General features: G+C 52.4%; 1 protein-coding gene and 1 long non-coding RNA gene across 3 annotated transcripts; both read left to right on the forward strand.

Moving 5' to 3' along the window:
• Positions 1–26,652: 26,652 nt before the first annotated feature.
• Positions 26,653–298,745, forward strand: TAFA5 (TAFA chemokine like family member 5). 2 transcript variants are annotated; one of them, XM_054469892.2, is made up of 4 exons: positions 26,653–26,936; positions 187,379–187,528; positions 253,568–253,695; positions 296,634–298,745. In XM_054469892.2, exons 1-4 carry the CDS (start codon positions 26,825–26,827, stop codon positions 296,640–296,642), a joined length of 399 nt encoding a protein of 132 aa, XP_054325867.1. In that variant the 5' UTR covers positions 26,653–26,824; the 3' UTR covers positions 296,643–298,745. The 2 variants fall into 2 exon arrangements, with proteins under 2 accessions (XP_054325867.1, XP_054325868.1); XM_054469893.2 differs by lacking the exon at positions 26,653–26,936 and adding an exon at positions 116,439–116,726.
• Positions 298,746–374,579: 75,834 nt separating this feature from the next.
• Positions 374,580–376,664, forward strand: LOC129023284 (uncharacterized). Its single transcript, XR_008496753.2, has 3 exons — positions 374,580–374,633; positions 375,752–375,844; positions 376,583–376,664. It is a non-coding gene; the product is annotated as an uncharacterized LOC129023284 (long non-coding RNA).
• The last annotated feature ends 198,374 nt before the right edge of the window (positions 376,665–575,038 follow it).

Below are 575,038 nucleotides of genomic sequence, written 5' to 3' on the forward strand. Positions count from 1 at the left end.
AAACAAGTCATTGCATTTTGTCTGTTTTTTATTATTTTTTGTGCATTTGTAAATATGATTTCACCTTCAATTCTCTCTTGAAACACCTTCAGCTTATTTTGAAGCCTCTGTTTGTATGTAAAGACATGAATGATTTTACCTAGAGTCAATTTATGTTCCAAGAGTTGGTTTTCTTGGTTATAGATCTTTATTTCTTATCATTTTATTCATTTATGCCTATCTCAGTTTGGACCTCTAAGCCAAATTTAAGTGGGAGAAGTTTGGGAGGTGTTCCTCCCTGTGTTTCCGTGCCTCTCTTTCTTTTCTCTCCTCCTCCTGCCTCTGTCTAAGGACGGTGCCTCCACTGCACCCTCCACGCGATCCTGACCTGGGTTCTCCATAGGATCTGCATGGCTTCCTGCAGGGATACTGGAGTCGTCTCGGGTCCATCCACAGTGCCAGGAGGGGCTGGGCTCAGATCCCAATCATGAGGGTCTCTCTGCGCCTAAGGCTCACCTCTAACTATATACCCTGGACTTTATTTATTTATTTATTTATTTATTTGAGATGGAGTTTTGCTCTTGTTGCCTAGGCTGAAGTGCAATGGTGTGATCTCGGCTCACCGTAACCTCCGGCTTCCAGGTCCAAGCAATTCTCCTGCCTCAGCCTCCAAAGTAGCTGAGACTATAGGCGCCTGCCACCACATCCAGCTAACTTTTTGTATATTTTTAGTAGAGGTGGGGTTTCACCATGTTGGCCAAGCTGGTCTCGAACTGCTGACCTCAGGCCATCCACCTGCCTCGGCCTCCCAAAATGCTGGGATTACAGGCGTGAGACACGGCACCCAGCGGCTCCTGGACTTTGGAGCGAGTTTCCACTCTGATTTCATGAGGTTGCCTCACCTCTCCCCTGCAGGCAGGGAGTCTGCCTCCACCCTCCATTCTGATGTTTCTGGTCACCATCATTGGGCAGGATTCAACCCTGCGCACCTGCACCCGACTCTGGACTAAGGAGACCAGCTATTCCTTGGGTTTTTTTCTGAACGAGGCATCATGAGTATGGAGCAAAGGGGGTTATTACAAGGTGGATTCTCTATCCTGTCTTCATTGAAAACCCTTGCAATTGCTTTGAAGTGATAGAATTTTAAATAACAAATACTCCCATCTTTTATTAAGAAATTCTCAAACAAATATATACCATGAAGAATGCTTATTTTGTAGAATTATGTATTAAAAATAATAGAAAATGAATGTGCAATATGCAAGAATAATACACTCATATGGCGAGCCCCAAAAGAACTTGAAAAATTAAGACACTTAATTTGTAAGTGTTATGGGATTCTGGATACATTTTTCTTTTGACGAAAACTACAATCATTAAGAGTATATAATAGTTTGGTAGACTGAAGAGATAGAAGAATGAAGTAATGATTGTATTTAGTGATTATGTGATTTTCTTTTTTTGCAAGAAACAGGTCAAGTCTGCAAGCAGTTGGGATGCCAGTTAGAAAAATCTTAGCAGTTATAATGAAAAATGAAAAAAAAAAGGAAATTAAAAACATTAACATTTGAAAGAGAAAAAAGATTCTTTCTGAATCAGGCAGATGAAAGCCCAGCAGTTCTCTCAGAGGCCTGGAGGAGTTTGTCCTATGCCGTGGGGCAGTCCCAGCCCTGGGCTGTGTGTGGGGGCTATGGAGGATTCAGCCCTAGGACCCCGAGGGACCAGGAGCCTGGGAGTGAGGGAACCAGGGTGGGGCTGCGTAGGAGTCAGTGGGATGCCACCCTGGAAGAAGAAAGACCAGGCTGAGTCACAAAGGAAAAGCAGAAAAAGCAGGGGGGTCTTCGGACAGTTGAGCCAGTTAGGGGACAACTTTGCCTTTTACAGTAATAATAATGCATCTTCTGTTTCTGCCAATGACCAACAAATCCCAGGTCAATGACCAACAACAAATCCCAGGTCAATGACCAACAAATCCCAGGTCAATGACCAACAAATCCCAGGTCACAGAAGGCCATGGAGGGCACAGAGGGAAGGGGTGAACACGGCCTGGATTCCACTATGTATATTTCAGATAATGTTCCCCCCGAGGCCAGAGTCACACAGCAAGCTGAGCAGGACAGGCTTCAGACTGGTGGACCTGGCCTCACCCCCTCTGCCTCCCACAGGCTGGGGCACCTGGCCTCACCTCCTCTGCCTCCCACAGGCTGGGGCACCTGGCCTCGCCCCCTCTGCCTCCCACAGGCTGGTGGACCTGGACTCGCCCCCTCTGCCTCCCACAGGCTGGGGCACCTGGCCTCACCTCCTCTGCCTCCCACAGGCTGGGGCACCTGGCCTCGCCCCCTCTGCCTCCCACAGGCTGGTGGACCTGGCCTCGCCTCCTCTGCCTCCCACAGGCTGGTGGACCTGGCCTCACCCCCTCTGCCTCCCACAGGCTGGGGCACCTGGCCTCGCCTCCTCTGCCTCCCACAGGCTGGTGGACCTGGACTCGCCCCCTCTGCCTCCCACAGGCTGGGGGACCCCGGGCGATGCACTCCTGAGGAATTTCCAACAGGCTGCGGCCTGGCACACACATCTGAGGCTGCCAGAGCTCCTGCTCCTCCCTCTGTGTGCCACGGCCTGGGGACAGGGCCTCCCATGTTCCCAGAGTGGAGGGAAGCTGGACCCTGGCCTCCCTCCATGTGGGCTCTGATCACATATGTGCCCAGGTACCCTCCACTCTGGGCTGGGGGCTGACTGCCGCCTACCCCTCCACACCCTCCGCGGAGAGAGTCAGTGTAGTTCCTCGCTCCAGAAGCTTCCACTGGGCTTCTGTGGGTTTCCCCGCTTTACTGCAAGTTAGAGTTTCAGCAAAAGGACATCCCATTTATCAATGTCCTCTTCATCCATCAATGCTCTTTGCTGATTGATGTGTTGAAAGCAATTCATGTTACTTTCTTCAAGTGGAATCTTATTTGGGTATCATGGACCCCAAATCCCAAACTCTGATATCTGGTAAGGGTGTTCTTTAAAATCTTCTTTCGCCCAACGGTGAAGTGTGGATGGCTAAGCAAAGCATGGCAAGCCGATGGAACAGCTTCGCTTTATCAGGAGGCTGCTGTGTCTAGGCCAGCTCCAGGGCTGCCAAGACCCCGCGTGCATGCCCTTCCCGCCTCATTCCTCTGGGATGCACCACCCGACACAGGCCCAGGGCAGCCCATGGCTCAGGCCCGACACCCTCCGACCTCCTCCAAACACTCCATACAGGGCGGTTCACTCGCTTCCCAAATGTCTACTGAGAACTGCAGGAGGTGCTCATGCTTTGGTGATGCATTTTCACTCTTTACAGCCATGGGTGCAGCCTTCAGTTATGTAGATGAGAGCTCAAGTTGTACCCGGAAAAGTGAGGTGATTTGCATGAGTGTCCACAGCTCATGGTAGAAATCTCATTGGCTGACAACAAACCCCAGGTCACAGAACACCACGGAGGGCACAGAGGGAAGGGGTGGACACTGCCTGGGAAAAGGGACAGCTGAGATGGGAGCTGGGCACAGCACCGCACAGGAGGGCGCCAGTGAGCTGTCCGCGTGGGCAACCTCTGGCCTCTGCCCTGGCCACAGTCTGGAAAAGACAGATGGAGAAACCTTTCTCGTCAGATAAAAGGTGCTAGTGGATGGAATGGTGGCCCCCAAAAGATGTGTCTGTATCCCGACCCCAGAATCTGTGAATGGGACCTTACTTGATGAAAAGGTCTTCAGGTTTTGTCATTAAGTTAAAGATCTCGAGATGGTGTCATCCTGGACTCTTCAGTTGGGCCCTAAATCCAACGACAGGTGTCCAGCTAAGAGACAAAAAAGGAGAAGACACAAAGAGAAGAGGAGATGGCCAAGTGGCCACAGAGGCAGAGACTGGAGTGAGAGGCCTAGAAGCCCAGGGTCTCCTGCACTGGAAGCGGAAAGAGGCAGGGAGAAGCCTCCTGAGAGCCTCCCGGGAGCGTGACCCTGTGGACACTGCAGATGGATTTCTGGCTTCTGGTCTCCAGAGCTGTGAGAGGATAAATTTCTGTTGCTTTGTGGTCATCTGTTATGCCGCCTCTCCCAGGAGGGTGGGGCTAAGTGCCACAGGCCCCAGGCAGCCATGAGCGCCTGACCCCTCCCCCAGGCAGGATGGAGAAGGACCTGGGGCAGCCAGGGTGTGGCCCTATGCAGACCCCACTGTAGCAGGACGAGTGGCAGACAAAACTCCTCAGACACCAGATTAAAGAAGGAAGAGGTTTTTTATTCGGCCGGGAGCGTCGGCAGACTCGTGTCTTAAGAGCCGAGCTCCCCGAAAAAGAAACTCCTAGCCCTTTTAAGGGCTTACAACTCTAAGGGGTCTACGTGAAAGAGTCATAATAGATCAAGTAAGCATGAGGAACGTGACTGGGGGCTACATACATCAGCTCACAGAACAAAAAGTTTTACAGTGCTTTCTCATACAATGTCTGGAATTTACAGATAACACCAGTAGTTTTGGTCAGGGGTTAATATTATTATTATTTTAACCACCAGGGCCAGGTGGTGGTGCCAAGGTCGTCTAGCTATTTATCTTACTTCTGTTTCTTTCCAACTTTTTGCCTTCTCCCTTTTCTCCTGTCTTATAAACTAGGGAAAAGGGGAGGTTGGGGAGAAACTGAGAAGGACAACAGGAGAAGTGGTAGCCTCATACCATACCACCACTGTGGGTTGGACAGGGCTCACGCCTATAAGTGCCTCAGCTCTGCTAACCTGCACCTGCCACTGGCCCCAGGAGTTGGACTGGGAGGAAAGACAGCAAATTGGCCTCGAAGTTCCTGTTGGCCACGGAATTCGGTGATCAAAGCCCCTGTGGCTTGTGGGAAAATGGTTGAGTCGGATGCCCTGAATTCCTGCTGGTTTCTCCCCACTGCGCCCTGAGTGGAGACTCATGAGGATAGGGAGGCCCAGACACACTGAGCTCTCGGAGTCCAGGGAGGGCGTGAGCACAGGGCACGTGGGGCTCCTGGATCCCAGGAGACTGTGAAAGGGGATGTCTCAGAGGGCCCTTTCGTCTGGCCACCTGGTGACGAACAGCAGTGCTGGTCCTTTCAAGGGAGGTGGCAGTGGGCAGGTCCATGCCGCCTGGCCATGGTGGCATGTGGGGCCACCCGCAGTGATGACAGCCAGGGTCATCCCACTCCACACACCTCATCGCCAGGCCTCTAGGTTGTCAACTACAATTGCGCAGATGGCCTTCTGGGGTGGCCTGGGCTGCCTCGCCCACAGAGCCGGGTTTGGGCCTGGAAGTAGCCACAGGAAATGGGCTTGTGAGGGACCAGATCTGCTTTGACTGTAACAAAATGTGGCAGCCATCTCGGGCTGCAGCAAAGGAGCTGAGGACAGAGACTCCGCCCTGGCTCCCGGCCCAGGCCTGCCTGCGTCTCGCTGGGTCACCTTGAACGGGCTGCACTGTCTCGCTTGGCCTCAGCCCCATCTGGAGAGTGAACAGGACGGGCTCCTGGTGCACAGCCCCAGGCTCAGCCTCGGAGTTCAGAGGGCCCCGAGGGGGCCGCGGCTCCTGAACGCGGGGTTACTTGGGACTCCTAAGCCAGTGGCCACAGGGTGACCTCAGGCCAGCCCTGGGAGGCCCTGACATGTTTTTCTGGACGAAGTTTGCAAAATTCCTTTAAAAAAAAAAAAAAGACTGATTAAGAAGCTGCTCTCTGGGGGCATCCTCCAAGGCCCCAATGAAGAATTAAGGTGTTTATCCTCATTCACAAAAGAAATGGGTTGTAAGTAGAAGAATTCCCTACAATTTATTCACATAACAAAAAAAAAATGAGCATTAGTAAATTCCTTTTTATTATAAGAGGAAAAAAAGATGCAAATGGTGATTTAATGAAAGATTTTGCTCTCAGTGCTGTTTTCCACCATCACAAAAGGGACGTTTCTTATTATTCAGAAAGCACTTGGACTGAGAAGAGAAGGTTCCATAAACAGCCATTAGCATCTTAATTACACGATAATTCAAAAGACAGCTCCCCTGAAAAAACTTCAGCCCGTAAATCTCTCAGCTTCAATGTCCAAGAGGGGAGACAGATTCTCCCGAGAACGTGGCCCAGGAACTCAGGGGGTCTTCCTGGTGCGGTCCCCAGGGCTTTGTCTGGCGGATGGATGGCCGCCTGATGGGACAGTGTGCCCAGCCCTGGAGAGGTCACTCACCCCAGTGAGAGGCCGCTGAGCTGTGTGCAGGCAGGGATGTCACCGCGGCTGGTCAGAGGCCAGTTCACCGCCCCGAGGTCTCTGAGAGGCAGCAGGAGGCTCCAGCGGCGGGGAGGGAGGCTGCCTGGTTCACCCCCTGTCCTGGACATTTTGCTATGTTCTTGAGCAAATCCGAGACCAACGACCTTGTTGTGGCTAGCATCTTTCATTGCTAGTGGGAGACACCACTCAAATCCACTTCTTCGTAAAGGGAAATGCCTATGCACAGTTGTAAAAATGCTGAGAAGCAGAAAAAAAAGGGTGCATCCTCAAGGGGCAGGACCCAGGGGCCGACTGACGTCATCTGCGTTCACTTCCACCTTAGGCTCTGTCCTCAGGCAGGCTCCCTGTTCCCAGTGCTTCTGGACAGCTCTGGGCTTGGGTCCCACATGTAGCAGGGCCAGTGACCAAACTGTGCTCCTTTTCTAGCAATTTCTGTAAAAGCCCTGGAATTGGCTCATACTGGAGCCAGTCACTGGCCGGCCCACGTGAGCCCCTATGAGCTTTGATGTCGGGGATGGACTAGCCTTACCCAACACGCATGGGCAAAGGAGTGGAAGAGCAGTTCCCCAGGGGAGAGTGCAGCCAGGTCAGAGGTCAGGGGCCAGAACTGGACAGCAAGAGGGCAGACGTGCCCAAGGGACAGGCCTCCTCTAGGGACACCCAGAAACCCCGCTGTGAACTTTCCTTCAAGTGAAGCCTGATGCCCAAAGCCAACCACCACAGCCTTGGTTGAAGAGAGGGACTCTCTGGCCACCAACTCCACCTCTTTTTCCCCCTTTGGTGGAGGCCAAGCTCTTCCCCAGAACCCCCAGGGTGCCACCGAACTGAATGAAAACCAGAAATACTGTCCTCTCCATGAAGACTCAAGCCTTGAAGACCCTCATCCAGGGACAATGTCCAAGAGTGACAGAACAGTCCACCAATCCCGACCTGCCCTGAGCCTGCAGCCAGGACCCATGAGCTGAGGATGGGTTCTTGGGTGGCTTTTCATCATGTCAGAAAAAGAACCTGGCAGGAAATATAATTTCATTGGCAATAAGGTTGCCCAAGTCTTCAGCAATCAGCAGGTGTGGTCTTCCCAAGGCTGCAGGAATTCAGGGTGTCCTCACGGGTCACTGCCTGTTATCACGGCCGCTTCGTTATGCAGACAGGGGGACAGATGGAAAAAACGCTATTTTAAAATAATAAAAGTGCTGGAAAAGAAAAAAAAAAGACCCTGCAAGGCCAGGGGCGTGTCAAGTGGACACAAGACACAATTGGAAGAGCTCCCGATGGCCAGAGCTAGAAACATCTCACCTACAAAATAAAAACCCGGTATGAAATTATAACCCTAAGTATAAGTAAATTTCCAAGAATCCATACTAATTTAAATTAATGATTGAATAAATAAATAAATAGGGAGAAGAGACAGATCTCCCAGGCAGAAACATCTCAAATAATTTTTAGCCACCCCGCCTTGAAGAGTTTGGGAAGGAGTGAGGGCTCAGAGGAGAAGCCAGCACCCCTCAGCTAGGCACTCACGGCTACCACCACAGTGTGGGCATTCACTCTTGATGTGATGAAAAACACCCTTCACCTGGGGTTCTTCCTCCCGAGAGCCTATCACCCCCGGCTGAGTTGTGAGAGAACCAGCAGACAAGTCCCCGCAGATGGGATGTCCTACAAAACACCTGACAAGCATTTTCACGGTTGCACAGGTCATCGAGGGTAAAGCAAACCTGAGACGCACTTCCAGCTGGAGGAGCCGCAGGAGACGTCATGGCTAAATGTCATGCGGGATCCTGGATGGGATCTTGAGACAGACAAAAGAAAGAGAACACACGGTGGGGTGGATCCATTAGGAAAAAACGAAGGAAATGGGAAGAGAGTCGATCTTAGCTCATGATAAGGCATCAGTGTCAGTGCAGTGACAAGTACCCCCACCAGCGTCAGACTTTAACAGCTGGAAAGGCAGGTGTGGGGTCAATGGGAGCTCTGTATACCTGCACGAGTTTTCTAAAACTGTTCTAAAATAAAAGGTTGCTATTTATTTATTTATATTTTATATTTATATTTTATATTCATTTATATTTTGAGATGGAGTCTCACTCTGTTGCCCAGGCTGGAGTGCAATCTCAGCTCACTGCAACCTCTGCTTCCTGCATTTAAGTGCTTCTCCTGCCTCAGCCTCCCGAGCAACTGGGATTACAGCCACGTGCCATCACACCCAGCTAATTTTTGTATTTTTAGTAGAGACGAGGTTTCACCATGTTGGCCAGGCTGGTCTGGAACTCCTGACCTCAAGTGATCCACCCGCCTCGGGCTCCCAAAGTGCTGGGATTACAGGCGTGAGCTACTGCGCCTGGCCAATGTTGCTTTTTAGAAGGACATAATGAATGCAATTTGGGAGACAGTCCATGCAGGGCTGGCCACCTGCCACAGACACCCTCACTTCTCGGCACCCAGAGGGAGCGCAGTGTCTGGCACTGACCTTTGAGAGCCCCGATGGCTCCATATCCTCCAGTGTTAGCGGCCTTTCAGGAAGGGCTTCGGACCTGGCTGAAGATAGTAAGGCAGGCAAGGGCCCTGTGGCAAAGAGGGGCCTGGTGTACCATCTACTTCTATGAATGATCATGTGCACTTTCAAAATAAAAAAATCAAAGAAAACGGGAAGAATGGCCTAGGGGTGCTGCTGGCCAGCCGAGGCTGAAAGACAGCAAGTGTGGAGGCTCCAGCGCCAGACGCCTGGTGGGTCCTGCTCAGGAACTGCCAGGCAGGTGCGCGGGCAGCAGTGGCTGGATGAGTCCAGAGTTGAGGTCTTTCCAGGGCAAAAGGGACCCCACACCCCACAAGGTGTTGGCCAGAGAGAAGAAGACCATGGCCACACCGGGCAGACTCTCAGTGCCCATCCTTGGATCCAGGTCGGGACACAGGACCCTCAGACACCTTGCTGGCTCTAGGATTTACTGGGCTTGCTCTCTCTGGGCCTGGGATATTGCCTTGCTTAATTATTGCAGGGCAGCAAACAACCCCGACACCTGTACACCTGTACAGCTGCAGGTGCCATTCTCACAGACTTCTGGTCAGTCGGGCTGGAGTCAGCACTGACAACCATCAACCTGTCTCCCTCCCTCCCCTCTCCCTCTCTCCCTCCCTCCCTCTCTCCCTTCCTTCCTTCCTTCCCTCCTTCCTTCCTACCTCCCTTCCTCCCTCCCTCCCTTCCTCCCTCCCTCCCTTCCTCTCTCCCTCCCTCCCTTCCTCCCTCCCTCCTTCCCTTCCTCCCTTCCTCCCTCCCTCCCTCCCTCCCTTCCTCTCTCCCTCCCTCCCTCCCTTCCTTCCTCTCTCCCTCCCTCCCTCCCTTGCTCTCTCCCTCCCTCCCTCCCTTCCTCCCTCCCTCCCTCCCTTCCTCCCTCCCTCCCTCCCTCCCTCCCATCCTCCCTCCCTCCCTTCCTTCCTTCCTATCTTCCTCCCTCCCTTCCTCTATCCCTCCCTCCCTCCCTCCCTCCCTCTCTTCCTCCCTCCCTCCCATCCTCCCTCCCTCCCTTCCTTCCTTCCTACCTTCCTCCCTCCCTTCCTCTATCCCTCCCTCCCTCCCTCCCTTCCTCCCTCCCTCCCTTCCTTCCTCCCTCCCTCCCTTCCTTCCTCTCTTCCTTCCTTTCATTTTTCTGGACTATTTTATAATAAATCACTGACACATGAATTAACATGAATGTCAGAATAAATCTCTGACATTCATGGTCATTTACCTGTAAGCAATTCAGTGGACTCCACAAAAATAATGACATAGTTATTACAAAACTAGAATGCCATGATCACACCTAAAAATTAACCACGATGCCCAGATATTATCTGATGAGCGGTGTGGATGAAGATTTCCCTAATTGTCTCAGTTGTTCTTTGACAGTTGTTTTTATCAGGTCAGGACTCAAACAAGCTCCGCTCGCGGTTGTTCTGTCTCTGACTTCCTTCCACGCCTCTCTAATTGTCCTCCCCTGTGCTCAGGGCCTCCGGTCAGCTGGAACGAAGCTCCATTTATCCTTCATGGACCACTGTCTCCCCACCCCCAAAAGTGATTTCACTCCCCACTTCATGGAGAAAAATAAGGCTTGCACCCCTAAGTTCCACATCACTGCAGGCCCCCGTGTATGTCCCCTGGTGCTGCCCTCCCCCAGGAGAAGGTCCCCTACTAAGGTGCCTCCTGCATGGGGACCACACCCTTCCCTCCTCCTCCTTCTAGCATCCATGATGCCAGGTCCTTCCTGGCTCCTCCCCCAAAGTTGGTTGTGTCTACACTTTCTCAATTTGAACAGAAGCCCTCTGGCTGCCTTCTCGCACCAGCAGTATAATCTTTTTTTTTCGAGATGGAGTCTTGCTCTGTCACCTAGGCTGGAGTACAGTGGTGCAATCTTGGCTCACTGCAACCTCTACCTCCTGGGTTCAAGCGATTCTCCTGCCTCAGCCACCTGAGTAGCTGGGACCATAGGCACGCACCACCACCGCCTAGCTAATTTTTGTATCTTTAGTAGAGACAGCATTTTACCATGTTGGCCAGGCTGGTATTGAACTCCTGACCTCATGATTCACCCTCCTTGGCCTCCCAAAATGCTGGGATTACAGGTGGGAGCCACCAGACCTGGCTTTTTTTTTTTTTTTTTTTTTGAGACGGAGTCTTGCTCTGTCACCCAGGCTGGAGTGCAGTGGTGCGATCTTGGCTCACTGCAACCTCCACCTCCCTGGGTTCAGGTGATTCTCCTGCCTCAGCCTCCCCAACAGTATAATCTTTAAGCACATTTCAGAAGTTTCTGCGTGGCTCTGGCTATCGTCTGGCTATTCTGTCATGACCCTTCAATCCATGCCTGTGCCAACCAAAAACCTCACTGGGGCTTTGACCTGAAAAGCCAGTGTCCGTGCCTGCCCTGGCTCGGAGGACCTCTGGGTCGGCGACTGCTCCTGGGTCGGTCTCGCGCTGCTCCTTCCGCCTCCTTCCAACCCCTGACTCCAGACCTTCTGCCTGAGCTCCGGCCTGGCCCTCCTTCGGGACTGTGTGCCCACTGGCCCCACCTATAGCTGTGCTCAGGGGTACCTACCCAAAGCCCCTGGGTCCGGCAGGACTTACCCCTGCCTGACGGTGGAAGGACGGGTGCTTCCAGGATCAGGTCCCACTGCCTCTTCCCTCACGCTCTGAGCTTCAGTCTTGCCATGCGGTTTGGACTTGCCTTTCACTGGACAGGCTGCACCTCCATCTCTGTGCCTTTGTGTGAGTTGCTTCCTGCATTGCGTGGGCCTTCCTGGCACCCCACCTGCCTCCAGGAATGCCTGCCTGTCCATCTGGAACCAGCTGGCATCTCCTGCTCTGAACTCTTCCCCAAGCTGAGCAGGCAATGCCACCTGCACTTCAGACACTCCTTGTGGAGGCACATGTCACACCTATGAGGACCGTCCCCAGCACTGGGAAGACCCTGGGGACGGGGCTGTGCTGACTGTCTTCTCTCATCCAGGGCCCCAGCGCAGGGGATGACACTTGGTTCTGTTCCGTCTTTCAAATTCTGAGCAACTGAAAGAATGACTATCTTATCCCATATTTCCCAGGGTAAAACATTTTTTATTATAAGAAATACAAAAACAAGTACTTTTGCTACCAAATATGATGGAATAAAAGTGACTGAATATTCCCTCCCACCCAAAACTACCAAAAAATGGTCCAAATACATGAAACAATGGTTTGAAAGATAGTGAACATCAGGAAATGAAGGACAGTGATTCCTTAAAGATGGAGAACAAACCAGGCTGCCCCAACTGACTTCCTGGAAAAAGGTCCCAGGCTACGGTGCAGGGAGAAGGAAACCAGGTGGGGCCTGCTGGACTCTGTGCTGAGGAGAGAAAGCTGGGAGTGTAACGAGGTGAAGATGGCTGGCATTCACCCACAGGGGACCCCATAAGTGAAATCTGTCCAGAGAGAGGACTGTGGAGTCCTAGGAGCATGGGACCCCCTTAAAGTATTAGGGTGAGAACTCCTCAGTGCATGCATGTGAAAAACCACCCCAGGCCAGAGAAAGAATCAGCCAGAAGAATTAGGTGTATTAGTCCCAATTGTTCACACAGGGCCAGGAACAGTGCCTGTTCCCTTTCATGAGAAGACAAGGCGTCAAGGTTCATGAGGCCGTGGGTAGAGCATCTACAATGTGGGGAATAATTAGCCCTACACCCCATAATGCTCTGCTCCCCCCTGAAAAATCTCAAAAAGTAAGACCCAAAACAATCAAACTGCTTTCAAGTAAATTAACTGCAATCAAGAACATAACACAAGAATATTCACATAAATTTTAAAATATCCAGCGTTTGACAAGCAAAACTCACATTGTCTGAGGTCCAATCAAAAATCACCAAGAATGCCATAAAGCAGGAAATTTCAACACCCGAGAAGATAAATCAATCAATTGAGACCAACCCAGGACTGACACAGATGCTAGAATTAGCAGAAAAGTCATTTGTACAGTTATGGAAACAGTAATCCATATGTTCACAAAGCGAAGTAGAGACATGGAACATAGAAAAAGACATAAATTGAAATTTTAGAAATAAAAAGTATGAGGTCTGAGTTGAAAACTACACTCTTGGGATTAATGGCAGATTATAAACTGCAGAAATAAAGGTTAAAATGGATTTAAAGATATAGCAATATAAACTATTCAAAAGGAAAGAGAGAGGGAAATAATCTTAAAAATAAACAGTGCATTGTTAAGCTATGAGATAACTTCAGATGATGTGTAATGGGAGTCACTAGGGTGGAAACAGAAAAGAAATAGAAGAAATAATGGCTGAAATATTTCCAAATTTGAAGAAAATTATGAATGCACAGATCCAACAAACTGAAAGAATCCCAAATGCAAGAAACATGAAGAAAACTGCACCAAAACACATTATAAATCAATTTTCTGAAACCACCAATAAAGACAAAAATCTGTCTGTGCTTGGCTTATTTCACTTAATTTCCTCCAAGTTCACCCATATGGTTTCAAATGACAGGATTTCTTTTTTTTTTAATGTCTGAATAGTATTCCATTGTGTATGTACCATATTTTCTTTATCCATCCATCTGTTGACGGACACAAGTTAATTCCTTATCTTGGCTGTTGTGAACAATGCTGTAATGAACATCGGAGTGCAGAGAGCTCCTTTTTTTTTTTTTTTTTTTTTTGAGACAGAGTCTTGCTCTTCTTGCCCAGGCTGGAGTGCAATGCCACGATCTCGGCTCATTGCAACCTCCACCTCCTGGGTTCAAGTGATTCTCCTGCCTCAGCCTCCTGAGTAGCTGGGATTATAAGTGCCTGCCACCAAGCCTGGCTAATTTTTTGTATTTTCAGTAGAGACGGGGTTTTGCCACGTTGGCCAGGCTGGTCTCGAACTCCTGACCTCGTGATCTGTCTGCCTCGGCCTCCCAAACTGCTGGGATTACAGGCATGAACCACCGTGCCTGGCCAGATATCTCTTTTATATGCTGACTTAATTTCTTTCAGATATATATCCAGTAGAAGGATTGCTATCATTACTGTCATATGGTAGTTCTATTTTGAATTTTTTTGAGGAACTTCCATGCTCTTTTCTACAGTGGCTGTATTAATTTACATTCTCGCCAACAGTGTGCAAGGGTTCCCTTTTTTTGCACATCCCTGTCAACACTGTTATCTTTCATCTTTTTTATAATAGTCATTTTAAGAGGTGTGAGTGTCGTAGTCTGTTCTCACACTGTTATAAACATATACCTGGGACTGGGTAATTTATAAAGAAAAGAGGTTTAATTGGCTCGCGATTCCATAGGCTCTATGAAAGCACGGCTAGGGAGGCCTCAGGAAACTTACAATCATGGTGGAAGTTGAGGGGGAGCAAGCACGTCTTATGTGGCCACAGCAGGGGGAAGGGGGGTTGCTACACACTTTTAAACAACCAGATCTCATGAGAACTCACTCACTATCATGAGAATAGCAAGAAGGAAATCTGCCCCCATGATCCAATCATCTCCCATCAGGTCCCTCCTCCAACACGAGGGATTCCAATTTCACATGAGATTTAGGTGGGGACACAAATCCAAACCATAGCAGTGAGATAACACCTCCATGTGATTTTAATTTGCATTTCCCTGATGATTAGTGATTCTGGGCATTTCTTCATATGTCTGTTGGCCATTTGGGTGTCTTCTTTAAATGTCGATTTAGGTCCTTTGCCCATTTCTGAATTGGGTTACTTGTTTTCTTGTTACTGAGTTGTTTGAGTTTCTTATATATTTTGTATATTAACTCCTTATAAGATGTATGGTTGTAAACATTGTCTCCCCTTTTGTAAGTTGTCTCTTCACTGTGTTGTTTCTTTTCACATGACCTTGCTTATATGTGGAATTTTAAAAAGTTGACTGCTTAGAAATAGAAATTAGAATAGGGGTAGTGGAGAGTTGGGAGACAGAGGTGTTGGAGACATGATGATCAAATGGAATGGTGAATACCAGGGGTGATTGAGGGTTAGAAGATAGAGGGGTTGGGAAGATGACTGTCAAAGGATACAAAATTTGGTTAGCAAAAAAGGAACAAGTTCAAGGTATCTATTGTATAACATGGTGACTATAGTTAAGAACAATATATCGTATCCTTGAGAAAAGGTAACAGTAGATTTTAAGTGTTCTCATCACAAAAATGATAACTTTGTGAGGTAATGCAAGTTATTAGCTCAATTTAGTCATTCCACTATGTATAAATATTTGAAAACATTATGTTGTACAGGATAAATATATACAATTTTTGTCAATTAAGAAAATTAGGAATCAGAAAAAGAAAAAAGCACACCTTAGAAGCAGCCAGATAAAAATGATATTACATTCTGAGGAACAAATACAAGAAAAACAGCAGATTTCTTGTTGAAAACAATACAAGAGAGAAGACAGTGGCACAATGTTAAGAAAGTACTGAAACAAATCACCTGTCAACTTAGAATTCTATGCCTAGAAAAAATATCTTTCAAAATGAAGGCAAAATACACATTTTTGAGATATTCAGAAAATGAAGGAATTAATTACAAGCAGACCTGTTTTGCAAGAAATGTTAAAAGAAGTCCTTCAAGTAGAAGGAAACTAATACAGGTAGAAAAATGGATCTAATCCAAATAATAAGGATACAAAAAAATAGAAACTATATGGGTTACTGATACTATAAGTAAAGTGACAACATAATATACCTTCAAAATGGCACAGTAAAGCTAGATATGAGAAACAAACACTAGTATAATAAAGCAAAGAGTTATAGATAAGTCAAAAAGAAAATACACAATTTAATCATAAAAATATTCAATTAATACATAGAAGCCAGAATAAGCAGGAAAAGAAAGAACAGGTTGCATAAACATAAAATATTTGACAATGTGGTAGACTTAAATCTAAGCAAAGAAATGATCACATTAAACGTAAATTTTCTGAATATTCCACTATGATGCAGAGATTGTGAGACTGGACGAAGAATCAAGACTCAACTTGTTTCCTCAAAACTGACCACAAAAATAAGGACATAAATATTTTAAATGGAAAAACATATGCTATATTATTGGTGTGAATATATCAATTTCAGACAAGTAGACTTCTTACAGTGATCAATAGAATCATTTTATAATGATAGAAAAATCTACTCCTCAAGAGGGCACAGTATCCCTAAATGGTCTTGCACTTAATAACATAATTTCAAAATATTTCAAGCAAAAACTGATTAACTGCAAAAAATAGACAAATCCACAATTACAGTCAAATATGTCAAAGACCCTTTCTCAATAATTGGCAGTCACTGAGGAAATAGATGATTTGAATGACACTATCAATTGACTTGATGGAATAGTCATTTAGAAAACATCTCACCAAACAACAGTAGTGTTTTTATTCTTCCTAAGTGCATGTGATACATTTCCCATATAGACCATATTTTGGGCATAAAACAAGTATCAGATTATTTTAAAGAATTCAAGTCATACCAAGTATGTTATTTGCCAACATAAAATTAAATTAGAAATAAATAACAGAAAATCTCTGGAAAATACTCTAAATGTTTAAAGACTACCACACTTCTAAATAATTTGTGGGTCAAAATAAATCAAAAGAAAAATAAAGTATTTTAAACTGAATGGAAATAAAAATACAACTAAAGTAGTAATGTGAGTGGAGAGATACGATGATCTCAGAAAAGATATTTAGAAATTTTAATACCCATTTCTGATAAAAACTCTCCAAAAACTAGGCATGAAAAGGAATTTTTTCAACCCTAAAGGGCAGCTGTGCAAAATCTCCAGCTAACATCATGTTTAATGGTGGAAGACTGAAAATTTTATTGCTAAGATAAGAAATACAACAATGATATCTCTTCTCACTATTAGTATCATTATTATGCTTGTAGTGCTGGCCCATGCACTGAGACAAGAAAATGAAATGAAAATCATCCAGATTAGAAAGAAAAAAATGAAACTCTTAATTCACAGATGTTGGAATTGTTCATGTAGAAAATTTGATGGAATCAATAGAAAACAATGATAGATCTAATATCTGAGTTTATCAAGGTTGTAGAATACGAGAGTATAAAAAATCAAATGTAGGTCTATATAATAGGAACAATAAAAAATTAGAATAAACACTATTTAAAATAATAGCAAAAATATTATTTAAAATACTGATATGATAAATATAACAAAAGATGAGAAAGACCTGTACACTGAAAACTACAAGGTATTGCTGAGATCAAAAAAAATTGATCAAATTGCATAGATCAAATCCTATGTAAATGGAGAGACACAGTGTCTATGGGTCAGAAGACTCAATATTGTAAAGATGCCAATTATCCCTCAAAATTGATGTATATATTAAATTAAATCCCAGTTTTTTAAAAACAAAACAAAACAGTAAACAGCTGGGGACAGTAACTGGCACCTGTAATCCCAGCACTTTGAGAAGCTGAGGTGGGAGGATCACTTGAGGCCAGGAGTTCAAGACCAGCCTGGGCAACAGAGGAAGACCTCATTTCTACAAAAAATTTTAAAAATTAGTTGTGTGTGTTGTCACACACCTGTAGTACCCACTGCTTGGGAAGCTGAGGTGGAAGGATTGCCTGAGTTCAGGGGTTCCAGGTTACAGTGAGCTAGGATCACACCATTTAACTCTGACCGTGTCTCAGAAAAAAACAAGCCAAAGAAACAAACCAAAAAAAGTAGGCTTATTCATGGGAATTGACAAACGGATTCTAAAATTCATATGAAAATGCAAACGATCTAGAAGCACCAAAAAACCTCTTTACGCAGAAAACAATGGAGTACTAACACTAACTGATTTCATGACTTACTCTAAAGCTCTAGTAATCAAGACAGTGTGCATAAAGTTAGATAAATAGATCAATGGTACAGAATAGAGAGTCCAGAAATAGACACAAGCAAATATTGGCAACTGATTATTGACAAAGAGGCAGAAGCAATTCAGTGGAGAAAGAATAATATTTCAAACAAATTATGCTAAGACAAATGAAATCTATATGCAAAAAATTAAACTTGTGTCTACGACTCACAACATTACAAACATTTGCTCAAAATGAGTCACAGATCTAACTGTAAACGCTAAAACTATGAGACTTATAAAACTAAATATACCTTAAAATGTTATGCCCTTGGGCTAGGCATAGATTTCTTAAATATGACACTAAAAGATGCAATCCATAGAAGAAGAAATTGATAAACTGGAATTTATAAAAATAAAAAATCTATGCTTTTTAAATGACATTGTTAGGAGAATGACATGACAAGCCATAGATCGGGAAAAATATTTGCAAATTATCTGTCTCGTAAAGACTTGTGTCTAGAATATATAAAGAAATCTCAGAAATCAAGAAAATTGAAAACTGTGAGTACTTCACCATAGAAGATGCATATAAACACATGAAATAATTCTTAATATGATCAGTCATTAGAGAAAAGCAAATTAATGCCATATGAGATACTACTTCCTACCCCTTAGGATGACTATAATCAGAAAGACCCACCATGCCAGGACGTGGCCAAAATGCAGAGGAAGTAGAACCCTCATGTGGCCAGGGCACGTGTCAAATGGTGCCATGACACTGGAAAGGAGTTTGGCAGTTCAGTAAAAAGTGAAATGTATGACTATCACCTGATCCAGCCATTCAACCCCTTGCTATTTATCCACAAAAAAAGAAAGTATGTGCTCTTACAAATACTTGTGCATGAATGTTCACAGCAGTTTATTTGTAATAGTCTAAAGAGTAAACAGGCCAGGCGCGGTGGCTCATGCCTGTAATCCCAGCACTTTGGGAGGCCGAGGCGGGCGGATCATGAGGTCAGGAGATCGAGACCATCCTAGCTAACATGGTGAAACAGCGTCTCTACTAAAAATACAAAAAAATTAGCCGGGCGTGGTGGCGGGCGCCTGTAGTCCCAGCTGCTCGAAAGGCTGAGGCAGGGCGTGAACCTCGGAGGCGGAGCTTGCAGTGAGCCGAGATTGCGTCACTGCACTCCAGCCTGGGTGACAGAGCGAGACTCTATATCAAAAAAAAAAAAAAAAAAAAAAGAAATAAAAAAAAAAGAGTAAACAACCCAAATGTCCACCACAGGTAAGTACATGGACACCTGGTCTCTCCATGTGATGGTGTGGGATCAGCAATAGAAAGGAATGAACTATTTGTGATACATGCAGTCACGTGGATGAATCTCAAAATAATTATGCTGAGTCACCCAAGTCAGAAAAAAAAGGAGTATATACTGGATAATTCCATTTTTTATAATCTTACAGAAAATACTAACTTATGTATAATGATAGAATCCATAGTTTCCTGGGATGGAGGACTGACAAGGGGCCAAAGGACGCCTGCAGGTGATGGCATGGATGTATTCATTATCTTGATGGTGGTGATGTTTCTACCGGTATCTGCATATGTCAAAACTTACCAAATTGTCCATTTTAAATATATGCAGTTTGTTGTATGCCAATTACACCTCCTATGATGGCTAGTTTCATGAGTCAACTTGGCTAGGCCACAGTAGCCAGTTGTTTGGCCAAACACTAGTCTAGATGTTAATGCGAAGGTATTTGTTAGATGTGCTTAACATTTAAATCAGTAGGCTTTGAGTAAAGCACATGACCCGCCATAATGTGGGTGGGCCTCGTCTAATCAGTTGAAGGCCTTACGAGCAAACAGACTGAGATCTCCCTCAGGAGAGTAAATTCTGCTTATAGAATCCTTCAGACTTGAGCTGCAACATCAACTCTTTCCTGGGTCTTCAGCTGTTGGCCTGCCCTGCAAGTTCCAGACCTGCCGGTCCCCACAATTCCATGAGCCAGATAGTCTCTCTCTCTCTTTACATATACAGTCATGCACTGCATGATGATGTTTAGGTCAACAGTGAACCTCATATATGATGGCAGCCCCATAATATTACAATACTGGCCAGGCGCAGTGGCTCACACTTGTAGTCCCAGCACTTTGGGAGGCCAAGGTGGGCGGATCACCTGAAGTCAGGAGTTTGGGACCAGCCTGGCCAACACGGCGAAACCCCGTCTCCACCAAAAAACACAAAAATTATCCAGGTGTGGTGGCGGGTGCCTGTAATCCCAATTACTCGGGAGGCTGAGGCAGGGAGAACTGCTTGAACCCGGGAGGTTGGAGGTTGCAGTGAGCCGAGACTGCACCACTGTACTCCAGCCTGGGAGACAGGGCAAGACTCCATCTCAAAAAAAAAAAAAAGGTTACAATACCATATTTTTCTGTACCTACCTTTTTCTACGTTTAGATAGATAAATATTATTGTGTTACAATCACCTACAGTACTCAGCACACACTGTACAGGTTTGTAGCCGAGGAGAAACAGCCTCAACCTACCATATTGCCTAGGTGTGTAGTAGGTTACACCATCTTGGTCTGGGTAAGTACCTACATCTATGATGTTCACACAACAACGTCGCCTAACAACACATTTCTCAGAATATATTCCCATTGTTAAGTGATACATCACTGCACACACACACAGACACACACACAGCCTATTGGTTCTGTTTCCTTGAAGAACCCCTGTCAATATACCTCCACGAAGCTGTTTAAAATACCGAAAGATACAAAAGATGAGAACCTCCTGGCACATTCCCATTGACAACATACTTAAACCTCCAAGAGGAAACATGGTCACGTGACACATTCAACAAAGACAACTGAAAAAAATGATTTGTAATATGATTATAATAATATTGTTATATGATGATATTCTTGTTTCTATTTTTTTCTGTTTGAAATTCCCCCAAAATTAAAGGAATATATCCCACAAATAAATTGAAAGAACTCTTACTAATCAACAACAAAAGACAAACTCACTAGGGGAAAACTTGAAAAAGAACATAAACAGTTGATCTACAAAAGACACTAAAATGACATACATAAAAATTGTTAATCCTTATTAGAGAAATGCAAATGAAAACAACAGTAACATTTCTTCCTACGTGCAAAATTGTCCAAGGTACTGGTGCCAGTGATGATATCTGGTGCTGACGCGAACAGACTGACGTGGGTCCTCTCACGCGCTGTCTGTAGAGATGCAAATTAATATTAATATTTTTGGAAATTAATTTGTCAATATACAGAAAGGCCTCAAAATTCTGTCCTTACTTGGACCTAACAATTCCAGCTCTGCAATTTTTTCTGTAAATAACCATAAATATAGAAAATGATTTCAGTAAAAGGGTGTTCATTTCTGAAGTGTTTTCTAAACACTAGAAATTGTCTAAATGTCCAAAAATCAAGGTTGATTGAATGAACGGCAGTATTTAATGTGTTACAGAATTTCAGGCTACCAGAAAACACAATGTTCTGGAAGAATATATAATTCCATGAAATAATATTCACCGTGTACTAAGAAAACTGTTTACAAAATATTTACAGGATGAACGTATATGTGAAAAAAGATGTGAAAGATATTAACAAAATGCTAAATGTGGTGAACTCCACGTGGCAGAATTGAGGAACATTCTGTATTCCTTTTGCTTGTCTCTCCATTTTGTATTTTTTTACTCAACGTGATTTGGTGATGAGAGGTCGTGCGCACAGCCGTCAGGGCAAGTTCTCCGGAGCAGACCACCTGGATCCCAACCTCAGCTCCCATGGCTGACTAAAAATCCCAGGACAATTGCCTGCAGGCCCCCTTGCCCCAGGTTCCATGTCCTGAAATCCAGGTATCGACTGCCTCCTTGGGCTGTTATGAAGATTAAGTGAGTGAGTATATGGGGGAACTTGGACTAGTGCCTGGCCCTTAGTATGGGATGTATCAATACTGTTTATTGTCATTACTAGACTGGATCAATAAAATGGATAATTATCGTTAAATCATGCATTCACGTCATTTACCAACTCTCTGCAAAGCACTGTTTTCAGGGCTGAGAATTCAGCAGCAAAGTGGCCTCTGTCCTCACGGGGCACACAGTCCGTGCCTGCTGGCCCTCGCCCCTCCTCTTTGTGTCTTTTGGCCTTTTGTGCTTCTCTTTCCTGTGTGCTTCGGCTCCTCTCTCGGCCTGGAAGCTGCTGAGGAAGTGCCTGAGCTCCCTAGTGTTCAAGTCTGTCCCCAGCAGCTGGCGGGGCCCATCTTAACAGCCACCCCTGCTACTTCCTTGATCTGTCTGCCTTCCTCCCTCCCCTCCCCTCCCCTCCCTCCTTCTCCTTCGTTCTCCTTCCTTCCTTCCTGACAGGGTCTCCTCTGTCACCCAGACTGGAGTGCAATTATACAATCAGAGCTCACTGTAGACTCAAACTCATGGGCTCAAGCGATTCTCCCACCTCAACCTCCGGATCCCTTCCCTCCCCTCCCCTCCCCTCCCCCACTCCCCTCTCCTCCCTCCCTCCCTTTTTCTCTTCCTTCTCCTTCCTTCCTTCCTTCTCAACAGGGTCTCCTCTATCACTCACGCCAGAGTACAGTTATACAGTCAGAGCTCACTGCAGCCTCAAACTCATGGGCTCAAGCGATCCTCCCACCTCAGCCTCCCAAGCAGCTGTGACTACAGGTGTGCACCACCATGCTGCCTAACTTTTTGATTTTTTGTAGAGATGGGGGTCTTGCTATGTTGCCCAAGCTGGTCTTGAATTCCTGGCCTCAAGCTACCCTCTCATCTTGGCCTGCCAAAGTGCTAGAATTATAGGCGTGAACCACCATACCCAGCCATGCCCAGTTTCTCTAGACAGAAGCCTGGGGAGTAACTTGGGACATCTCTGCCATATGCCCACCACTCCGGAGTCCCCACAGCCTGTCAGTTCTACTTCCTGGATAGCTGCCAAGCCCCCCACATCCCTGCCTTGACAGCTGCTCCTGAGAAGCCAGCCACCCCGGCTCTCACCTGGATCTTCCCAGCCACTGCCAAGCTGGCTCAACTCTCTCTACCAACCTGGGTCCTCCCCCAGCTGTCACAGTAACCTCTTGGTAAAATGCACGTGGGATATGTGTGTGGAAGGTGAAAGCCTGCAATTGTTTTCAGAGGGAGGCACAGATCCCCAGGAGAGCAGGCACAGTAGCCCGCTACAGCTCCCACCTTTTGCGACCTGCTGTTCAGAGACCTGTGTGCTTCCTTTAGGAGATAGCGCTGGCCTTGCATAAAATACATTTTTCTCCCACTGTATCAGCAGGGACATCCTGACATCTCACCCCGTGAAAACATCCAGCTCCAAATTCAGTATCTCAGGGAGCCCTTGGTCAGTTGGGTACCTGCAACCTAACGGCAAATAGAAAACACCCTCACTGCAGGGAGGGGTGGAGAGAGAACAACCCGCCCCCACCGACCACAGCAGAACACAGCGAACAGTGGGCTCACATCCCCAGGAGGACAGCGAGGCTGCCACCTGACTGCAATACGTGCCTGGGTCCGCACCCTGGTCAGCTGCCCCTCCTCTCTGGGTAACGCCCCTTTCTATTGCCTTCCTCGGCCACGCTGGGTGCCCCGCCATGCAGGGACGCCCCTTCTGTGGGTCAGGCCTCTGAAGCAGTCCCAGGACTGGTGGCTTGGTGTGGGGTCAGAGCCGAGGACTCCCTCAAGTGTTACACAATTGCTATCCCCTGCATTTTCGGGTAGGAGTTAAGGTGATGGTGTGATTATTTAATAGACTTATTTAGGTTTCAAAATCTAAACTCCTGTTAGTTCTGGCCAGTAATCAAAACCAGCCCATCAACAACAACAAAAAAAATCGTCAATCCGTAGCGTGTGTTGGGATCCAGAGCAGAGCTTTCTGTTCCCTAGCAACAGAATTCAGGCTGCGCTCACCCCCCCATCCTCAATTTCCATCTTGGTCTCTCTCTCCAGGCCTCTGGAAACAAGGCCGGGATGGGGCTGGACCAGGCACCTGCCCTTGCCTTTGGGCTGCCCGGGGGCGGTGTCTTTGTAATTACCTCAAGGTTGCTGTCCCAGGGAGACCCCATCTCTTCAATCTGATCTCGGACCCCACACCTCCCCCCGCCGCCTCCCCACTCCTCAGGTCCTTCTACTTGTAACCTGGGGTGGAGAATTCACCTTTTCTAGCGTCACCATTTTCAGACTCTCTACCATTCTAGACTCCAAGTCATAAGCACCAAGGGCTCCCCTTCCATTCCCTTTTTCTGGAAATATTCAGCATGTAATGAACCAAGCACTGCTCTCCCATAGCCCAAGGTTCCCCACCATAGCCCTAATGTTGTGGCCACAAAAACCTCAGTGTCTGAGTTCCTGGGTACAGCAGGCCGGGTACCACACTGCACCTCTTCTCCTCTGCTTGGGAGCCCTCCCCAGCCACCCCATTGTCACCACGGCCCCTGTCCTTTGGCAGAAAGGCTCCAATATACCCTCCCAAAGTCAAGGTAGACTGCATCTCTCTTCAAACCGTATTTTTTAAAGAAAGAAAACTACTATAAACCAAATTATTGGGAGGGCAACCAGCATTTCAAAAATGAATTAGGATGCAATAGAAAACATCAGAGTATTTTTGGGGTAAATATTGCTTCGGAAACTTTCACTCCAAGCATGTGTGTGCATGTGTGTGTGCATGTGTGTGAAAGCATGTGTGTGCATGTATGTGCGTGTGTGGATGTGTGTGCACATGTGTTCACGTGCGTGTGTGTGTTCGTATATGTGCATATATGTGTGCATGTGTGTGTACATGTGTTCACGTGCGTGTGTGTGTTCGTATATGTGCATATATGTGTGCATGTGTGTGTGTGTTTGTCCTAAGGATGGACCAAAAGGGCTTGGAAACCACTCTCCTGGAAGCCCTCCCTGGCACACACTTGCTGCGCTCTAGAGCATGATTTTAGGGTAAACGCTCCTTTCTTGTGCTCTAAGAGTGCTCTCCTCTCCCTCCCATCGTGACGCTTGCCACGCTGCACTGGAATTGTTTGTTTCCTTGTCTGTTTCTCAAACTGACTGTCACTTTCCAGGGGGACAGAAAATCTGTGTCTTGTTGGCTTCCCCAGTCCCAGTGCCTCGCCCAAGTAGGTGCTCAATAAACAGAGGTTGAATGAAGGAATGTCTGGCACAGGAATTCGGGATGGACAGGATGAATTGGAATCTGTAACATTTTAAAAGCCACATCCTTTTTAGCAGGAAAAAAGGCTTCAATGAAAGGAATGAAATTATAAGGGTGGAGACCCGGGCATCAATGGTTGACTCCACAGAATCCCATTGAGGGAGCCCCTCCCTGCCAGGGTCCCATGCCTACCCTTCACATCCAGAGGCAAGGGGTGCATCCCTCATGGCCACCCCAAAGTTGTCAGGAGCCCCAACTTCTGCAGAATCACCTCCCTGCCAGGAAAGAGAGCGGGGAGAAGCTGCAGTTGAGAAGATACTAAACAGGAAAGTCAGTGTTTTAATTAAACAGGATTGAAAATTGATAGGACAAAATAAGCATGAACACAATCATATTAACACAAGAATCCTGTCAGAGCCCCTGGCAAGGAAGCTTCAGTGCACATCAACCACTGGGACAGGGGTTAGAGGACTCACAGTGAGAGGCTGCCTTTCTTTGCTCAGTTTCTCCTAAAGTGTTGTGTGTGTGTGGATGAGAGAGCGTGTGTGTGTGAGTGTGTGTGTGTGAGACAGAGATTCAAGGAAAATACGTGTGTGTGTGGTGCAGTGTGTGCATTGGGGCATGAATGCTTGCATGCATGAGTTGTGGGTGAGTGTAGGGCTGGGGACAGTCCACATCCCTTCACCTCCCTGGACCAGGCCTCAAGATGAAGGGATGATGCTTCTTCTCCCTGGTTGCTCAATCTGACTTGCAGGCCCTCTACTGGCTCCTCAGAAAAGGGTCTCCAGCTCCAAAAGAATCTCCTGGGGTGCTCAAGCCCCCAGCCCTATGCAGGATGGAGAAGATCTTGTGAGTTCCAGAGGAGGGGTTCTATTAGTCGTGTGCACGAACCTGCAGGGAGGGAGAGCTTGGGGTGGTGCTGTGGCAGGTACCGGCAGGGGCCAGAGCCTCTCCAGGCAGCAGAGCCATCTGGACATCCTGGACTGGGGAGCGTATCTCCTGGGCTGTAGAGGGAGGTGCAGAGGGGACATGACTAGGAGGGTTGGAGACGGGGAAAGTGTCCTTGTGTCCTTACAGGGCTCATTTTCCCCATCCTTAGCTTGTTATAGGAGTGAACCTATCTTGCAGATGATCATTGACAATGCAGGTAAAATAGATTGCGATCATTGTCATCCTGCTCAGAAAACCCACCTGGATAGGACCAGTCCTGGGACTGGGAGCCCGGAGACGCCACCGAGAGCCAGTCCTGCAGGGACTCCAGGGAGATGAACCAGGAGATGGCTCAGCAAGGACGGGGCAGTGGCAGAGGTGCCCGAGTAGAGTAATCGTGGGGCAGAGGACTGAGGGAAAGTGCGTGCCTGTGCCTGGCAGTGCCGCCCCGGGTGGAGGAGGAGCCTTCAGGGTGCTGGGCTTCCGATGAAGGGTGACTCTTCCGGGGTCTGAGGCTGTGCTCCCAGTTGACTCAGGGACCCCACTGCACATGCCCGATTTGGGGTAACAGGGCACACCTAGGGAACAGGCCCAGAGCACCCTCTCCTTGGAATAAACTCCAGATCCAACTCCCAGAACCCACCTTAGGAGGCGTCTGCCGCCCCCGCCCCCTCCCCAGCCTTCCAGGCCCTGGCTGCGGTGGATGGGGACGCGGAAGGCCCAAGTGCACGAACTTCACCTGGCCCGGCCGTCGTCCCCGCGGGGGGCCCAGGCTGCGGGCGCGCCAGGCCGTCTCTGTCGCCATCCAGAGGAGCGGCTCGGGCGCGGCGTCCCCTCTGCCAGTCCCGGGTCGGCGGCTGGAGCCCCCAGCGGCGGCGGGCGCGCGCCTCTCTCACGGATGCCGGGGCGCGCGTAGCCGGGGCGCGCAGTGACGCCCAGAGCGGGGCCGGCGCGGGGTCGGCGGGCGCGGGCGCGGGCGCGAGCGCGGGCGGCGCGGGCGCGGCGCGGGGCGCGGTGGGCCGGGGCCCGGGCGCGGCGGCGGCGGCGGCGGAGGATGGCGCGCGCGGGGCCCGCACGTGGAGGCCGGCGCGGGGGCGCGGGCAGGGCCGGCTGCTGAGACGCGCTGCTGCCCCCCGCGCGGGCGCCGCGGCTTCAATGGCGCCATCGCCCAGGACCGGCAGCCGGCAAGATGCGACCGCCCTGCCCAGCATGTCCTCAACTTTCTGGGCGTTCATGATCCTGGCCAGCCTGCTCATCGCCTACTGCAGTGAGTACCGCGCGGCCCCGGTCCCGGCACGGCCCTCTGGGCCCCGGACCCCCTCCTCCGGCCCCGGCAGGCGCCCCGCGGGCCTCCCGGAGTCGGCCCGGAGTTACGAGCGCCGGGCGCGTGGTCCCCAGAGTCCCGGCCGGTCCGACGCTGCTCTGGGCGGGCGAGAGGGTCCACCCGGGTTCCGGGCGCTCGAGCACTTCGGGGCTGGACGCCCCGGCCCGAGCCTCCCTTCCCTGACTCCCCGGCAGGGCCCGGGCTCCAGGCCCCGGGTGGCGCGGCCCGTCCCTGCCCGGCGGTCGGAGCCCAGCCCGCGGCTTCCCGGCCGAGATGCGCGCTCAGGAGGCAGCTGCAGGTCGCGGAGGGCGGGCGGCGCTGCCGGGGTGTCTGCGGAGCGCCCTCCCCGTGCCTCAGCCCGGGACAAGGGGGGACGCGGCGGCCGAGCCCGGAGAGGAGCTCTTCAGGCAGGAGCCCAGCTTGGGCTCGGAGGAGCGGCTGGAGCTTCCGCTTTCCCGGGAAAAGGGCTCGTCAAGCGCCTTCTGGAAAGAGAAGCGAAGTGAGGGATGGGATGCCCGGAGGGGGCTCGCCGCGGCCGCGGACGTTTCTCGGGTCGTGTCTGGGGCCCGAGCTGGTGACCGGCGGGACTGGCGCGGTGGCGGGCTGGGGTGGTGCGGGCCAGTGGGCGCCCGGGTGTGAGCTGGGGGCTGGGGTAGGGGGTGACCGCCGCGGTCTCCCGGTTGCCTGGGGTGAAGGGTGGGGGGTGGCCTGTGCCCCTGCCGAGGCTCCAGGCGGGTGGAATGAGGGGTGGTTGGAGTCCCGGGTGCAGACTCCAGCCTCGGCGCTGGGGAGGGTGCTCAGCCTCCCGGGGCACGTTCGCGGCTGATGGGGTGAGTGGGGGCTGCTCAGCGTCCCGGGCACAGGCTCTGGCCCCGGATGGCGCGGGCTGGTCGGCTTCAGCTCCGGGAGCTCCAGGCTTCTTGTCTTCAGCGGGAGAAAAGGACGGGTGCTGGGGAGCACCTGTCATGGAGAATTGCCATGGGCGCGGGAGGTGATGGAAAAATAGGGATTCTTTACAAAAAAAAAAAAAAAAAAAAAAAAGGCCAGCACCGAACCTCCCTCCACAGACCTCCCGGAACCTCCCTCCTGCAGAGCCCCGGGCCTCCAAGCTTCCAGTCCGATCTGATCCTTCCGCTGTCGCCAAAATGAGAGCACAGTGGCCCAGGGAGACCCGGGCAGCCGCGGGATCGGCCTCCGGAGTCCTGGGACAGCCCAGCTCGCCAGGATCGCGAGGGAAACCCGGGGACCAGAGCAGGAATTTTCCTACTTGCTTCAGCGCGGTTATGCATTTCCCTAGAAATGCTGTGGCACCGAGCGGGGAGGGGTCGCCAAGCCTGGGGGTCTCAACCCGAGCTGCCCAGGCAGACGAGGCCACCGTGGGTGCGCCGGCGCCCCTGGGAACTCACTGGCTGGCTGCCTGCAGGGAGCAGGGTCTGGGGGTTTGAGCGACATTTGTGCCTGCCCCCGAGTTTTCTGTGGCCGTCACGGGGCCTGCAGGGGTATGTGGGGGGATTCCCCAGAAGACCCCCAAGCAAGGCTTCCTAGGAGATGTAGAAAGGGTTAATGGCAGGTAAACTCTGTGCTGAAGAGGAGGCATTTGAACGCACTTCCTGGTGGCATCACCGGAGAGGAGAGGAGAGGGAGAGGGAGCTCATTCAGCAGTGTTTGGGGAGGGGCTGTAGTGCCCTGAGCCCACTACAGGCTGCCTATCCCTGGCTGGCTGCTAGAACCCAGGACAACACCTCACCCCCAACCCCCAGCAGCTCAGCAGGTGTGGAAAAGAACAACTGCTAATTGTTGCTAAGTACTTGACACCAGGGCCCTGTGGCTTCAACACTGCACTTTCCGAGCCCGCTAGGAGCGCGGTACACACTGTCTCAATACCCGCAGCGTCAGCTCTCTCCCACCCTGCGCTGCATCCTGAATCCTAAGGTGTCAGCACGTTGTTCATCCGGACGGGCTCACACCTTCCTGAGACTGTCGCCTGCTCTGCCGAGTCGAGTCCTGGTGTCCCAGCACAGACATCTGAGCCTGCTGCTTAGACACACTGAGGATGGGAGATCTGGTTCCACACTCATCCCTCCTCCTTAGGAGGCCTCCCCAGCGTTCTGGAAACAGCCCTTCGCCAGGACAAGGACAATTGGTAAGAAGGTCTTACCAGAGTAGCAGAAATAATTAATAACAGAAGCTTGGGTGAAGCACATTTTTTATGGCTGTTTCCATCTCCATGTAATGGAATAATTGACAATAAGAGACACACCCCATTACACCAGAAATGTACTTGGAGAAATTAAAACATTTCACTAAAATACAAAATAGACATAATAATAATTTATAGCTTGGAACTGCAGTCCTAGGGAAAAAAAAATCCCCCCCCTTTTTTTTAGAACCGATAAAGCAAATTAAATGCAAATTAAACAGTTCCTATGATTTTCATTCTTTCTTCCAATAGATCTGGGATGAAGAAGAATAGTTCGTATTCTTGTTTGTAAATTGTTTTTGTCATCGGTAAGGATTTTTATTACTCCAAATGTCTTTGTGTTATGAAGCAGATATATTTGTATCATATTAATTAGGGAAACTGATAAGTATCATACAGCGTTCAATTATCCTGCCTATTAAATCTGTGTGTTTCTCTGCAGCACATAAGGTGCTGGCTTTCTGGTGCAGCTAAGAGGAAACTGGATTCTTTCTTGGCCTGGTTTTCTGTTGGGGGGATTCTGCTGTTCTTGGCCCAGTGAGATTCCGGCCTTCTTTCTTTCCCGTGTGCTGGGATCCATATATAAGGAGATGGGCTCCACCATCTGGCTGGAGAAAGACCTGCAGTCCACCAATTAGGCTAGTTGCTATAGTGACACAGCCTTGTCATTTTCTCCTCCTGGGGAAGAATTGCCAGGAGACGCAAACAGGGGAAGGGGCCCCGGATGGCTCACTTTAAAATGCATGCTCGGTGGTCTGCGACCATCACGGTGACAGCAGGCTTGGTTTCTTCCGCGGCCGGTGCTGCCCATGAGGGTTGTTGGATGGTTGGTAATGAGTTGACTTGCATGATGATGAGCTTTGACGGGGAAGTTGAAGCTCTTCTCCGTTCTGGTCTGAGGAAACCTCTTTGGGTGTGGCTTAAAAAGAGTTGATATAGGTTGTTTTCCCCTTAGCGTATTTGGAGTAGAGAAGTCTGTCTGCCTAGATGTGGTTCTTGCCTAGATGTGGAATGGGACCTCTTGACCCAGCTAGAGCTGTTTGAGGGTGTTCTGTGCCCGCCGCTGAAGATGTGATCTTTCCACCCTGGCATCTAGGATAGAACAGCAGCAAGGGAGAGAAGCAAATGATGACCTGGGGCAACTCCCTATGACACCTAAGCACTGACTCTGTCCTTGTGTGCAGTGTTGAAATCAAAGGTGAAGGACACTCTGCACTAACCTAGATTCCATGTCCCCTATTCAGCACGAGCAGGTGGATGGTGGGGACCTAGACTATATTTCGGCATACCGGGGAGAGTGAGGAAGACAGACAGATTCACTATGTGCTGGACATGGAAATTTCCAAATAAATCCCGTCAATATTGAGCTGTACTTTCCAGTTAAATTTCATGTCCTCAGCTATAACTATGAGAATAAATTACAAACAACTTTGGAATTGTTTTGAATCCATTAGAATCCTAACTGAGCGTAGGCACTCTGATGTTGCATTTCTTTTATAAATACAATTTATTGCATATTTAGGAGCGATTAGAATATGTTACTTTCCTGCTGTTCAAATTTTGTTCTGGAGTTGTCAAAGAGGTAAAATGGAAAACACTGGAGGCTTAATGAAGTGGTGCCGTTCAGAAGTTTATTTCTCATCTTTTTTGAAAAAATTCTTGCTGTGTTTTTATTCGATGAATTTGGGGCACAAGAAGATGGGCTGTTTGTTTCTTTCAGCTCCGTAAATATAAATTATCTGTCTCTGGGACTTCTTTTAGCCAACATCCATGCCCTAGGCTCAGTGAGGAAGAGGCAGGTTTGCCCCCTCACAGGATTTTCCCATGCAGGGACCCCTGGGGGAAGGGACTTCCAAGCGGCTCTAGACAGTGCCTTGGAGAGCGGCATTGACTCCTGGTGATCCTGGCGGTGCCCCACTGTCCCCTCCCACCCTCCACCCCTGCTCTTTCGCTGAGATAGGGTCAGAAGAGGGGGTCTACACTCTTCCACTGTCCACACAGGTGTCTCTGCTGGACCTCCCTGAGGCCAGAGGACACTCGAACCCAAGAAGGGGGCTCCACCTGATGGGTCTCTTCAACACCAGGCTCCCCAGCTAAGTTCTGCCCCAGAGTTCTGAGCTCAGGATCTGCCACTCGACATGCTCGGAATGAAATATGTAGATCAACTTTTGTGGCATGAAGCATTTTCAGGTGACTTTTATGGGCGTAATTATGAGAAAATGTTATGATAATGTGGCACTAGAAAAGGGAAGAAAAGCAAAACATTAAAATCCCCATTTCTTTATATAGCCTCGCATCTGCGCCGATTTAGAAGGGCTCATTTTTGCATTAAAATGTGGCGCTCTGGAGTTAATGACCTCTACAGATCGCCACCTGTCACTCGGAGCACTGTCAGCGATGGTCCAGCCCCAGCATTCAGGGTGGAGATGGACAAGGAGGACCAGAAACTGTTCAGGTGGCCAGAGTGAGCACTGGGGTATGGAAAGCCCTGTAGATTGATGACTGTTTGTTAGGAGAACTGTCATTGAGGCCGTCTCAGGGGCCTGTGTTGGTGCAGGTGCAGGGGGCCCATAGCGTCTGGTGTGTCTCTTCTTAAATGCTGCCTTGCACATGGTCCTGGGGCTTCTCCATTGACAAGGGCCCCCTGATCTGCCCCCAGTGTGGATGGTTTCTGTGGAGGCCCTGGGTGGGCCTGGAGCCCAGGAACAGCAGCTCCAGCCACCCAGCTCCTCCCTTCTGGACTTCTCCGCCCTGGAGTGTGCTAAGACTCACGGCAGCAGCACAAGCTGCCTCGGTGCTGGGCTTTCCAGAAATGGGCCTGGCAGCTGGCAGCAGATCTGGGCGACTATTCTCGTCTCTCCTTCACCCCAGTGAATGTGGTAGAGGGCTCCCTGAGGCTTTGTAGCGTTTACTTATTTATTAAAATGGCTGGCAGGAATCGGGTGTGGAATTACTTTTATCTCCAACTAGGCGAGCGGGACTCGTCTGGAATCCCCTGGTCCTCCTGGCTCCAGGGAGGCTGAGTTCCAGCTTTGTATGCCAGCGGCATCCTGCAGGACAGCGGGTCTGGGCCCGGTGGGATGGCAGCCCCGCAGTGAGCCTCCCTGGAAGAGGCCTCCCTGTCCCTTGGCGTGTCACCTGCCATGGGATGAGCCTCTGCTTTGGAGGGGGCTGGCTCTGCGGGTCTCCTTCCAGCACTGCTCGAAGGAGGCAGGAGTGGTGGAGCTGGCTGCAGGCTTGCGGGTGAAGCTGGAGACGTGGCTTCCAGGGTATTCATTTAATTAGTCTCAGGTGAGCTCCAGCCATATGCCAAGCCCCGGGGGCAGAGATGGTCACTCTCCTGGAGCTGACATTCCAGAGGGGAGGGGACAGTCAGTCGGCACAAAGCAAAGGCCGAAGATGATGGGGGAGCAGCCTGCGCTAGGCCCCTGTGTTCTGGTGGGTTCTTCATGCTACCTTTCTGTGTCCCAACCCAGCTGCCACCTCAGAATATCAGGGACCTCCCAGAGGTGGTGAGAGGCAGCCCAGGATCTAGCTCTGGATCTGGTTTCCATCTGGGGAGGCTCCTCTGTCCTTGTTCTCCCTTCCCTGGGCTCCCCGTGCCCCTGGCCCTGCACCTAGCCGGCCTGTCTATTCCTTGTCCCAGAGACATCTTGCCTGTCCTGTCTCTGTCTAGGCTGCTGTCACTTGAGACCTCACACCTGCTCTCCCTCCTGAATGTAGCAGCGTCATCCTCAGTGGCTTCTCCGCCTCCAGGCCCCTGCCCTGAACCATAACTTCCCTTGGAAGGACCCGGCTGCCTTCAACCCTCCTGCCCGGCTCTCACCCTCTCCTCTGGCTGACCACACTCAGGGGCCCAAAGCTGAGCCCCTCGGCCCAGGTGGGAGTCTCCATCCCTCTGTCCAGCCCTGGAATCCAATCCTGAGAGCAGCCTCCTGCCTACAGGGCCTTCTAGAAGCTTCCCAGGAAGCTGGCATGTTCTCATTCCTCTCCCACATACTCCGGGTTGGACATAGGTGCTGTGGTGCTCCTACCGCCCCTGAAGGCCTGGCTTACTCCCTAAATGCTGTGGATGCAGGAAGCCATGGTGAGCTAGGCCAGAAAGTGCCCACCTCATGTCTTAGAGGATCCCCTGCTTCCTGAGGCATCCCCTAAGCACGCATCCCCATCCCCTCTCCAGTGCTGTGCGTGTATGTTCTGGTGGCCGCTGTCGGGGTCACTTTCTGCCTTGTCTTGGGCTCTGAGCTTGGGGCATGGCTGATGGCCTCGGGGGACTGACTGTGGGCCCTCTGGACAGACGCTTTTGGTCACAGCACCTGCTGGGCAGTGAGCTGTATGGTGAGGCAGCCACAGGGAACCTCCCAGCTCTCAGTGGGCTGAAGCTCCAGAAGATCACGTGGACGTGGAAACCCATCTATACAATGATGTCAACCCTGCAGGCGGAGGGGCCAGGGGAGTCGGGGACGCCTGACCAGCTGTGGGGGACAGAGGAGGGCCCACTTGTGGTAGGCGATGTCTTCTGACATCACCCACTCCACCTAGAGCTGGGCACAGAGGGGTCTGGCTCTACCCCTGCTGGGACTGCCTGGTTGTTTGGGGCGCTGTGTGGTCCTGGTTTGCAGGTGCGCCGCAGGGAGAGTCGTGAAGGGCAGGCGGGGTGGTCCAGCCATCTGGGGCCCTGGTTTCCTGGGAGTTAACAAGGCGTAGGCTGTGCCACCTAAACGCACACGCAGGAATCTGTCGCCCACGGCATCTTCATGCTTGGTTCAGGATCTCTGAATGAATGAATGAATATAGGAAAGAAAATACAGAGAAAGCAGTACCACTAAGACAGTAACAGGCTGCTGTGCTTGCATTTCATCTTTCAGAAAGAGGCTTGGCGCCCCCTCACCTCCCAGCCACCAGGGGAGGAGCGGCTGGACTGGAGGCCCCCTCCTTATGAGGAGCGGTGGGGCGGGTCCCGCACAGGGACTGCAGGCCCGCCTGACTCCGGGTCTTGGCTTCCTCCAAGCTCCACTCCCCACGGTGCCAGCTCCACTCCCCACGGGCTCAGGGGTCCCCAGCAGTGGCCCATCCATGGACATCAGCCCTGCCAGGGACCGAGGCCCCGTTCCGCCCCGGCCTGCGGTGTTCCAGGCCGCGCCTCCCTCCTTCCCGTCTGGGCGGACCTTGCCCTGGGTGGAGGGAGGAAGCAGGGAGGAGAAGCCGGCGCTTGCGGTCCCACGGGGCCCGGCAGGGTTCTTCCGCAGCCTCACTGCTGGTTTCTGGGCCAGCCCCTTGCCCCTGTTTCTGCACTCCTAGAACAGCTCTAGAAAAGACGGCATTTCCGCCTCAGCACAGCCAAGCAGCTTGAAAGACGAGACTGGAGTGTCCAGTGGCCAGGGGTCATCAGTCTGGGTTTAGGCCTGGGGACGGGGCTGAGGCCTGGGGGCGGGGCTGAGGGTCAGAGGAGTAGCTGGAAGCCTGGGGGCGGGGCTGGAGGCCTGGGGGCGGGGCTGAGGGCTGGAGGCCTGGAGGCGGGGCTGAAGGGTGGGGTGGGGCCCACCTGGAGGCGGGGCTGAAGAGTGGGCTGAGGGTAGGAGTGGCTGCAAGCCTAGGGGTGGGGCTGCAAGCCTGGGGGCGGGGCTGAAGGGGCAGGGCTGGAGGCCTGGAGGCGGGGCTGAAGAGTGGGCTGAGGGTAGAAGTGGCTGCAAGCCTAGGGGCGGGGCTGCAAGCCTGGGGGCGGGGCTGAAGGGGCAGGGCTGGAGGCCTGGAGGCGGGGCTGAAGAGTGGGGTGGGACCCACCTGGAGGCGGGGCTGAAGAGTGGGCTGAGGGTAGAAGTGGCTGCAAGCCTAGGGGCGGGGCTGCAAGCCTGGGGGCGGGGCTGAAGGGGCAGGGCTAGAGGCCTGGAGGCGGGGCTGAAGAGTGGGGTGGGGCCCACCTGGAGGCGGGGCTGAAGAGTGGGCTGAGGGTAGAAGTGGCTGCAAGCCTAGGGGTGGGGCTGCAAGCCTGGGGGCGGGGCTGAAGGGGCAGGGCTGGAGGCCTGGAGGCGGGGCTGAAGAGTGGGGTGGGGCCCACCTGGAGGCGGGGCTGAAGAGTGGGCTGAGGGTAGAAGTGGCTGCAAGCCTAGGGGCGGGGCTGCAAGCCTGGGGGCGGGGCTGAAGGGGCAGGGCTGGAGGCCTGGAGGCGGGGCTGAAGAGTGGGGTGGGGCCCACCTGGAGGCGGGGCTGAAGAGTGAGCTGAGGGTAGGAGGGGCTGCAAACCTAGGGGTGGGGCTGCAAGCCTGGGGCGGGGCTGAAGGGGCAGGGGCTGGAGGGCTGCTGTCCTCTTGCAAACAAAGTCTCCTGGATTCCAAAGATATCTTTGGTTCTAACAGTTTGATTAATAATAATAATAATATGTGGAATACCTGGGAAGAGCTCAGAATTGGTAGGTATATTTAGTAGGACTTTTCTCGTTGCTAGAGTGGAAAACTCAAACCCTCCTTTCGGCCTCTTTTTCTGGACTTCTGCAGTGACAGCTCCCCAATCCTTGTTCTCCTTAAAGCTGCACTTGTTCCAATTTCCCCCAGTTCAGGGTTTCTCAGGGCAGCACTAGGGTCATTTAGAGCTGGGCCGTGCTCTGTGGCAGGGGTCTGCCTGTACATGGCGGGGCTTTGCGAGCACCCCGGCCACCCCCACTTGATGCCAGGGGCCCCTCCTCCCAGTTGTGACGACCAAAGATGTCTCTGGACCTTGCCGCCTGACCCTGGGACAATCAGCCCACTGGGAGCCCTGCTCTAGCGCGTCTATGCCTTGTCTGTGGCCCCAGCAAGCACACTTGTGCCGGTATTTCCTGGTGTGGACTCAATACCAGCAGGGTGGCAATCTTACAGTTTCTGGGTTTCTCCACTTCTGCAGCTGGACGGGCCAGCGTGGGGGTCTGAGGAAGTTGAGCCCAAGTCCCCGTCCCGTGCGGGTCCCTTGCCTCCCGTGACTGTTTCCGTCTGCAGAGACAGCTCCTGCAGGCTCAGTGCAGCCCCTCCCAGACCGGCGGAGCTGCTGGAAAGGCTGTCTGCCGGGGGGGAGGTGTCTCTGCACGTTTCCACACACTTCTGTTTCCAGAGCTTGGAACCAGCGCAGGGTTCACGAGTTGCTTGCAATCTTTTCTCTGACTTAATTTCTCCGCATTTCACATGTAACCGTGCTGCCGATGGTGATGAAGCCATTTAGAGGCAATCAAACACTCCCGCACCGACGGCGGCGCCCATCAGCCTTTCCCCTCATCTTCCTGCTTGTTTCATTACGCCCGCCTTTCAAGGAGGTGGCTGAGTCCCCAAGTGTGATTTTGGAGATTTCTGTGGTGTCTACAGCCCGCATTTCCTAAGTGGATTTCTCCCCAGGAAGTTCTGCTCTGCTGGTGGGACCCTTGGTTGCCTAGAGTTTGCTTTATGTCCATCTCTGCGCCTCCCCCAGCCTAGCACCGACGTGCCCTTCTGTTCCAGCCGGCTCCCCTGACTCTGGTCCCTGGTTCCTGGTCCCTGGCTGAGCTCAGGCTCCGTAGGGCCCTCTGCAGGGAGGTGGCGCCGGGGTCAGCCGGCCTGTGCTGGTAGAGCACTCAGCTCCACTCTACACTGGATGCTGCCTCCAGGCAGGCTGTTCTCATCCTGTGGGCAGCCTCCTGCCTGGGGCGACCTCCGCCACCCCCAACCTTTGTTGCTGAGTCAGGACTTTCCTGTTTCCAGGGCCATCTTCCTCCCCTCTTTTTAGGGCAAGGCGGACCTTCCCTCCCGGGTTCCCTTGTTATGCATGTGGTGGGCTGGGGCGTGGAGTGTGCTTCTGTTATGTGGTGCAAATGTGCGTTCCGGTGTGTTAGACAGCACTCCCAACACACAGACACACCCGCGAATCTGCCTGCAGCTCCAGATCTGGTCAGCTGGAACCGCACCTCCCTTTGTATCCTCAGACTCCATGTGTCTTAAACCAAAGCCACCTTTTGTTTGCTTCAAATTCAGCAATTCTCGGAGACCCCTTTGCTTGGTAAGCTGAGGGGAGGTTAAGGCTTTTCCTCTTTGGGCCTCAGTTTTCCAGCCTGAAATTGATGGTGCTCATTGTCTTCCAGACCCTCAATTTTAGGATGATAAAAACGGAGGTGACGCAGCAGGGTTGCACAGTTCTGTATCAGCGATCCCAGCCTCAGACTCCAAGGCCCCATAATGCAGATGGCAGGCTCGCCTGGGCCCTGACCCCACTCCCCTGTCCCTGACCAACAACAGCTTAAAGTGATGCTTGTTTGCTTTTGGCTTCAGCTTCATGGGCTAAGGGACTGATGGGATTTTGCTTGTAGTTCACACAATGAAGTTGAAACATTGCTCGACAAACACCTCTAGTGTGTTTTCAAACAGGGGACGGGTCACTTGGGCCACTGTGGCGCAAAGTGAACTTGCACAGACGGGTGACCAGGTGTCCCTGAGCACACAGTGCGTGCTGGCCTCCTTGGGGAGAGCAGCCCCGATGCTGCTGAGGAGGGAGGGGGTGTGGAAGGCGCCGGGCCCGCGGGCGGGCTGTGCTGTCCGCCTCTTCTCGGCTGAGCTGGAGAGTAAAAACCCTGTGAAACACGCATACTTAGCAGGCCTGACTCGCGCTTCCTGTGACGACCTGGCTAATTGGGAAGTGAGTCACCAGTATCTAGCTCGTAGTAGCACTGGGGGACTGGCTGACATCGCGCTGTGTCCCAGAACCCAGCCTGCCATCGCCGCCTCGGGTTCCTGGATGCACAGACAGGGCTGGGGGACTCAGGAGGTGGGGATGGGCCTGGCCCTGCTCCGGTAGGGCTGGTGCTTGGTACCTGTGCTGTTTGCCGTGGAAGGAGCTAATGGGAGGAGCTGGGGCATGCTTGGGGTCCTGTCAGGGGCACATCTTTGAAGGTCAGCCTCAAGGTCATCTCCCGCTGACTCCCCAAGGCCCCTTCCATGGGCATGGCCACTGTGTCCCTGTCACCTCCAAACTGGCCAACCAGGCCTTCCCAGGGCTTCTGGCCCTGCCTTCCTTGTCACCCCCACCCTTCCCCCGCCACCAGACATTCTGAGCCACTGCCTTTCTCGGGCTGTGAGTGGCTTTGCCTCCACCCTGGTGAGCCCCTCCCTCCGCGCTGCCACAAGACTGGCTCGTGCTCCAAATCCTTGAGGAGCTGTGGCCTGAACGCATGGATTGATTGGAGTGAGGCCTTCTCTCCCGGGCACCGGGCACATTGGGTCAGCCCCCGAGGCCTTCGGTGTGCCCATGCCTGGCTCCCCAACCCCGGGCACCTTGGGTCAGCCCCCAAGGCCTTCAGTGTGCCTGGGCCTGACTCCCCAACCTGCTCTGAGCAAACCCAAGGCCCATTGGCCTTTTAGTTTTGGTGCATTTTCCCACCCTTGCGTCTGGGCATTCTGTCCTGGAGACAGGCTCCAGCACCTGGGTGGTGTGCTGCAAAGGCTGGTGGCATGAACTTGGTTGACTGCCTCTGCTTCCCTCCTGGATGCCTTCCTGGTCCTGGCTCATCTCTCCAGGGGAAGGGGCAGTCGGGGGTGTCCGGGGAGAGGTAGTCGGGGGTGCCCGGGGAGAGGTAGAGGAGGGATGAGGACACAGATGGGAAGGGCTTGGAAGGCTGAGTTCTGCTGACCTCCCAGGCCTCACGGGCCCCAGGGAATCTGATGGGATGCAGTAATGGGAACTGGCACTGAGACACAGCCCAGGAGTGTACCAGCATCTCCTTTCCTGTCCCCTGGAGGTCCCAGGGGTGTGATGGAGTGAGGGCTGAGCCAGGCCAGTGAGTGTGGCCGCTCTTCTTAGCCCCTCTCTGTGCCCCGAAGGGTGCATCTGTCCCCACTACACCCAGACCCACAGCCCAGCACCTAGACTTACTGATGTCCCCAGAATGGTTTTCTGAAACAACAGGCAGAATGGAGGAGTTGCAGAGATGGGGTGTGCGGTCACTTCAGGGCACCCCATACATTTTGCCCCATGCCGCCTGCCTGGTCTTCAGGTTTTGAACTTAAAGCTGGAGAGGCTGGTGAATACTGTCTGTGTGGGTACTCCCAATGTCATTGCTGCCAGCCTGTGGCCCACCCGCTGTCTCTACATGACGTTTTTCACTTGATGTTTTAGAAAAGTAGATACCAGTTTTATGAACATCTCAGAATTTACTTATTTCTTTTTAAAAATCCATTGGATAACAAGAAGACTGAGGAGTCTCCCTGTCCTGGTTGACCTGCAAACAAATCTGCTTGGAGTTTTGTTGAGGCCCATGGTCTGCGATTAACATACAATGGGATTGGACTGGGAGAGAACCTAGTTTGTTGTCATTTCAGTATCTCGTGTGTATTTGGTTTTATTACATGTTGAGGCACCTTGTTCTAAAGCATGCCTGGGGCCCGATGCCTTGGTGTTGCATTTCTAGGGGAGCTGAGCCTTCCGGGAGTGCTTTTGTCTTAGGCTTTTGCAGCAGTTACAGTGTTAATAGCTCCAAAACTTCTAACGTTTTGGACTCTGCTGCTCGGACTCGGGAGTGGCCTCTCTTTGGAATTTTTTTTTTTTTTTGAGATGGAGTCCAACTCTGTCTCCCAGCCTGGAGTGCAGTGGTGTGATCTCGGCTCACTGCAGCCTCCGCCTCCCAGGTTCCAGTGATTCTCCTGCCTCAGCCTCCTGAGTAGCTGAGACTACAGGCGCCCGCCACCACGCCTGGCTAATTTTTGTATTTTTAGAAGAGATGGGGTTTTGCCATGTTGGCCAGGCTGATTTCAAACTCCTGACCTCAGGTGATCCGCCCACCTCGGCCTCCCAAAATGCTGAGATTACAGGCGTGAGCCGCCACTGCGCCTGGCCAAGAGTGGCCTCTATTTCGAAAAGACACTTTTGCTGTGCTTTCAAATGGCTTCTCTTCTGTAGCATTCCATTCCCTGATAGCACACCCCAGAATGTAGCTAAATACCACCAATGGGTCATATAGGACTCATGTTCATTCATTGGTGCTAATTTATGCTTCTTGGCTCCTGCCCTGCAGAGGCGGAAGGATGTGGGTCCCAGATCCATGAGGGACCTTCCCGTGCTCTTCCGTGCAGTCATCTGTGAGTCTTGTTGGCTCATTTTCGGGGTTCTGTGGCTGTGTCGGGAGGCAGCGGGTGGCTCCTCTGTGCTGCCTGTGTGAGGAGGGCTGTCCCATTACCAGGGTTCTGCCACATCTACGAGCTGGAGAAGGCAGGGGCTTCCAGAGAGAAGAGTTCTTGCTGCCCCTGGGAAGGACCTCGGGAGCATGGGTGGGGTGTGTGCATTTGCTGAACACGTGACTTGTGAAAACTCTGTCTGGTGCTAGGTGCATGGGAAGCCACTGACTCGTGGGCCCCTGAGGGCAGATACCTTTGGCCTGGTGTCCCTCTTGCTTTACGCCAAGCACATTGTGGACAGCCCTTGCCAGAGCAGATATGGACTCATGAACTTGGGAAGGTTTCAGAACCCACAGCCTAGAGACGGGGGCTCCCCACACAGAGGAAACAGCAAAACCCATCACCAAAAGTGCCAGGGACAGTGGAAGCCGGTAGCCAAGGGCTTCCCAGTCTGTCTCGGCACTTTCTGCTGTTTCCAGCCATGGGCTGCCATCCAGGTACAAACGGAATCTTCAAAAAGACTATGCTTTAATCAGAATTAGTGTTTCATTGATGAAAATAGACATGCATTTGCTGAAGGTGGTCATTTTTTGATCTACTTTTGCTTCCATCATTTTGAGGTTCTCAGATGAAAAAGAAAGTGTTTTCGAACACGGGAGAAGCTCTAAAAGCCCCAAGTGCCATTGTCCCCATGGTGATGTTAGATGACACTCTCACCCCCATCAGCTCCTCAGATGTCAGATGGCTTTTGTCTGTTACACTCTGGGAAGGAGCCCATCCCCATGACGCACCAGCACCATGGGACCCCGAGTGTGTGGGATGCCGAGTGAGCTCGGGATTGTCACCCAGGACCACACAGTCACGCTCAGGCGGGCTCCATAAGCCAGGCTGGGACCCTGCTCTCTGTATCATGCCTAACCCGGGTTCCACCCCAGAACTCAACACCCAGTTGCTCACTCTTCATTTTTGGTACCAGCGATGGAGTGGGCACTTCTGAGAGACAACAGAGTGAGATTTGGCTCCACCGAGCTTTGAGAGGTGCAGGCTGGACTGGAGGCCATCCAGGTGACACTCCCTTGGCTGGCAGAGTGGGCCAGGCCACCTTATCTTATGGCTCAGAGATAACCCAGGGTAGTGTCCTGGAGGTTTGTTCTCCCAGCACTTTATCTTAGGTGCCTGTGTTTCCATGAAAGTGGGATAATTCTGTTTAGCAAACATCTATTCTTAATCCAGCCGTGCTTAGGGAGCCCTCCCCAAGGGGGCACTGCCCTGCAGCAGAAAGACTTCCGGGGGCTGGGCAGAGGGGCAGCTGGTCTTGGAGAGGGAGTCCTCTGCTCTGGGTGGCTCACACCATCATTTGAAGGAGTCCAGTAACATTCTTTTCCTCCTGGGCAGTTGGGCTGGTGAAGCCGTGTGTCTGGGCACCTTGCTGGGGGACGTTTCCCACATGCTGTCAGATTGGCTCAGCTTTATCATTTGGGGGGAAGGACACAGAGCTTCACAGACTCCTGGGGCTGTGCTGAGGCCTGGAGAGGGGGCTCCCTGTGTGGGGCTCACCTGCCCCACAGCCAGCTCTGGTAGGACATGCATAGAAGGCACAAGGCAGTGCTTGGCAGAAAGTGAGTCAAGGTTGTTCTGGGAGCTTATCAGAGCAAGTGGCTTTTCCTAGTGTCCTGGGATGGCTCCCTGAATCCCAGAGACCCCTGTGGGCAATCGTGTTAGGATCCTTGCCAGCAGCAGCTGCCAGGGCAGGGTGGGGCAGAGGGGCTGCATGGGACAGCCTTGGGGGGGCTCAGGGACCTGCCACACACCCCACCCTGCCCTGAGCCTCCTCTGACCTCTGGGGTATGGCTATCCCTGCTCAGGGCCACTGTGGATGGGCACTCCTCCCTGCCTGCTGGCCACAATGGAGCCCGGGACACTGTCTGGGTGAAGTGGGTCAGTGTCTCCAGGCATTCGGGCACCCATCTCTGAGAAGGGACCTGCTGAATGGCCTGTCTACCTGCCACTTGCTGCGGGGCCTCCTGGGAGATACTTTGGGGGCTTTCTCAGGTCAGAGGAGAAGCTTGCCTTAGTTCTGTCTGCTCTTCACATGAAACTCTCACGACTCCATCTCCGTGACAAGTCACAACTGCCATCTGTGGAGGGGTCACCCTGCATGGCCCCACGCTGGCTTAGCTGTTGGCCTTTGATATTGAACCGGGGGCGTTTGGAGTGCCTTGACACTCAGGGATCCATCATCTACACAAAAGTCCATGGCCACTGCTGGGTGCAGGTAGGTATCTGCACCCCAGAAGCAGGCTTCATGAGCCCCCTTTTACAGAAGAAGATACAGAGGGTCTCAGAGGACCACAGTGGCTCCCTCTTACCTGAGTGTGCCAGGCCTGGGATTTGAACATGTGGTCTCCTCTGCTTTGAATCTTGCCATTAAAAGGCCTACTGCCCCAAGGGGGGCTGTGGAGCTGCATGGCCAGTGGGGCACTGCCATCAGCCTACTGCTTTGTCCACCTGTGGACCCATGAGGAGCATCCACCAAGAAGGCATCCTGGGCCACACTTGCAGTCGGCATCTCTGTCTGCAGTGAGGGTCACCCGAAGCATGTCCTGTGCAGCTCTGTCCCCATCCTGGTGGGCCAGCATCCCTGAGACCACCCTCAGGCTTGAAGATTTCCTGGAAAACCTCACAGGGCTCAGAAAAGCTGTTACGCTCATAGTTATGGCTAGTTACTATGCAACGACACAGATTACAATCAGCAAAAGGAAAGGGCTCCTGTGGACAAGTCCATAAACCAGCCGGGGCATAAACTGGTCAGGCTGGCACGGCGTGGTCCAAGACCTCAGACCTACAGAGACACTCTAATGGGACAGGACATTCCGGGGGCTCAGAGCTAACTCCCAGGAGCCAGCCCAGGGCCAGTCCTGAAGATAGCCCTATCTTAGGAGCATGCAGGTTTGTGCACCCCAGGCCAGCTGAGATCGCCCTTCCTTGCACACCCCACGGGGCTGTCCCTATCTCACTCCCTGTCTCCAGGGTGCAGTGTGTGGCCCTGGGCTGCTGCCCTCACCTGGCCCCTCCTCCTGCAGTCCTGTGCTTGCTCACCCCTGGTCTCCATGACCTTTCATGTCTTGACCTTGCATGGAGGGAAGGCGTATGGCTACTCTTTCAGCACGATCCGTGCAGCCTCAGAGAAGAAAACCTTTTCCCAGCCAGGAATGTGGGGTCCAGAACGCTTCCTGCAGCCTTGTGCTTCATGGGGGAACATGGGCACCTCCAGAATCCTTTCTGAAGGGCCCGGCTTCGAGGAGGAGCTTTGTGTGTGTTTCTTTTGGGATCCTAATGTTCTGCTAGACTAGTGTGACAAAAACGCGGTATGCCCAGGGTGTAGGGCTCTTCCCAACAGTGGATCATCTATCTGAGACCACAGGGGTGACAGGCGGGGCCTTTGGAGCATAGGAGCTGGCTTTGTGGGTCTGTGCCACCGTTCCCTAGCTATGGCTTCAAGCAGGGCCCCCTGCCAGCCTGTCCTCACCTGTGCAACCAGGATGGCCAAGGCTGCCCTGCCGGGTGCCGATGAGAATGAAGAGGGACCCCAGGGCCTGGGACGCCACTGTGCTCAGGGCACACAGCATATGGACCACAGCCTTTCCTTAGCAGTGACCTACTCCGGTCGTGGCAGGCGGGGGTCCCCACCCACCATGATGGTGCAGGAGGCCTCCTGCCACACAGACCTAGGGTGACACCAAATTCATCAACATCCCTGGCACACAGGCAGGGCTGGGAGGGCTGGACACGTCAGTGTGGGACACGCTGCTGGGTTTCATTCCACAGGTGATTTGGAGCCTGCAGAAGGCATCCCCTCCAGCCCACAGCAGAGGGGGGACTGGGCACCGAGTGGCGTGGGGAGAACCCTGTGGCTGCACCTTACAGAGCAAGGAGATAGCCGCCAAGAGCCAGCTGTGCAGTTGGAGAAGGAGATGGTCGCCAAGGGCCAGGTGTGCAGTTGGAGAAGGAGACAGTCGTCAAGGGCCAGGTGTGCAGTTTGAGGAGAAGGAGACGGTTGTCAAGGGCCAGGTGTGCAGTTGGAGGAGTGTCCGGCCGGTCAGGCTGGGGCCAAGTCACTGAGGCAGGGGTAGGGCTTGTTGGGAGGGTGTGAGTTGAAGCCCTGGTCCCTCCAGAGAGGCTCCTGTGAACCCCCAACCCAGAGCCCTGGGGGGCTGAGAAGTCCTTGGAAAATCACCAGACATGGCGGCATCTGCCTGGGACTTGATTTCTCTGAAGGAGCAGCCCTGAGGAACCTTCTGGAATGTGCTCAGTGGTTTGCCAGCCCCTTTTGCCCAGCACGCCTCCCCAGAGTTGCTTCCGTGGCATCCGGGGTTGTCTTTGGCCCCAGAAAAGGGCCCATTTCCCCACGCGGCCTCATTCAGAGCCAGGATGTGCGCTTGGCCTGCGGAAGACGGTGGACTTTGTCCTAAGGTAGAAGAGGGAGAATGGCTGGAAACACTCTAGGTGGCCGACCGGGACTGCCCCTCGGGGTCAGTGTGAGGGTGGCCATGTGAGAGGAGCCCCTGCCTGGGAGCCGTTGGGATGGACAGCACCCCCTCCCCAAGGCCAGCGCTAGGTGTTTGAGGAGCAACGTGGGCCGGGACGCTGGGGGTTCCCTTTTGGGCATCCCCAGCACGAGGCCCATCTGCAGCCCTGGCCTGGCCCACACCAGCTGCTGGGCCTCAGTGTCCTCACCTGTGCAGTGGGGAGAACCATCGCCCAGCCCCTAGAGCTGCCCGCTTGCAGGGAAGTGTTGTTGGGCAGTGGGGAGAACTGTCACCTGGCACCTAGAGTGGCCCTGTGTGTAGGGAGGGGTTGTTAGGCAGTGGGGAGAACTGTCACTCAGCCCCTAGAGCTGCCCACTTGCAGGGAGGGGTTGTTGGGCAGTGGGGAGAACTGTCACTCAGCCCCTAGAGCCACCCACGTGCAGAGAGGGGTTGTTGGGTGCTGGTGCAACCCTGAGGCAGAGCCAGTGCGTGGACAGCCCTGATGCGTGGGCCACTGTTTCTCTCTCAAGGAAGTGACTGTCTGTGGGGTGGCCGCACTGTTCAGCTCGAGGCTGCACCTCACAGAAGCCACGGGCAGCCGGCAGCTTTATCCTGGCTTTGCAGGAGACAGGCTGGGAGAGGTAGGTGCTGAGCCAGGGTAGGCTAGAGAGTAGGTGGGGGTGCAGCCAGTCCCCTCCAGGGCTGCCCCCCCCAGAGCTGGCCAATGTGGCTACCCCAGGTCACAGCTCCCAGCTGTGCCTGAACAGTGTTGGGAGTTTGGGAGTAAGAAAAGGAACAGGGCATGCCCAGGTGAGGGAGTTTCCCTCCACAATGAATGGCACTGTATGAGGTGGAGGAGAGAAGGCGGTGGGTGCCCTGAGGCCGCCTCAGCCACCTGGTGTCCCAGAGCCATATGTGGGGCCCTGGAGACAGCCTGAAAGGGGACACCTGGGCGCCTGTCGCGTCCTCGTGGGTCCCAGGACTCAACCCAAGCGTTCCCTGGAACAACCTAACTGCACTTGCTCCACAGCTGATATTTTTCTCTTTCTGTTTTTAGTTGGTGTATAATAATGGTACATATTTATAGGTGCAGTGTGATATTTCAACACATATATACAAACAATGTGTGGTGATCAAATCAGAGTACTCAGCATACCCATCGCCTCAACATTGATCATTTCTCTGTGTTGGGAATGCTCAAAATCCTCTCTTCCAGGTTTCTTAACATTTGCAGTAAATTACTCTTAGCTGTGGTCGCCCTACTGTGCATAGAGTACCACAGCTTATTTCTCCTGTTTAGCTGTAACTTGGTGTCCACTAGCCAATCTCTCCCTAGCCTCCTCCCCTCCACAGCCTCTAATAACCATAATTCTCCTCTCTACTTCTATGAGCTCAGTATTTTTTAGCTCTTACGTATGAATGAGAACAGGAGGTATTTATCTTTCTGTGCCTAACTTGTTTCACTTAACACAATGCCCTCCAGAGTCATGCCTGCAGCTGCGAATGACAGGACCTCATCCTTCTTTGCAGCTGAATGCTATTCCAGGGTGTGTGTGGCACCTTTTCTCTATCCAGGCGCCTGCTGATGGACACTTAGGCTGATTCTGCGTTGTGCCTCTTGTGAGTGGTCCTGCAGGAAACATGAGGCTGAGGCTCTCCTTTTCACGTGCTGCTTTCCTTTCCTTTGGATAAATACCCAGTAGTGGGACTGCTAGATGAGGGGGTAGGTGCTATTTTTAGTTTTTTTGAGACATCTCCGTACTGTTGTCCACAATGGCTGTACTGATTTACATTCCCACCGACAGTGTATACGGCTTCCCTTTTCTCTGAATCCTTGCCAGCATTTGTTTGTGTGTTTGCCTTTTGTCTTATTGATAATCATTATTCTAACTGGGTGAGTTGGTATCTCATTGTGGTTTTGATTTGCATTTCTCTGGTGATTAGTGATGTGGAGCCTTTTAACATCCATTTGGGGAAAGGACACCCTCTTCAACAAATGATGCCAGAAAACTGGATGTCCACATGCAAAAGAATGAAACTAGAGGCCCGGCGCGGTGGCTCACGCCTGTAATCCCAGCACTTTGGGAGGCCGAGGCAGACGGATCACGAGGTCAGGAGATCGAGACCATCCTGGCTAACACGGTGAAACCCTGTCTCTACTAAAAGTACAAAAAATTAGCCGGGCGTGGTGGCAGGCGCCTGCAGTTCCAGCTACTCGGGAAGCTGAGGCAGGAGAATGGCATGAACCCGGGAGGCGGAGCTTGCAGTGAGCCAAGATCGCACCACTGCACTCCAGCCTGGGTGACAAAGCGAGAATCTGTCTCAAAAAAAAAAAAAAAAAAAGAAAAAGAAAAAAGAAAAAAAGAAAGACTGAAACTAGAGCCCTGTCTCTCACATTATAAAGAAACCACTCAGAATGGATTAAAGACATAAATGGAATACCCGAAACTATGAAACTGCTAGAAGAAAACGCACCTGAAACGCTTCGGGTCATTGGTCTGCACAAAGGTTTTATGGGGAAGACTCTTCAAAAGCACAGTCAACAAAAGCAATAACAGACAATTGGGATTACACCAAACTCAAAAGCTTCTGCACAGCAAAGGGAACAGTCAGCAAGGTGAAGAAGACACCTGTGGAATGGGCGAGAATATTTGCGGGTTCTTCCTCCAAGGGACTAATATCCAGAATATATTCATACAAGGAACTCAACTCAACAGCAAAAAAACCCCAAATAATCTCATTAAAAGTAGACAAAAGATATGAATAGATATTTCTCAAAAGAAGACATCCAGTTGTTCACCATGGCTCTTTTGTTGAAGTTCAGTGTTCATTGTTTGGGAAAACAGACTGGCTATTAGTGATTATAGCTGCGAGAAGGAAATGTGAGTGCTAACCTTCATTCTGTAATAATAAACTTCAGATGTGAGAGAAAAGAACAGGATGGATGTCCACTGAACTGCTTGTAGGGCAATGCTGTATTCTGGGGTGGGGTAACCTGGCTGTGTCGTTGAGCAGAGAGCAGTCCCTGAGAAATTTGGTTTGAAGGCCTCCTCCTCCAGGATGCTCCCCTCGCTTCCCTCCCCCATGCTCCCTGTGCTCTGAGCTCCCTGGCTTCAGGAGCAACATCAAGGAAGAGGTGGATGTGGATGTGTGTGGACTCTGAGGCCTGCGTTCCTGCTGTCTCCTGACCTTGCCTATGCAGACAGCCGTGCGCATTGCAGGTATTTGATGACTTCCTTCTGACACCCAAAAGCACTTGAGGACTTAAAGAAATGGGTTGTAGTTGTTTGCAAAAGTCCATCTTTGGAGGATTTCTCACCCCTTCCTTGACATGAGGGACGGAGGGGCTGGGCGCCCCATGTGCCTGGCCCACGTGGATATTGCTATCATCTTTTATGGGGACATGCTCGCCTGGTGACTCCAAGCAGTTTTAGGGTCAACCAGGACATTGCATGACCCAGAGCTGGTCTCTGCTGGGAAGTGGGAAGACTCAGGAAGCAGGGACAGCCCTGGAGGAGGCTGCTGGGGGTCCCAGACCCCAGTGACTCCCCTGTCGCTTCTGCTTCATATGTGGACAGGAGAGAGAAGCCCAGGCCCTGGTCACTGCCTGCCAACAGAGAAACTGACCAGCCTGGACTCCCACAGGAAAAGCCACCTTCTCGGGCTGGCCTCTTTTGTCTCCTGCTCCTTGGCAAACTGGGTCAGGTGGCTGACGCTTCTCAGAGCTTCCTCCTCCTCCTCCTCCTCGCTGTCTCCTGGGGCTGTGCGTCTGCAGGGAGAGGCGTGATGTGGCTCCCGGGGGGAGGGGAGGCTGCTTATAAGGACAGGAGCACATTCCTGTTGTTGGAAAATGTCCTTCAGTCAGTGCCACACTGCAGGTCTGCAGAAAGCCATTTCTCAATTTCCATCGCACAAGAGGCCCTCGCCCAGGTCAAGACAAAACTCTGTGTTTTCTCCAACAGACAGAGGCGTCTGCTGTGCAAAGCCCCATTCGTTCTGCAAGGCCCAACCCCTGAGCTCCTAGAAAGGCCTTCTCCATTCTCACGGTTGTCACCCGGCCCGGCACGCACAGGCCCTGACGCAGGCCCATCTCTCCAGGTATCGGAAATGAAGCATCACCTGTGGAACCTTACGAGACGGTGCTGACAGTTTCTTCCCGCACTGGGAGAGCCACAGGGCAACTGCCCGCTTGTGCCTGGTGCGTCCCCCAAAGCCGAGGCTGATGTCTGGTCTTGAGCAGTCAGGTGGGCTCCCGGAAATGGCTACAGATGCAGAACGGGGCTTGCTGTGGGGAACGGTGCACTCACTCACTCCTCGCCATTGCTAGGCTGAGGCTGGTGGCCAAGGTTGGAGTCCCAGGGCACAGAGCTGCAGGGAGGGCCACCAGAAGCTGATGGCCACAGTTCAGGCGGGGATTTGAGGAAAGTGGCAAGGGGCCCTTGCCACCCGATTCTGTGTGTGCCTGGCCTGGTAGACCAGGCTGCAAGGTGACTGAGCCCCTGTGGTGGACCAGGCTGCAAGGGGACTGAGCCCCTGTGGTGGACCAGGCTGCAAGGGGACTGAGCCCCTGTGGTGGACCAGGCTGCAAGGGGACTGAGCCCCTGTGGTGGACCAGGCTGCAAGGGGACTGAGCCCCTGTGGTGGACCAGGCTGCAAGGGGACTGAGCCCCTGTGGTGGACCAGGCTGCAAGGGGACTGAGCCCCTGTGGTGGACCAGGTGCCCTGCTGACAGTGGGGCCGGCCCCTTCCCTGCCTCTCACTGCACAGCCACAGTGCAGAAAGGAAAGGATCATCTTCTGCTCCTCTCAAGGAGAGGTGGAATTTTAAAGAGAATAACTGGCCGGGAGCTGTGGCTCACACCTATAATCCCAGCACTTTGGGAGGCTACAGTGGGCGGATCACTTGAGGTCAGGAGTTCGAGACCAGCCTGGCCAACATGGTGAAACCCTGTATCTACTAAAAATACAAAAAATTAGCTGGATGCAGTGGTGGGCACCTGTCATCCCAGCTACTCGGGAGGCTGAGGCAAGAGAATGGCTTGAACCTGGGAGATGGAGGTTGCAGTGAGCTGAGATCACACCACTGGCTGAGATCACACCACTACACTCCAGACTGGGTGATAGAGCGAGACTTTGTCTCAAAAGAGAGAGACGGCCGGGCGCAGTGGCTCACGCCTGTAATCCTAGCACTTTGGGAGGCCAAGGCGGATGGATCACGAGGTCAGGAGATCGAGACCATCCTGGCTAACAGAGTGAAGCCACGTCTCTACTGAAAATACAAAAAAATTTAGCCGGGGGTGGTGGCGGGCACCTTTAGTCCCAGCTACTTGGGAGGCTGAGGCAGGAGAGTGGCATGAACCCGGGAGGAGGAGCTTGCAGTGAGCCAAGATTGTGCCACTGCACTCCAGCCTGGGCGACAGAGCGAGACTATCTCAAAAAAAAAAAAAAAAAGAGAGAGAGAGAGAGAGACTAACAAGAGGAAAGTAACAACATTTGAAATAAGGATGGTACCAAACCTAGACTGGTTTGTGGTGGGGGAGTGTGCTGTACACGTGTGATCACTCTGACACAGCCACTCTCGGGTGTGTTTCTTCCCAGGCACAGGCCTGTTTATGTGCAGAGGGTTTCCTGGAGGAAGGAAAGGGTTTGGGACCCTCTGTAACCTTAAAGTTGTCAACCCACCCTACACCGTCTACAGGAAGTCCTCACTCAGCATCGGTGATAAGAGCTGGAAACTGCAACTTTCAGGAAAATGACAAACAGCAGGTCCTGGAGTAACATTGCTTCCTTCAACTGTGTTTTCTTGTAACATCGAAGCGTTTTGTTACAGGCCGTTTTGCTTCAAGCCTCAGTTTCCAAGACCCTCAGGTCCACATGAAGGGAGGGCTCACCGCATGTTCAGAGTTGAGTGCAGCTCCTTCCCGTCACTCAGAGGCCTTCTGTCACAGGTGACTCTAAGAGCCCCCCCATAGAAGGACAGACTGGCGATTCCCGGGTGCCACCCCATGCCGGCTTCTAACTGCAGCGTGACCAGACCCATTTCAAGCTCCAGGACCCGGAGGCTTCCCAAGGCTGAAGTCAGCCCAGTGCTCTGAGCGGGACATGGCTAAGAGAAGCTGAGCGCCTGGGCAGGCCTGTGCGGCCCCGGAGCCCGCATCTGCCCTGTGGCTCTGACAGGGCCCTGGCCTTGGGCAGTCTGCAGGAGGAGGAGGTGCCATGCCTTGCTCTGCTCCAAGGGGGGAGTCCCAGTGTGGGCCACTTTGGTTTCCTCGGTGACTCACAGAGACCACCTCATCTGTCTGCCCACTCCCACAGTGCTGGTCCCCAGGGCTGAAGTCGGCAGCCCTGTCTGGGCGCTGTGGGGGCCAAGAAGAGGGCTTGGCCTGGTGTCCTCAGCTTGGATGAGGGCTCTCAGCTACCCAGCAGGGCAGGAGGAAAGGGGGATGATCCAGTCCTCAGAAGACCCTTCCTCCTGCCTTCCCCTTTCCTGTCACTTCCCTCTGAGATCTCAGCCTCTGCAGGTCTCTTGGGGGTGCAGACTCCCCATCTTGGGGCCAAGCACTTCGAGGCTGTGAGAAAGAAGCTCAGTGCCTGGATGGAGGTCAAGGCTAGTGTCAGGGCCCTTGGCTGCACCCCAGGCCCGGCCGCGGAGTTGCCGCTGCATATGTGAGCAGGCTCGGGATGAAATGAATGCATGCTTCTCAGAAATTCCAAATTAGAAAATTTCCATCTCAATTAATGTAAAATAAGTTTTGGGAGGCGGGGGGAGGTGATGGTAGCATTGGAAAATTAAATGACACCTTCTTGGCATCTCACGTTGGTGAGAAGGCCTACCGATTATTTTTATATTACAATCCCCAGGCATTGTCAAATTGATTAATAAATTCATTGAAAACCTGTTCCTTCTTCATAGATTTAATTTTGGTAGCCAGGGAATAACTTTGCCATGACTTTTGAGTCTCAGCTCTCTCTGTCTGACAGCCAACATGGGGTTAATTGAGGTGGCCGCGGCTCCTGGCCCTCCAGAACTTTGGCCACATCTCTGAGGACATGGTCTTTAGTGTCCTGAGGAAACCGAGAACCGCCCTGCAGACCCTGCCCAGGGAGCTTATAAGCCGGGCAGCATGGAGAGCCTGGGGGTCAGTCCCCAACTCATGCCAGCCAGGTGACTTGTCCCAGTGGAGACCCACCGTCCTAGACTACAGGGAACTCTGAAAATTGAGCACAAAACATAGCTCTGAGCTTCCTGGCAGAGAAGGCAAAAAGGGAAAATCCACTGGTCATGTGACCTTCCTGTTCCACTCATGTCTGGCAGCATCTGGGAATGTTGACGTGGTACTAATGGGGCTGTCGCTCTGGGCTGACACCAGGGTGGCGTTTCCACAAATCATCTCTGATCTCCAAACCATACAGGGTAAGCACTGCCATCTCCATTTTGGGGGTGAAAACACAGAGGTCCAAAGTTGGACACGGCACAGGCCTCCCAGCCAGCAAGTGGCTGAACCTCATTTAGGAATCGTTCCATGGAAAGGAGCAGAGACTCAGATAAGCAGGTGCAGAGCTGACAAATGCTGGAGCTCAGGGCTTGGGCAGGCAGCGTCCCCTCAACAGTGGGTGAAGAACCTCAGTTAGGAATTATTACCTGGAAAGGAGCAGAGACTCAGATAAGCAGGTGCAGAGCTGGTGAATGCTAGAGCCCAGGACTTGGGGAGGCAGCGTCCCCTCAACAGTGGGTGAAGAACCTCAGTTAGGAATTATTCCCTGGAAAGGAGAAGAGACTCAGATAAGCGGGTGCAAAGCTGGTGAATGCTGGAACCCAGGGCTTGGGCAGGCTGCGTCCTCTCAGCAGTGGGCTTCTGCATGCAGGCGGATCACCTGATCGCAGCTGTCTGTCTGCTGTCCTGCCTGACCCCTGACCCCCGCAGGGGACCTTTCTCCTGGGTCACCTTCACTCCACCCCTCTCCTTCAGTGCCTTGACATCAGACCACAGGGACCTCAACTCCTCCATTCGCCCTGGCCTCTTCCCTTCCTCCAGTTCCTCTCCTGCCTTCCCACCTGCTCATCTGCTCTCCTTTGATCCTCCTTTCCTCAGGGACCTCTCTTTTCACGGTGACCCCTGACCTTCTCGTTGCCCAATTCCAAGGGCACCCTTGAGGCCTCATTGCACCCGGCCCTGCGGCATCCAATGCCCAGTGCAAGCGGGAGGCCCCTGGCTCCGGGCGGGATGGGGAGTGTGGAGGGCCCCGCCCCAGAGGAAGGGACAGTGCAGGGACTTGGGGACAGTGGGCAAGGCCACTGAAGCCACACCTCAGAACAGGAACTGGCATTGGCCAGGGGATGGGGGTCTCTGTGGGCTCCTCCTCTCCAAGCCCACTGCTGGCTCCCCCAGGGGTCTCCATCAGTCTCGGTGGGCAGGTGTCTTTCCTCCAGGTGGGCTGAACTCAGAGATCCCCACCCTACCCAGGGAAAGGCAACCCAGGCAGCCACGCTCCCTGCCCCAGCCTCACTCCCTGTGCCCTGGGCAGCCACCCTCCCCGCCCCAGCCTCACTCCCTGTGCACCGCCTTCACTGCCGCTCAGCACCCGCCGGCCTTGACCTCACCCAATGGCAGGTTGAGGAGAAACAGACTTGGTGAAATAAGGCCTCAGCACAGCTTTCTGATTGGCCCGGCAACGCACTTGCCATTAACTTTATGGCGCGCTACCCAAGGACTAATTAAACCAGATGGCGGCGAAACCCGCGTGGAGGCGCCGAGACATTTTTACATTTAAGTTGATCAAAATTAGGTGGAACGGCATATGCTCGTGGAGATTAGGAATTTTTTAACTACATATTAACGGCTTTTCTTAATACTCTTCCTGGTGATCTCAGCACAATCCACCCCCTTTGTGCCATTTAATTCCTGCGATTCCCATTCTCGTGTCGCTGAGACCTCGGGGCCGCGTGGTTTTGGTGTAATTTAAGTGAGTGGAATATTCAGTGCAGACATCATCACCATCGTCTGTGACATTCGCTGCTGAACGAAATGGGGGCCCTCCCCCAACTCTCGGCAGGAGCTGGCGGGCCTTTTCTCTGTTGGAGCCTGGGAGCGCCTTGGAGAAGGCCATACCCACGGCAAGGTGAGTGCAGCTCTGAACGTTGCAGGGTGAAGCCAGTCTGCACAGGACATCTCTACTGGCCTCTGCTTCATGTCCCATTGTGTCTGGGCTCGGGGCATGTGGCTCAGGACAGGGGTGGCCCTTCATGAAATCCCCTAAATTTAGATGGAGGAGAAGCCACCGCCACAAAGGCAAGTGCCTTCCAGGAGGTTGGTGGCCGCAGCCCCCAGCCAGGTCAGCGCTGACCACCTCCGGGGCACTGCATGTGGCCTCACAGTTGTGCCAGGCAGTGCATGGTGGGGAGGGGCTGTGGGGATGTGCACCACCCCATCCAGGTCCTGCTCTCAGAGGGGTCTGGCTGCCCTTACAGGCTTTCAAACATCTTATGTATTTATTTTTCACTCAGTTAAAATTCACATAACAAAATTAACCCTGTTGAAGATTGCATTCCGCTGGCATCTAGTGCAGCCACCATGCTGTACAACCCCACTGTAGCCGAGTTCTCGTTTCTGTCACCCCACAAAAAGCCCCGTGCCTATGAAGCAATCCCTCCCTCTGCAGCAATTCTCCCAGCCCCGGAAGCTCCTGCTCTCCCAGACCTTCAGAAGCAAAGGTTGCAGAGGCCTTTCCAGACTGGGCACTCGGACGTCCACCTGAGGTCTTCTCTCTCCTGCCCCCAGCAGGGAAGCCAAAGCAACTGCTACAGGGCCCAGCTGGCACAGACTCCAGACCCAGCCAGCGCCGGCAGGTGCTCAGCATGCCCCATCCTCCCCAGGTCCCAGGTCCCGGGTCCCTGACTTCAGAGGGTCCTGGCCACCGGGGCGGCTGGCAGATGCAAGACGGGAAGCAGCCCTGACCCCCACCACCTCCTCCTGGGACACGCCCATGCCCTGCCTCTGCCATCCTTCCTCAGCTGCCTGAGGGCTGGCTGGTGTGAGGCCAGGCTCCTAGAGGGTATGCCAGGAGCAAACTGTGACCTGGCCCCGGGCCCTGGAGCCCATGCTACTCTCCACCGGGGACTCTGGGCTGCTCTGCCCGCACACAGGCATCTGGGTTCTGATGGCCCGCTGGGCCCTGGGCCACCAGAGGCCTTGAATTGTGTCCTGGTGGGAGTCAGCCCCTTGCGTGGGGCACGCACAGACCCAGGTCTAGGCTGGGGCACCGGGATCCTCACGTCCAGCAGCCACGGTGAGGCCGGCCCGCCTGCTTCCCGGGGCCACCTCTGCCGCGCCGTCTCCTCCCTGTCCCCTGCCCCCTCTGTTGGTTGCTCCTCCCCCGCCCTCTCTGGGCAGGCACGGCCGGGTGGGGGTGAGGTTCTGGCAAAGCCCCCTCTGTTTTCCAGCCCAGTGGCGCTCACATGTGATGGTGCGGGGGCAGCCTCGTGAAAAGCCCCTTTGTGTCTCCTCCCTAATTAAGAAATAGCAGCAGGCTCCGGGGGCCCGGGCCCCGCGTCCTCTCTGAGTGCTGGCTGTGGTCACAGGCGGCTGGATGGGCAGGCCCAGCAGTGGACTTCAAGGAAGAAACCCCCAGACCCACCAGGCAGCCCTGCTGCTTTCCGGGGGCTCCTTTCACATTGTCAGGCCACCCGGTAGGTCTGGGAGGCCTTCTCCACCCTCGGGTCCCGGGAGCTGAGACGGTACCCGCAGGAGCCCGCATGGGATCTGGGTGCCTGGACCTGGGGTTTCAGACCTGATTCTCCCTCCTGTACTGTGGGGCCTCCCTGAGGCTCAGCCCTCCCCTCTGTGAAGTGGGGAGAATAAGGCCCCCTGCCCCCCAGAATCCACATTCAGAGAGCTAGAAGTCCTTCCACGCCTGGACAAAGAGGTGCCCGTCCTCCCCAAACCAAGGCAGGGGGACGTCTGAGAGGATGTCCTGAGTCCACCTACCCCTGCCCCACCTGGGATGTCCGTCCATGTCTCCTCCACATAGCTGCCCATGCCCTCAGGAAAACGAGGGCTCTTTTCTGTTTTCCAGAACCCCAGATTCTGAGGCAAAGGCTCAGAAAGAACCCCCAGTTCTCACTGCGTTACTGTCACTGAGTGGGTCTTACCCTCCAGTCTGGGAGGTCGACTCTCAGAGCAGGGGTGCTCAGCAGGGGAGGCTGACTGAGGGGAGCCCCGAGAGACCCCTGACGAGAACAGGGAGCCTGCAGAGGAAACGGGTCCCCTAAGGTCACGGTCACGCCCAGCGAGGCTCCAGCCCCGCTTTCCGGAGTGATATGCCCAGGGTCACCCTGGGACAGGCAAATGGTGTCACCTCTTTTCCTGAAGACACTTTACACCCATGTGGAAAAGGAGAACGGTACTTTTCACTCACCTGGAGGAGGGACAGAGACAAGAGCCGCCCCTTCCCCCTTTCTTCCTGGGGTGACCAGGCGGCCGGCGGTCCCCCAGCTCACCTGTCCGTCAAGAGCTGTCGGACACCCTGGAGGGAGGGCTCAAGTCTGCAGTGCAGCAGGGAGGATGCCTGGGGTCTCCTCCACCCACCAGCCTTGACCTAGCACAATCAACAGCCTTCAGTGGCTGACCCCAGGCCGAGAGCTATAGGGTAGTTTAAATTTGAAAATTAACATGGAATCAAAAGAGACAGAGTAATTTTTCATTCTTCTTGAAAGGTTATTTGCTTTCTCAACTGATGCTTAGTGTACTGATACATGATGTCAAAAGGTAAATGATTTTAAACCAGATTCAATTTAAATTTCATTACATATTTGTAGGAGATAGAGGCTCCAAGAATCCCGTGTCTTCCCTTTGAGGACCTTTCACTTTTAATAACTCTGGTGCCTAATGCCCTAATCTGTTTATTGCACAATTGCGTAGTCGCAGGGGCCACGCTTCTCAGACTCAGAATCGGAGCGTCCGTGAAACAGGCTGTGGTCTCCAGGGCGGCCCCTCAGGCATCTCGCTGCCACTGACCCTGGGTCTTCTCTGCCATCCCGGGCAGCACACATGTCCTTTTATGTGAAGGGGGGGACACCCTCGGTGAATGCAGACTCGGGGTGTGGGTCCCCTGTGGCTGCTGGGCCACGAGAGAGGGTGGGTGGTGGGAGTTGGGGACAGGCGGGAGGCCTGGAGTGGGACCAGAAGCAGCTCAGCTGAAACTGGGGGCGGTGGTGGGCAAATCGCGTTCTTCTTGGAGCCCTGGGCTCCTCACAGGCAACTAGAGTGTTCTGAGCAGCTGAGCCCTTCGGAGTCTCTCTGCAGGAGGGAGGTGAGCAGAGCAGGTCCCGTGCCTCTTGCCCATCCCAGTCATGGCTGCACCTTGGACCAGTCACCCAACCTCTCTGTGCCATGGAAACAGGGCATTGGCAGGGCCACTGTGCAGAGTGGGAAAGTGTCCCCTCAACATTCATGTCCCCTGGAACCTCAGAATGTGACTTTATTTGGAAATTGGGTTGTTGCAGATGGAATTAGTTAAGATGTGGTCACACTAGAGTTGGATGGGTCCTGAATCCAATGCCCGGTGTCCTTAGAAGACGCAGAGAGACACCGAGACCACCCAGAGGAAAACGCCCTGTGGAAATGGAAGTGGAGATGGGCGTGACGGGCCTGCTAGCCGAGGAGCCGCGGGGTGGCCAGCCACGCTGGAAGCTGGAGGCCACATGTTTCCCCTGGAGCTCCCAGAAGGAACTGGCCCTGCCAACACTTTGTGGACTTCTGGCCCCAGAACTGTGTGAAGATAATTCCACTGTGTGAGATGCTGGGTTTGTGGGATTTTGTTATGCAGACACAGGCCACTAACATGCCACCCTCGGGGCAGGTGTGAGGGTCTCAGGACCGAGCCCGGCCCAGATGACACTGGGAGTGTGTTGGCCGCATCCATCCTTCTGTCCGTTCCACCGTGCACGGGCTCACCCCAAAGGCCTGGGGCCCAAGGCTGTTCCAACACCCACCACTTACCCTTCTGGCTGGTGAAGTGGCCAAGTGCCATCTGATTCTGCAGGTGGGACACCCTATTGGAGGAAGTGTTTCTGGAGTGGCCCCTGCACCCAGCAGTGCTCTTGTCAGGGAAGGAGAGCCAGAATGCTCGCCGTCGGGGACTTGAGATTAATTTGGTGGTGGTACTAGATGGATGTGAGAGATTTGGAGAGGGACTGGGTGTGGAGGGGCTTTGGGGCAGAGCTGGGGGTGGCCTGACTTGGCCTAATGGGCAGGAAGAGGGGGCAAGGAGCTCTCAGACCAGTGCAAAGGGGCAGAGAGAGCCTGGTGGGCCCAGGGGAATGGGCAGCCTTCCCTGATGTTGCCAGAAACTGCTTCCATGTCCTGTCATCTGGTTTAGGGGCCCCTAAACAAGGGGGTCTGGAAGGTCGGGAAAAGCCCACTGTCTTTCAGACCCTGGGCTTCAGCACATCCCTCAGGCCAGGGCCAGGGGGGGTCCCAGGGTGGGATGACAGGCTGTGATCCAGGCAGGTGAGGACCTGTCCCCACCATAAGCAGCCAACCCCTGGAAGAGCCCAGGTGGCTGAGTTCTGCCTGTGTTCAAAAGATGTCTCTTTGTAGGGGATGTGTGCGTAGGAGGCTGGAATTTTCTTTGGAAATTAATTGCCTGTTGAATTCTTCCCACCGCGGCCGTAACCGTGCAGGATCCGGAGCATGTGAGGAGGGCTGTGAATGGGCTTCCTCTGGCCCATTTCCTCAGTTATTGCCCTATCATTGCTCCTCTGGCTTTATTTACCCAGCAGGACATTGCTCTTAAAGGCACATCTGGGCACTTTTAAAAAATAATGTCATTGCATTCCAGGAACCCCTCTTCCCGATTTGGGTTTGTTGGATTTTGCAACATCAAACAGATCATGGCCCAGGGACCCCTGGGGTTCAGTTTGCAGACGCTCTCTTGCCAGGCAGCCAGCTTGTTTCCTGTCTGACTTTTGCTCGCCTTTGCCTCCACCTCGTGCTCCCATTTTCTCTCCTTTCTGCATTGCTAATGATATTGTTTGTTCTCGGTGCCACCCAAAAAAAGCACAAGATAATCACCCAGGCATTAGTCATCATTAAGCTGGTGATAAAAACAAAAAAATTCTAAAGTGCTGTTTCCAGGATGGGTGTCGTGCCTGCGATGAATGGTGTTTATTACAAATGTGAGTTTCGGGGAGCCATCCCAGCCAGCCGCACGGGAGATGGAGGATGCGTGGCCACAGATGGACCCGATCCATTAGGTGTAAAAAGTAAATACGGTGAGAAGGTTCCATCGCCACCTGGAACTGCCCTGGTCTTCGCTGAATTTGTCATTAAAGCATCGTGCTCATCTCTGGGTGCTGTTGGGGTTCCTTAGCAGGGCTCTCTGCTCTCACCTGGCATCTGTCAACTTGGAGTTGACATCGGGGCCAGGATGAGCTTCATGTGGAGGGTGTGGAGGGAGGTGGAGCTGTAGCTCCTGCTCAGACCAAACTTGGGGAGGGGCTTAGACTACAGGGAGGACAGTGGCCGAGCTCCCGGCCAGCCAGTGCCCACCCTCCGGATGGGGAGGACATGGTTACTTCCCTTGAGGCCTTATTCCTTAGGATAGGTATTCCAAGAATACTTGTCTGCAAGTAACGGAACACGTGACCAGCATTGGCTTAAACAGCGAGGACGTTGTTTTGTTTTTGTTTTTTCCTGTGTAGAAGCTGGAGATGGGCAGCCCAAGGCTGACGGTTGCTGTCCAAGACTGGAACCTCCTCCCACCCCTCCCTCTGTCTCCTGCATCTACCTGTGGTCTCGGCGGCAGAGCCTGTGGCAGTTCTGGGCCTTATATCTGTAGGCGGGAAGGGCAGCAGCTGCCTCGGGGTCTCTGAACAGGTGTGAGGCTCCCGGAATTCTGTCTGTGCCCACAGGCTGGGGGGATGCAGGCCCCCCAGGTCCGGAGGCGGCCGCTGCCTCGGGGGCCCTGAACAGGTGTGAGGCTCCCGGAATTCCGTCTGTTCCCACAGGCTGGGGGGATGCAGACCCCCCAGGTCCGGAGGCGGCCGCCTCCCATCCACTGGCACCGGCAGCCCCAGGGCTTGGCTCTGCCTTAGAGTCTCCTTCCCTCGGTGGCTGGTGGGGGCTGGTGGGCTCCCTGGGGCAGTGGTTGTGACTCTACGCTCGCATCCTACGCTTCCGGAAACTGAGGCTGCCTGAGGTGGGCACGGGGCCAGGCAAGGTTAGGCCCCCACCCATGAGAGGCAACCTAAAGCCCTCCCCAGGCACAGGGGGAGTCCTCTCATCCGCCCCGGGGAGGAAGGCCATGCCCTTCACAGCCCAGGCCACGGGAGAATCTGCCTGGACATCATCTGGGCCTGCCTGGGATTTTGTGGCCACTCGTGGAGGGTCACCTGGGCCTGTGGGTGGAAGTTTAGGGGCCAACTGTAGGTCAGCCCAAGGAGCCCACATGCCCCCAGGCTGGCCTGTCCCTCGGCGACTCTGGCTGGGACCCACATGCCCCCAGGCTGGCCTGCCCCTGGGTGACTCTGGCTGGGAGGCCTCCCTACAGGGCCCTCCAGCTCCAGTATATTGTGGGTCTGTTGTCCACCATGTCCCTGTCCTGAGGGACTAGAGGGCGGAGCTGCTGAGCACAGGGCAAGACACTTCCAATGGGAGGCCAGGAATAGCCGGAAGGGGCTGCAGCCGCTGGAGCCCCCCATGGCGGGGCTGCGTCGGTTCCTTCCCAACAGGAGACCCAGAGCCCACGGGTCACGGTGGAGGATGGCCAGGCTGGATAGGGGCGGCCAGGGAGCCGCTGGTGCCCATGTCAAGGCTTCCAGCTCACGGGCCTCCATCCCCTCCCCTGCCGCTTGTGCCACAGAACCCTGCTGCACCCGCACGGAGCTTCTGCTGGAGGCGGCCTCGGCTCGGTGGGCACTTCGTGGTGCTTGGCTCCCGTGCTCACTGGCTTTGCTGCAGGACAGGGCTAGTGGGCCGGCGGGCAGGGCTCCACCAGGGCCAGTTCCACTTGAACACCATCCAGGGGACCCCACGGGGTAGGATGAAACCAGCCCCTGAGTCAGCAAACTCCCCTGGGCCCTCCTGTGTGGCCGGCTCCTGGCATTCCGCTGGGCTGTGGAGGCGAATCACTTATCTCCCGGCTCTGGGCTACTTGAGCCCAGAGGTTTTGGATGGAAAACGTTGGGCCTCCTCTGCTCCCGGGAGCCCTAAAGGCTGCCCCTGGGCCCTGGCTCTCTGCCTTCACCCACGCGGGGCTTGGTGCCGCATCCCAGGTGCCGCTCGTAGGCCTAGGCTCAGGCCTGCTTGGGCCAGGTCAGCCGCCTGGACTGACCCCAGCCCCTCTGTGCCCAACCTGGGCCAGGGCTGCATGAAAGAGGCATCCCTGGGGGCCCAGGAAGGAGCCGCTCCCAGGAACCCCTATTCCTGGGCAGCCCAGACTTACTACCAAGAGGCTTTAGTGGGAAGCCCGACCCCAACAGCTGAAAATAGGCCAGGCAGACACAAGGCCAGTCTGGGTGTGGACGCAGAGTCCTCCCTACAGATAGGAGGCTGGCGAGAAGTGTGCCGGGGCTCAGGCGGCTGGCGCTGGCCTTTGAAAGCACCACAGGCCGCCCAGGCGAGGTGCCCACAGCTGCCACTGCTTACCCAGGTGAGGTGCCCACAGCTGCCACCGCACGTGGTCCCAGCCTGCCCTGCGGCCGGGCTGGCCTGTGATGCCTGTCAGAGGGCGGAAGCAGGGTGGGAAGATAGCACGATGCCGCCTTCCCCCATTTTTTATTGCCGCTGACCTTATTTTAGTCCATTATGGCTGCTTTTTCGGGATTTTCTCTCCTCCCTCCCGTCTGGCCAGTTTTCCTTTGTGCGGCTGGCAGCCCACCGCTTCCAACGCTGACCTCAGGGCCTCCATCTCCACGGGCCTCAGGATTCTGTCTGAAAAGCCTGCATGGCTCTGACAGTGTGGGGGCTGGTGGGAGGTTCTGCTGGGCTGCGCCTTTGGCGTTTGGAGTGGAGAGGAAGCTCCTCTTCCAGGCGCGGGCTCATGTGAGCTCCATGCAGACCTCAGGGATGGAGACGCCCTGTCCTGCGTTCCCCAAGGCCACCCTGAGGAGCCCAGCAGCGCCTCGGCCTAGGCGCTCAGTCAGGGACGCCCTCCCTGCTGGACACTTGGCAGTCAAAACAGGACCTTGGTGGCATCCAGGAAGTTCTGGAACATTCTCAGCCTGAGATACAGAAGAGGCATCAGCCCTCCCCTCCTCCCAAAACACTCGGGATGGCTGGAAGCTGGAGCCTCCATCCATAGCCCACCCCTTTCAGGGCCCCCCACATTGGGCATAGTTAGTTTTCACAAGCAGGATCCAGCGCACACGCCATCTCGACAAGGATGCCTGGGTGAGTTGCTGCCCTAGCTTGTGGGTGAGACCCTGCATCGAGCTTCTCCAGGGCCAGCAGGGGTGGGCGGCCAGACGAGGGGTTTACTTTGCACCAGGAGTGGGGAAGCAGCGACTCCCTGTCCCTGCTGGGAAACCTAGAGAGAGTCTTCCTTACTCTGGCAGGACCTTCTGCACCCAGGGTGTTCCTTCGTGTCCCAGGCTCCTGGGGCATTCTCTGATCCAGGCGGGGGTTCCCTGTGGGTAGTTGAGCCGGGCGTATGTGCCCAGACCCTTCTGCTGCCTGCCTCTTCCTCCATCTTCAGAGCCCGTGGGGCCGCGACTTCTCTCCGCCATGCCCTCGGCTTTTGTTCTCACATCTTCTCTCCCTGGCTCTGACCTTCCTGCCTCCCCTCAACTTACCAGAACCCCTGTGATGAGTTGGAGCCCACCTGGAGGGTCCAGGGTCCTACCTTCCTGCCTCCCCTCAACTTACCAGAACCCCTGTGATGAGTTGGAGCCCACCTGGAGGGTCCAGGGTCCTACCTTCCTGCCTCCCCTCAACTTACCAGAGCCCCTGTGATGAGTTGGAGCCCACCTGGGGGGTCCAGGGTCCTCTCCCATCCCAAGACCTTTGACTTAATCACATCTAAAAACGTCCCTTTGCCCTGTAAGGTGACCCGGTGACCCATTCACAGACTCCAGAGATTAGGAGATGAGCTTCTTTGGGGACATCCCTCAGCCCAGGGTATGCACCCTGTGGGGGGTCCCATCTTAGGCCGATGCCCCTGGGGTCAGGGAGCAGCCTGGAGACCTCCACACAGGGACCCTCGGAAACGCTGAGGGCTTGGTCCACACCCCACCCCCACCCTGGCAGGTGCCTGCCGCCTGCTCTGCCTGCTGGACTCTGCTTCCAGTGCTCATTCTCGCAAATGCCCCTTCCCCCTCCCGGCTGAACCTCTGCCAGGGTGGAGGCCCTTCCCACTCGGTGGCCAGGTCCACACTCTGCCTCAGCCGTCCCGAGGCTTGGGCATGCATCCGAATCCCCTGGAGGCTTGTGGACCAACAGATCGCTGGACTGAACCCATGGTTTCTGATTCAGGGGTCAGGCTGGGGCCTCAGAAGCTGCTGCTGCTGCTGGCCTGGTGCCGCGCCTAAAGAAGCCCTGCCTACTCAAGCCCTCCTGTTCTTCCCTGCCTCCTGGCCCCTGCAGAGGCATGGTGGTGTGCACGGCTCATTCTCGCCTTACTCTCCCCATCTGTGGACGAGGCGTCCTGAGGTCGCCCCTGCAGAGGCGTGGAGATGTGTGTGGCTCATTCCCTCCTTACTCTCCCCACCTGTGGACCAGGTGTCTTGAGTTCTCCACTCCCGCTGCCCTGCCTCCCAGATCGCTGTCAGGCTGGACAAGGGCACCAGGTGGCCCTCAGTGCAGATTTGGAGAATGTGTACCGGGCACCAGCCTTGGCAGGTTTCAGGGGTCTCTGCACTCATCCTTTCCTGGGTGGTCTCAGTCACTGCCAGGGGAGCCAGTGGCCTCACCTTACCGATGGAGAAACTGAGGGGTGTATGCCCATGGCCCTGCCCGGGTGCTCCCAGCATGAAGGGGCTGTCCAGGGCTGGGACTCCGGTCTGGCCTCCTCCTCTCTTTGTCCACCCTGCCACCCTCCTCCTTCTGTGTGTGGTACCCTGAGCTGGGACTGTGCCATCTGTGTCTTTGGGGAGGTCCCCTGCACCCTGGCCAGGAGCCAAGGGAGCTTTCCATCTGCAGGGATCCCTCACTGTGTACAATTGGCTGGCTCCAAAATCCTTCTCAGGGGAGCAGAGTGGGAGCAGGTGCCCCAGTCAAGTCTTCCAGGAGCTGTTGCCCCAGACACATCTGAATACTGGCCACCTGGAGCCCTTAGAGTCCTTGGTCCACAAGGGAGAGACGGGCTGGCTTCTGTGTGCCACCTTGCTCACTCCCAGTTAACTCTGCATGCCGGCCTCACGAAGCTGACCATACAGGGCGGCCGCTGGCCCCGGAGCTCCTGCGGGTGCATCCTCATCAGTACGTCCTTCCTGGTCCTTACAAGAAGAGATAATATCCCTGAGTGCATTTGCATGTCGATCACGCTGCCATTATGTATCTTGGAGTTTTCATCATGAGAAGAATGAGATAATCATGTTGTATATACTGAATAGACTTAGAAAGATTGCAAGACGGCACTTTCATTGGAAGAGGGGAATTAGTTTAAAAATATGCTGTCAAAATATGTTGTTCTAAATGCTGAGTTGATGGTTCTTTTGTTTTGCTTTGTTTCTTGAATGTGTCATTAGAAAGAATTAACAATGACATCAACTGTGAGATGGGACTGCATTTCCTCTGAAAGGGGGAGGATATTGAGTTGTCCTTGGGATTTTCTTTAAGTGATTCCTTTCCCTTAATATATTATATCTCATTATGAGGCCCACTATAACTTTAATTTTTCCGTTTATTGAAAGTCAGATGTGTGCATTTGGAGAACTCAGATGTAAGGGGCTTCATTGTAACAGCCCCGCCCAGTGCGCCATGGGCCCTTGCTGTCCTCCCCTGGGCCAACTGACCAGGCCATGTGGTTCACCCTCTGGAGGTGTGACTCTGGGGCGATGCCAGAATCAGAGGCGACCCCGTGGCACTCCCTCTGGCTGGCCATCACTTCCTCCTCTGTAAAGGTCAAGGTCCACGTAGACCCCAACTGCAGCCCAGGCCTGGAGGGTCTCTGAGATCTGCACTCGCCCAGTTCTTACAGCGCGGCTGGTACTCCTGTGTTTCTGAATGGATAAGCAGCTATGGTGTCGCCTGGCACCTGCTTATAGGGCAGGGCAAGGCCAGGGCAGCAGGGGTGAGGGGCAATGGGACCGTGGACAGTGAGGTGGACTCCTGAGCTGTTGCAGCTGCCCAGAGACAGCCAGCCACTCCCCGTGCGCGGCCTCCAGATGGGAATGTTCAGGAAGGACATGTATGCACAGTCCTTGGGGCAGAGAGACAGGCCAGGTTCTGACTTTCAGCTTCCTTCCAGCTCTTGTGAGTCTGCCTGGAAGGGAGGTGAGGTCCCACCACAGGGCCTGTCGGAAGCCCTGTGGGAAGCCGCATCCCACCCAGGCTGGAAGTGGCAGGAGGATCCAGGGCTCTGTGGGCCTCTGCCTTAGCTCAGACCCTTCCTGGGTCAGCCTCTGTCGTGTGGTTGAGGGGAGCAGCTGTGGGTCCGGCGATGGTGGCCAGGAGGTCAGAGGGAGGTGCCGGAGATGCACTGGGTGTTTCACGGGTAGGTGGAGCCTGGCGCAAGGCTTCAGGCCCGTGTTACCTGCCAGCAACCCTAACAGGTGCAGTCCCGCCTTCCCAGGCGCGCTCTTCTTCAGGCACTTCTGAGATGCACTTTTACTACTTGTTCTCCTCTCTGGAATCGGGAATGTCATGTGACCCTTGGTGCGGGGCACCAGACAGGCAGATGAAAGTGGCATAGACAGAGCTGGCTTGGCCGCCCGGGCCCCCCGGTGACCCCCGGTGCCTGCCCTCTCCTCCTCCACAGGCCCCATGATTGCTCTGATGACGTCGATGATGTTGATTCTCAGTTAAGGAAGCTGAAGTTCAGAGGCGCTGGAAACCCATGAATTAGGAGCCTGGTTTGGTCCTGGTACCTGACAAGCTTCGAGTGGAGTGAGATGGGAGTGGGCTTGGGGGCTGCTGCGGAGTTGCGGCGAGGACCCCAGTAGGGCCTTGGGGCCTGAGTCGGTGCCACCTGGGTGCATCGTGTCTCCAGGAAAGGGGTCTGCTCTGAGGGTCCATTCCCCAATGCCTGTGCATAGCCAAGGCCATAGTGAGGAGGCACCCCTGGAAGGACGGCCCCTGCAGCCCAGCACCTCTGCACCCTGCACTGGCTGCCTCCAGCCACTGCACCCAGCCCTGCCACACTCCTTCACGGGGCCCAGCTCCCATCAAGGGTGGTCTTCACCCCCTAGGAGCCTAGGGCTTGAGCCCAGGAGTCTGAGCCTGTGCACCTGCCCCACCTGTGATGTGGCCTCGGGGACTGTGGTTTGTCAGGTGCTTAGGGAGTTTGTGTAATTAACCGATGCTTTGAGTCAACAAAGACATGCTGTGAGTGTGATTGCAGGTCAGCGCTGTGGAAAGAGCCAGGAACACCCTGGAAGCGGAGTGGCCCCAAGTGTGCGTGCAGGGACGGTGGGCGGGGCCCCACTCAGCAGCTGTGCGCTTGCACCAGGAGCACTGGGGGAGAAGCTGGGGGTCTGTGGAGCCCCTGACCTGCCTTTGCTTTCCTTGGGGCCCAGAGGCCCTGCTCTGGGAGACACAGTCCCATTGTGACCTGGAGAAGGGAGGGGTAGCAGGGAGACAATGAGGGGGTACATTTCAGGTGAAGGCCCAGCCTGGGGAAAGGCTCAGGCAGGTGGGGTGCATGGGGCACAGGGTAGCTGCCTGATGGGGGCTTGCCCTTGAGGACACTAGAACCCTCTGAGGGGCCCTAGCAGGGCAGTGACTGCTTAAACCACCTTCACATTTGAGAACTCTCTCTGACTCTGCATGCCTGGGACCTGGGTAGAGGCAGAAAAATCAAGGTGGAGGCTGTCGAGGGTGTCCAGGCAGGAGATGAGGGTGTCCAGACAGGAGATGGGCGTGTCCAGGCAGGAGATGGGGGTGTCTGGCGGGAGATGGGGGTGTCAGGCGGGAGATGGGGGTGTCAGGCGGGAGATGGGGGTGTCCGGCGGGAGGTGGGGGTGTCCGGCGGGAGGTGGGGGTGTCCAGGCGGGAGGTGGGGGTGTCCAGGCGGGAGATGGGGGTGTCCAGGCGGGAGATGGGGGTGTCCAGGGGGGAGATGGGGGTGTCAGGCGGGAGATGGGGGTGTCCACGGAGGAGATGGGGGTGTCCACGGAGGAGATGGGGGTGTCCAGGCAGGAGATGCGGGTGTCCAGGGAGGAGATGAGGGTGTCCAGGCAGGAGATGGGGGTGTCCAGGCAGGAGATGGGGGTGCCAGGCGGGAGATGGGGGTGCCAGGCGGGAGATGGGGGTGCCAGGCGGGAGATGGGGGTGTCAGGCGGGAGATGGGGGTGCCAGGCGGGAGATGGGGGTGTCCAGGCGGGAGGTGGGGGTGTCCAGGCGGGAGGTGGGGGTGTCCAGGCGGGAGATGAGGGTGTCCAGGGAGGAGATGGGGGTGCCAGGCGGGAGATGGGGGTGTCCAGGCAGGAGATGGGGGTGTCCAGGCAGGAGATGAGGGTGTCCAGGCAGGAGATGGGGGTACCAGGCAGGAGATGGGGGTGTCAAGCAGGAGATGGGGGTGTCCAGGCGGGAGTCCAGGGATCTCCGACCAGGCTGAACTGGCAGAATCAGGACTTTCCGTAGAGGCAGGATGATGGGTCGGGTGTGTGGATGGGGAGGGTGTGTGGTCAGGCCCCCTCAGACCTCCATCCTTCCATGGGTGCTGTGGGAGTGGTTGTAGCCCTTGAGTCACAGTGAGCCTGGAAGGCATATGTGGAGGAACACTCTGGAAGAAAGAGCTTCCAGGTGGGAGTTGGGGCATCCAGGACCTCCCTTCTCCCTTCACAGGGTGTTGGACACCCCCTGAGGACTGAGCTCATGGCTGCAGGGGCTGTGGGCCCTCTGGACACCCCCTGAGGACTGAGCTTGTGGCTGCAGAGGCTGTGGGCCCTCTGCTTTGTGGGGCTGGGCTGAGTAGGGTGAGGGAAGCCCTGGCGTCTGCAGACCCTGCTCTGTCTCCATGGCGACTGGAGGAGGAGGAGGCTGGGGCTGCATCACCTCCATTTTTGCATGCATGAGGAATTGAGTGTAAGTCTCCTCTGCTCCCTTCCTGTGACATCCGAGCATGGTCGTCTGACAGATGGGGCATCAGGAGTCTTGGTGCTGCCTGTCCCTGAAGTGTCTTCCTGAGAAAACACAGAGTGAAGGAACCTCCGGAGGGCACAGGGGCCGTCACCTGCCGGAGCCCAGAGAAGGAATGCACCGGGGGCACTGTCCTGGGGCCGGCATTCAGCTGAAAGGATTGGCTTCGAGTCTTGGCTGACCACTGGAGACTCTGGCCAGGGACCTTGGGATGGTTCAGGGGAACCTGCTGCAGGTTTACAGAGAGAGAAACTGAGGCCCAGAGTGGAAAGCAGGTGGACAGGGCTCCTCCCATCTCCTCCCCTACTAGAGTGTGGGCAAGAAACCAGCGCTCCCCTGGCTCCCTCCCTTCCCATCCCTTCTGCTTGGCGACCCTCCTCCAATGGGCTCCCGTCTTTCCTGTCCAACTGTCCATGTCACATGGGACCTGCTGTCTTTGGGCCGGGAGTCATGGGGGCCACACCTGACCCCGAGGCCCACCCCTTCAGGGGGCCGGTGGCAGAGGAAGTTCCCAGGAAATGAGGTTTGGGGCAGGAGAGGTGACCCCAGTGCGTGTGGCTATGGGGTTTGGCAAAGCAGGGGAGAAATGTCCCTCAGGTTCCAAATGAAAGTGGCTGAGATGTCACAGTGACATGACAGACTGAGCTTCCACTGTACAGGGACCCCCTGTGCAAAGCGGTGCCCCTGCCTGCCCCGACCCCAGCCTTGTTAGGGGACTGGCCACACTCACAGACATGCCAACCGGCAAGAGCTGGTCATGGGTGTGTGGACCATCTCAGGGAATCAGTCAGAGGGTGGCTGGGGTAGCCAGGAGCCACCACACTGCCTGCTGACGTGGCTGGGCCTGTTTCAGATCCAGGAAGTGTGGGTCTGCCTGGGGAACCTTCCGCTTTTGTGATGAGCCGAGCGGCCCCTGGCCAACCCTTTCGGCCTTTCATGGAGCTCAGATGTGTAGCCGCAGGAGCTGAGCCCCAGTCCAGGCTTGTCCTGCCCTGGCTCTGCCTCTTGGGAGCCTGTCCTGGGCAGGGTGGGGCTGTGATGAAGACTGGGCAGGTGAAAGGCCTGGGGCACCGGCCTGCCTGTCCCCTCCCTGGAGCGGACAGTGAGAGGGGCTTTCTTGCAGACAGCGTGAGTCTTGCAGCCTCTGCAGGCGGCTCCTGACACCCTCCCCGGTGCCCTGTGGCCTGGGATCTGGCAGACTTCGAGGTCCCTGAGGCTGCAGTGGGTCTTCCCTGCAGGTGCAGTTGATATGTGGGTTACTGACTTGGTTTGGCATTGGCGTCAGGTTGGGGTAGCCAGCCTGCACCCCTAAGCTTACCGGCTTTGTGCAGGGGACTCTAGCCTGGACCCTCCCTTCCTCGCCTGCAGGAGAAATGCCGTTAGACCACCAGCGCGCCCTCATGCTGAGCTGTCAGCGTCGTGCCAGAGACCACATGCCTCTTGGGAACAGAAAGCGGTTCATACAGGGAGGTTGTCTGGGACTGCCCCCAGGACTGCACTCTCTAATCCTGGGAGGAGAGGCTGGGAGGCTGACCCTGGAGGAAGAGACAGCAGGTGCCTCCCACCCCCCAACTCCCCCGGAAGGACGGACGGGCCTGGCAGGGCAGGAGAGGGTGGACGTCCCACAGCCAGGAATAGCCAGGCACACCACGGACAGGACTTCATGCCCAGCACATGCCAGCACAGCTGGCGACGCTTCTGGGTCTGATTCTGCAGCTGATCTCCCGTTTCCTGTCTGCACAGCTGGTCACTGAGCAGCCAGAGGAAGGTGGGTGGCTCTCTCCCGAGCCCTGCTCCTGTGCACCCCGCCTCCCTCCTCCGGATGAGGAACCCCTTGGTGCTTTCTGTTCTCTGATGAAGAGGAGCGATCTCCTTGCCTTTTCTTCTCCTCAGAACCATGATAAGTTTCGCTTCCAGGGGTTTTTCTACAGAGATTATGCAAATGTGGCCCTCGCCTCCAGGGCTGCACAGCCAGCACTCTTTAGGAGATTACAGAGGCCGCAAGTCTAATCTTCACCATATTTACCTTTTATTTACTCCGCACCTTTTCAGGCTGTGGCCAGCCCTGACAGCTCCGATCTTTCCGGCGAGGAGTACATGTTGGAAATACGTATTACATGTTCTCAAGAGACCATTTCCCTCCTGCTCAATCCCAAGGCTGTTCGTGTACCCAGCAAGGATTTATTGTGTCTTCAGGATAGTCTCTTTGTGTATTTTGGTCTCAGGTTTTAAAATATTGGGATCAGTCAACAATTATGCACTGTCGCTGGTGGGGTTAGGGAGGCAGGTGGGATGGGAGACCTCAGGCTGCAGACACTAAAGTCACGTCCAGCATCTGCCCTGCTGCAGCCATAGGGTGTGGCCCACGCAGTCGCTGGGGGCCTCTAATGCAGCGGCCATCTCACACGTGGCTTCCAGGTGACCATGAAGGGGAAGAAGAGGAGGATGGCACAGGAGGTCAGGCCTGGAAGGACCCGGGCCACTTCTGCCTGAAATTTTTCAGCAAGGAATGGTGCCCCTGCCCCGGCTCCCATTGGGAAGACGGGCTGGGAGCATCCGAGGAATGAGTCCTAGGATTTGGAGGACACAGGACACACACTGTCTTTGCAACAGGGAGATCATATCTTCTCCATGTCCAGGGTGAGAAAGTTGAGGCCAAGAGACATCCAGACACTTGCCAAGGTCCCACCGCCCATGGGTGGCAGAGCTTGAAGTGAGCCCAGGGTGCTGAGTCCCCAGGCTGTTCCCCTAAATGCTGCCAGGGGACGGGGGTTTGCTGACAGGTGCGGGCAGAGGTACCCCTGTGCAGTATCCTTCTGGGAGCAGAGGCCCTGGGAGCACCCCCTGGGAGGCCTGTGCCCGCCGCCCAGCCTGATGGAGTGGCTGGGGTCCGAAGAGGTGGCCCTGAGGAAGGGTGAGGGGACCGGGGGTGATGGCTGGGGTCCGAGGAGGTGGCCCTGAGGAAGGGTGAGGGGACTGGGGGTGATTAGGGTGCAAGGAGCAAAGAACAGAAGTCTCATCGATGCCCTGGTCTCCCGTTAGGTGTGAAGGGGAGAGGTGCAGCCGTCAAACCTTTGGCTGTCACCTGGGACCCTAGAATTGTGGTGTCCAAGCCCTGTGTCTGCAGAAGGTGACCCCAGCACAGCTGGCACGGAGGTGGCAGGGCTGGCACAGGGTGAGGACTCCAGGGCAGGCCCCGGTGGGGCTCTCTCAGCACGAGGTCTTCAGCGTCTTGGCCTCCAGGCTGCAAGTCTGAGGTCCAGCTACGGCCTTGCCCATCAGAGATGCCGGCAGGATGTATTTTGGTCATTTGAGTCAAAGCTGGGTCCCACCACATTCTGAAACACCAGGAAGGGGTCGCACCCCAAGCAGTGAGGCCCTTGGGAGATGGCTGTAGAAAGATCTGGAGGGGACTGGGAAAAGGACACCCTAGGGCTCCTTTCCCAACTCGAGGCCACCCTCTGGGCATCTTGGTCCCTGGCCAGAATGAAATTTCGCAGTGAGCTGTTGCCCAGAGAAGGACATTTTCGCATTTCCCCAAACCTTCTTTTTCCTTTTCCCACCTGTCCTTTCTTGCTGTGCAGAGAAGCCAGTGTCCAGAAATATGAGAAAATGGGGAAGCAGCAGCCGTGTGGCTGGATGACAGCTGTTGTCACCATGTTTGGTGGCAGGGATGAGGCTAGCACGTTGTGGAGGGCATGGGCCATGGTTTGTGGGGTCAGAGTGGGTCAGCACCCCAAAGTTAAAAAGGACCCCTTAGCACCTGCATTTCCTGGAGCTGGGCTGATGACGTGGAGAAGGAGCTGTCCTTTCAGAAGAGCCCACAGGGTCTCCTTCCATTGCTACCCTCACAGCAGAGGCAAGAATACAGGTGAGGGGGGCCAGGCAGGTGAGGGGGGCCAGGCAGGTGAGGCAGGGCCAGGCAGGTGAGGGGGGCCAGGCAGGTGAGGCAGGGCCAGGCAGGTGAGGGGGGCCAGGCAGGTGAGGGGGGCCAAGCAGGTGAGGGGGGCCAGGCAGGTGAGGGGGGCCAGGCAGGTGGGGGAGGCAGGCAGGTGAAATGAGTAAGTCAGATGCGGTGGGTCAGGCAGGTGAAATGAGTAAGTCAGATGCGGTGGGTCAGGCAGGTGAAATGAGTAAGTCAGATGAGGTGGGTCAGGCGGGTGAAATGAGTAAGTCAGGTGCGGTAGGTCAGGCAGATGCGGTGGGTCAGGCAGGTGAGGGGAGTCAGGCAGATGAGGGCTGATAGGTAGGTGAGGGGGCCAGGCAGGTGAAGTAGGGCAGGCAGGTGACTTGGGTCAAGCAGATGAGATGGCACAGGCAGGTGAGGTGGGGCCGGGCCTTCCTCCGGGGGACTGCAGAGGGCTCCCACGGGGGTAACCCTGCATGGCCAGCTCTAGGACTGAGGAGTGTGGAGGCAGAGAGGAGGGGCTGTGTCAGCTGAGCAGCAGGTCCAGGACAGCCTGGGTGGGTGGGCAGGGCAGGCTGAAGGGCAGGGCCTGAGGGAGGCTGCAGTTGAGCCCACAGGGCCCTAGAACGTGCCTGTGCCGGGAGCCAAGCAACTCCTCCTCCAGCTTCACTTCCGGGAATGTCTCCTCCTCCAGCTTCACTTCCGGGAATGTCTCCTCCAGGTACTTGATGGGGCTGCCCTGCGGGGGTGTGGGGAGGTTGAAGGAGAGGCTGTGCCTCCTCCACTGTCCTTTACCCTGGTAACAGGGGGAGAGGGAGGCCCGGCTCCGGCGGGCACCGCGGGCAGACCTGCACTGAGAAAGTGGGCTCTGCTGCAGGTCAGGGACACGGGGCTGGGAGCTGCAGAAGCAGCTGCGCTCAGTGACTGTGGAGGCTTGGCCGTGGAGGGATGCAGGTCAGTGCCCATTGTTTGTCTTGGGGGTCCCGGAGGCTGAGCAGCAGCCTCAGCACAGACGCCTTAGCTCCTCTGTCCTCTCCTTTTCTTCCTAGTTCTACTGGCCACTCGTGGGTCCCCGGCCAGCTCTGTCACCCCAGCCAGCGAACAGGGAACATTCCAGAACATCACCTCTCCCCAGCCTTGGGCAGCCCCTCCCCAAGACTGGGCCCTGGGGCCTCTCACCCTGGGATCCCAGCCCAGCAACCCTTACCTGGGAACGTTCTGCTGTGCACAGGGTGTATTTCCAGGGGAGGTGGAACCTTTATACAGGTTTTTATGCAAGTGATCACCCCACCACTGTAGTATGTGTGTGTGACTCTTAAAAGTGTGTCTTTTCATCCACACACACACAGTCACACTCCCACACACTGTGACCTGCACATGAGTGTGCATGTAAGATGCACATTTATAAATAATACCTGCACAGCAGTGCATCAAGAGAGGATGTGATGGCCTTAGGAGAAATGTCTGACTTCAGTATTACACGGGTGTGTATATGTCACAGATGAGCATTGAACACAAACATGTACACAGTCCATGTTGCTATATGCATATGTGTAGGTGTGAGCACACTGCACACACAGCGTACACACACGTTCGCATGGGCACATGTATGAGCACTGATGCCTTTGTGTGCACACAAGCTGTGTGGGTATATGCATATGTGTAGATGCAAGCATGCTGCACACACATCACACACGGTCACACCGGCACATGTGATGAGCACTCATGCGTACATGTGCACACAGGCTGTGTGAGTATATGCATATATGTAGGTGCAAGAATGCTGCACACACATTACACACACGGTCACATCGGCACATGTATGAGCACTCGTGTGTGTGTGCACACAGGCTGTGTGAGTATATGCATATATGTAGGTGTGAGCACACTGCACAGATGTCACACACACGGTCACACCGGCACATGTATGAGCACTCAAGCGTGTGTGCACACAGGCTGTGTGGGTATATGCATACACGTAGGTGTGAGCACACTGCACACACATTACACACATTTGCACAGGCACAGGTATGGGCACTCATGCATGGCTGCACAGGGGCACACACAGACACACCCCCCACTGGAGTGCCTGTGTTGTCGAGCCCCCGCCACAGAGCTGCGCCGCCCCTTGGTGCCGCATGCAGCGAGTTCCTGCATGGGCTGGTTTTCGTCTCCTGAAACTAACCTGGCAGAGGCAAGTGTCCATATGTAGGTGTGGGTCTCTGTCTTCATGCGTCCCCCACGCCCTGACACATACACACGTTTCAATTAATTAGCAGGGACTTGGAAACCTACCGTCCCCGGCTCAAGGCAAATGCCAGCAGTCCCGGGTTTTTGTGGCGCAACATAGAGAATTGTCTATCAGAGGGCTTTCCTCTCGGCAAGCCAGGAAACAAGTGGATGTCCTTTGTCCGCCAACAAGTTATATGTCCATAGAAGACGAGCCCGGAGAGGCAGGCCGTCCTTTCAGCCCTGACAGCGTGTCAGCACCGGGAGCCGGCGCGGGTGGGTAACAAGCGCGCACCGCCTGTTGAGGGACATATGGCTCAGGCGTGCGCCGTGGCTGACGAGTTGTCAGGAATTCATGGCAGGGCTTGTTTTGCCAAACATTTCACTATGGAAGAACAAGGACTCCAACCTGGTTATCAAAATTTGACATTTCGAAACCGCCTGAAGAATTTTTAACTATTGGGTTTCCATGTCAACAGCATGCCTGTCTTCATCCGCGGCCAAGGCTTCCGGCTCCCTGTGCCCTGTGCTGCCGGGAGCACAGAGTGCCTTTGTTTGCAGCCGCCCATGGGCACAGGCGGCACACACACACATGCACATGGCCGTGGCTTTCTGTGCTCCAGGAGGGTTTACGCTGGGGAAGGGAGGAGCTTCACATCTGTGTGTGGAGGAGTGGCTGGGAGCTGCCCCACAGACCTGAGGCAGCCCCCGGACATGCTGGCGCTGGCTGGGCGATGGCAGCGGGGCCTGGCTGGGCTGCGGCTGGCTGAGTTCTGTGGCCTGCAGAGGAGCAGGACCTGGGACGGGGACTCCCTCTGGACGTGGCTGGCCTGGGTGCCTCTCCTTTAGGAGCTCTTAGTGATGGCTGTGGTCAGGAGGAATGCTACCCCAAACAAAAACCCCCTCGGCCTCCCAGTCTGGCAGGAACTGGGGAGGTCCCGCTGACTTGAGCCAGATGGCTTGGTGCTGGCAGAGGCCCCGATGGAGCGGATTGTTCTGTGGCTCTGGTTCCTCTGCCTTTGAGACACCCGGGGTGGGGGCGGGGGAGGCTGGTGCTGCCACCACATGGCCCGGCTCCCTGGGGACCTGAGGACATGAGGTTCCCGCTCTGTTCTTGGTGCATTTCCAGGCAAGATTGTCATCGTCTGGGAGAGACGGGATCTGGCCATGGGAGCTCAGGGTGGCGTTCCCCACTCCTCCATCCACTCTAGACCAGGGATGCCAGGGACAAAACCCCAGGGCAGGCCATGTCTGTGTGCCAGGAGGCATATGGGCAGAGGATGGGGCTTGGTTTCAAATCTGGGCCCTGCCACTTACTGACTGAGCATGCGGCGCTGGCCAGCCTGGCCTTTCAATCCCAGCCCGTGGGTCCCACAGTTGGACGAGGCTCCCGGGAGGACCCAGAAGCTGGCAGCAAGGAGCTCCCGATGAGCGTCAAACCAAATGCCATGGCCTCCTCCTTGTTTCAGGGGGAAGCCCAGCCCAGCAGGCACTGCAGCCAGGGTCCTGCAGCTCTCCCTGGGGCCCTGGAGGCCCCTTTCTGCTCCCCTATCAGAGCGCCCGGCAGCCTAGAAGGCCCCACAGTGTCCCCAGACTAAGCCAGGCTCCTGCCAGAGTGAAGAGAGCAGGACAGGCCTTGAGCAGACCCTGGACGCCTGGTTTCCTGAGGCCCCTCTGGCTGAGGGTGGGGATAGGGCTGAGGGTGTAGGGTCAGGGTGAGGGAGTGGCAGGGGCACGATGCCCTCCATCCCCCCATGGGCCATTTGGCATGGGGGTGCCATGGATCTAGACAGTGCACGGACCTCTCTGTCATCAGCACATGGTCAGCTCCATGCCCCTTCCTGAAGGCAGATTCAGGTGTGGATGCTCCAGGTTTTAGGCCGAGTGGCCTGCTTTTACATTGCCAGGAAGCTAAGGATGGTTTTAATCATCTTAAAGGGTTATAACAGAAAAAGAAAAATACGTGAAACCACCGAGATGGCCCAGGGCTGCAAAGCCGAAAATATTGACTACCTGGCCCTCTACCGAAAGTCGCTGCCAGCTCCTGGTTTAGGGGCAGGGATGGGAGCTGGGACTGAACAGGTGGAGGAGGAGGACTGTCCTGGGCAAGGGGCTGAGGGCCGCCCCCCCAAGCCCTGCCCTCAGGCTGGTTGTGAGCCAGGCCGTGGGGTGCCCCATCCTCAGGCCAGTTTTCTGGCTCTGGCTGATTTGAAGTAGCTGGGTATTGGCTGGCGAGCTTTCCCTCCCTTGAGCCCTTCAGGATACAGTATCATCCATGTGGAACTTTGGAGGGCAGAATGAGGACCAGGCGGTGGCCGGAATCAGAGCCAGTCAGCTCTTCCCGCACTGGTGCTGCCTGACAAGCAGCCCAGCCTTTGTGGCCCACAGCAGGGAGCATGGCTGTGCCTGCTCATGGGTCTGCCGTGCTCTCTGCTCTGGGCCGCGGTGGGCTCAGGTCTCTTCCACGCGTCTCTGTGCATTCTTGACTAGCTACTTCCCGGCGTGGTCTTGCTGTGGGAAATCGCAGGACACCAAACTCAACCTCTGGAGCTCATTGCGGGCTCCTGCCTGGGTCACACCCACGAACATCCCATTGGCCAAGTGAGTCCCATGGCCAGTCCTGGGATGAACGGTGCAGGGAGCTTGTCTCCTTCCACCCTGGATGTGCGGAATCCAGTCCCCAGGGCTCACAGAGCAGGCAGGCGAATTGTGTCATGTTTATATCTGCATTTTACATGCCACTTTTCAGTTTGTGTTTTATAAAGTATGCGATAGACTTACATTTTGAGGCATGAATATGTTTTTGTGGGGGGGATACATACTTGTTTTTGTAAACCAATGGGATGTGAGTTCACAGGGGTTGGGAGCCTGTGGGGTAGGCACTGGCTGCGTCTTCCAGCTCCGAGCTGCTGGCTGAATCCTGCAGATAGAAGTATTCTGGGGCTTTCTGCTGACCCGCTGAGTAATTGCCATTTTCAGACCTTGGTTTCTTGGTAAATAATGACATTTCTCCGTCTCACTGAGGATGCTGGCTGTATGGAAATGAAGATGGGACCGGCCCAGCCAGGGACCTGGAGAGGTGGCCAGAAAGACCCTGGTGGACTCCTAAATTGGTTTATTTGCCAGATAATTGGAGGCAAAGCAGATACCCTAATAGGACATGGGCTCCCCCAGGCTGTGCGTGGCCGGGTGGTGATCACTCTGAAGTGGTTGTTACTGTTTCCCAGGCAGGAAAAGCTGTTTGATTTCCCTCTTGGCACCTGTTCTGAAACAAAGAAAATTATTGTGTTGACTTTTCTTAAAGACAGAGTTACATTTATATGGGTGTAGTTTGTCACTGCAACTTTTCTCTTCCCATTTTCTGTATTTTTTTAAGAAGCTAGGAGCCCCTCAGGTGGAAATCAGGAAGGACGAGGAAGGTATGCTGTGCTGAGCTACAGCCAGGTCGGTGCCACCCGACAGGGCCTGCCTACAGGAACAGAGCCTATGAGCAAATGAAGAAATATCCAGCAATGTCCCTGGAGTTCCAGGGCCTGTCAGAGAATTTCAGGAGAGGGCTTAATAGCGGCAGGAAGGCCACCCCCAGGAGGTGATACGTCGGCTGAGAACTGGGTAATGAGGAGCCAGATGGGAAACTTCGAAGTCCCAGAACCTGCCACCAGTGCTGAAGGGGGCAGGGGTACAGGCAGAAGGTGGGAGGGGATGGGGCCTTGCCAGGGAGAGGAGTTTGGTTCGATTCCAGCACTGGAGAGGAAACCGGGGTCTGGCAGAGCCCATGTCCCATGGATTGGGGGGTTGGGAGTGGAACTGGGGGCCTGGGAAGGGTTAGGAGCAGCCAGGTAAAAGCCGGCAAGCCTTGGCTGCAGGAGAAGGGCTGGCCCCCTCACCTGCAGTGAACCTGCCGGCCACCAGGGCTGTGCCTCCTTGGGTCTAGCCTTGTGCAGGAGAGGCTGAGTTTGCGCAGGTTAGACCCGTGTAGGTCACAAAGGTGTGTTTGAATTCGTTTCCCACTCCAGCACCGGTGCAGGTGGAAAACAGAAGGGACCCGTGGGCTGAAGCCTGCTCCCCAGGACCAGGGCGGTGGGGGGAGGTGGGTCCCCTGGGTGGAAGCCTGGAAAGCCTCAGGAGGGGTGGGGGGAGGGGCGCAGATCCTGCCTGGACCCCCAGAGAATCCCTCTCCGAGGCCACTTGTGCCCAGAACTGACACCCCCCATGGGAAAGATGACTGATTACCCAACCTGTCTGCTCCAGTCCCTGGTCCCCTGAGGTCTAATGGGGCACATAAGCCTTTGACTTTTAGGGTGTCCTCCGCCCCCGGCAAAAATGACCCAGTCCCACCTCAAGGTAAGAAACGCTGAGCGCAGATTTGCACAGGAGTTTGCCTTTTTTTTTTTTTGCCTCAAATGCATCTTTTGTTTTTCATGAATCCAAGCCTCGCTTCCTTTTCTTCTTGTTCTTTCTCAAGTTACTGTACTAAAATAATCTCATAATTTGCCAATTATTTCTTCTTTACAAAATGATGTTATTCAGAATTTAGTCACTAATGTACTGTGAAACTTGGCCTCAATTTTAGCTTCAGATGTTTAGAGGAAGATTTTTGTGGCACTTGGTATAATGGGTTTGTTTTTGTGTTTGCCTGTCAGACCATTTTTCATTGACAATTAAAAAAAAAAAAATACAAAGAGCAGCCATTTATTAGAAGCCGGCCAGGTAACACGGGTCCTGGTAGCAGCTCCCCGTGTGGACGTGAGGCTCCAGACCTGGGCCAAACCCTGCAGAGGGGCTCACCAAAGGAAAATGGGGATCCTGGGCTAAGGAATCTGTTCAGGGACAGGGGGTGGGGGAGTCGGTGCTGGGAGTGAAGCCCCAGGAAGTCCGCTGTTGAACTGCAGCACTTCTCAAGACTTTGCACCTCCTGGGTGTGTGCACTGGACCCAGAGACACCAGGACCCTGTCCCCCTGGAGCGTTTGTACAGGGCCTTGGAAACCCCAGAAACCTGTACCATTTGGGGCACTTGTGCAGGGACCTGGAGACCCCAGTACCCTATACCCCCTGGGACCTTTGTGCAGGAACCCAGAGACTCCAAGGAGCCTGTGTTTGTGCAGGGACTTGGAGACCCCAGAACCCTGTACCCCCTGGGACCTTTGTGCAGGAACCCAGAGACTCCAAGGAGCCTGTCCCCGCTGGGGTGTTTGTGCAGGGACTTGGAGACCCCAGAACCCTATACCCCCTGGGACCTTTGTGCAGGAACCCAGAGACTCCAAGGAGCCTGTCCCCGCTGGGGTGTTTGTGCAGGGACTTGGAGACCCTCCCCATTCCCATGCCTTCTGGAGGGCCCGTAGGACCCAGACTTTTGCTGAAGGGCATTGTTTCATTCTTTGCGGAGCCTGCCTCTCTCAGGGAAGACAACTCACAGTTCAGCCTCGGCCTGCTACTGTTTTCCTTGTCCCAGGTGTGAGGAGCCCCAGGCACACTCCCCAGCCCACCTGTATGCCACACAGGGCAACAGGTGCCACCCCCGTGTGTCGGCGTTGGGAGGGTGTAGGGAGGCCAGAGTGGGAGGCCCCATGCAGACCTGCAGTGAGGACTCAGTGCACCTGGCCACAGACATGCAGGACCCTCGCCTTGGCTCTGGGCTCAAGTCGTTCTTCAAGGTGGGACTTTGCCCCAACCCAGGGACCTGCTGGGAGGCCTTGACCTCAGGGGTGGCAAGGTCTGCAGCCCTGCCAGGCTCTGGGTCTTGAGTGCCACCACCCGTGCCCTGGGAAGGCCCCAGCAGTGCTGTCTTCCAGCTGGGGGAAGCCAGTTCTGGGCTCCCCCGGGGCATGTTGGGGGCCACAGATACCCCAGGGGATCGTGTGGGTGCTGAGTGGAAGGAGCTCCAGGACGCCAAGTGCAGGGCCTGGGAGGCCAGTATGCAGGGCCCGGCATCAATCAGCTGCTGTGGTTCCTGTCACCGGGGTGTTCAGATTGGAGGGGCCAGGGGCGTGTGTGTGTGGTGTGTGTGTGCGTGTGTGGCGTGTGTGTGTGCATGTGTGATGTGTGTGTGTATGTGTGTGGTGTGTGGTGTGTGTGGTGTGTGTGTGCGTGTGTGGCGTGTGTGTGTGCATGTGTGATGTGTGTGGTGTGTGTGCGTGTGTGATGTGTGTGTGTATGTGTGTGTGGTGTGTGTGATGTGTGGTGTGTGTGTGGTGTGTGTGCATGTGTGGTGTGTGTAGTGTGTATGTGTGTGTGGTGTGTGTGCATGTGTGATGTGTGTGGTGTGTGTGCATGTGTGGTGTGTGTAGTGTGTATGTGTGTGTGGTGTGTGTGATGTGTGGTGTGTGTGTGCATGTGTGATGTGTGTGATGTGTGTGCATGTGTGATGTGTGTGGTGTGTGTGCATGTGTGATTGTGTGTGTGTGTGTGTGGTGTGTGGTGTGTGTGGTGTGTGTGTGCAGGTGTGGGGGGTGTGTGTGCATGTGTGATGTGTGTGTTGTGTGTATGTGTGTGATGTATGGTGTGTGTGTGGTGTGTGTGTGCATGTGTGATATGTGTGTGTATGTGTGGTGTGTGTGTGTGTGGTGTGTGTGTGATGTTTGTGTGGTGTATGTGGTGTGTGTGATGTGTGTATTTGTGTGTGTGTGGTGTGTATAGTGATATGTGTACTAGTGTACTGTCTGGGGTGTATGATGTGTGGTGTGTGTCGTGTGTGGTGTACAGTGTATGATGTGTATGGTGTGTGTGTGTGGTGTGTATGATGTGTATGGTGTGATGTGTATGGTGTGTGTGATGTGTGTGTGGTGTATGTGTGGTGTGTGTGATGTGTGTATTTTTGTGTGTGTGGTGTGTATAGTGATATGTGTACTAGTGTACTGTCTGGGGTGTATGATGTATGGTGTGTGTTGTGTGTGGTGTACAGTGTGTGATGTGTATGGTGTGTGTGTGTGGTGTGTATGGTGTGATGTGTATGGTGTGTGTGTGTGGAGTGTATGGTGTGATGTGTGTGGAGTGTATGGTGTGATGTGTATGGTGTGTGTGTGTGGTGTGTGTGTGATGTGTGTGTGGTGTATGTGTGGTGTGTGTGATGTGTGTATTTTTGTGTGTGTGGTGTGTATAGTGATATGTGTACTAGTGTACTGTCTGGGGTGTATGATGTGTGGTGTGTGTCGTGTGTGGTGTACAGTGTGTGATGTGTATGGTGTGTGTGTGTGGTGTGTGTGTGATGTGTGTGTGTGGTGTATGTGTGGTGTGTGTGATGTGTGTATTTTTGTGTGTGTGGTGTGTATAGTGATATGTGTACTGGTGTACTGTCTGGGGTGTATGATGTGTGGTGTGTGTCGTGTGTGGTGTACAGTGTGTGATGTGTATGGTGTGTGTGTGTGGTGTGTATGACGTGTATGGTGTGATGTGTATGGTGTGTGTGATGTGTGTGTGGTGTATGTGTGGTGTGTGTGATGTGTGTATTTTTGTGTGTATGGTGTGTGTAGTGATATGTGTACTAGTGTACTGTCTGGGGTGTATGATGTATGGTGTGTGTTGTGTGTGGTGTACAGTGTGTGATGTGTATGGTGTGTGTGTGTGGTGTGTATGGTGTGATGTGTATGGTGTGTGTGTGTGGAGTGTAGGGTGTGATGTGTATGGTGTGTGTGTGTGGTGTGTGTGTGATGTGTGTGTGTGGTGTATGTGTGGTGTGTGTGATGTGTGTATTTTTGTGTGTGTGGTGTGTATAGTGATATGTGTACTGGTGTACTGTCTGGGGTGTATGATGTGTGGTGTGTGTCGTGTGTGGTGTACAGTGTGTGATGTGTATGGTGTGTGTGTGTGGTGTGTGTGTGATGTGTGTGTGTGGTGTATGTGTGGTGTGTGTGATGTGTGTATTTTTGTGTGTGTGGTGTGTATAGTGATATGTGTACTGGTGTACTGTCTGGGGTGTATGATGTGTGGTGTGTGTCGTGTGTGGTGTACAGTGTGTGATGTGTATGGTGTGTGTGTGTGGTGTGTGTGTGATGTGTGTGTGGTGTATGTGTGGTATGTGTGATGTGTGTATTTGTGTGTGTGTGGTGTGTGTAGTGATATGTGTACTAGTGTACTGTCTGGGGTGTATGATGTGTGTGTCGTGTGTGGTGTACAGTGTGTGATGTGTATGGTGTGTAGTGTGTGGAGTGTGTGCATATTGTGTGAAGTGTCCATGGCTGCTCTGCATAGCGGGACCCTGATCTGGCAGTGGGTGACTTGCTGAGGGGCACAGAGAGGGGAGAGTGGTCTGGGGTCTGTGTCCACCTGGAGCCCTCCACGCCCTCCTCGGCATCTGCGTCTCTGAACATCTCCTGGGGAGCCGGGGGCCGTTTTGTCTCCTCCAGCCCTGCTGAGAATGAGGATCTCTGAGGCATCAGCCCTTATTACCAATCAGCCAGGCCGCCCCCTCCCCGGGGCAGAGATGGGGCCCGAGTTGTTTTTTGCAATAACATTTGTGGAACTTAAAGACAAAATCCTTCATAAAAGAATCGTAAAGTGTAATCACGGCAATGAAGCAGGCCCGAGTGGAGGGGAGGTGACCTTTTCGGCTACTCTCTGGAGGAAATGTCACCCAGGAAGAGCAGGAGGTGGGGGCCTTGCCTCCAAGGAGAGCCTCCCTGCTGGTCTGGCCTTGGCGGGGTGGGGGCAACCTCCTAAGGGGGGACCCTCGCTGCTGCTCATGGAACCCTCCCCCCGTGACAGAGCAGGACACCCCGGGCCCGCTGCTGACTGCAGCCTGGAGAGGAGATATTATCCTTGCTGCAGTGGAGATGGCTGGACCTCACTGGAGGCCTCCCCGCTCTGGCCTGCTGTGTTCTCAACCTCCTGGGGGACTGTGTCCCTGCTCGGGCAAAGCCCCCTGACTCCAGGCCTGCTCAGTGTAGAGGCTGCTCCAGGCTGAGGACCTCTGGGACCTGTGGCATTCAGTTAGGCTCTGGACAGGCCAGGTGTCTGCCCTAGCAGGCAGCTTCCCTCCAGGCGGGGCGTCTGGGCTTCCAGGATTCCCCTCCATTTAAGCCTCATTCTCTACCTGGAGAGGCATGGGTGATCCCCTTGGGGGGCTCCAGAAGACCCCAGAAAATGAGGGCTTTCAGGGCTGGAGTTGGTCTCTGATAAGCCAAGGAGCTCCTAGGGGCCTGGGGGGCTCCAGGCGACCCACACCATGGATGTCTGTCCTTGGTCATGTGCCAGTGCCATGGGTACCTGGGTGCTCAGCAGGACAGCAGGGTGGGCTGCAGAGAACACCTGCTCCCAAGTGCTCCGTTGGCCAGACCTGTCAGCCGGGGTGTGTCATGGTGTCTGGGGTGTGCACCCTGGGGTGGGGTCTTCCCTTCAGGTCCCATGCTTTATATACCATCTCCATGACCCTAACTTCACAGAGCCCCACCCAGCTCCGATGCCCGCCACACTGGCAGAGTGGGGTCCAGGCCCTCTGCAGAGCTGTGGACCTGGGGGGCATCCTCCCCCCGTATTATCTGCCCCCTCTATGGGAGGAGGCTGCACAGGGCAAGCCAATGCCACCGGCTTGGGGGCAGTTCAGGCTGCGTCCCCACTCCACGGCCAGTCCTGGGTTTGCCAGGGACTCCATCAGCCCGTCCCTCGAGGTGACATCTGACAAGGCAGCAGTTTGTTGAAATATGCAGACCTCTGCACCACATGCGAATCTGGGCTTTATTCAAATGAGCTGCAGCACCAGGAGGGTGCAACGGCGCTAAGTGCATCAGCACATGCCAGCTTCCTCCCAGAGCTGCACAGAGTGGCACAGCTGGCTAGGTGCTTTGCATTTCCACCCCCCTTCTTAAGGCCTGATGTGCACTAAGCACTCACTCTGGACTTGCTGTGTCCCTGCCTGCCTGCAGATGAGGGTGCATGTTGGTCTCAGTCCCCACTCCGGGCCGCAGGGAGGCTGACTTGGAGAAATTGTTGAGTTCTGGCTGTTACCACGATCTAGGCGAGGCCTGCAAACAAGGTGTGTCCTGGGGTCCCACACTGCCCTGAGGTGAGAGAGCCCTGTGGGATCCTGAAGTAAGCCAGACTTGGGGCTGAAGTCTGCATCTCGTCCCACCTCCTGCCGCCAGGCCCTAAGGGTGTGAAGGAGGGATGCTGAGCGCACCTGCTTTTCAGTGGGCAGCAGCCGCCTCTCCTTTGCTACATGGGGGGAGCAGTCCAGCCAGCCCCCAGTGGCTCAGTCAACAGGCGGAAAGACTCTCAGGGAAAACATGACTTCCACCATCTCCAGATGGATTCCTGGATCATGAGGTTCTAAGCGAGTCTTCAGGTTCAGAGAAAGTGGACTGTATTTGTGGGAGACACTATTCTCCCTCCCTCTCACTCTGCCCTCCCCTCAGTCTTTCCACCACTCTCTGAAGCCTGCCATCCAGACCATGCCATGCTGCCATTTGGCCTAAGGCCTCTGGTCTCGGAATTCTCTGGCACAGTGTTCCTGGTGGCCCCTGCCTCAGTGGGGGCTGGATCTGCCCCGGGTCACAGCACTCATAGTGCACTGTTGTGATTGCACCGTCACCTGCCCCGGGTCATAGCACTCATAGTGCACTGTAGTGATTGCACCGTCACCTGCCCCGGGTCATAGCACTCATAGTGCACTGTTGTGATTGCACCGTCACCTGCCCCGGGTCATAGCACTCATAGTGCACTGTTGTGATTGCACCGTCACCTGCCCCGGGTCATAGCACTCATAGTGCACTGTTGTGATTGCACCGTCACCTGCCCCGGGTCATAGCACTCATAGTGCACTGTTGTGATTGCACCGTCACCTGCCCCGGGTCATAGCACTCATAGTGCACTGTTGTGATTGCACCGTCACCTGCCCCGGGTCATAGCACTCATAGTGCACTGTTGTGATTGCACCGTCACCTGCCCCGGGTCATAGCACTCATAGTGCACTGTTGTGATTGCAATTATTTGGCTGCTCCCTGACCTGAGTGAGACGCCCATGAGGGCAGCAACCCTATGTCTTGTATCTCCTAATGCCTAGTGGATAGCCCAGCACACAGTAGGTGCTTAATGAATGTTTCTGGGTTATGCAGTGATTACTCTGAACCCGGCTGCCGCTCACAATCTCTTTGGAACTAGGTTGGGTGTTATGGAGCATCCTGTGTGGTGTTGGGAGAGGTGGAGGCTCTGGGGCTGCCTCTGTTTTCAGGACCCCTGCTATTCCTGGGAAGACAGGGCTGACACCCAGAAATAATCCAGGAGCAGTACCAGGTAGGCTGTAGGGTGTGGAGACAGCTGGGCACCAAGGTACCTTGGGTGCAGGAGAGAAGGAGGGGTTATTGCTGCAGTTACCTAGAGCCCTAAAGAGATTGTCACCAGGGCACCTGAGAGACCCCAGGACACAGTCCCCAACGGCCCGTTGCAGTTAGAGGCTCTTTGTCAACAGATGCCCCTGGAGTCTGGCAGGGCAGATGAATACGTGAATGAGTAGGTGAAGGCGTGAGTGCTGCCTGCTATAACTTGGCTGGGTTCTGCCACCCTGGGGAAGGGGAGTGCCAGGATCTGTGAGCCTCAACCAGGTCCCACCCAAGGGAGCTGCTCCGGAGGCTCTGGGTGGCCAGGCCTGTCACTGGGTGGGAGGAGAGCCAGGGGCATGCTCAGTTTTGGGGCTGGCCCTCCCACCCCATCATGGGCACAGCCTGGGCGGGCAGCCTGGAGGAGCAGGTGGGCTCCCTGAGTCGGGAGGAGGAGGGCTCCCCTTCAGCCCGGAAGAAGCGTGCCTCCCCATGGGGACTGCGCCTGTACGTGGCCAGCAGGCAGCGTCCACTCCTTGATCAGCACTTCACTGCAAGTGCATTCCCAGCAGCTGAGGCTCCCATCCCGGCGTGCGCTGACAGCATTGTCAGTCCTCATTTTGTGCCTGCCTGTCCCAGGGCAAGGTGGCCTGAGTCCACTGCAAAGTCCTTGATTAATTCAGCAAACACACGCCGTGCTGAGCACTGGATGGCTCTTGGAGGTCCCCGAGTGACCATCGGACACTGCCCTATCCTCTTGGAGCTTGTGGGGGAAAGAATCCCATTGAGAAGAGCCCCCTTCTCAAATGGGGTGTGTGGACACCCCTGTTTTTCTCGCCTGGCTGGGCAGCCTGCGGCTGTGGTATGAGAGATACGGATGATGTGGACTGCTGAGCAAGGGATACGCATCCAGTGAGCTTTGGGGAATCCTTAAAGGATCAAGAGTGCGTGAGGGTGTGGCCTGGCGAGTCCTCCTCCTACTTTGCATCTGTGAGGGTCCGCAGGATGGGGGGCTCACCTGGATTCCTCCAGGCGCCCAGCACTCATGTTCCACACTCAAATGCCCCTCTGCAGTCTGGAAAGACTCACTAGGCCATGCACTGTTTTGGGAGGGTTGATTCCCGAAGTCACCGGCTCTGGTCACTTGGAGGAGGCTCCACCCTCTCGTGCGGGGAGGACGATTGCGGATGGCCACAAGCTGTTACTACCAACTGCCTTGACTCCATTCAGCAAGGATTGAAAATAGCCAGTTGGCCAGACTCAATCTTTGTCTTGTTTTAAAAGAGTTTGTTTTTCCAGACTCCGTCCAAGTCTGTTTTAATCCACCCAAAGAGGAGCTAAGTTTGATAAATAAAAGAAGATTAAAAATGGTAGAGAAAAATGTGTTTTCCCCCCAGCTCCCAAGAGAGTACTGCCAAAATTGAAGTGTAGAAACAAAAATAGAAATGATCAAAACGTCTGATGGTATCTATATTTTCAAATGAAAAGGCAGAGGGAGTCTTTCAGCCGAACCACTTACGGGAAGATCCGGCGGGCCTGGGAGCTCACCTCGGCTCCCCTGCACCTGGTGGGAGTCAGGACTGGAAACTCCTCTTCCTCTGCTGGTGGGCCTCACGCTGTGGATCGAGGGGGTCCCTGAGTTGTTCATGGGGGGGAGTGTTGCTTTGGAACAATCAGGTGAGCTCTTGGAGCTTCAGGGGCCCCTTGGGATCCAGCCTTTCCCCAAGTGTTTCCATTCCTTTGTAGGAGGGGAAGTGAGGATACCTTTGTTTGTGATGTCACGTCAGCCCCAAGCCTGGAGCCCCCGCACTGGGTAAGAGATGGGGGAGATGGGCACCAGCCATGGTTGCTGGGCCAGAGCTGGAGCGGCCGGGAGACTCTTCACTGTGCAATAGTGACAGTAATGGGGAGAGCCGCTCGTGTTCAGGGGTGCTGCCTTATGTACCGGCCCTTGGTTCGCCACTTTAGGGACATTATCTGATTTCATGGCAACCTCGTAAGCCAGTGACTCTCAGAGTGGGGTCCCAGTGGCATTGGCACAGCCTTGGGGGCGTGTTAGGAATGCCCATCTCTGGCCCCACTCGGACCTGTGGAGTCCGAGACTCTGGGGTGGGCCTCAGGGTCTCCGTCTCTCTCCAGAGGACTCTGAGTTTGATGACTGCTGCTGCATTTCACACGTGGAGAAGGTTGGAAATATCACCGTTAACTAATGAGCCCAGCATCCCATGGCTAACCGGTGATAGCGCCAGAGTGGAAATAGGGTGGTCTTCACTGAGAACCTGCCCTCGAGCCCTGGCCCTGTCCTCCAGCCCCAGTCCTGCCCTGTTGTGTGATGTGTTCTTCCTGCCTGCATCTTCGGAGGTCCCAGGAGTGAGGAAGGTGACCCTGGGCCCTCCCCCAGTGAACATGGCAGCTGGTGCTGCAGGTGCACAGGCCCAGCTTCAGGCGCAGGAGGCCCGAGGGTGCCTGATGGGGATCTGGCCCCGTGGGGCTTTGTCTAGTTTCTCTGTGGCCAGCTGCACACATGTGGGTGCTGACACCTAGTAGGATTTCTCTTTCTCTTAAGTGAGCATAGTGAGGAAGATGGCTGAAAATGCTCTGTGCGGCTGCAGTCCCGAAGCTGCCTGCCTCTCTGGGTCATTATCTCCCTGCCCTCCTGCTCCCTCGCCCCGCTGACCGTGGAGATGACCCGTCCTGCCGTGCCCTTTAGCATGAGCTTGGGTTTCCAACCAGTCTATATTTATTGAGATTGGGTGGCTGTCTCTGGAACAAACTAGAAACTCAGGGCTCACAGTGCTGTTCGGGACCCTGGGTCAGCAGTGGTGACTTTGACCGTGGGTCTGTGGGTCAGCTACAGTGGGGCCAGACAGGACCCTAGGCTCCAGGCTCTGGGGCAGGGGAATGGACTAGGGGGAGCTTTGCTGCTCTTGGCAGGCTGGGCTCCAGGTGGTGGGTTGGGTTCAGGGCTGCATTTCACAGGGGCAGGCCCAGCCTCAGAACCACATCACTGCCATCCCCTCCAGGTCACGAAAATCCCACTGGCTAAAGCAGGCCATATGGCCAAGCCCAGCATCAGCGCAGGTGAGGGCATGCGTGAGGGTTTTCCCAACAGTCGCCTAACAACCGAAGTCTCTTATCTCCTGGCCCCTTTAATCCAGTTCCCTATACTACCTGGCATACAGCAGGTGCTTATTAAATGCTTGGCCCGCTGCTGGACTAAAGTCATTTGGTTTCACTGAACTCATTGTCTTTCTGGGAATTATATTACAAGAAGCCTTTACACCCACGCTGGAAGAGCCTTTTGGCCAAAGAGAAGTTCTTTATAGCGATCAGATTGACCTAAAGAAGAGTTTTCCCACATAAAACATGAATTCATTGGCATGAAATGACACAGTCAGTTTCATCATAAATTGTCTCCTGAGTAGAAATAGGAAGAGTAAACACATACCACACCTTTCTCAAATGGAATGAGCCTAGCTTCCAGCCGAAGGCAGGATTCATGATCCCATTTCTCTGCCTTGATTCTCTTCAGACAGTCACCAAAAAATTAATTGCCAAGTAGTCTGCAGTGTGTAGACACCGAGGGCTTCCAGCCCAGGCCTGATATTGATACCTGCTCATCAGCGTATTGAATTATGTGGACCATCAATAAATGCCCAGAACAATATGAGCTTCGGGGACATGGAATCCATTCGCCACCAGGCAGCTGGCGGCCAGCACTGCGCAGGGAGATGGGTGGCCAGTACCGGATCCGTGCTCTTCTGAACTTTGGTGCAGCAAATGATTCTGCATGCATTCCAGAAAGTGGCCCTAATTTGAATTTAAATCTTATTCATGGTATTCATGTGGTGGCATTTGGAGGAGGGGACACCATGGCAATACCAAGCAGGATGCAGGGACTCAGCAAAAGCAGGCGCAGGTGCCTCCCAAGGGACCACCTGCTCCTGTAAAACCGCAGTGGTCCTGCCTATCCTGCTCTTGGAGATGACTGCCCCCGATGGTGTGGCAGGGCCAGGGCCAGGCTTTGGGCTTCAGGACCAGGCAGTGCCGGGTTGGGTTTCATCTTCCACACCAACTGCTGTGCGGCCTGGAGTGGTGGTCAGAGCTGTGGCACCTGTGCACATTGAGGGCAAGCCTGGCCCCTGCCCAGGTCTGAGGACTAAGTTCGGAGTTGGATGAACAGGCAAAGTCCCCCGCTAGCAGTGCCAGACGCCCTCGGGAACTGGACTTGTGGTCCTGGGCGTTCACTGCCAGCTTGCTCTGCACCAGGCGAGGTCTGAATGATTTCCTTGCAATGACGCACTCATCCCTGAGGCCACCCTGTCAGGTACTGTCACATCCCTCTCCTTCTCAAAGAGAAACCAAGTCACAGAATGTTTCAGTGACTGAGAACATTAAGTGACTCGTATGTGGCACAGCTGGCCTGTATCAGAAGCTGGGAACTTTGGGGTATGCTGGGCATGGGTGTAGCAGCCTCTCTGTGTCCACCCGAGGTGGCCCTGCCCTGTTTCCACACATAGCCTACCTAGAGCTAGAGAAGGCTCCAGGAGCTGAGTGCTTGGCTCCAGGGCCTGGGCAGATGGTGCATCTGGCCAGGATAAGGTGTAGGCCTGGGAGAACAGGGTCAGTGCAGGCCACAGATGAGGCCAGATGCAGACAGGAGCGCCATGAGAGGGCAAGGGCTTCCATCCAGGCTGGCACATGGGCCTCTCATGCACCTTTCCCACAGACTGGTCGGAGGTGCCCAGCAGGACCCTGGATGGCTCCCTGGGAGTAAGCGAAGAGGTCACATCTGGATGGAACCGGATGTGAGGGCTTTGACCCCCACAGAGCCAGGTGCCCCTGGGAAATGCCGGCATTGTGTGAAGGAGTGTCTTGTATCAAAGCAGATATCCCCTGCACCCCACCCTCATCCCACAGTTCCTAGCAGGTTCCATTGCCTTCCGAACTTGATGCCACTGGATCCTCCCAAGGTCCCTTTGCAGGTTGGAACCTGCGGCTCCGAGGTGAGGTGGCTTGCCTGGGACCACACAGTGGTTGGGTGTGGAGTCCGGACAAGGTACATCCTGATCCAGGGCCCCCTACTCTGATCCACGGGTGTCTGGGATCCAAAAAGCTTTTTCTGACCTTCTTGTTCCCTACTCTGATCCACGGGTGTCTGAGATCCAAAAAGCTTTTTCTGACCTTCTTGTTCCCTACTCTGATCCATGGGTGTCTGGGCTCCAGAAAGCTTTTTCTGACCTTGTTCCCTACTCTGATCCACGGGTGTCTGGGCTCCAGAAATCTTTCTCTGACCTTCTTGTTCTCGGGAAAGAGCAGTGCCTCCAGGATTCAGGCCTGAGTCGTGCCCGGGACCATGTGTATCCCTTTTGTTCCTGTTCACCTGGGGGTGAGGCAGACATTCCTGGTCCTGCTTTGGGCATTGTAAGATGGGCTGCTGTGGTGTCCCCTCCCCACCAGGGCTGCTCTGAGGGCACCCCTGGGGAGCATCATGCAAAGTCCTCTGCGCCCCTCTGGGGCACGGGGTGAGGTCCCTCCCTGTGGTGTCTCAGTGAATAGGAGGCAGGCACTGCATGAATGTGGCCTCTGACAGCACAGCCACGCTGAAGACCCTTCAGCCTGGGCTCCCAGGGCCCCTGACCCTGACCTGGACAAGGCTGGGCCTGGAGCACCGTGGAAGGCAGGGAGCCCCCCTGGTCAGTGCATCTGAGCTCAGGGAGGAAAACGCCAGCCGAGGGCTGGGCAGCTCGGCTCTGACCCAGACGCCTGGCACAGCCTTGGCAGGTGCCGGCCCCGTCTGAGCCCCAGTGTCAACAGCAGACCCGTATCCTCTCCTCTCACCTCCTGGGCAAGGTCACTGGTGATGAAAGGCTTTGCAAGAACTGGAGGAGCCTCATGAGCAGGATGGGACCAGGTGACGGCGGCTCGCTGGCTTTCCAGGCACACACTAAGGGGCCGAGCCCATCAAGAATTCCGCTCCAGAACTCCTTGATATTTGGCTTAAGTTCAGCTCTAAATATAGACCTGTTGGGGTCTGTCGCAAGTGTTTTCTTGAGGGGCCTGTGATGATGTGCATGGGGTCCTAAGGGGGGCAGAGTTCTGGCACCCACCCTTCTCGTGGTCTGCAGCACTGATGGAAGCAGGTGCAGGAGGGGAGATGGGGGCCAAGGAGACTCTGTGACAAGTGCTGCCCTCTGTCCCCTCCCCAAAGACCCTTCTCCAGGAGAGCCACACTTCTGCCCCGCCCTCTCCCCTGGCTGGCCCAGGACCCACCTGCTGCCCCGCGCTTTCCCACGGCAAGTGTGGATGTGGCCGCTGTTGGTAACAGAGGTGTGAGATCAAATGAATAGCCTCTGAGCCCCTGGTGGGAGTTGGGAGCCCCAGCCGATTGAGTGTGGGCTCCTGCGGGAAGGCAGTGCTGGCCCCATGTCCCCCGATGGCCGTTCTGCTCTGATTGTCCTCCTGGCAGGAAGCATCCTCCAGTGCTCCCTCTGCTGCGCTCTGTCACCACGGCTGTGTGGCTGCAGCCTGTGCACTGTGAGCCCTCCTTGTGTGGGCTCCCGGGAACCACCAGAAAGCCCCTCCCAAGGAGTCGCCAGTCACAGCGGACCTCACATAGCTCTTCTGCTGTGAAGAAGGGTCCACACCTGCCTCCTGTGGGCCAGCTGCCTTTGCTTGCTGGTGTCCTGGTGCCTGGCTGCTGTCACCTAGGAGTTGGGCTCTGGGTGGGGAGGAGGGCTTCCTGGAGGCAGTGGCAGAAGTCTGATGGGCTGAAGCCCTCAGGAAACCTTCTCAGGGGGTCTTGTTTAGGAAACAAATCCCTCTGCTGATGTAGCTGCTGGCTGACTCTGTCAGTGCTGCCCGACTCTGTCAGTGCTGCCGCTGTGGGAAGCCCTTGTGAGCATGTACCTCCTCTCTCGGGGTCCTGCAGGCCACGAGGTGGGCAGCCTGCTCTCCTTGGGTCAGGACATGGAGACTTCACAGCCCGGCGGACCCCATGCCCATGCCCAGCTCTGCCTAAATGGATCGATCACCTAGAACCCCCGTCACAGGGCTCGGAGTTGCAGGCAGGGTGGGAGACCCCTTCCGGAGGGGCCCCTGTAGATTAGCTCGGCTTACTTGATTCATTGATTTTGTCAAGGGTCCGTTTATCATACTGACAACTGGAAAAACCTTAAACAAATATTTATCATCCTCCGAGGGGCCCGGCCAGGCTCCCAGGGAAGAGGAGGGGCAGCTGGGATTGCACCTACATGGGGCTTCCAGGGCTCACCCTGAGGGAGGAGGCCCAGAGCCAGCCCTGGGTGCTGAGCCCCTGGTTTCTCACCGTTGTGACGGCCCTGCCTGCATTCCCTACAGAATACCCCGGAGACTCAGGCCTGGGGCTGATCTGAGGGGAGGCTCGTTCCCATCCACCAGGTCACAGCAGAGGTTGGTCTGCCTACTGCTCATTCATTCATTCATTCATGCATCTTTCACCCCGAGAGCCCACCCCTTGTCTCCCACCACCACGCCCAGCACGGGCTCAGCTCAGGCCCTGCTGTTGCCTTCCTCTGGAAGCTTCCTCTCTAGACATCCTCCTGACTTGTGTGATCCCAGCTTCCCTCAGATGCCCAAATGCCGCCTCCTCAGGGGAGCCCTCCTGGACCACCTTGACTCCATAGGTCCCGCACTCTATGTCCCTCCTGCCTGGCTCACTGTCTCACTGTGTCTCCGTGGAGGCCCTGATGCCCTGGCTCTGTGCGATGGACAGTGGTTCCTGTGCCCCCACAGACAGGGGTTGGTCTCAGCTCTGTTCCCGGCTGCATTCCCAGTACCCTGGCCAAGGACAGATTGCCCGGAGGCGCCCGGGCCAGAGGGAATAGGACGGAGGGAGGGAAGCAGGATGCAGGCTTCCCTGGCCGCATGCACTGGACACCCAGGAGGAGGCTGGGGTCATGGGGAGACCTGCACCAGGGACAGGAGGGTGGGAGAGGGTGAGAAGGCGTTCCAGGGATGAGTCCTGGGGCAGGGCTGGGAGGGGACAGATCACCAGGCACCACTGTCCTTGACTCTGTCCCCCACCCGGAGCCCGGACAGCGTTCTGGAAGGTTCCTACAGTGTCTCTGAGCGTACCTCCATGCCCGCCGTGGTGCAGGCCCGTCTGCCTCCCTCGGCTCTCTGTCCGGGCTGGTGGTGCCCTCCCTGTCTATCTGACCTGGGGTGCAGCCCTGGCGTGCCCGGGTCCTCCCCTGTTCAGCCTGTGGCCTCTTTTTGCTGGGAGGGCTTGTCAAGGCCCCTGGAATCCAACCTAGAACTTGACAATGGAGGAAGTTTTAATGCTCATTAGCTGATCACCATCCACCTGCCCAGCTCTTGGCCTCCCTCCTGGCCAAGCGTGGACACTGTGCTTGTCCAGGCCACTGAGTGGGAGCGTCAAAGAAGATACGGAAATTCCCCCAAGTGACAAATGAGGTACAAACCACAGGTTTCCTTTTTATCTCGCTCCCGCTTCCAGAACCCAGGTCCTCGGGAGGCCGCTCAGAAGAGCTCAGCTCCCACCTGGGCTCAGGGAAGAGATCAGGCCGTGGAGAGCCTTTGAAGGCTCGGGAGGAAGAGGCTGGAGAATTTCTGAAAGGGCTCCCGGCAAAAATGTCCCCAGGGAAATGCTCCCGGGTGTCTGGGCTGCGGCTTTGAAGGTGCAGAAGTTTGACGGGCTGGTTTAGGCCGTCATTTTTTTTCCATTAATAAAAATTAGGATAGGAAAGAAATTATCATAATCCAACACTGACAATGAAGCTTTCCCATTTACTTCTCTTTCTGTAAGGGTTTTTTAAAAATCAAAATGATTTATGATTAATACAGTGCATATTAAAACTTTTAACCTGGTACCTTCATAAAGTAAAAAAATGTTCCCAACATATTACATTTTTAATCACATGAGTTAATTACTCTTTAGGGAGGCTTTGGAAATTCTGGAAAGGAGGGTATTATGGATTTCAAAGAATGAGACTGAAACTGTCATTTTAATGAGAATGCAAATGAGATTGCTGAGGTTCAGTGAAGGTCACAGCAGCTTCATCATCAAGTTATTACAGCCATTTATTGCCAGTAACAAATGAATATTAAAAGCTATTGTTTTAACAGATTAGACCTCCAAATTATTATTATTTCAAAATTTCCCGGGTGTCTGGAATATAATTTAAAAATTATGAAATGCTAAGATTCTCTGCAGACCTATAATCCTCTCATGAGCCTGCTGATTTTTACAAAGATGTGGGTCTCTCTTTCCCCGAGTGTCAGAGCTTGCAGGAGCGTCTCTGCAGAGACAGTGGGACACTCGTGGTCAGGTGCTTCCTCTCCCCATAGTGCTCCTGAGAGGGGGGTCCCACAAGCCTCTCCAAGCTGTGTTCTCGGGAGTGTCTGGGTGGGGGCCCAGAGTAGCAAAATAGCCCCTCAGGCTGGGGCTCTGAGATCTCCGACGGTGGAGGCAAAAGAAGGCTGTTCCAGTGGCTGTCATGGCAGCAGGAGGTCAGACGACTCCCACTGCAGGGCCACCCAGTCCTGGACACCTGTCTCTGCCCCACCCACTGCTGTCTCTTAGCAAACAGCCCAGGGCCTGGCACACAGGGGCTCCGTGGATGCCGAGTGAAGGGAGGGAGGACGGATGAACGAATGAAGGAATGAATGGATACTGGCTGGTGGCATGGGGCTGGCGGTGGGTTCAGCGCTCTTCCTAAGCAGCATGACCAGCTTCCCGGGCGCCTAGGCATTCTCCTCCCTCCTCCCTTTCCCTCTCAGAGCAATCCCATCTCGCCAGCAGAGCAAGCGGAGCTCAGCCCTGGTGCTCAGACCATGTCCTGCGAGGGATTTCCGGGGAGGGCGGCTGCTCCCTGATGGAGGACGTGGGCTCCCAGCTCATTCCCGTGGCTTTTCCTGACTCTCACTCTCACAACGTAGGTGTTCAAGCATGTCTGTGTCTTCAGAAGTGCGGATCTTTATAGGAAGAGGGAGAGAGGGAGACAAGGCAAAAACAACAACAAAAATCCCCAAACCCACGGAACACTGGGAAGCTCCTGGAAGTGGCCTGTGGTGCACCCCTCATGCCACGGGCACCCCGTGGTCTGTGGCCTCCTGAAGCCAGGTGACCCCATCATCAGCAAGGCCCAGGGAAGAGGGGACCTTGTCCAGTCCCCTGAGGCAGGAGCCCAGGAAGCTGGCCCAGGAGATTGACCCGAGGGCATCGGGCAAGATAGGGGGGTGGGGATGGGGGCGCTGTGGCCGCTGGCTGGAGGCTGCCGAGCCATCTCTCAAGAAACAGCTGCTTCAAGCGCACAGACCTGGGAGGGGCTGGGCCTGGCCTCGGGTGGTGCTTGTGAGGGGTGGATGCCCTGCTGCCTGCTCCCCTGCCCCAGCCAGGGCCCTCTTCTTGTTCTCGCTCCCTCCCTGGGGGTGTCCTGTCCTGTGGGCCCCAGCCAGGGCCCTCTTCTTGTTCTCGCTCCCTCCCTGGGGGTGTCCTGTCCTGTGGGCCCCAGCCAGGGCCCTCTTCTTGTTCTCGCTCCCTCCCTGGGGGTGTCCTGTCCTGTGGGCCCCAGCCAGGGCCCTCTTCTTGTTCTCGCTCCCTCCCTGGGGGTGTCCTGTCCTGTGGGCCCCAGCCAGGGCCCTCTTCTTATTCTCGCTCCCTCCCTGGGGGTGTCCTGTCCTGTGGGCAGAGTCTTCTGGTGACCGTGGGATGCATGCACCAGGCTAAGACCCTAAACACTGAACCACACTCCAGAAGGAGCATAGTAGGGATTGGTGGTCTCACCAAACTCCTGGACCACTGATGGGAGGTGATGTCACCAGAGACTAATGGCACAGAGGGCATCACAGGCAGAGGAGAAGAATTTGTCCTGGGGAGGCTCCCAGGGGACTGTGAGAAGAGGCGGGTCCCTCAGAGCAAGTGCTCACTGGCCCTGCATCCCCAGACCCCCCTGTGGCCAGCCCCTCCTGCAGAGCAGCCCCTCTGAGGTTCGCCAAGCTCCAGGGACCTAGTGAGGTTGTGGCTGCATCTTGATCTTGCGCACCAGAGGGAGAAGTAATTAAATGTAATAGATGTGCAGAGGCTCCCGGAATTACATTATTTAGGAGCTGCAGCTTACACACATATGCACGTGTGCTAAGCTGCACATAATTAATAGATTTATTTAAATCAGCCTCTGCCATCTGTATTCATCTGGAAGAGATGCTTCTTGGCAGGCCCATGTTGGAAGACCTTTGATTTTTGAAAGGAAAGTGGGGTGTCCCGAACAGGTGCTGGGGCGGCAGGGGATTCGGGTCCCCGGGGGGCTCTGGTCTGCAGGGCGGGCATCGCACAGGTGTGGTGGGGCAGTGACTGCAGCAGACAAGGCCAAGCAGTTACTGCAGTCAGACCCGAGAGGGAGTAAGGCAGACAGGGATGTGGAGTCCACTCGAGGCTGTTCTCAGGGACACCCCCCCTAGGCAGGGTCCCACCTGATCACGGCCTTGCTCAGGGCCCAACCTCCACAGCCCCTGAGGCCCCATGCTCACTTCCCTTGGGGGCACTGCCCAGCTCCGGGGATGTAGACCCAGGCACCCTGCCATCCACAGTGGTGTCCTCATGCACTCACTGGGCACAGACCCGCCTGCTTGGTCCTGGGAGGAAAAGCAGATGACACTCATGAGTGTTAACCCTCCCAAAGGAGAAGAGGGCTGCAGCCGGGCCTGGCGTGGTCACCAGGGGCACCCACCACTGGGAGGCCTGCAGGGAGCGGGGAGAGTGCCCAGGTCTGGGGTTCAGGGCCAGCAGCAGTAACGGCATCAGAGCTGTGCTAGGGTCTGAATTGTGTCTCCCCAAAATCCGTATGTTGACATCCTAACCCCAGCTCCTCAGAACATGACTGTACATGGAGACAGGGCCTTTAAAGAGGTGATTAAGGTTAAATGGAGTTGTAAGGGTGGGGCCCTGATCCAGTATAACTGGTGTCCTTATAGCGAGAAATGAGGACAAGGACAGGCACAGAGGGGCCACCCTGTGAGGACACAGAGAGAAGACGGCATCCACGGGCTGAGGAGGGTGGCTCCGGGAGGAAGCAGCTCTGCCCACACCCTAACCCTGGACTCCCGGCCTCCAGGGCTGCGGGGACATGAGTTTCTGCCCTGAGCGATGCTGGGGACAGGGCTGACGGGGACACGGCTGTGGCGTTCTGTTCTGGCCGCCCGAGGACACCAGTCCCAGGTGGTGCTTAGATTAAAGGTGACCATTGCAGCTCCTTGCAGGAGGCTGAGTGGGAGGCTGGCGTTGCAGGCAGTCCACTGAAACCTGGTAGCTAAGGCTCCCTGAAGAATGCCAGGCCACAGGCCACCAAGCGCCATGGCCACTCGCAGGCGGGAGGGCACCTCCAGACTCTCGGCAGAGGTCCAGCCCCCGCAGCACCCCTTCCTGACCTGCCCTTAGCAGCCGGTGATGGGCGGTCATTGTTCAGGGAGGGCTCTGGCCATGCCTAGAGCTCCCTCCCCGAGGTCAGCAGCCCTAGAATCCACTGGAAGGCAATGTCCCCTGAAAATGGGTCCCAGGACCCCTGTTCCTTGAGGTCACAATGAGGACACAACTGGAGGATGTGTCTAAGCCGGGGCAGGTGGGACCTTTCCCACGAGGCAAGTAGGTAGAGACAGATTGGAGCCACGGAGCCCGCTCAGGCAGAGGCCCCAGTCTGAGTGGGGAGTGGTCTTGTTTCTCTCCCCCGTTTCCTTTAGATTCTGCACCTCACCAAGATCAGCACAACCTCCAGGGAACGGGGAAGGTGATGGGGACTCCCAGATGGATAGCAAGCCGGGCTTGTGCCAGTTCATTCTTATTCAGTGCCACCGTTGCAACATCCCAATCTAGTCATTATTGCGTCTTCGCTCTCCGTGGCTGCATTATAACTGGAGCTTATGTTCAATTTGCTGGGAGCCAGCAAATCATCCTCTGCTTTTCCTCAGCACACACTCATTTGCTGTTGGCCCTAGGTGTTTCTTAAAGTCTAGCATTTTACACATAGACAAATTAAATCTTGTTTTTGAATGTGTCCCTCCCTGGAACTGACATCATGCTCTTTAATGTCTGTCACACCTCTTGGGGTCTTGGGGCTCATAATCATTTGCATTTTCAAGCAGCAGATTCCTTACAGGGACGTATCCTCAAAGCCAATAATGAAGTGATTAAGGAGAGCTGGGCTCCTGTGGGTGTTTGCCACAGTGTCTCTCCCACCATCCATGTGAGCGTGGCCTCAGGAGCGGTGGTCTGTGGAGAGGTCTCTTCGTTGCTGTGGAATATTCATTTGGCCAACCAGGAACACCTCCACAGTGTCTTCCAGGCGTGGCCACTGGGAGACTCGAAGGCAGAGACGTGGTCCAGGGGCTGTAGACCAGGGAGGTCCAGTCAGGTTCAAGGACCAGGATGGGGATGGGCGTGATGCGAGTGTGTGCTACGGAGGGCTGGTGGTTCACGAGGTCAGGAGGATACCCTGGGTGCCCACGTGTGCCAGGTGCCTGGGCGAATGGCGGGCCCACCTCCTGGGCTTCACTCCCCTCCACCAGCTGCCAGGGAGTGAGAGAACAGGAGCACAGCGGGAAATTCACAATGAGCAGGTGCCAGGCTTGAACTGTGTTCCCCACATTCAAATGGCCTAGCCCCAGGGCGATGGCATTTGGAGGTGACAAGATCATAAAGGGGCCCTTATACTGGGGTCAGGCCCTTAGGAAAGAGGCGTGAGGGAGGCGCCCCCTCCCTCTCACTGCTACATGAGGGACACAGTGCCGAGGGGCCCAAGGAGGGAGCCCATACCAGGAACCCAATTGGGCTGCCCTTGACCTTGTGGTTGAGGCCGCCCGGGCCATGGTGTTTTGTGGTGGCAGCTGGAGCTGACCCCAGCGGTGGACACTCCTGCTGGGCCACTGGGCTTCCCCGCAGCAGATTTTGGGACCAATGGCGGTTGGGGCTGCTTGGGAAGTGGGCCCCATGGTGTAGGGATGGCTCTGACTCTGGCCCCTCAGCCATCACTGCTCTGTGCTCTTTCTAGTCTGGGGGTGGCCTTGCTCTCAGGAGCAGGCACTGAGGTCTCAGCTAGAGCCCCGCCCTGAGACGAGCCAGGTAACCTGACAACCCACACTGTGGGGTCCACTGCCCCACAACCTCTCCTCTGACCCTGGCGATCCTGGAGCTCTGCTCTGAGAGGCGACATGGCTGATGGAGGAAGGTGGGCCCCTTCTCCCCAGTCTCCACGTCCCCAAGGCTTCTCCCTGTCACCGCAGCCGTCACCGAGAGGGCTTTTCTGGGGCAGTCAAGCCTTGAAAGTGGGCGAACCAGTGAGACCTGGAGGGGATGTGGGGCTTGGCTGAGCCTTAAGGAGGAGGAAGGAAGCCAGCAAGGGGCGTGTGGGATGAGGGCACAGCCCGAGCCGGGCAGGAGGGGCGGCGGGGCCTGCCTTTGGGGAGCAGAGGGGACAAACCCAGAAGCGGAGCGCGGCGGGGATGGAGGAGGGGATGCGGAGGCAGCGCCACGGGCCCGGGTCCTCATCCTCATTACAGCCATCCCTGGAGATGCGGTCGCCGTGCGCTGAATCTTTGCAGAGGCTGCGGTAGAGACGTTTCCATCTCAGCCTCGCAGGGGAGGACCTGAGGCCGGAATGCAGGGGTCCAGACCCCCGTGGGTGTGAGGGTCTGGGCAGGAGTGACCGCAGGGTCTTCTTTCTATGCACGCGCCAGCCATCCTCCATCAGGCAGCTGCCCTGGCCACCGATGCCTTCACGGCATAGGATTTGGGGACCTCCATGTGCTGTCCCATGGGAAAGCCACGTCCTTGTAGGGGAGGAGCGTCACTGCTCTCAACAGGGGGCCGTTTCTCTAACGGGAGCCTGTCAGTTTCTGGGCGGGGGTGTGATGTGGCTTAGGCGTCTGTCCCTGTGATGCGCCCAGGCTGGTGCCATCGGGCTCCCGGCATTGATGTGGCCACTGCATTGGGGTGGCCCTGGCATTCATATGTCCCCAGCAGGCCCCCCAGCATTTCCATTCTCGGCCTCCAATCACTAGAGACCACACGTGGGATGCCAGGAGCACCAAGGGTGCAGGTAGGCCATCAGGGCCTGGGGCCGGCCTGGGCAAGGACAGTGCCAGCAGCTGCCCCCAGTGTGAACTAATGTGAGGTGCTTTCATGCTGCAGAAGGCGCCTGGGTCCTGACACTCACACTGGGCCATGAAAAACATTGTCTTTTATTATTATTATTATTATTATTATTTGAGATGGAGTTTCGCTCTTGTTGCCCAGGCAGGAGTGCAGTGGCGCTATTCGGCTCACTGCATCCTCTGCCTCCCAGGTTCAAGCAATTCTCCCGCCTCAGCCTCTTGAGTAGCTGGGATTACAGGTGCTCAACACCACGCCCAGCTAATTTTTTGTGTTTTTAGTAGAGATGGGGTTTCACCATGTTGGCCAGGCTGGTCTTGAACTCCTGACCTCAGGTGATCCACCCACCTCGTCCTCCCAAAGTTCTGGGATTACAGGTGTGAGCCACTGCACCTGGCCTCACAGTTGTCTTTAAAGTGGCTTTTGTTTGGCTCCTGTGTCTGAGCAGTTCTCGTCCTGTGCTGTCCTCTGCACCTGGGGATAGAGGGGTTCCCTGTGTGGGTGACACTGGGGTTTGTCTGGGTCTGGTTGTAGCAGGCTCTGTTCTTCAAGCTGGGAGGTGGGTGGGGAGAGTGGATGGGAGGTGATGCATCCCACCCTGGGAAGGCGTGTGTGATCATAAGGACAGAAAGGCCTCGGGGCCCAGGGAGCAGCTGGGCTGATGACATCCCACGTGTCAGATCCACTCTGCTCTGTGGCTCTGGGACGCTTTGCTGGTACCTCTATCACCAGCCCGAGGAAAGTCCTTTCTGCTTGAAGGACAGAACCCAGAGCCTCTCCCTTCTGCAGGTATAGCCGAGTCCCCTCGCTGTAATGTTTCCGGGGCCCCTTCGCAGGTTGAATTCCTCAGGCTGCTCTGTAGATGACAAGGCTGTTCCAGGGTGTGCTGGGGCTGCTGGCCTCTGGGGAGGAAGGCACATGGTGTCCTCAGCAGGGCCTGTGTTTCCAACCTTGTTTCATGGATGAAAAATCACCCACAGTTCTGAAGCCCGACCTCTCTGTGGAGGCCACACCTCTCCGCGGTTTGAAATGTTTGCCACCCCTGTTTGTATCCGCTCCTAACAGTGGCTCCTGGGTCGGCAGGGCTGGAATGCTTGGCTTTGTGATGATGACGGTGGCCACGACAACGCCTCAAGCCTTGGACCCCCCCAACCCCGCTGGAGAGCTACAATGCCCATGGGGGCTCATGGGCCCCTGGCACAGACAATGCTCCGCCAGGTGTCTAAAAATCAATAAACCATTTCTGGTGCTGGGAGCGGACGTTGCGTCACTGACCTGGGCTTTGACCTTATTTAGAAGTTTGTGTTCCTGAGGCTCAGCACGGCTGCGTGGGGGCCAGTACGGGGCCACACACATTCTGCACAGTGACGCGGGATCAGAGTCCTTTCCGTCCTGGGACTGGGACCGTGGGCGGTGGCTTGGCTCATGGCTGCTGCTCACCCTGCCCTGCCTGAGGCTCCCTGAGCACTCTCTGCCTCAGGGTCCTTTTCTTAGGGATTCATAGTAGGAACAACCTGGTAGACAGTGGTGTGGACTAGGACCTGGCACAGGGTAAGCACTGATTTGCAGCCATCTCTGCTGCCCTCCTTATCCTAAGCCCCCTCATTTCCCCAGAGCCTTTCTTTTTTCTTTTTCTTTATTTTTTGAGATGGAGTCTCGCTCTGTTGCCCAGGCTGGAGTGCAGTGGCGCAATCTCGGCTCACTGCAAGCTCCGCCTCCCGGGTTCACGCCATTCTCCTGCCTCAGCCTCCCGAGTAGCTGGGACTACAGGCGCCCGCCACTATGCCCGGCTAATTTTTTGTATTTTTAGTAGAGACGGGGTTTCACTGCGGTAGCCAGGATGGTCTTGATCTCCTGACCTCGTGATCTGCCCGCCTCGGCCTCCCAAAGTGCTGGGATTCCAGGCGTGAGCCACCGCACCCGGCCCCCCAGAACCTTTCTAGAAAATGGGAAGGAGGTACAGGAGGGTCACTGAATAGTGGCGTGGACCTTACAAGGCCTGTGACTCAGAGAGGCAGCCCCGTATCAGCACCAAGCCCAGTCCTCCCCACCAGGGTGGGCATCTGGAGAGGGAGGGTGGGAATTTAGCTCCTGTGGGGACTCCCGGGACCCAGTCCCAGCCTCTAAGGCCCTCGGGACTCCACTGACACTGCCAGGAAAAGCTGCCTTCCACCCCACCTAAGCCATCATTGACTGGCAGATGGGACAGCCAGGCCCCCACGCCCAGTCTCTGGTTAATGGTGGGTCAGGGCGGGTCAGGCCTGGGCCCCTGACACCGCTTCTCATGACAATTCCACCCCCACAGTGAGAGAGGACTCACTTGTGAACTTTGGAAAACTCCCCCAAACCACACAGGGCTCCCACTTGACAGCTCTGAGACCCTCTTTCCTCTCACAGTCCCAGGATGCCCGTCTGTGCGGGGCCCTGGTGGGTGATGGTAATGGGGGCCCTGGCGGAGCTGCAGGCTGGTGCCTTGGCATCTTCCACACCAGAGCTAGGCTGGACTGAGCCGCCTGCTTGCTCCTCCACAGCCACAAGTGACCTTCAAGAGCCTCGGCCCTTGACCTTCCACCATTTCTCTGACATTTAGCAAACAGTGCCGGCCGCCCCTCAGGTACTTGGCCAGGTCTTTGCGTGGCCCCCAAGAGCCCTGCAGACAAGTGGTCCCCTCATCCCCTCCAAGAGCCCTGCAGACAAGTGGCCCCTCGTCCCAGGAACTCCTCGTGTGCATTTCTCCAGTGGGGACCACAGTGGGCGCTTATGTCGGTTTCCAGAAACTTCCATGACTGTACCCACCCCACACTCCTGTAGAGCTGTCCTCCAGTGGGGACCACAGGGGCAGTTTCTCCCAGCTTCCGGTGGTCTGTCTGGCCTCACTCACCGGCAGTGTGGAGGCTGGGCCCTGAACTCCTCTGGGTACAGGTGGGGCTGGTGTTGGCCGCATATATGAGTGTCTGGAGGCGGGTGGCGTGTGGGGCTCCTCTTGTCTCTATATGGGAAGAGGGGCCTGGCTCCCAGAGGGTGCCTGCATCTGCCATCTGAGAAGGGGCTCTCGCTGCTGCCGGGCAGGCATGGGTCCTGGAGCTCAGCGCTGCTGGGCTCTCTGCCCCTCCAACTTCTCTGCACCCCAACAGGCTGGGACATGGCCTCCTCCCTCTGAGCAGCAATGGTCACAGTGCCTGTTCTGCTACCAGTGAGCCGAGCAGGGTATCGGGAGCTCGGGCGCCTGGGAGGACACCAGCTTCTTGACAAAGGTCAAGACCCCAAGGACCCACGCCAGGTGGCAGTGTAGACTCCACCCTACTATAAGTCAAGGCCACTCCCTCACTGGCCGGCCTTGCCCAGCCCGCCTCCAGGTCCTACCAGGTTCCTCACTGGGCCCAGGTTTTCCTGGAGCCGGGCATCCTTGTCCTTCCTGAAACCGACGCTGCTGTAGAAGGAGCAGCTGTTCTCTGTACAAAGAGTGCATCGTACAGCAAAGGGTTCCTCAGCGTGGGGTCCCCCAAAAGCAGACCCTAAGCCGAGGCCTGGCATGCACATGATGTGTGCAGGAACTGAGGATGTGGAGCGGGCGGGGATTGCGGTCCGCAAAGGCGGCTCATCCCCTGGTCACGCTGTGGGCAGCTGGACACATGACCACTGTGGAGACGGAGGAAGCCAACCAATGAGAATGAGCAAAGGCCGTTATTCAGCGCCCACGGCACGAGGATGGCAGGAAGCTCGTGGCGGAACAGGGACGCTCCAGGTTGTGCAGATGGGAGGCCTAGGCCTGGGCAAGCCAGAGCAGCTCCCTAAGGGGGCATCAGGGCATGTTGGGTTTTCTCTGGTTAGTCCTGAGTTGGGACAAAGGGACAGAAAATGAAGGAAGCTGGTGGTTACTGACCAAGTGCTGACCTTTTGGGCCTGATGGCTGCAGAGGCTGTGGGTTGGCTTCCAGGCTTGTAGCTGCAGGACAGTGGGCTGGAATTCTGCTGTCACATGTGGTCTGGTCATTGTCCTTCTGGATGGCCAGTCAGCCCACTGGGGGCTCTGAAAAAGGTACACACCATGGGCTGGGGCTCCGGGTCTTCTTCCCGAGGGTGAGGGGTGGGAGCATCTATGGGCCCAGCTCTGCAGGCCTTAGTTGAGGGCCACTCCACATGCCGGCATTGGCCCCAGGGACTGCAGCCTCCTTCTCAGTTGGACAGAGTGGGCTCCAGCGGTTGGAGAAAGCTTCAGGCCTGGCACTTGTGTGCTGGTCCTTGGGAGCCACTGAGGGAATGTCCTGGGGGTTCCATCGACTTTTCCAGCGAGGCTCAGCTGACCATAACCAGCATGGAAGCAGGACAGCTGCCCCATGGTGGGTGCCTTCGGTGCCACACACAGTCTGAGACACCCCCCAGTGGCCCTGCAAAAAAGAGGAGGTGCAGAAGCTGCAGCTGGGAGGGTTGTAAGCTGGCATCTCCATCCATGAGGGGTTAGAGGGGAATTAAAATGCACGGCCCCACACCTGCTGTCTCTGCTCTGCATTCGGCCTTCTCATCCCATGGTAAGGTGGGGGCTGCGGAACCTCATGGCCGTGGTGGGGCTGAGAGGAGCTTCCCTGGAGGAGACTGGCCATGGTCACGGCAGGCGGGAGCGGACTCCCTGCCATGTGAGGGCATGTGGGCTCCGGCTTGAGGCAGGCCCAGGGAACAGGCAAGAGCCCCACTGTCAGGGCCAAGTGCTGGGTGGGGTGTGGACCCTGAGAAGGCACAGTAGGTGGGGCACTCCTCAGGCGCTGGCTGCAGGGGATAGGAAGTGGCCCTCCTAGCGGTGGGTAGAGGAGTGGGAATGTAAATGTCCCAGATCCAGGCCCTCTGGCTTGATGGACAGCAAAGTCCTAGAAGTGGCTGTGGGGTGATGCTCCTTTTTTAGTTTCACAAATGCATGATGCTCTGTTCCCAGCAATGTGTAAATAAATATTCAGTGCACCAGGGCCACCAATACCTAACTCTTTTCAACTCTGCTTAGCTCAACCTGCCTGGCTGGTGCCAGCCTTGGGAAGAATCTGATGTTTTCCCCCATCCATTGAAGGCTTTTAGGGCATCCACAGAGAAACTGTCATTCTCAGGTCTTAGATTCTGAACGTCCACCTACCACGTTAGAGCTCTGCCTCACTCTGGCACTGCTGAGAGGATTTCCAGGGCCTTGCACCCACCCCAGCCCTGTGCTCAGCTCTCAGGAACACACATGCTGGCTTCAGCCATGGAGCTTGCCTTGTGGGACTAGAATTGCCTTGGAGCAGTGGCTTGAGATGGCAGGTCTGGGTTTTATTCTCTCCTGATTGTTCCTTGCCTAGACCAAAACCAGGGATGGGTGGACGGATGGATGGACTGATGGGTAGACAAATGGATGGATGGATGATAGATAGATGAATTGATAGGTAGATGAGTAGATGGATGATGGATGATGAATAGATGTGCAGCTGGATGGATGGATGGATGGACAGATGGACGTATGATGGATGGGTTGTGGCTAGATGGATGATGGATAGACGATGGGCTGATGATGGATGGATGATGGACAGATGGATGGATGGATGGTGGATAAATGATAGGTGGATATGGATAGATAGATGATGGATGGATGGATGATGGATGGATGATGGGTGGATGATGAATGCATGGTGATGGGTGGTTGGATGGTGGATGGATGGGTGGATGGTGGATGATGGGTGGATGGTAGGTAGATGGATGATGGGTGATGAATGGATGATGGGTGGATGAAAGACAGATGGATGATGGATGGATGGATGGATGATGGGTGGATGATGAATGGATGGTGATGGGTGGACGGATGGTGGATGGATGGGTGGATGGTGGATGATGGGTGGATGGTAGGTAGATCGATGATGGGTGATGAATGGATGACGGGTAGATGAAAGATGGATGGATGGTGGGTGGATGGATGGATGGTGATGGGTGGACAGATGGTGGATGGGTGGATGGGTGGATGGTGGATGATGGGTGGATGGTAGGTGGATGGATGATGGATGATGAATGGTAGATGGGTGATGAATGATTGATTGATGGAGGGATGGATGTTGGATGGGTGAATGACAGATGGATGGATGATGTACAGATGGACAAACGGGTGAGTGGAAAGATGAAGGGGCCTATGAGGATGTTTGGCCTCTTCAGGGAGGTAGCAGGGGCTGCTCGGGTACACCCAGCTTTAGCCCAACCTCTCCTTCTGCTGCCATAGGCAGGTTGCTGAGCTGCCTCAGCCTTAGTTTCCTCAGCAATATGTTGGGGGGTGGGGTGGGATCTTTGCCTAAGAAGGTTGTGAGAACTAAACGGGGTGAGGTGTGTAAAGGGTGTGGCCCATAGAGAACCCAGCCCCTGATCATGCTCTCCTCCTTTTGCCTCTGTCCTCCTTGGAAGCATTTTTCAAAGGCCTGGGTCCATGCAGCCCACGTGGTTGCTCGCCACTGTGGTTTCATGATTTACGCCTGGGGACATCAGTTGGTTGGGTTTGTCCTTTCTCCTTTGCTCCGCAGCACTGCTGCCTGCGGACTGGCCGCACTGGATTCCCCTTTCCCTGCAGAAGGGCACTTGCATTGTCTCCAGGTTTCGCTGTTCCACTTGTGGAGGGGCCTTTCTCCACACGGGCAGGTGCTGCTTCGGGGCACTTTCTGAAGAATAGAACTTCCAGATTTCGGGTGGGAACATCTTGAATTTGCTTTCATTTTCCTTAGGATAGTTGAACAGGAAATGATTGTTTTTAAACAAAAACACACACAAAAAAATGTGTTTGCTTCCCTGAGGGGCAGGCTGAGCCCTCACTTGGGGAGAGCATCCCGTGGTGTGCTACCCGCCTTGCCTCCGAAAGGCTGCTGGGAGGGCCCTCATGTGTGCCCATCTGTTTCCGAGGACCGGGGGTAGCAGGCGCCCTCCCCAGGCTGAGTGCTTTCCTCCCAGCCTTATTAGGAAATGCTTTAAAAGGACAATCCCCACTTTGAGTGAATGGGATCTATTAAGCCCAGTGAAAGTGTGAGTTAATGTGTGCAGAGAAAAGATAAGAATTTCAAAAAGGAGAGCAGGGTGATCGTGGGTGCGGGTCTGGAGATAAGAGCCCCTGCGGCTGCTGCGGGCCGAGATTGGCTGGCATGGCTGGCAGAGGGGAAGGGGGACAGGCCTGCTCCTCCAGAAGTCCCCTCCCAGCCCCCTCCTCCTGTCCGCATTCACTCAGAACTTACCAGCTGGTCACACATCCTCCAAGCTCCTCCGGGTGACCTCGGGAACTAAGAGCAGCTCTTAGTTCTGGGTACCCTAGGCTGTGGCAGGGGTGGCTGGGGCTGCAGGAACAGGTGTGACACCACAGTCTGCAGGGTGGCCTGGGAAATGAGGTCTCGCAGGATGATAGCCAAGCAGGGCATCCCTGGCTGAGGCCCAGCCCATGCAAGGGGTTCTGGGCAGGCCTGGGAACGGGCAGGCACTGGAGTGGCCTGCGGTCCTAGAGCTGGGAAGTGAGACTAGTGAAAAGCATGGATCCACCATGGGCAGTGTCTGTGCCAGCTGGGGAGCTTCAGTCCCATCTAGGGGACAGTGAGTTCACGGCCTCTATTTTCTGGGTATGCCAGACCAGGTCACAAAATAAATGAGTAAAACAGCCAAACCCTGGGCCAGCAGGAAGTCTGTCTTCACCCGTGTGACTGAGCCCACAGGGCCTGCCCGGACTGCGGCCTCAGCCATCCCGAGGCCCAGCTGGTCAGCGAGAGAAAGCAGCACCTTCCCCCTGCCCTGGCCTGCGCCTCCATCTTCTCTTTTTTCCTCTGGAAACTGGTGGCCTTTCCTCTTCTGGTTTCTATCTCTTCTGTCACCTGCTCTGCTCACGTCTCGTCTGCTCCAGAGAGAGGATGTGCAACTCACTCAGCCTGGGTATGAAGCACTGACGAGAGGTCAGAGCCAGCCCTGCCGGGGCATCTACCCTTGGTGCAGAATCAAAAGAAAACTTGAGCTCAGATGGAGATTCTCTTCTCGGAGTGACTCCAGACAAGGGCTGGCTGGGACATCTCTCTGAGATCCCCACAACAGTATGTCCCAGAGATCTCCTTGGGGACAAGATACGGCCTCTTCCACACATGCAAGAGGAAAAGGAGGAAAGAAAACGTTGGTTGAGATCAACCGTGTGCAGTGTTCTCTGCCTGCATTTGCTGTAATCCTTGCAGTGGGCGTCAGTGAGGACTCGGGGCACAGGGAGACTAATGACTGGCCAGCGGTCTGGTCACAACGGTGGCTGGACTTGTGACCAGTGGTCCTCCCCCCATGCAGCCCATTGCTTTTTGGCCCATGCTGCCCCATGAGCCTGGACTGCCGGCCCAGGCTCCCTTCTCCCCATTGCCCTTCTCTAGGTCTCCTTCCACTGTCTGGCAGTGGTGAGCACAGCCTCTGGGGCTGGGGTGTGGGACGAGGGCAGACGAAGACAGAGCATCCTCTTGTGCTCACGGCCAGGGATGAGGGCAGACGAGGGCAGAGCATCCTCTTGTGCTCACGGCCAGGGCCATCAGGCACCCTCCATCCTGAACCCACAGCCAGCTCTGAAGGAGGGACAGGGCCGGGCTGTGAGCAGACTGGGGCCTGGGGGCCTGAACCACAGGAACCCTCACTGGCCGTGGCCTCCTACACAGCCGCCTCCCCTCTCTGGTGCCTGGTTTTGGTCTCTGTGGGATGGGGACAGCTGCCTGGGCTGTGCCGAGCACTGCAGGTGGCCGCAGTTGCTCAGAAGAGGGCAATCTCAGGGGAGGACGATGGATGCAGGGCCACGGGCCATGGATACTCAGACTACAGCTCTAGAGGAGTGTGAGGTGGGTGCAGTCATGGAAGTTTCTGGAAACTGAAAAGCCTGGCCTGGCCCCGACATTTGAAATGACCTTTTGCTTCTCACCATGCGCTTGGCATCGATTCAATAAACCGTGTGTTCTGGGTGCCTCTGGGGGGTCTGGGCGCCTTGCTGTTTTGTGACCTCTGGGATTGCTGGTCTGATAGTGGATTTGGAGGCTGCCAAGGACATGGGGAGTGTGGCTGCTACAATCAAGGCCCACGGGGCGCATAGCATTCCTGTGAGCACCATGGTCCCTCCTCACCAGAGCAACCCCAGCGCTCCCGACCTTGGCTGTGCGCATGGTGCCCGTGGAAGCCACTCTGCGTTGCCATGGGCCCAGTCTGCTGTCGTTGCATTGCCGATCCTGGCTGACACGGGGGCCGGGCTCGTCAAGTGGCCAAGGAAGTGCATGCTGACCCGACCCACGTGCATCCCGGGGGGTGGCCTCCCGCAGGCCTTCCTTGGGTTCCCGGTACTGGTGAGGCCCGTGGCTGCCTTCCAGGCCTGTCCCCAGCATGCGGCTGGCGTGCCCTCTCACTGTCTCCCAGGCCCAGAAAGAGGCAGGAACTATGGCCTGCCATGCTCTAGTCCTTCTGGGGACTTCTTTGGGCCCTCAGGGGCCATGCTGGATTTACCCCAATGTCCTGGCCGCCAGTTCCCCCACACACACAGCCGAGGTGCCAGAGGCCTCCCTGAGGCTGTGCTCTTCCTGGCCGACATGCTCACATGAAGATCACCCCTCTTTCTGGCTCAGCCTCACTCCTCTGCTCCCCACACCCCCCTGGCAGGACCCTACCATGCTGCATTTGCCCTGCCTTCCTGTCCACACTGGATGGATTCTGCCCGTTGGTCAAGGCCAACATGATAACCTCCTCCCTGCATCGTGGTCTGTGATTGTTAGAGGCACAGGTATGATCGCGCCTGCTGAAAACATGGCTGAGGCTGCCTTTATCTTTGCCTATATATACACCACTTCCTCCTTTTCCTCAAAGAGTACAAAGCATTACATTATATGAATGTAACACAATTTATCTACAATGTTTTTATGAGACTAGGGTATCTCAAATTGCAGAACATGCATGACGCATATGGTAAAAAACAAATTACAATGACAAAGGAAAGTTCCAAATGAAAAGCAGGATTTTACCTCCTTCTTCCCGGCATCCAGGCCTTTCCCCAGGGACAAAGTGGTTAATAGCTTCTTTCTTACCCAGCCTGGCCCTGATCACTGTACGTTTTTATTTTCAACATGCATGATGTCAGCAGTGCACACTCAAACTTTTACTTCTTAATTCATCACCTCTGGTTAGGACCTCCTCACTTTCCATTTCAAACAGCGAAAAAACAAAGGGCCTACTTTCTCCATTAAAAAACACTGCCTTCCTCTTTTCATTCCTCTATTATGTATTTAAAGGTCAGGGTTTGAGAATTTACATTTAGCTTTCTACTATTGATTTGTGTACATGTTGATTTTAACATTTAGCTTTCTACTATTAATTTGTGTACATGTTGATTTTAAAACTTGAATGGAATTAAAGGACATTTATAATACTATCCCATAAATGTTTATAGCAGAAAGAAGATTTCTGACTAGAACTATGGAGAAAGAGATATACCACTGTAAAGATTTTACCAGTTGGAGATTCTTTCAAGTATTAAGGCCTAATGTATCTTTTTACCTATTCTTCACAGTTTATTCTACTTCTAGAGAGTCAAATGTGCTAAATTTTCCTTTATCCCATATCTCCAGGTACAGTCTCTTGATTCCTTTCTCTGGTGGAGTGTAACCTAGATCAGCTTTTTCTATAAGGGATGGGACTAGTAAACTGAACTTTTGAATTCCGTCAAATGGTGTGCATTGTTGACTGTTTAGCTGGGTATAAAATTCTAGGTCTTCTATCTTTTCCCATCAGAATCTGAAGTCACTGCTCCACTGTCTTCAAGAAGCCAGTGTTTCTAAAGCAGAATTCAGTATCAGCTCATTTCTTTCCTTAGAACATTTTTGTTGTTGTTGTTTGCTTTTTTTTTTTTTTTTTTTTTTTTGAGACAAAGTCTCGCTCTGTTGCCAGGCTGGAGTGCAGTGGCACAATCTCGGCTCACTGCAACCTCTGCCTCCTGGGTTCAAGCGATTCTCCTGCCTCAGCATCTGGAGTACCTGGGATTACAGGCACCTGCCACCGTGCCCAGCTAATTTTTGTATTTTTAGTAGAGATGGGGTTTCACCATGTTGGCCAGGATGGTCTCAATCTCCTGACTTCATGATCTGCCTGCCTTGGCCTTGCAAAGTGCTGGGATTACAGGTGTGAGCCACTGTGCCTGGCCTGTTTTTTTTTTTTTCTTTAAAAAAAATTCTGCAAGATTTTCTTGCATTGGTTGGATCTAGGGGTCTGTCCATTAGATCTAATCAGAATATGGTAAGTCTCTACAATCTGAAGATGTGCATTTATTTGTTTGACTATTTCCTCCTAGGTTGCCTTTTATTCTCCTTTAGAACTTCTAATAAATGAAAGTTGGATGCTTAGGATATACCCCCTAGGTCTCAAATTTTCCACACTTTTTCACCTTTCTATGTGCTCTCCACTCTTGTAAACATATTTGATTTTACTTTCCATAGCCCAGTCTTCATTCATTCCCATTTTACCATTCAGTGCATACCCTAGATCTTAAAATGGGCCAGTCACTTTAATTTCAAAGAGTCTTTTTCTTGTTCTCTTGTTTGCCTTTTTTCCCCCTTGGGAGTCTGGTTTTCTCTTATTGATACCATATTATTTCAAATTTTTTGAGAATGATGCTATTTAGAAAAACCACAATTACGGTTATGATTATTTTCCCTGAATTATTTCTGTCCCCTAAGGTTCAAGTGTAGAGTACGCACAGCTGAGCCTGCCTTCTCTTTCATGCCTCTAGTGATCTCTGCCTGCTAGGTCCTGTCTGTATAGGAATAAAGGTTGAGGTGTATGTAGTGACTGGTGAGTGTGAATCACCTCTGCCCCGTGTAGCTCAACAGGCTTCTCACTTGACCATGAGCACTTACTGTATTCTCTGGGAATGAGCAAGGTGCGTAGACAGATGGGCCACCCTGGAAGTGGGCATGCAGCTGATGGGCAAACAGTGTCCCCACATTTGCTGGTGCTGGCAGGCTTGACCCTGGGGACAGGTGTTTTTGTGCATTTCACTCTTGGGAGGAATTGTGCTACCTTTGGACCTGCTGACCCTGCTTCTCATGAGTGACCAAAGTCCTTAACTCTGCTCTGCCCTGGTTTTTTCTTAGACCTTGAGTTTTTCACTCCAGAAGCAGGTTCCTGGCTTTTTTGTGTGCCACGGGCCTGTTTGGAAGTCTGGTGAAGCCTGTGCCACCCATCTCAGGACAAACTAAAAATACCTGATGAAGAAGATCAGTTATATCCACATGCAGTTAGCAAATGGCAAAAAGCCTATTTTGATATAGTAGTGTGTTTTATGAACACCTTACATACAAAGTCTAGTAGTGGGACGACCCTAATTTGAAGTAATGGTGAAAATAAGCAACAGACTAAGATATCTACAAGAGCTGTAATGTGATATGAAAATACCTGATTTTTGTTGGTGACAAAGTCATAGTTGTGACTAAAGTATTGTGTTTACTGCCTACATGCCTAATTGAAGGCAGTGTTAAATTTCAGTTAGAGACACGTTAAAGAAAATGCTCACTTTCTCCATCCAAAGTCCCACACCTCGGGCACTGTGGGGACTGCCCCCAGGCAGAAGGCACCCCCTCTGGGGACAGCTTTCCTCTGGCTCTGGTCTGAGCTACACTAGCCTTAAAGCATCAGTTTGCAGGGGTTTGGGGGAAGACACACCCACCCGGCACTGTGGAAATACAGCTCTTTGGCCAAGTGCCCTCCTGCCTGGACACCTGGCCATGCCCCTGGTTTGTTTCACCTTCTCGGGAGGATGTGGGCATCCTTCTCTTGGTTCCCATCACAGTTTCTTCTCTTCTGTCCAGAGACTGGGCCCAGGACCCCCTCACCCTTTCTGGCTTGCTTAGCGTTTTGATTCCCAACACAGTAATGGTTTCAGTATTTGTAAACGGTCTTTCCTGTCATGTCAGTGAGACCCTAGGTGTCTCCTCCTGAGATGTGTGTTGGTTTTATCTGGTTCAGGTGTTCACACTGCCATCTGGAGCTGACTTCCCAGTGGCACCCAGGGCCTCTTTGGTCTGCACTGTTAACTCACTCTTCGGAAGCCCTACATGAGGTTCTTGAGTTTGCAGCTGTGATTGCTTTTAAAGGTGTAAGCAATGCCACATGCGTTTACTAACAGGAAGCCTTGGTGTCCAGAGAAGTGTGATGGTGGTCCCCCAACGTTAGGCACAGAGGTCCTCCTGTCCCACCTGTTGAAAGTGAATTGGTAGGCCATGCCTCTATTTATGAACTTTCTTTTTTTTCCCCTTTATCTTCTTTAATTCTCTTTACAGAAGGATCTTCCAAATGTAGTTCTTAAAAATTCCCCTGGTGAATGTAGCATACTTTTCTATTTTCAGAATTTCAAATAATATGCACCTGATTGGGGACACAGTGAGTGTCAAGGGCGGGCTCTCTCTCTTGACTGAGGTCCCTTTGGGGGCCAGGGGTGAGCACATGTGATAAGCACCCAGAAGACCCCCGAGCCCTCTGACTGGGGAGCCCCGTGCCAGGTGAGGGATGAAGGCCAATGACCTTGGTGGAGGTCAGGCTCTGCCAGCCAGGCAGGGTGGGTTCCTAAGGAGCTGCTACCTTAGATCTTCCTAGAGAATGTCTAGGGGTGGAGAGCAGGAAAGAGTGGGGTGCTTATAGGAAATGGGGTTTTGAAGGGGATTGCATGAGCAGAGAGAATGGCTAGTCCCTCCCAGGGCAGATCCAGAGCTGCTTAGTTGCTTGGCTGGTGTGAGGCTGGGGCCACTCCTTTAGGTGAGAGGAGTTGGATGGGACATTCTTGTCTCTCCTGGATGTTTTCGGGGGCAGGTGGAGGGTGATGAGCCAGAGGTGAAGAACTGCTTCGTGGATGGCCTCTCCCCTGGCCAGGTGCTGGGCACCGCAGAGCCAGGTCAGGCAGACAGCATCAAGCTTAGTGGCTGGTCGTGACTCTGCCCTTGACTTTCTAGTTGATGTGAGACCAGTCGCCATGCCGCTATAAGCCTCAGTTTCCCCAGATGCATACTGATTGGCTTGATCTATCTGACCTCCAAGAACCCTTCAGGGCCAGGCCTCTTTCCCTTCCTGGCACATCAATACTGGTGCAAGGAGGAGACAGCCTCCATGTGAACCACATGCACCGCAGGCACCAGCACTGCCCCCACCCCGCACGGGCCAGGACAGAGGTTCAGGGTCCCAGGAAGCTTAGGCCCCGATTCCTGCCCACTGCTCCTTCCTAGGCATTTGAAATTGAATTTCATATTCAATTCAGGCAAAAAAACCTTGAGGCCTACCACACTGGTCTTGGTGCTGGGCTCTGGGGCGAACCCCTGACGAGGACACCTGTGCCCCCTGCTCTGGAGAGCCGGGTTGGGGAGCAAAAGTGGCCTAAAACAAAGACCCCTTCTTCCTAGAGGCGGGAAGGGAGGCAGTGCAGGGAGGCATCCGTTTGTTTCCCCTGGAACGGAACGTGGGCATTAACTGTGCGCCCACGATCTTGGGTGCAGGGCAGCTGGCTGGAGGGTGGTACACAGTAGGGGGAGGTGTGAGTGTGTTTGTGTGTGTTTCCAGGCAGATGTGCCGTTTTCAGAAGCCGCGGGACCAGCCTCCTCCGAGCCCTCCCAGCCGCTGGTCGGGCCCGGCTGGGGCCGTACCTGGGCCTGGGTTTCCCTGTCTCTCCTGAGGCCTTGGGTGCGAGGGAGGCTGGGCGCCACTCGAGGCCCCGCGTCCGGTCTCCCGCGCCAGCAGGGCCGGCTCTGCAGTGAGGCCCCTGCGCACCTAGGTGGAGCCCGACCCGCAGTTTTCGGCTGGGCCGGCCCCACCTGACCCGCCGGCGCGCCAGGCGGGGGCGCTGCAGGGTGGGGTCCCCGGGGTCCTTCGCGGCCCAGTGCGCATCGGCGGCTCGGCGGCCGGGAGGAGCGCAGACGGCGGCGGGCGCGGGCCGGAGTCCGAGGCTGCGCGGGCCCGGCCACCTGGGCTGGCAGCGACTGCGCCGCGCTCCCTCTCCCGCCGCCTCCCCCGAGGAGCCGGCGCCGAGCCGAGCGGGCGGGCGCGCGCCTCCAGGCCGGAGCAGCGGCGTCCCGCGGGCGGCGAGGCGCGCAGCGTCGCCGGCCCCACCTGTAGGCGCGGCAGCCACCCGCACCTGCACCGGCAGCGGCGGCCCAGCGCGGGCAGCCCAGGGGCGCCGCGGGCCCGGACCTAGTCCCGGCCGCGGCGGCGGAGGCGCGGGCTGCTGGGAGCGCAGAGGCCGGCACCGTCCGGTGGGGACCGGCCCGCCAGCCCCGGGCCGCGCAAGTTCGATCGCCGCGGGCTCGGCCGGGCCGCGCGGGCCCTAGCGGCGGCGATGGTGCGGCAGCCCCGCGCCCGGCGCGCAGCCCCGGCCCCGAGCCTGGCCCGCCGCGGCGGCGGTGGCGGCGGCGGCGCGGCGGCCCCCTGAGCCCCGGGCCGGAGCGAGCGCGGGCGGCGGAGGAGGCGGCGGAGGAGGAGGAAGAGGAGGAGAAGGAGGAGGAGGAGGAAGAGGAGGAGGAAGAGGAGGAGGAAGGCGACGCCGAGCAGCGGGCGGTGGGGGGACGACAGGCGGAGGAGGGGGCCGGGGCCGCGCCGGACCCCCCCGCGCCGCCCGGCCGTTGCGCAATCCGCGGCCCGCGGTCCGGGCCCTGCTGGCGGTGCGGCTCCGGGGGCGGCGGCGGGGCTGATTCATGGGGCCGCGGCGGCCGCCCCCCAGCGCCCGGGCCCCCGGCGCCCCGCAGCCAGCGATGGTGGCCGAGTGGTCGGAGCGGCGGCCGCCGCGGCCCGAGACTTTCTGCTAACCTCCCCGCCCCCGCCCGCCCCCTCCCCGGCGCCCCCCTCCCCCCGCCCGCTCCCCTCCCCCCTGCCCAAAAAGACACAAATCGCCTCCCGGAGTGGCGCCTCCAGTCGTGGCGGAGCGCGGCGTTGGCGACGGATGGAGGGCGCGAGCGGGCGGCCGCGGAGGCTGCACCCGGCGGGGCGCTGATGCGGCGCCTGGACCTTCTCTGCGCGACTTCGGGGGCGTCGGCCGAGTTGGGACTCCGCGATGCAGCTCCTGAAGGCGCTTTGGGCACTGGCAGGGGCCGCGCTCTGCTGCTTCCTCGTCCTAGTGATCCACGCGCAGTTCCTCAAAGAAGGTAATTGTCCCCGGGCGCGCGGACCGGTACTCCGCGCTCTGCCTGGCTCGCGGCGGCCCCGGCGCCCGACCCGGCTTCCAGCATGTTCCGCTGCCGCCGCGCTGGGCTGAGGCTCGTGGAGCGCCACTGCGGGCCCGGAGCGGCCGGCGGCGCGACCCTACCAGGAGCCCGGCTCCCCGCGGATCTCGCCACCCCGCGCCCATCGGGGCTCACCGGCAGGGCGCGGGGTCGGGGCGCGCTGCGTCCTCGGTTCCTCTCGCGCCGCCCCGGATCCCCAGCCCAAGCCGAGGCTGCCGTTCCCATCCCCTGCCCCACACGGCTCGGTGGCAGCGGCGCCCGCCCGCACGCCGCGGGCCCTCGGTAGATGGCACCAGCGCTCCACGTTGGCCGGCCGGGCTGGGGCGGGAGCGGAGCTGGGACCCGCCAGGGTGCCGCCGGGCTGGGGCGGGAGCGGAGCTGGGACCCGCCAGGGTGCCGCGGGGCTGGGACGCGCGGACGTCGGGAAACCGGCCTGCGCACCTGTTCCCCAGGGCCCAAGCCGCCTTCCAGAAACCCATAGGTTCGGGAAGCAGGGGCTTCGTCACCCGGGTGCGCAGGCCCCCGCGCCAAGTTCTGCCATTGCTCTCTTGGTTTGTGCTAGACTGCAGGGCAGTCTGGGACTATTGAGGCGCCCAGGATAGCGGTTGGACCCTCGTGGCTGGAGAGGCCCTTTGGACTGGGAAGCATCTTACTGGGGTTTGGGGGCAGGGCCACACCTCCCCTGATGGGCGGTCGGTCGGCTCCAGGCACCCCAGACGCACTCCTGGAAACTTCCTGGTTTCAGGGCCAGGCTCCCTTTGCAGGGCTCCTGGTGCACCCCGGGATCAGCCTGGCCTGTCATATCAGACTGGGGGCAACTGAGGCGTTGGCCTCCCCCCGGGCACCCCTGCTCATGGTTACTAGTGCTCTGGCACACAGGCTGGGCCAGCTCCGCCTGGTGCTCCCCTTGGTCCACTGGGAAGGCTGAGCACCGGAGGGCGCCTGTGTGGCTGATAAGGCGCTGGGTTCTCATTAGTTCTGGGTTCCTGCAAAGGAAGGGCTTGCAACATTCAGCTGCTTTCCTGACTAATTAATGAGCCGCTGGAGGCCTGGGGAAGCAGGTAGGTGCAGGAGCCTGGCCCCAGACCCTGTGACCTCCACGGGCCTGGTGTCCTCTTCCCTCCCTTGCTTTTGGATGTGGACACCTAGTACAGAGGAGGGCCAGGTCTGAAGGGAGAGTAGGCTACCCCAGGACTCTGCTGCGGGCTTGGCCTGCCAGCCCGTGCTTGCAGGGACCCTTCCCGAGGTGGGAGGCCCAACTTCTTCCGGCTGCCTTGCTGACCCACTTCAGGAATGGGTGGTTCTGCCATACGGCAGTGGCCCTTGGGGCTGGGGAGGCCATCCTTCCTGCTGAGGAGTCATTGGGTCCAGACAAGCCCGCGAGGGCTGTCCTCTGCTGGTGTCTCCTGCCAGGACTGTGGGAGCCACCCCTGGTGCATTCCAGGTACCTGGCGAAGAGGTCCCTGCTCCGCTGGGTCTGTTTGTGTTCGCGCTGCAAGTTCTCTGCCTCTCTGGCTGATCTCGAAGTCTCTAGGGGATTGGCTTGCAGAACGGGCATGTATGTGAAAATTTCAGTGTTTCTCTGAGGTCCAAGTGCCCAGCTGCGTCCTGATACTCTGTGACGAAGTGAAGTTCCACTGACTTTTAAGCTGTGAGTTAGTAACAGGGGAGGCTCCTGGCCATGTGGCCTGTCTGTGACAAGGGCTTCCTTTCTGCCTCGACCTGCGGCGCTGACCCAGGGGGCTCTGCTGTCCCCCTGAGGCTGCAGGTCTAAAGGACTCTGTTTTTTGGCCAAGAAGAAAGAGTTTCTGTCTCTCAGATGGGAAGGTCTAGGTGTGGAGCAGGCCCAGGATTAAATACTGGTTGTGTTCGCTTAGTGGAGTACTTTTTGTGGATTTAGCCCTTCACAGAGATCTGCATGTTTATCTTGAAGCAGACACACATGTGTCGGTGTTGTGGAAGACGGCACAGTCATAGGAAGGTGGGATGAGGATGAGGTCAGCTGTACGCTGAGGGCACAGGTACCTTTGGAAGAGCGATTGCGGGTCCCAGTGTTTGCGCAGCCCTCCAGGACTCCTGAAGTCCTGTCTCCCTGTCCCGAAACAGTGGCCTTCACCACCCTGGGTTGAGCCCTGCTGCCTGTCTGTCTGGAAGGTCAGGACTTGGGCAGCCTCCCTGTTCTTGCTGAGATGCCCTTTTGGCCCCTTGGCATCAGGAGCCCCAGGGGAGGCCTGGGGGACCAGCAGTGAGACGTGCAGGGAGGCGGGTGGCCGACTCTGGTTCCTGGCTGATGGGCTCGGCCTGGGGCCACTCTCCTCCCAGCAGCCGCTGTCCAGCAGGAGGGAGGGAGCGAGGCAGGCGGGTGGACAATTGTGACTTGTTGTCTGGGCCCGAGTGGGAAAGAGCTGTTTAAATAGCCATTTCCATGAATCTGTTTTTTTCAGGGGTGAAGAATGGGGGACCCAGGGAGCCGTTTTTCCACACTTCTCCTTTTGTGTGGAGATAGAGGCCACCCCGTGGCTAATCCGTCCCCCTCTGGCCACTCTGTCTTCCAGTGTTTGTGGAGATGAATAGGGCTGTGAACCGAGAGAGAAGCAAATTGTGGTCCGTAATTGCAGCCTCGGTACGTCCGAGCTTTGTGAGAACAAGTCCTGCCCACCACACCAGGCCTGGCTGGGCAGCCACAGGCCCGGGAAGAAAGCAGGGCTGCAGTGTGGGGTCCGGCACTGGGGCCTGGGCAGCTGCTCTTCTTGCCCTGTCATCCTTAGGACACGCTGACCCTCCTCTGGGAGGGGAGAGCCGTCCTTTCTTCTGAACTGCCTGGCGTGCGCCTGTGCTGTGTCTGCATGGGGTGTAGTTAAAGTGGGGGACGAGGGCGGGAATCCCAGGACCCTGATGGAAGAGCCGGCCGCTTCCTTAGGGCGCAGATGACGTGTGTCACGGAGACGCGAGAGAGAAGGCAGCGCTTTATCTCCATCATCATGTTTGGCCTCCAAATACGGAGTTAAGGAAACAGCGAGAAGTATAAAAATATTTTCCACCTCCCTCTTCCAAAGACTTTACAATATTTTTCTGGAAGTCTTGAGTCACTTGGACTCCAGCACTCCAGCACAGATTAGCAGGCTTTGGTGTGGATGCTTGATGTAAACAGAAGGATAGGAAAATACTTCAAAGAGGAAGGAGTGCGGCGAGCCTGGGCCATCCGGGCAGGCCACAGCAGCAGAGAGGTTTCTGGGCTTTGGCACCCAAAGGGACATGAGAAAGCCGGGAAATCATTCGGCCTGATCCTTTCTGAATGGGAAGGAGAACCCAGTGCCTCTTTCCTTTAAATGTGGGTTTGAGGTTCAACTCTATCTCGGTAAATCCTTTTGGCGACAGGGGAGTGCATTCGATGGCTTGAACGTGCTGTGCAAAAGCCTCTTTTGCAGGTTAATATTGAGAACTTTGCGTCCAGCAGCCCTGGCACGGTGTACCCGGCCCTCGATTCCAGAAGCGCTTTCGGAACCGCTGTGGCGTGCCTGTCTTTGAGCAGCTGCTCGGAGGGCAGACTGTCGATTGAGTCAACGGGATTCAACTTCCATTGATTTAGTTAGCTGGCTCTTTCGGAAATGAGGCGTCCTCCTGCAAACCCGCGTGGCCGGTAACAAGGGGCATGCTCAACTCCGTGAAGGCAATTGATGGGGTATGAATGGTTGTGGCTCTGCGCAGTCATCATTCATTGATGCCGTCTTTACAAGATTAGCAGCCAATGCAGAGTACCCGTCTATCTGTTAGATGGATCACTTTATTTTTTAAGAAATGGATAGAGAACTTCTTAGGAGACACAGCACAGTTCCCGGCCCTAAGACTCCATCAAAAATATTTGCTGAATGCGTACAACCATTCCGTCCCAGAGGCATAGAGCCAGGGCTGTGGGTGGTCCATGATGGGTTGGGTGAGGGCTTGGTAGATGCCCTTGAGGTTTCCCAGAGCAGCAAGGCTGTTCTTGGTGAGGGCTCGAGGCTGCACCGGGCTCCATTCTGAGTGTCTAATGGTGGAGGAGGAACTCACTGCACGTGGTGTGTGTGGAAGGAGGAGGGAGTTCGGCAGCTCTGTGTTCTCAATGCTTACGGCCAGCTGTGTCTGCACCCCTGCACCCAGTCTTGGCATGGGGCTGCCCCGGCCGCCAGGCTCCGAGCTTGGAGCTGGCTGCTCATTTCCCCCTGAGTCTCAGACTGCGTGTGGAGGGGTGCTGGGCTTTGTCTAGGGGCCCCAGGGGCTTCCCTAGCCCACTTCCTGGGTGCATTGTTTTTATGGCCCTGATGAGATGTGCAGGCAGACGGAGCGCAGGGGCATCGCAGTGCCAGCCCCACATGGCAGGTGTCCCTCAGCCTGCCTCTCCTCGACCCTCCAGCAGACGCTGTTTGCAAGGCCAGGTAGGTGTGAATGGCTGCTGGGAGGGGTGGAAATGAAAAGGCGTTAAAAATAACCAACTCTTTTATCATCATTTACTATCATTTCTTGTGTGACACAGAATCTAAATAAAACCCACACTCACCGTAATGGGATTCTCATCTGCTGTGTCTCTGACAACTGTAAAAGTTAGAATATAAAAGGACTGGAAATGGAGGTGACTTCCAGACACAAGTTGGCTCATCGCAGCCTTGCTGGGCACAGGAGTCCCAGCCTCCCAGGCCTCCCAGCAAGGGCCAAGCCAGTCCCTGCCAAGGGCCAGGCTGGCAGTGGACGGGGCCAGCTGGGGGTCGCTCCCGCTGCACACTCGGGAGGATTGGATTGCGGCTGATCTTGCTGCCGGCATCTGTGGAAACTCATCAGTCTCCCATGTTGCTGCGGTGCTGAGCACGGTGCGAGAAAGCCGTGCGGAGAATGGTTTTATTCCCCACTCGGTGGTCTGGAGGTGGGTGGTTTTTGCCCGTCTCTGGGCGTGCGGAGCTGTAGGAGAGGAGCCACTGGCGAGGCCACGTCCGTGCCCGGTAGAGTGCTGGCTGCAGACACAGCCCAAGAGCTCCTGGGCCTGGAGAAGGCGGGGTTGGGGGGCAACCTTCTTGGAAGGGTTCACTGCTGACATTTTCATGTGTGTGCATGTGTGTGTGTGTGTACACGTGCCTGCTTATGCGTAACTAAATGCGCATAGGTGTTCATATCATTGTGTGTGATCTTCTTAAACATAAACTACACGATCATGCATTATAAACCTCATTTAAAATACAGCCCCTTCGTTAGGGAGCAGCGCACGCAGGCAGTGGTGTTTCTGTGTTCCTGGAGAGGGGAGGGAGGCAGTCCTCACCTTATTTACGCAGAAACACATAGATCTATGGCTGCACTGCGATCTGAGCAGACAGAAAACACGGAGCGAAGCACGCAGCTGTGGGTCTGCGTGGAACACGTGACTGTTTGCTCACACATGCACCCAGTGAGTGGACAGGGCTCCTTTGAGACCAGCCATAGGACCCGGTAGCCTTTGTACTGTGGGAGCCCTGACCTGCCTGTCGGGGCAGGTGGACCTTTCCTTTTCCTCTTCTTACGTGGGCTCTGTGTGTGAGCCCACCTCTCCCAGAGACACGCACTGCGGTGCCCCCCAACAGAGACACACCACACACTACACGCTGCACCCACACACACCACACAAAATACACAACGCATACCACACACCCCACATGCTGCACACACTACACACCATATGCTGCACACCACATACACACCCCACACACAAAATACACTACATACCACACACAAAATACACCACACACACCACACACAAAATACACCACACACACCACACACAAAATACACCACACACAAAATACACCACACAGACCACACACAAAATACACCAGACACGAAATATACCACACACCACACACAAAATACACCACACACCACACACAAAATAAACCACACACAGAATACACCACACACCACACGCCACACACACCACGCGCAAAATACACCACACACTGCACACAAAATACACCACACACCACACACAAAATACACCACACACGCCACACACAAAATACACCACACACCACACACAAAATACACCACACACGAAATACACCACACACACCATACACAAAATACATCACACACGAAATACACCACACACCACACACAAAATACACCACACACACCACACACAAAATACACCACACACGAAATACACCACACACAAAATACACCACACACCACACACAAAATACACCACACACAAAATACATCACACACACCACACACAAAATACACCACACATGAAATACACCACACACACCACACACAAAATACACCACACACCACACACAAAATACACCACACACCACACACAAAATAAACTACACGCAGAATACACCACACACCACACGCCACATACACCACATGCAAAATGCACCACACACACTGCACACAAAATACACCACACACAAAATACACCACACATGCCACACACAAAATACACCACACACGAAATACACCACACACCATACACAAAATACACCACACACACCACACACAAAATACACCACACACGAAATACACCACACACCACACACAAAATACACCACACACAAAATACACCACACACGCCACACACAAAATACACCACACACGAAATACACCACACACGAAATACACCACATACCATACACAAAATACACCACACACACCACACACAAAATACACCACACACGAAATACACCACACACCACACACAAAATACACCACACACGAAATACACCACACACCACACACAAAATACACCACACACACCATGCACAAAATACACCACACACGAAATACACCACACACGAAATACACCACACACCACACACGAAATACACCACACACGAAATACACCACACACCACACACAAAATACACCACACACACCATACACAAAATACATCACACATGAAATACACTACACACCACACACAAAATACACCACACACGAAATACACCACACACAAAATACACCACACACCACACACAAAATACACCACACACGCCACACACAAAATAACCACACGCCACGCACATACCACACACCACACACAAAATATACCGCACACACACCACACACACAGTGCACGCCAAACACAAAATATATACATACCACACACCACACACACACCACACACTAAATATACTCACACCACACCCCACACACACCACACACAAAATACACCACACACCACACGCCACACACACACCACACACTATACACAAAATATGCGACACAAACAGTGCACACCAAACACAAAATACACACATACCACACACCACATACAAAATACACCACACACCACACACAAAATATGCCACATACACACCACACACAGTACCCACCGCACACAAAATATACACATACCACACACCACATACAAAATACACCACACACCACACACATACCACACACACAGTGCAACCAAACACAAAATATACACATACCACACACCACATACAAAATATACCACACACACACCACACATCATGCACACACACCACACACTAAATATACACACACCACACCCCACACACAAAATACATCACACACAAACCACACACAAAATATACCACACCACTCACATCAAACGCAAAATATACACCACACCCCTCACACACCACACACAAAATACACCACACACACCACACCACACACAAAATACACCACACACCACACACACGCCTCACACAAAATACACACACCACACCCCACACACACTATGCACCACACACAAAATGCACCACACACACCCCCCCCACACATCACACACAAAATATACACACACCACATCCCACACACACCACACACAAAATATGCCACACACACCACACACACACAGTACACGCCACAGAAAATATACCATGCAAACACACCACACAGCACACAACACACCACATACAAAATATACTACACATATAAACATGCCACACAAAAAATACACCACACACAAACTCGACATCATACACACACCACATGCCACACACCACACAAAATAAACTTCATACGCCACACACACACCACACACCATGCACACACCACACACAAAATATACCACACACACCACATACACCTACCCACACATACAACACACCACACACAACACGCCACACACCACACACAAAATACACCACATACACCACACATACTAAACACCACACACCACTCACAAAATATATCACATATACACACCACACACACACACCAATCACATGCACACACACCCCACAAAACATCACGTACATCATACGCACACCACACACCACTCACCACACAAAATACACCACATACACCACACACAACACTTACAAAATACATCACGCACCACACACACACCACACACACAGCACACAGCAGACCACACACACACAAAATACACCACACAGATATCACACACACCACACACACCGTGCACCACACACAGACCACACACTATGCACAGTACACACCACACACAGAGTACACACCACACGCATAGATACACACGCCACACAAAATATACTATGTAAATACACACACGTACACACCACACACAAAATATACTACACATTCACGCCACACACCACACCACACACAAAATACACCACACATACACACCACACAAAATACACACACATCACACACACTACATGCCATGCACCACACATGACACAAAATACACCTCACACACACCACTCACAAAATACATCACGCATGCACCACACACACACAGCACAAATCACACACACATACACCACATACACACACCACACAAAATGCACCACACACCCCACACGCACCGTATACACGCACCCTCCACACACACACAACACACCACACACATCACACATGCCACATGCCACTCACCACACAAAATACACCGCACACACATACACATGTATATAACACACAGCACACAACATGCTAAATACACCACATACCACAAACACATCACTCACAAAATACATCTCACACACACACCACACACCACACACACAAAATACACCGTACAGATATCACACACACAGCACACAGAAAATACATCACACACATTCACATGTACACACACACCCCACATGCGGAATACACCACACACACTAGATACCACACACACACACACCACTCACAAAAAACATCACACACACAGCATACACTACACACACAGCACACACCACGCACACACACACACAATACCCCACACAGATGCCACACACAAAAAAATACACCACACACTAGACACCACACATGACACACTGTGCACACATACCACATGCCAAACACCACACACACAAAAAATACCACAAACATACCACATACACAACATGCATACACAGACAATATACCACCTAACCACACACAACACACACACATAAAATATACCACATACACATACAAAATATTCATACCACACACACCACACAGCACATACACATGCTCTCACACACAACACATCACACACATGCCACACCCCACACACCACACAAAATACACCACACACACACCACATACAAAATACACCACATACACCATACAAACTAGATACCACACACACCACTCCCAAAAAAATCACACTGCTCACACCACACAGCACACACCGCAGACACACAATACACCACACAGATACCACACACAACAAAATACACCACACACACTAGACATCACACACACACTATACATTATGCACACACACCACATGCCATACACACCACAAACATACCACGTACACAATATACAGAAACACACACAGAATATACCACACACAACACACACACATAACATACACCACATACTCATACCAAATACGTATACCATACACACACCACACATACCCTGTGAAGGCCACGCACACACAAAGTACAGAAACACACCCCCACACAAACACATGCCAAGACATACACACACACACAAACATACACCACATGCATGTTATACACACACAGCCAAACATCATAAACACACATTACACCCATCACACTGCACAAACGATACCCAAACACCGCACAGTCTGCAGCTCACCCCGTGGGCCCGGCCTGGCATTCTGGAGGAAGGGAGAGGAGGGTGGACCCCAGCTTCGGCCTCTTCCCCTGCAGCCTTGTCCCCATCCTCACCTGGACCCTGACCCTGGCCCTTGCCGGCTGGGCCTCTGCAGAGGCTTCCTGAGGAGGAAGGCGCTGGCCTGACCTTCACAGCGGGGGCAAGTGTGGCCCAGTGAGGTCAAGGGAGGGTGCAGATCCCAGAGGATAGCAGGACAGGTGCAGCCGCGTGGCTTTTCTCTCTATGATCCCAGGCAGGGGTGGCGTGGGTGGTGCGTGGGCATTGCACAGGCACCTCCTGCTGCAGGCTGCAGCGCCTGTCTTGCAGGTCTTGTGCTCGTCCCAAGGGTCACACCCACCTGCAGCATGATACCAGGCTAGTGGCTGGGCTTCTGGGACCCTCGGTCTCCTCTTTGCAGGAAGGGAATGATAAAAGGAGTGGAAGCCCGAGGACTTCCACGGGGGTCCCCTGACAGATGGCCCCAGGAGTGACCTTGTGCAAAACCCAGGAGCCGCCCCTGCCAAGTGCTGGGCGTGTCTGTGGAGCAGATGAGGCCACAGGCACTGGCCACAGGACCGTGCTGTCTGGAGAGGGATTTGCACACATTTGTAGGGGTGCAGGGCTGGTGTTCTCAGGATTTTGCCTGGCTTCTCTGGATCTGGAGGTCCTGGGAAGGTGGCTTGGACCCTGGTGGGCGGAGTCTTTGAAGTGCAGTCTGGAATCTTCCATGCACAGTTGGGCGACCTGGACAGTGCCCACTGTGGTCTCTAGAGAGTTCCTCAAGGATGCAGCCCCTTTGTCCAGACACTGTTGCAGGAGGTGGGGAGGGAGGCCTGCCCCGCGTCCCCTGGATGGCAGGATGGGCTCCCACCATGTGTCTGGCTGGGCTGTAGTGTGCGGGGCAGCCAAAATGCACCCTCCAGGTAATCGAGGCCTACCCCACATGGGGACTCTGGCGAGAACCGGGCCTCCACCGACCCCCTGTCCAGGGTGCAGGAGCCAGGCCCGTACTGTCAGCTGTGTCTGTTTGTCTGTGTTTTCCCGTGGCGCATGCAGGTCTCTCTTCATGCTTTGGGTGTGGAAACCGTCGTCAGCTGAGAGTGTTCTGTGGGTGGGTAGCTCTCCTTCCTCCTGAATTTGGGGTGACCTTCTGTGTGGAGGCCCATGATGGTTTCCCATGCATCCCGGGGGTCTGGGGTGCCATAGGCACGAGTTCTGGAGGGGGCTGCACACCTAGGTTCATCTCACAGGCCTCGGGGTGGGCAGAGGGTCCTGGACTGCAGGGACTTGCCCTTCCTTGCAGCTTCTGTGCTTTGGTGGTGAAGGAAGGGCTGTGTCCTCAGCCACACTGGGAGCTGCTGCCCTTGCGTGGAACAGGAGCAGCTGTTTGTGGGCAGGCCAGGCGGGGGCTGCAGGCGGGTCAGGTGTGGGCTTCAGGCAGGTCAGAAGTGGGCTGCAGGCAGGCATTTAAAGAAGTCACAGCTCCAGGTACCAAGGAGGCAGTGGCTGCTGGCCCTGTCCTTTGCTGCATTTCTGTGGACTCTTAGCCCAGGGAATGGAGCCCTGGAGGGTCCCAGGGTAGCCGGTGTCACCTGGAGTGGCCCAGGGACACCTGGTCCTCTCACTGATGGGGCCGCCCTGTGGGGTAGGCCAGGCCCTGGCTCTCTGGCTCTCAGGGCAGGGTGCGGGTTCCCCACCTCCCCTGCCCTCACACACACCCTTCCAGCCACCCGCGTCAGCATGCGCCAAACATGGCCTTCTGCCCTTGCCTTTTCTTCTCCTTTTTCATTTTAAAAATCAAATCAGCGCTTCGGAAGGCCTGGAGCTTGGAGGACCCACACAGAGGCTGCCTTCTGCCTGCCCTCAGGGGCTGCTGAACTTCCCAGAAGCAGCCCTCCCTCCCAGGCTGAACTTTCTGTCTCAGCCCCTGCACTTTCCCAGCCAGGCCTGCTCCTTGTTCCTGCCCATTTTACTCCAGAAGGGAAGCAAGCAGGCCCGGGTTATCCTGCAGGCGCCAGGAGCCCCCTTGGCCAAGCTCCGTCTGTGCATAATGGGGGCTCCAGTGGGTTGGGGGGTCGGTCCGTGGGAGAACTGGACGTTCACCAGGGGTCAGCATTGGCCTCGAAGTGTGGAGAAGGGTCCTATCGGCAGAGGTGGCAAGGTGGTGAGCCCCTGGGGCTGAGCACAGGGGCCTCTGGTGAGAGGGGCCTGGCCGTGACCACGGTGACTGCTCTCTGCTGTCACCTCCTTTGCTCCTCAGGCCACCTGCGCAGAGGGTGTGATCCTTGGGTGACTTTGCCATTGAGGAAATTCAAGGGCGGAAAGTGCAGTCTTGGCGGCCGCCCCAGAACCAGGTGCCCTCTCTCCCGACCTTGCTCCCTTGATGGGGCTGCACTGCCCATCCTGAAAGGCTCTGCTGAGGCACTGGGGGAAGGAAGGCATTGCTCGCAGGGGGAGGGGTCCTGCAGAGGGTCTCAGGCAGGGTGGGTGCTACCCTCAAAGTTGACAGTGGGACCCCTCACCCCGTCCCCTGTGTTGGACTCGAAGTGGGTCCCCACGAATTGAGGCTGGTGGCCGCTGGGTGTCGGGGCTGGTTTCTGGGCTGTGGTCTCTTGCTGTGACAACGGGGACCTGCGGGGATGGGGGCACGATTCGGTGCCACCTCCCTGCCTCTGCGGTCTCCCAGCTCGGGCAGGGCAGGGCCTGGGGGTTCTAGAAGGCCCTTGGTTCAGGTGAGCACAGTGCCCTCGGGGATGCTCCTGGCAGAAGACTCAGGAATCTGTGGGAAGACCCATCCCCAAGACCATTCCAACTGGACCGCGTGGAGCCAACCTGGCCCCCACGTGATCTTCTCTGGGTATATTTAGAAGAGGTCATGGAGCCTTTACAATACACACTCTTCAAAGCCAGCCTCTGCGTCGGAGAAGGCGGATTTTATTAGCCAATTACCTTTCTTCTCCTCCGATTAAGGCCCTCTGATTCGCTTCACCGATAGAAGAACGCAGACCTTGCTTATAAATAACTGCGCTTTGCAGAACCAGAAAATCCATCTTCAGACCCTCCTGTCCCCAGGGAATGCCTGCACAGTGACAACTCCCTGCTCCTGCCCGCTGGTTGCCTTGGGGACAACCTTGATAGACACGCCGGCCTCAGTTTGGCATGCACGTATTGAGTACCTGCTGTATACCGGACATGGGCTGCTTGCTGGCGGAAGGTGGCCAGGGGGTGACTGGCTGGGGGTTGGTAGGTCTCATGGGATCATTTATGTGAAAAGGCAGAGTGAGGAATTGAGTCTGTGCACCTGTGAGAAATGTACACCTGTGGGGTCAGTTGGAGGTCCCCAAAGACAGAGCCACCTGGAAACCCAGGGTCGGTTGGAGGTCCTCAAAGACAGAGCCACATCGAAACCCAGGGTGCTCTCTCATTTGGAAAAAGGGCCTTTGCAGATGTAGTTAAGATCAGGTTCTCAAGATGATGGCGCCTTGGATTAGGATGCACCCAAACTCCAAAGACAAGTCCATAGAAGGGAAGAGAAGAGAAGCAAACAGACAGGAGAGGGGGCCTCGTGAAGACAGAGCAGGGGCTGGAGTGATGTGGCCACACACTGAGGAGCACACACAGCCACCAGGAGCTGGAAGAGGCAGGAAGGATCCTCCCTGGAGCTTTTAGAGGAAGCGCAGGCCCGAGACACCTTGATTTCCAGCTTCTGCCCTCCAGAACTGTGAGAGCAGAAACTCCTGTTTTTAAGCCACGAGTTTGTTGTGGTTTGTCACAGCGGCCAGAGGAACCGGATATAGCAGGCCAAGCCGAAGATCTTGTCACAGGGGATTGCAGCCGACGTGTGTGTGTGTGTGGGTGTGTGTGTGTGCGCGTGCGTGCGCACGTGTGCTTGGGGGTGTCTGGTCAGCGTGGCTGGCGGATGGGGCCTGGGTCTGATTCGGCTCCACCTTGTCTCAAGGAGGACCTGGAGGGGACAGATGCTCCGTCAGCATGAAGGGGAAGATCTGGATTCCCATCCCGGAGGTGGAATGCCACGGAGGCGAGGGCCCTTGAGTTGGGGGTTAAGGAAGAAGCTGGTTTGCCCGAGGAGATCGGGGTTGGGGTGGCCAGCCCAGAAATTCTTAACGCTCCTCCTCCCATAAATCCAGCATTTCCCAGAGCAAGGGCACGCACCGCTGTTGGCCTGCAAGATGGTTTTACGCGGATGCAGACGGGCATTTGTTATTTTAATAGCTGTGTATCTGCTTTCATGACTACCTTCTATTTATGGCAAAGGCGCTGGCTTTCCATTCACGGGCTGATGGAACGTTTCTTTTTAGCAGTGAGGTGATACATGGGTATGGTGCAACCCTGGCGGATTCACAGGTGGCCCACGCCCGGGAGACACTGTTGTGGCTTCTCGAGCATCTCCTAAACACCCAGTGTAGAGAAGGGGCTGAGCCTGGGCCGAGCTGACCACAAGGGGCTGCCATACACAGACCCAGGACTGTGACTCTGAGAGCCCACTGGCTGGTGTACCTTTGAAAGTGACATTTTCATTTTTTTTTAATCCAAAAGAAAATTGTGAAAAAGATCAATGTTTGTGCCCAGCCTCCTCCAGGCCATTTTCTATTCCAGTTGGAATGGGTTGTGACCAGCTTCACAGTTACCTGGTATGTTATTAAAAATGTGTCTAGTGTTTAGTCTTTTTATTCATGTTTTGTTCTTTTTTTTTTTTTTTTGAGATGGAGTTTCACTCTGTCACCCAGGCTGGAGTGCAAAGGCACGATCTCGGCTCACTGCAACCTCTGCCTCCCGGGTTCAAGCGATTCTCCTGCCTCAGCCTCCTGACTAGCTGGGATTACAGACACCCATCACCACACCCAGCTAATTTTGGTATTTTTAGTAGAGATGGGGTTTCGCCATGTTGGCCGGGTTGGTCTTGAACTCCTGACCTCAGGTGATCCGCCTGCCCCAGCCTCCCAAAGTCATGATTTGTTCTTAATGCACTAATTTATCTTAGTTGAAACACACATTTCTCTTTTCCCTGAAGTTGGTGGCTTGGCCTTGACGGCAACCTGAAGAGTTCTGTGTATTGAGTTGGTTTCTTCTTGTCTGTGGGACGGGCTGTGAGCCAGGAAGAGGAGAAGGTTCCCGATTCCTTAGTGAATCTTCTAGAAGGGATCGTGGTTGCCCTTGGGTGGAAACTGCCACAGGCAGGAGTGGGTGTTCCCGTCACAAGCCACCCCTCTGGGTCCTGCCCGCTCTCCTCCCACCCCCGTACGTCTGACCCCCAGGGCTTGCGATGCCTCAGTCGCCCCCAGCCGTGGCCTTGCCCTGGATGGAGAGCACAGACAGAGGCAGCTGGGAGTTTCTGAGGCCTCGCGTTGGACAGAGTCATCTTGCTGGTGCAGAGAGTGGGCACTGACCGGGGGTGGCCCTGAGGGCTCCAGACGACAGGAGAGAGCCTGCTCCAGGGCAGCGGGGTCACAGGGTGAGGGGGTGACCCAGAGCAGCTGGAAGGTGAATGCCGGAGCCTGGGCCTGACCCTGAGCTGGCCTAAGGGAGGCGCCAGGGCCAGCTGAGCCCTGAACTGATGTGGGCAGCATGTTCCCCAGTCAGGAGATGGTGGCGTGGCAGAAGGAGGAGGCACTGGGCTCGTGGAAGCCCACGTAGCTAGGGTCCAGCCCCTCCCAACCTCCCCCACGGAGTCTCAGTCTGAGGACAGCCAGCATCCTGGGTGCCTGGGCCAGGCGTCTCTCTCCCCAGGCAGGTGCCTGGGATGCAGTGCCCCAGCCTCACAGCCCTGAGCGCCCTTCAGCCACTGAAGTGTGATGGCTGGGGGTGACGCCCACGGCCCCAGGGCACCTCCCCTCCTTAGCAGGCCTCTGCCTGGACGGCAGGAGGCGGGGGGTCCCTGGCAGGTCCCGAGGCTGGTGGGGCCAGCCTTGGTCGGGCCCCACCCTGAGGCCTGGGCCTGAGCCACGGGTGGAGTTGCTGTTGTGGTCAGTGACCCAACCATGGTGCTGACCCTGTGCCCGTGCTGTGCCCAGAGCCCTGTGCCAGCCTCCTTTCTTTCTATGGGCTGCTGGTCTGTCCCCGACACTGTACGGTGGCCCTGGAGTGAGGCTGGCAGAGCCTGCAGCCTCCCAGGGTTGAGCCTTGGCTGTCTCCTTGCTGGTGTGTGACCTGGTGGCTGTGTTCCCCGTGCCCTGTCTCCTGCCCCGCACGCGGGATAATAATAAGAGGACCTTGGAGGCTGTGGTGCAGGTGAAGTGGGAGCTACTACAGGCAGGGGCCTGGGACATTACACACAGCTTTCTGCTGTCCTTGCCTCATGCCCAGCCCCAGGTCCAGGTCTCTTCCCCCTCCTGCTGTCCCAGCCTCTGATGTGAGCTGAAGAACCACGAAATGGGTGCTCCGGGCACTGTCGTTTCTCTTTTCATCTCTGGGGCGGACTCCTCTGCGCTCTGCCTGTCTGGCCGGTGTCTGCTGCCTCCCTCCCTCCCTCACTCCCTCCTCTCAGTGACTGACTCAGTCCTGGGAAGGTTGAGTCTTACCTGCCCTCCTGTTCAGAGGCCTGAGCCAGTCTAGAGCAAGGAAGCCCTGTGCTCCTGAGAAACCAAGCAGAAATACAGTTTTCCGGGGCATTCGTAGGAGATGCAGGCGCGGGGAGCGTTCCGGGAGCTTCCCTGGAATCCCTCCTGTGTGTTCCGTGGTGGTCCCAGGGGTCTCTCAGAAAGGCACCTACCTGGGGACAGAGGGCTTGGCTGGCTGGATCAGGATCTTTGTGGTGGACCTGGCTGTGGGGTTTGGTCCTGGGTCTTGGACCGGGGACTCTTCAGAGCTAGCTGAACGACGGGGGTCCGCGGGAGGGAGGCGTCCCTGCAGCCGTCGGAACTGAGACGTCCTCCAGGAATCCTGACAGGAGCCGCAGCAGACCCAGGATGGTAGGTGCCCAAAGTCACGTCCACAAACAGTGTCACCTGGGAGACGCCATCACCCTTTCCCGGATTGACGTCCTGAGCCCGAGGCCAGCCCAGGACCCCACCTGTGTCACCAGCAGCCTGGTGGATAAAGCGGAGCATTGGAGCTGGGAGAGGAGGGCTGCAGAGGCTGAATGCAGCTGGTCGGGCCCAGCCCCTCCATTTTGCAGATGGGGAAATGGAGGCACGGGGCAGGGGAGGGACTGGCCCAAGGCCACATGGGTCTCAAATTAGTGATGGTGACCGATGTGAGGAGACATGTCTTTTCAGGCAGGGAGACTGCTGTGGGCCTGGCACCAGGTAGAGGTTCTGAGCTGGCTGTCTGGGCTGGGGCGGGGGCATCTCAGGGCAGAGGACTGATGGGAGTGGCTGGGGTCAGGGATTGGGGACTGCTGGGTTGAGGAGGGCTAGTGCCAAGTTGAGAGAAACATCCCCTTGGCCCAGCACCCCAGGTGGCTGTGTTGGTACCAATTGCTTAAAATTGCACCTTCATTTTGCAGCCCCTCTTGGGCGCCTTCTCACCGTGCCCTCGGGTGCAGTGAACTCTGGGAGCCATCACAGCCCAGGGAGTCCCCAAGCAAGGCCAGCCGGGGCCATCCCTTAGCACGGCCTCCCCAGGCCTCCACTTCCCAATCTGTGAAATAGGACAGTAAGAGCTCCCCCTGAGGCCAAGTCCTGCTGCCCTCCTGCCCCACTGTGGACCCCAGTGCAACTGTGAGCATCCAAGGTGGTGAAGGGGGGCTTCACAGCACATAGAGTGCACGGCGCTGCGGCCCAAGGAGACCCCATCAGTGTCAGTGTCGGCCCTCATTTTCGTTATTTTTCCTATTATTTTTTCTGTCTTCCGAAGTCCTTATGTAAGGAATTGTGGTTTCCTGGGAGACCCATTGTGATAAATGCCAGAAAACAAAAGCCTTTTGCCAGGGCGCTGAGGCCTGTGGATCCTCCCAGGTCCTGGTCATGCTCCTGTACCTACAGAGTGGCCCTGTGTTTTTTCTCTTCCTCTGGAGATGCACAGGGCTGGTGAGAGGGAAGCAGGCGGCTTCTCTTGGCCAGTGGAACTGCCCGGTGTTGGGGTGCAGGCGAGCCCCAGCGAGGCTTGGGGACTGCAGACTGTCTGACAGATCCTGGCAGGCTTTGGCTGTCTGACCCACTCAGATGGGCGAGGAGAGAAATGGGGGGACCAGCGGGACGTTCTGGGGTGCACGCATGCAGGGGAAGCTGTTAGTGTATTCTGAGCACCCGGTGCACATAGGTTGACAAGCTCTGGGGCACACACATGAGTGTGCGCAGGTGGCCGCTGAGGGCTACGCCCACGGGGATTGAAAGATGGGGCTGGGATAGGGAGAGATGGGATAGGGAGGGCTGGGCCGCACTCCCTCAGGGACATAGCCTGAAAACAGGGCAGTACAGGACTCTGATGCCTCACACAGTCCCCAGAGCAGCCCCGGCATGATGATCCCCGTAGGCTCATGCTCCCGTCAGCTGCCAGCCATCTCTGCATCCTGCCTTTGAGCAGCTGCACAGCCCTCATCTGTGGGTGTCCAGAGCCTTCTGCAGAGGCCAGACTGCCACTCAGTGGTCCCCGCATTTCTGTTGTCTACCAGGAGCACTGTCTGTATTTTTAAGAGGTGGACAGATAGCAGTGCAGACAGATGGATGGGCGTAAGAACGGGCGCCCTGCCAGGATGCTCTGCTGTCACTCAGCCCCAGAGGCAAGTGCAGCTGGAGCTGAATTTGCCTCCTGAGCACATTTTTTTTTTTTTTTTTTGGTACTCAGAGTAGCCCTTGGGACTGCCCCATGTCCCCAGCACACCTTCAGCTGAGCAGGGTGCCTGTACCCCTGAGGGACTTTGCAGATCAGCTCTCCCTGTCCACACGGGGCACACAGAGCCCCACCCAGGGTGGTTCTAGTTCTAGAAACGAGTGCTGCCTTGAGCCTGTGACCGGGTGGTGGTGGTGAGCCTGAGTCTGGCTTTGGAATTAGGCCCCTGAGTGTGGCCCTGCTGCGCTCGTACCCCTGAGTTTGCAGCCTGCATGCCCCAATTGGGGCCAGCCAGTGGCAAAGCAGTTCCCTTCCCACCTGCTCAGGGGACATGCAGCCATGGGGCTTGGGAGGAGGCACCACCACCACCCCTGATCAGCTCCAACCTCAAACTTCAGGGAGACACTGGTTCCCTAAATGGTTGGCTCTTCCAGGTTCCCCTCTTCCCTGTGCCTCAGTGGGGGTGTGGATGTGCCCCAAGGCTCCAGCAGGTGTTAGCAGGAGTGGATGCAGCTGACAGAGCAGGGGCTGGCATTATCCTGTGGAAGAGGCCGGGGAAGTGGCTCTGTGTGTTAGATCCGCAAGTGCTGCCGGTAGCTATGAGGAGGTCCCTGATCAGAAGAGCCCAGGTCTCCTCTCTGAATTGAAGCCACTGGGGCTCTGTGGAGGCTACCAAGAGACCCTGCATCCGTTCCGTGGACAAGCCACAATAAGGGAGATGTCACACATCTTCAGACGTGCTGCCACACGCAATGCAGCGGGCAGCCTGCCCATCAGGCTGCAGGGGACAGGGGTGCCTCTGGGGACTGGCTCCCAGCAGCCCTGGAGGTCCCCTTGCACTGTTTAATTCGTGTCTACACGGGGCCGCGCTCACATCAACGTGCTCTAATCCTTTAAGAACTGAGGTTGTCTCCAACTACAGCTGAGTTACAAGCCGCATAGATTCAAACTTCTTGTACATGGTGTCTTGTAGCCTTATTAAGTGGCAAGATTATGCAAAACAATCGGTAAGTATGATAATACACCTTTCGCCATGGTTCATGGCAAGATTATGCAAAACAATCGGTAAGTATGATAATACACCTTTCGCCATGGTTCGTAATAGGACATTTGTTATCTCTCATTCTGCTCTAATTAAGCTCCATTCCGGAGGAATTAGTGGTATTACTGTTTAAATCTTAACTTTTGTGTTAAGAAAGCATGTTCCAAAGCTTTTGAAATGCATCTTGAAAGCAGTGCCTGAATTAACAGGTTTAACAAGGAGCGAACGTAGGAATTTCAAAGCTCAGCTAACCTGTAGAAATTATGGTAGCTGTGCCAGATTTATTTTTCGTTTAATTAAAACAAAAAGTTGTTTTGCTGAAAGTTACCCAGATAAAGTTGCTTCAGAGAAGGCAAGAAGCAGTGTTGAAGAGACGCGGCCTTCTGGGGCCCAGGACTGAGCGCTGGTTCCTGTTGACCACGCTGTGCCTCCACAGCCCATGTGTCTGGGTCTGGGCTCTGGGATGGCATCAGGGCTAAGGGACACCAGCCCCCTCCTGGTGTGGTCCTCACCGATTAACGCTCCTCAACGCAGCACATTCTCAACATTGTGTCAAGGGGCAAGGTTGAGAGTGTGGTTGTATTACTGTTTGTGAGAATCACAGGCTTTATGTTTTAGGGCAGTTGTAGGGTTATAGAAAAATTGAGCAGATGGTAGTTTCCATCTAGCCACTCTCCCGCCCCTCCCGTCCCCACAGGGTCCTGTGATAACAGCTGGCATGAGGGAGGCACGTGAGTGACAAGTGAGGCGCAACATTGACACACTGTTATTAACCGAGGCCCATGGTTCACACCAGGGCTCACTCTTGGCGTGGAGCATTCTGTGGGTTTGGACCCACGTATCGTGACGTGTGTCCACCGAGATCGTAGCATACAGAGGGGCACCACTGCCATAGGGCTCCTCTGTGCTGGATGCCATCATTTTCATTTTATTTTATTTTGTTTTTGAGACAGGGTCTCCTTCTGTCACCCAAGCGGGAGTGCAGTGGTGCGACCTCAGCTCACTGCAGCCTTCACCTCCCAGCTCCAGTCATCCTGTCGCTGAAGCCTCCTGAGTAGCTGGGATCACAGGTGTGCACCCCACACTTGACTAGTTTTTGTATTTTTGTAGAGATGGAGGTCTCGCTGCGGTGCCCCAGCTGGTCTCGAACTCCTAGGCTCTGGCGATCCTCCCGTCTTGGCCTCCCCAAATGCTGGGATTCCAGGTGCGAGTCACCACACCTGGCCTGTTTTTAAAAGAACACCAAAAAGTAGCATTCATGTAAATTTCTTTACCTTGTGAACCACCACTGATGGTCCCAGAGGGGAGATAGTCAGGGCCTTCCCTGAGCATGTCCCCAGAGTGTCCCCAGGAACACCTGCTGCCCCCTTCACCACGCCACCATGCCCCCATCACCTGGGCCTCAGTTTCCCTGCTGTTCCCCTCTGGCTGGCTCACTTGTGAGGGGAAACCCACCACATGCAGTTATATCTGCACCTCAGCTTCCGGTTTTTGGCTGAGTCTGACTTCATCATGCCCTTCGTTGTCATCCTTTCAGAAAACTCTTACGGGCACTTCTCAGCCGGCTGGCTCCAGACACACGTGGTAGGCACGGGCTGAGCTGCTGCTCTCTAGGAGTGGAGACCCTAGTGAGGCTGGAAAGTGCCCCAGAAGGCGGAGTTAAGGAATGGAGAAGGGACAGCCGGGTTGGACCAACGCACGGGCCGATTATGACTTGATCGTGACACTGATGGCATGAACACAGGAGTCCCGGCCCTCCGTGGTGGGGGGAGTGTACCTGTCAGGGTTCTTCAGAGAACAGAACCAATGGGACTTCGAGAGAGCGAGAGGGAGCGAGGTTTCCCTTTTTAAAAATAAGCTTCTGCAGTTCCGGAGGCTGTCAGTGTGACATCTGCAGGGAAGAGGGCAGGCTGGAGACGCAGCGAGAGGTGCAGCTGGAGTCGTGAGGCCTCTGCTGGTGAATTCTTTTCTTGCTAGAGGAAGGTCCATCTTTGTCCACTGAGGCCTTCACCTGCTTGGATAGGGCCCACCCACAGTACGGAAGGCCATCTGCTTTATTCAAAGTCACCGATCCAGGCGTTACTCTCATCCAAAAAACTCCTTCACAGAAAAATCCAGAATCATTTGACCAAACCTATGGGCACTGTGGCTCCGTCAAGTTGACACGTTACCCATCAGTTGGAGGTTATTTCCAGGGGGCAGTGGTGAGGGGCTGGTGCTGTGATCGTGCTTGGTGTTTATGGCGTGGGGCTGAGGGAGACCACACAGGAAGGGACGTCTCCTCCTGGTGCCACCTCCTGGGAGAGTGGCCATTTCGTGGTCCCAGCAGTGGCTGCATCTTAGGCAGGTGTGTGAGATGACCTCCATGTAGGCTGCCGTGGTGTCACCGGCTGCCCTGGTTTCACTCACACGTCTGACACCAAATGTGTCGGTTTTTCACACCAACCAGTTCTCCAACTTTCCAGACACCAACTGAATATCTGGCCATTTAATTAAATTGTCCTCCAATTTAATTCAGTTCTCAGACTACTCCCCAGAGTTAGCTGAGACCCCACCGAGGAAGGGCTCAGTCCCTCAAGACTGCTCCCCCTTCAGACACCAAGTCCAAGTGCCAGGTGGTCACCCGTATTTCCGACTGACTGGATATAAGTCAGGGGGTTTCCACCAGCCTCTCCTGGCATTCCATCATTTGCAAGAATGGCCCACAATCCTCAGGAAGCCCTTTGCTTACCATTCCCTGCTTGTTGTAAAGGGTATGACTGGGGCTGTGCCAGCTGGCAGAGGTGCATAAGGCCAGGGGAGGGGTGTGGGTGCTGAGCCCCCATGTCCTCTCTGGGCGAGCCATCCTCCCAGCACCCTCCTGTGTTCACTGAGCTGAAAGCTTGCTACCTTCCCCCCCATCTTTTAGGAGTTTGATGTTTCCTTGGGTACCTATGATTGATCAAATCCTTGGGTATTGGTGATTAACTCAATCTCCAGCCCCTTTCTGGAGTTGGGGATGATAAGGCAGAAAGTCCCAACCCACTCAATCTGCCTCGGTCTTCCTGGCCAGCAGCCCACATCCTGAAACTCCCTAGGGCCCCGCCTTCGGTCCGCTCCTTAACAAGCAGAAGACGCTTTCTGCTCCGGAGACGGCGAGGGCTTGAGGAGCTGGGACAGAGACTGAACGTGTTCGTTACTGCATCGCATCACTTGGGCCATCGGGTGCCATGGGCAGGTTGGGTGTCACAGGCCCACAGGGCGCTGGTTGTGGGCAGGTGGGCTTGAGGCTCCTCAGCAGCCACTGATCAGACTCAGCTTGGCACACAGAGAGCATGACTGTAGGGCAGAATCCGGCATCCCTCATAAGCCAGGGAGTGGACAGGGCCTGATGTGGCAGCCCTGGACCCTGTGCATGCCAGGAGTGGGATGTGTTTGCAGGGGCCACCTCTACTTCACAGGCCCTGCCTCCTGGAGGGTTTGGGAGCTGCCATGGCCGGCCAGCCACACAGAGACGTGTTGGCTGCCCCTCATTCTGCTGGAGCAGGCTTGCTCAACCCAGCACTGCTGATGTTTGGGGCAGATCGTTCTTCCATTTGGGGGCGCCCTGTGCTATGTGGGGGGTTGAGCAGCATCCTGGGCCTCTACCTCCAGTTGAGATGGCCACAGATGCCTCCAGGCTGAGCACCTATGCTTGAGGGGAGCTGTCATGGCCTAGAACACAGGCTGGGGGCCACTGGTCCAGTAGGAGCCTTCCTGCCTCAGTTCCCTCTTGGCCTGCGGTGAGTGTTTGCAGCTCTCCCCCATCTGTCTCCTGACTTTCCCTGGGCTGGGCTGGTCTTGTTGTGTCACCCTGTTTCTGCCAGACCTTGAGATTCCAGTCAAAATGAACCAGCGGTGGATAGAGGGGCTGAGTGTGGCCCCCCGAGGCCCTGGGACATCTTTTACCATTGCGCTGTCACAGCTGGCATCTCCCCTGTGTCAGTTACTCCTGTGCAACATCCCCAGATAACAGTGCAGGGGGCAGATAAGTGAGGATGTGGTGAAGGGAAATGGGGGAGTGGACGAGGAGCGTGCCCAGGGGAGGATGGCGCCCAGCCCTGCCAAGATGGCGCCTACCACGGGCAGTAAGGAGGTCTGCGTGAGGGATGCAGGGACACAGGAGGTCAGGGTGGGATCCTGGCTCCTACTTGCGCAGGTCCAGCAGGGATCAGAGGGGAGGCCTCGCGCCAGCTCTGGGAGATGAAGGGGCCCTTGTGACCACATGGACCTTGTCGTGGTTAGGCCTTTCCGCTCTGTGTTCCGAACTGTGCAGTGTATATGTGTAGGCATGGATGTGTGCACGTGCACATGCTCAGGACTTGGCGTGTGTCTGTACGTGTGACTTCGTGTGTGTGCATCTTCATTGGCGACGCATGTGTGCAATAGTTCTTCCATTTCATTTTCTCTGGTTTGGGTTACATTCACCCAACTATGATGTTGAAAATATTAAATGGAAAATTCCAGAAATAAGCAATTCATGAGTTTTAAGCTGTATGCCCTTCTGAGTAGGGTGGTGGTGTCTCCCATGGTCCCACTTTGTCCCACTCGGGGCATGAATCGTCCCTTTGTCCATCACACCCGAGCCGTAACTGCCGCGTACCCACTGGTCACTTTGTAGCCAGGGCGGTTATCGGATTGACCGTCGCGGGGAGGCTCGCGGGGCTTGTGTTCAAGGTCAGTAGAGCCTGACACTTGGTCATGGGGCCCATGTCGTTCCCCCGTCTCCCTCTCGTCAGTCACGGTGCCCACGTCGTTCCCCCAGCTCCCTCTCCTCGGTCACGGTGCTCACGTGTTTCCCCGGCTCCCTCTCCTCACACAGGGATGATGCTATCCTCGGTCATCCAGAAGAAGGGAGTACGTACAGACAGGTATTTACAGAGAGACCCACGTTTACACGGCTTTAATTACAGCCTGTTATTAGAATTGTCCTGTTTGATTACTAGTTATTGCTGTTAATTTACACACTTTGTCGTAGGTTTGTATGTAGAGGACAAAACGTGGTGTGTGTAGGACTCGGTATTACCCCTAGTTCCAGCATCCGCTGGGGGTTTTGGATGTATCCCTTATGGAGGAGGAGGCTTCTGTCTCTCTCCATATACTCTTGTATATGACGTGTGTGTGCCTGTATATACCCTTATATCTTTTTTTATTTTTTTATTTTTTTGAGATGGAATTTTCGCTCTTGTTGCCCAGACTGGAGCGCAGTGGCACAATCTCGGCTCACTGCAACCTCCACCTCCCAGGCTCAAGCGATTCTCCTGCTTCAGCCCCCAGAGTAGCTGGGACTACAGGCATGCACCACCATGTCCGGCTAATTTTTGCATTTTTAGTAGAGACAGGGTTTTACCATGTTGGCCAGGCTGGTCTCGAACTCCTGACCTCAGGCGATCCTCCCACCTTGGACTCCCAAAGTGCTGGGATTACAGGCGGGAGCTACCACGCCTGGCCCCTTATATCTTTTGAATGGGTCTTTTACATTGTACAGAATTTAAAAGGTGCAAAGCAGCATTCTGTGACGTTTTCCCCAGAACCCAGTTCTCCTCCCTGCCCCTCCGGGTATGTGTGTTCTACCTAACACAAGTGCATGCCTGCATGCACACACACCCCACGCCATCTGTGAGAGCGCGCTCTACGCCTTTCCACGTTTCACTCCTTTGGCATATTTCTGGAAGGCCTCCCTAGAGCCGTGTGCGGCGAGTGGCCTCCTTCTTCCACAGTCGCACGCCATTCTGTCCAGTGCAGGCTTTGATTCGTTGATGGGCTGTCTCATGGCTGGCACGTACAGACCATGCCAGTGTGAGCAGCGTGCACCTTCCAGTCCCTGTGAGTGGGCATGCCGGTGGGATAAGCCCTCAGAGGTCTGTGGCTGGCACCAGCCTTCATCAAAGGCAACTACAGGACTCTCTGGGTGGTGCGAGAATGTGCCGATTCCCCAGCCTGCGTCCAGGGCACCTGCCCTCCGTCCTCCCCATCTTCCCCAAGCCACAGGCAGTGAAGGGGCCTCTCCTTGTAGTTTGAATTTGTGCCTCATCCTCAGAGGCAGTGCGCATGGGGGATGGAGACGGGAGGAGATGGCCCAGAGGAATGTACAGGCATCCGCCTTTCCGGGGCCACCCCGCCCACAAGCACACCAGCCAGCAGGTCCTGGATATGGGGGCCTGGCCTGGGCTCCAGGGTCCCTGGGTGATGGCTGTGTAGCTTTCTCCAAGTCACTGAGGCATTGTGAGAATGAGGACCAGTGGGGTGGCCCCAAGGACCTCACTGGAGCTGTGGATGGAACACCCCCAGGAGGCATCCATGGATGGGGGTCCGTCAGCATTTCCACCTTGAGTACTTTTCACCCCCTTGCGGTTTCTCTTCTTGGCCCATTTTGCAGGGAATGTTTGTGTCCTTGCTGTGGACTCCCTGTTTTCTGCGACGTGGGCCCTGTGTCTTTGTTGTAACATATATCATGTCCTGGACCACGTGGTCTCTGGTACAGAGACGCTTGGTTCGCCGCACATGTCTGTTGGACTCTGGCTGTGGCCGTTTCTCAGGGGACTGTGTGGCCTTGAAGTGTCTGGGACCTGCTGGTGTCCAGTGAACACCTGGTGAAGGAAGAAGTCAGTGGGTGCCAAGAGATGGTTTGGCCAGATGCTTGAGCTTCACAGATGGAACCTGGGTCCTGAGAGGTTATTGGTGTCACATGGGGCCATTGAGACGTGCGGGGCTGAAGGAGCCCCTGCCGATCTATGAGGCCGATGCCCCTGAGGCCAAGAGGCCCAGACAGGGACCCCCCATCCCCTGTTCTACCAATGCCTCCTGGGCGTGTTCCATCCACAGCCCCAGTGAGGTCCTCGGGGCCACCCCACTAGTCTCCATTCTCACAATGGCTCAGTGACTTGAAGAAAGCTACACAGCCATCACCCAGGGACCCTGGAGCCCAGGTCAGGCCCCCCACGTCCAGGACCTGCTGGCTGGTGTGCTTGTGGACAGGGTGGCCCCAGAAAAATGGGTGCCCGTGCATTCCTCTGGGCCCTCTTCTCCCACCTCCATACCCATGCGCACTGCCTGTCCTCAGTTCTGGTGGGGGGAGGGCTTGAGTGCCCGGAGGCTGCTCTGCCCACGTGGCGTTGCTGGGCCCACCCACTCAGCGATGAGTCATGGACAGATGAGATGCCCACCTGAGGGAGGCGGCCACGCAGTGCAGCCACAGCACCACCACACTGGGCAGCAAGCACGTGTGGCTGGGGGTGATCGCCCTGGGGACAGTGGTGCCGGGTGTCTGACAGTCTCCTTGTGCCCCTGCCTGCTGGTGGAAGATTAGGGCAGGGCTTCTTCTTCCAGCCCTGCCCCAAGAGGAGCCGCTACAGGGCCCAGGGGATGGCTCAGAGGTGCCAGGGTATCTTCTGGACCTGGCCTGCCTCTCCCCAGGAGCATGGCCTCCCTGCGCTGAGCCGAAGGGCAGGCACACAGATCTCCCCCAACCGGCCCACAGAGGTGCAGCTGCCTCTCCCTTTTCCTGGAGGTTTTACATTCTGGGGAAGAGGTTTTGCTTCCTAAAAAGTAGCTTTCATCATAACACAGGCACTGCTCCCACCTGTGGTCCTCTCTCTGGCCAGGCAGACTTGGCTGAGCAGCAGCAAGTGGAGCTCCAGCAGACTGGCAGGCTGGAGGACCCTGGCTCCCAACTCGTGCATCTCAGGGAGTGCACAGAGGGGAAAGTGAATGGGGGGCAGTGGTCAGAGCCCCCTGGCCTGGAGGCATATTCCCCATTGCTCACTCTTATTATTTGGGGGACCTTGTGGGCCCCGATGACACCCACCCAGGAGTTTAGTTTTGATAATCCAGGTACCCCCGTGGACAGCACTGGACTGTGCATGTCTCATTCACTCCCTGCGACAGGCGTGCAAGCTACCGGTGGATGAATTCTCTGTGTTACAAATGAAGGGATTGCAGCTCAGAAAGGGGCATTGACGTGCCCGGCCACACAGCTCAGGCAGTCACTGGGCCCCTCTTGGCCACAGAACGGGCAACCTTGGACCGAGTGTTTGCATCTCAGGCACTGCATTCCTTTGTTTTAGGATAACACTCTGACCCTGTATGTGTGCCTTGAGGACCTTCAGTGCCCTGGAGTCATTTGTGAGTTGGGCATGTCACCACTCAGACCTGTCCTCTGCATTTTGCTGCAGATTCCACGGTGTTTCCTCATGGTGTTCCAGACTTGTTCTGGGTTTTGAGCTGCCGTGGTGGTGGGGACAGCAGGAGGTGGCTCCCGCCCAGCAGGGCCTTTGTGGGAAGACCTGGGCTGGCACCCACTGGATTTGCCCAGGCCCCTGTGGTGCTGCAGGGAGTGCTCAAGCTTGGGAGGACTCCTGGGCTCTGGCTCTGATCCCTCCACTCACTGGCCTTGGGCCAGGTCCTCTTGCTTTGTTTTCCAAATTTCTCACGTGGAAGGTGAGCACATCTGAGAGGTGTGTGAGCCCCCAGCTAGCTTGTGGTGCCCTTCTAGTGTAGCTGTAGCCCATAGATTTTTTTTCCCTGCTTCCACTCTTATAATGTCCTCCAAGGAATAGGACTTTGGGGAGGATTGAGAGGCCTAGGGCAGGCTAGGGGCTTCTCTAAGGGTATGAGAGGTATGCTTCTTAGCAGTTGGATTTGGGATGGAGGAGTTTTCTGGGCGTGTTGCAGAGTGCATTTTCCTTTTAGGTTCTAGGGAGGAGGAGATGGATATTACAGTAGTAATGTGGTGTGGGAGATGATGATACTGTGAATATGATGAGGGTAATGAGGATATAGGTGGTGATGGCAATGAGGAGATCTTGGCGGTGTTGATGGTAATGATGGTGATGATGATCGTGGCGATAATGGTGGAGAGGAGATTATGGTGTTGCTGCTAGTGATGGTGATGATGCTGCTGATGATGATAAGGAAGAGGTGGAGGACTGAATGATGATGGTGATTTGGCGATGGTGGTGATGGTTATGGTGGTTATGATTATGATAGTGATGATGGTAGCAATGATGATGATGATGATGGTGATGATGATGGTGATGGTGATGATGATGGTAATGGTGATGGTGATGGTGATGATGATGGTGATGGTGGTGATGATGATGATGGTGATGGTGATGATGATGGTGGTGGTGATGGTGATGATGGTGGTGATGGTGATGGTAATGGTGGTGATAATGGTGATAATGTGGTGGCGATGGTGATGGTAATGATGGTGGTGATGGTGGCGATGGTGGTGATGCTGGCGATGGTGGTGATGGTGGCGATGGTGGTGATGGTGATGGTGGTGATGGTGATGATGGTGGTGATGGTGATGGTGGTGGTGATGGTGATGGTGGTGGTGATGGTGATGGTGATGATGGTGATGATGGTGGTGATGATGATGGTGATGATGGTGATGATGGTGGTGATGGTGATGATGGTGGTGATGGTGGTGATGGTGGTGATGGTGATGGTGGTGATGGTGATGATGGTGGTGATGGTGATGATGGTGGTGATGGTGGTGATGGTGATGATGGTGGTGATGGTGATGATGGTGGTGATGGTGATGGTGGTGATGGTGATGATGGTGGTGATGGTGATGATGGTGGTGATGTTGATGATGGTGATGATGGTGATGATGGTGGTGATGGTGATGATGGTGGTGATGGTGATGATGGTGGTGGTGGCAGTGTTGGCGATGGTGATGGTAATGGCAATGATGGTTGTGGTGGTGATAGGGCCTACTTTTTTATGTCTTACTGCATTTCATCCACCATCTTCTTTAATCCTAACAGCCCAACTAGGATGCAGGCAGGCATTTTACCTGTGAGATATCTGAGGTTTTGAGAGGTCAAGAAACTTGCCCAGGGCCCAAAGCTTGTACCTGGGAGGCCTCTAAATTTGAACTTCAACTTGAGCCTGATTGAGTCTAAAATTGAGGCCTTGCCCCTCTCACCCTGTGACATGTACTGAAAATGATTAACATTCACTTAGAGGGCTGTAAGGTCCTTGTATCTTGTCACAGCCATCCCAAGTCCCCACCCAGAGTTGGGATGCCTGGTGCTAATCCTGGGATGTAAGCGTCCATGAGGGCAGGTTCCGGGGAGCCCAGAGTCCCTCATGGGTTCACAGCCACTGCAGTGGACAGGGAAGGGCCTGCCCCATGGGGTGGACCCCCAGCTCTGTGTGCTGGGTGGCTGGAAGAGGCAGCAGTGGGAGATGACTCAGCCTGGTGAGCCTGATGAGTCAGCACAAGGTCTGACCTTGGGAGGCTTTGGAGCCGGGCACCTGTCCTGCCACGTGACTGCTGGTGCACCTGCCCCAAGAGCCCCACAAGAGTCAGCAGCAGGGCTCTGCTCTCCTCCACCTCCTGGAGGTCATTAAGTCCCTGTACCAAACCCTGGGACCCCAAAATCCCACCTCCAGGAATTTGTCCTGGGGCACAGGGAGAGACAGAGTGAGACCTCAAGGCATGCTCCCTCTGGAGAATCGCAGTGGCGAACCGTCGGAGATAGCGTGCACTCCAGGTTGCAGACTGAGTGGATCTCAGCCCCAAGGGATACTCCCTTCCACAAGCAGAGAAAATTCGTGATATTTTGAGAACTGAAAAAAAGTAGGTTTAAGCAGCAGGCAGGATGATCGCAGTGTTGCTGTAGGTATTTGTCTGGATATAGATGTGCGTATTTCTATGAAGACATCTGGAAAGCTGAAATACTGAAATGAGGATTTGGGGAAATGAGGATTTGGAGTGGCTACTAGAGTGGTGGGATTATCTGTGGAACTTACTTTCTTGTCTGATTTTCTTCTTTTTATACAAAAGCCGTGTTTACTTTCATATGCAAAAGCCTGTTATTGAAAAGCGGTTTTGCTGCTGCTCTCTTTGCTGTGGAACTGGTGTCTGGGATTCAGCCTGGATTAGCGATCGCTGCTTACGAGTGCTGCGTGTTTCCCCTGCCTGGCTCCTTACCTGGACGCCTGGGTGCAGAGGGGAGACACGCTCTTGGTGGGAGGAAAGGGGCCTGGGGCGCTCTGATGATTTAGTCCTGCCAGACGCTGGGGTTCCGAGCCAGGCCCTTGCCTGTGATGGCTGGTGCCGGGCCTGCTTCACGTGACAGTTCACGCTGGCTTGCTTCTGTCCAGGTTTTGCTTCCACTCTGTGCCCAGGGCAAACAGTAACCCATGTCCTGTATCACTTTCACTGATGCAGTCACCACATGTCCTCAGGGTTCTTGGGGACAGATCCAGGCCAGGCTCTGGGGATGTCTGAAGGGGAAGCTGTGTCCCTACACAGTGGAGCCTCACCCAGGCCTGCAGGCAGGGCCCGGTCCCGTTAGCTTCAGAGGCAGTGCATGGATCTGGGGCCAGCCTGGAGCAGGTCTATCCTGGGTTCTGATTAGGGCTGGCCCACCCATCCCAGGTACCTCAGCCTGGAGCAGGTGTGTCCTGGGTTCTGATTAGGGCTGGCCCACCCATCCCAGGTACCTCAGCCTGGAGCAGGTCAGTCCTGGGTTCTGATTAGGGCTGGCCAACCCATCCCAGGTACCTCAGCCTGGAGCAGGTCTATCCTGGGTTCTGGTTAGGGCTGGCCCACCCATCCTAGGTACCTTAGTCTAGAGCGGGTCTGTCCCGGGTTCTGATTAGGGCTGGCCCACCCATCCCTGTTGCCTGCGAGATTCTGAGTCAAGTGCAAAATGGGAGTCGGGGAGGTGGGGTTGCCAGAAGGGTCTGCAGCAGGCGGACCCAAAGGAGAGTGGTCCAGTTCATTAAAAAAAAAACAAAAAACTCAAAACCAAAACTTTCCATTTTTTGCTTGGTCTAAGTCCTGCCCTTTTCTGACCACCCTGGGGGTCCTGAGGAGTAAGGGAGCTATGACTTGTGGGGAGGGTAGGGTCGTTTCCCTTTGGAGAAATTCTGCTCCTCCTTGGGTGATAGGAGGCCCCGGGCCCACCCCTCTCCAGGCCTGGTGAACGTGGAGGGAATTCTTACACCACAGCAGCTCAGGGCTTGGGGCTGGACAGGCGGAGTGAGGCAGTGAGCCAGCCCCTCCCACAGCCCTGGGCTGCCAGCCCCTCCCACGGCCCCAGGCTGCCAGACCCCTGCTTCTCGGGGGTCTTGGTCTCTTTTCAAGACCCACCACTGATGCTGATTTTGTTTCTCCTCTAAAGTCAGTAAATGTCTATGATGTGTTTAGGAAATACAGAAACACCTCAGGAGACCCTGTCATCCAAGAAGCCTCCTGTTTTCTCGCTATCCAGCACAGTAGCCATCAGCCATATTCACGATACCTCCTTCCAGCCCTTTTTTCTCTGAACATTTATGCTGGTGAAGTGTGTGCTGGAATACGGTTTTGCATCTGGTTTTTCTCACTCATGAACACATGATACTGTTGTTTTTTTTTTCCTGGGAGCTTCTCTTACAAAGTTGACTCATCCATCCTCCACTTGGGGCCACGTGGATTGGTGTCCATGTAGGAAGTCATCTTAGTGACAGCTACGTCTATTTTCTCCCCAGACGTGCTGCGGTTTTCCCAGCGTTGTATAGCGTTTCCTGAGTTGGTCACATCCTGCTGACTGTGATGGTGGAAGCATTATAGAGAATCCTCTTGGCGCCAGTCCTGGTGAGGAAGGGCTGTTTTTACCTGTGTGTGCCAGGTGTTGGTTGGGGGCGGTGGAGCCATGATTACTTGAGGGATTGCAGAGTGCCTTGGAGGGCTCCCGAAGCCCGCTGGCCTTTGTCTGCTTGAAGCCACAGCTCCAGGCCTTCGTTCCAGCAGAGGGCAGGCACCTGACACATGGGAGCTCTGTGCCCCATGGCAAAGCTTCCTCTGGTAACACCCCAGGTTTGCAGGCCTTGTGCTGTAGCGGAATAGGCCCATGCTTTGCTGTCCGCAGTATCTGAGAGACCGTCAACTGGACATTGGACGTTCCTAAGGAGTGGTGTGAGCAGGTGCTTATTCTTACAAGTCAAGTGGGTTGGGTTCATTTGAGTGGGTTAGGGGAGCGTCGGGAGTCCCCTAGGCTGCAGTTAGCCAGGACACATTCTGTTATTGTGGAGCGACAGCCCTGGCAGAGGAGAGCTGTGCTGTCGGGATGGACGTGCGTAAACAGGTGGGCTGTGGTGTGTTCTAAGGAGGAACCTCTACTTGGGTGTGAAATGCACGTCTCCCAGCTCAGCAGGTTCCTGGGTGAGGCCTGAAGAGGGAGATTGTGTTTTCAGAAATTGAAGACATGTTGGGGCAACATCCAGATGCCAAGGAAGAAGCCAAGTTTCTGAGTTAAGAGACCTTCATGGACGCTCGGCCAGGCAGCTGCCTAGTCCGAGACCTGTGGCATCACTGGCTGTGCGTTGTCTGTGGTGTGAGACCTGTGGCATCACTGGCCATGCGTCGTCCGTGGTGTGGACAGGGTGCCGGAGCCAGGAGGAGCGGGATGGGACCTTGGACCTCGCCTCTGCCCACTTCTGCTCACGCACAGCTCCTGAACCCAGGACGGGGCCGCCCCCATTTCTCCTGCAAAAGAACCACCAGGATTCTGAAGCTCACAGACCCGAGGATGGTGTATGAGTTCCCCAAGGCTGCTGTGACCAAGGACCACAGGCCAGGAGGCCTCTACACGACTGGTGTGGAGCCGCCCGTGCTTCTGGAGGCCGGGGGTCTGGCATCAGGGCCCCGCAGGTCTGCTTCCTTCTGAGGGTCTTGGGGGAGAAGCTGCTCCCGGCCGCTCTCCAGCTGCCCGTGGCCCAGGCAGCCCTTGGCTTCCACCTGCCTCCCGCCAGCCTCTGCCTCCACCACATACAGCCGTCCTCCCTCTGTGTCCTAACCTCCTCTTGTAGTGAGGTCACCAGTCATATTGGATTGAGGCCCACCCTAATGACCCTCGCCTAACTTGATTACATCTGCAAAGACCCTGTTTCCAAAGAATGTGACAGTTACAGGCCTCAGGGGTTAGAATCTCAGCATGGTTTTAGGGGTTCAAAATTGAACCCATAACAACACACAGTGGAGGAGGCTGTTTGGCTTTGGATGGAGCCCCAAGAGACCCTGAGTCGGCTCAGCAGGGTCTGACCAGAGGTGGGGTAGGGAGGCCTTCCCATGGCCCCCGAGAAGGGCCTGGCTCCACTGCTGCAGGCACGTTCCTGAGGGTACTGGAGGACAGGCCGGAGGCTGCATTTCAGTGGTTTGGCACAATAATGGGTTCAGTCTTGCCTGTTTCTCATGATTCTTTGTGTTTATGGAGGTAGGTGTTCAGCCTCACCTGTGCTAAGATTCACCTGCTGTGAAGTCACGAGGTCCTCGCCTTGCGCCCTGGCTGGCGTATAAATAAATCACGACGAAAGGTACACTGAGGAAGCGCCCTCAGGCACCCAGTGAACTGCAGACCTTCATGCTGGTTTCCAGGGTGGTCAGGGACCGCAGAAGGCCCATCCCCCAGCACGGAGGAGCAGAGGGGCAGGCTCGCGGGCGGCTCGGGACCACCGGGAGGGCTTTGTCCCCAGCATGGAGGAGCAGAGGGGCGGGCTTGCAGGCAGCTCGGGACCACCTGGAGGGCTTCGGGCTGTGTTGAGCTGTTGGCATTGGATTGTGTGATTTCTGGGGCTGGGGCTTGGTCCCGTGCTGTGTGTGTTGACTCCGCCTTGCAGAGAATCTCCATTAGCAAGGGCTTCATGAGGATGAGAGGGAAGGATGGTGAGTGCAGCCGAGCTGTCCCCGCTGCAGCCCCTTCCCTTCGTCTGCTTCCCCTCCCAGACTGTGGTGGGACACGAGAGGCGTCCCGGATTTGACTTGTGTCCCTCCCACTCCAGTACATTAATGACTGGCAGGATGACTCTTAGTAATTTTTTTTTTTTTTTGAGGTGGAGTCTCGCTTTATTGCCCAGCTGGAGCACAGTAGTGCAGTCTCAGCTCACTGCAACCTCCACCTCCCGGGTTCAAGCGATTCTCCTGCCTCAGCCTCCCTAGTAGCTGGGACTACAGGTGCGAATCACCACGCCCAGCTAATTTTTTGTATATTCAGTAGAGACGGGGTTTCACCACGTTGGCCAGGCTGGTCTTGCACTCCTGACCTCAAGTGATCCTCCCGCCTTGGCCTCCCAAAGTGCTGGGATTACAGGCATGAGCCGCCACACTCGGCCTATTTTTGATAGCTTTGAAAACACAGCTGGCAGCAGACCCCAAAATACAGCCTCTCTGCTCCCTTCGTTCACCTGCTCCCCTTTCGCTGAGATGCTGTCCTGCAGTGCCTTTCGTACACCCAGATTATTCATTTTCTTATTCATTAGAATTCATTTTTTCAGCATTTATTACCTGTGGCATGTCAGCCCGGATGGGGCAGCAGACACAGCCACCCCTGGAAGTCTCCTTCCTTCTAAACTTGGAACTTGATCTTTGGGATCTGTGGCAGCAGCTGTTCCTGGCGAGGGCTTTCGGGGGCTCGGCCGTGTGGGTGCTGTGGCCAGGGCTCGTGAGAGTCTGTGTTTACCCCCCGTGTCCTGCCACTTTGTGTCCCCTGAGACCTTCAGAGATGTCGCCCCTTTGGTGTTCTGATTGTGTCCACGTGGGCTGGCCTTTCTTGCCTCTCCTCGTAGAACTTTCTGGAAGCCACCTACCCACCCCTCTTCCTCCCACCTCCTTCCTCCTCCCACCTTTTTCTGACTAACTCTTCAGTAAAGCATCTGCAACACCTCCCTTCCCTGGGCAGAAGCTGTTCCAGGCCTCCGGGTGGGCAGAGGCAGTGCCTGGGGTGTGAGCCTTAACTCCAGATGTGCGGCCCTGAGGGCTGCTGAGGGTCAGCAGGGAGGGGCCCACCTCTGGCTGCCAGGGGGCTGCGTGTTGGCAGCTCTGCTGGAATCCTGGGTCCCTGTTTACTGCTGTATGCCTCTCTGAGCCTCAGTTTCCCCACCTGTAATATAATGAAAGATTGCCTCTGCACAGGGTGGGTCTCAGATCCAGGGCAAGGCTGGAAGCAGCACAGAGCGCTGTGCCTGTGGCCAGGGGCAGAATTCCGGGGTGCGTCTGTGTAGGTGCGGGAGCCCTGTGCTTCCCATGGAGGGGGCTTCCTCCCCTGGGTGGCTCATCCCCTGGCCGCCCACTGGGCCTCATGCTTTTCCATTTGTAATACTTATAGAAACAAAGTCCTCGGCCGCCAGCGTGGGTGACTCCAGTGCACACCCCCGCAGCACAGGGCGGCTCACTTGCATGTTCAAGTGTAATTAAGGCGAGTCTGTGAGATCACGGCAGGCCACCCATGTCTCACAGCCTGTGCGCGTCTTGGGAGACTGCAAAGGGGTTAAATGGCCCGTGTACCTCCCTTCGACACACATTTTGAGCGTGTGTCAAGGTGTCCCTATAGCACGCCCACCTGTTGCCTCCCCTGGTGCCCCGTCCCTGGGCACAGGTGGCCTCGTCTCTCCTGGACCCTCCAGTCCTTCCATCCAGTGGGCTCTTCCGACCCCCAGCAGCCCTCGCCTAATGGGAGGTGCCCCCACCCCATGTGTCTGCCGTTCCCCGCGTGTCTGCTGTTCCCCACGTGTCTGCCATTCCCCGCCTGTCTGCCGTTCCCTGCCTGTCTGCCGTTCCCAGACTGTCTGCTGTTCCCTGAGTGTCTCCCGTTACCCGCTTGTCTCCCGTTCCCTGCGTGTCTGCCATTCCCCGAGTGTCTGCCATTCCCCGAGTGTCTGCCATTCCCCACGTGTCTGCCATTCCCAGAGTGTCTGCTGTTCCCCGAGTGTCTCCCGTTCCCCATGTGTCTCCCATTCCCCAAGTGTCTGCCGTTCCCCGAGTGTCTGCCTTTCCCCGAGTGTCTCCCGTTCCCCGAGTGTCTGCCGTTCCCCATGTGTCTCCCATTCCCCACGTGTCTCCCGTTCCCCGAGTGTCTGCCGTTCCCCATGTGTCTCCCATTCCCCACGTGTCTCCCGTTCCCCGAGTGTCTCCCATTCCCCAAGTGTCTCCCACTCCCCGAGTGTCTGCCGTTCCCCGAGTGTCTCCTGTTCCCCACGTGTCTGCCATCCCCACGTGTCCGTCGTTCCCCGAGTGTCTCCCGTTCCCCGCGTGTCTCCCATTCCCCGAGTGTCTGCCGTTCCCCGAGTGTCTACCGTTCCCCATGTGTCTGCAGTTCCCCGAGTGTCCGCCGTTCCCCGAGTGTCCGTCGTTCCCTGAGTGTCTCCCGTCCCCCGAGTGTCTGCCGTCCCCCGCGTGTCTCCTGTTCCCCGCGTGTCTCCCGTTCCCCGCGTGTCTCCCGTTCCCCGCGTGTCTCCCGTTCCCCATGTGTCTTCCGTTCCCCGAGTGTCTGCCGTTCCCCGAGTGTCTGCCGTTCCCCACGTGTCTCCCGTTCCCCGAGTGTCCGCCATTCCCCAAGTGTCCGTCGTTCCCCGAGTGTCTCCTGTTCCCCGCGTGTCTGCTGTTCCCCGCGTGTCTGCCTTTCCCGGAGTGTCCGCCGTTCCCCGAGTGTCCGTCGTTCCCCGAGTGTCTCCCGTTCCCCGCGTGTCTCCCGTTCCCCGAGTGTCTGCCGTTCCCCGAGTGTCTGCCGTTCCCCACGTGTCTGCCGTTCCCGGAGTGTCCGCCGTTCCCCGAGTGTCCGTCGTTCCCCGAGTGTCTCCCGTTCCCCGAGTGTCTCCCGTTCCCCAAGTGTCTCCCATTCCCTGCGTGTCTGCCGTTCCCTGAGTGCCTTTCTCTGAGCTCCTCCTCTGCTTGCATCCCTGCCTCTGAGAAGCCCTCCTGGGCAAGCCTGCCACCTTCCCGTGGGGGTCTCTCCTGATGTGCTGAGGGCCCGCTGATGTGTCTCCATGTGTCCCTCTTCTGTGCACAGCAGGGTCCGTTGAGAGGGGGTTTCTGACAGGAGAGCCACGGGCGCCTGGTCATGGTGGAGAGCAGTGGGTGGCCGGGCAGGAGGTCACAGTTAGCCGGTGGCCTGGTCACCCTCCAGCCTGGCTTGTCTGAGTTTTGAATGTGAGCGTGACACAGACCCAGGAGGTGGGGCTCCTCCTTTGGCATCCCTGGCAGGGCGTTTGCTGCCTTTTCCTCACTGGCACTCAGGGACCAGCAGCTCTTGGCTCCGTGGTGCAGCCAGGCCACTTCCAGATGGTTCCCGTGCTCAGGAATATGCTAATATCAATGCTGGAAGATTCTCCTGTTGCCCTCACTGAGCTCTAGGGAGCACTCGCGGCTGTTCTGAGTCACGCCGTATTCCTCCTTCCTCCCTGGAGTCCTCTCTTCAACACAGGTCACTTCACTGATGATCTGAGGACCTGAGTCTGGTCCCTTACGTCTCTGCTGAGCCGTCCCTAGCACAGGACCCTGGACACTGTTTCACCTCCTTGAGCTGATGTCCATCTCTGTTAATGTGTGCAGAGCCTGCATTGAGCCTCTGCCATCCAGCCCACTGTGGATGCCCCTGCGGGCCCTGCTGTCTCGGCCTCCCAGACTCTCTGGGGTTCATCTCCCCCGCCCTGTTTGTCCCTCTGACATTCTTCTTTCCTCTCTGCCTCATCTCCTGAGCTCAGGGTTGTCTGGACTCGAGACGGACTCCTGGCCCTGTGGTTCGGACAGGCGCTCATCCCGCCTTCCCAGCCTCCTCCACGAATTAGAAAACACGGATTTCCATCTCCATTGAGTGCTTGGTTCTGGGGCAGGGTTGAGGGTCCAGTCCACAGTCTGACCTTGGCTCCACCTGCTCTGGCGTTTCCCCAGCTGCCCTTGTGGCTGCGCCCCAGCCCAGGGCTCCCAGCCTGAACCTGACGCAAGGCCATGCTGACGTCCTTCCTGCCCTTCGTGACTCTGTCGCAATAGAATGTGGCCTTCTCAAGCTCCTGGTGGGTCCTGAACAATAAGAGGATGTATCACAGCTGCACAGAGTTTCCAGGCCCCCGTGGCTGAAGAGGCTCCTGGGTCCAGTCTAGAGATTGGCCGGTGGCCCTCGGCCCGCTTCCCACCACCCCCGGCTCGCGGCCCCTGCGAGATGGGATTCTGTGGAAGGACAAAGCCGCTCGCGAGCATGTGGGGGCAGTCAGACGCCCTGGTTTATTTCCACCCTGCACGTGGGAAGCGGTCCTGACCTCCCGGCTGACGGGTGTTATCTCAGGACAGCCGGTGTGCTTAGCTACATCACCCCTGTCTGTTGGTGGGCCCCTGTCTGGGGCCCCCGGGTGCCGTCTCCGGCAGGGCCTGCTCTGGGGCCTAGACCATCCCTCACCCCAACTCTTCATTGTGAAAATTGTCATACATACAAAACCATGAAGGGAATCCCACTGCAGACACCCATCTGCCCCCCATAACTGTTTGTGCCGTGTGTGGGTTCCACAGCTGCTTTAAAAATTGCTAAAGGTGCTTCATTCCTGGACATGTCGATACACAGACGTTTACCCCTTCACAGATGCACTGATGCATTCTTAGACACCCTTATACTTGGGAGACCCACATGTCCTGGTTTGCACGACACTTCCTGGTTTCAAAACTGAAAATCCCGCCTTGTACCAACCCCAAGTCCTGGGTAAGGCAGGAGGACCCCGGGCAGGAGACAAGTGCCCTCCCCCAGGGCTCCTTGCCTCGTGGTTAAAGGGATGCAGAGGCCAGACTCACACTGCGCCTGGTGTGTCCACAGAGTCACCGGTGGGAAACATGCTGTAGGAGACCTTTGTAAAAGCTCCTCTGAGATTCCATGCGTGCTGGGGCGTCTGTGGAAACCTTGCTCCTGTCTCAAGCAAGTACTGCCAGGGTGCTGCATGTCCTGTTGACTGAGAGCTTCGTTCACACCTTCTGTGCTGCACAGGTCCAGCACTTGTAGCGTGTGAGACAGATGTGGGGGCCGGGGTAGGCACCGGGGGTGGCACTGGGGCCGGCCAGCTGGAGCCGGCCCTGGGGAGAATGCCGGGCATGGGGTCAGCAGAGCGGGCCTGGCCTCCCAGTCACTGGGGCCAGAAGCCAGTGGCTGCTTGGGGAGAAGCCACGCGCTGTAAGAACTCAGCGCTACCTGGGGGATTCATCCTTTTTCTTTAAAATTTCAACCTTCTAGTTTATTCAAACAACCACAACCAGATTCTAGGAAGTACTTGCTTACAAAGCCTCCGTGTTTCCCAGGACGCCCCTTCAGGAGCCACCATCTCCGTCCCTCCTGAACCCAGGCTGCCTGGAGGAGGGTGGACAGGTGTGTGTCTCTCCAGGTGAGAGAGCTGCCTTGGGGAAGATGGGAACAGTGATTAGAGTTCTTAATTAGCACGAATCTGCAGCCCCTGCCTTTGTGCCGGCAGAACTGATGAAAACCACTCATATCTGCCCATGGTGGCAGCCAGTGGCTCGGTCCGACGAGCTTGTCCCCAAGCAAAGGGAAGCGGATGGCTTGAGGCTAGAGCCAGTCTTTCTTCAGGTCCTGGGCAGTGGGGAGGTTGTGGCAGCAGGCGCGGCCGAGGACGCTCTGTCCGTGTTCCTCTCGGACGGGCTTCGCCGAGCTGTGGGGGCCGTGCTCGCCTTCCTGGGGGGCTCCCTGTGCCTGACTTTCAAGGCAGTCATTTCCCTTTATGATTTTCACCCTCTGTGGTCATAAATAAATCCCTTTCTATTTACAAGGTGATTCTCCTGCGGTTTATGAGGACGTCCCCCACAGGTCCTTCTGGCCCCTGTTCCACATGAAGGGCACTCTCTAGACTGTTCCTGGGGTTCACAGTCCTGGCCCCCGCCCCCATCCCCCGCTCTCCAGGAGGGGCCCTGCGACAAGAAAGGCAATGCCTCTTCCACTGGGGCTTCAGGGGAGGGCCAGGTCATCGCGGGGGACCATGGAGGTACAGCTCCTGTCCACAGAGACCTCCCTCCCAGCCAGCCCTCTCTGCATTGCACATCCCTCCTGGGGCTGTCAGCAGGCCTTGGGTGCCCCCTCCAGCGGCCTGAGCGTTTCCAATCCCCACCCTGGCATTGCCCTTCTGTTCTAGTTTGTGCAGGGATGGTCAGGTCTGTTTCTACACTGGTGGAAGCTGTGAAGAGCTGAACTGGGGCTTCTAGGATACAGCCAGGCACGTCCCTACTGGTTCTGTGGGGTGCAGGGGTCATCCTTCCCTTTGAGAAACACCGGCCTGGTGTGCTGATTCTCTGGGACCCTGGAGCTGGACCTGGGGCTGGGGATCACTCCAACAGAGTTCACCAGCCCCACGGCTGCTCAGGAGTGGGGTGGGCTCTCAGCAGGGAGTGAGCGTCCCATCAGCAGTCAGGCAGAGCTGGGGACAGCGCTGCAGGCTTTGAATGGGAAGGTGGAATACATTCATACAGTGTGGCCAATACCGCTGTAACACCGCCCTGCTGATTTTCTAAAATTTGAGCATTTTCTGGTTGAGTCCTGATGAGCCTGAAGGCCCAAGTGATCCGTGTCTTCTGCAGTGGCCCCGAGGGTTCTGCTGGATTAAGGGCACATCATGAGGCCTGGGAGCATCTCTAATGCATCACCCACCCATGCACTCGAGCTGCTCCTGGAGCCTGGCCGCTTGGGACAGGGTCCCAGAGGTCTTCCTCCCGCCTGCAAGTCACAGCACGAGGCAGGAAGGCGGCATTTTGCCTGTGCATGGAAACCAGGGAGTGGCCTCGCTGAGGCCAGATGGGCTGCACTTTGTCCCACCAAATGGGCCACTGAAGCCCAAAACTTCTTCCTGCCTATCCCACCCTCCATCTAGGGCTGCAGAAAGCCCAGCCGAGGTGGGTCAGCAGCGACATCGTGGGAACAGGGAACAGGGAGTTGCCCAGCTCCAAAGGCTGCGTAGCTCTGGGCTCGGCAGACCCCCAGCTGCTTGCAGGTCCGTGGGGACCCCTAGGGGTTCGGTGGGCACGGCTGGGGTGGGAGCGTCTTGTCCGAGAGAGGCCTTCTGTGGGTGTCCAGTCTCCTCGGTGAACTGGTGGACATCTGGATCTGGGCTTCATCCATAGTGAGTTCATTTTTGGGTGAGAAACAAAACCAGGGCTGGGTTGGGAACACGGATACCTGTGGTCACTCGGGGGATGCCTTGTGCAGACCCAGCGTGTGGTTGGTTGAACAATGCACTCCCCAAAAGATGTCTGGGTTCTAATCCCTGGAACCTGCGGATGTGTCATTTCGCCTGGCAAGAGGGTCTTGCAGATGTGATTAAGGGTCTTGAGATGGGGGCGTGACTGTGGGTTATCCAGGTGGGTCTCACAGGCAATCACAGGCGTCCTGGGAAGAGGGGGCAAAGGGGGCATGAGGACAAAGCAGAGAGGGGGGTCATGTGAGGCAGGGAGCCCAGGGATGTGGTGGCCTCTGGGATCTGGAAAAGCAAAGGGAACAGATTCTCCCTGGAGACCTTAGAAGAAATCAGTGACACCTTGACTTTAGCCAGTGAAGCTGGGCTCAGACTTCTGGCCCTCAGAGCGGCGAGAGGATAAATGGGTGCTGTTTCGGGGCCCTGGTTTGAGGCCGTTCATTACTGCAGCCGTGGGGAGCTCCTGGCAGCATGAAGGCACTCCTGTCCCTGCCTCAGTGGCCCTGGAAGTGCCTCTCGCAGAACCTCGGCACTCACTGTCCTCACTGTCGTCGCCTCTCAGGCCAAGTGGCCCATGAAAGAAACTGCGGGTGCAGCAGGAGGGAGAATGGCTGAGTCTGTCTCTGCGTCCATCTCCTGGGAACATAAAGCTGCCCCATGCCTGAGGCGGGGGCTGGATGTTCTAGAGCCTGGCTTGGTGCATCCCTGGTGAGATGTCTGCGGTGACATGACCACATGCCTGCTGGGCTGTGTGTTCTGAGAAGACGGACCAGGGCCCTGGGGTTGAGTCCCTTCTGTACCACCCCCTGCCTGGAGGCTCACAGCACATATCGGTCCAACCTGTCCTTACGTGGTGTGCCAGGGTGGGGTCCTGTTCTGAGCACTGTGTTCGTGGTGACCTCAGTTGTTCCTCTTAAGAGCCCTGCTGCATGGGTGCAGTTTTTATGGCCATTTTTTACATAGGGAAATTCAGGCCACTGGTAAGTGGCACACTGGGATTTGGACCCAGTAAGTGTGGCGCCAGGCTCTGTGTGGACACAGGGAGGTTAACAACAGGAAGCACTGGGGTTTCTGATTTTAGAGAGGTTGTTTCTGCACTCTTTCAGGATTGTCGGTGCAGTTGAGCCTGGCCAAGCCATGGATACCTGGATACTGGAGGGTGGGAGTTGGGGCTCTGGAAGCCTCTACACCTGCCCCAGTCCCCCACAGGCTTGGCAGCGGCACAGAGCCGCCGTCCCAGGCTCTCCTGCCTCCCCAGGACCGAACTGCGCCGTGGCAGGCCAGGAGCCTGTGCACTGACGCTCGCCTCTGCCAAGGCTTCATATTTACTTTTGTGGGATAGATTGAATTAGAAAAAGGCCATGCGTGCAGTTTTGAAACAAGAGACCTCGTAAATACTTTATTGGAGCAAGCTCAGGATTTACTTGCTCATAAAGTTGCCGGGGGTGGCTTTGCCTGGTGTTGGGGAACGGATTGGCGTTGCTTCATGTTCATCATCTGTAATCAGGTGGCCTTATCCGCACCCGCAGCTCCGTCTGGGAGGTCCCAGAGGCAGCGTGCACAGCGGGCCCTTGCTATCTGTAGTCAGGTGGCCTCATCCACGCCCGCAGCTCCGTCTGGGAGGTCCCGGAGGCAGCGTGCACGGTGGGCCCTTGCTGCTCTGCTGGGCAGTTTAGCCTCTCATGGGCCCTGTGGCCACTGGGAGCAGGCAGGTGGCTTTCGTGGCCCATCTGGGATTGAGGACGGCTATGCTGGGGGGTGCCTCTGAGGCTCTTCTTGCTTCATGAGGCTGCTTCACCCCATTCTTGTCTCCCCTCGCCTCCTGACACCCTGGGTTCCCCATAGGCCCCCTCCCCTGCACAGATTTTCACCTAGGCCACGGGACGCTGGTGGAGTCCTGGGTTCTAGAAGACCTCAGAGACCCAGGGCAGAGTGAATGTCAGGGGTTGTCAGAAGCAGGGACTGCCCAAGACCCATCGCTGAGGGAAGAAGGAGCGATGAATGAGATGGATAAACACGTCAGCTGTTTGGCTTCCCACAGTCATGATCTATTTTCAACTTCCGTGTCCTGATGTTTAAAATACAGCAGCTAAAATATCTAGTGGTCTTTTCTTCCTCTTCTGAGTACAGCCACAACGTGCCACATCTCTGCCCATGGTCAGTGGCCGGGCTGTACAGAGCCTGGCCTTCTTGCATTTGTCTCTAGAGGGTGCCGTCAGGGATGGATCTGTCCATGTGGGAAGGAACCTGAACCCTAGACTCTTGGACCTCAGACTGGGAGAGGGTGTGGGTGAAGGCACGTGGACAAGAGATTGATTAATTGATTGACTGATTGATTTATAGACAGAGTCTCACTCTGTCGCCCAGGCTGGAGTGCAGTGGCACGATCTCGGCTCACTGCAACCTCCGCCTCCCAGGTTCAAGCGATTCTCCGCCTCAGCCTCCCGAGTAGCTGGGACTACAGGTGCCCACCACCACACCCAGCTAATTTTTGTATTTTTAGTAGAGACGGGGTCTTGCCATGTTGGCCAGGCTAGTCTCGATCTCTTGACCTCATGATGTGCCCACTTTGGACTCCCAAAGTGCTGAGCTTACAGGTGTGAGAGTGCAGGGCCAGAGGATGGCAAAGACAGGGGCGGGCCCCAGGATCCTCAACTGTTGGCGTCAGGACCGGACTCAGGGCCTCAGTCTGGCAGCATGAGCCTCACGCTGCCTGCCGGGCAGAGCCCTTTGCCCCACCTGAAGGCCCTGTGGTCACAGCGTAGAGTCTGGAGCGGCACGCTGGGGTGGGAAGCGCTGTCCTCATTGCTCTGGCCCCTGGCTCAGCAGCCCATGAGAGCGGCTCCTGCTCCCCGAGCTTCCTGCGCTCCCTGAAAGTTGTGCATCGAGTGCTGAGTCCCGAGGGCCTGGGGGCGTCGGCCCTCCTCCCTGGCTGTGACATGTGGGTTGGAGATTTGCCTGTGTCTTAGTGAAATGCCAGTGGTCAAATTCAATAGGAAAGAGGAAAAGAAAGCATGAGCCTGAGTCCAAGGTGGAGGATGGCGGTGTCGAGGAAGGACCCGGGGCCCTGCTTCTCCCACCGTCCCCAGTCCACACCCTTCTGGGATGGGGGCAGGGTGGGGGGACTCTTGCCTCACCTCCTTCTTCTCTCACCCTTCGTGCCCACTGCCCCCTTGGTGTCCTCTCTGGTGAACCCCAGCCGCCCGTCCCTCCACAGGGCCTGCAGCGTCTCCAGGTCCCTGACCTTTGGGTGGCATCTCCCGCCTCTTCCTCAGGGCCCTGCAAACCTCTCCTCTCATTTCACCAGGAGCTCCTTTCCTTCCCATATTTGTGTAAATGAATTCACATATTTTGACTTAATTGTCTCAGAATGGCCCAATTTGGAGTTGGACTTTTCTGATGCTCATAAAATTCAGGAGGCGGTTTTTAATCAGTTAGTTCTGCTACGGCTGCCTCCTCAGAGAAGGGAACAGTTTCTTGTTCTTCTATTTTTGTTTTTTAATGTTGCTGAGGACAATTTAATTTGATCTCTGAATCATCCATGTATCCATCCATCCACCCACCCCCATACCCATCCTATCCACCCACCCACCATCCCCCATCCTATCCACCCCCCCCACACCCATCCTATCCACCCACTCACCATGCACCATCCATCCACCACCCCCACACCCATCCTATCCACCCACCCACCATCCCCCATCCTATCCACCCACCCATCATCCGTCATCCTCTCCAACCACCCATCATCCACTATCCATCCACCACCCCCACACCCATCCTATCCACCCACCCATCATCTACCATCCACTCACCCTCCATCCACTATCCATCCACCCACCTGCCTTCCATCCACCTACTCACCCACCCATCCTATCCATCTACCCACCCACCTACCGTATCTATTCACCCACCCACCCACACTATCCATCCACCCACCCCCCCATCCACCCACCCACCTATCCTATTCATCCACCCACCCACCCTATCTATCCATACCCACCCACCCATCCACCCACCCACCTATCCTATTCATCCACCCACCCACCCAATCTATCTACCCACGCACCCACACTATCCATCCACCCACCCACCCACACTATCCATCCACCCACCCACCCTATCTATCCACCCACCCACACACCCACACTATCCACCCACCCTATCTACCCACCCAGGCTATCAACCCACCCACCCACCCTATCTGTCCACCCATCCACCCACACTATCCATCCACCCACCCACCTATCCTATTCATCCACCCACCCACCCAATCTGTCCACCCACCTGCCCACCCTATCTGTCCACCCATCCACACACCCACCCACACTATCCATCCACCCACCCCCCACCCACACTATCCACCCCCCCACCCACACTATCCACCCAGCCATCCACCCAATCCACCGACCCACCAATTCTATCCATCTACCCATCCTTTCTACCTATCCACCCACTCACCACCCCATCCATCCATTTATCCATCCTTCCATCCATGCACCCACCCATCCATCATCCATCCCTGCTTCCATCGTTTCATCCACACATCATCCATCCATCCATCCATTCTTGGGTTGGGTGCTCCATCCATGGCATCAGCGGATATGTCCAGGGCAGCATGGCACAGGAACCCCCGTGCCCATTGTGTAGGTGCTCATGGGCACTTCTGCTCACTCTGGCCGGGGTAGGGGCTGTTGGGCCCATGTTTTGTGAGGGCTTCTCAGAGGGCATCGGCGGTTGTAGCAGGAGTGAGTAGAAGGGAGCCTGGTGTCCCAGGGTGAAAGCGGGGAAGAGCAGCTCCACTGAGTCCGGCTGTGGCCGCAGAGTGGCCCAGCCTGCAGCATCAGGAGAGCCCAGGCCCGTGGCCTCAGGGTCTTGCACTTTATGAAGGGAGCAAGGCAGGGTGTGACAGTAGCTTTGTCCCGAGACCTTGCAAACATACATGTGACTGGCCTCTCGAGGTGGGGAGTGGTCGCCGAGGCCCTGTGATGCTGAGAGCCCACGAGGTCTCAGTGTCGCTGGGGATGGGGAGAAGCCTCAGTCCGGAGCAGGGCTGCATCTGCAGGCCTCTGAGGCTGGCACAGTTTGCGCCTCTGGAGGTGGCTGGACCCCTCTCTGTGTTTCTGTTTTCCTAGATGAGGCGTTTGGGCTCTCGCTGGCTAGTGAGGCTGAGTAGTGATGGTGTCAGAAGCCAGGGCCCAGGTATTTCTTGAACCATCCATTCCAGAACAAGTTCTCACAGCAGCACAATCCCTACAACACACCTTCCCTTCTCCTGCACCCTGAGTGGGAGAAGCTGAAATCACCGTAGAGCACAGGAGTGCATGAGAACCCAGGGGTACCAGGGGGCCAACCTTGACACCATGTGGTATTCAGGGTCAGAAGCTCCCAAAGTCACACTGATTGCTCTATCCCCAAAATGTTTATGTAGCCACGTTTCAGTGACCCAGAGGAGAGGGATACCTAGGACAGGGAGTGGCTGTTTCACATGGTGGGCAGGCCCTGGGCACCTCGGAGGGCCTGGCCGGGCACCTGCCTATGCTGCAGAAAAGCATCTGCACCAGACGCTTGTTAGAAAACAGCAAGGTGGGCTCCATTCGAGATTTGCAGTGGGGAGAGATTGCACTCAGCTCCACTACAGCAGGGGGTGCTGGGGATTTCTGGAGTGAAGGAGTGGACAGAAACCACTCAGAGGAGCTGGGCTTGGTGTCAGGAGGAAGAAGAGGGGCTGGAGCAGACATGGAGGGGATCTCAGCTGGCCGAGGTTGAGGCTCTGCCAAGAAGAGGGCTCGGAGGAGCCTGACCAAAGTTGCACCATGGAGGGAGTTCTTGTCACCTGCTGTGGTATGACGTTGTGGATATTTGGAGAATGGTGCAGCTGTAGGAGGATTCCCGGAGAAGGTGGTATCAACGCGGGACAGCCCACACTGCAGGCTCAGCTTGTGTGGCCGCCTCTGCCAGCAGACAGGCCCCTCGCCTTGCCTCTTTGGAGTCCTGTTGACAGGTGTGAACAGGTCCCCTGGGGGTCTCAGCTGTGTGGACAGGGCCGCCTTCCCACCTGGGACTGCCCGTGACAGCCAAGCACGCTACTGGGCGGGCGGGGACCCAATGCTCGCTTCCTTGTTCTGTGGACACTTTGCTCCATTCACCACGTGGTTTTCCTCCCCAGAAGCTCTTAACTCCAGACGGCCCTCTCCATCTCTCTGTAATTACCCAGAAGAAGGCGAGCTCGGCCCTGCAGCAATGTGTTCTGTGGGCTGCCGGGGGTGGCGGGGGTGAGCACAAACTGCAGCTGTCGCCTTTGACCTTGCGGGATGCCCTGACGGCAGTGGGATGGATGAGCACGGTTTCACCAGCAGCCGCAGCCTGTTGCGTGGCCCCGCGCAGTGACCTGTGGGACGGGACGTGTTGCGTGGCCCTGCACAGTGACCTGTGGGACGGGACGCAGCCCGTGATGTGTTTGTGACGGGTGTCGGTATCGCCTTTTGAGCAGGTGTCTTGGCCAGGTCCCTGGCGTGGGTTGGTGGAGGAAGGGGGCGGCTCATCGCCGGGTGCCAGACTGATGTGAACTTCCCGGGGCTCAGCATCTTTCTTGGAAAGCCTGCAGACAGGTGTGCAGGAGGAAGAGCCAGCAGGCCCAGCACGCCCCATTTAACCACATCAGATCCTGGCACGGTGGCCCGAGGCCTCTGCTGGGCTCCTCACAGTGCATGTCAGAAAGCCTATTGCCCTTCATATTTCCTACAGATATTTTAACAGACCTTGGTCCGTTTTCTTGGGGAAAATTTTAGATTTATGGAAAACTTGAAGACAGTTCAGAACGTTCCCATATACTGTGCACCTACTTTTCACCTAATAATTATTAATAGGAAGTTTTAACATTCATATACACGTTTGTTACAATTGAAGAACTGACGTTGGCTTGTCATCTTCAGCTAAAGTTTTTATGGTATCCAGAATTCCTTAGTTTTGTCCTTTTTCTTTCTGAGATCCCATCCAGGATCCCACGTGGTATTATTAGTTGTCACGTCTCCTAGGACCCCTCCTGGCTCTGACAGTTGCTCAGACTTTCTGTGTTTTTGACAGTTTTGAGGAGTGAAGACGGGTATTTTACTAAATGACCCTCTTTTGGAATCTGATGCTTTCCCCATGATTAGACTCGGGCTGTGGTTGTTTGGGAAGAAGATGCCAAAGTGAAGTGCCCTTCTCATCACATCCTATCGGGGGCATCCACTGTCATCAGTGTCACGTACTTGGCCTTGAGCACCTGCCTGGGGTCGTGTGGGTCGGGTTCCTGCCCTGTGAAGTTGCTCTTTCTCCCACAGGGTGCTCCTTGGAAGAGCATCCCTAGGTGCAGCACTCCCTTATGGAGTGGGGAGGGACAGGCCGCCTCCGTGAGGAGGGCACATCCACGCTACTTGGATTCTTCAGCATCGGAGACATGCGTTTTCTCCCCATTTCACAATCGATTCAGTCACTTTCACTGTTTATCAGTGTGGACTGATAGATGCGTTTGTCCTTCAGGCTGCGATCCAGGGCTGCTTTATTCACCGGGTTGCCAGGTACATTAGCTCTGGCCATGGGCGCTCCCCCGGCACTCGTGGGCTCCGTTGGCACAGCCCATCAGTGACTGTGTGTTTTGAGCTCTTCTTCACTTCCTAGCACCACCAGTGACTCCTGGCTCATCTTGTCTAGCTCCTGCCCTAGTCTCAGAAACAGCCATTTCCCTAGGGAGTGTGGGTTTCTTTCATCACAGAGTAGTATTAGAAACCTAGGTCTTGGCCGGGTGTGGTGGCTCACGCCTGTCATTGCAGCACTTTGGGAGGCAGAGGTGGGCGGATCACCTGAGATCAGGAGTTCAAGACCGGCCTGGCCAACGTGGCAAAACTCTGTCTGTACTAAAAATACAAAAACAAACAAACAAAAAAACATCTGGGTGTGGTGGCGGGCACCTGTAATCCCAGCCACTCGAGAGGCTGAGGCAAGAGAATTGCTTGAACCCAGGAGGCAGAGGTAGTGGTGAGTCAAGATTGCTTCACTGCCCTCCAGCCTGGGAAAGAAAGTGAGACCCTGTCTTGAAAAAAAAAAAAAAAAGAGAGAAAAACAAAAACCTTGGTCTTGGTGTCCAGCATCCTTGTTGCTAATGGAGTGTCATTCATTGTTTCTGAGCCCTCTTGACTGACAGAGGGAGAAGATGCATGAGTGTGTATGACCCACCAGTCTATTCACAGCCATGAATACGCCCGTGTGTAACCACCGTATCCATGTGGAGGTTAAAGGGGAGTTCACGCGGGCGTCTCCAACTCTGATCACCACCCCGTGGATTATTCTAGCCCCCTCCCCTTGCCTGTCGGTAAACTCCCGCTGCAACAGTGAGAAACTGGCCCCCACCGGCCATGCAGCTCACTGTTCGGTTCAAGTGTCCATGTATAGCACTATCGCAATCGTGAGTCTGTCCTATGGGAAGCACCTTTATCAACTTATGCATAGTGCTTACAATCAGGTCCTTTTGCTTTTTTAGTCTTACAGACCTCACCCCTTTCCAGAATCATGCCGGCGAGCTCCTTTTCGCCGCAGCTCCCTCAGGGAGGTTATTTCACACATTTACAACACAGATGCTCCCAACGCCAGATAAAGTCCTGCCTGCAACGCCCAACCTAGTAAATGATATTTTAAATTCGCATAGATTGAAGTTCACTCTTTAGTGGAATTGTGGGGGTTTTGGCAAATGCATGATGCTGTGTGTTCACCATCACAGCATCCTACAGAATAGTTTCTCTGCCCTAAAAATACCCTGGGTCCAACGATTCATTCCTCTCTCTTTCCCCCCAGAAACCCCGGCAACCACTGATCCTTTGACTTCCTCTGTAGTTTATTTTTTCCAGAGAGTCATGGAGTCGGATTCATAGTGCATGCAGCCGTTTCAGATTGACCTTTTGCCCTCAGCAGTAAGTGTTTAAGGTTTCTATGTGTCTCTTGTGGCTTGGCAGCATCTTGTTATCCCCGAGTAAGATTCCGCTTATATGAACATGATCACCTTTTGTTTATCCATTCACCTATTGAAAAGTTTCTTGGTTGCTTCCAGTTTGGGGTGATTTTGAAAAAGGCAGCTATAAACATTTCACACACAGCTTTCTGTGTGGGCAGAAGTTTTCAAATCGATTGGCTAAGTACCTAGCAGTGTGATTTTGGGATCGTGTGGTAAGAGTATGTTCTGCCTTGTAAGACGCTGCCAAGCTGTCTTCCAAAGTGGCTGCGTTATATCGGACCCGCGCCGGCCGTGAATGAGCGTTCCTGTTGGCGCCACATCCTTGCCAGCATTAGATGTTTTTTGGTTTTTGGAATTGAGCCATTCTAGGAGGTGTGTGGCGGTTACCTCCTTATTTCAATTTGAAGTGTCCTGATGGCAGATGATGTTGAGCACCTTTTCATATGCATATTTGCCATTTTTTTGGTGAAGTGTTCATTCAGATGCTTTGCCCATGTTTTAATTGGGTTGTCTGTGCTCGTATTGTTCAGCTTAAAGGTTTTCTTGTGTGCCCTCCAGATAACAATTCTTTATCACATATGTGTTTGCAAATAACATCTCTGTCTGCGGTTTGTCTTTTCATCCTCTTCACAGTGTCTTTGCAGAGCAGATGTTTGTAATGTTAGTAAAATCTAATTTATCAAATGGTTTTCTTTCATAGAGTATGCATTTGATGCTTATCTAAAAGCTCATCACCCAATTCAAGGTTCCATAGATTTTTCTCCTGTGTTTACTTCTAGAAGTTTCATATTATTGTGTTTTGTCTTTAGGTCTCAGGTCCATTTTGAATTGTTTTTTGTGAAAGTGTGAGGTTGGCGTTTAGATACCGTTTTTCCTTTTTGCCTGTGGACCTTCCAGCTGCTCCAGCCCCGTGCTGAGACCTCCTGTCCTCCGTGGGATTGCCAGTCTTGTGGGTTTGTGTGGGCTCCGTGGACGTTGGAAAGATGGCTGCGGGGCCCCTTCCTTCACTGTGGCAGCAGCTCCTCCTGGTGATCCTGCAGGTTCCTCTGTTTCCTGTAATCTGTCGGGATACACATCAAGGCCAGAAGACTTGATTTCCACTCAGCTTGGCATTGGCACCACGTATGTGTGTCTAAAGAAGGTTAAGCAGAAGAAACCTGATAATAGTTGAATTTTTCTGGAAGTTCAGTCTTTTCTGAACCATCCTGGACCTCCCAAGTTGGCTCCTCCCAAGACAGGAAAGTCTGCAATAAGAGTCTTGGTACAGTGAAGGATGTGTTGTCTCCGTCACTGTCCCCGGAGCCAGCACGTGCCCAGCAGCTGCAGGTCTGGGGGTGGCGGGGGAGGCAGCCCCACAGGCGCCGAGGATGGAGAAATGCGTCAGCATCCAGAGGGCGCCGCGTGCAAGCTGGGCCAGCGCCAGGGGTCGCGACAGCGCACGCAAAAAGTGCCTGTGATGCTGCTGGTGGTTTTTGTAAATTGTGACACAGCCCTGCCCCCAGGTAGTTCCATCCTGCTGTGCTTGGAGAGCACGCAGCTGCAGAGAGTCTGAGCAGCTTTCTTAATGGGGGCGAGTAGCAGCATGGAAACGGCAGCCTCTGTCGTGGGAGACCCACGCTGTTGGACCCAGCAGCCTCCTTTCTTGGCTCATCCAAAATGAGACACTCACACCCTGGGTGCGGCTGAGGCAGGACCCTCTTTGTCTGTCCCTGACCCACACCTGGGCTGATGTGGAGGCTGCAGGGAGTAAGGGCCTCAGGGCCATGGCCAGGACGACGGGGAGGGAGGCACAGGCCTGGCCTGGGCACTGAGGCTGCCCGTGGAGTCCGTGTTAGGCTGACCTCAGCAACACATGCCAGCAAGGACGCGGGGTTGCATATTCTCCAGATGCTCCCAGGTGACCCAGCAGGCAGGTGTGTGCACTTACCTTACTCCCACCATCGAGGCAGGGAAACGGAGGCTCGGTGTGGGGGACCCTGCCCGGAGCGGAGGATGTGATCCTGGTCAGGCTGGGACCTGCTGTCTCTGCAAGCCAGGCTGGGGTGGGCACAGGACGTGACTCTGCCGGCTCTGTGAGTTCTGGCCTGAGGCTCTGGTGGGTCCTTCGGAGGTGACGCAGCTGGCAGGAGGGCGGTTGCAGGGCATTTGGCAGCACAGGCTAGTGTGTTCCACCTCTCCACAGGCCCAGGCCAGGCTCGTGGGGACACGGGGAGGCTGACTGCTGCCCCACAGGAACCAGCTTGTGGGGGTGTCAGAGGAGCTCCTGCCTTGGCACACACCCTCCGTGCCAGTCCCAGCCCCTCCTGCTTCCTGGTCATCGCCCCCTTTGCCTCTGGAGTGTGGCCTTCTGCCCTCTCCTGCTGGGGTCTTGCAGGTTCTAGGCCCAGAAGATCTCTCCTGTTCAGATCATGTTGCTGATCACAGCTTCCTCTGCAGGTACCCAGGTGCCTTGTGCCTGGCTTTTCTCCCAGGCGGGATGCCAGGTCTGCTAAGGAGGGCATAGACGAGTTTGCTCCCTGTGCAGCCCCAGGGGCCTTCGCCACCCCCTCCAGGAGAGGCGATGCTTGGACCTGGTGAGCTCTCAGATGTGCTGTTGAGTTGGACGAACTTGGAGAAGCAGAGCTGCCATGCTCTGTGTCCCCCTGGAGCCAGAGACAGGGCATGGCTGCCCCCGGGAGGATTTTAGGCCCCTTCGTGGGGTGTTTCTCCTTAAGACAAATAGCCACCGCTGCAGACAGCTCTGCGGCCACCAGCAGTTATGGGAAGTGTCAGACACATCGGCGTGTTTGCCAATCCTTACATGTGCCAGCCTCCTGCAAGGTGAAGTTAATTAGGAGATGGCACCTGGGGCTATGGGTGGGGGCTGGGAGCTCAGGCGTGCAGTGTGACCAAGAAGTGCAGAGCCAGGCGCCATTTCCCTTAGACTTGAGTGAAGAGGAGAGAAGCTGTGAGGGCCACAGCACACACAGCTGCCGGGCAGAGGGGAAGCCCTGGCCCCTCCGCGGGCCCTGCCGGCGGCCTCCTGAAGGAAGGGACCCACCAGACCGGTGCTCTGGGGCCCCAGCGGCTCCCCTCGAGGTGGACTCCACTTCAGCAATGCCTGCTTGAGGGCTGGGCCTGCTGGGGTTCTCTGCTTCAGCCCCATCTAGGCCCTCCCACCCTCAGGGCCTGGCCCTGGGCTGACTCTCCCCTGCTTGCTCAGCTCACACGCCCTCTCCCAGGCCTCCTGTCCTCCAGCTCAGGAAGGACAGAGCCAGAACAACCCAGCGGCCCCTCCTCGTCCTGGCCTCGGCACCCCAGGGCTTTGGGAATGGGGTACTGTGGAGCACAGCTGAGCCCGTAGCTCTGCCTCCAGGCCCCCCTCCGGATGCCCCGCAGCCCGTAGCTCCCTGGGCCCCAACCCTCGCTGCTGCTGGTTTTGCTAAGTCCACCTCATTTCTGTGTCCCTTGTGCCTAGAAACGTTCTGAAAGGCATGGTCTCAACTAGGGACGGTTTTGCCCCTCAGGGGACATTTGATGTCTGGGGACAGCTGTGGTTGTTCCAACATGGGAAGCGTGGGACAGTCCCCAGCACAGAGTCCCAGCTCTGTGTCCACATCACCACTGCAGGAAACCCTGGATCACAGCCCCCTGGATGGGAGAGGGCAGATGCCACCCGGCAACGCTGAGTGTCCTCCCGGCAGAGGAGGGTGGGCACCTGGGAAATTGGAGCTGAGCTGGGGTCACGTGCTTTAAAACCTCTTGGGCTCCAGTGTTGGCTGGGGAGCCCCAGATGTCCAGGGATGCCTGGGTCACCCTGCAAGCTGCATAGAGAGCCAGCCCAGAGAAGCCAGTCCCAGCCTAGGAGGAACTGACCTGACTGGGGTGGGGGCGGGGGACGAGCAGGTGGAGTGGGAGGCTGCAAATTCCAGATTCTCTAAATAGGGGGCTCTGCTTGCAGAACGGGGGCGGGAGATGAGCAGGTGGAGTGGGAGGCTGCAGATTCCAGATTCTCTAAATAGGGGGCTCTGCTTGCAGAACGCTGCTGGGCATCTCTGGTTGGAGGAGAGCTTGCTGAATGACATGTCCCCTATTTGCCCCAAGTTACTCCCTGGCCCTGGCACTGACCAGCACAGGATGCCTTGTGGGTGGGGTGGGGAAATTCTGACAGGGGCAGGCGCCCAGAGCTGGCGACAGGAACAGAGAGAAGGAGCTGCCTCGCTGCACTGCTGCCTCGGCCCTGGCCTTGGGGCATGCGTGGCCTTTATTTATTGCCTTTGTTGAGTCGTCAGCGGCATGTGATGACCAGGTGTGCGCTGTTGTGTCCACAACTTTCCAGCCCCGCTCGGGCCCAGGGCAGGTGGCCACGCCTTCTTACTACACACGTTCACGGGCTAGTTGGTGGGGCGCCAGGTGGACCCAGTGAGGCGCTAATAATGGACGTCTCTGTGCAGTGAGTGCCGCTTCCAGAACAATGACAGTGTCCACATCTTCACCGCCCTCCATCAGCGGCCACCTAGAAGCCACACAGGCTGCAGGGCTGGCTACCGGGGCCCTGAATCACTGGGGCGATGAACCCCAGGCTCCAGGCGCTGGGGAAGGAACCTGGGCACTCGGCTGTGGGGCTTCTTTTGTTTCTACCTGAAACCAGCCAGCCAGGCCCTCCGAGGACAAAGCAAAGTGAGCCCGAATCTGCCCCCTATACCCAGATACCCAGTGCCCCGGGGCACCTGTTGTGGGGGGAGCCCGGCGTGTGTGCTGGCTCTGGGATGCAAGGCCCAGGGTCACCGAGGGCAGGGGAACTCGGCGCATCCTGCAGCTAGGGGCCGGTGCTCTGAAATGCAGTGTGGAGTCCCTGCAGAATATTCCGGAGGGGATCTGGCTCCCCGCCCTGCCCTTTCTAAGGACGTAGCTCCTGGGCCAGGAGGAGGCAGATCTGCAGCTCCTTCAGCTCACCTACTCGCGAGGGTGAGGGGATGGGGCTGGGATGACCTGCCATCTGCTGGGAGAGGCAGGGGGCCCTTGGTATGCTCCAGGGTCCCAGCCCCTCTGCCAGGCCAGGCCATGGTGAAGTGGGCAACCTCAGGCTCCCCTGGCAGGAGCTGCAGCCCACCCAGGTGAGCGGTCCCTGGTGGGCAGCCCCACCCAGCCACATGCCTTCCTTGAGGGCCACACTGGACACGTGCCTGCCTGGCCTTTCCAGCAGGGACTGACGTGGACAGGCCTCTGGCTGGAGGGGTTCCCCTGGTGTCATGGTGCCCCGGCACCGGTGCGGCCCGTGCAGGCGCTGAGTGGCTTGCGTGGATATTCCCTGCCAGGCGGCAGCATCCTCACGACTGCTGTGAGTGTCCCCAGGTCTCCAGCCGTGCAGCGTGAGGGAGCTCTTGGACCAGAGCCCCTGTGCCTCATTATCCAGATGCACAGCCCCGGCGTCACACCAGCCTCCTGAGCCCCGTGTTAACTGCAGAACAAATGAGCCAGACTCAGGCGCTGGGAGCAGGTAATTAGTTGCTCTTGCCCAACCACAGCTTCGTGGCTGGATCTCACGTTGAGAGGACTTAGGGGGAAATCTGACGCCCTCCAGGTTTCCTGACATTTGCTAGACATCGCAGAATGTAAAGGGTCTGCGTGGCAGTGTGGGAAGGAAGCAGGGGGCCTGGGGGGCAGCTGGGGTGCGGCCCAGTTTAAAGGCAGCTTCTCAGCTCCTGGCCGTCAGTGGGCGATGGAACCCCCGACCCCAGCTCCTGTAAAATGCAGACACGCGTGCCCACCTCCCAGGCAGTACGGGTGGCAGGGGTCCAGCCAGACACACGGCTCGATGCAGGGCCTGCAATCCTGTGTTCCTTCATCACGTTGTCACTGAGTGTCGTGTGAGAACAAGGAATCCACATTCTCCAGGGCCTAGTCTGGACATGGTCTTCCTAAAGGTCATCTCCTACCTGGGAGTTGGGAGCGGCTGGGGTGCAGGTGTTTCCTGTGGGCCCAGGGAGACCCCACACGTGCAGTTTCCCGGCCACCGTCCTCAACCCTTACCGCCACGGGCCCTGCCTGCCTCCCTCCCACCTACCATGGGCCTGCCTGGTGTGGGTTGAGGCTTTTCTGATCCAGTTCAGACACGGACGGGTGTTAATCCCGTGGGGTGATTTTACACAGTGAGAAACCCAGTCCAGAGGCAGATGGGTGTTAATCCCACAGGGCAGTTTTATAGAGTAAGAAACCAAGGCCACTGTCGTTGCTTTGCCCTGACCCCTTTGGTGCCAAGTTTTGGGGTAGGGTCCAGAGTTACACCCTGAGGTCCACCCTGAAGCCCACTGCGCTGCTGCCTGGCCAGGCTGAGGCCTGGATCTCTGAGCTCGGTGCCTGCTACCCTTGCAGGGATACCAGGGTGAAACAAGACGCACCGAACATGCCAGGCCCCGGAGAGGCTGCGAGCACGCCGGGTGTTGAAGGGTCCCCTTGGTTGGGGAAGCCCCCTCTGGAGGCCGTTCTCTGTGTTGGGCATTGAAGGGCCCTGGCCCTGGGAGTTTTTTCAGTCGTGGATGCCTTGGGACCTGGCTGCGGAGGCCCTGACCCCTCTGGACAGGGGGCAGCAGAGGCTGGCAGCCTCCTCGTCATCCCTGCAGAGAGAATTGAAGGCTCCAGGGCGGAGTCTCTGCAGCCCCAGGCAGAGGCTGGGCTGGAGTGAGGTCACTGCTTGGCCTGCAGAGTTGGTGGCAGGCATAGACTACAACACTAGAGACCCCATGGGCCTGCAGCATCCTCAGCTCCACTAGACAGCTGCAGGCGTGCACTTCCTGGGGCTGAGAATGGTACTCACAGCAGTCCTCAGTCCTGGCCCCTGGTGCCCTGCGGGGCAGGAGTTCGGCGAGGATGAGTAAGGATGGAGCCAGGCCCCATGGAGGCAATTCCCAGGGGCTCCCAGGAGCTGGACCACAGGGTCTCCCAGCAGCCCGGAGAGCCAGGCCACCCCCACTGGGCAGCAAGGAGGAGGCTGGGCCTCCTGGAGGACTCCAGAGCCGACCTGAACCCCACGACCTTTGCGGGGAATGAACCAGTGAAGGGATGAGGAGGGCACGAATGTCATCTGCCCACCATGGCAGGGAGAATGTTCCAGCATGGCTGTGTCCTGTGTCATCTGCTCACCATGGCAGGGAGAATGTTCCAGCATGGCTGTGTCCTGTGTCATCTGCTCACCATGGCAGGGGGAATGTTCCAGCATGGCTGTGTCCTGTGTCATCTGCTCACCATGGCAGGGGGAATGTTCCAGCATGGCTGTGGCCTGGGAGACTGAGCAGGTGGTCATTGCACAGACATTCCTGAATGCTGGAGAGAGGGGGCCCATGTTCCTGCCCCAGGGGCCCAGCGGTAGGCCCGGGTGTGTTTGTGGAATGTTCTTGAAACAATACAGCTTATCTTCAGCGGGGCTCACCACTGACATGCAGGGGCCCTTCTCTCTTCCCCACCTCCCTCTCTCGAGCTCCCTGCTTTGCTCTGTCTCTCTTCTCTCTTCTCTCTCTCTCTCTCTCTCTACATGCTGTGCTCTGTATCTCTCCCTTTTCCCTCTCTCTGCATCTTTCTTGGTGTAGATTCCTCCTGAACAGAGCCAAGAAGGGAGGCTTCTCTAGGGAGGGATTGGTGGGGGTGGCTGGGGGTGGCAGTGGGTCCTGGTGCTTCTGTTGTTGTGACCATGTGAGTGCGTTTGTTTAAATGACTTGTGGAAAGTTACATATTAAGTCATTTTTAGTTAAAGTGAAGATGAGGATATGGGAGGAAGCCAGAATGTGGAAACGGTGAAATACTGAGAAATTGAATGTTCATTTATATCGTTGATTTGATTTCTCAGGGACGTCTGTGCCACTGTGTTTATTTCTCACAATCGTGGGTGAGAAACGGCTCCCTAGGGCCTGGGCGAGACCCCCACGCTTTCCAGGGGGCAGCTTGTCACTCAGAGGGCCTGGGGGCGCAGGGCCTGTTGACGGTGCACTGCCCCCATTGCCCTCAGCTGCCCAGTGCACAGACTCAGCAGGCGGGAAGTCATGGCCAGAGGAGAGTCTCTGTCCCTTTCCTTGACATTTACTTACCCGCTCACTCACTCATTTATTCACTTATTCAGTCATTTACTCATTCACCCACTCATCACTCACTCATCACTCATTGATTAACTCACTTATTCACTCACTCATTCACTCATTCAATCATTTACTTATTCACTCATCATTCACTCATTGATTAACTCACTTATTCACTCACTCATTCACTCACTTATTCAATCATTTACTCATTCACTCATCACTCATTCATTAACTCACTTATTCACTCACTCATTTATTCACTCACTTATTCAGTCATTTACTCATTCACCCACTCATCACTCACTCATCACTCATTCATTAACTCACTTATTCACTCAGTCACTCACTCATTTATTCACTCATTTACTCCTTTACTCATTCACCCACTCATTAACTCATTTAGTCACTCATTCACTCAATCACTTATTTATTCACTCATTCACTTATTCACACATTCAATCATTCATTCAGTCATTCACTGATTCACTCAGTCACTGATTCACCCACTCAGTCACTGATTCACCCACTCACCCACTCATTGACACACTTGGTCATTTACTCAGTCATTCACTCACTCACTCACTCACTCACTCACTCACTGAGTCACTCGATCACTCAGTCAATCACTCAGTCATTCATTCATTCACCCTCTCACTTATTCATCTACTCTCTCATTCACTCTCACTCATTCATTCACTCAGTCAGTCACTCAGCCACTCACTCATTTAGTCACTCACTCATTCACTCTCTCATGCACTCATGCAATCCTTCCTTCCTCTGCCTTTTGCCAGTCATTCATGAAGTGCAGCCCATGCTGGGCTTGGGGATAGGAAGGAGCCGGCCCACGGGGCATCTGGGAGGAGCTTGCTGCACTCTTTGGTTTGTGTCCACATCAAAGAGGAAAAGCAAGTCTGGCCCAAAGCAGGGTCCTAGGGAGCCATTTTCCTGAGGTAAGGAGGATCCTCTGCCCTGGTCAGGGAGGTGCACGGGTAGTGGCCCCTACTCCACCGTCCTGCCTGGGCTGTTCTGGGCCTGGGGCCTGGGGACGGAGAACGCAGAGCACAGCCGGCCTTGTTCCCGCTGTGACCTGATGCATGCAAACAGAGCTCCGTCCACCTAGCACTGGCCGGGGCCAGAGAGCAGGGCCTGCCCCCGGTGTGACCTGATGCATGCGAACAGAGCTCCGTCCACCTAGCACTGGCCGGGGCCAGAGAGCAGCACCAACCTGTCCCAAGCCAGCCTGTCCCAAGCCAGCCAGGGCTGGGCCTGAGAGGTTGACGTGTGCTCGGGCAGCACAGTGGGCAGGCGTAGCTGGTGGAGGGCACAGCTGGGAGAAGCAGAGGCCAGGGGCCTGGGGGCAAGCGGCCCTTGAGGCTGTTAGGGGCCTGGGAGGAGCTGGGGCTTCCCAGCCTTCTTCAAGGCAAGCACAGGCTGACCTCCAGCCGCTCTGCCTTCCTGGCCGCCTCTAGCAACCGTCTCCCAGTCCCTACCCAGGGGGCCCAGAACCTTCCAGCAGCAGCTCCTCCTCCGTGAGGGTGTCTGTCTTCCCAGGCATCACTGCGCAGCGCATTTCAGTGGCTCTTGAGCAGCCCCTGCGTTTCTGTCTTGAGCCCTCCATCCCAGCTAAGTGGGGCAGAGTCCCACCAGCACTCCCCCTTTTCTGGGCATTGCACCCATGCTCAGTCCTGGCCTGGTTCCTCCTGTGTCTGCAGGGCACATTCCCAGGCCTCTGCAGGTGCAGCCTGGGGACCTGAGAGAGAAGGAAGGGGTTTCTGGGGGTGGCACTGGGCGTTTTTGATTCAGTGCTCCTGAGGAGCCAGTGCAGGGAGCTGAACCGCAGACTCTCTGGCTTGGGTCCTGGGGGGCTGAGCAGCCCCAGTCATTGTTGTAATCACAGCCATTGTTGCTTTTTTATTTGTGTTATTGTCTTCTCCACCTGCTTCTGTCGGATTTCACAGGCAGCTCTTGGCACACTTGGCCCGGGCAGAGCTTGGGAGGAGCTGTGGGTCCCAGGCGCCTCTCTTCTCCCTCCCAGCCACCCACGCACTTCCTGTGGGCCCTGCCCATGTTTGCAAGTCCACAGGCAGTGGCCAGACAGGCCAGGCCGCAGGCAGGTGCTCCCGGCAGTGGTGGGAGCCAGATGAAGATTCCAGAAAGGCCATGGGAGGGGCTGGCCAGTAGGGACACAGGGAGGCATTGCCGTCGGCTGGCCAGGTCGCTTCGGTTGATGTTTTCCTGAGATCGTTGACTTCGCTAGCAACGCCAGCATTATATTTCGCAACTATGTGAGTGAGGGCAGCCTGGGCCGGACCTGGCTGTTCCGTGGGGGAACCGGGCTTCCATCATCTCCGTGCACACATGTAATTGCTTCTGTTGAAGTCAGACTGTGATGGAGGAGTTGATCCTGGGATTTCATAACAAACTTGATTTCACTGTAACTTAAATATCGAGACTATGATACTCCATCAGATCTTAAAGAGCGCGTTTTCTGAGTTTTAATCCTCATACTAAGCGTCTGTATGATCAGGGATAAGACTAAACATTAGGCACTTAACTTATGAGTCAGAGCAGAGCTACCTGTGTGGGTCGCTCCGAGTGGAGGTGAGGCCTTCTGTTGTGGGGACAGGTTCCCTGGAAATTGCTGTTCTGGCCTTGATGGTGCCCCCACTCGTGGCAGGGCCCTGCTGCCTCCGAACCCCAGGAGCCCCCAGGGCTGCTGCTGTGGAGACTGGAGATAGCTGGGCCTGAGGCCTGCAGCTTGGGGTAGAGCTAGTATGGCTGTGGGCTGGTGCCCTGGCTGAGCAGGAGTCTGGCATCTTCTTCCAGGAGTGACAGGATGGGGCAGCTGTGCCCAAGGAGGACAGCCTCAGTGTAGGGCGGAGTGTAGTCCAGCTGGATGGGACAGGCGCAGGGCCCTGGGAGGCTGAGGCCAGGGCTCTGGACCCTCCTGGCCCCTGCCCCACGGTGTGGGCGGTAGGGGCCAAGTGAGCAAAGCCGGGGTTGCTAGATGATGTGCCTGGCCAGCTGCAGGAGCCCTGGCTAGGGGCTTCCGGGAGAGTGGAAGGGGACGTGTCTGCAGGTGAGCAGCCTTTCCGAGTCACTGGCTCTGCCCCAACACCTGCTTTGTCAGGGCACAGACACCTGTATGGTGGGCAGGGCTAGGGATGCCTGTGGGGGCCTCTGAACAGGGCCGTGGCTCCTGGTGCGTGCCTGTGTGTAGGGATCTGTGTGTATGCGTGTACCTCACTAAATGAGTGTGGCGTAGGGGTGCATGTGTGCCTGTGAGGAGTGTGAGCTCATGGTGGCATGTGCACACATGTGTGCGTGTGCATATGTGCGGTGCCCGTGCATCCCAGGCAGCCCGTGGCAGGAAGCCTGGTGTGGCTGGTCTCTGCCCCGGAGCTCTGATGTCTCAGCTCGAAAGCGGTTCCTGCTGACGCCTCCTCGCCTGTCTGCCCTTCTCACCTTGTCTCGTGGCCTCGGTCCACGCTGGCTGGCTAGTTTCACCCATAATAAAAGTGGTAATAATAGTAACCTCCTAATTGATGTGTGGAGCCAGCGTTATCGGCAGCAAAGTGCCTTTACCCCGTGGTCACGAGGCAGCCTCGCCAGCCTTAGCTCTGCCGTTATCCCTGCTGGTCGCCCATCTGTAATGACATCCCGCACCCTTGCTCAGGTGTGTGGTGTGTGTGTTTTGGGTGTGTGCACATGTGTGTGCGTGTGTGGTGTGTCTGGGATGAGGCAGAGTAGAACTCACAGCCTCTGTCCAGCCCAAGCCATTGATGTCCCCAACACCTTCCCAGCCACTCCCGCCCGCCGAGCACAGCCGAGCCGTTTCCCACACCCACGGAAACTCTCCCTGAGGCCTTTCTCCTTCCGGTTTATGAATAAGTCTTCTCCTTGTGTAAAGCCTTGAAACAGAGCCGAGCACAGATTTGGGACCTGGGATCCTGAGGTCGTCCTGTGCGGGGGTCACTGCAGAGGGAGTCTTGTCCTGCTAAACTGACAAGACAGTCGCTGAGGACATAGTGCAAAGGGCGGACAGGGTATTAGACACCGCCCACCTCGAGATTCTCAGTGGTGAAGAGCACTTATCTGCAGGTATCGGGGACTCAGGGAGCACACAGGTGTGTCCTGTCTCCACACCCTGGCAGTGCCAGTCCAGTTGCTGGCATTGCTCACACCTTCTTCCTTGAGAACCACTCCTACAAGGCAAATGACTGCTCACAGGGTACACGTCTCTTAGACCCCTGACACTAAGACCTGGGCCACCACACACAGGCAGCACCCCGACACTAAGCCCTGGGACACCACACACAGGCAATACCCCTCCCCTGACGCTAAGACCTGGGCCACCATGCACAGGCGACACCCTCCCCCCGACACTAAGACCTGGGCCACCGCACACAGGCGACACCCTCCCCCCGACACTAAGACCTGGGCCACCGCACACAGGCAGCACCCTCCCCCACACCCAACACTAAGCCCTGAGTCACCACACACAGGCAGCACCCCTCCCCCGACACTAAGCCCTGGGACACCACACACAGGGAGCACCCCCGCCCCCCGACACTAAGCCCTGGGTCACCTCACACAGGCAGCACCCCCCCACACACACACTAAGCCCTGGGACACCACACACAGGCGGGACCCCTGCCCCCTGACACTAAGCCCTGGGTCACCGCACACAGGCAGCACCCCCCCACACACACACACTAAGCCCTGGGACACCACACACAGGCAGGACCCCGACACTAAGCCCAACCCCCTGCCCTCAGGCCTGTGGGGCCCCTCAGCTACACCTTGTTTTTGGTCTGACCAAGCACAGAGCTGACATTCGTGAATGGTAAATGCCACCCTCTTGGTCTGTGCCTGTCCAAGTCATTTTGGATCTTCATCCTGTCATCCGTCACATCAGGCATCCTCTCAGGTCTGTGTCACAGCCTGGCAGGATCACACGGTTTGTGGGTCTGCGCCCCACGGGTGGCAGGAGCTGCTCCAGAGGGCCCAGGCTGAGTTCCAGACACCCTGAGGGCCTGTTTCCCGCCAGGGAGGCCCCAGCCCTGGCCCCTGAGTGACTCCCTTTGTCACACCTCCTGGAGCCTGGGCCTGATCTATGCCAACCTGAAGCCACACACAGGTGCCCCCACTGCCCCACTAGCCCCCACCTAGCACCTGGAAGAAGGGGGCACCGCTTGTCTCCCTGGGTCCAGCCGTCTCCCCTGTCAAAACTTGGCTCACTCGTAAAAACAGAGTGGCTGGACTTGGACCTGTACCCACCTCTACTCAGTCCACAGCGTCCTTCCCGCCATCGCCTGCCGGGGTCCTGGAGAGCCAGCGGTCCCCAGGGTCTGGGAAGGGCTCTGGAAGTTTTGCTGGACAGATACTTTCTCCATTGCTCTTCCCCTCATCCACAGGTCCCAAATCGTGACCCCCCTCCCCAGGCCTGTGGCATCAGCTCTGTGAGCTGTTTCTGTAAAGTTTGTAGGAACCCAGGTGATGATGGTGCTAGCCTGGGTGGGTTGCGGAGGGCTTGCTGCAGCCCCTGAACCCAGTCCAGCCCCTGCCTCGCTGTGCCAGTGCAGCAAATGGGGCCAGCACCGGGCTCTTAAGCTCTGCAGGCCTCAGGCTCCTGGAGGCCACCAGACCACTCCTCAGTTCCTGTCCTGGGACAGTGGAGGCTAGATCTGGCCCTCAGCAGGGCTCCCAGGCAGGTCTACCATGCAGCTCTGCTGGAGAGTGGAGGGTCCCATGCTGTGTGGGAGCTCAGAGCTGGCGTCTGAGTGGGCCTGGGGGCATGCCGGCACCCACCGCCCCCTGCATGCTGATGAGGGACATGAATGGGCCCACGGCCTGCGGAAGCCCCTCCAGCCTGCGCGCCCAGCACAGACACAGCCTGGGCTCCCTTGGCAACCAAGGCTGGCTTATCTCAGCTGTCACGTGGGGTGTGCTTCTAAGGGGGGGCTTCCCCTGGGACGTGGTCTCCCTTTTTGGCTCAGACACAGCCAGCTGGGCAGGCAGGGCAGGGCAGGGCAGGGCAGGGCTGGGCTGTGGGTGATGAGAGGCGTTTACCCCAGGGCAATTTCTTGCAGAGGCTGGGCGGGGGCTCCTAAGTGTGCAAGCTTCCCCAGCCACATGGCTCACAGATGGTGCCCGGCTCACACCTGGCTCTGCCTGTCAGGGGTCTTCTCTGTATGGCACAGAGCTAGGCTGCCTCCCTAATTCAGAGGCCGGGGGACGAGCTAAGAAGTGAGTGGTCTGCCCAGGCTTCCCAGTTGTGGGGTGGGTGTTGGTGGGGGTCTGCCCTATGGGACCAGCTTCTGTCTGAAGCTGAGACAGTGGGGGCACCGTGGCCCCCTTGCTGGGGCAGTGGGAACAGTGGTCTGTGGTCTCTGGTGGTTCCCTGCTGCCGGGGCAGTGGGAACAGTGGCCTGTGGTCTCTGGTGGTTCCCTGCTGCTGGGGCAGTGGGAACAGTGGTCTGTGGTCTCTGGTGGTTCCCTGCTGCCGGGGCAGTGGGAACAGTGGTCTGTGGTCTCTGGTGGTTCCTTGTTGGCTTAGAATTCCAGGTGGCCACATTCTTTCCACAGAAGGGGGTCTCTGTGAAATGATGCGTGACAAACACCACCTATGGAAAGGAGGTTTCATATGATCAACCCATATGCACCCCGACAGAAGGTCAAGTCTGGGGATGTGTTCCGGGAGGGGCTGGTCCTGGGGGCTGGAGGGGTGGATTCTTTCTTTTTTAAAACCTCTCTCTCTGACTTCTGATTTTTGCCACACGATGATGTCACTGCCTTTCTAAGAAAACTCCCCCAAAGGCAGCTTTGTTCTTTTCCATTCTGATGGTGGCTGTCTCTCCCCACTGCACACCCTCCCCTCACACATGATGCTCTCCCCTTCCCCCTGCACACCCTCCCCTCCACCCCACACACCCTCCCCTCACACACGATGCCCTCCCCTCCCCCTGCACACCCTCCCTTCACATACGAAGCCCTCCCCTCGCACACGTGTGTGCACACGGCCTCGCTAACTTGGAGCTCTCGGCAGGCCCCCGGTCCAGGCCAACCCAGCGGAAAGTCGGTGGGGGGACCTGCAAGGTCCCATGTCCTCTCAGCAGAGGCCACTCCCCAAGCACTCTGCCTGGGCTTTGTGGGAGTTGGTGCTGGAGAAGGAATTATGATTACTTGCTTTATTTTTGAATGTTTTTCCTTCTGGTCTTAAAAGCAATGCAAACTCCTTATTTAAAAACAAAAAAAGATGAGAGAAAAGAAAGAAACACCATCCCCTATCTCCAAGAAAAGGCTGGCACCGTGGGTAGACCAGCAGCACGCTGAGGGGGGCAGCCTGGTGGAGGGCCTGCACTTTGCTGAGGGTGCCAAGCCCTGTGGGGAGGCCTTGCCACTGTCTCAGCCCTGCCAGAGCCCCTGGGTACCCCAGAACCTCCCAAATGGCCTCCTTCCAGAAGCTGGGCAGGTGCAAAGGGGCGGCCCAGGGGCCCGGGTCTACCCTGTACCTCCAGACAGCAGGGACACCTCCAGGCTATCACGCCCCACAGGTAGCTCTGGTGCGGCCTCCCCAGCTCCTGACTCCTGGTGGGCCCATCCTCCCTTCTGAACCCCCCTTTCTGAGAATGAGGCGATTTTGGAGCTCGTGAGCAGAGGGGCGGTCAGCACTGGATGGCAGCCAAGCATCACCCAGCACTTGGAGCCGGACCCCTGAGGACCGTGTACCTGCAACCTGGAGACAGGCCGGCCCGGACCCCTCCCCAAAGACCTCCCAGTGGGCAGAGATTGGGGTGTGTGTGGGCGTGCATGCCGTGTGTGTGACTCTGTCTGGTCTCTGTGTGTGGAGTATGTGGTGTGTGGTCTGCGTGGTCTTTCTGTGTGGTATATGCTGACCCGTGTGTGTGGGTTGTGTGTGGGCACATGTGTTTGGTCAGTGTGTGGTATGTACATTCACATGGGGGTGTGTTTGGTCTGTGTGTGCACGTATGTGGTGTGTGTGCATGCACACGTGCGTGTGAGTCCTGTGTGGTATGAGGGGGAACAGCTGTGGGAGAGCCAGGGAGCTCCACTCTAGAGCTCCACTCACCCTGGCTCTTGGCTGCCCTGGCCCTGTCAGTAGGCTCAGAAGGAGGTTTTGGGGCCACTCAGGTGTTGGGCTGGGTGTTCTCATTTGGAGAATGGGACCCTGGGGTTGAGGTGAGTCCTGGGCCAGCCCCTGGCCTGGCAGAGCCCATCCCTGCCTTTGCATCTGCTGCAGGCTCCAGGCATCCACCTGCTGGGGCTGAGCTGAGGGTCGCGACAGCCCAGAAAGGCTGAGAGGCACCACAGTCCAGCTATCTTGTGGATCTCAGGTGCTGGCCTCCAGCACCGTGGGAGAAGAACGTGTACTGTTCAGGCTGCCCGGTGCGCGGCTCGCTGTGGCGATCCGTTACGCAGGAAGCTCCTGCATGGCCCTGATGCCTCCTCTAGGAAGCCTCCCAGTGGCCGCAGGGCAGAGGTGTAGGGGTGGCCTTGTTTCAGTGCTCAGCACTGTCTCATCCACGGAATTTGGTTCTAATTGTGTACCTGAGGGCTAAGAGTGTTCGGTTGGCTGTGGCTGGTTTGGGGGCCGCCTGGGTGAGGGTGACCTGGGATTGGAGACCCTCCAGTGCACTTTGGTGTGGCCCTGCCCAGTGCGTGGCACCTGCGTCTCTTACAGGGGAGGAGGCCAGCTAGGAGGGACAGCGGCTTGCCCGGGGGGCTGGCCATGCCAAAGCCCTGGCCGGTCAGGTAGCACCTGAGGGGTGGGCTGTGTGGTTGACGGCTTAGTGACCAGGCTCAGCGGCAGGGCGAGCCAGGCTTTCCCAGGCTCAGCGGTACCCCCAGCAGTGCTGTGGCCATCTCCCCACGGCACCAGCTGCTGTGGGTGGATGACTCCAGAGCTGTCCCATGCTGGGCCCTGCCCCAAGGAGGCAGCTGGCCCTGGGGTGGCCTGGACACCATGAGTCTCTGCTGGGGCTGATGTCAGAGGGAAGGGTCTGGGGTCAAGGTGGCGGCAACGCAGCCTGGAATAGTGGAGTGGCCCAGAGCCAACCTGCAGAGCTTAACACAGCAGCTGGGGACCATCCTCAGGTCATAGTGACTTTCCTTCTGCGTAAATCACAACGTAAGAACGTGTGCTCAGGACCCGCCCAGATGCGTGTTGCCCCACAGTATGGCTTTGACACAGTAACCGCTGTTATCCGGAGAGAAGCAGCACCTCATCCTCCCAGATGCTCTTTCCTCGCGGTATTTATTCATCCACTTCTTCTCTTGCTCATTTGGTGTCGCCCTTTTCTGGGAGCAGTGTGTAATTCTGTGTGCAATTCGGTAGTGCAAGTCCAAGTTCCCGTGCCACAGCCTTCGGGGGGGTGGCCCCGACCGGGGGGGCGAGGGTTTTGCTCATCGTGGGAGGGGCTTGGTGGTGGGATTGGTTCACAGTCCCAGGGGAGGCCCCTGCTGCCCCAGCATCCTTCCTGTGAACTCGTGCCACCCCCTCCCTGCAGCCGTGCACCGGCCATGGCTCAGCAGGCCGCTACGCACTGAGCTCTGCCGCCAGGCCTGGGCCGCCTTGGACAGCTCCATGCCCTGCACCATGGGCAGAAGGGGCTGGGGAAGGCCGGTCCGGTGCCCACTAGAGTCATCCCGTGCCTCCTGGTCACAATCAGACACGGGCACTCCCCAGGGTTGAGGACAGCCTGAGCCGTGTTGGGTGTTGGGGTGAGAGAGCTGGGCGGCCCCTTCAAGTTCCTCCAAGCCGCACCCTGCCAGCACATGTGATGTCTGCCCTGGCCAGGGTGCTGTGCTGGGGGACCCAGAGGTGACAGGTGACAAGGCAGGTGCCAGAGGAGGAGCCGTCTAAGGTTATCATAGGAGAAAAAGTGGGATGGATAAGGAAGGGCACCCAGGCTGGAGAAACGGCTGCTGGGGAGCACCCAGGCATTGCCTGCAGGTTCCTCTCTGCAAGGGTGGAATGGCCACCCTTCATCCCTCATGCACCCACCACAGCTTTCCTCGGAGTCACCTCCCTGCCATCCTTTTGTCCTGAGTCCCCCAGGCAGCCCCCAGACTCTCTGCTGATCCCCATAGGCTGGGAGCCCTGAGTCCGGGCATCTCTGATGCTGCGGCCATCTCCCCCAGCTGGAAGGGGCCCCTGGGGAGGACACCAAATTCTTTTCTAACCACCGTGGCCCCAGGGCCCTGCACAGAGGAGGGCTTGCAGCAGGCGCTCATTACCTACTCAGATAAAGGAGTGAGGCAGCCAGTAAGCGGACATCCAGGTGGTTCCAAGGAACAGGTGCCCATGTGGAGCTGGATGGCAGGGGACCTGGCACTCACCGTTCAGGGCGGATTTGGGCAGCACTGGCTGAGGGACAAGCTCCACCCTGCCCTGGGGGCGCTGGGTTTTCATCTTCACCTGGAGCGCGGGCACTCTATTTGTCAGTGTTAATATTTGGCTGTGATTGGTGGTGGCCATGCCGCGTTTTACCAGCAGAGTGGCGTCTTAAATTCCATGGGTTTATTTGCAGGGTAGAACTTTCTGGCTGTTCACCTTCCCGCACCAGAGATGCCTGGGCTGTCAGCCCCTTGCAGAGACAGCCTTCTCCTTGGAATTTAGGGGATGTGGAGGGGGCAGCAAGGAAAGCCAGGGAAATTATTTATGTTGGCACCTTTGGAAGAAATGTGTCCCTTCTCTGTACCACAGGTGATCCCAGAGCCTGACTCTGCCCCCAGGGTCCTTCCTGCTTCCCTCCTGCCCTGTGGGGTATCTGTAACGTGGGGAGCAGAGGTGGTATGACAAGGGAGATGGGGGATGCAGGGTGCTCCTGTGGGAGCCTGTCCACAACACCCATGGGTGGTGGGTGTCTGCGTAGCACATCCATGAAGCTTGTGTGTACCTATGTCTGCATGGACACGTGCACCCTTGGGGAGCATGTCCTCGTATGCTGCTGGTGAGCCTGAGCCCCCTGGCCTTAGTGTGCTCACACCTGGGTGTCACCCGTGTAAACCTGCGTGCCTGTGGCTCACTCCAGGGGTGTGGTGTGTGCACCTGCCAGGGGTGTGGTGTGTGCACATCTGTGCCTTGTGTGCGGCCATGTGTGCCTGTGTGCACACATGTACATGCACATATGTGTGTGTGGGCGTGCACTGCGCTGTGGGAGGGCAGAGGAAACCCTGAACCCTTTGGCATCGATGCACACAGTGGTGCCCGCCTGTTCGTGCCTCTGTACCTAGGCGGGCATGGCAGTTCCTCCCTGGCAGCATGGCTGGTTCCACACAACTTTTGACAAGCCTGAGAGGGGGTCTGACCTATTTTCCGGCTCCAAAATGCCACACCCTGGGGCCAGTGTGCTGGCTCTTGGGGATGGAGACCAAGCACTGTGCTTCGTACAGCCCGGCTTCTCTCTAGCAGGCACCTGATTGTGTGCAGGGCAGCCAGCTCCCTCCTTGTGATCCGAACCTTTCATTTCCGGGCGCGACAAAGATGGGGCTGTGTTTAATTTCCTGTCTGCCAAGGCAGCACCGCCTGAATTCCAGGCTGTGCACAGGGTGGAGGTCGCCGACTTGGCCCAGCTCTGGCTTCCATCGAGCGCTCCTTGCTGGCAGTCTTCGAGGTGCTTTCGGACTCTCCCTCTGAGTGAAGCGGTCTCCCTGCTCTGTGGCCTGGCTGCCGGGGGCCCCTCTGTGGGTGGGCTCTGGGTGGGCTCTGGCTGTGGGGTGTCTGTAACGTGTGGCCGCTCAGTCGCTTCTGCTCCTCTCGCAGGTCAGCTGGCCGCCGGCACCTGTGAGATTGTGACTTTGGACCGGGACAGCAGCCAGCCTCGGAGGACGATCGCGCGGCAGACCGCCCGCTGCGCGTGTAGAAAGGGGCAGATCGCCGGCACCACGAGAGCCCGGCCCGCCTGTGTGGACGGTAAGCACCCGCGGCCCCGGGACCCCTCCAGGTGCTGAGCGCGGCATCACCAAGTGTGCCTCTTCCCTGACGCGGCCCCTTACCTGAAGGTCCCCCTAGGCCTCAGCGCATCCTCGGGTCAGGCCCCAGCCGTTGGCACAGCTGCTCCCATGGATGGTGTGAGCTTGTGGCTTCGGGACTGGCTGGGGTGCAGTCTCCAGTTCCTGGGGGAGTGGTGAGGGAGATGCCGGCGCCCTGCCTTACTTGCCTATGTTTGAGGGTCTCTGGCCCAAGGCTGTGGTTCTTTGATGTTGCCTCTGGGAGAGGAGAAGGACAGCAGAGGGGTCATCCGCAGGATGGCAAGGTCCCCTGGGTGCTGTTCCATCGTCTGCGTGTGGTCTGGCTGAGGCTGCCAGTGGGACCTGGCTCCTTGTCTCTGGGTCTGGCCAGTTCAAGACACTCTCATGCCTAGACTCGGGAGGCTGCAGCTCCGGCCCCCATGGGCTCTGAGCACATGCAGATGAGCGCCTGCTGTCAGCAGGCGGTGACCCCCGGCCCCTAGAAGTCAAACTGCTGACAAGCTGTGCCGTGGCTGAGGGATGAGAGTGTTGCTGAGTCAACACTTGGAAAGGGCACCTGCTGTGAGGTGACATGGGGCAGGAGGGGCTGTCCCGGCGTCTGGTGGGAGCCTGTCCGCTGGTAGGGAACTCTGCTGTGCCTGACCATGGGGAGAGAGTGGGCTTGACTAAGGCAGCTGGTGACCAGCTAAGTTCAGGGGACAGCATGAGACCTGGGAACCCCACAGCCAGGACCTCTCCAAGGCCCAGTGTGTCCCGGGAAGCCAAAGGTCACAGGTGGGCATGTAGGGCCGGCATTAAATCCAGGCTGCCCCCCTCCCTTGTGACCAGAGTGGGTAGGGAGACCCCTCCCTGGGGCAGACATGGGGGCTGCTGTGGGCCTAGCCAGCAGCAGCCGTGTGCCAGTCCAGGCAGCCTTGTGGTGAAGGACCCCACGCAGGGGTATTGGATGCCTTGGTTCCAGGCACAGCAGCTTGACCACAGCCCAGGAGAGAGTGCAGGGAGGGAGGGTCCCCTGTGGGTGAGATGCGGAGTCCCCTGTGTAGGGTTCCTGACGCCACTCCTTGGGGTGGAGAGAAACAAGCATCCCTGAGTGACGGGCGTAGACTTGGGCTGCTGTGGGGTTGCCCTCGAGCTGTGGCCTGGTAGGGGCAGAGGCCCTGCAAAGCCAGAAGAAGACAGGGATAGGGGCTGGGCAGGTGGAGTAGGGCTGAGGATATGTAGGGGTGTCACTGGCCGGTGGTCCCTCCAGTCCTTGGTGGACTTCCGGGCAGCTATATCCATGGCATCCTGCACTGAAACATGGGTGTGAGCGTCTCAGGCCTGGCGCAGTGCTCACTGGCTTTCCAGGGACGTGGTGCAGGGACCTGTGGAGATGTGTCCCAGGCTCAGCTGGCCCACCCCATGGAGGGCAGGCCCCTGGGAGGCCTCCCAGGGCTGGATTTGGAGTCCGGGTTTTCTGACTCTAGTCAAGGGTCCTTTCCTCCCCCACTCCCCCTGTGGGGGTTCCGGATGCCCAACTTCGGATCCCACCGCCTCTGCCCGGGAGCCTGACGTGGGCAGCCTTGCCCGTGTGCTGTGATTGAGAACACGGGGTCAGGGATAGAGCCTGCTGCTGCGTGGGTGCTGGTGAAGGTCCATGGAGAAGGAATAGGGCGCACAGAGACAGGGCCAAGGCATCCTGAGCACTCCACGGAGGGAGGCGGCTGCACTAGGAAAAAGAATGCCCGTATCAGCCAGGCGCAGTAGCTCCCGCCTGTAATCCCAGTACTATGGGAGGCTGAGATGGGTGGATCACGAGGTCAGGAGTTCAAGACCAGCCTGGTCAAGATGGTGAAACCCCGTCTCTACTAAAAATACAAAATTAGCCGGGCGTGGTGACGTGCAACTGTAATCCCAGCTACTCGGGAGGCTGAGGCAGAGAATTGCTTGAACCCGGGAGGCGGAGGTTGCAGTGAGCCGAGATCACGCCACTGCACTCCAGCCGGGTCGACAGAGCAAGACTCCATCTCAAAAAAAAAAAAAAAAAAAAAAAAAAGAATGCCGATATCACCGGGAGAAAGGTGTTCTAATAGGCCGAGGTCTTGATCCTCGGCCAGATAGACCCCTCTAGGGGTTCTCAGCAGAGTCAGGGCGTGGTCAGGAGGATGAGGGCTGACAGAATCACTGAGCTCCCTCCGGGTGTCTTATTGATGAGCGTGTCCTAAGACTGTGCAGAAACAGGCCAGGCAGTGAGTCTGCCCCAGGGCCCACTACCTGGACCTCTAACCGCTGAGGCCTTTGCAGGAAGGCAAGAAGGGGAAGGGGCCGCGGGCTCTTGGCTGAAGGGAGCATGCCTTGCCCAGGCCTCAGTCCGTGCAGCTCTCCTGGTCGCAGATGCCCTGTGCACCTGGGGGTTGCGTGCACTGCTCAGGTGGGATACCCAGGAAGAACTGTGGGCCAGGTGGCCTTCCAGCTGAGCCACCTGGCTATCTTCCCTAGACCCAGCAGCCGTATGCCACCAGCCCTCCAGCCACCAGCCCTGAGGGTTTCTGGGAAGCTCTTTGGCACTTGGGAGGGGGAGTGTGGCGTGAGAGGCTGAGCTTGCTGGAGTGGGCTGGCGGAGAGGGGAGCCATCAGAGGCTTCTGGTGCATTTTGAGGACCTGGGGCAGGGAGGAGCGGACCGCTGGAGCCTTGTTTTTGTCCTTATTAAAAACATCTATCAATTTGCATCTGTAGAAGGCATCTGATTAAACACCAGGTACGCAGGGCCTCAGGGCTGTTCAGTGGCTCTCAGGCCTCGGTTCTGCAGAGCCGGATCCCGGGGTGAGCTGGGGCAGAGGCATGGCGGCCTTCTTCCCAGGGAAGGGGACTGCTTCTCCCACAGCCACCGCCCTCCTGGCTGCCTGTATCTGGAGCCAGTGGAACACATGGTGGCCGGGGCGCCTTCTCGGGGACACTGATGCCTCTCAAGACTGGGAGGGGGAGAGCGGTGCCCTGCACAGCCAAGGAGTTCACAGCCAGGCCGTCCTTTCTTCTCATTACCTCTGCCCGCCTATGGGGAGAGTTGGGGTCAAAATTGATTACTAATTGAATCTGGGTCTGCTCATCTGAAACCGCATTCGCTTTCCTCTCACCAGGATCCTCCTGGTGCCTCAGGAGCCGGGTCCCAGAGACCCAAATTAAAACCATACTGTTTTCAAGGGAGGCCAAACAAATTAGTTAGCTTAGTTAGCTTTGCTTCTTTTTGCACAGTGGGCATTTTCCAGGCTGCCATCTAATTTAATTTTTGCTTTTCTATTTTCTTGCTCTGCGTGCATAATAAGTTTCCTCGCATGTGAATTGTGTTTGCTAAAGAGAAAACTTGTGCTCTGTTGGGCCAGGTTTGGAATTGAATGTGAGTAGGGTTGAAATCAGGGAGGCACTTGCTGCCCCTACCGTGTTCCATGACCACAGGCGCCCGGAAGGCCGGAGCAAGCCTGACTGTGCTCACTTGTTCATTGGTTGGCTTCTTAATTATTCATACATTTGCTGACTCACTCATCTGTTGAAAGAAGGTGTATACCCATGGCAGCAGGGGAGGTGAATGGGGAAGTCAACTGAAAACACCCAATACAGAGAGCCATGCAGTGCCACAGGTGCAGGAATTCAGACTGGGGCCCCAGAGTGCCCTCACTTTTTCCTGCTGGGACCTCAGCAAGGATGCATCCATGAGGGGGCATTTGAATAGGGTATTGAGGGATGAAGAGGAGCTCACCAGCAATGCTTCTCTTTGTGAAAGGAGGGGGCCAGTGGTTAGAGAGGAATTCTAGCCTTGCCCTCACTTTTTCCTGCTGGGACCTCAGCAAGGATGCATCCATGAGGGGGCATTTGAATAGGGTATTGAGGGATGAAGAGGAGCTCACCAGCAATGCTTCTCTTTGTGAAAGGAGGGGGCCAGTGGTTAGAGAGGAATTCTAGCCTCCAGCCTCCCCGGCCTTGTCTCTGAGCTAAAGCATTTCTGGGTGAACCACGTCCCTGCCTGTACAGGGCAGGGCTGGGAGCCTGTGCACCTGCATGCGAGATCCAACTCACGGAACCATCAGTGACAGATTCAAACACAAACCAGCCACGCACTGCAGTGCTTTCCATCCTTACACACAGTATCAGCACTGCGGCGCTTTCCATCCTTACACACAGTATCGGCACTGTGGCGCTTTCCATCCTTACACACAGTATCAGCCACCGAGCCTCCCCTCCCCCAGGGCTGCCCTCTGAGGCAGGCACCCGAGTGGGTGATGCCCTGGAGGGCTGGGCAGGCCCTGCTTCTGCTCCTTTCTAGCTGTTTATGCAGATGCGCCAGGTTCCCTTTTCCGTCAGCACACACGTGCCGAGTCCCGCAGCCGCCACAGCACGGCACTGAGGACTGAGACCCTGTGTCCGAGTCCGGCGCTCACCCAGCCGTTGCCAGGCGTGCAGCAGATGGCTGTACCTGGCCAGCCCGCCTCACTGAAGCAAGGTCTTCCTTTATGAAGAGAGGTGCTGTCTCCCACAAGTTGAGTTCTCCTGAAACTCCTTTCCCAGGAAATCAAAGACTGCAGCCCAGTAGCGGGGGCAGCAGAGGGTGGTGGTTTGTGAGCGGAACTGCCCCAGAGCCGAGCCAGAGAGGTGAAGGGTGGTAGCCTCAAGTCTTGGGCATGGGTGGGAGCAGTTTTCCCTGGGAGCTTTCGGGGGGTGGTAAGCTGCAGTCATGGCACCGCGCAGACCCATTGCCAGGGCTATGGTGGCCACTGGGAGGTGCAGGACAAGCCGGGCTGACTGACAGGTCTGGGGAGGCTGTGCCCAGGAAGGGGCAGGGCCGGAGGGCCTGGAGGTGGGTGTTGGGTGGAACCTTATATTCTCCAGGCATGAGGCCTTGCAAGCCACCTGGGTCCTGGGCTGGGAAAAGAGACAGAAAACAGGCAGGTGGGCACTGCTGGGTTCCGGGCAGAGGTGTGGTGCCTGGAGTCTTTGCTTCTCCGTGGTTGGGAGTCTGAGGCAGGTGTGGGACAGTAGAGGCCTTGCCCACTCTCAGGCAGTGTGGATGGTTGGCGGTAGATGCGCAGCCTTAGTTGGGTGGACGCTGAGGCCGTGGTGTTTGGCATCTGTGCTTCACAGGTGGTTTAGAGTCCGGATGTGAAGAAGAAGGGGCACCGCGAGGGGCATCTGTGGTCAGCGTCACCTTCCACCCCACATCCACAGCCTTGTCCTCATCCTCCAGCAGCAGGTCGGTGCGGGAGGGTGGAGGGTGCCCCGGCCACCTACAGGTGTCTGGAGACGGTCCCTGTCCTTGCTGTGGGGATGGGGACCACACTGATGGCAGAGCCATGGGACCCTGGGCCGTGGGCCCTGGCAGTGACTGCAGGAGACAGGGTAGGAGGGAAGTCACTTCTTCTCTTGCCTTTCCCCTGTTGGTGACCGTCATCATGCGTAGCTGCTCATGATGCCCTAGCAATGTGGGGTTTAATTACAGGAGAGCAGGAGCAAAAGCCTTTCGGTTCCGAGAGGCTGGGCGCAGCGCATCGTCTCCACTTCGAGGTGCCAGCGGGGCCCCCAGGGCCAGCTGAAGGCATGTTGTGGCTGGGACTAGGGTGAGGGGGATTTTCCACCAGGAGAGACATGAATCACCTGCTCTATTGTATGCAAGAGGCTGGGAGTGCGCCAAGGTCCCTAAGATGCGGTGTCTGTGGCCGAGTCAACCTGCACCTACCAGTCGGTGCTCAGCCTGGCCAGGGGTTGGCCCCAGGGTGGCAGCTGGAGAGGCTGTGGCCGGCCCTGCCTGCCCCGTTCATCCCCTCGGCAAGTGGTGGTTGGGATAAGGAAGGCCCTGGTTCCCCACAGTTGTTCATACAACATGGGGACGTCCGTTTGACCACGGAGCTCACGGGAGACTGCCTGCTGGCAGTTGGCTGTTCATGGGCAGCCCTTCCTGCGTTGAGCCCTGACCGCCCTCAGCAGCCTGGCACCCTGCACTAGCCACCCAGCGCCATCCAGGAGGGGGTCTGGGCCCTCACCAAATCACCGAGGCCCTGATCTGAAGCTTTTTCAGAGGCCCAGACCCCCACGTGGAGCACCCGGCTTTGCTCTGGACTGTTTACTGGGCACCCACTCCCCTAACAACCTTACTGAGAAAAGGACTCATGGTCCAGGTACCTTCCAGTACGTGACGGAGACCAGCTGGGTACCTGCCTGCCTCAGGATGCGCCCTCACCACTGCTTAGGGGCATGGACATGTCGGCTTCCTTCTGGGGGCTCAGGGAGATCCCAGCATTTCTGGAGGCTTCCTGAGGCCATGGGCGACTGGGTGTGCAGCCGCATCCTCAGCCAGGTTGTGAGTCCTGGCCACCCTGGACTCCTCGTGGCTTGGGGTCCGTGCTTTGTGGCACAGAGGCTGTGGGTGCCGGTGTGGCCCTCTGCTTGGCAGGCATTGCCAGCCACTGCATCACGCAACCGTGGTGGGGCTGTCAGGACGCATACATCTCCGCGCAGACTGCTGCCACCCGCGGCCTTTTTGTTATGGAACCACTGCTGGGAGAGGGTGGCGTGTTATAAACGCTTGGCAAGCGGAGAGGCGCCTGGGGGCTGTTGGCGACACTTTCTTCCCCAGCACACCCCTCCGTTCCATTCTGCTTGGATTCAGATGGGGTTGGAGATGCCCTGGGATGCGGGCACCATGTCCCTCAGTTCTGAGCACGATTGGTTTATGAGGAAGATGGTGGGAAGAGACCCTGCCCCCGGTTCCCTAGGACGTGGATGTGAATTGCTTCAGTCCAGAGGATGCAGCCACATCAGGCCCAGCAGATGGGCAGGGCAGGGCAGATGTGTCTGCTGTTGGAGCCACAACTCACAGTGCCCTGGCCAGCCCAGGCCCTGCAGGGCCACCGTGGTGGAGTTCTTTCAGGGAGGAGCTGACTGCCCGGCCCGACCCCATGGCTGTGGCCTGAGGGTACAATGGCAGCTGTGCTAAAGGCCACGCAATTTGCTTCATCAGAGTCCAGTTTTACCAGAAGGGAGCAAGCCAGTCCTTCTCCAGCAAGTTACCCAGCAGTTCCTTCCAGATCTTGGTGCGTTTAATTGTTGGAAAACCACACAGTAGCTGCATGGCCCTCTGACGCCTCTGTAGAGAGATGAGACGGTTGGAGCCAGGGTCTTCTGCTGCTCAGAACGTGAACTCCCTCGAGTGCTCCCCTCTGTGAAGTGCCCCCACTCCCAGCTCCAGGGAGCATGGCTCGGGGTGAAGGAGAGGAGACCCCAGCATTCACGGGCACTACGTGAGCGTCACCAGATGACAGCCAGGGTTGGTAGATAAGTTGCTGATTTTTGAGGTGCTGTGGGGAGTCTCAGGGTGGGAGCACACTGGGAGATGGCTGAGCAAACATGGGTGCCCGAGCCTCTCTGTGTCCCGTCACGTCTTCGCAGCAGCTCTCGAGGGAAGGTCCGTGTCCCATCACGTGGGGGCCGTGGCTCTGGAGGGGAGGGGGCGGTCTCCTGGCTCTGCTCCCACCCTTTCATAAGGGAGGCTCTTTCCCAGGGCTGTGGACACAGGGCCACTGTGTTGCCAACCAGGGGAGACAAGAGGAGGAGGAGGCCAGACACCTGGGCTGGGCCTGACCCTGGGCAGACCACCACCCTCCCCCGGGGCTGGGGCGCTGGTGTCCTGACCCCCTCGAGCTCTTGAAGCCTGCATGTGGGATGCATCGTCCACAGGCCTACAGGGTTTGGAAGGAGCATGCCTGCTCCACTCGTGCCCCTGCCCTGAACCCAGCATCACTCCTTCCCATGAGGATGGGGACAGCTCGTGCCTGCTCCACGAGGCCCCCACTCCATGTGATTCGGGGACAGAGAGCTGCAGGGTCCTGGGCAGTGGGACCCCAGGCTGTGCCGCCCAAGCACGTCCCATCCTTCGTCCCTGTTGGGCCTCTCTGCCAAGCGCAGGCCTGGCACGGACTTTCCCATTCTAATCACTCCCAACAAACTTGGGTGGGGTTTTAATTTTTTTTCGAATTCTATCATTTTTGAGCCAAATGACTCAAATGACTAATAACTGTCTGGCATGGAGGAAAAGGAAGGAGAAGGCTGGGAGGAGCTCCTGTGTGAATTTGACCTTGATCCAGCACCCACTCTGCAGCCTCCCAGGCAGAAGCGCTCTGATGGAAGCTGGGACAGATGTGGGGAGAGCAGGGGCAAGCAGGGAGCACTCTCCTTATCCCCACAGCCATTTCAGGAGCACTGAGGGCTGGGAGGAGGGGCCGTGGTGGGGCAGCCTAGGCCTATGGGGTCTGCGGGCCCAGCGCTGAGCCAGGCAGAGTATGGTGGATCTGGTAGTAGCTGGATGCATCAGTGTGGCAATCCAGGAAGGCTTCCTGGAGGAAATGGGCACTGCGTTTAGAGGGGAGGCCACATCCATCTGTCATTGTGTACTGGGCATGGTTGTCACCCAGGATGCCCCAGGGTCCTTCAGCAGCAGGCATGAGTGAGGGTCCACTCCACATCCAGCCCTACCCAGACCCCCCGGCTGCTCCTGGAGCAAACCGTGTCTGAAGGGGCTGGCAGGATGCAGAGTGGACAGCAGCCCTCACTCTTCTGCGGGAAAAGCTTTTGTGTGCTTCAGTCATGAGAAAAGTGAATGTAAGTACGTGGATATTTCTGTCTTGGTCCATTTTGTGATGATGAGACGGGTAATTTATAAAGAAAAGAAATTTATTTTACACTGTTCTGGGGGCTGGGAAGTCCAAAATCAAGGCACCAGCATGTTCGGTTGTGTGGTGAGGGCTGCGTTCTCCAGAGAGGCAGAACGCTCCATCCTCATGTGGTGGAAGGTGGAAGGGCAGAGAGGGCCAAGCTCCTGAAGTCAGGTCCTTTTACAGCATTATCTCTCCAGGGTGGTGGAGCTTTCATGACCTGAACATCAGTCAAAGTGCCCGTCTCCCAACACTGCTGCACTGGGGGTTAAGTTTCCAACACGTGAATTTAGGGAACACTTTTAGACCACAGCAATTTAGAAATATGTGTATGTTCTTAACGCAGCTGTGGCCTCAAGCAGGTCCCCTGAGCGCTCTGAGCTGTGGGCAGAGAAGCAGAGGAGGAACAGTGTGGTTGAAGGCACAGCCCTGTCTGGCTTCCTGAAGCCAAACACTGATTCTTTTTTTTTGAGAAGGAGTCTCGCTTTGTTACCCAGGCTGGAGTACAGTGGCATGATCTCAGCTCACTGCAACCTCCGCCTCCCAGGTTCAAGCAATTCTCTGCCTCAGCCTCCCGAGTAGCAGGGATTACAGGCGCCTGCCACCACGCCCGGCTAATTTTTTTTTTTATTTTTAGTAGAGACGGGGTTTCATCATGTTGGCCAGGCTGGTCTTGAACTCCTGACCTCCTGATCCACCTGCCTCAGTCTCCCAAAGTGCTGGGATTACAGGCGTGAGCCACCGTGCCCGGCTGATACCGATTCTTCTTCAGGGTGTTACTTGCTCTCTAGAGTCTGCTAGAACCACCCTTGTGGTATACTGGAACTGGCTTGCACCAGATTGTGAGAACCATGGGTTAAATTTTCAGGAAATGTGTGAGTTGACTTGTAATACTGCCATTATTAAAAATGAAATTACCATCCTGGCCAACATGGTAAAACCCCGTCTCTACTAAAAAATACAAAAAATGAGCCGGCTGTGGTGGCACGCACCTGTAGTCTTAGCTACTTGGGAGGCTGAGGCAGGAGAATTGCTTGAACCCAGGAGGCGGAGGTTGCAGTGAGCCGAGATCACGTCACTGAACTCCAGCCTGGTGACGGAGCAAGACTCCTTCTCAAAAAAAAAGAAAAACAACAAAATTATATAAACTGACCTGTAGATAAATTATACTGAAACCAAAAGTATCCATGTGAACACACTAAAAAAAGAAGAGTAAACAATATCTACATCAAGTGGAAGAAAGAGAGTAATAAAGATTAAAATGGGAATAGATAAAGTAGAATATAGAAAAATAATGAAAATTATCTAAACCAAAAGTTTTTTTTTTTTTTTTTTTTGAGATGGAGTCTCACTCTGTTGCCCAAGCTAGAGTGCAGTGGTGTGATCTCAGCTCTCTGCAACCTCTGCCCTCCCGGGTTCAAGCAATTCTTTTGCCTCAGCCTCCCAAGTAGCTGGGATTACAGGTTTGCACTGCCACGCCCAGCTAATTTTTTTTTCTATTTTTAGTAGAGATGGGGTTTCACTGTGTTGGCGAGTCTGGTCTCAAACTCATGGCCTCAAGTCATCTGCCTGCCTTGGCCTCCCAAAGTTCTGGGATTACAGGTGTGAGCCACTGCCCACCCAGCAGGTTAGTTCTTTCAAAGATAAATGAAATTGGCTATTCTCTAGCTAGGCTGATGTGAGGGAGTGGAGAGGGATAGAGAAGAAAGAAAGTGAAAGAAGGCTTAAATTGCCACATCATAAATAAAAGGGGACGTTAGTACCCACCATATGGAAATAAAAAGGTTAAAGGGATACTATGAACAATTGTATGCCAATACTTTAGATAGTTTAGATGAAATGAATGCATTCCTAGAAAGACACAAACTTCCAGAACTAACTCTAGAGGAAACAAAAAGTTTGAATAGACCTATGTTAAGTAAAAACACGGAATGAGTAATCAAAACTTCCGGACAAGAAAAGCCCAGGACCAGATGGCTTCACTGGTGAATTGGTCCAAACACTTAAAGAAAAATTAACACTGGATCTTCTAAAGCTCTTCCAAAAAATAGAAGAATAGGGACCACTTCTTAATTCACTCTATGAGGTTGGTATTGCCCTAATACCAAAGTATCAAACATCACAAGAAAACTACAGATCTATGGATACAGACATAGATGTCACTTTGTGTGGGTTTCGTGCAGTCCCACAGTACCCCTCATCCCTGAGGCACGTGTCTCTCCTGCCGCACCACCATGATGGGGATGGTGCCATCCATGCCTGCATCTCCAGCACCAACCTGTGCCCTGAGTATGTAAAGGCGCTCTGTGAATGTTTGTCAGTGGATCCTGATGCCTCCTAATGCCTGGTTGGAGCAGGTTTTCAGGGAGACCCGATGATGAACAAAGCCAGTGAACCAGCAGGCCTGAGCTGGGGGCAGAGAGGGAAGGATGGGGGACGCCGCTGCTCTTGAATCTGAGTGATGCCTTCCAGGTTCTTGATGGTGTTTAAAGTGTCCACTACACCCTGCTAATAATGCCGCTTGCCTCATCTTACACATGTTAATCAGCATCTGAGAATAATCAGCGTCTACAAGAAGAAATATCTTTGAAAAATCTTTAAGGAAATTCTCTCCAGGAAGCCAAGAGCTGAGGGGGCCCAGCATGTGGTGCTGGCGCAGGCCCTGATTGCGGCCATTAGCAGGGACACTCGTGACATTTCAGGGAAGGGTGCATGGGGTCTGCCTGATACCAGAGGACCTTGAGTTGCTCCTGTCCACTTCCACCTCCGAAACTCAGCCCCACAAACACTCCTGAGGGCGGGGTGGGTGGTGGAGCAGCGAGGTCTTATGACTGCTGCGTTCCTGTTATGGCCCATCTGGGGATTCCGGGGCTCTTCTGAGGAGGACAGAGGCAGGTCCCTTGTCCCGAGCCTGCAGCGTTGCTTGTCCATGGCAGATGCCAGATGGATGTGCTCAGTTCCGCAGCTCCCTGCCTCTCCGGGTGGAGTCTAAATATGGGTTATTTTTCAGCATCCTGAAAGCCACGCTGCGTCTTGCGTGAGTGACGGAGCACCGTGACAGTTGATGCGGCCGGCAGGTTCAGGGGTGGCCTGTCCCAGCTTCTTCCTGAAGGTTATATGGATCACCCCGTTCATTGTACAAACACCCACCCAGGGCAGTACTGCTGTCACCTGTTAAAAGCAGGGAAGCTGAGCCCCACAAAGGGTGGAGCTGGCCCCAAGCCCACAGCTGGAAAGTGGGGACACTGGGGCTTCAGTGCTGCAGAGAACGTCTCTGTTCTCACCTGGAAATGCCCCTGCTGGCCCAGACCTAGGGCGTCGACGTGCAGAGAGAGAAAGGACCAGGCCTGTGGCCACAGTGTGGCCTCTTGGGCTCCCAGGGAGTCATGGAATAAGGGTTCAAATGGACAGTGCCCTGTGCTGAGGGGTGTGGAGGGAACAGTGACAAGAGCCTAGAGGAAGGAACCATGGCCTCAGACTGCAGCGTCCAAAGAGGGCGTCCTAGAAGTGGTGACGCCTGTGCCTGTCATTGTCAGGAGCAGGTGCGATTACCGGGCAGCATACCCAGGGACCCTGACAGTCTCTGGGCAGCAAGTCTCCGAGAGCCCTGCTGAGGGCACAGTGCCTTCTGGACCCCGCGGTGGAGGATCCAGCATTCTTCCTGGCCTGTTGGCTGCAGAGGCGGGACACAGGCAGAGACCCTGCCTCACTCTGAGCCCTCGTCCACACACAGAGGGACCCAGAATCATAGCCGCAGCCTTGTTGCTCGCTGGGCTTTGAGCAAGTGGAGAATTTTGCTTCAGCCACCGTGGTCTGGCCATGGAGCCAGGAGGTCTATGGGGACCGTCTTATGGAGGGAGGGAGACATTCACAGCCCAGCCCACCGTCCACAGACCAGCCAGGAGGCAGAGGCTGGACCTCATGGTCACATTCTCCTCAGGGGATCGAGATTCCACCTTTTCAGGGGAACCCAGATTCAGTGGTGCAGAGGGACTCAGGCACCACCACAGCAGCTGGGCTGGACGGTGGGTGTGGGCAGAGGAGGCTCCAAGTCAGGGAGCCCTTCCGGGAGGAGGCGGTGGCCAAGCTGGGGTGGGGCATTCTTTGCCCATCTTCTGCTTTTCTCCCTGTCGTCACCCACGTGTTCTTCTCGCCCTGTCCTGGTTTGATGAGGGACCCAGCTGCTGTCCTCTCTGAGCTGTGCTGGGGGTGGCGGCCGGGCCCGGTGCTGGGAAGGCCTCCGTCCCTGTCCTTTGTGGTGGGGCTTGGCTGTGCACAGGGACCAAGGACCAGCAGCCCCACAGCTGGCGCCCTCCACCTTCCTTAGTGCAGGCCCTGCTTTGATGAACATACAGTCCCCGTGCTGTCTTTGATGTGATTTGAGATTTCAAACTAAATTAAATAACATGATGAAAAAGCCAGGGACATTTTGAAAGAAAATTTTATTTTGATCTTGGAGATGCTTTGATCATGTGATGTGGGGGGTGAGTGACATTGCCTCCCCGTTTCTCCCCTGCTCTGGGTGTGGGGCGGGGGCAGCTCTGGGCCATGTTTGGGGCCCGTCTGGATGCCGAGTCATCTTCAGGTTCCCAGACTCCAGTTCACCCTTCTAGGGGGCTGGGCATTCTCTCAAGGGCTGTCCCCCCAAAAAAAACCCAGGCTCCCATATTGCGAGTCCTCTAAACTCGTTGTCTTCGGACACGCTGTGCCCTCACTGTCCCATCTCCCAGTGCCTGGCAAGGAAGTTGTTGTTTGCTGACAGTGGTTGGATGAGGCCTGGACTCTGGAGCAGAAGTGGCGCTTGAGCACAGTTGCTGTTTGCTGACAGTGGTTGGATGTGGCTTGGACTCTGGAGCAGAAGTGGCGCTTGAGCACAGTTGCTGTTTCCCGACAGTGGTTGGATGTGGCCTGGACTCTGGAGCAGAAGTGGCGCTTGAGCACAGTTGCTGTTTGCTGACGGTGGTTGGATGTGGCTTGGACTCTGGAGCAGAAGTGGCGCTTGAGCACAGTTGCTGTTTGCTGACAGTGGCTGGATGTGGCCTGGACTCTTTGGAGCAGAAGTGGCGCTTGAGCACAGTTGCTCTTTGCTGACAGTGGCTGGATGTGGCCTGGACTCTTTGGAGCAGAAGTGGCGCTTGAGCACAGTTGCTGTTTGCTGATGGTGGCTGGATGTGGCTTGGACTCTGGAGCAGAAGTGGCGCTTGAGCACATCTTGAGTATGTTTGTGGTGTAAACGTTTTCTTTATTTCATTTTTTTATGGGGCTGTGTTGCCATCAAGAGGTCCAGACCCTTCTAGGAATCTTGGACAGGTTGTTAAGAATGAACTTAAAAACTCTTTACACAGAATTTTCCCCTAGAGACAATTCTTTCCAGCCAATAAAATGCCCGGCAGCCCCCTTAGCCGCAAAATGCTGTGGTGTTCGAGCTGATGTTCGTGTTTTCAGGAGAACAGCTGCATGTCCCAGGCGAATTCATCTTAGCGCCTTGTGGAGACAAATGACTGAAGCTGCAGAGGGTGTGCTGGGCTCGCCCCACTGGGCTCCGCTGTGGCTCTGCACCTCACCAGCTGTGCAACGACACAGCGCTTGGCCCTCTCCCAGGCCGGGGTCTGTCTTCTGTCAGCGGAAGTGAGAAGGCTGCTCACCTTCTGGGTGGGTTTTGGGGGTCAGGAGGTGAAGGGAGCAGACACTCTTAGAGCTCCTGGCCCTGGGAGCACCCCGATCTGTGCACACAGCTGCTCTTACAGTCTCAGAAACCCAGGGCTGGCTGCTGGAATCTCAGAGTTAGGGGGCGTGTCTCTTCAGGGGAAAATCTGACGCAGGAGTAGGCACAGTGAATACAGTCAGAGCTCATTCATTCCAGCTCCACTATTATGGAGCCCAGGACAATGTGGGGTCTCTAGGCCCCAGGTGACCTTTGCAGGAAGAAAGGTTTGCTGAGCAAATCATGAGAGCATGTACGGGGTGTGTGTCCAAATCGTCTGGACCCCTGTGTAGTCCACACTGCGACTGGGGTCACTGGCGTACTCCTGGCCCTACGGTCAGGGTCTGCGGCCACCTGGCACAGTGTCCCACCAGAGTGCAGAGAGGGACATTCCCCATGCCCCACCCTCGGCCCCGAGCCTCCTCGGGTACCTCTTGCCTGCTGGAACCTTGCCCCAGCCCTCTCTCCTAGTGCCCTTCCCACATTTACAGAAGAAGGCTGGGCTGAATGGTGTGCAGGCCTGAAACCCCAGCTGCATAACTTGCCCTGATGAGGTGAAACTGGATGCTCTTTCCTCCTGAACATGCATGATCAGCCGGTGCCCCAAGAGTTCGTCTGCGTCCTTCCAAAGACACCTTATGGCGTGTTTCCGGTCAGTAGTCAGACATTCTGCTCATCTCCCTGGGTTCAGAGCCTGCTGGACACTGATCAGTGCCCAGGCCTGGTCCCGCCCTGTGGGGACAGTGCAGCAGGGAACAGAGGGGGCAGCGTGTGGCAGTGGGTGCCAGATTTGGAGGAGCTGCCGGGGGTTCGTTCCCCCACCCTCCTAGACAGCGTCCTCCTCCCTGCACATCCTTTTGGGTAATGCTCTGGGAGCCTCTGGGCTCTGGAGACACAGTGGGATGGAAAAGGCCAATAAAAGACAAATACACAAGTCTGCAGAAATGAACTGGGGGCCTGGGAGCCTGCAGAGACATCTGCAGGGGAGATGGTGACTGGGGGCTCATTGGGGTGCCCACTTTGGGAAGCTGGTGTTGTGGCTGATACCCGCAAATCCAGAAGGCTCTGGCCTTGTGAATACCTGGAAGCCAGCTCCAGGTGGACGTGGGGCTGGGGCTCGGCCTGGGTGATGAGGATGTGCCTGGTGCCTGTGGGGACAGCGGGAGGAGCTCGCAGGAACGTGGCGGGAGCACAAGGCTTGGAGGTTGGCGTGGTGCAGGGAGTCAGGGCTGGTCCCTGGGCAGGGGCTCTGCAGGCCAGAGGACATGGCTGATTCAAACCTGCCGGGAGCCTCGGGGGTGCCAAGAGGGTGACGGACCACTCCGATGGCCTTCTACAAAAATCTGTCCGCTGCTTTCTGGACCATAAGTTCAGGGCAGCAAAAGGAGTCTGCAGAGGTCAGGCTGGGCAGAAAGTGGCAGTGACCGTGGTCGTGTGGGCAAGTGTGTGATGGGGGTGATTCAGGGGCCCAGGCAGTGGGGCTCCAGTAGAGGTGTGAGACCGTGTGGAGGGCAGAGCTGAACCCAGGCCTGGGTGTATGTGCAGCGATGCTCTGTGTCCACCCCAGGAGGCCCCAGGCACACGTGGAGCATCTGTTCTGCCCCCCGGCTGGTGCGAGCTCACCGGAGCAGGTGTCCAGCAGGCACGGAGTGAGAGACACAGGCTGGGAGCAGGTCAGACTGGCAAGCCTGCATGGGTGTGGGAGTGTTGAGGTCACCAGGGGAACTGAGGCGGCAGTTGAGGACACAGGGCCCTAGGCAATGGGCACCCACTAACACACAGAGGGGCCATCCTGGCCTGCCCGCTGTCACAGCTGCAATGGTGGCCTGCCCCCATCCTTGCCCTCCCTATGTGGTTGCCTGTGGAAGGAAGCAGACCTCCCACGCAGGGAGCCCGAGAGGTGAATAAAGGTCTCCTTTAATTATTCAGACCGCCGGGCAGATCTGGCAGCTCATGCCTCCCACAGGAGCAGAGCCTGACTGGTGGGAGCAGGAGCTGTGGGAGGGACGTGGGGATGCTTGGGATGCTCTGGGACGCAGGGCGGCTGGATGAGCAGGGTGCTGGGCCCCTGTGGGTGCCTTAGCTGCGGTTTGCTTTGGCTTTAACTTTTTGTCATTTTTAAGTGTCTCTGGCTCATTTTAGAGCCAGGTGACTTAACAAAGGTTTCATTTATCATTGGGAAGGGAAGGATATTTCTATTCTGAGTTATGGACATGTCAACAGGGTGCTGCTTCTCAAGGTCAAGCCAGACCCTGCAGTTGGGGGCACTAGAGTGGGCTGAGGGGCCACATTGGGGTTAAGTGGCCTGCATCTTTGTAGGTCCTGTGCCTCACTGCCCAAGTCACCTTGGACCAGTCACCTTCCCACTGGTGATGAGGGGAGACGCAACTGTAGACAAAGGGCAAAGTGCAGCAGCCGGCACACAGTGACTTAGGGCCTTTGCAAGCATGATTTTACCCAGCCGACTTGGTCTCTATCACCACCTGGTGGCAGCAAACTAAAATTGCAGGCATACTTGTTCAGAGGTAAGCACACAGCATTGCTTTCTGTGGTTTCAGTTACCCGTGGTCAAAGGTAGTCCAAAAATATTAAATAGAAATTTCCAGAAATAAGTAATTCATAAGTTTTAAATTGCACGTCATTCTGAATAGCATGATAAAAATTTTGCGCCATTCCACTTTATCCCATCTAGTCCATGAACCCTCCCTTTTCCCAGCATATCCACACTGTCCAAGTCACCTGCCTGTTAGTCACTAAGTAGCCATCTTGGTTATCAGACTGACTGTCGTGGCATCATAGTACTTGTGTTCAGGGCACCCTTATTTTTCTTAATAATGGCCCCAAAGTGCAAGAGCAGGGGTGATGCTGGCAATTCAGATATGCCAGAAGGAAGCCGTGAAGTGCTTCCTTTAAGTGAAAAGATGAGAATCCTCAACTTCATAAGGAAAGAAAAAAAAAATCACATGCTGAGGTTGCTAAGATCTACAGTAAAAAGTCTTCTATCCATGAAGGAAACAGACACTCATGCTGGCTTTGCTGTTGCACCCCAGACTGCAAAAGTTATGGCTACGGTGCATAAAAAGTGCTTAGTTAAGATGGAAAAGGCGTTCAGTTTGTGGATGGAATACATGAACAGAAATGGATTTTGATTGACGGCAGCTGGATTTGGTACTCTCTGCCATTCCAGCCAGCCACTGGTGGTCTGGGGGTGTATCACTTGTGAATAATGGGGGGCTGCTGCATCTCCTTTGAATGTTGCCTCTGATGCCTGAATGATGTAAGGAAAGTCCCCCACCCAGACCTTGGTTCAGTAAATGTAGTCGTGTCTCGTGAAATGATCTCCCCTCACCATCAGGCCATCTTTGATGACCATTATGAAACGACGTCTGTACAATTCTATTGGTTTACCAAATATGCGTGTAGACGTATTCTGAAGAGATTGCTTGATCTTACATTGGACTTAGAAGTCCAAAATAGGTGACTATTCTTTTTTAAAACGTAACTTAAAAAAATATTTCATTGACACATCTATACAGGCAAATTGGAAATTGTAAGTGCAAACCTTGAGGCCTCTGGCCTGGCCCGATCTCACTCCTCCCCTTGGCTCACCAGAGCCCTAACTTCTGTCACTGCAGGTTTGCCTGTTTCAGAACCTCCCATCAATGGAAGCAGGGAGTAGGCCTCATTTTTGGACTTGGATCCTTTCCCTCGTTACGTCTGTGAGAGCCGCCCGTGCTGTCATGTGTGGTGACAGTCTGATACTCTCATTGCTGTGTAAAATGTCCCTGTACCGCCATCTGTCTGTCTGTGCCAAGGACGGTAGACTTGCAGGCTCTTTTGAATTTTTAGTCATTCTGAGTGACGCTGCTGTGAACATACTTGGTGCACATCTTCGGGTGGCTGTGTCCATTGACTTATCTCCGGCATTCGCCTTGGAGTGGCAGGGCTGTGACCTAGCCACGGTAGGCCCTGCAGAGCGTTTCTCAAAGCGATTGTATCGTGTCACATGCCGTCAGCAGTCCATGAATATTCTGTGTGCGCCATGGTCCCTCCAGCACCGGCGATGGTCAGTGTGTTTAATTTCAGCCATTTTGCTGAGCCTACGGTGTTTCGTGGACTTGGTTTTTTTCTGCTGCGTCAAGATCCTGGACGTGACTCTACAGCCGTCTGGAGTGGCCCAATAGCTGCTTTTGGTGAAGTGTTCATTTGCGTCGTCCACTCATGTTTATTGAGTTGCTGGTCCTTTTGTTAAATAATTTGCAGGAGCTCTTCCTATATGCTCCATTCAAGCCTGTGTTTATTCTGTGGTTGGCCTTTTTATTTGCTTATTGGTACATTTTGATGAGCAGAAATTCTTAATTTTAGCTAAGTCGAATTCATTCATCTTTTTCCTTCCAGGTCGTGTGTTTTGTGTTCTGTGTGGGAAACGTTATCTTACCCCAAAGCCGTGGGACGTTCTCTTGCGTTCTTGTGCCAGCTTTCCAGCCTTACATCACACAGTTAGGTCTACCAGGCGTTTCTGATTAATGTTCCATGTGGTATGAGCTGGATCTCAAGGCTCATTTTTTTTCTCTGCACATGGAGACCCGACGGATCCAACATCATTTATTGAAAAGTTCTAGCCTTTCACTCATAATGGTTTTATGTAAAGTTCTGAAATACTTTACAGAGACAGAATGGAAGACTGGGTCTCATCCCTGAATATATTATATCTAATTAGCTAATCATCTTTTATGTCTCATCCGCTGAAAGCCGGAGCTGAGATCACACACAGATTCCTATCTAGCGGCAGGCGCCCTCCCGAGAATGTTAACGAACCAGGGCCCTCTCTGTTTTCCTTTTCCCTGGGCCGCCTGCTTGAACATCGCAGGGTGGGATTCGCAGTGGGGAGGTAGATAGCTGCTCCCCACCTGCCCCCATTGCCCCCACTCTGCATCCAGCCTAGCCCTGGCCGCCTACCCCTTCCCATGGGAACAAGGGGCCTGGCCTGGCTCCAGGAGGGTGGGGACTCGGAGAGGTCCCCAGCCTGGTGGTCTTTCTAATGGCCTGACTGGCAGAAGAGGGGCCCTGCAGAGGCCACTGTGTGCCCTGGGTCCCCAGAGGGGAGCTGAGCTGCTGCTGAGCTGACCCTGCAGATGGTCGGGGAGGTTCAAATGTGATCGCAGCCAGGAAGAGTTCTGGGGCCACATCTTCCCCTCTGCACTCAGAGGGGAAATGCCAGCTATTATCCCAGCCAAGAAATGGGCCACAGGGCTTGTTCTACAGTGTCTGATGGCCATGGAGGTGTTTTTGTGTGTTACTTCTTAAGTTCATACACTTTACTTTTTTTAGAGAAGGTTTAGGTTTACAGAAAGAGAGCAGGAAGCAGAGGGTGTCCACAGCTCCCTCCCACCACGGGGCACCATTACTGGACTCTCTCATTGGCGAGGGCCACTGGTTACAATTGGTGAGCCAATACTGAGGCCCGTGACCAAGCAACACTGAGACCCGTGACCAGGCGATACTGAGGCCCGCGACCAGGCGATACTGAGGCCTGCGACCAGCCAATACTGAGGCCCGCGACCAGGCAATCCTGAGAGAGACCTGTGACCAGGCAATACTGAGGCCCATGACCAGGTGATACTGAGGCCCACGACCAGGCGATACTGAGGCCTGCGACCAGCCAATACTGAGGCCCGCGACCAGGCAATCCTGAGAGAGACCTGTGACCAGGCAATACTGAGGCCCATGACCAGGCGATACTGAGGCCCGTGACCAGGCAATCCTGAGGTCCGCGACCAGCCAATCCTGAGAGAGACCTGTGACCAGGCAATACTGAGGCCCATGACCGGCCAGTACGGAGGCCTGTGACCTGGTGATGCTGAGTGAACAGGCAATCCTGAGGCCCGTGACCAGCCAGCATCCACAGTGTACACTGCCATTCCCTCTTGGTGTGGACACGTCATGGCCTTTGGTAAATATGCAGTGCCAGGAATACCCATGACAACGTCACACCAGCTAGTTCCACTGCCCTGAAACCCCTTGTCGGAGCGGGTTTCACATGCCCCAGCTCCTGAGGATGGTGACATTAGCAGGCCTCTCTCCAGCCTACTGGGAGACACGGGCACCGCATGTCTGCTGTGTGGGCTGTGGGGAGCATTCCATCTGGAACCCAGGAGGTGGAGGGTGGCCGACTGTCAGCCTCCCTCACCCCCATGGTGCTGAGTGGTTGGAGGGAGGAGGAGGGACCGAGGGAGTGGGCGTCCAGAGAGTCACCCAAGCACCCCAGCTGCATAGGTGATTTCCAGAGAAATGTCACCCGGTCCTGTCTGGGGAAGGCCAAATAGGGACAGCCTGATATTGAGGGGGAGGAGGGCAAGTCAGGTGAGATCCCTACTTGGAGAGGTAGCACCCCTGGCCCTCACCCCTCCCAGCATGCAGCAGGCCCATTTCTGCGTGGAGCTTTTCCAGGGGCAGCACAGGGCAGCAGGGACGAGGTCTGCCCATCCGAGCGGCCTGCAGGAGAAGCCTGGAGCCCACCCGCCCTCCCCAGCCAGCCCCGCACTGCATCTGAGAGCCGCACGCTCCTGGCTTGGGTACCGCCTAACAGTGTGATGATTTACCTGTCTGTTCCCTTTCACCCAGGAGAACAGAGCATATTTCAGGGCAGGAATCAGGAGGCAGACCGGGAGGAAGGGAGGAAAGATTGGAAAACTTCTAATAAAATTCCATTTCCTGAAATAGCCGTAACTGTGATCCTGATATATTTGCAGTCTTATTGGTTCTGACATGGGTATTGCGTGTAAGTGAACGTCTTCCACGTGAGTGCCCCTCCCGCCTTCCGTGCCGCACTCCCCTGTTGATATTTATTTATCTCACGGGCTTCGCTGGAAGCTTGAGGGTCCTTGAGACTCCACACTGCGTTATAACTCCTGCCTGGTTAATTCAATTTCTCTTATATTCTGACTCCCCTGACAAAAATAACTGGCTTCTGGCCACCAGGGCCGCAGAGTTTCTGTCATGAGCGTGGGTCTTCACCGGGAGTGGTAAACCCCCAGCTCTCAGGGCTGCGTCTTCACTGGGAACGGTAATCCCCCAGCACTCAGGGTGGCGTCTTCACTGGGAGCGAACGTTAATCCCCCAGCACTCAGGGCCGCGTCTTCACTGGGAACTGTAATCCCCCAGCACTCAGGGCCGCGTCTTCACTGGGAGCTGTAACCCCCCAGCACTCAGGGCCGCGTCTTCACTGGGAACTGTAATCCCCCAGCACTCAGGGCCGCGTCTTCACTGGGAACTGTAATCCCCCAGCACTCAGGGTGGCGTCTTCACTGGGAGCGAGCGTTAATCCCCCAGCACTCAGGGCCGCGTCTTCACTGGGAACTGTAATCCCCCAGCTCTCAGGGCTGTGTCTTCACTGGGAACTGTAATCACCCAGCACTCAGGGCTGTGTCTTCACTGGGAACTGTAATTCCCCAGCCCTCAGGGCCACGTCTTCACTGGGGACTGTAATCCCCCAGCACTCAGGGCCGCGTCTTCACTGGGAACTGTAGTCCCCCAGCACTCAGGGCCACAGGCCATGATCTTGTGAGGACACCGCCTGCCTGGCACCAGGATTAACTTCCCTCCTCGTGGAGGCTGCTGCGGGGGTGCTGAGCATCAGCTCTGGTGGATTAATGAAGATGAAAGGGCAGGACCAAGCTGTCTGAACGGGCATTGCCATGGTCCCAGTGCTGGCGACCTCCCCAGATTCATGTGTTGAAATCCTCACCCTCGAGGTGATGGTATTTGGGAGGTGAGTAGCTGGCGAGAGGGAAGCCCTCAGGAATGGGATTAATGTCCTTAGAAGAGAGACCTCCCCACTTCCCCCACTTGAGGACACAACCAGGAGGCACCGTCTGTGAACCAGGAAGCCCCCGCCAGACACCAAATCTGCTGATGCCTTGATCTCAGACTTTCCAGTCCCTGGAACTGGGAGAGATAAACTCATTGTGTCTAAGCCCCCAGCCTGTGGTCTGTTGTCTTGGCAGCCCGCGTACACTAAGACAGGCATTGCTTCATCTCCAAACTCCGAAAAAGGAGAAGGTGGCTGCAGGCCCCAGCCCATGACCTTCCCCTGCAGGGAAACCCAGAAACCTATCTGACCTTCCCCTGCAGGGAAACCCAGAAACCTATCAGGCAAAAGGAGCCCCTGGCCCCAGGGTAGCCCCCTTTCAAGCCCAGCCCGCTGCGTCCATGCAGTCTGTGAGGACCCGCTTCTAGAAGGGCAGGTGCCCATGTCTCCGCCTCAGTAGGGCTGCAGCCCAGGCAGATTCGCCAGCCCCGCCATGGTGAGTGGTGACCCTGAAGTGCCCCACGTGACCAGGGAGCACCCTGCCTTTGAGTTTCCAAAATTAGATGCAGCAGGGTCCTTGGAATAATGACGAGAGGATGCCTTCTCCTTCTATCCCAGGTGTGAGTTAGTGGCGTAGCCTTTCCTCCCTGAGCCAGGGGGTCTTCAATGACCGAGTCAGGCTCCTGGGGGCAAAGGGGCCGTGGGAGGAGCCCCTGTGTCAGGTAAGACGTTTGTCACCAGGTCCACCTGCTTCCCAGCCCCGTGTCGCCCACTTGCCTGCAGGAATGAACCATAGCCCAGAGACGAAAGTGCTTTGTGCCCTTCGCATATGAAGGCTGTTGCAAAGCTGAGGTTGTGATTCCACGTCTCACGAGCTCCGAGGCTGCGCTGCCTCCCGCCTGAGCTGGCTTCTCCATTCAGTTAGCTGGAGATTGAAAAACAAACAAACTGTGACCTCTCCGGGTCCCCAGTCCTGGCTGTTACTGCCCCTCAACTCCCAAGCAGCTTGTCTCAGCCATCCAAGCCTGCGAATCCCTTCTGCGGAAAGATGAAGGATGATATCCCAGAGCCAGATGTTCAGCCCTGGCCTCGTGTTAGGTGCTTAGATCCTCTCGGAGGGCAGCTCTCCGGGCTGTGCTCGTGCTCAGGGGCTGGCCCACACTGCCCCTCATCCTGTAATCGTCTGCTAATGGCCCCGTGCGCCTTGGGGGTCGGCCCTCCTTAATGGTGGCTTTTATGGTAAGTAATTGCAGTATTGGTTACCATTCCTTTATCTAGGCCACATTTCCTCCGAAGAAGTCATTATGAATTGGCTTCCAGGGTTTGGAATGTTCTTTTTCATGAAGGCTCTTGCTGGACCAAGGCTCGGAGGACAGAATTCGTAAGCACACACTGAAAGGCCAGGCCTGGTGGGCACTGGGTAAACACACCCATGCCAGCCTTTTAGAGGCTTTTTAAGAGCCCTATTAAGAGCCCGTGGCGGGCTGTCAGCTCAGACTCAGGAGAGCTGCTAGCTAGGCTCAGCCCCACTCCCAGCCCCGCACTGAGGCTCTGGAGAGTGAAAATGGGGGGAATCCATCGGCGGAGGTGGGGGAAGCAGGTGCAGTAGCTGCGTGGCCTGGGCAGAGTCCAACCCAAGGTCGAAGCTCCTTGCAGCAGAGACAGGATTTAGGAGCGGCTGGTTAATGACCCGGCAATTTTGCCGTCTCATCAGGATGTAGGAAAATGCTGGGTTGAGGCATTTTGTCACAGCCTGAAGGCAAGAAAGCACCTCCTCAGTTGTGTGAGGGCGATTTTACATGACGGAAACCATCAGGAGCCGTGGCTTACTTCGCGGCAGCTTTATGGGCCTCTGGTGACTCTCTGTACAATAAATAAGGCAGGGAAACACCGTTCCCAAAGCCTGCTGGGACAGTTGGTGCTAACTTATCTGTTTGAATGGAAATCTTAAACCTTGTTAAGTCAAACTTCCATTGCTCATTCGGAGGCCAGAGGGAAGCGTCACCCATAGGAATTTATTAGAAAATGCTAGAGGATCTTTTGTACCCCAGGGACACACCAAGCTGGGAGGAATAGACTGTGCCGTATGCTCACACTCTTTAAATCACGCCTTGGATGTTCAGGTTGTGCAGACATGCGGGAAACCTGTGCCCTCTGTGTCCTTAGCTTCCGGCTGAGTTCACACCCTGCTAAGCTTCCCCAGGAGCTCGAGCCATTTGGGGAAACAGCCAGGAGGACCGGAATGAGCAGGTCCTGAGCCGTGAGTCCTCCTCAGTGTGCAGGGAGCACTACACGGAGCTGACTTGCCACTGGTCTGGAAGCCCCACCAGCCCTTTCACCTGTCTTTCTCTGCTCAGGGCATTTCTGATATCTGGGGTGCTCTGTTGAGAATCACAGAAATTCTCAGCTGAAAGTGGTGCTGGCTTGCTGAGGCAGGCAGCCTGGGGGTACGTTCCACTCTCTGGAAAAGTCAGAATGCTCCCTGCTTTCTTCATGGGTGCTCATCCCAACCAAGCCATCCAGAGTGGTGGTTCCTTCAGAGGCTTTTGTTCTGGGAGCATGACTCTTGGGATGGAACAGTGTCTGGAGAGGAACCTGCCATCCCAGTCAGCAAATCTGAGTTTAAACCAGACATGAACAGACAGATTTGTCAGAGAATCCCCTGGCCTCCCAGAGCCTGATGAGACCTTCAGGGCACCTCCAGTCCTGGACACACAAGCAAACAGTGGCCCCTCTCTGAAAACAGCTCCCTTCTGTGGCTGTCCCTGGTGCCTGTCCCTGGAGAGAGTCTCTCAACTGTGACTCAGAAATCAGCTCCCTGATGTGTGACCAGGCCCAGGATTGCAGGCAAAGAGGGAAGGTGCCTCTTTCCAAGACCCAAACAATATCTGATGAGTGGGGAGTGAGCCCAGGGTGTGAAACTGCATACTTGGGGTCCAGATCTTGAGTCTTGCACATAGTAGCTGTGTGTCTTTGAAGCAATCCCTGAACCTCTCCAAGTCTGTTTTCTGGTTTGTAAAGGGTGTTTGTAACACCTGCTTCAGGGATCAGAGATGATTTCTGTAAGTGATTGAGATCATTTCATTATATTTACCAAGCTCAGCTGATATTGAGAGATTTTCGTCTCTAAGTTTCCTTCTCTGGACTCTGAGTGTGAACAGCCCTTGTTCTTGGCTTGGTTTTTGGACTCCTGATTATTAAGCCTTAAGCCGATGGACTCTGGGGAAGTTGGTTTGTGGGAAATCATCATACTTCTGCTGCTTGCATCTGTGTGCAATACAACAGTCCACTTCAATTATCTTCACAACTAGCATCCAAAATTTAATGTTTATGATAGAGAATTTGGACAGTAGGAAAAGTGTAGCCTAAAGAAGAAAATGGAAATAATTCTTTTATTGCCCTAAGGAAACTTCTATTAGCTTTTTTGAATGTATCCATTTTCCTTACATTTATCAGGGGAAAAAAAATGAGTGAGATTGAAGAAGTTGCCGCATATCAGATAAGCATTTCCTCAAAGCATGATTTGTTGTGTGTGATACCGTGGCTGGGTATAGAATTACAGCACAAACAGATTTTCTTTTGGAGCTTTGAAGACATCACTTCCTTGCCTTCTCCCAGCCTACATGATGGCTGTGTGATACCTCACTCCTTTGCTGATCACCCCTCAGGAACCCATGCACCATCCTTTTGACCTTTTGATTCAGATGCATCATTGGATGACATCTAGGTATGTTGACACCTCTGGGCGCTTTGCATGGGAAGTTCAAATTTAGCTCAGGGAATTTTACCTATCTGTGATGATTTCTTTTCCTCCATTGTCTTTACTTCCTTTGGGACTCTGATCAGAGCAATTATTCTCCACTGGAAATAGAACCTCAGCACCCGGGCACGTGCTGGTGGTTTTCATCACTATAAAGACTATGGTCCTAACGGCAGTTGGTGCTCAGAGCCCCAGACGCCGAGTCCTGAGTATGTCCAGGACAGTGTGGAATGGACAAAAACCCTGACCCCAAGGCTGATGGCACACTCCACTGAGGAACACTGCACCAGTGCCTCCAAATCTCCAGCTTCTTCTTTTACATACTCATCTCCTTTTCATCTGGGGCACTGTGCTCTCTCTAGAAGATATCGGTCTGATTGTTCAAGTTCTGAGGAAGGTCCCCTCCATCACCGTTGTCTTCTCCTCCAACAACCCCACTTTGAACTTTGGGGAACTCTTGCTTTTTGAAGTAGTCTGCTCTATTTTGATGTGGCACCATCCTTGTGGATCTCTGCAGATGTTTTTTGAAAAAGATTAAACAGAGTTTCTGCCTCTGTGTGTCTCTGCTTCCTCTGGGGTCAGTTTTCAGCTCACTCCTCTCTCTGCCTCTGCTTCCTGCTGTCAGTTTCCTTCCCAGGCAGTCCTGCCTGTCTCGCCTCTTTCTGGACAACAGAGGATTAGCCCTGTAAGCCTGGGAGGGTGGCTGGGACCCTCTGCCCCTGCAGCAGGCTTCTCCCGTAAGTTGGGGGAATGCTGTTGGGCTCTGCTGGCCAGGAAGAGGCCAGCCTTCTTCTGAGGTTGGGATGGCTGGTGCTCTGTCACTGCTGGACTGAGAGGCTCCGGGTGTTCCAGGGTGGACTGCCTGGCTGTGTACTGTGTGCAGGGCTTGGATGTCGAGTGGATCATTTGAGGCTTGGAATAAAACAGAGCACAAGCTGACCTTAGCCCCAGGTATGTAGGAGGTGAGGGAGGGTGGAAGGTGAAGGTGCATGGGGACAGGTTATTTTTGACTGTGATGGCCACTCTGTGGAGCTGTGGTCCACACAGAGACACCACCCACTGACCTGTCCCGCCAACCCACAGGTTCTTCACAGGCCCTTCGTCTAACTCTGCCTGGGAAATGCATCATAGCTGGGTATAGCTCTGTAGATACTGGGGATGGGAGGGCTGGCCCCGGCTCTGTAGATACTGGGGGTGGGAGGGCTGGCCCCGGCTCTGGGGTCAGGTGTCTAGTGAGGGCCTGTTCTGCCCCAGCTCTTTGCCCGCCTCACATCTGGACTCTGTGGGATGTTGCAGGAATTGCCCTCCGCCCTCTCTCCTGCTTGGGCCGCGCGGTGCAGATGTAGGTCCTGGTTTCATCTTCTCTCATTTCTTGGGACTTTGCTCCCGGCTGCAGGTGCCCTTTAGCAGTTAGTTACAGTGAGACTGTATGTCACATTGAGGCCTCCGTCATTGCTCGCCCCCACCTGCCCCAGCCAGAACTCGGGGCTCCCCAGGGCAGGGCTTTTGTTCCACCAGCGGTTCCTTTCTGGCACCCGTCCACGCCTGTCTGTGGTTTGGCTGTGTGGACTGTTGTGTTCACACATCCCAGGATCTGCTCTTCCTGCCTCTGGAACGGGCTTTATCTGAGTGACCTTTCAGGTACGTCCCTCCTCAGCCTTCGAGTTACAGTTTGCACAACGGTGATCTCGGTGTTATTGATTGAATCACATCATTTGCAAACCATGCTTTTGTTTGGGCGTCGACACTGGGGCTGATCCATGTTAGTGCAGTTAGACGCTGCATCTGGGCCCTAGTGACTGCCTGTCTCGGAACGACACGTCACAAAGGCAGGGACAATGGGAGGTCCACACCCCCCACAGAAGGAGCCCTTGTTCAGGGAGACGCTGTGGGGCAGGGGGCCTCCTTAGCTTGCCCGTTGGATCTGCAGTGTGATGGGAGATTTGCAGCATTAGCAGTACCTATAAGAACAAGCCTGGCCCGATGCACAGTTTTATCGGGACATTGTCACACCATTCTTTCGGCGTTTCTGTGGCTGCTCTGTGTCACAGTGACAGAGAGAAGAGGCTGAGATAGAGACTGCATAGCCACAGAGGCCAAACGATTTGCTCTCTGGCCAATTTTTTTTTTTTTTTTTGAGATGGAGTCTCGCTCTGTCACCCAGGCTTGGAGTGCAGTGGCACGATCTCGGCTCACTGCACCCTCTGCCTCCCAGGTTCAAGAGATTCTCCTGCCTTAGCCTCCCGAGTAGCTGGGATTACAGGTGCCCATCACCACACACAGCTAATTTTTGTATTTTTAGTAGAGATGGGGTTTCACCATGTTGGCCAGGCTGGTCTCGAACTCCTGACTTCAGGTGATCCACCCACCTCAGCCTCCCAAGCTCTGTGGCCTTTTAAGAAAAAGTTTGCCATGACCTGCCATCAGAGTTCATTTTGTTCACGTAAAGATCAACATGGGTATTCCCAAGTGGCATAGATGCAGGACTCAGGAGGCTTCCTGTGGCGGGGGCCCCGTCCAAAACTCTGGGCCTCAGAGGTTGCACCAGGAGACAGAGCAGGGGATGCAGAGCAGCCTTCAGAGACCAGCCTGGAAAGGGCATCTCTGCTGCCCTCAGCAAAGCAGCCCGGCCCATCCAGCAACTTATGGGATCCTGGGAGGCATATTGCTGTTATCAGGGCGGCAAAAGGGGAAATAGGCTGGAGAAGCTTTGCCCAGACAAGTGGACACCCCCTCCCTAGCTGGGCATCTCAGCAGGACAGTCCTGATGGCAGCCGTTTTCAACACCAAGCTTGGAGAAGACCTAGGAGGCATGTGCTGAGGTTGCTCTGATGCCACTGGGTGCAAAAGCCTGGCTTCCCTCTGTAGCCTCCAAGCATCTGTCCTGGCTCTTTCTTCACAGCTGCCAGGGAGCCCTGCTTGCTGGCTGAGGCCTGAGGCCTCCTGCTCTCTTGCTCTTCAAGACCCACCCTGTCCTCCCCAGTCTCCAGGTCAGCATTGTACCATTGCACACAGGAGTGCAGCCCTAAAGCCTGAAGGCCCTGGAGGTGGCTCCTCCCAGACCCACTGCCCTGTGCATCACAGCGCACCCTGATGCCCGGGCACAGGTGCCACATTTGCCCTCATCCAGGAGCAGGGAGTTGGCACCCACCACTGGCAAGCAGGTGCTGCCTCCAGAAGGCTGCTGAAGCAGCTGGCGGTGGGGCAGGCAGGTGGCCTTGGCTGGACCATTTGAGGCTTGGAATAAAACACAGAGCACAAGCTGATCTCAGCCCCCAGAGGGCTCACAGGCAGCCTCCCTGGGCCACAGCAGCCAGCCTCAAAGATCCAGCCGTGTCCCCACCCTGCCCAGTCAAAGGAACCGGAGTGTTCTGGGAGGGCAGAGAGCCTGGACAGCGTCCACCTCATGGTCTTGGCCTGTCCCTCCCACCTGGGGTCCGGGTTCCATCCGGAATTTGGGAGTGGCCACAGGTGGGAGGACGCCTTCTGGGTCTGGGCCAGGTGAGCCTTTGAGGGAGGGTGGATGTTGTCCCGGGAGAAAGGGGCCAGCAGACATGCTTCTTAGGGTGTGGGGCAGGCAAGTGAAGGAGGCATTGGAGGGAGGCGGGCCTCATCCCTGCTTTGGCTTTCCTGGGGCTCCCGCTCAGAGGTGCAGGGGGAACAGCCGTCACCACTGTGGGTGATTCTCCCAGGTATGCCTGGTGGTCATTCAGGAGTCTACACGGCTCCCGCTCTCCAAGCCTGTGTGATGTCCAGTTCTTTTGTCCCAGCCATGCATGCAAATGGCCCCCACGAGGAAGGACACAGGACTGTGACCCAGTTCTGCAGGCCGAGGTAGCTGGAGCCACCCTCTGCCCAGCCTTCACTAGCCAGTGTGGACTCTGCGGCCGTGGAGTGGGTATGCACTGCTCATGGCTTGGACTCTGATACAACAAGCCCTGCTCAAGTCCTGGTTTCTCCACTCCCAAGCCATTGACCTTGAGGAGGTCAACTGATTTCTCTAAGGTCAGTTTCTTCCTGGAAGTGGGATGCTCCTTGGACTAACCTCCCTGGACATTGCAAGTGTGAAGTGATTAGAGGGTTCCCAGGATGGCCTGATTAGGTGGGGGTCACCTTTTTGAGCTGTCATTACCACTGGGCTCCCAGGGGCAGCCCTGGGTAGGGCTCTGCCCTGCAGAAGACTCTGCTCTCTCGTGGAGGACGCCCCTGCCTGGCGTTCGGCTGGAAGCCACTTCCAACCACCCCAGAGCCACCCATATCAGTGGCAATAAATCTGTATTAAGACAGATTTATCTTAGACATTCTCTCCTGCACACTGGACAGAAAGCTGTTTTCGGCACAGGCCAGCTACTGTGAATACAGCTGCCTTCCAAGTGCCCGTCGGGGATGCTGATGGGCTGAAACAATTTTATTTTCCTGCTGTCGGGACAGGATCTGCTCGTGGCTCCCCCATAGGCCTGGGGAGCCGGACCCTGCCGCCCGCCGTGCTCCCGACACCTGTGGTTATCACACCTTGGCTTGGACGTCGGTTTCAGATGTGCAGTTCTGGGGATGGGGATGCTGGGGTCTGTGGAGGCAGCTCAGGGTGGGCGGGCCACACAATCGCAGAAGGGACATGTATCCAGGCTGTAGTGACCTTCCCGTGTTCTTGAGGGACTGCTCCCTGCCAAGTCTTCATCTCCAGCAAGACTGACCAGAGGGGCCAGGCCTTCTCTAGGCAAAATCAGCTGGCCAGGCAGAGACCCAGCAGCAACGTGGGACAGCCCAGACCTGGCTTCTGCCTGCTGCCTCCCTCCTGGGCCCATCTGCCTGGGTTTGGAGTCCAGGCTGGGTCTTCTCCTCCCGGAAGCCTCCCACCCCTGAGCGCTAAGGCCCAGAGGAAGCAGCTCCTGGTTGGAAGTTTGCAGGAGGAACTTGAAGAAACTGAAGAAAAAGTGAGTCTCCCCGACAAGAAGAGTCAGGGCGTGGCGTCCCCCTCCTGGATGACAGGCCACCCAAGCCCAGCTACAGGCAGCTGTCCCGGCCCCTGGGGAAGGACAACGGAGTCCTGCAGGGGCCCTGCCATGTTGCTCCACCACTCTGGAGGTCCAAGCTGGAGGCAGTCCTGCCTGACCTGGCATCCTCGCCCCCAGACCTTCCAGTCCCCCAGGCCTCCCTAGACCCCAAGAGCTCACTCCCCGGGGCTCCCCATTCCTGCGCCCCAAACCTTCCAGGCCCCTGGGGCTCCTTATCCCCGCCCCCGTTGCTCTGTCTGATGTCAGGTGCTCCCTGACTCTGACCGTTGCTGTTCGAGTTTCCTGGTCCTCCTGAGCTACCTCCCTCAAACCTCTTTCCTGAATTCTCTTTCCTGGGGCGGCTGCTCTGGGCCCCATGTTCCCTCTGCTGAGGGCTTCTGAGGCTTCTCTTTCCTGTTCTCTTAAGCTGGGCTACAAGGGCCCCCAGGGAGGGGCTCTCTCCCGCCGGCTCCCTGCAGCTGATGTTCTGGGGATCCTGCTGTGCCCTGGGCTCCACACCTGGACGCAGTGGTACAGGCAGCCAGTGGAGCCACCCTCGGAGAACTGACCCTACGTGGGGCAGAGACACAGGCCTCAAATCCATCCATGTGTCTCAGGGCCTTGTGCAGAGGAACCAGGAAGAGGTCGGTCACCAGGCGAGAACGCTGAGGTCTGTGGTCCAGGGAAGGGCTTCAAAGAGGTCCTTGGAGGGACATGGGCTGTGGATGAGCCTGGAGAGCTGGAGCAGGAAGAGGTTGGGGAGCCACGTGTGTGACCTAAGCAGGGCTGCAGCAGGTGGGGCCGGGGCTGCAGGTGGTGCGGCCTCTGTCCCACATGTGAAAAAGTGTCCCCAGCCTACCCAAGGACGGAAGCCGTGCGCTCAAGGAAGGATGCTGGAGATAGACGTCACGGGAAAACACATGATGGAAACTGTTCTAAAAAGAAAACGGAAAAACAAAGTTAAAAAAAAAAATGCTGGTGTGTATATTTGCGTATTTCAAAGACCTCAGGGTGTAAGGACAGAAGAAACTTCTCACATGTTGGAAGCCTGTCTCTGAGTTCCGGCGCCAGGGCGCAGTCCCGGCTCCCCGTCCATCCCTCTCCCGTCTCCCCATCCATCCCTCTCCCGGCTCCCCGTCCATCCCTCTCCCGGCTCCCCGTCCATCCCTCTCCCGTCTCCCCGTCCATCCCTCTCCCGTCTCCCCGTCCATCCCTCTCCCAGCTCCCCGTCCATCCCTCTCCCGTCTCCCCGTCCATCCCTCTCCCGGCTCCCCGTCCATCCCTCTCCCGTCTCCCCGTCCGTCCCTCTCCCGTCTCCCCGTCCATCCCTCTCCCGGCTCCCCGTCCATCCCTCTCCCGTCTCCCCGTCCGTCCCTCTCCCGTCTCCCCGTCCGTCCCTCTCCCGTCTCCCCGTCCGTCCCTCTCCCGGCTCCCCGTCCGTCCCTCTCCCGTCTCCCCGTCCGTCCCTCTCCCGTCTCCCCGTCCGTCCCTCTCCCGTCTCCCCGTCCGTCCCTCTCCCGTCTCCCCGTCCGTCCCTCTCCCGGCTCCCCGTCCGTCCCTCTCCCGGCTCCCCGTCCGTCCCTCTCCCGGCTCCCCGTCCGTCCCTCTCCCGGCTCCCTGTCCATCCCTCTCCCAGCTCCCCGTCCATCTCTCTCCTGGTGTAGCTGAAGATGTGTCGTTCCATGAAGCGCCGCCCTCACCGTGTGGACCGGCCCTGCCCAAGCACTCTCAGGGGTCTGCACAGGCCAGGCAGCTTAGCCCAGTGGTGACCAAATCCACCCCCAGCTCTGTCCCTTCCTTTAGGATGGCCTTGGGCGGACCCCCTGAACCTCAGTTTTCCCACTTGTAAATGTTATCCCAACATCACCCCCAGGAGTCACAGAGGCCTCGTGAGGCTGCAGAGGGCGCGGTTCAACCGGCACCCACCCCTGGACTCACTGTGGCTGCTGCAGCCCCGGTGGGTGTGGGTGGGTGGCCATGGTCCCCCCACCCTGTGTGCAGGGAGGATATCATGTCTGAGTCTGAAACTCCACCTGCTCACCCCAGACCCCAGGCCCTGGCTCCAGCCTGTCCTCTTTGCTGGAAGCAGAGTTATACATAACTTCCAATTTGCGGCTCTGTGGGGCTGGCAGGAGCATGTGCGTCCCGCGACCCAGGTTGCTGCCAGCTTTTGCTGGGTTCTCAGAGCAAAAGATGGAAGATCTCGAGGAGACTTTAGTGCACAGCCTCCTGCTGTACCCGCCATGCAGGTGCCTGCCCAGTCCCTGCCACCGGGGCCCTGTGGCATTTAGTCTCCATTCAAGTCCAGGTAGCCCCACAGCAGGAGAGGAGGGCGAGGGGGCTAAGAGGTGACGGGGGCAGCACACTGAGAGGGGCCACCAAGAGAGGGAAGTGGGTACCCGCAAACACAGAGGATGGGGAGGCAGGAGGAGCTGAGGGACCCCAGCACTGCTGCTGCCCCTGGACAGGGCAGTCTCCCAAAATTTGCCCACCACGACTGGGCACTGACAGCCAGCGTGCCGGGCCCCTTGTGTGTGTCAGGCCTCTAGGGCAGAGGAGGACTGAGGATGTGGTCCTTGCCGTGGGAGGTCCTGGTCCAGTGAAAGAGGATCCAGATGTCCTGGCTCTTCCTGCTGCAGCTGCCTTGGGAGCACAGTGCTGCAGACACCTGCACCTGTGCCTGCTTCACCCCCACTGTGCCACTCTCCAGTGCTGGGCCGGGCACACCAAGCTGTGTCAGCTCTCATCTTAGGGGGCCTGGGTGGCAAGAACTGGGGATCATGGAGAAAAGGGCCCCCAGGCCCAACCAGCGCTCCCGCCACGGCTTCTGGAAGGACCCTAATCTGGCTCAGGCTCCCTGGAAACCTCAGACATGTTGCCTAAATTCTGAGCATCCATTTTGTTCTCTGGGGCCCTACCTGTTGGATTCAGTGGATTGCTCAGAATATTAGTGGATCCTTGAAGACATTGCGGTGCAGGGCGCAACCCTCAGAGGCAGGGCCTGAGCCACAGTTATCCCTGAGCACATCATGCTCAGAGTTGTAGGGAGAGGCAGCCCCTGCCCATCGCAGCTGTAACCAAGGAAACCACATCCAAATGCCTGGAACCGAGTTTCCCCCCAATTAGGAGAAGCACAGAAAATGAGGGGCTCCAACCCATGAGGACACGCACAGCTCAGCAGTAGAGACGCTCTCCTCACTTCAAACTGTTTAAAAACCAGAGATGAGGCCGGGTGCGGTGGCTCACACCTGTAATCCTAGCACTTTGGGAGGCCGAGGCGGGCAGATTGCCTGAGCTCAGGAGTTCAGGACCAGCCTGGGCAACACGGTGAAACCCTGTCTCTACTAAAAAAATACAAAAAAAAAAATTAGGCATGGGGGTAGGTGCTTGCAATCCCAGCTACTTGGGAGGCTGAGGCAGGAGAATTGCTTGAACCCGGGAGGTGGAGGTTGCAGTGAGCCGAGATTGTGCCACTGCACTCCAGCCTGGGTGACAGAGCAAGACCCCATCTCCAAAAAAAAAAAACAGAGGCAAGAAGTTTCCAAGAGAGGCGCTTTCCCTGATTCTCTCAGACAGAACACACATGTAGTTATTTAGTTGAGTTAGACGGGGTCTTGCACACACTCTAGATCCTGGGGTGTTGTCCACATGTAGACTCTCCCAATCCTGCTTGATCAAATGCTAGCACCCCATCGTTGGGGGCTGGACGTTGAGGGGAAATGGCCTTAGGTTCTTGCCCAGATCAGTCCACTTTCCTAGGAGCTATGGAGCCTTTGCAAGGGTATGAGAGCTCCCCGTCAAGCAGAGGTTGTTGTGGAATCACTGGAGACTTGGGGCCTCCCAGGGCTTGTGGCTGTGGCTCCCCAAGGCCGTCCCCAGCTTCCCATTGATCCCATTCATGGAGCACAGTGGGCGTTTGATGACAAATCACAACTTCTGTACCCCTGTAGATGTGTTCAGAGGATCCAGAACTCTGTCCTCCTGCTCCAGGTTGTGGCCAGCAGTCTGGGCTCCCTAGACCAGCAGCTGGCAGGAATGCCAGCCCTGCCACTCTCCGGCCTCAGGAATGACCTGACCTTAGAACCCAGGGCTTCTCCAGGTGTCCCCTAGAGCTGTGATGATGAGGGGATGAAATGGCAGATGGCACCCGGATGAGACCCCCACACCCAAGGGGCTGCGGATGAAGGGGTTGGGGCAGAAGGGGCACAGGTGGCTTTGGGAACAGCTGCCTCTCCACCCAGAGCCCCCTGAAGTTGCTAGTGATGTTGATATGTATCATCATGAGCTTCTGTCCCCTGGTGACCCCACGTCCCACAGAACCAGGCTGAGGCTGAAAAGATGCCTTCTTGATGTCCTAACCAGCAGTTGGTCTACTGTCCCACAAGTTGGTGAAAGCAGAAAATCCTGACGGCATTTGCATATTACCCAGAAGCACAGTCATTGTCACTGTATTGACGTGTCTCTGGATGAGGCCTTTGCTTTGGGGATGATCTGTGGTTTGGTGCTTTCGTCGGGTTTTTTTTGTGTGTGTGTTTATTTCTAAAGCCAAGCTCCTAGTTATACTTGATGATTTCAAGGTTGTGTTTCATTACAGTGTGTCAGGAAGGCTTGACGCGCGTGGAATCCCCTGGCAGTTTTTGACTTTTGATTTCCATCTCTCCCCCTGTCTTGGCCACACCTAAATTCATAGCAGATTGTTTTTTAGAAATGTACTCTATTGCATCTTTTGGTAATATTCAGCTAGCGTTCATAGAAACAGCTCCTTGCTTTCTTTCCACACTTACCTTCCATTGACTTATTTAATTCTACTTAAGTTACACAGTCCCGGTAGCAATACCAGCTACAGGGGCACAGCCAGGTTTCGGAATGGACACGGCTCTCTTGGTAAACACACACACACACACACACACACACTTGGGGCGCAGTGGTGCAGGAGTGAGCTCGGACAGGCCCGGATGTTCCTCCCACATAACAAAGACTTTCTTCAAAGGCATTACACACAGACGAGAGTGCTGGTTAATAGCTTAACGTGATAAGCTAATTAGCTGGGGGCCGGTGGTGAGAGAGCGCCAGGTACGGCACTTGCTGGGCACTGTGCCCTTTCATCAGCATAACAGCCCAGTGCTCAGTTGCCACTCCGCTCACCTTTTAGAAGGTGCTGTTTGCCCCCTTCTCTTCAGATGAGGCCAAGAGGCTCACTTGGCCAAAGTGAGTTTACCTGAAGGGACAGGCTGAGGCCAGAGCCAGGTCGTTGGGCCACAGACCGTGCACTCGCTGGTTCCTCCACAGCTCAGGAACAGCCTCTCACCTTCGGGACTGCCTAGGAGGCTGGGCCAGTACCTTCGTTCAGTTCAACGCTTTGTATCACAGAACTGTTTTGAAAAAATTGCAAACTTTCAAACTTGTCATCCGTGATATGGTTTGGCTCTGTGTTCCCACCCAAATCTCATGTTGAATTGTAATCCCCACGTGTTGTGGGAGAGAGCTGGTGGGAGGTGATTGGATCATGGGCGCGGTTTTCCCCATGCTGTTCTCATGACAGTGAGTGAGTTCTCACGAGATCTGATGGCTTAAAAGTGTAGCCCCTCCCCCATTGCCGGCTCTCCCTCCTGCCTCCATGTGAGACGTGCCTGCTTCCCCTTTGCCTTCTGCCATGATTGTAAGTTTCCTCTGTGGCCTCCTCAGCCACAGAGGTGGAACTGTGAGTCAGTTAAACCTTTTTTTCTTTATGAATTACCCAGTCTCAGGTAGTTATTCATAGCAGTTTGAAAACTAACCAGTACAATCAGTTTTATGATTTTCCCAAGGCCCCGAGTCTCCTTACCATGGAGTGAGCCATTACCTGAATTCCAGGCAAGGGTATTTTCTTGGGAGGGGAGCGAGCATTTGGAAGCAGAGGTGCGTGGGGATGGCTTGGCTCTGCCCTCCCTCAGCCCTTCCTGTCTCCTGTGGGATCAGGGGTTTGCTCACAGGACAGTGATCTTTGGAGGCTTCGTGGGGTGGAGGGAGGGCACTGTGTTGAGAGGCACTTGGAAGTAGGCAGAATTGAGCCCAGGAGAAGAGGCAGCCATGAAGCGTGATTGGCCTTCCCAGGGAACGGCAAGGGGGTGACCCAGAACTCCCGGCAGCTGTCCCGTAAAGCCTCCATGTCTTGTGATGTGACCTAACCGTGGCCTAGAAGTACAGTGACCCTTCCCATTCACCAGGCTGGACACCCAGGACTCAGATGGGAACAAGGTTGATGCTGCCTCCAGAGGAGACCGGCCTCCAGAGGAGACACTGTGTACACCGTGTCACCCCGGGAAGCACCTCGGCCCGTTTCGGATTCTCCAGGCCTCCCCACCCTCCTGCCTGCTTCCCAGGATCTTTGCGGTTGTCAGCTGGGACAAGGGAGTGCCCAAGGCACTAAACAAAGACTGAGGCTGTGTCTGGGCAGAATCCTCCCAGAGCGGCTGAGAACTCCAATTCCTTGGAAATATGAAGGTCTCCATGTTTGACGGTGACCCCAGCGCCTGACCTGCTCACACGCTCTGCCCGGCACTTACCTCTCGGGGTGCGGCTCCCAGAGGAGCTTCCCAGAGCTTCCCTGCTGATAGGCTGTGTTGACCAAGAAGCCAAACGCTGTGAAATATTTAAGGAGGTTTATTCTGCGCCGGTGACCATGGCCTGGGGGATGGTCTCGGGAAGACCGCGTGTGCCTGAGTTGGGTTATAGTTGGTTTTATACATTTTAGGGAGACAGAAGTTACAGGCAAAGGCATAAGTCAGTGCACTTAAGATGTACGTTGGTTTGGCCTGGAAAAGGGGAGATCTCCAAGGTGGGGGCTTCCAGGTCATAGGTGGATTCAGAGATTTCCTGACTGGCAATTGGTTGAAAGAGTTAAGCTTTGTCTAAAGACTTCAGAAGTCGGTAAAAAGGAATGCTGGAGTTAAGATGGGAGGTTATGGAAGCCACAGTTCTTATTATGTAGATGAAGCCTGTAAGTAGCAGGCTTCAGAGAGAATGAATGTCTCTCCTAGGACCTTAAAAGGTGTCAGACTCTTAGTGAAATCTCTCTTGGATCCAGGAAAGACCTAGAAAAAGGAGATGCAAATTTTCCCCACAAGAGACGGCTTTGCAGAGCCATTTCAAAATATGTCAGAGAAATGTTCTTTGGGGTAAAATATTTTGATTTCCTTTAGAGCCTGCTATGTGTCATGTGATGCTGCACCAGAGTCAGGTTGGAATTTGGTATCTTATTGCCACAAATAATCCATGTTGTCAGTCTTATGATCTCTCTTTTAATGATACTGCTGGTCAGTGGGGCCTAAACTCTAAAAGGGAGGGGGCATATTGAGGGGTGTCTAATCTCCCATCCCATCATGGTTAGGAATTCAGTTTGTCAGGTTTCTCTGGGCTCTCTTTGGCCTATGAGGGTGTCTGTTCAGTTGGCTGGGGGGCTTAGGGTTTCATTTTGGGTTTACAGCTCTCTTCCAGTTAGAAAACATCCCATTCAGAGTCCTCTGCACCTACACTTGTCGCTGGCTGCATCCATCACCACTGGTCATCCTTCATTGTGGTTCCAGAAGCTAAGAGGAGGACAGGGCCCGGAAATGCAGATGTCTTCCCCTGAGTACACACAGGCCCCACATGCACCCCGGGAGTACACACAGGCCCCACGTGCGCCCCGGGAGTACACGCAGGCCCCACGTGCGCCCCGGGAGTACACGCAGGCCCCACGTGCGTCCTGGGAGTTGGAAGGGGTGCTGAGTGGGGTCAGCACAGGTGGCCAAGGTCATTCCCACTTCTTTCAAAGCTCTCTCCAGCGGGCAGGAGGGAGGGGTTCCCTGAGCCGTGGGCAGTAGGCAGGATGGCATCTGAGGCCACCAGGGGTCTCTGCCCAGGAGGGGAAAGGAGACAAGCCTAGGTTTCACTGTGCGTTTGTCTGCTAGGGCTGCTATAATGGAGTACATAGGCAGAAATTTGTTTCTCACAGCTCTGGAGGCTGGAAATCTACGATCGTAGTGCCAGTAGGGTCGGGTTCTGGTGAGCACTCTCTTCTGGTTTGCAAACCACTGTCTTCTGGCTGTGTCCTCACATACTGAAAAGGATGAGGGGCCTCTCTTAGGTCCCTTTTATGAGGGCACTAATGTCATTCACAAGGGCTCCACTCTCATGGCTTAATCACTGCCCAAAGGCCCCACTTCCTAATACCATCACTTGGGGATTAGATCTTAATATCGTAATTGCAGGGGGGCACAGATGTTTAAACCATAGTACGTGATGCTCAGGTGTTTGGATGTTTGGGTGAGTAGATGGGAGAAAGAATGGATGGATGGATGGACAGGTGGATGGATGAATGGTGGGTAGATGAATGGATAGATTGATAGAAAGTGGATAGGTTGATGGATGCTTGGATGGATGGATGGTGAATTGATTTTTGAATGGATAGATGGGTAGGGGATGGATAGATTTTTGAATGGATAGATGGGTAGGGGATGGATGGATGGATGGACGGTAGACAGGTGGATGGATGGATGGCTGGATGGAGGATGGATGGATGGATGGTGGACAGGTGGATGGATGGATGGATTGATGGAGGATGGATGGACGGATTAATGGATGGATAGAGGAACTGATGGATGGATAAATGGTGATGATGGATGGATTGATGGTTGAGTGAATAAATGGATAGATGGATGGATTGGTGGAGGGTGGGTGATGAATGAGTGGATTGATGGATGGGAGGATAGGTGATGGATGGATGAATTGATGGAAGATGGATGATGGTTGGATGGATCGATGATGGATGGATGGATAGATGGTGGTGGATGGATGTTTGAATGGATAGATGGATAGATAGGTGGATAGATGGATGGATTGGTGGAGGGTGGGTGATGGATGAGTGGATTGATCGATGGGAGGATGGGTGGGTGGTGGATGGTGGTTGAGTGAATAGACGGATGGATAGGTGGATGGATGGGTGGATGGGTGGGTGGATAAATGGATTTGTGACAGGTGGATGGATGGATTAGTGGATGATGCATGGATGGTGGATAGTGCATGGATGGTAATGGATGTTTGAATGGATAGATGGGTGGGTGAATAGATGGATGGATTGGTGGGGGGGCGGGGTGGGGAGCTGTGGATGGATGGATAGGGGATAGCTAAGTATTTCCTGAGCCTAACTATGAAGCGTCCTGTGAGCCTTGATGTGTCCAGGACCTAGTGAGGGCACCGGGTTCCCTGAGAAGGCAGTCAGAGTTCTCAGCCTCCATGTTAATTTTGCCGTGGCCAGCACCTCCCCTTGAGGCAGTGACAGTCCACTTATAAACAGGACCATCCCTGGGAACTCTACCCTCCTCACTCTCCCAGTGACGGATCCACAACCAACAGCGCCCAGCTCCATACACACCCTGCTGGCCTCAGGTCACCTCCCTAAGTGCCCCACCTCTGAGGGGGGGACATGGAGCTGCCCCCACATACCACGACCCACCTTCCCTGGGCTGCCCCAGGCTCCCTGAGTGCCACTCCACCAGCACTTAGCTCCTGGGGCCTCCTGGAACCAGACAGGAGACGCTTTCTTTTTTGTACATTAAAATTAAAACCTGCGGCTGCCTCTCCTGTCTTCTCCCTTAAATAGCTTCTGTCAATTCGTAGGAATTTGCCTGAGGAACATGATTAGAGTGGTTTTTTTTCTTCCACTTACATGTCTTAATGAGATAATGAAACAGGTAGCTCATTACAGTTGGGTTTTTTATTTGTTTTTTTGTGTGTTTTGGGTTTTTTTTTTTCCCTGTCTCTCATCTAATTTGATGACCCAAACTTGGAGGGTTTTGCACTGCTGCACTCTTCATAAAGGGAGGCGTTTCCATTCTTGAGCGTGGTGGGGACAGTTCCTGGAGCTAATGAATCACTCTAATCAGAGAGCCATCTTGAAAATTAATACATTCTACTGTAACTATTTAAAGAAAAAATAATTATCAAGACTGTTCCCACTAAATTATGCTGTCTAGAAGTTGTAGAAAGAAAATTTTATCTAATTTTAAGATGTAATCTGGGTTTTGCAGATTTTTCTTTTTTGAGTGATTAACAGATCAGCATTGAATAGCAAGGACCAGAGCACGCTGCCCTTTTCTCAGTGTTCTCCTGGAATCTTGTCTTGTGTCAGCCTCATGCACCCCAAGGCCTTGGCCCTGTCTTGGCTCCTGCCCCCTGAGGGCCAGGTCTTCGGGCCTCTTAACTCCCCCTGGCTGCTCTGGGGACAGTGGCTCTCCCTGCCCGGCTCCTCCCTGGGTTCATTTCTAAGTAAGCTCCTTGCTTAGCTGAAAGGAGAGTCTTGACTTCGCAGTTTCTGAGAAACAGTGCTTGCTGATTTAACAAAAAAAAGAGGACTGGGCACAGTGGCTCACGCCTGTAATCTCAGCACTTTGGGAGGCCAAGGCTGGCAGATCACCTGAGGTCAGGAGTTCGAGATCAGCCTGACCAACATGGTGAAACCCCATCTCTACTAAAAATATAAAAAATTAGCCAGGTGTGGTGGCGCGTGCCTGTAATCCTAGCTACTTGGGAACCTGAGGCAGGAGAATCGCTTGAATCTGGGAGGTGGAGGTTGCAGCGAGCCAAAATCACACCACTGCACTCCAGCCTGGGTGACAGAGCAAGACTTGTCTCAAAAAAAAAAAAAAAAAAAAAAAAAAAAGGAGAGAAAACCTTTGTTGATGTTGATGTGCTGCAGCTTAACTGCTAAGCACAACATGAAATGGCCCATGTGTGTCCTTGGTGTGGGTCCCTCCAGCCTCTGCACCTGCCTCCCAGGAGGACCCAGTACTCACAGAAGTCTTCAGCTGCAAATGTACAAGATGGCTAGAGCAGTTAGGGAGGTGCGGTTTTCAAAAATGCATGGAACCCTTCCTCTGGTCTGCATGCCGTATGCAGCGGGGAGTGTGGAGCAGATGGACATAGACACGTTACCAGGTCTGACCCCCACCCCAGAGATGGGGTGCCTCTGACCCACCTGCAAACCCCACATCTCAGGTCCACGTCTGGAGCTTCCCCGTCTGCCTTGTCCTCAGGGTCTGAGTTCTGGGAGGGATTTAGCGATTCCCTGACTTGGGACACACGTTCACCCCAGAAAAGGCCAGCCTGTACCCTCAGACCCAGGGCCAGAAGCACAGGGTCGGGTTCTAACGCCTGAGGAACCTGCGGAGACTTGAGAGCAAGTCCTCTGGGTGGAGACAGATTGGTGACGTGAGATGTTGCTCAGTCTTGAGGCCCTGCTGCTTCACCGAGTCTAAGCCAATGTTATTCACTGGCTCTCAATTGGGGGTCCTGGGTCACCCGTGTAGCCCCTCGGGTGGACAGACTAGCCTGTCCCCCACCCACTCACCTCAGCTCCCTGGGCCAGCCCAGCTGTGCTCTCATGGGGCTGAGGCCCAGACTGTGCAGGAAAGAGCGGGTTGATGGGCTGGTATCATTGGTGTAACAGGTGAGGGGGGCCACAGCCTTGGGCCTTCCTTGCGCCGCCTTCTTTCTTTCCTGTCCCCGGTTGGTGTAAGTGTCTCTGAGCCTGGCTGGGTGCTTCCCTCAGTCACTAGCAAAGTCCTTGCTGCCCCCAGGAGCCAGTCCCTCCAGGATGAGGGATACGGCAAGGGAGCGCTCCCTGTACACCCCCCTGCCTTGCAACCTCTTCCCTGGTGGTCTGGCGTCCATCACAGGTGGCCTCACAGCACCGGGGGAGGTGGGCTTGGCTGGCTGGCTGGCTAGGGTCAGTGGATATGGAGATGTCCACCCTGCCCTGTGGCGTCAGCTGGAGGCCAGGTGCCGACACTCCCCCCACCCCTCCTGCACGGTCAGACGCTCATAACTGCATTTGTCCTCAGCCTGCCTGGCAAGGGAACGGGGCTCCCAGCGGGCTCCTGGATATGACCCTTCCCCCACCCCATCTCCTTGTGTTCACACAATTACCCCTTGGCCCAGGTGGTAACTGTGTGCTGGAGACCCACAGAGAACCACCTTGAGTGGACTCCACATTCCAGAAAGTGGTTCTGGGTGTGACAGGCAGGTATGGGGGCCGGGGGCTATGGAGGACTGTGGCTCTCTGGGACATGTATCAGCTACACAGCCGTACCAGGGCCTGCGTGCCCAGTGTGCAGCCTCCACCCTACTGGCCTCTCGAGCCCCTCCGTGCTTGTAGCAAGATCCCAGGTGCTGGCCCTGCCACAGGCTCACAGTGATGACCAGCCCATCACCAGGGCCAGGGCCCCTGCGTCCTCCTGCAGGCCCTTCCTGCCTGCTGTGCTGTCTCCCTCTTATCTTTGTGGGCAATTCACCCTTTAAACCTCACCTCTTCCAGGGAGCCCTCCTGGCTGCCCTGTGGACTCCCTCTCTGTAGTGTAGCATCTTGGACTGATGTAATCAGAGCTCTTGGGGACAGGCCTGTGTGCCTCAATCTGGACGTGCCCTGAGGCACATGGAAAGTACAGCCCCAATGAGTGGCCTTGGCCTCGGCCCAGGAGGCTGTGGGCTGACACATGTCAGCCCAGGCTTGGGGGGCCGCGCTGCCCCTGCCCCCTGTCTTCTATGATGAGTTGATCCAGGCATGGAGGGAGGACACCTTGCCTCCCGAGCTTACCCCACGTCTGGATGGGATCCAGAGAGCGCCCACAGTATCTGCCTGGAAGCAGCTAAGTGAGCATCAGGAAGATGCTTGACCCTCCTGAGCCCTGTCAGTCTCCAGTGGCCAAGGAGACCCGCCACAAAGCAGGAAGCACGAAGCCGGTCCTTGAGGCTGCAGCGGCCAGTGAAGTCCCTCCATACCTGAGGCTCCCAGGCAGGCCTCAGGGCAGCCCGGGGACCATTGGTGGTCAGGGGCCGTGGGCTTCCTAAGCTCAAGCTGGCTTGGGTGTGAGGTGCAGAGGCCACTTCTGGACCCTTCCCTTGTTTGCCAAGTAGGGAGCCACCTCCTCTCGCGGGTGTAAGGGTCTGATGGAAGGATGGGTGGGGCCGTCTTTCCAAAGCCCTGGGACTGCTGCTGATGCAGATTTTACATCACGTTTGACATTTTTGGTATTGTCATCCTCCCGGTCTTTACTGAGTAACAAAACCAGCAAGGCCTAAGAGGGAAGATGGAGACGTGACCAGGACAGGGTCGCCTTGGGTCGGGCACCAGGACCGTAGGTGAGGAGGCAAACTGGGTTCGCCTGTGTGCTGAGCGCCCAGGGCAGATGCAGCCTCACGAGGAGCGCAGCTTGGAGAGGCTCTCGGTCACAGTGGCACGGGGCAAGGGAGGACGCGCCAGGAGCGGGCTCTTCTGCCCCCGCTGCAGGCGCTCAGGCCTGCCATAATCCGGGAGGTGACCTCTGCTTTTCCCCACCTGTGGACCCTCCGGGGCGCCTGCCCCTTGGCAGGTCTGCTCAGGAGTAAGGCCAGGTGTCTAGCTCTCTGTGCTGGGCCCATCCGGGGAGGGCCCTAGGCAGCTGACGCTGAGCCTCGCGGGATGATGAGGCGCTGCCTGTGGAGACTCGGGCCCCAACTGTCTGGGTCCTCCCGGGTGTGCTTGTTGGCTCCCAGCTGCTTCCAGGAGGTCCCCGTCACAGGATCCATCCTGAGACAGCCCCCCTTGGATGGACTGAGCTGACACTAGGTGCCCTGGAGGGCTGAGTCTCCCTCCAAAGGGGCCTGTGCCACCAGCTCCTAGGGCAGGAACACTGGGTGCCTCCTTCCTGTCCCCAATCAGAGAGGCCCTGGTTTATTCCTCCCTGAACCCGGGATGGGGCAGTGTACCAGGGGGAGGAGGCTAGGGTCTTCCTGGGAAGACACTGAGACCTGAGCCCTGGCCCACCCAGGAGACCCTCCCTTCCCTCGGTAATGGCCTGTGGCCCGAGAGCCACCTCCAGCCTGCAGGTTGTCAGACAGTGAGTCCCTCAGAGTGCCAGGCGGGCTGCAGTAGGTCAGCAAATGGGGCAGCTGAGAGTCACGCGTCCGCTGCAGCCCTGGGACCCTCCCTCCTTGCTGTCAGGCTTAATCAAGGCGGCTGGGACTGTGCTCATGAGGAAGGCAAGAAGCATATTTTGGGACCATTAGAGGCAATTTTGTTTACCTGATTTAATTTACTTAACTTATTAATTTTTTAAGAGACTGAGTCTCTCCATGTTGCCCAGGCTGGTCTCAGACTCTTGGGTTCAAGCGATCCTCCTGCCTGGACCTCCCCAGGTGCTGGGATCACAGGCCTGAGCCACCGTGCCTACCCGTACCTGGTTTTTGAAAGAGGATTCAGTCATAGCCTGACAGTCTGATGAAGGTTAAGGATATGAAATCAATCCCGTAAATGATGATGGCAGTGGCAGCATGGCACAGCAGTGCTGTAGGATGGGGAACTCCGCAGAGCTCTCCAGCATGTGGAGTAGTATTTAAAACGCATACATATCTAGACAGCCTCGTGACGGTGTGCAGGTGGCCACGCGAGGGGCATGTTCCCAGGAAGGTCAGAATGGGAAGCAGCCGTGTGTCCTCAGTCACCGACCTCAGGCCCCGTTGGCCCCAGGCCAGGAACAGCCAAGAGCTTGCTTGGGACCTCAGGAGCCCCGCCCAGGCCACCTCAGGGATGGGGCACCATTGAGGCAGGAAGGGCATCGGCGGCGCCTTGGGCCCCGTCATCTTGAGAACAGCGCAAGAACTCCGCGAGCCCGTGCTCACTATTCACAGAACTCAGCAGCGTTTTTGTCAAGGGCACTTACTCAGGCCCAAGGCTGTTGGAACGCTGCCCTTCGACCCTGTCTGCCCACTCGGATTCCCAGTAGCTGAGCGCAGGACGTGACCTCGAGTCCAAGCCTCTGCTGGAAAATACGTCCTTGTCTGCCTGGAGGGGCCCCAGCGACAGGGCCTCACTTGTCCTCAGAGCAGCCTGGCAGGATGAGTCCAGAGCCATGAAAACGCTCAGACCTTTTCATCCCATAATTCTGCTCCCAGAAATTTGCCCTAAGAGAGTAATTGAAAGAGGGAACAACCAGGAAAACACAAACACCCGAAATGCACCAGCATCGGGAATGGCCAGGTGAGTCGGAGATCCGTGCGCGTCACGGTGCAGCCCGTGCAGGCAGTAAAGGAGGGACTGTGACTTGCAGATGGCTGTGACTCGGCCATGGGCGGATGAGGAAGCATAGCCTGAGGTCCCAGAGGAGACCACCAGGTGAGGCCCGCAGGAGGGGCAGCTGGGCCTGGAGCTCAGGGAGCTCTGTTCCCACCCCTGGTCCGGCTCCGGGCCTTGGTCCTGTTTTCTGCCTTGGTCCCGTCCTGCCCCGGGCCTTATTCCTGCTCTCTTTCTCAATCCCGCACGGCACCGGGCTTTGGTCCTGCTCCAGGCCTCATTCATGCTCTCTCTCAGTCCTGCTCCGGGCCTTGGTTTCTGAGGGCCTCCCCCAACCCTCCAGCCTACCCTGGGCTTTGCATCTTCCAGGCCACACTCCTGACCCAGCTGTGGGGTGTGGTCAGCCATGGCCACCTATACCCATCTCACTGACTGTGCCATCTCAGATGGACGCAGCTCACAGATGGTGCCCCGGGTGCTTCTGCCGGGTGGGGAAACTGTGGGGTCCCCTGCTCCAGAATGCCACCCTCCTCTCTTCTCTAGATGATGCAGCATCTCCACTGGGCTGTCGGCTTCTCCTCTTTCTTCAGGAAGCCCGTGGGCCCCTCTGAGGTCCCCGCCCACAGGCCACGTGGAGGCTGACTGCATCCCATGTTCCAGCATCACCGCTTGTAAGCCCTGTGACCTTGGGCAGACTTCTTGAGCTCTCTGAGCTTCTGTGTCCTCTTCTGTAATGTGAAGATGAAGCTAATTGATTCCCCATAGGTAGAAATCAATAATAAAATTCCAGTAATAAATGAGCATACCAGTCCCTGGGAGGACCACCAGGGCGGCCCAGACAGTCGGCAGCCGTCCGAGGGCCCCGACGCTCAGAATGCTGGGGAAAGGGGTGGTCAACATTAATACACACAAATACATAGAAATGACTGTGTAGCATATCCCCGGGGAAGGCTGGCGCTGCTGGAACACCCTGCGCGTTTCCTGGTATGTCTGGGCTCCGACGTTTCGAGTGGGGCCCTTCCGGAGTGCAGGAAGCTCTTCTGGAGGTGTGGGACAGAGACTTCTCCCAGAAACGCAGGCGCTTCCCAGCCAGTGCTCTGGGCGTGTTTGCCTTTTCCTGAGCCCTTAGCCCAGGAGGCCCGGCTGTGTCCACTCACCCCGAAAGCCTCCTCCCTACCCTATGTGCTGGTCACAAGTCACTGAGCCTGTGGGTATCTAGTCCTGCTCCCGGGCAGTGCCTCATCTGATGTCCTCTGTGTCCCCCGGGCCACGGTGCCCTGGCAAGGGCTGACCTGCAAGGGGAGGCTGCCTATGAGCAGCTCCAAGGGCACCAAGGGCTGCCCACCACTCCAAACTTCCACCCCCACCCTCCACCCCTCCAGACTTCCACCCCCACTGCTCCAGACGTCCGCCCCCACCCCCCACTGCTCCAGACTTCCGCCCCCACCCCCCACCGCTCCACACTTCCGCCCCCACCCCCCACCGCTCCACACTTCCGCCCCCACCCCCCACCGCTCCACACTTCCGCCCCCACCCCCCACCGCTCCACACTTCCGCCCCCACCTGCCTGTGAGCCTTCCTGCCTGTGAGCCTTCCTGCCCCAGGCTGGGACCACTGGGGAGGTCAGGCCTCAAAATGCTGCCTCCCGTCGGGCAGAAATGGGAGCCCTGAGCCCTCCTGTGAGCTTCAAACGTGTGAGCTTCAAACGTGTGAGCTTCAAACGTGTGAGCTTCAAACGTGCCCTGCAGAGATGGTTTCACAGTGACCGTCCTCAGTGCCTGTGTCAGGACTTACTGCCTGTGGGTTCTTCTGTGGTACCTCTGAGATACCCCATTTCCATTTGACTCCGTGAGGCCAGGTGGTCTGTGTGTCTTTGTGTGTCTGCATTAAGTGTGTGTGCATTTGTGTATGCGTGCACATTGTGTGTGTGTGTGTGTGTGTGATTTGTATGTATTTGTCTGTATTAACATTGCCCACCCCTTTTCCCATGCTGTAGATTGAATCCTCCATCACCAGCCAGATCTGGGAGACTCGAGGGACACTCTTCTGGGTGAGACACTGCCAGGGAGAGCAGCCTCCCCAGCTCAGACAGCTGAGATGTGTTTCTGATAATATCTGAGTAAATGCCCAAAGATTTCTCCTGGAATCCCACTGGTTTTGTTCTGGATGATTCATTTTTCCAAGCTGTTGAGTACAGTAAGCAACTCTGTGTTAATGGAAATGAGGAAAGTTTATTCTCAAGGGAAGCCTGCCGTCCATGAGCACCTCGGGGCTTGGGTGTTGAGCTGAACAATGTTATGGCCACAGTCCCAGGCAAAGGAGCACCGCGTGTGCCTATCCATCTGTTCCCCTGGAGTAGCCAGCATGTTCCTCCATGCGACATCAGACCAGGGAACGGTCCTATGGACAATTGGCTTCTCTTCATGGGTTTCATGGGTTGTGTGGTTCTCAGGTTTGGGGGTGGGGCGAGGGCACCTGGCCCAGGGTGTGGGCAGCAGGGGCGCCTTCCTGAGCTGCCAACTCTTTCAGAGATTGGCTGGGGCTTCCTGGTACTGGAAAAAAATAGGCAGGCCCTCTGGCATCACCAGATTCCTGGCGAGGGGAGTCAGCGTGGCTGGCTTCAAGTTCTGCATACAGCATCACTCAGTCCCTAGCGTAGGGCTTTCAAGCACCACGGGGCCACACAGTCATTCTGCCAACGGCCACGCAGACAGAACGCAGAGGGTCAGCACTCGAGAGCATATAGGCTGTTTGGGACTTCGAAGAGCTGGGTCAACTGGGGTCCACTCAGACCCTCAACCCCACCTGCCTCAGACCCCTGATCAGTAGAATTGAGAGGCATGTGAAATCAGAGCTGTACATCCCAGTCTAGGGGCTCGATGGGCAGGTGCCATGAGATAAGTGGCACAGGCTGCCCACCCTCAGACCCCTGCACACCCACACCGAGGCCGGGGAGGAAGGAGACTGTGCCAGCCACCCAGGCCTCAGCTCTGCAGATGCTGTGGCTTTGCGCATTTCTCAGCACTGCGTTTATGACCTTTCCGGACAGCTGTAGTGTAGCAGGTGCCTTCCTGACCCTTCCTATCCTCCCTCCACTCTTCCCTCTTCTCCTCACTCCTTCCCTCCATCCTTCCCTCTTCTCCTCACTCCTTCCCTCCATCTTTCCCTCTTCCCCTCCTCCTTCCCTCCATCCTTCCCTCTTCTCCTCACTCCTTCCCTCCATCCTTCCCTCTTCTCCTCACTCCTTCTCTCCACTCTTCCCTCTTTTCTCGCTCCTTCCCTCCATCCTTCCCTCTTCTCCTCACTCCTTCCCTCCATCCTTCCCTCTTTTCTCACTCCTTCCCTCCATCCTTCCCTCTTCTCCTCACTCCTTCCCTCCACTCTTCCCTCTTTTCTCACTCCTTCCCTCCATCCTTCCGTCTTCTCCTCACTCCTTCCCTCCATCCTTCCCTCTTTTCTCACTCCTTCCCTCCATCCTTCCCTCTTTTCTCACTCCTTCCCTCCATCCTTCCCTCTTCTCCTCACTCCTTCCCTCCATCCTTCCCTCTTCTCCTCACTCCTTCCCTCCATCCTTCCCTCTTCTCCTCACTCCTTCCCTCCATCCTTCCCTCTTCTCCTCACTCCTTCCCTCCATCCTTCCCTCTTCTCCTCACTCCTTCCCTCCATCCTTCCCTCTTCTCCTCACTCCTTCCCTCCACTCTTCCCTCTTTTCTCACTCCTTCCCTCCACTCTTCCCTCTTTTCTCACTCCTTCCCTCCACTCTTCCCTCTTTTCTCACTCCTTCCCTCCACTCTTCCCTCTTTTCTCACTCCTTCCCTCCATTCTTCCCTCTTGTCTCGCTCCCTCCCTCCATCCTTCCCTCTTCTCCTCACTCCTTCCCTCCATCCTTCCCTCTTCTCCTCACTCCTTCCCTCCATTCTTCCCTCTTTTCTCACTCCTTCCCTCCATCCTTCCCTCTTCTCCTCACTCCTTCCCTCCATCCTTCCCTCTTCTCCTCACTCCTTCCCTCCACTCTTCCCTCTTTTCTCACTCCTTCCCTCCACTCTTCCCTCTTTTCTCACTCCTTCCCTCCATTCTTCCCTCTTTTCTCGCTCCCTCCCTCCATCCTTCCCTCTTCTCCTCACTCCTTCCCTCCACTCTTCCCTCTTTTCTCGCTCCTTCCCTCCATCCTTCCCTCTTCTCCTCACTCCTTCCCTCCACTCTTCCCTCTTCTCCTCACTCCTTCCCTCCATCCTTCCCTCTTCTCCTCACTCCTTCCCTCCACTCTTCCCTCTTTTCTCGCTCCTTCCCTCCATCCTTCCCTCTTCTCCTCACTCCTTCCCTCCATCCTTCCCTCTTCTCCTCACTCCTTCCCTCCATCCTTCCCTCTTCTCCTCACTCCTTCCCTCCATCCTTCCCTCTTCTCCTCACTCCTTCCCTCCACTCTTCCCTCTTTTCTCACTCCTTCCCTCCATCCTTCCCTCTTTTCTCACTCCTTCCCTCCACTCTTTCCTCTTTTCTCACTCCTTCCCTCCACTCTTCCCTCTTTTCTCACTCCTTCCCTCCATCCTTCCCTCTTCTCCTCACTCCTTCCCTCCACTCTTCCCTCTTTTCTCACTCCTTCCCTCCATCCTTCCCTCTTCTCCTCACTGCTTCCCTCCATTCTTCCCTCTTTTCTCACTCCTTCCCTCCATCCTTCCCTCTTCTCCTCACTCCTTCCCTCCACTCTTCCCTCTTTTCTCACTCCTTCCCTCCATCCTTCCCTCTTCTCCTCACTCCTTCCCTCCATCTTTCCCTCTTCTCCTCACTCCTTCCCTCCACTCTTCCCTCTTTTCTCACTCCTTCCCTCCACTCTTCCCTCTTTTCTCACTCCTTCCCTCCACTCTTCCCTCTTTTCTCACTCCTTCCCTCCATCCTTCCCTCTTCTCCTCACTCCTTCCCTCCATCCTTCCCTCTTCTCACTCCTTCCCTCCACTCTTCCCTCCACTCTTCCCTCTTTTCTCGCTCCTTCCCTCCACTCTTCCCTCTTTTCTCACTCCTTCCCTCCACTCTTCCCTCTTTTCTCACTCCTTCCCTCCACTCTTTCCTCTTTTCTCACTCCTTCCCTCCACTCTTCCCTCTTTTCTCGCTCCTTCCCTCCACTCTTCCCTCTTTTCTCGCTCCTTCCCTCCACTCTTCCCTCTTTTCTCACTCCTTCCCTCCACTCTTCCCTCTTTTCTCCCTCCTTCCCTCCACTCTTTCCTCTTTTCTCGCTCCTTCCCTCCACTCTTCCCTCTTTTCTCACTCCTTCCCTCCACTCTTCCCTCTTTTCTCGCTCCTTCCCTCCACTCTTTCCTCTTTTCTCGCTCCTTCCCTCCACTCTTCCCTCTTTTCTCACTCCTTCCCTCCACTCTTCCCTCTTTTCTCGCTCCTTCCCTCCACTCTTTCCTCTTTTCTCACTCCTTCCCTCCACTCTTCCCTCTTTTCTCGCTCCTTCCCTCCACTCTTCCCTCTTTTCTCGCTCCTTCCCTCCACTCTTCCCTCTTTTCTCGCTCCTTCCCTCCACTCTTCCCTCTTTTCTCGCTCCTTCCCTCCACTCTTCCCTCTTTTCTCGCTCCTTCCCTCCACTCTTCCCTCTTTTCTCACTCCTTCCCTCCATCCTTCCCTCTTCTCCTCACTCCTTCCCTCCATCCTTCCCTCTTCTCACTCCTTCCCTCCACTCTTCCCTCTTTTCTCACTCCTTCCCTCCACTCTTCCCTCTTTTCTCGCTCCTTCCCTCCACTCTTCCCTCTTTTCTCGCTCCTTCCCTCCACTCTTTCCTCTTTTCTCACTCCTTCCCTCCACTCTTCCCTCTTTTCTCACTCCTTCCCTCCACTCTTCCCTGTTTTCTCGCTCCCTCCCTCCATCCTTCCCTCTTCTCCTCACTCCTTCCTTCCATCCTTCCCTCCTTCCTCCCTCCCTCCTTTCCTCAGGAACTTTGAGGGGCCCCTGAGTGCCCTGCCCAGGGACAGTAGGTGAAGGTGATGGTCTGGGGCTTCAGATGCCAGCTCTTCCCCTTTGGCCTGCAGGGGAGCCCCGGAGTGAATGGGTGGAAGCCACCTGGGCTCCCATTGGAGGGCGGAGTTTCCCCCAACTGCAGAGCTAGGTTCCAGAGAGGGGAAACCCTGAAGGATCACCGCAGGTGTCCAGGCAGCTGATGGTCGGGGTCTGACACCCCTTCACCCCCATACCACTGTTGCCATCCTTGCTGCCTTCAAAATCTCTCAGCCAGGGAATGAGGGTGGAGTGAGGTTTGCTCCTGCACAGCCACCTCTGAGCCCAAACCCTCGGCTACATGAGACTCAGGTTGTGTGTGCAAGGCCTGGCCTGCATCACCCCAGCTTCTAACCAGCACAGCACAGTTGCACAAAGGCCCTAGGATAGGAGGAGGGAGCTCCCGTCTCAGGGAGACCGAAGGCCTCCCTGGAAAGCCAAGACTCCTTATGGGAACCCCAATGGTAGAATGCTAGCTCCCCTGCTGCTTGGGTTAGATGAGAAACCAGGGGTAAAAGGGCTTCCCTGAAGGGATGGGGAAGATGGCGTGCCAGGCACATGTTCTCTGCGCACAGGGATGGAAGTTCTGAGCTGTAATCTACTGGGGAGGATCCAAGAAGAGAGGAACCTGGACTGGAAAGAAGACAGGCCACTGGGGTGCAGTTAGGGCTTGCTTCATTATCCCTCTCTGAAACCCAGCATCCTCATACCTGAAATGAGCTAAGGATGAGAGCCTTCACCTGGAATTGCCATTGGAATGAGGGCAGCCATGTGTATGGTACAGGAAGGAGTCACTCCAGGTAGCTGCTGACGATGGAGTTGGTGGTGGTGATTATGGTGACAGTGGTGATGGTGATGGTGATGATGATGATGACGATGATGCTGGTGGTTGTCATGATGTGATTAGGTGATGGTGATGATGACAAGGATGAGGAAGATGATGATGAGGATCAGGATGGTGGTGGTGATAATTATGATGATGGTGATGTTGGTGATGGTGATAATGAAGGTTATGATAATGACACTGATGGTGATGGTGACAACAATGATAATCATGGTGGTGATGATGGTGGTGGCAGTATGATGGTGATAAGGATTGTGATGTTGAGGATGGTGGTGGTGATAATTATGATGATGGTAATGGTAGTAAAGGTGATGATAGGGAGAGCTGACTGAGCTGAGCTGGGAGAGAGGAAGCTGAAGCACAGGGTTCTACCCATGATGGGAGGGATGCCAGTGCCACACAGGGAGGCTGACCTGAGTAGGGCACATTCCTCAGGCGTCATCTTGAACAGAGGCTCCCGCCTATTCATAGGAGCATCCCAGGAGCTGAGCAAGGATGAGTATGTAGATTGAGGGTGCCTGGCCTGGAATGGTTGTATGTGACCAGAAGCTTGAGTGGATCGCCAGATGATGCTAGGGTTTATAATGAGCACGGGACACCTGGGAACAAGGCAGGTCTCCCAGGCAATCATCAGGAACCACCTGGGTGGTGCTGGACCCCTGGTTCTACCTCAGGAATGAGAAGGGTAGAGGCGAGGAGGTCTCTTGGGAGGAAGATGTGCCAGGAGTGCCAGTAGGTCGGGCCTGGGAACTGGTGGAGGCTTCTCACGCCGGAGGATGCTGGATCTGCCCTGAGCACAGCAGGGTGGCTGTGGGGCCTGGCAGCTCCTGTGGAGGGAGTGACTCTGGACCTGGTGACAGGAGTGTCAGGCAGGTGGGCAGCAGGGAGACTTTGCCTCTCAGGCTCCTGGGGCCCTGGGGGCCTTAGGAACGCTCTCCCAGGAGGGAGCATCAGGGCTGAGCAGCCTCCAGGCTTAGCACAGTGCCCTATGAGACCTTCTCTCCTGCTGCTCCACCCTGGCCCTGCCTGGGGTGAAGGAGACAGAGGCAGGGGACCAGGCCCCTCCCGGATGCCCAGCTACAGGCCAGAAGACAATGGCGCTCAGTCAGGTGCTGCGTTTTGATTACTGGGATCAGCATGTAATTACTGCATGAGGCTGCAGTGACCCAGGAGGTTCCCTTACCTCCAAGGTCTAAGATAGCCAGAGTTTGCTAGAATCCCCCAAGCCCAGCAGGGAGCTGCTTTTACCACTGAGCAGGATCAAGGGATAGAGGGAGACTAAGTTACATCTTTTAGAAACCCCACACCGTGTGCTCCTTCAAACGCCTGCATCCAGACTCCTGTGTCTCAGGGCTGGGACCCAGCAGTGGGACCCCAGAGGAGCTGATGCCGCCTTGGCTGGGGTCAGGGGGAGGTCCTGCCAGCTTTCCTGGCCCTACAGCAGGTGCCTCCTGAGCTCCCTTCTGCAGCCTCAGGGTGCAGCCCATCTGGGCTCCACAGGCCCCGTGCATGGCCGGGGCTGTGCCCCAACCTGCGAGAGACCCTTCCAGCCTGGCCCTGCAACAAGCTCCGGCACCAACTGTGCCTCCTGCTCTACTGACCAGCCCAGAGCCCTGTTGCTCAGACCTAAGTAATGTGGCAATGCCTTGTTTTTTTTTTTTTTTTTTTTTTTTTTGGCATGACCAAGGCTCACTCTGTCCCCCAGGCTGGAGTGCAGCAGCACGATCTCGGCTCACTGCAACCTCTGCTTCCCAGGTTCAAGTGATTCTCCCGCCTCGGCCTCCTGAGTAGCTGGGATGCACCACCATGCCCAGCTAATTTTTGTATTTTTAGTAGAGACGGGGTTTCACCATGTTGGCCAGGCTGGTCTCGAACTCGTGACCTCAGGTGATCCACTTGCCTGGGCCTCCTGAAGTGCTGGGATTACAGGCCTGAGCCACCGTGCCCTGCTGACAACGCCTTTTAAGGGAAAGACCCACCCTACTGTTGACCTTCATTGTTCTGATTACAATGTTGCAGAACTGTTTCTGATTACAGTGTTGCAGGACTATGAATGCACACAAAGCTGGGAGCCCTCACCAGGCAGTAAAACTGGAATAAACCAAATAAACTGAGGCCTATTTAAAAGTAAACACAAAACAGCAAAATCAATAAAATTTAAAGTTGCAGCACGCGTTTTGCAGGGCAGATGCTTCTCGGTGACAGGGCACTGGCAGCGAGCTCCAGGGTGGAGAGATGTACCTGCTGGCTCGCCGTGTGTATACATTTCCCCGGGTTCCGTTCAGTGAGCTCTGCTCTCACATACTTAAGGACGTGTTGCATGAAGGCGTCTTAATAATCACATTGCTTTGTTTGTTGTCTTCACACCTTATATTTAAACCAGAGCTGTCCTGGAAGGCACTTTTATGAGCAGGTTCCTGATAACTTGCCTAAGATGTCTCTTTCGGGTGAAGACAAGCTTTGCCTTGCAGCATGAGTAAGCGGAGCTTTAAACGGGAATAATCCAATTATTGCAGCGACTGCGAACAGAAGAAATGTTCATTGCATATTTACTGCTGCACTTACTCCTAATGAACTGCTCTGAGACGGGGAGAGGGAAGGCGGGAAGCACACAGAGTGTGGCCCTGGGTGCACCACCCACAGCCCCAGAGAGCAGCTCGCACGCCCCAGTAACACATCGAGCTCCTGCCTCTTCTTCCTGTTGGAATTTACACGGGGTATTGGGAGTGGATGGGCCTTTGCTGGATGTGATGTCTGCAGGAACATGCACATAAGTACACACACACACCATATACACACACCCCACCTCACACACACACCCCACCTCACACACATGGGCCCCCGGGACAGCATTTGGAAATAAGTGTCCCTCCAGATCACGCTTAAGACTGTGCTGGCTTTGGTCAAAGGGCTGCTGGATCCTGAGACCATTCTTTCATCGAATCAGTCAGTGTTCCAGAACAAGTAACTGGTGTGACAGACAGCTGCCCCTAGGAACACAGGAGGGGGCTGGGGACAGCAGAGGTCGCCTTCCAGCTCCAGGGCAGGGGTGCAAGGAAAGGAGCTGGAAGCTAGCAGGTGGGGTGGGGTGGGCGTTGGCCTTTCTACAGACACTAGGCTGTGAGAGCCTGACCTCACTGGGGAGAGTGTACCCAGGTACGACTAGAGCTCCCGGGGCAGAGCAGGCCAGCAGGGGCTGGGGGAGAGGAAAGGAGAGCCTTGGACAGGGAGAGTCCCACACAGGAAGTGGAGAAGGACACGTCTGTTCCTTCTCCTGCAGTCTGCACATACCTGCACTCTGACATTGCCATTGAAAGCACAGCCTGTTAAGAAAAGGTAGGTGGCCAGAATTCTTATGCCACTGAGCGCTGTCCCCAGGAGGCAATGGCCCGAGGCTGAATCCCCCAAGCAAGCACGCCTCTGATTGGCCACAGAAGACTTGGAAGGCACCACGTGTCTCACGGTAGTTTACAGTCCTGATGTCATGAAAGACAACCAGTGCTAAGGCTAAATGTTCTCCAAGCCTCCATGGTTGTGTTAAGTCTGAGAAAAGATAGACCCAGGGCCCCTGAATGCTGGTCAGAGGTGCCTCCACGCTGACCGTCTGCAGGAGGCACTGGTGGGCCCTCCCTCCCTCGGGGCACAGTGCCCCAGGACAGCAGCTCCAGCCCCTGCGTCTCACAGCTAGGCAGCCACCACAGGCTGCTCAGGGGTATGTGCTGTGCTGCTGGGGTGGGTGGGCGAGAGCCATGGGAGGTCTTCCGTGTGGTCACACCCGGCTTGAGCCCCCTGTCTGAGGTGGATCCAAGGAGCAGGGACCACTACCCTTCACCCTTCCCAAGCATGGGTGGCCTCCCTGCACCTCCTGCCCAAAGAAAGGCCTGTGAGTGCCCCTGCTAGGCCACTGCACCCTCTAGAAACAAGAGCAGGTGACAGAAGGCAAGAAAGGAGACCCCAGAGGCCCCTCCCCTGTGGGCGTCCAGGCCTGCGCAGAAGAGGGCGTATTCTCCCCAGAAAATGGACATTTTTAAGCTGCTTCAGTTTTGTTTTTTGTTTTTTTTTTAACAAGGCAGAATACAAAATCACTTTACAACAAACAGTTGTCCCCTCCTGTGGACTGTGTCCCTGTGTCACGGGTTTCTTTTGTTCAAGGCTCTTGGAAGTTTGCCACCAAATGCAGTTTGGCCCTCAGGGGCCTCCCGGGCCGTGTCTGCAGCAGCCCCTCTCTCATCAGGGCCCTCCCAGGCTGTGTCTGCAGCAGCCCCTCTCTCATCGGGGCCCTCCCGGGCCGTGTCTGCAGCAGCCCCTCTCTCATCAGGGCCCCCGGGCTGTGTCTGCAGCAGCCCCTCTCTCATCAGGTCCCCCGGGCCGTGTCTGCAGCAGCCCCTCTCTCATCGGGCCCCCCCGGGCCGTGTCTGCAGCAGCCCCTCCTCTCTCATCGGGGCCCCCGGGCCGTGTCTGCAGCAGCCCCTCTCTCATCGGGGCCCCCGGGCCGTGTCTGCAGCAGCCCCTCTCTCATTGGGCCCCCCGGGCTGTGTCTGCAGCAGCCCCTCTCTCATCGGGGCCCCCGGGCTGTGTCTGCAGCAGCCCCTCTCTCATCGGGGCCCCCGGGCTGTGTCTGCAGCAGCCCCTCCTCTCTCATCAGGCCCCCCGGGCTGTGTCTGCAGCAGCCCCTCTCTCATCGGGCCCCCTGGGCCGTGTCTGCAGCAGCCCCTCTCTCATTGGGCCCTCCCGGGCCGTGTCTGCAGCAGCCCCTCTCTCATCGGGCCCTCCTGGGCCGTGTCTGCAGCAGCCCCTCTCTCATCGGGCCCCCCGGGCCGTGTCTGCAGCAGCCCCTCCTCTCTCATCGGGCCCCCCGGGCTGTGTCTGCAGCAGCCCCTCCTCTCTCATCGGGGCCCCCGGGCCGTGTCTGCAGCAGCCCCTCTCTCATCGGGGCCCCGGGCTGTGTCTGCAGCAGCCCCTCTCTCATCGGGGCCCCCGGGCTGTGTCTGCAGCAGCCCCTCTCTCATCGGGGCCCCTGGGCTGTGTCTGCAGCAGCCCCTCTCTCATCGGGGCCCCCGGGCTGTGTCTGCAGCAGCCCCTCTCTCATCGGGGCCCTCCCAGGCTGTGTCTGCAGCAGCCCCTCTCTCATCAGGGCCCCCGGGCCGTGTCTGCAGCAGCCCCTCTCTCATCAGGTCCCCCGGGCCGTGTCTGCAGCAGCCCCTCTCTTATCAGGTCCCCCGGGCTGTGTCTGCAGCAGCCCGTCTCTCATCGGGGCCCCCAGGCTGTGTCTGCAGCAGCCCCTCTCTCATCGGGGCCCTCCCAGGCTGTGTCTGCAGCAGCACCTCTTCTCATCGGGCCCCCCGGGCTGTGTCTGCAGCAGTTCGTCTCTCATTGGGGCCCCCCAGGCTGTGTCTGCCCCAGCCCCTCTCTCATCGGGGCCCCGGGGTTACGGTAGCACTGACTGAGGTCCGGAGAGGGGCTTGAGGCGGGAGATGAAGGCCTGGCTCCCAGAAAGCAGACAGTGCTCAGCAGGAACAGACGTGTCCTTCTCCACTTCTCCACGCGGGACTCTCCCTGTCCAAGGCTCTCCTTTCCTCTCCCCCAGCCCCTGCTGGCCTGCTCTGCCCCGGGAGCTCTAGTCGTACCTGGGTACACTCTCCCCGGTGAGGTCAGGCTCTCACAGCCTAGTGTCTGTAGAAAGGCCGATGCCCACCCCACCCCACCCACTAGCTTCCAGCTCCTTTCCTTGCACCCCTGCCCTGGAGCTGGAAGGCGACCTCTGCTGTCCCCAGCCCCCTCCTGTGTTCCTAGGGGCAGCTGTCTGTGACACCAGTTACTTGTTCTGGAACACTGACTGATTCGATGAAAGAATGGTCTCAGGATCCAGCAGCCCTTTGACCAAAGCCAGCACAGTCTCAAGCAGACTGGGGTCTGGAGGTGCCCCTTGGGTAGGAAAGGAGGGGAGTGGAAGCAGGCCTGGGTTTCTTCTCCCTTGGGAAGGGGGGTATTGGGTGGGGGTGCCGCTGTGACCTGCTTCTTGGTACATGTGAGTGTATGTGTGGATGTGCATGTTTGCCTGTGGGTACCTGTGTGCATGCACTCCAGGGGCAGGGCTCGTCCTGTCTGCAGGCCGGATGAGAGCTTGTCTGGCAGTTCTGAGATCATCACAGGTTCTCAGGACACTCAGTAGCAAGAGCCGTCCCACTTCAGCAGTTCAGGTGTTCAATCCTGTATACCAAACAAGTTCAGATGTCTGATCCTGTATGGCAAACAAGTTCAAATGTCCGATCCCATGTAACAGACACACCCCGCTGGATTTTGACAGTACAGCTCCTCCCATGCCAGCTGCCCAGCCCTACTTCAGGCTGAGAACCCCACTCAGCTGTCTGCTTCTCGTCCCCCAAGTTCCGGCTGGGGAGGAGGGGATGGGAAGAGCCCTCTGGCTGTTACTAGAAGCACTGCCAGCTGTGGAGAGGCCCGCAGCCCTTCATCCCTAGGGCCTGGTACAATGGATGTGTATTTGTCCCACATCTGTGGGTGCCCGAGGCGGCACGCAGCTCGAGTGGGTGTCTCAGGACCAGCTCCTTCCATCTGGTAGAGGACATGGGGCAGAGGGTAAAGGCCCCTGTCTGCAGAGATGACCTTTGCAGCCGGGCCTAGAGGTGGCTTCCACCCTCCCTCCGCCCTGCATCCGCGTCCTCCAGCTGTGTCTAGAGCTGTAGATGCAGGCATGGTGAGAGGAAGCTGGGTGGCAGCTCCCAGGGAGGGCTCTCCTCTAAGGCACTGGGGTGTGTCCCCACACTGAGGACATGGCACACCCTCCTCTGCGCTGGTCCACCCAGATGCTGTGGGCCGCCCTCCTGGGACCCTGCCTGCCCACTGGGAGTCAGCACAACCCTCACCTGCCTTTCCTAGGGTATACTTTCCTCCCAGGCCTTTGTGTAGATGGGGTCTTTGAAGTCCCCTTTAACGTGGCCCCTGTCACCCAAACAGCCACACTGTTCTGTCTTCAACTCCATTCAAGGGTTGCCCAACTGGTTTTGGCAAGTTGGACTTTTCGGCAAATTGATTGGGAGCCTGAACAAGGCTGTGCGGAGGACCTGTGGCCAGCCAGGCCCCACCCACATCTCAGCCCTTTCTTCCCCATGCTGTTTGCAGGGTCACCAGGCCTGCTCCTCTCTGAGACTTCAAGGAGAGCCTGGCTCCTTCCCTGCCCTGGCTGTCTCCCTCCCCTGAAACACAGTCCCAGCCCGCACTGGGCAGCATCCTCTGCGCTCTGCCCTCCTGGAGCCCAAGGTTTTTATGCTGCTACTGACGAGGGTCTAGGTGCGATGGCTGCGTCATCCTGGGGACTGGGGGGCCTTGGAGCGGGAGCTGGCCTCTGTCTGTGGAGGCAGCTTGAATGTACACACAGAGGGTACCTGGGGTGGTGGAGGGAGCCAAGCCCTTCTGTAGAGCTGGGGACTCATTGCCAGGGAGCCAGGTGGCCCCGGGGACGATACGCTTGTATAGTTAGTGAGTCTGCAAGAGGGCACACAGTGGACTTTGTGTGTGCACGTGTGCGTTTGTGTGTGGACATGTGGCTGTGTGTGGTGTGTATATGTGTGTGCCTGTGTCTACGTATGTGAATGGCATATATGTGTGTGATGGAGAGCATGGTGTGGGACGGAAGATGAGGCTGACTGGTACCTTGGAGAAGTGTTTCCAGGTGGAGAAAGAGCACTGCTGGCCCAGGGCCTGGCTGGGCTGGGACTCGGGGGCTGTGGGGTCCTACAGAGGCTTGAGATCGGTGAGACTCTGGATCCAGTCTGGACAAACCCACTCTGAGATGCACTCCTATGTCCCCTTTCCAGCCTAGGCAGGGGCTCCCTGGCTCTCTTCTCCATCCACATCCTAAGCACCTGCTCCTACCGGCCCGGGGACAGGCACTGCGGACATAAACACGCATGAGACCGTGTGCCCTTTACCCCCCGTGCCCTTTACCTGTCGTGTGCTCAGGACCCCCCAGGTTGGCGCCTGTGGATGGGTGATGACGTTTGTTGGCCCAGAGCCCACGTTTCAGTCACTGTCACTCACGCTACCTCAGGAAGCTCTGTCAGCCCCTGGGGATGCTGCTTCCCTTCCCTGAGAGCTATTGCAACATTGGGACCAGAGGGGAGGCCTCCTCACCCGTGCCCAGGGAAAGGGAGTTGTGAAATGTATGCTTGAAAGGCCCCTTTGTTCCCGGGACATGGTGGCCCGGCGCTGTGCCTCTGACCGCCTCCAGCAGGAAGTGGGCTGGGGTGGGTGAGCCCAGCTCCTGCCATCAAACAAAAGGTGTTGTGTGCTCAGGGCCGGCCCGCTGGTGCCCTCGGGAGGGCCAGGCCCAGGAATGGGGCAGGCCTACTGCCTGCTTGTCCCTTTGTTCTGCAAATGCTGAGAGCAGGCAAGCCCACAAAGTGCCTTGCATGAATGTACGTGCGTGTTTACATGAGACTGTATGTGTGCGGATACATAGCTGTGTGTGCATGCGTGTGTGTGCATGCGTGTGTGTGCATGCGTGTGTGTGTGCATGTGTGTGTGTGCTGCACCTGCAGATACGTGTTTGCGTTTGCGAGCATGCATTTAAATGGACATGTGTGTGCCTGTGTGTGTGCGTGCATGCCTCTGCGTGTGGTGTGTGGTGTATACATGTGTGTGTGATGTATACGTGTGTGTATTGTGTACGTGTGTGTGGTGTGTGGCCAGGCATTGCAGCTACAGCATAGGCAGGGCTGGAGCCACCTTCACCAGCCTAAGTCCCCCCGGACCCCGCTGTCCTTCCTTCTTCTCCTTCAGGTGACCCTGAGCACCACCGTGCATATTACCACATCATGTCTGGCAGGGATGAGGGTCCTCTCCGTAGACAGCCAGTGGGCTGGGCCCTGGCACTGGAGCGGGTGTGTGTCCAAGATGCTGAAGGCTGGCACATCGCCCTGGATCCCTCCCTCGTCCTCAGCCCCACAGTCCCAGTGAGCTCTGGTGGCTTCCATCTTAGCCTGACCGAGAGGGCCCCAGCAACACAGCCTGTGGGTTCTGGCCAGCCGAGCCTTGTGCTGGGTGGGGTGCTGGGGCCTGCACTGTGTCCACCCTCAGCGTCCTTCTCCTGGGACTTCCCAGCCCAGAGCATGAGCTTCATGGTAGGCATGAGGTCCCAGCTGAGCTCGGTAGTGAAGGATTTGAGCCCAGGCCACCTCCTGTCCACCCTCTCACAGCCTGCCCTGCAGGCAGGTCAAGACCTGCCCTTGGACACCACCCACACTGCCCGGGTTTTCTGGTCTGTGCCAGCCCCACTCCTGCTGGCCCAGGCCCTGTCCTGTGCCGCAGAGAGTGCCAGACCTGGCCCAGGCAGACGCAGAAACATCTACCTGTTGCAGTTGAAGGGCTCACTTCACCTGAGACAGCCCAGTCCCTGCTTCTGGCTGTTAGGGCAGAACAGGACAAGCACTGGGGACCCCAGGGGGTTTCTGAGGCCCCGTTCAGCTCAAGATGAGAGCAGGAGCCACATTGCACTGAAGACTACCCTGGGCGCCATGCTATGGGGTGGATGGGAGCCCACGTGGGGATTTCTTTTAAGCCACCCTGGAGCCTCTTCCTTTCATGTCCTTCAGTGTTGGTGCTAGAGAAACACACCCCCAACACACACACACACCCCCCAACACACACACACACACACACACGCACACGATGCTTTCTATAATTTGTCCAGCTCTTTTCTCAGGCATTGCAAGGGGATTTCTGCTATTGGGGCATGTGTGTTTCATCCTGTAGCTTCCTTGTGGGTTTAAGGCTCATGTTCGTGGGTGTCTGAGATTTTCTACCATATTTACTGTCACCCAATACGATGCATCAGGGATGGGAGACACAGCTGCTGGCGGCTTTCTGCAGGAATAGAACAGACAAGAAAAGGGGCCTCGGGAAGACACATGAGAGATTCCAGCCATCTCCCTTCATGGCGCCATCCCCCCTCTCAGCGCTGTCCCTCGGGGTTGGTGGAAGCACAGCAGGTGTCTGGGACCCTCTGAGGGCCTGGGAGCTGCAGCCTGGGTGGCTTGTTCATCCTGGAGTTGCCCTGGGAAGCCAGGAGGTTCCTTGTCCCCACGTGCCACCGTCAGCGGCAAGAAGCACAGTTGCTTTCTCACGGGGGAAGACACTGATTCTCAGCTGGAGTTTCCTCACCTGTCTCTTCAGGTGAACGAGGGATGTTCCCATGTCTCCTGGTCCCCTGGCTGTCTCAGCCGGCTCAGGCTGCCATAGCAAAACTCCGCATACTGAGGGGCTTAAACAACACACGTTTATTTTCTCTCGGTTCTGGAGGCTGGACATTAAGGTCAGGATCATGGTGCTGGTAGGTTTGGTTCCTGGTGAGGATCTGATTCCTGGCTTGTAGGCAGCATCTGCTTGCTGTGTCCTGAGATGGTGCAGGGGGGTGGGGAGGGGAGAGAGAGAGAGAGACAGTGAGCACACATGCTTGAACTCTCTGGAGTCTCTTAAGGACAGGAATCCTGGCAGATCAGGGCCCCACACTCATGGCCTTATCTAACCTTCTTCGCCTTCTGAAGGCCCCATCTCCAAATCCAGGGGTGAGGCTGCACTGAGAGGATATTCCATCCCCAGCACTGACCTGGAAAGGGATTGGGGGTAGCCATGCCCGGCTGGTGGACGCCTGCCTCCCTGGCTGTGGGTGTGAAGGTGCCGGGGGTGGAGTAGGGCAGCACTGGCTGGGACACAGCACCCCACAGCGTCCTCTGCCGTGGGTGCTGTGGCAGGCATGACCAGCCCATCTCAGACTCCTCTCCGCTGCAGTCATGCGGGCTTCAGGCAGCTCCTCCCGCCTTGTCAGAACTGAGGACGAGAGCCCAGTCATTCTGGCTGGGATGGTGTCCCTTTGTCTGTCTTCCAGAGGGCCCCTGACCTCCCAGACCTGCCTCCCCTGCCTGTACCCTCATGGGGTGAGGAGTGAGCTGTTCCCCGGGACCCTGTCCTCTGCTGCCCACTGCTCCTGTAGGGGCAGCCACTGCCTGCGGTCCAGCAGCATGATTGGCTGGCCCTGTGCAAAATGAAATACAGGGCCCTTGTTAAAAAATATTCAGAATTTCAAGACATGGGAACTGCAGAGCGTTGTCCAAGAAGTGGCCCCTCCTGTACCTGCAGCCGTGTGCAGCAGCCTGTTTGCATAGCCATGAAGCCAGCCGGACGCCCGTCTGGAAGACGGTGTGTTAGCACACATGCATGCACACATGTGCATTTGCAGAACTGTTTATGTAGTAGTCATATCCCTCCTATGGCGAGGAATCTCAGAAATTTTTTCAGGTTTTCAAGTAAACAGGTATCCTGGGGAACTACAGTTCTGGTTTATGCAAATTGAGAGTCCTGTGCTTTATTTTAAAAAAGGAAAAGAGGTGACATGGAAGAGAAAACCCAGAAGAGAGGAGGAAGCCAAGGGCTCTGGAGCTTCGTGAGAGGGACCGGGGCTGCAGCCGGGAGGTGGGGGCTGGGGGCCGGGGGCCACTCGTGCCCTGGGCCTGGGTGTCTGTGCAGCCTGGGCCTGGTGTGGGTGACAGAGAGGCCTTCCCCACTCTGCAGGGCTGGCAACTGAGGCAGCCCAGACACTGCGTTCTCTGCATCCTGGGGCCAGTGGACCCATCAAACATTGAGCCCTAGGAAGGAGGGATCCAAAGGGAAAACAGGAAGGAGCTTCATGCGTGCATTGCCCGCATCCAACAAGATGAGTTCCAAGCCTCTACCCCGAGGAACTCGGAACAGCGAGGACCCCGAGGAACTGTGAGTGGGCGAGCAAGGGGAGGAAAAGGCCCACTCTGGCCCTCCCAGCACTGGCGTGAAGCGAGCCACGTGCAGTCCATCCACTTTGCACGTAGCGTGGGGCGCCTGGCTCTCACCAGCGAGTGCAGCGGGAATATGTGACTTCATCCGTTCTCCTAGAGCCCTGGACCCAAACTTTCAAACTTCTTTTTCATGTAAGATGCAAAGTTCCCCCTGATCTCCCACCATAGGGTTAAAGTTGGTGGTAGAACCCTGTGTATATAAGTGTGCATGTTTATCACTTAACCTTGAACTAAAATACTGCCTGGCAGGTGTTTGGTGTCTGATCTGAATGCCTACGTGTTTCAACTGGATAGCAACCCCCATTTGTAGGTCCAGTTTTTATAAAATTAATTATGTGTGCATTAGGAAGGACATATTTTTTCCCAGTTTGAGAAGTGACTAATCGTTCTTTTGAGATTCCCGCAGGGAGGGTTATGTTAAAACAATCAGCTTTTACCCCGCCATGAAGTCCTTGCTTCTTGGGCTTTCTGGTGGAGAGTAATCTCCAGTCTGCTTAACACATACAGCCACAAAATTGGGTGGGCCTCCAGGGAAGAGAGAAAATGCAGTTCTCTATGGCATGGGAGGAGTTGATGTGGGCTTCAGAGTCCTTGTGCTGGTGGGGAGCCAGTGCCCCCATCCACCTGCCCTCCCTGCCGCCTGCCCTGTCCAAGGGCCATCACAAGGACTCACATCCTTTAATCTTGGAGCCTTGACATGGCTGGTGCTAGGCCGGCCCCAGGGGTCAGCCCGGCATCTGCAGATGAGATGTGGCAGGGGTGGGATGGGGGCCAGGGGTTGCTGTAAAATCCTCCAGTCAAGGATGGGGCATCGACTCCCCATCTCCTGCCTGGCCTCACTCTGAGCTCCAAGCCTGGGCCCCCTTGGTTCCCTCCCTGTGCACAGGCTGCCCTCGCTGCATCTGAGGACATCCTGACTGGGAACCCCTCCTCGTGCCTTCTCCTGGCTCTCCAGTGGATTCCAGACGTGAGAGAGTGAGGCAGCCACGCTGCAGGAGGGGCCATGGCTCTGCTCCACAGATGTGTCTCCAGCTCCCTCGGTCACTGCTTACTGCTCCACGACTGGCCAATGGCAGAGCGGGACTTGGGGAGCAAGCACTAAACCAGGAGACCAGGAAGCTGGCGAAGCCCCTGGGCCCAGTGTCCCTGAGGGAGGGTCCCTGGGTGGAGCCACGCCAGGCATTGCCTGAGGGCCCCCCCAGCCAGTGCCAGGACCCAGGTGCCCTCAGCAACACCCTCACGATCCACGAGAGCAGCACTCTGACTGCCTCTCTCTTTTCTCCCACAGCAAGAATCATCAAGACCAAGCAGTGGTGTGACATGCTTCCGTGTCTGGAGGGGGAAGGCTGCGACTTGTTAATCAACCGGTCAGGCTGGACGTGCACACAGCCCGGAGGGAGGATAAAGACCACCACGGTAGGTGGCCCTTGGCTTTCTCGTGGGTGTGCTGGGGAGGGGGCATGTGTGTGCGGGCCTCGGACGCCACCCGGACTCCAAGGGGACAGGTGGCAGCTGCTCACTCCGTCCTCATGCAGAGAGGCCAGGGCCCTGTCTCCTCCCCCACCTCCCTCTCTGGGGCTGAATTCCTGACCATCTGTCCTGGGGCAGATGGTCTGTGAGTACCTGGGGGCTGAGAGCTGGATGCAGAACCACCTGCAAGGCTGGTCAGCCCAGAAGTCAGATCACTGACCAGGCCCCGAAACCCACTGGTTAGAGCCGTCTTGTTTCCGGGACTGATGTGCCCGTGATTGCAGGCTGGAGGAGGCGTCCGCCCCTCCTGAAGATGAACTTCTGATAACTCCCCCAGGGCACGGCGGGGGTTCTGTGGAGACAGGGCCAGGTGCAGGTTCCTTCCAGGTGTGCTCCTTCCGTCCCTGGGCCTGGCCTGGTGGCTGCTTATACCAGCAACCCGGAGGGCCCTTCAGCTCCTCTCTCCCCCTGAGTGGGGCATGCAGCGCACCCCGCCCTCCCAAAGCCACAGCTGACCTGGGACTCTAGAGCTGCTCTTCCCAAGGGCAGGAGCTTGGGGAACGCCAGGTGGCCCTGGGCCTTTTCTGAAGGCGGCTCCTCCAGGTACGCCACGGATGCTGAGGCGGTTTCCCCTGCAGAGGGGCAGAGGAGGAGAGCCCACGCCCACGTGCCTGGGGCTCGGGGCATTCCCATGGGGTGGCCTCGACTTCTCACTAGCGAGTGGCACCCCCTCATCCTGGCTGCTCCTCCTTTGAGGTTGGCATTGGAAGCTGAGGACATGAGTGGGTGAGCGTTTCCCTAATGCGGATCCGGGCTCCACGCTCTGGGAATGTTAAGTCAGGGAGATCTGTGGCTGGACAGAAGGATCTGGAACGCCCCCTGGCATCCCAGCCTCCTCCCAGGATTGCACAGGGAGAGGGGGCTGCAGCTCCTCACACTGGGCTGCAGGGAAATCCTTCCCCTTGCTACCTGAGCAGCCTCCAAGAGAGGGCTTGGCTGGGCTGTTCCGGCACTTGGTTCAAGAGGCCAATTTGGTGGAGTTGCTCCAAGGAGAACCACGGATCCCTGGGGTTCTAACGTAATCCGGGGCTCTCAGGGTCGTCTTCTGAGAGTCGCACGGCTTTCTGCTGCAGCCAGGATGTCAGTGAGATGGGCAAGGCAGCACTCCAAGCCCCGCATGGGTTTCTCAGGGGCCTCTTGCATTTGTGGAAGTTCATGCAGACTCAGCCTCGCTGGCAGCCCAGGCCCCCACCGGTGTAGGCGTGCAGGAGGATTGTGGGGCCAGGCACTGGAGCCACCCCGAGGCATGCAGACAGGACAGATGAGGGGCACGGGTTGCTCTAAGCTGAGGTCCTGGGCTTTGCCTGGTCAGGGTTTGTTTATCTGGCATTCAGTGCGGAAGCAAATGATTCCGTTCTGCACCCATGAAGTGCGCAGTGCTCTACCACGTCCTTACTGCCACCTGTCCGCAGAGGGGGCCTAGGCTCTCCTCTGTCCCTGCTAGTTGGGGTTCCCAGGCCTGCGTTACCGCCCTAAGTCTCCAGCAACACAAACAGCAGGTGCATTCCATCCACCTGTGGACCCTGGTCAGGCACAGCCTTTCGTTTCCCTCGTAGAAGCTTCAACATAAGCGGCCACCTCGCCCTGAATTTGGGAGGGATGGGTGTGAAAGCCACTCTGGGTCCCAGCTTCCAGTGACCCATCACTTCTCAGTCGCCCCTTTGATGAGCCCCTCCTCCTCGTGACTCGAGGCCCACGAGGCGCCCAGGCCGGCGTTCGGGCCGCACCCCTTCAGGAAGGGACTCGGATGCACCTCTGTGAGTTGACTGCTCAGTTCACCGGGGTGGGAAGTCGGGGAGTCCACAGACCCTGTGAGAGCTGACGGTGGATAAAGGTGTCATCACTTGGACGCGGGCAGGCCGGCTGAGCCAGTGACAGGGCCAGGACTGGCCCAGCCCCTCCAAAGGCATCGAGGTGCTTGGCAGGAACAGGACTGGGTCCTTACCTGGAGGCTGCTGGCATCATCACATTTTGGTTTTTGGTAATTTATTGGGGTGAAATTCACATAACATAAAGTTGTCGATTTTAAAGCGAGCAGCTCAGTGGCATTGGGTACACTCACAGTGCTGTGCCACCACCCCCTCTACCTTGCTTCAGAGCATTTGCATCCCCCTGGAGGGATGCCCTTCACCCACCGGGCACCATTGGGGTCTTCAGATCTGCATGAAGGCTTCTCCTGGTGCAGCTCTGCAGCCGCTCCTGCCAGGGTCACCGTGGCAGACCTTTTGGCCCCACTAAGGGCAACGCTAATTAAAGTGACCAGTGAAGCCCCCCACACGCAGGGCGCACACTGGTAAGTGGGGGACACAGATGTGGCCTGTCCCCAACCTGTCAGGCTGCCTGGAGAATGCCTTGTCAGACAGCTTCATGGTGTTTTCCTTTCTTCACTGTTGGCCCAAACCCTGGACCCAGCCCTCCCTGCCTCCTGCGTTCACCCAGAACGCCTGTCTTCTCCTCGCTCCTCCTCCCCTTTAGTTCTTCAGCACCTGAGTCATTCTCATGAAGTCTCATCAGGGACCCCTTCACCTACCCCAGAGCCAGACCAGGGCCACCCAACCAGCCTCCCGCGTCCGTCCAGGGCCGCCCAAGCAGCCTTCCACGTCCATCCAGGTCTGCCTGGCCAGCACGGCCTCTGTGTGTGCAGAGACGGGGAACCGAGGTGCTCACTGTGTCAGCTCAGTCCAAGCCCCCCACCAGGGGAGGCAGTGAGCCCCTCTTGTTCTGGGGCATTTGAGGCAGAGGCTGACCAGGCACCTCGGATATTCCAGAGGGGTTCGAGCCTTCCTGGCTTTGGGAACAATAGCTGCACCTGTCCTGTGCTTAGTGTGCTCAGAGAGCCTGGTGGAGATGGCTGTGGACTCCCCTTCCCTTAGGCCTCACAGGCCTGGGAGCTCAGTTTCACAGGCTTGAATACTGCAGATGGGCGAGCTGGAGTGACTGCTGGTGGCCAGGTGTACAGAAGTCCAGGGAGGTGGGATTGATTCTGCTCAACACAAAGGCCAGACCTGGCTTGGTGTGAGACCCCACGTGGCTTTCAGCTCAGGAGACTCAGATACTCTGATCTTCCCATCGTTAGGACACTTTGCAGGGGACCCCCCAAGCCTCTGCTGGTAGAGGCTTAGAGGGCACCTGCAGGGACCAGGGACATGGGCAGGTGGGAGTCTGACTGTAGCAGGACACTCTGTCATCCAGCAGAGGAAGGACGGCTGTCTGCTTCCAGGCCAGTCACTCTCAAGCACCCTGATTCTTCTAGAGAGTGAGGTCTCATAGGTGGAGGGGACGGCTCTGCTTTCCTGGGGGAGAGTGTGTGTCGGGGGCTTAAAGACCTGTCTCTCAGCCTGTGCCTCATGTTGCCATGGCGGGGGCACCTTGTATACATGGGCCGCGGATGCCTGGGCCGGTGGATCTCGGTGAGTGACAGTGTGCTCACTCCAGGGGACCGGGGTGGGCCCTGTAATCCTCCCAGGTATCTCGGGAGAAGTCTCTGGGAACAGCAGGAGAGTCGGCTCCTAATAGAATCACTGGCCTGTGGTGACCTGTGTTCAAAGCTTTCTGAAAAGGTTAGTTGAGCTCTTGAACCAAACACCATAGAACTGGAAGCTACAATCCCAGTTGTGCGATTGCATCTGAGTTCTCTCCTAGATGGTAAATTAGCGCTACATGAGATTTCACACTTTACCATAAATTGGTTTTCTGAGAGATGATGACGTTCTCATAACTTGGCTTTTAGAGACCCAGTGGATACTGAGTTGCTGCTAATTCCATCCTAATGGCCACGTTCTCAGATTAGAGCTCGCCTCCAGCCCAGGCCTGATGCAGGCAGCCACTCGCTCCCAGCCTGCCCAGCTACGCGCCACCATCGCGCCGAGCCCCCGTCACTCCCCAACCCCTTCCCGTGTGGGCCGTTGCCGTTTACTTCTCTGTGTGGCCCCACCAGAGTGTGGTTCACCTAGCACGGGCGCTGGGCCTAAGGGTGCTGCTGCCCCGTCCCCTTGCAATGCCTGTGCCTCTGTGTGTGACACGTGGATTCACAATTCATAGATTAACCGAGTGTGCACCCCAGGCACATGCTGATGCTTGTGTTTCCAGGATCACTGCTTTTTTGGGGATGGAGTTTTGCTCTTGTCACCCAGGCTGGAGTGCAAGGGCACAATCTTGGCTCACTGCAACCTCCACCTCCCGAGTTCAAGTGATTCTCCTGCCTCAGCTTCCCAAGTAGCTGGAATTACAGGCACCCACCACCACACCCAGCTAGTTTTTGTAGTTTTAGTAGAGACAGGGTTTCACCATGTTGGCCAGCTTGTCTCAAACTCCTGACCTCAGCTGATCCATCCGCCTCTGCCTCCCAAAGTGCTGGGATTACAGGCGTGAGCCACCGCGCTGCCCAAGATCACTGCTTTTGAAAGTGCTGGCCGTCACCCCATTGGTGGGTTGTGAAACTAATTTAATAGATCATGACCAGCATTTAAAAGGAGGAAGGAATAGAGTGAAAATGTGAGAAAGCATCTGTGTCAGGGGGGTGAGCGCCCGGTGACAAAGCACGCCCCTGGGCACACACGCTCACATGGGAGAAACCTTTCTCCTAGGTTGCTATGAAAGGCCGGAAATCTGCGTCCTGTGGGGACTCGAGAGAAACTGACCTCTGCGGTGCTTTTCCAGGCACTGCCTCGCCGCTGGCTCTACCCTGTGGACGTCCACCTGCCCCAGGCGAGGGCACCCTGGGTGGGTGTTGCAGGTTCTCCCGAGGTGTGAGCAGCGCTCCTTCTTGGCCCCCCACTCTGGCTCCTGCTCCCTGGGGACAGGCCTAGAGCTGCTGTCTGCCCTCCTTTCCATTCCTGTGCTCTGCCTCTGGCTTCCTCTGTCCTTGAGCTGGGCTCGCAGAGCTGGAGGAGGAGGGACAGGCAGGGCTGGTGGGGCCGAGGGGAGCAGGCTGGGCCCACACACGAGCAGGTCTTCTCTCCACAGACGTTCCTTGGCTGGGGCTGCGAACCGCACATGCGACTGGCTTTTGGAAATATTCTCATCAGTGTTTGCTCCGCCACGTTTTTGTAATGTTTATGTATTGCAGGATACTTGTCAGTGAGCTGTGCCATCTCCTACATCAGAATCAGCCAGCTAGATGGAAATCCTGTTTGCACATTCACTATTGAGTGCCACCTTCTAATTCTGTGCAGCGTGAAATCACAGTTGTGGGGGTGAAGAAAATTCAGTGGGGTTTCTGTGTGGTTCTATTCGGGAACTTGTATTTCATGGAAACTCATTACACTAAAAGCCCATTTCCCCAACATGAGAGATTCTGAGGATGTGCAGACAGCAGCTGCCGCTGATCTCGTGGGGGCTTGGATGTGTAAATTCCACCCCGGCCAGGCATCCCAGGAGTGTGGTGTAGTCAGGCCATCCCAGGGCCTCCGTTGGATATGGACAAGAGGACACTGAGGTCTCCTTGGGGCCTGGCGGCCCGGCCAGCAGCCTGCCAAAATGCTGTCTCTTCTCTCATCTTGCCATAAGCTGCTGCTGACTTGGGCTGGGCAGCTTGTGCTGTCAGCCTGCCGGCGAGTTCTGCAGGTCGGACTCACCCCAATCGATGATTCACGTCACCTACAAGCCCCTCTGGAAAAGGTTCTGTGGTCGTCTTGTGGTTGGAGAGTTCTCCTGTTAGCATCTCCAGCAGTGCTGAGCATCGTCCTAAATCCTTGCTTGGGATTTAGGAGCCGGCTTGCTACAGGGAGGAGCCTTCTGGCTGCACAGCCCCTGTCCCAGTGGTTGGCTTGCCTTGTCCAGGCCACCAGGACCCTTGACCCTGAGCTTCCTGCAAGCTCGGAGCCTGGAAGAGGGGCCCATCCCAGGAAAGGCACCTGTGCGGTAGCAAGCTCAAACCGTGAGGTCTCTTCATTCTCGGATTCTGAGGGCCTAGCGTGTGTCAACGTGGCCCCACTAACAGATCCATGGGAAGAACAGGCTAGGACCCCTGCATCAGAGCACCCCCAGCGTGAAGAGGGAGGTGTCAACACTGGGGTCCCGGCCCAGCCCTCCAGTGTCTGTGCCAATCCACCAGGCGGCTGGGGCACAAGAGTGCGTTCCCGTGCCAGGCCCTCGCCCAGGGCGGCCCTGCAGAAGGACAGAGTGTCCGTGGCCTGCACACTGAGCCCTGATTCTTGGAGGAACCATCCACGGGAAACGGCAGACACTTTTGCACCAGGGTCCCAGTTAAAGAGGACTAGACACTCACACTTCCTTTATGTGCCTTCTGGAACCCCCTGTAGGGTGACAGGGACACGAAAGGGGGAAAGTGGCCTCCTGCTTTGAATGCAAACTCAGCAAGACAGGTCTGGAAGGATGGGAGCAGGTGGACGGAGCTGACAAGCAGAGCTGAGCCCCAGGGGAGCAGTGTGCGGGCTCCGCCTCCATTCTGATGCAGGGCAGTGCTGACGGCCTCCTCCCAGTGCTGTGGAGGTGGGCCCAGTTGACAGGCTGCATGAGAGACCTCTGGTCCTTCCCACCCACCACCTGGGCCTCAGCTCCCTGCAGAACCCAAAGAAGACTGGACTCACAGAGGCTCATGCTGGAGAGGGAGAGACCTGGGCAGCGCTGGACCCTGCAGCGGAAACACAGCCAAGCATGGCAGGAACTTCTGGAAACCAGGAGATTAGGTGAAAATGGACGTTCTGAGGTGAGATCCCCACTCAGCTCCCTGAGGGCTCAGTGAAGAGACAGGAGGCTTCTTTCTGGATACACTTCCTGCCTGTGTGTCCTGAGGCCGCCAAAACCAATGACCACGTTCTGAGTGGGTGGAAAAGGCAGAAACATATTATCTCAAGGTCCTGAAGGCCAGAAGGTCCAAGATCGAGTGGTCAGGGCCCTGCTGTCTTGGGAGGCTCTCGGGGAGGCCCCTCTCTTGCCTCTTGTAGCTTCTGGTGACCCCAGGTGTTCCTTGGCTCGTGGCCACAGCACTCCATTCTCTGTGTCCGTCTTCATGGGGCTTGCTCTGTTTGCCAAATTTCCTTCTCCCTTCTCTTATAAACACTCCAGCCATTGGCTTTAGGGTCCATTCTAAATCTAGGATGATTTCATCTGAAGATCTTTGACTAATCAAACCTGGAAAGAACCTATTTCCAAATCAAGTCAGATTTTGAGGATCGCCAGTGGACATGAACTTTGGGGTCCCCCCATTCCACCCACTGAACTCGCCAAGCCTAGATCAAACCCATGGGTGCCATGAGTTGGGGGCCAGAGGGCCCTGCTGTGAAGCCCACCTGCCACCAGCCGGCTGTTCAGTGCTGTGCTCCTAAACATGGCGGAAAGCAAAGGTCACTCTTTGGGAGGGAAACAAAACCAGAAGAAGACAAAGGAAGAGGAGCGAGGAACGTAGAGGCCGCAAGGAGTCATCGAGACAGCAGAGGAAGGGCCAGCACACCAGCTAAACCACAGCTCAGCCTCAGAGACAGCAGACATGCATCCAGACACAGGAGGGGGCTAGGAGGCGAGGAGGCCGGGGGTCGGGGTGGGGCAGGGAGGTGAGGAGGCCAGGGCCTCCATCTTCCTCCTTGTGGGTGCTCTGCTTCCTGTCCCTGGGTCTCAGCCTTAGGGACATGTTTGACAGGTGGAAGGGTGTGGTTGTGACCCCATGTGCTGCCTGGAACACTGGCTCTGACCCCTGAGCCCTGTGGGTGTCATTACCCCAAGCCTGTCCTGCCGGAGAGAAGAGGGGAGCTCAGGACTGGGTGAGGAGTGGGGCCTGCTGGCCCGACCCAGGCGCCTCAGGAGACAGAAGTGAGCCTGGCCAGCAAGCCCACACCAGCCACAGATGTCACCACTGAGTTTGGACAGTGAGTCTGGATGCTGTTGGTGGCCTGGCAGTAGACAAGTGGGATGGGGAGCTCATTAAAGGAGTGCCAAGAAGCCTGGAGATTTTACATTTAAGTCTTTAATCCATCTTGAGTTAATTTTTGTATAAGGTATAAGGAAGGGGTCCAGTTTCAGTTTTCTGCATATGGCTAGCCAGTTTTCCCAGCACCATTTATAAAACAGGGAATCCTTTCCCATTGCTTGTTTTGTCAGGCTTGTCGAAGATCAGATGGTTGTAGATGTGTAGTGTTATTTCTGAGTCCTCTGTTCTGTTTCATTGGTCTATTTATCTGTTTTGGTACCAGTACCATGCTGTTTTGGTTACTGTAGCCTTGTATTATAGTTTGAAGTCAGGTAACATGATGCCTCCAGCTTTGTTCTTTTTGCTTAGGATCCACACATACGTATATTGCAGCACTATTTACAATAGTAAAGACTTGGAATCAACCCAAATGCCCATCAGTGATAGACTGGATAAAGCAAATGTGGCACATACACACCATGGAATACTATGCAGCCATAAAAAAGAATGAGTTCATGCCCTTTGCAGGGACACGGATGAAGCCAGAAACCATCACCCTCAGCAAACTAACACAGGAACAGAAAACCGAACACTGCATGTTCTCACTCATAAGTGGGAGTTGAACAATGAGAACACAGGGACACAGGGAGGGGAACGTCACACACCAGGGCCTTTTGGGGGGTGAGAGGCAGGGGAGGGAGAGCATTAGGACAAATACCTAATGCATGTGGGGCTTAAAACGTAGATGATGGGTTGATGGGTGCAGCAAACCACCATGGCACATGTGTACCTATGTAACAAACCTGCACGTTCTACACATGTATCCCAGAACTGAAAGTAAAATTTTAAAAAGAGCCTGGAAAGTGCTTTGGGAAACTGTACACATACACACATGTATATGTATATGTGGCACAGATGTGTGCATACATGTACATGTGGTATACCTGTAGGTACTGTACGCCTGTGTGTGTGTAGCAGCAGGATGTGTTACAAATCCAGTAGAATGTTGGAGACGTAAAACTGAGGCAATCTCTCAGAAAGCAGAGAGTAGAATTTTCTAAAAGAAATGGGAACTAGGAAAGGAAAACAGTAGAGAATCAGAGGATTGATTCAGGAGTTCTGAACGATATAACCTCCTGAAATAGCGGAAAATGAAGAAGAAATTATCAAAGAAATGCTTTCTAAAAACCTCTCCAGAACTCAGGTGTTGGTTTCCCCCGTGAGAGTACCCACCAAGCCCAGAAGATGAATGAATACAGTCGCATCCTAAAGCATGCCAGCATGACATTTCAGACTACGGGAGATGAAAAACATCCTCAAAACTCAGAGGGAAAAACCAGGTCATGGGCAAAGACGCCCACAGCAGAGCGTCGTCGGGTTCTCAGCAGATCGCCGAAGCCGGGTAACAGTGTTGCCAGGTCTTGCAGAGCGCAGGCTGCGACTCTGACCTGGAATTCCGTCACTGCTGGAACAGGCCGTCAAGGGTGCAGGGAGAACAGGCTCCAGCCCTGGACATCCCAGGAGGAGCCCTGCACGTACCTGTGCTTCGGAAGATGAGGGGAAGGGGTCAGGGGACAAGGGGGGTCTCCCGGGGAGAGGGCAACGAAGAAGCACCCAATGCTTTTAGCAGGAATTCGCAAATGAATTCCAAATATGCAGGCATTCAGGGAGGGAAAAAACGAAGATTTTTCTAGGAAAACAAGCACAAATGCCCTGAGGCTCCAGCGTGGGAATGTTGGAGAGCTGTGGCCGAGCCAGCACTGCCTCAGCTGGACCCGTTGCCCACGTATTCATCAGGCCCCGTTCTCTGTCGGGCACTGCAGGTGCCATTGGAGAGTTCCAGTGCTTCTCAGGGACCACAGAGCAGGCATGGCCCCTGCCCTCCAGGAGCCACACGGGGGTGATCATCACTGGGCACAGCTTCTGAGGGGGGTGATGGTCCTGTTGAATTGGTCAGGGCACAGTCAAGGGAAGAGGGTCCACCCAGGTCCTCTGGGCCAGCACCCCGGAGAGCCTGGCTTAGGCGTCGAGAGGGAGCAGCATGTCACCAGGAGTCAGTAAGGCCCCAGGCTGGGCAGGGCCAGTCTGCAAGGCCCGGGAGCCATCTCTCCTGCGTGTGGTGGGGGAGGACACAGAGCCACTTCATCTGGGAGTGAGATAGAGCTGCCTTCGCGAGCCCGGGCGGGCTGTGGAGCTCGTGGCCTTGCGTGGCCAGGGCAGGGCTGCTGCGGACAGCAGGCTGCGGGCTGAGCAGAAGCGGAGGACCCGGGAGGGTCTGCAGTGCCCTCTCCCAGAGACAGGCAGGCGAGAGCTGAGGTGGTATCAGGGTGCACCCAAGTGTCCCCACCCGACCTCTCCCTTGGATGCCCATGGCCACTTCCTGGCCCCCTGCACAGCAGACACTGGGCCCTGCTGTGGCCGTCATTAGTCAGCAAAGGCCGGGGCTGCTGGAGGAAGAAGGGGGACGCTGTAGCTGAACACTGAGCCTCTGTGGGGGCAGCGGGGAGGCCCCCAAGCAGGAAGGTGGTGGCTGTGGTTGTGGAGGGAAGTCAAGAGGTGTCTTGGGGGAGGATCCACAGTTACCAGGCAGCCAACCACACACAAGCAGGGAGGGAGGACATGGGCCTGGCAGACCTGTGTGGGCGCCATCCTCCCGTGCGACCTGTGTCTGCCCTGTCCCACCCCCACTAGGAGCCTGCGGTTCATCTCCTCTCCAGAGCACAGCCAAGCCAGGGCCTTGGGGCCCCTCCCCGCACAGGGACCCTGGTCCCAGCCAGGCTTCCCCCTGGCCCCATGAGGTCAACTAGGAATTCACGCAGCCCTTTCAGATTCTGGAAGCTTCTTAAGTGACTGGGAGTTCCACCCCCGCCCCCCACCTTCCAGTCCTCCATGTGAGCCTCTTCCCTTTCCATTGCTGGGAGCATTCATAGCCCCCATCCTACACCAGGCTTGCCCTGCAGGAGACAGGGTGCAGCTTGTCACTTCCTCCCTTGATGTGACAAGGTGTCCCCTGCCCCCGGCTCACTGTCACCATGGCTGAGGGCCCGCCCTGCCCTCCACCATCTGTCTGTCCCCATGTCCCCCCAGCTGACATGTTCTGAGCAATCCTCTTTGCCCGGCCAGGTCAGCCCAGCCTTGAGGACTTGGGGAGCACTACTGTGGAGGAAACGCAGTTTTAGTCCATTTTATGGGCCCAGGGGTATTTTCAACTTTTTCTTTTGAATCCCATGTGGGGAGGCGTGCAGACATCCCTCTCGCCAGGGTCCCTGGCCTGCACACACCTGCAGGGGCTCTGCTTCCCAAGGGCCGGCTCACCTCCCCCGTCCTTCTGGAACTAATGCCAGGTGGACGCAGAGCCGGGAGGACTGCAGAGAACTGTCCCTCGGGTGAGGTGGCATGTCCTGTCCCCCTCGGAGCCCTCCAGCCAGCAGCTCAGCCCTGGCCGCCTGAGCCAGAGCCCAGAGGCTCCAAGTCTGTCTGGAGTGTGATCAGATGGCGTTCATGGAGCCTGACTCAGGGAACCAGAGGGAGAGGGAGGCTGAGCTCAGGAAGAGATGGCTGCGATGGCCAGGGGAGAGGAAAACTGCCCAGAAGGATTGTGAAGGAACAGGATAGAGAAGGACATTCCCTCCCCTCTCACCAGCCCAAGAAAGCAGGGTGGTGGTGGGCCGAGGTGGCCTGAGGACTGACCCCCTGCATTCTTTCCCAAGGACAAAGAAGGCTGAGGCTTCAACAGGCCTGAGAGACGGAGCAGGGGTGGGTATTAAGCCAGAAGTGGCCCGGGACCCACACCTAACTAATCTTTGTTCTGCAGAAACAATAAAAAATACTAAGTCATTACTCTGATCCCTATCTGCAATCCATTTTGCGTTCTTTTGGTCACCGCTATTCATCACCACAATAATAGCTGGACATTTTAATAGATTCTGTGTGTAAACAAAAACGTATATGGCCAGCACCACATCAGCTAGTATTGTAAGCAGTGACACTCTTCATTTTCTCGGCAGAAATGAGCCCAGAAACAAAAAATTGGTTTGACCAAACCCACGTTATTTCTGTCTGCACTTTGGGCCAATTTCGTAATGGGAGACATGACACGCTGGGCGCCATTTACAGTAATTGTCCTGTGTTAGGCTCAATCTTCCTTAAAGAAGTTGTTCTTTGAATCGTTTTAAATACATAAATGGCAAATGGCTGAAATGTGAGGACGCTCGCCCAGTGCAGAAGGGTGGACGGGGTCTGTCGTGGAAACCCAGTGGGTGTGGCGGGGATTTCCCGGTGCCCCCTACTGTTCAGAAAGTTACGTTAGGTTGGGTCAGGGTGAGGATCAGGCTTAGGGTTTGTCTGAGTGACATGATCAGTGCCTCCTTCTCCTTTTCCCTGCCCTTGCTTCCCTGTCTTCTCCCCACCATTCCCATCCCTCTGACACTATTTTGGTGCCAAGTCAGAGACTGGAATGCACAGATGAGACACGTGACCCAACATCTCTGGGACACCCCTCGAGAATCGCTGGAGGGGTCACTTTTTGGTGCCAAATGGGCCTGCTTCGTTGGCCTCTGAGTCTGGCACATCACTGGGAAGAGAGATGGGAAGGGCTTGCTGAGTAAATGGCAGACAGCACTCTGTTTACCTGGCGAGGACTACAGCAAGGTGCTCACATCCCACCGTGCACAGCCAGGAGATAGAGGGGTCCTGGAGACCATCCTCCGGCTATGCAGGTGCAGGGAGCCTGGTCTCCAAGACATGGGGAGACACCCTGTCTTGTTGCTGGCAGGGCAGCTTCCCAGAAGTTCTCATGATGTTCACGATGGAAATGCAATGCCTTGGTCCCCACCACGCTGGCATCTGGGCACGGAGCCTCCACAGGGTTCCCTGTGCTCGAGACGTATTTCTGAGCAGCACCTTCCAGGGCCTGGCTGTGGTCTAGAAGAACTCTGGCTCACAGTGCAGACCACGGAATGTCCTGGAAGGGCTCTGTGTCCTGCCCAGGCCCCTGGGGACCCTTTCTGGGTGGATCCCAGAATAGGCACTTCTGGTTCCTGCCTCAGGCCCCCTCGTGCACAGCGAAGTCACACCCACGTGAAGACCCCAGATGAGGAACCCGAGTGGCCCCCTCTCCCGAGGGCGCTAAGGCCACTGTCCCCTGCTGGGCCAGGCTCCCTGACAGCCCCACTGCGTGGTTGCCCAGGCAGGAAGGTGGACATGAGCTCCATCTCGATGGGTGAGGCTTTGGGATGCTGGACTTTCAAATGACCCTGGAATCTGCACAATCCTAGGGGAAGGATAGGGTCCCGCCTTAGACACTGGAGTCTTCCCCATAGAGGAGCCTGTGAGGGACAACCTCCCTGGCCATTCTAGAGCCGCCTGGGCCACTGCCCCCGTGCCACCGTTGCAGCCTGCCCACCGCCTTTGTCCCACCCACTGCGTGTGACCTCGGATCCTCACCAGAGCACTGCCCCCGTGCCGCTGTTTCAGCCCGCCCACTGCCTCCGTGCCGCCGTTTCAAGCCCGTCCACTGTGTGTGATCTCAGGTCCTCACCAGAGCCGTTGGAACCGGTGCCACTGTCTGATTCCAAGTCTCATGAACTGATTGGCAGAAGGTGATGGCCAAGTGCTGGAAAACCTGTTTTTCTCCTATTGGTTTATAATCCTTATAATCTTACAGATGACATCACTTTGAGATTAATTTCTTTGTAAAGGACAAAGGTGAACTTATTCTTTCCTGATTGTACTGTGGAAAGTACGATCAGGGCGGGGCACAGTGGCTCACGCCTGTAATCCCAGCACTTTGGGAGGCCAAGCAGGCAGATCACTTGAGGTCAGGGGTTCGAGATCAGCCAGGCCAACATGGCGAAACCCCGCCTCTACTAAAAATACAAAAATGTGCCAGGCGTGGTGGCACGCACCTGTGATCCTAGCTACTTGGGAGGCTGAGGCAGGAGAACCGCTTGATCGCTTGAACCCGGGAGGCAGAGAGGTTGCAGTGAACTGAAATCACACCACTGCACTCCAGCCCAGGTGACAGAGCAAAACTCCGTCTCAAAAAAAAAATTTAATAAACATACATGTGCGTGTGTCTTTATAGTAGAATGATATATAATCCTTGGGGTACATACCCAGTTATGGGATTGCTGTGTCAAATAGTATTTCTAGTTCTAGATCCTTGAGGAATTGCCACACTGTCTTCCACAATGGTTGAACTAATTTACACTCCCACCAACAGTGTAAAAGCGTTCTTTTTTCTCCACCTCCTCTCCAGCATCTGTTGTTTCCTACTTTTTAATGACCGCCATTCTGATTGGCGTGAGGTGGTATCTCATTGTTTATTGTGGCACTATTCACAATAGCAAAGACTTGGAAAATGAACCCAAGTGTCCATCAATGATAAGACTGGATAAAGAAAATGTGGCACATATGCACCATAGGATACTATGCAGTCATAAAAAAAGGATGAGTTAATGTCCTTTGCAGGGACATGGGTGAAACTGGAAACCATCATTCTCAGCAAACACAGGAACAGAAAACCAAACACCGCGTGTTCTCACTCATAAGTGGGAGTTGAACAATGAGAACACATGGACACGGGGAGGGGAACATCACACACTGGGGCCTATCAGGGGGTGGGGGACTAGGGGAGGGAAAGCATTAGGAGAAATAGCTAATGTAAGTGGCAGGTTGATGGGTGCAGCAAACCACCATGGCACATGTATACCTATGTAACAAAACTGCACGTTCTGCACATGTATCCCAGAACCTAAAGTATATAAAAACAAAAATTGAAAAAGAAAGTAGATCAACATGCAAGGTAGGTGCACACCACAGGGGTAGTCATGGCCGGGGGTCCATCCTAACAGTGAGGTGCTGTCTCCAATCAGCTGGGCTGCACGCCACAGGACAGTCATGTCTGGGGTCCATCCTAACAGTGAGCATATGTAAAACTGGACGCTGGGCAGAGGTTGTGCGAGGAGTGAGTGTGTGGCTGCATTAATCCAGAAAGCCACGGAGGCTTCTATGGACTTGCAGGGGAGCCCATCTTCTCGTCTCTCCTCCAAACGCTGGAGAAGCTCGTTCTAGCTTTCTCTAGCCCCAAGACTGCCCTCTACCTGTGCCCAGCCTGTCCCCTGGGCCCCAGGTTCCCATCATGCCAGACCGGTCCTTTGTCACAGCACCTGTGTGTGCCATCTTCTTGGCTGGTGTGTCCAGATGTACCTCATTCTCAACCCAGTTCTTCGGACCCAGATAGCAGCACACAGGATACCGGGGCTCTGCCAGCCACCCCCTTCCAAATGACTTCTGCATGCTGCAGTGGGAATGAAATACGACGTGTGGCATGGGCGTTTGTTAAAGATCAGTCTTTAAAAATGAAATAGAAGGATTTGTGTCTGCATCCAAATTACTTTAAATGTCAACTCCCTGTTAAACCCAAGATATGGCAGGTGGCACAGGTCCTTGGATGACACCTCTACCCCGTCGTGTTCATCAGTGCTGGTGTCCTCGTCACTGCGGCTCTGTCCCTGGGTCCCTTCGCATATCACCTCTTCCTGAACTGGAATATAAATCTCAGGCTCCATAGGCTTTTAGGCATGATTGAACCACTGTGTGCTTCCCAGACTGACAAGCCCCTTCCAGGGACGCGGCCATTGTACCAAAAAGACTGCCTGGGTCAGATCCCACCGTCCTCCCCCTGCCTGGAAGAGTGACTGCTCTTCTGCATGCTAGGGTGGGAGACCTTGTGGAAGTCAGTTTATCTTTAGAGTTTCAGTTTCCTTATCTGTAGAAGGGAGTAAGGATGCCCCCAGGGTTGACCCTTCAGGTTCATGGGATGATAAGAAAGGAAAATGGTGGACGAGAAAGGTTTCTAAGGCTGTGCTGTGCTCCTGGCCCTCTTGCTTGCTTCTGCCCTACCTAAAGCACAGACAAGTTCTCTGTGTAGGAAAAGGATTCTTGTTTTCCACATGTGGCCGGAGTATTCTGGAATGTCTACATGCCCGATTAGAATCCAGCATTAGAATGAAGTCAGACTCTCAGCCTCTTCTTTGGGGAAACCCCTGCCCATCTGGTCACTGGTGCTGTGCAACAGGAAAGACCCGGGATGCTGGTTGCATTGCTGCAGCAGGAGTGGCCCGGGGTGTTGGTTGCATTGCTGCAGCAGGAGCGACCAGGGGTGTTGGTTGCATTGCTGCAGCAGGAGAGACTCAGGGTTCTGGTTGCATTGCTGCAGCAGGAGCGACCGGGGGTGTTGGTTGCACTGCTGCAGCAGGAGAGACTGGGAGTGTTGGTTGCACTGCTGCAGCAGGAGAGACCAGGGGTGTTGGTTGCATTGCTGCAGCAGGAGAGACCCGGGGTTCTGGTTGCATTGTTACAGCAGGAAAGACTCAGGGTTCTGGTTGCATTGCTGCAGCAGGAGAGACCCGGGGTTCTGGTTGCATTGCTGCAGCAGGAGAGACTCGGGGTTCTGGTTGCACTGCTGCAGCAGGAGAGACTCAGGGTTCTGGTTGCATTGCTGCAGCAGAAGAGACTCGGGGTTCTGGTTGCATTGCTGCAGCAGAAGAGACTCGGGGTTCTGGTTGCACTGCTGTAGCAGGAGAGACTCGGGGTGCTGGTTTCATTGCTGCAGCAGGGGAGACCCGGGGTTCTGGTTGCATTGTTACAGCAGGAGAGACCTGGGGTTCTGGTTGCATTGCTGCAGCAGGAGAGACTCGGGGTGCTGGTTTCATTGCTGCAGCAGGAGAGACTCGGGGTGCTGGTTTCATTGCTGCAGCAGAAGAGACCTGGGGTGCTGGTGGCATTGCTGCAGCAGAAGAGACCTGGGGTGCTGGTGGCATTGCTGCAGCAGAAGAGACCTGGGGTGCTGGTTGCATTGCTGCAGCAGGAGAGACTTGGGGTACTGCTTGCATCACTGCATCTCTCAAAAGCTTTGTTTGGTTGTTGGTTGGATTTGGCACTGTGTAGTCATGGCCATGTGGCTTCAGGTTCTCACAGGACACAGGGACATGTGACTGATGAGGTTTCAAGAGAGGAGGACCGGATGAGTGGGGGATTGCAGCTTCCCTCCTCCCGACACCCGGGACCCTCCACTCACAGAGAGAATGAGCTTCTCCAGCGTTTGGAGGAGAGAGGAGAAGATGGGCTCCCCTGCAAGTCCATAGAAGCCTCCATGGCTTTCTGGATTAATGCAGCCACACACTCACTCCTTGCACAGCCTCTGCCCAGCGTCCAGTTTTACATATGCTTTGGAAATAAGAACAACTGCCAATAACACCATGACCTAAAGAAAGAAACAAGTAAGTGCTGAAAAGCATTGGGGCAAGCCCCCTGGGGCTCACAGGAGTGGAAGCCCGTGCCTTATCCTCTGAGCCCCAGCTATGACAGTGACCTCCTGTAATGCAGAAAAAGCCCTGAACTTCCTTCTCAGGCCTGGGTCTAACCGTAGGACCTACAAACTGTGGTGATCAGAGGGTTCACAGGCAGGCAGAGGTGGAATCCTACCCACCCAGGGGGCATCCCCTGCTCAGTCCTGCAGAGACTCAGCTCCCAGCCTGTGGCATGGCAGGGAGGAGAGGCAGTGGGTGGAGGTAAGTTTCACAGAAGAGGCACAGAGATGGCAGAAGAGCCTCTTAGCTAGAGTAGGAGTAAGCAAGAGGGCCAGGAGTGCACCAGGACCTGTGTTCTTCCGTTCAGCTCTCATTCTCAAAGGAGCAGAAAACTCTGCAGCTTAGACCGAAGTCTGACCTCCCAAAAGGGAGCAGAGCCCAGCCCTGAGGAGCCGCCTCCAGCTGGCTGGAAGCCTGTCAGGCATCCCATGAAGATGAGGGCCTGCTGCACATCACCCAGACCCATCCCGTGAAGAGGAGGGCCTGCTGCACATCACCCAGACCCATCCCGTGAAGATGAGGGCCTGCTGCACATCACCCAGACCCATCCCGTGAAGATGAGGGCCTGCTGCACATCACCCAGACCCATCCCGTGAAGATGAGGGCCTGCTGCACATCACCCAGACCCATCCCGTGAAGATGAGGGCCTGCTGCACACCACCCAGACCCATCCCGTGAAGATGAGGGCCTGCTGCACATCACCCAGACCCATCCCATGAAGATGAGGGCCTGCTGCACATCACCCAGACCTTTCGGGCCATCCCGGAGTGGGCAGGGCTTCCCACACCTGCAGGAACCAGAGCAAGACTGGAGACTAGCTCTCCGCCATGCCCCATGGCTCGTTCTAGACCAGGATTGATTGACCTCTGCCTGTTCAAAAGGGCATTTTTTTTTTTAAGCCTCAAAGTCAAAACTCAAGTATGAGCCTGTAAAAAAATAATAATAATAAGCACTATCTATGGAAAGCAATCCTGTCCTAAAGATTTTAGGGCAGAGGTAGCTCTGAAAATAGATCTCTGCAGTAAACAGACAATACTTTTATAGAAAGCGTATGCATGTTGGTGTCACAGAGATGGACTGCATGGCTGTGACCCAGGAGCCAGGAACCCAAGGTGAGGCAGGACCTGGAATGAAGGCAGACATCCCAGGGTTTGCTAAATGAAATAGAAGATGGATACAGAGACACCAAAGATGTAAAAGTAGAGTTTAGTTGTGTATTGGGAGCTGCAAATAACATAAATATAACTGCAGAAAATCAAAACAGTGATAAGGAGACTAATCTTAAAACCGAGATAATTCACAGAAAAAAAAAAAAAGAAAAAAGCAAGGAAATGGAACCAAACAGAGAAAGAAAAATTGGTAGATCTGGAGGACAGAGAATGAATATCTAACTGAAGAGTCATGGATGCTCCTGATGGGGAACCTCAATGGCACCAACAGAAGGAAGAATCACATTAGAGTGAAAAACATAGTGTTGGAAAGAAAGTTACTCGAGCTGGAGGAAACTGCCAATGAAAAAGCAAACAAAAACACCCTGGATCTAGCCATTTTATGGGATATCTTTTAATTTCAAGAACAAAGGAAATCCTTGTGATAACCATCCAGGGGATATTAAGAAAATAAAAATACAAGAGAACAAGAATCCCCACAAACACACATGCAAGCTGTCCTCTGAACTCAGTGAGACTTAGAACCAGGAGACAAGAAGGAGAATTATGTAAATATATGATTGAAAAATGGTTTTACTTATGAATTTGTTCTCATTTCTGTTTGTTTTGTTGTTTTTGGACAAAGTAAATAAATAAGACAGCTTTAGATTTGCAAGGATTTAGAAAGCTTACCAGTTATGCCGAACCCTTACTGTCTCGAGTGGGGATGGCACCAGGTTCAAGAGGTTGAAGAAGAGACCCAGAGCCAGCAAATGAGACCTGGAGGTGGGGGGCACTTACATACAGGGTAGAGAGGCTAGTGGTGGTGGGCTGGACAGGTGAACTGCCTTACATACAGAAACAATCCAGTCGTGGTAGTCTGGACAGGAGAATCACTGGTCCAGTGGTGGTGGGCTGGACAGGAAAACCACAACCACATGCAAAAAGCTTGCAGTTTATATAGCATTTTCAAATAGCACCTTCCCCCAAGCAGGCTCCACCTGGCAATCTTCATTCAACCCCAGATCTGGAGCCTCAATCCCCTGTGTAGGCCATGTTCCATAGGACGGGTTGGGGGCTCAGATGTTCCTCATAGATAAGGAATGTATCTCCGGGTTGGCCACTTCTGGATTCCCTAGCTCAGAGCACACATTCAGGTGTATCTTCCATACAGGGTCATTCTCAGGGTATACTTAAATTATTGCTATCAGGTACATTTATCATACCACCCACATACCTTTCCTGAATAAGTGAGGAAAAAATGCACTCAAGTCAATCAGGAAAGAAAGAAACATCAGGAGCTGAACATTGAAAAGGTCACATGTAAGATGATTAATGGTGACCATTGATATCAGTTGAATACATGGGGCTGGATATAAATAATTCCTGTAACTATGGCTATAAAATTGAACATAAGATTCATCACTATTATTTAATATACTCTGTATATTATGAAAAACAATTGGTGCATGAAAACAACCTGGTCTGTAACCTCTAGTAAAACTAACAGAGGCTGTGGGGAGCAGGCAGTGGCAGGCTGGAGTCACTCATGGGATAGAAGGAGCCATGATGATTTAAATCGTTAGAGAAATGATGTAGTCATTAAGAGTGCATTTGCTTAACATAAAGGCTATCATAAATAGACACAAAATATAATTTCAACTAAACCACTGAGAGTAAAAAGCAAGTGACACTTGTGCATGTGTGTAAAGACGAGACCAATCATGAAAGGAACATAACCAAAAATCAACTTGGATCATAGTGTTCGGATAGAATGTCACTATCAGTGAAGACAATAAATGTAAATGGATTAGTCTCCTCTATTAAAAAGCAAAGACTATCAAATCAAGTGTTGAAAATAGCCAAATATGTGTTGCCTTCTAAGGGCATTCCTACAAAATAATAAGGTTAAAAGCAAAAAATAAATAAAGATAAATCAGGCAAATGCAGTTGAAAGGAAATTGAGAGGGAAAACATTAAATTGGAACAATATTGTCATATATTGATACATTTACTTATTGACACATTTACACCTTACAGTTCAGACTGTAATGAAAATGTCACATTTAGAAATCATTATGCACTGATTAGCATACATAAGAATAGATTATGTAAACACAATTACAAATAAATTATATGATCAGAAACACAATTTTTAGCTGAGATTTAAATAACTTAATCTATATTAAGGTCAAGTAAACACCACCAATAACAACAATAAAAAGCAACAGTGCATAGATGTTTTGAATACTACAATTAACTAAAATTGAATTTGAGCCACATATCTAAATTATAATATACAAACAAGGCTGCTTCCAATTTTCAATCATTGTTGAAATCTCTACAAAAAGAGCCATAAACCAAGTCATGAATTAAATCACACTAGGAGAAGAAATGCACCAGCCCTCTTTTCCAGTGAGAATACACTGTATTTAAAATTGAGACTTACACCAAAAAATAAAAGCCTTATTAACCAGGACTTTCTTATAATTTATTGATTGAAAGTTGTAATAAAAGAAGAAGCCACACTCACAAAAGTTCACATGCAATGTCTGAAGTCCATCTGCTGGTGTCCAATGCTGGAGGGAGCAACTGCCAGCCAGTTAACTTGGAGCAAACTTCTGTTTCTATGCCTCAGTTTCTACATTTATAATATGGACAAAATACCACTTCCTAGGGTTCTTGTAAGCATTGGATGAATTCATATATTAAAGTGATTTGAGCAGGGCCAGCACTACTGAACAATATTATATATGCATTTGAGTTATTGATATTCCATTTAGAATGTCATAGAAATAACACACGGTATTTTTGCAGATCCAGTGAAAGAGCTACTCATCAGTGTATGTATGTCTTTAAATGCCTTCATCTTCAAATCAGAAAGAATGAACACAAAGAACTTAAGCGTGAGGAAAAGCTACCCCTCCCCTCAAAGAGGAGAAAACAGCTGATAAAGGTGAAAAGAAATATTAATGAATTTTAAAAAGAAAGGCATAGAGTGTGTCATTGCACCTTTAACAAACCCATAAAAATGTGGTTTTACTTCTTTACATAAATTATTTTATATCAGAAAATAGATCTGAAAGGAGGAAGCAGATTACTAGGCTGAGATAGGCTGAAAGCTACAGCTGTTGCACCAGTCAGCCAAGTTGCAGAGCAAAGGAAAAATTATTCACAAGTGTATGCATAGCTAGTGTATCGATCACTAAATCTGGAAATTTTTATTAAATATATATTTTTTCTAGGGGAAAAACTACCATAAATAACTGAAGGAATAGATAAATGTTAATATTCTTCAGTAAAATTTTCAGAGAGAAATACTTCAATAGGCGCACTGCTTAAAATATTTAGTGTTCAGGTTTCTTTTCACAAATATTGGAAAATATGGAAAATCATCCAGTTTATTTTAGGAACTAAAATATTTTATATTTATTTATAAATATATAATTTTATATTTATTTATAAATAGATAATTTTATATTTATTTATAAATAGATAATTTTATATTTATTTATAAATAGATAATTTTATATTTATTTATAAATAGATAATTTTATATTTATTTATAAATAGATAATTTTATATTTATTTATAAATAGATAATTTTATATTTATTTATAAATAGATAATTTTATATTTATTTATAAATAGATAATTTTATATTTATTTATAATTTTATATTTATAAATAGATAATTTTATATTTATTTATAAATAGATAATTTTATATTATAAATAGATAATTTTATATTTATAGATAATTTTATATTTATTTATAAATATATATTTTTATATTTATTTATAAATATATAATATTTTAATATTTATTTGTAAATATATAATATTTTTATTAGTATATAATTTAAATATATTTATGTAAATATATAATAGTCATATAAATATAAATATTTATATTATAAATCTGTATAAAATGTAAATTCATAAACATAAATCTGTATAAAATATAAATTCACAAATATAAATCTGAAAAGAGGAATCAGATTACTAGGCTAAGACAGGCTGAAAGCTATGCCTCTTACACCAGTCAGTCAAGTTGTAGAGCAAAGGAAAAATTATTCACAAGTGTATGTGGTATGTGTAGCTAGTGTATTGATCACTAAATCTGGAAATTTTGTTTAAATATATAATTTTTAATTATATAAAATATAAATAAATATAAATTTATAAGTTTATATTTAAATTCATATATTTTAAATATATAAGTATAAATTTAAATATAAAATATATAAATATAAATTTAAATATAAAATATATAAGTTTAAATATAAATATATAAATATATATTTAGGAACTGAAATATTTTAGAAAGTGTCCCAAAAGATAAAAAAGTTCCAATTATCATCTCCTTCCACAAAGACTTTTGAGTCTGTGATGTGGACCAGGCACCGTGTCAGGCACGCGATTCCTCCAGCAAGCAGCCTAGCAGCTGCATACACCCACCCAGCATTGTCCCGGGGGCAGCAGCCGCCTCTGGGGATCCGTGTCCCTGGAATGTGCATCCTCTGGTATTAGTACTGCATGGCACACACCTACGTAAAATAACAGCACACTGAATTCTGAGTCCTTTAAAAGAAAAAAAAGAGGCCGGGCATGGTGGCTCACGCCTGTAATCCCAGCACTTTGGGAGGCCGAGGTGGGCAAAATATGAGGTCAGGAGATCGAGACCATCCTGGCCAACATGGTGAAACTTTGTCTCTACTGAAATACAAAAAAATTAGCTGGGCATGATGGCGTGTGCCTGTAGTCCCAGCTACTTTCGGGAGGCTGAGGCAGGGGAATCGCTTGAACCCGGGAGGCGGAGGTTACAGTGAGCTGAGATCACACCACTGCACTCCAGCCTGGGAGACAGAGCAAGACTCTGTCTCAAAAAAAAAAAAAAAAGAAAAAGAAAAGGCCACGTGCGGCGCAGTGGAGCCAACCTGAGCAACAAGAGTGTATCTTGCTACAGGCCCACCTTGTTTTATTGTACTCTGCTTTATTTCACTTTGCAAATATTGCCATTTTCACAAATTGAAGGTTTGTGGCAGCCCTGCCTTGAACCAGTCTGACAGCACCATATTTTCAACAGCATACACTCCCTTTGTGTCTCTGTGTCACGTTTTGGCAATTTCCCCCGTATTTCAAACTTTATTACTATATCTGTTATGGTGATCTGTGATCATTGAGGTTTGATGTGACTATTGTAGTTGTTTTGGGGCACCACAAACCACGCCCGTGTAAGATGGCACACTTCACAGATGGATGTTTTCTGCATTCTGACAGCTCCACTGACCGGCCAGACCCGTGTCTCCTCTCCACAGGCCTCCCTGTTCTCTGAATCAACAATATTGAAATTAGGCTAATTAATAACCCTACAGTGGCCTGTAAGTGTTCAAGTGAAAGGAAGAGGCGTCCATCTCTCACCTTAAATCAAAAGCTAGAAATGATCAAGCTTCGTGAGGAAGGCGTGTCGAAAGCTGAGACAGGCTGAACACTAGGCCTCTTGCACCAGCCAGCCAAGTTGTAGAGCAAAGGAAAAATTATTGAAGATAATTACAAGTGCTACTCCAGTGAATATATGAATGATAAGAAAGGGATAGAAAGTTTTAATGGTCTGGAGACAAGATCCAACCAGCCACAACATTCTCTTAAGCCAAAGCCTAATCCAGAGCAAGCCCTGACTCTCTCGAATTCTGTGAAGGCTGAGAGAAGGGAGGAGGCTGCAGAAGGAAAGATGGAGCCAGCAGACGTTGACTCATGAGTGTTAAGGAAAGAAGCTGTCTCAACTACATAAAAGTGCAAGGTGAAGCAGCAAGTGCTGACGGAGAAGCTGCAATAAGTTCTCCAGAAGATCTAGCCAGGACCATTGATGAAGGTGGCTCCATTAGACAATAGATTTTCAATGTAGATGAAACAGCCTTGCATTGCAAGAAGACGCCAACTGTGAGATTTCACACTAGAGAGAAGTCAGTGCCTGGTTTCAAAGCACCAGAGGACAGGCTGACTCTCTTGTTAGAGGCTAATGCAGCTGGTGACTTGAAGTTGAAGCTGGAGCTCATTTTCCATTCTGAAAACCCCAGGTCCTTGAAGAATTAAGCAAACCTACTCCTCCTGTCCTCCATACAACGTACAACACGGCCTGGATGGCAGCACATCTGTGTATGCCATGGTTGACTGAATCCTTTAAACCCACCGATGAGACCTACTGCTCAGAACAAAAGATTCCTTTCAAGATATTGCTGCTCATTGACGATGCACTTGGTCACCCAAGATCCCGGATGGAGATGTTCAAGGAGATGAATGCTGTGTTCATGCTGCTAACACAACATCCATTCTGTAGCCCATGGATCAAGGAGTAATTTTGACATTAAAGTCTTGTTCTTTAAGAAATACATTTGATAAGGCTATAGCTGTCATAGATCATGATTCCTCTGATGGACCTGGGCAAAGTGAATTGTAAACCTTGTGGAGAGGATTCACCATTCTAGACGTCATTAGGAGCATTTGTGATTCATGGGAGGAGGTCAAAATCATCAAAATTAACACGAGTTTGGAAGAAGTTGAATCAAACCCTCATGCATGGCTTTGAGAGAGTTTAAGATTTCAGTGGCAGAAATCACTGCAGATGTGGTGGAAGTAGGAAGAGAACTCGATTTGGAAGTGGAGTCTGAAGAGGGGACTGGACTGCTGCAATCTCAGGATAGAACTTGAACGGATGGGGAGGTACTTCTTGGGGATAAGCAAAGAAAATGGTTGTTTTTGTTGTTTTGTTTTGTTTTGTTTTTTGAGACGGAGTCTCGCTCTTGTTATCCAGGCTGGAGTGCAGTGGCGCAATCTCGGCTCACTGGAAGCTCCACCTCCTGGGTTCATGCCATTCTCCTGCCTCAGCCTCCCAAGTAGCTGGGACTACAGGCACCCGCCACCATGCCCAGCTAATTTTTTGTATTTTTAGGAGAGATGGGGTTTCACTGTGTTAGCCAGGATGGTCTCGATCTCCTAACCTCGTAATCCACCCGCCTCGGCCTCCCAAAGTGCTGGGATTACAGGCATGAGCCACTGCGCCTGGCCAGAAAATGTTTTTTTGACATGGAATCTGCCCCTGGTGAAGATGCTGTGAACATTGGGGAAATGATGACATAGGATTTCGAATATTCCGTAGGCCTAGTTGACAATGCAGCGGCAGGTGTGAGAGAATTGACTCCGATTTTGAAAGAAGTTCTTCTCTGGTTAAAATGCTCTCAAACAGCATCGCATGCTACAGAGAACTCTTTCATGAAAGGAGAATCAATTGATGCAGCAAACGTTAGTGTTGTCTTAAGAAATTGTCACATCCTCCTCAACCTTCAGCAACCACCACCCTGGTCAGTCAGCAGCCATCAGTGTCGCGGCAAGACCCTCCACCAGCAAAGAGATGACGACTCCCCGAAGGCTCAGATGATCCTTAGCATTTTTAGCACTACCTTATTTTTAAGGTATGTACTTTTTTTAGACATAATGTTTTTGCACACTGAGTAGACTGCAGTATAGTATAAACGTAGCTTTTATATGCACTGGGAAACCAAAAATTTGTGTGACTCACTTGATAGTGATATTTGCTTTATTGCGGTGGTCTGGAACTGAACCCACCATATCTCTGAGGTATGCCTGTATTTCAAAATCAGGTAGGATGACTATATCACCAGGTTGAATCTTTTAAAAAGCCTTCTAATTCAGTAGATGCTGGGGAAAGTCACTGGGGGGACACAGTCTTACTCATTAAAAAACAAATCAAATGAGCAAAAGCACCAAAAGCTACAGACCACCAGTCAGCCTGGAGGGTAGGGCAGGCCCACCCAGGGCCCAGCATCCATCTGAAACCCAAGCCAGCATGTGCTTCAGCCAGGCCCCAGCTGTAACCCCTCCAGGGAGCCTCCAGCTCTGAGATTTTGGGACACAGAACCCAGTTGCCCTATGTCTTTTCAAATGGAACCTTCATGGGCAAGTTGCCCTATGTCTCTTCAAATGGAACCTTCAGGGGAGTCCTGCGTGGTGACTTTTTGGACGTTCTGGTGAATGCAATCACATCAGTGTGTGATATGAGAAAATACGATCCTTGTTACTTGCAGGTGAGGTAAGCAGGTGCTTCAGAAACTCTAGAGATTGGCTAAAATGCCTTGGAAACTAATAAGATTTCAGTAAGCTGGACCGAGTATGAGTATAGAAAGTTCTCTGCTTGTATCCAATGTTAAACTTTTCACAGACCCAGTCTGTGGTGTAGATCTGTGTTCAGCAAACTCCAGCCTGCAGACCAAATCAGGCCCGTCCGTCTGTGTGTTCGTTCACACATTGTCTACAGATGGGTGGGAGCTACAGCAGCAGAGTTCAGCGGTGGCAAAACAACCTATGGCCCCAGAGCTGCAAATGCATACACTGTCTGACTCTTTGCAGCACAAGTTTGCCAACCCCTGGACCAGACTCATAAAAGTTCTTCAGCCCCACCTGCCAAGAGCTGGAATGGGCAGCCGCCTGTGCAGTGTTGATCAGGATGGGAAAGTGGTGAATTTGCTGGTCACCTTTAGGAGAAATCCGCTCTGCATATGCAAAAAAGGGAGCTACCGTACACAAAAACCGTTGCTGCTGACTTCCAAGCACACGTGTTTCAAACTGTAATGATTTAATTACAATAAATACATGAAATAAATGAGAGGGGAAGACTATTGATCACAGCAGAAAACAGAAAGTAACTTGAAAGAACATGAGTAAGAAATGGTAGGCACCGGTGTAAAATGTAAAGACTTCCTGTGAGAAATGAGAAAAGTCTGGAACAAATGAAAGATGCCGTAGACGCTGACATGAGGAGTGGAGGGCGAAATATCGTGAGGCTGGCTGTTCTTTCAAAAGTTAATCTTTACATTTAGTAAGATTTGAATCCAATTTCCCATGGGTTTTCAGAATTTCACAAGATGATTTTACGTTTTATCCTAGAGTGTAATTCAGTCTCGGGCGTCAAAGACTTTGTAACGGAAGACTCACCCAGGTGTCCTCGTCCTGCTGATGTAGACACATGTGTGAACAGCAGGAGAGGAGCCGTCTGGGCTTTGGGCAGTGTATGAGCAGCTCTGGGCTTTGGGGCCGCCTGCCTGGCCCAAGCCTGGGTCCCACCACTGTGACCTGCCTCAGGAGTTAACACAAGGACCATGTTTGGCAAACTCCCAGCACATAAGTAAATGCTAAAATGTTAGCTCTTCTGACTGCTGTTTTCTGATCTGCAGAAGAGACCAAGTGAACAGCCCAGTCCTGAAATGAACCCAGGTGTTCCTGAGAGGTGATACAGATGCTGTGAGCATCTCAAATCAGTGAGGATGGGACAGGATCACCAGCAGCAGGTGCTGGGAAAATCAACTTTGGATTTGGGGAAAAACCCAAGTTGGACTCTTACCTCACACCACGTTCAAAACTAAACTCCCCGGTATTGCAGAGTAAAGGATAAAGGAAACTCTGAGATGACCAGGAGGAAGTGGAGGGGAATATTGATCTGCGTGTGGCATGAGGAAGAACGCTGCGATTGTAAACTCAATCGGCGAAATCCATGATGACAGCAAACGCCTGACCCTGTGCACCTAGGCACTCAGGTAGATTAACTCATTCATTCAGCTGCCCATGGGCTACAGACTGTTCTCATCCCGTTTTACAGATGAAATGGAGGCACGGAGGTGCTAAGTAACGTCCTGAAGGCCACCCACAAGCCGCAGAGCTGGGATCCTACTCAGGAGCCGGGAGCTGGAGTCCCTGATCTCCTCTAGCCACCCCGAATGACCTCAGAACCTCAAACGTAGGACAATCCAGTCTCATGCATGACGCCAGGAGGCACATCACAGCGTGGGAAGCAGGAGGTGGATCACAGCTGGCGAGCATGTCTCATAACCTTGTGATAGACGCACAGTCCACAGGAAGATAGGCAAAGTCTGCAAATAGAGAATTCCCAAAATACGAAATTGAAGCAGCCAGAAAAAATGGCAGAGACAGTCACTGTCAAGAAGGGCGACCAAAATACCCACACAGAGGCCACTCAGGTTCATTTGTTTGATTTTTATTTGATCTCCTTTTGAGCTGACTTAAAGGATGCTATTAGGAATGAAGATCCGCCAGTCTCTCTGGAAAGCGGAAAGCAGTTAGGCACTCTGTGGAGAGAATCTGAAATTTGTACTCACGCTGCTTTGGAAGACAGTTTGGCAGTGGCTGAAAATGATGGAGTTACCAAGGGAGCCAGCAATCACACTCCTAGAGTCCATAGAGTCCCTCCCCTAGGAGGAATGAGAATCACACTCCTAGAGTCCATAGAGTCTATCCCCCTAGGAGGAATGAGAATCACACTCCTAGGGTCCCTCCCCCAGGAGGAATGAGAATCACACTCCTAGGGTCCCTCCCCCAGGAGGAATGAGAATCACACTCCTAGGGTCCCTCCCCCAGGAGGAATGAGAATCACACTCCTAGGGTCCCTCCCCCAGGAGGAATGAGAATCCCACTCCTAGGGTCCCTCCCCCAGGAGGAATGAGAATCCCACTCCTAGGGTCCATCGCCCCAGGAGGAATGAGAATCACACTCCTAGGGTCCCTCCCCCAGGAGGAATGAGAATCACACTCCTAGGGTCCCTCCCCCAGGAGGAATGAGAATCACACTCCTAGGGTCCCTCCCCCAGAAGGAATGAGAATCACACTCCTAGGGTCCCTCCCCCAGGAGGAATGAGAATCACACTCCTAGGGTCCCTCCCCCAGGAGGAATGAGAATCACACACTTAGGGTCCATCGCCCCAGGAGAAATGAGAATCCCACTCCTAGGGTCCATCGCCCCAGGAGAAATGAGAATCCCACTCCTAGGGTCCCTCCCCCAGGAGGAATGAGAATCATACTCCTAGGGTCCCTCCCCCAGGAGGAATGAGAATCACACTCCTAGGGTCCCTCCCCCAGGAGAAATGAGAATCACACTTCTGGGGTCCATCCCCCCAGGAGAAATGAGAACATATCCACACACAAACCTGTACATGCCTGTTCTTAGCAGCACCGTTCCCAACAGCCAGAAAGTGGAAAGAGCCCAGGTGTCTGTCAGCGGACTTGCGGAAAAACACCTTCATATACAGCCATGACTGGAATATTATTCAGCCTTAAAAAGGAATGGCGTTCTGATGAACCGGCAACACGGATGAACCTCGGAAACATGACGCCGAGTGAAAGGAGCCAGTCACCAAAGTCTGCCCTGTCGGAGCCCAGTGATGTGAAATGCCCGGAACAGGCAAGGTCACTGAGGCTGAATGAAGGCCCGTGGCTGCCAGGGCCCAGGACGGAGATGGGGCTGATGGGTATGGCGTTTCTTTCGGGGAGACGAAGGTGTCCTAAAGCTGGCTATCGTGATGGTTGCCCAACTCTGGGAATATGCTAAAACCATTGAATTGACACTTTAAGTGGCAAATTTTATGGTATGTGAATCATATCTCAATCATATCTCAATAAAACTGCAGCACGCAGGTACTTAGGCATAGCCTGGTATTTGAGGCAGAAAGGCTGTGACCTGTCGCTCTCCCTTGGTCCCCAGGGGCTCTGCTCTGACAGCACAGCAGCTGCAGGTGGGGGCTGCCCTGGCAAGACCACCGTGCCCCTCTCCTGACCTCTGTTGATGTGAGGACTCTGCCCCGTGTCGAGCTCAGAGGCCAGACACCTGGCCACACAGAGAGGCCTGTCCCACCCCAACTGGCCATTTGTCCTGAACGTGGACACAGGGCAAAGACCATGAGACAGGGAGCCTGAGAACGTGGCTGGGCTTTGACCTTGAGCTTCAGAAGCTACTTGGCCCCCACAGCTCAAGGGCAGTGCCTGGCCTTAGGGACCCCGAGCTGCCCTAGTGGGAGGCGCTTCTGAAGCTGCCTTTGAGGAGCGCCCCTGAGCCTGCCCTGCTGTCCCTGGTCCCCTCAATGCCGTCCGCCCATGAACTCACAACTGAATGAGGCTGTGGAGCTGCAGTCGCCAAGACACTGTGGTCGCCCCTGATGCCAGCCGGGGTCTTCTGGGGCTGGGAGAGGGCACTGCACATTGTGCTGGGTGAGCCTGGGCACAGGGACGGAGCTTCAGAGCTGCACCATGGCTCAGCACGGAAGGGGAAGGTTGGAAGTGGCAGAGCCACGTCCTTCACACACCCTTCGATGTTGCCTGAGAGGCGGGCGGTTCCCAAGGCCAGTGCGGCCTCAGGGATGGGGATGCCAGCCCTGCTCCCTAGCGCTAGATGTGACTGTGGTTCCAGGTGTGAGCACCGGCCCCCAGGCCTCTGCAGGGCAAATGGGCAGCCTTGCGGCCAGGGAGGGCGGCTTCCACCTCCCAGGGAGCTGCAGCCTCTGAGGTCAGAGGTGGGGTTGAGCTGGACCGAGGTCAGAGGTGGGGTTGAGCTGGACCGAGGTCAGAGGTGGGGTTGAGCTGGACCGAGGTCAGAGGTGGGGTTGAGCTGGACCGAGGTCAGAGGTGGGGTTGAGCTGGACCGAGGTCAGAGGTGGGGTTGAGCTGGACCGAGGTCAGAGGTGGGGTTGAGCTGGACCGAGGTCAGAGGTGGGGTTGAGCTGGACCGAGGTCAGAGGTGGGGTTGAGCTGGACCGAGGTCAGAGGTGGGGTTGAGCTGGACCGAGCGTGAGATGCTGAGTGACGAGTGAGGGCCGCAGTCACTGTGCAGCCCTGCTGTGCCTCCCGTGGTTGCCTGTGTGGGGGCCTTCCCTGGGGGATGCTGTGGGGGGTGCTCCAGCCTCCCTTGGACATGAGGGAGATCCTGGGTCCTCTCATTTAGAATTCAGTGAGGCTGAGTCCAGGAACCCACCTTTGGAGTGGACGGAATGGGTGGCCCGCTGCAGTGAGCCTGGCTGCCGGGGCCAAGTGTGAAATTTCCTTCTTGAGCAGGGCAGTGCCTGCAGAACTGGGAGCCGAGCACAGGGAGCCCAGCACGGGAAGGGCCTTATTGTCACTGGAGGAAAGGAAGGAAGCCCCCAGAATGTCTACATTGTTTTTAAAATTGAGGTATAGCTCTCAGCAGTGAAACACACACATCTTAAATGTACCATTGCGTGGACTGTGATGTCACCAAACCCACATGGGGGCCCCCAGATCAGATACAGAATGTCCCCTGCAGCCCAGCAGGTGTCCGAGTCAGCACCTCTCCCGGGGGCAGCCACTCCTGGGCCTCCGGGCACACAGCAAGGGAAGGTCGAAGGCCACGCCTGTGCTCCTGAGTCTCATCTTGCTGCCTCTGGCCTCTCCGGACTCCTTGCACAGAGCCCCCCAGCTCAGTCCCTCCAGGACACTCTGCTCACCCCCGTGAGGGGTGATCGCACCACAGCCTCCCTACATGAGACCATCTGTGCCAGTAATCAGGTTATTAAGTGAGAGAGACCATGATGTGCACACTCCTAAATGAGTTAAACGGGTTATTTTAATTTAAGACATATAAAAAGCCAACATTCCCCGGGCAGGGTGTGTTAGTTTCCATGATGCATAACCACGCAGCTGCTGGGTCAGCTCTCAGGAGCTCCATGTTTTTCGCCACTTGCGGCTCTGCCTTCAGTGCTGGGGGTTAATCGGCCGTCGCAGGCAGCCCGACGTGGCACCTTGACCTTGCTGCTGCTCAGAATTCAGTGCCAAAATGGGACGCTGCCTTGATGGCACAAATCCATTGTCACCGGCTCCTCCTTTTACCACTGGATTATAAATCAAGCCACCCCTCATATGAGCATCACACCTGGATCCTGGTATTGGTGATTCAAAACGATGAACCTTAATGCTTTGCTCCCTTCTCCAAAAAGGAAAAATCATGCTCTATCTACGAAAGCAGCAGCTCCATAGAAATAGCACACTGCAGCCCACCACTACCCCAGCAGTGCTGAGAACCCTCCCCCGCACCAGGGCCCAGTTTCTGGAAGCTTCTAGGAACTTCTCAAAGACCCAAAGATAGCTGTGAGGCAAAGAGAGGAAATATACCATTGGAAAGACAGAAATATAATTTTCCCATATTTAAATTAAATATTTTTTTTTTCCCAGAGAAGTATGCTAGACTATTTAACCAACCAAGAAATATGTGTTCTTACAGCTTAGCAACTTGCAGAAAATGTTGAGACTGCAGTCTGGTTCTGTCCAAGCTAAGTGAAAGAATACACGCCTTCCTTTCCAGGGCCCTGGCACTGCCCATTCTGCTTCCTTCCCCAGCTCTCCACCTCATGGCACAGAAGGGCTGCATAGTGAATGCCTGTGCACACTAATCCCAGCCTTGGTTAGGGCGGTCTCCTGCCTTCAGCCTGAGGACACGTGCATGCAGGTGCTGTGTCCTCTGGGGTGGGTGAGTGGCCAGCACTGTAATTGCTGAGACAAGGTTAGACATCTGTAGCAGCCGAGATGTGTCCAGAGGTGATAACTGATCTTCGAGCTCACTGCTCAGGTTAATAATGACCAGTAAAGGATGAAGTGTTGAGCAGATCTGGGGAGGAGCATGTGATGGGTCCATCTGCCTCTCTGTGTTTGTCGTGGGCTTGCTTTCATTGCTTGCGGACTGGGTCTCCTGGTGCCATCCTTCCCTCTCAGAGCTGACAGCACCTCCCATGCATTTGCCGTGCACAGCTCCCTTTATTCCCCGGCGCGAGGCACGGTTACTCCATGATCTATGGCAGCAATCTGGCCGTCAGTGTGCTGAGTCAGCAGAAGCTCTGGGGGCCCTGCCTCCTCAACTGTCCAGGACTGCAGGTCGGCTTTCTAAGTGGGAGTCTGGTCAGTGTCCGGATGTGCTGATTCCTCAGAACTCAGCAAGTGCCCATCTTCCTGGACACTGCTGCCCACGTCCACCCCAGCTGGCTTGTTCTTAATTAGCACAGGGAGGAGCTCACGCGCAGGCCCCTCTCCTCCAACCCTGGAGAGGGTGAATGGATGCTCGAGGCTTTTCCTAACAGGACCCAACAGTGACTTTGCTAACTAGGAGCCCCAAGGAGAAGCCTACACCCCACCCTGCTGCGTGTGGCCTCCCTGGCTGGGAGGACAGCAGGGCAGGAGGTGGCTGCAGGAGCGGGGGCCCTGGGGCAGACCAGCTGGTCCCAGAGCCAGCGTCCCCGCATTGGCTGCGTGGCTCTGAGGACTCCCAGAGCCTCCAGACTCGGGCCCCTCCCTGTGTGTTTGCAGATAAGACACAGCAATAGCCTTCACTCTCTGGTTGCAAGGAATAGTAACCATCTCCCACTGCTTAGTGAGCAAAAGTGGGGGATCTGCTTACCAGGGGGGCAGGGATGGAGCTGTGCCCTGGCCTCAGTTGGCAGATCTGCCTCGTGCTGTCTCCTTCCTAACGTGGCAGCACGTGGCAGCTTCGTGGCTTCAGAACCGTCTCAGCGAAGGTCCAGCACCGTCACTGGCCCACGCTCTCAGCCAGGGACAGATTCCAGAGAGAGCGGATGGGCTCAGCGTGTCATGTGTCCACCCCGATGGAGATGCACACACCAGAGCCCAGCCCTGGTGTTGGGGGCAGTTCACAGAGATGTGGTGGCTGCAGTGTGACCTCGAAGGGTCTGCAGGCACCGTGCTGAGGATGTGCCCCCCAGCAGGCCTCACAATTGCCCTGTTCTCAGTGGAGCTCAGTGACCCCCCGCCCTCACCCCTGAGCACCCTGGGACTGTGCCAGGTAAACAGCCTTAGAAACGGCAGCAGTGATGAGAACATGGCCGCAGGTCCCATCTGCCTCCTCACAGGGCCCCGAGTCAGCGCTCAGGGAGGCTGCGTCATCCCTGTAGGGAGTAGAGACCCAGCGTCCCCGAGGTTGTAGGAAGTGGAGACCCAGCGTCCCCGAGGTTGTAGGAAGTGGAGACCCAGTGTCCCCGAGGTTGTAGGAAGTGGAGACCCAGCGTCCCTGAGGTGCGCTCACAGCGCTGTTGTGTTGGACTCTGGGTGTTCCCATCACCCTGGTTGTGGTCCTCATCTGCACAGATGGAGAAAATGAGGCTCTGGGAGGTGGGGAGTCCGTGATTCCACCCCAGCCCCTTGATGAGCTGCCCAGCCCAGATCCTGCCCCCTGTTCCCTCCCTGCGAAGCTGGAGTCGTCCTCACCTCTGGGTCCCACCCTGCGAAGCTAGAGCCGTCCTCACCGCTGGGTCACACGCTGCAAAGCTGGAACCATCTTCACCCCTGGGTCCCTCCCTGCGAAGCTGGAGCTGTCCTCACCACTGGGTCCCATCTGGGCACCTTGGAGTCACCCGGCATGTTCCCCAGCACCTCCTGTGTCGGGTGTGGCGGGGAAGGTGGCGGGACTCTAGGCATTTTCTACACGTGAACTTCAGAGAGAGTCCTCAAGTCCCTGAGCCCACAGGTCAGCCCCTCAGCAGCTCTTTTGGACTGAACGGCATCCCCCAAATCTATACATTTAAGCACTGACCCCCAGTCTGAACGTATTTGGAGATAGGGCCTTAAAGGAGAGAAGCTTAAGTGGGGTCCTTGGGGTCCAGGGCCGTGATTCAAGAGGACCCTGTCTTTCTAAGAAGAGGAGGTGAGGACACAGACACACACAGGGCTGAGCCTGTGCAGACTTGCAGACTCAGAGATGCCATCTGCATGCCGAGGAGAGGGGCCTCAGAAGCCAGCCCTGCCGCACCTGGATCCCAGACATCCAGCTTCCTTGGCAGCAGACGGCGAATGTTCTTGTTCAAGCCGTCCAGTCGGGGATACCTGGTTACAGCAGCTCCGGCAATAACACGGCAGCCTTCTGGATGAACGCTTGTGGAAGCTGGTGAGGAAGGTCGCTGTGGCTTTTCTTCTTTATTCTGAGTTATACTCTGCAATAGAAAAAGTGTCCTGCATTCTCTCTTACGCTGAACTCTTGAAATTAAACAGTTTTTTGTTAAGAACCCCATGGTTGGGGGTAAACACTGTTCCTATCCCATGTTACAGACGGGGAAACTGGGGCTCCCAGAGGCACCCACCAGGCTCTGGAGGCGTCTGGCTGCACCAGCTCCCCTGCCGCACCCCGCAGGCCCCCTCATCCTTCACCAGGCACAGCCCTGCCCCACCCCGCAGGCCCCTTCATCCTTCACCAGGCACTGGTGCACAGGACCCCTGCTGGGTTTGGGAAAAGAACTGACCCCCACGAGGATGGTCCTGGTGTTGAGAAACCTGCTTCACGGCGGAGGACACAGACAGCAGAGTCAAGCACAGTTTTAGTCAGAGCCCACATTAACACAGCAAGAGCCCAGCCAGAGCAGGTGGGGCAGGAGACGGGTGGAGCGGGAGGTGCGGTGTTGCGGAGCTGGCGGCACAGTGGAGCGGGCGTTGTGGTGGACCTGGTGGCGTGGCAGACCAGGCGACGTGGTGGACCGGGCCTCATGGTGGACCAGGCAACGTGGTAGACCGGGCAGCATGATGGACCAGGCGACATGGTGTGCCAGGTGGTGTGGTGGAGCTGGCAGCACAGTGGAGCAAGCATTATGGTGTATTAGAAGAGGAGAGATGGCCTGGGATGCTCAGCGGGGCTGAGTCCCCAGCTGGGAGCTCAAGTGCGATGAAGCCCAAGGGACTGACGGTGTGAGGAGGGCCCTCTGCTGCCTCCGTGCAGCCCACACGCGGGGCCCCGACAGTGTGGACATGTTGGGGCGGTGCTGCCTGGTCCCGCCCTCAGCCCAGCCCTGGGACGCAGGCTCAGCAGCCCCCGGGTTTCAGTCAACGTACCCAGGACTCACTCGGGTCAGGCACAGTGTCCAGGCTGTGTGAGTCTCTGGCAGCTGCTGGAACAAAATGCCACACACCTGGTGGCTTCAAACCACAGAAACCTGTTCTCATGGTTCTGGGTCCAGACGTCTGTGGTCACAGTGTCTGCTGGGCCGTGCTCCCGCAGGAGGCTGCAGCAGAGGGTCCTCTCTGCCTCTTCCTGCCATTCTTCTGGTTCGGGGGTCCAGATGTCTGTGGTCACAGTGTCTGCTGGGTCATGCTCCCTTGTGAGGCTGCAGCGGAGGGTCCTCCCTGCCTCTTCCTGCCATTCTTCTGGTTCGGGGGTCCAGACCTCTGTCTCTGTCTGCATGGGGCCTGCTGCTCTGTGTGTCTGCCCTGAGTCCAGATTTCCTTCTCCCTGTAAGGGAGTGGTGCCCACCCTAATCTGATATGACCCCATTCTAGCTCAATCACATCTGCTAGAACCTGCTGCCAAGTAAGACCCCATGCACAGGTATGGGGTCAGGATCTTCATGTCTGTTACTGCAGAACACAGTTCAGCCTCAACAGAGGACTAAGTCCAATACAGCACGGTCTTCACTCCTGAGCTCATGGAGGAGGGAGAGGGTTGCCAGGTGCGTCCTCATTCTGGCTACCACGGCCAGGAGCGGACTGCAGGGGAGCAGGCCCCACCGTGGGCAGCCGAGGTGCTGACGTCTCTGATGTCCGATCTGCCAGCCCAGCTGTGTTGGGGTAGCTCCTCCACCCTGAGGGAAAGAACCCTGCCTGCATTCGTCTTTGCTGCCCTCCTGAGTCAGATGCCTTGTTTATGGCAGACCGATAAATGTTTGGCGGATGAACAAATGATCCGTCCGCACGTTCCTCTGCTGACGCCCCCACCTGCCCTACAGTGGCCAAGTGTTGCTTGGTGGCCTGGGACACTGTGTCTGGCTTGAGTGATCGCACCAGTCGTGATGAGTTTGGGGGATTTTACTTGTTAATTTTTCTGCGTAGTTTTATTCCTAGGGCTGGGTTTGCTGTTGAGGAAGCTCCGAGTCGTGCCTGCCAAGGCCGTTCTGTCGAGACAGAGTCATCCCTGAACCCTGCGCTTGTGCAGCCCCGCGGCACGGGGGTGGCCTCGTTCCCAGAATGTGCGTCTTCGGCCATGAGGAAGGGGCTGGCCCTGAGGACGATGGTAGCTCCATGACGGCCCTTAGTACCTGACATTGCTTGGTGCAGTCAAGGAGACCGAGGGGAGCTCCGGGCCCTGTGCGTTGAGCATCGCTCTGTAGAGGGTGGCTGACTCAGGCTCCAAGGTGGGGGCCACAGACTGTGGTTCTCTGGTGACCCCAGATGAAGGCCACCTTTGGGCAGCTTCACCTCCTGAAAAGGAGATGTTTTTGGAGTCTCGTGAGATGAAGCCTGGTGCGGTGCGGCGAGCAGGGAAGGCCTGGAGGCATCGATACCTGGCGGCCCTCCCCAGGCCATGCCACGTGTGGTTCGTGGGATCGGAGCCGGGTCCCAGTGAAGTTGTGGAGCCCACACTGATTCCCTCAGCCCTGCAGGCTTGGGGAAATGGGCTTTGCAGGGCGCTCGGCAAAGTCGCTCTGCAGACACAGCCTCCTCGTTAGAGAGCGGTGCTAAACCTGTGTGCTCTTCCGGCGACACGGTGCTAACTTGGGTGGTTTCTTACATTTCCAGAGCACCTTTACAAACATCTTTTCCCCTGTGCTTCCACAGCCCTGGGAGGCAGGGGGAGGGTTCATTTTTTTCTTTTTTTTTTTTTTTTTTTTTTTTTTGAGACAGAGTTTTCGCTCTTGTTGCCCAGGCTGGAGTGCAGTGTCATGATCTCGGCTCACTGCAACCTCTGCCTCCCAGGTTCAAGCAATTCTCCTGCCTCAGCCTCCCGAGTGGCTGGGATTACAGGTGCCTGCCACCATGCCCAGCTAATTTTTTGTATTTTTAGTAGAGACGGGGTTTCGCCATGTTGGGCAGGCTGGTCTCGAACTCCTGACCTTGGGTGATCCACCTGCCTTGGCCTCCCAAAGGGCTGGGATTACGGGCATGAGCCACTGCGCCCAGCAGGAGTGGGTTCTGTCTCATCCCTGGGACCATCAGCCTGTGAGGGTGTCTCAGCAGCCCTGAGCCCTGAACCCGAGTCTGCTACCCAGTCCTGGCTCTTTGGTGGAGCAGGCTCATTGCACAGGGCACAGCTTTGTCATCGGCAGCTGGCCTGCCCAGGGTTCACCCTGAGCTTGGGCACACACAGCTTTGTCATTGGCAGCTGGCCTGTCCAGGGTTCACCCTGAGCATGAGTACGCACGGCTTTGTCGTCGGCAGCTGGCCTGTCCAGGGTTCACCCTGAGCTTGGGCACACACAGCTTTGTCATTGGCAGCTGGCCTGCCCAGGGTCCACCCTGAGCATGAGTACGCACGGCTTTGTCGTCGGCAGCTGGCCTGCCCAGGGTCCACCCTGAGCATGAGTACGCACGGCTTTGTCGTCGGCAGCTGGCCTGCCCAGGGTCCACCCTGAGCACACACATGACATAGTCTTCGATGGCTCACCCTGTATTTTGGCATTACAGAAATGACCTGAGGTCCTAGAATTCACTCCGTCTTCAGTCTCAGCTGATAACTGTTCATCTGGGGCAGCAGCGGTGCCTCTTGTCAGATGCCTCTTCTGTCCACTATGGTCCACGTGGGTGCTTGGAGGGGGCCCAGGAGGTGTCAGCACCGGCCCAAAGATTTCATATAAACCGTGGCTCTTCTGCCCCTAGTCCCACAGGCCGGGGCTTGGTGTCAGGCACGTCTCCTGGCAGCACCATGGGAAGGAGGGTCCTGAGAGGCATCGCTTCTCTACACACGCACCAGAGGAGGGTGGGCCGGTGAGCTGAGCTCCTGCGTGAGAGCGGGAGCTGCCACCTGTGAAACCCACAGGGGCACACTGTCCCAGGGAGAGAGATGTGTGAGCTGCACACACAGGACGCAGCCTCCAGGAGACAGTGTGCGATGGGCTGGGGTCCTTGTGTCCCTCACTGGGGCACATTCAGTGTCCACTCAAGGAAAGGACGTGTGTCCCCAGGATCTGCCTGGGCTGTGTAGCTTGGTCGCCTCCGGCCCCTGTCCTTGTGGTTTCTGGCTGGCACTGGGCCTGGCCCTTCTCAGTGTTGTCTTTCTGCTCTGGGTGAAGTCACCCAGGGCATTCTGGGCTTTCAGGCTGGCCTCCACCCTGTGCCGTTCGGGAAGCACCCCAATCATCAGGCAGGCAGACACCCCAGTCACGCGTCACTCTCATTTTCAACATAAGAGACATTGACATCAGCTGGATATGGTGGCACGTGCCTGTGGTCCCAGCTCAGGAGGCTGAGGTGGGAGGATGGCTTGAGCCCAGGAGTTCCAGGCTGCAGTGAGCTGCGATCGCACCACGGTACTCCAGCCTGGGTGACAGGGCCAGACCGTGTCTTGTTAAAGAAAGAGAGAGACGCTCACATGGTGCTCGCTCTATTAGATCTCTTCAGGCCATAGCACTAACTCATGAAGTGGGTACGTGTTTACACATGGAGAAACTGAGGCACGGGGGATGCTCAGAGAGTAAGTGGATGTTCAGATAGTAATTGCTGCTGCAGCATTCGGACCCGGGAGGTGTGCCCCGCCCTGGGAAGAGGGGTTCTAGCTTGGCCTCCTCCCAGGTGGCAGCCTAGTCCAGCCTTGTTACAGGACAGAAGCCAGAGGGGCCTCATCACCTGTCATCAGGGTGGAGTGGAATGGCAGCCTGCCCCCTCGGCAGAGGGTCGGCCTGCTCCGCACCCCTGGGGCCTGGTGCCTGCCGAGTTCCCCGTCCCACCCGGCAGCCGTCCTCAGGCAGCTCACCAGCCTGATGGGTACCGGACCCCCATGTCCTCAGGAGGCTGGTGTCCAGCACCTCCCTTCCAGTAGGACCCTCGCCCGCACCCTACAGAGTGGGCTCAACGCCCTGGAGCCCAGGAAGGAGTGGTTCACAGGCCAGGAGGGCAGAGGACAGGGGAGTGGACACCATGAGCCACCATGGTGTCACCAGCCCCACCTGGCCCTGCCCTGCCCTAATGCACTTTGCTGCTCAGCCTAAGAACTAAGGGGCCCTGGGACTGGAGAAGGTTCCCTGTGAAGATGAGCTGCTGCAGCTCAGGACGCCTGCTGGGATTGCTAGAATGAGTGCCCTGTAGTCTGAGTCCCTGATGTTCTGCATGGTGATATGAACAGCAGCAACCAACCACAGCCGCTCCAGCCCTTCTCGTGGACCTGGCCTTGGGGCGCAGGAAGCGTTGGGGCCTTGGTTGTGACCTGGCTCTGCACCTTCAGGGAGCAGCCCCAGGAGAGAAGCCAAAGGCTTCCTGGACATGGCTGGGATTTGGTTTGTATTTCCAGAGTGGCCTCCCTGACTCCACTTGGGTTTTTCCCAAGGTACAGTGTCCCTCGTCCCAGGGGTCCGTGGAGGTGGCACCATGGTCATCATGCTGTCTTGCCGCTTTCTACTCTCTTACTGTTTACTGGAACCTTTTGTATGGGCTCCATTCAGGACAGCGTGTTCAGGCCAGGCACAGTGGCTCATGCCTGTAATCCCAGCACTTTGGGAGGCCGAGGTGAGTGGATCACCTGAGGTCAGGAGTTTAACACCAGCCTGGCCAACATGGTAAAAGTCTGTCTCTACTAAAAATATAAAAATTAGCCTGGCATGGAGGTGCGTGCCTGTAGTCCCAGCTTCTCAGGAGGCTGAGGCAGGAGGATTGCTTGAACCCGGGAGGCAGAGGTTGCGGTGAGCCGAGATCGCACCACTGCACTTCAGCCTAGGTGGCAGAGCAAGACTGTCTAAAAAAAAAAAAAAAAGAATAGCGTGTTCCTTCATACAGCAGGCTCCTCCTGACCTTAATGTCAGATGGAAACTTCTAGTGAGGAAGAGAAAGTATCATTTACCTGGATGAATGGGGCTGGGAGGTTTGGTTCTGTTGTTTGTGTCTGAGCACGGGGTAAACCTCTTATGTAAGCTGAACACACGCTCCACAGGCTCAGGACCACGCCCTCCAGTCACTCCTGATAGAAAGGCTTGTGTGGGCCAAGCATCAGGTGCCTGCAGGTGAAGCAGGCAGCTCGGGGCCACACTGTTCATGTCAGCTTGTTGGGCATCCACAGCCGGGTGTGATGGCAAGCTCACTCTGGGGCCAATTCTGAGCCCTCTGGGGACTGGGTTCTGGAACAACGGCTGCAGACTGGAGGACGCAGGCCTTGGCCTTGGGCTGTGGATGACTGAGCATCTACGGACCCAGCAGAAGGGAGCTCAGAGCCAGCTTCCTTTCCAGGCCCCAGGGGTGCAGTGAGGAGGCACACCAGCTGCGGCCCAGGCCACAAGTGTCCCCAGGCAGAGAGGGCCGTGGTGGCAGCTCCAGGACGCCAGGTTGGGGAGGCGTCTGAGGCTCCCTGTCTCAAAGATGTGCCATGGGGCTGCTCTGTCCCCAGGGCAGGCCCCCTCACCCCTGAGCCTCAGGTCCTGTTAAGTGTGGGTTCTAATCCCACAGCCCCACTGGGTAGATGAGGCTACGACAAGGTGACAGCAAGGTCGTTCCCAGAGCAGTGACTGGCGCCCAGGAGCTCAGAACCGCAGCTGGCCAGGGTGCTGGAGATGACCCCTGGCCCTGATGGAACCTGGGATTTGGGGAGGCCCTGCAGCTGGGAGACCCTCATCATCACCGCCCCTGGCTGAGTAAGGAATTTAACACAAGGCAGATGAGGCCTAACCCAGGTGGGCAGGTGCCTGGAGGTGCCCGTCCAGGAGACAGCATCAGGGTGGGCTCAGAACTTTCAGCAGGGCCAGAGTCCCATGATGAGTTTCCTGGCCAAGGTCGGTTCAAGGGCAGATTCTCAGGGCTGCCTGGGGCCCAGGGAAAGGGTGAGTGTCAGGAGGAAGCTGAGCCCCAGGGCCTCTGCCTCCTGTTGAAGAGAATCCTCCTGGGGCCGGATGGGACAGGGGCTACGTCAACATGGGGACCATGTGAGGAGGGAGGCAGAGGTCAGGACGGTGCGTCTCCCAGGCAAGGAGCACTGAGGATTGCTGGGAGCACCAGAAACCCCTACGGGGCCTGGAGTGGACCCTCCCTCAGATCCTCCAGCAGGAACCAGCCCTGTCCACACCTTGAATCTGGGCAAGAAGAACTAACTGCTGTTTCAGATCCCCATCCCCCAGTGTGTGGTTATTTGATTGGGCAGCCACGGGAATGGCACACAGACCTGTAGAGGCCCGGCATGGATGGCCAGGGGAGGGTGGCTCCGTGGTGGGGGTGCGGCCAGGTCCCCCAGCCTGCAGCGGCCGTTCTGGGTGAGCTCTGCAGTCTGTGGCCTCAGAGGCCCAGAAAGCTGGGAGGGGTTTGAATTGGATACAGGGAATAGGGAGCCACAGATGGTTCTTGAGCTGGGGAGTGGCAAAGTGATATGGCCGCATAGAGGAAGGAAGCCGGCAAGTAGGAGTGGGAAGGGCTCTGGCCGAGGCTGACAGCCCCTCCAGGTCATGCACAGAGGGTGCCCCACCCTCTCGAGACACAGGAAGGGTGGGTGATTTGGGGCCACTGTCTGGTGGCCTGGATGTCCCTCACAGCACTGAGGATGAGCTCTTCGTTTCAGGCCCTCCAGGAGGCCGGCTGGCGGGAGCCGGGGAGGGAAGAGGAGCCTGTGTTCCCTGTGGGCCTGGGCAGCGTCTGCAGGAGGCTCACCCTCTCTCTCTCTTTGCTCCTCAGGTCTCCTGACAGACACAGCCCCTGAGGGGCCCCGGGAGTGGCCTTGGCTCCCTGGAGAGCCCACACCTCAGCCACAGTTCTCCGCTCGCCTCGGACTTCGCCCATTCTTTGCCGCCTGCCCAATCTGTTTCCCTGTGGTCCGTGAAGGACGGCCTCAGGCCTCGGCATCCTGAGCTTCGGTCTGTCCAGCCGACCCGAGGAGGCCGGACTCGGACACATAGGCGGGGGGCGGCACCTGGCATCAGCAATACGCAGTCTGTGGGAGCCCAGCCGCGCCCAGCCCCTGCCGACCGTGGCGTTGGCCCTGCGGTCCTCAGAGGATGAGGAGGAGGAGGCGGCTCCGGCAGCCACAGAAGGCTGCAGCCCAGCCCGCCTGAGACACGACGCCTGCCCCAGGGGACTGTCAGGCGCAGAAGCGGCCTCCTCCCGTGCCCCAGACTGTCCGAATTGCTTTTATTTTCTTATACTTTCAGTATACTCCATAGACCAAAGAGCAAAATCTATCTGAACGTGGACGCACCCTCACTGTCAGGGTCCCTGAGGTCGCTTGTGGGGGCGGGAAGGCAATGGTGGCAGAGACATGCTGGTGGCCCCGGCGGAGCGGAGAGGGCGGCCGTGGTGGAGGCCTCCACCCCAGGAGCACCCTGCGCACCCTCAGAGGACGGGCTTTGGCTACGCGGAGGCCGCGGCGCACCTGCGGGAGGCAGCCGGGGCGCGGCCGGCAATGGCCCCCACGCAGACGCCGGGAACACAGGCCACTTTATTCCTCTGTACTTAGATCGACTTGACCATACTAAAATCACTTTCTGTTTTAACCAGTTAAACATGCCTCTTCTACAGCTCCATTTTTGATAGTTGGATAATCCAGTATCTGCCAAGAGCATGTTGGGTCTCCCGTGACTGCTGCCTCATCGATACTCCATTTAGCTCCAGAAAGCAAAGAAAACTCGAGTAACACTTGTTTGAAAGAGATCATTAAATGTATTTTGCAAAGCCTAAAGTTATATATTTAACAGTTTTTATATGTTGTATATTTGTAGAAAATCCTATTTAACAATTAACGTGGCAGTCCCGGCCGTCCTGAGAGTCGGTCCGAGCCCCGTGTGTTTCTGAAGACTCTGGGGATGGGACACGGTGGGGAGGTGGTGCCCCGCGGACCCCGGGGTGCCAGGTGTGGAAGGCGGGACTCTGGGAGAAGCGTGCGGAGGACCGTGGCGTCGGCGTCCTGGATGTATCGGTCGTGCCCGGGGAGGCCGGGTTCCCTTCGCTGCGGGCCAGGCTTGGCGGCTCCTGATTCCCCCTCTGGTCTCTGTATTGGTCAACACTTGAGTGTACAATATTTTGAACATGCTTCTTCCAGTGGGTTTTGTTTCCTGTTTCCTGCCCTTTTCACCACTCACGGACCTTGAGGCCAGTTGGCGGCCCTTCTCCCCACGTCTGTGTCCCCGCGTTCTGAGAAATCCTCTGTCTTCGTGTCAGTAGGTCCAGAAAGCCGCGCTGGGCAGAGGCGCAGGCGGGGCCAGCAGGGCCGAGGAATAAGGGACAATTCTGGTTTTTCTACCCTGGCCGTCGTACGCCAGCCTCCTTCATTTTCCTGAGTTCCCGCTGAAGTATACTACCTATGAGTCCAATTAACATGAGTATTATGCTAGTTCTATCCTACTAAAAAAAACATAAAAAATAACTATATAGAAGCTGTTCCAGCAACCATAGACTAAAGATACGAAAGAAAATCCATTTATTTAAGACCTGTTCCAGTATCCATGAGGACTTAATTTACCTTTCAGTCACCACAAATTTATAGGCATTTGTATCCTGGACTAAAAGAAGGGGCTGAGGTTGGGTTTGTCATCACAGAGGGGGTGAGCCTGGAAAGGGTCCTTCCCAAGCTGCCCCGGCTCCGGCGGCCCAGGCCCACAGCCTCTGCCAGCCAGCGTCCTCACGGCCTCCCCCTCGTCTGTTTCTTTTGAAAGCAAGTGTAGACACCTTCGAGGGCAGAGATCGGGAGATTTAAGATGTTACAGCATATTTTTTTTTCTTGTTTTACGGTATTCAATTTTGTGTTGATTCAGCTAAATTATGAAAAATAAAGAAAAACTCCTTTGATAAGCATGGCTTTTGTTCCCTAGGCGTGGTGTCCTGGGAGAGGGGCTGTGGCTGGTGAGGCTGGTGGGGATGACAGGCGGGGGCCAGCACAGGGACCCCCGGCGTCAGAGCAGACAGGGCCTGTAGCCCTCACGGCATAGCCGGCGCCGCCTGTGAGCCCCTGGGTTCTTCTGCACCCACAAGGATGGCCTCTGAAGCCCAGCCCCAGATGAGTGAGCAGTGCCTGGCTGGCTGCAGCCCTCTGGGGGGCTGTCATCCCTGCCTGAATATCGCTGCCCCACACAGACACTGTGCCCTGAGTCCCTCCACAGATCTGACGTGGGGCCGCCTGAGTGTGGCAGGCGTCGGCTCTCCTTCATTCCTCCCCTGGTGGGTGGGAAAGCCCAGGCTGTCAGTAGGGAAGCTGGCCCCAGGTTCTCGTGAGCTGGCCCCACACAGGTGCCAGACACAGAGCTCCCCAAGGAGGCCCAGGTCTGAAGCACCCCCTTTGCAGAGACATCCACTTAGAGCAGGTTGGAGCCCAGAGCCTCCTTGCTGCCACACCTGAGGCCACCTGGGTGGGACCACCGGGTACTCCCCAGCTGCTCTTCATAGGGCACCTCGGCCTGGGCATCTGGGCTGGGGGGCTGCACCATGGGCTGCCTGGCCGTCTGTGCTTCCTTCCAAGGAGACGTCACTGGTCTTTGGAACCATCAGGGTGGACAGACAAGGCCTCAGCTTTTCCTGTAAGGGGCCGGGTTTGTCCTGGGAGGGAGGGCAGGAGGCAGAGCTACAGTGGCTGCAGGAGCACCTGGGCCGGCCTCTTCCCCATCGGGTGCCCTGGTGCCTGGGCTGGAGGGTCCTCGGTTCCCTTCCACAGAGGAGAGGCACAGCCTGGAGTGTGTGGTCTGTGGCTTCGTGGTCAGCACAGTGAGATAGGATGGGGCAGCCTGGCCAGGAGAGGGGCCACCAGCCCGTTCCTGTATCACAGTGAGAGCTGGGAGGAGAGGCGTCAGTGTGCTGGGAGGAAAGCAGCCCCCACCATCAATACCTGAGGAGCAGCCCCACGCCCAGAGGCTGAGCACAAGGGCCTGAACCTGGGCCTGTCCTCCTGCTGTGAGCCCCATGCAGGCTCCTGGGGGTGCTCCTCCCAGGAAGCTCCCTGCTGCCTGGGTCAGGAGGCACCGGGACCCCCAGCTCTGGCTGCCCAAGCTGCCTCTGCTCCCCATGCACTGAGGGAAGGAGGTCACTGCCTCACATAACTCAGGCTGCTGGGAGCAGTACCTGCCCCATCCAAGGGGAGAACCGGCTCCGTCCCCAAGGTGAAGGGTCCGGGGACAGCCCTTTGCAGGTGTGGATGTCCACAGATGGGCCCCATCCATTAGTGTTCTAGGGGTGGTCACAGCCTCCTCTGCGCCTGAGAGCCGCCCTCCCAGGGCCCTGGGCCAGCTGAGCCACCAGTGGAGTCTGCAAATGAGACACTCAGAGATAGTCCTCAGCCTCCCAGGACCCTCTGTCCAGGGCCCTCACTGGCCACCCTGTGCAGCCCCAGCAGGACAACAAGAGCAGACAGAGGCCACACCCCAAGGGCACGACCTTGGTTAGGGGCAGCCCTGGCCACTGCTGCCTAAGGGGCAGGGCCAAGAGTCTCCATCCTCTCTGTCCCAGGCAGTGGAGTAGTGTCACGAAGGCCTGGCTGGAAGCCACACTGCGCGGCGTTCCACACGACGGCCTGAGGCCTGCCATGCTTCCTCTCTGAGCCTCAGTTTCCCCATTGATAGAATAAAGAGAACCTCGCCAAGCTCACGAGGAGTCAGGAGGTGGAGGGTGACCAGCACTCGAGGCGAAGGTGCTCGTGGTCCTGATCGAAGCCTTGCAGTTCCTTCCCAGGCCCCATGTCTCCCTCAAGGGGTGACCCTGGGCCCTGGCGCTCACCCACCACTCCCACCTCATGGAACCTGTCCCAGCTCCCCGTTCAGTGCTGGCCTTCAGAGACGCTGTCTGGGCCAAGCTCTGTCTCTCCCTCTAGTGAGGTCTGTGACCTGGGACACATCGCTTCTCTGAGCCTCAGCTGCTAGATCACAAAGTGCAGACCCCGCGAGCCTCTGCCCTCCTGAGGCCCTGGGGCCAGGGTAGGCGCCTCCTATGTGGGTCGTCCTGTCTGTGCCGTCCCTGTCTCAGCCGTGAGATGCCCCTCCAGACTGGCCAGTTCAGATTGTGGATGGGATTCACGTCCCAGGGGCGTGGATCCACATGGGGGCCCGTGTGGGTAAGAACAGGGCAGGAGGCAGTGGGCTGGCGTGGGTGGGGATGACCCAGCAGCAGCAGGAAGCAGGCAGAAGGGCCCTGTCAGAGAGCGAGTGTGTGCGTGTGAATGTGTGTGTGCCTGTGGTATGTTTGTGTGGTGTATGTGCATGTGTGGTGTGTGTGTATTGTGCATGTGCAGTGTGTGTGCCTATGGGTGTGTATGTGTGTACGCATGTGTGCATGTGTGGATGTGCATATGTGTGTGCACGTGTGTGTGCATGTGTGCACGTGTGTGCATGTGTGTGTGCACGTGTGTGTGCACATGTGTGTGCTTATTTTCATCAGCAGCCTCATGTACTGAGCACTTTCTGAGTCAAGGGTCCAGGGAGGAGCCCTGCAGGATTCCTGATTTTAAGGAGCCCTCAGGAATGCAGAGTGGTCCCCAAGGTCAAGGAACCCCCAAGGTCAAGCAGCCCTCAAGGTCATGCCCAGAGCGCCTGTCGGAAGGCAGCTGAGACAGGCTGTCCTGGGACCTTTGGAGCCCACCCAGTGTCCCCAGGTCCTGCACTGCCCCTGTCCCCCCTTGGGTTCTGCACTGCCCGCGTTCCCCCCGCCCGGGTCCTGCACTGCCCACATCCCCCATCGGGTCCTCCTTCACTGCCCAAGGTCCCCCCCCAGGGTCCTGCACTGCCCATGTCCCCCCTCAGGTCCTCCTTCACTGCCTGAGGTCCCCCCCAGGGTCCTGCACTGCCCACATTCCCCACCCCAGGGTCCTGCATTGCCCGCGTCCCCTGCTGTGTCCTGCACTGCCTGCGTCCTCCCCTGCCTAGTGTTTTAGATGCCACAGTGACCCGTGGCCTTGGCATCCATGGCGTGACCACTCTGCTGTTCTGGTCCTGAGCTGACCATCAGCTTGAGAAGTCGGTGCCCCCACAGAATGTAAGGAACTGAAATCCCAGAGACCCTGGCACTCGTCTCAGCAGGCAGAGGTGGGGCCCCTGCTCTTGCTACCGGGCAGGGGTCACTAGGCAGAAACTGGGCAGAGGCCTCCAGCAGCCCGCAGCCCCAGCCTAGACTCTCCCCTGGGAGCCTAAGAGAGGCCCATGGGCCACTGCCCTGCTGCCTTAGAGGGCCCAGGCCAGCCTGTCCCAGGAGAAGCCACACTGGGCTGGAGGAGCATCCAGGGGAGGTGGCCCATGCGTGCGTCTGGCTGGGATGAGGAATGGGGCTGGGTGGGCACCAGGCTGATCGGGAGAGCCAGGATCTCAGGACAGCAGGGACAGCAAGAACAGCAGCCTTCCCTGCACCCTGGGTGCCAGCGCCCTCATTTGAGCATCTGTCCCAGCTGCCGTCTCCACCAGCATCTGTCCCAACCGCCCAGGGCTTCCTCCCCGTCCCCCCTCTCCTAGGAGGCTGCCTGCCCCGTGGAGATGGGGTACATGGATGTGGGGGCGTGGCCAGGCCTGGCACCTCCTGCACAGCCTGGGTCTGGCCCACTGCAGATGCTGCCTGTATTGGTAGCCTCTCCAGGTTATCAGTGAGCTCTGGGCAAGGTGGGCACTCCGAGCCCTGGGTCTGCTTCCAGAAGTCTGGGTCCTTCGGTGTCTCAGCCACCCCAGGCCTCAGGTGCAGCCTCTGACCACACAGCACGGGCCTCGCCGTGACACCACATCCCCCACTCCGGCAGGTCCCCAGCTTGAGGGGGTCACCCCTTCCGCAGCACTGGTCTGCTCAGCCGTCACACTGGGGAACCTCTTAGTTGCCGGGGGCTGTCCTCTGCTCCTTCCACGTGCTGGCCTGTTTTGTGCTGTGGCCCCATGTGCCTTCTCCATTGGGCTGTTGGCATCCTTAGAGGACATCCTGCATCTTAAATATCTTATTTCTTCCCTCTGCGCCCAGAGTCATAGAATTACTCTGAAATAATAGCCACATTTATTTTCTCCTTTTACGAATGTCACCTTATTTGTTCCTCCCACCAACGCTGCAGGGAGGGGATTAGTCTCTTTCTCGGGTGGGCGGTGAGGTGGCCAGGCCGGCACCACGTGGGTCAGCTTGGGATGCAGCCCCTCTTCCTCCACGGACACTCGCTCGGAGGGCTTCCTTCTGGGGTAAAGGGAGGCCGAAGCTGGTTCCTGCAGGCCAATGCCACTCAGTCCCATCTCGAAGGGGGAAGACAAAGGCTGAGGACGGAGCATCCGATCCCGCCCATGGAAGGGCACTGAGGAAAAGGCCATTCTGACACCTGTGAAATCGGCAAGGAGGACATCATCAGCACTGCTGCCACAGGGGCTAGGACTGAGGACATGGCGTGAGATGGGCTCAGCTCCAACCCATTGGCCACAGCGGGAGCTCCGCTGCACAGAGTGGGGCTGCGTGGATGGGAAGTGACTAAGCAGAGGCACGGCGACCCAGAGACGCAGAGACCTGGAGATGCAGAGACCCGGAGACGCAGGGACCCGGAGACGCAGAGTCCTGGAGATGCAGAGACCTGGAGATGCAGAGACCTGGAGACGCAGGGATGCGGAGACGCAGGGGCCAGCCCAGAGGCTTAGTGGGCTGGCGGGATTCTCAAGGAGGGCAGGCAGAGGACGCAGACGTGGAAGGTGGGAGAGGAGGGACCTGCCCAGCTACAAGGGTGATCGCCTCCCTACACTGACCCAGCAGGAGTTTTGCTAACGCTGGACTCGGCAAGGACGGGCAGAAGCCCCAGGTTGTGGCCTCATGGAGACAAAGGCTCAGAGGGACCTGGCCAAGGCGTGGTCAGAAGGAGAGCCTTGGTCCTGAGCCTCCTGACCAAACCAGTGCCCTGCAGTCAGCGACCTCTCCCAGGAGAGCAGCAATGGGCCCGGCTCTGCAGCAACAGAAAAGGAGAAAGAAACTCCCAGGGAGGTAGCATGCCTCTCGATTTGTGAGGAAATCAGAAGGCCCTGGTACAGGCCTAGCTGGGTGTGGTCACAGCAGGACTTGGAGGATTCTTTGGAGAGAGGCAAGGAGGAGGAGAAGGGAGGAGGAGGGATAGAGGATGGGGAGGAGGAGAAGGGAGGAGGAGGGATAGAGGATGGGGAGGAGGAGAATAAGGGAGGAGGAGGGATAGAGGATGGGGAGGAGGAGAAGGGAGGAGGAAGGATAGAGGATGGGAAGGAGGGAGGAGGAGGGATAGAGGATGGGGAGGAGGAGGAGGAAGGAGGAGGGATAGAGGATGGGAAGGAGGGAGGAGGAAGGAGGAGGGATAGAGGATGGGGAGGAGGAAGGAGGAGGGATAGAGGATGGGAAGGAGGGAGGAGGAAGGAGGAGGGATAGAGGATGGGAAGGAGGAGGAGAAGGGAGGAGGAGGGATAGAGGATGGGGAGGAGGAGAAGGGAGGAGGAGGGATAGAGGATGGGAAGGAGGAGGAGGGATAGAGGATGGAGAGGAGGAGGGAGGAGGAGGGATAGAGGATGGGGAGGAGGAGGGAGGAGGAGGGATAGAGGATGGGAAGGAGGGAAGAGGAAGGAGGAGGGATAGAGGATGGGAAGGAGGAGGAGAAGGGAGGAGGAGGGATAGAGGATGGAGAGGAGAAGGGAGGAGGAGGGATAGAGGATGGAGAGGAGGAGGAGGGAGGAGGAGGGATAGAGGATGGAGAGGAGGAGGAGGAAGGAGGAGGAATAGAGGATGGGGAGGAGGAAGGAGGAGGGATAGAGGATGGGAAGGAGGAGGAGAAGGGAGGAGGAGGGATAGAGGATGGGAAGGAGGAGGAGGAGGGAGGAGGAGGGATAGAGAATGGGAAGGAGGAGAAGAAAGGAGGGGGAGGAGGAGGGGAGAAGAGGGGGGAGGGGAGAGGAGGAATGGAGGATGCAGGAGGAGGGGAAGAGGGGGAAGAGGATGGGAAGAGGGGAAGGAGGAGGGGAAGAGAGGGGGAGGACGAGGGAGAGGAGGAGGAGGAGGAGGGGAGCAGGACTGCTGAAAGCTGCTTCCAATACCACAAACCTGCTTCATCTGCCCATAAACATCTGAGTGCCCCTTTCTGGGAGACAGAAAGTGCCATCCTTGGGGTTTGCCAGGGGCCAACCTTGGGGCTGGCCCAGCAGTCACCGGAGCCTGTTACGCACGCACAGACCCAGCCTTTGGCTCCAGAGCCGGCCTTGCATCGTGACCGTGCCTCGTTCCTTCACTCCCCGTGTCCACAGATGTTGAACTCTGGAAGAGAGAACTGTTGTGAGTCGGCTTTGTGGCTGCCGGTGGGCACTGGCCAGGGCTGGTGGAGGACAAGATGGGCAGGTTCCCTGGGACTGGGGCAGCCAGTCACTGGGGTCTGTGTGTGGGGCATGCGATGGCTGTAGAAGGGGCTCTGTTGGCTTCAGGAGCCTGACCCCAGCCCCACTGGGCAAGTCTTGGCCTCTGTCTGTTGCTGTGCCTCTGTGGGCCTTTCTTCACTTAAAGCATTGAGGCATTCGTCACAAGCATCCTCACACTACTCGACACCTTGTCCACCTTACTGGACATAAATTATGATGCTGGAGTGGCAGCTCGCCATGCACACAGCAGCACCCAGGACGGTGCCCAGACCTCCTGTTCCAACTGGCAGCTCCGGCCGTGGCTGCCTGTTATCCCCATTGGGTATCTCCCCTTTCATTTTTACATGTTGTTGAAACAAAATTATGCCACCATCAAGGGACGCACAATGGAAGAAAATACCCACTGCTTCCACACCCCGGCATGGCACACACATGCATGTTTGTGTGCTTGTAACTGGAACTAGCCTTTCCACCTGCTCTTTCTCCTGGCCACGCCCCCTCTTGTTGCCTGTCAGTCACCTGTGCAGCCTGGAGGTCTGAGTCATGTTCCATCCACGGATCGAGCCATCCATCACGCTCCCGTGTTGGGAGGACGGTGGTTTACAGTCATCAAGACCCCACGCTCTCATTCCGGCCCTGTTGGCCTGGACCTTGGCCTTCGGACTTGCTTGAGCGTGCAGGGTGAGCAGCAGTGATTTCAAATGCCTCCAAGCAGAAGTTTTTACAGCCATCAAGTTCTACTGCTGTCTTGTATTTTTTCTTTTCCCATTGCCACCAAACAGGCATGTCCTAAACAGGGGCCGCTTGGCCAAAGTTAGAGCATGGGTGGCAGGGCCCGGCTGGCCACCTGCCACAGACAGAAATGAGGGAAGGAGCAGACCATTTTTGTTGAAACCTCTAGGATTCGGGGGTCACCACCTGCCACAGCATAACTTATCCTCATCCAACGGTGGCAGACCATAGCCTGGAGTCGTCTGCTTAGGACATGTCGGACGTAGAATTTTGAGCTCTCGTTTGCTTTCCTGTCCTGTTGAGCTTTTTGGAAATCCTGTCTACACCTGCATTCTCACTCTTTGTGGATCTCTGTGTGGTCACCAGCATCTCTGCCTACACACTGCTGCAGCAGCGTCACCAGGGCCCAGCGTCCAGCTCCCAGGGGAATCTCAGGTGTGGGTTCCCTTGGCTGTGCTCCAGGGCCCGGGCCCTGTGGACACTGCCTCCCTTCCCTCCAGGCCACAGGTGGGACACACAATGGGTGGATCGAGACCCACATATGCAAGGAGCAACTCGGAATGTGTGGGCGTCTCTCAAAGATGACTGGAGATGGCCCAAGGTGATTCGGCAGAAATAAGAGGACCATTCATGTCACCTCCTGGCCTCTGGTCAATCATTTCTTCGCTCTACAAACCAAAGGCTAACCTGCCTGGAATGAGAGAAATTCAAGGAGAAGTCCTCTCTCCTACCTCCAGAGAGACAGGCCCAAACCAGATCACGGGCCAGGTGGCAGATGAGGATAGTGCACGGCTCTGCAAGGGTCACAGTGACCACAGACCCCAGAGGGCCCCGGGCCGAGGACCTACCTTCTGAGGAAGGTGTGTGGCATAGAGAGGTCCGTGGGAGTCAACCTGTGTCCTGTCCATTCCAAGCCTAGAAGTCTGATGTACAGCAGGAGGACCAACCGAGTTAATAACATTGTCCTGCTTACGGAAAATAGGCTGAGATAGTCAATTTTAGGTCCTCTTATCACACACATACACACACACACACAGATGCGCACACACACGCAGGTGCACAGGAAGTGTGACTGTGGAGGTCATGAGTATGTTAATTCCTATGTAGTAATCATTTCTCTGTTTCTGTATATCAAAACAAGCACCACATTGTACAAGTTAAATATATAAAATAAAAATAAATTTTTAAAACATTGCAAAGGAGCCTTTAAGAACAAGAACCTGGGGGAGCTCCCAGACAGCAAGAGAGCTGGGAAATGCAACCCCAGCAGAGCAGGAGGAAGACTCAGGCCCAACACCGGATCCAATGAATATCAGCTTCCTTTATACTCATCTTCCCTCGAACGTCTCAGATTAATTCCCTCCTACTTCATCTCTCTCTTCAAACGCTCCCTGGACGTTACAACCTTCCCTATCTCATGGTCTAAATTCAACCCGATTTTTTGGTGTAAATTCCATTTTTGGCTTTCAGAGAGAGGCTCTTGCTCCAGCCTCTTGAATGTTGATGCCATGAGGATTCTCTTCTCCTTCCTCATTTCTGTCTATCCAGCTTCAGAGAGGCTCTATGTCCTCAAATCTTTCTTCTTCACCAGGAGATAAGGGTCTTGCAAGAAGGTGCTACGGTGGCTTTCTTTGTCTTTCCAGAGCCTGGTGTCGATTTGTTAAGGGAATGCTCAAATGTTTGTTGGAAAAAACTTTCAATAGGCAAGGACTTAGGTGTTGTGCTTTGTGCACGATGGGTGGGGTGCTAGGTTTTCGTGAAGGTTCCATTTGAAGAGCTGTAGGACAACTGGGTTCTGTGTCCCAAAATCTCAGAGCTGAGGCTCCCTGGAGGGGTTGCAGCAGCCCACTGACAGGGCTCTGGGTGAAGGAGGGTCAGCTGTGTGTGCAACATGATGAGCTCCTCTGCAATCAGATGGTCTCCTGCCTGCCCAGAGTGTGGGATCCGGGAGGTTCCATGGGTGCATGTACTGTGGGGCAGATTGGCATGAATTATGGAGCCGTATAGCATGGCGGCACCACCCTGGACCCTTGCAGACAAACAATGAGCCAGGCATATGAGGAGACAAGGTGGGACCACAGAACAGAGGGTGATGGCCTAATTGGAGGAGTGTTTGGAGATGTGAGTGGTTGGTGCCAAGTGTTCTGTGGCAGATTGTCGTTGTGACAGCTGCTTTGGCTCACATCTCCCAGTGTCGCCCCACACCGCTTCTGAGCTTGCATGGCTTCCTTGGTCCAATCAAACAATAGCAAATGTGATGCAGGCAGACATTTTTACAGTCCTGGCTCATTAGAGTGTCCTCCCGCTGGATGGCCTTGGGCCCTGGCACCCAGTGAACCAGCCGGGTGAGGCTGCATAAGGAAGGAACACAGGAAGGGTCCAGCCACCCCAGCCCTCCCAGTGGAGCTGTCAAAAACCAGCCAGTTTCCGGCCCACCCACCAGTAGACAGCCATCAGCGAGCTCCCCAGGATCAGCCAAAGAAACTCCCAGTCAAGCTCAGTCCAAATTGCAGACTCAGGGAACAAACACTAAGCACAGGAGTGTTTCCAGATGACTGATGGGCACTGAGAGCCAGACAGCAGCAGAGCAGATGGAAAGTTCCGGGTAGAAAAAAATCAACATTTTCCGAGTTAAAACTTCACCTCTGCAAAGATATACTTTTAAAACGAGGGTAAAATAAAGATACCTGCAGAAAAATGAAAATGGAGAGAAAAAGATTTCCAAAAGAGTCTTACTCAAGGAAATACTGAAAAATGAGACAGAAAAAAAATAAAATCCTAGGTGGACTCTTAGAGGTTCAGGAAGGAATGAGCAGGGGAAGGTGAGGACGATGGGGCAGGAGATTCCACTCAGGGGCAACAACAGTAACATCCAAACACGATTATCCAAAGCAACCATTTGGAAGCACTGGAACATAAACAAGGGCAGGAAAAAACTGAGACGTGATTTCGGAAGGGATGCATCTGCATCAGGTAAGGACGGCCGGTTTGTGGCTTCTTGCTGGAGGTGGCTCCTAAAACCCCACCTGTAGTGATAGGAAAACCACCGGCTCTGCAGCTTCAGGGGGTGGACGACACAGAGCAGCTGGAAGTGCACGGAGAAGATCTGTAAGCAAGAAAGCACAGATGGGCTGAGACCTCAAGTCAGAGTCAAACTTTGCCCAAATCCCTGGCTGACTCCTAAACAGCAAATGAGCATGGGGAACCTGGAGGAATGAGGTGGAAATTAGACGGAAAAGGCTTCTGATGATATTCAGAAGAATTCTGTACCCTTGGCAGAGTTCATTCCCCAGACTACACTGGTCCCTGTTACTGAAAGAGGAAGCTGTTCTGCCTTAAAGAAGGAAGAAACTGGGAATGCCAGAGCAACTAAAAATTAAGGGGTAGTTTCAGCAGCAAGGCACTTAGAGAGGGGGTGAGCCCCCAAATCTGAGTACGTACACTGCCCAAGTACATAGCTGATCGCTAAACCACACAGTTGTAGGATTAATACATGGGACCAGGACAAAAAATAAACACAGTCACACGCTCCCTCTCTCTCACAAAACAGCAACAACGAAGCCAAGCAGAGGCCACCTGCTGCATTTTTTAGGGAAGACAGCTTTGAAAGCAGGCGGATTAGCTGCCTATGGTAACACAGAAACAACGCTTAGAAGAATAAAAGACATTTCAGAGCATCTACAAAATATTCCTTCCATTGGCAAGCCTCCCTCCAACATGTAGGAGACATGCAGAGAAATAGTCAAGTGTGAAAAAAAATCAGGCATGGAAACCCCCTCTGAGACAGCTTTTATGTTGGATTTTGCAAAGACGTCAAAGGAGCTAATATAAATATGTATAAATCATTAAAGAAACGTGTGGTGTTAATGAGTTACTAGGTAGAACATTTCAACAGAGAAATTAAAACTATTTTTTAAAAATTGTAGTTCTAGGAGTGAAAAATACAATATGAGAAAATAAATTGAAAAACGTATCGGATGGATTCAATGAGCAGATCAGAAACAGCAGAAGAAAGAATCAGTGAACCTGAAGATAGATCCATAAAAATTGTCCAATCTGAGAAACAGATAGAAACTGATTGAGAAGACATTTAAAAGCTTCGGCGACCTTGGGAACAATATTGGGGAGTCCAACGTGGGTGAAATAAAAGCCTCAGAAAGAGAAAAGAGAAAATACAATAGACAATTAAAAAAAAATTGAGGAAATAAGGCCAACACTTCCCAAACCGGTGAGAATATTTACAGAATTATTCACGTCAACAAACCAAAGTAGGATAAACGTAAGAAACCACAACTAGATTATATGATAGTCAAATCTCTGAAATACAAAGTGAGGAGAAATTATTGAAAACAGCAAGATAAAAATGGCCCATTTCATAGAGAGGAACAATGATATGATTAATGGCTGACTTTTCATCCAAAACAGTGGAGGCCAGAGATGTGGAGGAGACGTGAAAGTGTGGAGGAAGGGAAATATCCGTCATCCAAAGATTCTATATCTAGAATATAGATATCTACAAAAACTATTCTTCAAAGATGAAGACGAAATACAGACAAAATAAAATAAAAGTGAGAAAAATTACCTATTATTAATAGGATTTTACTGCAAGAAATGCTCGAGTATGATATAAAGATAGATACATGTGTACATAATCTTATAATTTCTATAGAACACACATGGCTGTTTAAAATAAAAATTATAACACTATTATAGGGTTAAAATGGACAGAGGTTTAATATATCTCTGTATTACACTGTATAGCCCAAAGTATAGATGGTACAATAGAACATAGTCCCTGTAAAGTGTCCTCATTTGTTCAGAAATCATTTAATATTAATTAACTTTAAGGTGGTTGTGCTGACGTGGTATGATCCGTAGCAGAACCACTAGAAAATACTGCAAAGAAATTTTACCTAGAAATGGAATTGATGGTATGCTTAAAACATTTGATGGCCACAAGCAAAGTCATAAAAGGAATAATATAGGAAGGAAAATGAGAAAATAGAAAAGAAATAGCAAAGTGGCACTTAAATCCAAATGTATCAATAGTTAAATTAAAAATATTTCTACTAAAAATATAAAAAATTAGCTGGGCGTGGTGGCAGGTGCCTGTAGTCCCAGCTACTCGGGAGGCTGAGGCAGGAGAATGGCATGAACCCAGGAGGCGGAGCTTGCAGTGAGCTGAGATCGGGCCACTGCACCCCAGCCTGGGCGACAGTGCGAGACTCCGTCTCAAAAAATAAATAAATAGATAAATAAAAATAGATAAACACTCCAATAAAAACTCAAGAAATGACTGATGGGATAAAATAAAAAGAAGAAAATATGTGCTTTAAACGGAAAAACTTTACTACAGAGACACAGATAGGTTGAAAGTAAAAGGGTAGCCAGGTGTGGTGGCTCACACTTGTAATCCCAGCACTTTGGGAGGCCAAGGCAGGCCAATCACCTGAGGTCGGGAGTTCAAGACCAACCTGACCAATATGGAGAAATCCCGTCTCTACTAAAAATACAAAATTAGCTAGTCCTGGTGGAACATGCCTCTAATCCCAGCTACTCAGGAGGCTGAGGCAGGAGAATCACTTGAACCCGGGAGGTGGAGGTTGCAGTGAGACGAGATCTTGCCATTGCACTCCATCCTGGGCAACGAGAGTGAAATTCTGTTTCAAAAAAAAGAAAGTGAAAGGATAGAAAAGACATATCATGAAAACAGTAAGCATAAGAAATCTGGAGTGGATTTGTTGATATTAAATGCAATATACTTTTAGACAAGGAATATTACTATAGACAAAAAGAACATTTAACAATAATAAAGCATCAATATAGCAGGAAAAAATCATAAATGCATATGTGCCTGATAATAAAGTTCCAAAATACATGAAGCAAAAGCTGACAGAACTGAGAGGAAAAATCAACAATTTAACCATGATAAATGGAGATTTTATTTCTTCTTTGTTAGTAATCAATAGGACAAACAGATAGAAAATCGTCAAGTATGTAGAAGACTTGGACAACATCAGTCAGTATCTAATCAACATTCACAGAAACAGCAAATAGAGCACCCCTAGGAATGGGACAGCTGAATCCTATATGGGTGTGCTTATGTGTTTTAAAATTGCCAAATTGTATTCAAAAGTGGTTGTAATATATCTGATCAGTGTTCACTAATTTTAGCCATCTTAATAGATGTAAGGTGTTAACTCTACACAAAATCTTTCCAAGACATACTGAAGATGAACCAAAATAGACCAAATATTAGACAATCAAGCAAATCTTTAAAAAATTCCAAAGACTGAAAATCAAACAGTATATGTTCTCTGATCACAATAGAATTAAATTGGCAATCAATAAGAATATCTGAAAAATTCTGAAATTTGGAAATACCAAACTTGGTTAGAATAACCAAACCACGGGTTAAGAAAAAAAAAAAGGAAATTTAAATTGCATATATTTAATTGAAAACATTTAAATGTTTTTATTTGAATGATAACAAAAGGACAATTTATGAAAATCTCTGCAATGTTGCTAATGAAGTGCTTAAAGAAAATGTATAGCTTTAGAAGCTTCTATTAGAAAGGAGGAAAAAGTCTAGAATGTAAGCTTCCACCTTAAGGAGCCAGAAAATGAAGAGCAGAATGAATCCAAATAACAAAGAGCAGACACCAATGAGATAGAAAATAATAAGTGATAGAGAAAATCACTGAAACCAAAAGCTCACTAAAAAAGTCTAAAAGGTGGCTTTTAGGGGTATGGTTAACATGTAACTGCACACATTTAAAGTGTACAACGTGGTAAGTCTGATATATATACCCTCTTGAAACAATCACCACTATCTTGATTTGCTTGAGCTGTAATAAAATACTAGACTGGATGATTTAAACAACAGGAAATTAATTTCTCATAGTTCTGGAGGCTGGGAAGTCCGAGATCAAGGTGCTGGCCAACTTGGTTCCTGATGAGGGCTCTCTTGCTGGCTCGCAGATGGCAGCCTCCTTGCTGTGTGCTCACATGGCTGTCCTTGATGTGTGCACACAGCATGAGAACAAGTTCTCTAATATCTCTTCTTATAAAGGCGCTAATCCCATCAAACCAGGGCCCCACCCTCACGACCTCGTCTAACCCTAATTACCTCCCAAAGTCCCATTTCCAAACACAATCACATTGGGGGTTTGGGCTTCTATATATGAATTGTGGGGGGCACATAAACATTTCATCCATAATAGCAGCAATCAATATAATCAACATATCTACCATTCCTCAATGTATCCTCCTATCCCTCCTCACCCCACACCTGTCTCTTTTCTATTTTGTTGATCTATGTTCTTACCTTTATTATTTTCTTCTTTCTGTAATACTTTGGGTTTACTCTACCCTTTTTCTAGCTTATTAAGATGAAAACTTTTGTGTTTCATTTTATTCTTTTCTTATTTTTTCAATAAAACAACTTTTTAATCTGGAGATACATATAATATATAAAAATTATATTATATATAAAATATAATTATATATAATTATATAATTATATTAATATAATAATTAATTATATTAATATAATTAATATAATTCTATTAATATAATAATTAATATAATTAATATATTAATATATTAATTATATTAATACACTTAATTGATATATTAATTATATTAATGCAATTAATTATATATTAATTATATTATTTAATTAATAATAATATAATTAATATATTAATATAATTAGAATACATACTATATCATTGTTATATAGTATATATTATAATATATGATATTAATATATCATATATTATATATAATTGCATATATTTACATAGCTATTAAATATAATGATATATATTTCCAGATTAAAGTTGTTTTATTTAAAAAAAGAGTAAATAGAATAATAAGTAAATAGAATAAACACTCCAATAAAAGCTCAGGAATTGACCAGTAGCAATCAATATCAAACAATATTATTTGAGGCTCTGGTGTGTGTGTATACATACACGCAAATAATATTGTTTCATTTTAATGTTTCTTTTTGTGTTATTTATTTATTTACTTTTAACCTTTAAGTTCAGGGATACATGTGCAGGATGTGGCAGGTTTGTTACACAGTTTGTTGTACCAATTATTTCGTCACCCAGACATTAGCCTAGTATCCATTAATATCAGCATTTAAAGCTGTAAGTTTCCCTCTAAAGCATTGGTTTTTCTGCATCACACAACTTTTGATCTGTTGTATTTTCATTATTGTTCAGTTAATCTAATTTCCTGAGTTATTTCTTTTCGACCCATGAATTGTCCTAATTTCTAAATATTTGTGTATTTTCTAAATGTTTAGTGTTATTAATCTCTAAATTAATTCCATTGCAATCAGAGAAAGTATTCTGTATAATTTTAATACTTTTAAATTTATTGAAGCTAAAAGTTTTATGGCCAATTACATTACCTATCATGGTGAATCATAAATGCATTATACTAACTGGAAATAGATATGCCTTTTATAAATGTTGGGTATAATGTTTTATAAATATCAAGTAGGGGAAAGTAGTTGATAATGCTGTTCAAATATTCCGTACTGAATTTTTGTCAAGTTTTTTTAATGAATTGCTGAAAATTGTTAAAATCTATTATAATGTGGAATTCCCCATTTTTATTTTAATTCTGAAAATTTTTTCTTAATGCTTCTAAATATCAATTAGATGAAAATGTTTGATATGCGTGTTCAAATCCTGCGTATCTTCCCTGGTTCTTTGTTTAATTCCTTTAGGATTCTGAAAGACGGTGTTAAAGTCGCCTACTTCGAATTGTATATTCTTCCCTTTAATTTTATTAATGTTTGCTTCATGTATTTAAAGGCTCTGTTGTAATTAGCCTACAGTTTGGTCATTATTTTCTTTTCCTGAGAAATTGACCCTTTTATCCTCATGAAATGTCCCTCTTAACTGTGGTAATAATATTGAAGTGTATTTTATCTGATACTAATATAGTCAGCCCAGTCATCTTATGCTTACTCGTTACATGCTATATATTTTTTTCTATCCATTTACTTTCCACCTGTCTGTGTCTTTAGATTTAAAATATATTTCATATAGGCATAATATAGTTACATACTGATTTTTAAAATCTGGTGATCTCTGTTTTTTAAATGGGAGTTTTTGACCATTATCATGTAATGTAATGATTGATAGACCTATATATTTAAGTCTACCATTTAATTGTCTTTTATTTTTTGTACCCTCTTTTCATTTCTTCTTCTGCTCCTGCATTCTTTTATATTAAACAATATTTTTTATAATTTTAACTATCCTTTGGCACCTAACCATTCATCTTTGTCTTATTTCTTTTTAGAGGTTGCTGTATGGATTAGAGTATACATGTTTAATATCTCACAATCTACTTCAAGTCAATGTTAGACCACTTCACATAAAATCTAGGAACCTTGCAGCCATATGGATTCCCTTTTCTCATCCACTACAGTCATTTACATTATAGCTGACTTATGTGTTACATCTTCAAACATTACAAATGCCTTCAGACATTTACTAATTTTGGCTTTATATAGTTATACAAATTCATTTAACAGAAAAATCTTTTAAATATTTACCCAGATATTTATCATTTCAAATGATCTTCATTCATCCCTGGAAAAATCTAAATTTCCCTCTGATATCATTTCACGTTAGCCCAAGATCTCCCTTTAGCATTTCTTATAACGAAGGTCTACTGGCAACAAATTATCTTCATTTCCTTTAGCTGAAGATGCTGCTATGTTACCTTCATTACGGAAGGATATTTTCGGAGGCCATGGATTTCTAGGTTGATAACGATTTTTTTCTTTTCTCTCACTCTAAGCACTTTAATGATGTTGATACATGATTTTCTGGCCTCCACTTTCCTGATGAGAAAGGCATAGTCTCTTGAATTGTTTTTATCCAGTGTCTGATGCATCATTTTTCTCTCAGCCACTTAAAAAATTTCCCTAAAAGCAATTTTATTTACTATGTCTAAACATAGTTTTATTTGGATTTATTCTAGTTGGAGTTTGCTGAGATTCTTGAATCAGTAAATTAATGTCTTTCACCAAATTTGGGATGTTTTTGGCCATTGAATCTTAAAATACTATTTTCTGCCCAAATTTATCTCTGTTCTCTTTCTGGAACTCCAAGGATATGTATATTAGATCTTTTGATATTATTTTCAAGTTTCTGAGGCTCTGTTAATTTTATAAAAATCTTTTATATATCTCTTCTTAGTTTCTATTGATTTAACCAATTTCCTCTATTATATTCTGTCTGCTACAGAGCTCAGTCCAGTGAGTTATTTATTTCATATATTGTATTTTTCTGTCCTAGATTTTACACTTGTTTCTTTTTTATATTTTCTGTGTCTCTGCTAAGATTTACTATCTTTTGATTTATTTCAAATATATTTTTCTTTACTTTTAAGTGTAGATATAATAGTAGGTTTCAAGTTATTTTCTGATAGTTCAGGCATCTCGTTTATCTCAGGGCATTAGACTGTTGATTTTACTGTCCCTTGATAATTTGTCACATTTTTCTATTTTGTTTTGCATATATGTCAATTTGTTTTGAATTTCATTCTGTACACTTTGTTCATTCTGCATTCTGATATATTCCTCTGAAGAGTGTTGATTTTTTTAAGTTATTAATCCAGTAAGATTCAGACTCTTAGCCCTGAATCACCTTTTGAAGATGGAGGTTTACATTTCAGTTGAATTTTCTAAAATTTTAGTGTGCTGCTTTAATCCTGTCCTCTGCCTGCCTGGTCTAAGGGTCTACCTGAGACACGTGTGGGACTCATACATGGAAATAGAGGCTCTCGCTGTCTGACTCTCTTTCCTCCAGTTTTACCTACTTACTCTTCACCAGTGGAAATCTCCCAGAACTCCTTCCCTCCATCTCAGGCCAGACAGAGTTCCAGCTGTTTGCTGTGCACCTTTCCTTGACTGTGGGTAAAGCCACCAACAAGGAGAAACTCACTCCCTGGTCAATTGCTTCTCCAGGTTTTGGTGCCACTCCACAGTCTGCCTTCTTTTGGTGTATTCATTAGTTTACATAGGTAGTTGGATTTTGCACTCTGTCTATTGTTTATAGTTATTATTAGCAATAGGACAGTTCTGTGGAGGCTCACACTGCTATACCAAAGAGTAAACCCACAAAGTTGTGATATGCAGTGTCTATATTGTAAATCAGTTATGGATCCTTTTACATTTTAATTGTTTTAATTATTTTGAACTCAGGAGTTATTTAGTAATGGTGTTTCAATTTCTAAATATATGGGTGATTTTTAACTTGTCTTTTTGTTTTAAAGCTTGATTGCATGGTGATCAGAGATCTTGTTCTGCACACGCACACACACAGACACACAGAGATGCTCTTCAACTTAAGACGGAGTTATGTCTCAATAAACCCATTAAAAATTGAAAATATTGTAAGTCAAAAATACATTTAATAGTACATACACCTAATTTACTGAAGATTGTAGCTTAGCCTAGCCTACTTTAAATATGGTCCGAATACTTACATTAGCCTACAGTTGTGCTAAATCATCTAAAAGAAAGCCCATTTTTTAATAAAGTATTGTATGTCTTATATGCTTTATTAAATGCTGCACTGAAAGTGAAAATGGAATCGTTTCTGCACCATCATAAAGTCAACAAAATCGTTAGATGGAAGCATGGTAAATCAGGGAGGGTCTGTATTTAGACATACACAGAGACTCTCTTTATGGCCTCATGTACAATTGATTTTTGTATATTTTTATATGTATACTTGGAAAAAATATTCTTTATCTGTTGGTTGCCTAACTCTAATTATTTCCTTGTAAGTTACCCTTGCAGATTCTTCCTCTGCTTGACCTATACATAGAATGTGTTGAAATATCCCACCAGAATATTATTGTTTACATCTAATTTATGGATTAGAGTATAGATATTGGATTACTTTTTCCCTGTAAGTCTATTTATTTCTTTCTGTATATGTTTGGAGGCTATTTTGCTAAGAGTAGGCATGGTAAATATTGCTATATCTTAATGTTAAATTAAAATATTAATATCTGTGTCATAACCCTCTTTATGAAAAATAATATTTTTGTCTTAAGGTTTATTGAATGTTCTTAAGGTAGCCATACCAGGTTTCTTTTGTTAAGCATTTTTCTGAAAGGTCATTTTTCCATCCTTCCACTTTTAGTCTTTGCAGGTCTGTAAGTTTGAGGAATGACTCTTCTAATTAGCACATATTGAACATATACATTTTAATTTCAGTTTGTCTAGTTCCATAAAAAGTCTTGTAAGAATTTTGATGAGAATTGCATTGATTTATGAATTAAAGTGGGACAACTGACATTTTAAAGATATTGAACATAATAGATCTCCGCCTTCATTTATGCCTTCACATAAACGAACATAATATATCTTTGCCTTTATTTGGGTCTTCTCACTGTCCTTCAGCAACACTTTATTATTTTCTCTTTAACAGACTTTTGTACCTTAAATTTTTGTTTCTTTTGTTTTTACACGCAGAGACTTTGGGAAACTTTTATTAATTTGAATAGTATGTCTGTTGATGCAATGAAACTGGCAATAATGTCATTTTTTTTCCTTTTTATACCTTTTATTTATTTCTCTTGTTTTACTCTACTGGATTCAAGTATCCTTCCAGATTTTAAAGACAAAGTGTCTAGAGGTCGTATCCTGAAGTATTGTGTTTGCTGTGAATTTTTGTAGATAACCTATATCAAGTTTTAAAAGTTCTTTCCCATTTATAGCTTTCTCAGAGCTTTTATTAAAAATTGAGTTAAATTTTTGAAATGTGCTTTTTGTATCTATTTCAATAGTTGCATGATTTTTATGTAGTGAATTATAGCATGTGGTGTTAATGTATTCTTTTACTCCTAACAAAATCCAATTTGTTCATGTGTGATTTTTTTTAGTGGGTTACCACATTTGAATTGTTAATATTTTGAATGATTTTTAAAAATCTATGCTCATAAATTATATTGACCTACAATTTTCCCTTTTTATACTGTCCTTCCCTGGCTTGGAATCAAAATTAAACTCACCTCATAAAATGAGTTCTTTCATTTTTTATTGTCTGGAAAATTCTTTATGAAATTGGAATGATCTATTCATTGACTGGCTAGTAGAAGTCACCCATAAAACCACCCATGCCTCTTTTTAAAATTGAACATGTGCTATGGGCGGGCTTTAAAATACAGATCCAGTTTCCTCAATGTTGTAGGTCTATTTATGCTTGCTATTTCTTTTTGGGTCATCTTTTGAAGCTGCATTTTTTCCAGGAATGTTTTCAGTTTAACTAAGTCTTCACATTTATCGGTCTTCACATGTTTATTTGTAAAGTTCTCTTATGTTTGATGTCTTTACTATGAAATTTGTCATGCATTCAGAATTGTATATGAACTGTTTAAACAATAGCAAAAATGAAACACTCTCTCTTCCAACAGCTGTGTTAAGAATCAGATCCTGACCAACACTTTCGAAGCCCCCATGTCCTCAGCCCACCCATCTCTTCTAATTTTCTGTCCCCAGAGTTACCGTTGTTCTGAATTTGTACAAGTATGTTCTTATATTTCTTTGTGCATCTGTAAATGTTATATTATTTAGTTTAAAATGTGAGTATTAAGGACAAAACTAGCTTCCTAAGGAAAGAGTCATATTACAGCTGTTTAGATGAAGGCACCGGAGGAAGGCAAGCTAAGAGAGCTGGTAGGCCGAAGCACAGTTTCAGCCTCTTGGAGAGTTTACTGGGGCCTCCTGCAGAATTCTGTGGAACCTGAGGACCTCTGCAGCTGGTGAGGGAGGGGGGCAGGGGTGGGGATGGGGGCCATGTCCTGACTCAGGGCTGCATGTCCCAGAGGAACGCAGGCAGGGAAATTCGTCTCTGGCTTGCCGGGTCCTCCAGCTCTCAGGATTCGGTCAAAGCAGAACAAGAGTGCAGGTTGTATGCAGGCCCTCTGCTGGCCCGAAATTCAGGTCATGGAGAGGAGAGTGAAGAATTCATTGGCACACGGCCAAGGGAAGCCCACAGCAAAGAGTCTATGGCACAATGGCAATGAGGCTGGGGTTCACCTGAAGGTGCTGTTTCTGGGGATACGCTCCCATCTGGGCGGGTGAACTCCTGCATGTGATGAACAGCTGTCCCTGTTCCTACGGACATCTCTCACTGTCCTGCATCAGGCCAGGTGTCCCCTGGGTCCTGGGGCAGCCTCCCCATGGGTTACTCTCCACTCAATGGGGCGCTTCCTCTGGAGCTTCGAGAAGAGTTCAAAGGAGGCAAGCGTTTGGGATCCCGCCCATCCAAAGTGGGTTTCATGTTCCTCAGATACATGCTGATGGGTCTGGCCAGGTAAAGGATTTGTGTTTGGAAGCTACCTTCCTTCCAGCTTCTGAATGTGGTGCTCCATTGGGTCACTGACTCCCGTGCTGCCATTGAGAAGCCCTAAGTCTTTTTGATTCCCAGTGCCTTTACCCAACTCTTGTCTATATACAAGACTGTAGAATACAGTCTGTGTTCTGGTTTGAAATTTCACCACAATGAATCTTGGTGTGGGTCTATTTTCATTCATGTGCTGGCTTCTTTTTTTTTTTTTTTAAACAGGGTCTCACTCTGTTGCCCAGGCTGGAGTGCAATGGTGCAATCCTAGGTCACTGTAGCCTTGACCTGGGCTAGTCAAGCAATCCTCCCACCTCATCCTCCCGAGTAGCTGATGTACCACCACGCCTGACTAATCTTTTTTATTTTTTGTAGAGACAGGGTCTCACTATGTCACTCAGGCTGGTCTCAAACTCCTGGGCTCAAGTGATCTGACCACCTTGACCTACCAACCTGCTGGGATTACAGGCGTGAGCCAGTGTGTGGGACCCACATGCTGGATTCTTATTGAGCTCTCTCTTTTTTTTTTTTTTTTTGAGTTGGAGCCTCATTCTGTCACCCAGGCTAGAGTGCAATGGCACGATCTCGGCTCACGGCAACCTCCACCTCCTGGGTTCAAGTGATTCTCCTGCCTCAGCCTCCTGAGTAGCTGGGATTACAGGCATAAGCCACCACGCCTGGCTCATTTTTGTATTTTTAGTAGAGACACGGTTTCACCATGTTGACCAGGCTGGTCTCGAACTCCTGATATCAGATGATCTACCTGCCTCACCCTCCCAAAGTACTGGGATTACAGGCCTGTGCCGCTGCGCCCAGCCCTTATTGAGCCTTCTTGATCTATCGTCTCATGTCCTTTCTTATTAGCCTTCTCCCCTGACACTTTTCTTATTTGGATGTTGGGCCTTCTAAACTGGTGTAATTTCATCTGTTAGTTTTTCATCTTTGTCTCTTTATCTCTGCTAACCTTTAGTAAGATTGTGAAATAGCCTCAGCTTTATCTTCCAGACCTTCCTATCGAGTTTTCATTGGGGCTGCTACGTTTTTAATTTCCAACAGCTATTTTGCTGTTGTTCTCTCAATGTTCCTCGTGTGTAGATAGCTTCTTGTTCTCCTTTTATTATTGCAATATTTTTCTTATTTCTCTGGAGTATTGGATACTTTCTGGAAAGTTTCTTCACTCTGTCAAGTCCCCATTTTCTCCCAGTGAGTCTGCTTTGATTCTGGGCTGTGGCCTCCATCTTCACGTTGCAGGCCTTCCTTACACTTGACCATCCTGACTGGTTGAGAGCAGTAGTCCTCAAAGCTGTTTGGAAGCTCTTTGTGTGTGGGCAAAATGCATTGACTTTTGATTTTACTGCCGGGTGGTTTGCAGGAGCCGTTGGCTGGGAAATCCCCAGCTTGTCAGTTTTTGTATAGCTTTGTTTTCATTTTTTGGAGATGGAGCCTCGCTCTGTTGCCCAGGCTGGAGTGCAGTGGTATGATCTCGGATCACTGCAAACCTCTGCCTCCCGGGTTCAAGCAATTCTCCTGCCTCAGGCTCCCGAGTAACTGGGACTAGAGGTGCACACCGCCACGCCTGGCTAATTTTTTTTTTTTTTTTTGTATTTTAGTAGAGACGGGGTTTCACCATGTTGCCCAGGCTGGTCTCAAACTCCTGAGCTCAGGCAATCTGCCCACCTCAGCCTCCCAAAGTGCTAGGATTACAGGTGTGAGCCAATGCGCCCAGCGTTTTTTTAGAGCTTTCATCTGCAGTTTTGTCTGATTATCTAAATATAAGTATCATACAGCTCCCACTACTGTGCATTCTTTAAACCAAAGTTAATTTTCAAGTTTTAATGTAGAGAATTTTTAGTTGAAATTTCTATTAAGATAATTGTAGATTCACATGCAGTTGTAAGAAATTATACAGAGAGAGCCCATTTACACTCCCCCCCCGTCCCCAGTACAAATGTTATGTACAACTCTAGTACAGTAGCACAATCCAGTGACAGAAGCCGCTGATCTGATTAAGGTTTCCTCAGTTTTACCTGTGCTTATTTGTGTGTGCGTGTGTGTGTGTGCGATGAGTTCTATACAATTTTATCCTCTTTGTAGGTTCATGTACCCAACACCACAGTCAAGATACCTAACAGTTGCAACCCCACAGAGATCCCATCGATTACCCTCCTCTGTCATAGCTACTCCCCTCCCACTCCTCCTCACCTTCAACCTGGGCAACCACTATTCTCTTCTCCATTTCTAAAATTCTGTCATTTAAAAAATTGTACATAAGTGCAATCATCCACGATGTAACCTTTAGAGGTTGACTTTCTGTGTGTCACACAATTGCCCAGAGATTCACCCAGCCTGTTGCCTGTATTAACAGCATGTTTCTTTATATTGCTGAGTGGAGTTCCATGGTATGGATGTACCACAGTCTGTTTAACCATTTCCTTAATAACTGTGTGTGTTGCTAACTTACCTGTGTGTCATTAGCTTACAATGTAGTTATGTTCATAAAATATATTCTGTTTAATGGTAAGACTTTATTTGGAACTATGTTGAGATTTGACTTATGTTCTATTACAGGTAAATTTTCATGAGTGTTCTACATATACATAGAAAGAATATCCTGCAATTTTGAGGTACAGGATTCTATAGTCTATATTTTCATCTGATCTATTTGTTAATTGTGTTGTTTACATTTTTATATGCTTATAAATAGTTTTGCTGTCTTGATTTACTGAGAAAGCTCTATGAAAATCTTCCAGTATGGGGATGGATTTATCTACTTCTCCTTGCAGTTCTATTAACTTTGGCATTATAAAATTTGAGACTATGCCATGTGCATGCAAAGTGTTCTCCTGATGGATTTGACTTTTTTATTGTAAAATAGCCTTCCTCACCCCTAGAACTTTCATTCTGCTTCGAATATAGCTACACCAAGGCAGCTTTGATTTTCATTTGCTTCCAGGGCTCTGTCCTCTTTACTTTCAGCATTTTTTTGTTATATTTTAGGTATGTTACATACTTAGTATATGACCATTTTTTTAAAATGAAATCTTTACACTTGCTATAACTATTTATATTTGAATATTATCTATGTATACACAGCTTTATGATATTTTTTCTGCCTTATCTGAGTTTCTTTGCTTTCTCCCCCTCCTTTCTTGCTTTTGATAAAAAGCAAGTTTTCTCTCTCTCTCTATTCCTCTCTCTCTTTCTCTCTCTCTTCCTCTCTCTCTTCCTCTCTCTCTTCCTCTCTCTCTTCCTCTCTCTCTCTCTTCCTCTCTCTCTTCCGTCTTGTGAATTTAATGTGGGAAGAGCCAGCACTTAGGCCAAATGACTACCAGGACAGAGGGGTTACTGGAACCTGGAAAATAAAAGTGATGGATAAAGCAGCCACCTTGAGAGGGGCAGTGGCCTTCTGTCAATGGACACAGCAGCTCTGGGACATTAAGGGAGTGAACCTGGGGAGTTAAATCCCTCACCTCACTCTCTTCCATCTCTTTGATCTCTCGTTGGGTCTCCCCCTTGGCCAAATCTTGCTACAAACCAGGGGGCTGGAGAGCCTGGGGTCAGCATGCACTGTACGGTACTGCTGGCTCCATCATGATCCTCACATACTTTACTGGCCATCTTTATGTCTTATACAATACAATCATCCATCTTTTATGTGATTCGTGTGCTTTACACCACAACTGCTGACCTCCTGTACGAAGAGTGATGATGAAATCTGCTTATTCAGCCTCCAGCTTGCCTTTTTCATCCACCCACTGCTTAGTTATGTAATTATTTCTGTATTACTAGGGCTTAGAATAGTTATCACTCCATAACCATCATTTTCACAGTCTTAGCTTTAGTATTAACTTACAAGTCTTCATACAAACCTCACTGCCAATTTATTTTCCATAGACTATTTCTTAAGCTCTTAGCTGGATGACTTTTGTCTGTTAGCAATGTCTTCAATAAAGTTTATGGGACTTCTTGCATATATATATATTGCTCTCTTTACTTTATACTGGAATAATAGTTTAGCAAGGTATAAAATTATTGAATGGCTTTTTTTTAAATGAAGTCTTTATAGAAACTGCTTCACACACTTCTGAAGTCTCCTATGGAAAAGTCCTTTGACAGCTTTAGGGGGTGTGAATTCCCTCAGTATTATTTCTGTATCTTTCAAGACCAGTAATTTAATTTCCTCTTCTTCAGGGCTAACAGTTATATATATTTTGGAAATCTTCCTTGTCTTTTATCACTATTGTATTTTTCTTGTATTTAAAAACTCAAATTATTTCATTTGCTCAAGTTTTTTAAGCCTATTTTTCCCCTGGGTATGGCTGTTCCAGCCTTATGATGCTTCAAATATAGCCTTCTCTGTGATGGCTTTCTTGATCTTTGTCATTTCCTCCCAAGGCCTGGCAAATTATTTTTATCCTTTTCTTCTCTTTTATTATTGCCACCATGAGCTCTTGTGTCTCTGCTTTTAAGGCTTTTATTTCCTGACTTATTATAACTTTAAAAAAAACCCATCATCTTTAAATCCATGTGATGCTATTTTTTCTTCATAATATTTTTCAGTCCTCTCCCTGACCAAATTTTTCTGTAATATATTTTTAGTTTCCTCCTCTACATTATTCCTATTTTTTCTTGTTATTTTTGCTTGTGTTTGAATGAGGAGAGCTATTTTCAGGCCAGGTATCTGTAGAAAGACCGTGCGGAGAAGGGGCCCAAAGTGTGTACTTGGTCGGCACATCCACATCTTCTCTCTGGCTCCCAGTTAAGCACTGAGTGATACAGGGTGTGTGTCTGTGTCTGTGCTGACAGACATGTCGTATTCCATATGAGATTTGTCTGGTCTTAGCCTCCACATGTTGTATCAGCAGTTCAAAGCTTCTTCCTGTCCACACTAATCCTTTTTTCCATCACGTGTGGGACCCACTGTCTCCTGTAAAGATGGCAGGTCATGCATTCTTTGTTCCCTCCCAGCTTCATGGCCCTTCGCGGTGTCACTGGTTTTCGGGAGTCCCCTGTAGCCTGTGCACACACCTCTTCCTGTTTTTTCACACATACAGCTGTTGGTTCCGGTTCCCAGAGTGAGCCAGCTGCTTTGGAAACCAACTGAGTTTGGCTGATTCTCTTGAGGCCTGTGGAAGTGACCCCAGCTTCTCTGCCCCTATCTAATTGTGACCCCTTAGCATTTTGATTTTACAGGTATATTAAAGTCCAGAGTAAGAAATGCCCCTCACTGCAGGTGGCTGCTGTTTCCAGCTTTTTATTCTCCTGGTTTTCACTGGCATCAGGAGAGGAGAGACAGCACGTTGTCACGGTGGTTCACGGTGCAGCAAATTTCTAAGAAGCTCTTCTGTGTCCCAGGGAGGTGAAGCTACCTGAGCAGGGTCTCACGGAGCTCGGGATTCGGGAGGTGAGAACCCAGAGCTGCCCTTCCCATGCCTGTTATGGGTACCAAGGATGTAGCACTCATTACACAGACCCAAACGAGCCCTTTCCTGAAGTTACCGTGTAAACTATGTTAGATGCAAGAGGCACCATGGGGAAAAGTGAAACAGGCAAGGAGGGGTGTCAGGGTGGAGTGCTGGGTTTGGGGGTGCTGGATCAAAGATTCTGTTTCCAGTGGGAGGCCAGGGAAGGCCACACAGGTTATGGGTGTTTAAACAAAGACCTGAAGGAGGTGAGGAAGAGCCCTGAGTGCAGCTGGGGAAGAAGGTGGCCACAGCACGTGCAGCTGGGGAAGGAGGTGGCCGCAGCTGCAGAGGCCTCAGCAGTGGGCCTTCTTCATGCTCCAGGCACAGGAGGAGAGGGAAGTGGAGGGATGCAGGGCCCTAGGGAGGAGTGGCAGGAGGTAGGATCAGAGAGCGATGGGAGTGGAGACTCTGGAGGGTTCAGGCCCTGAGGGACTCTGCTGTTCTTCCAGGAGCAGGGCCACTGCACGGTCTGGTCAGAGAAGGACATGCTGCAACCCAGAAGATGCAGCTCCCCTGGCTGCTGTGGGGTCATCGGCCTTTGGGGAGGCAAGGGCAGAAGTGGAGAGGCCGGGAGAGCTGGGACCAGCATGGCGGCAGGAGGTTGGGCTAACATGTACTTGTTGAATGTCCTGGAAGCCTGTGCCCTGAGACGGGACATTGCCAGGGACACCAGCCCACCAGGGACGCAAAGCCCATGAAAGACAGATAAAGGGAGCCGCTCCCTCAGCCAGGAACCTACACACGGGAGATTAATCCATCCATTTCCGCGGCGAGGTGCCTGCTTCCCACGTGTGAGTAACTGATGTAAAATCATAAAATGGACCATTTGCCTTTATTTTTCTGTAACCTTGGACTTTGCAAAACTCTGAGCAACTTACTTGAAATTTAACTGAACATCAGCAGAGAGCCTGGCTCCATAGTTCCCACTGACCCCGCGATTCCGGGCTGGCCCATTCAGCCCTTGCTGTCGGGTCCTGCAAGACGCACAGCCAGGGCCATGGTACCCACCGCCTTCCCTTCTCGCCTCTAAGGCAACAGAGGAGATCCCGTCCTGCCTGCCTGGCCATGCTGGCACGCACAGCGTGGCTGGATTTGTTGCTCATTTCACTTAAACCCTATGACACCCTTCCAAGCAGGTCCTGCTAAGATCCCTGTGTCCGAGAGGAGAAACAGGTTTCAAGAGGTGCCCTGATGTCACAGAGCCCTGCAGCGGCGCGGAGCACCAGCAGATCTTCAGCCAGGCTGCCTGAGTGCAGGGACTGGGTCTTTACACCCACAGAGCTTTCACGTAGCGGGTGCAGCCCATACCTTCACCCAAGGGAACAGGGGCTGGTGGTAAAACCCCACATTGGCCTGAATGACCAAGTAGCTGCAGGGACCCACTGGGATTTGAGGAGCAAAAGAAAGAAGAAAATAGGAAAAAAATCAACCTTTTTGAGCCAAAGCAGAATGAGTTTACTGAGAGTTAGGCTGAGCTTGAAGGAGACGCAGTGCAGGTTTGTGGGCCGGCCCAGACTCCTGAAACAAAGCATCACACCCCACACCGGCGGCAAACACAACAGACATTGGTTCTCGCAGGCTCTGCAGGCTGGAAGTTCCAGATCAAGGTGTGGCCAGGACTGGTTCCTCCTGAGGCCTCTCCTCGGGTTTAAGGTGGCGTCTTCTCCCTGAGTCCTCTCTTGGGCGTCCCTCTGTGCCTGTCTGCGTCCTCCTCTCTTCTATAATGACTCTTCTTCCAGGGTCCTATTGGATTAGGGCCGCCCATATAACTTCCTTTTTCCAGGGTCCTATTGGATTAGGGCCGCCCATATAACTTCCTTTTTCCAGGGTCCTATTGGATTAGGGCCGCCCATATAACTTCCTTTTTCCAGGGTCCTATTGGATTAGGGCCGCCCGTATAACTTCCTCTTTCCAGGGTCCTATTGGATTAGGGCCCACCCAATAACTTCCTTTTTCCAGGGTCCTATTGGATTAGGGCCCACCTGATAACTTCCTTTTTCCAGGGTCCTATTGGATTGGGGCCGCCCGTATAACTTCCTTTTTCCAGGGTCCTATTGGATTAGGGCCCGCCTGATAACTTCCTTTCAACTTCATCACTTCTGTAAAGGCCTTCTCTCCGAATACAGCCTCTTTCTGAGGCATTGGAGGTTAGGGCTTCCACACATGGACTTTAGGGGTGCAGTTCAGTCCCGACAGTGGGTTTGTGAAAGAGGGGCCACAGTTGCCAACGTTGCTGCCATGGAGATGGCGGGGACCCAGGAGCATGGGCTCTTCACTGAGTCCTGAGCTGAAACTGGGTCCCAGTCTTCAGTTGGTTTCTGATACGTGGACCTGGCTGGGACGATGTGGCTTGAGCAGCTTAATTCACTGGGTGGCTTCTGTCCTAGGCTGGCTGTGGGTCATCGAAATGAGAGGGCACAGTTCTCTCTTAAGAGGCTGGCCCCGTGCAGGCAAAATTCACACACATTGGGGGTTGGGACAGAGCAAGACACACAGTTCTGGAGCCCAAGGCAGTGGCTCCGATGCGCGCCACTGCGCTGGGGAAAAGGTGCATGCCTCCGACCCTATGCAGAACGTGGAGCCCTGTGTACAGGCCTCTGTCCGTCCGCCCTTTGTTGTGGCTTTAATATTTTTCCCAAATGAAAGTGGTTTTGTTTTGATGACAACAGCAATCATAGCAAGCCTGCAACCAGTACTGAACTCACACCAGGTCCGGCTGAGCCCCGTAATGGAAGCAGTTCATTGAATCCCCCATGAGGACCCCAGGCCCAGAGTCCCGCAGGGACCCGACGGTGGCTGTCTGCCTGGATGCCGGGCCCAAGCTTTCCAACATGAGACCACGCTGCTGTCTCTCTCCCACTGGCTTACACCATTCCAAAATAATCTAATTATTTAAACAATACATGTTCAAATGTGTAAGCGTTCTATAAAGTGCAGAGGGGAAAACTGAGTTAAGCCCGATGCAGCCCCATTGGGAACCGGTCTGACCTTTTCTAGGGAGGAGGGGGCTGTGCTCACGGTGCGGATGGGACCCCTCCCGACCTGGGGTGCACCCCAGCATCTCACCTCCATCCTGCGGGACCCACAGCAGAGCGGCCTCAGCAGCAGGTCTCATTACAGCCCAAGCCAAAGCCACCTCAGCAGCAAAAATAATCAATGGACTGTGGTAAGTTCAGTGACAGGAACGAAGGAACCCCAGATCTACGAAAAGCAGGATGAATCCCCAAACCTGTGATGCTGAGTGGAGGAAGGCAGGCAGCAAAAGGGTGATGAAATATGCTTCCATTTGTATAAAGTTCACAGAGACTAAACTGTGCTTTGCTTTTCAGGGATGTAGACATGGCAGTGAAACTAAAAAGAAAAACAAGGAATTTATGGCCAGAAAATGACAGAGACTGGTTATCTGTAGGAGCAGTAAGGGGCCATGCTTGAGGAGGGGGAGGAGAGATGCGTGATGGGGATGGGGGCATCCTCACCTTCAAATCGCACCCTCCCGAAGCCACACAGCAGCCTGAGGATGTCTTCAGGGCTGCTCTGAGCTCTGGGGTCCCCGGGGACTGGGGGTTAGGACCCAGACCCACCTGCCCACTGTGGGCCCCAGCGTTGAGTGAGTCCTGGAACCTCCCGTCTGTGAAGTGGGGCTCCAGTGCTGTGTCGCTCGTAGGTTTGCTCTGGAGGCTAAAGGGATTTTCTGCGTGCAGGGCTGGGTGCGTAGCAGGACAGCTTTTACCCGTAATGACCGTCGAGTGTAGGTTAAATTCCATCCCCCAAAAGATACATCCAAGTGCTGATCCCCAGTACCTGTGAATGGGACCTTCTTTGGAAATAGAGTATTTGCAGATGTGATGAAGTTAAGATGCATTCATTCTGGATTAGGTTGGTTCCTAAATCTGATGACTGGTGTCCTTACATGAAGAGGAAAATTTGGAAAGACAGCCTCCTAGAAGGAGGCGTGACGATGGAGACAGAGATTGGAGTGGTGCAGCCACATGCCAAGAAAGGCCTGCAGCCACCAGGAGCTGTGAAAGGAAGAAAGATCCTGCCCACAGCCTTCAGCGAGAGCAAGGCCCTGCCCGTCGCTGGACACAGGACCTCTGGTGTCAGGTCACCTGGTTTGTGGTAACTTGTTACAGTGGCCGTTGGGGATTAATACATTGTCTTTCTGTACTTGCTTCTTGTGGGCAAAAACCTTAGTTGGCTTATTTCTGCTGGAAGCTTCAGCACCTATAATTTTTTAGGCACATAGCAGTCACTCCGCTAACACTTGTATGAATGGGGAGTTCTATGTAGAGGGCTCTGGACCCTGCTCTCTTTCTGAACCCTGTATTACTAAGCCATTGTTCCATGTCGATAAATAGCAATGTGCCCTGTTCTTTAGGATATGGAGAGTAGGAGGCCCTCCAAGAATGGCGTGTCCTCCTCTTGCTCACACTTATGGGCCCCCTTCTTGTTGTGATGACTGATGCTGTGATTATACTGGCGTATCACCCCTGCCATCTCACTTAATCATTTCTTTATGATAAACCCTCAGCAGCGGCATTGTTAGGTGAAGAGATATAAAAAGTCTGCATTTTAGCATGTGCTGCAGGTTGCTAAATCCCCCTCCAGGAAAGCGGAAGCTTTTGACAAGCCCACCAGCTGGAGAGGAGAGTGCTCAACTATTCCCACACTGGTACCCAAACCAGGGATTATCGTTCTTTTTAATCTTTGCCAATTTGCTAAACAAAGAAAGGTATCAATCTCTGTTGCTTTAATTTGCATGTCTTTGATTACTATTGAGTTTGAACATCTTTTCATATGTTTATTGGCCATTTATGTAAATACAGTCTTAACAGTTATGCAGCCATTTAAAATGCCAGGCAGTGAGAACAGAGGGCAGGGGTGGGAGGAAGAGAGAGGCTCCAGCCCAGGGCTGTGGCCAGGCAGCCCCTGCAGGATGCCTCCGGCCCCTGGGTTCCCCACTTCCTCTGCGCTCTCAGACAGGCCTCCCTCTGAGGTACACAGTCCTCAGGATGCAGGATGGCGGCTCTGCAAGATCTCAGCTCCAGGAAATTTGCATTTCAAAAGGGAACTCTGCTCCAGACCAAAGAATTAAAGACTGCAACCTGAACAGCTGGGAGCTCAGCACTGGAGCCTTTAAAGCTAAGCCAACCATCAACAAGTACGGTGGCCAACAGCTTGGTCAGCTCTTTCAAATATGCCTCCACCCACTCTCTTCCACTAGAGGTCACACTTTTGGGGTGGAAGCACGGAGACTCTGCCCATCCCTGGAATTCCCTCCTGGGTGGGAGAGCTGTGCACATTTGACAAGGGGATGGACCCATAAATGAAACCCCCAAGGTGCCTATGGCCTGTCACCTCCTGCCCCACTCTTGGAGGCTGCAGGGCTGCGGGTACTGGCCAGCTCCCGGCCAGCAGGACCACGCCTTTCAGGTGGCCACCTCTGGACATGCCCCACTGCTCCTGGCCACCTTTTGCCTTCCCCAAAGCTTCCCCCGCCCCAAACCATCTCCAAGGTCAACTCCAGAAAAATCTAGCCCATCTAAGTTTAATGTGCTACTCTTTTTCTTCATTTCTCATTTTACAGGCTAAATCATTCTACTTTATACATTTTATTTTCTGATTAGTCACACAGAGCTCATTAAATGGAAGATAGAGCTTTTCATAAAATATGTAGAGGAATCTTGGATTATTAATTTCAAAATTAAAAAAATAATAATCCCGGCAATGAAATGCACTGTCTGTTCATAAAACTTGCCAAGTGTCCAAGGATAGAAGGTTTGCAACAGAGGGGACCCAGAGGACGGGTCTCTCTGGAACTGATGGCGGCCGTCCTGCTGAGCCCTTGGGCCGTCCCGGGTCTGGGGCATGGCCGGCTCGTGGACCTTGCTCCAGATAAGGGAACTTGAAGGTTCTAGGTACAAGTCAGACCCTGCTAGTTCCATTAAGATATTTCCAGGGACATCAGTCATGAGCACAGTTCACAACACCCTGGTTAAACCAACATCCAGCTTCAGACCAAAGTGCAGGCGAAGCCGGTGGTTCTCAAAATTCCCTGTGCGGGAGAATCAACAGGAAGTCTGATAAAACACCGAGCCCGGCGCCCTGACCCCAGAACCTCCCATTCCCTGAGCCTGCGGGGGCCTGGAACTCTGCATCCGCAAGGGGCCTCCAGGCCATGACCATCCTGTCTGTGGCCTGGATTTTTGGAAAAGATCGGGTGGGGAATGTAAATGATTAATACCATTTTTTGATGTTGTGAAAATATCTAGAAAATGCAAATAATCAAGCAGATAACAGCCAGGAAGGGACAGCAGGCCAGGGCCTGTGTCCCAGTCGGGCCACGGCATCGTCTCCCTGGCCTCCTTTGGGGCGTGGCGTGGCTCCACCGCGGACCACAGGTCAGAAAAGAGCCCGGGCCATGTGGGATCCCAAGGTGCTAACTGTGCTTTGGTTAGGAGACAGGATTTCCTGATTTTTGGAACTTTGTATCTTCACACTGTGAAGAATTTAAGGGTGGTTCACTCTTGGATTAGGAAACAGTGTGTGTGTGCACGAGAGAGGGACAGAGAGACGGGGGACATGTGGAGTGCACTGGAACCACCATAACCCCCATGAAGGCAGCACCGGAGTTATTGGCATTATTTGTGCAACTCTTCTTCATGCTTGACGTCGTTTCAAAATAAAGAGTGAACTGAGCAAATCAACTTGGCAGGGCACATTTTGTGCTGGGAAGATATGGGACGTGGGGTGGCTACACAGCTTAGCTCCCAGGTCCCTCCCAGTACAAGGCTGATGGTCCCCTTGACCCCCAGAACTCCTCTCCCCAAACTTCCCCCTGGGTGGTCTGCAGGAGGACCCTCCTCAGCTGACATCTGCAGCCCCCTCCTGCCCTCTGCAGCCTGCTATGGACTGAATTACGTGCCCCAAATTCATAGGCTGAAGCCCTAGCCCCCAGTGTGACCGTATTTGGAGATAGGGCCTGTGAGGAGGTGATTAGGGTTAAATGAGGTTGTAGGAGGGAGGGCCTGATCCCACAGGACTGGCGGCCTCATAAGAGGCCACAGAGGGCTCCGTCTCTGCCGTGTGAAGACACCGTGAGAAGGCAGCCGGTGCCCTCCAGGAAGAGCCCTCCCCAGGCACCAGCCCTGCCGACACCTTACTCTCAGACTCCCAGCCTCCAGGGCTGTGCAGATTCAGGGCCACTGTGTCAGCTGTGTGGGCTGTGGGTTCCATTAAGTCTGAATGTGGCCCAGCTAATGGTGAGGGTGCCCATGAACCCCCCCGCCCCCGGGATTTAGTCCTGGGTTCCTTTCCCTTCTCACTCTGCTCCCCAACTTCTCACCCTGGAGCATGGACAGCAGGAGCATGAAGGGCCTTTGGGGGCTGCGGTGGTTTGAAGGAGTCCCCGCAAAAGCCTGAGTTGGAAACCCGACCCCCAATGCGGCAGTGCTGTGAGGTGGGGCTTTCGTGACCTAATACATTTTTGTTTATTAAAAATTGGCCGGTCACGGTGGCTCACACCTGGAATCCCAGCATTTTGGGAGGCCGAGCCGGGTGGATCACCTGAAGTCAGGAGTTTGAGACCAGCCTGGCCAACATGGCAAAACCCCGTCTACTAAAAATACAAAAATTAGCCCGGCAGGGTGGTGGGCGCCTGTAATCTCAGCTGCTCAGGAGGCTGAGGCAGAAGAATCGCTTGAACCCGGGAGGCGGAGGTTGCACCACTGCACTCCAGCCTCAGCAACAGAGTGAGACTCTGCCTCAAAAAAATAAATAAATAAATAAAAATTACCCAGTCTGTGGTGTTTTGTTGCAGCAGTACAAACAGGCCAAGGATCCCCTGAAAGTGTAAACAAAATTGGGGTGTCATGGGGTGGGGCTGACAGCATTTGCCACATTCTTCAGGCCCCTTCACCACACACCCGAGGGCCAACCTCTCTCCTTCTCAGGGATGTCACTCTCCTGCTGCAAACATCACAGACCCAAGGGAGCCTCAGCTCAGTTCCAGGGAATCCCAAACGGCTCCCCGCTTACCCCACACCTGCCCTGCTGTCTGCAACCCCATGTCCCAGGCTGGGTGCTGGAGTCACCGTGAGCCTTTTTGGAGCTTATGGGCACCCAGCGTGTGCCCTCCCTGAGATGCTCCTGAGAGATGGGGCTCAGCCCAGCCTTCTTTCCTCTCTGCTGTCTGCTGAGGGATCCCTGTGTCTGGGTCACCATGTCACATCCACTCAGCGCCTGTCCTATCCTCACAGAGGGGTCACCATGTGACATCCACTCAGCGCCTGTCCTATCCTCACAGAGCCACCCTCTGGGGGGGGACACAGTTATAGTGAGGGCTGGTCTGCAGGGACGGCAGGGCCGCCTAGCAGATGGGGGAGGGAGGCCTCTGGAAGGAAGCCTCTCCCAGGCAAAGGCTCAAAAACAGCAGCCCACTGGCAAGGAGGGGCCAGTGAGCCAGGCGGGGACCGGGGGGTGAAGGAGCCCTCATTTGTGAGCCAGGCTGAGGCCCCAGGGGTCTGGCTGGTTGAGGGCAAGGTCCCAGGAGGGAGGAGGGGCTCACTGACCACAGGTTCTAAGCCCTGTCCCTGAAGCAGCACTGCTCCTGCCTCATTACAGACAAGGGATTTGAGTTTCCTCCAGACTCACAGCCTTGGGGCTGGCAAGGTCCTTTCCACCTGTGGCTTTTCTGGCTGGTCACTCAGCAAGGCTTACATGCAAGGGCAGGTAGCCTGGGTAGTCATGGGGTTTCAGTTGTTCTGGGCGCCATTGTGTGAGTCCAGGGACCCTGTGGGTTTCCCACTCCCAGGCTCCCCCAACCCTGGCCCCTCTGGGCAGCCCTCTGTGGGGTCCACCCTGTGGTGGGCTGTCCCTGAACGTGCCCCATCTCCCTTTATCTGAAGCTCCTGGCGGGCAGGGCTGAGCCTGCATCCTCTGGGCCCAGGTTCCCAGGTCCGGCTTGGGTTTCTGTGTGTGCCGGAGATTCAGAGAGGCATATATTTATTTGACATGCTGATTTCAACTCCTTTGGATACAAACTAAAAGTAAGATTGCTGGATCATACAGTAGTTCTATTTTTAGGTTTTTGAGGAAGCTCCATACAGTCGTCCATAATAGCTGTGCTAATTTACATTCCCACTAACTGTGTACAGTTAGTACAGTTTAGTACAGGGCCCCCTTTACTGCATGGCCTCGCCAACACTTAGCATCCTTCATCCTTTTGATAATAGTGTCATTCTGACAGGCGTGAGCAGATATCTCATTGTGGTTTTAAGTTATTTTTCCTTAATGATTAGTGATGTTGAGCATTTTTTCATATATGTGTTGGCCATTGCTATGTTGGCTTTTAAGAAATGTCTATCGGATCCCAAGCCAGTTTTTAAAATTGGTTCATTTATTTTCTTGCTATTGAGTTGTTTGAGTCCCTTATACATTTTGGGTATAATGACAGGCTCACGCCTGTCATCCCAGCACTTTGGGAGGCCAAGGAGGGTGGATCACAAAGTCAGGAGTTCAAGACCAGCTTGGCCAACATGGCAAAACCTGTTTCTACTAAAAATACAAAAATTAGCTGGGTGCGGCGGTGGGCACCTGTAATCCCAGCTACTCAGGAGGCTGAGGCAGGAGAATCACTTGAAACCGGGAGGTGGAGGTTGCAGTGAACCGAGATTGTGCCACTGCACTCCAGCCTGGGTGACAAGAGAGACTCTGTCTCAAAAAAAAAAAAAAAAAAGAAGAAAAAACACTGAAAGAAAGAAAAGATGAGCTGTGTCTGTGATGAAACAGGGCAGGTGGCTCACACCTGCCGTCCATCCACTCAGGAAGCTGAGGCAGGAGGATCCATTGAGCTAGGATCGCGCCACTACACTCCAGCCTGTGTGACAGAGTGAAACCTCATCTTTAAAAAAAAGGAAAGAAAAGAAACTGGTGGAAAAGGGAAATGTATAAACACATACCACAATGGCTGGTAATTGTTAGCACCCAGCTCACTAACTGCAGTCATCTGAGATACTGCAAGGAACAACAGAAGTATTTTGAGAAGTTCTGTCAAAAACTGGGATGGGCCACCATGATGGTGACTGAAGAGCCCAGATCCCGAGAAATTTCATTTTTCATACATGCAGTTGTACAAAAAAGACATCTCTCCATTTACTGAGGAAGTTTCAATGTTTGTATGTACGTGGGCAATACTTATACAAAATGTCAATACTGTGATAGTGTGCTTTTGTAGAGTCAAATTTGCCAAAAAAAAAAAAAAAGAGGCATAAAACTAATTAGAACTCTAAAGTCTCAGCACAATTTACACCTCTAGTATTGGAAATGATGCGGAAAGGATAAAATTCATAGCACAGAAAATTGTAAGAAAAAAAAATCTGACCACTTAAAATAGTAAAAACAAACTAAATAAGTTAAAATAAAACTAAAAAGAAAATCTGATGTATGAAAATGTATATTACAGGGATGGATTACAGGCAATTGCACGAAGGTGTCCATAAGAGCTGGCCCTTGTTCACGACCATCAACTATATTTTCGAGTCTTGCATGATAATGAAAAGCTACTTTTTTTACTCTCTCTGTCCAGAGGGTTCACATTCATTTTTTTTTTTTTTTTTTTTCCCTGAGACGGAGTCTCATTCTGTCCACCAGGCTGGAATGCAGTGACTTGATCTTGGCTCACTGCAACCTCCACCTCTCAGGTTCAAGCGATTCTTCTTCTGACTTAGCCTCCCGAGTAGCTGGGATTACAGGCGCCACTACCACACCTGACTACTTTTTGTATTTTTAGTAGAGATGGGGTTTCACCATGTTTGGCCAGGCTGGTCTTGAACTCCTGGGCTCAAGCGATCCACCCACCTCGGCCTCCCGCAGTGTCGAGATCACAGGCATGAGCCACCGTGCCTGGCCTACGTTAATTTTCTATATGGTGTTGCTGCTCCTCTTTTGAAATTGTTCTGTGAGCTGATAAACAGTGACACGAGTGTTCCCTATTAAATTTTCCCAAGTTTTGTTTAGAGATTTTGATCTTTTGGGATTTCCTCATTCAGGATTATGGAGTTTGGGATTGCATCTTTTGGGGATTATGATCCAAACCTGTTATAACAAATGCACAGTGTCATATGCTCCCTATGACAGCATCATGCAGAATAGTTTCACTGCCCTAAGAGTCCTTGCTGTTTCATCGTCCAGCCCTCCTCCCTCCCCTTCCAATCTCTGGTGACCGCCAGTCTTTTTACTATCTCTATAGTTTTGCATTTTCTCACATGCTTGAAAATACTGGTATCACAGAGGGTGAGTAGCGATTTTTGGACTGACTTTTTTCACATGAAAAATATGCACTAAGGTGTAAGCATTGGTGATTGCTTCCTCTCTCTGCATGGCTTGGTAGCTCATCTCTGTCACTAATTATGTTCCATTGTATGAAAGCACCGCCATTCGTTTATCTAGTTACCTTTTGAATGACATTTTGGTTGCTTTCAGTTTTTGGAGATTATGGATAAAATGGCTATAAATATTTGCATGTAGGTTTTTGTGTAGACATAAGTATTCAAATCAGTTGGATAAATATGTAGGAGTGTGATTGGTGGATCATATGGTGAGACTATATTTAACTTCCTAAGAAACTGTCAAGCTCTCTTCCTGAATGGCTGTGCCATTTTGCACGTGCTCCAGCAATGGACCAGAGGTTGCCTGGCTCTGCCTTCTTGCCTGCATTGGGTGTTGTCAGGGTTTTTTGGCTGTGAACCATTCTAATAGGTGTGCAGTGGGATCGCATTGCTGTTTAAATTGGCAATATCTTAATGACAACTGATCTTGAGGATTCCTTTGTGTGCTTATTTGCCCTCTGTATATGTTCTTCCCTGAGGCATCTCTTCAGTTCTTTGGCCCACTTTTTAACTGGGTTGTTCCCTTATTGTTGAGTTTCAAGAATTCTTTGTATATTTTAGTACGAGCTCTTTACCAGAGATGTGTTTTGCAAATGTTTCCTTCCAGCGTGCGGCTTGTCTTCAGCATCCTCACAGCAGTGTTCACAGAGCAGAGGTTTCATCTGAATAAAGTCTAAGGCTTTTTTGCCTTCAAGGTCTGTGTTTTCAGTGTCATATCTAAAAACTCATCACCAAGCACAAAGCCATCTTGATTTCCTCCTGTTTCTTTCTAGAAGCTTTGCGATGTTTTTCATTTTACCTGTAGGTTAGATTTTTGAGAGGTATCGTAAACAAGAGGTGGACTGTGTGGAAAGTGGAGTGAGGTAGGTTTGAGGAGCTTTTGGGGCCTCTGATTATTTTGTGTGAAAATATTTAACCCAAGAATAACACAGTCAATGGAATGACCCATTCCTAAGCCTTGATAATAGGTCCTGGCCGGATGAATTTCTGGGAGGAAACACAGCTATGTAATGGCTGAATGGGAGTGACCATTTCCAGCCCCCAGTGGCTCCTCTTCCTCCTTCCCAGATGGACCTCCCATGTAGGTCAGCAGTGTCCTGATCTCGAACCCCTAGTTTAGTGCTGCCTCCTCCTAAATGTTGTTTACATGCAATTATAAAGCAGCTTGTCTTTCATGTCTGGCTCCTTCTGCTCAACGCTATGTGAAGTTCATCTGTGTGTGTGCAGCTCTAGTCCTATTCCTTACAAGGTAACCTTTCATGGCATACTGAAGTTTTCCTTCATTCTGTTGAGACTGTTGATATCACTGCTGCTGTGCACGATCCTGGATGAATTCTTTTTTTTTTTTTTTTTTTTTTTTTTTTGAGAGGGAGTCTTGCTCTGTCGCCCAGGCTGGGGTGCAGTGGCACGATCTCGGCTCACTGCAAGCTCTGCCTCCTGGGTTCACACCATTCTCCTGCCTCAGCCTCCCGAGTAGCTGGGACTATAGGCATCCGCCACCTCACCCGACTAATTTTTTGTTTTTTTAGTAGAGACGGGGTTTCACCACGTTAGCCAGGATGGTCTCGATCTCCTGACCTCGTGATCCGCCCACCATGGCCTCCCAAAGTGCTGGGATTACAGGCGTGATGGATGAATTCTTTTGTCAACACTTCATGCATTTCTTTTGCATCTGTTTCTAGGAGTTCGACTGCTGGGCCGCGTGCTCTGCACAAAGCTTTGGTGGACAGGGCGTTTCCTAGGGCTGCAGTAATGAATCACCCGACGGATTAAAACAACAGAAATCGATTCTCTCAGTTTTGGAAGGCAGATGTCCTGAATCAAGTTGTCAGCAGGGCCAAGCACCCTCTGAAGCCTCTGGGGTGGGAGCACTCCCTGCCTCTCCCAACTTCTCGCAGCCCCCAGCATTCCTTGGCTGGTGGGAGCATCGCTTTGCCTCTGCCTCTGGTCATCTCCCCTCTATGTGTTCTGTGTCTTTACACAGTGCCCTCCATGTGTGTCTGCGTCTGTGTCTCCCAGTGTCCCCTCCCAATCTTATAATGCTGCTGTCGTACTCGCTTTGAGCCTGCAATGATCCTGTACACACCCAGTGCCCGTGTAAATAGACTCATTTAACATTTTCATTATTTCTAATTTTTTTGCTGGTAGATAGAATTAGTCACATCAAACACAGATTTACTTAATAGTTCCTCTAGTTTATCAACAGATTCTTTTTCATATTCCACATATATAATAATGTTTATAGTGAAAAAATAAAACATTACTTATCCTTTCTAATCACATATGTAAAATACACATTTATACCCACACACACGGGGGACACCTGCCCTGGCTGGGGAGCTCCAGGACAACATTGAACAGAATGCAGAGAGGGGGTGTCCTTGTCTCTTTGAAGATAAATATTGATATATTTCTCTTCAAATTTATTGTCTTTCCTCTAGTTTTTTATTTGCCCATTCTGATTTTCTTTTCTTTTTTTCCCATTTTTGGCTTCCTTTTGATTAATTAATAATTGTATTTCCTATTTCTCTCCCATCAGTCTCAATTTTACATCTTTAAGTATTCTTTTAGTTACCCCAGAGATTAAAAAATTACCTTTGCCACATTTTGTGTCTACATTTATTTCTTTTACCATTTCCAAGTTAGTGCAAGGATTTTAAAACACTTCTTCGATATTAACTCCCTTCCTTCACCCTTTCTGATAGTCTTGTTAAATTTACCAAAAATTTAACCCAGCGACACATTATTACTATTATTTTGAAAAAAAATGACATTTATTTAGATAGACTCATATATTCTCACTTCCCTGTGCAGTGTTCCTCCCATATCACCGTGCGTCTAGCAATACTTGGATGACTTCTTACAGGACGCCTCTGCTTGCAGTGAATCCATCTTCTCAGTTTTTCTTTATCAAAAAATTTTTTTTCGCTTTTGTTTATTACAGATATTTTACTATGGAGTTCCAAGATGGCAATGATTTTTCTCTCAGCATTTTAAAGACACCGTTCTACTGCCTTCCATCTTTTTATCTTGTTTTTTGTTTCCTTTTAAACTAAGCTCTGTTTCACTGTTGATTCCTTATAGTGTGTGTGTGTGTGTGTGTGTATGTGTGTGTGTGTGTATGTGTGTGTGTATGTGCATGCACGCTTTTTACATTTCTAGCTGCTTTTAGAATTTTTTGCTTTGTCTTCTCAGTCCTTGGAGGAGCGTTTTCACATTTGTTTTGCTTGGAATCTGCAGAGATCTTTGAATCTATAACTTGATTCCAAAATTTCCACACTTCTAAAAAAATGAACGGGCCTTTATTTTTTTCCAAGACTGCTTCTGTGCCCCTGTTATTCTCTGCCCTCGTATGGGTGCAGTTACACCCGTACGATTTTTCACCATCACCCCACATATCTCTTCCATTCTTTTCTGCCTTTCTATCCTTTTACCTGCCCGTGTGTTAATCTAGATACGCTCTACTGCCTTATCTCCCAATTCAATAATTCTCTCTTCTGTTCTACGTGATCTGCTGCTAAACCCATAGAGTGAATATTTAATTTTAATTATTTTACTTTAAAATTTTGCAGTTTCCATTTGATAATTTTGGTTCATTTCCAGTTCTCTCATAAAGTTTTCATTTTTCAGCTGTTTTCTGGTCTGTATTATTAGTAGTTATTTTAACTAAGATATTGAATGACTCCAAACTCTGAATCGCTCCTAAGTCAGTTTTTGTTTTGCTCTTAGTTTCTGCTCATTTGGTCCTGTCTCCAAGAATGCCTGGTAATTATTTTATTGACAGTTGAACATGTTGCATGAGAGACTACAGAGGCTTCCTTGAGACCGTCTTCCTGGGAAAGGATGGAATCCACGCCCACCCAGCACAGGAGTCAGATAGGAGCAGATACCTTGGAGGCAACTTCAGGACTGACCCATTTCTTCCCTATGCCCAGTCTTGGGGCTCAGCCTCACCAGAGCTGTGCTAGCGGCCTGGCTTGTTTGTGGGGGCCCCCCTCTGTAAGGTGCAGGAACTCTAGTCTTCTTTTCCTTAGCCTTGCAGGGCAGCTGGCACCACCACTCAACTTTCCAGCCTCCTTCACTGTTGACTGCGTTTGCTTTCTTAGCCTTGAATCCAGGCACATCTAAGTTCGAGACCAGGACCCTTGAGGGGATGCTGTGTGTGGAATGCCAGGCCTACTTCCTCCAGTTCTTACTTTGCTGGGATTTTTATTTTATTTGTATTTATTTATTTTCAGCTTTTATTTTAGATTCAGGGGCTACATGTGCAGGTTTATTATCTGGGTATATTGTGTGATGCTGAGGTTAGGGATGAATGATCCTGTCACACAGTTACTGAGCACAGAATGCAACAGTTCGCTTTTCAACCCCTGCCCCTTCCTCCTTCTACCAAAAAGCAACATGCATCTGCGTGTACACTGCAGCAGTATTCGCTGGCATTTTTAAACCCCCAACCCTGGCATCCTGACAGCCCTGAGTTCCAACTTTCTCGTCCCAGCCCAGGGAGACTCTGGCAAGGCCTTGGGCTGCACTCTCTCATCTTTCTGCCCTTGTGGGTGGGACAGAAGCTGCCCCAAGGAGAAAAAGCAGTGGCCGGTGTGGGGGAGGGGCTGCCCCCCAAGCTGTGCCCGTTTCTGGGAGGGCACATCTCTGATGTCTTCAAGCAGTGTTTTTTTTTTTTCTTTTTGAAATTGCATCAAGCTATCACAGTTGTTCTTGGCAGGACGGTCAGTCTGACATAAGCTGCCTCAACATAGACAGATGTGTGAGCTCAGGTTTCTGAATTGTGTGTCTCTTGTTCATGGCAGCCCCAGCTCCTAGAACAGTGCCTGCAAATAGCAGGAACTCTGCAAATATTTCTTCAGGAACGGGTCTGTGGATGGATGAATTTGAGGCCATGATACCATGACCAGGCCAGGAGCAGAAATGCCGAACACAGGATGCCTGCTTTGTGAGCAGAAGCTGATTTTTTCCTCCCACCTGTGGGATGTGAGAGACCATGAGACACCAGGTGGAGATGCCAAGCAAGTAATTAAAAACTTTTCTCAGGAGCTCGGGAGAGAGCTCTGGGCTGTCCTTAGTTGAGTAGGGGCTGGAAAAGCCTGTGCCAGAAATATGCCACATCCCCCTAATTGCGTGGAATCCAGAGCCCCTCCGTCCCGGTGCGCCTGGCCAGTGGAGTGTGAATGTCCATCTGCCTTCTCTTCACACCTGGAGAGGGCCATGCCAGAGATACAGGGTGGGCGTTATGTGGGAGCGACTCAAGCTGATTCATCCTGCTGGGGACGGAGCTGGAGTGGAGCCTCCCACGAGATCTGGACCCTGAAACTAGGGCCATGTGAATTCACTCACTGCAATGAGGGCTGTGAGTAGGGCTATTGCCTTGTTCATTTGTTGCAAAGGCTCCCCCAGAAACTTACTCTCATGGAAACGTATTTGGATAGAGAAATGCATTCCTCAGAATGATGCAACCGCACCTGAGAAAAAAGCCTCAACAGGGGACAAGCCTGCAGCAGACAGGCTGAGGCTCCCCCATTCCACGGGGGCCTTCTCGTTTCCTAGTTGTTACTGTCAGGAACCACCTGGGTCTCTGAATGGTGCCTCCCAGCCCAGCAGCCTCAGAATCACCTGGGCTCTTACAGATAAATACAAACACCTGGTCCACATTCCAGGCGCAGGGGACCAGGGCCCCGGAGTTGGGGCAGGGATGCGAGTGGCCTGGGCATCTATGGGATGAGAGCTTTGGAGGAGACAGGGGTGCTCAGGTCAGTCGGTTGATGGAGTTTGCATGCCTTAGGAATTGTACGTTACATCAAGGTATCTTATTTATTTTATCTATTTTTATTATCTATTTTATTTACTTACCTGTTTATTTTAATGGTTGCTCCCTCTCTCCCTCCCTTCCTCCCTCCCTCCCTTCCTCCCTTCCTTGGAGTCTCACTCTGTCACCCCGGCTGGAGTGCAGTGGCACGATCTCGGCTGACAGCAAACTCCTCCTCCCAGGTTCAAGCGATTCTCCTGCTTCAGCCTCCCAAGTATCTGGGACTACAGGCGCATGCCACCACGCCTGGCTAATTTTTGTATTTTTAGTAGAGACGGGGTTGTGCCATGTTGGCCGTGCTGGTCTTGAACTCCTGACCTCAGGTGATCCACCTGCCTCGGCCTCCCAAAGTGCTGGGATTACAGGCATGAGCCACTGCACCTGGCCTAATGGTTGCTCTTTCTTTCATGTTGGCCCCAGTTCCCGAGCCCTGGCACTGCGGGGCTGCTGGCTCCAGGACACTCTTAACAGTGAGCCAAGAGGAGCACAGCTGCCTGGCAGGCACGAGCGGTTGTGTGTTCTGGACTCACCTGCATGGTGTGCTGAGGCCTTGCAGTAGGAATTCAGAGAGCTTCATAGGGAGCAGATGCTTTACATTTCCAGTGGGTTGGTTCCTTCATGGACGGCACGCTCACACAGCCACATGCTCCTCCCAGGATGAGACACATTTGGGCATTTCTCTGTTATCTGGAGAAAAGTTTGGTCCATCAGTGTCTATAAAAAAATACCACAAGCTGGACAGTTTCAACAACAGGAATTGATTAGCTCGTAGTTCCAGGTTCTGAGATCGAGGTGTTGGCAGGGCTGAGTCCTCCTGCAGTGGTGAGGGGACATCTGTGCCAGGCCTCTCTCCAGCTTCTGGGGTTTGCTGGTGATCGCTGAGGCTCCTTGCCTATAGAAGCGTCACCCCCATCTCTGTCTCCATCTTCACGTGGCCTTTCCCGTATGTGTACATCTGCATGTGCCCAAATGTCCCCTTTGTGTGAGGACACCATTCATATTGAATTAGCACACACCCTCCTCTGGGATCTTAACCAGTTACATCTGCAACTACTCTACTTCCGAATAAAGATCACATTCTTACCTCACAGGTGCTTTTCGACATTTGTTCTGCTTGGAATCTGCAGAGATTCTTGAATCTATAACTCGATTCCAAAGTTTCCACACTTCCAAAACAATTAATTGGCCTTTATTTTTGTTCCAGTGTTGCTTCTGTGCCACTATCGTGGTTCCGAATGTGGCCCCTCTTCTGAGGTTCTAGGGGCTGGGAGTTTAACGTGATTTTTGGGAGGGGATGCAACTCAACCCACCACATTTGGAATCAGAGTGAGACCCCCAGCAGGAGTTACCTAGTCCCAGCAGGCACGAGAGGGACGCTCTGCTTCTGTGGGGCCCCAGGGATGAAGAGGAGGCCCCAAAGCCAGTGTGCCCCAGAGCTGCCTAACGCTGGGGTTCATCCCATGAGGAGCGGGTCTGACACCCCGGGAGCTGCCTAACGTCGGGGTTCATCCCGTGAGGAGCGGGTCTGACGTCATGCAAGGGAGGACCATGCATTCTCCAAGGAGGGTCTCCAGTCCATCTGTGCGGGGTCTGCCTGGGCTCTGGGGGAGAGGACTGGGGGAATTAGGGAGACAACAACAGGATCTCTGGCAGGGCGTGATGGAGACGCACGGAGCTCACCTTGATCGGGTGGGAGGGGAAGGGAGCGGGCTTCTCCTCCGTCTCCACTGTCCGGAGAAGGGTTGACACGTGTGCTGGGAGGAACACTGAGCGTGTCTCCCGTGCCCACGGTGGAAGCCGATGCCTCAAATATTAGGAGCAGGTGTGCTGACATTGTGACCACAAAGAGCACCCACACTGCTTTTGCTGCCTCAGACGCACTCCGGGAAGCCAGGCAGACATTGATCTTTCTCTTCAGGAAAACAGCTGTATTAAAGAGATGCGGATGACAAGTGATTAACTGTGGTCAAGCCACTCCAGGACTCTGCCTTTCTGCAGGGGATGTGCATGTGCACACAGGAGGTACTGTCAGCCCTGGAGGCCTCGCTGTCTGTCCGCCGGCCCCTGGGCCCGGGTCCATGCCTCTGGCAGGCGGGAAGTGCCGTGTGGATGGGAATGGAGGGACGTCTGCCGAACGGAGCACTGCCCAGGCCAGGGGTAGGAGCCCTCTAGTCCTGGTGTGAGCTGCCACATCCCAGCCTTCGCTGCTCCCACGCACCACACCGCAGTGCACCCTGAAGACTAACTCCAGGGCTCCCCTCACGGCCCAGCGGTGGCCACAGGGTTTTCTTTGAACTCCTGGTGAAATTGCGGTGAGCAGGACCCAGGATGGGGCTCTTGGCCAGTGAATTTCTCTTCGAGGGAAGCGTACTGTAGGGTTCTGGGCCCGCCCAGCCGACTGGGTGTGATTCTGTGGCCCTGGGAGCCGCTGCTGGGCACAAAGTCCAGATTAAACGCCAGGCACGGCCAGTCACGGGGGCTGCATCATCACTCGGAGATGACTCAGGGTTCACTTCCAAAAAAACGCTCATGGGTCTCACAATCGCGCTGGAAGCCGGAGCTTTCCTGATCCTGTCAGGGGAGGCAGATTATACCCTGCTCTCTGCCAAAGGCAGAAACCATGCAGCCTTCTTGGGAACCTACACCAGCTGGGCAGCCTGGGACCTGGGTGGGACACTCGGAAGCTCCCGAGAAAAGCCAGCAGCCCTGGGGGCTGGCCATTGTTTGCCTTCCACAGTCCCTGGTGCCTCTGCCCACAGCCTCAAGTCCCTGTCCCCAGGCCACCATCCACCCAGGGCTGCCCACCAGCCTCCCTGCAGGGAAGATCCTGGGCTGGCCAGACTCCTTGCCTGAGCTTTGGATTGGAACAGGAAAGGGCCGGTGGGCTGTGGAACTGTGCTGAGAGCCACGGAGACCCTGTGGCACCCCCGTGACCCTGCTGGAACCCCCGCCCAGATTCCCTCTCCTGTGAGGTCTGCCTGGACTCCCATGAGCCTCCTGTCTCTCCCCGAATGCCGCCTGTGGCACCCCCTGACCCTGATGGAGCCTCCGCCTGGATTCCCTCTCCTTTGAGGTCTGCCTGGGCCCCTGCGTGCCTCCCTTCTCTCCCTGCACGCCACCTGTGCTATCGGTGCTGAGCTGTGTGGTTCCCAGTCTCCTCACAGGAGTAACACCCGGGTGGCAGGACTTCCAATTCAGCATCTAGGGTTCCCACCTGAGCGCTCGCCGAGCTGTGCCACCTCCATCCCCTCTGGGTTCTCCTGCCCTGACCACCCTGGTTGTAGCTGGGTCTGGGCCAATGGGCACAGAGCCGCCGGCAGCAGGTGGCTGTGTGTGTGCATTGGCGCTGAAGGCGCAGCCGCTCACCTTTCTCTTGCAAGCCCACTGTCCGCTGATGTTCCGTTCAAGAACAAGCAAAACTAAGCTTCGGTGATAGACGGGAGAGCGTCCTTCCTGCACCTGGATGGACTCTGTGAAGACTGGCGGCTCCTCTCAGGTCTTGGCAGGTGCTGGGCTCATGCCACATACATGGGTGTGAATTCGAGGTAACCGCTAAGGGCTTGGGCATTTTATTCTGTGAAAATTATACCTCAAAGTAATGTGAAAGGAGCATGAGATAAACAACGAAATTAGAACTTGAATGCGTCCTTCCCTCACCCTGGTGGATGGTCTTGCAGGTGCCACATGTGCCAGGGTGACGTCCCTTGATGGGACGCTTTCTTCCCCACACCTGAAGTCCCCGCCAGGGTCTGAGTCCCTGCCTTTCTGCCCTGCCCCCACTTCCATTCCCACCTCCCCACCGAGGCCCCCATTCCTCCATTGCCACTCAGGGAGCTGCCTGTGCTCGAGGCACTGTCCATGATGCTGGAAGGAGGAGGCCAAGGGGCTGGCGGGGACAGAGGGACTCAGCCTGTTTTGGAGGGAGGGTCTCCAGGGCCGGCAGGTTGGATGGGGTGAGGAAAAAGGGGCCAATAACACCCTCAGGTGGTGAGGCTGTCGTTCTGGGAACTGGGCTGGGGGAGATGGGGCCGGTTGTTTGATGGGCACTGGGAGGGTTGAGAGGCCATGTGTATCCATCGTTGAAAATGCTCCCTGGACATGCAAAAGATTTATTTCCAGGGGAAGGAGAGGCTGGGTGGGCATGCAGGGGTGACCCATAGAGGCCCCAGGGCCTGGGCCCTTCAGGTCACCCACGGGACCCTTGCGGCAAGGCAGGATGGAGTGGTGAGACGTTGGAGGCTGCACCTCCCCTGGGGATGGGAAACTTCCCTTCCCAGCCTCGCTAATGCTATTAGGGAGAGAGCTGGGCTCTCTTTTTATTCTGAATTGTTCTCAGTAATCGCTTCTCCACACTTGCCAGCCACTAACAGATGATGGTGTGTGTATCTGTGCAGGGGTCTGCTTGGGATTCCATAGGGATGATGCGGCGAATGAGGTGCTCTGGGCTGTGGCTGCTGAGTGGGAGAAAACAGCGTCATCCTGCTTTAGAAGGTCAGAAAACCGTGGGAAGAGGATTCCGGAAGGTTCACTTGGAATACTTATCAGAGGCCTGTGCTGAACCTAGGGCAGAGAGAGAGCCTTCAGGGAGAGATTGCAGGGGGTTCCCAGGCAGTGGTGAACACTACCCCCTGTGGGCATCCCCAGGGGTGAAGGGAAGGGGCTTCCCTGCCCTGAGGAGGGACAGTGACCTCTATGGACACAGGGAAACTGCAACGGGTAAGGCAGGACCTGGCCTTGGGGAAGGTTTTGAGGCAGAGGAGGGAAACGGCAGGGTAACTCCGGGTAGCTGGTGAGAAAGAGTCCATGCAGCTCAGCTTCTTCCCTCTTGACTTCCAGCAGAAGAGACACGGTTCCCCACTCCAGCATCCACCCATCCAGGGAACTGGGGGATTATGGAACTGTCTTCCCTACAGTTACATGATACTGAAGCGGGGGACAGACGCATCAGCCTCAATAAGGCAACAGTGCACCCCCCTCCAAGGGTCAAGGCCTTCCCCTCTTGGACACCAGACCCCAGGAAGTCAGCCGGCAGGACAATTGCGGATCTTAAAGGGAGGGAGGGAGCTCTCCCTGGAGGAGCTTCGGGGCCAGGACGCAGGCCTCAGGGGCCAGGGGCCCTGTGTGGGGCTGCATCCCGAGGGGGCAGGTCCATGAGTGGGACGTGGAGTTGGAGACAGAGCTTGTCCACATGGAGGCACAATTCCATGTGCAGGGTTGATGGGGGCCAGGACTCCTGGAAACAGGGCTGACGTGGCCAGAATGAACCTGGGACCCCATGCTCAGCTGTTTCTCCTGCAACTCCGCGTAATTTCACGCCCGGTGACTTTGTCTCTTGGCTGCACTCCCGTCTCTGTGGGGCAGCTCCTCCGTGGAGCATCTGTGTTTGTCAAATGTCACAGGCGCCAATCGCTGGGGTCAGGGAGGTGACAGTGCAACAAACAGGCTTGGCTGCCAGTGTGAGAACCGACCTAGAGGTGCCTGGGCATGGATCACACGCCGGCGTTGAAAGCAGCGCTGTGACGGGTCCCCATGATGGTGCCCACAAGACACCTGTGTTGTGATTTGTTGAGGGAGAGTGGGCAGCATGGTCTGCGCTCTGTGCCATTATCAGGGTTGATAGCCCTGGTACCTGCAATCCCACCCATGCTATTGGAGACTGACGTTGTTTAATGAAACCATGCGGTAGGAACTGTGTGCATGTCCTAAGTGGATGACCATGAGTCGCCACCGTTCCTCTCATGCGTAGAATACACGGGTCCGGGGCCCCAGGCGTGGCTAGAAGAGGATTCCCACTTATGATCCTGCTCAGTGGTCTGCTTGGGTGATTTTGCTTTCTGTTCCCACAAATACATGCTTGGCAGGTTGGAGGTCCTGTTTCTAAGAATAAACGGTTCCGCACATGTCCCAACCGACTTTCACCTGTCTCTTCAGGCGACCTTCTCCCAGGGCCCAGCAGGCAAGGATAAGAGTTTGGCTCATGGCAGGGGTGGCTGACCCTGCTCCTGGAGGAGGTGGGTGCTGGAGACCCTGGCCTCCAGGAAGAAGAGGCTGGGTGCGGTCTTAGCCTCTCCGGGCTGCTATAACAAGATAACACAAATGGGGGGCTTGTAAACAACAGAAAGTTGCTTCTCAAAGTTCTGCAGGCTGGGAAGTTCAGGTCAAGGCGCTGGCCAGGGCTCATTCCTCAGAGATGGTGCCGCCTCCCTGTGTCCGCATATGTTGGGGGGACTACAGCTCTCTGGGGTCTCGTGTGTTAGGGCACTAATCTCTCGGCCTCATCACCTCTCAAAGGCCCTGTCTCCAAATACCATCATACTGGGGATTAGGTGACAAGGGGAGAATTTTGAGGGGGCACAAACATTCCATTTGTAGCAGGGTCCCAGGTCGCCCACCCGAGTCTCTCTGACTCCTTCCTCCCTTCCAGTTTTGATGCCACATGGGAAGCTGCCCCAGACCCGTTAATTGCAACAGGAGACCCTGGGAGGCTCTGTGGGTGGAGGGTGCACGCCCAGGGACTCCCGTGGGGAGGGAGGCCCTTCTTTCTTGCAGCAGCCCGGAGCGGTGGTGGTGATGGCTCCCAGCCAAGCTGCTCTGTGGGAATTGCCCTCCCGGGAAGAGACGGTTGCCACATCCGGGGTGTGCCCTCTCCCAGGGCAGCCCACGCATCCAGTGGCTGGTTGATCTGGGTAACGGCCATACCTTCGTGCCTCAGGGTGGGCCAGCTCTGCCGGGGATGCAGTTCCAGCACTCCCTGTGGGGACTCACTGTTTCCCTGGCTCCTGAATCACAGCTCAGGGCCCCCCTCAGCCCAGGCCTGCCTCCTGTGCTTCCCCACAGGCAAACCCCTAAGGCAAGCCCCACAAACTCCTCGAATGCAAATCTGTCTCCTGGGGAACCCACCTGAGGCAGGCAGGCTCAGGACGCTCCTGGTGTCTGGTGCTGAGCAACGGGGTGTTCCCATCTCCCCTGCGCCTTCACTTTGCAGACCCCTCAGAGTTCCATCCCAGGTGGAGCGAGGTGAGCCGTGTGGCCACGGCACCTGCCTAGAACCGGCATGACAGAGATGCCTCATGGTGGTCAGTGCCAGCAGACACAGGTGCCTGGAAGACGGCGTCTTGGCTGAACAGGGAGGGTGGGGTGCCCAACCTCAGAAGGGTGAGAGGAGCCCCTCTGGCAGAGAACCCCTGAGCCTAGGCGTGGAGGTGAAGGAGGCTCCACGTGGCACTGGCCCCACTCAGGGGAGTGGCTGGGGCTGTCCCATCCTAGCACCCATTTTGAGGAGGGTCTCAGTCAGGGCTAAGGGTTCCAGACCAGGACATGCAAATAGAGCAAGAAGCAAAGGAAGCAGGAACAGTGCAGGGAAGGAGCGGGGAGGGTGGTGTGGGTCTGGGTGTCCTTCAGCCGGGTCATGGGATGGAGCCGGAATATCCCTTCACAGCAGAGTTGGGCCAGGGACTGAGAAAGGGGCCAGGATCTGAGGCACAGTCTCCCGGAGCAGTGGACCCTGACACGCTTGTGCATGCCTCATATCATCCCCACCACACATGCACACAAGCCCATGTACACACACATATGCACACATACACACAGTTATGTAACCCCATGTGACACCACACACCCCAACTCCATGCCCACACTCATACACACCACACTTCCACACGTCACACAGACATACATACATACATGCACACAGGCACACAGGCATGTAGCCCCATGTGACACCACACCCCCCCAGCTCCACACCCACACTCATACACACCACACTTCCACACATCACAGACACACATACATACATACGTGCACACAGGCATGTAGCCCCATGCAACACCACACCTCCGAACTCCATGCCCATATCACCAACACATATACATACGACGCTTCCACACATCACACTCGAAAGTCACACAGACACACACATACATACATGCACACACGCACATATGCAGGTAGCTCCATGTGACACCACACCCCCAAGTCTACCCCATATCACAAACACACGTACACACCACACTTCCACACATCACACAGACACACATACATACATACGTGCCCACAGGCACACAAGCATGTAGCCCCATGTGACACCATACCCCCCCAGCTCCACACTTGCACTCATACACACCACACTTCCACAGACACACATACATACATGCACACAGGCACACAGGCATGTAGCCCCATGCAACACCACACCCCCAACTGCACGCCCATATCACCAACACATATACATACCACGCTTCCGCACATCACACTTGAAAGCCACACAGACACACACACATACATACATGCACACACGCACATATGCATGTAGCTCCATGTGACACCACACCCCCAACTCTACCCCATGTCACACACATACACACCACGCTTCCACACATCGTACAAACCACACAGACACACATGCATACATACAGGCACACACACATGTAGCCCCACGCTACACCCCACCCCTGTGAAAGGAAAATAAATCTTGGGCCGCCCCAAATCACTAAGCTAAAGGGAAAAGTCAAGCTGAGAACTGCTCAGGGCAAACCTGCCTCTCATTCTATGTAAAGTCACTGTGTGCTCCCGGAGATAAATGCCTATCTGATTGCTTCCTTTGGAGAGGCTCACCAGAAACTCAAAAGAATGCAACTGATTGTCTGTCACTTACCTGTGGCCTAGGACTCCTCCGTGCTTCCAGTTGTCCCGCCTTCCCCTCGAGTTGTCCCGCCTTCACCTCGAGTTGTCCCACCTTTCCAGGCTGAACCAATGTTCATCTTGCATATGGTGATTGATGGCTCATATCTCCCTAAAATGCATAAAACCAAACTGTGCTCTGAGCACCTTGGGCACCAGGACCTCCTGAGTCTGTGTCACGGGTATGCGTCCTCAAATAAACTTTCTACATTAACTGAGACCTGTCTCAGATTTTCAGGGTTCACACTCCCCAACTCTAACCCTGCATTACACACACAGAGAGACACACACAACACAATTCCACACATCACACTCACAAACCACACAGACAGACCAGCATACATCACACATACCAAGCACACACCACACACAAACCACAAACCAGTCATCACACATCACTCACCACACACCACTCCACATACAACTTGTCACACTCCACACACCCCACACAGTCGCCACACATACCACACTACACACACACACCCCATAATGGTTCATGCTGAAGCAGAGGCCTCCCCCAGAGCACAGAGCTGGGCTCACCCCTCCATGTCAGGCCCCATTGCAGAGAGCTGTGGTGATGTGGAGAGGGGCCCATCTCTAGGGTGGACACCTGGGCTTGCAGCCTTGGCTATCACTGGGCTGCTCTGGGCCTTGGTTTACCCTCTGGTTGAAGGAGGGCACTGGGGGATTTGGGGTTTCATCAGCAGAGCCCTTGATTGTCCCTCCCTCCCCCATCGGATAGTCACTGCGTGCTCCCTGTGTGCCCACAAGCGTCACGTTTCGAGGAAGCCTCCATAATCACGATGATTACCTGAGCTCCTCTCATTCCCACTGCAGCCGGCCTTGCAGGAGAGGAGGATGGAGGAGCGCAGTGACAGGTCTGCCTGACTTGCTCGCCATGGCCACCCCACCCTGCCCCACGCCGGGGCTTGGACTTAGGTCTGCCTGACTTGCCTGTCTGTGGCTGCCCCATGCCGGGGCTTGGACTCAGATCTGCCTGACTTGCCCGCCGTGGCCACGCCACTCCGCCCCACGCCGGGGCCCTCTGTGGGGCTTCAGGACTGCAGGTGCCTGTGGGGGAGCGAGGCTGCAGGGTCCCAATGGCCACTCGAGCTCAGCGGTCACGGTCCCCTCACGCTCTGCTCCCAGACGGGGGCTCTGTTCTCCTGGCTGGAGACAGGAAGCTGGTGCTGTGTGTCACTGCCTGGGGAGACGCCCTCCCTCCCTGAGCCTGCGGCCACCCGCTCGGTTCACTTGCCTTCATCAATCGTTCTGTATTTGCTCCCTGAGACATTCATGTTGAGAGGAAGTGAATGTAATGGCGCTTTAAGGAGAAGTCCCATTGAAGGAAGCCATGGGGTCGTGGATAAGGGAGGGGTGGCTTGGGGGATCCACCAGCCCCTGACGGTCTGGACTGCCTGGGATGCAGCAGGACTTTCACCCATCACTGCGTTCAGCCTCACAGGGATAGTGGCTGCAGAGACCCCCTTTATCACAGGTGCGGATGTGTGTGGGTGGCAGAGTGGGGGTGGGGGGGGACACAGCTTCCTCCTTCCCTTTATCCTGTCTGCACGTGGTCAGGAGGTAGGCAGCCGGGTCCCCGGCTCCCTCCAGGCATCCAAAGGCTGGTGGAGTTCTCTAAGCAGGGGCTGAGCTGTGGGGCCCAGGCCGTGCTTCAGGGCTTTCTTTCTTTCTGTGGATCAGGGATGCAGAAAGCACCTTGAAACTGCTGAGGTGCTGCCTGAGAAGGGACAGGTGGGCCCTTGGGATCAGAGGGTCCCCTTTAAACAAATCCTGCAGGGTCTCAGGTGTGCAGACCCAGGAGAGCCCCACTGTTCAGGGCCAGGGGCCTCCTCAGGCGGGAGGCTCTTTGAGAAGGGCAGCTGGGAAGGTGGTGGAGGGAGGTGATTCTGCACCCTTGAGGCGGTCCTGGGAGAGCGGGTCCTGACCAGCACACTGGCCGCTGGCCGGGAAATGTCCAGGCACAGGCCGAGTCTGAGCTGAGACTCGAGTGCTAAGCTCCACAGCTCTGGGGCCAGCCTGGGACACCCTGGCCAAGCCTGACTGTGTGGGAGGGCGTGTCCTGCTCCTTCAACGCAAGGCACATGGGGACCAGCTGGAGATCCCGAGTCCTCCTTGCGGGGCTGTCTGTGCTCCTGTGTTTCTTTTCCTCTCGATGCCTCTTTTCTGCCTTGCTAGAGCCTCCCCAGGGAAGGCTGGGCTGTCCGCAGGGATGGGACGCCACAGATAGCAGGAGGCCTCCCCCAAGGTGCAGGTGCAGGGCTGTGGACCACAGCACAGGCCTTTCCTTCTCCTGGCTGCCCGCCCTGCTGGCCCAGCTCTCCTGGGTGAGGTCACCTCTGCCGCCACCACGTTACTCCAGCACCGCCCAAACCTCTTGCTCTCTCCAAGCGCACCAGCCCGGCTTTGTTTCACCTGTCCCAGGGAGAACTGCCGCACAGGTGACCCCTTGCTCCTCCCAGGGCCATGGGGACTGTGTCTGAGGATGCTGGGGCTCAGGAAATGGATACTCCTGTATTCCCCGGCCTCACCACAGCGTCCAGCAAGCCTCAGGCCCGGAGTGACTCACAGCACCATGAGGGCAACACAGCCCCCTTTTAGCCGGCGCCTCAGCAGCACAAGAGCTGGGCATGATGACCTTGGCACGGCACAGGCCAGGGGCCTCCTGTGCCCTTTGGGAGCATCTGGAGGACCCAAGGAGGTTGGGTGACTTTTCCAAAGCTGGTCAGGCATGGAGCCATGCAGAGGGATGGTGGCCGCATCCTCAGGGCCTGTCCCCTTCCCAGGACAGGGCCTGCCTCTGCTGCCTCACACCCACCTGTCTGGCCACCAGGGCGATAGTCCCCCCTTTGGCCTAGGCTGACGATTGTCCTGGAGGACCACAGGCTGGGGCAGCCAAGCACAGGCCCGACTCTGGGACATGGCAGATGTCCCCTTCCTGGTGACAAGAAAGCATGACTGCCAGTCAGACCACATTGTTCCTAGACAAATAGATCCTCAAAACACTCCGGGCACCTTCAGGAAGGCTGTCGTCTACAGCGAGTGGGGGGGCCTGCACAGCCTCGTCCCATCTGCCTTGACCAGCCTGCAAATTGACCCCCAGACAATCAGGGCCTGGCTGGCTCTCATCCGGGCCGGAACAGGCCCATTCAGTCGGGCAGGTGAACAATGCCGGCCCCCATGACAAATGGGCTCATTAAGGAGATGGATGGCCGCGGCCCACCGCGCTGGCCTGCTTCCTGGGCAGGGCGGGCGGGCTGGCATCTTCTCCTGGGCGAAGGCCAAGTACATGCAGCTCTCCAGCCAGTGGATGTGGCGAGAAGGGATCTCCGGGCCTCCTAGACCGCGGTGCTGGCATCTCAGGGAGGGGCAGCCTGTGTCCCAGGCCTGTGGGCACCCAGCCCCCATGAGGGCAGTGATGGCCAGCAGCGCCTGGATGCTCAGGACAGCCATGCCTGAGGCAGGTTACCAAGGAGAAAACGGGGGCTCAGAGACAAGGGGAGGGGCCTAAGGTCACATAGCAGCCAGCATTTCTGGGCTGGAAACGTTCGCGAGCAGAGTTGGGTGACGAGAGTGAGCAACAGAGCAAACTCCAGCCTGGCGACAGAGACAGACTCCGTCTCAAAAAAAAAAAAAAAAAACAAAAACAGCAGCATGTCTTCCGAAACAGAGAGAGGACCTGAAACCTACACACTCGTGGAAACGGTAAATACTCGGGCGCCGCAGACCCCTGATACCCTAACTCCATCATGACGAAGTCCAGACATGCAGCAAGAGGTCACAAGCCCCCCATAAATATGTCCAAATACAACACATCAGCAGTTTAAAACATTACGACAAAAATGTTTAAATCTGCCATTTTATGTTAAGTTAGGAAAAAAATGCAGCGGTTTTAAGCCTCAGCCCTCGCCGCTGTCCCTGGAGTCACACTCTTGGTTGGTGTCTGTGAGGTTTGTCTCCCTCACCAACCAGCCCAGGACCCCCCGGAGCAGTCACATCAGTCATCCTGGTGTCCTGGGCTCCCCTCAATGGGTGAACTCACACAGCTGCCTGGTGAACAAAGGGACACATGGTATATTCTGAAATAACTTAAAGAGTGTAGTTGGGTTGGTTTTAACTCAAAACCCCCCATTCTCCATGATGTGCTTAGTTCATATTTCGTCCCTGTATCAAAACGTCTCCTGTACCCCATACTTAGATACGCCTACTATGTATTCACAAAAAAGTGGATGCATGGACCCCCCAGTGATCTGAAAGAGGAGGGGTGGGAGAGAGCCCAGGAGGTCATCTGGGAGAGCCCCTTCCCAGAGGAAGGACTGATGGAGGGTGCTGGTCTGGGGAGCTCAGGGCCCACAGAAAGCTCTTGGTCCTCAGCCCTCAGCTCTGGGACCCTCCTTTAGGGCACCCACTCTCAGCCCCACTGCCCATCTCAAAGCCTCCCCGGCCTGTGCTCAGTAGCTCCTTCCTCACTTGGTCCTACCGGGAACTCCAAGCCACTTCCCTGACTCCAGGACACACCGTCCTGCTGGAAGTAAACAATGAAGGGGCCCCTGGGGCTGGGGTGGGTGTGAGCCTCACCATGGACTAGTGGGGGTTGGTGAGACGCCCAGTCCTGGTCTGAGCCAGTGCCGGACCCCAGGGATTGCTGCCAGGACAGCCAGGGGCAGAGGGACAGGCTGGCCTCATCTTGTGGTGGTGTCACAGCTCCCTGTGTTGTGCAGTGTAGCACTCAGGTGTCTGCTCTGGCCTCTCGCCAGCGACTATCGTGCTCCGACCAACCTCCCTGCTGGCAGGAGACACTGCAGGCAAGGACAGGTCCAGCTCTGACCCCTGCTCCCGGGCTCCGGGCTTCAGGCCCTGCCTGACTGGGGCGGGTGGTGGTGACAAGCAGGATACCGGGTAGAAGACAGGCAGGCCCCAGTTTGAATGCCTGCTCACTGAACTGACTGAAGCTCATTTCCCTGTTCACACAGTCGGGAGAGAGTCTGGACTTCTTGGGAGGGGGCCCTCACAGCCTCAGCTAATGGGACCCTGCCTTGGGGCACACTGGTCCTGGTCAGTTATCCTCTGTCAGACCTGGGCTCTTGGTGTCTGGATTTCTTGCCTTTCTGCAGAGGAACTTTTCTGCCCCGGACCCACAATTCTTTCCTCCACTCCAGCTGGGACACACTGAGGCCCACCAGGACCCTGAGAGCCACCTTGGGCTGTGGGCTCTGTACCCCGAGAGTCAAGCCTGTCTTGTCCTCACCTCCAAAGAGCCAGATTTAGGCCTGCAGGGCGTCCCTCTGGAGCCCACCACAAAACCATGTAATCAGACATCCTTCTAAATGGAGGATAAGCAGGGATTTGACGACTCAGGTGTATTAATAAAGAGTGGTTCCCGCGGAGGCCTCTTGGAAAACATTAAAAGATTATCCGCTCCTCGAGATGCCCATTAACATCCATCAGGGCTCCCGGCTGCAGCCTTCAGCCAGGAAACAACGGCGCTTGTGGAATCAGAAGTGGAAAAATAAAGGGCTCTGACGCACCACATTGTCTGGAGGTGCCTCGGTGGCCGCCAAGAACAGAGTCCGCCAGGCCTTGAAGCCAGACACACACCCCCCCGCGCCGTGCTGGCTTATCCTCACAGATTCGCTTTCACATAGCCCGGTGTGGCCCGGGGGTCTGCCTGGCTCCCTGTCCTCCAGCCCACACTCAGCCTAGCATAGACGGGCCTCTGGGTTCCACCTGGAGCACAGGGACGGGTCAAGGGGCCACGTTCATGCCAGAGGACAAGCCCTGGTATACCTTTCCAGGACCCTCTTTCAGGGATAGACTCGGAGGTGGGTTTAGATGTTTGGGTCAAATGCAGGGACCTCGGAGGGCTAGGGTGAAGCTGGCCCCTGCACACAGGGATGAGTTAGGTGAGGGACCACAGGGTGTACTGAAGATCTATGGAGGGCACAGACACAAGGTGTGTGCATGAGCCTGCCACTGGGAAGGGCTGCCAATGGCTATAGCTTCTGCTGTTATCAAAATTAGGAAGCAGACCCAGACTCATCTCACAAATTCAGTCCTCAGCTGTTGACCAGGCAGCAACTGTGCTGCAGAACTGCTCTGCCCGCTCCATGCAGGGAGGAATGTTCTAGGAGCTGGTGCTGTACTCTTGGGGATGAGGTCCAGGCTATCAGGAGGATCCAGGCAGTGTCACAAGAGCAGAACAGAGGGGATTTTAGACCCAGCCACACAGACGTGGCTTCCGTGACTCCAGCTAGGGTCTCAGCAGCATGGTAGGTCCCATGGGGGTTCATCCTCCTTAGAGCAGAGGAAAAGCAGGGGCCTGGCTGTAGCAGAACACTCTAGAATCTAGAGCTCCGATGGAGGAAGCAGGCCTTCAATTTTGTTCCTCTGGCTCTGGAGGTGATTTGCCAAAGACTCCAGTGAGGATGCCTTGGCCATTGCTCAATGAAGCTGCAGAAGCCGTGGAGATGGCTGGGCGTTGGCCCAGACCTGCCAGGAGGCACCAACTGGGCTTGGCCTCCTGCAAGTTCAGAGAACAGCGGGAGTCTCTGGTCTGGGCAGACAGCTTGGTCCATGAACCCCACCTTTTCCCTCTCTCCTCTGGGAATTCCTTGTACTCAGGGAGTGGGGAGAGGGAGAGGGAGCCAGCGACGGGCGAGAGGAGGTTGCTGATCTTCTGCTTCACACGGGGTGAGGGTACACGTGTTTCTCACCCAGTGGCCTCTCCCTGACACGTGGGCCAGGGAGACATGGGGTGGCAGGGCTTCCATCCTCTTCCAGGCCCAGCGGGGTGGGAAAGCCCCAGTTGGAAAGCTCAGGAGGAGAACCCATATTTGTGGGGAGGCAGCGCCCTTCCACCAGCCTTGCAGGCCTCCTTGACCAGAACCCCAGCATGTTCTCCTCACCTAGGTCTCTGGCCAGGGTTTCTCTGGAGCCATCTGGGACTGCTTTCATCTGTCATTGCTCTTGGCTTTGTCTTTTTCCTCTGAATCCTGAAGGTTGGATCGTCATTTCTACATCTCCATTTCCCCCGCTGTGCAATCACCCAGCCACCTGTGCTCTGGTCTCCATCTGGGCAGACCGAGCTTGTCTCCTCTTGCCACTGGGCTTGGGCCTGTGACTCACTTGGGACAATGAGATGACAGGAAACGTGGTGTGAGCAAACGTGGAGGTGTTTTTGTGGCTGGGCTGGGCTTCACGTGGTTCTGCCCTCAGCATCAGGAGAACATACCTGGGTGGCTATTTCTGCTCTGGCTGGTGCCACAGAACAAGTCAGGCAGGATGGGCTCACACCAGCTGACCTGCGGATCAGATCTGCAACCTGAAGCACACCCACCCTAGTTCACTTTCAGACGCTTGAATAACAAAAACATTTTTGTTGCTATAAATCATTGCAATTTTTGGTTGTCTGTTACACAGCAAAAGCTGACAGTTTTCTCGCCTCTGAAGTTCTTTTATATTATCAACTGCTTTTACTGGTGGTTGATTTGTTAGAACAACGTGATGATTTATCGTGTCCAATGCCTCACATTCCAGCATTGGCTGATGTCTTTCTTGTGGTGATGTTTTGCATGTTCTTCTGTTCCATGTAGGTAGATCTAGAAGTATGCTGATGTTCGAGTTCATTGCATTCTGAGATATACCATGTCTCATCCCACATTTAATAATAATAAGCCACTTTGCTCTTCAACCATTTGGTCACTCTGAAATTGAGATTTTGCAGGAAAGGCAGCAAAACTATTTGGATTCTTTCATTTATCAATTTTTAGAAGCAATGAGTTGATAACCTGGCAACCTCCAGAATGACCATGGGCTTTGTTATTTTTAAGTAATGTCATGAACTCATGGGTTTTACATATTTGATGTATGTCAATCCATGGCAGTCACTATTCTGTTGATGTCCAAATTATGTCGTGTCAGGTTGGTGGAAACCCTTTAAGTTGACTCCTGTGTCTTTTTTTTTTTTTTTTCTTTGAGACAGAGTCTCACTCTGTCTCCCAGGCTGGAGTGCAGTGGCATCATCTTGGCTCACTGCAACTTCCGCCTCCCGGATTCTCCTGCCCCAGCCTCCCGAGTAGCTAGGATTACAGGCACACACAACCATGCCCGGCTAATTTTGTATTTTTAGTAGAGACAGAGTTTCACCGTGTTGGTCTGGATGGTCTCGAACTCCCGACCTCAGGTGATCTGCCCACCTCAGCCTTCCAAAGTGCTGAGATTACAGGCATGAGCCACCACGCCTGGCCCGACTCCTGTGTCTTTCGATAGCATCTCATTAAGCTTTAATAGCTGCCTTGCTTTCTCTCCTTCCACTGTCCATTTTCCCCTAGAGTTAGCCATTCCTCTATGGAGTCCTGTTCCTTTCAGAAGGAAATGGTGTTTAGAGAGAAGTGTCTGGGCATCAGGATGCCTGTCGATGCTGGACTTTAAGAAGGTAAAACCGTCATGCTGAGACTTCCAACTTAAATGCATGGTTATATCTGCCTGTTTTCACTTCTTAGGTTGAATATATTTGCTTTTTTCTACAACACACATATAATAGTTCAAAATCCCAGTACCCATTGCACTGCTCAGCACACCGATGCTAAAGGCGGTTGATGGTGGCTCCGCCTGGCATCCTTTGCCATTTCCATTAGGAATGTGTGGTCAAAACCTTGTGTTTTGAATTTATGTGAAACTGATCTAATTTATGTGGGTATGCCACCTACTTGTCACACAGTTAGACTCATTTTTTTTTCCAGCTTGCTTCCAAATTATTGGTGACATTTTCCTCTTTTGCTTTAATATTGTCTATTATTATATAGAATATTTATCTGGTTCTGTAGTCAAAACAAAGAATGAGGCACAGTCAGAGCTCCCCCTTCCATTCCGTTCTCTTCTACCCTGACGCCTCCATTTCTCTTAGGTAACTCCTTCACAATTAGCTTTTACTTTATTATTGCATTGCTTCTTTTTGAAAATATAAGCAAATGTGTACGTAGATTTGTATTATCTTTTTAGTTGCACAATAATTAACATTTCGTGAATACTGTTCTGAGCCTTGCTTTACTAACTTAAAAATATATTTAATATATTGTAGGCCGGGGTGGTGGCTCATGCCCGTAATCCCAGCACTTTAGAACGCTGAGGTAGGCGGATCACTTAAACCCAGGAGTTTGAAACTAGCCTGGGCAACATGGCAAGACCCCTTCCCTACAGAAAAATATAAAATTTAGCTGGGCATGGTGGTGTGCACCTGGGGTCCCAGCTACTCTAGAGGCTGAGGCAGGAGGGTAGCTTAAGCCTGGGAGGTTGAGGTTGCAGTGAGCCAAGATCATGCCACTGCACTCCAGCATGGGTGAGAGAGTGAGACCCTGTCTTAAAAAAAACAAAACAAAAAAAAATATATATATATATATATCTCACTCTGTAGTAAAATATTAATAATTTCCTCATTTCCACACTTTGTTTTACCATAGTGGACAGTGGTGAGTGCTAGTAAATATTTAGAACTGGCTCTCTGGAAAAATGTGATTCGATTTTTATCTATCTATCATCTCTCTCTCTCTATCATCTATTTATCTATGTATCTAATCTATCTATGTATCTATGTATCTATGTGTGTATATGACTATCTATGTATCTATGTATCTATCTATGTATCTATCTATGTATCTATCTATCTATCTATCTATCTATTTATGTATCTACCTGCGTAGCTACCGATCTCGCTTTCTAGCTGTCTAATGATATAAAGGATGGTAAGCATACTTTACAAACAATAACGAAATGTGCAATAGTCTTTATTGTTAATTCTGTGTGAACAATTCTCATAGAATGTTTCTGTTCATTTTGGCCAAACTCTAGAACCTGTAGCCCACATACGGTTGCAATTTAACCCTAAGTTGACAAAACCAGTCTATGAATCAATGTTTGTTGTTACCCAATGCAGCAAAGAAGCCATCTCTGTCCCTGGCAAGCGAGCGTAGTTCTGAGAGGGATGGCGGTTGATGTTTCCATTTACCTTAATGGAAACCATGAAAGTGGAACGATGAGATGTGTGGCACGTCTTCACCTGCTCCTGGAAATGAATATCTTGCTCTCAGGTGCTGGAAGGAGCCTGCTGCACACACCAGTGCACCTGCCCTACGCCGTTGTGTGCGTTCTCATCTCTTCCTCCACTCCCTGCTGTTAGAGAGTCAGTGCCCCACACTGAGTTTTGCTGTGAAAAGTGCTGACATGATGAATCAGTGCGTGCACATGCCATTTCTTGTGTTGACAGGTGCATCTTTGGCATAGATCCTTAAAGGTGGGCATGCTGACCTGCTACTTTTTTATATTCTATGATTTTTTGTCATAGTTTCCACTTATTCTTTTGTGTTTACTAAACATGCAGTCATAACACCTGCAAACTGAGATAGCTTATCTCTCTTTTTGGTTATTAATCCTTGAATCGAATTCTCTTGTCTAGCTGCATTACCTGTTACTTCCACTACAATGATAAGCACTGGTGGAAAGAGTGGTCATCATAGTCTTGTTTGTGCGTTTAGTGGAAACGCCTATGCCATTTCTCCATTAAGTAAATGCTGGCTTTTGAATTAAAGTATATGACATTTATCAGGTTAAAAAATCCATCAATTATTTTACTAAATATTATTTTGTATATGGAATGAGTGTTGAATTTTGTTAAATGACCTTTTACTTTTTATAAATATGACTGGATGATTTTTTCATCTAGACCAATTAATATGATGAATGTATTATATTAATGTTTTTCTTAATATTGAATTATCCCTGCATTCCTGGAATAAACCCCAATTGTCATGTTATATTTAATTTGTAATGTGATTAGGATTTTGTTTACAAATTATCTACCCTATTATTTGAAAATTTCTAAATATCATATTTGACATTTTGCATTAGTGTTCGTAAGTGATATTAATCTGTATTTTTATTGTGCTTGAAAAAGATTCAGATGAATGCCTTTCTTGCTTCACAAATAGGATTTGGAAATTGTCCCCTTTTATCTATGCTTCTAAATATTCCAAGTAGCGATAAGATTTTCAATATTTGCTAAAATTCCCTTGTGAAATCACTTTGGCTTTTTTTGGCTTGTTTCATGGAAAATAACTATAGTTTCACTTCTTATAGAAAATTGGCCTTTTTAGATTTCCTACTGTGACTTGAGCCATTTTTCAGTAAACTTTTTTTTTTCATGGAAGTTGTCAATTTCAATTAGGTCTTCAATTTATTTGCAAAGAAATGTACACAATTTTTAAGTTAAAAATTCTTTCATTTTGACAGCTGTTTACTCCTTGTCATTTTCCTACTTTGTACATTTGTGCTTTTTGCTTTTTAAAAAATGAGTTGGTTATTGGGATCCAGTTGCCAATTCCCAGGACAAGGGACAGAGGGACCGGTTGAATGAACTGCATGGCCCAAGTTTTTCAACCGTTTAACTGTAAGGAAAAGAATGGAGTGGAGGGAACCTGTAGAGTAAAAATAATGGGAAAAGCATCCTGTTTAAACATGACCAAAACAAGTGAGTCAGGGGTTTGCCTTTTCTAAAGGCACCTGCTTGATTAATGTAGTCATAACGCAGAGATTTTCTGCACTATGTCATTCTTGTCTTTTTTTTTCTTTTCTCATTATGAATTACTTCCTTCTGTTTCTTTCCAGGCACTATATGGATATTTTCCCATTTTTAAATTCAGTATTTATTTTGTTCATTTTTACGAAAATACTTATTATGAATTTTCCAAAGCTCAGCTATAAATGCATTTCATAGATCTGGGATTCATTTTTTTTATTATTGTAATTTGCCAGAGTCAGGCACACCTTGTTTTATTACACTTTGCTTTATTGCACTTTGTGGAAATTGCATTTTCTGCAAATTGAAGGTTTGTGGCAACCCTGCGTTGAGAAAGTCTATTGGCACTATTTTTCCAACAGTGAGTGCTCACTTTGTGTCTCCATGTCACATTTGGATAATTTTCACAATATTTCAATTTATTTCATTATTATTATATTTGTTTTGGTGATCTGTGATCTTTGATGTTACCATTGTAATTGTTTTGGGGACACCACAGACTGCACCCATATAAGATGGCAAACTTAATAGATAAATGTGTGTGTTCTGATTGCTTCACTGATCATCTATTCCCCATCTCTCTCCCTCTCCTCTGGCCTTCCTATTCCCTGAGACACAACAGCATTGAAATTAGGCCAGTTAATAACTTTACAATGGCCTCTAACTGTTCAAGTGAAGAGAAGAGTCACAAGTCTCTTGATTTACATTAGAAGCTAGAAGTGATGGGGCTTGGTCAGGAAGGCAGGTCCAATGCGAAGATGGGCAGAAAGCAAAGCCACTTGTGCCAAATGGTCAGCCACAGTGTGAGTGAAAAGAAAAAGTTCTTGAAGGTAATTAAAAGTGCTACTCTGGCGGACACACGAATGGTAAGAAAGCAAACAGGGTTCTTGCTGATAGGGAGAAAGTTTGAGTGGTCTGGATAGAAGATCAAACCAGCCACAACATGCCCTTAAGCCAAAGCCGAATCCAGAGGAAGACCCTAACTCTCTTCAATTCTGTGAAGGGTTGAGAGAAGACAAGAAACTGCAGAAGAAAAGTTGGAAGCTAGGAGAGGTTTGTTCATGACGTTTGAGGAAAGAAGTCATCTCCGTAAAAGTGCAAGGTGAAGCAGCAAGTGCTGATGGAGAAGCTGCAGCAAGTTCTCCAGAAGATCTAGCTAAGATCATTGATGAAGGTGGCTACTCTAAACAGATTTTCAATGAAGATAAAACAACCTTCTACTGGAAGAAGATGCCATCTAGGACTTTCATAGCTAGAGAGGAGAAGTCAATTCCTGGCTTCAAGGACAGGCTGACTCTCTTGTGAGGGGCTAGTGCAGCTGGTTACTTTAAGTGCAAGCCAATACTCATTGATCATTCAGAAAATCCTAGGGCCCTTAAGGATTATGCAAAATCTACTCTGCCCATTACTCTGTAAGTGGAACAACAAAGCGTGGATGAAAGCCCACCTGTTTATGGCATGGTTTACTGAATATTTAAGCCCACTGTCGAGACCTACTGCTCAGAAAAAAGATTCCTTTCACTATATTACTGCTCATTGATAAGGTATCTCATCACCCAAGAGCTGTGATTGCTCATTGATGAGGTATCTTGTCACCCAAGAGCTGTGATGGAGATGTTCAAGGGAATGAATGTTGTGTTCATGCTGCTAACACAACATCCATTCCGAAGCCCATGGATCAAGGAGTAATTTCAATGGTAATGTCTTATTCTTTAAGAAATACATTTGATAAGGCTATGGCTGCCATAGATTGTGGTTCCTCTGAAGGACCTGGGCAAAGTCAATTGCAAACCTTGTGGAGAGGATTCACCATTCCAGATTTCATTAAGAGCATTTGTGATACATGAGAGGAGGTCAAAATACCAACAGTGATAGGAGTTTAGAAGAAGTTGATTCCAGCCCTCAGGAATGGCTTTGAGGAGCTGAAGGTTTCAGTGGAGGGAGTCACTGCAGATGGGTGGAAACAGCAAGAGAACTAGAATTAGCGGTGGCATCTCTATGATTGAATTGCTGCAATCTCATGATAAAGCTTGAATGAATGAGGGGCTGCTTCTTAGGGATGATCAAAAAAAGTAGTTTATTGAAATGGAAACTTCTGGTGAAGACGAGGCAAACATTGTCGGAAACACAGCAAAGGATTTGGAATATTTATTATTTACAGTTAGTCAATAAAGCAGCAGCAGGGTTTGAGTGGATTGAGTCCAATTTTGAAAGAAGTTCTGGGAGTAAAATGTTATCAAACAGAATTGCATGCTACAGAAACATCTTTTGTGGAAGGAAGAGTCCATTGATGTGGCAGACTTCACTGTTGTGTTATTTTACAAAATTGCCACAGCCACCCCAACCTTCAGCAACCACTACCCTAATCAGTCATCGGCCACCAACATCCAGGCAAGGCCCTCCACCAACAAAAAGATTATGGCTTGCTGAAGGCTTGGAGGATTATTACTATTTTTTAGCACTAAAGTATTTTAAAATAAGGGATGTGTATTATATTTTTAGACATAATGCTATTTCATACTTAATAGACTACAATATAGTGTAAACCTAAGTTATATATGTACTAGGAAACTAAAATATGTGTGTAACTCACCTTATTGTGATATTCACTTTATCGCAGTGGCTGGAGCTGAACCCACAATATTTCTAAGGTGTACCTGTATTCTATCATTTTGTTTTAAATTTCCTCTTTGATTCATGATGATACCATGTTCAGAATACTAAATGTTTTTATTTTGGCCTAATAATATTGTCAGTGTTTATAGATACATCACGTGCACTTAAAAAAGTAGTTCACAGTTTAAAAATCAGAATCCGTAGGTGGCACCTACGTGTTGTTCAGGACTAACTGTAATCTGATGCTTTGTCCATTTGATCTATTTTTCGACCGTTAGATGTATTTTACTGTTTTTAGCAGTGTCTGTCAAAATTTTGTATTTTGTATTCATCAGAATTTGTTATATTTCGTAGTTTCTCTTTATCAAACTTCTGTTTTTATTGAATGCACCAAAATAAAAAAAATTTATACAGTTGGCGCTTAAACAACATGGGTTTCAACTGCATGGTCATTTTTACGTGAATTTTCTTCTGCCACCGCCACCCCTGAGAGAGCAAGACCAGCCCCTCCTCCTTCTCCTCCTCTTCCTCCTCCTCAGCCCACTCAACATGAAGGCCATGAGGATGGAAAACTTTATGATGATCCACTTCCACTTTATGAATAGTAAACACATTTTCTCTGCCTTACGATTTTCTTAATAACCTTTTCTTTTCTCTAGCTTACCTTGTTTTAAGAATATGGCATATAATACAGACAACATGCAAAATATGTGTTAATTGATTTTTTTATGTTATCAATAAGGCTTCCAGTCAACAGTAGGCTACTAGTAGTAGTGAAGTTTTTGGGGAGTCAAAATTGATATGCAGATCTTTAACTGCACGGGGGGCAGCATCCCCTAACCCCACGTGGTTCAAGGGTCAATTCTACTTTTGTCGTGAATTCCGTCTCCGCCCTGTTGAATGCTTTGGTCTGAACCCTTCTTGCCAGAGATCAATCACATGGACCCTGCTTCCTTTCTAATTGTGCTTTCTTAGCATTTCTTTGCTCATGTTGTTATTTTCATCTTTATGAATCTCTTTGTCTCACACAGATCTCATGCATGTATCATAGAGGTAGGTCTTTTTTGCTCACATAGCTTTGATTGGGGGAGTTAAGCCTTTGTATGTGCGCTGATACAGCCTGTATGTGTGGCCTCAGCACGCTCATGTGTGGCTTATGATTTTTTAAAATTCTTGGCTTTTTTGGCTGTATCTGGTGTTTGGGAATATTTGCATGTTTGTTCTGATACAGTTATCCTTGCATTTTTTTTAAATCTCTGTTCTTCCCATGCATGGCTGCTCTGCATTCGTTTCCATAATGAGCAGTTGTGAAATGAACCAGCAACCTCTTCTCCCTTCCCACCCTTTTCTTCAGCATTTAAACAAAGTCATGTCTTGCTGCTCTCAGTCAAGATCTAGGAGGCAATCAGAGAGTTCTCCCACCTTCCACATATCCTGGTTTTTCTGCAAATTAGTTGTAATTGTGTTTTCTCAGCATACGACAACCCCACACTGTTGTGTGTGCTCAGCCCGGGTCTTATGCTGAGGCTTCTGCCGTAACCTCTGGGTTTGCCTGCAGGCCCTTCTGGAGCTGGTTCCCAGGAAGGACCCATAGGGGTTGCAGGGCTTGAGTTCTTATTTGTTCATAACTGTCTGTAGTCTGTACCTGAAGGTCAGTTAGGTAGGATACAAAACCCTTGACTTGGCCGGGCATGGTGGGTCATGCCTGTAATCTCAGCACTTTGGGAGGCCGAGTCAGGCAGATCACTTGAGGTCAGGAGTTCAAGACCAGCCTGGCCAACATGGTGAAACCCCATCTCTACTAAAAATACAAGTATTAGCCGGGTTTGGTGGCATGCACCTGTAATCCAGCTACTTGGGAGGCTGAGGCACGAGAATCGCTTGAACCCGGGAGGCAGAGGTTGAAGTGAGCTGATATTGCGCCACTGCTCTCCAGCCTGGGTGACTGAGCAAGATTCCATCTCAAAACAGAAACAAAAACAAAAACAAAAACAAAAAACCAACCTTGACTTGCATTTTGCTTCTTAAATGTTTCCCCATTGTTTTCTGGTACAAAGTTTTGCTGTTGAGAAATCGAACAACAATCTCATTACTTTTCTCTTGCACGCACAGTGGCTGTGTGTCCCTATTTGCCCAAAACAGTCCCGGTTTATGGCTCTTGTCCATGCGGTACAGCAGATGCAAACATCGCTTCCTTTTAGCTCAGAAATTCCCGATTGGCTGAGAGATTCTAGTGTCACCTACTGATTTCCACACATTGCCCAGCAGACGCCTTCTCTATCTTTAAAGCCCAGTGTTTTATTAGAATATTGTTCAGCGTTGACCATTCTGGGTGCTTTAGGGTCCTGGGTACAAGAATGCACTCCTTGGACACATCTTCCTCGAGTTCAGCAATGATGGCTTTCAGGACGTGGCGAGGCTGGCGTCTCTTCCATTGTCTTCCTCTCCACTTTTGGCCATTTCTGTTCACCTGTATCCAAATCTTTGCTTCTATCCCATAACTGTGAGATTTTTCTATCTTTACTTTGAGATTCTACCCCCCCCCCCACGCCCATTTCTCCTTTCTACCTCTCACTGATTTGACTGTGATCTCTTGGTGTCTTTTCACTCTTGTGTTTGTACTGTTTCAATTCTTGTTTCTAAAATGTGCCTTTTTCTTTCAAAAAATTTTTCTGCACTCTTTCCATCTTTTGACTTCCCCTCCTTGTTTAGCCAGCGTATTTCCGAGCTTTTCTATTTTAATTTCTTGTGTTCTTTCATGCATCTGTCATTTCCCTAATTTTGCTCAGTTCATCTATTGCATCGAGCTGGGTTGCATCTGCTTGGAGGCTGCATGATCTTAACTAGCTCATTATTCGGTTCCCGTTTACTTTTTATTTTCACAAAGGTGTCTTTGTGTGGAATTTTTCACAGCCCTTTTCTCTTGCTTACTTTTGAATAAGATTGATGTTCCTATATTTTAGAGGGTGTCCGTGTGCAGGTGGAGAGGCATGGGCCAAGGTGTTTTTCTTACCCTCACAACCAAGGATTCTTCCTCTGTTATCACCAAAAGTGTTGAAGCCACAGCTTCTTGGTACAGCCGCCTCTATGACACTGAGTGCCACTGGACAGTGCCTGGCCCCAGACCTGAGTGACACCCTCTTTTCCCACTGTATCCCACCCTTCACAATTTGGAATCTACTCCAGAAGGTTTCGCAGGGTGGGGCCTGTCCTTCTGAAGGGTGACTCTGTTGGGGATTTCCTGCATCCTTAAAGGCCTCGGCTGCCCCAGGACTCCCTCGTCTTCCCATGGTCCCCCACAGTCTTTTGTGGCCACTCAGAACGGGGCCCCGGAGCCCTCTCTGGGTGTCATGGTTCTTTTTGAGGAGACACCTGCTTGGAATGTGCGGCTCTGCTTGGGGGAGACTCTGATCGGGTTCCTGCGTTGGGGGCTCTTAGCGGAGGCCAGCGCTTGCATCCCTCCATCCCGAGGCGTGCCCACGTGGTCCCACTGCAATCTGTGTTCCCAGATGAACAGGGTTGCCGGGGAAAGGAGCGTTCCTCACGATGCTGTTTGGGGACCCCGTCAGCACCTGTCCTGGTTTTATCACAGTTGTTTATTTATTTTATTTTTTTTGAGATGGACTCTCACTCTGTCGCCCAGGCTGGAGTGCAGGGGCATGATCTCGACTCACTGCAACCTCCACCTCCCAGGTTCAAACGATTCTCCTGCCTCAGCCTCCTAAGTAGCTGGGACTGCAGGTGCCTGCCACCACGCCTGGCTAATTTGTCTCCCTTGTTTGTCTGCGTCCACAGGGAATTTGGGAGATGAATAAACAGCACGGCCATGGTGATCTTGCCTGAGCAGCGCTGTTGTTACTTCCAATGTTGTTGTGATTGCTGCACTCTGCCCGTGTTTCTAGGGGCCTGCAGCAGAGAATCTTCAGGTTATTCCATTTTGTCATATTCATGAAAATGGAAGTTCTTGTCTTTGTCTGTCGCTTGCTGCCTTTCTGCAACATATCAGGAATTCTGTCTCTTTATGTTACTGAGGAAGCAGCTTAAGCCAGTGGCTGAGGGTGCGGGTGCTCAGTCATTCCGCCTGCATCCGTCTCTGCACTGCTGCTCATTAGCCGTGGAGCACGGGGCAGGGAAAATAAACTCTCTGTGACTCCACGGCCCCCTCCGCAACCTTGGGCTGAACCTGGAGCATTTTCCATAGCGGGATTGTGAGGATTTGATAATTCCCCCAATAGTGGACCGTGTCAGGCATGCCGCAAGTGTTCAGCAAACAGCAATTTATCATGGAGTCCACCTGCTTTCTAAACTTTATTTCTAATTGCGCCAGCACACACCTTTTTGAGACTTTGCAGTGATGTTTGCTTTCCTTCGATCTCAGTAATTTTTCACTAGCTCTGTGTTGATAAGCGTCTGTATAGTTGCAATGGGAGACACCTGTTCAGTGTCACACTTCACCTACGGGCCCTGCATGTGCACGTGTGTCGTGGTGCAGGTGAAAGCCACCATCTGCTTACAGAAGGAGGGTGGACTCCAGCGGGTGAGTGGGTGGGAAAGGAGAGGCCTGGAGGTTAACTGCCAGGTGTGGCTGCGTTGTGGGCTGCCTGCACCACGGTGGGGGGTTTCAGCCCCTCTCTCGGCACCACACCTGCAGCCTGGCTCCATGACATGGCTGAGCCGCCTGTGGGTTGAGGACCCCTGGGATAACTGAGATGTGGGAGGAGCATAGAAGGTGCAGGGGGGTACTTGCTTGTCTGCAGGGCCACTGCCCATTCCAACACCAGCCTTGAGCCTCTGCACCCCCAGACGTGCCCACTCAGACCTGCTTGCCTGCCAAGACCCATCTCCATGCTCAGGTTATCCTGGTTCTCCCTGACGATGCCCTCCTGGAAGCTCCTCGGCATTGGGCGTTGATCCCTGGAGTTCTGGCTACAAGGTGTTGGCGGCAGTGACAATGGACATGAATGTCCGTGGGCCACATGGGTCTGCGTTCCCATCCTGGCTCCACCACATGCAGGGCTGGCTGTGTGCCCTTGATGGTCACTTCTTTCCGAGTCGATATTTCGTCCTCTGTAGATGGAGTTGACACCCCCTTCCGAAGGTCTGTGAGGATTTGGTGAGAGGATGGAAGCCACGTGCCCAGTGAGCTGTGGGCCAGGTGGGACCAGCAAGCCCAGTGCCCCCGCCCTTGGTCCCTAGGCTCTCTGTGGCTCCCTGGGAGATGTGGCTTCTGCAAGGAGAAGGGGATGCAGGCCTTGGCTATCTTCGGCCGCTCCAAAAGCCTGGCTTCGATGGTGCTTAGACCGTGGTGGGTACTGAGCCGTAAGAACTTGTTAGAGACATGGAGGGCTGAGAGTTCAGTCCTTGGTGGGGGGGAGTCCAGCCCCGGGACGGAGCCCTCTGCATTCAAGGGTCCGGGCTGTCGGGTCTGTGGGCTCTGAGGTCCCAGCCCTGGCTTTTCCCTACTGTGGGGGAGGGGCTGCCCAAAGAGCCCCTGGGGGGCGGGGGGTCGCCTCCCTCCCCTGGCCAGCCCCAGCCGGCAGCTCTGCCACTGGACCTCAGCCTCGCTCTAGGACACCCCAAACCTTTCTCAAACCAATCATCTCATGTTGATGGACGAAATTAGTCTCTGAATTCTAATGAGGCTATGCACTCAGGAGACAGACAGCTCATCTGAACATTAAATGAGAAAAATTGCCACTTTTGCTGGTTCCTTTAGAAACTCATTTGCATTCTGTCAGCTTTCATTATGAAAGGGAACTGCAGATATGGTGGGATGTGGGCGGGGGGGTCCCTCTGGCCTGGCCTGGGGCTGGTGCAGTGTGTGGCAGGGAGGCCGGGCCCTCCCAGCTCCCTTGGGGTCTCTGCTGCTGGCCCCACAGAGGCACTGGGGCTTCCCTCCTGACCCACACAATGCTCCCCACCATCCTCCTGGGGCGGCGGGGGGTGAGATAGACCTTCCTCCTCTCCCTTCCTCGCCGTCCTGGAGCGAAATCCAGAAGCTCAGAGTCTTCCCTGCTTAAACTTCCCTGTGCAGGGGTCTGAGCAGGCACAAAGCCCCTGGTACGGGCACCGGCACGGGCATGGGCAGGTGGTCACCCTCCTGCGCTATTTTCTTTGGCTGGGTGAAAAATCACTCTCAGACTTTGTGTCTTAAGACAACAGTCTTCCCTCCTCACCACCCTGCATCTTGACTGGGCTGTTTTTCTGCTGAGCTGAACTCCTGAGCCTCACCCACAGGACCCACCCACGGGATCCACCCACGGGACCCACCCAGTGGACCCACCAACAAGACTCACCCATGGACCCACCCACAAGACCCACCCAGGGGACCCACCCGTGGCACTCACCTATGGGACCCACCCACGGCGCCCTCACACGGCGCATTCATGGGACCCACCCATGGGACTCACCAGAGGACCCACCCACGGGATTCACCCACTGGCCTCACCCACAGGCCCACCCATGGGACTCACCCACAGGACCCACCCAGGGGACTCACCATCCATGAAGATCCACCCTTGAGGAACGGGAAGGCTGGGACATGGGTGGCCACCATCTTCAAAGACCAAGTGCCAGTCCACATGGGGCCACAGGGAGCCAGGGCCCTTCTCACCTGTCGAAGTGGCTGGTGAGATGTTTCCCCTTCACCCAAGACCCCAAAGACTCCTTCCATTGCAGGAACAGCTTCAGGTCCAGCTGTGGCTTCTCCTGACCTGGGGACTGCAACACCAGCCATGCGGTGACGACGGGAGGACAGCCCTGTGACGGGTGTTCCAGCCAGGACGGGAGGACCCGGAAAGGGCTGGGCAGAGCAGTGCTGACATCCAGCCAGGCACACGCACCGTCCGCAGACTCAAGGTCAGGAAATAGCTCTTGACCCACGCCCAGTGCTCTCCTCTTAGGACTGTTCCTTAATCCTGAATCCAAATCTGGCCCACTGCTTGCTTTGTAAATAAAGTTTTATTGGAACACGACAATGCTGATTCATTTATGTGCTGTCTAGGTTGTTTTTGTGCCCCAGTGGCAGTGTCTATAGCTCCAGAGACCCAGGTCTGGCAAGGCCTGCGCGATTTGTTGTCTGGGCCTTCAGAGAAAGCCTGCCCATCCCTGCTGTCCTCCCTGGCTGTCCTCAGCTCGAGGCTCTGCCCTCTGGGCTCTGGGCACCACCCATGGAGAGGTCTCCCTTTCTCAGAAGTGGCCTGTGCGTCTGGTGGCATTGCCTCCTCAGCTGTGACCTGCCCTCAAGAGCTCAGAGGCCTATTGGCTGCTCCTCACTCTGAACTATCTCCCTTCTAGCCAAGCTAGTGACACTTGCTCTGAAACAATTCTCCTCAATTGTGAGTTTTCTAAAAAGTGACTCTTACAGGGGTTCACCCCATGGGCTCAAAGCCACATCCTCCTTTCCTCCCGAGGCAGAGGTCTCCCTGCTGTGAACAGGTCAGGCTGCTTCGGGAAAAGTCACCGTTCTTAGGATGCGCCCTTTTCTCTCCTAGCATCAGAGAAAGGATGTGCCCTTTCTCTCCTGCTGTAACGCAGGGCTGTCCAATCTTTGGGCTTCCCTCGGCCACATTGGAAGAAGAAGAAGAATTGTCTTGAGCCACACATAAAATATACTCTAACACTAGCAATAGCAAAAAAAAAAAAAAAAAAAAATCATAGAAGAACTCACACTGTTTAAAGAAAGTTTACAAATTTGTATTGGGCTGCATTCAAAGGCATCCTGGGCAGCATGCACTGGGCAGGTGGGTTGGACAAGCTTGCTGTAACTCTGTGTGTTTAACAAGAAGCCTTAGAGGCTTGTAAAGACAGCCAACCACACGCAGCATCTGGAAAGCCTCGAAGTTCTCAGGGTCTGCGGCTTCCAGCAGCCCTTGAGGGGCTACGCATGGACTTCGTTTCTGGATTTTGGGGAAGGTTGCGGCGTGCTGAAGTCCTCTGGCTTTCCCAGTGCTGGGCTGGAAGGGCCATGAGCTGGTCACGGCTTCAGCCCAGGGTGACTTGAAGGTCTTTGGGGGTTTGGCCCAACTCCAGCACAAAGCTGTTCAAGGCCCACGCCAAGAGGAGGCGGTCTCTGCAGACAAGGGCGGGCTCTCGGCTCCTTGAAGACAGGCAGGTGCACAGCCGTCCAAGGCAGGGGAGACCTGTGGAGGACACAGCCTCTTTGGTGCCAAGCAGGTGCTCAACTCAGGCCTGAGCTGAGTCACCCAGGTCTTGAGACAGAAGCATCTGCATCAGGTGTGTGAGCTCCAAGGCCCGTGCGTTTCAAGCTCTTTCACTTAACGTCCAAATCACTGTTTGCCCCCAGTGACCTCTGCCTTAGCATCTCACATCAGAGGCATAACACGGGCAGATCATTAAGTCAGTCACCAAAGCTAACAGCTGACATTTGCACTAATTGTAATTAAAAATTAGCATAGAAATGTGCTTTTAGGAGATTAAAATTATTGGTAGGTTCTGACCTGCATGCATCACCCTAAGTGATGGGCGACAAACGAACGTCACATTAAATAAAGTACATCTAATGTGCTTTTGAGGGAGAAAAGATGCAAATTCATTGATTTTCCTTTCTCCTTGATTTACAAATACGCTTTCTGCATAGACAAACACCACGCGCACTGGGACCGTTGGCACTTCCCGCTCTTTTCGGGGCTTCTGGAGGCTGCGTCTTCATCAATTCCGTACAGGTCCACGACCTCTAATAACAGCTTTGTATCGTAAGTACTTTCTATACTCTGGAAATTGCATTACATATTAGAAATATTATCTCCATGCAGCAAACTATCAGTTAATGATTAGTTGAGTGGTAAAACGCATGTCAGGGAGAGGATGCAAATTTCATGGAGCAATTACAGCCTGGGGTTGTGTTTGCATTCGGAGCAGTATTTACGTCGCAGGCATGGGATCTGGAGAGCTGCTGGCAAAGACAAAGCGAGAGGAAGGCAGAGGTGTCACTGGGGGCCCTCGGCAGCCGCGATTGCAGGGTTTCTCGCCTCCTTCCTCCCAGGGTTCTCAGGTGGGGCAGGGGCTTGGGGCCTGAGGTCTCCCTGGAGAGATGGAGGGCAGTGGCCGGCTCCAGTTTGCTGGCATAATGATGAGATGTGCCCTATGTGGCCCCATGCCAGCCGTCTGTGGGGGCTCAGTTCACTCATTCAACAATCACGCAGGCAGCGCCTCTGACAGGCTCCCCAGAGAAGGGAGTGAGAGTCAGGGCCTGGACTCTCACAGCATCTGGGGGTGAGGGGGAGGCCGGAACCAGCAAGGGAGGGACAAATAAAGGCCAGAGTGAAGCTTCATGCTATAAAAAACACAAAGCAGATGGGGATCGGGCACAGCCGGGCAGCTGGCCTAATTGCTGCAATCACGGAAGGCCTCTCTGAGGAGGTGATGGTTTAGAAAAGTCCAGAAGGAAACGGTGGAGTGAGTCACGTGGGGTGGGTGAGAGGAAAGAATCGAAGGAGGCAGGCAGGGCAGGTGGGAGGAGAGAATCCTGAACAGAAAAGACTTCAGGCATTGAGCCTGAGGCTTTGGAGGGCTTGCTGTTTTTGGAGGGGTGCGAGAAGCCCAGCCCGGCTGGAGGGGAGTGAGCAGGGAGGAGGGTCCTGGGACTGCACTGCACGGATGCTGGGCCTCTCTCAGTGAGATGAAGGCACTGGAGAGTCCTGAGTAGGGGAGGTCACGCTCGGCCCCAGGTTTCCTCCCAGTTTCTGTGCAGAAAATCCAGAGACCAATGCAGAAAATGGGCAGCAGACAGCAGCCGGGAGGACAGCACTTTGAGAAGCGCTGGATTCCGGGCATGTCTGGAAATTTGGTCAAGTGGGCAGCTTTTCCGTAGGCTGGCGACAGGTCTCAGGAGAGAGAGAACTCCATGGTGCCGCCACACTGGGTCTAGCTGCTGTGCATGCAACGGCGGGAAGATCGTGCGCAGGTGAGTTGAGATCCAGCTGCCTTTAGGTGTCCAGGTGGAGCTGATGGGGTTGAATCCCCCAGTCTCTCCCCGCTTTGGTGGTCTTTGGGCCGTTGCTTTTGCTTTTGGATTCCAGGGCCCCCTCATGATTCATCAGAGATGTTTCCACCTAACTGGGCCGTGCAACCTCAGGTCTGAAGAGCTCAGCCCCCACCAGGCTAAGGCCAGTGTCCCGTGACCTAGGCCTGTCCCTGCCACGCCCTTGCTGTCCCTCCCAGCTCCTTGTGTCCTCCCCGTCTCCTCTGCTTGCTCCTCCTCCCGGGGGACGCCAGGCTCCACTGTCGGGGCTCTCCTCTCCAAGCTCTGGCGCTGATGACCCCACACTCCTGCCTCCAGACCTGACCTTCCCAGAAGTCCCAGGAGCCTCCCACCAATAGCTCATGCTGTCCCTCCCTTCTCTCCATCACAGGCCTCCTTCCATGCTGGGGTCCTGACTCACTGTCCTAGGCCCCTTGTCTCCCTGGCCCTTGCAGAAGGTGCTCCCTGTCCCCATAGCCTGTGCAGTGTGCGCTCTCCAGGACAAGGGCAGCGGCTCCTCCCAGGAGGCCGCCTGGCTCCTGAGCAACCGAGACCGACCAGGGCCTGGGTCTGGCTGCACCACGACTGTCCCGTTGACCAGGTTTCCATGCAGGCAGCAGCTCTGCCCACCTGGCTTCCCAGCACCTGACACAGCCAGTGTTCAGCGAGCTTTTGTTGCAGGAAGGACAGAGTCTGGGCTGTGGAACTGCAGGACCTGCCATCAGGCTGACCCACATCCTGAGATGGGAGGTTGGACCCGGAAGCTGGGACCCAGGCTGGCTGGGACACCTGTTGCTCACTCACTAAGGAGGAGCCCCGGCCAGGTACAGTGGCTCACACCTATAATCCCAGCACTTTGAGAGGCCGAGGCGAGCAGATTGCCTGAGCTCATGAGTTCAAGACCAGCCTGGGCAACACAGTGAAACCCCCGTCTGTACTGAAATACAAAAAATTAGCCAGGCGTGGTGGCACCCGCTTGTAATCCCAGCTACTCGGGAGGCTGAGGCAGGAGAATCGCTTGAACCCGGGAGGCAGAGGTTGCAGTGAGCTGAGATTGCGCCACTGCACTCCAGCCTGGGCGACAGAGTGAGACTGCGTCTCAAAAAAAAAAGGAGGCCCGGCTCTAGGACCACCAAGTCCCCTTGAACTCAAAATTCTATGTGCTTAGGAGTCTGTTAGCGAATCACGGCGTATTTCATGATTATTTTAAAGCTGACCGCCAGTGCGATCCCTGGGTTTCCGGCTTCTCAGCCTGCACCTACGGTTTCTACCCAGCGAGAACCAGGCTGGCTCTGAGCCCAAACTCCCGGTGATTAATGGATAAACAATCATATTCCCTAGAATTGGGTCTTGAGGTCAAAGAAAGGGATGGGGATGGGGTCGCTGGGGAAAGGTTTGTGCAGGCAGGTTTATTAACCCTTTGATGACCTCAGAAATTTCTTCTTCTGAATGGCTGCCCCTGTGAGCCCGCAGGCCGTGGAAACTGGCAGTGTTTATGGAGACTGTAAAGGCAGGGGATCCTGAGAAGGAACAAAGGGTCTCTGGCCCGCTTGCCTTCGCCGCAGTGATTTCACCCATTCTTTTTGGTGGTTGGAAGAACACTGACTGTTGTTTTTCGGAGTCTGAGTGAATCATTTACTGCAGAGTGAAAAACTGCCCTCTGAGTGCCTCTAAGAACACGGAGGAATTAGAAGGGTAGATTTGTTTTCCTTAATAGCTGTCTTTGTTTTTCCTGGAGGTGTCCTGGGAGAGCCAGATCTTGGCACCATGCAGCTTCAGGCGGAGGCGGGTGTGGGGTTTGCCTTCTCGTTCACCTGCTGTCTGCTCCATTGAAAGCTCCCGCCCGTAGGAGGTGGCTTAACCTGTGTGGCCTTGCTCAGCCCGAGGGGCTGTCTGACCCTGCACTGCCCTCGGATCTCGGGGACCTCAGCCCTCGTCCCATCAGCCCACCGCCCGTCACGGCCTGTCACTGTGGGTCTTGGCTGCTTTCCTCTTCCCTTTGGACTTGCCAGCAGACATCGGAGTTGGAAGGAGGCCCCTGGCAGGCGGGGTGGCGGCTCCTTCTGTCCCTTGCAGCCTCTCCCTGCCCCTGCACTGGCTGTGGCCTGGCCCTGACACTCGGACACCCTTGGGGTTGGGGGCCCTGCCCTGGGGAGAGCACTGGAGACTCTGCTCCAAGAGGGAACGGGTCTCACCAGCGAGTTCAGCCAAGGGGGGCACCAAATAGAAGGGTAAGAGGTGAGCTGTTGGCTGGAGTCCAAGCCCCGTTGCATCCCAGGCTCCGTGAAGTGAGGATCCCCAGGACATAGGTGGCCTGGATAAGGTGCCTGGCACCCCATTGGGCACACAGAGGGCAAGGAATGAGAGCTTTGGGAGTTGAGGACAGAATCCTGGGGTCAGGGGGCATTGCCAGAGGATGATGTCATCATTTCGAATCAAAGTCCCTGGAGGAAAGTGGTCCCCACTGGAACCCACCTGGAAACCTAATGCCCTCCTCTGTGGGTGATTGCGGCTCTGAGCATGGGCCCCCTGAGCCTCCAGATGCACCCGAGCTTGCATTCTGGAAGGGTCAGGGTGCCCACAGCCCAGCCAGGCCTCGGGGATCCATACCAGGCCCCAGACAGGCTTCCTTATACACCCACCTCATCCCCAGGCCCCAGGCCCCTCAGAGCATGGTGCCGTACTTCTGAAATGCAACCTGCTTGTCTTCAGCTGGGCTCTGTGGGGGTGCGTGAAAGCACCAGGTTATCTTGGTGGAACTGAAGAGTGGCCCAGCCCCAGGCCCCGGGTGGGGAGGCAGCTGTGGGGATGGGGCCCACTCTGGGCTCCTGTGGTATCCGTGATGGTGCTCACGTGGGGTGATGGGGCCTCATGTCACACTGTATCGGGACCCATGCTGGAGGCACGAGGGAGGTCAGAGTTGGGATGTCAGGGATGAAGGTCACTCAGTCCCAAGACATCCTTGCTTTAAAAGTCACCACTGGACTTGCCAAACTCAGTGACTCATTCATCAAATTATGAAACCCTGGCTTTATGGTGGGTACTGAGTTGGGTGCTAAAAATACAGACATGGATAAAATACAGTCTGACACACTGGGGATGTGAATTCCAGTGTCTCATATAGTAGACAGACCCAGAAACAAGCAGTTGAAGACCATGGGGCAAATGTATGAACTGGGAAGCAATGATAGGCATCATGGAAAGACTCACTGCCATTGAACACAGAACGTGCTTTGTTTATTCACACTCTTGGCTTCTCAGTTCTTTGTTGTCATTATGGCATCCAGTAGGTGCTCAGCAGCTGTGTCTCCTTTGGACAATAGAACTCCATGTGGGTGATTCATTCCCCCGTCCACACCCTCCTTTCCAGGGACTATCCTGGTAATGGAACCTCTGCTGGGAGGAAGCGTGGCCAGCCATGGGCTCGAAGGGATCATGGGAAGCTTCCATTTATTGCAATGGAATTAGATATACTATCCATCAAAAACACTTAGAAAAGATAAAGACATTAAATATTTTTAAAAATGCACAGCTAACCTCCAAATGAAGTAAAAGAAATCCCCAAGGGCCAAAAATGAAGAGGAACCCGGAAGCAGAAGTTCTGGGGCTTCCATGGGAGCTGGGATGGCTTGAAAGCTGCTTGCCAGCCTCAGTCACCAAGGGGCCTGGTTTTCAAAGACTTCAAGGAAACAGAAGGAAAGGGTTAGTGTGTGGCATGATGGGGTGGGGGTTAGTGCGTGGCATGGTGGGGTGGGGGTTAGCGTGTGGCATGGTGGGGTGGGGGTTAGTGTGTGGCATGGTGGGGTAGGGGGTTAGTGCGTGGCATGGTGGGGTAGGGGGTTAGTGTGTGGCATGGTGTGATGGGGGTTAGTGCGTGGCATGGTGGGGTAGGGGGTTAGTGTGTGGCATGGTTGGGATAGGTGCCCCTTTATACAGACTCCTGCATAAATAAATAAGAAGGTGTCTTGTCAGGGGGCCCCCACCCCTGGGAGTGTCTGAGTGTCGAGGCCATGGCCAAAGCCAGTGCAAGGGCCAGAAGATGCTTCAAGGGACAGATGGAGCCATCACCTCCGCTTGCCCAGGGGCCTGTTCCCAACTCCGAAGTCAGCAGGCAGGTTCAGAGGGAACACGAAAGAAGCCAAGACGGGTGATGGGCTGATGGGATGAGGGCTGAGGTCCTGGGAAGGGAGGCCCGAGGGCAGTACAGAGTCAGACAACACCTCCAGCTGAGCAAGGCAGTCAAGTTAAGCCACCTACCGCGGGCCATCCCAATGGAGGAGAAGACAAACCTGGCACCCACCTCTGCCTTATGCTGTATGGAGCCGAGATCTGTCTCTCCCAGGACACCTCCAGGTGCCCCTCAAAGGGGCATTGCATGAGTGAGAGGCTCAAAGGGAAAAACATCACCCAAGGGCAGAGGGAAATGACGGCCACAGGCACGTACCATCATCTTCTGAGTTTTAAATGCACACTACTTGCAGATTTTGTGAAACCAAAATGACAAGGAATTAGGTTAAAGTGCTTCAGATTCTTAATGCTCTGGGCCACCCCACAGAAACAAAGACAAGAGCCCCCAGCAGGACACAGCCTCATCCCGGGGCTGGTGGATTCTCACAGCCCAATCCCCACTGAACATGAGCTCACAATCTCAAATCACAAAACTCACAAGGACACATGCCATCCTGAGCACCAGGAGGAAGAACAGACAGCAGAAGCTGACCACCAAGACGCTGGACACATGAAGTATGAAAGGCTGAATATAAAATGTTTTCAATATTTAGTAAAATAAAAGAGGATTTAGAAACATAACCACATATCAGTAAAACATTTTTAAAAAATCCCACAAGAATGACTGAAAAATAAAGACATGAAATCTTAAGAAGTGGAAAAATAATCATACATTTTTTTTTTCTTTTTGGAACAGAATCTCAGTGTCACCCAGGCTGGAGTGTGTTGGCCCAATCTTGGCTCACTGCAGCCTCCGCCTTTTGGGCTCAAACAATCCTCCCACCTCAGCTTCCCAATTAGCTGACACTACAGGTGCACACCACTACACCTGTCTAACTTTTTGTGTTTTTTGTAGAGAGGGTGTCTTGCTATGTTGTCCAGGCTTGTCTCAAGCTCCTGGGCTTAAGTGATCCTCCTGCCTCAGCCTCCCAAAGTGCTGGGATTACAGGCTCAAGCCATCTTACCTGGCCCTATTTATTTCTAAAGAAAGAGAATTGTCAAAAATGGAAGCTACAGCTGAGTAAATTTCCTGGTAGAAGCAGGAGAAAACATGAAGAACAAATCCAACAGTGCACCACAGTTCAATTGTAGTTCCAGAAGAAGAGATGGGAGAAGATTGGGCACAGGCAATGGCCATGAGATAAGTGCTAGAAATGTTCTAAAATTGGTGAAAGACACGAATCCTCATATTCAGAAAGTGTTATAAATACCAGGGTATAAGGACTCCATACTGAGATACATAATAGAAAATCAATCTGAAGGACACCAAAGTCAAACAAAAAGAACTTTAAAAGTAGCCAGAGAAAAAAAGACATATTGTCTGCAAACGAAGGCCAAGTATTTTGATAACAGAATCCTTAGCAGAAGAATAGACAACAGAACCACAGCTCCGAAGGACTGAAGAACGAAACTGGTGAACTCATGATTTTACAGCTAGTAATCAAAATATAAGGAAGAATACAAATATTTTCAGTCAAAAGCAGCTCATTTATTATTAAAATTTTCTGGTAAATGATTTTCTAAAGCAGAGATTAGCAAACTTTTCCTATAAAAAACAGGTAGTAGACACCTTTAGGCTTTGCAGACCACATACAGTCTTTGTCACCAATGACTTGTTGTTATTGATACACCCTTTTAAAAATGAAAAAGCTGAACAACAGAGATGTAAAATTCATTTTTTGCCCAGAGACCATAAAAAATAATGCTGTAGGCCAGGCGCAGTGGCTCATGCCTGTAATCCCAGCACTTTGGGAGGCTGAGGCGGGTGGATCATTTGAGGTCAGGAGTTCGAGATCAGCCTGGCCAACATGTTGAAACCCTTTCTCTATTGTCTATGAAAAATACTAAAATTAGCTGGGCGTGGTGGCAGCTACTTGGGAGTCCCAGCTACTTGGGAGGCTGAGACAGGAGAATAGCTTGAACCCAGGAGGTGGAGGTTGCGGTGAGCTGAGATCGCACCACTGTATTCCAGCCTGGGTGATGGAGCAATGCTCCATCTTAAAAAACAAAAACAAACAAACAAAAAACAAAACAAAACAAAAACCACACTGCAAATCGGATTTGGCCCATGGGCTGAAGTTTTTTGACCTCTGTCAGAAACAGTGATCTTCAAATAAACAAACAAACAAACAAAATGCAAAATAGTGTTGATTTGCAGGAAGAAAGATAATTGCCAAGGACTGGGTAACAACTACTTTTGCGAATTCAGGTGAGTTTCCATTCAACAAAACTCACTGTCACAAAAACTATTAAAATCTGAAATCACATTAGCAACAATTTATATTTAGTAATTTAATCATAAATCAATTTTAATTTTTAAATCATAGTCATCTAAAAGGATATAATAATGATTCAATAATAAATAAAATCATATGATTATTGATCCCTAATGTGTTTTTTGGCATGATCTGGCCATGGACTGTCATGTGACAAAACACCTGAGCACTTTGTGGTTTCAGACACCCACAGTCATTTTGTGAATTCCCGTGGGTGACGGGGCTCAGCTGCGCGGTTGTTGCACAGGTTGTGACTCAGATGGGGATGAGGCTGATGTCACCTTGGAGGCTTCCTCATCACACATCTGATGTTGGATGTTGGTCACTGGGGCTGTCAGCCATACCCCTCCCTGTGGCTTTCTCTGTGACCTGGGCTTCTGCACAGTGAAGTCACTGGATTCTAATAACGAGTGCCTCAAAAACAAATGACCCCTGCAAAAACATACATCGCAGTTACTTTGTGTGGGGTTTTTTTTTTTGTTTTTGCTTTCTCAATTTTATTGAAAATTTTATAAATTTAATTGCAGTAAAATACACATAGCCTAAGATTTACCATGTTAACCATTATGTAAAAGTGTCTAGTTTGGTAGTGTTTGGTATATTCACACTGTTGTGCAATGAATCATAAGGAATGCTTCAGCTTCCCAAAGAGAAACTCTGTTCCCATGAAAACCCCGACCCCCAGGCTCTAACACCCGCCATTCACCATTCCACTTTCTGTTTCTATGAATTTGATTACTCCACAGACCTCATGTAAGTGGAGTCATGCGGTATTTGTCCTTCTGTGCCCGGCTTACGTTCTTTAGCATAACATCCGTGTTTATCTGTGTTCAGCATGTGCCAGAATTTCCTTTCTCTTGAAGGCTGAATGATATTCCGTCCTATATACAGACCACATTTTGCTTATCCATTCATCTGCCCAGGGACAGTTGGCTGGTTTCTGTGTTTTAGTCAGTGTGAATAATGTGCTCTGAACATGGTTGTGTAAGTGTCTCTTCAAGACACTGCTTTTAATCCTTTGCAGGATATACACAAAACTGGGATCCCCAGATCATAGGGTAATTGCATGTTCGTTTTTTTGAAGAACGTGCCATACTGTTTTCCACACAGCTGTGCTCTTTCACACTCCCACCAGCAATGCACAAGACTTTTAATTTCTCCACATTTTCACTAATACTTTTTCTTTCTGTTTATCTTATTTTAAATATGAGCCATTCAAAAGAATGTGAGATGGAATCTCGCTGTGGTATGTATCACTTTTTGTGTCCTAGCCTTGGAAATCACGTAGCATCATCTCTGCTGAGGCCACAGTCCTGCCAGGATCCCATCCCAGGTCAGGGAGTGCAGGCTCCGTCTGTCAAGGGAATGTCACCATCTCATTGAAGAATCGCACATCGGTGGGGTACTGTGCTCAGCACACACAGTGTGTTCCCTGGCAGAGAACTCATTACAATTTCAACAAACTGATGTATATCTAATTTAGGAGTTCCCTTCACACTCATCTCATTTATATGAACATTTTCTCAGGTTTTTAGATGAAAAAATACAAACTAAAATTAATAACATTTAAGCTGAATGTCATCTCGTTCTAGCAATGACTTAAATGTGAGAAGCCTCATTCATCATATTAGAGGATGCAGTTAAAAAAATAACTTCTTATGTTTACAAATTATTTGTCAACATGTATAACACATTCATGTGATTTTAATCTAGTGTTGCTAATAATAATTGTAATAATAACCCAAACTAGAAGAATTGATTTTAGTATTTAAAGCTCAATGGCACCTAGAAATTAACAAAATCAATTTATAGACATATATATATATTTCTGAATATTGTGGTAGGGATTATAATAGGACTATCAATAACAACTTTGAAACGTAAAATCTATTAGGGTACAATTTTGTGGAGGACTGGCATAGAAATATGAGTGTAAGGTAATAAAAAGTGCTTTAGTTTCAGTTTCAACCATAAAACAGAAACTTACTCAGTTCTTTAAAACATAGATGACACCTGGTATTGATGGCTGTATATTTAGATTCCATGGCAAATATTTTAAATAATAATGTAACAGTTTTGCTTAATATTTACAATACATTGAAAATCACATTTTTGCAAATATAGGGTGATGTAAATTGTAGATGTCACCATTTTAAGTACTTTATTGTGAAGAATGAGACATAAAATGCATTCAGTACATAAAACATCATACGTATCTTAATTAAATGTCTCAAATGAGCAGCAAACACCAGGACACAGGGGAACTTGTCCCTGCTCCAAAACACCTGAAATGTGACACCCCAATCCCAGCCTCCTACTTCTGCCCTGAAAGCATCCGCTCCTCTGAATTACTTTAAAAATATATTAAGTTTATCATCTGAACATCCGCCCTGAACACTACTGCACAGCATGCTCAGGGGTCATGCAGTCTGCACTGTTTTGTGTCTGGCTTCTTGTGCTCATATCTATGTCTGTGAGAGAGCCCTGTGTGTATAGCAGTAACTGGGTTTGTACTACCGTAGGTATATCACATTCAATTACTTCTATAATGTGTGTGGTTTTCCCTTTTTTCATTTTAATTCACTTTAAGTTCTGGGGTACATGTGCTGAACATGCACGTTTGTTTCACAGGTATACGTGTGCCGTGGAAGTTTGCTGCACCTATCAGCCTGTCATCTAGGTTTTAAGCTCTGCATGCATTAGGTATTTGTCCTAATGCTCTCCCTCCCCTTGCCCCAACCCCCCAACAGGCCCCAGTGTGTGATGTTCCCCTCCCTGTGTCCATATGTTCTCATTGTTCAACTCCCACTTATGAGTGAGAACATGTGGTGTTTGGTTTTCTGTTCCTGTGTGAGTTTGCTGAGAATGATGGTTTCCAGTTTCATCCATGTCCCTGCAAAGGACGTGGTCTCATTCTTTTTTATGGCTGCACGGTATTCCACGGCCTTCACTTTTGTGTCTGAGAAATCGTCCCCGGCCTGATCACGAAGCTGCTCTCTCTATTATCATCTAAGGGATTTACTGCTTTGTTTATCCCTTTAGGTTTATAATCTACCTGAATTTCATTTTTATATATGGTGTGACCCACAGTTCAAATTCACTTCCATTTTTGCATTCAAGCGATTCTCCTGCCTCAGCCTCCCGAGTAGTTGGGATTACAGTCGCCCTCCACCATGCCCAGCTAATTTTTGTATTTTTAGTAGAGATGGGGTTTCACCAGGGTGCCCAGGCTGGCCTCGGACTCCTGACCTCAGGCAATCTACCAGCCTTGGCTTCCCAAAGTGCTGGGATTACAAGTGTGAGCCACTACACCCGGCCCCTAGCACATTTTAAGCGAATGAAGTACTGCTAAATCAAAGTTACAAATGATTAATGTTCCTGTTAAATATAATTTTAATACCAAATATATTCTTGAAATGTAAAAAGTCCTATGTCATTCTTCCGTCAATAAAGTGTGGACTGGAATAAGATGCACATTGATGACTTGGTTGAATGTCTTTCTTCCATCCTGCCAGGGTGACTGTGGGAATCAGTGCAGAGACAGTCAAAAGGCTGGATGGGAATTGCCTTTTGAACATGAGGCTGGGCTGGAAACCCATAGGACCTCTGCACCCCCTGCCAAGGCCCCCGTCAGACTCAGGTAAGCTGTCAGAACCCAAGCAAGCTCTTTCTCCTACTGCTATGGATAATATGAGGTGGAGACAATTGCTGGTCAGGACACCTCCTAAGCCTTGGAAAGCATCCATCCCAGCTCATGCGTCCTAACCCCTCTTCTGCGCCTTGTGTCGCTGATTTTTCTACAGTGCTGACAACAAGACGTCCCCATGGCGGCCTTCATCTCACCCATTCTATAGATGTGGGAACCTGGTACAGAGACAGGAACACAACCCTCCCCAATCTGCAGAGAGAGGGCCAGAAGTGAGATCCAATGCCAGCTCTGGCTGGGCCGGGGAGGAAGTGGGTGTGTGCTGGGAATCAGAGGACCAACCCACCGAGACCCTGAAACGCACGTGTGCAGTCACCTGACAGCTGTGCAGAAACATACCTGGGATGTGCATGTGATCATCACCACATGGTCCACGCAGTGGGAGAAGGTTGGGCTCGGGACAGAGGTTGGGGTGCACCAGTCGAGGTGGGCAGTGTGTGTCGTGTGTCTCCAGAGCAAACAGGGGTCCCTGTCATTAGCTATTCAATGAAAGGCCTAATGTACAGTGTTTAAAAATCCCCCCTGACCTTGTCAACTTTCAGAAACACACTCTTTTATTAAGGAATGAGCACCAAAGCGGGTTGTGGGGCGTGGCAATGTTTGGGGAGATTATCAGGGCCCTGCCTTGGGGCAGACAGTACGTTTGTAGTCTGAGGCTGTGAGTGGCAGGTTGATCCCGAGTTGGATCAGATCAGAGCCTGGCTCAGCACTCTGTGTTCCATGGGTTTTGGGCAGCTGGCCTCTTTCCTGTCACTCTCGTGGGTCCTCACATCCTCCTTGTCCCATGGGTGGGTGGTTCTGGCATCTCTGTGACCTGCCACTCACAGTCTCGGTCTACAGACGTCCTGTCTGTCCACGGCAGGGTCCCCATAATCTGCCCAAACACCGCCACGCCCCACAGCCCGCTTTGCTGCTAATTCCTTAATAAAAGAGTGCGTTTATGAAAGTCGACAGCATCGGGGATTTTTAAACGCTGTACATTAGGCCTTTTACGGGGAACAGCTAACGACAGGCAGGCTCAGCAGAACAGAGATTTCATCTAACACCAGTTTCGGGAAAGTCAATCGCAGGGTTATTTCTGCAGATTAAATTAACATATTTGGAGGTCACCTCCTGTGGCTAGATTGAGAGAGACAGATACACAACAGCAAATGCTATCAATGAGATATTAATTCCACTCCACAAAGATATTATGCCCCACCCCCGAATACTTTAAAAGAGAAAGTTTTTCTTTATCAACCCTGTCCCCCAATACTCATGTGGATATTGAAGGACAAAACGTATTGGCTAATTATCAGGACTGTGCACATTCATTTAAAGCACTTTCATTGGGATTTTTTGAAACATGTGGAGGGAGCTGAAGTCCTCTGCCCCTGCCCGTTTCCTGGCTGGGTGCTCAGGCGAGGGCAGCAGCAAGGGGTGGCGGGGGGCAGAAGCCTTGGTGGAGGGGAGGGAGCCTCCCATCAGGGTCAGGGGACGGGGGGAGCTGTGGTGCTCCTTGCTGAGGCCACCGGCTCCCAAAGCTGGCCAAGCTTCCAAATTCCAGGGAAGCTTTGAATGGGGCCAGCATGAGCTTCTAGAAGGCCAGGGCTTGAACCCACTCCTCTCTACCAGCTCCCGGGATTCTGGGTCTTCTTTTATTTTTTCTTTCCTTGTTTCCTTTTTGCAGTGAAGCAGGCTGGAATGGTTTTTGGAGTGAGCAAGTGAAGGGTTAGGGGACATGCCCAGTCTTCCCGTGAGCCTGGAGTGGCACTGGAAGGAAACACTCAGTGAGGCCCCCACCCGACCACACGTTAGAGCTCCCAGAGCCTGGTTCTGCATGGTCCTGGGGGAAGGGACCTGCGTCACTCCCTGGCACATGTGAAGGACCCATGGAGGTCAGTGACAGGAACGTGACGTCGGATCCGGCGGGAGGCCCTCTGCAGTTGCTGGGGAAACCCGTGAGCCAGCCCGGGGTGATCGTGCCCCGACTCGGGGTGAAGCGCATTTCTCCAGGGCTCAGGGCTCCTTTGGCAGCAAAGCCAGGGGCAGAAGCCTCTGTGAGACTTGGGGACAGTGGACTCACTGTGGTCCCGGCTGAGCAGTCAGGTGCGGGGGTTCTCCTGTTCACCCCTGCCAGAATGGGTGTCCTGCCTGGGCTTATGCCGGCTGGGCCCAGCAGCATCAGCCCAGCACTGCGGTGTCTGGGGTCCAGTGGCTTTTCCTACCTCCGATGCCTCAGCCACGCCCCACTCTGGAGGCTCTGCCGGGTCCTTGTCTCCTCCCAACCACTTCTTGCTCAACAGCCCCAAGGTCCCAGGGCCCTTTGTGTACACCCCACAGATTCATCTCTTGGCCACACAATACATTGTCTCTTGAGGAATGAACTCACTTGTAAGCCCAGGGCTCTAGCAGGCTGGTCCTCTGCTCCCACGAGGGGTTCAAGTTTGCAGAGGTCCCAGGTTCCTCCCGAGGACAGAGCCAGGGCCACGTCTCCTGGCTCCTGCTTGCTGGTGGCCCCTGGAGTCTCGCTGGTCTCCAGATTAAATTCATGTCACTTTCTCCGCCCTGACTTCTGGAGGGTAAGGGTGGCATCCGTATTTGTGAACAGCTTTATTGAGCTGCTATCTATGGATAGGCAAAGGGCTGCCATGTTAAACATGCGGGGGTGGAGGAGTCAGGATGTAAACCCGGGACTCTAGTGCCACAGCGGCTGCCGGCACGTCCAGCACCTCCCAGAGTCGCTGTGTCCCTTTGTTTTGATTTCTCTGTTTTTGCTGTTTATTTTTTGTGGCAAGAACACTTACCATGAGACCTGTCCTCAAGACGTTTTGAGGTGGACGACGCTGCCGTGTTAATTCGAGGCTCTGCGTTATCGGGACGTTTTGAGGTGGAGGACGCTGCAGTGTTAACTCGAGGCTCTGTCTTACCGGGCAGATCTCCAGGGCTCATTCTTACATCATTGAAACCTTATACCAATAGCTCCCGTTTCCCATGTTCCAACCACCGACAACATCGTGCTGCAGTGTTAACTCGAGGCTCTGTCTTATTGGGCAGATCTCCAGGGCTCATTCTTACATCATTGAAACCTTACACCAATAGCTCCCGTTTCCCATGTTCCAACCACTGACAACATCGTGCTGCTCTTTGCGTCTACAAGGCTGATGATGTTAAATTCCATGTCTAAGTGAGATCACGTGATGTTTGTCTCTCTAGGCCCCTAAAGGTTTTATTTCCTCTGGACGCACACCCAGGGTGGGACTGCTGGATCCTAGAGGGTTCCCTTTCCAGCTTTCTGAGGCGTCTCCATCTGTTTCCCATGACAGCTGTGCTGGTGACATGCCCACCATCCCTGGGCAAGGGTGGCATTCTTGCACCTGCTCTTCCTAGGCCCAGGGGTCTGAGCTGCTGAAGGTCCTCACCACCCCTCCGGCCTGTCTGCCTTTTCACACCACGTCCCCTGGTTCAATGGCTTTGCCCCTCCCTGCCCCTCCACCCTCGGTCACAATTCCTCCTTGGCTCTCGCAGGCCCCTCTCCAGCTGACTGCCCTTGTCCCTGCATTTCCCTGGAAGAGCCTGTCTGTGCCCTGGGCCCCCCTCCCCTCCTGGTCCACCCTCCTCGCCTGGTCCCTGAGCTCGCCTGCTGCCCCACGCACACCCCATGCATTCAGCCCTTTACACCACGTGGCATCAAGGCTCCAACTCACCTCCCCTGGGACAGACGCGCACCCCTCCCCCCACCTCCCCAGCAATTCTCAAAGCGTGGCTCTTGGGGTGGAGCCAAGTGGCCCCCAGAAGAGATCTTCCCACGACCTAACTAGAAACCTGGAAGTGTGAACTGGTTTGGACAAAGAGTCTTTGCAGATGTAAGTCAGGAGGTCGGGATGAGGAGACCAGCCAGGATTAGCCCCGTGGGCCTTGAATCCAAGATCACGTGTCCTCATGGGAGGATAGAGGGGCCCAGACACACACAGGAGAGGGCTGAGTGACGATGGCAGCAGGGAGAGGGGTGGTTCCACAAGCCAAGGACGCTAGAGGCCACTGAGAGCCGAGAGAGGCAGGAAGGACCCTCCCCTAGCACCCCTGCAGGGAGCAGGCTCGTGGACACCGTGGTTTCAGAATCCGGCCTCCATGCAGGAGATGAACTGCTGAGGTTTCAGACACCCAGTTTGTGGTGCTATGTGATGGTGACCCTGAAACACACAGGGCCCAGGAATCAGCATTTTACCAAAGTCCCCACACAGGCCCTGTGCACTCTCCCCCCCTCCCTCCTTGTCCGCTCTTTGCCTTCTAACCCCTCACCCCTCGGGAGGGTCGGTGCCTTCCCTGAGGCCTGGGGACCTCCCACTCAGGCAGCAGGACCTTGCTTGCTAGAGCTTCTCCTGCACAGCTCCCCAGAGAGGCCTTGTCTGGGGCCTGCTGTCCACTCAAGGAGTTGGGCAGGCCCCATGGCCATGCTGTCTGCTAGGCTGAGTTACAGCTCCGTGTGGCTGGTGCTGCCTTGCGGGACTGATTCCCAACTCAGCACTGGCTGAACCCTGAGGCTGCGCAGACCCCACAGGACGCAGAGGAGAGAAGGCTCTCACAGGAGCCCTAGGTTTTGTTTGTTTCAAATGTGGACTGTTTTCCCTTCTCCCTTCTCCGCCCTCTCCTCCTCCTCCCTCTCCTCTTCCTCCTTCCTCTTCGTTCCCACCCTCTCCTCCTCATTCTCCCTGTTCTCCTGCCCCTCTCCCCCACTCTCCTCCTCCTTCCTCCTCACCCCTTTCCTTTTCTCCTCCTCTTCCTCTCCCTCTCCTCCTCCTTCCCCTCTTCTTCTCTCTTCTCCCTCACCCTCTCCTCCTCCTCCCTCTTCTCCTCCTCTTCCTTATCCTTTAGCCTCTCCTCCTCCTCCCTCTTCTCCTCTTTCCCCTCCTCCTTTTCTTCCCCCTCTTCCTCTTCCTCCCTACTCAGTGCCCTGCCTCAGTAGTCCTGCTGTCCCCCCGTGGCTCGTTCTGGAAGCATCTCCCAGGAGGCTGCTTGCTCCTCAGCTGTGAGCTCCCCAGCTGTAAGCAGTGATTAATAGGCCCATCCTAGGGCAGGCAGTGCTGACACGGCTGTGAGATGGAGCTCATTTAGGGCAATTTTAAGCAGAGACTAATGACTTTGGTGAAGCTTCAATTTAGTGGGTAGCAGCAACAAAAAACAAATATTAGGAGAAAAAGTGGGCAAGGAAGGGGCCTTGGGCCATGAGCCAGAAACAAGGCCCCAGGTGGTCGGGCTGGGACTCTAGGTCTCAGGTGCTCTGGACCCCGCCTGGGTGGAGGGCATCCCTCGGTCTGTAGCTCTGGACCCCGCCCGGGTGAGGGCATCCCTCGGTCTGTAGCTCCGGACCCCGCCCAGGTGAGGGCATCCCTTGGTCTGTAGCTCTGGACCCCGCTCGGGTGGAGGGCATCCCTCGGTCTGCAGCTCTGGACCCTGCCTGCATGGAGGGCATCCCTCGGTCTGTAGCTCTGGATCCTGCCTGGGTGAGAGCATCCCTCGGTCTGCAGCTCTGGACCCTGCCCAGGTGAGGGCATCCCTCGGTCTGCAGCTCACAGCTCCCCTTCCACACCCACCCCCATCTCCTCCCCAGCGCTTTCCTCTTCAGGTGGGCATCTAATCCCAGGGACTGCAGCTGGGGTGGGCGGGGGCTCTGCGGAGTGCTGGGCGGGGTCTTCACGGATGCGGAATGGATGCCTGGCTGGGGTCCAGGCTGCTCACTGGGCCATATTTGCAAGGACCCCATCTCCCTCTCGCAGTCCTGGGGACACCTGGTGGCTCTTGCCAACAGTTCCACCCAGCGCCCGTGTATTCAGCCCCCAGTCTGGGGGTGTGGAGATGGGGCTCCTGAGACTTCCATCTCTGGAATATTTTTCCCAGCAAGTCCTCTTCCCTGCAGATGCCTCATCCCAGGGATGGTGCCCCGGAGAGCCGTGTGTGCAGCTCCATCCTGTCCTCGGCCACGTGGGGTTGATGGGATGGCTCCCTCAGGCCAGCCCGTCCTGCCGCCCATGCTAGGAATTTGGGTTTAAAACGGGAACTGCAAGTTGTGGTCTGTGTGGGGCTGAAGTGTCTCCACAAACTCAAGATCTCCAGGCAGCCTTAGCCAGACTGAGGGGCTGAGGGGCCAGGGAGATGGATTGTTGGTCACGGCGGCTGCATTTAACAAGATCCTACAGAAAGAACTAAGCTAAGGAAGGAATCAGCCAGCCGGCAAGCAGAGGCAGTGAGAACAGAGACAGAGTCCCACAGTTAGGACACTGGCAGGGTTTTCAGGGGCAACTGCCAGGACAAGGTCGGCGGATCCTGGTTAAAACTCGGCCCTGCAGAGGAGCCCATCTAGGGCCGGACCCTCGGGAGCCTGATTGACAGTTGCTGTGAATTAACTCATCTCAGAGCAAAAATGCCTCCAGGTGTGGCAGCCAGGACATCATTTGGTGTGGACACAGTGGCCCAGGAAGGGAGGCAGACTGGGGATGTCGATCTCTCATGGAAACCACCTAATTCGAGCAAAAGGTCTGCAATTAAATCCGGGGAAAAGGGAAGTGGTTACGGAGGCAACAGACACAGTCTCTCTCTCTCTCTCTCTTCCTTCCTAGCTCGTGTTTCTGTATCCCTGAGCCTGCTGCCATTGCCAGTTGCTATCAGAACATCTGCAAAGCTATGTCCATCCTCCCCAAAGGCCACATCTGCACAGCGGTGAACACTGCCCCGAGAGGAAACTCACACACAGCTCCTCGGAGGAGGTATCAACTGCTTCCTCTACCTTTAAGGAGGGCAATTTCTCAAGCTCTATAAAAAGCCTTTAAATGGGTGTGATGTGACCTAGAAATTTCATTTCTAGGATTTTGTCCTAAAATATATATAAAGATATATGCAAAGAATTAGCTTTAAATATGTCCATCTCTGCCTTATTTGAAATAGTAAAATCTTGCAAGCAAACAACATTTCAAACATTTGACCATCCTTTAAATATATTAAGGGACTATCTATAACATAAATCCACTGTAGTCATTGAGGGTCATTTTTGCAATAATGGACACAAGAATGTCAATTAAAAAAAGGGATAATTTCTTCAACATGGTAATGGTGACAGAAAAGTCACATTTAGAATGGGGAGAGAGGCTAGGTGCAGTGGCTCATGCCTGTAATCCCAGCACTCTGGGAGGCCGAGGCAGGTGGATCACCTGAGGTCAGGAGTTCAAGGCCAACCTGGTCAATATGGTGAAACCCTGTCTCTACTAAAAAATATAAAAATTAGCCAGGCATGGTGGAGGGTGCCTATAGTCCCAGCTACTCAGGAGGCTGAGGCAGGACAATTGCTTGAACCCGGGAGGTGGATGTTGCAGTGAGCCAAGATCGTGCCACTGCACTCCAGCCTGGGCGACAGAGCGAGACTACATCTCAAAGAAAAAATTCAAAATTAAAAATTAGAGTGGAGAGAGATGGTGCATTTGTAGGAGAGCAATGTGGTGGAGAATTATGCAGCCACAAAGGGGAATGAAGCCTGACCCAGCTGTGATGTGGATGAACCTCAAGACACAGTGCGGAGGGGAAGAGGCCAGTACCAAAGGTAGCAAACTGTGTTGCCCCATTCATACGAAAGATCCAGAACAGATCGATCCACAGGCAGGCACAGATCAGCGGCTGCCTATGCATGGGGTATTGGCACTGGATGGAAACGTTTCAGAAATAGAGATAGCCACCAAGTGCGTGTGCCGCGAGCTGCTAAACGCTGCACATTAACGTGGTTTATTTTAGGTTTGCCTGCAGCACCTGTAATCTGTCTCCTCCTGGATGGTGAGACCCCCAGTGTCGCCCCTGTGAGCTCTGGGAGCTGTGCGGTGCCCTGCCCACTAGATGGAGGTTTGCCTGACTGTTAATTGACTTGCTCATGGTCAGCCCCCAGCTCAGGGCCAGGCCAGCACCACCGCCCATCGGGCTCCTTCCAGGACTCGCTGGGCAGGCTCTGGCTTAGTTCTCCTACCTGCACTGGTCAAAGCCCCTAGGAGACAGTCGGCCTCTTGCTAGCCCATCCCCTGCCCAGCACAGCGTGTTCTCAAGGTTGGAGCAGGCTGCAAGTGCCACGCCGAGGCATCCCAACGGGGATTCCAGGCTCCTCCAGCCTGCCTGTTGTCCCGATCGCTCCCTGCAGCCGCTGCTGCCTGCCAGCGTGGGGGGACCTGTGGGGCAAGAGTGGGGGGCCCTGCTTATGAAGCCCGATCCCATCCAGCGTCAGCCGCGTACTCGGTGCCCGTGATGGTCTGACGCTGACGCCCGATTCTGCTTTCTGACTTGGAGCACACAGTGGCATTCACGGCCGTCGCCACAGCCATCAGGTCTGTGGAGCCACGCGCAGGTGCGCACTCCTGGGAGTGGGCTCCAAACCTCAGGTGGGAGAGCAGAGGCTGCAGGGCAGGTAATGTGCTCCCCTTTATGACCCGGGCAGAAGCCTGCACACCCGCCCTGCCTGCGGGCACTGAGCACTCACCCAGACCCGTGGCCGTGCTCTCCATGTTTGTCATCGAGACCCAGCTCCCCCTTCCTGTCTAGTCTCAAACCAGAGCCCTAGCCTGGTCCCAGACCGTGGGGTGCTGCCCTGGGGTCCCCCATCAACACAGGGTGATGACACCAATGCCAAGCATCCCCGAGTAATCTCCCCCCAGCAATCTGCCCTATCGCTCTTTCAGTGACTCAGAGCCCCGTTCCAGATGCCCAGGCACCTGCCAGCTTCATTGCTGGAGTGAAAGGAGGGGTGATGGGGCTGCCATAAAAGATGACAGTGGGACCACGTTGAGCTCACCTCGTGTTTCTTCTTCAGGTCTCCATGACTGAACTCGCTGGGCTGCCCTAGGACCGTTGCAGCCGGGAGTACAGAGTGTGGGAGTGGGAGGTGCCTCTGCTTTGATGTCTGGGACAGCAGATGGGGAGGGCAGAGGAAGGTGGCGTTTTGTTGGCGTCTCCTGCTGCGTTGGGGGTGGGTAATTCCTGGGTTTTGGGGAGGAAATCCTGTTTCTGGAGGAAAACGGCAGCTCCTGGGGGGAAGCTTGTCTGAGCCTGGGGGCAGCCTGGGACACACATGTGCATGCACATATGTACATGCATGTGCACACAGGCACACACCGGCACGCACATGTCCCCACACGTGTGGACACACCTGCACACTCACAAGTGTCCTCACACACGCACATGCGTGCACACACATCATATCACACATGTACATATATGTCCTCACATGCACACACATGTCCTTACACACACACTCACGCGTGTCCTTACACACACGCACATTCATGCACACACGTGTCTTCTCACACATGCATGCACACGCGTGTCCTTACACGCACGTACATGCATGCACACACAAGTGTCCCCACACACGTACACACATGTCCTCACACATGTACACACGTGTCCTCACACATTCACACACGTGTCCTCTCACACACTCACAAATGTCCTTACACATAAGCACACTCACACGTGTCCTCACATACATGCCCACACATGCACACAGATGTGTCCTCACACACATGCACACATGTGTCCTCACACACACACTCACATGTGTCCTCACATGCACACACATGCACACTCCCACGTGTCCTCACACACATGCACACACGAGTGTCCTCACACACATGCACACATGTGTCCTCACATGCACACATGTGCACACACACAGGCTACGAGGTGGGGCTGTCCCCAGGGCTGTGCCTTGTCTTGGCCATCCTGTCCCACCACGTCCTGGCCACACTCCCAGCAAGGACTTACCTGACTCAGCTGTTTCTGGACTTCCTACCTGTGCCTCCGTCCTGTCTGCCATGACTGTACTCCAGGATCACAGCTGATTACTCAAGGGTTGCTAATATCTGCTAGAGCTAGCCACTCCCTCCTTCCCCTCATTTCTCCTGAGTATTTTTGATTCATTTTTCCATTTGAAGTTAAAATCCCTTGACTAATCCCAGAGAAAGCAACACATTAGTGTTTTGATGGCGATTGCATTCAATTTGCAAATTAACTTGGAAGAATAGACATCATTGTCATACTAAGTTTTCCTGACCATGTGAATTTCCATTTTTGTTTTTTTCATGAATGCTGTGAAGTTGTCCTCACACAGGTCTCGCCCATTTCGTGTTAAATTTATTCATAGGTATTTTATCTCTTTTGTTGCTCTTGTAAACGGGGCCTTGCCTTCCATTGTGTCTTCTAACTGGTTGTTGTGCATTATTGCATTTTGTCTTGTAGCCTGCGTTCCTCTGCATATGCCTCATTCAGGCTTCAAGATTGGATTCCTTTAAAAAGCAAAGACTGTGGCTTCTTTCTCTTCAAATCCTCCTAGTGTCTGGCCGAAGGTCTTTCCCTTAGTAGGGGAAAATGGCTTTTGGAAGTGGATTAGGAAATGAGAGCACAGATCTCGGACAACGGGCTCGGATCTGCAGGCTCAGTTTTATAATCCGTCAGCTAAGGTTGCAGCACCTGTGCCCATGCAGCACCTGTGCCCACAGCACATATGCTGCTTGCAGATTCGGATACAAGTGTGGGTGTGCGCTGTGTGGACGGCGATGGGGTCCATGTACTTCAGGGGCGGTGCTGCCCCTGGAAAGCTTGGGGCTGGCAGGGACTGTCACTACGAGCTGAGACCCAGGTGTAGACTGGTTCCCAGGTGTGGTCAGAGTCAGCATCCACCAGACTGGAGTGCCCTGGGGTGATGGCAAGTCCCCAAAGTCAGCGTGATGCCCACGTGCACGTTCTGCCTCTGGAGACAGAAAAGTCTGAGAGGTGGGAGGGGGCCTTGCCAGACCCCTGCCTGGGCCCCTGGCTAACTGTGAGGGTTTTGCTTTGGGGAGTGGCTGAGACTCACACACCTCTGAGCTGGGAGAAGGAGGTGGGAATGAGAAAAGGGAAAGAGGGGGCCGGAAGGAGGCACAAAACGTCCCTGATGCAGCGCCGTCCCAGGATGCCTGCAGCACAGGCACAGGGCTCTTGCAGGCTCCTGCGTCCCCAGGGTGGAGCATACACAGCCTCCGTCAACTAAGACAGCAAACGCCACGAGAGTGGCAGCCTCAAAGTCACCTGTGTCATCTCCTAGCACAGCAGGTGCACTCCTGGTCTCTGGGCAGCCTGAGAGGCAGGTCTTGCTGGGTTTACACTAGAGATGAGGAGCCAGGAGAGAAACAAACGGGTTACCCCATGGTCAGGCTCTGGTGGAGGTGTGTTCCTCCTGGTACCTCCCCTCACGCACCTGCACGACCCCCAGCAGCATCTGTGGCAAGCAGGCCCTGTGCTTGTCCCTGCCAGGCCCCTTCCCCACAGTGTTGGCCCCTCCCAGGCCCTCCGCTGGCCTCAGCCGCCAGCTGCCCCTTTGCGTCCGTCATGATGCCCCTGCAGCCTCTCACACTGAGGGTGGGCTCTGCCCTGGGCCTCTCCCCGCATGTTGTTCAGCCCTCCGTGCACCTGCAGGTCCTTATGAGTATGCCCATGCATATGTACATGTATGTATACTACATGCTCACACAGGAGTGCATGGGCACTGTAAGTGTGTGCACATGCCCATGTGTGTGTGTGTGGGGTGTAGCAAGTGTGTTCATTGGCGCACATGTGCTCGTGCCTGTGTGCATGTGTGTGAGGTTTAGTGCGTGTGTGTGTACACTGGTGGATGTGTGCTCCTTCCTGTGTTTGTGCATGAGTGAGGTTTAGTGCGTGTGTGTGCAATAATGCATACGTGCTCATGCCTGTGTGCTTGTGCTTCGGGTTTATTGTGTATGCATATGTGTGTACATTGGTACACGTGTGCTCGTGCCTGTGTGCTTGTGCTTGAGGTTTATTGTGTATGCGTATGTGTGTACATTGGTGCTGTGTGCTCGTGCCTGTGCGCTTGTGATTCGGGTTTATTGTATATGTGTGTGTGTGTACATTGGTGCATGTGTGCTCATGCCTGTGTGCATGTGTGTGAGATTTATGTGCATGAGTGTACATTGATACAAGTGTGCTCGTGCCTGTGTGCTTGTGTGTGAGGTTTATTGTGTATGCGTATGTGTGTACATTGGTGCAAGTGTGCTCGTGCCTGTGTGTGTGAGATCTCGGCCTCCAAGTCCCTGTGCTCAGCCAGGGAGGGTGACAGGTCTCCTTGTTCACGATTCTTTTCTCCAGCGTCCTCCTTCTTCCCCTTCTGAGTGATGGAAGCTGTGTGGGGCTTCCCATTTGTGTGCACAGCCAGTGCCTCCCTAGACGATTAACTCCTCAAGGAGGAACTGGCCATTGGACCTGTCCAGTGTCTGATGGCCCCATCGGTTCCTGTGGCTTCTTGTTGTGGCCTCCATGATGCTGGCCCCAGACTTGTCCTTGCAGCCAAGGGACAAGCGGGGAAGGGACAAGCTGGGAAGGGACAAGCTGGGAAGGGACAAGCAGGGAAGGGACAAGCAGGGAAGGGAAAAGCTGGGAAGGGACAAGCGGGGAAGGGACAAGCTGGGAAGGGACAAGCTGGGAAGGGACAAGTGGGGAAGGGACAAGCTGGGAAGGGACAAGCGGGGAAGGGACAAGCTGGGAAGGGACAAGCGGGGAAGGGACAAGCTGGGAAGGGACAAGCGGGGAAGGGACAAGCTGGGAACGGACAAGCGGGGAAGGGAGCCCAAATCCTGGAAGCGTCGTCTCCTGGCCTCTGAGGACCCCGAGCCAGGACGCCCGGCCTCTGCCGTGTTGCCCAGAGACCAGCCGAGTGGGGCACCTGGTGACCGCATGGTGGGTGCTGTCCCTGGGGAAGGTGCCACTTCCTGAGACAGAGTCCTCCACAGTCTCCATGGCGGAAGGCCCCCCGCACTCCCCAGGGCAGGGGGAATGTGCCTGTGGGTAGACTGGCATCTACTGTTCCAATTCCGCTGCCTCCAGTGTGTGTCCAAGTGGCTGTAAGAAAACAGGGGTTATTGATGCCACGTAACCCACAATGAGCCCAATGCATCTGCTTCCCGTTCAGTACATTCTGTCATTTTTCTCAACAGTTTGTTCTTTGCTCAAAAGTAAGCACAAGCAGAACGTGCAATATCCTGGCCCATTTCCCTTACAGCCTCCCCTTGGCTGTGGCACGTGCTCCTGGGAGGTGGATGGTGCTCAGGAGTTCCCATTTATCTCCAGCCCATCCACCCAGCCTGGGGATAGCCACGCTTTTCCATTTTATCCTGGGGCTTCTGGGAAGTCTGAGCTTCCAGCTTCATCTTCATCACCCACTGTCTCTCTTGCTCCCTGAGATGGTCTTGGCTGGTCTCGCTTCCACTGAAAAGCCCGACCTCACAGCATCCCTGGGCCTGGGTGGACAGGAAGCCCCCCGAGAATGAGCTCCCTGAGGGCAGGGCTTGGCTCCCTGTACGGCGTACTTCCTTCACCCTAACTGTGGAGGGCACAGAGCAGGTGCTGAGTACGTGTGCGTGCAGTGAATGAGTGGATGGATGGAAGGGGCTGCTTACCTCCTTGGCTTCTCTTCTCGGACAGGTTGCAGGGACTTGGACCACAGCACTGGTCCACATCCAAGATGTGAGGTCCCACTCAACATTGTCCGTCTCTCTCCCTGACAGTCCCTGCCCTCGGCCACCAAGCTCAGCCCCCAAGCTCAGCCACCAAGCTCAGCCCCTAAGCTCAGCCACCAAGCTCAGCCCTGCCATTTCTGAAGGCGGTGCTCAGAGCCAGAGCTGTGAGGGGCGGCTGTCCACTCCGTGAGGGCACATGGGAGCTACCTTGTCCAGGGCTTTGTGCTGGAAGATCTGAGCAGAGCTGGGAGAGTAGGCTGGACACGTGAAGAACAGCTCAGGGGTGGCCTTAGGCACTGGGGGACCTTCGTTGTTCTCTGTCACCAGCATAATCTCTCTGGGGGCTCCCACCTTCCATGTAGCAGGGGGCAATTTTAGTCATTCATTGCTGGTATTGCAGTATTTCCTTCCAAGCCATCTGGCTTGGGCGATGCAACTTCTTTTGCATAAATTCCTGGACTTTTAGTTTTTTTTTTTCTAATTCCCCTGCTCCTCACATGATGGAGGCCAGATGCCTGGGGATAACCCATGATCACTGCCCTGTGCAGATGCTGGGGTCTTGGGGTCTTAGGGCCTCAGCCATCACCAGCCTTGGCCTTGGATCAGCTCCAGCAGACGGGCTTCGGCAGGCAGGACCCCTCCTCTTGGCTGTTTGGCAGTGCCCACATCTGGGGACTGTCACTAACCTGCCCCCACCCATGCTGCTGCCCTCAGTGTCCACCCCCAATCCCAGGTTCCCAAGGGTTCCCCACGGCCCCTGGTTAGGTTTCCCACAGGGTTCCCCACGGCCCCTCCCATGTACTAGAATGTGTCTGGGCATCCTGGCCATGCCTGGGCAGAAAGCATTGGCAGTGCCCTTCCACATCTACATCTAGAAACTTCATCGGCTGGAGCACAGCTGCCCCTCCCACCCATGCACAGAGGACGCAGGACGCCCCTGAGACACGGCAGCCAGGAGCATCCCGGGACCTGAGACTAGGAGCTTCTCACACCCTCTCAGGGGTCTTCCCAGAGCCCGCACCCCCACATGGGTCCCAAGAGCTGGGGGAAGAGAGAGTCTGGCCTCCACTCCCCATCCACCTCGGCGCCCTCCTCCCTCCACACCCCACTGGGTAGCATTTCCTCTTTTTCCCCTTCGCCATCTAGAAGGGATTTACCTGTGAAATAACCTTGGACTCTGGGCTTCAGCCAGGGACTGGGCCTAGGTGCTGATGGGGCAGGCAGGGACCCGTGGAATCGGCCTATCTCCCTGGAAGAAACAGAGCAGGCTCTGAGCAGGGGAATAGGGCCTGGCTCCCCCAGGCTGGACTCTGTTGGGTGAATGAAGAAATGCAGCCGTGTGGGTGAGTGAGTGAGTCAGTGAGTGAGTGAGTGAGTGAGTGGCAAGGCGACAAAGCCAGGTCTAGGGGAGTGACACGTTTGTCCTCCAGCCCCCAAGACTGAATCTCCGCGTGCTCCTCCCGGAGCCCAGTGCTCCCTGCAGAGCTGCGGGGCCTGTGAGTGGAGATGGATGGGACAGATCCCTCCTGCCCTGGCCTCCCCATGTTCTCCTAGACCCATGAGCCTCACCTCCCTTAGGCACTTGTATTAGTCCCTTTCATGCTGCTATGAAGAACTGCCCAAGACTGAATAATTTATAAGGGAAAGAGGTTTAATGGACCCACAGTTCAGTATGGCTGGGGAGGCCTCAGGAAACTTACACTCATGGCAGTAGGGAAAGGGGAAGCAAGGCACCTTCTTCAAAAGGCAGCAGGAAGGAGAAGAGTGAAGGGGGAAGAGCCCCTTATGAAACCGTCAGATCGCATGAGAACTCACTCACTATCAGGAGAACAGCATGGGGGAACCGGCCCCAGGGTTCAGTTCCCTCCACCTGTTGTTTCCCTTGACACGTGGAGATTACGGGGATTACAATTCAAGATGAGATTTGGATGAGACACGAAACCTAACCATATCAGCGCTAGAGGAGTTCTGGCTGCACAAGTCTCTGGCTAAAGTCATGGAAACTCCTTGGGCTTCAGAGGTGCATGGATGGGAGGACGACTTCTGCTTTCAGTGAACTCATCTGAGGAAGCGGCTGGCCAGCAGGATCTAGAGCTGCTCGGACAGGGGTGGAAGAGGAAGGGGTATTTTTAAATATGAGGGATGCATTGAAGGACCACAAACCCACACTCCAGGAACACCAGGGCCCCTCAACTTCCTTCTTAGCAATGCTTGAATTCCAGCCAGGCTGTTCAAGTCCCAGGACCCCCTGAGTGGCCTCTATCACTTACGCTGCATCCTGGGGGCTCTGGTCTTCAGCTTCTTGGGCTGTGCTAGGGGAGGCTCTGCAGATGGAGCTGGGGGATCATTCCAGGGAGGAAAGGGGATCCTCTGGCCTTCCACAGTGAGGGTTTGACTTATTCCTCAAAGCTCCCTCAAAGGATGGTTCAAGTCACCTGCCTGGCAGACAAGAGAGATTCTGTCCCAGGTAGGGGATAGGGTGTGGCTTTTCCATCTCTCTCTTCCCATGCTGTTCCTGCGCCCGTCTCCACGTGGGACCCGCGTCACATTCTCACTCCTGCCACCACACACAGAAGGGGCTGTGTTGCTGGAGCACCTCCCCTAACTTGTACCTGCATCAGAGCTGCCCTGCGGGGACTGGCATGGGGTGCTCCACGCTGCAGGATGGCACCTTTCATTCCACAGAGCTCGCTCCTGGTTCCGGCTCCATCCACTCCTCTGAACAGAACCCAAGCTTCCACGAATGGTGCCTGTTTAGTGCTTACCAGAGGATTATGCTAAAATACGTTTTTTTCTTAAATAGAAGTAGATAATCTCCAAACCCGTGTTTTCTTGCCTTTCCCTGTCTTGTCTTTGCACAGGAGGGTCTTGAGGAAAATGCCCTGGTGCGGGCTGCACGCTCTGCTGTCACCTGCGGGCGTGGGGGTGGCTTCCAACGGGCTTGGCAGCTGGGCCCAGGTGGCACCATGGGGGCCTGAGCCACGCATCCTCCATCCCCGCCAGGCTTTGAAAGCGTGCGCCCCACTGCGTGTGGAGGGCCCCACAGGTTGCCCAATGTAAGCCACTCTTAATACTTGACAGACAGGACACCTGTAGCTGGGAATGACACAGAAAGTTAGTATTTGCAGGAAGGCTAGAAAGGTGGAAATGCTCACGTACCCAAAACCCCAAGAGGGTTTTCCTGTCCGCGCTGCCATTACCCCACTGGCCAGAAGGAAGCTGAGGCTCAGATGCATCTGGCTGCCACCACCGCCATGCCCCCATCTCCCACAGGGGCCCGTCACCTGCAGTCCCCAACTGCCCCACCTCTCTGCTCTCAAACACCCCAGCCCAAGGCAAAAGGCCCGTTGCCCCCTCATTCCATGGGCACGTGCTCCCCCACCTCCCTGGAAGCTCCCGGGCCCTGGCTTCCCAGCCTTGAGTTTTATTTTTCTTACTCTGATTTCAGTGTGTGACAAGCATATCCAGCTCTCAGAGTGTCTTGTCTTGCCTGCAGCCTCAAATGCTGTGGACAACAAGAGCGCCGGCTACTGAGGTCCACCCCCATTCCAGCTTCCATTTTGCCTTCCTGCAGTCCTGGAATCCTTTATTGGATGCCAACTGTATGCACTTCCATTAAAGAGGAAGTGTGAGCCCGCTGGCTGGCTGCATGGTGGGGATTCCTGGACAGTGACGTGGTCCTGCCTTTGAGGAGCCGAAGGAAGGAGGGATAGGCAGGCTGCTGGGGCATTCTAACACAGGAGGTGGGGCTGAGATAAAAGCGAGCCCCAGCCAGGGGACAGGAGATCCTGGAGGCTTCCCCAGAGGGTGGCTCAGGGGCTGAATTCCAGGAGGTGAGGGGTATGGGGTTTGGGGGGCAGGGTGTGGGGTGGGGTTTTGGGGTGCAGAATGTGGGGTGCAGGATGTGGGGTGTGGGGTGCAGAATGTGGGGGGCATGGTGTGTGGTGTGAGGTGTGGGATGTGGGGTATGGGGTTTGGGGTGCAGAATGTGGGGTGCAGGATGTAGGGTGTGGGGTGCAGGGTGTGGGGTGCAGAATGTGGGGGGCATGGTGTGCGGTATGAGGTGTGGGATGTGGGGTATGGGGTTTGGGGTGCAGAATGTGGGGTTTGGGGTTTTGGGTACAGAATGTGGGGTGCAGGGTGTAGGATGTGGGTGTGGAGCCGGCACAGCAGCGGGTCCTCCTGTGGGCTGGTGGCCTTGAGGCCAGGTAGGAGGAAGTGACCCACACCTGGAGCAGGCACTGCCCCGGCTCCTTCACCATCCAGGCCTGAGCCCTGGGGGCAGCTGCTGGCAGGGGGGCACCTTTGTGCAGGGACAGGAATGTGTGCCACAGAGCCGCCTGGGGCCTCACATTGAGGATGCACAGCCCCTTCTGAGGGCAGAGGCCCAGCCCACAGCCCTGCACCCCACAGCGCCTCGACACACCCCACCTCCAGGTGAACCGGGCGTGTCAGACAGGACACACTTGTCAGCGGGTTTGAGTAAAAATGACATTCCTGAGGAGAATATTTTTAACAGATTATTCATTTGCTGAAAACCAGCAGCTGATAAATATTGAATTGCACTTCTTCACAAATACACCAATTATCTCCCCAAAAGCAGGAATTAGTGCTGCATAGCGGTGCATTAATAAATGTCATTCAGCTAATTGAATTTCTTGATTGACTAAAATATTCCCTGTTCTGAAATTCAGTCAGACAACAGGGAGGTTTCCATGGCGACAGCTCTTCCCGGGTGGCGAGGTGGGGAGCAGTTGCCCTCCCTCCTGCTGGGAGAGCCCCGAGAGATTCGAGGGTTCCCCTCCAATGAGCAGGGTGAGGGCAGGGCAGCCCCGCTGGTGGGTGCTTCATCGGGGTGGACGTTAGCGCTGGGGAGCCCGGACCCCTTGGACACCTGGCCTCACTGTTCTCAGTCTATTGCTTCCACCTCTTCTCCTTAGGGACATGGAGCGGCCTTCCCCACCCAGTCTTCCTGTCCCATCGCCCAGTTTGGAGACCTCCAGGGCTCCCGCGTGCTAGGAGGAGAAGCTCCCACCCTAGGCCTCCATACCCCTGGCCCTGCTGTCCTGCGGCCTGGGTTCTCTGACCCGCCCTTGTCATTGGAAAGTCCCACTCACTCTTCATGCTTGGGGCCTGCAACTTGCCAAAGGCTGAGGGGGGCTGTTGAGGCAGGAGTCACTTCCTTCCCCAGCGCCCAGCACCAAAAACCTCCCTCCTTCCAGCCTCTCTCTTCCTTTCCTCCTTCCCCTCTCCCTCCCTCTCTGTCCTCCTTCTGTCCACAAGTATTTGGGGACCCCACTGTACCATGATGTCCTCTTACACACTGGCCACCCACCCACACATGGCTGGGGCTCCGTCTTCTCCTGGCATCCAGCGCCTGCCCTTGCATGTGGAATAGGGTATTAAAACCTGTCCTGCCTGGGGACCACTCTTCTGGGTCCTGCACTTGGCAATCTGTCCTTGTCCTATTTTCTGGGATCTCGTTTCTCCGGTTTTCTCTCTTCTCTGTCTTCAAACGTTTCCATCTCCTGGTCCACTCTGCCAAGCTGTTAAATGGGTTCACGTGTCTTCCACCTTAAAACCAATCACAAAAGCAAACAGGAGCCTTCTTATTTCTACATCTCTGACCCGCCAGGCCCTCTCTCATCCTTCCTAGCCGAGTCCTGTGGGAAAGCCGTCTTCCTGTCCAGTGCTCTCTCCGTCAGCCACCAGGCCACCCAGCCTCAGCCCTAGACCACCCAACCCGGAATCTGTTCTTGCCAAGATCACCACAAGACTCTTCTGATCCTCCAGTGACCGCTGCTGAGTCTGGTCTTCAGGCCGAGGAACAGCTGCTTCTCCTCCCGCCTCCCTCGGTACCCTCCTTGCAGGCAGTGCCTCCTTGTCCAATCTTCCCCACCCCAAGCGGAGAGGCCCTGCGAGGGGCCGGGGTCGGGCCATTAGCTGCTTTTACCCACTAGACACTGCAGGGCAAAGGCAGACGGAAGTGAGGAGGTCGGAATATCTGTTTGCCACGTGAGACCATGTGTTCCGTTCCTGAGAATCACGCCCATGTTCGCTCTTGGCCGTGTCCAGCCGTCCCTGGAACAGACTGATTTGGCAGCATTCGCGTGTCAGGGGTTTTTGAGCACCTGGTGCGCTCAGTGCTGGGGGTCAGAGACACTGCTTCCCCGCTTCCTGCGAGGACAAACACAGAGACCCCAGCATCGGGGACGGAATGGCAGCCGGCCCCATCCCCCTGCTCCTGGGGCTGTGTGCCCACCCTGCCGACAGCCTTTGCAGCCTGGAGTCCGATCCAGGTGAGGAGAATCCTGTGGCGTTGTCATCTGTTCTTATGAAGGGCTGGAGATGTGCCATGAGCCATTAGCGAGCCCATGAAACCGGCGCAGTTCCTAAAGTGTTCTGGGGGATGTCTTCCCGCTCCGGCACGTTCGTAGCCCATTTGTCATCAGGAAATGGATTTGCAGCTGATCTGGAACTGGAGCGCAGTTCATCTGGGGAAGTGTATTCTCTGAGTACATTTTACAATACTCTGAAAGTGCTGTCGGATCGGAATATTCCGGAAAGCACCGACCCCCGAGCTGACCGCTTGGACATGGTGCGCCCCTCGTGGGGAAAGCAGCAACACCCAGGGCGTTCGCTCAAAGGGAGGAGGCAGTGCAGGAGGCTGCGAGGCTGGAACATGCCATCGAGGGGGAATCGAGGATGTCTGGAGAGAGGGGAGACGATCGTATGGTAGGAAGATAGATGACTGGGGTGCTGCGTTGCTGGAGACCCTCTGACCCCGGCCTCGGGTGCTGTGCTCCCTCCGGCAGGCAGCCGCCTCCCTGCCTGAATATGGTCCTGGTACTGGGCAGGAGGCAGGGGAGCTTGCAAGCCCTGACCTGGAGCTGGAGCTCCCTGGCCACTGTTAAGCCCGAGGAGTAGAGTGGGAGCCCCTGAGCCCCTCCTGGCCCTGGCCCCTGTGGTTTCACAGCCCCTGGTTCCACCCAGCCCAGCATGCTCCTCAAAGTGTCACAGCCCACCGCTAAGTGGAGCACCACCTGTGCCACCTCTCAGAGGCTTTTATTTTAGCTGCCCCAGAGAAGGCCTGGGGGTCCATCGCAGGGGCTGTGCGTCCCGAGGACCTTTGAGCAGGTGAGGGGCCGAGGTCAGGGTTCCTGATTCCAAGAGTCAGCCCCAGCGCCTGCAAGAGCGGCCAGCTCCTAGTGGTCTCTGCTAACCCATGTTTCATGCCCAGCAGCTCCACCTCAGTCTTCGATGGGAAGCAGGACACTGCTCAGGGCTATCCCCCATAGAGACAGAGCTCCATGTTGCTACATTGGCCCTTGTTGACTGTGAGAGCCAGGATGGAGCCTGTCGGGTGGCCATGGCCCTCACCTTCCAGGTTGCTGCATTTAAGCAGCTCCTGGTGGCTCAGGCTCCAGAGGCACCAGCACCTGCGGTTTCTGCAGTATGGAAGAGGGGCCTCCGTCCTGACCCTATGCTGGACCCTCCTCTGATGCCTGCTCTTGGAGGCTGGGATGGTTTGTGGGGTGAGTCTTGGAGGCCCCCACGCAGGGCTGCTCCCCGTAGTAACAAGGGCACTCTTTGGTGATAGCACCATGGGGGAAGCATCAAAAAAGATGTATGCCTTTCGGCCAAAGTAATTCTATTTCTAGGAAATTATCCTAACGAAAAGAATTTGGGCAGATGTGGAAAGAGGTGGGTGGGTGGACAGTGAGCTCCCAGGCCCCTTGCCCTTGCAGACGGCGGGGCTGCAGCCACCATTCATAGCTGTTCCAGCCTGGAAGCACCAGGAGCTGCTCCAAGGGAAGCCCTGGCTGCAAAGTCCACACCCGACAGCAGGCTCTGCGGTTACCAGGTCGGTGCAGGATGTCAATGCCTTTCACATTTTATTTTGCTTTATTTTGCCTCTATTATTTTACATTTTTTTACTTTATTTTATTTTATTTTATTCTATTTTATTTTATTTTATTTTACTTTATTTTATTTTATTTTATTTATTTTATTTTATTTTATTTTATTTCACTTTATTTTACTTTATTTTATTTTATTTTACTTTATTTTATTTTATTTTATTTATTTTATTTTATTTTATTTTACTTTATTTTATTTTATTTTATTTTACTTTATTTTACTTTATTTTATTTTATTTTATTTTATTTTATTTTATTTTATTTTATTTTATTTTATTATTTTTTCAGCCTGCTGGTTGCAGAGGAGGAACCACCCGCATTCAGCTGGGAGCCTTCTAGTTTCCCTGGAGCAAGGGCCTGAAGGACCGAGGTCTCCATCTCGGTGTGCATAAAGTCAGGGGCACATTTCTGCCCAGGGGTCCCCAGGGGTGATGAGGAGGGGCCACGCCTCCTTCTGTCCCCTGCTCCCAGATCCGAGAGCTCCGTCTCTGAGGATGCAGCATCACGTCAGCCTGTGGTTAAAGCAGCCCAGAGCCTGGGACCTCAGCCCTCAACAGGCCACTCCCTAGGGCCAGCACTCCCCAGTCAGGAACACTTGCCCAGTCATGAGGCCACCACCCACCTCCTGTCCATAAAACAGGTGGGCCTCGGGGCCTGTGTGGATCAGGCCTGATATAAACGTCTATGCCAAAATGTGTATGACTGTAATCTCTGGTGCTGGTGATTTCAATTTTGTTTTCTTAATTTACATTATCTCATTTTTCTCCATTAGACATTCTCTATTGAATTGCAACCTTGACATGAATATTAAAATAATTTTTAAAATAAACCTAGCTGTTGAAATGAGGGAGCAAAAGTGTGCTGAACTAGCAGGTACTGAGCATGGGCAGGTGCGGCTTCCAAGTAGATGTTCAGGACCCTGATGATCCTGTGTCCAGGAAGGTGACCTTGAGGAGGGTGGAGGAAGCCAGCTTTGCAGGGCATGTCACTACATTGCCACACTCAGCCAGGCTCATTATACAGCACCTGCAGCACCTCCAGGTCTGGGCTGTGGGGAGCTGGTGCAGGAGCCAGGCCTTAGGTTGGCCTGAAGGGTGGGAGGAGGGTGGTGGCCCATGGTCACAGATCTAGGCCACAGGGGGCATGTGGTCCAGCTGCTGCTGCTGGACTCTCTCTGACACCAGCTTGATTGGCACTGGAGACTTGTATGGGGTGTTTGAGATGCCAGGGCCAGCCGGGCACCGTGGCTCACACCTGTAATCTCAGCAATTTGGGAGGCCGAGGCAGGCAGATCACGAGGTCAGGAGATCGAGAGCATCCTGGCTAACATGGTGAAGCCCCATCTCTACTAAAAATACAAAAAAAATTAGCTGGGTGTGGTGGCGAGTGCCTGTAGTCCCAGCTACTTGGGAGGCTGAGGCAGGAGAATGGCATGAACCTGGGAGGCGGAGGATGCAGTGAGCCGAGATGGCGCCACTGTGCTCCAGCCTGGGTGACAGAGTGAGACTCCATCACAAAAAAAAAAAAAAAAAAAAGATTCCAGGGCCACCAGCCAGGAGCCCTCTGAGAAGGAGGATACCTTGGGAGAGAACTTCACCCATCTGACTTCCCTGCAGGTTGGAACTGGACTTGTCTGGGCCCAGCATGGGCCCACAGGACTGCCTGGTTCTGATGCAGCTTGGGGCAGCTGTAGTTTCCCCTCCTGCCATCTCCAGCCACAGTGAAACCATCCCTCAGCCCCAAGACCACGTTCTCTGGAGTACAGGCCTGTACTGATCTCCGAGGAGCTGTGCTCAGCCCGGGAGCTCCCCTTGGCTCCTGGGGAGTTTTCCACTGTTTCCTTAATAGTAATCCTCTCAAGTGATTCAGCTGGCACACATTCTCTCACCGAATCATTTCTGCAGCCCCACAGGGGAGACTGAGGCTCTGAGTTCAAATTCCTCCTATTAAATGGAAGGTGAATCTGTGGTGTTTAAGGTGGGGTTCAGTGAGGCCTCTCTCTGTGAGCAACCCACCGGGGGTCTCCCAGAGCCTTCTGGACCCGGACCCCAGGACAGTTCCCGGCTGGCCACCAGAGTCCTCTTGCCTTGCCATCAGCCTGGAGTGTTTCCATCAGGAGCAGGAGGAACAGGACAGTCCTGCCGGCCTCTGGGCTTGGGGTCAGTGCCAGCACCTCCTGGTGTCACTGGGAGAGGTGCTGTATGAGTCTGTTCTATAAAACCTGGGCCAGGCGCAGTGGCTCACACCTGTAATCTCAGCACTATGGAAGGCCAAGGCAGGTGGATCACCTGGGGTTGGGAGTTTGAGACCAGCCTGACCAACATGGAGAAACCCCATCTCCACTAAATAAAATAAAATAAAATAAAAAAGTAAAATTAGCCAGGCATGGTGGCACACACCTGTAATCCCAGCTACTTGGGAGGCTGAGGCAGGAGAATTGCTTGAACTCAGGAGGCGGAGGTTGTGGTGAGCTGAGATCACGCCATTGCACTCCAGCCTGGGCAACAAGAGCAAAACTCTATCTCAAAAAAAAAAAAAAAAAAAAAAAAGAAGAAGAAAAAAAAGGAAATACCTGAGACTGAGAAATTTATAAGGAAAAGAGGTTTAATGGTTTAATTGGCTCTCGGTTCTGCAGGGTGTTCAGGAAGCATGGCAGCATCTGCTTCTGGGGAGCGCTCAGGGAACTTCCAATCATGGTGGAAGGTGAAGGGAGACCCACACATCTCACGTGGTGAGAGTAGGAGGAAGACGGGGAGGAGGCACTGCACACTTTTCACAACCAGACCTCATGAGATCTCACTCGTTATACAGAACCAAGGGGGGTGGTGCTAAACCATTCGTGAGAACTTTGCCCCCATGATCGAATCACCTCCCACCAGGCCCCACCTCCGACGCTGGAGACTCCAATTTCACATGAGATTTGGGTGGGGACACAGATCCAAACCACAAGGCGGTTCTCACGTGCGTCATAATGAGATGTGCACTTCACGGAACAGTTCATAAATGTTGAGCTGCAGCAGCTTGGACTCTGGAATTCCTTTTTGGGGGCTTTGGTTTATCTCTGCTGCAAATGGAGTCCCTTTCCCTGGGTGGAGTTCATGTCCACTGCAGCAACTTCCCCGGGGTCTGTGTCCTTGCACCTCTGAGGTGTGAGGATCCAGCCTCAAGATGGGATTGAGTTGGAATCTGGAGGTGCCAGGGAGACCCACTCCCTGAGTTGACCCCAAGCCCAGGCACAGGTGGGATGAAGCCCTTTTTGGAGCTCCTGCTGATGGAGGGGCCTCAGTCTGGCCAAGCCTTGCACACCTACTCCCCACAAAGCCCCCTTAGAGTGGCAAGCAGCAGTGGGTGCCTGCCCTGTCTCCCTTGAATGCACCTTACTGAGACCAGCTGCATTGAGTGAAATGCTGAGTTATTAGTTGTATTCGTTATCTATTACCATGTGAGAGCTGTAAGGCCTAATCTCTTAAAATAACCTGAGTTTGTCATTTCAGTTTCTTTGCCTCAGCAAGCTGGGCTTAGCTTAGCCAGGTGCCTCAATTGGGACCTTTTTGAGGACCCAGTCTAAGTATGCAGGGCTGCATTATCATCTGAAGGCTTGGCTGGGGAAGGATCAGCCCCCAAACTCACTTAGCTGGCTGTTGGCAGAATTTACTGGCTATTGTCAGTGGTGTAGAGGCCCAGTTCCTGGCCTTGGGGGCTTCTACACTAGCAGCTCACAAAATGCAGCTGACTCCTTCTGAGTGAGCAAGTGCGAGAGGTTGAGCACGGTGGACATCAGAGCCCTTTGAAATCTGATCTAGGAAGTGACCTGCCATCAATTTTTTAAAATTCTATTTGTTAGAAGTGAATCATTGGGTCCATCCCACACTCAAGAAGAGGACCTGGGTCCAAGGAGGTGGAGACCACAGGGGGTCATTACAGAGGCAGCCCCTTTACTGACAGCAGTCAATAAAGACCCGCATTCACTGCCAGCCTCTAGGAGGCCCTGGATCCCACTGTATCTGTGTGGGAGACCCTTGGCTCCAGTCCACACTTGAGAGAGCTGTGGGTCTGAGTCCCCAAGGGTGAGGTGAGCCCAGAGAAAAACCCTTATGTGCTGGGCATGGTGGGTGGGGGTTGGAACCCAGAGCTCCCACAAGGCCTCTGATGCATGCAATGCCTTTCATAGAAAAGAAGCTTTTATTCATTCTCTAGGTGGCGGTGCAGATGGAGGAGGTCCTTCTCATGGGAGGAGGTGTGAGGGCAGAGGAGGATGGGAGCCCCATAGTTCAGCTGAAGCCCCACAGGGTCACTAGAAAAGCTCATTCTGCTGAGAAGTTGGAAGTGGATGCTCTTAGAGGGGAATTTTGAGCTTCCTGGAGTGGAGCTGAGCCCCAGGTCCACCATCACTGGCACTTCCCTGTTGAGGCAGAAAGGATCTTTTACTTGGTGGGAGCAGAGCATCTGCTGCAGTCCTGTGGGGCTGCCCTTCCCCAGGGGCCTTGGAAGTGATGGGATTCTTTTCTTTTTTCTTTTAACAAACAAATTATTCATCAAAATGGATGTATTTTCAACTTTCTACAGTTTTCAACCACTTTTTAAAAATAAATACTTTTTCAAAAGCAGAGATGCAGTGAGAGGGCTGGATAAATAGCTGCCTTTCATAGGATTATTTTGGGGAAGAAACTCAACATGCATTTATCAAGAAGCTTCCCTGGGCCCCAAATAGCCCCCAACCCCAGGGAGAGGAGGAAGAGGAGGAGCAGGAGGAGGAGGAGGCTGCACGTGTTCCAGGGGTTACTGTCCAGAGGGCAGTACAGACAGATCCAACACCACACTCAGCATAACTCAGCCAGAGCTAGGAGAGAGCTGGGATGGGAGCAGGTTCAGGTTCCTGGCAGCATTGCCTTCCTTGCTGTTACCAGCAAGGGTAGCATCCTGACTGCAGGCTTGGAATCAGTGGCGGCCAGGGCTCTAGGAGGGATGGGCTGGCTCCAGGCAGGTGGGGCAGCCACAGGTGAGCTCAATCCTACACTCTGCACACAGGAGGTTCCAAGAACACGCTGATGATTTCCCTGGGGATCCAAACAGGCTGCTCTTCCCCTGGCTCTCATAAGAGAGGAACTGTCCATACAATGCTCACAATGTGCTGAGAGATTTGACCCCTACACTGGAGCCACTAGGCCTTGTCTAGACCACTGTGGGTCCCAGTCCTTGGGAAGGAAGGGGTGTGGTGCTGTGCTCTCTGGCCCACTGCTGAGAAGGAAAGTGAGGGACTGGGACCACACAAGTCCCTCCCTGCACTTTGGGGGGATATTGAAGCCCCCAAATGTAACAGTGGATCCATCTCTCTTTCCCTGGAGTTCTACAGTTTTTGCCTCACAGAATTGGATGCTCTGTTGTTGGATGCATCCATGTTATAGTTTGTTATGTCTTCCTCGGTCATTGACTTGTTATGTCTTCCTTGGTCATTGACTTGTTATGTCTTCCTGGGTCATTGACCCTTTATCACTAAGTCATGGCCCTCTCCTTCCCTGATGGTGTTCCAGATGATGGTCTTCTGCAGTCTGTCTGAGATAATATCAGCTGCCCCTGCTTTCTTTTGATTCGTGCTAGTGCGGTATGTCTTCACCTCTCTACTTTTCACCTGTGTGTGCCTTTATTTATTTATTTATTTTTGAGATGGAGTCTCACACTGTCACCCAGGCTGGAGTGCAATGGGATGATGTTGGCTCACTGAGACTTCCACCTCCCGGGTTCAATTGATTCTCCTGCCCCCACCTCCCTAGTAGCTGGGACTACAGGCGCGCGCCACCACATCTGACTAACTTTGTTTTTTTTGTTTTGTTTTGTTTTGTTTTGTACTTTTAGTAGAGACTGGGTTTCGCCATGTTGGCCGGGCTGGTCTTGAACTCCTGACCTCAAGTGATCCACTTGCCTTGGCCTCCCAAAGTGCTGGGATTATAGGTGTGAGCCACCATGCCTGGCCTGTGTGCCTTTATTTTTAAAGTGGGTTTTTGTAGACGACATGAGCAGCAGCCCCACTTGATCCAAGGTTTTGTTTCCACAGTTTCGGATGTTGATGGTTTCAGTTATCTGAGGCCAACCATGGTCCAAAAATATTAAATGGAACATTTCAGAAATAAAAACTCAAAAATTGAAATGGCGTGCCATTCTGCATAGTGCGATGGGATTTTGTACCATCCCACTCTGTCCTGCCCAGGACGTGACTTACCCCTCTGTCCTGGGTTTCCAGTCTCTGCACACTACCCGCCCACTAGTCCCTGAGTAGCCATCTCAGCTATCAGATACAAAAAAAACAAAAAAACATGTAATATAAGGTAAGTCCTCCCTTATTGTAAAATAGAAATTTGTAAAGTCTATGACAATCACACAAATGCATGACAATATTGTAACAGGAAGTGCTCAGCGAGCTGCCTTACCTGTGATGGTTTGTGAGCCAACATGCAGCTCATAAACCTATCAGGTGACAGGTTCTTGGAAACTGTGACTTTAACCCAAACAAAGCAGAGCAAAACCACTTTTATAACTTGATTTTAACAAGAGCTAAGTTCCAGTGGTGTATTTCTGGTCACAAAAACATCATTAAGCTTCTAAATGAAGATCCAGGATACTTCTGGTATTAAACATTGAAATAAATTTAAGCTATATATAGATTTAAGAAAGATTAATGAAAACAAGCAAGATGACTATTTAACTAATTGTTGATGAGTTGGTGAGTGGCGGTGGTCACATGCTGGTGGGTTAAACCAAAGAACAAATGTTTGCAAAGGGAAAATTGTAAGAAGCACCTCCTGCCCCCACAGAGCTCAGAAACCAGCACAGACACGGTGGCTGGCTGAGCGCTTTCCTACCACATCCTTTACTGTCACGCATTTGTATAATTATTGTAGACTTTACAAATTTTTATTTTACAATAATTTATTAATTCATTCGTTCATTCATTTTCCAGCATGCTTATTCCAGCTGAGAGCACAGGCAAGAACCAGCCCTGAACAGGATGCCCTCCTCACCAGGCAACCCCCACACATCCTCACTCACTCACACTGGGACCACGTAGACGTGCCAACTCATTGAATGTGCACACCTGTGGGAGGTGGGAGAAAGCCAGAGCACCTGGAAAAAACCCTCGCAGACAAGAGGAGAACATGCGAGTTCCACACACACAGAGGAGATGACAGGGAATCGATATTCTTTTTCTCATCAACATTATAACAAGACAGCGTTGGACAAAATGATGTTGTTTGAGGATCTGCTGTGCATGACATGCTGGAAAAGGCGTAACTATGGGGCTAGTACCGAAATCAATAGTTGCTAAGGGCTGGTGGGGAGGGAGGGATGAAGAGGGGCAGCACGGAGGGTCTGGGGGCCCCGGATGAGGCTGTAGTGCTGGATTCAGTCCACGCACCTTGTCAAAGCCCACATCACTGCGACAGTGAGCCCTACTGTGACACTCAGGCAGAGAGTGAGCCCTACTGTGAGGCAGGTGCGTTGGGCCATAATGATGTGTGGATGTTTGCTCATCAGTTCTACCAAATCCACCTTGTCATGGGACGTGTCGATAATGGGGGAGCATTTGTGGGGCCGGGGGGGTGCATGGAATATCTCTGTACCTTTGCTCAGTTTTGCTGTTCTGAACCTAAAACTGTTCTAAAAGATAGACTTGGCCAGGCACAGTGGCTCATGCTCATTCCAGCACTTTGGGAGGCCGAGGCGGGCAGATCACCTGAGGTCAGGAGTTTGAGACCGGCCTGGCCAACACGGTGAAACCCCGTCTCTACTAAAAATACAAAAATTAGCCGGGCATGGTGGTGGGTGCCTGTGATCTCAGCTACTCGGGAGGCTGAGGCAGGAGAATTGCCGGAACCCAGAAGGTGGTGGAGGTTGCAGTGAGCTGAGATCATGCCATTGCACTCCAGTCTGGGCAACAACAGCAAGACTCCATCTCAAAAAAAAAAAAAAAAAAAAGATAGACTTAAAATAAACAAACAGACAAACACACCAGGGCTGTCCCCTGGGAGCTGACCAGCTAATCCAGTCCATGAGCCTCTAATGAACTCACAGGGGTTGGAGGCAGCGGGGAAGGCCTCCGCGTGCTGACTCCGCCCTTGGATGCTGCTGCTCACGGCCATCTCTGGGAGGTGGCAGGTTCCTTGCAGGAGCGGGCCTGTGCAGGCATTTCTGTATTTTTTTCCAGGGAGTTTTGCTTCAAGGCTGACATTAGCAGGCTGTGGTGTATGCGCTGATTCCATTGGTGGCAGACCTGAGTGACCAGTGGTCTCCACTCCCTTCCAGAAATGCACACCCTTGGCAGAGCTGCTGACCTCCCTCGGTCCCTGGGAAGTGCTGGCTGTGAAACCTGGGCCTCCAGGCTGTCCGGGGCTGGGCTGAGCAGCTGTTCCCTTGAGGCAGGTTGACAAGTCTGGATTTTGTGCCCAGAGCAACAGTGCAATGAGGTGACATGCAGTTGCTTTCAGTGAGAACGTGTATAGGACTTCAGAGTGGTTACAATGACGCTTGCATCTAAAAGTCCTGAGGAGTGTGCAGAGAGAGGGAGCTGGGAGGGCAGATGGGTGTGTGCGAGAGGAGTGGGGACCAGAGAGCGGAGAGTGCTCAGTGGGGTGGGGACAGAGAGAAAGGGAGAGAGGGAGAAAGTGGGGAAAGAGGAAGAAAGGGCAGAGAGAGAAAGAAAGGGACAGAAGGAGACAGGGATGGAGAAAGCAGGTAGAGAGGGAGAAAGGCAGAGGGAAAGGGATACAGGGAGAGAGGGAGAGAGCCAGAGGAAAAGAGTTGGGGACAGAAAGGGAGAAAGGGGAGAGAAGGAGAGAGAGAAATAGAGAGATAAAGGGAGAGAGGAAGAGAGTGGGGAGGGAGAGAGAGGATAGAGAAGAGGAAACAGTGGCCTTGGGGTGAGCCTGGGGAGGGACACTGACTCCTGGTCAGTAGCAGGAGCAGCTGTGGGCAGCAGTGCCATTACTGGGACAGGGAAGATGGACGAAGTGAAAATCAGAGGTAGGAGATGAGAGGAGCCATAGCCCCAGGGACAGCACCTTTAGAGCAGACAGTCCTGCCAGCTGCCTGGGCTCTGGGGAGGGTGTGGGCTCCACAGGCACCTCTGGGAGTCAGGGGCATGAGTGGTGCTTAAAGTCACAGGGAAGCTCAAAGCCACTTAGGGAGTCGTGCGCAGGGAAAGGAGCCTCAGAGAGCCCAGCTATGTGCAAAGGAGGGAGGTGAGGAGGAGCCGCAGAGGAGACTGGCCGGGAGCACCCGAGGAGGAGGGAGCTGAGGAGGAGGGAGATGAGGAGGATCCGCAGAGGAGACTCACTGGTAGCACCCGAGGAGGAGGGAGGTGAGGAAGAGGGAGGTGAGGAGGAGGGAGGTGAGGAGGAGGGAGGTGAGGAGGATCCACAGAGGAGACTCACTGGTAGCACCCGAGGAGGAGGGAGGTGAGGAGGATCTGCAGAGGAGACTCACTGGTAGCACCCGAGGAGGAGGGAGGTGAGGAGGAGGGAGGTGAGGAGGAGGGAGGTGAGGAGGAGGGAGCTGAGGAGGAGGGAGGTGAGGAGGAGCTGCAGAGGAGACTGGCTGGGAGCACCCGAGGAGGAGGGAGGTGAGGAGGAGGGAGGTGAGGAGGATCCACAGAGGAGACTCACTGGTAGCACCCGAGGAGGAGGGAGGTGAGGAGGAGGGAGGTGAGGAGGAGGGAGGTGAGGAGGAGGGAGGTGAGGAGGAGGGAGGTGAGGAGGATCCGCAGAGGAGACTGGCTGGGAGCACCCGAGGAGCCGGGGGCGGGGGCCATCGCAGGCACCGTAGAGCCTCCTCTGTCCAGGGAGACCCGCCACACAGGAGCTGTCCCCACAGGGGATCCTCATCTGCTTCCAGAGCCCCACCCTGGGCAGAGAGGCACCTGAGAGGCCCACCTGGGAGGGAAGGGGCAGGGGGTCCCAGAGCCCCCTTGGGGTTTCTACATCCATCCTGTTCTTTCTCCTCTTTAGATGGAAAAGGGAGAAGACAGGGTGTTCTGGGCTCTGTGCACCAGGTGACTGCTTGGTCGTTTTTCCTGCTTTCTCTCTAGTAACCCTCCAAACCTCCCAAGAGGGCACCGCCAGGAATCCCCAGCTGCAGACGGAGATCTTCACACATCCCTGCTCTCCCAGGGCTCCCACCTTGCAGACAGAAGAAGGTGGCTGAGGCCCAGCCAGTGCCCCCCACAGCCTTGCAGTGGACAGCTAAAGAGGAAGCCTGGCTCAGCTACGCCTTGAGTCTGCCAAGAAGGGACAGCGCTCAAAGGTAGAATGATACATGGGTGCTCTAACAGATTCTAGTTTGGTGAAGACGGACAAGCTCTAAGCAGGAAGACTTACAGGAGGTCAGCGGCTGGTGGCCCCTGCAGAGCTATCAGGGACCTGTTCCATGAAGAAAGAGACACAGATCTCTCTGTGCAAAGGTGCAGGCTCCGCTGCAGGAGGAAAATGGCAACAAGAAGCCCAGTTGGTGAGTTGATGGGACTCCGTGCAGCCATCTCGCGTGGCCACTGTGAAATATGGACCAGCCCAGGTGAGTGTTTAGTTGATGGGACTCCGTGCAGCTCTCATGCGTGCCCACCGTGAAGTGTGGACCAGCCCAGGTGAGTGTTTAGTTGATGAGACTCCGTGCAGCTCTCATGCATGGCCACCGTGAAGTACGGACTAGCCCAGGGGAGGGTTTCAGGAGATCTCAGTTGAGAGCATCACTGTTCCAGAAATGACCACAGTGCCATTCTGAGCTCACCGAGGTATCTGTGGACACCAGGCCCCATGGGCGTGCTGGAAAATGGGTTCTGGAGCCCAGGTGGACACCGTTTCCATCTCAGATCTTTGGTCCTCAGCACTTGTCTGCTCCGACGTGGAGGTATCAGCTCCCTGCATCTTACTGAGACATAGGAGCCAGAAGGGTCCCGAGGTTGTCATCATGGTGCTCTCCCCAAGTGCCTCCCAGCTTTGTATGAGATTGTGGGGGCACGTGACTTCAGGAGGTGGGAAACAGAACAGACACCCTGCAGAGTCTGACGGGGCGCTGAGCTCCTTCCCTGCTCTGCTGAGACAGGCTCGGGCCTCATTTGTTATTGACCAAGGGAAGCAAGGAGCCAGGGGAGGTGTGAGGTGTGCACCAGAGGCACCCCTTGAGTTAGGGACGAAAGCCTGGCAGGGCCTGGAGCTGCGGCGTGTTTAACCTCGGTGCATGGGTGTCCACAGGAGCAGAGGGCCTGTCCCAGCGCCGGATCTGTGGTCTGTCCCAGGCGTTCTCCTGAGCATCCTGGAGACGCACAGCTCCCGGCTGTGGCTGTGGTCTTCTCCCTCTGTCCTTGGGTCTCCCCGCAGCTGCAGACTGGATTAACCTTGAGAATGGACAGTGGTGGCCTGGCCGCTGAGTGACAGCCAGGAAAGAGCAAATATTGACTCCTCACCTCAGGAAAGGGGCTGACGTTCCTTCCGCAGGCGCACGCTGACCTTGCTTGCACGGGAATCGATAGAAACCTCTCGAGTCAATAAATCTTTATGTTCCTTTCAACAGAAATCCATGCACCTCACTATTGTTACTTGTCTGGAATGCTGGGCGGGAGCAGACCTGGGGCCTGCGCCAGTGATCAGAGGGTGGTTTAGCCTCAAAGCTTCATCAGACCCTCCTGACTGAGATGACTAAAGACCCCTCCCCTCAGAGGGTGCTGATAGCCCCCCTGCAACTATTCACAGCCCACTGGGCCCACCCCTAACCCACCTCCTGTCTACAGGAACAGCATGGGGAGAGAGCAATGGAAAAGCCACACCCTGTCCCCTGCCTGGGACAGAATCCCTCTTGTCTGCCAGGCAGGTGACTTGACCCATCCTTTGAGGGAGCTTTGAGGAATAAGGCAAACCCTCACTGTGGAAGGCCAGAGGGTCCCCTCTCCTCCCTGGAACGATCCCCCAGCTCCATCTGCAGAGCCTCCCCTAGCACAGCCCAGAAGCTGAGAACTGGAGCCCCCAGGATACAGTGGGAGGGATAGGGGTCCTGGGGCTCAAGGGGTCCTGGGACTCAGAACAGGCTGGCTGGAATTCAGGCATCGCTAAGAAGGAAGTTGAGGAGGCCTGGCGTTCCTGGAATGGGGGTTTGTGGTCCTTCAATGCATCCCTCATATTTAAAAATACCCCTTCCTCTCCCACCCCTGTCTGAGCAGCTCTAGATCCTGCTGGCCAGCCACTTCCTCAGATGAGTTCACTGAAAGCAGGAGTCGTCCTCCCATCCATGCACCTCTGAAGCCCAAGGAGTTTCCGTGACTTTAACCAGAGACTTGTGCAGCCAGAACTCCTCTAGCGCTGATATGGTTAGGTTTCCTATCTCACCCAAATATCGTATTGAACTGCAATCCCCGTAATCTCCACGTGTCAAGGGAGAGAACAGGTGCAGGGAGCTGAATCCTGGGAGCGGTTTCCCCCATGCTGTTCTCATGATAGTGAGTGAGTTCTCATGCGATCTGATGGTTTCATAAGGGGCTCTTCCCCCTTCACTTAGCACTTCTGCTTCCTGCATCCTTGTGAAGAAGGTGCTTGCTTCTCCTTCGCCTTCTACCATGATTGTAAGTTTCCTGAGGCCTCCCCAGCCATGCTGAGCTGTGAGTCAGTTAAACCTCTTTCCTTTATAAATTATTCAGTCTTGGGCAGTTCTTTATAGCAGCATGAAAGGGACTAATACAAGTGCCAAAGGGAGGCGAGGCTCATTGGTTTGGGTCTCATCAAGCCCCCATGTTCCCACCACTGCTGTGTGAGCATGGAGGAGTCTGTCTTCCAGCTTGAGCTGGGCCTGCTGGGGATGGGCATGGGGCCCACGTAACCCAGGACCTGGATCCGCTCTGAAAGAAAGGGGACAAGCTGCTCAGAGTGACCCTGCCCAGCAGTTAACTAGCCATTACAGACATATGACACAGCCCAGTAGCGAGGAACGTGGACAGCTGCCCATCGGGACCATAGCCCAGTCACCCCACTGTGCTGGCCTCTCCTCCTCTGATAGCACACGGCCCCTCTGGGCAACAAGAAGATAGAGGTGGCTCAAGCCTGGCTAGCTGGACCCCTTCCCAGAGAGTGAGGCTCCCTGGCCTCTCCCTGGCCAGAGATTGGAAAGCATGGATATGGTCTCATGGAGAAAAGCAGGTGCGGTGGAGAAAAATAAATCCCTGAACAGAGACACAGACATGAGAGTGCATGGAGGGAGGGACACAGAGGCTGAGCTGAGCTGAGCTGGCAGGGCTGTGTGGGCTGGCAGTCCCCTTTTTGCTCCAACAGAATCTTGGACTGCTTTGGGTTTCCCTCACTACCAAAGTGGGGATGGGATTTTGCCACTTGGGGGTGGGGAGGGTGGTGGAGAGCAGGAGATGGCTGCCCTCTGCCATGGCAGGTTCAGCCACAGCACCTGCAGGAGCAGAGGCAAGAGGAGCTTGAGGTGAGGAGCCACCGAGGAGCAGAAGGGATCAGGGAGCACTTGGCACATCCCTCTATCACTTCCAAGAACTGGTTCTGCTGCCCTGGTCACCAGGAGCCCCTCTTGCCACAGCAAATGTTGGAAGAGCCATCTCGGGACCAAACGTGTTTGTGCGTACCTTTGAGCCTGTGTGCATGTTAGGTTTTTAAATTGTGCCTTTCCACCCACATTGCTTAATCTGGGAGCTGAAGGATGAATAGGCATCAGGTGAAGAGGAAGGAAAATGCATTTGAGAGGGAGGAAACACCAAGAACCCAGGGACTACCAGCAATGGCAGCAAAGGGGGAGCAGCAGGAGGTGAGATGAGTGACAAAGGAAGCATCAGCTCATTCAAAACTTTGAGGCTTTGCATGGAGGGTGAGCTTGGTTGGTCGTGAGTCGCAGCCTGAGAAGTGGTCTGTGGGGGAGTGAAATGAGAAGCAGGTCTTCATGAAAGACCACTCTGGTGAGTGGGAAACTTGGGGATCAAGTGTGGAAGGGGGAACAATGTGGGAGTGGACTTGGCTGGGGCAAAGGCCCCATATTCTGTGCCCTACAAGATCCTCTGGGGGAAAGATGCCATAGTTCTCTGCACAAAGGAGAACCAGCTATCCGTCCATCCATCCATCCGTCTATTCATCCATCTACACATCCATTCACTCATCCATCCATCCATCCATCCATCCATCCATTCACTCATCCACCCATCCATCCATCCACCCACCCACCCATCCATCCATCCACCCACTCATCCTCTACTCAGCTATCCATCCATCCATGCATCCACCCATCATCCATCCATGCATTCACCCATCCATTCATCCATCTATCCATTATTCATCCATCCATCCATCATCTATCAACAACCCACCAATCCACCTATCCATTCATCTATCAGCCCATCCATCCATCCATCCCCTCATCTATCCATGTACTCACTCATCCATCCATCCATCCATCCATCCATCCATCCATCCATCCATCCATTTATCCATCCATCCATCATTCATCTACCCACCCATCCAAGCATCCACTTATCCACTCATTTCTTCCTTCCTCCCTCATCTCCGTTCTATGCCACACTCTGGAACAGGTGTTTCAGAGGCTATAGATGCTGCAGGAATCAAAGAAGAAAGGGTCTTGCCCTCTGGGACCTTCATTCTGTTGGAGAAGCAAAATAATAAATAAGTCAGCACATTAAAAAACAACACTTCCCTATGTGGTTGTTGTATGAAGCTGAAAATGGAGTGGCCTGAGGCCTATTGGCTGGAGGGCCTGGCAGGGTCCACTGTGGGCTGAGGGTGTGAGACACTATGAGAGGTGGTGGGCAGGGACCCAGACTCACAGACATGGCCGTGAGCCACCCCACTCACACGTCTCATGACGAGGGCAGGGTTTCGGTGGGATGGGGAGCCTGTCCGCTTTATTTGTAAGAGAAGTCAGGCATGCCTGTTCCTCTTCTGTGGCTGGAGTCAGTGGGGACAGTCTGAGGACCTGGGCCATGGGCTGCCACTGCCTGGAAAGGCTTGAGTAGATGGGGGCTTCCTGGCCCATGGCAGATGGGTGGGGGTGTCCTATAGACAGGTGATGGCTGGCCCCAGAAGAGCAAGGCTGCCGTCCAACTGAGGGGACTGCTCGCAGGGAGCCACCCTGGACCAGGCCTCAGTCACTGTGTACTGGAACCCTCTCTCTTCGATATTTCAGCCAGGGGGCCTTCATGGGGCTTTGTGAGCCCCTCAGCGTCCTGACACAGTGCTGAGATTAATGCTGTAAATGGGTGACAAGGAGAAGAGAACAGGGCCTGGACTTCACTGCAGAGGGCCCTGTGCCCTAGCGTGTGTGTCTGTGTGCAGGGAGTGCACGCATATATTACAAGACACTGCCACACCCCCACCTTGTGTTACTTGTCCATCTGGCACACAGGCACAAGGGCTGAGTGACCCCACAGCTTCCTCCTTAGCTGCTGCCCAGGTGGGAAGAGGCCCGCTCCAGCTGGGACCCTGAGAAGGAAGTGGCGCTTCTGGTCCAGCAGGGCAGAACCTCCCCTCTATGGAGCCCTGCTTGCAGCAGACGGACAGTGGCCTCGTGCAGCAGGGACAGCTTGGCCTTGCACACCATGCCTGTGGGAGTGCACACTTACGGGCACTTGCTGCTCAAGTGGGAAATTCAAGCTGGAGGGTGGCACAGGTGGCCCAGCAGGAGCCCTGGTAGGGAGCCCACCCTGATCTAGTCTTGACAGGAGCAGGCATTTGTCTGGGGGCTCAGGTTGGAGAGATGGCCTCAGGCCCTGGACAGGGCCGCCTGTCCCCCAAGTGAGTGAGGAAGAATTTAATATTGGCTGGGACACAAATGATGGCCCCAGTGATTAGGATGCCATCCATCTCAATATAACAACCATTATATCAGCGATTACCATCATCGTTATAAGTTCATGATTTATGGAGTTTGTAATGATTATTTTTGTAATGTTAAGTTAGAAGAATTTTTGGCAATAGATCAATTTGAAAGAAATTGAAATACAGTTTTTAAGTGAGGAGTTTGGCTGAATTAAACAACAAAGTGTGTGTGAGCGTTTGTGCGAGTATGTGTGTGCCTGGGCGTGTCCCTTGTCCTGAGCCTGACCAAGAACCAGCTCCATGAAAGTGGACTTAGAGACTTAGGGCAGGGCTGGGGTATGATTTGACTCCCAAACTCTTGGAGAGAATTGACTGACATCAGATTGAGGTTCAGATATTGGGTCCCAAATATGTCCCCAAGGACTGTGAGGTCCTGGGACTCCCCAGCAGGAAATTATGGGCACAGGACAGAACTCTGCTCCTAGGGCTATGGCTGCCTCTAGACCAGAAGCTCTACAGGAGGGACAGTGAGAAGGTCCCGTGAACGTGGTTTGCAAGATGGTCTCAGGCCTGCTGTGTGAGTGTGTCTGAGAACAGCAGTGACTGAGCAGTCCATCCTTCCTGCCTCTTCCTACAATGGCGAGTTTTCCCCTCTCCTCCCTCCAGCCAGGCTTTTCATGCCTGCGCTGCCTTCCGCCTCCGCTGCCTGGCCTTTGACACCCAGTGGCCACGTTGGGCTGTCCTCCTCCTCTCTAGCTGTGCCTTCTCTCCTGTGGGCTCATCCTCTGTCTGGCCACAGGGTGATAGGTCTGCTCAAGGACAAGGTGCCCTCTTTCTTTATGCCATCCCCATGCCCTATCTGCGTGGTGCCATTCATACCTGTGGCCTTTTGGGACCTGTGTAGACAGCTCCTACCTTCCCACCCCAGCTCCTACCTAGCCCTGAGCTCCATGCTCTATCTCTGTCCATCTACCTGTCACAGCACCAGGCTCTGGCTCCACCTCACCCAGCTCAGACCCTCTGCTCTCTCTGGGAACTGCACCACCACCATCCTGCAGATGATGTCAGAAACCCCAGGCCATCCCTGGCCCTTCCCAAATCCTTCCCCTCTCCAAAGTCAGTCTAGCACCAAGGTTGGCCAATTCTGTGCCCGGGGCCGTCTTTCTGAAGATTGAGTCACCTGCCACCAGCACCTTGCTCTGTCCACTCCAGCCCCCAGGTCCACATCCAACAGGACTCTGAGGAAACCCGTCCTGAACCACCAATGCTTTCACATCCCCTCTTTGTTCACACAGCCTTCAGCTTTTAAAGTCACCTTGTCACAGAAGCCTTTTCTGGTGTCTCAGATGAGGTCAGGCAGGGGTCATGTAGGTGATAGCTAGGGGTCAAATCCCCAGGTAGGGAGCCTCATAGAACCGAGTTTCTCTCCTGAACAGAGCATGCTGCAGTTGCAATTTCACACTTGTTCCTGTGTATTTGAATAATTCCAGTTTATCCCACCATAGTGTAAACTCCGTGAGGTTGGAGATTATGTAAGTTTTCAGACATTGCTGTTTTCTCATTGCTTAACATACAGCCTGCCCATAAGTGTTTCTCCATCTATCTGTCCCTCCCATCCTCCATCATCCATCCATCCATCCTTCCCTCCCACCCTCCATCATTCATCCATCTGTCCTTCCTACCCTCCATCATCCATTCATCCAACCATCCCTCCTGCCCTCCATCATCTATCCATCCATCCCTCCCACTTTTCATCAGCCATCCATCCATCCATCCATCTCTCCCACCTTTCATCATCCATCCATCCATCCGTCTCTCCCACCATCCATCCATCCATCCATCCATCCATCTGTCCCTCCCATCCTCCATCCATCCATCCCTCCCACTTTTCATCAGCCATCCATCCATCCATCCATCTCTCCCACCATCCATCCATTCATCCATCCATCTTTCCTTCCTATCCCCCATCATCCATTCATCCATCCATCTGTACCTCCTGCCCTCCATCATCTATCCATCCATCCATCCCTCCCACCTTTTATCATCCATCCATCCTCCGTCTCTCCCACAATCCATCCATCCATCCATCCATCTCTCCCACCATCCATCCATCCATCCATCCATCTTTCCTTCCTACCCCCCATCATCCATTCATCCATCCATCTGTACCTCCCGCCCTCCATCATCTATCCATCCATCCATCCCTCCCACCTTTCATCATCCATTCATCCATCCATCTGTCTCTCCCACCATCCATCCATCCATCCATCCATCCATTCATCTGTCCCTCCCATCCTCCATCCATCCATCCCTCCCACCTTCCATCATCCATCTATCTGTCTCTCCCAGCATCCATCCATCCATCCATCCAATGTCCCTCCCACCCTCCATCATCCATCCATCCCTCCCATCCTTCATCATCCATCCATCCATTCATCCATCCATCCCTTCTACCCTCCATCCGTCCACCTGTCCCTCCCACCCTCCATCCATTCATCTATCCATCCATTCACCCATCCATATACTCGCCTGTTGTCCCCTCCCGCATCCATCCGTGAATTCACCTATCCTTGCAAAAGTTATTGAGTGCCGCATGCCCTGTATGGTTGTTCTCATAGCTTAACTGGGTTGATACTCCCAATAAACTTATGGGGAAGTAATGACTCTTGTTATTAAACGCATGTTATAGAAAAAAAAACCCTGAGGCTTATGAAAGGTAAGAACTTGACCAACAAGTGAACATCAGAGCCCCAAGTCTGGATGAATCAGCTCCATGCCCACATCTCTACCCATGAAGCCCTCTCTGCAAGGAGACACGTGCACCGACTCTTCCACCATCTCCAAATGAAAGTCTACGCTCCCCAAGCCTGTCCTGACAAGAAGCTGTACAGAGGATTCTCTGCAGATGAGAATCTCCATCCTGGCTCTTATCTTAGACCCAGTGGAGCAGCCTGGCTATACAGTGGCATCATTGTCATATCAGAAATGCACAGGCATCATAACCCTCCTGGTATTATCTGGGTGACTTTCTGTGTCTTAGCTGGTGTCTCTGAGCCTTGGTTGCTTGTGGTTGGAATGGGGGCTGGAAGCCTGTACATCCTGTGCAAGGAGGGCCTGGGAGACAGCCTGTGAATGGTGTCCTCTAGTGTTCTCTTTGTATCCTGGAGATCATAGCATCAGGTGTGGTGCTTGGGGCGAGCCACTGTCCCCTCCATCCTTCAGGGAGTTTAGTGGAATGGGAGCAGATGGAAAAACTGGGGGTGGGCGGGTGGGTAATCAAAGCTGCCCAGGAAAGGGGGTGGGTAGAGGAGAGATGGTGCAAACTCCGTGCATGGAAAACACGTGATCATGATGGGGAAGGGGCAAGATGCCTTCGTAGACTTGAGTAGCATGAGGACAGGATTCTGTACTCTCTTCTCACCTACCCTTGCCAGGTGTTTAAAGACTATTGTGTCATTTATTCCTCCCAAGTGTTCTGCCTGGAAGGTGCTCTGCAGATGAGTAAATTGACCAAGGACACAGCCAGTGATTGCTGGAGTCAGAATCCTGAACCCCAGCCTCTCCACCCTCTGGGCAGCCTCTCCACCCTCTGGGCAGCCTCTTCACCCTCTGGGCAGCCTCTCCAACCTCCGGGCAGTCTTTCCACCACATCACATTGCATTGCACAGCAGGGTGAACACAATTCCTGGCAACAAAAATGGGAAAACTTAAATACATTGGCATGGAAGTGCCAGGAACTTACAACTTAATTTTAGGGTTGGAGTGGCAGAAGCGGTTGTTGCTGATTTAAAGGACCTGGATGTCTGGCTAAAGAATTTGAACTTCAGCTTGAAGGCAAGGGGAACCAGGGAGTGTCCTAGTGGCAGGATAGCGAGCAAATCTCCTCTGGGGAAGGCGCTCAGATGATGGGACAGAGAGGGGCAGCCGGAGGGAGACGCAGCAGCATTCTGCACCTTCACCCCGCTCAGTTCTCACAAAGATTTAGGCATGGATAGGAGAGTTTCAAACTGTTTCAAAAATGAAACAGTGAAGAGTTGGGTATAATTTAAATATATGTGTATTTTTTAATATATTAAAAAATCTAGCAACTCCGCAAGAAAAAAGAAGGCACACAAAGTCATCATATGAACTCTGAAAATCATTGCCTCCCCTCAAAAGAAATACATTCAGATTCCCCAAGTGCTTTTCCATCTTGCTCCACCCAGTGGAAGGGGTTCCAGGAAAAGAAGGAGCGTCAGTATATCCCAAGACTTCCCCACATGTGGAGAGACGTGACCTGGAAGTGAATGGTCAACCAGAGGAAAAGTTAAGACAAAAAATTATTATGAAGAAAAACCCTGGTCCACCACTGTAGGATTCCAGCAGAGGAAGAAGGGACATTGAGGACCCACCCTGTGCCAAGCTTCCAGGCTGAATTAAAGGAAGGCCGGGGCCGGGCGTGGTGTCTCATGCCTGTGATCCCAGCACTTTTGGGAGGCAGAGGCGGGTGGATCATTTGAGATCAGGAGTTCAAGACCAGTCTGGCCAACATGGTGACACCCTGTCTCTACTAAAAATACAAAAATTAGCTGGGCATGGTGGCATGCACCTGTAATCCCAGCTTACTCAGGAGGCTGAAGCAGGAGAATTGCTTGAGCCCGGGAGGCAGAGGTTGCAGTGAGCCGAGATCACGCCACTGCACTCCAGTCTGGGCGACAGAGTGAGACCCTGTCTCAAATAATAATAATAATAAATAAAAATAAAGGAAGGTCTGGTTAAAAAGACAGAATAAATGGTGATTAGATGGAGGAGTCAGACCTGAATAGGTCACGTAGAAATCTCTTAGTAGGAGTCAGCGACTAGGTCCCTAACAGAAGCATCTATGACGGCGGAGGCCACTTCATGTGCCACTGAGTTACTGATGTTGAACAAAATGAACATCAAGAGCCACAAACCCACAGGGACTCCCTGCCCTGCCACAGCCCAGAGGGCAGAGAAAATGGGTTTTGGATGACGGACAGCCCAGGAAAGCCATTCCAGCCTGCATCAGAGCAAACAGGATGGCCAGAGAGACCGGCGCTTTCAGGAAGATCACGTGGAGAGAGAGAGGGTCTCGCGGTGCAGCCAACACTGGCACAAAAGGAAATGGAGGAGAAAGAGAAGAAAAGGGACAGTGGCAAAAAAGAAAGAAAAATAAGTGAACGTTAAACAACAAACTGAAGAAAACATCTCCTATAACAATTGTCAGTGAATTCGTCAAAGTGATGAATAAAGGTCTGGTAAAAATGCCAACTGCATCCATCCTGTGCACTGACTAATACACACCTAAATGTAGAATGAAGATGAAACACCCTTGGCAAGGACAGACCTTAAAAAACAGTACAAATAAAAATAACACAACTAACACAATCCGAAAGAAGCACTGACGTGTGAGAGGAAGGGAAAACCAACTGGTTTCTTCTTTATTCACAGCAAATTCAGTGAATAGAGAGCAACTAAAATGTGAACACATGGCCAGGCATGGTGGCTAAATGCCTGTAATCCAAGTGCGTTGGGAGGCCGAGGTGGGTAGATCATGTGAGGTCAGGAGTTCGAGACCAGCCTGGCCAACATGGTGAAACCCCATCTCTACTAAAAATACAAAAATTAGGCAGGCGTGGTGGCATGCACCTGTAATCCCAGCTACACAGGAGGCTGAGGCAGGAGAATCGCTTGAACCTGAGAGGCAGAGGTTGCAGTGAGCTGAGATTGTGCCACTGTACTCCAGCCTAGGTGGCAGAGTGAGACTGTCTCAAAATGAAATAAAATAAAATAAAATATGAACACACACACACACGCACACTCACTCATACACCCTCATTATCAAACCTCTCAATGTTTCTATTTTTTTTCCCTTAAAAAGATCTTTAAAAATGAATTTTTCCATGGTAAAGAAATGCAGATCGACCATTCCCTTTGTTTTACTTTACTTTTCATATTAAGTATAATTTAAAATAAATCATCTAATTAAAAGCATGAGTAGAAGGACTTCCCGCCCTCCCTGCTCTTCCTCTCGCTGACCTCCCACCCGGTTGGCGGAGGCCATGTGGGGTTGTTTCCTCATAGGAAGGCAAGTTCCTGTTGGGGGATGAGATTGCGGTGATAATGTTGCTTTCTGTATTAAAAAAAATTTTCCTAATGCACATGTGTAATTTTCACAAAAAAATAAAATAATCGAAATTACTAAAGAGAACAAGCAGACGGCTTTTCACCGTGGCCTGGGCCTGGATACCTCTCTTGACCTTGTTCTAAGGCACATGGGGGCTGCTGGGTGGAGCACGGGTCCAGACAGCAAGCTGTGGTTGAGCCTCCCAGCAATCGGCTTCCGGAAGGAGGGAATGGTGTGCAGGCCAGCACCGCCTCCTTTCCATGGATCACTCAAGGCTGAGGCTCCAGAGCAGGTGGCTGCGCTATTCCTGACTATTCTTGAAGAGATCGGCACCTGCGGGGCCTGAATGTTTCCCTGCACAGAGGAGAGCAGGGACTTTGGCGACCCTGGACGCAGCTGGGGACACTGGACTCAGCTGAGTGCTGTATGAGAGGCCAGTCCTGGTCACGGTAGAATCTGGGGCACATGACGCTGGGGATTAAGGCAAAGACACCACATCCAGCCTGGCCACACTGTGGTTTCTATATAAGTTCCTGATGGGCAGGCCTGACTCTGACGGGCCAGCAGCTGCCCCCATGCCCCAGCACCCACACCAGTCATCCAAGGTGACTTGGATGTCATCCAAGGTCTCAGAAGGAAGCATCTGAGACACTCCTCCAGCTTTGGAATCATGAACTCAGCTCTTCCTGAAAGTATCGTTTGTGTGTGTGTGTGTATGTGTACCCATGTACGTGTGCATGCGTGTGTGCCTGTGTGTTTAGTGCTTGGGGTGTGTGTGTCTGTGGCTTATTGAAACTATGAATTTTACTGAATCAGTAGAGCCGATCATTCTTTCTGCGCACACCTGGTCCCACCTCAGTCATGCCTCTGTCTGACATCTATCAATCAATCAATTTATCCATCAATGCTAGAATAAAGTCAATTATCAAAGCTGGCAGTGCGGCTGGCTGCTTTCTTGAAAGTAACAATCAGTTGGGGAGCATGTCTTGCTAATTCCATCCTGAATCTGCCTTCTTCCGTCTTGGGACAGGTGCCTGCGTCCGCACCCCTTTCCTCTGCCAGTGTGGAGACCACAGGCTTCCCTCCCTGCTTGCGTGGGCTGGACCCCTCCCCACCTCGGCATGGCTTATGTCAGGGGCAGGAAGGTAACCAGGAGCATCATGGATGTGAAGCGGTAACTATTTTAGCACATCCAAGGGAGGGAGCTGCTTCCTGCTTTACACACAGGTCCAACAACATGAAGACAGGAATCTCAAGAAAAACAAAGTTATAAATCACAAATCAAGATCATAAAATAAAATCAATATTGAAATAATGGCAGAAAATGGGTGCTTTTGATGTGGTCTGTGTTGTAAGACACAGGGAGAAAATGCCTCCGTAAAACTCTAATAAATCACTTTGTTTAATCACTAGACTATAAATGGAATTTAAAGTGTCATCTGAGAGTCATCCTTTAAAATAACACATTAGCTTTTCATCTATGACAGTTTGGGGAAAAGATGCCATTATTTAGAGCTTGTTTACTTAATTTATTTTTAAATTAATAGTTTTTTAGTTTTCTATCTTCAAAAATTTTCTTAAAGCATTCATTTACTTCCTCTATTTCCTTTTCCCTAATTTCAGAGAAGAGTTTGTGTCTTTATTTTCTTGTGGATGCAGAGAGCTCCTGCGGATGTTTACAAAAGGTCCCTTGGTGTCACTCTGCTTCTTGGCCCTCCATCACTCATGGAATCACAGCTGATACCTGGGCTCACAGTTCTCCGAGAAATCACTGGTGCTGGGGAAAAGTGTTCTCTGATAGATATAGCACACTTTCTGTGTTTCACAGTTCAGCCTAAGCTCTAGCTGCTATTTCTTAAGCAAATGTGTGCTGTCTTCGTGGAGGTGACAGTAGAGAAAGGGAAATATCAGCTCTCTGTGATATCAGTAACAACACCCAGGGCAACAATTATGCTGGCATGTCCTTTACTCTGGGACCTGCCTGGGCCTGAGGCTGTGTGGGCCTTGCTGGTTGGTTCCTCCCAGCCCTAAGAGGGGCAGGTCTCATGATCCCATTTTGCAGACCCAGAAGTGGGGTCACCAGATAAGGACTGCACACTGTCCCCCAATAAGGAGTTGCTGGATCCCAGTCCCAAACCCAATGTGTGTGACTTCAGAACTGGTGCTCTGAGGAGCTTCTCAGTCACCATCACTGTGCACTCCTTCAGCAGGGATGGATGTAGAAACTCACTCCTGAATTGGACAACTATTGCTGTTTTCCATGGAGCTGCCAGAGGGATCATTGTAGAGCAAAGGTCACCAGAGCACCACTCAGCTGTAAACACTCACTGCAATGAAGCTAAACCCAGACGACAGATCTGGCATGGCCCGGCCTTCGCTGCTTCCCAGACTGGAGGACTCTGGCCATGCCTCGGGGACATTTCTGGGCTGGAGCATAGACGAGCCAGTGCACGGACCTCCAGTTCTGAGTCCTGCCGTAACACCTGGGAGGAACATGTGAGTTGTTGATGAGCCGCGATCTGTAGCCATGCTGGAGGAGTTTGCATGAATGGGAAATCCACCTTTCTTGCAAACTCCACCGATATGCCACTGAGAATTCAGAGTGATAAGCTTAGCCTAAAGCTTCCTCCTCACATAAGTTCAGCCTAAATGGCGTGAACCCGGGAGGCAGAGCTTGCACTGAGCCGAGATCATGCCACTGCACTCCAGCCTGGGTGATAGAGTGAGACTCTGTCTCAAAAAAAAAAAAAAATCTTTCTGTACACAGTGAACTGTACCAAACTGGACGTGTAAATAGTCTGTAACCTACTCTTGTGCCAATCATCAAGTTTTGGCCAAAGACAGCCCACTGCTCAAACTCTGTTCAAGTAAGGCAGACCCTAAGCTGGAGCCCACGTGGCTGCTTCTGGACCTTGCTCTGTCTTTCGTAAGTCACCCTCCTTTTTCTGTTCATACATCTTCTTTGGTCCCATGGCAGCGCCGGAGTCTCTCAACCTCTTCTGGTTCAGGAGGCTGCCTGATTCCCGAACCATTCTTTGCTCAATTAAACTCTGTTAGATTTAATTTGTGTAAAGTTTTTCTTTTAACGAGAGTTAACTTCTTCCTCCTCCCTGTCTTGCCTGTCCTTGCCGATGCAGAAACAGGTTCCGAGAGAGGTGCCTGAGTCCGGTCAGGAAACTTCCAGACACGGCAGAGCCACGGTGACAAGGAGATCCTGTCTCAGGCTGAGGACGTGGGACCCAGGTGTGCAGGCAAAAGAGCTGGGGAAACTGAGGCCTGCAACGACGTAGGGTGAAGCACGAGCGCTGTGATCAAAGGCTCAACCCTGCAGTCCATTCCCTGCCCACTGTGGGGCCCAGAGCTGTGAGCATAGATGCTGGTGTCATGAAGTTAAAGCACAAAGCTTCTGAGTCCCCGTCTGGAGGACAGCTGCCCCAGCACGCTGCCCAGCTGGCTCTGACATTGGTGTGAGGATAGACTCTCACTGACCCTGCCCTTGAGCTGGACAAGCCTGTGGATTCGCTTCCAGCAACAGAATGTGGCCCCATGCTGCATAGTACAGAATCTTCCAGGCCTCTGTCCTGGCACTCCTGCTGCCTGAAGCACCTTCCCCGAGGAAGAAGCCACTGGTTTGGAGCAGAAGAGGCCAGCCAAGGGGCCGGGGCCTGGGAACGGTGGGTGGCTGTGCTGAAAACCATCGGAATCAATTCAAGTTGAACTTTAATTGCATTTTATTCCACTGACATCAGAATTGGATCTCCTCTGGGGTTGTGGGAAGGATTAACTATTTAGAGACATTAATTACTTCAGCACCACATTCTGCCCACTGTGCGGTACCCATGGGGGACAGGATTCCAATTAAACTGGTCCCTGCTCCTGGGGAAGCCACATTTGAGGAGGAGACAATTGTGAATGAAGCTGCCTGGAACATAATGGGGCCATCTGCAGGGGAAGGCAGGACTAGCTCAACCCTAGGTAATTAAAGGTCTCTGTGAGACGGGTCTTGAGGGTTGAGTAGGAGCTTAAAAAACAGTTTGAGGGGATGAGTCTTTCCAGGAAGCAGGAACAACCTGTGCGACCCTGAGGACGTGCAAAGGACAGAGTGTGCTGGAGAAGGGAAGGAGTGCTTTGTCCTTTGTCCTGCCTGGTGGGGCAGGGCCTCCGGGGTACAGACCCCACCACTCGCGTGCACCAGGGGTGACAGCCAGCTCCATGCCGATGGCCTCCAAAGCGGTCGCTCCTGGGCTTAGTGTCTTTGAAATTAGAAGCAGACGCCTGTGCACGTGTATTATCAGCTTTCGAACATTGAAGGAAACAGCTCTTTTGCAATAACTGGATTCATCATGTTACAGATTTTCCTTGTGACCTCTTTATTACTTTTAAGCACCACCTTGTATTAAAAAAAAGAAAAAGTCTCAGCCTTCTGCTCCCTGCAGGCTGGTTGACTCAGATTTCTTTCACTGTTTCTCCTGTACAAACAGGCAAGGGAATGAATCTCCCCTGCCACAGTTTCCAAACATATTAAAATATGGTCACCCCTGCAGAACTCCTAATGTTCTTGTTTAATGTGTCAAAAAGCAAATGGAATTTCATTTTGCTTTGGCACCAGTGGAGAATAATCGTGCCCTCATCAGGAGGGCTGGAAGCAGTGTCCATTTGCAAGTCCTGCAGATAGGGGGCCAGGGAGGCTTTGCCTGAGGCTAAAATGCCCTCAGAATCCTCTGCCAGTTCCTGGCCCGGAGGCCTGGTGTTAATTAGCTCTACAGCTACAGAGAGAAATCCTGGAAGATGGCTTCAGGCCTGCAGCTTCCCAGGAACGGAGGTCAGATGCCATCTCCAAAGTGGTCCTTCCTGGAAGGTTTCAGAGACGATCAACCCCTAAGCAGGGCCCGTGCCTGGTGACTCCCGGGTCCAGGGATGGCTGGCATATTCCTGGCACTGTCCCTGGGTGGGAGCAAGGGCACTATTTGGTTTTACTTGGAATTGAACCTTGGCTCTTTGTTGCAAACCGAATGTGGCTGAGGAGCACTCAAATAGTTTCAGGAAAAACCCTTCAAATTCAGTTTGCTGGGTTCAGCAAGTAAAAATACAGGAGGATTAGTTACATTGAATTATAGATAAACAAGGCACTTATTTTTAGTCTAAGCATGTCCTATGCAATATTGGGGCTAAACTTATACCTAAATTTATTTGTTGTTCACCTGAAATTCATATGGGATCTAGGGTACTGAAATTTACCTGGCAATCTACCTCCAGTGCAGCTGAGGTTACAAAGGGACTCTGGGTCATGGAGCTGCCCGGTGTCCTGGCTGTGGGGTGGGTACAGGCCTGTGGGCATGCAATGCACGGGCCCACAAAGGGCCCATGGCAGTGCCCAGGTGATCAGGACCAGACGAGACTGTGGGGCCGAAAGGAGGCTGTCACACCTGCGGGGCCGTGGAGAGGGAGCTGTGAGAATGGGGAGGTGGCTTGGATACGGTTGGGGAGCTGGTTGTCCTGGAAAGCCAGTAGTTTGGGACATTATTTCCCAGGTTAGGAGGCAGCGGGGAAGGGAACAGGTTTTGCCAAGACATTCTTTTGTCTAATTATTTGGACTGGCACAGCATTGGGGCCCAATAGCACTCAGTATATCTGTGCGGAAATACCTGACTTGACTGCCCTGTGTCCACCGTCCACCCTGGCCCTCAGGGCTCCAGGCTGACAGTCAGACCTGACTGCTTTACCTTCATGCTCAAAAGCCTGTGCTGCCTGCTCCTAATAAACTTGAAACTGGCTTGTCTTCTAAGCTGGGCCTTTGGTGGCCGTGATAATTTGGCCTCCTGACAGTGGCTGCTCCAGCATCATTTTTTCCTTCCTTTTTAGAGATCCATGATCTTACTCAGGATGGCCACACACCCATCTAGAAGAGGCCATCTCCAGGTCTATTCTGCAGCTAGATCAGTCCAGACCACTAGGTTCTGGCCAAGGCAAAGTCAGCAAAAGTGTTGCGGTATTCTGGAAGGGCCCCTTCTTCCAGGATAGCACACATGATGGTTGGTGCACATGTAGTCACCTTGGACCCTGAGGCAAATTCAGTAAGGATCCAAGCATAGGAAGAGAAGGGGCCTGAGCCCTGGAGGATTCCATTCCCCCTCTCTCTACCCTGCCAACCCCCCGATTTGTGCAGGAGAGAAAAGTGATCTTTCACATTGGTTAGGACATTGTTCCTTCTTTTTTTTCTTTCCTAACTTTTCATTCTCCTCTTTTACTATTTCTTGCCTATTACTCCTTGAAAAGGCACTGCACCATCTTGCTTTGGTCCTCCCCCTGCCTCATGCCAGGGAGCCTTCTCTCTTTTTTTTTTTTTCCTCCACCTTACAAGCATCCGCTCAGTCCCCACCCTCAGCTCTCCCATCATCCTTCCGGGTAGATTCCACAGCGCGTTCCATCCTGCTTCCTCCAGGCAGCCTTGGTGTGGCCTGTGTGCCCCTGGGGTGGGTGCCTGTCCTCCTCCTCTGCTAAGCTCCCGGGGAACACGAACTATGTCTCCTGCCTGATTTCTCCATCATTCTTGATCCCTCTAAAACACAGCATTTCCCAGACTCTATGCCGTCAAAGGCACTTTTGCTCTATCCACTGCTCATCTCATGGGCCTGAAGCTCCACGGAGGGGCAGATGGCTTAACTTGTCATGGAAATCAAGGCTGCGCTGTGAGGGCACACCTGGCTGTTGCTGAGGATGCAAAGGAGAACTGAACACACCCTGGGCCCCTCTGTGGGGGCCGGGGGAGAAATGTCAGGGCCAAGGGCTGTGCCACGGGCTGGGACTCTAGGCTGAGGCCACTGAGGCAGGCCCTGAAGGTCGGCTCCTCCTCGCCTGAGCAGCTGGAGCCACCAAGTGGCACATTTCCCTTCAGGGGAAATTTGCCAATGTGTTTTGAATGACCGTCCAAAATGTGTGGCCAGAAGCCAGCTGACATAATGAAAACGCTCTTTTGTTGGAAGTCATTTTTCCATGCAGGTACGCATATAAAATCGAATGTGTACTTGAGATGGAAAAACAGATGGCTTAACTGTCTCTAATATTGTAGAGGGGTCACCTATTACCATCATTTCAGCCAAAATTTCCATCATAATGGCATGCCCCCGGAATCAGGGGGCCGTGGCACCTCCACATCGCCCGTGTGTCTGCATGATCTTCCTCCAGCAGCAGCGGGAGCACACACCCTGTGCCAGGGGCTTCCTGCTGGTGTGGATTAAACGGCTCTCAAGGGTCCATGCACTGGCGGTGTTTTGTCAAGATGTGGCTTTTATTTTTAAAGATGCAGTCTCACCCTGGTTTCTTAGTGTAAGGGGGAGAGCTGGTGCCCTCCCAGGGCTGAGCCAGTCTGCAGCCCCCAGCTGTCTCTCCAGGGACCTGAGATCCATCTGGGGGTGTCCTATTCTGAGCAGTGTACGAGCTTCTCCCCGGCAGCACATCCTCTGGCTCTGCAGCTGGGAGCAGGGCTCCTGGGAAGCACGAGGTGCTCAGAAGGGAGGGCCGGGTTGAACACTGGAGTTTGAGAAGCGATGGAGGTGGTGAGCTGATGCCTGCCCCCCTGTTCATTTTCTTATTTGGCACACATTTACCAAAACTCTAAGAGGTGGCCATTCCCCTGCCTCCCCATCTGGGCATCCACCCCAACACCCCAGGAAGCAGCTCTGGTCTGGTTCCCTGCTGGGTCTCTACACACCCCCAGCCAGCCTCCCCACTGCGAGTCCTGTCCCTCTTGGGCTCCTGTGAGGCCGAGTCCTCCTGTCCCCCTCCCACCGCCCTGCTGCCCCTCCCAGCTTCCTCCCTGGATGCTACTGGGAAGGCCAGAGTTCATGCTCCTCTGCGTCTCTGGCCCCACATGGCTTCCTTGCCCCTGGCTGTGCACATGCACCTGCTCCCTGGGGCCCTCAGGCTCTTCCTGGTCCGGAGAGCCCTGGAGGTCCCCACAACAGAAACATAACAGACAACAAAGGCTCCAAAGCCACAGCTTCAGCCTCTATAGAGCTCAGGGCCTGATAAAGTCCAGGAGGCTAGGCTGGTCCGGGCCCTCTCCTGGCTCCGAGAAGCGGCCGGGGGGCTTCTGTGGTCTCATCCCCGGCTTTGCCCAGGGCCACCTTGTTCGTCTCACTGAGGACCATGGCTGTTCTTGTAGGGCACTGTGGAAATTAACATGAGCCTCCAGGCATCCGAGACAGTGTGTGCCACCAAGGCCACGGGGCACAAGTCAGGCCCCTGTCTCTCCTGCCTCCCCATGACAGGGACACCTGGAGCTCAGTCCCAGGTGTTCTGAGATCTGGAACCTGATTCTCCACCCCCAACACTTCCTCCCTCTGCCTCCCCATGGCAGGGACACCATGGAGCCTGATGCTCCATCCCCATCCCCCGATCGCTTCCTCCTCCAGCAACGCAGGGTAAACATTCCCTGAGCCCCTTCTCTGATGGAGCCCTAGAGACCCTCCCCACAAAGGGCTCACATCCAGAGCAGGGCAAAAGCCAGGTTCATCCAGCGGGGAGCATCAGCGGGGGAAGGGAAACATCAGGTGCGCAGTAGACAGAGCAGCCTCCAGGCCAGTGACTTTAGCATGTGCTTCCTACCCAAACATACAAGTGATAAATAATTTACTTATTTCTTGTTTGTCTTGCTTGTCTTCTGCTAGAATATTAGCTCCATGAAGGCAGGGATTTCCTTCCTTCCTTCCTTCCTTCCTTCCTTCCTTCCTTCCTTCCTTCCTTCCTCCCTCCCTCCCTCCCCCCTCCCTCCCTCCCTCCTCCCTCCCTCCCTCCCCCCTCCCTCCCTCCCTCCCTCCCCCCCTCCCTCCTTCCTTCCTTCCTTCCTTCCTTCCTTCCTTCCTTCTCACTATTACATTCCAAGCATCTTGTACAGTGCCTGGCATATGGTGTGTTTTCAAGACTTAAGCAAATGAATGAATTGACACATGTGTTGGCCAGTTGCCAAAGGCTTCTTCTCTCTCCCCTGAATCAGGCATCCCACTACCAGTGCACAGGACCTGCTTCCAAACGTGTGCCTTTTCTGTGAGATTTCCAGACTCATGCTCAGGAACCTCTGGGTGTCCTGCAAAGTGAGGCTGCTACAGCAGGGGCTGACTGCCGGGACACCTTCCCTGGGGCGGCTGCTGGCCATCATGTCTGATGGGCCAGATGTCTCCACTTGCTTGGATTCAGAAATCCCCCCGACTCCAAAATGAACCTTTAAGTGTAGCGCAACTTTCGGAATGAGCAAGCGTCGAACCCCAGCAGCTGCCTCTTCTTGGGGACCACGGCCCGGTGGCTGAGGAGCTGCAAGTGCCGTCCCTGAGACTCTGTCATGCTCCCACGGACTGCATGGGAATCATCATTGCTGCCATATGCCACAGAAATTTTTCTGTGAAATGCAAATCGCATTAATTTCCCCATTCCCTAATCCAGAACATTGAATTTTGTACTAATAATGCCAGCAGAATCTCATATGAAAACCAGAGAGAAATCACTGGGTCCTTCCCTTCCCCAAGGACTGTCTCAGCTTTGGAAATATCACATGCACAAAGAGAGGGGCTGTTCCCCAAACAGGCCATTATCACAGCTACATAGTGAAGGGAGTGCTTTTTCTTTTAAAATCATTGTACTGAGACATGATATCAATACAATAAGTGCAGCTCTTTTCAGTACAGTGTAATAAGTATTGACTATTTTATACCTATGCAACCACCAACCTCCAATTTTTTCTTTTTCAAAATTATTCTCATTATTCTAGATCCTTTGCGTTGTCCTATAAATGTTAGAATCACTTACATATTTCTATTTAGAAAAAAAATCCTGCTGGGATTTGTATTGGGATGGCATTGATTGTATAAGTCGTGTCGGGCAGAACTGTTGTGCTAACAATATTGTTTCTTCTACTTCACGAGTTTCCTCTATCATTCCATTTATTTAGGGCTTTCGTTTCATATTTTTCTAGTAATATTTTGTGGTTCTAAGTATACAGATCTTACGCTATTTCAAAAAATTATCCCTAAGTATTTCATGCTTTTTTCATGCTACTGTAAATATTGATAATTAAATTTCCCATTGGTTCGTTGTTAGTATTTAGAAATACAGTTACCTTTGTGGTCTTGCTGAGATCATCAGTGTAACTGCTTTTCAGATTCCGTAGGATTTTCTGCTCATGTCACCTTCACATAAAAATGTTATTCCTTCTTCAATCTGCATTTTCAGGTTTGTTTCTGTCAATGAATAATGAATATTGTCAGATGCCTGTGTCGAATTTATTGACTTTCTTCTATATTCTGTTAATATAGGGTGTTACATTGATCAATTTTCTAAATCCACCTGACATTCCTAGGAATGAATACACACACACACACACACACACAGATATACACACACGTATATATGTATATGTATAGGCATGTGTCTGTCTTTGTATACATATGTATCTAGATTCAATTTGCTAATAATTTATAAACATTGGCATCTATATCCATGATACTTTTAAAAGTTAACATTGTGTGATTTTCCTCTCATAATCGTAGTGATGCTGGACACAGAGAATAAGATGGAAGGTTTTTCTTTTCTGTTTTCTAGAAGAGCTCACTTGGGACTCGTGCTGTTTCTTCCTTAGTGTTTAACAGAATCCATCACTGAATGCATCCAGGTCTGGAGTTTTCTTTGAGGAGAGACTATAAATTACACATTTAATGTCTATTCAGATTTTGTACTCCTTTCTTCAATATTGATAATTTGTGCCTTTCAAGGATGATTTTCATTTTGTCTATGTTGTCCAATTTATTGCACAAATTTACTCATGTTTCTTTTCATCCTTTTAATTTATATTGTGCCTGTAATGAGTCCCTTCCTTCATTCACGATATTGGTATTTATGTCTTATCTTGTTTCTCTCACTTTCTCTCTTTTTTCTCTTTTTTGGTTTTTTTTTTTAGAGTCAAGGTCTCACTCTGTCACCCAGGCTGGATAGCAGTGGCGACCATAGCTTACTATAGCCTTGAACTGCCGGGCTGAAGCCATCTTCTCACCTCAGCCTCCTGAGTAGCTGGTGCCACAGGCAGGCACCATATCTTTCCTGAACAAACTGAAAGCAACCCTTCTCAGATTTATCAGAGAGTTTAGGACACAAGGCAAGATACTGCCTCCACAGTTGCAGAGAAATGCATGTGGGTCTAGAGAATCACACCTTCCCAGGAACAGAAGCCCAGGAGCAGAGGCTGGCAGGCAGAGCCAGGACTGGTAGAAGCACCATGGAGGCTCAGTGTGGACAGGCCTGAATGTCAAACACTCGGGAGGGGACCCCAGTCTTAGGAGGTCCCATGCTGCCTGGACCTCACAGTAAATATCAGAGAAAACTCGCCTCTGCTTCCAGCAGGGGTAGGAAAAGCTCTGGAGCTCTGCTCTTAATAGGGGCTGCTCTCAAGAGAAAAAGTGTTAACAGATCTTAACCTCCTGGGGTTTTATCAGAGCCTAATGACCCAGGGAGGAGACACACCCAACTCCAGGCCCCCTTAGCTTTCCTGTCTTGTCTAAGGGAGAGGAAATCAAAACAAAGCTGAGCAGCACTTGTGAAGGTCACAGTCTGGGGGACACAGGCTTCTTAAAAACTGAGACTAATCAGGGACCAGAGGATACCCCTCCCACACCTCAGCACCTTATTTAAGAAGGGGAGACCCAGGGACAGTAGGGAAGACCAAAGCAAGAGCCTCAGAGGAGCGCTGAACCTCCAATACCTATAGCTAATTCCCAGCCAAAGAAACTTCAAACTGACAAGAAAGGCTTCTTTATCTCAATTTATTTTACCCACTACAATATATTTACCTCTCAGCAAAAAATGTAGAGCCAGGCGCAGTGGCTCATGCCTGTAATCCTAGCACTTTGGGAGGCCCAGGCAGGTGGATCACCTGAGGTCAGAAGTTCAAGACCAGCCTGACCAACATGGTGTAACCTCGTCTCTACTAAAAATACAAAAAAATTAGCCAGGCGTGGTGGTTCAGGCTTGTAATCCCAGGTACTTGTGAGGCTGAAGCAGGAGAATCGCTTGAACCCGGGAGATGGAGGTTGCAGTGAGCCAAGATAGCACCACTGCACTCCAGCCTGGGTGACAGAGTGAGGCTCCATCTCAAAGAAAAAAAAAAATGTTGCAAGGGATATTACAAAACAAAAATATAATTTGAATAGAAAGAGCCAGCATGAATACCAGACTCAGATATGGCAGAATTTTTGGAATTATCAAACCAGAAGTAAAAAATAATTATAATTACTTTATTAAGGGCTATAATGAAAAAAATGGACAACATGCAAGAACAGATGAATAATGTCAGCAGAGAAACGGAAATTCTAAGAAAGAGTCTGGAGGAAAGGCTGGAAATAAAAAACACTGTAACAAAAAGGAAGAATGGCTTCAGTGGGCTCGTCTGTAGACTGGACCAGGCTGAGAAAGAGTCAGTGGGCTTGGAGACGTCAATAGAAACTTCCAAAACTGATGAAAAAAGAAAAGAACCAGAATATCCAAGAGCTCTGAGACAATTACAAAAGGGGTAACATACTCATCGTGGGAAAAGAAAAGGACAATATAAAGAGAAAAGAACACAGTACATATTTGAAGGGATCATAGCTCATAATTTTCCAAAATTAATGATAGACACTAAACCACAGATCCAGGAAATTCAGAGAGCATCAAACAGGATAAACACCAAAAAATCTACACTTAGGCATATCATGTTCATAGAATAATAGGCATCCATACGGTGGGATTCATTTAGTCATAAAGGCAGAGAATCAAAAACAAAGGGACAATATTGAAAGACCAGCTTTTGGTTCTATTGATCTTTTCCATTGTTTGAGGTTTTTCAATTTTATTGATTTCTATTCTTATCTTTAATATGCCCTACCTTTTAATTTTAAGTTTCATTTGCTTGATTTTTCTTTTCTTGTTGTGTAATATTAGATCATTAATTTCAAAGCACTTTTCATTTTTCATGTGAACCTATAAAACTACAAATTTCATTCTATGCACTGCTTAACTAAAGTCCACTAAATTTTCATTCAGTTTATAATGTTTTATAATTTTTCATATGATTTCCTCTTTGACCCATGGGGTATTTAGAAAAGTAATTTAAAAATTCAAAATATTTAGGGATTTTCCAGATAGGCTTTACTACTTGGTTTATAATTTAATTCCATTTTAGTCAGAGAACATGCTATCTATGCTTTTAGTCCTTTTAAATGTACTGGAACTTAATACATATTAATTTCCTGTCTGGTTCAGATTTTACAACAGTGTTATTTTCCAAATCTGCAACCTGTCTTTAATTTGGGTTAGAGCGTTTTTCACTTTCTCTGTCTCTCCTCTCCTCCCCTTCCTCCTTCCTCTCTCCCTCTCCCTCTCTGGTAGAATATAATGAGTTTTAATACATGCACAGAATCCTACAACCACTGTCACAGAAGGCAGAGAGTCCTTACACCCGCCGCAGAGCTCCCCTATGCTGCCCTCTGTATTGAAACCCCACCACATCCTAACCTCTAGTAATCGTTGAACTTTTCTCCACCAATATGTTTGATTCTCAAGAATGTCAACTTTTGAGAGGCTTATTTTTCCCTTAGCATAATGCCTTAGAGATGCATCCAAGCGGTGTGCATCAATAGTTTATTTCCCTTTATGACTAAATGAATCCCACCGTATGGATGCCTATTATTCTATGCATGCTACCGTTGTAGGACAGGTGCGATGTTTCCAGTTAATGAACAGAATAGGTAGAGCTGCTACAAACATCCATATGCAGTTTTGGGTGTAAACACAAGTTTTCATTTCTTTGGGGTAAATACCTAGAAATAAAATTCCTGTCATCTGGTAAGTGTATGTTTAACTTCATTAAAAACAGCCAATTTTAGAGTGTCTGTATACTTCTGCATGTCTACTGGCCATGACACAAGAGATGTTCAGCTGCTCACCTTTCTCACTAGTACACACTGTTGCATGTATATGTATATATTCTCCATTCTAGCAGGTGTGCAGTGATCTCTTCTTGTGGTTTTGATTCCTGTTTCCTTAATGCCTAATGATGTTGAGCACCCTTTCATGCACTTCTTTGGTAATTTATTTGGTGAAGTGTCTGCTCCAATTATCTTCCCATTTTTAAAATGAGTTTGTTTTTTTTTTTAACTGATGAATCATGAGAGTTTTACATATTGTGCATATTTCATCAGGTATGTGATTTGTAAATATTTTCTAGCATTCAATAACATTATCAGGTTATTTCTCAGTGTAAAGCAAACTTAAAGTTTTAATTTATCTTTGTTTAAATGGAATGTGCTTACGGTTTTATATGTCAGTATTCTTTCCCTAATCAAGGGCCATACATATTCTTCCTATATTTCTTCTAAAATATTTACAGCCTGGCTGGGTGCGGTGGCTCACGCCTGTAATCCCAGCACTTTGGGAGGACGAGGTGGGAGGATCACTTAAGTTCAGGAGTTCGAGACCAGCCTGGCCAACATGGTGAAACCCTGTCTCTACTAAAAATACAAAAATTAGCTGGGCGTGATGGCGGGTGCTACTCGGAAGGCTGAGGCAGGAGAATCACTTGAAACTGGGGAGGCAGAGGTTGCAGTGAACCGAGATCGTGCCACTGTACTCCAGCCTGGGACACAGAGTGAGACTCCATCTCAATAAATAAATAAATAAATAAATAAATGAATAAATAAATAAATAAATAAAATATTTACAGCCTTACATTACAGCTATGAGTCATTTTAAGGTAATTTTTATATAAGCTGTGAGGTTTAGGTTGAGTTGCATTTTTTTTAGCATATGGATGTTCAATTTAATGAAAATACTATCTTTTTTTCCATTGAATTGCCTTTGTAACTTGTCAAAAGTCATTTGGCCACATCTGTGTGCCTTATTTTGAACTCTTTGTTCTCTTTTATTGACTTATGTTCTCTTTTATTGACTTATGTGTTTATCCCTTTACCCGTGTCACACTATCTTGACTACTATAGCTTTACAGTCAGTTTTTTGAGATGGAGTCTCACTCTGTCACCCAGGCTGGAGTGCAGTGGCGCGATCTCGGCTCACTGCAACCTCCGCCTCCTGGGTTCCAGTGATTCTCCTGCCTCAGCCTCCCAAGCAGCTGGGACTACAGGCATTCTCAAAATCAGGAGGTGTAAGTTCTCCAACTTTGTTTTCTTTCTTGAAATTGTTTTAATTATTTTAGCCCCTTAGACTTTCCATATACATTTTAGAATCCCCTTGTCTGTATCTACAGAAATTTCTGCTAGGATTTTGACAGAAATTATCTAATTAAAGCCCTTCTGAAAGATACAAGGAGGTAACATTTTCAAACTTTTCCTTGTTTTAAGCTTGTCATTTTCAGTTTTTTTAAAGTATTTTATCTAGATTTTCCAATTCATTAATACTGAGCTGTCTGAGGAAACATCGTTTTGTCTCATCTGTGTCTGCTTTGATCACTTTCAGTCTTAAGAATTTCATTGCCATTGTCTCTCTTTCTTTTCTCCCTTAGTCTTGACTAAGTTTACTATTTTGCAAGCATTTTCAGATAGTCATCTGTTTTTTGTCATTAATTATCCTGAATTTTACTGCTTAGAAGATTTACAAGACCTTGTTTTCTTCTAGTAAATATATTTTGAACTCATAAATTCCTCATAGTGCTTTACTATGTCTCACCAATGAATATAATACTTTCATTTTCATTCTACTCTAAGGTATTCATAATTTTTATGATTTTTCCCAAGGCATATTGAGTTGTCTGTTATTTAGGTTCCTATGAGATTTTTTAACAACACTCTTCAGTGAATAGCTCCTGATTTTATTATGCAGTGGCCGGGAAGATATTCAGTATGATGTTGATTGTTTGGAATTGGGGGAATACTTCTGTAATTTTGCTCATGGTTAATTTCTGAGCACATGCTGTTCGCAGTATGTTTACACAGAACGTGCATTTTCTGATAGTCAGTGTAAGATAATCTATCTTCTACTGTGAGCTCTTTAATTAGGTTATCTAAATTTGCTGATTTTTTCCTACTTGTTCTGTCAATTACTTGTAGCGATGTGTTAAAATCTTCCGTAGTGTTGCTAGCGTATTTCTACTCTGCAGGTGGGTCACTGGCTGTTGATGTATTTTGAGCCTGTGTTATTCTGCTCCTACGTGCTCATGGTCATTACGTCTCCTCCATCACCTGCTCCCTTGACCAATACATAACTGGCTTCTGCATCCTTCCAGTTTTGCCCTGGAACTCCAGTGTGTCTCACATAATGGTTCATCTTGGCTCTCATATATATATATACACACACACACACACACACTTATACACATACATATATACATGCATACATACGTATGTATATATACACACACATATAATACATACATATGTATATATACACACACATACATATATACACATATATGTATGTGTGTGTATATATACGCACATATATATATTTTTGGTGGTGTATCATTTTCATCACTCTATTTGTATTTTTTCACATTGAAAACATTTCAAAAAGTGAGAAGTTACAACGGTGCAATGCATAACCCCATGCCATGTGCCGGATTCGCCATGGCTGCAATGTCATCCTGCCCGTTTTATCTCTGTTGTAACAGCAGTGGTTGTTGTCGATGCGCCATTAGAAGGCAACTTTCAGAATCGTGACTTCCTGCCTCAAACGCATCATCCGTATCTTCTAAGAACATTCACATATCTCGAGTCTCTTACTAAACTCTATCACTGACACAACCCTACAGTGCCGTGTGGAGTCCATACCCCACATTTCACTCCCTCTTCAAATGTCCTTGTTAGCGACTATGATTGCTATTAGTCAGTGGCTCAGGATTCGAGCAGGATCACGCATTGCATTTAGTTGTCACGTGTTCGTCTCCCTTATTCTGGAATAATTTCTCATCCTTCTTTCACAACATTGATATTTTTGAGGATCACAGCCCGACTATTCTGTAGCATGTCCTTTCACTTGTATTTCTGGAATGTTTCCTCGTGCTCCTCTTTTTGGTGGGAAAACCAGTGGAGTGAAGCAGAGTCCTCCTGGTGGACAATCTGAGGACTGCCCTGCCGTTGGTGCTGTGGCCGCGATGGTGTGGTGAGGATGCTGACCACGAGGGCTTCTCCACTGTGAATTCTCCACCTTCTCCCTCAGAATCAGTAAATCACCTTTGGGGCCGTCCTTTGGGCTGCATCCTCCTCTTTTTTTTTTTTTTTTTTTGAGATCGAGTCTCGCCCTGTCTCCCAGGCTGCAGTGTAGTGGCGCGATCTCGGCTCACTGCAAGCTCCACCTCCTGGGTTCACGCCATTCTCCTGCCTCAGCCTCCCGAGTAGCTGGGACTACAGGCGCCCGCCACCATGCCCAGCTAATTTTTTTGTATTTTTAGTAGAGACGGGGTTTCACCGTGTTAGCCAGGATGGTCTCGATCTCCTGACCTCATGATCCGCCCGCCTCGGCCTCCCAAAGTGCCGGGATTACAGGCGTGAGCCATCGTGCCCGGCCTGCGCCCTCCTCTTTTGGACCAGAGCGCCGGCCAGGGAATTCGGCCTGAATCCATCATGTCCTGGTGGCTGTGGGTGGTGATGTTCCTCCGACTCCCGGACCAGCCCCGCCGGGATCTGCTGGGAAACGCCCAGAGCCCCACTCCTGCTCGTCCGCTCATCCTGCACCCACCCTCGCCTGCTTTTAGGGTGAGTGTGGCCTCCTGGGGCCGCCTGTGGCTCTGCGTGTCCTGACCAGGCTGCATGTCTCATGTGCCGCTGCCCAGGCCCAGCTCCTCCTCCTGCCTCACGCACCACACAACCCACATGCAGACACACACGCCACACAACCCACGCACGACCCATAGGCACCACACACATGCACACATATCCACATCACACACCACCACATACACAACACACAACCCATGTGCAAACACAAACACCACACACACCACATATGAAGGACACACACCACACACGCTACACACCACACACAAATACACACACCACACACGCAGGACACACACCATACAATCTACACACACACACCACACACCACACATGCAGGACACACACCGCACACACTACACACCACACACAAATACACACACCACATGCACAGGACACACACCACTCACACTACACACACACACCCCCCACACATGCAGGACACACCACACACCCACACACAACCCACATGCACCACACACCACACACACAGGACACACACCAGACACATGCACACATACCCAGATCACACCACCACATAAACACACAACCAATGTGAAAACGTACACACCACACACACAGGACACACACCACACACACTACACACCACACAAAAACACACACCACACATGCAGGACATGCACCACACAACCCACGTGCAGACACAGTCCACCCACCACACATGTAGGACACACACCACACAACCCCTGCACACATACCACATGCACACATGCTAAACCACACAATACACCACACACACACCACATGTGGACACACACCACACACATACACACAACACATACACACATGCATATACCCTAAACCACTCACTACCACACACACACGACATGCACCACACAACCCATGTACAAACACACATATACCACACACATCACACAAACACCACACACACATGCACACACACATACACACACCAATCTACACACACACATCACACACACACGCAACCTACACATATACACATCACACACAGCAGACACACCACACACATCACACACGTACACAAACCCCAAACCACACACCACTGCACAGACACCACACATACCCCATATCACAAACACAGGATACACAACACACACATCACACACAGGTACACATCACCACATGCAGGACACATCACACACACCACACCCTACACTAACACCCTGCACCGCAGACTCAGCCTGGGGGAAGCAGGACGGTGGCCCCGTCATGTCCCAGGGAAGCCGAGCCAGCCATGTCCTCAGCCCTTCCTGGGGCTGACCTGGTAGGCCTCAGCTCTGCCCTGCACCCGGGGTCTCCTCCTTAGCAGCAGGCAGCAGGACTGGAAATATCCCGCTGTTCATTTTCCCGCACACAGATGGGAGAGCACACAACATCCGTGACTCTGCCCGGCCCACTCCCAGCCCAGTGGGGGCAGCCCTGCCCCTCGTCCGTCCCTCCTGAGCAGGCTGGGGTCTGAGGGACATGCCCGATGAGAAGGGGCCCTGAGCCTGCCGTCCCCACTCCTGTCCCAGCCAAGGCTGTCCCTGAGGACAGTCAGGCAGGAGGAGGTGCTGCCGTGACCCACTGCCCAGCATCAGACCTGGGACACTTAGAGCCGCCTTCCTTGGTTCAAACGTTTCATTTGGAAAGAACTCGGTCTTTAATTATGGCAGATTAAAGGTGCACGCTTTGGAGATTTATGGAGTCATTAGGGATGTTGTAGAAACCACACTCGGAGCTAAGCCCACACTGGCGTTCTCCGCATGGAGATTTATATACAAATAGCTGAGGGCTTCGTTAAACAGCTCAGCATGAAAATTTAACGGGTGGTCTTCTGTGCTGCTGGCTGTCGGCTGGCGGTGGGAGACAGGAGCCCAACGCTTGCCCGCCTCCAGGCCTCCCAGCTTGGCCAGTGTCCACCATGCAGTCTCTGTGCTTGGACCCATGTTTATCCATGCCTTCATGGATTCCCGGCATCTTGGAGCCCAGGGATTGGGTGAGACTCACCTGCTTCTTCAAGGATGCTTCAAGAGCAAGTCCCAGGGCCTGGGAAGGAGAGGAAGTGGGGGATCCAGGAAGGAGAGGAAGTGGCCATTCTTATCCCATTTCACCCACATCACCGAGCGACATCAGCTCCCAGGAACGTGAGTACACCGAGCTCCTAGCAGGGCGTCTATGCTCACGGCTCAGCCGCTGGGCCAGTGCTGGTCTAAGCCCAGCTCCGTCACTGGGCAGTGGACAAATTGCAGACCTAGCTTTGCCTCAGTGCCTTGTTTGCATGTGACAACACACTTAGCGGGCCAGACCGCAATGCAGGTTCAATGAGTCAATGATTGGCGTCGGTTTGGGGAGCCCACTGAGGCAGGAGAATAGGGTCTGGAGGCAAGGAGCCTAAGGCCGACTCACGCTGACTTCCTAGAACTGAATCAAAAGAAAAACCCCACCTCTCCACGCCCAAGTAACAAACAGGTCAGACGCTACCCCTTTGCAATGCCCGCCTTTCCACAGCATGGCGGATGAAAAATGGAAAGCACCTCTGATTGGCCACCTCCCACAACCAATCAGAATAGTTGCAGGCCACGTTCTCATTTACATAGGGTGTGACCAAGTAACCAATGAGAAACCTCTAGAGGGTATTCAAACCCTAGAAAATTCTGTAACCAGCGCTCTTGAGCCGCTTGCTGAAGCCTGCTCCCACTCTGTGGAGTGTATTTCATTTCAATCAATCTATGCTTTTGTTACTTTGTTCTTTTATTGCTTTGCTTGTGCATTTTGTCCAATTCTTTGTTCAAAATGCCAAGAACCTGGATGACTCCTAGTCGAAACCCTCCACTGGTAACGCGCTGAGTGATGGGTCCATTGTCCCTGGACTGCACCTGTGGCAGGCAGGGCAGAGTGAGGGCTGCATGCAGGCCAGTGTCTGGCCAGGACCCAAGCTGGGCCCCCAGTCTCTGCTTCCATCACAGGGATGGGAATGCATGCAGGAGGGTGTAGTGGAGGTAGGTGCGTGCGTGGAGGTTAGAGGACGTGTGTGGGCAACGCCGGGATGGGATTGGGATGCTCTGAATTCCTGGGGGGGGGAAGTCAAGGGATGGGAGACCCACGGCTTTCTGCAAATGCCTTTTAAAAAACACGTTTTTAGGAATGCTAAATTCTGAGGGTGTCCAGCCAAAGTAAACAAGTACATAGGAAAATTTAAAAATACATAAATAAAAACTCACTGTCCTTTAGCGACAATTACTTTACTTCCAAGGGCTTTGATATAAAACCAGCACCAGCGAGGGACCCCGGCGATGGCGTGTGTGGGAAGAACAGGGTTGAGCCGATCCACCCTGGCCTGGCCTGGCCCAGTCTCCCCATAGGCGAAGCAGTGGTGGTGACCCAGCTCCTCCTCCCCTGTGAGTCGGGACCTGGAGCCAGGGCCCCGGTCCCCTACACCAGTGGGTCTGGGCTTTCCTCTGAGGCATCACAGTTCCCTGGAGCCTTGGCCGACAAAGCCCCTCCCTTCCAAGATGAGAAACTGCAGGTCCCCGAGCCACTGAGAGGGAGACCTAACAGGAGCCCCGAGAAGGGTTCGTCCAGCGCGTGCCGGAAACTCCTCTTTGGATGCAGCTCCCTGCAGACCTGTCCTCACTGGAGTCCGGGGAAACGTGAAGAAAATACCCTCAAATCTCTGCAATCACCTGCCTCTTCCCCGCCCCCCACTAAAGCAATCAACACCTCTCCAGGTTTCTGGGGGTGGGGGGTGGGCCCGGAGGGGACGGGATTCTCTCCCCAAACGTCTCCCAACAGACAACTCCCGGTGCCTGCCTCCCTCCTCCCTTCATCCCGCCCTCTCCAACGCCCCGTGCCTGCGTCCCTCCTCCCCTCCTCCCGCACTCACCAACGCCCCGCGCCTGTCTCCCTCCTCCCGCCCTCTCCAACGCCCCGTGCCTGTCTCCCTCCTCCCGCCCTCTCCAACGCCCCGTGCCTGTCTCCCTCCTCCCGCCCTCTCCAACGCCCCGTGCCTGTCTCCCTCCTCTCACACTCTCCAAGGCCCCGCGCCTGCGTCCCTCCTCCCCTCCTCCCGCACTCTCCAACGCCCCGTGCCTGTCTCCCTCCTCTCACACTCTCCAAGGCCCCGTGCCTGCGTCCCTCCTCCCCTCCTCCCGCACTCACCAACGCCCCGCGCCTGTCTCCCTCCTCCCGCCCTCTCCAACGCCCCGTGCCTGTCTCCCTCCTCCCGCCCTCTCCAACGCCCCGTGCCTGTCTCCCTCCTCTCACACTCTCCAAGGCCCCGCGCCTGCGTCCCTCCTCCCCTCCTCCCGCACTCTCCAACGCCCCGTGCCTGTCTCCCTCCTCTCACACTCTCCAAGGCCCCGTGCCTGCGTCCCTCCTCCCCTCCTCCCGCACTCACCAACGCCCCGCGCCTGTCTCCCTCCTCCCGCCCTCTCCAACGCCCCGTGCCTGTCTCCCTCCTCCCGCCCTCTCCAACGCCCCGTGCCTGTCTCCCTCCTCTCACACTCTCCAAGGCCCCGCGCCTGCGTCCCTCCTCCCCTCCTCCCGCCCTCTCCAACGCCCCGTGCCTGTCTCCCTCCTCTCACACTCTCCAATGCTGCGCGCCTGCCTCCCTCCTCCCCTCGTCTGGCCCTTTCCTTTAGTTGCCCCCAGGAGCACTGACTGAGCACCTAGTGGGTGCCGGACACCACGGCTGGGCCTCACCCTGGGGCAACAGGGAGGTGGCCAGGTCCTGCCCAGGGGGACAAGGCCGGGAGTCCCAGCCCCTGGGTCCCAGCCCAGGAGAAAGCTCTGTCCACTATGGCCGCCCTGTGGTGGGGGCCTCTCTCTGACAGGACAGCAGGTGGGGGTGTGAAGGGAAGGCTGACCTTGGGTCCTGGGCAGGCCGAGGGTCCTGTGAGCATGTCCCTCGTAAAGGGAAGTTCAGGCTGTGGAACATGGTGCCTACGTCGGATTCTGGGGGTTGGCAGCCCAGGACCTGCTGCTCCCTGGAGCTCCACCCACCTGACTTGGCGGCACCTTGGAACTGAGCCCGGAGCCCAAGTCAGCCTTGTGTCCGCATCTGTCGTGTCCCCTCTGTTTTTGCCTCCCACCCCTCCCTCCCGGTCTTCTGAGCCAGCACCATCTCCAAATAGCCTATTCCTTCCTGCAAATCACACACACGTGCGGGCCACACATACCTGCTGCCCTGGAGATGGGGAAGTAGGAGAGATGAATAGAGGCCCATACCTTGTACAGAAGGAGGGAGGGGCAGGTGCAGATAAAAGCAGCGGCAGCTGAGGTGCATGGAGCACCGTCGGGGCCGGCATTGCGCTGAGCACCTGATGGGCCTCATCTCGTGAATCCTCGAGGCAGCTCCACAGCAGAGGAGTTAGTGTCACCTGTGCTGAGCAGAGTAGGAGACTGAGGGTCAGAGTGGAGGCTAAGCTGCCCTGGAACTCCTCAATCTGCCTGCCCCCTAGTATGAAGCCCCCTCCATGCCCCTACAATTCCTGAACTCCTCTTTTATTGACCAGCATTCCCCAGTGAGCAAAAGGACGTGATATTTACTCACACAATAATGTGGTTAACAAGAGTTTATGGAGCATCTATTATGCGGCTCTTCTGGGCACGAAGGAAGTTATGATGCTCAGAAAATCCAGCCCTTGCTCTCCTGGAGCCTGACTTCAAATTGAGGTCGGGGGAAGACAAATGAGAAACAAATATTAAGCGTATGAAGCACAAATATGACGCAGCAAGTGAGGAAACGTGGGGCAGGGACATGAAGATTCAGGGGGCAGGGAGGGCAGGGGCGAGGCGAGCTCTACTTACCGGGGGTCGGGAGAAGCCTCAGTCACCAGAGGCTGGTGCAGCAGGAGCCAGAACAAGGAGCTGGAGTCCCACAGGCGGGCACTGGGGAATAGCGTCCCAGGCAGGACATCTGTTCATCTAGTGGCCACTTCCCAGGTGCTGGGGACACCGAGGGCCAGAGGCGTGCATCCTGTAGCAGGCTAGGTCCCGTTCGGGTGACCTCCTCCACACCAGGCTGTGGCCTTCCAACATCAAGGGCTCTGTCTCGATCACCATCACTATGAAGCCCTGGAAGAACAGCTGGTCAGGGGGTAGGGAGCTCAGCCCACCTGCCAACCTGCCCACCTGTCTATCTGCCCACCTGTTTGTTTCACAAGCAGGCGCCCTGCATCGCTGGCACCTGCCTGGCACAGAGCCCTTGCTGTCTGTTTGATGAGGATCACTTGTCCTGCAGCCAGGGACAGCGGGGTTTGGGTCCAGCCCTGCCACCTCCTGGCAACCTCATTTGTGAGATCTCTTGAGGGGGAGAATGCGGAGATTCCTGCAGGATGCTCCCGGCCATGTCTACAGGAAGTGCTTAGAAAGTGTCAATCACTGTATCTCCTTGTCCCTCCACAATCCAGCTTATGGGGCTGAGTTACACTCTGCCTCAGTAAACCATCTTCTTTCTAAGTTCCAACAGGTCAGGGAGGCTGTCTCACAATTCTATGCAGTCTTCAGCACAAAATCTGTCTGTCATGTGTTTTCCATTCCCCATTATTCATCCATCCATCCCCATCTATCCATCCATTCATCCACCATCCATGCATCCACCCACATATGTACTCATCTATCCATCATCTATCCACCATCTAACCGCCCGCCTATTCACCAACAAATCCACCCACTCATCCACCATCCATCCATCCACCCACCCATTCATCCATCCATCCCCACCCATCTATCCATTCAACCACCATCCAGGCATCCACCCACCCACATAGGTACTCATCTATCCATCATATATCCATAATCTAACCACCCACCTATTCACCAACCAATCCATCCACTCATCCAACATCCACCCACCCATCCACCATCGATTATCCATCCATCCATTCATCAATCCATCCACACACCATCTATCTATTCACTCATCCATCCATCCATCCACTCATCTACTACCCATCCATCCACTCACCCATTCATCCATTATTAATCCATCCATCCCCACCCATCTATCCATGTATCTACCATCCATTAATCTACTCACATATGTACACATCTATTCATCATCTATCCATAATCTAACCACCCACCTACTCACCAACCAATCCATCCATCCATCCACTCATCCACCATCCATTATCCATCCATCCATCCTTCATCCATCTATCCCTATCCATCCATTCATCCACCATACATTCATCCACCCACATATGTACTCATCTATCCATCATCTATCCACCATCTAACCACTCACCTACTCACCAACCAATCCATCCATCTACCCACTCATCCACCATCCATTCATTATCCATCCATCCATCTCCCATCCATCCATCCATCCACACACCATCTATCTATTCACTCATCCATTCATCCACCATCCGTCCCTCCATCCATCCACTCACCCACCCATTCCTCCATTTATGATCCATCTACCTACCCATTTCTCCACCCATCTATCCATCCGTCCATCTATCCATCCATCCATCCAAACATCTATCTAAAATTTCATTATCCCTTCTGCCAACTCACCACTTACTTTTTAAACATTTCCTGAGCTGAGGAGATGCTTGCCTCTCTGGGTCTCCTCTGTGCTCGACAGAGAAACGCACTCTGTGTGCAGGGCCCTTGCTTCCATCTTTCAGGCATGAATTCTAATGAAGATGTGAGTCTTCAGTGTCTCTGATATGACCTTGCCAGACCTCTAGTTAGGATGGTGGTTCTCAGCAGTGGCTGTTCATGAAGCCACTTGGAAGTCATTGGAAGAATGCTGGAACCCAGGCCCCTACATGACATTTGGATTTCATTGGTTTGGCGCCTGGCCTCAACGTTAGAGTTTCTTGAATCCCTCAGGTGATTATCTTGTAGAGTCAGGGCAGAAGCCCTTACTGGATCAGGGAGGATGTCCTGATTGCAGCTGTGGAAACAAAGGCAGCAAGGCTTGGTCCCTGCCTCCTGAATCCCAGAGTCTGCGGGGTGACACTTACAGCACTCAAAAGGTTTCACTTCTTATTCCCAGGCTGCTTGGATTTAAGGTCTGTGTTTGTGTTTGAGAGAGGTGGGTCACTATTTGCCGGGTGAATGTGAGATGAGTGTATTTTCTCCCTGTGGGTGCCCTGCCTAGCTCCCTGGGGTGTGTTGTCCATGATACAATTAATGGTGTGGTCAATGCTGCAAAAAGATCGGCGTCTGCCCCACAGGAGTCGGAAAGCTCATCCTGCCACTGAAGTCAGGAGAACCACAACTCCTGGGCCGGGGCTGCAGCCCGGGAAGGTGACCGGAGTCTGCTGCCAAATTGCCAGCCTGGAGGCCTCATTTCCATGCCATAATCCCATAAGCAAATAGTGTGATTGTATTAGTTGAGGGTAATTTTTCACACTTCACAGTAGCTGCTCAGTTTGCCTCCCGATTCTGCTGACTCTACTAGGAATTTGCACAATAAAATAATGGAAAAACTACAATAACCAGTGAAGCCAAACCAAAAATCTCATTCAATCAAACTCTCAGAGCAGAGAGCGCTCACGGGCCGCGGTCAACCCTCTCCCCTCCAGTGCCCCCGTCTGCAGGTTTCCTCCCTCATCCAGGCCTGGCAAGGCAACAGCTCAGCTTGCTCTGTGGGCGTCTAGGGCGCCGTGTTGGGTTTACCTTGCCTTCCTCCTATTTTACTTGATTTCGCCGGATTTTCATACCACACACGTTTCTGAGCCACAAAGCCAGGTCCCTGCATGGAGCGGGCTCCTGTTATAGAACGGAGGTGGAAGCCTGGAAGAGATACCTCCTAGAGGCAGGACAAGGTCCTCAGTCCCTGGGGCTGGAAACGCTCCCTGGCAGGCATGGCCAACTGGGGGCTTGGGAGTAGGAGAGAAGGCACCGTGGTCTTTGCAGGCTTCTCTCGGGCAAAGGGCGACTTCAGCTGGCAGGAGAGAGAAAGGGGTGGGTCTTCTTCTTGCAAACTGAAGGCTGGGGATAGCTCTGCTTGTCCACGCTGACACCTGTTAACCATAGTGGGCTGGGGCTGCTGGCCCCAGAAGACCTATCCACGTCCTAACCCCCAAACCTGTGAGTTTGGATTCATTTGGAAAAAGAGCTTTTGCAGATGTGATTAAGTTAATGATTTCAAGATGAGGTCACCCTGATATACCCAGGTGGGCCCCCAAGTCCAATGCCAGGTCTCCTCTTCAGGGAATAGAGAGGGAGATTCGGGACTCGGACACACAGAGGGGACGGAGCCTGGGACGGAGTCGTGAGACCACAGGAATGCAGGAGCCACCAGAGGCTGGAAGGAGCCTAGAGCCTCAGGAGACGGCACAGGCCTGAAGATACTTTGAGTTTGGATTTCTGGCCCCAGACTGTGAGAGGATGAACACAACTTGCTTTATGCCCCCAAGCTTGTGGTGGCTCCTTCCAGCAGCCCCCGGGGCCTCGCACACGGGGCTCTGTCTCTAGCAGACCCCACGTCCCATCTCACCCTTTCACAGGCCCTGTGAGCTCGGCCCCAGGCTGTTCCCATGCCCCAGAGCTAAGCAGTGGAGACTTAGAACTGTCCAAGCCAAGCCACACGCTCAGGAAGGGAGTGAGTTGGAGTTGCCTTTCTACAGAATTTTACTCATCAAGCTGGTAGGCCGGGTGGGGGCCGTTTTTGTGGATGGGGGTCTGAGAAATTTGCCCAGTGTCGCCGGGCATCCCAGGCTCTCTCGTTACCTGTAGTCAGTGGGATGGACAAGCAGAGGCTCCACATGAGGCCAGGGGCTGTGAGGTGGCCATGGGCAGGCAGAGCATGAGAAGGACGCAGAAGAGGAGGAGGAGGCCTTGGGGCTCCAGCCTGGGGCAGCAGCTGTGGAAGAGGGAAGCAGGGGAGGGAAGATGGAGGTGGGGCAGCATTCCCGGCCTCTGTAGTCTCTCACAGTGGGGGGTGTCTTGGTCTCCTGATGGGAAGGTGGGTCACTGGCAGACAGGAGAGGGGTACAGGCTGTGGGCCAGCCATATTCCCATTCAAGTTCTTTACCAGGGCAGAACCAGATGGAGAGACAAGGGGCTGCTGACCGTGTGGGGGTCTCAATGAGCTTTTTACACGTGTGTCCAACATTTACCCACTGGGTCCTAGGAACAACCACTAACCTAATAACAAATGTAGACTTTTTCACTTTTTGTTCAAAGTTGGGGATTTTAAAAAATGTCCACAGCCAAGCGTGCCACCCTGCCCACCGTGCCTCTCTGTGATGTCACCCTATTTCCACGGCCCCCAGCGTGGGCATCATCGGCTCCTCTCCGATGGAGATGTCTGTGAGCCTCTGTGGAAACTTACTTGTATTTAAATGCTGTGTCTTCTTGCCTAGTTTTCCCATCAGCAAATCGTCTCTCACTTTGGTGTAAATTAACTGTCCTCCTTCAGTTTTCTTTTCTGGTTTTCTAGATCAAGCAGCATCTTAGGAGACACATTAATGGTTTTATATTGAAGTAAAGGAGAGTAGGTCACTTTCTCCCAGTAGAATCATGAGGCCCTGAAAAGCTCCCCAAATATCCATGTTTTCCCCCACAGTCCCCAGTTTCCAGGGAGGGGCACGTGACTGATTTTCCTGAGTGAAAGGTGAGCGAAGGGGTGTGGGGCCCAAGATCACTGTGATCTGGTGCCTCACTTCCTCCTTCTCCCATTCCCCAGCTAGGCTGGAAGTTAAGGGCTGAGATGGGGGAGCTGCGAATGGAAGAGGCTGGGTTCCCCCATCACCGCCCAGAGGAACCCGTGCCAGAGAGGCAGGTGGCTGTCCTTGGGGCTGGAGGGTTGGTGGTGCCAATCCCATTTCTTGGAATCTCTGAGGAAGAAGAACAGTGGGACAAGTGGTTTTGCATTTCCACCTCTGGGTGCTGTCCACATCATACCTGTTGTAAAAGGTCAGAGTGGAAGCCTGGGGCAATTCCTAGCTTGTTTCTGATCACTCACTGGTCTTATGATGTAGGGCACCATTTAACCCATGGTAACAAAGCCTCCAGCCTCTGTTTATCAGTCCAAAGGCAGGGAGTGCTGGGCTGGCAGGGTGACTCCGCTACCTCATTAAATGGCTTCAAACTCTGAGCCCAGGATAGCTGCTCTAGCTCCTGCCATCACATCTGCATCCCAGCTAGCTGGAAGCAAGAACGGGCCAAAGAGAGTGTATGCCCATTACTCTGAAGAATATTTCCCAGAAATGGTGCCCATCCCTTGTGCCTAGGTCCCATGGGACAGACCTAGTCACACAGCCACACCACGCTGCAAGAAAGTCCAGAAAAGCCTGCCTCTATCTGGGCAGAGCCATGTGCTCAGTTACACTTGAGGGTATCTCAGAGTTTAAGAGGAAGTGAGTGACTGGAGGTTGGCAGAGAGCTGGTAGCCAAGCCGGGGCTTCTCCTCCTGGTGGGTCTGAGGCCAGCTGGCATGAGGTCTGGTCAAGCACTGCCATCCTGACCCAGAAGGCAGGAGGTGAGGCTGAAGACTTGGTGGAATTTACTGCAAAGAGGTGTTTCCAGAGTTCACTGGCCTGTGTTTTTCTCAACATGGGCACTGCTTCCTCCAGCACAGCAGGTAACCTGCTGGGAGGAACTGGAGCCCAGCGCAGCTTGGTTACTTTCTGGTCCTCCATGTCACACTTGTCACAGATAAAGTCTGCAGGTTTCAAAGTGTGTGGTTCCCCTCACTGTATCCCAGGAGAGCTACATGCTGGGGGTGGAGGTCTGCAGCGAACCTCCAACCACACAGACGCTGGTTGCGAGTGTTCTGACCACAGCACGGGCAAGCAGGGGTCACTTGGAACTCATTTTGCTAGATGGTGTTGGATAATTCCAGTTCCCTTTTTTCCCAACTGTTCAATGGCATGCTTTGTTTTGGATAGAATCGGACTCCCTCCCCAGCAGAGAGCGGGAGGCAGGCATTGTGATCCCTGTGCACTGAAGAAGCTGGCATTCTAAAGACGCCCCGCGTGGCATGGCCTCATATTCTGGAGCCAAACAGACTTCTGGGGGGATGATGTCTCCATTTCCCCAACCCCAGGGGCCCAGCTGCAAGGAGACAGCAGGCAAGGGTGCCCCCTGCTGATCTTTCCACAAGACCTGCACTCAGTCCCCACATCAACGGGCACTGCCCACCCAGACAGCGCCTACTCCTGTGCGCAGCATCCAGAACCGGTGCTCATGATGGGGAAGCCAGGACTTTGGAGAAGCAGGAAACTGGAGCCCGAGGGCAGGGTGCTCAGGAGAGACCCATCCAGACAGCAATGCTCAAGGCTAAGTGAGACCAATGACATGAAATCCAGGGAGAAAGCAGTGCCAGGTGCTGACCACACGTGGGACGATGGTGCTGACCAGAGGGATGAGGGCACTGACCACAAACAGGGACGAGGAAACTGACCACACACAGGACGAGGGTGCTGACCACACACAGGACGAGGGCACTGAGCATGTACACAGGATCAGGTATCATAGGAGGGAGTGAAGAACTCCCAACAAAATCTGGGAGAGAGCACGGCAGAGAGAGCCGGGTGTGGACAGAGAGAGCCGGGTGTGGACAGAGCACCTCAGAGAGACCTGGGTGTGGACAGAGCACCTCAGAGAGATGCGGGTGTGGACAGAGAGACCTGGGTGTGGACAGAGAGACCCGGGTGTGGACGTGTTCTTCTGTCATGGGGAGGAAGAGAAGGGAGAGCAAGAGGGCGGAGGAGAGGAAAGGGGAGGAAGCGAGGGAGGGAGAGAGGGAGAACACCCCTCTGTAGTAAGAGATGCATCTCCGGCAGGCCGCCTCCTTCCTCTGCTGGAGGCCCCCACTGCTCTACTGTGCTGGGTGGTGTCGGCTGGGAGGTAGATAGAGGGGTCTCCTGGGCCAGCCCATGTGTTCCAGGAGTGAGGTCCACCCCCGCTGGGCCAGCCCATGTGTCCCAGGAGTGAGGTCCACTCCTGCTGGGGACATGAACGGTGCTTTCTCTGGAGGGTGTGGGGAGGCAGGGGAGTTCCACTCACCGCAGAGGAAGCCCCTGCTCTTCCAAGCAGCCAGGAAGGGTGATAGCCTGCACCCTTCAGGCCCTCACCATGGCTGCACTCTCTTCTGAGTGCAACAAGCTTCTATTGTAACAGACCCTGGCAAGGAGGAGCTGCGATGGGGCAGCCCAGACCTAAGCCACAGGGAGCTGAGCCCAGGGCAGGCCAGGGCTGGGACCCTGCAGGGGCCGAGGCAGGGCTGTAGTCATTACAGGTGCTTGGTGGCCTCCCTACGACGGCAGAGCCCATCCTCAGGAACGGTCACCACTGGCCTGGCCTCTGCTTCTTCCCTGGGCAGTGTCTCCCTCACCCCATCTCTGAGCCTCAGCCCTGTCTGTTCAGTGAGGGGCTGAACCGCTGCTCCCAGAGGCCCCTCTGCCTGGGCAGTGTCTGGCCTCAGGCCCTGACTGCAGGACGTTTGCAGGACGATGCCTCCTGCCTCCCTCCTGGGACAATCTCTTACATCCTCCCTGTTCCTTTCCATGTGGCCTCTGGCCGCCTCGCATCTGAACTGCTGAAGTCCTGTTTCTCTGGGCCTCATCCTCTCCTCCATCAAAATAAGGAATCGTGGACTGCAGGAGCATTGAGGAAGCCACCTGGAGTCCCCGCTCTGTGTCGGGTCCCGTAGGGTGCACTGCAGACGCACAGACCAGGCAGGCCCTTCCTGTGGGCGGCCATTCTGGAGGTGGCGCCCTCTCTCCGAAATCAGCAGCACACCAGCTACCTGTGCTCCGTGTGACAAGCTGCCGGGGACAAAGGTAGCACCCGGGCTTTTCTTCTTCATTCTAAACCCCACTGGAGCCACAATCTCCAGGTATAATAGCAGCTTGTTAACAAATCCTGTTTGTGTTGCATGTGCCGACAGAGAGACTCCCCTGGGACCACAGCAGCAGGCACAGCATTCCTGTGACAGAAATCAGTGCCACAGATCGGGGGATGGAGCTCCCCAGGCTGAGTCCCCTTCCAGTAACGCAGCCACCGGCTCCCCAGGCTAAGTCCCCTTCCGGTAACGCGGCCACACTCCTTTCTCCAAGAAGATCCCAAGGAGGGCGATCCGGCCTGGATGCGTCCCTCACTCCCTATCAGGTGGCCCCAGCCGCTGGGCATTGGGAGGTGGCCACATGGGGACATGGACATGAAGGCTGGGTGAGTGTGGGGACCAGGCGAGCTGGCTGCTGGACACCCACCCACCCTCTGAGCTGCACCAGACCCCACCCTCTGTGCTCTGGACCCCAGGAAGCAGTCAGGATTGGGGGGTCCCACTCACAGGCCCTGGTGACTTCCACCTGGGCAGCTGCCATGTGTACCCTCAGGCTTCAGACTCCTGGCCACGGGGGCGGTGGTGTGGACCCCAGACCGTGTGTGCAGATGCAGTGAGATGACATCAGCCATTCATTCACTTCATCACCCCTCGCCCAGCTCCTTCTGCAGAGCCTCACTCTGAACAGCACATCTCCCATCTCAGCTGCCCTGGCCACTTCTGTGTATGAGGTAGGAGGGATACTCCTGCCACCCCAACCCTTGCAGATAACAGGCTCAGAAAGGCACCTGACCCCACAGCCCTTCAGTTGGGTTTGAACCTGGGTTGCTTGGTTTCAAAGCACAGGGGTTTGTCCTGCCCAGTCACGCACCTCAAAGTGTGGATGTGGGAAACACCGCTGAGGAGCCTGGACATCCAGGAGGGCTCAGGAGACCCTTCCTGACTGCACCCCGGACAGGCCCACGACAGGCAGATGGGACACAGGTCAGGATGTGGCAGGCACACAGCCTGGCTTCTAGACACTTCTCAGACCTGGGAGAGGAGAGCGGGACAGGTGTTGTGGGCGTGCTGGAGGCGGGAAGGGGATAAGAGTGTTGGCTATCACAGGCAATGTGGACACACGGCCAGGACAGGGGTCCACAGTATTTCAGGAGCCACTCACAAGACGAATCTTCTAGACAGACTTCCCTCCCTGTGAGATACCTTAGGCTGTAGTGGGGAGGTCGCTGAAAGAATCGATTTTTTTAGAAATTAGCTTTGGGACCAGTTTGCGAAGCTGCATCTATGCTGACAAGTGAATGAAGCCTGTGGGCAGGGAATACACTGAGGCCTTAGGCCCGCAGAAGAGCACAGGTGCACCTGCGCCACACAGGCCGGAATCAACCCAGGTGAATTCCAGCCCACGCCGCTGATGCCAAGCATGGACAAGGAATCCAGCTGGGGCTGAAGTTCCGCCACTCTATCAGTTCCACTGGGGATGTGTGTTGCTCCTTCAGCCTCTGCCAGACACACAGGCCGGGTTCCAGCACCCGGGCGTTTGAGGGTGAGTGTGTGGGAGTGAGGCTCAGGAGGAACCGTGGGATCCAAAGTCAGTGAAAAAGGTGAGGGTGAGGGAGGAGGGAGGATGGTCGAGGGCAGGGGTGAGTGAAGGGCAGAGAGGGGCGATGGGGTGGAGGGCAGAGGGGGCATGGGGTCGATGGTGGGGGGATGGGGTCGAGGGCGGGGGGATGGGGTCGAGGGTGGGGGGATGGGGTCGAGGGCGGGGGGATGGGGTCGAGGGCGGGGGGATGGGGTCGAGGGCGGGGGGATGGGGTCGAGGGTGGGGGGATGGGGTTGAGGGCAGAGGGGGGATGGGGTCGAGGGCGGGGGGATGGGGTCAACGGCAGAGGGGGGATGGGGTCGAGGGCGGGGGGATGGGGTCAATGGCAGAGGGGGGATGGGGTCGACGGCGGGGGGGATGGGGTCGAGGGTGGGGGAATGGGGTCGAGGGCGGGGGAGATGGGGTGGACAGCAGAGGGGGGATGGGGTCGAGGGCGGGGGGATGGGGTCAACGGCAGAGGGGGGATGGGGTCGAGGGCTGGGGGATGGGGTCGAGGGCGGGGGGATGGGGTCGACGGCGGGGGGATGGGGTCGAGGGCGGGGGAATGGGGTCGAGGGCGGGGGAGATGGGGTGGACAGCAGAGGGGGGATGGGGTCGAGGGCGGGGGGATGGGGTCGAGGGCAGAAGGGGGATGGGGTCGAGGGCGGGGGGATGGGGTCAAGGGCAGAGGGGGGATGGTCGAGGGCGGGGGGATGGGGTCGAGGGCAGAGGGGGGATGGTCGAGGGCGAGGGGATGGGGTGGACAGCAGAGGGCATGAGGCAGTGGGCAGGGGTTGGAGGGCAAAGAGGGACATGGCAGGAGCAGAGGGAGTCGGGGCAGGGCGAAGGGGAATGGGACACCGTTATTGGAGACAATGGCAGATATAAGCACTGGAGAAGAGCAGGTAAAGGATGTACGGGGCAGGGGATTGGAGGGGACGCTTGGGCAGACACTGAAATAATCCATTATGGGAAGCGTTACGGGAGAATGGGAGCCAAGAACTGAAATTGCAGGGGGTGAGTGTGGTGGGAACTCTGAGGAGTGAAGGGTGAGGCTGGCATCCTGGTGTTCTCTTCATTTCATTTCCGGTGTAGCCGGTGTGTAAGGCAGCCAGGGAGCCTCAGCCTTTCCCACTGGCTTAAAAAAGACGTGGAGGCTGATGGGGAGGAGGGAGGTTCCCCAGAGCGGGAGGCCATCTGATGTAACGAACATGCCTTCCTAAGACGTTGCCTGGGCCACAGCCAAGTGTGGTCGCTCTCTGAGCAATTGATGCCGCCACAAAAGGTCCTGGCAGCAGCGGCACGACCCCTGCACCCCGCCTGCTGCATCCAGGACAGTGCCGGCCTCCCACGGCGGCTCCCGGGAGAAGAGGAGACGCCACTTTGGCTGCTGTCCCGGGGAGAGGAGGGACAGTCCTTCGACTTCATGCAGGGGCTTGTCAACCCCAAAGCTTCCTCCGCCGCCATCTGGGTCTGACGCTCTCCACTGGAAGGTGTTCAGGAGCTGACACCCCACGTCCACCAGCGCTGGCTTCAAGTCAGACAATAAACGGCGTTTAAAAAAATTAGTCCCACAGGTCAAGCCAGAGTCCCCTGCAGATGCCTGTTCCTTCACACTCCGCTCCTTCCACTCCCTTCGAGTGGTTGCACTCCCAGGCCTGTGGACGCACCTCGGCCAGAGCAAACCTGTAGCCTCTTCCCCAGCACGAAAGGCAGGAGGTGAAAATCACCAGGTCCCTGTACCATCAGGAAGGACCTGAACAGCCTCTGTCACCGTGTATGACAAGTCTCACTGACTCCTCCTCCAGAGCAGGGCTCCTGGGTCTGAGGCAAGCCTTCAGGATGCTTTCCCGGCTCAGCCCTGGCCCTCCATTACCTGCACTGCCCAGCTTCTGCCCCACAAGGCTGGCTGGGGTCCTGGCTGCTTTGCCCCAGGAGAGGATGGCTCCAGCCTCCTGACCTTGGAGGCTCCACAGACAGAAGACGCCGCCCTGGGACCTGAGGGCCCTGCCTGGCTTTGATGCTCCCCTGGTAACAGGGGACAGCCGATGCCCTGCCGGGCCCACAGGGAACAGAAGCTGGTCTGGGCTGGGCCATCCCCTGCAAGTGGTCCACTCCCCCGGCCGGCTGGTGATGGAGTCCAGGTTGGCCTGGTAACATGTGGGCCTCCAGAGGTGACAGAAGGGATATTCAAACTTCCAAGATCCCAGAGGCCTCCACCCCTGCCCAAGCACCGTTCAAACCTTCAAGCTCTTGGGAGTACTTTTGTGATGGCTGGGGTGGGGCTGGTGCTTCATCTTCTCTTCCAGTCAGTGGAGTGAAACGGCAGGTCCATCTTGCATGTCTGTTTCTGCGGACAGCTGGTCCAGGGCGATCCCTACACCCTCCTGTGCTGGGCCCGCAGGGAAACCAGTTCCACCAGCAGTCTGCAGGTAACGGGGTCCCAGGCCAGGCGCTCCCCTTGACCCCCTGTGGGTTTGTTCCTGCCACCCGCTCTGCCCCTCCCTGGGTGCCCCCCACCCCCAGATCTCCTGCAAGATGGACGTCAGGGTCCTGGGAGAAAACAGTTCTGTGCTGAGGCCGCTTTGACTCCCAAGGACCCCGTGTCCAGAAGAATGGCAACTTGTAACCCCATCCCTGTAATGAGAATGAAAATGAATTCAATTTGTATCATTTCCGATTAATGTACCGTCCTCGGCCTGAGATGGAAATTGTGAGATGTTATTTTCTACTGGAGGCATGTGGTTTTTTTCCAGGCAGTATTAGAATTTTAATCCTTCATGTTCTGAAAAGCATTAGAATCAGTTAGCCTTCCGCAGCGCACCATCTCCACTCGCGATGAAGCCTGTTCCTTCTGAGGGGCTCCCGTTGGAGGGCAGCAAAGGGCCCCAAAGTGGTGGGGGTCTTGGCTCTCAGAGCAGCACCAGGTGGCCCAGACAGGACCCAGACAGTGTCAACGCCTGCACCTCCAGGGGCCAGGCGCCATCTGTGAATGGCCAAGCTCTCAGAAACAGGGATCATCGGACGAGAGGCCACCCGGGTGCCTAGGGAGCTTCCCGGGGTCTCTCCTACTCTGGTTGACTCTGGGTCCAGGGTCCACCACGGCACACAGCTCCAGAGGCTGCACAGCCCTGTACTGCCCCGAAGCTGGGCTCCTCTGGTTGGGGCTTCCCTGATCTGGGACATGAATTTCTCTCCCAAGTCCTTGCCACTGCCTGGGGACATCCACCCTCCACCTGTGCCGAATCATCAACACACCCATGCACAGCCTGGCCGCCTTCTCGTCCTGTGGCCCCACCTACAGCCACCTTGTGAAAAGGGCCCTCACAGTGTTGAGCGCGCCCAGGGTGGCTTTCCGGGGGTGGACCTCACCTCATTGCCTCCCAAAGGAACCCTGTAGCAGCAGCAGGACCATCCTCCGTGCTTGACAAACGAGGAGCCTGGGGCTTAGAGAAGCTGGATGACCTGCCCAGGGCCACTGGCAGCCTGGGTGGGCACCTGCTCCCGGCCACTGTCTGTGGGCTTCCGGGTTATGGGGGGCACCAGTGCTGCAGTTTCACTTTCTGGGAAACTTTCCCATCTTAATACGTGGAGATAGTGCAGTGTGGCACTGGGGGACACAGACAGTGACTCTGCACTGTAAGCTTGAATCTTGTCCCCTGTTCCATGCTTGTGTCTCTGTGGGTGAGTGGCTTTATCTTCCCATGCCTCTGTTTCCCTAACTATAAAAGAAAAATGATTTCCTCCCTACCCTACAGGGTCATCAGGGTGTCCAGCATTAAATCACCCAGTGGTAGCTCCTGGCATGAGTGAGTGGTGAGTGAGGAGGCTGTGGCTGCAGCCTTGAACCTCAGGATAACCCTGTACTCCTCATACGCTAAGGGGAAACTGAGGTACATGCCCACTTGCTCACGGTCACAGGGCAGAGGCCGACGGAGCCACGGTGCCTCTCAGGCCCCGGATCTGCACTGGCTCCCGTCCACTGCCTTGCTGTGAGCATGAGGAATGGAAAGGCTTCCAGAGCAGGGTCTGCCTCTAGGGGTCTCCTCCCGGCCAGGTGCCCTTCCCAGGAGTGGTGGCTCCATCCGTCCAGTGTCTTCCACCTGGATGTGCACCCCGTCCTGGGAGCAATTGTTATTCTGCACACGGAACACCCAGGGGCCTTCTCGAGTGGAGCCGTATTAATAACTGTGCACAAGGGCCTACCGGGTATGGAATTCACAGTGAAGCTAATGATGTCATTAATATTGTGCCCGGCTCCGCAGCAGCCTAAGTGGACCACCCGTTCCTCGGTGGCCATTTTTCAAGCTGCAATCTCGTGCTGTTCCTGGAAGAGCCGAGTGCCCGGCCACTAACTAGTCCTCCACAGATGACCTTTATGCCGATAATGCTCTCCTTTCCTGATGAACTCGCCTCTGCTTCCCCGAAAAGTGCTCCTCCAGGCTGGCATGAAGCAAGCGTCCAGTTAATAAACTGCGTCGGGAGACACGTTCCTCCGCGAGTTCTCCCTGCCGGCCCCGCCAGCCCTCTCTGTACCACCGAGAGAACCACCCGACTGCCACCCACACGTGGGAGGGCGCTGGCCCCAGACTAGAGGGGCGTCGCCTGCCCTGGAGGACAGCACACTTGCCACCCGTTTTCCTAATTTTTCAGTGGCATAAGTCAAATACTTGCTACCATACAAGCTGAAGGTGTCTGCTGTGGCGAACCCACATCACACAAGGTGTGACCTGAGGCAAACCAGTGGGGATGTTTACTCTTCTGGGTTAAACTGGGCCTGTATTTGAGGCCACCTTCCACTAAGTAGCAGCTGTGGGACCTTGGAGAAGGCACTGCTTTCTCTGATGCAGTTTCTGTGAATGTCTGTGGGGATATTGATACCCACGCCACAGGCCACACAGACCCCATGGGCACCCATGCTACACACCAGGTAGACACAGTGGGGTGGTTGTCTCTACTCACAGGCTCCATTTTAAAAACCAAAAGCAGAACAAACAAACAGAAAAACCCACACAGCCTCCGTGAATTATTTAGCAATAATTAACTTCAGTTTTTGTCTACCCAGAAGTTATACCTAGCTCTGAGCCGCACCCTCTGCAGAGTCTGGCAAGCCTGGTGCAGCAGTGCTGAGCTGACAGAATTCCACGCAAAACACCCAGCACTGAGCTGATAGAATTCCAGGCAAACCGCCCAGCACTGGTGCCCGTGCCCTCTGCTCGTGGCCAAAGCTCCGGTTTCCAGGGGCTCTTGTAAGTTGTGGAGGAGACTGTGGAGACCCACAGCCTACTTTCCTGGGCTCCCCAGGATCCCCAATCTCCAGATAAAAAACCACTGATCCAGGTCTCCTTTCCCTCAGGAAGAAGGAGGACCCAGAGGACATTCCTCACCCATTATCCCAGGTGGGGATTCAGTCCCCATCTTAACCCCCCAGGCCTTGTGTCTTTGTGGACAAACCACAAGGCCAATCACACTTCCTCCCCCATCCAGAATCCCCCAGGATGAACGTATCCACAGGCTACTCACAGTGGCCTAGATGTGGGTCCCTCCGGTAGCCTTGGTGGGCACTGCCCCGGTGCCTTGGGTTGGGGGTGACACGGCTCAGGGCTGCAGGCCAGGCCCTGGAAGCAGGGAGGAGGCTTGGTAGGAGCGTTTAGGAGCGCTGTTATCTCACGCACTCGGCAGACTTTTGGAGGATGAAAGGCTGTCCCACCGTGTGGGGGAAGGCACTTCGTGGGTGGTCCTTTTCAGTGTGTGGCTCTCCGTGTGGCACCACTCTGCAGACCCTCCAGAAAGCACCTGCCCAGCAGGAGGCTCAGCAGAAGGTGCCTCTGCTGTGAGGAGGCCAGAAACTCCCAGCACCGCGGTAGGGACGCCGATGAATTGAACCTTCTAGATGAGGCTGGTCCCTCAGCAAAAAGATCCCACTTCAGCACAATAGGTTTTGTTTTCTCATTTGGAAGCCTGAGATCAGAGGACTTGTGACAGAATAATTCCTGTGATGGAAAGCAGCGTTTTCCCGTCTGACTGTGGGTCTGCCGGCACAGACAGGGCCCCCAGGACCGGGGCTTCTGAGAAGTGAAGGCGGCCGGACAATACGGGCAGTGGCCACAGTGCACGGACACTGTGCTGCGTGTTTTCAAGATGCTGTGAAGTCCAGTGCGAGAGAGGGCTTGAGCCACGGTGCCGGCAATGGGCGTGGACCCAGGGTGCACCCAGGCAGCAGGCCTGACCCACAGCTCCATGTCACACCTGGAGACGCCGTGAAGGGGCTGGAGGAGCCTGCCTGTGGCCCAAACCCATGTGGATGGAGTGAAGAATACACAGGAGGAAGAGGCCCAGCTCCTGTTTGGGCTTAGTGGGTGGAGGTGCCCTGGGACTGCCAGGAGGAGGTCTCAGGGCTGGTGGGGAACGTTGCTGGGGAGTGGCAGGCTGTGTGGACAGGAACATTGCTGGGGAGTGGCAGGCTGTGTGGACAGGAACATTGCTGGGGAGTGGCAGGGTGTGTGGACAGGAACATTGCTGGGGAGTGGCAGGCTGTGTGGACAGGAACATTGCTGGGGAGTGGCAGGCTGTGTGGACAGGAACATTGCTGGGGAGTGGCAGGCTGTGTGGACAGGAACATTGCTGGGGAGTGGCAGGCTGTGTGGACAGGAACATTGCTGGGGAGTGGCAGGCTGTGTGGACAGGAACATTGCTGGGGAGTGGCAGGCTGTGTGGACAGGAACATTGCTGGGGAGTGGCAGGCTGTGTGGACAGGAACATTGCTGGGGAGTGGCAGGCTGTTGGACAGGAACATTGCTGGGGAGTGGCAGGCTGTGTGGACAGGAACATTGCTGGGGAGTGGCAGGCTGTGTGGACAGGAACATTGCTGGGGAGTGGCAGGCTGTGTGGACAGGAACATTGCTGGGGAGTGGCAGGCTGTGTGGACGGGAACATTGCTGGGGAGTGGCAGGCTGTGTGGACGGGAACATTGCTGGGGAGTGGCAGGCTGTGTGGACGGGAACATTGCTGGGGAGTGGCAGGCTGTGTGGACGGGAACATTGCTGGGGAGTGGCAGGCTGTGTGGACGGGAACATTGCTGGGGAGTGGCAGGCTGTGTGGACAGGAACATTGCTGGGGAGTGGCAGGCTGTGTGGACAGCAAGCAGGAAGGATGAGAGCAAGGGCTGGAAAGAAAGAAGGCGGAACTGGCTCAAGCAGCAGGAGGCTGAGAGCTCCAGGGGCCTTAGAGAGCTCCAGCAGGAAGGCAGAGGCTGGAGAGTGTCCTGGAAGCCAGGGGACAAGGCGTTTCCAGCAGGGTGACAGAGGCTGGGGGGTGTCTTGGAAGAGAGACGAGAAGGCGTTTCCAGCAGGGAGGCGGAGGCTGGGGGGCATCTTGGAAGAGAGAGGAGAAGGTGTTTCTAGCAGGGAAGCAGAGGCTGGGGGGCATCCTGGAAGTGAGGGAGGGGACAAGGCGTTTCCAGCAAGGACTGGCAGGCAGTGGGGTCATCCTGGAAGTGAGAGGACAAGGTGTTTCCATCAGGGAGGCGGAGGCTGGGGAGCATCCTGGAAATGAAGGAATAAAGTGTTTTCTGCCAGTGGTCACCGTGGACAGCATCAGGGAACTCAGACGCTGACCATGTGCTTCCGCAGGTCCGGTTGCAGCTGGGAGGGGCAAAGGACAGGTGGGAGCCTCAGAACGGGAGGCCCGTTCCTGAGAGAGGAAAGCCAGGATGATGGAAGCTGGAGCCACAGAGCACCTTGCTGCACCCACTTGGAGGATTTTTGCAAGAGCTGGTTGGATCCATTTTACTTCAAAGTCAACCCTAGGCTTGACCGTGGCCAGCACTGCCTTCACCCCCAGGGCACGGAACGTCCCTCCCTGTGCCCAGCCCTGCATCCAGTCAGTGCCCAGCACTGCTCAGGACCCCTGAGCCTACGACTGGCAGGTGGTAACCTGAGCTCTCTAGAATCTTGGGAGCTGTGGGCGCACCGTGGGACTTTTACAAAAGATACTTTCCTATTAACCAGTAATCGGGAAGTGCTGGTTCCCACCCTGTTCCTGTGTCACCTTCGTATTCCACATTTGTTTCTGTTTGGACTGCGTTTTCCCACTGGCTTCAGAGGTCATGGATTCCTTGAGATCTTTGCAATTTACCATGTTTCTACAAGGACACTGACACTGCTCTACAGGAGCCTCCTGCTGCCTCATTGCGGAAACCTGCCTGCCTCTAAACAGCGAACATCAGCATGAGGGAGCCCAGCTGGGGGCGCGGAGCAGCAGGCCTTCTGTAGTTCAGGTCGTGCCTGCCATGTGTTGACAGACCCAAATAACCAGGGGAGGAAAACAATCCATGTGTGCACACACAGCCTCACACACACCATGCACACCCATACACGCAGAGGTGAGTACACAAACAGGAACACACAGTGAATGCACACACACACAGACACTCCAAAATGCATGAACACACAATAGCACATACACACACACACATGCATGGGTACACATGACTACAGGCACACACTTGCATGCATGCACACACACGAACATGTGGGCACACACATATGAGCACACATATACATGCATAGCTGAATGTGCTCAAACATGAGAACACAGTGAATCCACACACACAGGAACACACTTGCATGCATACATGAACACATGCACACATGGGGATGCACACACGTGCACACATATACATATGTGAATGTATGCAAACATGAACACACAGTAAGTGCACACACATGGACACTCAGAAATGTGTGAACACATAAGGGAACATAAGCCACACATGCATGGCCACATATGGACATACATGCACATAACACAGACAGGTGAACACACACATATATGCATGGTGAGTGTGCACAAATGAGCACACAGTGAATGCACACACACTCAAAAATTTGTGAACACATAAGAGCACATGTACATGCAGTGCATGGGCAATGCGTGACCTCAGGGGCACACACATGCACAAATACACAGGCATACTCACACACTTGCACACACGTGTACACATGAGCATGCATTTGCAAACAAACACATGCATGCACTCATGTACACACACACAAACACACTAAAAATATGTTCACACGTGGAAGCCAGGACACGGGTGCACCTGGTCTCCTGAGCTTATGTCCATGGTTACTTTTCCCCAGAAACTGCGGGGAGCAGACCTGGAGCTTAGAAGAACTCCGCGAGATCCAGGGATAGTGGCTCCATCTCTGAGCCCCAAGTCAGGGGGATGTCCCCAGGGCTCAGGCAGGGCCCTGACACTGGAGAAGGGATGTGGGGATTTGGGGGCCCAGGGGAGGAGGTCCCCTCTCTTTCACCCTCCAGTGACTCCTGTCCAGAGGCTGAGGCTCTTGTCACTTGGGTGTGACCCTCGTGTCCAGTGGCACTGGTGCCTGCACTTGCCACTTCATCGTCTGTGCCCTGAGCTGGGTAGCGGCTCCACCCTTCCTGAAGCTGTTCTGCTGCAATAAAAGCTGGATGTTGAGCAAACTGTTCAGATCCTTGTTTAGAAAGACGCACAGCCCTTCGAGTGTTTTACCCAATGAATCATTTTAATGTTTCCAGTGGGTCCGGGAGATGGAAAGCATCATTGAATCCATTGTATTTACGGAAATGGAGGGGGAGATGGCATGAGAGCTGCTTTTGGAAAGGGGTAGGCAGACAAGGAGATTCCCTGAGTCCCTGCAGTGGGCTCTGTGCAGGTGTCAGGCTTTCAAACCATGGCATAGTCCCTAACTGCAGGAGGCAGGTGGTTTCAGCCACACCAATGCCTGAGAAGCCAGCAGCTGGCTGGGAGCAGAGTCTTGCAGAGCAGGTTTCCTGGGTGATGCTGTGCAGTCATCCTGGGTGGGCTGTCCCGGGTGGGAGCCGTCTTGCGTGGGGAGTTCTGGGCAGGCAGGCCCTCCTGGCAACTTCACTCTGGAACTAGCCTGGGCATCTCTGCCTGCTCTGGCCTCCTGTGCTCACCCTGACCTGAGCCCCAGGGACAGGGCCTGTCGCAGCCCGAGGCTCCAGGGAATGTGCTTGAAGGGTCTCCTCAAGAGCCACCTGCAGCCTGGCCTTAGGCACCCCTTTCCTGTGGTCCCAGGGACAGCGATAAAGGAATTGGTGTCAAGTCAGATGCTTTTGCCCCTCTGCTCTCAGATGGTGTTCAGTCCGTGGGTGAGTTCTGGGCTCTGAGCTGGTTTCCACTAGAGGACCCCAGCATCCGGCCTGGTGCTCTGCCTTCTCGTCCAGGGCTCGCAGAGCCACTCCAGGCTTTATTCTGCTCTGATCGGAGTCAGCCACTGGGAAATTCAGCCATTGACGTTGAGGCTGCTGGGGGCCTCCTTGTTACCAGAGTCCCCTGTCCCCTCCCTAGCTCTGCCTGGGGATTTCAGAGGGAGCCTCTCCCTGCCGCTCTTTCCTGCTGTCTCCTCCTTCATCCTCCTTCTACCTCCGTCGCCCTGCCCTCTCTTCTTTGGCTCTTTTCTTTTTTTTTTTTGTAAAGTTTCCCCACCTGCACTGTCACCCAGCCCCTCCCTCCCTCCCTCCCTCTGACCGGTCCTGCACAGCACCTCAGAGGCTCCTCCTCCTGGGAACCAGCATAATTCAGTCCTCTGTGAGCACTCCCTTCTATAGGCTTCGACCCCCTCTGTATCCGTGCATTTTACCTGCACTGTATATTTATTACATCTTCAGAGAAGGTGTTTCCCTCCACTTGCCCGTGTTTCAGGCCCAGCCCTGGCTTGCTGTTGACAGTTTGGAAGTCCTGACATTTCTCCACCTCTCAGGGAAGATTTGGCGGTGCGCCTGATGTCACTGTGGCTGGGGGTGTCTGGAGGCTGGGCACAGTCAGCACCCTCTGGCCTTGCGGTGCACTCGGGATGTGCCCGAGGGAGGCACCCTCTACAGAGGCCACACTTCACTCCACACCCTCAACTCCTCTCACAGGTATCTCCAACTTCTGTGCCAACATTCAGCTAAGAATAATGCCCCCACTACTCTTCTTCTCAAATTTGCATTGGATGTTCCTTCCCTAGGCACCGTTGGAGCCTGCACGGCTCCTGACTCGTCTCTGTCACCATCAGCTGTGCTTGTGGGTGTTGCGGGCTTCCATAAGGACTCCTGGGGTCAGGGAGTCTGCCTGGCTCTGCCTGCCACTGCAGCCTCGTCCCCTGGTGTCCTTTCTTGTGATTCTGATGTCTGCTGGCCCCGGGGCCATGATTATCACTGAACAAATGAGAGACCTGGAGATGCTTATGTACATCCACCCCAAAAGCCTGGTGCATGGCGGAGATTCCAGATAGAGAACCAAAGAAGTGCTGGAACATTTGAATCTCTTCTCTCTTTAGAGACCTTGATTGAAAATGGTGGTAAGTAAGAAGCTGGAAACAAAAATAGAGCCAGCAAAGACATCTGATGTATTAGACACTGGCTTAGATTAAACCTCATCATAACAGCTCCTGAAAAGGAACACGGGGTAGCTTCCAGAGACCACGGACAAGGGGCCTGCAGGAAATGTAGAGAGTTACACAAAAATTTCGGAGAGAGACAAAGCTGGACGCCTTAGAGATCAGTAGAGAAAAAAGCAGAAGATAAAAAATGCGAAGGACACGTAGACACACAGCATCAGGAACAAGATTTATGTCTCTTTTGTTGAGCTAGTATTGTGTGGGCGTTGAATAATAAACAAATTATTAAAGTATAAAGCAAATAATTAAATTATAACTCCATATGATTATAAATTATAATTAAATATACTTATAAATTAGAATTAAGATTATAATTTATAATTAAAATTATAATTAAGATTATAATTTACAATTAAAATTGTAAAGCCAAACAGGGATAAATCCTACCTTGGGTATGGGTAGGACTGTTGAGCTGGTGCATGGTGAGACTCCCGGGTCAAGGGAGCACAGCAGGGTTAACGCTGTGTGTGGTGGGAGGTGGCCAGAATGGTCAAGGCGAGCAATGCCAGGGAGCCCAAACCTGGGCTTTAGTGGGGTGGAGAAAAGAGGGGGACAGGACGCCTGAAGGCTTATTCCAGAAGCAGAAGCAGAGGCTGGCTTGAGGAATGAGGGCACGGAGGAGCCGGGCTCAGGGAAGGCAGCCGGGCTCAGGGAAGGCAGCCAGGGCTGTGGCTTGTGCACTGCAGGTGGGATCCAGGCCCCTGCGGGGTCTGTAAAATTCCCTCCAAGGAGGTGAGGACGGCACCCTGGGGAAGGTGTGGGGATTCAAGTGCTCATGTTACTCACAGGCCCTGGAGAGCTAGCACAGGGAGCCGCCCACAGGGCCCACGGGAAGCCTCAGGAGAGAGTGAGGACCTGGGGCACACATCCTTATCAGGGCTGGGGAGGACCCAGGCTTTGATGGATGCACTACTGCGTTTGAGCATCACTAGGTCCCAGTTGGAGCAGGGGCAGGAGGGACGCCTGTGTAGGGTGCCGACCTTGGGACACCCATGCACCTGGTGGGCTGGTGGGGCACTCATGGCCTGTTCCTGGGGATGTTGGGGCTCCAGGAAAACAGGAAGTGCTAAGAATCTGCCACACGGCTTCTTTTTGCAGAGCCCAGGAGAAGAGGATGAGGCTGTGGGCTTGGATGAGCTCATGCAGGCGTGCTGGGCAGACTCCAGCCAAAGAGATTCCCGTGAGGAGACCCAGGAGGCAGCCACATTAATGGAGCCATCCAGGAGGGTGGGTGGCAGACGTGGCTGTTCTCTGATTCCAGGGTCCTCTTAGGATGCGGCTTCCTGGGCATGCTGTGGTTGGTTGGGGCCAGAAGACGAGTTTTGCTCTGGCTGCCCTGAGAAGCTGCAGGTTCCCCTTCCAGGCCAAGCACCTGCCCATCCAAGCAAGATGGTGAAGACCCAGTGTCCTGTGGGGTAGGACTCAACTGGAGGGGCCACTCCTCCGTCTGGCCTTGAGTGACCAGCCATGGACAGCAGTATGAGCACAAAGTGAACCTTTGTTGCAGGGAGCCAGACAGTATGGAGCTTGGGTCTGGCTGCATGGAGAGAAGCAGAAGGTGCAGCTGCCAAGGGGGCCAGTAGGATCCAGCACCATGGAGAGAGGGTGCCTTTAGGTCACTGGACTGCCACAGCAGGGCTGCCAGCTTCTGTGCTGACAGTTGCTCTCATAGCCAGGTGGCAGAGGAGCCTGGAATGCAGAGGACGGAGAATGAGTGAGTGGAGGGTAGATAAGTGAGGTGGGACACGCCGCAGGTCCTGTGTGGGGACTCATCTGTGGACAGCCTGGGAGAGGCAGGGTCGCTGGAGGGAGGACAGTGATGACTGGGCAGGGTGCCACACCCCTGAGTCCTTCTCGCATTTATTTTGCCAGCTCTGACTGCAGCCACTGTCATGCCAGTTGGGGTGAAGTGACCACCTGGAGAGCTGGCCTTTGCTTCAGGAGTTGCTGTCCTGAATGACTGACCTGAGGCCAGCCATGTCTGCCTCCTATTGGTGCTGAGGCTGCAAGGCAGACAATTCTGAGAGTCTCAGTGGCTTCCAACAGCTTGTCTTCAGTTTCCATCCTCGTGTCTCTGGGTTGGCTGGCGTCTTGGTCCATCCAGGCTGCTATAACAAACTTCCATGTCTGGGGACTTAACAACTACAGACGTTCACTCCTCCCCAAGATTAAGGCACTGGCTGATTCAGTGTCTGGTGAGGGTCAGCTCCCGGTTCACAGAAGGCACCTTCTCCCAGTGTCCTCATGCAGTGGAGGGAGAAAGTGGAACTCTCTGGAGCCTCTTTCATAAGGGCACTAATCCCATTCCTGAGGGCCCCACCCCGCTGACCTCATCTCCTCCCAAAGGCTCCACCTCCTAACACCACCACATTGGGGTGCAAACTTCAATTTATCCATTTGAAGGGAAACAAAAGCAGACAAAGCAGCTGGGTCGTCTGAGCTCCGCAGCAGTAGCCAGGCTTGGATTCAGGTTGACTACTGCATCCCCTGCCTTTTCTCTGCAGTGATTTACCCCTCGCACACCCAGGCTCATCACCAGTGGACCGGGTCACCTGTGTGCAGAGCAGTGGACTCAAGGGAGGACCAAAGACCCTGTGAAGGAGGAGGTGGTCAGGAGGACACACCTGCCCTGGGCAGCTCAGCAAGGCCATGGCCGCAGACATCTGCTCTGTCAGCAGTGGACTCTACTGGAAGGTTGGGAAGGCAGCCTTGGGTTCCTCTCCTGAGAAGGGTCAGACCATCCCTTGGGTCGTGTGGACACCCAGAGATCTCACAGGGACACGCTCAGCTCCTCCCTTCCTCCAGCCCCCAAGCATCACTCCAGCAACTCCTGCCTGGGATCTCTTCAGGTCAAGACCCAAGCTCAGTGCAGGAGAGATTTCTGGCGACATGCTGCTGAGATGTGGACATGGCAACTAGGTGTTTTCATTGAATTTCACTCATTTTGATCACTGCTCTTCCATCCTCTGTGGAAGCTGCTCAGGGGCTCCAAGCAGTGGCTTCCGTGGTGGCTGATGCCTTGGGACCTCATTGCCATCACACTCAACAATTATCCCACTCGGTCTCCGTGGACCTAGAGGAGTAAAGGAGTCAAGGCCACAGGTGTCTGGGAAGAGTCCTGGCTGCCCGGGGACCCACATCCCCATCCAGGCTGTGTCTCTGTGGGCTAGCCCTTTCCTTCTGGATCTCTCCCGCTTTGTCCCTGTGAGTTCTCAGCTCTGTGACTGCAGGATACAGCAGTACAGCCAGAGGCCCCCCTCAGAATCTCCTGTGCCCCAGACGTTGATGGGTGAAGCATGACAGACGCTAAGTGCACCTGCGGCTCTGTTCTGACTCCCCCACTCAAGAGGGGAAAGCGTTGACTGAGCCTGCGTTCTTGTTAAATGCTGGGCTGAGGAACTGCAAGCCACAATGAGGAAATCCAAATACATCTGAGCTCTTGCTCCTGCACCCGACCACCTGGATAATGGCAAAACGCTTCCTAAGCAATCATCAATCCTGTGAGTGCAGGCTTACCTGGAGCCTGCGTTCATTCATCCACTAATTGCTTCTCCGGGACGGGGCTCTCAGGCAGGCCTGGGCTGCGGCTGTGCCTTGCAATTAACATTTTGTTATCTGAAACTCTGCCAAGCACAAAGCTCTGGGAATGCCACGTGTGGGACTCTGAGATGCAAATCCTCATCTACTTCACCATGGGCCCAGTGTGTGAGCTCTGAAATGCAAACCCTCTTCTGCTTCACCGTAGGCCCAGTGTGAGGAGGGTCCCTACTCCAGGTCAGCCTGGCAACTGTCAGGCGAGGAATGTGCTGAGTTCACCTGTGTCCCTGAAGAGGAGGGTGATTAATCTCTCCAGTCCCCGAGCTGGAGGGTCCCTGGTGGTGGGTGGAGGTGCAATCTCAGGGCAGCGAGGGTCTCGTCTCCCTCCTGGACACCTGCCCATCAGGACCCCAGAGGGAGATGTCTGGAGCCTACCTGGGTGCTGACTCCTAGAAGGAATCTCATGCTTCCCAGAATTGCAGGGTTCTGTCCAGCCTTGGCCCGTGTCCTCCTTACACCTTCCGGAGCAGGGCTCTGGCTCCTGCACTGGGGGTCCTGTTCCCACCACTTGAGCTCCAGAGATGGTGATCCTCCTGTGCCCTTGTGGTCATCCCTGTGTGGGGTGCACACCCTCACACCTGCCTTGGGAGCCTCCTGCTTGAGAGCGTATGGCATCTCTGCACAGGACCACAGCTGTCCTGGGATGCAGAGGTGGAGCAGCCAGGGAGAGGAAGGGGATTTGGAGCTCTGTGCCACATCCTGAGACCCTGACAGCAGGGCTGGCATGGAGACTCTCACCTGAGCAATGGGGACCTGAGGCTCTGAGCCAGAGTGGCTCATTCAAGGTCACAGGGCTGAAGGAGCTGGCCAGGTCCTGCTGAACAGACTCGGCCTCCTTAACCTCCAGACCATGGCAGGGGACGATGCTGTGTCCCTTGTACTGAGGCAGAAACTGAGGCTCAGAGAGGGATCCTTGGGGTCCCATGTGGTGAGGGTCAGAGGCAGCCCTGGAGCTCCACGGGGGCTCCTTCTGTCCTCTGGGGAGGTGGCCTTTCTGAAGCAGCCAGGCTCTGGGGCGGGGGCCTGCCCTCCCCAGCAGCCCCTGGAAAGCGGGTCTGTGCCCCCGTGCTGTCCCCTGGGCAGCTGGAGCAGCTTTTGAGATGGAGTTCTGAGCCACCTATGCTGCGTGCAGCTTCAGGTGGGACCGGCGTAGGGGCACTCGCCTTTAACACGCAGCGTGAGGAGAGGAAACATGACGAGAAACCTCCAGTGTTTGCCTGGCTCCCTAGAGGCCACAGAGGGCTGCCCTGGAGACAACGTCAAGGCTGCCATGGGAAGGATGGAGGGGGAGCAGGCTGCAGACCGCTCTCCCACTTCACAGGTTATAAAACCCAGGCTCGCATTTACAATGAGGGGTTCTGGCCACATAGAAAGAGACGTCTTGGATTTGATGACAGAAAAACCAAAAATTCTGCTGAAGTATTTAAAGAGGTTTATTCCAAGCCAGTATGAGTGACCACAGCCCAGCACAGTCTCAGGAGGTCCTGAGAAAGTGTGCCCAGGGAGTCTGGGGTGCAGTTTGGTTTTATGAATTCTTGGGGGACAGGAACTTCAGGTAAAATAATACATCAATACATGGAAAATATACATTGGTTCGGGCTGAAAGGTGGGATGTCTTGAAGTGGGGCTTCCAAGCCACAGGTGGGTTTTGACAACTTATGGTGGGAGTTAGCTATTGTTAGGGTCAGTAGAATGGAATGCTTGAGTTAAGATAAGGGGTCTGCGGACCGCCTAGTGATGCCATACCACAGTCAGGTCGGACAGTAAGCCACATCATACTGGGTTAATGAAAAACCCATTCAATGAGATTTTGTGGTTTGTAGAGTGTGACTCCCCAGGCCCCTTAGATATGAATTTGGGCAAAAGAAAAAAAAAAGGTTGCAGTCCAGTCTTCAAATATGCAGCTCCTGACCTGCCGACCTGGGCAACCTCCCCATCTCCCAGATGGCTTCTTCCTCCACACCGGGGTGCTGGGCAGGGGTACATGTGGGGTCTCACGAGGACCGCTGGTGCAGCTTCTGAGCGGAGGCAGAGCCAGGCCCCAGCAGGACAGCAGACATCCAGGTAGGCCAGGTGATTACTCTTATTGCCATTGACAAAAGAGACTCCCTCCTCACCCAGATTTCAGTCCAGCTCTTCTAAGCCCTCTCCTCTGCCAGGCCTCGACCTTGGCCTGCCCAGCCTAGTTTTAGCAAAGAATCCTGCAAAGTCACTTTGCCAAGAACCCCTAACCTGGGATATCTGATCACCTTGGCCTGCCTTCATCAAGAACCCTGTTGGGCCAGTATAATGGTCAATATTAGGTGTCAACTTGGCTGGATTGAGGCACGCCAAGATGGCTGGTAAACTACTGCTTCTGGGTGTGTCCATGAGGGTGTGGGCAGAGGAGATGGACATTTGGGTCGGTGGACTAGGAGAGGAAGACCCATCCTCGATGTGGGTGGGCACCATCCACTCGGCTGCCAGCGCAGCCAGGACAAAGCAGGTGGAGGACGATGGGGTGACCTTGCTTGCTGGGTCTCCTGGCTTCTTTCTCTCTCCTGTGCTCGAAGCTTCCTTCTCTCTCTCATGCTGGACACTTCCTTCTCTCTCCTGTGCTGGACGCTTCCTTCTCTCTCCCGTGCTGGACGCTTCCTTCTCTCTCCCGTGCTGGACGCTTCCTTCTCTCTCCCATGCTGGATGCTTCCTTCTCTCTCCAGTGCTCGATGCTTCCTCCAGCTCCTCCTGCCCCTGGACATCAGGATCCAGATTCTTCAGTTTTTGGACTCTGGACTTGCACCAGTGGCTTCCCTGGGGTCTCTGAGGCCTTTGTCCAGCAGAATGAAGGCGGCACTGTCAGCTTCCTGGTTTTGAGGCTTTTGGACTCAGACTGAACCACTGCCAGGTTCTTTCTTCCCCAGCTTGCAGATGGCCTACTGTGGGGCTTCCCATGTAACCCTGTCAGCCACTTCTCCCTAATAAACTCCCTTTCACGTAGACACGGATCCTGTTGGTTTTGTCCCTCTGGAGATCCCTGACTAACATGGCCAGGTTAGCAAGAGTCCCCCAACCTTGGCATCTACCCCAATTCCTCTCAGTCATCTCCATCCAGCTCTGCCCCTGGCTATAAACCCCCAGCTGTTTTCGCTGGAATTGGGCTGAGCCAGTCTCTCTCCCTAGTGCCTGGGTTGGTGCCGTGGTGGTGCTGAACAGTCTTCCTCACCGTCTTTAACAAGCATCCTATGCACTGCTTTACTTTGATATCATTTCCCCATCTGGGTCTGGCCAGGGTATCTGGCCTGTAGCCAAGAGAGGTGGGTGATGAGGGTGAATCCACGCAGTGCCAGGCCCTGCCTAAGCAGCCCTACTCTGCCCCTTGAGTAGGTGGTCCTGGCCAAGAGAGACCGCAGGGTGGACACTGTCCCCACCCTGCTCAGGTGTCCCTCCCACTCCCAGTCCCAGTCATCCACAAAACCTGATGCTGACTTGTGTCCCCTCCCTCGGGGACCCCCAAGCATGAGTGTCCCACGGTGTCCACGCCTGTGAGGACCACAGCCAGGCATCCTGACGTGAGCCTGGGAGAAGCATCACTCTTATTTCTTTTGGACGACAAAAGGCATTGCTTGCACCTTTTCCCCTGCAGTGGTCTTTCCTCAAACAGTGGTCTCCTGGCCAGCCTGCTTCTGGCCTCCTGGGCGGGTCTGCAACAGGCAGGACCTGATGCTGGTGGGCTCCTGTGGCTGGAACCAGCCTCCTCTCTCCGAGGCAGCCACTCGTGGACGCTCAGGGTCCTGGGCCCAGTATCTCTTTCCCATCACCCCATTAAGGTGTTCTAAAGACAATCACGCCTCCTCTGCTGACCCTGAGGCCCTGCAGAATAAGTAAAGAGCCGCCCCCAGAGCCGCTGCCCAGCCCTGAGATTGGCAATTTCCACAGGTGACAGGGAAGCTGATGGGGACAATGATACCAAAGAAAATAGAAAATAGCATTTGGGGAGTCATCCATCTGCAGGGAAAGGGCCCACGCTTCTCCCATCCCTTGTCACTGGCCTGACGTGCCCTCCCAACTCCAGTTGACTTCTGGCTGATAGGAATATATTGCCATTAAAAGTAACGGCACAACCCAGCAAAGCTAGGGTGTTCCTGCTGGCTTCTCCGATTAGCAGGAAATAAGGCTGGGAGAATGACACAGAAGTTCATAAGGAAATGAAATCAAACCCAGCACCACGTGGCAGCAGAGGGATCTCCTTCTTAACCCCGTCCCCGGCGCTGTTTCAATATTACATTTTTTTTCTTGGGTTCTGGAAAATGAAATACCTTCTGCCCATTATGCTCTGAAATCGAGCACATTTGGGGACAGCAGGCTGCAGGGATAACAGGCATGGCAGCTGTGCAGTATTGCTTCCCCCAGCCTTGCCTGCAAGGCCAGTGCCCCTAATTTTCAGTGCAGGAGGAAGCAGAGCCTATCTTCACATTTACCTTCCCTCTGAAAGTGCCTGATTACAGGGCCTCTGATGTGTGAGGACACTGGGTTCGGAGGCGTCCCTGGGCCTGGGAGGACATGAGCGCATAAAGCCATCCGTGGGATGCTGACTGTGTGGGAGGCTCTCGCATGAACACAGATTATCTCTGAACCTCACAGGAGGCTTAGACATCATCTACGCTTCCAGGAGCTCCACTTGACAGAGGCCGGAGTGTGGGAGTTCGCAACATGCTTAATCACATCAGCCAATTTCTCAGGATAAATCCTCTGTTTTCTCTATGTCTATTTATCTCTTTATCTACCTCCCCATACCTCTATCTCTATGTCGCTGTCTCTCTCTATCCTTATCCCTGTCCCTTTCTCTAGCTCCATCATTGTCTCCCTCCCATCCCTATCCCTACCTCCATCTCTATCCCTAACCCTATTCCTAGTGCTATCCCTGTCTGTCTAATGCCCACTGCCCTGGCTTGGGTGATGGTGCAGGTGGTATCCACTGTGGTGACAGCAGCTAGACCTAAGCCAAGAGGTGTAGGCAGAGTCACTGCCCTGTTTTTAAGGGTTGGTAGGAATCGAGTTTTAGCATTAATGCATAATTTTTCAGTTAGTTGTATTAGTTACGTAACCGAGGGCTTGTTTCACACAGTGACAAGCACGGTTCTTAAAAGTCCAATCCAATGAGTTTTGACACAACTGAACCTCAGTAGCACACGTCACAACCAAGATCAAGAAGATGTCACCTCCCTGAAAGCTTCCTTGTGCCACCTCCTGAGGTACCCATTGCCCTGCTGCCCATCTCCATTGACTGGCCTCGCCTGTCCCGAAACTTTATAGAAATGGAACAGAGTTAGGGTGTGTGCTTGATTTCAGGAACTTCTTTTACTCGGTATAATGCTTCTGAGATGCATCTGTGTTATCACGTCTAAGTGGCTGGTTTTTTACTGCTGAGTGATATTCCAGTGGATGAAGAGTCCACAGTTTGTTTATAAAACAAAGTCACCTGTTGAGTATTTAAATTGTTTCCAGTCTGAGACTCTTACGAAAAAGACTGCTATGAATATTTTTATGCCAATATTTCTGTGAACCTGCTTTCATTTTATCCAAATACATAACTAGGTGTAGCGTCCAGCCCTGCGGGGCATAGCGGGTATTCTCCCCATGTGTGGAGATGAGAGATTGTAATTAATAAAGACACAAGACAAAGAGATAAAGAGAAAACAGCTGGGCCCGGGGGACCACTACCATCAAGACGCGGAGACCGGTAGTGGCCCCAAAGGGCTGGGCGCGCTGATATTTATTGCATACAAGACAAGAGGGCAGGGTAAGGAGGGTGAATCTTCTAAGTGATTGACAAGGTGAAGCAAGTCACGTGATCACAGGACAGGGGGCCCTTCCCTTTTAGGTATTCAAGCAGAGAGAGAAGGCAGCATATGTCAGCATTTTCTTCTATGCACTTATAAGAAAGATCAAAGACTTTAAGACTTTCACTATTTCTTCTACCGCTATCTAATATGAACTTCAAAGAGGAACCAGGAGTACAGGAGGAGCATGAAAGTGGACAAGGAGTGTGACCGCTGAAGCACCACAGGGAGGGGTTAGGCCTCCGGATGACTGTGGGCAGGCCTGGATAATATCCAGCCTTCCACAAGAAGCTGGTGGAGCAGAGTGTTCCCTGACTCTTCCAAGGAAAAGAGACTCCCTTTCGTGGTCTGCTAAGTAATGGGTGTTTTCCCAGACACTGGCGTTACTGCTTGACCAAAGAGCCCTCAAGTGGCCCTTATGCGGGTGTGACAGAGGGCTCACCTCTTGCCTTCTAGGTCACTTCTCACAATGTCCCTTCAGCACCTGACTCTATACCCGCCGGTTATTCCTAGGTTATATTAGTAATGCAACAAAGAGTAATATTAAAAGCTAATGATTAATAATGTTTATAATGATTGATAATTGTTCATGGTCATCTCTATATCTAATTTGTATTATGACTATTCTTATTCTAATTATTTTCTTTATCATACTGAAACAGTTTGTGCCTTCAGTCTCTTGCCTTGGCACCCAGGTAATCCTCCACCCACACCTAGGAGTAGAATTTGAGAATCATGAAGTAGAGACGTGTGTTACATTTTGAGAAACAACAAAACATCTTCCAAAGCGACTGCACCAGGAACCACGCAGGGGTGCCTGTTCCAGCTCGTTGGTAATTTTGCCCACGCTGCGCGCTGCCAGTCTTTTCAATTTCAACCATCCTAGTGGGAAAGGCCTGGCATGTGTGTGTTCCCCCGTGATTAATGACGCCAGCAACTTGGCATGTGCCTTTTGGCTATTTGTGTATTTTCTTTTGTGAAGTGTTTCTATACATTTTTGTCAATTTGTTTGGACTGTTTTCTTCTTCTTCTGGAATTGTAGGAGCTATTTTTTCCTATCTATTTTGGATCTGTGTCCTTTGTCAGATATGTGCACTGTGAATATTTTCTACCCCTGTGTCTTGCTTTTTCATTTTCTTAGAGGTGTCTTTTGTCGAGCAGATGCTTTAATTATGATAAAGACCAATTTTATCAGTTTTCTGTGGTTAGGCTTTCTGCATCTCATCTAAGAAACATATGCCTATCTCAAGATGATGAATTATTCTTCTATGTTCTCTTCGAGAAGTTTAATGTTTTTGCTGCTTATGTGTAAGTCTGTGATGAATCTTGAGCTACTTTTTGTGTATAGTGTGAGGCAGGCATAAGATATTTCTAATAACTCACCTGCTCCAGCACCATCTCCCTTCCCCACTGAATTTCACCAGGATCTTTGTTTCACATCTATTGACCAAGAAGTTATGTATCCATTTCTGGACATCTTATTCTGCCCGTTGGCTTTTCTTTCTGCACACTAACACTACTCTGTCTCGATTCCTGGTGATTTATGGTAAGCCTGGACTCAGGTACTGAAGTCCTGCAACTTCTGTCTTTCTTTGAAAGTTTGCTTTGGCTGTTCTAAGTCATTTCCTTTTTTTTATGAATCTGCTTGTAAATTCCTCCAAAGAGATTCTGCTTGGACTTCTGTTGAGATTGATTTTAAGCTATAAATCTAGTTGGGGGGAACTAACATCTTACGAACATCAAGTCTTCCAATATGAACATGATGTATTTTCCTTTTATTTGTGCCTTCTTTCACTGTTAATAATGTTGTCATTTTTATTGTAGAGGCCTTGCATATCTCTCTTTAAATGTATTCCAAAGCATGCTATGTTTTCAAATGTAAATAATATTTTTAAATTTTCATTTATTAATTCTTTTTCCTAATGTATAGAAGTACAATTGAATGTGTTTATAAATGTATCTCGTAAAGCTGCTAAATTTGCTTATTCTTACAGTTGTGATTGTGTTGATTGATTTTTAAGTTCTTAGTTATGACGTATTATTCTTATAAATATTGGAATATCTAATTTGCTAGTATTTTTATTAAGCATTTTCTAATCTATGTTCATTAGGAATACTGCTCCAACTTCATTTCCTCATAATATCGTCACCAGGTTTAGGTACCAGGATTGTGCTGGCATTATAGATTAAGTGTGTAATCTTAATCTATGAGGAAGTGTGTAATTCTTCATTTTTTGAAAAGGTTTCTTTTTTTTTCTTTTTTTCTTTTGAGAGGGAGTCTCACTCTGTTGCCCAGGCTGGAGTGCAGTGGCACAATCTCGGCTCACTGCAGCCTCTGCCTCCCGGGTTCAAATGATTCTCCTGCCTCAGCCTCCTGAGTAGCTGGGATTACAGGCATATGCCACCACACCTGGCTAATTTTTGTATTTTTTTTTAGTAGAGATGGGGTTTCACCATGTTGGTCAGGCTGGTCTTGAACTCCTGACGTCGTGATCCGCCCGCCTTGGCCTCCCCAAGTGTCGGGATTATGATTGGTATTTTTTTCCTTAAATGTGTGACCAAATTCCAAAAAAGTGTAACTTTCTGAAATCTTTCATTGTGGTGGAAGTCTCCCCCCGAGATTCTGAAATCTTTCATTGTGGTTGAAGTCTCCCCCCCAGATTCTGAAATCTTTCATTGTGGTTGAAGTCTCCCCCCCCAGATTCTGAAATCTTTCATTGTGGTTGAAGTCTCCCCCACCAGATTCTGAAATCTTTCATTATGGTTGAAGTCTCCCCCCAGATTCTGAAATCTGTTATTGTGGTTGAAGTCTCCCCCCAGATTCTGAAATCTTTTATTGTGGTGGAAGTCTCCCTGCCCCCAGATTCTGAAATCTTTCATTGTGGTGGAAGTCTTCCCCCTAGATTTTTCATTTCTTCTTATGTGAGTTTTGCTAAGTTAGGCTTTTTATGTATTTTTCCACTTTAGCTAAGTTGTGAGATTATTGATATGAAGTTGTTTCTATTATTTATTATCCTTTTAATGTATGGCTGAGTCCCTTTGTTCCTGATCATTTTTTTTTCTTAGGTTTCTATTCATTGATCTAGTTAGAAGTTTATAAGATGTACTAATCTTTTCAAATAATCACCTTCTGACTGTTTATTTTCTTATTGTCTATTTTCTCTTTTATCCATTTCTCCTGAAACCTTTATTCTTTTCTTGTTAATTCAGTAATTCATTTGTTTATTAGTAAACAATGCTTTTGCAAATCTAGGTCCACACTGACAGTAGTAAAATGTGGGGATATTTTACAGAATATATAATCGCAGCCTTTACATTCTGCTATTGCAAAGATTGACCTTAGTGGGTCCAGCAATATTCCCCGACCATTGGGCTAAAAATGGATTAGCTTACATACTAGTTACCTACTAGATTATTTTTAATGCCTTTGATAAGAGTTCTGTATGCAGTTTTAATACATTTTGCTTTTTTATTTTCATTTTTATTTTCTTTTTTTCTACTTCCCCTGGTTTAATTCGCTTTACCACATAACTCCTTAAGGCAGAATTATATATGACTGAATTCATGAATCTCTTATTTTTAAACTTAAAATATAAATCTATAAATTTCCTTCTAAGCTACTGTTATCTGTAGCTTCTACAATTTTATATGTCTGGTATTCATTATCATTTTTTTTTCCTAATAATCCTTGTGGTTCCCCTCTCTAACCCATGAATTACATAGAAGTGAGTTATTTAATTTTCAAATATATGAGTGTTTTATGTAACAATTTTGTTATTGATTTCTATTTCAATTCCCTTGTGATTAGAAAATATAATTTGTACAATTTCAGTCCTTTGAACTTCACTGAGACTTGTTTCAAGGCTCATTTTACGGTGAATTTGGAAGTTTATCCTGTGAGCACTTAAAAATCATGCATATCCCACAGTTTGGGTCTGCAGTGTTCCACAAGCGCCAATTAGTCGAAGTGGGTTGATAGAGCTGGTCACATCTTCTTTACCTCACTCATTTTTCTACTATTATTTTTATATTTATGATCTATTAATTTCCAAGAGAGGACTCTTAAAAGCCCCTCTGTAATTGTGGATCTATTTTCTTTCTTAATTCTGTTGATTTTTTTGCTTCGGGTATTTAAAGCACTTTTTCTCTCTCTCTCTGCATGCACTTTAAAAACTATTATTTTTGAATGAATTTGTTTATTTTTCATTTTAAAATGTTCCTCCTTTTATCTGATACTACTTCTCGTCTTAAAGTCCGCTTCGAATACAGCCACTCGTGTTTTCATTGTGCATCTTCGACTCGTTTTTACTTTTTATTAATTTATCTGGCTCTTTGTATTTAAATTGTATGTCTTATAAATAGAATATGATTACGTCTTTCTTTTCATCCATCCTAACTGTTGCTGACTTAATTAGGGCACTTAGACCATTTATACATAAAGTTATACTTGATTTGATTTGCCTACTATCTTTTTGTTTTCAATGTATCCCATATGTTCTTGGTTCTATCTTTGTCGCTTCATTCTTGATTGAGTATATTTTGCTGCTCTTTTCTTTCTTCTACTGACTTATTTTTGTTGTTTGGTTCCATTGGTTGCCCAATTTCATTGGCAAACCAAAAATAACCATTTCTTTTAGTTTCATTACATTACAATATGTTTAATATGCAATAAATGCATCATTTCAAGGTATATAAATCTATAAATTTTGTTACCACCACAATCAGGACATGGGACATTTGTAACAGCTCCAAAAGTTACTCTTGCCTTCCAGTGACTCCACACCCCCTCTACAGCACCCATCACGCGGCTCTCCTTTTGCTCTCTAGCTTTGACCCTTCTAGAATTCTTTCATTTGGTATTAGTTTTGTGTCTGACTTCCTTCACTTAACATAATGATACAGAGATTTATCCATGCTCTAGTGTGGGCCTTGGTAAATATTGTTACTCTGTTTTATTGCAGACTAGTATTCCTTAGTACAGATATACCACAATGCGTTTATGTATGCATCAGTTGAAGAGCATTTTTTCATCAGTTGAATAAAGCTGCATGAATATTCATGTGCAAGCCTTTATGTGGGTGTATGTTTTCACTTTTCTTAGATAAATACCTAAGATGGAAATTATTAAGTCATGTGACAATGTGCCCTGAGCTTTACAAAAAACTGCTGAACCATTTTCCAAATTGCCTGTCTCACTTTGCATTTCTGCTAGCAATGTATGAAAATTCTAATTTCTTCACATCCTTAGTAATACTTGGTATCTTCAGTCTTTTAAATTTCAACCATTCTAATGGGCGTGAAGTGGTATCTCACTGAAGTTTTAATTTGCATTCTTCTAAAGTTGAATGATGTTGAGCATCTTTTCATATGCTTATTAACCCCACGTTTACCTTCTTCAGTATAGCATCTGTTCACATGTTTTGGCCATTTCTTAAATGTTTTGTTTGCCATCTTATTATTGAGTGTGAGAGTTCTGCATATATTCTGGATACAAGGCTTTTATATTTGCTTTTTCAACTATTTTGTGAAAAACCAGTCTGTGGTTTGCCTTTTCAGTTTCTTGGGTGGTTTGAAGAGCAAACATTTTAATTTTGATGAAATCTCACTTATCCTTTTTTTAAAATTCTGTGGTTCAAGTTTCTAATAGCTTATTAAGAAATACTTGCTTAAAGTGATTCTATATTCAAAATATTGGTAGTTTTAACATTTGGTTCTATTATCTATTTGAAGTTAATTTGTGCATATCGTGTGAAGTCAGGGTTGTAGTTCACCATGTTGCATATCAATATACACTATTTGCAGCATATTTGTTCAAAATATTGTGTTTTCCTATTAAATTATCTTTACACCTTTGTCAAAAATCAATTGACCATATTTCTTAGGGTCAGTTTCTGGACTTCTGTTCAGTTCTATTGATCCCTGTGTCTGTCTTTACACCAACACTTCCCTGTTGCATTATAGTAAGTTTTGAAATCAGTTCATGTAAGCCTGCAACTTTGTTCTTTTCAAAATCGGTTTGGTTCATGTAGTTCCTTTGCTTTTTCATAAATGTTAGCATCAGCTTATTAATTTCTGTGAATAGATCCCACTGTGATATTGGTTGTTATTGCATTAAATCTGTAATTGAATTTGTTCAGAACTGGTAATTTAATACTATTTATTCTTCCAATTTCTGGTCATGGTTTATCTCTCTATTTATTTAGGTATTTGTTGTAGGCAGAAAAACACCACTGCCCACCCCCTCCAAAGCCCAAGTCCTAGTCTCCTGGAAACTGTGGCTGTGCTGTTTTCCACAGGAGAAGGGATTTTGCAAATGCCATGAAGAACCTTGAGGTAGTGAGAGGATCACATAGGACCTAGGTGGGCCCTATCTAATCAAACACATCTTTAAATTCAGAGAACCTTGCCCAGCTGTGTCAGAGGGAGATGAGACCACGGAAGAAAGGTGACAGAGAAGTAGCTTCTGGCTCTAGAGATAGAGGAAGGGGCCATGAACCAGGACATGTAGGAAGGCTTTGGAAGCTGGAAAGAGCAGGAAAACAGACTCTACTCAGCATCTCCAGAAAGAAATGAGCCCTGCCAACACCTCGACTTCAGCTCAGTGAGACTCATGTCATGTTGGATTTTGAAATTACAGAATTGTAAGAGAATAAATGTGTTGTTTCAAGCCAGTAGGTTGGGGTAATTTGTTATGGCCAAGATAGAAAACTAATACCGTGCTTTTAAATTATTCTAAGCAATGTTTTTAGTTTTCAGTGTATAGATCTTACACATAGTTTGTTAAATTAATACTTAAGTATTAAAAATAAGAGAAAGGAGTGGTGAGAGAGGGGATCCTTGTCTTATGCTGGTTTTCAAAGAGGGTGCTTCCAGCTTTTCCCATTTAGTATGATATTGACTGTGGGTTTGTCATAAATAGCTCATATTATTTTCAGACACAGTCCATCAATACCTAGTTTATGGAGTGTTTTCAGCATGAAGGGGTGTTAGAAAAAAACTACTTTAAGTTTCATATGGAACCAAAAAAGAGCCCGTATAGCCAAGACAATCCTAAGCAAAAAGAACAAAGCTGGAGGCATCATGCTACCTGACTTCAAACTATACTACAAGGCTACACTAACTAAAACAGCATGATACTGGTACCAAAACAGATAAATAGACAAATGGAACAGAACAGAGACCTCAGAAATAACACCACACATCTATGACCATCTGATCTTTGCCAAACCTGACAAAAACAAGCAATGGGGAAAGGATTTCCTGTTTAATAAGTGGTGTTGGGAAAACTGACTAGCCAGAAGCAGAAAACTGAAACTGGACCCTTTCCTTACACCTTATACAAAAATTAACTCAAGATGGATTAAAGACTTAAATGTAAGACCTAAAACCATAAAAACGCTAGAAGAAAACCTGGGCAATACCATTCAGGACATAGGCATGGGCAAAGATTCATGACTAAAACACCAAAAGCAGTGGCAACAAAAGCCAAAATTGACAAATGAGATCTAATTTAACTAAAGAGCTTCTGCACAGCAAAAGAAACTATCAGAGTAAACAAGCAACCTACAGAATGGGAGAAAATTTTTGCAATCTATCCATCTTACAAAGGGCTAATATCCAGAATCTGCAAGGAACTCAAACAAATTCACAGGAAAAAAACAACAACCACATTAAAAAGTGGGCAAAGGATATGAACAGACACTTTTCAAAAGAAGACATTTATGTGGCCAACAAACATGAAAAAAAGTTCATCATTGTTGGTCATTAGAGAAATGCAAATCAAAACCACAATGAGATAGCATCTCACACCAGTTAGAATGGTGATCACAAAAAAGTCAGGGAACAACAGATGCTGGAGAGGATGTTGAGAAATAGGAACGCTTTTACACTGTTGGTGGGAGTGTAAATTAGTTCAACCACTGTGGAAGACAGTGTGACGATTCCTCAAGTATCTGGACCCAGAAATACCATTTGACTCAGCAATCCTATTACTGGGTGTATACCCAAAGGACTATAAATCATTCTACTATAAAGACACATGCACACGTATGTGTATTGCAGCACTATTCACAATAGCAAAGACTTGGAACCAACCCAAATGCCCATCAATGATAGATTGGATAAAGAAAATATGGCACATATGTGATAGATCTGGAGCACCATCATCTCGGACAAACACCACCACTTTAAATTCCAGCTCCTTTTCTAGCCTCATCCATTTGAAGAAAATCACTTTTCTTCTGACGACAAGCAGCCAGAAAGAGCAGACAGTAAAACACAGATAAGACAGTTCAGGCACAGAAGGAGGTATGAAGAAGGCCTCTTAACTAACTGCTGAACTTCACCTTCATACAATGGGCCCCAGTAAAACAGTGGGGCTTAATAGGCACATTCCTTTCCCTTCAGGTGCACTAAGATAGAAAAGCTAAAAGCAAACTCTGGGAGTATGCCTGCAGCTGCAGAAAGATGTATGGGAACAGACACACAATTCTCCCTCCCAAATAAGCACAACAAAAAAACATAGAAACAGTCCAAGCCTCTAAGAAACTCTCCCACCCTAAATCCTTAAAAACTCTTAGCCTATAAGAAAATGTGGCTCTAATCTAACTCGGCCAGCCACCCCTCTCAGGTTTATTCAAAATCAACCTGTCCCTGTTAACTGTCAAGCTGCCCTTCATGTTTCTCTCCTCTTTCTTTAATTCTTACAATATACACCATGGAATACTATGCAGCCATAAAAAAGGATGAGTTTCTATCCTTTGCAGGGACATGGATGAAGCTGGAAACCAACATTCTCAGCAAACTAACTCAGGAACAGAAAACCAAACACCGCATGTTCTCACTCCTAAGTGGGAGTTGAACAATGAGAATACATGGACACAGGGAGGAGAACATTACACACTGGGGCCTGTTGCGGGGTGGGGGACAAGGGGAGGCAGAGCATTAGGAGAAACACCTAATGTAGATGATGGGTTGATGGGTGCAGCAGACCACCATGGCACATGTATACCTATGTAACAAACCTGCATGTTCTGCACATGTATCCCAGAACTTAAAGCATAATAATTTAAAAAAAAATAAGAGAAAGGGATGAAAACCTATCAATACAAAACAACAATGAAATACAAAAGGAAACAAGCAAGAAAAAGAGGGATGAAAGAACTACAAGACAAACGAAAAGCAGTTAATAAAATGGCAATGGCAGTACCTTCCTTATCAACATGACTTTAAATGGAAATGGATTAAATTCCCCAATAAAAAGATACAGAATGACTACATGAAAAAAAAGACAAGATACAACTGTATGCTGTCTACACAAAACTCACTTTTAGTTTGAGGACAGACATAGGCTAAAAGTGAAGGGGTGGAAAAGATATTCCATGCAAATGGAAACAAAAAACTAAGAGGGAATGGCTATCATTGTATCAGTAAAGCTAGTCTTTTTGTCAAAAACTGTCTCTTGAGACAGAGTCATTACAGAACGGTAGAAGGGTCAGCCTAACAGGAAGATATAACAATTGTAAATGTATATGCACCCAACATTAGACCACCTACGTATATAAGACAAATACTGACAGATATGAAAGGAGAATTTAACAGTAATCTAATAATAGCAGGAGACTTCAAGACTTCACTTCAATAATATCTAGAATAGCCAAACAGAAAAAAAAGAAATCAAGAGTCTTGAACAACACTACAGACCAAATGGACCTAACAGACCTATGCAGAAGTGTCTGCCAGCAGCAGACACACGTGCTTCTCAAGTGCACACAGAATGTTCTCCAAGGTGGATCTCCAAGGTAGATCACATATTAGGTCAAAAAGCAGTCTTCACAAATTTAAGAAGGTTGGAATTATAATTTTTCTGACAATGACGGAATTAATCTAGAAATTGATAACACCAACAAATTAGAGAAATTCATAAAAACATGGAAACTAAACAACACTTTCTTGAAGAACCACTGGGTCAAAGAAGAAATTAAAAAAGAATTTAAAGAATATCCTGAGACAGACCAGGCACGGTGGCTCATGCCTATAATCCCAGCATTCTGGGAGGCCGAGGCAGGTGGATCACCTGAGGTCAGGAGTTTGAGACCAGCCTGGCCAACATGGCGAAACCCCATCTTTATTAAAAGTACAAAAATTAGCCAGGCATGGTGGCAGGCACCTGTAATCCCAGCTACTCAGGAGGCTGAGGCAGGAGAATCACTTGAACCCAGGAGGCAGAGGTTCCAGCGAGCCTAGATCACACCACTGCACTCCAGCCTGGGTGACAGAGTAAGACTCCATCTTGAAAAAAAAAAATCTTAAGACAAACAAAAACCGAAACATAACTTATGAAAACTTATGGAATACAGCAGGAATAATACTACTAATAGAGAAGTTTATAGTAACTCTCACACCTGTTAGGATGACTATTGTATTAGTCTGTTCTCACACTGCTAGTAAAGACATAGTTGAGACTGGACAATTTATTTAAAAAAAAAAAAAGAGGTTTAATGGACTCACAGTTTCACATGGCTGGGGTGGCCTCACAATCATGGAGGAAGGCAAAGGAGAAACAAAGGCACATCTTACATGGCAGCAGGCAAGAGAGAATGAGAGCCAAACGAAAGGGGAAACCCCTTATAAAACCATCAGGTCCCATGAGACTTATTCACTACCATGAGAACTGTATGGGGGAAACCGCCCCCATGATCCTGTTGTCTCCCACTGGGTCCCTCCCACAACATGTGGGAATTATGGGAGCTACAATTCAAGATGAGATTTGGGTAGGGACATAACAAAACCATATCAACTATTATCAAAATGGCAAGCCATATCAAGTGTTGTTGAAGGTGTAAAGAAAAGGACACCCTGCACAGTGTTGGTGGGAATGCAAATTGGTACAGCCATTGTGGAAAACAGTATGAAGATTCCTCCAAAAATTAAAATAGAATTGCCATATGACCCAGCAATCACTCTTCTAGGTATATACCCAAAAGGAATGAAATCAGCCCCTTGTAGGGACATCTGCATTCTCGTGTCCATGACAACATTATTTACAATAAATGCTTGTGCAAGAAATACAAGAAGTGCAATCAACCTAGGTGCCTGCTGATGATGAATAAAGAAATTGTGGTATACAATTCTTTATTGTATATATATATATAAATTTATGGAATATTATTCAGCCTTAAAAATGAAGGAGGCCCCACTCTTCGTGACAACGTGGATGAACGTGGAGAATATTATACTAAATTAAATAAGACAGACACACACAAAAATTACTGCATGATCTCACTTATATGTGGAATCTTAAAAATGTCAAATGTATAGAAACAGAGTAGAATGGTGGTTACTAGGGTAAGGAGGGGGGTGTTGCTAAGATGAAAGTTGCAGTTATGTAAGATGAATAAGTCTAGAGATCTAATATACAGCATGAAAATTATAGTTAATAACATTGTACTCTGTATCAGAAATTTGCTAAGAGAGTAGATTTTAGGTGCTCTGAACACTCACACAAAAAAAGTAACTATGTGAGGTGATCTGGATGTTAATTTGCTTGACTTTAGTAATCATTTCACTATGTATATAAAAACTACATGTACATATTTAATAGGTACATATTTAATATTTACAATAAAATATTTAATACTATCATTAATAGATTTTTTTGAAATTTCAATTTCAATTGTTTGTTACCAGCATTTGGAATTACAATGATTTTGGTATACTGACTTTAGAAATAGTAACCTCACTAAACTCACTTATTAATTAGAATAGCTATGTTTGTAGATTCTTGAAATTTTCTCCAGAGACAATCATGTCATGTGCAAATAACAGATATTACTTATTTTTCTCCTGTTGGTGAACCTTTGATTTCTTGCCTCATCACATTAGCTCTAACCTGAAGAGAAGATGATGAAATCGATATCCTATCCTTTTTCACAATCTTAGGGAATTTTCATGATTCTTTTTATTAAGTATTATGCTAGCTGTAGAATTTTTGAATATATACTTTATCAAGTTAAATAAGTTTCCTACTACTGTTTGTTTGCTGAGATTTTTGTTGTTTGCTTGCTTGATGAATATACATTAAATTTTGGCAAATATCTTTTTAGCATCACATTTAGATAATCATATTGCTTTTACTCCATTAATATAGCAACTTGCATTAATTGAGTTTCTAATATTAAACCAACCTTGCATTCCTGATATTAATCTCACTTGGTAATTATATTTATATTTTTAAAAATACATGTGGATTCATTTTGCTAAATATATTTTTAACATATTGGCATCTATAATGAATTTGGTCAAAAATTTTCTTTGTTTTTAATACCGTTGACTGCTTATTATCTGAGTAATGTGCCTTCATGTACTTTACTTCATTTCTTAGACTTAGTTTTGTTGAACCTCTTAGATATTTGAGTTTATATTTTTCATCAATTTGGAATATTTTTAGCATAACTACTTACGATATTTTGGCTGTCCTCCACCTCTGCTCCCACTTTTGATACTCCAATTACATATATATTAAGGCCCTAGGTATTATTTCAGAAGTTATTGATTTCTTGCTCATTTCTTATTTAGTCTTTGTGTGTGTTTTGTTTTTTATTGTTGCCATTAGATCCCTAATACTATTTTCGTAATGTTTAACCGTTAATCCCACAGGGTAACTTTTTTCTTTAGAGACATTGTGTTTTTCATCTCTAGATGTTTTATTAGGTTGTTTTACATATCTTCCGTTTCTCTCCCAATGGTGCTCATGTTTTGTTTTATCTTCTTAAACCTGTGAAGTATATTCATAGCAGCTGCTTTTAACACCCTGAGTGCAGATTCTATTGTCTTGGTTCCATACGTGTATTTATGCTCAAATTTTGATTAAAAAATACAAGATATGCAAAGAAGCGAGGAAAGTGTTAAATGTTGGACGTTATGGATTTGCTTTTTTTTCACTGTATTTTGCTGTATTCCTTAAATATTGTTGGGATATGTTCTGAGTTGCAGTTAAATTACTTGAAATCACTTGTCTATTTTCCAGGCTTTCTTTTAACTTTTGTCAAGACATGTCCAGGACAATCCCCCATCTAGGGCCGACTCAGCTTCACTACTGAGCAACACCCTTGGGAGCTCTGTGTGCTCGGAGATCGTTCTGCTCTGGCTGGTAGCACACTGTCGGCACCCAGCCCTCTGTGGGCTGCAGAGGTGGTTTTGTCTCACCTCTCTAGCGGCTTTGTCCCAGCCTCTGTGGCTTCCCCAAACGTGCAGCAAAGGCTGGATAGAGGGGCTCCCACTGCCCGTTTCTCACAGTGTGTCTTTGTACAGGTACCTCTTATTTGCTATTTTGCCTCATTCTGTCCACCTTCGTCTCCCCAAATGCCAAATTCTGTCTCCTAAACTCAGGAAGACCATCTGTCTCTACTTGAAAAGTCTCTCCAGAAAGAAAGCCAGGCTCGTAGAAACAGGACTCGACGTGATTTGATTTCTTTCTCTGGGGAATGCTGTTCTACGTGGCCACTGTCCAATGTCTGAACACTGTGCTTTCCCATATTTTGCCTGGTTTTCTAGTTGTCTAGGACAGGAGGATGAAATCAGTCCTTACTACCCCACCACGGCAGGAAGAAAAAACAAACATCTTAATGTTTTATTTTCCCTTTTCCCCTTGTTTTTTATCGAATGTAATCCCTGCTTGCTGTAGGGATTACATCCTTAAATTAGCATAATTTACCTTGAATATTGTACCATTTCCAGTGGAATGTAAGAACCTAATAGAAATATTCTTTTTTGCACTTCTCTGAATGTTTTGTGCCCCTGACGTCATAGTTTAAATTCTACGGTTTCTTTTTACATACTTTATCACAACTTAGGCTATCACATATTTGAACTTTTTGATTTGTCTTATATTTTTTCTTTTTAAAATAATCAGTCATTTTATCTTAGGACAAACATTTATTATGTAAAATTTTATATAAAATTATCTATTTCAATTTTTTAAATTAAAAAAATTTTTATATTTATAAATTTTATATCTTTTTCATTTACTTGTTACTTTGTTTCATAAATAACCTTTTTAAGTCTATAATTTGAATAAATATTTAGATAACTTCTGAATTAGACAAAATAATTTTCTTTTCAGTAAGAACACTTTTTGGTATATTTTACATGCAGAATTATATATTAGTTAGAATTCTGTTTTATAGTAGCCTTAAATTTTAGTGAAACCCTAGGAAGTAAGAAATCTTGAATTATCTTTCAGATATTAGTAACTTATGGATGAGAACAATCCCACAATTCTTAGAAACAAGTTTTTCCATATCATAACCCTCTTTTAATTAGAAATAACCCAGATGTCCAATAAACATTTACAATAATTTTTAGATTTTGAACTATATAGAAATTTTTTTATAACCACTTATTTTATTTATGTTTCCTCAATTTATTTAAACAGTTTGTTTAGATTACTTATTTAAAATGAGATATTAGACAAAGTTAGGGATCATTTAAAGTTATTTTTTATTGGCCATTTTTACAGCGTGTGAAGATGAGACATTTACCTAAGTAAGAAACTTAAGGTTGGGCCAGGAGCAGTGGCTCACACCTGTAATCCCAGCACTTTGGGAGGCTAAGGTGAGCAGATCACCTGAGGTCAGGGGTTCAAGACCAGCCTGGCCAACATGGTGAAACTCCGTCTCTACTAAAAATACAAAAAATTAGCTGATGTGGTGGCGGGCACCTGTAATCCCAGCTAGGCTGAGGCAGGAGAATCTCTTGAACCCGGGAGATGGAGTTTGCAGTGAGCCGAGATCACACCACTGCACTCCAGCCTGGGCAAAGAAAGGAGGAAGTTAGTGATAAGAGGTCAGAGGGGTTCCTGAATAAGGAATGTCAGGCACCTGGATCCGGGGCCCATTTAGCCTTATCTCAACTGGCTGGAACAAGTTGGAGCCACCTTGGAATATGCACATTCAAACCTTTGACCAGGGGACGATACACTTTTTATGGATTTAGGAAACTTTGAAGAACTTCTCTACTCCCCACACCCTGTGTACCTAGATCCACTGCGTACCTAGACCCACTGCGTACCTAGATCCCTGCATACGTAGGTCCACCTCGTACCTAGATCCCTGCGTACCTAGATGCCTGCGTACTTAGAGCCCTGTGTACCTAGATCCTTGCGTACCTAGATCCACTCTTTATCTCGATCCCTGTGTACCTAGATCCACTGCGTACCTAGATCCCTACATACCTAGATCCACTGCGTACCTAGATCCCTACATACCTAGATCCACTGCGTACCTAGATCCCTACATACCTAGATCCACTGTATTGGAATGATGCCCTGTCTGCAGACAAACGTCCTGTCTTCCCCCTTGGTGTTGAATTGCTTGGGGGATGCGGGGCCACGGGAGGCTCTGCTTGTGTTTGAAGAGCAGTTCTGGAGCCAGTGCCCCAGCCTCACCACTGGATAGTCTATCTTGGGCAGCTGTTGCCTCTTTAAACACCAGTTTCCTCGCTTCTAAAATGGGGTAAAATGATAATACCTACTTTGTTATGCCACTGGAAAGATTAAAGGAGAGAATGTATGTGTCATTTACATAGGATACTCAGTAGGCACCCACTCATTCACTTAGTAAATGTTTATTGCAGGTCATCATGCGCCGAGCGCTGGAAGTACTCTGAAAAATGCGTCCTTATTCATGTGACACTTTCCTTTTAATTGGGACAAAAGCCAGGAAACATGTGAGTCTTTTAATGACGAGACATGAAAAAAAAAATAAAGCCTCATATCTGGAAAGGTGGCACTGGCAATAGCAGCACAGTTTCAGCATTTTCCCCACATCCTACACAAAATTAGAGTAATTAGTTTTTTTTTTTTTTTAGTGGAAGGAGGCTTGGAATATTGAAGAGGGCACGTCTGGGAGCAGAGACCCAGGGACAGCCTGGCCCGGGCCTGGGCACCCCACCAGCACAGAATTCTTAAAGAGAACTTGGAAAACTCTAAGGTGGGCACATCCCAAAGCCAGCCTTGCCCACTGAGATCTGAGGGTTGGACAGGCCTAGAACCTCCTGACAACCCAGAAAGCGAGGAAGCCATCAAAGACTCGGGAGCCAACTCGAAGGGACCCCACTGTCCGATGATGATATGATTTATGCCCCAACCAGGATGAGGACTGCAGTTGATTGAAACCCATCATGTCTGCTTGAATCAATCAAATGATGGCATCAGAACAAAATGCATGGAGCACCTGGTGGATACAGGAAAAGATTCATTATCTTAAAAATTAGATACATCAAGTGACACATCCAGCACTGATCTGCAGAGAGCCAACTCCGTGCCCTGTATCACAGAATAACTGCATGTGGACGCAAGGAAGAGTCTCCTTATAAAACTTATTCAGGCCGGGCGCGGTGGCTCATGCCTGTAATGTCAGCACTTTGGGAGGCCAAGGTAGGTGAGTTGCTCGAGCCTGTGAGGTTCAGACCAGTCTGGGCAACATGGCAAAACCCTGTCTCTACCAAAAATAAAAAAAATTAGGGCTGGGCACGGTGGCTTACGCTGTAATCCCAGCACTCTTTGAGGCTGAGGCAGGCAGGTCACGAGGTCAGGAGATCGAGACCATCCTGGCTAACTCGGTGAAATCCCGTCTCTACTGGAAAAAAAAAAAAAATTACTGGAAAAAAAAAAAAAATTAGCCAGGTGTGTTAGCGGGTGCCTGGGCAACAAGGGGAGACTTCATCTCTAAAACAAAAATGTATTGAGCTATTAAAGGAAAACAAAACAGTAGTATTAGGATACTTTCCAGTGAATTGTCACATCTTGGTGTGGAACGTCCATAACTGCTAGAATGAAAACAGCACCTCTTCGTGGGAGAGACACCCTGGGTTGTGCCCAAGAGGTGGACCCCGAGCCAGGGGAAGCCTCCAGGTCTGGCTGCTGATGGCCCATCCTCTGACATGAGCAATATCCAGGCACTGGCAAACCCCCCAGCTCAAACAACCTAGTGTTTACAAAAGATAAACTGTAAGGAAAAGAAGAGGCTCTGAGGGTAAGCTGCTGATTGAAAGAGGCTTAAGGGGTCTATCAAGTAAAACACAAAACTGGTTAAGACTAAGCTATTGTGTCTTGGAATAAGCACTTGGCTAATAAATCCATAAAGAAATTTGAGGCAGTGGTGGCTGTACAAGTCAGGACAGCTGGGGGAGCTGTGCCGGTGCCCAGATGGGAAATGCTGGGAAGGACATTTAGGGGTAAAATGAGCCTGTGGCTTTGCGTATGACATTGAGGGGTCTGGATACTGACGTGAGGATGCTGGGCTCAGCCTGATTCTGAGGGAACTGTGAGGCAGAAACTGCCTGGGGGCCACGGCCGGGCTTTTGAGGACTTGCATCCCTCGGAAGTGCATGTGTGTGTGTGACTCCCAGGCATCTTTCGGCTGCCAGCTCCCACTGCGGAAGAGTGATCCTCCTGACGAGGGTGCAGCGGGGAGCCCCTCGTAGCTGGGGGTGAGTAGCCAGCTTTGGGTGGGCTGCCGGTCAGAGCACGGTGGGGCCCGCGACAGAAGCCTCCACCACAGATGCAAGGACAATGGCCTGGGTTTCCATGGCTTCAGGACCAGCTGCCCTCATCCCACCAAGGCGGCAGGAAGCTCCCAGCTGGAGCTCAGCGGCTTCCTTGGTCCAAAGACTCATCTCTAAAGCAGTGGTTCACAAAAGCTGCAGAGTGGCTGCGGCATGTAGGGGCCTGTTCATTCCTTCATAAGCCTGGCAGCTACTTTTTTATTTTATTTTTATTTTTTGAGATGGAGTCGCACTCTGTTGCCAGGCTGGAGTGCAGTGGCATGATCTCGGCTCACTACAACCTCCGACTCCCGGGTTCAAGTGATTCTACTGCCTCAGCCTCCCAGGTAGCTGTGATTACAGGCACGCACCACCATGGCCAGTTAATTTTTGAGAAATACGTTATCTTAACACAGTGGAATTTAAGTCGCCATAAACCTCCTTTTCAAGATGGATCAGGTTTCAGAAGAGTCCTGCGTCCTGGAGCCAGGTGCTGCCCCCTGACCCTGCTCATGCGAGGTCCTGACAGACCCTGGACATCGAGTGCCCCTGGCTTACAGGTTCAGGGGACACACAAGTGGTTTCACTCCAGACAGGGACATGGGTCCTCACACTCGAGGCTGAGTCCTCCGTGAGCCGTCGGTGAGTTTCTGTAATGAAGCCCCTTTGGATGCGGGGCAGGCTGGACATCGAGGCCCTCCAGGCTCAGGCACCTTCCCACGGAGGAAGCACCTCTCTGGCCACGGGACACGGGGGCCACACAATTGCCCTCTATTGCCCTTCATGGGGCCTGCCCTCTCTCACCCCTAGGAAATGTGCTCCTCCTGGTTAGGAACAGCTCTGGTAGCTCTCCACCCCCAGGGCCAGCCCCCTCCTGGCTTGGTTACACTCCTGCTTGCTTCTGGGCCCCTCGGAGGGGCAGGGACCCAGGGTCTCTGGTGCTGTTCTGGCACAGTGACAGCCAGGCACACAGCAGGCACTCACTCTGTGAACAGGTGGTCAGGGGGTCACAGGGACATGCACAGCCTGAGGCGCCAGGGCAGGGTCTGTGCTCAGCTCCGGGGCTCCTCATCCAAGGGGGGGCAAGGGCAGGCTGGGTGCCTGGGCCCAGGGGCGCTTGGGACCCATCTCAGTGGAGAGGCACTGAGGTTGAGGAGTTTCCTAAGAGAGAAGTGGGTTGTGTATTTGTGTGTGTGTGTCTAGGAGAAAGAGAGACAGACAGAGAGAGACAGAGAGGGTTCCACTAAAACTCTCTGCTCTGAAGGGCTGCCCTGTGGAAGGAAGAGTGCAAGGGAAGGGGGAGTCCGGAGGAAAACTTGAGAGTGGACCCTCCAAGGGAAAAGATGTCCCAGAAAGAAAGGCTTTGCTCTCAGCTCTGCCTGCACATACAACAGTTCTCCGGGAGTGGGAAGTGGGGAGGGTCCCTTCACTGTGGGTAGAAGAGGCAGCGAATCTGAAGCCAGTGCCAGGAGGGGACATGAGCTGGGGGCCTTCTGAATACTCCTGGTGGCTGCAGTCATGGCACTGCAGCTGACCTAGAGCCCTGGGGTGCACGTGGGTGATGACATGGGGCCGGCAGGAAGGAGACATTTATTGATCCACCTGCTGCTTACTGGACATCAAACAAGCGGCTGAAATGTGTCTCATCCCAGATTGGCTGGATTTACAGCCGTTCTGACACAGAGCAGATGGGGGCGTAGACGAGGCCTGCCAGGTCCTGGAGGGCTCTGCACTCAGTTTCTTCTCCAAGCCACGCTGCTGGCCAGGGCCTGCTGGTCACCCACCCGTGGGAATGAAGGGGGATCACGGAGCCCCACCTCGGGACAGGTGGGCTCTTCCGGTAGGCCTGTGAGCCCTCCTACAATCAGTGCCAGAACAAATTCAGGATGAGGACCAGTCTCCTGAACGCAGTGTGGAAGCCACCTCCTATGAGTCTCTCTGTGGATTGGCTTGCATTTTATTTTGCAACAAATTCACCATCACTTTGCTCTCCCAAGGTTCTGGGTCACACAGAAATAAAAGAATAAAAGCCCATTTAACGTTGTTCATAACAGCCTTTGTGATTAGGAAAATGACACGCATTCATTCCTCCTCAATCCGCAGCTCCTAGGTCAAATTTCACAAAGCCGTTGTTGATGAATTCTGTGAAGGGGGGGCTGGTGTGCCGGCTTTGCTTTCCCCACAATAAATATTCATGTGGAGACCAGAGACAAAGACATTGAGGTTCAAATCCAGGGCACGCTTGAATGCAGCCCTGAACACCCTGGATTCTGCAGAAATGCCCCGTGTGTCATAAGCCGTGTGAGAGCCACTGCCTCCCCCGGACTCACTGACGAGGGCTGTGCGTCAGGCACCTTGCAGGCAATACTCAGACCTGACTGCCCGCAGCCGTGGGCCTTATTGGAGGCTACAGGTGAGCTTTGAGAAGCTCGGAGAAGAGAAGACCTCTGGGTCGTTATGTGGCAGTCACTGGGTTGTGGAGAAGGGACGCTGGTCTACAGGATGCTGGGCTCATTGCAGAAGCCCCAAACTTCAAGAACGTCAGATGCACCAGAAAGAGCTGACTATAGTCCCCTCCTCACCGGAGCCCCGAAGGAGGAGTTCCAGGTTTAGCTTTGCCATGTAAATAGCTCAGAAGTCATCACTTCCATCCTGCCAACACGAAAAAGGCTGAACAAACGGAAAATCAATGACTTTCCTTGCACCATCTGAGAATTAAGGCGGCAGGACAAACTGCCTCCCTGCAATCTGGAAAGACAGATGGATGTACAGAATCACAGCTGAGGCCCGATCACCTGGGCGGAAGCCACTGCAGCCTCACATGGGTGGGAACGCACACACGGTCATTCTGATGACTTGTCAAGGCCAAGCGTGGATTGGCTGGAGAGAGAGAAACTCCTGGGGACTACAGGTTAAGGGGGACTCCACACTTGTGTGGGATCTACCTCCAGGAACCCCACCAGGTTCCTGTAGTGAAGAGCTCAGGAAGCCTTTCTAATGTTTGGGCAGGAGGAAGGCCACACAGCCTTTCTGAAACCTGCCCAGTGTTCTCCATAACAGATGCCTACTCAGCAGTCAGAAAGGAAGGCACTGAAGCCTGTGCACTTGGGGGCAGGGTGCGGGCTCACTCCAGCTCCCCCTGGGTTCTTGTCTCACTGAAGAGGGGAAGAAAGGTAAGAAACGCTTGTAAAGGCCAAGCCAAAGACACTGACCCACTAAGGAAGTGAGACTTAATCACAGGATTATCAAAACTTCACCTCCCCACAATTCGCTGCTCCTCTAATGGGGCTTCCAGACATTGGTAGAGGATTACAGCAGAAAAGATGCAAGCTACACCCTCTCACTCTGCAGGTGTAGCCCAGGCAACTGGTAGTGAGAGGACAGACCAAAGCAAAGAACGTTCCCGGGGCCTGCAGCCCCAGTACTCACTGAACATGTCTCCTAGCCAGATTAGCACAAAACTTCATGCTAAAGACCTACTTACTCCAGTTCCTATTAACAGGTACATCACATCTGGCTTTTTTATTGTTGTTGCTTGTTTTTTTGAGATGAAGTCTCGCTCTGTCACCCAGGCTGGAGTGCAGTGGCGCGATCTCGGCTCACTGCAAACTCCGCCTCCCAGGTTCACGCCATTCTCCTGCCCCAGCCTCCCGAGTAGCTGGGACTACAGGTGCCTGCCACCACGCCTGGCTAATTTATTGTATTTTTAGTAGAGATGGGGTTTCACTGTGTTAGCCAGGATGGTCTCGATCTCCTGACCTCGTGATCCACCCACCTCGGCCTCCCAAAGTGCTGGGATTACAGGTGTGAGCCACCGCACCAGGCCACATCTGGCTTTTTAAAAAGTACCAGTTTTATTAGCTAGTGTTCTCCAATGGAAACAATTATATATACATATATTCCTTTATCCACAGAAAGGAGTTGGCTCACACAATTCCGAAGTCTGGGAAGTCCTGGCATCGGCCGTCTGAGGCTAGACGCCCAGGAAAGCTGGCACTATAGCTCCAAGACCTGGGAACCAGGAGCCCCAATGTCCAATGGGAAGAGAAGGTGGACACCCCGGCTCACACAGGCAGACAGAGCAAACGCAACCTTCCCCAACTGCTGCCTTCTCTTCAGGCTGACAGTGGCTTGGTTGATGCCCACTGTGATGGTTAATTTTATGTCAACTTGACTGGGCTAAGAGATGCCCAGGCAGCTGGTAAAATGTGATTTCTGGGTGTGTCTGGGACGGTGTTTCTGGAAGACAATTGGCACTTGAATCAGTGAACGGAGTCAAGCAGATGGCCTCCGCAGTGTGGTTGGACCTCATCCAGTCCATTGAGGGCTTGAGTAGAATGGAAAGGTGGAAGGAGGGAGTTTGCCCTTTCTCTGCGTAAGCTGGGCCTTTCATCTCCTGCCTTGGGACTTCAGTGGCCCTGGGTCTCAGGCCTCTGGGCTTGGAGTGAAATGACATCTCCAGTTTTCCTGGGCCTCCAGCTTGCACACAGCAGATTGTGGGATATATCAGCCCTCATAATGGTGTGAGCAAATTTCTCATAATAAATCTCTTTCTATGTATCTATAAATAGACCCTGTTTGTTCTGTTTCTCTGGAGAAACATGACTAATACAGATTTGGGTACCAAGAGTGGTTTTAGAGGGTCAGAACGCTGAGGATGGGTTTTCTGAATTGGTCTGGGGTTTCTGGAATGGGCTGTCTAATCTGATCAGATGTCAAGACACCACTGACTCCTGATGCAGTAACAAAGAGAACACTGGCAGAGCATGCCATGAACCATTTACAGAGATATGCAAAGCATCTGCAGCAGATGCTTACAGAAGTAAGGAGCCAAGGGACTCTGTGCATGATACTTTCAAACACTTGTGGAAAATTAAGATATATAGTCACACTGGCTGGTAGCCCCTAATATTGCTGGCCAACGTCCCCAGAGTGTGAAGCTGGGAAGCCTGCTCAGCCCTTGCTCGGTCTGTGTAAGCAGTTGGGGGCTGGGCAAAGTGGACTAAAGCCTAACCTGAATTGGGAAACAGATTCCCAGCTCCTCAGTCACATCTGTCCCAGACGAGAGCCAGTTACAGACCCAGCACTCCTGAAGGAGTGGGAGGCTGGATCACTGCAAGGAAGGATTCCAGCACACTCCCAAAAATGTGTATATTTGTGCACCACTCAGTGGTGGACTGAGTGAAGCAGGTGCAGGTGGCCCTCCCCAGGATGGGTGGGTCTGTTAGTACTAGTCAGGGTTTTCCAGAGAAAGAGAATGCTATGGTTAGGCTTTGTGTCCCCACCCACACCTCATCTTTAATTGTAATCCCCATAATTCCCTGTGTCAAGGGAAAGACCAGCTGGAGGTGATTGGATCATGGGAGCGGTTCCCCCATGCTGTTCTCATGACAGTGAGTGAGTTCTCACAAGATCTGACGGTTTTATAAGGGGCTCTTCCCCCTCTTCGCTTGGAACTTCTCCTTCCTGCTGCGTTGTGAAGAGATATCTTACTTCCCCTTCACCTTCTGCCTTGGTTGTGAGTTTCCTAAGGCTTCCTTAGCCATGCTGAAGTGTGATTCAATTAAATCTCTTTTCTTTATAAAGTACCCAGTCTTGGGCCATTCTTTATAGCAGTATGAAAACGGACTAATACAGAGTGCCAAGGCCATGTGTATATGTATGTATACACATATATATATATATATATTCACATATATGTATTATTCTACTGGAGGTTCAGCCTGCTGCCTGGCCACTTTGGATTCCTCATGTGTGCCAGTCCATTCTCACCCTGCTATAAAGAATGGCTTGAGACTGGGTAAGTTACAGTGAAAAGAGGTTTAATTGACACACAGTCCCACAGGGATGGGGAGGCCTCAGGAAACTTACAGTCATGGCAGAAGCAGAAGCAAACACGTCCTTCTTCACATGGTGCAGGGACAGAGAGAGAGAGAGAGAGAGAGAGAGAGAAGGTAGGTGTTGGCTCAACAAATATTGAGGTTGAGAAGTCCCGGGATCTGCTGTCTGCAAGCTGGAGGCCCAGGAGCACTAGTGGTCTAATTCTCATCTTCATTTCTGTGACTGTCCCGGTGGTTCTCCTGTTGACGGACACAGTCGTGGCCTCCATCATTTGCTGTAACTAGTGATGCTGTGTGATAGTCCTGTGCATGTCACCATGAGTGCATAGTGAGTGTTGCCCTGGCATGGGGATTCGGAGGATGAGTGGCTGGGACATGCATCACAGGTGATTTAAACTTTGCTAATTATTGTGCAGTCTTGGGGAGAAAAGTACAGCTATGCCAATTTCCCCTCCCATTGGTAATGTGTGGTTTCTTATCTTTTCTTTACTCCTTACTCAGGTTTGGCATTGCCTTAAAATTTTTATAATCTGATTGATGTGTGATAAAAATGTGATAATAAGGTTATCTTATTATTTTAAGTATAAATGAGATTAAATTCTTCTTATGTGTTTTTGGGCATTTAAGTTTCCAGGTTTTTGAACTGCATATTGATATCTCTTATCTAGTGTATTTTTCCTTTTCTTATTGATTTACAGAAATTGTATATTCTACATGAAAGTCATTATTGGTTTTATCAGATAAAATAGCTTCCACTTTATTATTTATGGTGGCTTTACTATATAAAGTTTTAAATTTTGAGGTAATGAAATATATCATTCATTTCCTTTAGGTTTAGTGCTTGAGTGTTTTATTTAAGAAGTGAGAATAAGAATTACAAAAGACATTTTCCTCTAAGATTTTAAAGTTTTGTCTTAAAGAACATTGAGCTCTTGCTGCCATCTGGAATTCATTTTTGTGTATGGTTTGAGAAAGGGATAAAGTTTTATCTTCCCGTATGGCTATCCAGTTGTCCGTGCATCGCTGATGGAATAGCCCACCCTCCTCCACTTGTTGGTAATGACACCTGCATCTGTGCCAAACCATGTTTGGAATTGTTCATGGACCCTCTATCCTATCCCATGGTGGATTTATTTGCTCCTGCACCAACACCACGAAAAGTTATTTAATACTTCATGCTGTGCCTATGTCTTTATGTGGGCAGGTATAAGCTGGCCACAAGCATGTCTTTGTTTTGCCTGCCTGCCTACCTGCCTGCCTGCCTGCCTGCCTTCCTCCCTCCCTCCCCTCCCCTCCCTTCCCCTCCCTCCCTCCCTTCCTTCCCTCCCTCCCTCCCTTCCCTCCCTCCCTCCGTCCCTTCCTTCCTTCCTTCTTTCCTTCCTTCCTTCCTTCCTCCTATGAACAGAAGACTCTCCTAACTCCCGAGGCTGGGTCACATGCTCCCAGGTAGTTCAGCCACAGAAGCATTTTCACAGATTCCCTCATCAGTGTCCAGCACTGGGTTCTATATTCTGGAGGGGCAGGATCCCTGACTGTCCTGCCTGTCCCTGTTTAGCTAGGGTGTGGCCGGATGTGTGACGTGTCAGACCTGTGTAACAGTTATTTGTCAAACGCATGTCACCTAGAGGGATGATGAGGCCGTTCCCATCTTCCTACAGTGTACCAGATGCTCTGCTGTGGAGCTGAAATAAGGGGATAGGTGCCTCGTGGAGCTTCCTCTCTAGGGGAAGATCAGACCTGGACCCGGCAAATGTTAATAACAAGAACAAAAATAATGTGAAAACAGCTGCCCCTGAACTATGACTGCAAGCCAGACACTGTCCTGAGCATCTGTAATGTATTAACTTGATCCTTGCACAATCATAGGAGGCAGGTGCTTTTTAATTTTCTCATTTTCGAGATGAGAACACTCAAGCACAGAGGGATTAGCAACCTACGTCAGATGGCACAGCTGGGGTCTGAACCCAGGGGCTGGAAGTTGGCATTTCTAACCCCCAATCCCCACTCCCAGTAACACCGGCATGTGTATGTGTGCGTTGACGTACATATGTGTGCATGTATGCGTGTAATATGTATGTATGTACATATGTGTATATACTGAATATATACTTGTATTTTTATTGAAAAAGTAGTACCTCAGCATGGTTAGTACATCAAACAATTTAAAACACTACATACATAAAAGCTACCTGAGAGGCTCTGTCCTTCCCAGAGGGAGGCATGCTTCTTAACAGGTTTTTGTCAGTCCTCATAGAGATCTTGTCTATACTGGGCAGTATAAATATCTCTGTATTTCTCTGCGTGTTTCTATATGTAAATTACCCTTTAAAAGGCACTCACAGTAGCATTATATACACCTTGTTTTGCATTTTGCTTTTCTCATTTAGCAATATATTTTGGAGATATAATTCTAATCCGTTGTTTTTCCTAATATCTCAAAGATGTTCCATAAATTATTTACTCATTCCCATAATGAGAGATACTTAGATTGGTTCTAGGCACTTGTAATTATAACAAAATGGAAATCTTTATAATACATATTTGCTCTTAGGGGCATGTATTTGTGCGGAGTCAGATTTTAAATGTAGAGTGCTGAGACAAACAGTAAGGACATTTTAAAGTGTGACAGATTCTCTCAAATCGCACTCCAAAGAGGTTACAGAGAGTCTCATGGCCAGTAAAGGAGCGTAAGGTGCTCGCGCCTGCTCCTCCTCGTCAGCCCAGCGCGCCGTGGGTCGGCCGCACGGAGGAAGAGAGAATCATCGGCCTGGTAACGTGCATTTATTTAACTTCACGTGGTTTGAACACTTTGTATTCTATTAATTGGGACTTGTGTTTCCTTTGCTGAGAACCACCTTCTTCATTGATTTTTCCACAAGGGTCAGTTATTGGTGTTTTGGATATTTTTATACAGTTTTATCAAGAATGTATTTTTAAAATCATTAAAAATTGCTGTTTTCATACTTACAGGTATAATTTATTAATTACATTCCAAATATTGAATCATTTCTGGTTCCTGGAAAGAATCACACTTAGCATAGTGTATTTTTTAATGAACTTTTCAGCCTATTTGTTAATATATTGTGTAGAATTTTTGCATCTGTATTCAAAAATGAGATACATTTTTATGTGTGTGTATGTAATATTTTGCTTATACTTGGTGAAAACTTGAAAGAGAAAAATTTCTAAAAGTTTAAATAACTTCCATATTATTTATTTTTTGAAGCTTTGCTAGAATTCAGTAAAGAATTTGCCATTTGTATGGCAATAGTGACTTAGAAGTAACCACTGGGCAACTTTCTCAGTTCTGTTATATGGCAATTGGTTGACTTAGATTTTCAATCTCATCTAAATAAAATTTGGGTCTCCTCTATCTGTACATATATGTGTGTATGCATATATATATACACATATATACATATACGTATATATTCTTACATAATCAGCTAATTCTTCTAGCTTTTCAGAGTATTTATATAGTGCTGAGAAAAATATATTTAATCTGTCTGTATTTTTTATTTCCTTCTCTTAATTCCTGATTTTGTGTTTGTAGGTTTCTCCTATGTGTCTGCCTCATGTAATTAACTTTGATACTGTATATTTCATAGGATTTTTGTAAAGAAGCATCTCTGGAAATTATTTACTAACATGACTTTTTAATCTTTTACATGTCATTAGTTTATATTTTCCCTCTTTCTGCTTTCCACATCTTTATTTTGTTTTCATTTTTCTGCTTTTTAATTTCATAATTAATTTACTTAGTGACTATTTTTGTTGAGAATTTGTGACACTGATGGTGGATAATTTTGCTCTGAGCCTTGTGCTGATAGCATGCTGTGGCTAGAAGAGAGCCACACTTTTGTTTCTGTTCTCTTTCCTCCAGGACTTCTGCAGTCTCAGGTGACCTCCTGAGAACATCTTGAGCTGTGTTTTGTGTCTAAGCCTATGGTCATTTTCTGTAGGTAATTCACAGGGTGCGAGAAGAAGCTGTGTTTCTTGTTTACAGGGTGGAGTTGGGCTATGGCAGCTGCACATCCTCCTGAGAACGTGTCACTCTCTCCTCTACAGGCTCACCTGCTTCTGCTCACTTGGCTTCTTGGGTGAGCAGAGACAGGGAGCTTCCCCTTTAAAGCAGGCATCTCCGGTGCCCGCAGCCACACTCCTGCCTCTGCCCTCCTGCCTCAGGCATTCTCCAAAACCCTGGCAAGCAGGAGTGGGGAGCAACCCTCCAGCCCTGGAAAATGGGGTTGGACGCCAATGCCGCAGCCTCCCACCTCAAAGAGACAACTTCAGTGTTTGGCCAAAGGCCTGGAGAGGCTGAGCAGCGATGCCACACAGGTGGCCCACTCAACAGCTCACTGCAGGTGGCCTCTTACCCCTCCCGTTCCGTGCCTCCCAGACTCCCTTGTCCCACACCTTGCTCCTGGCCCTGCTGCGGGGGAGTCCAGTTAAGACTCAGGTGCAGGGGTCTAGATGCTGCTTTTCCTTAGGTTTTGAACATGGGGAAGTCTCCATTTTTGGTGCCTAAGTGGCAGAGCCTTGCCTGGGCTCAGCTCCTCTCTCCTCCCTATGTGGCTCCTCGTCTTCTTTGGGGCTTCTTCATCCGGGTCACAGCCTCTCCGACACTCACATTGCCATCCCAGCTCCCTCTTGTTTGCCTTTGTCTGGATGGCTTTGCCACACGTTCCTGGATTAGTTGATTACACATTTCTGAATGTCTTGTAAATGTCACCTGATCATACACGTGCGCTTTAGTTGTTTTACTCTTACTCTGAGAATCTTGTTTTAACTGGTGGATGTTTCTTACCTGCACTTGCTGCTGTGATCCACGTCTGACCCTAGTCCCTTGACGTCCTCTTGTGTCATATTGCCACTTCCAAACTCCCATTGCTTTCGGCCTTCTGCTCCTTGGTCTGCTTTTTCTTTGGGAATGGGTTTCCTTTGGGAAATTTGGAAAGTTAATTCTTCTGCTTATTTTTCGTGGTTGCCATCTTTATAGCTTTTAGTAACATTTTCAGAATCTATTTCCACATTTATCAACTCTTAACAGACTATTAACCCCTGCTATGTAAAAGGAGAAAATCAATTCATTTCAGTGTTTCCCAGATATTGTCACCATTTTCTGATTTTTCAGGTCATTTGTTTGCACAGAACTTATAACGGTTACCTTTATACCTGTGAAAATCTAAAATGTGGCCTTCTATACTTAAGCACTGTTGAAAGTCTCCCAGCTGCACATTAAATGTGTCAGGGCAATTACATTTGTTTCTACCTCTTGCCCTCTGTGATATGTATATGTATGTAACTTTGTGAAAGTTTTCATATGCATCGTCTATTATATTCATCAGTATATCTAAATATAACATTGACACTGCTTAGGGCTGGGTTTGCACTGGCCTGGCCTTAAGTTTCATGTTAGTGGCCTCCCCACTCACAGCCAGGCCTTCCTCTCTCCCTGTGCTTCCTGGTTCCAGAGCCCTCGGTTCTGCTGCATCTGCACCAGGGTGTGCCACCTGCCTCGCCAGGACCTTCTGCCCTAGTCTCCTTTCAAAGCAGCCCCTCCATTAAAAAAAAAAAAAACTTTATTGAGATGTGATTCACATGCTGTACCTTTACCCTTTTCAGGTATACAATTCGGGGGCTTGTAGTATATTCATGGAGCTTTGCAATGATCACAACTATCTCATTTCAGAACATTGTCATTATCTGGAAGGAAACCCCATGTCCTTTTGCAGTCACTCCCTGTGGTCCCCTCCCCCTGGAACCCGCTGATCTGCTTCCGGTCTCTGAATGTGTCTGCTCTGGGTGTGATGGAGTCATGTGATACAGGTACATTTGTGACTGGCAGCCCTCACTTAGCATCCATCTTTCTTTTTTTCTTTCTTTCTTTCCTTTTCTTTCTCTTTCTTTCTTTTTTCTTTCCCTTCCTTCCTCTCTTTCTTTCTTATCTTTCTTTCTTTATCTTTCTTTCTTTCTTTCTCCTTCCTTCCTTCCTTTCTTTTCTTTCTTTTCTTTCTTTTTCTTCTTCTTTTTTTTTTGGACAGAATCTCGCTCTGTCACCCAGGCTGCAGTGCAATGTCACAGTCTCAGCTCACTGGTTCAAGCAATTATCCTGCCTCAGCCTCCTGAGTAGCTGGGATTACAGCTGCGTGCCACCACGTCCAGCTAATTTTTTTGTATTTTTTAGTAGAGATGGGGTTTCACCATGTTGGCCAGGCTGGTCTCGAACTCCTGAACTCAAGTGATCCACCAGCCTCGGCCTGTGCTGAGATTGCAGGCGTGAGCCACTGCTCCCAGCCAGCATCACATTTTCGAGTTCATCCATAGCAGAGCCTGTCAGTACTTTTGTGAGTCAAGGTTGTCCAGAGAAGCAGAACAAATAGGAAATGTGTGTTTGTTTGTTTGTGTGTGATTTATCGTGAGAAAGTAACTCATGCAATTGTGGAAGCTGAGAAGTCCCACCATCTGCCACCTCCAAGCTGTAGACCACAGGGCCGTTTGGAGGTGGCTGGAAAGCTGATGGCGCAGATTCCACTCCGAGTCTGAGGACCAAAGAACCAGCAGTGCCAAGGGCAGAAGATTGATGCCCCAGCTCAGGGGGTCAGGCAGAGCTAACTCAACCGCCCCTCCCTGTTTTGCTCTGACAGACCCTTGACAGATTGGATGGCACCCACCCACACGGGGGGATCCATCTGCCTTACCCAGTGCACCAGTTCAAACGCTAATCTCTCCTGCAAATGCCCTCACAGACATGCTTAGAAATACTGTTTATTTATCTATTTTTTTAACTTTTTTTTCTTTTGAGACAGAGTCTCATTTTGTCTCCAGGCTGGAGTCCAGTGGCACGATCTCGGCTCACTGCAACCTCTGTCTCTCAGGTTTAAGCAATCCTCCTGCCTCAGCCTCCTGAGTAGCTGGGACTACAGTCACATGCCACCATGCCCAGCTAATTTTTGTATTTTTAGTAGAGACAGGGTTTCGCCATGTTGGCCACAGTGGTCTTGAACACTTGACCTCGTGATCCACCCACCTCAGCCTCCCAAAGTGCTGGGATTACAGGCGTGAGCCACTGCACTCGGTCTATCTTTTAAACTTTTAAGTTCAGAGGGACAAGTGCAGGTTTGTTACGTAGTTAAATTGTGTCATGGGGGTTTGGTGTACAGATTATTTCATCACTCCAGCACTAAGCCTAGTACCCATTAGCGACTTTTCCAGATCCTCTCCCTCCTCCTACCCTCCACCCTCCAACAGGCCCCAATGTCTGTTGTTCCCTCTGTGTGTCCATGTGTTCTCATCATTCAGCTCCCACTTGTAAGTGAGAACAGAAACACGGCTTAACCAGACACCTGGGCATCCCTCAGCCCACTCAGCCTGAAACACAGAATTAGCAACCACAGCAATGTGTTCATTTTTTATTGTCAAATACTATTCCATCATGTGGATAGGCCTCACTATTTTCACTTGGTGGGTATTCGGGTTGACTCTGCTTTTTGGCTACTATGAATAATGCTGCTAGAAACGTTCACAAACAAAGGTTTGTGTGGACGTATGTTTTCATTTCTCTTGAGCATCTACCAAGGAGAGGAACCACCAGGCTATGGTAACTCTGTGTTAGGAAACTGCCAAACTGTATTCCAGAGGGTCAGTACCATTTTATATTCCAAACAGTAACACATTCAAGTTCCAATTCCTTCACGTTTGTATCAACACTCATTATTGTCTGTGTTTTTTATTTTAACCATCCTATCGGGTCTGAAATAATACCTTATGATGTTTTGACTTGTCTTCCTCTAATTATTAAGATTTTGAGTAGCTTTTCATGTGCTTATTGGCCATTTTTATATCTTCTTTGGATAAATTAATTCAAATCCATGCTTATTTGTGTTATCTGTCTTATTATTTTGAGTTATAAGAATTTTTTATTCTGAATATAAGTCTTTTATCACACATATGAATTTCAAACATTTTCTCTGAGGCTATGGATTATCTCCGCATTTTTTATACCATTCTTGGAAGCACAAAAGTTGTTAACTTGAAAGCACAAAAGTTGTTAATTTTAATGATGTCCAATTTATCTATTGGTTTTTTTCTCTTTGGAGGCTTGGGTGAGGTTTCTATGAACCAACTGTGCAACCCAAAGTCACAAAGCCTTACTTCTATATTTTCTTCTAAGAGTTCTACAATATAAGTTTTAGCACTTACGTTTAGGTCTATAATTTGTTTATTTATTTTTTAATTTTTTATTTTTTTTTGATGGAGTCTCAATCTATTGCCCAGGCTGGAGTGCAGTGGCCTGATCTCAGCTCACTGCAACCTCCACCTCCTGGGTTCAAGTGATTCTTGTGCCTCAGCCTCCGGAGTAGCTGGTACTATAGGTGACCACCACCACGCCTAGCTAATTTTTTTATTTTTAGTAGAGTCAGGGTTTTGCCATGTTGGCCAGGCTGGTCTCGAACTCCTGACCTCCGGTGATCCACCTGCCTTGGTCTCCCAAAGTGCTGGGATTACAGGCATGAGTCACCATGCCCGACCACAGGTCTAGAATTTATTTTGAGTTAATGTTTGTATATGGTGTGTGAGGTAGGGATTCAGCTTCATTCTTTTGCATGTGGATATCCAGTTGACCCAGAAAAATTTGTTGAAAAGATTAATCATTTCACATTGACTATTCTTGGCAATTTTGTTGAAAATCAATTGACCAAAAATGTAAGAATTTATTTTTGTACTATCAAGTTTATCTAATTTATCTACAGACAACGTCCTCATGCCAGCACCTCACTGTCTTGATTACTGTAGCTTTATAGTAAGTTTTAAAATTGGAGAAGGTATCCTCTATTCTCAAAAATGTTTTGGCTACCCTGGGTCACACATATGTCAATATAAAATTTAGAATCAGCTTCTCACATAAAATTCCCTTCAGTAATTCCTTCCAATAATGTTTTCTGGTTTTAGTGTTGAAGTCTTATAGTTCTTTTGTAAGCTTTACTTATTTTTAATGCTATTGTAAATTTAATTGCTTTCTTCACTTTATTTTTGGATAGTTTATTGCTAATATTTAAACATATCATTGAGTTTTGTATATTAATCTTATATCCTGCAAACTTGTTGAACTCCCTCATAAATTGTAATAGGTATTTAGTAGATTATTTATAAGTTTTACATAAAAAATTACACCATCTTCAAACAGAGATATGTTTACCTCTCTTTTCAAATTGGATATCATTTATTTCTTATTCTTGCCTAGTTTCTCTGGATAGATCTTCCATTACAACCCTGAACACATGCAAAGAGAGTGGACGTCTTTGTTGTTCTGTTCTTTATCATATAAAGAAAACATCCACTCATTCACCATTAAGTATGATGTTAACTGTGGTTTTCTCATAGAAGCCTTTTATCTAAGGTTGAGGGAGCTTCCTTCCAGTCCTTGTTTGTGGAGCCTTTATTTCTCCTTCATTTCTGAAGAATAGCTTTGCTCAATATAGAATCCTTGATTGACAGTCTTTTTCTTTCAGCCTTATGAATATGTTGTGTCACTGCCTCTGGCCTCCATCACTTCTGATGAGAAGTCAGCTGTACATCTTAGACAGATTCCTTATACACAATGATTCATTCTTCTCTTGCTGCTTTCAAAGTTCTCTTTTTGTCTCTGTCTTTCAACCATTTGACTATGATGTGTCTAGCTGTGGATTTCTTTGAGTTTATCCTACTTAGAGTTCATTGAGGTTTTGAATGCATAGACAAATCTTTTTCAAATTTGGGGAGTTTTGGCAGCTATTATTTTAAACATTTTTCTGTTCTACTCTCTGCTCCTTTGCTATGAAGCTTATCACACATACACCAGTGTGTCTGATGTTGTCACATAGGTCTCTGAGGCTCTGTTCATTTTCATCCATTCCCATTTTTTCCTGTTTCTCAGGTTGAGTAATAAAAACAACCTATCTGTAAGTTCACTTACTCTTTTTTCTGTTAACTCAAACCCACAGTTAAGCCCCTCTAGTAAATGTTTTCTTTGAGTTATTGTACTTTCAATTACAAATTCTTCTCTCTCTTTTATAAATTATTTCCCTTTATTAATATTATCTATTGAGTGAAACATTGTTCTCATAATTTACTTCTTTAGACACAGTTTCGTTTAGTTCTTCGAAGAGATTTGAATTGTCTTGTTTAAAGTCATTGCCTAATAAATTCAACATCTGGATTCCTCAGGGACAGTTTCTAGTTAATGCTTTTATTATTGCAGAGAAGCATCTTTTTCTGTTTCTTTTCACATCTCAAGTTACCGTTGAAAGATGGGCATTTAAAAAAATATTATTTGGCATGTCTGGAAATCAGATTCCAACTCTTTCCTAGAGTTTGTTATTATTATTTGTTGTTATTTTCAGTGGTGCTCCTTGTTGAGTAATTTTCTGGACTAATTTTGAAAACCCTGTATTCTCTGTTGTTTGTAGCCACTTAAGTTTCTGCTCAATTCGTTTAGAATTCAGTTACCGAGGCCAGCACAGTGGCTCACACCTGTAATCCCAGCACTTTGGGAGGCCAAGGTGGGCAGATCATTTGAGGTCAGGAGTTCAAAACCAGCCTGGCCAATATGGTGAAACCCTGCTTCTACTAAAAATGCAAAAATTAACTGGGTGTGGTGGTGGGTGCCTGTAATCCCAGCCAATTCGGTGGCTGAGGCAGGAGAATTGCTAGAGCCTGGGAGACGGAGGTTGCAGTGAGCAGAGATGGCACCATTGCACTCTAGCCTGGGGGACAAAGCAAGACTCCATCTCAGAAAAAAAAAAAAAAAATCAGTTACTGAGTGGACAGTCTAACCTTAAAAATCTTAACCCTTTTCCCATTTAGAAAACAAACGTACAGCTCTCTGCCAGTGCTCATTTAATTTTACATAAACACGCTCTTTGAGGCTGAAGTAAATCTGACTGATTTGCAATGTGAAAATAAAATATAAAAACCATTCTTGGAGTTATTCAGAACTAACATCAGAATTATCTGAGTCATCAGAATCCTCTATTTTGAAAAAAAATCAGATGCATCAAATGACTCTTCTGTGAACAACTGTTTGAGAACGATACTAATGTCACACATAGGAATACTACATTATCTAGGATTTGACATTTTCAGTGATCGAGAATTACTACATTTTGTAAATGGAAATACCACTACAAAAACAGAATGATATACATAGAATGATGTCTTTTGTTTGCAAAGTTGATATACTACAGCAATGCAGAAATAATAATGAAAGCAACATTATTTTGTGGCAAAGTTGTCTCGAGGTAAACACTGCAGCCGCAAGCACCACTGGTGAGTATTCTCAGTGCAGACAGGAAAGAGTTAAAGCAATAGGTCTTCCAGGCTTTGCTGAGCAGCTCTCTGTGTGATGGGATATGACTTCAATACCTGTTCAGGCAGTTACAGCTCTGCCTTAGCCTTCACTTCTTGCTTTTGGCCTGAATCTCTCTCCTTTGTGACTCTGCTCAGCTGTGACAAAGGGATGTGGCCACTGCACACCCCACTGTGTCCCACCAGCACAGGTGCATGTCTGTGCCATTTGCCTGGGTGGCCTTCACTCTGCCATCTAGAGCAGCATGTAAGGACATTGTCCTGGCCAAGAGGTCATGGGCGAGACTTCTCTGAGCTCTTGCAGAGTTTGGTCCCTTTGCTGAGATCCATAACATTTTGCAGATATTTCTCACTGCCTTCCACTCTTTGCCCAGATACCATTGTGTTGGACACTTTTCATCACAATCCAAGGTTTATGTTTATGGTTGTCTCTGGTCTCATTGGAAGTGCTTTTTTTCCTCTTTATGTTTTATTCCTTTTGTTGTTTGTATTTGGCTTTACTTGGAAATGGAATAGAAATCTCTCTGTTCCATTGTGTTACAGCAGAAATGTACTCTGATCACTATTTTAAAAGAAGAAGAAGAATTTTCCAGTGATGAGCATGGCTGGCTTGGGGTGGAGAATAACAGGATACAGAAGAAAAAGAGTTAGTCTGAAGTAGGGAAAATGGGTTCCACGTTTTTGTTCTGTGCTGACTCATCCAAGTATTGTGGACAGCATACTTGGCATCTTTATACTTGAGTTTCAACTCCAAGAAAGTAAAGATAAAAGAGTATCAGGTTTCAATGAGAAAACACAAGCCACTAGTACAATGCTTGTCATGCTGGGGCCCCTGGGTAAACTATGTCTCTTATGTTTAGCAACAATAAAAGACATACATCACCAACAAAGCACACAAGAAAGCACCACTCACTGGAGGACCGAGGGAGAGACACGCAACACCCATGGGCTCCAGGCAGTTCTAGAATCCTGCCGGATGGACTGCCATGGCTCCCGACCTGGGTGGGCAGCTCTGAGACGAGCCCCGTCCTGCTGTGCGGGTGGACTGCCATGGCTCCCGACCTAGGTGGGCAGCTCTGAGACGAGCCCCGTCCTGCTGTGCGGGTGGACTGCCATGGCTCCCGACCTGGGTGGGCAGCTCTGAGATGAGCCCTGTCCTGCTGTGTGGCCGGAGCCACCCTGTGGGTCATTGCTGGGCTCTGCTTCACTCTTGGAAATTTCCTCTTCTTCCCTTGTCCTCTCATACACACTCAGAGTCCCGGGGCTGGAAAGTCTTCACTCACTCCTCAGTGCAAGGTTGGAAGCCAAGGGTTGTTGATCTTTAACAAATGCCTCCAAGACACACCTGCAGGCCCATATGCATTGCTGTGCTACTAAAAATAATACACGTGGAAACAGCCTAAGTGTCTGCTGACAGGTGGACTTAAAAACTGTGTTATAGATGCACAGTGGAGTACTTTTCAGTCTTAAAAATAGAAGGAAAGGCCAGGTACAGTGGCTCACGCCTATAATCCCAGCACTTTGGGAGGCTGAGATGGGTGGATCACCTGAGGTCAGGAGTTCAAGATCAGCCTGACCAACATGGTAAAACCCTGTCTCTACTAAAAATACAAAAATTAGCCAAGTGGAGTGGCTCATGCCTGTAATCCCAGCACTTTGAGAGGCCAAAGCAGGTGGATCACCTGAGGTCAGGAGTTCAAGACCAGCCTGGACAACGTGGTGAAACCCCACCTCTACTAAAAATACAAAAATTAGCTGGGTGTGGTGGCAGGTGCCTGTAATCCCAACTACTCAGGAGGCTGAGGCAGGAGAATCACTTGAACCTCGGAGGCAGAGGTTGAAGTGAGCTGAGATCATGCCACTGCACTCCAGCCTGGGTGACGGAGTAAAACTCTATAAAAAAAAAAAAAAAAGAAAGAAGAAAGAAAGAAAGAAAAAAAGAAAAAAAGAAAGAAAGAGAAAGAGAAGAAAGAAAGAGAAAGAAAAAGAAAAGGAAAGAAAGAAGGAAAAAGAAAGAAAAAAGAAAGAGAAAAGAAGGAAAATCTGCCATTTGCAACAACATAGGTGAACCTGGGGGACGGTATGCTGAGTGAAATAAGCAGACGCAGAAAGACAAACACTGCACAGACTCTCTTTAGGTGGAATCTCAAACGCATAGACGGAGGCAGAGACGCAGGCCATGAGGCCAGGAATGGTAGCAGGCCCAGAGGCTGTGAGACATGAGGGACAGATCCTCCTGGAGCCTCCAGAAGGAGCCAACACTGCTGATGCCTGGATTTCAGCCCTGTAGGACTAATTTTGGGTTTCCCTCTTCCAAACTGTAAGAGAATATGTTTCTGAGGTTTTAAGCCACCACATCTGGAGTAATTCGTTATAACAGCCACCAGCAACCCAAACAGCCAGAAACTGACCTCCCAGGCGTCAGGGCGCTGTCTGGCCTCTCCTTCCTCCTTCCCTCCCTCCCTTCTTCTTCTCCTGCCAAAGTCAATGTCATATGTAGTTGTTTTGTTGTTGATTTTCTGTTTTTCTTTTCTTTATTTGTACAGCAGCCCTGAACTTTGAGGTCATAATCTCTATAATCAGTCAGAGGAAGCACACGGATCCATCAGCCAGCCCCAGATTTCAAGAGCTTTAACACACAAAGCACACGCTTCTGACCATGTTGGATCACTGCAGGGGCGGTGTTGTCCACCCCTGTTTGGTCATCCCGAGGGCCAGCCTCCTTCCCATGAGCCCGGGCTCCTCGCCATCCCTGGAGTTCTTGGGGCTCAGCCAGCAGATGGAAAGAGACGGAGCTGAAGGCTTTTGGTGAGACTTAGGGGTCAGGGTTGGGGATGGCACTGACTCCTTGTTCGCATTCACTAGCCAAGTAAGATCTGCAAAGCAAGCTGAAAAAAGTCAGTTCACTAAGGCCCAGGAGAAAAAGGAAGGGCCGGTGGCTGAGGCCACCAAAAGGTTTGAGCAAGCTGAGTGACCAGGGCCTGGGCTTTGACCTCCCAGCTCACAGCTCTGTGAACTCATCTATTTCTGTTATTATCATGTATATTCATAACTAATACTTTAGTTCACCACCCAATTTACAAAGGTCTTCCTTCAGTATCTCATATATTAATACAAATAATAAAAATTAAATGCTGGTAAGGGCTTTGCAGGTTACAGAGCAACTGCGCCTCCAGGATCTCCTCTAAGTGTTCCTTTATCTGGCCTTATTAATTTCAGCACTTATGAGCCGGGGGACTTTGGAGAGTCACTTTCCATCTCTCCAAGCTGCGTTTTCTATTAGCAAGTGGGGATCGATATCTGACAGCCTCTCCCAGGGCAGTGATGAGTTTCCCGCTGCCTGGGACGTGATACCTGGGAGAATTCAGACAACAGCGTGCCCTCCTTGGAGCTCCCCTCTGCTCCAGGGATGGCAGAGCTACTCCCATGAGGCAGGGGCCCAGCGGAAGGCAGGGACCAGCCTGGCCCCAGCAAGAGTGGCACAGTCCCCACAGGCCGGGCCTCTGGAGGCCCAGCCAGCAGGACACCCTGCCCTGGGAGGCTCAGGTGCCTGGCGGGAGTAGGCCTGGCCTGTGAGCTCTCACCATCTGTGTCTCAGCCTAGTGGGCACCCCCGCCCTCCCCTGCCCCCCGAGGCCCCGGCTGCCGGCTGCTTTGGGTTTTCCCTGCCAGGCCACAGGCGCGGGGGAGCCTGAGAAGCCACGGGCAGCTCTCATTCAGACTCAGGGGGAGGAGGTCAGAGAGTGAAACATTTCCCCAAAATGTAAATTGTATTAAAAAAATCCATACCTCTAGAAGGACTTTGTAATAAGGCAATAAATCAAGTCGGGAAGCAGCACTCCGGGTGGGAACAAATGTCTTATTTACTGGGGAGGGAAGGAATGCGGCACAGTGTTCGGGGTAGGGCAGCCTCTCCCAGCCCCCGCCCTGGCCCTGGAGGTCCCTGTCCAGAAGGCGCCCGCACGGCACCGTCCCCAGGGCTCAGCGTGCCTCTCTAGAGGCCATCCCACTTATCCCCCTGCTCATTCATTCACCTGTTCATTCATTCACTCCCAGGTTACCTAGAGCTTATTACCAACTGTGCACAGCACTCACTGCTGAGCATGCAGTGACCAGCAAATAAGGGTTCAGCTGTCAAAAGTTTACGGAAGGGAGGCACGCAGTGAGTGAGGGTTCGGTCCAGGCCGAAGCATTGAGCTGTGCAGGGGAAGACGGCCTCTCTGTGCTGCTCTAAGGGAGCCGCTGTCTGGCAAGGGAGGCAGGCAGAAGCCAGACAGTGACACCCAGGAAGCCGCAGGGCCCAGGAAGCACAGCCTGAGGCCGGGTGGTCAGGGAAGCCTGCCTGGAGGAGGTGGCAGCCTAGCTGAGGATGAGTCCCTCCAGGGAAGAACTGGGGGAAGCAGAGACACAGAGGGGGCCCTGCCGTGAGAAGGGCCCCCTGCCACAACTCTCCTGGTGCTCAGGCACATGGTTGGAGTCCTTCAGAGGGTCCGGCTCACCGGAGGACGCCCAGAGTCCCAGAGTGGTTCACGCCTCTTCCCGCCAGTAGCGCCTCCGCTGTGCCATGCTGGTCTAAGTAATTTCGGGCTTACTGTGTAGGTGGCACTAAGATTAGATCCCAAGTCAGAGATCCCCATGGTGCAGTTTTTCCAGGGAAGATGAGAAAACTAGAGCACCATGCGCGTGTCATGAGACTTCCTCACTCCGTCTGGCGCGCTCCGGTTTGCAAGACCCTCGTCTATCTGTGGACTCCCAGTCCTGTGGTGTGACCCTGTTACGTGTTTGATGGGTGGGGGAAGGGAAGTGTACTGGGGAGAAATGGCCCACCTGGTCTGCCCGGGCTAGCTGTGCAACTAGGGTCAGGTACTCAGCCCTCTGGGCACCAGCTTCAGGCTCACACTCTGCAGACCGAGGCCTGAGTCAGGGCTCACAGTAGGAGCCAGGGAGAAAACCATGCCGGGCCCAGGCTCCAATGCCAGCCACACTGGAGGGGTGCTCTGGGTGTCCTGAGGTCTGGGCGTGGCCCTGTCACCCTTCCCAGGACCCGGACTCACTGCATGGTGCTCCCAGGTAGGAGTGGCCCAGGCATGAGGGTCCCTCTCCAGCAGGGCACAGGGTCCTGCCTGCCTCGTATCCTACAGGTGTCTCTACAGCTTGAAAGAGGAGCTCGGGTCCTGCAGCCGTGCCCTGGATCTTGGTCTCTCTCCTTAGCTCCTGGGGGTGGTGGGTGAGGGGGTCGTGGGAATGATGGGGCTTTCTGGGCGTGTACTCACCCACCGGGGAGGCTCAGAGGTGGGAGAGGCCTGGGGAATCCACGCAGCGGCACTGACTCCTGGGATCTGGGGGTGAACAGGTGGCTGGCCCTTCTTTAAAGCAGGTGCAGCATTCCTGCCACTGCCCACCACAGGTGATGGCCCCACCAGGCACTTGCCATCCTTTGGGGCTGGGATCTTATTTTTCTCCGAACTGTCATCAGGAGGGTTGGTCATCCCGCACCAGTGCTTTCCAATTTGGGAAGAGGGAAAAGGAAGTGCTTAGTGAGGCCTTTAAAAGTTGGGTTGCGAGGTTCCCCGGATGAATTCTCTACTCCCTGGAACACCACTGGGCACTGTAGGCTGGGCTGACTACTGGGGTCAGGATCCTGTCCTGACTGTAGGGTGAGGGCCATCGTGCGGGTGGCTTTGGGGGGACATTTGCGGCCATTCTGAGGGGCGCCCTATGCCCTCCCAGGTCCCCATCCCTGTAAATCAGCAGCTTCTAGGGAAGTTCCCTTTATGGGGACAGGACCCAGGAAGGTGTAGGTCGCCTCTCAGGATGGCCTCTCTCCGCCTCCAGAGCTGACTTCAGTGGTGAGAGGCATCAGGTCCCCAAGGCCTCCCAGGAAAGTCAGGTCGGAGCCAGAGTTCTCTGTTTCCAGCCAGAGAGCACGAGCCTGGGGAGGCAGGGTGAAAGGTCACCAGAGACAGAAAGAGGCTCCCAGAGGAGCAGGTGGGAGGAGCAGGTGCTGGGCTTGGAGTTTTACAGGAGACAGCTGGGCTGCAGTGGGCAATGCGGGGCCGACGTCCAGACATCAGGCAGCACAGAGCTGACCTTGGCAGCCTCGGAGAGACCCTGTCATGGCCCGGCCCATCCCAACTCAGACTCCACCTCGGGACACTGTAGCACTCCCCAGGTCACACCTCCTCCCATAAGGCCCAGCTTCCAGACCCTGCAGAGCCCGGGGGGGTTGGCAGGGCCCTGCTCTGCCTTCTCCTCTGAATTGCTGGGCAAGCCAGGCCTGGCTGCAGACAGGAGGCCCCAGACCTGACATGAAGAAAAGCCACTGGAAGTGCAGGGCCTGGGCCTGGGGCCTGGGGCCTGGATCACTGCTGTGGTCACACTTTGCCCTTTGCCCTCTACATGCACACAGCTCTACGTCTGAGATTTCAGAAGGGGGGCTCTCGTCTACGTCCGAAGCAGGGGCAGCTCTCCCCACCAATCTGATCTCAGGGTTCACTCACTAGACAGTGAACCTCCATCCAGCCTCCAGCCCTGCCTGTCGGGGCTAGATCATCACCCCCACCACAGAGATTTCTGAAGAGAGTGCAGGAGAGTCAGCGTCCTATTGAATAGGTGCTGCCCATAAACAGTGCAGGAGAGTCAGCGTCCTGTTGAATAGGTGCTGCCCATAAACAGTGCAGGAGAGTCAGCATCCGATTGAATAGGTGCTGCCTATAAACAGTGCAGGAGAGTCAGCGTCCTGTTGAATAGGTGCTGCCCACAAACAGTGCAGGAGAGTCAGCGTCCTGTTGAATAGGTGCTGCCCACAAACAGTGCAGGAGAGTCAGCATCCTGTTGAATAGGTGCTGCCCATAAACAGTGCAGGAGAGTCAGCATCCGATTGAATAGGTGCTGCCCACAAACAGTGCAGGAGAGTCAGCATCCTGTTGAATAGGTGCTGCCCATAAACAGTGCAGGAGAGTCAGCATCCGATTGAATAGGTGCTGCCCACAAACAGGCAGGAGAGTCAGCATCCTGTTGAATAGGTGCTGCCCATAAAGAGTGCAGGAGAGTCAGCATCCTGTTGAATAGGTGCTGCCCATAAACAGTGCAGGAGAGTCAGCGTCCTGTTGAATAGGTGCTGCGCATAAACAGTGCAGGAGAATCAGCATCCGATTGAATAGGTGCTGCCCATAAACAGTGCAGGAGAGTCAGCATCCGATTGAATAGGTGCTGCCCATAAACAGTGCAGGAGAGTCAGCGTCCTGTTGAATAGGTGCTGCCCATAAACAGTGCAGGAGAGTCAGCATCCTGTTGAATAGGTGCTGCCCATAAACACAGGGGGCCGTCCTGCAGGCTTGGGGGGCCTCCCCTCCATCCCTCCTGGTCCTTATCACCAGGTCCCTCCCCTTAGCTTAGTCCAATTCCTGCCTCTTCCATCCTCCTGGTTCATTAATTAGTTGCTAGAATGCCGGGTGGTGCACAGTGATGAGGAGAGCTGGGCGCACAGTCAGCACCCAGGGCAGCAGCTGCTCACCCACATTTATGGTCACACAGCACTGGGCTCTGGACAAGAAGACACACATGCTGGTGTCAGCCTTCGAAGAGCAGAGACTGGGGCCCCTGGAGATGGGTCTGGGGCCAGGAAGGTGTGTTCTGGAATCTTCTGTGAGGATCCAGCCCTGCCTATGCCATGTGTGAAAGTGATTGCTTCCTCCTTCGGGCCTTGCTCAGGGCTCCACCGTGGGCGGCCTTCTCTCCCTGTCCAGCTGGGCTCTCACACAGCCTGCCCGGCTCTGCCCCACCCTCGGACTCGAAGCTATGAGTCAAGGCCCTCTCCCTTGGGGCCATGGGCACCGGAGGGGAGCACTTCACCAGCCTGGCACCGCAGCATCCCCCATGTGCGGCCTGGTGCTAGCACAGAGTAAGCCCTCGTCGATATCTGTGATTGGACACAAGGACGAATGAGTGGATATCTGTGATTGGACACAAGGACGAATGAGTGGATATCTGTGATTGGACACAAGGATGAATGAGTGAATATCTGTGATTGGACACAAGGATGAATGTGAATGAGTGAATAACAAGAGATGGTCGAGGTGATGCCCGATAACGCTCCCAGCTTAGAAACTCAGTGGCTCCTAATCTTGCCAACTTGTGTCCAGGCACCTAAAGCCCAGCCTGGTTTTCCTCACAGGTCAGAGAGATGATTTGAGAGGCTCTAGTAGGGCCACACACTCCAGGATGTGTCCCTTCTATGTGAACTGCTGCACCTGAAATCACACCATTACTCAGGCAGCTCTCACTAAAAATGCACCGATCTCTGGAAGCAGCATTACTTAGAGCTGAGAGCAGTGTGTGTTCTGGGACAAACAGAGCTTTCTGGGATCAAAACTGAGTGTGGAATGAAGCCAGTTCAAGGTCCAGCCAGTCAAAGCTCTCGGTAAACGTCCGTCACGGGGTAACCAGCACAGGAAAGTGAGGGGAGTGGACCAGTCCCTTACAGCACAGAGGGTGCTGGCACCTGCGTTTTCATTGGCCATCCTCCAGGCAGGGAGAGAAGCATCCACTGTTTCCCTACACACTGTCCAGCAGGCAGGGCCCGTGGGCTTCCCCGGCTCAGCTGAGCAGCCTGGCGCTTCCCTCCACCAGGCCAGGAAACCCTCCTTCCACAGGCTGTGGCCTGGTGGGAGGGGCCTGTTGGAGACTGAACTGTGTTGCCCCCAAAAGAGGTGCTGACGTTCTCATCCCAGGAACCTCAGGCTGACCTTATTTGGAAATAAGGTCTTCGTAGATGAAGTAGTTAAGATGCAGTCATACTGGAATCCAGTGGGCCCTAAGCGTGAAATGCCTGGTGTCCTCGGAAGAGGAGAGAGACAGAGGCAGATGCCCTGGGAGGGCCACACTGCAACCAGGACGGAGTTAGAGACGAGGGACACCAAGGATGGTGGCCTCCAGGGGCGGATGGCAGCCTGGATGGACTCTCCCGCAGAGCCCTCTGTAGGAACCCGCCCTGCCGACACTTTTTCCCTGAGTTCCAGCCTCCAGAACTGCAAGACAACACCTTTCTGTTGTTTTAAGCCACTGAGTTTGTGTTAACTTTCCCAGCAGCAACGGGAGGCTGATCCTGGGCTGTTTCCTCCCCCAGAATCCCACGATTCTTCCTAAAGTGTACATTTTTGGCACTGCAGCCACCCAGATGCCTGTGGGAAGCTTCTCCAAGGGCCCTAACTGCACCCTGGGTGTGCCCTGTCCCCTTCGCCATCAGCCTGGGATGCTGCAGATGCCCTTGCTAGAGGTCAGCTGGGCCCTGGCTGGAGGGACCCACTCAGAAGGAAACTCCATTCTCTGCTTTCAGAGCTGGGTCCCTCCTGAGCATCTGGCCCAATCCATCTTCCCACTTCCCTCCTCCAGTCCCATTTTAAATAGAATCCATCAGCAATCAGAGCGTGAGGCCATCAGCCCAGCTTAGAAGCACAGCCCGGCTCCACGGACGCCAATGGAGGGTGTCTCCCACCGGAGTGAACGGCTGCCCGGCTGCTCCAAACAGCTCGGCTCCCCCCATGCTGTCCCCCTTCTTAATGGCCACGGGTGTCCCCAGAGCCGAGAAACTGGGGCAAGGAGTTGTTGTGCAGCGGGAAGATGGGTTGCCAGGCTCTGAGGGGCAGAATACGCTTCCCGCGTCTTAAGCAGGTTCTACTGGAGGGCCAGAGCAGAAGGCATGGCAGGAGCTGAGAGGGAGGCTTCATGTCCAGTGGGCGCCTCTGCAGCTCAGGCAAGCAGGACCCAGCTGGCGGCTGGGAGGCCTCACACACACGCCTCCATGCACCCGTCTGTGCCTGCCTCGTGCGGACATTGCGAGGATCACAGGGAGCATGGGTGGAAGGACTCAGGACAGCACCAGGTACATCAGCTGGCGGCTGACCACGGAGCCCCAGGAGGCTTTGTCTCCAAGGGTGCCACTGCAGCTCAGACAGGTGGAACCCAGCTGGCGGCTGACCACGGAGCCCCGGCAGACTGAGGAGGAGGCCCAGGGCTCCGTCTGGAGGGGGCAGGTCTGAGCAGGTGGAGCAGGGACAGGAGGCCGAGGGCTGCATCAGAATCTCAGGGAGCGTGGGGGCTTCCACTGCTCCTGCCGGTCCTGGGGGCTTGGATGGGGCCCAGAGCTGGGTCCTTCTCTGACTTCCCCGGTGACACTGCCTCATAATCGGTGCTGCAGCCAGAGGCTCCTGACCGGTGTCTGGATGCTCTTTCTGCCCTGTCTGCCCTGTATGAGGGATGATTGTCCCTGAGATCCTCCTGACAGCCCTCGGGCCGTAAGCGCGCGTGACGTACCTGGTGCTGGCCTAAGTCCTTCCATCCATGCTCCCTGTGATCCTCACAACATCTGCACGAGGCAGGCGCAGATGGACACATGGAGGTGTGTGTGTGAGGCCTCCCAGCGGTGGGGATGGCGCTGGTCCTGGCCCGGGCAGGCTGACCCCAAGCCCATGTGCCCAGCACTGAGCATCTCTGCCTCCAGAACCTTGCCCCGCACTGAGGCCTGCCCAGGATAGCCGGCCCTGCCCAAACAGACCTGTCTGGCTCTGAACTTTGGGCTGTCCTGGCTGCCCCTGCTGGCCCAGCACTGAAGGATGCGTGGTCTCCAGGTATTTCCTGTGGGAGTCTCTGGGCGCCCTTGGTGTGGCAGCTCCGAGTCCCTGGGTGGGCTCAGGCAAGATTCTGCAGCCCAAGCTCTGTGTATCCTGAGCTTCACCCCCAGACCAGACCTGGCTGCCATGAGGTGGGGTGGGGTTCTTGCAGCAGGGCATACGGAGGGAGGGAGACTTGAGCATAAGGATCAATGATATCACAGGAGAGAACAGGACAGGCAGACAAGACGGACCCACAGAGCTTGGGGCCTGGGGAGAGGACATCACTGTTTCAGGGAAAAGTGGGTGTCTGGTCCCTCTTCAGGCTCTCTTGGAAGTGTGGGCACCAGGCTTTGCAGAGGCCCCACCAACTCCTTGCCCCCGTGGTGCAAACCTCCGCTGTGGGGGCTTGGGCTGGCGGCACAGGCATGGAATCTGCAATGCTCAGAAGTCCCCGCACTTGGTCTGAGGCTCGCTTTCCTTGACCTGGAATTCGGTTTTTTTGAGACAGAGTCTCGCCCTGTCACCCAGGCTGGAGTGCAATAGCATGATCTCAGCTCACTGCAACCTCTGCCTCCCAGGCTCAAGTGATTCTCCTGTCTCAGCCTCCCAAGTAGCTGGAATTACAGGCAAGCGCCACCATGCCAGGCTAATTTTTGTATTTTTAGTAGAAACGGGATTCACCATGTTGGCCAGGCTGGTCTTGAACTCCTGACCACAAGTGATCTGCCCACCTCAGCCTCCCAAATTGCTAGGATTACATGCATGAGTCACCGCACCCGGCCTGTCCTGCAATTTTTTTTTTTTTTTTTTTTTTTTTTTTTTTTTTTGAGATGGAGTCTTGTTCGGTCACCCAAGCCGGAGTGCAATGGCGTGATCTTGGCTCAATGCAACCTCCACCTCCTGGGTTCAAGCGATTCTCCTGCCTCAGCCTGCTGAGTAGCTGGGATTACAGGTGCACGTCACCACACCCGGCTAATTTTTGTATTTTTAGTAGAGATAGGGTTTTGCCTGACCTCAGGTGATCCGCCCACCTTGGCCTCCCAAAGTGCTGGGATTACAGGCGTGAGCCACTGTGCCCGGCCTGTCCTGCAATTCTTAATAATTAACAATGATTGAGGTCCGATGGGACAAAGGAGTGGGCAGAGGAGATCCGTGAAACACACATGCCCAGGCCCCTCAGTGCTTCATTTGCAGACAGAGTTTGTGATGCCTCACGAGCGCAGACGTCTCATAGGGCCACAATGGGTGGGGGTTCCGTGAGGCTGCACGTCAATGGAACACGAACTCATTAGGGCCACGGAAGCCCATGCTTTACAATCAAACCAGAAGCCATTCAAACTCAGAACAGAAAGAAGCCCGTGTTCCAACAAGCATAAATGGCACAGGGACCCGATTGCACCTGTTTTTACTCCTGATATAGTGTTCATGATAAGAAGTGAAATAAACACAGTTGAGTTTGTTTTGTGCGAGGTCTCCGGTGCTTTGCTGAGAGCAAAATGCACACACGTGCACATGCCATGAAACATGAATTGTAGAACTGCAGTGATTACGCCCAAGAATGAAGTGGTCTTAACTCTGCGAGTGCAACTGGTGTGTGCGGTGGGGGAACAATGGTCAAATTCACACTGTTAAAGGTTTTTGGCTGGACACGGTGGCTCAAGCCTGTAATCCCAGCACTTTGGGAGGCAGGCGGATCACCTGAGGTCAGGAGTTCGAGACCAGCTTGGCCAACATGGGGAAACTCCGTCTCTACTAAAAATAATAATAATAATAATAAAATAGACAGGCTTGGTGGTGGGCACTTGTAATCCCAGCTACTTGGGAGGCTGAGGCAGGAGAATCGCTTGAACCCAGGAGGCGGAGTTTGCAGTGAGCCGAGATTGCGCCATTGCACTCCAGCATGGGCAACAATAGCAAAACTCTATCTTAAAAATATATATATATATTTATATATATTTATATATAAATATATATATAATATATATTATATAAATATATATATAATATATATTATATAAATATATATAATATATATTATATAAATATATATAATATATATTATATAAATATATATATAATATATATTATATAAATATATATATAATATATATTATATAAATATATATAATATATATTATATAAATATATATATAATATATATTATATAAATATATATATAATATATATATATATATTCCAACAGAATTCCAAACAGGTGAAGGGGAAGAGCTGAGAGGACAAACGACTTGCCCAGGAGCATATTTCAGCTGAACTGTGGAGAGTTCTGACCCCCGCACTTCTCTCCTAGGAGTCAACACCCCCACCTAAGGGAGAAACCAAAGCCACTCATCCTGTTCCTTGTGTAGACACTCACCAGGCTCCCCACCATGGCCATCTCCCTCAAAGGGGAAAAGTCTGGAGGTGGGTAGACCAGCTGGACAAGTGCTGGCAAAGGCCTGGGAAGAGATGGTGTCCTCAGATTATGACCAGGACCTCCAGGGTGAGGACGGAGATATCGTGCCCCTCTGAACGACATTTAGAAACTGTCCTCTGCTCCGCTCCGTCACCCGGAGAGGACGCTGGGTTGCATTAACACTTTATTGCTGAAGACTTTGCTTTCAGTAGATGTATAAAAAGGAACAGAAAGGTCTTTAGCAGCCATGGAAGGTGTGATTGGCCAATGCAGGAAAATATCAATATCCCAACAATATTGAGCTCCTGTTTCTCAAACTGTAAGTGAGATAATGGGCAGAAATGAGGAGCATTATCGGGCAACTCCAGTGGGCACGCTGGTGCACAGAGCATCAATCCACAATGCCCGTGGATGTCCCCTGGCAGGGAAATTACATAATGCTGAGTGACAGCTGACACACTTATTGCCTGGAGGGAGCCCACCTTCCAAAGGCAGGAATTTAAAGTCTCCAGCTGGGGGATGAGCCGATTTATAGCCCATCGCTCAGGGTTTTGACACACAACTTTGCACCTGCTATTCTGCTAATGAGGGATTGCACTCAAATCCTGAGAGCACGTCTCCCTAAAGAGAACCTTACATGTCTTGGCAAAATTAAGATGACTTTGATAGGGACACATAGCGAATGCTTAATGACTTTTTAATGTTTTGTGACTTTAGTAGGTGGAACTGCCGGACAATTGATCATTGCATTGCCCTGCAGAGATGAGGAGGAGGGGAGAGCTGCTGGGCAGGAGTTGATCTGCTTGTTCCCTCCACAGCTCAAAATAATGCCTGGAGCCTCAGCACAGATCCCAAGCCTGGGCCTCATGATGCCGGTGTCAGATACCCAGGACCCTGTTGCCACTTGTGGGACCCGCAACAAAGAGTGGGCCCTAAATCACAATGAATGCAAGGGGCAAAAGCACCTGATGCTGCACCCAGCTAGGATGTTGGTCCCCCTCTCCAGCCTCCCTCCCTCCTCCAGCCTCACCTCCCTCTCCAGCCTCACTCCCACTCCAGCCTCCACCCCACTCCAGCCTCACTCCCACTCCAGCCTCCCCCCACTCCAGCCTCCCCCCCACTCCAGCCTCCGTCCCACTCCAGCCTCCCTCCCTCCTCCAGCCTCACCTCCCTCTCCAGCCTCACTCCCACTCCAGCCTCACCTCCCTCTCCAGCCTCACTCCCACTCCAGCCTCCCCCCACTCCAGCCTCCCCCCACTCCAGCCTCAGTCCCACTCCAGCCTCAGTCCCACTCCAGCCTCAGTCCCACTCCAGCCTCCCCCCCACTCCAGCCTCAGTCCCACTCCAGCCTCCCTCCCTCCTCCAGCCTCACCTCCCTCTCCAGCCTCCCCCCACTCCAGCCTCACTCCCTCCTCCAGCCTCACCTCCCTCCCCAGCCTCACTCCCACTCCAGCCTCACTCCCACTCCAGCCTCCTCCCCACTCCAGCCTCACTCCCACTCCAGTCTCACTCCCTCCTCCAGCCTCATCTCCCTCTCCAGCCTTACTCCCACTCCAGCCTCACTCCCACTCCAGCCTCCCCCCCACTCCAGCCTCACTCCCTCCTCCAGCCTCACCTCCCTCTCCAGCCTCACTCCCACTCCAGCCTCCCCCCCACTCCAGCCTCCCCCCAACTCCAGCCTCACTCCGTCCTTCAGCCTCACCCCCTCCTCCAGCCTCACTCCCTCCTCCAGCCTCACCCTCTCTTCCAGCCTCACCCCCTCCTCCAGCCTACTTCCTCCTGCCTCACCCCTCCTTCAACCTCACCCTCTCTTCCAGCCTCACCCACTCCTCCAGCTTCACCCACTCCTCCAGCCTCACCCACTCCTCCAGCCTCACCCATCCTTGAACCTCATCCCCTCCTCCTGCCTCACTCCTTCCTCCACCCTCACCCCTCCTCCAGCCTCACTCCTCCTCCACCCTCACCCCTCCTCCTGCCTCACCCCTCCTCCAGCCTCACCCCTCCTCCAGCCTCACTCCTCCTCCAGCCTCACTCCTCCTCCAGCCTCACCCCTCCTCCAACCTCACCCTCTCTTCCAGCCTCACTCCTCCTCCAGCTTCATCCCCTCCTCCAGCCTCACCCCTCCTCCAGCCTCACCTCTTTTCCAACCTCCAGGCTATTGAGAGGGAGACATGGGCGTGAGTGACCTGGGGCTGTCATAACAAAACCACACCGTCCAGGCAGCTTAAATAGCAGAAATTTTTTCTCTGGGTTCTGGAGGCTGGAAATCCAAGATCACAGCGTGGGCCAGGCTGCTTCCTTACAGGCTGTGACAATCTGTTCTCTGCACCTTTTCAGCCTCTGGTGGCCTCGGGTGCTCCTTGGCTTGTAGATGGTTGTCTTCTCCCTGTGTCTCTTCTCATCACTGTCCCTCCATGCACGTCTGTCTGTTTTGCCAAAGTTTTAATGAGGATAACAGTCAAACTGGCTTAGGACCCACCTGCTGACCTCAGCCAAACCTGATCACCTGCAAAGACGCTCCTCCCAAATGAGGTCACCTCACAGGCCCTGGGGCTCTGCCTTTAGCATCTTTGGGGAGACACAATGAAAACCACAACACAGGAGGGTTTCTCTGTGGGGTCTCCCCCAGGGACCTCTTCCTCTTGAGGTTTTTTGGCGTCTTGCTCATGAAAGCCGTCCCCAGCACTGGAAAGAAGCTTCCAGATTGCATTCCTCTATGTGTTGGCACCAAACTCACCACTTTGAGGGAATTGTAGTTTTGTTCCAGACACCCAGCATTTACAGATTGTAGATGCAACAGACCTCAAAAACGCAGACACCCACGTAGTACAAAAGTGGTGGTAGAGGACCCCACTCCTGCTTCAACTAATTAGTCAACTCTGGGGTGGGGGGTGGGGGGTGGGAGCAGAGGCGCCTCCTGTGGGCACATAGGACAGTGGAGAGCTGAGTCATGATTTCCATCCCCTCGCCTGGGGCTGAAATAAGTCCCCCAAGGCCTCATGCAGTTCTGGGCACTGAGCTCAGCTGACCACAGCTCCCTCGAGACTCAAAAGACAGATTGTGCGGTGATGCAGCACTGTGGTCAAAGCCCTGCCTTCTGAGTCTGCGCTGATCTCCTGTCCATGGGTCCCGTCGTCACTGCTCTGCCCAGCTCCACACTGTGAAGTCCCTGGGAGGGGCCTCTCAAGGCAGATGCCCTACTGGGAGCCTTGGCGTGTCCCTGGGAGACAGTGTCTTGCAAGAGCAGTGTTGCAAGAGCAGAGACTGTGGGGTGAAGTGTCGCCTGTAAAGAAGTCTCAACCAGGATCCCAGCAATTCTTATACCCACAACCTTTGCTGAGGAGGTGGGCAATTGCCAGCCTAAGCCTCTCCCCTGAGCCCAGAGCAGGGGCGATGCCCGTGAGGAGCAGATGTGAAGGCCGTAGGTGTCAATGAGCTGCCTCCACGACGGGCATCGTCTGTGGCCTCTGCAACCAGTGCTGGCTCCTCTGCGACCATCTGCGGAGAGTCTTGCCCTCCCCTGCAGGTCCCTTTCTGGCCATTTGTCAGTGTGGCCATCAGTGACCCTCTCCAATGCGAGAGTTAAATCACCACCGATTGCCACAGTGGCCGTTGCGGAGGCATTAGACTACACTTACGGGCTTGTTTTAGGAAATGGTTCATTGGAAAAATATTTTCTGCTCAGCTGAAAGTTTTACTGCAGGGAACACAGCACATGAATTTGAAACACAAATTCAGGGTATTCATGTGTAAAGTCTGACCTTTCCTTGAAACGCATTTCACAGGAACATCCTGTAACTGGTCCTCCCAGGGAGCGTCAAGAGCAGGTTCTCAGGGAGACACTGCTAATATTGGGGCCATTGCTCCATGCCGGCTGCCTATGCCTGAGACCGTTGCCTGGAAATTTGCTGGAAAATGGAATGCTGCATTGTAGTGGGTGGAATAATGGCCCCCCAAAATGCACGCACACCTGGAAGCTGTGAATGGGACCCTAGTTGGAAATACTGCCTTTGCCAATGTCACTGAAGGACCTTGAGATCATTCTAGACTTAGGATAGGCCCTAAATGCAGTGACAGGTGTCTTATGAGACAGAAGAAGGCCAGGTACAGTGGCTCATGCCTGTCATCCCAGCATTTTGGGAGGCTGAGGCTGGAGGATCACTTGAGCCCAGGGGTTCAAGACCAGCCTGGGCAACAGAGAAACCCTGTCTCTACAAAAAAAAATTACAAAAAACAAATGTAGCCGGGCACGGTGATGCATGCCTCTGGTCCCAGCTACTTGGGAGGCTGAGGTGGGAGGTTCAACCACTAGGGCCCAAAAGGTTGAGGCTTTAGTGAGCCATGATTGCACCACTGCACTCTAGCCGCAGCAACAGGGCAAGACCTTGTCAAAAAAAAAAAAAAAAAAAAGGAAGAAAGAAGAAAAGGAGAGACACAGAAAAGGTCACACCAAGACAAAGGCAGAGATTGGAGTTGGAGGGATGGGGCCACAAGCCAACCAATACTGGGCGTCACCAGAAGCTGGAAAAGGCAGGAAGGATCCTCCCTTAGAGACACTGTAGGAGAGCTGCTCCAGTGGGCTGATGGCAGGTGGCTCGTGCAGTGAGGTGTCCTCTGGAAGGACTGGCAAAGGGGCACCTGTGAGAAGATCAGCTGTCCAGCAGCAACTGAAGGCTCTTGCTGGGTGCTGGCCTCTGCCTTGGTGGCAGGGCATGGCCTCCCCAAGCTGGCTTGTTCCTGCATTTCTGGTACCCCTTCTCTATCTGAGGGCTGAGTCTGCAGATGAGCTATATGGGGCTCCTCTTGGGGCTGAGGCTTTGAGGAGCTATATGGAATCGACCTTATGGGATGCAGAGGTCATGTGGAACAGGGGAGGGAGAGGCATGTCATGGGTCCTGGGGTGGGCTGCCCCTCAGGGCAGCTCTTGACTTCTAGGCCATGAGCAGTAACTATGTGGAGCCCAGCCTTCTGCTGCCTGCCCAGTACATGGGATGCACTTAATACTGGACCTCAGGGAGCTGCAAGGGCCTATGAGGACAGCCTGGTGCTAACTCCAGCTTCACTTCATCTTGAAGACGAAGCTGTGCCCAATGGCATGGTCTGGTACAGCCCAGGATGAGGCCACACTGGCCGAGAGGTGCACAGGATGAGATGAGAGGGCACCTGGCCCAGCCCCCGCTCGGGAAGCAGGCAGAAGAGCACCTGCCAGCTGCTCCCGATGGTCCGCAGGATAGGAGGCACAGGGAGACAGAGGCATCATGACCCAGGCACTCGGCTTGGGTGGGGGCTCTGAAGCCCAGGTTCAAATACCCAGGGGCAGCCTCTGCTCATGCCAGTGGGAAGTGCGTCACTCCAAGCCGGGTTTCCTCTTCTGCAGAGGAACCCATGGAAAGCATGGACCTCCCTCTCCCACCAGAATTGGCATCTCACGGATGGTGGATCAGAAGCACTTCTCATGACACAGATGGAATTTGAGGTGCAGAGTGGAGTTTTAAGCAACCAAACTGAGTGAAACACCAGCCAACACATGCAGAAGCAAGCACCACGTCAGACCCCACAACCAGGCTCAGAATAGCAAGGTCCACCTGCTGTAGCTAACGGAGGGGTCTTCCAGGGCCAAGGCTGCCCCAGCCCTGGACCCCTTGCACTAGACACGTGGCTGCCGTGACCCACAACAGCTCCTAGGGCTGCTGCAGATCAAGTCTCAAGGACAGAAATGTTGTGCTGGGGAGCCGGGGCCCCTTCTCCTCCCCTTCTGCTCAGGCATTGCCCCCAGCCTCTCAAGGAGCCTCCAGGGCCATTTAGCATGGTGGCTGTGAAGCCACGTGGCTGCGTTGTTTAATATGGGGTGGAGGGTTCTGCTCCTGAGTGGCAGAGCACTCAGGTCAGGGCCCCGAAGGTTGGGTGTTGAGTTCCTTGCTCTGCCATCTGTAAATAAACTTGGACAGAATTTCCATTGATCTCATCTGTGAAATGGGCATGATAAATAACAGCAGCACCCACTCCACCTCCATCAAAAGACAAAAGGGGAACTTTGTAAACTCTGAATGTGTGGACAGACGATGGTCAGCATTCCTTCCTCCTCCCTTTCTTGGCCCAGCCTGTTCCACAGAGGAGCACTTCCACCCCATAATAATATAGTGAGGGGCACATGTCCATGAGAACATCCAGCAGCAGCCCAGGCTGAGCTCAGCGGCAGCGTCACACCCAGGCTTCAGCAGTTTGTACTCACAACCTCTTATAATCAACACAAGAATCCTAGAACAGTGCTAGCATTTCCCCCATGTTAGAGGAGGAAACTGAGGCCCAGAGAGTTTAAGCAACTCCTGCAAGATGGGACAGTGTCATTCCCAAGCCTAAATCTGTGACCCCTCCATGGGCAGCAGCTCCACAGGGAGAAGGAGCCAACATCCTCATCGCTGGGTGCAACATGCTTTCCTTCCGTTATGTTCAAAATTTCACAGCGAATAGATGAGATTTTCTAAGCAGTACGATGCCCCTGAGAAGACCATTTGGTTGTCTATGATAAGAAATCACTTTGGATAAAAAGTGACTGCCTCAGATCTGCAAGCCACAAATCAAATTAGACATTTTGCTTCTGGGTCTGAACCTCTGCAAATAAGAAACGTCATCTGAAGACAGAGGGGCTCTGGGGTCACCAGCCATCCAGAAAGGAAGAAGCCAGGTTTCCTCCAGGGGTCCGGAGCGGAGCAGGTACCGGTCAACAGGGCGCCACGCCGCCAGCAAGATCCCGGCACGCAAGCGGGCACGTTTCCGAACGGAGCTTCTCAGAATCCTGTTTGGGATACTTTGCTCTATTTTTGCTTCTAAGTGATTAGATAAACAGATGGACCCCCCCAATGCCCAGAGCATTTCCAGAGAGGATCAGCTTCATCTTTCCAATCAATTAAAAAAAAAAAAAAGACGAAGGCTGCTGTGGTGGAAAGATTACTAGCTGTTTTTTTAAGAAAAGATAGCTCCGGCTGGGGGTGGTGGCTCACACTTGTAATCCCAGCACTTTGGGAGGCCGAGGCAGGCGGATCACGAGGTCAGGAGATCGAGACCATCCTGGCTAACACGGTGAAACCCTGTCTCTACTAAAAATAGAAACAAATTAGCCGGGCGTGGTGGCAGGTGCCTGTAGTCCCAGCTACTCAGGAGACTGAGGCAGGAGAATGGTGTGAACCCGGGAGGTGGAGCTTGCAGTGAGCAGCGATCAGCCCACTGCACCCCAGCCTGGGCCACAGAGCAAGACCCTGTCTCAAAAAAAAAAATTAATAAAAAATAAAAAAAAAGAAAAGATAGCTCCAACGCTGTCTCTGCCCCCGCGTTCCCTAAGGAACTTCTGTAACCCTGTGGCTTTCAGAGTGTGAGGTGCTTTCTCATCCTTCCAGGAAGATGCGGTGGGAAGGTGACACCTTCGTTAGGGAGCCCCCTTTGGGCTACACTGGCACGTCTTTCTCCTTGTGCACACGTGACTCAGAGGGGCCGCCCTCTAGACACCCAGCCAGCCCTGGAAGCTGGGGCTTCCCCTAACTCCTCACAGCCATCTGCTTCCCTCCCGCCATGCTGGTCCCCTCAGGTCCCCCTGCCCCTGGGCCTCCTGTCGTCATCCCCCAAGCTGGGCCCTGGCCAGAGCGGCCTGAGGAAGATGGAATTTTGACTCACAAGGTCTGTTCTTTGCTGCTTGGCAAAATGGAAAAACAAAGCACCTGTGAGAACCGCATGGTGGCCTCCCGGGGGCCAGGGCTCCCTGTTTCCTTAACAATCTCAGAGACCTAGAGACCAGCCAAGCCCACATGTGGACAAACCCAAGTAGGACTTTCCCGTCCTCTTCGGCTCCTCTCCCTGACTTATAAGCCGGCCCCATGGGGTGTGGCGTTCCTTGTCACAAGCTGCGGAAATCAGGGTTTCCCCACTGCCACCACAGCCTAATACTTGTCTTGTTATTTTCTTGGGCTAAGAGTTCTGACCAGCACGCATCTTCGAAACGAGTGTGAATGATGTTCCAATTTAATCTCGCAGTATCGGGAGGGCTCCAGGCTCCAGGTGGGTCTCCTGGGACCATTTAAAACGATTATGTATGAGCACAGTACTGAGAGAAGAACCCCAGAAACACTTACTCATCAAGACACATGGCCACCGTGGCTCGGGAAATGACTCGGCTTCATAAAAACAGCCACACTCGTTCATTCACACGCTCACGGAGGAGGCCGCGGCGCCAAGCCCTCCCAGGAGTTTCTTTCGCTCTGTCGCTTTAGGTTTTGAACACAGTACACTGCGCCTACTGTTTTAAGATCTGCGAAAATGCAGGCTTCTCCTCCGTCCTCATGCAGGGAAGCAGCATTGGAAGCGTGTGCGGGCCGTGTTTGTGAGCATCTGCCGATGTCTCGGGCTGGGGGCTGGGGGCTGGGGGCTGGGGGCTGGAATGCCCACCCTGGCTGGAGCTGAGCAGAGGCTGCTCATGGACAAGGAGGCAGGACTGTGTGACCATCTGCTCCTCTGTGCCCCACGACGGCACCTTTCAGTGGGATGCCTGGGGCCTTTAGCGCGAGGAGTGTGCGGGCCAAGGCCGGCAGGCCTATGGTCACATCCCTGGTGACTTGGTACTTCTCACCTTGGTGAGACTGCAGAGTCAGTGCTGCCCAGGGACACACAGAAGGAAACCCACAGGTGAGGCTCTGGGCCACCTGCAGAGATTCCTGGGAGCATCCCTGTGGCCTTCCCTTGAGGTGCCCTCACTGCCCACCTGCCCGCAGAGGCTCCTGCTTCCATTCCTACGATGATACCTCGATGCCTCCCTAACTCCAGTACAGCCGGCCCCGTGGCTCACCCCTCACCTGCGTGCAGTTCCGCACCTGTGGACACAGCCCAGCCCCAGGCCCTGATGAGAACAAAAAGGGGACGGACAGGCAGCTGTGCACCACCCATGATCCTGGGAGCCAGGCGTCCACCCCAGAGGCTCCTCCCAGACAGGGTCAGCCTAACTCAGCTCCCAGAAGGCCCAGATGTTGCAGGGGCCCGACCACACACACATACACACCACACACACACGTTTCATACCATAATCATACACACACATCACACACACACACCACACCACAACCATACATACCACACACACACATTCACCACACACATCACATACACATACCACACACACAAAGTCACCACACCGCAACCACACACACACACAGACACATATCACATACATACCACAACCACATACACACCACAACCACACACACAGCACACACAGACACACACTACACCATAAACATACACACACACCACAACCACATTCACACCACACCCACACACAACAAACATCACATACCACACACACACAGCACACATCACACAACCTCTCACAACCACACACCACAAACCATGCACCACACACCACACACACACACACCACCAACCAAAACCACACAACCCACCCCTACACACAGTCCCACACACCATACCCCCACACACACATCCCATACCACACACACACATGCCCATACCCTACAACCACACCATAAACCACACATCACACACATACACATATACCACAAGCATACACACTACACCACATACGCACATACACCAGAACCATACCCACACCACACTCACATACAGCACCATATACCACATACTACACACACACCACTCGCAACCACACACCACAAACATCACACCACACAACCCACCCCCACACCACATACCCCACACACATCACACACCACACACATGCACATATGCACACACCCTACAACCACACACAATAAACCACACACCACACACATACACCAAACACCCTGCAACCACACATCACATACACACACACACCACACACCCCACAACCACATACCATAAACCACACACATACAATGCCACACACCACTCACCACATCCACCTACACTCAGGCACATAACTCACCACACACAGGCACCACACTCACACACAGACACCACACACGGGCACCACACACACCACACAGGCACACACACACTCACACCGACACACACAGGCATCACAACATACACACACTCACATACACACAGGCACACACAGCCATCACAACACACACACAGCACCCCCCAGCACACTCCTTCCTTTGACTGCTGTCTACACAGCCTCCAACACTAGTGCAGGCCGGCCTGGACGTCCCGAGGACACACATCCTTCAGTGTTGGGCCCCAGGCCACTGTGAGGGTCAGTGTGGAGGGAGTGCCTTGCCCCGCCGCCAGACCCTTGGCAGAGAAGGCCTTGGTGGAAGGCCCTGCTCCTGGCTCCTGAGTGACGGCATCCAAGGCTCGCCTCCAGCCAGCCCGTGTGAGGAGCATCCCCACAGTGCCTGGCCTCCTCCTGAGCCTCAGGAGTTCCCACACAAGGTCCCCAAGAAGCAGCCGTGCCATGAGATCCAGAAAGCGGGAGCCGCAGGGACAGGCCTAGGCAGAGACCCCCGACTCCAGGCAGAGGCCATCTGTCCTCCTCCCACTCCCGGAACCTGGCCGAGGCGCTCCAGCCCTCCTAGGCTCACAGCAGCCTTCAGACCCGACTCAGCTGTGTACTGTCCTTGCACCACGGTGACTGTGCCTCGGTCTCTCCTCCATGATCCCCGACACACACCCAGCACTGCAGCCACCACATTCACCCCATGTGCACACCTGGGGCCCAAAAAGACTGCAGGTTTCTCAAAGATGCCTTGCAGAAGTCATCGGGGAATCTCCAGCTGTCATGACAGGGCCTGGCCCAGGCTGGGTTCTAGAGAGGCACCGCTGAGCTGGCTCCTGCCCTGCATGCATTCCACAGCATAAGATGACATTGGGGCCTGTGCTTTACATCCTCTGCCAGAAAGAAAAAACATTCAGGGCCAGAACTTGGCCCTCCAAGGCCAAGGTCCAAGGCTGGCCTTAGCACCAGGAGGGATGAGGCAGATGGCCCTGGGGAACCACAGCCTGACCCTCCCTGTTGGGACCCCACAGAACTCGAGGTCATTCCCACTGCTCTCCACTCCCACCACCACCCCCAACGATCTCTTCCCACCCCACAGTTGAACACTTTTAGACACTTGCTGCAAAGTGAGAGATGATTGATTCATTATGAATCTCTTCCAACCTTTGTCTATTGCTGGAACGTGCTACCTGTGACCTTTGGGGAGTGAGAAGCCTTGCTGTGGTGTGCTGTTTGTTTGCGTGCCATGTGTCTGTGTTAGACTGAGAGGGACCTATGCAATGAGACATGGGTTTCAGTTTTGGGCACACACTCATCAGTAATCCACAACTGAGTGATGCTGCCATTCACAAAGATGAACTAAGGTCGTTATCTACCCTATTAAGGTATTCGCAACACGTGCCTTCCAAGGAGAATGTGGCTCCTCCCATTGTCCCATTGCCCAGGCCAGGGTGATCTCAGTGTTGGAATCCCAGGGCCGGGGGTAGTCCAGGACTGGCCTCCCTCCTCTGGCTGCTGGGCAGGCTGATGGATCCAGGCTGATTCGCAGAAGATTTGGAAAAGATGAGAATTCTTAACTGCTTTCTGGTCTTTGCAGCAAAAACCAGACCTGCAGGCTTTCTTCAGACTTCTCCAGACTGACCAGGAGGAGGTCATTGTCAAGGTCACGTCTCAGAAGAAGCCTCTTAAAAGAAAGTTGGAAGGGTGGGTTTTCATAAATATCTTTTGGTGAAGGCAGATGCTACAAGTCTCTTTGAAAACGAAGACTTCTTTTCCTGAGAATTATAAGAAAAGATATGAAAGATATTAGTAGATTAACTGACAATATAGAAGCCCAGAAAAGCCATTGAAACCCACGGGTACGGGCACAAGGAAGTATAGGACAATGAGGTGAAATGAGCTGAGATGATATAACAACTATAAGAGGGAGAAAAGAAAATCCCAGCCTGCTATCAGCACTGCTATTCCTAGTTTTGACAAGAGAAATATGCTTTCTTCATGGGATATTGTGTTTTCAGTGAGTCTAGTAATGAAATTTTTAAAAACCCAGTGACGATCCAAATTTTAGCTAGGAAGCCTATTATTAAAATTGATAACACCAGCCTAATGCATTCTAAGTTATGGGTACAGGACATGACAAATCTTGAACATTTGCATTGTATAAAAATGTTTTAGTAGATGCTTTTGTAGTCAGGAAGATTAGCTGACTCTTTGATTGGCTGCTACAGTGCAGGAGAATAAAGATAAATGCTGTATAATGCGTATGTACCCCAAGGGAAGTGTTTGAAATGATAAACGGCTTCCTTGTACTGCTCACAAGCGTTTACTTCTAATCATTGAATCCCATTTACTATTTGGACCTGAAGTACCTGCAGGAGAGCAGAAGGCAGGCCCAGGAGCGCAGCCATGGGCATCTATCTCTTACCATCTCCTCTGGCCACAGGAGACAGGGTTGAGGGTGAGGGCCGGTGGAGGGTTTCCATCCTGGGATAATTTCACAGTCCATGCTTGGGATGTTCACGTCCCTGAGCCCACTCACCTGTCTCTTCTCGGATCTCCTGTCCCTGGGGCCTGGAGTCTGGAGCCCCTCCCTGCAGACCTGATTGCTGTGGGTGACATTCTCCTGGCTATGATGTAAGTGAAAAGCCCTGAAGTCCCCACTTCCTTAAGTGGTTACAATTTCTCCCCTTGAACGGACTTTGTTTTCATTGTTGTCCTCGTTGTTTCCCCCAGTCATTGTCACTGGGCCATAAATGTGGATGACATGGCACTCAATGACTAATGTCTGAAATGTAAAGGTGAAAGCCTGGGGTGAGAAGGGAGTCTCCGTTTGTCCAGGTCACAGGCAGTGCTGGGGATAGAGGTAAGGGAGGCGCCTAGAGGGAAAGCTGTAAGGGTATCCTCACTCTCAGTTTACACCCTGGAGGATGGGTACCTGCATGCACTCTGCCCCTTGGGCACCTCCTTCGCCTCCCTTTAGCCCTGGCACAGGATTGCAGGGGATCCCTGTCTTGCTGGCATCAGCCGGGCTGGGAGGCACTCATTTCCCATCCTGGCAGCCACTGCTCACACACTTCTGGGGTTCGCCTTTTACAATCTCATTTAATTATGCAGTATTCAGTGAAAACTTGTTAAATCTCTCTTCCCCACCCACCAACTCAGTCGTGAATTCCTAGCAGCACGGTATCTTTTCTTATGCTGTGACCTCAGCACGCAGCTCAGAGGCTGAGCTCAGAGAGTTGGGAGTGACTACTAAGAAGTGAGGCATTTCTTTTTCAGTGTGATAAAAATATTCTGGAATTAATGATAATGGTCACACAATACTGTGAATATACTAAAAATTGTTGAATTGTATATTTTTAAATGGTGAATTTTATGCTATGTACATTGTATCTCAACTTCAACAAAAGAATGTTGTATTAGTTTGTTCTCACACTGCTATAAAGATATACCTGAGACTAGGTAATTTATAAAGAAAAGAGGTTTAATTGGCTCATAGATCTGTGGGCCATACAGCCTTCTGCTTCTGGGGAGGCCTCAGGAAACTTACAATCATGGCAGAAAGTGAAGGAGAAGCAGGCACATATTCACATGGCCAGAAGGAGGGAGAGAGAGAGGGAAGGGGGAAACGATACATACTTTCAAACAACCAGATCTCATGAGATCTCTATCAGGAGACCAGCATGGGGGAGGTCCACTCCCATGATTCAGTCACCTCCCACCAGGCCCCTCCTCCAACACTGGGAATTACAATTCAACATGAGATTTGGGTGGGGACACAGAGCCAAACCATATCAACTGTGGAGACATCTGCTCCAGACCAGATGGGATAGCCCCAATTCTCCCTGCTCTTTCTTCTCTGCTAAGCGTAGCTATAAATTCTAGAAATCACACAAGAGACAAATAAGACAACCCTGGAAGACGTTAAGAAGAGGCAAGCTGGTTTGGCACTCCAAGGCTGAAAGAACAGCACAGCATCAGGGTTTCTCATGTTCCCCGTAACCAAGAGAAGGAAACCAAGACCCAGAGATTCCATAACCCTCACTTAGCCCCTCACTTAGCAACACAGGGTGGCCAACCGAGGCCCTTTCCTCCTTTGGACTCTGCAGAAGTACCTCTAACAACACCAGCCAAGGCTGACAACACCTGTAAGGGGATTGATTTTGGTCCCTGAAGGAAACAAGCAGCAGGGTGGATGGGGGAGGCCCTTCCTTTCCTTGCTGGGCCTGAGATCCCTTATTACACTGAAAGACAGAGATAAGTCAGCAAAGCTGGCAGAGGAAACCCAGCTGCAAGGAAAGCCCTAGCCTGGGAAGCTTCTTTCTTCCCACACGCCCAGGACTCCCCTCCCCACACTGAGACTAAGGCAAGAGCAGTACCAGTGGGGGTGCCTCACCACAACTTTCCCACCGGTAGACACCCAGGGGCCCAGGGAAACTCCTTCTTCCCTCTAAGGTGACAGCAGCAAGAACCAATGTGAGTCTCAATGGAACCAGATAAACCAAGAACACCAAAAGAACACGGCAGGTACTCTGACAATTAAATTGTGATTGGAATTACAGCACAAGAAAGTCGGCCAGGACCTGCACATGAAACATAAACAGGTGACTGCCTGCTAATGTAAAAGATTTAAGTGGAACCCAGAGTCTCCTCTCATTACAAAATGTCAGGAATACAATGGAAAATCACTCATCCTACTAATAAACAACACAATCTCAATTTGAATGAGAAAAGACAGTCAACTGATAGCAATTCCAAGATAAATCAGATGTTGGAGTTGTCTGACAAGGATTTTAAAGCAGGCATTAAAAAAATGCTTCAACCTTCTATCACAAATGCTCTTGAAAGAATAAAAAAAAGAAAAATATCAGCAAAGAAATAGAAGTTTAAAAAAGAACCAAAGAAGAAATATTAAACTGAAAATACAGAAAACAAATAAAAGTACATGCTGGATGGGCTGAGTAATAGAGTAGAGATAACAGAACAAAACCAATGATCTTGAGGACACAGCAATAGAATTCCCCTAATCTGAACAAGAGAGAAAATACACTGAAAACAGAAGTGGACACGGCCTCTGTGATCTGTGGGAAAGTAAGCAACAGAGCCAGATTGGTATCACCCCAATCCCAGAGAAAAGGAGAAAAAGAGTGGGGCTAGAAGAGCATTTGAAGAAATTATGGTTGAGAGCTTCCAAAATTTGGCAAAAGATACAAACATATAGATCCAAGAATGTGAGTCAAAGCAGAAACAGACTAAACCAAAAGAAATTCATACCAAGAGACATCATAAGCAAAATTCTGAAAACTAAAGAAAAAAATGTAAATCAGCCGGAGAGAAGTGACACATCACCATAGGAGAACACCAGTTTGAATGACAATTTGCTCATCTGTCACCGTGGAGACCAGAAGAAAGTGGCACAACACTTTTCAATTGCTGAAATAATTGTTAAACTGTGAATTCTGTATCTGGCAAAACTATCCTTCAGGAATGAAGTACAAATGGAAATGTTATCACATGAAGAAAAGCTAAAAGAATCTGTCACTAACTAGATCTATCCTTAAAGCCTGGCCAAGTAAGTACTTCAGACAGAAAGGAAATGATAAATGAAGGAATCTGGGGCATCAGGAAGGACTAAGGAACAAGGGAAAGAGCAAAAATATGGGTAGGGGCAGTAGACTTTCATTTTCCTGATTAATTTCGCAAATCACATTTGATGATTTAAACAAAAATAATATCCTCTACTACTCAAGATAATGCTATTTTAAAATGAGGAAGACAAAAGGAACTAAATAGAAGTAAGGTTTTCATACTTTACTTGACATGGTAAAATGCTGAAACCAGTAGACTATTAATAGTCACAGATGTATATTAAAATACCCAGAGCAACTACTGCAAAAACAATACCAAAGGATATACTAAAAACATTATATGTAACTCAAGACAAAAATCCTAAAATATGATAATGTAACTCAGAGAAAGGCAAGAAAAGGGAAATAAAAATCTGACAAAAAGAAATAAATAGAAAACAAAAGGGAAGGCAAGTACCAACCTATCAATAATCACCTGAAATGCAGATGGTTTAAATACATAAACGCAACAAGCAATCACACAGGGATTTGTGGAGTGAATGTGGACACACACACACACACACACACACACACTCCAACTATATGCTGCTTACAAGAAACTCATTTTATAATCAATCGTATAAATCAACTGAAAGTAAAAGGATAGAAAAAGATATGCCATATGCTATACAGACATTAATACAAAATTAAAAAGTAATGGCTATATTAATATCTGATAAAATACACTTAATGCCAAGAGAATTACTAGAGACAGTGAGAGACCTTATATAATGATAAAGGATCAATCTCTTATAAGACATAGTACTCCTAAATGTGTGTACAACCAAACAATAAAGCCTCAAAATACATAAAACAAAAACTGATAGAGCTTAAAAGAGAAAAGATCAATTCATACATATAGTTGGGGGGCTTTACTATTGTCCTCTCAGCAACTGAGAGGGCTGTATGAAAATCAACAAGGTTATAGAAAAGCTGAAATATATAATCAAAATGCAGCATCTAATTGACATACACAGAACACTATACAATGACTACAGAATATGCATTATTTTTCAAGTACTCAAGGAACATGCACCAAGATAGGGCATATCTTGGGTCATAAACCTCAAAATATTTAAAAGTATTAATATCATACAGACTGTGTTCTCTGACCATGAAGGTGTCAAACTAGAAATAACAAAAATACTGTAAACACATGGAAATTAACATATTTTTAAATAGATCATAAAGAGGAAGTCTCAAATGTTGTATATACATATATACATGTATATATGTATATATGTGTGTATGTGTATATGTGTATATGTATACATACATGTATACACACACGTGTATATATACACATACATGTATACACACACATGTATATATACACATACACGTATACACACACGTATATATACACATACACGTATACACACACGTATATATACACATACACGTATACACACACGTATATATACATACACGTATACACACACGTATATATACATACACGCATACACACACGTATATATACATACACGCATACACACACGTATATATACATACATGCATACACACACGTATATATACATACATGCATACACACACGTATATATACATACATGCATACACACACGTATATATACATACATGCATACACACAAGTATATATACATACATGCATACATACAAGTATATATACATACATGCATACATACAAGTATATATACATACATGCATACATACAAGTATATATACATACATGCATACATACAAGTATATATACATACATGCATACACATACATGAGTATACGTATACATACATGTACATACACGTATGCATACATACATGTACATACACATGCATACACACGTACATACACATGCACACATACATGTACATACATATACATATGTAATCTATACACATATACACGTGTGTACACTTATACATACATACATGTATACATACATATACACATGTATGTACCTGTATGCATACATGTATGTATGTGTGTGTGTGTATACATATATACACATACGTATATACAAACATGTATGCATGTGTATACATATATACACGTATGTATGGATATACATACGTGTATATACACACATGTATATACATATACACATATACACACATACACGTATGTGTGTATATACACATATGTACATATGTGTGTATGTGTACACATACACACATATATACATATGTGTGTGTATGTGTATATACACATATATACATATGTGTGTGTATGTGTATATACACATATACATGTGTGTGTGTGTATATACACATATATACGTGTGTATATACACATATACATATGTGTGTATATATACATATATACTCATATATATGTGTATATATAGTTTGTTTTGTTTCATTTCAAAACAAAATATAATACCAAAATTTGTGGGATGCTATTGAATTAGTGATGAGAATGATATTTATAATACTAAATGCTTACATAAGAAATGATAAAAGCTCTCAAATCAGTAATCTAAGTTTCCACCTCAAGGACCTAGGGAAAATAAACAGCAAAATAAACCCAAAACAAGCAGAAGGAAAGAAATAATCAAGAGCAAAAATCCATTAAATTGAAAATGGAAAAACGTCAGACAAAATCTATGAAACAAAAAGTTGTTTCTTGTAAAAAGTAAATCAATTGATAATGTTCTATTAGAATTGACGAAAAAGGAGTGAAGAAAATATTACTAATATCATAAGTGCAATGTGCATATCACCACAGATCCTGTAGCTTTTAAAAATGTAATACAGAAATACTACCAACAACTTAATTCTCATACAATGGACAATGTAGAAGACTAAGTTTTAAAAACTTTAAACTACCAAAATTCAATCTGATGAAATAGATAGTCAAACTAGTCCTATAATCATTAAATAAATTGAATTTGCAATAGAAAACCTTCAAAAACAAAATATCCAGGCTTGAACAGTTTCACAGGAAAATTTTACCAAGGACTTGAAAAATTAATGCTAATTTTATACAGTATCTTCCAGAAAATAGCCAAGGAGGGTATACTTCCCAAGACAACATGAGGTCAGGATTACCTTCTTACCTTCCCCCTCCAAAAAAGAAAAAAAGAAAGAAAAAGAAAACCATGGGGCAATATATCTTATAAACATAGATGTAAAATACTCAAGAAAACAGAAAATTGAATTTAAAAACATATAAACATAATTATACATTATGACCAAGTATAATTTATTCCAGGTATGAGACATCTGAAAATCAATCGATATAATCCAACATATTAACAAGCTATTGAAAAAGAGCACATGATTAAATCAATTGATGCAGAAAAAGCATTTGACAAAATACAATACCCGTTTATAAGAAAAACTCTCAGCAAGTTAGGAATAGTGAGAGAGATTGCTTCTTGATAAAGAGCATGTACAAAAAGCTGATAGCTAGTATTGTATTCAATGGTGAAAGATGGGATGTGTTTTCTCTAAGACGGAGAACAAAGCAAAGATGCCCACTCTCACTTCTTTTTTTTTTTTTTGAGGTGGAGTCTTGCTCTATTGCCCAGGCTGGAGTGCAGTAGCCCAATCTTGGCTCACTGCAACCTCTGCCTCCCAGGTTCAAGCGACTCTCCTGCCTCAGCCTCCGTGCCTCAGTGCCAAGTATCTGGCACTCTCACCACTTCTATTCAACATAGCATTGAAAGTTCTAACCACTGAAATAAGGCAAGAAAAAAGAAAGAAAACAAATACAGATTGGAAAGAAACAAATAAAAGTATATCTACTTACAGATGACACGATTGCCTCTAAATAGAAAATCCCAAGAAATTCTCACATAAATTCCTAGAACTAATGAGTTTGTCAAAGTGGTAGGATACAAGATGAACACAAAAAGTATTTGCAAATCTATATACTAACAAACAGCATGAGCAAACTGAAATCTAAAAACCACAATGCCGTTTATAATCACTCAAAAGAAAATGAAATATTACATTTTGCTATACACCAAATAGGATATATACGCTGAAAATTCTATAAAGTGCTGATGAAAGTATTCAAAGGCCTAAATAAATGAAGAGATATACTATATGCGTGAATTGGAATACTTCCTCTAGTAAATATGTTAATTTCCATGAGCCTCCAATTGATCTTTAGGTTTAATTCAATTTCTATCAAAATTCCGTCAAGTGTCTTTTGCACATAGACAGTTATTCTTCAATTTATATGGAAAGGCTCAGACACTAGAATAGCTAAGACAGTATTGACAAATACTAATAGAAGCAATATTGTGGCTTACTGGATAGCTTCAGTAAATAAAACTACATGATATTAGCAACATACAGATCAATAGAATAGAAAAGGAGCAAAGAAAGAGACCCATACAAGTATGCTGGGATGATTTTTGACCAAGGAACAAGAGAAATTCAGTTGAGGAAGGACAGCCTTTCCACCAATGGTTCTTGAGCAAATGCACATCACATGCAAAAATAACAAATCTCCACTTAAAACTCAAACTTTCCAAAATTAACTCAAACCTTCCAAAATTAACTCAAAATGGATTAGAGGTTTAAGTGTAAATGATCAAAGTATAACTCTTCTAGAAAATTTGAAAACAAAAAGGTAGAAAATCTTCAGGATCTACATCTAGGCAATTTCTTAGACTCGACATTAAAACACACTATCCAAAAAGAAACAATTGGTAAATTGGACCTCATGAGAATTAAAGTTTTTTCTCTGTGAGAATCTATGTGAAGAAGATGAAAAGATGAGCTATGAACTAAAAGCTACGTGGAGAAAATATTTGCGAACTACTTATGTGAAAAAACCCTAGTATCTAGAATATATCAGAAACTCTCAAAATCTAGCATAAACAACAGATGATTCCATTAGAAAATGGGCACAAGACATGAACAAAAGTTTCACTGAAAAGCATTTACAAATGGCAACTAAGCATTGATGAAAAGATGTTCAATATCATTAGCCATAAAGGAAATGCAAATTACAACCACAGTGAGATATCACTTTACGCCTACCAGAACAGCTCAATTAACAAAGTCCTGACACCACAGGCGGGTGATCGCTCATGTATGGCTGGTGTGGTGGTTTCTTAAACACTAAACATGCAATGACCAAACACCCCAGCAATTAGACCTGTAAGCATGTGGCATATAGAAATGTACACTCAATAGGCACGGCCGCTTTGTTTATAACAACCAAACAGCGGACACAACCCAGGCGCCCTTCAGTGGGGGTAACGATTAAACCAACTGCAGTACATCCATGTCATGAAAAAACACTCAGCAATAAAAAGAAATTGTGTCCACGTGGGTCGAGGAATACCTTTTCTCTGCACTCTGGGGCGGGGGGCCCATATAACCGACTTGCCAGTCCCGCACAGGTCGTATGGGACCTGGTGTGGAAGGAACCTTTCTAGGTTGCAGTCATGAACAGGTCTCAGTTCTGAAAGTTGCCAGAACATCTGTACAGAGACAGGTATACCCATGCCTTGACAATGGCCCACCTCACAACTGGCCCCCAGTGGCCACTCTTAGGATGTACCCATATGACAGCCTCCTCCAAAGGGCGCGGGCAAACTGCTGGAACCTGACTAAAGTCGTCTGCCTCCTGACTTCACCGAGGCAACTTGGAGCTGTGTGCATCCGAGAGGTGCCCTGTAAGGCAGGCATCCTTCTCTTGTAACCTGATGTGGACTTCCTGCCACCTGGACATTCCCAAAGGGGCCTGCTCCAAACGTGCCCACTGTCTATGGTCCTCGATTGATCCACATGGAAAAGGCTCAACTACCTGTAGAAGAGGCTGGCAGCCAGGGCTCGTGGGTGACACACATCCAAACTGCCCGAAGCTCAGCCATGGACTGCACTGTCCTGATCCCCATCCTATCCGTATGGTGTTGGTGTCTAGTTGCATCGCAACTCCTGAGTAATAGGATTGGGTGCCTTTGCTAGACCCACCAGTGTAAGGTCCTAGCAGTGTCAGCAGGGTCCCCTCATATATGGTGGCTGGCTCAGTAAGTGGTTCCACTGCCATGTCGGCCCCTTCCTCTTGTTCAAAGTGGATGCGTCTGAGCACCTCTCATAGTGGCAGACTTAAAGGACTAGTGGACAAGACACCCCTCTGTTGTTGACAAATGTGTGTGTGTGATTGTGCCAGCATGAAGGTAAGCTTGGCTAGGAGGCCTCCTGCCCGCTCTTTTATGGGTAGACAGTCTTCACTGTGGCGGTAGCTTTCTGGAGACAGCCTCCACTTTGCTGCAGTGCCTGATACATGGCCAGTACCTGTTTCTCCAGGATGGGGTCATGGGATTCTGCCCCTATCCATAATTGAGAATGAAACCCTGCAGGTAACATTCGGGTTGGTGGCTTTGATTGTAAACCCCAGCTCATCCCCATGACATCTCTAGTGGCTTCTAATACAAAAGGGTGCTATGGCCGTGGGACCCTGAGTGCCTTGGCTCGTCTCACAAACATTCTTGATTTGTCAGGCGCCTCTCACTCCATGTGTGCTCCTGCCCATTTTTTTTCTTTATTAGGGTGTATAATGGGTAGAGGGTTTGGGCCATGTGAAGAATCAGTATTCTCCAGCAGCCTAGTAAACCTAGGGAAACCTGGAGTTGCTTTGCTGTCTGGGAACAGGCTACTGTGCTACCTTATTGATAACAGCTCTGGGTCTGTTTTGCATCTTACCTGACCAGGTAACTCTCAGGAGTTTGACAGCTATGCCAGGCCCCTGTATCTTTTTGGGATTGACTTCCCATCTCCTGTCCTTTAGGCCATCCAAGAGGGTTTCTAGGGTAGTCTCTGAATCTGTAACATACCCTGAGGTTAGCATGTTATCATTTATCTGGTGAAACCAGGAGACTTAGGCAGGCAAAGAGTTTAGACAGTTTCTATGCAACCAGACGGTGACTGATGGGGCTGTGCAGGTTCCTTGTGGTAGCACCTGGAAGGTCCACTGTTGGTCCTCCTGAGTGAAGGCAAACTGGTCCTGTGCATCTTCTGCTAAAGGATACTGGAAAACGCAATAGCCAAGTCAATCACAGCATGGACACCTCCCAGATTAAAGAGCTCTTGTCATAGCAGTTGAGGATATTGGGCACAGCTGCATGTAAGGTGGTATCACCTTGTTCAGCACATGGTAGTCTACATTCATTCTCCAGGAGCCATCTGGCTTCTTTGCAGGCCACACAGGGCTGTTGTGGGGGCTGTGGGAGGCCTATTTGTACTTTATGTAATTCCTGAATTGTTTGGGTAGTTTCAGAGTGTCCCCTAGCAGGAGTACTGTCTCACGTTCACTGTCTGCCTGAGCTGTGGCAAGTGTACAGCCACCCATGTGGCCCATCCTCTTTCTGTTCCTTGATTACTTTCTGGACCTGGTCCTTGCTTTTATCCAGCTCACTGAGGTCTGCCAAAGATTCCAGACACATTATAACCCTTCTTAAATTGGAAATGACCCAGACATTCAATGAGTACCTGAAATAATTTTAGGATTTTAAGCTATATAATCAGACAAGAGAAAGAAATAAAGGGTGACCAAATCAGGAAAGGGGAAGTCAAACTGTCACTAGGATCATATACCTAAAAAACCTTAAAGACTCATCCGAAAAGCTCCTAGAACGGACAAATGAATTCAGTAAATTTGCAGGATACAAAATTAACATACACAAATCAGTAGCACTGCTATACACCAACAGCAACAAGGTGAGAATCAAGTCAAGAACTCAACTGCTTTTATAATAACTGCAAAAAAATAAAATATTTAGGAATATACCTAACTAAGGAGGTGAAAGACCTCTGTAAGGAAAACTACAAAACACTTGAAAGAAATCACAGATGACACAGACAAATCCTGTGCTCATGGATGGGTAGAATCAATATTCCAAAAGCAGTCTACAAATTCAGTGCAATTCCCGTGAAAATACCATGATCATTCTTCACAGAGCTAGAAAAAACAATCTTAAAATTCATATGGAACCAAAAAAGAACACACATAGCCAAAGCAAGACTAAGCAAAAAGAACAAATCTGGAGTCATCATATGAGCCGACTTCAAACTATACTATAAGGCTATGGTCACCTAAGCAGCATGGTACTGGTATAAAAATAGGCACATAGACAAATGGAACAGAATAGAGAACCCAGAAATAAAGCCAAATACTTACAGCCAATTGATATTTGACAAAGCAAACAAAAACACAAAGTGGGGAAAGGACACCTTGTTCAACAAATGGTGCTGGGATAATTGGCAAGCCACGTGTAGAAGAATGAAATTGGATCCTCATCTCTCATCTTATACAAAAATCCACTCAAGATGGACCAAACACTTAAATCTAAGACCTGAAACCATAAAAATCCTAGAAGATAACATCAGAAAAACTTTTAGAATTGGCTTAGGCAAAGACTTCCTGACCAAGAACCCAAAAGCAAATACAACAAAAACAGATAAATAGATGTGACTTAATTAAACTAAAAAGCTTCTGCACAGCAAAAGGAATAATCAACAGAGTAAATAGACAACCCACAGAGTGGGAGAAAATCTTCTGATACTATTCATCCAACAAAGAACTAATATCCAGAATCTAAAAGAAACTCAAACCAATTAGCACAAAAAAAAAGTCTCATCCAAAAGTGGGCTAAGGACATGAATAGACAATTCTCAAAAGAAGATACACAAATGGCCAACAAACATATGAAAAAATGCTCAACATCACTAATTATCAGGGAAATACAAATCAAAACCACAATGCAATACCACCTTACTCCTGTAAGAATGGCCATAATCAAAAAATCAAAAAGTAAAATAGATGTTGGCATGGATGTGGTGAAAGAGGAACACTTTTACACTGCTGGTGGGAATGTAAACTAGTACAATCACTATGGAAAACTGTGTGGAGATTCCTTTAAAAACTAAAAGTAGATCTAGCATTTGATTCAGCAATCCCACTACTGGGCATTTACCCAAAGGATAAGAAGTCATACTTGCCCCATATGTTTATAGCAACACAATTCACAATTGCAAAAATATGGAACCAGCCCAAATGCCCATCAATCAACAAGTGTATAAAGAAAATATGGTGTATATATGTGTGTGTGTGTGTGTGTATATATGTGTGTATATATATACACACACACACACACCATAGTGTATATATACATACCATGACATGCTACTCAGCCATAAAAAGGAATGAATTAATGGCATTCTCAGCAACCTGGAGCGAATTGGAGACTATTATTCTAAGTGAAGTAACTCAAGAATGGAAAATCAAACATCATATATTCTCACTCATAGGTGGGAGCTAAGTTATTAGGATACAAAGGCATAAGAATGATACAATGGACTTTGGGGACTCGAGGGAAAGGGTGGGAGTGGGGTGAGAGATAAAAGACTACACGTTGAATACAGCGTCCACTGCCTGGGTGATGGGTGGACCAGAATCTCAGAAACCACTGCTAAAGAACTTATCCAAGTAACCAAACACCTCTTGTTCCCCCCAAAACCTATCAAAATAAAAATAAATTTTAAAAAATCATACAAAAAATATTTTAAGCTACACAAATGTTTTATCTACATTTATTTCACTTATGTTTACTCAATGTATTCATTTGTAGCAGTTTATCTAGATTATTCATAAGAACATGGCAATAGACAAAGCCAATCATCATTCCAAGTTGTTTTCCTGTTAACCATTTTTATAACCTGTGAATATCAGGTGTTCACCAAAGCAAGAACATTAAAGTTAAATGTATGGGTATTTTTTTTTAATTTTATTATTATTATACTTTTAAGTTTTAGGGTACACGTGCACAACATGCAGGTTTGTTACATATGTATACATGTGCCATGTTGGTGTGCTGCACCCATTAACTCGTCATTTAGCATTAGGTATATCTCCTAATGCTATCCCTCCCCCCTCCCCCCACCCCACAACAGTCCCCGGTGTGTGATGTTCCCCTTCCTGTGTCCATGTGTTCTCATTGTTCAATTCTGACCTATGCGTGAGAACATGCGGTGTTTGGTTTTTTGTCTTTGCGATAGTTTGCTGAGAATGATGATTTCCAGCTTCATCCATGTCCCTACAAAGGACATGAACTCAATATTTTTTATGCGTGCATAGTATTCCATGGTATATATGTGCCACACTCTTAATCCAGTCTATCATTGTTGGACATTTGGGTTGGTTCCAAGTCTTTGCTATCGTGAATAGTGCTAACTGAGAAGATTCGTCTATTTTGATTAAACCAGCAGTATAAACTGCCCCCACACAGGCCATGGCATCTCCTCCAGCTGTCTGTCTTTGTGGGGAGAGCCCAGACAGGACCTACCACCCCTGAAAGCCTGGTGAGACCAGTGGCCACTGAGCAGGTGGGTGTGGGATTCCTGGCCTGGTGAGCCTCCCCTGCCCCTTCCCCAGGTGCCTGACTCGAACCCGGATCAAAAGGGGCTGGCCAGGGAGGTGGGTACCTGGGCAAGGGAGACAGTGGGATGCCACAGGACAAGCCCTGGGAACAGAACATCTCACAGGACTTATGGCCTTCGAAGTACCTACCCGGGGGCTGGCGCTTGGTTTCAACTCACTTTCCAACACTCTGGGGTCTTGCTGCCTCCTGGGCTGATGGTCTCATTGCTGAACCCATCTTTGCCTGGCAGGAGATTCTATTCAGATGCAAGTTTCTCTCTGTTCTTAGCTAAAAAGTGTTCAGTGGCTCACAGAGGCCCTCTCTCTAGCTGTGCAGGGTCCTATCCACAGTTGGCAGCTGGTGTACTGGAAGCCTCTGTGGACAGACCTCTGCAGCCTTTCTTGGCCATCCCATCGACTTGCACCCCCGAGGAAGACATGCTGAGGGGGCTCCCAGCACCAGGGCCTCCCCAGGAGCTGAGTCGTGCCCGGCAGGAGAAGAGTGGGGATTGCTTTACCAAAGGGAGTGGGAGACCTTCCCTGCTCTTCCTCACCCTCCCTCCTGCTGCTCTTCCAGCAACTGGCACATGGGTCCCGGAGCAGCTCCACATCTCCAGCATCCAGCAATCTTGTGGATCCCGCTGTGCCTCCACCCCAGCCCTGCAGCTCCTGAGCTGAGATGCTCCTTTCTGCCTAAAACATTTGGAAGACATTTGCAGCTGAAAACGTGCTGCAAGGAAAATCATGTACTCATTGCACACAAACAACCATGGGGATTCTCCCCCACAGAAAAGTAAATTAAAACTTGACAGTCAAATAATTCTCATCTCAAGGAAAAAAAACCACCCCGAGGAGCACACGGGTGAGCTGCCCACCTGGCTGGGAGGAAGACACGGTTTTAGGGGAGTTGCTTCCACCAAGCTCGCAGGGAGGCTTTGGTGACCTGCCTCTGAACCCAAGAGGAGGTCCTTTGGGCTGTTTTGGGCTCCAGGGCTTTATTTCACTGTTCACCGCATGCTGTGGAGGTTGTTGATTTGTTGGGGATGACAGTGTTACCTGACGATCCAGGTGCGTCTGCTCCTTCACTAACTCCTTCTTGAAACCAACAGAAGCTTCTCTGAGGCAGCTCGTGCTCTAGGTCTGGAAGCCAGGGAGGACATATGGGGAGACAGACGTGGGCAGATGACAGCTACCAGGAGAGTGCAGCCCAGGGAGGGGAGGACAGACAGGTGAGGGGGCTTGGGGAGGAGTGGACAGACAGGTGAGGGGACTCAGGGAGGGGAGGGGCAGGTGAGGGGACACTGTCCAGGTCAGGGTGCAGGCCCCATTTTGCAGGCCTCCTGCCCAGAACCCAGGGCCTGCCCTCATCCCACTCCTCCAGGGCTGGGAGCCTGACCCTGAGTCGGCTTCACCGCCATCACCTTGACCGCTGACCCGTCGCTCTCTGGGTCCCTCCTGACCCTTCTGGCTGAGGCCCCTGCCCAGGGCTCCGCTCCTCCCAACAGCTGCTTCTCAGAGTAGTGGGTCTCAGAATGATCCTCATTGTATACACAGGGCCAGGGCCTCTTTTTGTCTTTTTGCATAATTCCTCCTGAAGGGGCCCCACCCCAGCAGGGCCTCACAGCCCAAGGCTCCAGTGGCTGAGCGGCCCCCTTCCAGCTTCCATGCTAAGGAAACACCCTCTCTTGCGGCAGCCCAGAGACAAAGTGTCCCCTGGATGTGGCACTTGCTGTCAGACATATTCTAAGCCCCAGGCAAGCATCCTGAACGCGTGGCCAGTGGTTGGTGACAAAGGCTCAAGATAAGGGTTCAGGGCCTTTCACGCCCCATCAGAAACAAAATGTCCTAGGCCACCTGCAGCCCATGAGGGGCCTACCAAGAGAGGCCCTGGCGCCTTGGTCCAGCCAGGGGCTGTGCAGAAGCTGCTGGAACCCCCTTGCTCTGTCGCTGGCGCAGAGACTGGTCACCCTGTGCAGACCTATGGTCTGAGGAGCCCCCCAGGTGGAAGGCTGCGAGAGCTAATGTCAGGCAGCCTCCGTGATCTGGGTCCCACCCCCTCGCCACGTGTCCCCCCAGCTTCCAGGCTCCATGTCTGTGCCAAGGTCAGCTCCTCAGTCCATCTTGCCCAAGCAATGCTCACAGGGATAGCCCTGTTGCCCAGGCAACGCTGCCCCTCTTGGAATGCACCCCCGGCCCTGCAGGCAGCCTGCAGCACTCACTTCCTCCTTCTCATCTTCAAGTGAGAAACTTCTTCCTCTGCCCCACTCAGACCATCTGTCTCTTTCTCTGGGCAACGTCAGAGCCTGCCCTGGATCCCCACAGAGGCTGTGCGAGTCTGTGTCCCCAGCCCGGGATCCAGGCCCGGACTCCTCGTTTGAAGGTTCCCTCTGCCTCCAGCAAGGTGTGGCCCCCACGAGATGAGCCCCCAGGTGAGGAGCATCTAAGGCTTCCGGACCTGGGCTGTGATAGCTTTTCCTCCCAAGATGCTCAGCGAACTTGATGGCAAGTAATTTACCCTTAATATCCTACAAGCTAAATCTCATTATTGTCTTTACAAGAGCCGATATGCACACATTGATAGCCATGCCTATTACATCTTAGCGTTCAGACTAAATGTCTGAAACATATTTTCAGAGAAAGCATAAAATTGCTTATTTTATTGAGCTAACCAGTTAGAACAAGTCAGACCCTTTTATGAAGACACAGCACTGAGGGGCTCCGTCAAACCTTCCTCTTATCCCCAGAAGTCCTCACGCTCACAAAATTGGCAGATTGTCAGCATTTGAGATGCTTCTTCAGGAAATTCAAATTTCATTTTCCCCAGTAGGTCAATTTCCCATGATTAGAAAAGAGTGAGGACAATTATTTTAAGTCCTTTCCCCTGCCCTTCCATGGGGACAGTAGAAAGAACATTTGCTCAAAGCACATGGATATTTTCCCTCCCTAAACATTAAAAAAAGAAGAAGAAAGAGAAACAGGAAAAGACTGGATTTCCTGCCATTTTAGCAAGACCGCGATTTCATTCTTAACCCCTCTGAGAATTAACATTCAGGCTACAACCTTGAGAGCTGAGGGCCTCCATGTGCCTCAACCCAGGAAAACCAGGCACACTTGTAAACTCTCTTGGGAACCTCCCAAATGCTGGTTTTTATAATTAGGAAAATAATTAGGACAATTTGGAAAAAAGAGTACACAACATGATGAGTTAGAAGCTGCTGCAGGGAGACCGTATATGTTGGGGTTACAGCCTCTTGTTCCTGGGGAGAGGGGCAGCTCTGGGAGAGGCGAGGGGAGGAGCCCCCATTTCCCTGCTCACCCCACATCAGGCTTCTCCAGAAAACTCCAAAGCAGAGCAGGTGGCAGGAGTTTAGCTGGGAAATCCAGCACAGATGCCTGGGACAAGGCTCTGGAAGTGAGAATCCCAGCGGCAGTGAGGTCCTCTCCTGTGTCCACTGGGTCAGGGGAGTCGGTGGGGAGATGGCTGAGGGAGATCTGGAGGAGGCCGAGCTGAAGGGAAACTCCAAGGCAGTAAAGTGGGACCCCCGAGTCTGGTGGGGCATTGGAGGTCTGTCGCTGGGGATCCCAACTGTCGGGTGGGTTGGATGGCACTGGACACGGCCAGCCTCTCTGGTGGGTGGCCTCATCCAGCCCCTTCATTTCACCTCTTGCCAGGGGCCGGCGTCACTGTGTCCTACAGATGCTGAAACCCTGGCCTGTGAGGGCTGAGTGGCCTTGTTCAAGCACATACACCCAGGGCAGGGAAAAAGCTGGCACTCCAGCCTGTGACAAGGCCTTCTTTCAGGCAGCAGGTCAGGTGCATTTCTCTCCTCCATGACCTGTGTGTCCTGTCCCCTCCAGCAGGGAGTGTTGACACAGTGGCAGCCCGGGAGCCTCCCACGTGCTCCGGAGCTGCCTCCCCTGTGTGGTGGTGGAGTCTGCCTCTCCAGCCACAGGCCATCCTCTCTTGGTGCAGCAATGTTCATCCTCTGCTAAATCACACCTATGAGTGGGACACTGTGGAGCCTGCTGGAGCACTGGGCAGCCCCCAGGGACTCTTGAAGGTGGGCGCAGGTCACAGCCACCTGTCCAAGCCTCTGCTTCAGCACTGGAGGTGGGTGCGCTGAGAATGTGTTCTGGTGCTGGAGAGACCTTGGGTCCAACATGGGATGCAGACCCAGGACTTGGAGAAAGGGGGAGGCAGGGAGGTGGGAGGCAGCCCCTGCCCTTCCACCATGGACACCGGCGTCTGTTGCCTCCTGTTTTTCTTTAATGTAGACATTTACAAGGAAGAGCTTAGTGAAGTTTCGCTCACGTTTGCCAATCAAGCAAGGCTGAGGTCACTCATGAGGTCTGCCTGGCTTTGTCCACTCAGGGTTCCTCAGGCCTGGTCCCCATTTTAATCCACTTTAATAGCTCTCAACACCCATGATGCCCAATGGGAAAATGCAGCAGAGAAACCCCCTTTCCCGTGGCAAGGATCTGTTAGCTCCCCGTGCAGGATATGAAGGAAGATACGCAACATCCTTTTTGGGAAAAAGAAAGTACACACCACCACGGAAGGATGATGAGAAGCCTTAAGGACAGGAAGCACGAAAGTGAAGCCATGACACATAAAAAAATCAAGCAGGAGAGGGGCACGTCACAGAGCCCAGGGGAAGAGCGGGCCGGGCTGCAGTAAATGGTGCTGGGACCACTGGTTTTTCAAATTAAAAAAGTCAGATTGATCTCTAACTTACATCAAATAGGAAAGTAAATCCCAACTGAGTTGGAGACTAGTTTTTTAAAAGTAAAATTTTAAGGCACTTAGAATAAAATATGGGATTATATCTTTATGACCTTGAGTTAGAAAAGATGTCTTAAACAAGACCCAAAAGCCTAGGTCATAAAGGAAATGATTGATTAATTCAACCACATTAAATTTTAAATTTCTGTGAAATAAAAGCCATCATAAAAGCTGAAAAGACGAGCTGAAGACCTGCAGAAGATCTTGCAATGCATGGATGGATAATGCTGTGATATTCAGGGTATATTTAAAAACTCCTACAAGGAAGTATAATAAAGACAAGCAACTTAACAAAACTCTGCACAAAGGATATGAACAAACATTTCACAGAAAGGGGCAAAAGTCATGACCAATGACAGGTTAACAATTCTGAACATAATAGTAATCAGGAAAAATAAACATTCAGGCAATATCATATACGATCACATGCATCCATTATCAAAATCTTAAACAGCTGAGCACAGCAAGGCTGGTGAGGATGGACACCGTGGGGACACAAGGGACACAGGGGATCACCATGGGGATCACTGTTGGGGTACAGGGACCAGGAAATCAGCCATTCACAAGAGCTCCTGCAAATAAAGGCATGTGTCCTGTGACCCAAGAATCTTTCTCCTAGCCTTAAACGAAGGTTTTGGCCAGGCACAGAAAGAAAAAGCTGGAAAGAATGTCAAATGAAGCATGGCTTTTAATGACACAGAAGGTTTTGAAATGGCCGAAATGTTCATCAGTATGAGTTGAGAATATTGCTAGTGAAAATGAATTAGGAAGAGCTGAGTCTATTAACATGGGTAAGTTTCAAAAGCCATGTCGAATGAGAAGGTGCAGAATGATTTGTCCTACAAAACACGACTTTATAAAGTGTAAAATGTGAAGGATGGTATTAAGTGCTGTGCGGGGACATATGCCCACATGGAAGGCTAATATGAAAGGTGGGAAAGTTTGATGGACACCTGATTTGGGAGAGCGGCCACTGCCGTCAGCAGTAGCCTCAGTGGCATGGCACGGAAGAAGCTTATGTAAAAGCAAGGAAAACAAAATGGGAAGTGACTTTGTTCTCATAAAATTATGAAGTCTAGGCCAGGCGTGGTGGCTCATGCCTGTAATCCTAGCACTTTGGGAGGCTGAGGTGGGTGAATCACCTGAGGTCAGGAGTTTGAGACCAGCCTGGCCAATGTGGCAAAACCCCGTCTCTACTAAAAATACAAAAATTAGCTAGGCATGGTGGCACTTGCCTGTAATCCCAGCTACTCAGGAGGCTGCAGCAGGAGAATTGCTTGAACCCAGGAGGTGGAGGTTGCAGTGAGTTGAAGATCGCTGCACTCCAGCGTGGGCAGCAAAAGTAAAAATCAGTCTCAAAAAAAAAAAAAATGAGGTCTAAACCTGGGCTGGTGTGTGGCTCTGTGGCAATGTGAGAACTGTGGGCTTCCCCACTTTCTGCTGCTTTCCCATGCTGCATCCTTTCTGAGCAGCTGCTGTTCTCATGGTTACCTCATGTTCCAGGGTGGCTGCTGGCATTCCTGCAATCTCATCTCTATTCCAGGCCAATAGCTGAAGGAAGTGAAAGAGGATGAAAGGATGCTCCTTTCACTTTGAGGAGCATTCCCCAAAATCCCCACAGGGTGGCTTACATCTCCATCGCTCAAGGCCAAACCTGGCTGCAAAGGTGACTGAGCCAATGCTCTGTGAGTGGAGAGTGCTTTTGCTCAGAGTAAACTCCAGGTTTAACAAAACCTGAAGAGGAAGGGGTAATGGCTTGGGCAGAAGCCAGGCCCTGCCCCATGGTTACCTCTGGGGAGGGGAGCATCTGAAATGCTGGAGGGGTGGGAGGGTTTTCACTTGTATGTAAGTTTATTTTTCAAAAAAAAATCAGGAACAAGTATGGACAGTTTTGAAATTTTATTAAAAAATAGTAAGTGAAGAGTGTACACTGTTCTCTCTTTTTTTATGTTTGAAACAGTTTACAAGAAGAAAGAAGAATGAAATAGAAAATGCATATATACTGATTTTGTTAATGATATGCAATGATCCATTAATTTATAACAACAGCAAATACCAAATAAATGTTAAAATTCACTCACCCTGGAAAAAAATCAAGACTTCTTTTTTTGAAAAGATGGAAACCCTCCCAGCTCTACAATGTATTGAACAATTTGTTTAGCTTCATTCTCAGCCAAATGTGTCTTTCCTTCTTTCTCCTGGTTTCTTACAACCCTTTTCTTGTGCTTTTTCCAATGGAAAGTGACTTTCTCCTGTCCCAATCATCAGACAATATAACCTTCAATCTCAGGTTGTCCACGGATCTCTGGACACAGGCCTCACTGGCTCTTTGCAGCTGTGCCTGCTTGGTACCTGCTAACCATTAAACAGCAGGACTAGCTTTTATGTCCCTGCTGCCAGGGGTCCACCTGAGCACCTGGGACCTGGCACCCTTGCCCTTTAAGCTGCAGTCATCTCTGGTCACAAGCATTGTTTGCCCTTCCCACACCAGTCCAACCCAGGCCAATCGTGGAGCAGGTCCTCGTCAAACCTGGTTAAGACCTGAGGCTCACGCTGGAGCACATGTCTCCGCTGGAGAGAGTATGACACGGGTGTAGCATAAATCACGGGAATGTAAGGAGCGTGTCTCCACGGAGCTTGTCGAGTGAGGAAGAGACAATCAACCCATGTTAAACGTGTTAACGTTTTGATATGATGATCATTTGGAAACTATTTAGTGGCATGAAAACATAAACACGCCTCCGCTCCTCGTCCTGCCTTACCTCCCGGTACCCGCATCTATTTCATCTCTCACTGTTCATCCATTATTTGTCTCTTTATCGACCATATTTCCTTCAGATGTGCTGACTGGCCGTTCATTATGCATTTCTACCAAAGAGGCTCTTGATTTCTGACTCTTCAAATCATTTCTAAATGTGTTACTGAAAACCAACTGCCTGAAGCCTGAGCGTCTGCAAGGAGGAGTTTATTTCGGGCAGAGGGAGGGTGTGGGGGTGGCCCCGACTGGTTCTGACTCCCACCCATGCCATCTGGGAGGCTGGTGGCCAAGCTACGTGCACTCTGGCCCCAACGCTGCCCCATCGCCCCACGTACCTGGTACCCTTTGCAGGAGTGGAGGTGCCTCCCTGGGGCTGTGAGTGCTATGCAAAAAAGAACCAACCGTTCCTGAGGTTTCTGCACTAAGGCAGGGAAGGGGAGGGCAGAACAATCTTGAGCTGACTGTCCCCGACTGCCACTTCACGGCTTGTCATCCTGGCCCAGTGTCAGGAAAGGGATCCCACAGCCGAGAATTTAGGAAATCAGCAGCTGGCTGTAAATAAGCTGATGATAAACAAGGCGACCTGCTGAATTAAAATGCAAAGCATTTCTCCCAGCTCCCTGATAACCACTGAAAGGTAAAATCGCCAGTCTTTCCATGAAAGAAATTAGCATTAATAAGATGAAACCGTATTTGGGATAACTGACAATTTGATGAATGTGCTGAGAGGATTGGACGTGATGCATTTGATGGATAATATTTTGGGTTGCCTCAGGTTGCATTTAATTGTTCCTTCTTCGTTCTCAGCTTTAGTTAAGTGAAATAGAAAACCCTAGTGATGCTGGAATTTATCTTTCAGGGGGCAGATGCAAGGCTTAATTATCATTCCCGGCTGACAGCCTCTCCGTCTGTGCACAGGGCAGTGGGGGACGTGGACTGAGCTCTCTGCGTCTCATTTTTCTCCGCCCCTCTGAACCGCATGTGCTGCCTGAAGGAGGATGTGCTGTCTCCCAGTTAGGCCTCCCTTCCCTTGGCCCGGTGCTGAGGTTGGTCGAGGCCTCCACAGAGATGGAGAGACGAGGTCCCAGGTCCACATGCACCTGCTCACTCTCAGCGGGTGTCCGATTTCCCTTCACAGGAAAAGCCCGCAGGTCAGCTGGCAGAGAGGACCCCTGAGTTGAGATTCCAGAACTCTGTCCTCAGATATGATTTGGGGTCAAGCTGGTGGTCTAAATCCTTTTCCAGATGTCTTCTGAGGCTGGTTTCTTCTTTCCCTGTGGGGATGCAAATGCCCCCACAGGTGGGCTACGCCAGGCTGTACCCTGCAGCAGCAGTATCCCCCACCTGATTAAACCTTCCAAACCCTCTTTCCCCCGATGTTCTCACAGGGAGGCTTCTGGAACCCTCCTCTCCATGCTCTTGGGACCACCTGTAGCTGCCTCTGACTCACAGCCCTCCTGGTCTGTTTCCTTGTCTTTGCTTCCAGGCTGAGATCACTGACCGTGTGGCTATGCCCAGACACAGCTCACCATGCTCAGTAGAACAAAGTCTCTTTTGCTCACTTCTGTCCCCAGTGCCCAGCCGAGGCCTGACCTATAGAAGTCACTTCATAAATGTGCATTAAATGCAGTGGAAGCGTCCATTTCTTCATCTTTGTCCCTGCCCGAATGTTCAACTATTTGAAGGAAAGGACCTGTCTACCAGCTCTGTGTCCCCAGCACTGGGCGCAGGCCCAGCCCAGACTCACAGTTCCGTGGGGGCTTGAAAGAGAGGGGTGAGGGCTGCTTGGGCAAATGAGCCAAGTCTCCCATGGGCAGGCTCTGCCAGGAATGAGGGTCACCCCAAGGGAAAGGCTGACCTGTGCCAAGACAGATGCCAGGCCAAGGGGCACCGAGGCACATGCCTTGCCCTGTAAACACGGCACAGGAATGAGCCCTCACTGGAGAGAAGAGGGCCTGGGAGCTAGAGGCAACAGGCCTGGGGACTGAGCCTGCGAAGAATCCATTGAAGAGTCATGAAATGCTGGAGGGTGGAAATCAGGATCTGAATGTTTGCAAAGGAATATTTGGATCTTGGATGGAAAGACATAATAAAAGTAACGGCAAAACTACAATTACTTTTGCACCATCCTGTGAAAACATATCAATTCTCCACAAATTAACAGCAAACTGAAGTAATTCCAAATGGAATTCCAACGTCTATGATTTAGCTAAAATTATCTTAAATTCATGTAACAAAATATATGTCTAAAGTAATCAAGAAATCTATGAAAAAGAAAATTGAGATAGATCTTGCCTTAGAGAAATTCCAGCTGTTATAATCAAAACGATTGCAGAGGAATGGATGGAACTGCCCTAAATGGAGAGGCCAGAAGAGACCCAGCAGGCATGGAAACTGAGTATATGAAAACTGAGGTGCTTTGACTCTGTGGGAAAAAAAGATGCTTTTCATAGTCATCTCAGCTGACCGTAGCACCTAGCCAGGTAGAAGCAAAGAAAATGGGACTTCTGGGCTGGGCTCGGTGGCTCATGCCTATAATCCCAGCACTTTGGGAGGCCGAGGTGGGCGAATCACAAGGTCAGGTGTTCCAGACCAGCCCAGCCAACATAGTGAAACCCCATCTCTATTAAAAATACAAAAAATTACCTGGGCATAGTGGCAGGTGCCTGTAATCCCAGCTGCTCAGGAGGCTGAGGCAGGAGAATTGCTGGAACCTGGGAGGTGGAGGTTGCAGTGAGCAGAGATCGTGCCATTGCACTCCAGCCCAGGCGACAGAGCAAGACTCTGTCTCAAAAAAAAAAAAAAAAAAGGAAGAAAGAAAGGAAAGGAGAGAGGGAGGGAGGAAGGAAGGAAGAAAGGAAGGAAGGAAGGAAGGAAGGGAGGAAGGAAGGAAGGAAGGAAGGAAAGAAGGAAGGAAGGAGAGAGAGAAAGAAAGAGAGAAAGAGAAAGAAAGAAAGAGAGAGAGAAAGAAGGAAGGAAGGAAGGAAGGAAGGAAAGAAGGAAGGAAGGAAAGAAAGAAAGAGAGAGAAAGAAGGAAAGAAAGAGAAAGAAAGAAAGAAAAAAGAAAATGGGACTTCTGGTCATGTCATACTCAGAATAAATAGTTACATCAAATGTTAATTATCACAAGGTAGGAAAAGAACAAAATCTTAGAAGAAAATGAATATGCATATAGCCTGTGGTTTGCACAAATGTTTTAAATCAATATTAGCTACTAGGAAGCTATTAATAAAAAATATATACACAGAGAAGCATATGTAACTACTTTTAAACTAATATCCAGCAAAAAAGGCCAGAAGCAAAGTCAAAAGTAAAAATGATAGGAAAGCATTTCACAATGTAGGGTGCAATTACAGGGTTAACAGCCACACTGTACAAGGAGCTTATACAAATTGATTTTTTAGACAGACAAATAACTTGAAAATTAGGCAAAACATATGGATAGGCACTTACTAGAAAATGACCAAATGGCCAAAAATTGTATAAAATGTACATGTAGACAGAAAATGCAAATTATTTTAATAAGTAGATACCAATTTTCACCTCTCAGACAGAGAAATATAAAAGTAACACCTTTTCCCAGAGATACGAAGGAAAGAACTTTCTTTTATTATTGCTGGAAATGTGAATTATAACTGCTTTTTAGGAAAGCCATTTGGAAAGAGAGATTTGAATTAAAATGCAGTCATCCTTTGGTATCCATGGGGGTCCTGGTTTTAGGACTCCTGCTGTTGCCAAAATCCAAGGATGCCCAAGTGGCCGTTATAGAATGGTGTGGTATTTGCATGTCACCCAGCCACATCCGCCTGTGAGCTTCAAGTCATCTCCAGCTTACTCACAGGACCTGATAGGACATAAATGCTATGGAAATTGTTGTTAGACGTTATTATTAAAACTTGTATTACTTTTTATTGCCGTATTTTTAATTTTTATTGATTTTTTCCTGAATATTTTTTATCTGAGGTTGGTTGAATCATGGACACAGAAGCCAGAGATTCAGACAGTGAACGGTACCCAGCACAGTGGCCCGGCCTTCCCATCCTGAGTCTCCATCCCTCAGAAATCAGCGCAGCCCTGCAGGAGGCCAGGGGTAGGAGGATCATCTTGGAGGCGCAGTTCGCAGAGGCAGGAAACGTCCCCAGCCCAGAGCGTCCCCCAGCCATGGAGGGAGGCTGTCAGGGCCCTCGTGACCAGCTGGGAGCAAGTGGGGTTACACTGCGCTGTTGGGTAAGAAGAGAGAGACTCAGAAAAGTGCACACAAGACTCTAACTTTATTACACAATTATAAACAGACCCAAACCATAGTATGTACTTACAACAAAAATATTGCACAATTATGTACTATAAAGGCTAGCCTGTGGGATTTTATCCCATTCAGTGTGTGTCTGTGGTGTGTGTGATGGTGTGTGTTTGCGGTGTGTGTGTGTGATGTGGGGTGTGCATGTGTATGTATGGTGTGCTGTGTGCATGGTGTATTTTGTGTGTGATGTGTGGTGTGTGTGTGTTTTGGGGGTAGTGTGGTGTGTGTGATGTGTATGTGATGTGTGGTGTGTGTGCTTTTTGTGCGTGTGGTGTGTGTGGTATATTTTCTGTGTGATCTGTGGTGCATGTGTTTTGTGTGTGCTGTGTGGTATATGTGTGTGTTGTATTTTGTGTGTGGTGTGGTGTGTGGGTTGCAGTTTATGTGCAATATACGGTGTTTTATGTGTTATTTGTGGTGTGTGTCGTGTGTGATGTGGGGTGTGTTTTGTTTGTGATCTGTGTGGTGTATTTTGTGTGTGTTTTGGGTGGCGTGTGTGTTTTGTGTGGTGTGTGTGATGTGTGCGTGGTGTGGCATGTGTGATATGTGTGTGATGTGTGGTATGTGTGGTGTTGTGTATAGTGTGTGGGGGGTGTATTTTGTATGTGATATGTGATGTGATGTGTGTGATGTGTGTATGATGGGTGGTGTGTGTGTGTGTGTGTGTGTGATGTGGGGTGTTTTTCTGTGGTGTGTTGTGTGTGGTGTATTTTGTGTGTGATGTGGGCTGTGTGTGGCTGTATTTTATGTGTGATGTGTGGTGTGTGTTTTGTGTGTGGTGTGTGTGATGTGTGTGTTATGTGTGGTGCGTGTGGTGTGTGTGTTGTGTGTGATGTTTGTGAGTTTTGTTTGTGGTGTGTGTGGTGTGTGTTGTATTTTGTGTGTGATGTGGTGTGTGTGTGTGGTGTGTGATGTGGGGTGTGTGTTGCATGCTTTGTATTTTGTGTGTGATGTACTGTGTGTGTGGTGACGTGTGTGCTGTGTGTGTTGTATTTTGTGTGTGATGGGTGTGTGTGGTGTGTGTGGTGTGTTTGTGAGAATGTGTACCACACCATGCTCACCCAGGTGCAGGCTGCGTCCAGCTGGGGGTGTTACTTCTGGCACCGTCTGCTCTTCCCTCCCTTCCTCCCTCTGTGCCCCCTGGCTGTGCCCCTTGGCATCCTGGACCATCTTACTGGGCTGGGCCTCCCAACTGGGTCTTGAGTCCACAGCACAAGGACCCCTGCTCTGTGTGGGGTCTGCACTCAGGTGGGAAGCCAGGGGGAGGGAGGCTCAGAGATGGCCTGGAAGTGGCCATAGTCTTGGGCTGATTCAGCAGAGGGTGAAGGATTGAGATAGAGGGATCTGAGCATGGACACTCCCAGTGCCCTGGGTGGGCCGAGGGCAGAATGCCGTGCCCACAGCCGTTGCTCCCTGGTACGGCCATGTGGAGGAAGGTGGCAAAGGGGGACATTGTCACAGACTGCCCACTCAACCCGGCCTTGTTTCCCTCCTTTAAAAATGGGGATGACTTTCCTAAAACATGTAAAACAAAAAGCCTCCTAGGTATACTGGAAAAGATCAATGGAAAGATACTGGAAAAGAGCCAGAGCTGGGCCTGCTCTGGTTTCAGTGACTCCCTAGCCTGAACACTCTTGGACACCAGGCCGTCCGCTGCCCTCATCCTCATCCTCTCTGAGTGTGCCTGACCCCGTCTAAATCCTCCTGCACACACTTCAGACCCCAGTGCATAGGTGGCAAAGGGGAGGCTTCCGGAAGCCAGGACAATTACAAGTCCCCAGGCTGCTGGGAGGTCAGGAGCCAGAGTAAACCACGGCCCAGGTCAGGAGCCGAGAACACCTCCCAAGGACCCTGGGGATGCAGGGCGAGGTGGCGCGTTTCCAGCCGTCCGTCTTTGCAGAGCTCCCAGCGCGGCGTGATGAAGTTGGGGTCCAGGTGCTGGGGGAGGCACGCAGGCCTGACACCCCACCTCCTGCCTCCCATCTGGGATACCAATGTTTGCTTTCAGAGTGTCTGGAAGCTGGAGTGGCTGTAGTTGGAGTTGGAGCCGACCTGGGTCAAATCTGGCCTCCTACAGACACCAGAGGAGCTGTGAGCCTGCCCAGTCCTGGCACCTTTTGAGGTCTCCCCTGAATGAGGTCCAGTGAGTAAAATGCTGGGAAGTCCCTGTTCTTTACCTTGCAAAAAACCTTTGATCTTTTCCAGTATCCCTAGAAGGCTTTTTGTTTTACATGTTATAGAAAAGTCATCCCCATTTTTAAAGGAGAGAAACAAGGCCTGGTTGAGTGGGCGAGCTGTGACAATGTCCCCTTCTGCCAGCTCTCTTCTTTCTTCCCCAGCTGCACCAATGACAATGTGCTCACTCTCTGCAGAGGTTTGCAAGCCATCTCAGGCTCTGGCAGTGATGTGGGTGTGCAGATTGGGGCAGGGCAGCAGGCAGGGGAGGGCAAGGCCAGGGCAGGTCACTGAGGGATGAGTGGGAGCACAGGGATGGCACTGGGATGGATGTCCAGGGCACTGAGAGCAGGATGGTGCATGACTTGGAAGGTCCTCCTGACCATTTGTCCATGATTAACTGCTGGGTCCAAGCCCAGGAAGGCCCCCCCAGTCCCTGCCCCTGGCCTGAGACCGGCTGCATCTGTTCCATCTTCAGGGAGACACAGGAGCTGTGCTGTTGCTCTGTACAGCCTGGGCCCTGCTGTGCCTCACAGGCTTCTCTGTAGCCCTATCTCATTTGGAATCTCCACTATAAAATGTGCCCTATGCGCTGGGATGGGGGATCACAGACATCACCTGAGACAAGACGGGGAGATGCAGAGTGGCAGTGCCCATGCCTGTGAGGCACCCAGGGATGCATGTGCGCAGTCCCAGAACATCCACATGGCTCTCTGCTTTCCCTGTCCTCTGCTGTGTTCTCACTCTGCAGACACAGATCTGCAGCACTCAGCACTCAGCCAAAAGGCTGCAGCTGGTCATCCTGATTCCGGGGCTAGGTGAATCTGCCTGAGACACGTACCCTCTCTGAACTTGCAATTCCGTGCCATGACAAATGCCCCAAATAATCCCATGTGCCTGAGGAGGTTGATTGAGTGTGTATATATTCAGTAGAGAGCTGCACCAATGTTGTTTGTGGGGTACTATTGTTGTTCCACCAAGCAACTGTTAATAAGGGATCTGTGAGAGTCAAAGGAGGTAAAGAGTATAAAACCCAAAACCAGTTCTCAGGAAATTTTATCATTATCATCATCATCATCACCACAATCATTATCACTATCACCACCATCAACATTACTATCACTATCAGCATCATCATCACCTTAATCACCATCACCATCACCACCATCGTTGCCATCACCATCACCATTTTCACCACCATCATCACCATCACCACTGTCACCATCACCATCACCACCACTGTCATCACCATCACCATCACTATCAACATTATCATCACCGTCACCACCACCATCACCATTACCCTCACTATCAACATCATCATCACCTTCATCACCATCACCATCACCACCATCATCGACATCACTATCACCATCATCACCACTATCATTGCCATCACCACCATTGTCATTGCCATCACCATCACCATCACTATCAACATTATCATCACCATCATCACCACCATCACCATTGCCATAATTATCAGCATCATCATCATCATCATCACTGTCATCATCATCACTGTCATCCCTGTGATGGTTAATATTGAGTGTTAACTTGATTGGATTGAAGAATGCAAAGTATTGTTCCTGGGTGTGTCTTTGAGGGTGTTACCAAAGGAGATTAACATTTGAGTCAGTGGACTAAGAGAGGTGGACCCACCCTCAATCTGGGTGGCCACCATCTAATCAGCTGCCAGAGAAGCTAGAATAAAGCAGGCAGAAGATAGAAAGAGCAGACTTGCTGAGTCTTCCAGCCTTCATCTTTCTCCCATGCTGGATGCTTCCTGCCCTCAAACATCAGACTCCAAGTTCTTCAGCTTTTGGACTCTTGGACTTAAACCAGTGGTTTGCCAGGGGCTCTTGGGACTTTGGCCACAGACTGAAGGCTGCACAGTTGGCTTCCCTACTTTTGGGGTTTTGGAACTCAGACTGACTTCCTTGCTCCTCAGCTTGCAGATGGCCTATTGTGGGACTTCACCTTGTGATTGTGTGTGAGTCAATACTCCTTAATAAACTCCCCTTCATATATACATCTATCCTATTAGTTCTGTCCCTCTAGTGAACCTGACTAATACAATCCCCATCCTTATTCCCATTCTTATCCCCATCACCATGGTCACCATCACCACCAACATCACCATCACCGCCATTACCATCACCATCACCACCATCATCATAGCCATCACCATCACCATCAACATCATCACCATCATCACCATCATTACCATTACCATCACTATCAACATCATCATCACCCTCATTGTCATCACCATCATCCCCATCCTCATCCCCATCCCCATCACCATGATCACCATCACCACCAACATCACCATCACCATCACCACCATCATCACAGCCATCACCATCACCATCACTATCAACATCATCATCACCATCAGCATCATCACCATGACTACCATCAGCATTACTATCACTATCATCATCACCATCACCACCATCACCATTGCCATCATTATCAACATCTTCATCACCCTCATTGTCATAACCATCATTCCCATCCTCATCCCCATCACCATCACCAAGACCACCATCACCACCAACATCACCATCACCATCATCACAGCCATCACCATCACCAACAACATCATCATTGCCATCACCATCATCACCATCACTATCAACATCATCATCACCCTCATTGTCATCACCATCATCCCCATCCTCATCCCCATCACCATGATCACCATCACCACCAACATCACCATCACCACCATTACCATCACTATCAGCATCATCATCTTCACCCTCATTGTCATCACCATCATCCCCATCCTCATCCCCATCACCACCACCATCATCACCATCATCACCACCAACATCACCATTATCAACACCATTACCATCACCATCACCACCATCACCACCATCATCATAGCCATCACCATCTCTATCAACATCATCATCTTCACTCTCATTGTCATCACCACCATCCCATCCTCATCCCCATCACCATCACCATCATCACCACGATCATCACCATCAACATCATCACCACTATCATCAGCATCATTGTGTTTATAATTATTTTCTAATAATTCTTTATATGTGCACAGCCTATGATCTCATCATTTTATTCCCCATTCATAGAAGTGATGTATATAAGTCAAATAAACAACAATCCAGCATCTCTTGTAAACCTCAGGCCCACTGATAAGTTTTTGGTTTATTTACTTTCAGCCATTTTTTTCTTTTGTTTTCTTCTTCTTTTTTTTCCTTTGTAATGCCCACATCTCCTGGATCCTGAGCTGAAGCCACAGGTGGTGTCCACTCAGATAGATATGACTTTGCCACTGCTTCTGACCTTGAAATGGCATAAAAAGAGTCACCACGCACTGCACCTGAAGACCAGCATTGCCATCAGCCATTTGTTTTTATATCCTCTGTGTTCATTCTTTCATTTCATTCCCTCACTCAGCAGATGAGCACTGGGCACCAGCTGCATGCGAGATTGTATTCTTCACATGACAGCCTCAGAGAAGCAACCCAGCCCGTCCTGTCCTTCCCTGCCTATGGGGGTGACTGTCATAGTCTCCAGTATGTCAATGGCCAAATGCAGGTTTAGAAGAGAGGGTCATATAAAGTCCAGGGAGAACCACAGGCCTTTGGGGAGCTGTGCCCGGGTCCATATCCGGCCAGGAGGGAAGGACAGCTGTGCTGATCCCTCTGTGAGAGACTCCAGGTCAGCAGGGGCTCAAGGATCACAGCTGAGTTCTGCTCTCGCCCTGGGGACCCAGGGGGACCTACTTCTCACCCAGCTGCAGCTGTTTATAGCCAATGCTTTGTCCCCTGAACATGATCTCCCCAGGACCCCAGAGTCCACCAGGCATTGCTCAGTGTCCCTCCAGGGCGGGGTTGGGGTGCTGCTCCTGGGTCCCTGACTCTGTGGCAGACCAT

Source organism: Pongo pygmaeus, chromosome 23, assembly GCF_028885625.2.
Source record: "Pongo pygmaeus isolate AG05252 chromosome 23, NHGRI_mPonPyg2-v2.0_pri, whole genome shotgun sequence".
In the NCBI taxonomy this organism is placed as follows: domain Eukaryota; kingdom Metazoa; phylum Chordata; class Mammalia; order Primates; family Hominidae; genus Pongo; species Pongo pygmaeus.

Excerpts from the sequence above, each read along its gene's own strand:
- TAFA5 (XM_054469892.2), top strand. The coding sequence starts at position 26,825 with ATGGCGCCATCGCCCAGGACCGGCAGCCGGCAAGATGCGACCGCCCTG. Across the intron at positions 26,937-187,378 it reads CCTGCTCATCGCCTACTGCA|GTCAGCTGGCCGCCGGCACC; the intron begins GTGAGTACCGCG and ends CTCCTCTCGCAG. Across the intron at positions 187,529-253,567 it reads CCGGCCCGCCTGTGTGGACG|CAAGAATCATCAAGACCAAG; the intron begins GTAAGCACCCGC and ends TTTCTCCCACAG.